Consider the following 456,246-nt stretch of genomic DNA (forward strand, 5'->3'; position numbering starts at 1 on the left):
AGTGTATGCAAGGTTCTGGGCATCTTCTGGTGGGCTCAGGGAAACTGAGAATTGGATTGTCCTCTCTAGTATATTATGAAGTTGACCATTTAAGATGATGGGTCTCTGAGCCAGAGCCTGAGAATTACTTAATTTAAAAACAGATGAGAAGGTGGCACCTGGGTCTTTTTAATCTACTTCCACTGCACATGAGGAGATGAAATAGAACTGGTACTACTTACAAGGGTTTATAAAAGTTGATTTTAGTAGGTCTGTCCTCTGAGCTAGGCAGAGAACACTTGTATTTTCAGGTATTACCCGAATTTAAGCAACAGATGTGTTCCTAAAATTAACTAACTTATTTGTTTTATGATCATTTGTTCAGCACCCAATAACATCTAACTTTCAAGAGCTTATCCTATATACATGTCAGGCACCGTGCTAGGTGCTTTAAAAGCATCTTTCTTTTAATTCCCCCAGAAATCACAAGATGATATTAATCCAATGACAGAGATGAGGAAACTGAGTCTTAAGGAAATTAAGACTTCTTAATTTCCTCCGCCCGTGGGTCATACATCTAGTAAGTGGCTGAGGTGGGATTCACACTCATGCATTGCTTCTTCCTAGGGTAGAATCCTTATTCAGTATGCTGCCCACTATGTGCTAGATGCTACAGACACAAAGATATCAAGCAGATATCACCACCCAAGTGCAGTGCTAGAGACAGGCACAGGAGATTAGGGGAACATCAAGGAGGGCCACCAACTCTTTATAGGTGTTTAGTGAGCTGGGAAAGTCTGAGGAAGGAGGGTTGAGCTAGGTCTTAGAGGAAAAGGAAGTTCTGGAAAAATAGAGTGGACACTCAGTTGTTCTGCCAGCCCGGCACCATGCCTGGGAATACCATCCCTCTTCTTTTGGGAACCTTCCCACCAAGGGATTCCTCCATAATCTTACAAAATCCCTGATTCTGGTTGATTGGTTTAGCACTAGATGCCAACCTAAACCAAGGCCAATCAAACCCAAACTCTGAACAGACATCCATCCTTATCTAGTGGTAGAAGTTGAAGGATGAAACCCAGGGGCTATTGGGAGCTGTTTCCCAAGTGATTTTCTTTTGGGATCAGGATGATCCAGACCTAGTTATCTAGAGATTTTAACCGGAAATATTGGATATGACCTCCATCCGGTTCCTGGCTTGGGCAGCCAGACCGGACTTGCAGGCTCTTGGAGGTCGCATCCTGTCCTTCCCCCGGCAGGTAGAGTGACTACAAGTCCCGGGATGCGCAGCGCTCGGAGTCGGGCGGGGGCCGGGCGGACCTCGACGGTGACGTCACCGTCCCGGGGCGGGCCAGAGGAGGGCGGGGCGGAGGGGCGGAGGGGCGGGTCGCAAGGCGGCAGAGCGCGCTGGTGCTGATGCAGGATGGCTGAGCGCGCAGGAGCCCGGGAGGTCTGAGCCGGGCGAGGCTCGCTCCCTGCGCATCGCCTCCTCCGCCCGCCGCGTGGTCGCGGGCAGGTGGGCCGGGGGGCGCTGGGCAGGGGCGGGGCAGGGCCAGGGCAGGCCGGTCTGCAGCCGGAGGGGCCGGAGCGGAGAAGCTGCCCACCTTCCCGGGCTCGGAGCGGCCGGGGCTGCTCAGCCGGCCGGGCTCGCGATGACCTGCTGAGAAGCGTCGTCGGAGGCTGCAGGAGGCGGCCTAGCTGTGGGCGGTGCAGCTCGCGGCCTCCTCCCTCGTCGTTCCCGGCCCCGGCCCCCCACCCATCCCCTTGCCCCCTCCCTACCGCCGGCCGAGATGGCGGATCCAGCCGAATGCAGCATCAAAGTGATGTGCCGGTTCCGGCCCCTCAACGAAGCGGAGATCCTCCGCGGGGACAAATTCATCCCCAAATTTAAAGGCGATGAGACCGTGGTGATCGGGGTAAGTGGCTGGGGCGTCTGCCTTCCCTGCTGCTCCGCGCCGCAGCTCGGCGCCCCGACGCCCCAGACGCAGCGGAGGTGTTTAGGCCGCCCCCTCGGACATTCCCGCGGGGCTGGCCTCTCGGGTGGACCTGACCAGAGACCCCTCGCCCCGCGCACTATGGTTCCCTCCCGGGCGGGTGGAGAGGCGGCCGGGAGCGGCGGGCCGGGCGGGGGTGGCGGGGGTGGGGGTGGGGGGCGAAGACGGGCTCGGCGCCGCCATTGTTAGCCGGGTGGGGGCCCGGGTGGGCCCATTGTTCCCCACGCTCGCCTCGCCGCGTGGGTAGTGTGTTCGGGTGACCCTCAAGCCGGGTGCCCAGGCCCCCTTTAAAGTGTGAGCTCTGCAACCCGCAAATGCTTCTGGGCATCAATCAATTCGATTTACCAAACGCCTTGCCTCTTCTTCTCACGACCTTAGCAAAAAAGAAAGAAAAAGGGGTACAGGAAAATTTCTAGCCGCGTCTCGGAGCTCCCGCGGCAGTGTAGACGCGGCTCCCCGCGGTGTTACACCTGGCTCCGCGCGCGGAAGGCGGAGGGTTGGGGGAGTACTGGTGGCCTCGGTGTCCCCTGGAGGCCTGGTGTGTCTCCCGCTTCCTCTCACGCCTGGCTGCCCTGGATGTGGAGTCCCGGCTTGATCCCTCCCCTCTGGGATGACCTCCCTCCCATGTCTGCAGACCCTCTGATGCGCCTCACGCTGGGTGGAGAGGAGGCTGTGTCCACATCTGTGGGGCGAGGGGGCTCAGAGCGCAGTAGCCCCCTGTGCCAAGAGCAGAAGTTACTTCGTGCGGCTCGGACCCCCCTCCCTCTCTATCTCCCTTCCCCACCTTTTCTCCCCCACCCCCTCCCCCTACTTAGCTCCCTCTCTGCAGCTGGGGCTGCTGGTAGGGGGAGGGAACACCAATGGATTTTAGTTCTTAAAGGAATCTGTCAGATGAAACAAACCAGCTCGGTCCCCCGCCCCTTCCCCGCCCGCTGTCCGTAGCGTGTGTGGCTGATGGTGCCCCCTTTGTATGCGAGCCGCGTGGGGAGGGACCGAGTTAATGGGAGCCTCCCGGTCCCCGCTGACACGTTCCTGGCAGCCTGCTCCAGGCTGCTGATGCAGCCTTCCCGTCCCCAGCATTGATTAAGTGATGTCATCCTGATCACTGAGCATGCTCCGACTAACCCCCTCCTCCCCTTCCTCCAGTGGCTGGTGTATTTAGGTCAAGTGATTGACAGGTGACAGTTTACCGAGGGTATTGCAGGAGTCCGCCTGGCCTTTCTCAAGCGCCAGAGGCCGACGTTTTCCAGCCCGGGCGGTCCCCAGCATCTTTGCCAAGGTTGTCTGCCGCAGTCGCAGCGAAGGGCCCTGGGGACCAGCAGGTGCCAGCTGTACCGTAAGGCGGGAGCTCTCCACGCTGGAGGAGCCTGGGCAAGGCTCTGGCCTCAGGGCTTTAACCTGTACCTGGCTTTAAAAGGCTGCTCCCTTTGACGACCTCTTCTCACCTCCCCATTTTCACAGTCATCAGGAACGTCTGACCTCCAAACGCTGTGTGGATGGGCGATCATTCTGCGAGCTGACCTATGAGGGCAGGAAAGCGGGGTTTTCTCTCTGTTTAGTGTTAAACTTGCAGAGAAGATATAAGCTACGATTATTGATGAGGAAGGAAATTCTGCAGTTAATGGCAGATAAGTGTTAGTGACATATACATAGGCAGTACCTGGGGCAGTTAGTGACTTATTTGGTTTACAGCTCTCAGCCAGTATCTGCCTACAGCCTGATCTGCTACTTTCTGAGCCAGGCTGTGGTTTAGATAGAGTGGGAGTTACTGGGGACATCTAGTCCCTGCCCCTTGGCTTGTAACAATTTTTAAACAAATAATTGTGCAGTACTGGAACATGTTCTGGCAACCCTATTTTTTTCCCCAGAGGTTTTGAAGAGCCTGAAGAAGTTTTTCTTCTCCCCTCCTCCCTCCTCCCCCATCCCCTTTCCCCTCTCCCCTCTCCCTTCTCCTCCTCTTCTTCTCCCAGAACCAATGAAGTGAAGTAATAAATCATCTTCCTTGACCTGTATGCAAGGCAGAGATCCTTAATTTTAGAATTATCCTTCTTTAATATGACATTGCTATGAGTATATATTTCCTTATCTAAATAAACATATTAGTGGCTAAACAAATTAAAACCAAGTCACCATATTAAATAAGAAGTTTAAATAAAAATCATAGATGTGAATATACACATTGCTTTTCAACTGTAAAGTAAGTTTTGCTCATCCTACTATAATCCTTTAATACAACAGTTTTCAGTTTTTCTAAGGTAAACTTTTTATTGAAATGAAGCATTCATATAGAAAACTGTTATCATAAGTATACAGTTGGATGACTTTTCATAAAGTAAATGCTCCCTGTAACCACCTCACAGACTAAGAAACAGACATTTTGGGACCCTAGAAATCCCCCTTGTGGCCCTTCCAGTCCCTAAATCCCCCTGCTTCAGGGTAACCACGATTCTCACTTCTGATGCTATTAGTTTGCTTGTTTCTTTTTAACTTTATATTACATAAAACCATAGAGTATGTTCTCTTTTGTGTGTGGTTTCTTGGGATTAAGTGTTATGCTTGTCAAATTCATCCTCATTGTTTTGTAGTATTCCATGATATGAATATACTACAATTTGTCTACTGACTGTTGATGGATATTTGGCTAGTTTCCGGTTTGGGGCTAATATGGCTAGTGCTGCTATGAACATTCGTTTATGTATCTTTTGGTGAGTGCATGTACAGAATAGAAGACTGCCAGATACTGAAGGGTTTGGGAGTTGGGTTGGCATGTGCCAGGATCCTTCCCATTCCTAATTGATAATGTGGCACTAAAGGAAATGAGGGTTCTGGCAGTCTGTATCATGCCCTAGGCAACGAGTAGAATGGTCCCAAGTCAATTCAGTTGGAGCCGGCTGACCTGGCTCAGTTGCAAGTGAAAACTGTCTGAGATGTACACAACCTTCCTTAGTTCTAGGGGCACAGACTGTGGATGACCAAAGAAGCCCAGATCATCCAGAAATATGTCACCTTCAAACAGAGACAAGTAAAGAATGAATTTTGGTGGAGTTATCTGTTAGTCCAAATTCAGAATCCCAGAAATTCTTTGTGTTTTTGAAACCGGGGTCATTCTTCCCCTTAAAGTTCTGTTTGTTATGGAGATATATTCCAAGAAAGAGATTTTACAGGTGGAGTTTCTAGATTTCTCTTTTATGAAAATGTCCTCTCTGGGAGAAATGTTCTCCATCACTCCTGCAGTTTTTCAGCTTTGTGCAAAGCTGTCTTTCCCTGACCACACCAGCCACAATCTTTCCCCACTTTGAACTCCTATAGCATTTGTTTTGTATATGATCTCCTAAGTTTTTTGCCTTGGATTATTATTAGCTTTGGTCATATGCCTAATGACATTGTAAGCCATGTTTAGAGACAAGAACTGTGCATATTTTGCTCCTTTATACGTCCCAGGGCTTTGTCTGTAGAAGGCACTTAGTAAATATTTATCGATCTCTTTGTGAATTCTGGAAACTTTACTTTGGTATATTTAACATAGTTTACAGAGTTTTTATTGGCTGTAGGCTGTGGGGAGTAGTTAAAAAATAATTTTAAAGATAAGTGCTGTTTCTCTGAGTGGGCCTGGTAAGATAGAATATATAATACTTAAAATGATATAAGAAAATTGGGAAAGAACTGCATTCAGCTTTGGCAAAAATTAGAAGAGCTAAAGATGCTGATGGTGAACTAGAAGTAGAGGGTGGGGGTGGGTAAGTGATTTGAAAAGAGGCTCCCTCCCATAACACATTAATTTTTCAGCAAAAATATTGGATTTACAGCATTTCTCAGAGTACTCCATTAGCTGCTAAAAGTCCTGGTGAGTCATCCATTACTTTGGGTTCTGCCTATTGGTTTTGAAGCAACTGTATTAATGGAAGCTCTCTGACATGGTGAGTTCTCAGTAAAGTTCTTTGAAATGGATTTTCACACTTCACATTCCTCTTATTGGGCTTTTCTCTTGTTTGCAGTCCTGAGAAAGCAGGTCTTGTTAAAGATGAGTGCTTCCTCCGGAGGGAACATAAGTTATGGCCTAAGAGCCAGAGCAAAACATCAGCCACAAACCCTGAGCTGGAAAGTGGCCCCAGTCTTCAGAAGCTTAGATTATTTCTTGGCAGTAGATGGATGGGGAAGGGGCCTGGAGACCAAATCCAAGCCTGAGTTAGGATTTTAGAGATTAAGTGAAGAAGTACAGCTACACCTTAAAACTTTTCTTCTTTCCACAGTAGTGGTCTTCCAAAGCAATAACATTAAAACAATTTTTTCAAATTTACACGCAGTAATACCACTTTTTTTTTTTCTTTGAGACTGAGTCTTGCTCTGTCACCCAGGCTGGAGTGCAGTGGTGTGACTCTGGCTTATCGCAACCTCTGCCTCCTGGGTTCAAGCAATTCTCCTGCCTCAGCCTCCCAGGTAGCTGGGACTACAGGCGTGTGCCACCACACTCAGCTAATTTTTGTATTTTTAGTAGAAATGGGGTTTCACCATGTTGGCCAGGCTGGTCTTGAACTCCTGACTTCAGGTGATCCACCTGCCTTGGCCTCCCAAAGTGCTGGGATTACAGGCATGAGCCACCATGCTCGGCTTGTTTCCAGTTTGGTATGATTATGAATAAAGCTGCTATAAACCTTTGCATATAGGTTCTGTGTGAGTATACATTTTTATTTCTCTTGGGTAAATACCCAGGAATGGGATTGCTGGGTTGTAAAGTAACCATACGGTTAACTCTGTAAGAAACTGCCAAACTGTTTTCTAAAGTGGTTGTACCAATTTGCATTTCCATCTAAAAGCAGTAACATTTTAAACCAAAGTAAGTTTATTTAGTCACTTTGTCTAAGTGCATTCTCGTCTAGTAGTGTCAGGATGTATCAGTTCTTCATTCCTCTGTGCCCTAAATTCAGAGATGTTTATATCACCTGAAATGGGTTAGTGGTTTCCTTCACATGTACCCTGTGAAATCATGGACTGAGGGAACATCATAGAGAGCTGTAATCTGGCGTGTGTCACTGAGGCCACTCACTATTCACAGTAGGCACACAGTCAGTGAATGGGGTGGGTAGAGGTAGCAGGAAGGGTGAGACAAAACCGAGTGTAGATTCACTAGCTAAAAAAAACCCTAGTTTTTTTTTTTTTTTTTTTTTTTTTCAAGTTGCTGAGCTTTCCTGGGCATGAGTTTTCTTGTATTGAAAGTGCAGATAATAATTACTTACCTCACAGGGTCATTTGGATGAAATGAAATGAAGTGGTGAGAGAGTGTCTGGCACAGAGAAAATGCTCAATAGGCGCTGATTACCTCCTATGTCTCCTGTTCCCTTGGTGACCTTCCTCATGTCAACATTAGCTTTGGCCCCACAAATTAGTGCCCTCTTCTGGCTATCCCCTGAAAACCCTTCTTGCATTACCATTTCTTAGGCATTTGTTCACCCCATTCTCCTGGTTGGAATACCCACTGTTTTCATCTATTTCTGGTATTTCTAACTATCCTTGAAGGCAAAACTCATATTTCATTTAGCTCTAGACTACGTTAGCTGTTCCTTTGTGATCATGCATGTTTGTGTGTGCGTGTGCGTGTGTATATCTTCCCATGTAGCTTTTTTTTTCTTTTTTTAATTAAATTTTTGTCTCCTTTACTGTAGTTGTGTAGTTGCTTAGTAAATGTATCTTGACTGAAGGTTTTTTTCCCCCCTTTCCCTGCCTGAAATCAAGACTCCATAAATGCCAATTTCTGCATTTCTGTAAATAACTTGGGTATCACTGGAGACTTCCCTCTGCCTCACCTGTGCTTGTCTGGCCCGACTCCCCTATTTAATGATGTTTTCCATTCTCAGCTCTTCTTCCCATTCACAGTTGGAAACCTCCCCCTACCTTTGATTTCCCTTTAGTCCTTACCTCAGGTTTCCCACCTGTGTCTACTTATGTAAAACAAAGCAAAAACAAATTGCCTACTCCCTAATGGTTTCTCTTGAGTTCAAAAAAATAAAGCCCCTTGACAGATCCAGTCTCACCTTACTTTCTCCCAGGTTTTTTTTCATAAAGTTCTAATTTTGTGGCTGAGAAAGCTCTCCCCATAACCCATTTGCTGCACGTCAACCAAGTTCCTCTTAGTAGGAATTGAGTGGTTGAGTTTGAGGTTGTTTGTAAATATCATGGAGAACTCGGGAGAAAACTATTTTAGATTCACCGTAGCGTCTTCACAGCACCGAACCTGAGGGTGAGTCAGATAGCCAGGATGAACTCTGAGCTCTGCCACTTCTTATCTGTGAGAACTTGGGCAAATTCCTAAACCACGCTGAGTTCCAGTTTTCTCACCTGTAAAATAGAGATAACAACACTCTCCACTGTCTAGGGCCGTTGTGTGCTAAGCCCAGTGGCTAGTCCACGGCAGGCATCCAGATAAGGCCCAGTAGTGCTTAGTTCTCTACACTGTTGTCCGGCTGATTAATCTTGGGAAGGTGCAGACCCTTCAGAGGTTCCCCTGTGCCCTCAGGTTGGAAATCAGATGCTTCAGTAGGGGCATTCCAGGCCCTCCATACTGCGGGCCTGCCTACTCCCTAGCCTTACCCCTCACCCCATATTTCATCTGTGCTTCTGTTCCCCCTCAAGAAGACTAGGCTGCTCAGTGCCCATCCCTTTTCCCTCAGCTGCTCACATCAACCCAAATGCCTGGGGAGACTATCCTCAAAGCTCACCTGCATGGCCTGTGAGCTTTGGAAGGGCATCCATTCGCCTTTAGACTCTCAGCCCACAATACCTGCTCTGACACTTTTTCTGATCAGCCCCTCTCTCCCCATTCTGCCAGCCAGGTGGAATCAGCCCCTTCCCCCTAAGCATCACTGTACTTTGCCCTTCCCCAGTAGAGCATTTCATTTATTTGGTAAATCTGTCCTTTCCTCCAATTAGGCTGAAAACCTTGAGGGCAGGAAATTGTGTCCCATTTATTTCTGTCTCCAAGACCCGGAACAAGGCCTAGAACAGAGTAGTTGCTCAGTATAAGACGTCTTTTGAAAAAAGTGAAAGGGTGCTGACCCTCCTTGGCTGTCAGAGTTTGGGGTTATTTGCTTGGATTGTCACTTTGACCTCTGTCCAGCTCTGGCAATTTGTCTTTCCTCCTTTAGACATCTTTATGGTTTTGTTATTATTCTCTTAAAATAGCTTCTTTTTGTGTATGTGGGGGTCCCAATATGTTGCCTGCTCAGTGAAGAAAATTTAGACCATGCAAAAAATCATAAAGAAGGTAAAAATTACATTTTGGCCAGGCGCAGTGGCTCACACCTGTAATCCCAGCACTTTGGGAGGCTGAGGTGGGTGGATCATGAGGTCAGGAGATCGAGACCATCCTGGCTAACATGGTGAAACCCTGTCTCTACTAAAAATACAAAAAAATTAGCCAGGCATGGTGGCGGGCACCTGTAGTCCCAGCTACTTGGGAGGCTGAGGCAGGAGAATGGCGTGAACCTGGGAGGTGGAGCTTGCAGTGAGCTGAGATGGTGCCACTGCACTCCAGCCTGGGCGAAAGAACGAGACTCTGTCTCAAAAAAAAAAAAAAAATTACATTTAATTTTACTAACCAGAAAACACGATAATTAACATTTTATTGTATATTCTAGTTCTTTTCTATTCTTACAACACACTTTGTTTTAAAACAAAGATATTTTATAAAATCTACTTTAAAACTGTTTTACTTAATAGTATAGTATACTAAACTAAATGCTGATGTCTGAAGTCTAATGTACTATACTTTTTCAGCATTCTAAAAGTTGCATATAATTTCATTATATGCCTAATCAATACTTTATTTCCTACTGATGGACCTTTGTTTTTCTGTTGGTTTTTTTTCCTATTATAAACAAAGGCACGATATAAACAGTAGTCCACATACCTCCTTGTGGACTTGCCCAATTATTTTGTTAGAATACATTCCTAGAATTGAGATTACTGGGTAAAAGGATATACGAGATGATTTTAAGACACCCACCACAGTTTTTGAGAGGGAGCAATTTAGAAATAGCAAATTGTCTTCTGTTTTATAGTCTCACTTCTCTGCTCACCCCAGGGAACTGCTGCCAGTTTGTCTCATAAAGCATCCCTTCATATTCGAGCTAAATTAAATTCTTACCGAGGGTATGTGCTTCGTCAGGCACTGTTAACCCCCAGATCCGGAACATGGCAATGCCTTCAGACTTATAATGTAAACCATAGGATTTTGTAGGCTGTCTCTTGTCAGTTTCAATATCCTAAAGGATGTTGTTTGTTGGAGGTGATCAAAAGCTAAATCTCTCTCTGGAGGCAGACAGAGACAGAGGCCAAGATTGTAGTCTTAGAGAAAAATAGGATGGATATACCCTTTCTTCTTGGCGCTCACATTGAATGGCCTGTGATATCTTCTGGGCAATGGTAAGCTGAGAAAGGAAAAAAACAGCCCCCTCAGAGAAGCCTTAGACAGGACTGCTTTTTCTCTCCCCGCTTGATTCCTAGACTCTTTTAGAAAATTTATTATATAAAATTTCAAACATACACCAAAGTAGAAAGAATTAAAAAAGTACTTATCAACCAGTTTTAACCATGATCAGCAAATGGCCAATCTTATTTTTTGTATACTCTCCTAACCTTTCTCCCCAACCTCACTAGATTGCTTTAAAGCGAAATCTTAACATCTCATATCTTTTGATCCACAAACTTCAATATGTATCTCTTTATTTTTAACATAACCACAATAAGACTATCACACATAAAATATTAACAGTAATTCCTTACTATCAAATACCCAGGCAGTTCTACTTTTCTTCTTGCAGTTGGTTTGTTCAAATCAGAAGGCTAGGTACTGTTCATTTCCAGCGAGGAGAAAGAAATGCTCATACATGTTGACCTTGAAACAAGAGGAGCCTTTTGCCATGATAGACTTGTCTAGTGTAGAGTCAGGTATGGTGGTAGAAGCACACACGGGGCCATCAGGGCTAACCAAGATTCCCAGCCTATCCCCCCTCACAATGGCCATGTCCTAATTGTTTTTTTTTTTTTTTTTTTTTTTTGAGACGGAGTCTCGCTCTGTCTCCCAGGCTGGAGTGCAATGGCACGATCTTGGCTCACTGCAACCTCCGCCTCCACTCACTGCAACCTCCGCCTCCCAGGTTCAAGCAATTCTCAGCCTCCCTAGTAGCTGGGATTACAGGCGCGTGCCATCATGCTTGACTAATTTTTTGTATTTTAGTAGAGACGGGGTTTCACCATGTTGCCCAGGCTGGATTCAAACTCCTGAGCTCGAGCAATCCACCTGCCTTGGCCTCCCAAAGTGCTAGGATTATAGGCGTGAGCCACCGTGCCCGGCCCGGTCATATCCCAATTATCCTTTGTAATCCACCAGTGCCAGTGTGTCAGGGTCACCTGGAAAGCTATTTAAAGAGCTTCCTGCTCTGTGGCCTTCTCCCTGCTGCTGCTTCACCTTGCCTTAGCTTGTGTAAGCGTCAGGGAAACAGGCAAATGCGTCTCATTTGTCTTCAGAACCCTGTCTTATTAGATCGCCATCAACTACATTTGGAGCAATCCTCTTAAGTGTGTCTAGGTGTATTGCATATTACCTTTTCCGCCAGTGCATACCCATCCTTGATGTGAACTGAACGCTGGAAAATACGTCCACAGAGCTGAAGAGAAAGCATATATGTGAGAGCAGAATTCAGCACAACACAGTATTTTAACGAAAAAGGTTTGTAGTTCTCTTTTTATGTTTCATATTCCTCTTCTCATTAAAGAAAAACTTTTGAAGGGAGATGGAGTTGGAGGAAAAGTGCAAATAAAAAACAAACCCCGGTGATTTATGCCTTTAGCATCTTTGGCTGCAGGGTATGTTCTTAAGAGCTGCAGATCACTAATAGTATTTTAGAAGCATTTTATTTGAAGATGTTCGTTACACAATTCTGTATTGACACATGGTGGGACTCTTCCTTTGTCAGGCTTACTCTTTTACTGGTCTCTCCCATTTCCAGGTCTTATTTTGCCAAGCAGTCGGCTTCAATTCTCTGAGGAGATTATATCATAGTTTTTCTCTGAACAACCTGTCTGGCACCTCACTCCTAAGAGATTATTGATTTTCACCTGGGAATCTGGGCACATAACAACTCCATCGATATTAGAAACTTTGGATAGTCATGGGGGAAGGGACTTTTGTTCCCCTTTTACAGCCACCTCTTGTCCCATAGACAGGGACAAATGCCAATCTGGTCAGTATCCAAACCTCTCCCAGTCCTGGTTCCTGGTGGGCAGGATCCCGAGTGAGGCTGTCAGTTCCTTCCTGCATCTGCCCTCTGTGACAGGCTGACCTCTGTAGGGTCTGGTTTCGTGGGATGGCTTCCAGGGCCGACTTTTTTCTCTCCCCTCTGAGTGCTGCTGAGGGGATAAGTTCAGCTGGCTCCACAGATTCAGGCCCAACTGGGCTGGTCTTAAGATTTAGAATAGGTTAGGCTGTAGGATATTGGGTGGGAAGGTAAGGAAATGGGAAGACTCCACATAAGCCTCCTCACCTGGGTCTTTGGCCAGCTTCCGTATTGGGATGACAGGTTTGGGTGACCTACCTAGGTGGTGCTTGGATACCTGGAGTATCGCTATTCTTGTGTAGATCAGACTTGCCCACCCAGCATGGAAGAGGCTGTTAGGGGAGGCTTCTGGCACTGGGTCCCTGGTACTAATGTCATCATGATAGCATCAAACCCCTCTAACTACTAATTGTTTGTTTATATGATATTTGTTGTAAAGTAGACTTTAGAAGGGAAGGAAGTAGTTAGCTGTTCCAGAATAATTAATTACTTCACTAAAAAACACAACCTGCTAATTATCTGTTCAAATAAGCGGGAGAAAAAACACCCAGACTCCCCTAGGATATATCCTAGAGTAACAGCACTTGCTTGCTCATGTGTTTGTTAAAATTTTCTTAATAAATATGGCTCTTGGTAAAGACTGGCTTGAGGATCTATTTGAAACAATGTTTTCTGGTCTAGACATTTATCCAAAAGAGTTTGAAAGGTGGAAAATATACACCTCTTTGATAGCTACTTCCTTAGTAACATTGCGCTGTCCAAATGGTAGCTGCACGTGACTACTGGGCACCGGTAATGTAGGTAGTCAAATTGGGATAAGCAGTAGGTATAAAATAGGCATCAAATTTCAAAGACTTAGTACACAAAAAGTAAAATATTTTACTAATATTTAAAAATATTCATTACATGTTGAAATGATAGTATTTTGGATATGTTAGGTTAAGTAAGTCATTAATAAAATGAATTTCACCTCTTTCTTTGTACTTCTTTTAATGAGGCTGCTAGAAAATTTAAAATTACATGTGTGGCTCACATTTGTGGTTGGCATTGTATTTTTCTTGGACAGCACGGCTCTAACATTTAGATATGATATTCTGATTTTTTTTTTTGCCTTTATTTCAGTTTCACTTTGATATATGGAGAGTCTATTGTGTGCTAAGCTCAGTACTAAGCATCATGGATTTACTATGATAAGACAAGATCCCCGCTATCAATAACCTAAGTCCAATTGGGGGAAAGCAAATTTTAAAAAATCGCTTCGTATCAGTGCCCAAAGACAAGTGGAAAGAAGACATGGGTGGAGCCAAACAGAGAAAGCACATTCGATTCTATTCAGGGAAACCTCAGGCAGAGGGACAATTTGATTCTTACTTTGAAGCTGGGGTAGGAATCTGCTTAGAAAATGTAAAATTTGCTTTTTTTTTTTTTTTTTTAATTCAACTTCCATTTTCGATGGAGGGGGTACATGTGCAGGTTTGTTACTTGGGTATCTTGCACCCAGGCAGGGACCATAGTACCCAGTAGGTAGTTTTTCACCCTACGCCCCCTTCCCGCCCTCCCCACGCTAGTAGTCCGCTTCGGTTACTTTGCACTTCTCCGTAGCTGCTTTACATGTTTGCGTTTTGAATGTTGTTGAGGAAAGATGCGAAAAAGAATGTGTGCTGGAGGCTGGACCCTCCCCGCCCCTATCACTACCCCTTACCCCCGCAGCAAGGGCTGCGACCCTGCGGGTCCCCGCTGAGCACCGCAGCAATTAAGTACGTGCAAGCCATTTGCGGCAGCGGGTTTGAGATGCATTCGTAGTGGGTGACATTGAGAACCCCCAGAGGCGACACGGGCGCCTGGTCTCTGAGAGGTGGCATGCTGCCTGCCGCCCTGGTGCCTGGCTGCCCCGGAAGGGGCCCCCAGTCGCCGGCCCCGGGAAGGTGCTCCAGGCTCGCGGCTCCTCGGGGGTCGCCTCTGCAGGCGGCCTGTTTCCAATTTCCAGGCGAGGAGCGACGCCGTGATGCAAATCTGCCACTTACCTTCTGTCACCATTCTGTCGCTAACGCTAGGAATGATGAAACCTCCTGTTCTGGAAATGCATTTCCCTTTAGCACCAGCGCCTTCTAATGAGGTCCCTCTGCCCCGCAGGACAAAAGCGCCCATTAGGGGGCCCTGTGGTGGGAGGCGGCCACTCCGCTTGGCGCCGTGAGGGAAACCAAGGAAACCGCCTTTGTCGCTCACAGGTGCCTCTTTTTGTCCTGGCCTCTGCTTGTGGAAGAGGTCACCTTGCAGGTGAAGGCCACACAGCTCTTTGGAGAAGGAGTCTGATTCTGTGCTGAAAAATCTCTCTTCCCAACCCCCACTCAGGTCTCTGTTGTCTGGGTTGGCACAGAATTGATTTTTTTCCTCCTTTGTAAGTGGCAAAAACGCTATGATGCTAACATGAAAGCAAGCAACAAACGCAGCCCTAATCTGCCCACCCTACATCTTCCATTTTATTTTTTCTATCCTCCTTTCTTCTTTTGGTTGGTGCTTAATATTAAAAAAAAAGTATATCCAACCATAGATATACAGTTCTGCCTTTTTTTCCTTTTTACCTAAATATACTCCATAAACAGTTTCCATGTTGTGTAATATCTTCATGTTTCTACTTTTCAGTGATTGCTTAAATGTCCATTGGGCTGATAGGTCACTGTTTGCTAACCCATCTCATTGTTGTTCATTGGGATCTCCACTTTCCCTTACTCTAGGTGATGGGCTAATGAGCATCTGCATGCACAGAGCTGTGTTCTTTTGTTGAATTGTTTCTGGAGTATAAATTCTCCAGAAGCCGATTTCCTGGAAGCAATGCTGTGAACATTTTAATTTGATCCTATGAAATATTATCCTATTGCTTTCCATACAGGGTCTACTGATTCCTACAACCATCAGGAATGTATGAGTGTCCCATCTGGTGGTTAATTCATTTTTGAAGTAAAGGAGATGAATCACTTGAAAATATTTGGAGAGCAATGGTCTGGGATTCATGTATCTTAGAATTTTTTTCCCTGTCTTTTCCTCTGATATATTTGAATTGTAAACTAATTGTATAACTATGTAGCAAACTATTTTAACTTGGAATATTGTTGCCAGTCAGCACTCTGGGGGCCAGGCTGGTGGGAGGGGAGTCTCCTGGGCTATATAGAGGGAGGAAGGACTTGGAGGGGTTGCTGTACCCCACTCCCCAACATCCATCAATTGGTGGGGAATTGGTTGGAGATGGTGATTTCCACTTGGGACTAACTCAGGGTTCTTCTCACATGCTCACAGATGTAATTATTTCTGCTATTGCATTGGATGAGCTTCAGACCTTTGGTATCCCAATAGCAGCACCCATGGGGATCCGTTTCACTTAGATGATCTGGCACTATGTTTGACTGCTTCTGGTAGGAATCCATCCTTCTTCTAGGAGGTGTGGTGACACACTTACAAGGCATTACTTCATGCTTTGATGGTTATGGATACTCAGGGATCCGCACGTCTTTAGTTCTGGAAGAGCTCAGCCACCAGGCACATCATCCTCTGGGCATCACTGGCAAGCCCAGGGGCTGGGACAGGAGAACCTGAGTAAGGTAAACAAAAGGAAAAGCAATATGAGGAGGAAATTAGGGTGGAAAAAGAGAGGAAAGGAATGCTGTGGGCCCCCTTTCTGGGTGCGTTTGTTGTCTTACTTTGGAAGACATGGCATGTTTCCTTTTCTACAAAATTTATTTTGAGTACAAAATGCTGCTCTTTATTGCGTAGGTTTAGTCACTCAAATACAGAGGTCCTTTTTGGTGCCTTAACTATCATGTTGAGTACCATTTACTTAAGAAACTAACTGGTTTGTGAAAAATTTACCTATACTGCTGTTATACCTATTTATAAGCTATAAATAATAACTTTTAAAAATGTTTAAATAGAGACACTTTTTGCATACAACTTAAAGAACACACAAGGCATAAAGAGAAAAGGAAAGATGGGATAACAGTTTCTACAGGGGAGAAAATGTATTCAAGATGATCACTGTTCCAGCCTGGGAAACATAGCAAGACCCTGTCTCTACAGAATATTTTTAAAAATTAGCCAGGTATGGTTGTGTGTACCTGTAGTGCCATCTGCTTGGGAGGCTGAAGCAGGAAGATCACTTGAGCCCAGGAATTGGAGGCTGCAGGTAGCTATGATTGCACCACTGCACTCCAGCCTGGGCAACAGAGCAAGACCCTGACTCTAAACAAAAAAAAGAGCAGTGATCACTTTGTGTGAAAGGACAAGGAAGCATGTGAGCCACTTTTGAGAGGCCTGAGTATAGAGGAGAGAGCAAGGTGGCTAGAAAGGAGGGGATTGGATGTGGAGGGGCTTGAAAGAGGGCTAGAGGAATTGAAATTTGATTTAGTTGAGTTGGTATTCCACTCTATCCTATAGCTGGATCAGAAATACTCCCATGAGACATTTCTCCTTAAATGTTGTATCTTTTGACCTCAAATAACCCTTTTCAGGTTCCCATGAGGTGGGTACTGTTGAAGTTTGCATTTCACAGTTTTATGGCTGGTAGCCCAAATGAGTTTCAACTGTTACGTGTTCTTGACTTAGCATCCAAAAGGATAAATATATGAATATCTTATTTAATTAATAGTTGGAGGATGACATTGTTCTGGCTACTGGTTATCATATATATTATATATATAGATCACCAGATTTCAAGGAATTGATATATAATGAAGTATGCATAAATTAAGCCACATTTTAGAAGTAAAGTATAATAAAGTAATTGAAGGCATTTTTCTGTTGGTATAGATGTTCCCTGGAAGAATTTTGCATTGTGGGTCCCATTTGGAATATTGCATATTTCAAAGTCTCCTGAGTGTACAGTAGTAGTTTCATGTCTGTTGAACTTGCTTATCATTTTGAGGGAAGAGGTGGTAGAAAACAATCCTATAAATGGCTTAATATGGGCAAAATTCCTTTAGCACTAAATTTCCTTCCAGAAGATGTAATTTATTCAGGAAAGTGAATATGGAAGGTTGGAGAAAAGGTGCTTTTCAACCTGGATACTTAGGAGGACCATATTTAGAGAAAATCCTCCAACCTTTTTAAGGCTAAGGATTGCTTCTTCTTTTTTTATTATTATTATTTTTTTCCTATTCACGTCACCTCAAACCAGACACAAATCTAGGCATTAATGTGTGCAGTATAAATATCAATTAATCGAATGTCTTGATTAGCAGAACTGCAGACAATGTATTACTGCTCTTCTCACAGACCTTTATGGGACTATTTCATGCAGAGCAATTTTCTTCTTACACCAACAAAGTCATATTCTTCCTCGCTTGTGAAATATTGTAATTCTAACAGTGTAGTGACAACACTCTAAATAAGTGCTTTACATATATGAAATCATTCATTTTATTTTTATTTTTTATTTATTTTTTGTTTTTTTGAGACAGAGTCTCACTCTTGTTGCCCAGGCTGGAGTGCAATGGCGTAATCTCTGCTCACTGCAACCTCCACCTCCCAGGTTCAAGCGATTTTCCTGCCTCAGCCTCCGAAGTAGCTGGGATTACAGGCATGCACCACCATGCCTGGCTAATTTTTGTATTTTTAGTAGAGGTGGGTTTCACCAGGTTGGTCAGACTGGTCTCAAACTCCTGATCTCAGGTGATCCATCCCCGTTGGCCTCCCAAAGTGCTGGGATTATAGGCATGAGCCACTGCATCATTCATTTTAATCTTCAGTATGACCCTATGAGGTAACTGCTCTTGTCATTTTCCCTCTTGCCATTCTGCAAATGAGGAAACTTGGGCATAGAGAGGTTAAGCAAGTTGCTGAAGATCACAGAAGAGTAAGTTGTGGATCCAGCATAGTAGGCTCCAGCATCCTTGCTTTTAACCATTTGCTATGTTGCACCTAAATTTTGGTTCATACCAGGAATTGAGAATGTTTGAGTGCGCAGCATTTTCTAAACTAGAATTTCTCCGAGGCACTAGTTCTTTGAGATATTACCTGATAAAAGGATTTGATGTCAATCAAATGTGATAAGTGTTGGTCTCATTCTCTGCCTCTTGGAGGCTGCCTCTTTGAATCAGCAATCCTGCAGTAAATGGAATAAGCATACCTAGCTTTGTTGTTCCCATTAGCAACCGATTAGACTGAGACATAAGTTTGGGAACGACTATAGGAGAAGAGAGCTGTAAACCTGGGCTATACTTAAAAGTGGAAGAATTTTTTCCGTCTCTGTTGCTTGCCCTTGCATTCATCTCAAATTATGTATGAAGTCCCAATTGGCTTCTCTGTCATGCTGTGATTTCCATCTGAAAGGCTGTTTAGGACCTTCCATAGAATGCAGTGCCATTCCTCTCAGGGTGTGGTGCATTTACTTGGAAACCTCTTAGGCTACACTTATGAATGTTTAGATGTACTATTAATCCACATGGACTTGTCCACAGAGAAAGGATTATGATGCCTTTCTTGTAAAAACCTTTATTTAATCTCTATTCTTCTCTGTCTTAAAAATGTAGAGATTTATGTCTGCGTCTTAGATTTCTAAGTCCATCTGCTCATTCAGCCACACTGCTAAACTGTCTTCTAAAAAATTTTCAGTAGATTTTGAAAGATATATCATGAAGATAATTTTTTCTTCTTCAAATAATGACAGTTTTGTTTCCTTCTTTCCAGATGTAGACTTTTACTTTCTTTTTTCTTATCTTATTGCATTGGATTGGACCTGCAGGACAGTTTAAAATAAAATCAGTGATACTTAGAACCCTTGTCTTGTTCTTGATCTTAAAACAAGGTTTGCTTTACGTTTTTAGTAGATATTTATTGTCAAGGTAAGAAAGTACAGTCTATACCTAGCTTGTTTTGTTTTTAATCACAAATGGATCCTGAAGACCTTGACTGGCTCTTGCTTGAATTGCAGTAGTCTTGGAATACAATTCCCTGTTTCCTTTCTACTCTTTGGTCTCTTTTGAACACTGTTGCTAAACTCTTCTTTCCGAAGTGCCACTCAGATTATGCCAATTCTCTGCTCAAAAACATGTAAGGCTTTTCTTTTGCTCACTAAAATAAGTTTGAACTCCCCAACTTGGTTTCTGTGATTCAGCAAACCCCTCCACACTATGTTCCCTTTAGCCTTTTGCCTTGATGACTGTACTTCGCTTCAGGACTCTGCCTTTCTCAAACCTAACTATCCATTGTGTCCTAAACTCAGTCTGCACGTTCACTCGTCCAAGCCTTTATTGATGAGTTTCCCTCTTCTTCGAGTGCCATTCCCATCTATCTGTGGCTCTAAATTTGTTCTCACCCTAGAAACTCACAGTGAGGTATTTCCATTTCTCTTTAGTCGCTTCCTTCTTGGAATTATCCCACTTGGAGTGTGAGCTCCTCTCAGGTCAGGGTTTGCTTGATTTATTTTCATATTCTCAACACATGATTCCAAATGGGTACACATAATACATGATAAAATGAATGAATGAATGAATATTTCTTGTGGCACTTACATTCTCATTTTCATGATTATTTTTAGTCTCATTACCTCCCTACATCCCATTATCACTTCCACCTGAGGACTAAAGAAGCTGCCTACATATTGCTTTTGTGCAATTCACCGTCTTTGGACCAAACTGCAAATGCAGGCATTTCTTAGGGGAGCACAATTCATTTATCTTACCTTGAAGCAACTCACTGTTTAGTAGAGGAGACAGATGGATAGAAGTGCACACACACACACCCCACCACACACACACCCCACCACACACATACCCCACCACACACACATACACACACTGGGAATACAGTACCACTGACAAGTGATTGAATAGTACTAAAGGATTATGGAGCATGAAACACCTTTAAGGGTGGGGCAAAGTGGTTTTGCAGTGGTTTCATAGTAGTTTGCAAAGTGGTTTCATTTTCCACAGAATGAAAATAGTTTTGTATTGAATATCCAAACTCCATTATCTTCTATTTAGTTATCCAGTTGGCAGTGCCAAAAGGAAAGAAATTAGAGATTCACTAAGTACAGAAAATGATTGCCTTGAAATGATTTCTCCTTCTACCAAAATGTAGAAGCCACATGTACAAAACACCTTTCTCTTTTTGCAACTTGCTAGTCATAAAATTATTTTAATGTGAAATAAAAGCTGGCATCATAAAGAAAGAAAGGTCCCAGAAGTTCTAAATTGAAGACATTAGTATAAATGGACCACACTTAAAATTCTATTGATAGTCCTCAGCTCTGAAAGGGAAATGTCTGTAATTTACCTAAATTGCCTTGAAATGAAAAGAAATAAGAGACTTCCTTCCTTGGATGTCTGTTTCCTGGTGTTTTCCTTATAACCAGGCTATAACCAGTGATTGAATTATTATTACAACCCTGTAGCGATTATTTTCATTTCAAAAGAGGGCAAGTTATTTTCAGCCAAAGCTTACATTTCAAATAAGTTTAGTACAATATATATATAGGGTGGGAGGGAAGATTAAAGGAAGTATAAAAGTAATCACAAGTGTTCAGTAGTTTCTTTTTACTTTTTTTCTTTAATTTTCTTTCATTTTTATTCCAAATATTATATAAACATTTTAGGTTGATTTACAAAAATTCAGAAAGTTAAGATTTGGAAAGTAGAAATGCTCCTTACCCCCTCTCCTCTCCCCAAGAATAAGTATGAACTGATGGGCATTAGGTTATTCTAACACCTTACTTTTATAAATTCTATTCTAAAATACTTACTATATATAAAATAATATATATAAAACAAAAAATTATGAGATGTTCTAAAGAAATTAACACCCATGAGGCCACCTTCTGCTTAACATCACTTTACCAATATGCAACCCTCCCTTCATCTCAGCTGTTATCCCCCTCACTCTGAACAGCAAGCACTCCCTGGAATTTTGCTTTTTTTGAGACGGAGTCTCTTCCCAGGCTGGAGTGCAATGGAGTAATCTCAGCTCACTTGCAACCTCCGCCTCCCGGGTTCAAGCGATTCTCCTGCCTCAGCCCCCTGAGTAGCTGGGATTACAGGTGTGCACCACCACGCCCGGCTAATTTTTGTATTTTTAGTAGAAATGGGGTTTCACCATGTTGGCCAGGCTGGTCTCAAACTCCTAACCTCAAGTGATCCGCCTGCCTCAGCCTTCCAAAGTCCTGGGATTACAGGTGTGAGCCACCGCGCTTGGCCCTACTTTTATCATTCTCTATGGTTTTATGGCAAACATTTTTTTGGCCCTAAATGATAGATTGCTTACTTTTTTTTGATCTTGAATCTCCAAAATATTTATAAAAATACTGTATATATTTGTCTGTGACTTTTTTCTCTTAACATTTATGTTTCAAATGGTCAAAAAACATAGCTTATGCAAATTCTATTTAATATAACTAGCGTATTAGTTTGCTTGAACTGTCAAAACAAAATACTACAGACTCAGTGGCTTAAGCAACAGAAATTCATTTTCTCAAAGTTCTGGAAATTGAAAGCCCAAGATCGAGGTGCCAAGGTTGGTTTCTGGTAAGGGCTATCTTCCTGGCATGTAGATAGCCACCTTCTCACCGTGCATGTCTTCACATGCCTGCTTTTCTGTGTGACACACACACACACACACACACACACAGAGATCTGGTGTCTCTTCCTCTTCTTATAAGGACATATGAATCCTATTGAGTCAGAGTCCCACCGTTATCACCTCATTTATCCTTAATTACCCCCCTGAAGGCCCTATCCCCAAATACAGTCACATTGGGTGTTAGGAATTTTGCTAACCTCCAATGTGGGGCTTCAACAGTTACATTTTGGGGTGGACCCAGTTGTGTCTATAACAAGTAGCATATACTAAAGCCATTATATGCTGCAAGGGGGTTGAGAGATGTGAGAACTCAGACCCATCCTCTGAAGCCAGGAAACCCATCCTCAGCCCGTGAAGGGTTTCCTGGCTTTTTCCAAATAACAAAGTTTAGATTCCCTAGAAGAGAGCTCTCAGCGAGCCCTCCTAGAGAGTGGCTTGTGTGAGCAGTGAACAACACATACGTGAGCTAAGCCTGCAAACAAAGGAGTAGAGAGGCCATGTCAGCAGCATGCCAGCTTTTCCTGGGGAGGAGTGGACATTATTGGACCTTGAAGCCTGAGTATTGGAAGATGCTTGGATATCCAGCTGCTTCTTTCACAATGGGGTGGATGGCTACATAAAAAGAATTCTACAGCAGTCAGACCATTTCATGGACTGCCTCCCCTCTGGAGCATCACGATGCTGATGTGTATCCTGTTTTATTCAGTGAGAAAAGAGAATCCCAGGCGAATGTTTTGGTAAGGGATTGAGAGTGTGCTGGAACAGAGAATGAAAGGGAGGTAATTCTCTTAGCATCATTATGCCTTGCTGGAACTGTCTGGGACAAAAGACAATAGAAACCTAAGAAGTTAAAAATTAGGCATTTGGAACTGAGTTTTTGGTAACTATCATCCTGTGAAAAGCTAGCCTATTCCAGAATTCTGTGATGAGAACGTTTTTAGTAGAGCAGCAGTTTTCCATTTGTTTTTGACTATGAGATCATGATCCTTCCTCTCTCTCTCTCTCTTTCTTTCTGATGGAGTCTCTGTCACCCGGGCTAGAGTGCAGTGGTGTGATCTCAGGGCTCACTGCAGCCTCCAGCTCCCAGGTTCAGGCGATTCTCCTGCCTCAGCCTCCTGAATAGCTGGGATTACAGGCACTCACCACTACATCCGGCTAATTTTTGTATCTTTAGTAGAGATGGGGTTTCACCATGTTGGCCAGGCTGGTCTCAAACTCCTGACCTCAGGTGATCTGCCCGTCTTGGCCTCCCAAAGTGCTAGGATTATAGGCATGAGCCACTGCGCCCGGCCAAGATCATGATTCATTTTAACAAGAAATACAAATATATTGCAACTTAGCACACAGACACACATCTGAAATAATAGTTTTATGAAGTGACACTGTTAATATATGTGATGTCCTCTAATATTTTCTATTCTACTCTGTCCCATTTTATTTTTTAAAATGCTGCTTATGATCTACTAAGTTTAATTCATGAACCAGCACATAGTAGACTAGGGTTTCTTGAACTTTTGGGAGTTATTATAGCTTCCTTTCAAAAATTGAATTTTCCCTAGCTCATTTGAAGGGCTGAAGGACATCAAAATCTTATTTTTCAGCATTCTCTAGTCCTGCTCAGCTCAATGCTCCACCTCACAGACATTATAAAAGTATGCGATATTTATTAATGCAATAAATATTTTTGAGTCCCAGCTCTGGTCCAGACACTATGCTAGGTACCAGTGAAATAAATTTTCCAGATTAGTGGCATGTTTGTTAAGTGTGTATAGAATGCATTTAAAAATCATCCTGTGAGCCAGGTGATGTGGCTCACACCTGTAACTCCAGTACTTTGGGAGGCCAAGGCAGGTGGATCACTTGCAGTCAGGAGTTTGAGACCTGCCTGGCTGACATGGTAAAACCCTGTCTTTACTAAAAATACAAAAATTAGCTGGTTGTGGTGGTGTACACCTGTGGTCCCAGTTACTCAGGAGGCTGAGGCATGAGAATCACTTGAACCTGGAAGGCGGAGGTTATAGTGAACCGAGATCATGCCACTGTACTCCAGCCTGGCTGACAGAGTAAGACTCAGTCTCAAAAAAAACAAACAACAACAACAAAAATCATCCTGTGTGTTCCAGGGAGAGGTGGTGCTGGCTAGCAGAGAAAGCTCAGGGTTTGAGGGAGTGGAGAGGAGTTGAGCCCTGATTTGCACCCTGTGCCTTCCTCCCATCAAAGACTGGCTCTGAGGCCTCTGCATGTAGATCACTGTGGGAAGTCCTGTCTTTTTCCTAGCCCTCCCTTCCTGCCAAATGTCCTGTCTAGTCCACGTAGGAATGGAGACCTTCAGGCACCTAGGGAGTGGAAAGTCCTAGATTGAGAGGCTCTCTCCAGTCTGAAAAAGCCAAAGTTGCCAGTTTCCTGCAGTAGAATAAGCAGGCTCATGTTGAATGTTACCACCAAACCGATCATTAAATGCAGAGGCCACAGAGCCCTGAACTGAGTATCTCATGAGACAATTCTCATTTCCTCTGTAGTAGGCAGAATAATGGCCCTGAAAGATGTCCACTTCTTAATCCTGGAACCCGAATATGTTATGTTGCATGACCAGTGGGAATTAAGGTTGCAGATGGACTTATGGTTGTTAACCATTTGACCTTCAAATAAAGATTGCCCAGTGCAATCACAGGGATTCTTAAATGGGGAAGAAGGAAGCAGAAAAGTTGAAACCAAACTGATGGCCTCATGAGATTTGATGGGCCATTACTGCTTTAAGGATACAGAGGGGTCATGCGAGCCAAGGAATACAGGCGGCCGCTGGAAGCTGGCAAAGGCAGGAAAACGGAATCTCTCCTAGAGCCTCCAGGAAGAAAGCAGCTCTGCAGGCTTCTTGACATCAGCCCAGTGAGACTCAAGTTGGACCTCTGACATCCAGAACTGAAAAATAATAAAATTTTGTTGTCTTAAACCACTAAATTTCTGTTAATTTTTTATAGCAGCAAAAGGAAACGCCACCCTACTACATAGTATTATTTAATTTTTTTTACAAAGCAAACACAAGTTTTTACCAGAAGATATCTGTTCCTGTTAGAGAGCAGCAACGAATGTTCATGAGCTATTCTCTATGAAGAAAAACAGTAACATTTTGAAGGGTTTATGTTCACATTAATAACCAAACATCTAGCATTCAGAGAAAATTTTATATGAAATGGAGACATTATGTATACAATCTCTGCTAAAATAAGAATTGTATTAGGTGCTTGCTATATAGAATATTAATTAAATAGTATTTTTTTCAGAATTCAGATTAGCCTATATAGTTCTTTCATCATCGAACACCTTTTAATCTTATTAAGAGTCAGTGACAAAGCATAGAAAGCCATATCTTACTGTTTCCTTTTAATGTTATTTTTGTTTCAAGACTACTTGCTGCTTTATTGTTAAATACCATTGGCAATGCCAGCTTTTGGATTAACGAAAATGGAACAGGTGAAGTAAAGCAAATTAAAGAGATTTATTTTATTCTCTTAAATGAGAACATCTAGATGTGCTTATGCTTGGCATAAGAAAACAGCTGGGTCCAGGCGTGGTGGCTCATGCCTATAATCCCAGCACTTTGGGAGGCCGAGGAGGGTGAATCACCTAAGGTCAGGATTTCGAGACCAGCCTGGCCAACATGGCAAAACCCCATCTCTACTAAAAATACAAAAAATCAGCCGGGCGTGGTGGTGGGCGCCTGTAATCCCAGCCTCTTGGGAGGCTGAGGCAGGAGAATCGCTTGATTCCAGAAGGCAGAGGTTGCGGTAAGCCGAGGTCGCGCCACTGCACTCCGCCTGGGCAACAAGAGCAGAACTCCATCTCAAAAAAAAAAAAAAAAAAAAAGAAAACAATTGGATAATTACTACTCCCCACTTACCAACAGACTCCTTAAAAATGGTTGCAATAGATTTCCTCAGCCAAGTCATGGGTATTTCTTTCTCCTGAATTCCATGAGGTTGGGCTTTCCCTTCTCATATTTCTGTGTATGTCTCCTGTGTTCACAGCTGAATGTAGGGTATGCCTGGGCATTAAGGCAACAGAATGATTTCAGATCTCATGGAAAACAAGTGTTTGGCCACTTCATTCTGCCTAACTTTAAGCTCAGCTCAAACCGATGCAGAGACAATTAAGGTTGGTAGCTGCCCCAGAGTCGGGCTGCTTGGTCAGCTTTATTGAACTGTTTTTCTACTCTTCAGGTACCTTGTTTGATTGTTCTTGGAAAGTTATTTTGCTGATTTTGTGATTTTTTTTTCCCCATTTGACTTCTATGCGGCTTAGTTTTCAGTATTCCCCAAAGATGTCTCTATTTTGCCAGTGCCTTCTATTTCTCAGACCTTGGAGCAGATGGTTTTCCTGATAATTTATCTCCCCCTTCATCCTTAAACACATATCATTGTGGACACTCTTTTCCAATAACCCACATTGCCTCACCATTTTCTATTTAAAGCTTACAGTCCAGTGATCTAGTCATGTAGGGAATGCCTATCTGTGATGGTTTTATGCTAAGCCCAAGAAAGGCCTCTGATTTGTTTTCAAAATCTTGGAAATCAAGTCTTAAAATGTTCCTCATTTTTTCCTTCCATGAGCGCAGACAGTCAGCTGACATAGGGGCCTCTCCCTCCCTGCCAACAGAACCCTGGGAATGGCTCTTTCTCATCCCACGTTACCCTTGTTTGCCTCTTTACAAGCTTCCTGCCTCCTCTCTGACAGTTACTTTAATTGTAAAATGAAGTTTGCATTCAGTCATTCCCATAGCAACATTGGTCAGAGATCGACACCTTTACTCTCTAATTACAAACTGCCTTTGGGAAAGGGTTTGGCAAATATTTAATTGGTGCTTTGTACTGGAGATGCATTGGGGACAAAGAAATGGAGCTTGGGCTTACAGACCAGAGGGAGAAAGAGAAAATTTCAGAAGTGATTATGGTTCAGTGTTGGAAAGCAAGTGTAGGAGTGGGGCCACAAGGAGGGTACCTGGTCTAGAAGGGGGCAGGTAGGGTGGGGCAGGGACTTGTGTTGGAGGATTCTTCATAGAGAATAGCTCATGAACATTCGTTGCTGCTCTCTGACAGGAACAGAAATCTTAATATCATTATAAAATACAAAAAACCCCAACAAACCCACATTGCATTACAGTTACAGAAATAAAAATGGTGGTTGCTGAGATGCGGTTGACCAGAAAGGGACACGATACAAGTGCCCTGTTTAGTCTTAGGTGGTTGTTGCGAGATGTTGCGAGGATATCTAATTGTCAAAATCATCTAGTGGAATACTTCACATCTATACATCATTGTACGTAAATAAAAAATAAAGCAATATGAGAAAGCTTTCCATGTACTGATATATGGAAAAGTCTTCAAGATATATTAAGTGGAAGAAGCAAGGTGGAGGCAGGTATATATAACCTGCCACCTTTTATAGCACAAAAGGGAACAATTAGGGATGTATGGTTGACTGCTTCTGTGTGCACAAAGAAAGAACTCTGGAGAGAGTGGTGAGGCACCAGCAGAAGTGTTGGCGCTGGGAGGTGGTGAGCAGCTGGCAGCTGCAGGAATAGAGGGCAGGGATGTGAGGGAGACATTTCACTTTTATACTTTATACCTTTAAAAAATCCTTTATACTTTTTGGTATTTGAACTATATGAACATATTTCTCATTCAAGGAAAATAAAAAAAGCAAGCAATATGGAAACCGAACTAAGGAGGTTTTAAACTGAGATATAAGATGCTTTCAATTATTCCCAATGACAGGCTATTTATCAATTTAATATTTTTAAGCAACTTCCTCCCATCAGTGCTCTGGGGACCAGCGGGGCAGATGTGGTGCACCCATGTCAGATACCCCAGTGGCAGGCTCCTGTCACTGTAGCACTTGGTCCCTCCATCCCTCCCAGCCTTCCTAGCTCCTTGCTCCTGGAAACCTCCCCCCATCAATCTCTGACATTTCAGAGGAAATACTGTTTGTCACCTCTTAAGGAATCTGGAGGATGGCCTGTGAGATATGGCATCAGTTACAGCCTCTCCTTAAAGAGTCAATGGCCCCTGCAGAGGCCAGAACATGGGAACAAATATAAGGAAGGTATAGTTTTTAAAGATTTTTGACTTGAATTAAATAGGATTGGTTACTTCTTGCCCCTCTCGATGGTGGACTGTGCACAGAAGAGACCTCTTCACCGGGTTTGCTGCTCTTTTTCGCACTGTGAGTTGGGGTTCTAACAGTCAGCTTTGGTCCATAACAAAACGGAAATCCTTTCTTTCCCCTCCTGTTAATGCCTCCTTTCTGTGCAGCGACTGTGCAACCAGCACCTTTTGTGGTCGAATCAGCCAGCAGAAGTGCCCCTCGTGTTCCTGGATTCTCTCTTCTGTGGTTCCATTTCTTTGAGTCCTGGGTTCTCGCCCTGAATGGCTCAATAGGGGGAAAGGCAGACAGCTTCTTCGTGCCAGAAACATTTTTTTTTTTTGAAATAGTGTCTTGCTCTGTTTCCCAGGCTGGAGTGCAGTGGTGCGATCTTGACTCACTGCAATCTCTGCCTCCCAGGTTCAAGTGATTCTCCTGCCTCAGCCCCCCAAGTAGCTGGGATTACAGGCACACGCCACCACGCCCAGATAATTTTTGTATTTTTAGGAGAGTTGGGGTTTCACCATGTTGGCCAGTCTGATCTCAAACTCCTGACCTCAAGTGATCCACCCGCCTCGACCTCCCAAAGTGCTGGGATTACAGGCATGAGCCACTGCCCTCGGCCCAGGAACATCTGTAGTAAGTACTTTGCCATCTCTGTTCCTTCACATCTCTTCTTTCAAATGAGGATGCTGCTAGTTTTTCTTATGGGAGCCCAAGGAAAATTAGAATATTTTGTAGTGCTCGTGTATTCCTGCAAAGAGCATTTCACATTGGTTATGTTTTATAGCTTGGACCCTTTAAACCTTTTCCCTGCAACACACACAGGATGTATTATGTATTATATTCCTAGCTGTTTTAAATTCAAATGCCTAATCAAGAGAAGCTAAGTAAAATAATTCTTGGCCCCTGCTGAGTTTTAGTCCTGTGCCTCATTCTCTGCTTGCCTGCTTATTCCTCTAATTCCTAAATTCAACATTTATGCACAGGGAGTGGCTTCATGGAGCATTGGGTTGAGAGGGATTGTAAGGCTGCCCTTGAGCTGTACTTGGGCTCTGCCGGCAAGTGTGTTGTGGCTGAAGAGTGATGTCTGCTTGGGGTTCAAGAAAGATGGGGAGCCTTGGTCTAGGTATTTGCCAAGGCTGCTTTGATAGTCCTACCCTAGATTTCATTGTATTCCATACACCTAGTGCTATTTACTAAGTGTATGCTCCATAAATAATGCTCATATTGCCTTTAAAAACTTTGTCCTTCTGGAAGCACGATTATCTGTCATGTTAAATAAACAGGTCTGCCCACAGGAGCATGGCTACTGGCACTGAAGCTCATTCCAGCAGAATTTAAGTGTCATGATGCAAGGCACTCAGGTCTGTTTCCCGTGCCCTTCTCCCTCCTTGAAAGAACCTCAGCTAAACGCCTTTGCTTTATAGTTTTAGCTCCATGTGGCAGACATTGGAGACACCCTTTAACTGCTCCTTAGTGGATGCGAACACACCCTTACTGCTGTTTTTAGCGGCCCTGATGAGAACCTGGAAGTATTTCCAAGGCCCGTCATGCAAGTGTGGCTCACTGTCTGAAGCAGTAGTATCTGTGGCTAGATGCAGTGATCGAATGCCATGTGTCCAGGTAGTGTTCCAAGTGTTTTACATATATTGTTATTTCGTCCTCACAAAATCTTATGAGAGAGCTGCTGCAGTATTATTATCATCCTCACCTGAGCTCAGAGAGCTTCAATAACTTGCCCAAGGTCACATAGCTACTAAATTGTGAAGGCTGGTTTTTAGCTTAGGCAGTCTGAATTTAACCTGTTTAACCAGTGAAGTGCCTTGAGCACTTAACTAGAAGGCAGAGCCCTGTATGTTCTTGGGAAGTTTTTTTTTTCCCCTTTTTTCCCATCTATAAAATGAAGATTTGGGCAGGATGGTTTAGATTCCTCTGAGCCCTATCTTATTTGATTCTAAGTTACATGTTGAAGGTATCTTTGAGCCACTCTACTGCTACTCGCCATAAAATGTGATGAATAATGTATGTATGTGCTAGAGGTATACAGACTGAAGTGAAGACTTGAACCTTCTTAGCACACACCAGAATTATAGCTTGTCAAGGGCAAGAGATTTATTTTCCCAAACAATTAGAGGACACCAGTAATTATGTTTAATTACATGTTGAATGGTTTTCCTGTTGTGTCAACCCCATTGTCTTAATTGTGCTTAAGAGCAGCAGGCTATTATTTTGAGGTTTGTGAGGTTTAAAATTGCTGTGTCTCAGCATCGGGGGAGCACAAGCGTTAAGAGCACAGGCTCTGGCATCAGATTATCTTGGTGCAAATCCTGGATCTGCCACTTACAATAGATCCTTGGCAAGTTCCTTAACTTCTCTAATGGTTCCTCGTACTGGGAATAATAACGGCATCGATCTCACGAGTGTATTGTGAAGATTGAACAGCACATATATGAGGAGTGTCGTGCTGCGTTTGGCATGTAAACCTTTCAGATGTTGGCTATCATATTATTTATTATTATGGATTAGGCGTTGATGGTGGGCAGTCTCTGACATGTTCCAGGATCCAACCCTGATGGATAGAGCCATCTGGGGTAGATCTGGGCTCCAGCTTGGATGGATTGCTGCTGTTTGGTACTAGTTTTGACATTTAGGGTGTTTGTTGTCTATCTTGTTTCTAGTTTATGTCTGTAATCTCATTTTCTAAAAGCATGTGGAATGGAGCTAAGAAATACGGCAACCATTGAAAAAGTTACAATTGTTAAGTCCTCTGAAGAGAGTCACAGAGGAAGGAGAACTAACTCTAGTATTTAGTAGGAAAATTATCTTTGTAGTTGATAATTTTAGGCAGTACACAGCAGACATGGGCTTAGATAACATTGAATCAGGTAGTGGAAAGTTATTTTCATTTTATTCCTCTTTCAGCCCTTCTGAATCTACCAAAGACAAAGCTTCAGTTTGATGCTAGTGTTTAATCTCTAATACTTTGGAATTTCCCTCTTAATAAAAGGAAAGAACAGGTCCTAGGCTTGGAGTCCTTGACATGCAATGTTTCTAGCTAGAGCTCATTAGTATTGCTTTGTTTTCATTGTATCTCTTTTTATTGCCTTCTGTTTATAGCATGTAATACTGATTTTTCACTTACAACAGTAATATAAAAGTTTCATTGAAAGTATATTTAAGGAAAAATAAGTTAATTAAAAAAATATTAAATTAAAGGTACAGTGGATGGTACATGGTTATGACAAAAATTGTGATGGTGCCACCCAAATCCCTGAGTTAGGACACATTGGTTTAGAGAGGAAAAAAAGCACAAAAACTTAATGCTAGGGAAGGCCAATATTTAAAAAGAGAAATTAAAGAAGTTGGAGAAATTAAAGAAGGGGAGAAATCATTGCAGAAGTGGGAGGGGCAGATGCTTGGAGAGGGTGATAAAGGGATGGCAGAGGAGAGGCATTGGTTTGCTAAGGGGACAGCTGTGGGTGCCTTTGCTGCTTCCCATTTAGCAAAAAGACTGGCATAATGAGAAGTGAGAGGAAGGATGCTGGGAGTGTGTGCTACTTATTTCCAAAAAGCTTAGTGTGTGGTGATAGCACAGTGAGTTGAGGTAGAAGCAAGGTCGATGGCAGGTTTTTTGTTTTTAAGGATAGCACACATGTAGTCATGCTTTTAGCTAATGGAGGAAGCCTACGAGAAGGGAGAGATGGAGCCAGGGTCAAGGAGTGGGAGGATGGTAAATTAGTCCATTTTCACACTGCTGAAAAAGACATACCCGAGACTGGGTAATTTATAAAGAAAAAGAGGTTTAATGGACTCACAGTTCTGCATGGCTGGGGAGGCCTCGCAATCATGGTGGAAGGTGAAAGGCATGTCTTACACGATGGCAGGCCAAAAAAGAGAGCTTGTGCAGGGAAACTCCTCTCTGTAAACCCATCAGATCTTGTGAGACTTATTCACTGTCATGAGAACAGCACAGGAAAGACCCACCCCATGATTCAATTACCTCCCACAGGGTACCCCCCATGACATGTGGGAATTATCGGAGCTACAATTCAAGATGAGATTTGGGTGGGGACACAGCCAAACCATATCAGATGGGTTTACCTAGGAGGGAGGGGAGAGAGAGTGAGACTCCCTTGGGGCCAGAGGGAAAAAGGGGAGGCAGAGGAAAGGGAAGGGAAGCTGCGTCTTCTCTTGCCAGTAAATTCAGCAAGTACATTTTAGCCAATTCGTGATGTCTAAATAATTCAGCAGAAAAAGAGGGTGAGGCGCAAGTATGAGTGCCTGGAGGGAACCAGGCTGTGAAAGTGGAGACTGAGGAATCTCAGGAAATACTGACTCATTGATCATAAGGAAGTCCCATGGGAGGGAGATGCCACGGTTGGCATCTAAGTAACTGATGTGCTTTACCGGAGGAAAGGCTTGGAGCTCAGGGCCTGACAGTGCTAGAAAACTGAGCAGGAGGACACAGTAGCTCATGCCTGTAATCGCAGCTAAGGTGGGAGTATTGCTTGAGCCCAGGACTTTGAGACCAGCCTGGGCAACATAGTGAGAACCCCGTCTCTAAAAATAAGATAAAATAAAAATAATTAAGTCAGGCATGCTGGTGCATGTCTGTAATCCCAGCACTTTGGGAGGCCGAGGTGGGAGGATCGCTTGAGCTCAGGGGTTCGAGACCAGCCTGGGCAATGTGGTGAAACCCTGTGTCTACAAAAAATACAAAAATTACCTGGGTGTGGTGGTGCATGCCTGTAGTCCCAGATCCTCAGTGGGGCTGAGGTGGGAGGATTGCTTGAGCCCAGGGGGTTGAGGCTATAGTGAGCTGAGATCATACCACTGCACTCCAGCCTGGGCGACAGAGCAAGACCCTGCCTCAAAATAAATAGATAAATTAATTAATTAAATTAAAATTAAAAGAATTAGCTGGGTGTGGCGGCATGTGTTTTGTAGTCCTAGCTACTCAGGATGCTGAGGTGGAAGGATCACTTGAGTCCAGAAGTTTGAGACTACAGTGAACTATGATCATTCAACTGCACTCCATCCTGGGCAACAGAGCAAGAATCCTGTCTCTAAAAACAGAAAAGAAAGAAAAAGAAAAAACTGAGAAGGACAATGAAGGTGGCAGCTGCTTTTCAGACCCAATCCAAGGGATTGGTCCAATGCTACCTGTTTTGGTCCCTCTTTGCTGCTGTCCTGTGAAGCTTCTTTAATTAAGAAAACACTGTAGAGAGAGCAGTCCCCTGACAGTGGCTGACTGGCCATGTGGGGGGAAGTGAAGTCACCTCCACCCGTGTCACAGGGACCGCCTCCTTGAGGATATGGCCTGTGAAGGACAGCCTGCAGTTACTTCAACTCTCCATTGTGAAGCACGTGGGCTCCAGACGCAGTGGCATTAATGCACCCAGGTGTGGATTTATGGCCATGGAAAGGGCCCAGCACACTGCATGACCAGCTGCAAGCTTTGTGCATTAACCCAGGAGGCTGAGGTCTCTTCTGATCTTGCTCCCTGTAACCATATGTCCCTTAGATTTTATTCCTGGGTATATTGGATCATGGAGCTTGTGGGAGCAGAGCCATTTGCAGCAAATCTAATCTAGGAAGAAAAGGGAAGTCATTTTCAGCATATGGCTCCAAGCCTAGTGCTTCCTGACCTGAAATCCAGCCTGCGGGCATCAGGGGAAGAGTGGGAAGGAGGAGGTGAGGCGAGAGCGTGTCTGAGTAGCTGACTGATGTGGAGCCAGCCTTTGTGGCCGAGGTGGCCCTGAAGGAAGGTGAGGGGCAGGGAGAAGAGAGTACCTACATGTCCCTGACTCCTGCCTGACTCTGTGGCTCAGGGGCAGTCAAAGTGGTTAGCGACCCGGGACATACCCGGGACAGTCAACTGGGGCCACCCAGCAGGCTGTCCAGAGTAAAAGCAATTCCCAGTCATTGGGGTCATCTGGAGATCTATGTTAGAGTCTCCAGACTGGGAGCCCCTGCTGTAGTCCTCTGGCTGTTCCTGTCTCAAATCTGTCCAGCCACTCCGTTGCTTTTGTCACTATTTATGTGAAAAGTTTTGGCTAGCCTGGATTTTCTTTTGTTTCAGCATTGCCCACAAACACCGATATGGAATTAATCTGGAAAAGGCATCCTAATCTTTACCAGAGTTGAAAGTAGACCTTTTCAGGCAGCTCATATGATTACTTTTAGAAGCACTGTCAACATGCATTTTCCAAAGAAATGCATCGGAGACAGACTAGGTAGGTGAGTCCTGCCTCACTCCCAGCAAGATCCCACAGTCTGCACATTCTTCATCTCTGTCTTCACCTGCCAGGCTGAGGGTGAAGGCCTTTTCTTCTACCATTAGGGATGATGGAGAACAGCTGTCTCCGTTTATTTAAAAAATATCCTGAATATGCTTTAATTAATCACTCTCAAAGATTTCTCTCCTCCAGACAAAATAAACCTAGGTTCATCCACTCTTGTTTGTTATTTCTAACCCTTTGGTCACCTTAAAGGGCCACACTGACCTTAGCGTAGTAGGAGAGGGGTTATGGACATGGGCTCTTGTTCTATCCCATTCTTACTGGGTGGCCTTGTGCAAGTCATGTGGCCACTGCAGCCTCAGTTTCTCCAGTATTACCTACACCACGGGGTCATCCGAGGATTCAGTGAGACCGTTTCTCTAGCATGCTCCCCATCGTACCTGCTTTTAGCAGCCAGTAAATACTCTCTGTTACTCTCATTCCCCACTTTGCACTTAGAATCAGTCATAACTGTTTAGTGAGGTACTGATTAGCACTGCTAATATTCTGAATGCTTGCTTAAAATAGAAAAGAGTTACTTTCTATGAGACTTTGCATTTTTTAAAGCTGATTCTTTTTTAAAAAAATTAGACATCACTCTTACAGAATAATAAGATGGAATGAATCCGTGATGTTATCTACATGATGAGGCCAGTATGGCACAAAAGCAGTGAAGTCCCTGAAAATACCAGCCAAATTTCACCTGAGCATATATTATAGAGCTTTAAAGTACCTAGAAGAGAAAAACCGCTTCTTTCCCAGCTTCTTTGCCTCCCAGGCACCACATCACCACAGAGCAGCCAAAACAGAAACCAGATCAGGCCATTCATTTGCTTCAAGGTACGTTACACATGTATGTGCTACCGGGCTTTGCAGCACTGGGCTCTGCCTGGCTCTTCCCCCATCACCCCATTGTACCATTCTGCTCCTTGCTCTCTTCAAATACATCAGCCCACTTTCCAGCAGACCACGTGCTTCCCAGCTCAAGGTTTCACGCTTTTGGTCACCTCTGCCTGCAGTGCCCTGCCGCTGCTCTTCCCGCTGCTGGCAAGCCTCCAGGCTTCTGCTCTGCGGTCACATCCTGGGAGCCATCCTCCTTGACCCACATATCACAACACTCAGAGGAGTCATCTTTGTTTTGATTGGTTGTTTATTGCTTGTCTCTCTCCACTCCCTCAGAATGAAAGCTTTGTAAAGACAAGGAAACTTGTGGCTCATCCCTGCTGGGTTCCCAGTGTTTTTGAACAGTACTTAGCACATGGAGGATTCTCAGTCAATATCTGTTGAATAAAGCAGTAAGACGAGAAACCCTAAATCTGTAAAACTGTAAGAAAGATGTTTAGTTGTGTGGGGCAGAGGGCTGATTATGCCAGTGTTCATGAGAATGTGGTAATTAATGCTGAGCAGAGTCTGAAAGAGAGCTCTCAGCACAATGGCTATAAGAAGGAAAATAACGTTTCTCTGCTCACAAGAGATGGGAATCACCTCAGTTGCAGAAATTTTAGATTTTGGTGGTTCTAGGTGAATTGGATATCTGTGATCGAGAGTCTTTAATGGTGGGAAATCATGAGCTCTGAAATCAGACCCTCCTGCCTCTCCTACTTATAGCTGTGCGACTATTATGTGTTGTCTCTGAACTCTGATTTCTCCATCTGTAAAATGGATATTATAATGCTAACCTTGGAGCACTGCTGTGGAGATTCATGGTAGTCTCTACCTGGCACTTGGACCTGTTCAATAAGTGGCAGCTTTAATTTTGGAGTAAAATTTTAAAAATTCTATTAATTCAAAATGTGACATGAAAAATCCAATTTAATTAAACAGCTATTAATGTAAGCACTTTTAATACTTATCATAAATGCTGCAGGGAATCCAAAGATGGGTAAGATAGAAAACATGTCCTTAAATAACTAAAAATCTATAAAAGGGTAAGATAAGTTATAATGTTAATAACATATGTGCAATTTGTAATTTGCAATTTGTAAAGTAATTTTATATGCCTTTTATTATTTGTTCTCACAACTACCATGTGAAGCCAATGTAATACGTGCTTTGTGACCCTGTGCAAGCCATGGACATCTCTGAACCTGACCTTGTCACTTGTAAAATGAAGAGTGGCAATTACATTAAAGAATAGTTGTCAGCAATCTATGTTATGCCCCAGGTAAAACATAGGATCTAGCATACAAGAGTCAGTCAAATATATTAGCCCTCTCTCACCCCAGTCTCTAACTCTGGATCCTGCATTTTTTCCATGACATGGTGCTTCCAGAGGAATGGGTAGTGTTTTGACAGATAACACGGTCAAATCATTGAGATGGCATTCTAGTTAGAGGGAATCGTCAGAGCAGTGAGGTCCAGTAGAGAAGGACATTCCTGTGGGGATTGGTAGGTCTGCTGTTGCACTAGGGGGATCATATACCATAGAGCATCCTAGCAAGCTCTTTTAGTTGCTGGGCCAGAGGCAGATGGATTTGGCAAAGGATGTGGAGCACATTGGAGAAAAGACAGACAAGTGGATCACTTAGAAGGCCCTTGTACAAGTCTAGGCAAAAAGTAGTAAGAATAGTTGAGACACAAAATGAGATAGATCAAAGAAATGAATGACCACTCTGTGGCAACTGATTGCATGATGGTGGTGAGGGACAACTGTGGGAGAGATAGCTCTGAGCTTTTTATCCTGGTTGACTGGGGATAGTGAAAGAAAGAGGTGGAGGAGAAGGAGGCAGAGAAGACAGGCAGTAAGCTCTCTTTTCAACATATATTGTTTAGGGTACTTGGGGACATCTAATTGGAGGTTTTAATTAGATAGTTAACAATGTGGGTTTGGGACTCAGAGTTCAGGATGGACTTTGTTCGTCTTCTGCCTACAGCATGTGGCTAAAACTACAGGAATGTTTGTGCCTTTCCATGTGAGAGAGTATGGAAACGGAAGGTGCAAAAGAGAAGAGAAGAGGCCCAGTGAGAGATCTGGAGACATTCTTAAATTTGGAATTGGCAGGAAGGAGAAAAAGAAAAATTGGCAGTGACAGAGGAAAAGAAGGGGTCAAAGAGGAAGGAAGCTGAGCCAGAGAACGCAGCATCCAGGGGGGCTGCTGAGCAGAGTTTCCACAAGGCCGGGCTGGTGCACAATTCTACCCTTGTGAATACTGAGGATATTGCAGACCATCAAAGTGTCTTAGAATTGAAGATTAAGAGGCCATGAAGCCCTTTAAGAAGGCAGATGAATAAGAGCAAAAATTAGGTGGCAGGATGTGATGGGAGGGGTAAGGAAGTAGAGGCATGAGAAGACCAACCTTCTAAATAGTTTGATAGAGAAAGGGGTTAGAGCTGGGGCAGTAGTTTGAGGGAGGACAAAGAAAAAACTTAAGAGAATAAGAAAACATAAGCATGCTTTACATTGAAAGAAAGGAGCCTGTGAAGAGGTAGATATTGGAAGGAAATCTTGGATGAACCCAGGGCTCCCGTCTCAAGGGAGAGGGTGCCAGTAAGTGGCCCTTCAGTACCTGAGCCTTGGTGTATATTAAACAATTATTACCCTAGATTGCTGGGCAAAAGCTGCTTTGGATAGTAGGTTTAAACTATTATCTGCTGGCCCATCCTAGGCTAGTTGTGAAGGAAATGACATTTGCCTCTGGTGCCATCTCCTTCATCACACTGATTTTTCCTGCTTGGCTTGGGAAACCCTTCCCTTCCTCCTGCCCCTCCCTCTTTTCTCCCCATCCCAACTTCACTGCTTAGAAATGAACAATTGGTTTATCTTGGTTCTATTAACTAACGAATCTGATAAGCTAATTGCTGCTCCTGGCAGAAGATTAGAGGGCTATTTTTGATAAATTAGCCTTCTGGAATCATAGTCTTCTTTTAAAAGTTATTGAATCCATTAGTGGTTCAAATGGTGGAACTTCAAGTCAGGAAGCAGGGGCAGGGGCTGGCAGAAGGAAGTGTTGGGAGAGTTTGTTCTTCAAATTCCACATGTGTGTGGCCACCCAGCTCTTCCAATACCTAAGCGTTGAAAAATATGGTACCCCGTCCTCCAACTAAAATTAGAAATCTTTTAAAAGATGCAATGCTTGTGTGTCAACTACACTCAAAATCACTTTTTAAAGATTTTTGGCTTATAAAATTGTGGCTGAATTCAGCAACAAAAAGTTTTTAAAGAAAAAATTCTATGTGTGTATATATGTTGGAGTCAGGGTCTTGCTCTGTGGCCCAGGCCTTAGTGCAGTGGCATGATCGTAGTTCACTGAAGCCTCAAATTATTGGGCTCACATGATCCTCTCACCACAGCCTCCTGACTAGCTAGGACTAACAGGTGTGCACCACCACAACTGGCTAATTTTTTAAAAATGTTTTATAGAGATGGGGTCTTTCTGTGTTGCCTAGGCTGGTCTCAAACTCCTGGCCTCAAGTGATCTTCCCACTACGGGCTCCCAAAGTACTGGGATTACAGGTATGAGCTGTTGCACCTGGCCTGTATATATATTTTAGTGCTTCAATACTTCATCTGCCAGTTGGGCAACCCACCATTGCTACTGTGGGTCAAATGTCCCTTCTCCTGCATGACAACTGAGATGATGTACCCCGGGATGCATGAGCCTTGTGTAGCCCAAGTTCCAGATGGTCCATCTAGATGTAGTTGACTATTAAAGACCTTTTTGGAGTTTGCATCCAGCAGCTCTCATTTATAGTGCTAGTGCACTATGTTTGAATGGGAGTGGCATGTTAAATACCCATTGTGATAATAGACATCCTGAACTTAATGACTATTGCTAGTTTTGGTTAATGTAATTATACTCATTTGTGGAACATTTTCCTTGTAATTTATGGGAGTTATTTTATCCATAATATGTAGAAGCAAGCCATTGCACTCTAGGTTATATGGCATCATGTTCTAAACCCAAATGTGTGGAATTCTTAGAAAATCTATAGTTGAGGGAACAGTTACAAGATGCAATATGGTGTTACGGGTAGAAGGCTTGGCTGGGAACCAGAAATTCTGGATCCCAGTCTCAGCTCAAAGTTTTGCCTTCCACATGGCCATGGGAAGTTATTCTCCATTCCCAGAAAGTGAAGTTGATATTCTTGTCTGACCCCCAAAATCATGAGGAACAAATGGAACTGAGGGGCCTTAACTTATTATAAAAGTAAAATTGCTGCTCAATACCTGGGATAATTATAATTATGTAAGCTGTTTCTGAAGAGTGAAAAAAAGTTAACAAATGTTAATTCTATTGGCAGTAAATATTTGCAGTGTTTTTCAGAAGCCTCTCTATGCACCATACTTAGCCAAGTGAAGGTCTGGGAAAAGCTTTTGTTTTTGATTTTTTAACTAAAGGGAAGAGAACTTTACATGTGTCACCACGTGTTCCCATGTTGGCAGCGCCATCATGAGACTCAGCGTAACTGGGAGAGGTTTGTCGAGCGGCAGTTTGACCGGATGGTACTGCACTGTGCCAGGAAGCCCCACCAGGGCGGTGTACCCCAGAGAGAAGGCTCAGTGCTATCCTTGTTATCTTCCATTTGGCACAAGAGATCCTCCATTCTACCTTCTGTGAAATGGCTTTTTCACCTCCCATCCAGTGAAGAAGGTTTGATTTTTTTTTTTCTTCAGACTTGACTTGGCAGAAAACTTGATCTGCTGAAATAACCATGGCAGCAATTTCTGCTCCTTCCTCTGAGTGCAGAGAACACGGAGCTCTCTCCTGTTTACAGCTTACCTTCTCTCATGCTATAGGTCAAGGCAGAAGCCATTCTGATGGGAAAATCACAGCATTCCTTACCGCTTATTATTGTGATAGCTTGTTAGAGCCAGAACTATTCAACCTTTGACTTTACAGAGAGGAAGAGGCTTAGAAAATATAGGTAAATTGATCAAGGTCTCAAAGCAGGTGAGGGGCCAGTTTCTGGACTAGAACCAGTTGCCTGACTTTTCCTCCTACCCCCTGTAGGTAAGGGCACACAGCAATCAAAGGCGAAAGAGCTTGGGGGTGGGAGAGAAAGGAGTTCATTGTATTTTGATCTGAAATGAAAATCACATACACATAAGAACCTTATTTTTGAGGCACAGGTTCCATTATTCTCTTTAACAGAAGTAACACTTCTGTCTTCTTTATGCCTGTTAGCCAGGCAATGATTCTGAATTTCTTCATTATCACTCGGGCAGTTTGCCTTCTCAGAATGTTCTTTTGTAGCTGTCTGTGATCTTGACAGTGCCTGTGTGTCCACACAGTGGGAATTTTGGCAGAAAGGAAAGAATTCTAGCCTGGTTTCCCGCAGGAAGGCTTACAAGATTCATTCTTGTGTGTTGCCTTTGTTCATTCTCAATACGTGAAGTGGTTGACATTGCCTTGGCAACTCCATTAGAAGCCAGTGGCTGCTTTGTGGACATTTGTTTCATTGCAGATTCTCCTGGGAGCAGCCTTGGCTTTGGCCGGAACTGGCACCAGCTGCTTTCCTTGGGGCACGGAGCCAGTGTGGGGAGGGGGAGGGCAATGTCCAGGGGCAGCTCTGGCTTAGCACTTATACTTCCAGTTACAGCGTCATCCCATGTAGACTGGGCAGGCAGTGGAGTGGAGAGGAGAATGGGCAGCTGGAGTAGAGGCTTCTGCTGACTGGAGACATCAGCATGGCCTTAGGGTCTCCCTGTGAGGCTGCCATTGCAAATGAGTAGACCCTGGAGAGGGTATAATGGTGATGGAAAAGAGCTGGTGGTCACTGCCAGGTATGGGATGTTTTGCCCCAATGTGCAAAGTGGGGTTTTTCCTGCCTTGGCAATTTGCAGGCCAGCTTCAGATAAATGGGAAGGTAGGTAATGGGGTAAAGAGGTAAAGGGGTGTAGAAAGACATAGTGACTTCAGGACTGCTAAAATCTTGGTGGGGAGTAAGAATGGTGGGAAATACGTGAAGTTTCTGACACACTGGAGAAATACAGTGTGCGTCTCCTGTATCGTACACCATTTGAGAGTGGCACCCTCCTCTAGCATCCCTGGGGCCCATCCGGCAGGTATTAGTCATCATTATGATCAACAGACATCTATTGAGCACCTGCCCTGCACCATTAAGGTGCTCTGCTAGGCCAGGGCCTTCAAGAGCCTTTGATGCTTCTAGAATTGTGTCAGTTAGAAACTGATAATTCCCTGGGTGGATGTGGCCCCGTGGGACCATTGCTTGGCAAGTGACCAGCAAGCATCCTTTTATGAAGGAAAAGGTGTACCCCCTTTCCAGGATAGTGTCCCAAAGCCCCAGCTTGTTGAATTTTAGCAAGGATTTCAATTTCCACTCAATTTGTTGGCTGAGCACCAACCAAATGTGATGGCTTCATATTTGACAGTGAAACCACCAGTCCAGATCTTTTAGGACCTACTGAATGAAAGAACTTTGGGAGCAAAATGTCTTGAATTTTGCCTTACTTGGGGCTCCCCCAGAAGCAGACCCTGAGGCAAGGATGGAAGTGCAGGTTTCTTTGGGAGATGATCCTAGGAAACACTGATGAAGAGTGAAGCGAGGCAGGGAAGTGAAGGACCCATATAGAGTGCGCCATCACGTGAGTTCCCACTAGGGGTAATGGGAGCCTCATCCCACTGGGGAGGTCTGGGTGCCAGTTTGGAATACATGCCTCAGGGTCACCCCTGCACTACCACCCCTGGGCATGGGAGCTAAAGTATTGACCCCCCAACTCTTAATAGCCATTGACTAAGAACTGCTGGGGTTGGTACCCACAACATCCCTTTGGCCTGTTGCGGGTGACCAAGAGGGCTCCAGCAGCCAGAAAAGCCTTCAGGCAGAGAGATGCAGGAGCTGACCATGAGAAGTTAGACTAGCCAGGCAGAGAGATGCAGGAGCTGACTGTGGGAGGTTAGACTAGCTTACATGGAAGTGGTGGAGAGTGAGAGGATAGTCAGGCCCCTGACAGCATCTGCTGCAGGTCTGCCATTTGTATTTTCACAGAAGTTTCCAGAGTCTCCAAAGCTGTAACAGTAAAGCTGGCGAGTGTACAAGTGCCTGTACCAGACATGGCTCCTCGCCTTTCGTGAATAGACTTTATGAATGAACATTGAAATTTTGTTTATTTTTAAAGAGTGCGGAGGATGGCCTTGAAACAGGGTAAATTTTTCTGGGGCTCTTGGAAATTAAATGGCCCCTGTGCTCTGTGGAGCTGAGCTCAGGAGTCACAGGCCTGGGGACCTGGAGGGGCCCAAGATGTGATTCAGCACTTAGGTGTCATGAGGATAATAGGATGTCAAGTTCCTGAGCTGGTACATTGTGAATGATCGTCACTTTTTCATTTCACTTCATTTAGGGGATAACTGCTTGGTAAGTTTAGTGTAATGCAAATGCCTGATGTAGGTTGGTCACCAACTTTTTTTTTTTTTTAAAACAGAATGACACTGACCACATCTTGAGCAAAACTCTTTGTTCATTGGACTAATTAATTTTGTATTTGAAAATAATTTGGAATTGATTGGGAGGAAAGCAGGGGGAAAAAAGGACCAGAAATTCAGGCTTATTGTTTCCTTGATGTTTGGAGAGAGCAAGTGATTTTAAAGTGGAACTTCTAGAGCACTGGATAGGGAGGCAGGAGGTCTGGATGCGAGGCACACATCTGCTGCCTACCTAGCTGGCTGCACGCATGCCATCTACCCTCTCCTGATCTTTCTTTATTTATAAAACATGCTGATGGGTTGAAATGACCTGGAAGGACCTTTTGGCTCTGAAAAATTACACAATTTTAAAAATAACTTCAACTTTCCATAGCAAGCCTTGCATCTGTCTTTCCCTAGCCTCTGATTGGCCTTTGCCCATTTTTAATTCCTTCTGTTGAAAGGAATGCTTGCCATTGCATGCCCTCTGCTTTTTTTAATTTTTCATTTTTTTCCCCAATCTTGCCTTCTTCCCATATCTTCAGTTTTTCTTTCCTCAACGGTTTCATGTCAGCACTACCTTCATGGTTAACACTTTCTTGACTGCCACAGGCTACAGTAGGGATCTCTGTCTTTTGTTACCTCATAATCACTTTGCTTCAGTCTTTCATATTAGTCTTAGCATGTGTTATTGCGGATGTCTCCTGCTTTTCTGGCAAATCATAAGCTTTTTAGGAAAACAGTACTCCGTAAAGGAAGAACCCTTGAAGTAAGGGCCTGGCAGTTATTTCCCCTAAGTAATAGAGCAGATAATATGGCTTGGCCTTAGTTTTCCAGTTTGTAAAATGGGGATAATAATACCTAGCTCATAGAGTTCTTATGAGAATTAAATGGGCTAGAGTATAAAAGGGCATGGGTCATCGTGGTTGGTGATGGTGTTGGTGACAGTGTTAAGGTGACAGCACAGGCTGAAAGAACTTGTCATTTCTGTACTTTCAGGAATGAAATCATATAAGTGCCTGGAACACAGAGTTACTTATTGTTCTCCATAGTTCCTCTTCTGAATACAGTACTCCTCAGTGTCAGAAGGTAATTCCACAGAGTGAGTTTAAATCTCTCTGTGAAAATTTTAGCCTTTGTTTGTTTCTTTCTTGATAAAGAGAGCAGAAAAATCATTCAAATCATTGGCAGCCTTATGCTACAATTCGTCGTCAGTCTTAGAGCTTGTTATTGGATTACTTCTTAATGATCTCTTCTTGGGGATAATTAATTTCACTTTCCTTAACATCCCTCCTGGTGCCCATCTTCAAAATGTTTATGTGAATCTTTTGCTTTCTATTGTCTCCCAGAGTAATATTCCTTCCAGGCTGGGAAACAGTTATTGGGTAATGGGTCAAATGTATTAATAGGCAGGCCATATGGTTCCCAGACACCTTGCATTCAACAATTTGATAGAGTTCTGGTGGTATGATTTTTTAAAAATTTAACTATAAAAGTGTAAGAACCATCTGCTGTTATTTTTTGTATGTGATCCTGGTAAATTATTAATTTTAGTTATACTGCTCCTATGTAATTAGCACTGTTCCACATGCAGGCTTCAAGGCAAAGCTTGTATACTTTATTTTCAGTAGTAATGTGTGTGGAATGTGTGTGTCTTATCCAGATTCCCTTCATAAATTGAAGCAGGTTTGCCTACATGGGGTTAGGACTTGGGATTTATATGGCTTCTGTTTTAGCTGGTAAAATGCTATAATTGTAGTGGTTAATTAGATTGATTGATAATTAGTCACATACTAACTACTATGGAGCAAACTAATTCGGGTTATGTAATAGAGAGTGATACCTGGGTGGGGTTGGGGCTCCTAGGATCATGAAAACTTTCAGGGAAGGAGAAATTTGAATTGAGTTCTAAAGAGTAGTGATAAGGAGACAGGTAAATGAATATCTGCAGTGAGATAATTCTAAGGGAAAGGAAGAGTTAAGAGCAAAGGCTGTGAACTAGGGAATAAGCATCATACAGAGAAAAGTCCGTGGGGCCACACTGTAGTGAGATGGAGGATGATGCAGGCAGCTGAGGGCAAAGAGGGTCTAATCTAAGAATAATAGGAGCCTTTGGAAGGAATTAGGCAAGGAATTGGTATCTGATTTACAGTTTTAGGAAGCTCATTTTAGCTGCTAAGTGGAAATTTGATAGTTAGGAGCGAGAATTAAGGAAGGGAGACCAGTCAGGAGGTGATAGCTGTTGTGTAGAAGAGACTAATGGAGAAATGATGGACTAAGTTTGCATGGTATAGATGGTGAGAAGTGATAGGGTTTGGGATATAGTTTGGATATGGAATCTATGGGACATATTGAATGGTTCTTAGTTTTCAGTCTGAGTGACTAGGTGATTGGTGGTATAGTTCTTACTCAGATACGGAGGGCTTGATGGCTCTTTTTTGGTCAGTTAAATTTGAGATGGCTCATGGACACCTAAATGGAAATGTCTAGAGGACATGTGAATCTGGATGTTAGAAGAGAGATGAAGGCTGAAATATTCATTTAAATTACATGTAACTCAAGAGTGTAGACAGAAAGGAGGCACAGGTCTGGGTCTTGAATACACCACCATTTAGAAGTTTGAAAGAAACGCCAGCAAAGGACATTGATGGAGGTAGCCAGAGAGGTTGGAGAGAGCCATGTGCTGCATAGACACCTGGAAGGGACTCGTGTCTCCAGAAGGAGTGACTGGTGACCTCATCATTAGGTTTCAAGTGTTAGTACCCAGAACCTGCATTAAATGTCATTTGAAAAGTGTATTCTGTAGCTGTAAACTCAGTAATGACTAGAGCAAGTTGGGCCCAGTGCATGCCTGGAGAAACCTTTAGCCATGGTGGAATAAAAAATGGACAATCTTGCCTCCTTGGGGGCTACTGGGGAAGGGTCTTTGTTCAAGTCTCAATCAGGATTTGTGAGATTTTCATACCATTACTAAAGCAGCAAAGAGTAATTAGTGATTTTTTAAAATGGCAATTATATATACAGCTGGTACAGCTATGCCCCAAGTCAGTTCTTTGAAAATATTCAATAACTAAATTCTCATCAATCTCTTCCGAGACTTTAAGGTTGACCTAAAATAAAAGCCTATAACTAACTCAGTGCAAGACAGGACACATAAAAATATTTACATTTTTAACTACATAACGTGTTAATCCTGACAAGATAGGTCTCATAACAAATCACTTTCTAAATTTTATCTTTTCTTAGTATCAATCATAATGACTTGAAGGCAACTTCTGTTTGGGAGTTAACTTTAGGTTATGAAGAATCGCTGTATTGTCTGTTTGTCATTTGATAAATTATGTTATTTAAATGAGGAATAGAGATTTCTTGCTCTCTACTTCTCTTAAAGTGAAGGCATAATGCATTCTAATAAACATTTTAAACAGAAGGGCAAAACTGAGGAGTCCTTTTTTTTTGTACCATGTGCTATAATTTAACAGGTCATTTTGTCTGCTGTATTAAGTGTATTTTCTCTAAAACCCAAAGCAGGATCAAGCTGTAAACAAGACGCTTTACTTTGGTGATTCTCATTGTTTGTATAAATAGGGGATTTGTTTTAAATTAAGCAAAGCTACATTTTTGTTCCAGAAAGTTCAATTGATAACAAATACCCAGACAAACTCTGCAAATATTTACTCTTACCTTTTACCTTACTGACATTTAGTTGAATTTTACAAATAGATAAAGCTTAATAAGCATGTAGTAGGCTGATAGTTGGCAATAGACTGTGGTGAGGAATAGTCTATTGGTTATTCAACCAAATCCTTGATTCACTAACTGAAGGAAACTTACTGCAAACAAAACATCAGAAAATGTTCTATTTCTATAATTCTAGCAGAATGACTCTGGTTCTGCTGCTTTGCATCAAAACAAAATTTTATAGTAACTGAAAATTCCCTATTTCTCTAAGACCAAATGGAAGTAGCTCCTTTACCTGGCTGGTGCTATCCAGTTTTCAAAGAGTAAAGCTTAAGGGCTAGGATTTTATCTCCAGTTCAGCTCTACCCAAGTAATAAATAAGTAGAACATTAAGCCATTCTGACAGCTGTGTACTTACTTTGTGTGAAGGTTATAGGATGTAACAAGCCTTGCTCTTGGATCCCTCATGAGCAATTATCTTTTCGAGGAGTCCCACTGTCCTTGGGTGGTTCTTGGTGTCCAGAGCAACACATAGGAGGGGCACAGCGGGAGAAAAGGAGGCTCTTGGCTCTGCTCTCTCCTCCCTCTCATCTTCTGCCCTCCCCTCTGCTATGTGGGGAACATGAAGATGAAGGGCCTCCTGAGTGAGTCCGGCTGTGGAAGAGGGTGAGCATGATTGCCCCCTGCCTGGGCGGTGGTGGTAGAGAAGAGGTGCCCTCAGGATGGGTTCTCCTAGGGAAGGGGCTGTGTCTGTCCCACCCACCACTTCCCCAGCACTCAGCACTGTGCCTGGCACCTAAATGCCCAGTAACTCCTTATTAAGCGTAGAGTGATTGGGCGTCAGGGCCCATATAATGCACGGTGGAGTTTCTTCCCTTACCTCTACTAGTTATTTCCTTGAAACACACACATTTGAGCATCAAACCAAATCCCAAGACCACACACCTGGGGAAATCTCTTGATTTACTCTACAGAAGGGCTCTCTTTGTCTTGGAAGCCTCAACCCAGTTAAAACATCACTTGTGCATGAGAAAGAAAACACAGGAATTCTTTTGGACACAAAGCAATAATATCTTTCTAATAAGAGCAGCTACTTAAATCTGTTTGTCCCATCTTCCCATTGGCTAACATTTAAGCACATCACCTTGGCTAACTGTGCCCTGCATGAATTGGCTCCTGATTTTCTTGCCCTCCAGTTCCTTGAACAAACCAGGCCCTTTGCTGTCTGCTGGGCTTCTGCCTAGGATGCGCTTCTACAGCTCTTCAGGAGCCTCCATCTTCCCGATCCTGTAAAGATACACTTAAGTGGTCCTTCCTCACCAGGCTTTCCTTGCCCTCTCTAGCATTCCCTCTGTCCCACTGTTTTAAACCTAGGCATTTTGCGTTTTCCTATGTGTTTGCTTTCTTGCTTATTAGCTATCTGCTCAACTTAATTGAATGATTCACAAGAGCAAGACTGTTTTGTGATTTTTTTTTTTCAGCATCTAGCCCAGTGCCGGGCTCTGTGTAAGTGCTCAGTAAATATTTGTTTGAATGAATGAATGAGTCTCAACCTACCCTTCATTTAAAAAGTGGTTCAATTTAAATTTTTTTAAAATCTCAGATTCTCAACATACAGTGCACATATACACAATGCATGTGTGGTTTATGCTGTAAAAATTCCCTGCTCTTGGTAATGAACTGCCTTAAAGAACAGGGTTGGTGACTTAGTGCCTATGGCCTAGCTACTAATGTTTGCGATTTTTTATTCCTAAACATCTAATGTGTTTTTTCCACCTTTTTCTTTCCTTTGTCTTTCTTTTTTAGCAAGGGAAGCCATATGTCTTCGACAGAGTGCTACCTCCCAACACGACCCAAGAGCAGGTTTACAATGCATGTGCGAAGCAAATTGTCAAAGGTAAGTGCTATTTCTTTATTTCCTCCTGGGCCATTCAGAGTAATTGAAAGCATTAAGTGATATTTGCAGCCTAGGAATCAATGTGCCTTGACTGTAAGCAGAGGCCTGCTAATTGGAAACACTGAATTCTATAGCCTCGGTTCTAGCCCTGATTTGCTATGATGTCAGGCAAATTATTTAATCTCTCTATTCTCCCTTTTCAAGGACATGTCTTTATTTCTTTTGCCACCTTTTTTATTTTGTCACCCAAAAGCTTAAAAGCAAGGTAAGCTATGTTCACACTATTTCTGTAATAATTTTAAAACACTGGCTGCAGGTATGGAACCTCCTTTTTCCTTTGAAGGAGAAAATATATATTCCTGATGCTCCAGTTGTACATCTTTGGTTGATTTATTCTGTGTGTCTGTCTCCCTTTTACTAATATCTCTCAGCAAGAAGCCTTAAATATGGAAAATTTTTGCCATTTAGAAATTTTCTACAGTGTCATAAAATCACATTACCGTGTTGGTTATTGAGCTGGTCTTGCCATTCAGCATTCCTTAATTATGCTTTCTCCTAACCCATTTTCAACCATCCCACCCAGATCCTGACATTTGTTCCTCCAAACAGGTAGCCTCAAGCCTACATTTACATCTTAGAGATCAGTCCTTTTCTCTAGGACTGGCGTTGGCCCTGGAGGATTCATGTCAAAATAGCAGCAGGGAGATGAAGCAATTTGCACATTGCTCTACCTTGTCCTTTCAAATCAGGGGCAGGTTGAAGCTTGCATTGGCAGGCTTGCCATCTGGACAGAGCTGGGGGGCATCTCCTGCTACTTTGTTTTTCATCATCAAATCATTTCCTTCAAATGTGAATGCTGTGGCAATTGTGCTTTCAAATGTCTTGATGCTGCCCCCTGTATAGGCAGCTCTGGATTTAATAAGCAAGAAGTAAAAACAAAACTAAAAAAACCTACCATGTCACTTTGGATCTGCTTGTTTTTAGAAGCTGACTAACCTAAGTATTTGAAATTCATGAAAATCAGCTCTGGGTACATCTGTTCGTTTAATTCTGACCCTGGACACCTGTGTGGGAGATGCATGTCAGCATGTAATGTTCCTTGCTGAGGTGGATGGTTATTCACATTCTTGCTGCAGACATCAATTAATTTTGAAGGTCTTCACAGTGAGATTTTTATAGAAACCCAATGAGAAAAAAAATATGACTGAATTCGAACTCTTTCTGAATTAATAGTATGGACCTATATCGGGTGGTAATTTTTATCTTCTCTCTGCTTTTACTCTTCTGCTTCTCTTTCTATCTAAACATGTTTTCTCTGTTTTTGCAGTATATCTTTCTTGGTTTGCTCCTACTCAGCCCTGCTCCCTATTATTGGACTCATTCATATATTTTTTATTAAAGTAAGATTAATCACATATGTGGCAAAATTTCTTTTTCTCTCCCCCTTCATTATCACAAACAAATAGTATTTACCACATGCTGTGCTAAACATGAGGGCCATTTAAATACATCCTGTCCTCTCTAAGCTGACATAATTAGAAATGGATGCACTCTGTTAAAAAAAAATCCTGTGATTAACAACCTGTAGTAATACTCTTTGAGTCTTTATTCACTAAAGAAGTTTGGGCCTCTTTCAATGTTCGGATTTCTCTACAGTATGAAATGTCAGAAATGGGCAGGTCTTGTGAAGATATGGCCTAACTCTGGATAACTTGAGACCCAATATGTAGTGAGCTATAAAGAAAACCATCTAGCAGAATAAAATCAGGCCCTGACATGATATGACTAACAGACATTTCTAGGGTACCATAAATATGTATGATCATACATACATGCCTTATTCTCCCTTAAAAAGGAATTGATGAAGGTCTGATTGGATTTCACAAATATCCACTGAGGCTAGTGTGAGAAGTGGCCATGTATTTCAGAATCAGTAAGCTAAAACATAGAGGTACAAGAAAGAACTCCTTGGAACAGATGATCAAGTATAGCTGAGGTATCTCTTGCCACGAGTAACCCTATTTAAATCAAGATTGGGAGGCGGTGCTGTGGAGCCCTTTTTTTCTAGAGGCTAATAATTAAATCAGATGACTTCCGAAGAGCACCATAGTCCCCATGATTCCTGATAATGGGTGGACCAAGGAGCATTCCTTTCAAGTCCATCTAAACTCTTAATGATTTGGAGCATCTGGGAGGCTCCATTTAACTCGATGGCTTTATTCTCTCTCTGGTTTTTCATTCCCTACCACTTCACTGGGTTAAAAAAAAAATATTTTAAATGTTTGTTTGTGGAGTCCTGGCATCTCTCATGCTCCCATCTTTGTCTGGTGTTTGTTTTTCAAAATTTTGCTTGAAAAAGCATGTAGAATTCTCCTCCATTTCTTCTCAAAGAGGTTGTAGGGTTTGTGACTACCAGCACAGTAAATGGGAAGGCTCCTTTGGACGCCTAGGAATTAAACACCATGGTAACTGGATGCTATTATCGAAGTACTGTAACTATGTCCCAGCCTACAGAAGCCACACCAATCATTTGCCTTCCAAATTAACTAGATACAGATGATCCAGATGCTAGAGAAGGGGATTTCTTGTTTTCCAGTTCTGATTCCTTTAAAATTCATTCATTCAGTTGTTTCTTTTAATCATTCATTTCTGTAAGTAGTATTAAGTACTTACCGTGGGGTAAGCAGTGCTGGGACTGGAGTCGCCATGCTATGTAAGACTGTCTGCAAGGAGCTTTGAGTACAGGGAAAGAGACAGATGTGTACATAATCATCACACACATAGGCATTATGTACTTTAGAAAGGGTGTATGCAAAATGCCACGGGAACACAGAAGAATGTCACTTGTATTGATTTTGATTGGGAGAGGGAGTGGAGAATTAAAGAAGGTTTCTCTGAAAGGTTGGGTCCTGAGGACTATAGAATATAGGAGGGTTGTACAAGCAGAGGGGATTTCAAAAGTAAAAGCATAAACACACAAATTCTGCTTGGGCAACTTGGAGCGGCACAGGGTGCAGAGTGGCATTATGGGAGATGAGGCTGGGACATTTAGGCTGGAGCAATTTGATGGCAATGGATGGACTTTATCCTGCAGACAATGTGGACCCAATGAAGAGTGTTAAGCTTAGGATGACATTATCAGATCTGTTTTGTTATTATCTTTTATATGACTCTGAAGAAGAAAAATATTTTTAGCTGTGACTTATCAGGCACTGTCTATATACTTGACATATGTTGTTGCATTTTAAATCATAACAACTTTCTGAAGGGTGAGCATTATTTTCCTCATTGTACAGAAGAGGAATTTGAGGCTCAGAGAAGTGAAGTAACTTGGCCAGGTTGGTTCGGGGGCCATGGACTGGGACTCAAGCCTGGGCTTGTCAGACTGACTGACTGATATTCTTCTGTACTCCCCTGCCCCCCTTTCCTGGTGGGCACACAGCTAGCATTTGATGACAATTATTTTATGAGTGGTCCCTGTTCTGTCAGGCCATATGGACTATTATCTAAGCATTGCAAAAGACAGGGCTAGGAATGGTGTGGGAGGAGGGTAGAGAAGAGGGGACAGGGATGGTGGCTCCTACACCTTGTGATGGCCCTGGTGGCCTGCCAGTGATGAGGTGCATTTCCATTCTGAAGACGCAGCATGCCCTTGCCTGGGCACAGGGACTGCCCTTTAGGCTGGCCAGCCGGCATGCGGGCTGGCCTCAGGTAGTCAGCAGGACCGCCTCATCATCCTCTGATTATGGCCTACCTGAGTGGTTTGGTGACTGGTGAGGATGGCCTGTCAGCCACCATCACCAGAAACCCTACAGGCCCCCATTTCCCCTGGAGAGTCGGTAGGAAGCCCCATGCCTCCTTAGGACTACTGATGGGTAGGTATGATCACATCCTCCCCCAATTCTAATCTGAAGATGGCACTAACTCTTTTGCTTTAGCAAGACCTGGATTCAGAACTGAGCAAATGGGAGGCAAGGAGCATTTTAAGTATCTACTGCTATCCTTCCTCCTCCCCTGGGAGATGAGAAGGCTCTGGGCACCTGCAGTGGAAGCTCCTTCTGGGGTTCATGCAGCTGCGGGATGGAAGAGTGCTGTGGCCCCGGGGTGCGGCGGGCTATGCTGTACCAGTGGAGGTCACATCACACCAGGCACTAACACAAAGAAACTTTCTGTCTGCGGAGCGTGGCTGGCATGTGGAAACATTGTTTCTGCAGAGACTCTAAAACAAATGCATTCCGTGGGCCCAGGAGCGGGCACTGGACGTGATGAAAGTGCCTTTTGTGGGCGCTTCTGTGGGAATCGGATGGAGGTTGGCGTGGCCCCCGCAGTGCGGAGCGCGGCCTGGCCTTTCCCGCTACTGCTCCCCCTCTGCCTGTGGTCGCGGTGGCCATAGAAACGCGCTGGGCTCCTGCTCCACTTCCTCTCTCTGCCTTCCCTCACCAGCAAATCAAAACATAGACTGAGCAAACAAACAACAAACAGAAAAGAAGCCCCCAAAACCTGGAGTTTCGAAGAAAATAGAGAACACTGGCTTCAAAGGGCCTTTTCGTTTAAATTACCTTCTAGTGCAGCAGGGAGCCGATAGAGGGCGACGTCGGCTCCCTTCGACCTTGATCGCTGGAGAGAGGTTCTGCAGCAGTGAATGAACTGTAACGTGATTGTAAATACTTTCAGGGCCGTGATTGTAAATACTTTCAGGGCCGAGTGGAGTTTGTTCTGGTGGGGTTTTATGTGTTCTCCTTTTCTTACAAAAAAAGAAGGAGAAAAAAAATAGTGCTCAGTGACGAAATGGCAGCAAGAAACAGATTCTCCAAGTACAGTCTCGCACGCTCCTCAGCTCCTTAGTCCAAAACAAGTGAAGCCACGGACGAGCTCTGGTTTTCAGGTGCTTGACCCAGTCCTTACTGGCAGGAGTTTCATGAGCAGCGATGGAGTAAGAGTTAGTGGGATTGTGCCTTCTGTTTAGTGATGGACCCAGAGGCGTGGGTGAGACCCGGGAGGCCTCGGGTGTGGCCTAATTCAGGAGGAAGTTGAGCTCTGAGCTGTTTCCTTGGGTGTGGCCGGTTGCTCAGTACCACCTCCCTGGGGCCTCCTGCGTGGGAACATCGGCCCTTGCAGGGTGGCTAGCAGGGGTCAGGATGGCTGGACCCCTGGCCCTGGCAACTTCGGTGCTGTTCTAACACCTAGGCCGGTGGGTTCCAGAGTGTTTCATACACAGAGGCTTAAGACAAGGAAAGCCCTTTCAGGGTGTGTGTGTGTGTGTGTGTGTGTGTGTGTGTGTGTGTATAGGGGGGATGGTTAATTTCTAATAAATGGTAATTTCGAATAAATGGAAACTGTGATATTGTGATGTAGCCAGCATTCCAATAGGCTGGAGTTTTTTGTGTTATGAATATGGCATTTTTAAAGTTTGACCTAAGGGTGGGACCTTTTTCCTTTGGGTCCCTCAAAGCGTATCATATTCATGTTAGTGTAGAGGTGCTCTGTCTGCTCTGGCCTGAGGAATCTTTTCTTTGAGTGAGTTGGCATTTTTGTGAAAACTGAAGCTTGAACCTCCAAACCTTACACTGACTACTTCAAGTTTTTGCTTCCCACTGTTACCAGGGGAGCCATTAGCCGAAATCTGATATGTATGAACATTCTCTCTCCCTCCTCTTGCTCCCCCTCCTCTCTCTCCCTGTCCCTCCTCTCCCACCAACCCCTAATATAGCTTGATACAAACTCTTGAGGGCTGTTAGAATTAAAAAAAAATCCTGCCACTTAATTTTTCTTTTCTTAGCTTCCTAAAATAACATATTGCTTTTTTGTTCTTATCCCAGTTCACACTTCAACAACCTCAGATCAGTCAAATGTTTATTAAAATTTTTTTAAAAAACATAACAAATCAGAATTGATATAGAAAAAAATTCAAAAAAGCAAACCTATCAAAGCAAAACAAAAACAAACCAGCATCATAAAATTCAGAGAACCCCCTCTACCATGCTCCCAAAAGAAAAACTCTATTTAGAGCCTGAAGTAGATGGAGCTGATTGCCTGGCTTGGTTTTTTACATGACTCTGAATAGGACACCTCAGTGTGGGGTCCTTCTCCCTGCCTCTACAGCTTGTGCAAATGAAGACTTCCTCCCCTTATTCGGAATGGAGGATCAAGGGTATTAATGATGCATTGTTCCTCTTCCAGTGATATTTGTGAGGATGAAGGAGGAAAGCAGGAGAGAAATGAGTGCTAAATATATTTTAATCACCTCTGCTGCTTTGAAAGAATTCCCACAGATAATCTTCAGCTCTTCAGCAAAAAGCAGCTTCCACCCTCGAGCCTCCCCTTGTCCCTGTGTGATGTGGCACCGACCTGCAGTGTGGAGGGGTTTGCACAGTGCTCTCATTGTGTAATTAAAAGAAATTTCCTGATGCTGATGGGCCTGGGCTGGCTTGTTAGCACTATCAGTGCAAACACAGAGACATTAAATTTAAGTGAGGGCCCGGCTAGTTTCTGGGCTGATTGGATTGTCATCCTGAGGCTCTGTTTATAGAGTGGGGCCCTTTTCCTCCCCCACCTCTGGACTCAAGGAGCTCTTGTGGGGCTTTCAGGAGAAACCTCCCCAAGGAGCTAGCCTGGGCCAGCGTTTAAACTGACCCAAATTAAATCTTCAGGAAAGAAATTCTGTTCTTCATCTCACTCCAGAAACAGGGCATAAGAATAATGTTTTCTTTTTCCCCCAACTGATCTCAAGAGATCAACTTATAGAAGAAAACTCAAATATCCTTCTACTAAAAAAAAGTTTTCTGCTCGATGTCTCTATCTTCCTTTTGATGTCATTGGGAGAAAGTGTGTCTGCCTCCTTCTTCATTAATATATTCTGTGAAATGTGAGTCCATTTCTTTCTATTTGTAGAACAACAGAATTTTCTACTTAAAATTCACATGGAGTTGAAATATATCATTTGTATGAAAAATGAGATGGGCCATTTGGAAAATGTAATTTTAAAATATGCAACCTACACCAGCATATGATCAAAGTAATGAGTTAATTTTAATTTCTTTTTCTTGTTCACAGATGTCCTTGAAGGTTATAACGGGACGATTTTTGCGTATGGGCAGACTTCATCAGGAAAAACCCACACCATGGAGGTAAGATTACAATGTGCTCTAATGCGAATCTCTGAGATGACTGAATGGAACTGACGTTTCCAGCAAAACTTGAGGTGCATGTGGCTTTCTTTACTGGGAAATAGAGACGGTTGTGTTTGGCCAATTAATTATGTCTTTGAGAAGTTTTAAAATAGCAGCAAAAAATAAAGTCTCAGGAATTCAGTATTTTAAAAAGTACTTTATTGATAACTTTGTGACAGTAACAATACATTCTATTCAGAAACAATCATTGATTAGCTAAGCAGTAGTGTGAACATCATTCTGGACTTCAGCCTCATTCTAACTGGGAAAGCCTGTTGGGAAAATCATTTACCCTGATGAAGGCCCCCGGGGAGGTTCGTCTCTTAGAATAAATAAAAAACTGTAGGTCAGAGATTTTTAAAAGTTGGCTTGTGGGCCACGTTCAGCCCACAGACATATTTTTGTTTGGACTGCACGATATTTTTTTTTTAATAGTAAGCAATGTTAAAAATTGGATGATTTCACACAATTCAAATTTTCCATCTTAGGTTGAATATTCTGAAGATCTGGTAGCACTGGGTGAATTTCACCATAATATAAAATTCAAGCTTCACTGTTCACTTCATTGTCCTGTTCACCTTTTTGTTAACATTTCTAGTGCAGGGAACAGCTGCTGTCACCTAGGAGAAGTTTGGTAAAATATTTGTTAGTATTTGTGAAAATGGTACCTGTGGTACTGGCTCTGGCCACCCCACGTACATGGGGCTGAACTCTCCATTGTACTCACACCCAGCCCACTTCATGCACACTGGGGTGAAGACGAACTTATATTTGGCATCCTTCCTTATTGACTTACATACCTGCTCCCTGAAGGCACTTCAGGGTATGACCCCAGCTCCAGTTGTTGGCTGTGGAATTTTGTGGCTTCAGTCTGTTTTCCAAACAAGGCAGGTCTGCAGACAAAATTGAACCTCTTTGCCTCCTCTTTTCCTTTTTTTTTTTTTCTTTAAATCACCAAATCCTATAGGGCCTTCAGAGCCTGATAATTCTTCTAAAGGTGAGGCCCACTTGATAGGTAAGGAGAGGTGGTAAGCGTGGTTATTATAAGAAACTGCACAGAGGAAGTTTGGGGAATTCAGCAGCAGGGTAAGATGAATCCTTAATCCTTCCAGCTTAGTGTTTTTCATTTACGATGCCCTCCTGGGAATAGCACTGAGACGGCTGCTGCAGAATCGGTTTAGCTTATGAATCATTCCTATTGAAGAGGAGATTTCAAAGGCACGAGGCTAAAATCCTCAGGGCTCTGATGTTCTGCTCATACTGATTTCAAGTGTGGGGTACAGTGCCGGGGATCTCATTTCTGCGGTGTTGACTCTCTTTCACCTGTTTTGCTGAAGACAAAGTGGTTCAGAGACTGCACAGATTAAAGGAAGCATGAGGTTTATTTATCACTTCTTTCTGACTAAGCAGGTCTTACCCCTGACACCTGAGTGGCATCAGCCCATCTTCTCCTCCTCTCACACTCTACTGCAGAACGTCTTGGAAACGCCACCCTGCTATCCTCACGCTCCTGTCCCGGCCCCTCGCCTTTCCCTCTCTTACTAGGCCCCCGACTCTTGACCTTGAGACTATAGAAAAGTTGCAGTTCTACATTTCCTGTGTCCCACCTAGTCCAGTACCTGTAGACAAAAACTCCCTCGTAGGTCAGATGACACTTGAAAGAGAGATACGGTGTCTAGTGAGGAATTCAGTCTAGAGGTTTTTTTGTTTGTTTGTTTGTTTTGTTTTATTACCAAACTATATATAATGCCAAACAAAACAAACAAACAAAAGCAACCTGCATTATTTAAAATCCCCCAAAATCTCTTGGAATGCTTACAATAGTGACCTTTTAAGCTTTGGGATTAGAAAATATAAGGTACTTGCTAAATGCCAGAAATTTAAGCTGTAAGACATCAAGAGAGAGAATGCTCCCCAGTGTAAAATCTTATTTCCGGAGAAGAGATGGATGTAGGGTGATGGCAAAGAGCTATGCCCGCCCTTTAAAACTAATATGGGAGGCCAGGCGTGGTGGCTTACACCTGTAATCCCAGCACATAGGTCAGGAGTTTGAGACCAGCCTGGCTAACATGGCGAAACCCCATCTCTACTAAAAATACAAAAAAATTAGCCAGGCGTGGTGGCGCACGTTTGTAGTCCCAGCTACCCAGGAGGCTGATGCAGGAGAATTGTTTGAACTGTGGAGGCGAAGGTTGCAGTGAGCCAAGATTACACCACTGCACTCCAGCCTGGGTGACAGAACAAGACTCCGTCTCAAAAAAATAGTAATAATAAATAATAAAATTAAAAACCAAAAAACAAAAACAAAAACTAATAGAAGAGATATTTTGCTAGAGGCTCTCAAGCCCTCTGTGTCTTACAGTGTAAACTTCACAATGCCTGACCAGTGAGGACTCATGGGGGACCTGAAAGGAACTGGGTTCTGGACAGGTTTCACCTCCGGTTGCCTCTTCATCTTTGTCAGTTTTAAAAGGTCAGTTGTAATGAGTTGCTTTCCTTTATTGTGACTTTTGCAGATCACATACTTGTGCCTACAGTTAGAAATAGTTGATGTGGATGGGAGTTTTTTCCTAGTGCCACCCACCCCCTCACTTAATCGAGTTCTTTCTGTAGGGTAATTATAGATTGGAGAAAAGGTAGGGGATATTTTCAGAGGAAGACAGAGGGAAGGAGGAGCCCTAAGCTGAAGTCATAGATACTGCGAGAGACCAAGAAATCCAGGATCCTGGAATGCAATTAAGTCAAAAAAGCCCTACAGGGTCTGCATTCTCTGAAAGGAGGATTTTGTGTATTCAAATTACACATTGTGATCTTCCAAAGGCTTTCGGAAGGGGATGTTAACTCCCTGAGTGTCCCTGAGTGGAAAGAGCAGTCACATTTTAAAGCTGTTTTTCACTTTAATCCCCCTATTTTTGGTCTGACATCCAGTGGTGATTCCATTACCTTGTATTGAGGGGAACAAACAGATAAGCCTACATAACATTGGAAATATTGGCTTCTCAAGATGGAGCATTTAAGGTAGGTTTTTAGTAAATATATGACTCACTGGACAGTGTTAATGCTAAGCTTGGTGGACACCAACACACAGAAGGTCCTGGGCTTGTGCAGCCCATACCCAGGGTTGGCGCTGGGGAGGACACAGGGGGTTCCAGCTCCAGCTGAGGAAAAAGAGACTGTTCTTTTGTTCCGTGTGTGATGCTGGGAAGGGCCTCTCCTGGCCCCGTGCCCTACTTTGTGATCCTCTTCTGCACACTGATATAGATGGATGGAGACACCTTGTGTTTTTTCTTTCTGCCCCAAGAGACGCTTGGAGGTCATCTGAATGGTACAGGCTTCCCAGCCGTCCCGCCAAGCCTGCCAAGTGATTTTGAACTAATCTGTCTGAACGCACGGTGCTCATGTGCTGACGGGCTGATGTCTTAAGTGTTTCAGGAAACTCTGCCCTGCTTGGGAGGTCAAGGAGGCAACTGGGGCTGGAACAAAGAGAGTCTTGTTTGGTGGCTGGTGGCCTGGGTCTTGTTTCTTCTTTCATATGTGCTCCTAAAAGATCACATTCCGTGGGAAAAGTTTGCGGATAGAATTATACAGGATGCAGTTATAAAGATCTTTCTCCTATTTGCTTTCCGGGAGAAACAAGGTGATGAGGCAGTGGATTTCTTTGCTCCCCAAGTTCATCTTTGATCCTTTGGCTAAAATACACTCTCACTGTTCTTTCTCAGTTCCTGTACTTTGTTCTCCCACTCGCCTTCTCTGCCCACATCCTCTCTGCCCATCCCTAAACTTACCCATTCTTCAAGAGTTGGTGTCCCTCAAGCAAGCCATCCCATATTACCCATTTTATTACTGGAAATCTGGGACATTTCTAGTCTCTGAATTTCTATAGCTCTCGGCTGTTATCCCACTTCTTACTGCCCGAGGCAACTGTGCATTGTGTGTCTGGGCTGCGCATCTCATCTGCAAGGGTCAGTGTAGAAGCAGTGAAGACCTCTAAGGAGCACCTCTCTCTCATACACACACAGACACACCACACACCACATTCCACCCCCCCACATACATCGTAAACACACACACAGACATTTGCACACCACACACATATACACACAGACACACCACACACCACATACCATACACCCCCACATACATTGTACATGCACACAGACATATGCACACCACACACATATACACACACAGACACGTCACATAGAGACATACCATACACCACTACCACACCCCACATACATTGTACACACACGCAGACATATGCACACCACATATATATACACACAGACACATCACACACAGATGCACCACACACCACGCCTCCCACATACATCATACACACGCACACACATACATTCACAGACACACCATATACCACATACCCCCCACATACATGATACACACACAGACATATGCACACCAAACACATGTACACACACAGACACACCACACACAATATATCACACTCCTTAAATACATCATACACACACACAAACATGTACACACCACACATATACCCACACAGACACACTACACACCACATACCACACACCCTTCCACATACATCAGACACATACAGACATATACATACCACAGACATACCTCACACCACACATGGCCCTCACATACATCATAAACACACACAGACATATATATCACACACACAGACACACCACATAACATACTGCACACGCATACATCATACACACACAGACATATACACATCACACACATATGCACACACAGACACACCACACATCACATACCACCCCTCCACATACATCATATATATACACACAGATATATGCACACCACATACAAACACACCACACACCACACACTATATACCACACATGACCCCTACATAACATCATAAACATACAGAGATGTACACATCACACACATCCATATAGACACGCATACCACACACTATATACCACACCCCCACATACATCATACACACACAGACATACCATATACCAGATACCACACATTGTATAGCATACCCCCTACATACACACACACAGACACACCACACACACAGAGACACCCCCCACATATACATGCACACATACAGGCAGAGCCCACGTATATCACACATACAACACACACACATACACACACACTGCATACATCATACAGGCACAGACACCACATATCACACATATACAATACACACACGCCACAGAATGCCACACGGCCGCACACATCACAAGCACCCCCACACTCGCCACACTTCCTACATTCACGCTATAGCACATACCTGCACACATTCGCTACGTCCATCTCACACACATATAACCCCCACATCACACATACATGTAATACTCCACATACATCACACGCCCCCACACACGCAGACATAACCCTCACACCCCACACGTATATCACACACAGACATATACTACACACATCACACATCCATATGCTCCCCTAACACTACACACACACACACACGTGCACACTCCACATGCCCCTACATCCTCCCCTGCGTACACACACCTGCAGATTGTTTCGGCAGGCCCAGTTTGCTGCACATAAAGCCCTTACCACTCTTGGGCATCTGAGCTGGATCAAGCAGCCCAGCTCCTAGGCCTGTGGTAGATGTGGGTATGCTTCTGTTCCTGTGGGGATGGGAGGCATTATTATGAGAACACTCACTTTTCTCACATTGATTTTAGGGTGAGGACTTCAGAGAGACACAAAGTAGAGAGTGTCCTAGATTCATCTCTCGTTCTGCCTTGGTTCTTGCCCTGACAAAGGCAAACAAAGAGATGTCAGCACTTGTATAAGCCAGGAATCAATGGGGAGATAAATCCATTGAAAGGGAAAGCATCTAGGAAAATAGATTTGAGTCAATTATAAATGATTTTTGGATTATCAATCGTTCTTCTCTGGCTGTGGGCTACTGAGGAGAAGCTAAAGGATTATCATGAATTATTAAAAAGCTCTGGAGGGCTTTGGTAGGGGAGGTCTTTTGATTGGCTGAGTGGAGTCATGACATTTGGCCAGATGGAAATGATGTTCTCACCATAGGTATTGTTTCTGCCAATGATCTCCATGGTTCAGAGCATGTGGAGGTCCATTGTCTAATTTGTTACACATTTATGATGGAATGTACAGTTTAAAAGTTATCAAGATTTGAGATTGTCAGTCTGTCATTTGGCACTGTTTTCTTTCCTAAGATATATATTAATTGTCAGGGATAGAAATGGGTTTCAGTCTCTTCAGGTGAAATAAACTGCAACAACTTCTTCGTGAAAACCTGCTATGAGCTGAGTGATATAATACTAACATTTATTTTAGCCCTTCTCATGTCACTAAGCACTTTATATATCCTATTTAACTTGAATTCTACAATAATTCTATGTAATAAATACTAAATCTTGTAAGCAATGGAGAGAAATATACATGCACTGGCCATCCCTATCTTTAGGAAGTATGCAGTCAAACTAAAAAACAATAGCAATACATCAAACTATTTAGATTCTTAATAGATAAGGGCATTCCAGAGGAGTATCCATTTTTCCGGATGAGAGAGCTTTGCTGGAAGCCAGACTGCCGGACGTGGTGGCTCATGCCTCTAATCCCAGCACTCTGGGAAGCCAAGGTGGGTGGATCACTTTGAGCTCAGGAGTTGGAGACCAGCCTTGGCAACACTGCGAAACCTCATCTCTACAAAAAATACAAAAAATTAGCCAGCTGCGGTGGTGCACACCTGTAGTTCCAGCTACTAGGGAAGCTGAGGATCACTTGAGCCTGGGAAGTGGAGGTTGCAGTCAGCTAAGACTGCACCACTGAACTGCAGCCTGGGCAACAGAGTGAGACCTTGTCTCAAAAAACAAAAACAAACAAACAAAAAATCTGGAAAATCTCTGGATGTGTTGTTGGCACTGATCACTTTAAACCTGCAGACTGTGTGTTTGTTCACTGATGGATTGTTGAACACATATGAGAACTTAAGTGCTTATTTGACGGTGGGCTTAGGCAAAGGCTCTCTGGAGCTTGTGTGTTGCTTTCAATACTTCTGGAAGTCTTCATTAGGAGTTGCTGTCAGATCCTAAGGCATCTTTTCTAAAATCTTCAGGGGTGGCAAATTCTGGACCTTAAAAATGGATTTGGTAATATCAAAATAGCAGAAGAATTTACCTATCCCTATCCCCACCCACTTAGGTGAAATGAGTAAAGTAGAAAAGCGGGGTAAGAAGAATATAAGACGATCTTAAACATGGATTTAGGTGTTAGAAACAGCTAAAAATTATTTGGAACAATTTGGCCTGGGAACCACAGATTTTTAAAAGAAGTTGATGAAATGTATTTTCTTGATTGATCTGTTAAATGATACTGAAAGTGTTGCCAGAATAAGGTTCTTAGAAATTTTGGAAAATTTTGGAAATCAGTTCTAGAGGTGATTTCATTAAACAAGATTGCCTTACTTGGAACTCCAGGCTCAGGTCAGTTTGTAAATACTCAAAACCCAAACCTATATATTCTCATTCCTTCTCCTGCTCCCTTTTCCTCCTCCTCCTCACCCCACACTAGCCACATAGACTCTGATTTTGTTTCCTTGAGTGGCAGCTGGAGGCAATACTGTGGGGCCTCAGAACTTGGCAGAACAAGTGCTCCCCTGCTGGATAAACAGACCAACACACTGAGTTTTTCCACCAACTTCTGGTCTGTTGGCAAGTCAGGTAGATGCCCAAGGGAGCTGGCAGGCACATGTGGGTGCTTCCTGCTCCACCGGGTTCTGTCTGAGGAACCCAGAGATGGTTCTCCCTCTCTCTCATGTGTCTCCCAGCATACTTTAACTGCCCGTGTTTGTATTTTCACCCACTAGGGGAAGCTGCACGACCCCCAGCTCATGGGGATCATCCCACGAATTGCCCATGATATCTTTGACCATATCTACTCCATGGATGAGAACCTGGAGTTTCACATAAAGGTACGTATTACTGATTGGTCCCCAGAGAAGACACTGGGCCCCAGATAACGTTTCTTATACCTCCTCCTTTCAAGAAGATATAAAAGATGATCCTACTAATTTAAATGACATTCTTGTGGTAAGCAGAGCCCTCTTTATTAGTGACCTAGGCTAACAGGTGTCTGGAGGGTTTGCTTGAAATATCCACATAATGAAAGCAAAAGCCTTCTTTAGGTGGAAATCATCTTGATTGTTGCCCAAATTCTACCCTTTATCCTCTGGATTTCTGTGGGTATGACTGAAATGTGTTTGTGTTTGGGTTAGGGCAGCATTTTCCAAAGTGTGTTCTGTGGAACACAGTCCCTTGTGTTATTAATGGTGGGCTAGCAGGGAAAAGGGCTGTAAGGCCAAATGAGCTGGGAAAATGCTTTCTTGAACAGTGTTAAGTTTATCACAGGTTTCAGTATGCTCTGCAAAGGGGACATGCATTAGATTACATTTCCCAGCTTATTTGAATGTAGACACATTTCTCCTCCTAAGAGTATCACAGACTTGTGTTTTGAGCAGAGTGTCACAGAGCAGAACTCTGAGAAATGTTGGGAAGAGGAATTCTCTTCCTTTTTATCTTCCCCCTTGTATTTTGTTTTTGTTTTAAACCAAAACTTGTTGTATGACTTAAATTTGCATTAAAAGAGAGATTTCTACTCTCTTACTGTAGCTGTTAAATAATCAAATTTGGTATTAGGGTATATTCATTGGAACACCTCTTTTGCAAGTGGCTGAAAGGCACTTGTTTAAGCAAATAGAGGATATTGTTATAAGATACAGAATCTGACAGTGGGCATTTTGTGGAGGAGGAAGTGTGGAGGGCAGGAAATCTAAGCCCTGTTTTTCTTTTTAAACTTTTTAAACAATTGAGATATTGTTCACGTACCGCAAAATTCATCCTTTTAAAGTGTATAGTTTGATGGTTTTTAATATATTCCCAAAAGTGTACAATGATGATCCTTATCTAATTCTTGAGCATATCATCACCTCCAAACCTGTTATAGTCCCTGCTTTTCTGGCCCCTTGCTTGACTTCTTTCTCTTGTTCTGGAGCATCTTTCTCTCTTTTTGGTGGGAGAAGGGGTTGGCAACATGGCAGCTGCTGCTCCACCATTCCCTTATTTCCAACTCTAAATTCCCTTGGGCAGGGACTCATTGGCCCAGCCTACATAGGTGCCCCCCTTGCCCGATGAGCTGTGTCCAGGATGCACATGCTGTCTGGGGGCCCCCACTGTGGCTGGGGAGGGTGAAGGGGCAGTTCTAAGAAGCCTCACTAAGCAGATCTGCTAAGAGATTTCCCTTCAGGCTGGGATCTTAGTGCACCAGGCCCATCTGTTCAGAGATGAGGAAACGGAAGTTTAAAGATGCAGGGTTAGGCTGGGCACAGTGGCTCAGACCTGTAATCCCAGCACTTTGGGAGGTTGAGGCGGGCAGATTGCCTGAGGTCAGGAGTTCACGACCAGCCTGGCCAACATGGTGAAATCCTGTCTCAACTAAAAAAAAAAAATACCAAAAAAGTAGCCAGGCATGGTGGTGTGTGCCTATAATCCCAGCTACTCAGGAGGCTGAGGCACGAGAATCACTTGAACCTGGGAGGCGGAGGTTGCAGTGAGCTGAGATCGCTCCACCACACTCTAGCCTGGGCGACAAGAGAGATTCTGTCTTAAAAAAAAAAAAAAAAGACGCAGAGTTACAAGGCCCAACTTAAACACCAAGTTATTGATAAAACTAAGAATAGACCCTAGGTCTGACCAACCGCACATGCGATACCTTTTCAATTATATTAAACTTCTCCCCTTACTACTGTATACCTTTCGTAAATGACATAAAAAGAAGGCACCAACTGTTTGCCCAACTATAAATTACATCTAGCAAATCACTTTTCCTTAGGATTCCTTTTGTTGGCTAAAGCCTGCTTCTCCTTCTTGCCAAGGTTCTTTATATCTAAGGATACAGAAGCTTGTTGCTTTGATGGGATCAAGATTTAGAAGCTTAGTGCTTCTTTAGGGCTGTTTGCATTTAAATAGCTTAAACTACTGCAGGGTTCTTATGTGATAATCCTGGAATACGATGTTAAACCAATTACTGCCCTCAAAATAGGGTCTTGTGTTAGAATCTTATTAAGATAAAAACAGCCCTAGCATGAAGTTAGAGGAGGAGAGGAACAACACTCTTAAGTCTCTAGGGCTGAATTTTACAGTCTGGATTTCTGTGTTGCATTTGTACTTATGCTTACTTGTTTTATAAATAATAATTATAAGTGGGCAAATTAGTTGCTGACTACTTTGTATTTTGAACCGGATAGTGAGAGGCTAAATCAAGAAAAAGAGGACTGACTAAGGCAATATCGAAAATCTGCTCCTTAAATGAGTCCCACAGAGGTTTTAAACTTTATTTCTGAACATCCTATTTCTTAATGCCAAACAATGCCTATTTATTTTTCTTCCGCCTGGTCTCACAAAGTATTTTAAATGACAAAACAACAAAATCACCACCCTCGCACATACACCAAAAGCAGAAATTAATGAAATCAGAATCCTGTTTCTACTTACATTAAATGTGAATATGATTCTAATTGCCAGATTTGCCAGTATCTAGTTTGTGACTTTTTTTTAGATGTAATTAATTTTCTCTGTAATCTACGGAAATAAGGCCATATGTTTAAGATCTCAAAAATAATAGACAAGTCTTAATGAAAATCAGACAATTCTGAAATAAATAGAATGCGCTGAACCAGGGTAGAGTTGGCTGCAGGAAGGACTGGGTTAGAGATGTCCAGGATTGGAGGTCAAACAGACCCATAAGGATGTGGGGAGTGTGGCAGCATGAAAGATTAGAGAAAGCTGTAGGCGTGAGTCTTTCAAATGTCACATAGGTGTGTCCATGAGAGATGGGCCTCAGGGACAGGGAAGTCTGACAGGTGTTCAAGTAGGCAGATGTTGCTAGGGATACAGGCAGCCAGGAGAGATGCCCAGCAGTGGATTCCAGGGCTCAAGCTAGGACCCCACATCTCAGAGTAGCTGGGATGGTTCCAGTCAGGTAGTTCCAGACCGAGGCACATTAAAGATAATGGATCAGGGCTGAGTCAGAGCTGGGACCAGTGCTGGGTTAGAGTCTTTGCTTCCCCTTGACTGGTTCAGAGCTGGGATGTAGGGATGAGGTTTTACCTGAGTAGTCACATCCCAGCTTTACAACTTTACAACTGTTTTCCTTTCTGCCCACTCCCTTGTTTAGATTTCAAAAGCACTTATGAACATAGGGCAGATAAGTTTATTGGGTAGGCAGACAGCAGACGTAAACAGAGTACAGAATCCTAGAGGGGGATTTTTGACATCGTAAAGCCCTATGGCTTCATGTGACAGATGGGACAATTGAAGCCTAGGGTCTTGGTTATGTGTGAATTGAGTCCCTAAGACCACATATTTAGTTAAAGCAGGTCTCAGACATCAGCCAGCTTAAGAATCGCCTGGGGAACTGAGAACCAGATTCCTAGTTCCTTTTCTCTGGGATTCGGATTCAGCAGGACTGTAGTAGGGTTCAGGGTTCTGCAGTTCAAACAGGTTCTTAGGTGATGCTGATGAAGGTGGTGCTGTGGCTGAGCCTTGAGACTAATGGGAAGGCCTCCTTTTCTTCTCACAGTCTAACCATCTTTTATCAAGTCCCATTTTGTTCAGATCTTTCCTGGATGCACCAGAGCTGGCCACCATTACCAGCTCTTGCGCAGTTACCTTTCTGAGCTCTTGTAGTTCTAAACACACTGCCCTTGCCCTCTCCTGGCTTCTTGCATGTGAACATTTGGGCTACGTCTCCTTCATGATACTGTCAGTATCATGCAATAAGGTGAGGCCTACTGAGTGTTTTCTAAGCGTGCTTGGTGCTCATCTAACGTAAAGCCTAGAGTCCTCCTGTAAGTGTCTAGCACATGATGTTAAGAACACTTGAATGACAACCAAAGGGAGCTGTGATGTGTGTGGGTGGAGAGTGGTCCACACTTAGGGAAGCGTAGAGCAAGCGGGAAGCAGGGGAATCCCAGTAGAGCTGGCCAGATTATAAGTCTTCACTTTGAACCCCTCTTCTTACTCTTCTTAGCCATGCATGATGAAAGCTTTCATAAGTACTAATAATGGCATTTTTGAAATACACTGTGGCATGTCTATTCCAAGCTCAATTTGTTTTTAACTAGGTTTCCTATTTTGAGATCTACTTGGACAAAATAAGGGACTTACTTGATGGTAAGTAACCTCAGTGCTTGTCCTTTATTTGTTCTGTAACAAAAGTCCGGGGAGGTTGAAATGGTTTATCACACTTCTGCTTAAGGAATTAATGAAAATTTATAGAGATACTCTGTTGCCTTCAGGGTATATGTTTATTCTCAGCCAAGGCTTAAACTTGCATATTGCAAAGAGATTAGATCTGACTGTCCTTTGTAACAAACTTCCATTTTTCCTCCAATATAGAGTCTTTAACTTTTATTTTCTTCTTTGCATGCTGTCATTCTCATCTTTTTAGTATCCAAGACCAACTTGGCTGTTCATGAAGATAAAAACAGAGTCCCGTATGTAAAGGTATGAGGAAGATTTGATTGGTGATGCAATTAATTTCTCTCCAGTCTCTGTCATAATAATTATTACGTAAGATGTGCAGAATATTATCTGTAAAGAGCATATAGGCATTTATTCAGGCTCCTTAAATTTAATATTCATCTGGTTTTAAAAATTGACATTTACTTTCTTCAATTGTATCTTTCCTTTATGACATTATTATTTAATATTATTCACATTTAAAGAGATTTCGATATTGAGTGCAATTGTTTTTACTTTGCAGTAACGCCTATTATAGCATTATCTGTGGAACATCAAAGTAATATTGGTGGCCATGATCATGAATAAATAAAGATAGAAGGCAAAGCAAAACTTCATCCATTTCTTCTTCTCTCATTGATTTTCTTCTTTGATTTTCTGTCTTCTTAAAGTGTTGCTGTTCAGTATGAATATGTACTCAAAAACCTAGGAAAATTTGACAGTTCTTTTTTTGGTTTACTTCTATATTTCCTAGGGCTTGCTCAGACTTCTCTTTAATGTAGAATTCAAGCCCTGGGCAAGGAGGAAAAGTTGTTGGATCGATATTTCAGCCTTTCTATTTATCTGCACCTCTAGAAGATAAACAGGAAAATGTTTCAGCCTTTCAAAATATTGTTGCTTTTCAACTCTTTCAGTGGTGAACCTGAACTGATTCTCTTCCAGGGATGCACTGAGCGGTTTGTGTCAAGCCCCGAGGAAGTCATGGATGTAATAGATGAAGGCAAAGCAAACCGACACGTGGCTGTGACAAGTAAGCATGGTGGGGGTGTTTCCTCCCCTGCAGCTTGGGAGACAGATGTCTGCCCACCAACCGAGGGGGGTGGGGAATTAGGTACAAATGAAAGAATGCATGGGAAGGTGATTAAAGAGCAGTGCTCGGACACAGACGCCAGGGTATGTGTGCTATGAGTATGTCTAGGCAGTCATGGGAAAGGGTGCCTTCTGCTGTCCACAGGACTCTGAGGTCTTGGAGATATTGGGTGAGACTTACTGGATCCTGATAACAGCCTAAGCCTGAACATTAGGAAAAATAAACAACCAGCCAACCAAAGGGAGGGAAAGAGTAAGCTCATCAGTTTATTTATTTTGATCATGTTATTGTTCAGGTTAAAAAAAAGTTCCAAACCAACAAATTCTATAATATGTTGTAGTCACACACATGGAAATAAACCATGTTGGATTTCTGCCTTCTGTAAAAAAGAAAAAGAAAGGGAAGAAGGAAGTCAGAAAGCAGAGCCAGGAGCTTTAGGGAAAGCCTTCCGATATGTTACTAGCAGACACATTCAGATTGGCTCATTAGCTCTGCAGTTCCTTCCTCAGTATGTTCATTGCATCTCAGGGGAGCAGTGCATATGGGATTTGGGCAGCAGAGGGTCCGTGAAAAAAGACAGTTGTCTATCTTATTAAGAGGGATGTGGACAAATGACAGTGAGTTCATATGAACAGAAGCTGAGAGAACTAAGGGTTTATAGCTTGCGTGAGGGAAAAAAATCTGGAGGAGGGTGTGTGGACAATGTAATGTATCTTACCGTGTTGAAGGTGCTGACACTAAGAAAGAGGGTCAGCTTGTTCTGTTCCATCTCAATGCTTAGAATACCCATGATTGTTGGAGCTCTAGGGAGGCAGATTTCGACCCCTGTGAGGAGAACTCTCCAACCCTTATAGCTGCCCCAAGTGCTGCCTGCTACCTAGAGAGGTAGTGAGTTCACTGTTATGTTGTAAAAGAGATTCAGGTATTGGTTTCCTGACTGGTCTAGGCTCTTTAAGTCTCTTCTACCCAAGATTCTCTGATTCTGTGGTCCAGAACTGTAATTCTCAACATTTTCTCTATCTGAGCAATGTATCAGATGATATTCATGTATATAGCAACTTTCATAGGTGAGCCTATTCCTGGATGCAGTGTTGGTCAAGCTCCACTTCTTTTTCTCTTGCTTAAAACATGCACACATACCTGAAAGAATGGAAGACAGATATTCTTATAGTAGTAGCATCTCTCATTTACGTTATTCACTCTGTTTCTGTAGCTGTTTTTAATCACAAATTATTTATGGCATACCTGGTAATCCATTTTGATGCCTTGGTTTGGAACTGCTAATCTAAAAAAAAATTGCTATTATTCTTATCATTCTGGTAAGGTTTTTCTTTATTATTGCAATAAAATATACTTAATATGAAATTTGCCATCTTAACCATTTTAAAGTATGCATTTATGTGACGTTAAGTACCTTCACATTGTGTGCAATGTCACCACCTTCCATCTCTAGAACTTTATCTTCTCCAACCAAAACTCTGTACCCATTAAACACCAATTCTTTATTCTCCTCTTGCTCAACCTACTTTATCTCTATGAATTTGACTGCTCTAGGTACCTCATGTAAGTGGAATCATAAAGTGTTTGTCCTTTTGTGACTTATTTCACTTAGCATAATGTCTTCAAGTTTCATCCATGTGGTAGCAAGTGTCCTTCCTTTTTAAGGCTGAATAATATTCCATTGTATGTATATACAACATTTAAAAAATTCATTTAACCATTAATGGACGCTTGGGTGGCTTCCACATTTTGGCAGTTGTGAATAATGCTCTTATGAACATAGGTGTGCAAACATCTATTTGAGTCCTTGATTTCAATTCTTTTGAGTATATATGCAGAAGTGGAATTTTCGGATCTCATGGTAATTCTACTTTCAATTTCTTGAGGAACCGCTACTATTTGCTATTATTACTATTTTCTATAGCAGCTGTACCATTTTCTATTCCTAACAGCAGTACATCAGAGTTTCCATTTCTCTATATCCTTGCCACTTGTTATTGTTATTATTTTTATAATAGCCATCCAAATGGTGTGAAGTGCTGTTTCATTGTGGTTTTGATTTGCATTTCCCTAATGATTAGTGATGTTCAGCATCTTTTCATGTGCTTATAGGCCATTTGTATATCTTCTTTGAGGAATGTCTATTCAAGGTCTGTATTTATTTTTTAATCAGGTTAATTTGTTGTTGTTGACTTGGAGTTCTCTATGTATTCTGGACATCAATCCCTTATTAGATATATGATTTATAAAATTTTCTTCTATTCCATGGATTGCTTTTTTACACTATTGATAGTGTCTTTTGATATAAAAGTTTTTCACTTTGATGAAGTATCTATTTTTATTTTGTTGCTTGTGCTTTGGGTGTCATATCCAAGAAATTATTGCCAAGTCCAATGTCATGAAGGTTTTCTCCTGTGTTTTCTTCTAAGAGTTTTATAGTTTTAGTTTTTATATGTAGGTATTTGATCCTTTTGGAGTAAATTTTTGCATGTACTCTAAGGTAAGGGCCCAACATTAATATATTTTTTGCATGTAGCTATCCAGTTTTTCCAACACTATTTGTTGAAAAGACTGTTCTTTCCACATTAAATGGTCTTGACACTCTTGTTGAAAATTATTCAACCATATATGTGAGGATTTATTTCTGGGCCCTTTATTCTCTTCTGTTGATTTATATGTCTGTCTTTATGTCAATACCACACTGTTTTGATTACTGTAGCTTTGTAGTAACTTTTATTTTTTATTTTTCCATAGGCTATTGGGGTACAGGTGGTATTTGGTTACATGAGTAAGTTCTTTAGTGCTAATTTGTGAGGTTTTGGTGCACCTATCACCCGAACTGTATGCACTGCACCCTATTTGTAGTCTCTTATCCCTCACCCTACTCCCACCCTTCCCCTCAAGTCCCCAAAGTCCATTATATTGTTGAAGTGTGAGACCTTCAACTCTGTTCTTATTTTTCAAGATTGTTTAGGCTATTTGGTATCCCTTGAGATTTCATATAAATTTTAGGATGGATTTTTCTGCTTCTGTAAAATATGTCATTGAAATTTTGATAGAGATTGCCGTGAATCTGTAGATTGCTTTGGGTAATACTGACAGCTTAATGATATTAAGTCTTTCAATCAATCCCTTTATTTGTGTCTTCTTTCATATCTTTCAGTCATGTTTTGTAGTTTCCAGTGTACAAGTCTTTCTCTTCTTTGGTTAAGTTTATTCCTAAATAGTTTATCCTTTTTTTGCTATTATAAATAAGGTTGTTTTCTTAATTTTTTGGGTTGTTCATTGTTAGTATATAGAAATGCAACTGATTTTTTACATGTTGATTTTGTATCCTACAACTTTGCTGAATTAATTATTAGTTCTAACAGTTTTTTAAAAATGAATCTTTAGGGCTTTTTACATATAATCTGGTAAGATGGTTTTGAGAAATGATTGCTGGTGAAGGCTGAATGGGATGGTTGCTGGGGTCTCTGTCTGCTTGGCAGACAAAGACGAGGATTTGCAAGGATTTTTATTTCCAGTATCCCATCTTAATGAAGCATATTTAATTTTTGAAAACTTCTTTGCTGTTAGCATAGGTTGTAGAAGTGTATGTCTTAATCCTTCCTTAGGAAAGTCTTAATCCTTGCTTAAGAAAGCTTATGATATTACTGATAAGGCAAGGCTTATGCACATGACTAAGATAGAATACATCATGTATTAATCATGATGAAGTCTAAGGAATTTAAAGTGAGGCAGGGGAGGAGGTAGTGAATTCTTCAAGGGGAAAGTCATGCTGGAGTAGGAATTTAGAGGATGGGGCTTCAGGTAGAGCTAGAAAATCTGATATCTTAAACTGTTGACTAAGATTTTTAGATTAATTTCTTTGCTCCTTGAAGACATTTAAAATCTTGTATTTCTAGAATGAGCATTGTTTTTCAGAAGAAACAGGGGTCTCAGATAATTTTTAGAATTGGCTGGACTTACTTCAATGAAATGGAGCTATTAGGCATGACTTGTTATGCTTTTTAAATGAGAGGTTTTCTACCTAAACCTACATGTTCTTTGTAGAGCAGTAAACTATTTTCCTTTTCAGACATGAATGAACACAGCTCTAGAAGTCACAGTATCTTCCTGATAAATATTAAACAAGAGAATGTAGAGACTGAAAAAAAACTCAGTGGGAAACTTTATTTGGTTGATTTGGCTGGGAGCGAAAAGGTAATTTGTTCTTTATTTGTATTATCTATAATTTTCCCCTTTTATTTGCTTCATTGTGCAATGGTATAATTTTTATGCTTTTCTATTTTCCTGCTTTAAAGAGCTTTTAAAATTTCTGAGGCTCTGCCAAGGTGTTATTACATTTAACCCTTTGTCCCTGCTTTCTTTTCTGGTCCTGAGGTCTCCTGTTGGTGTCACAGGCAAGTGCTTTGCATGCCAACTCTGATTTATCCCTGATGGGCCCTTATGATGATATGAGGCAATAGTTGGTTTGACTTAGCCTGTGGCAGAGGCAGCTGCACACATGTGGGAGGGATATGAACTTCTGAGAAAAGAGAAAATCCCATGTTGTACCCGACTCTAATAGGCCAGGAACGAGCTTTGCCATTGGAATGTGGCAGTCCTGCCTCTGCAGGTTTGTTTTGCTGATAGAAGGTCTGGAACCTGGAGCGCTCCCTGCATTCCCTGGTTCTCCCAGCAGTAGGCATGGGCTGATGGTGTCCCATGTGGGAGGCCTTGGCTCTCTCATGCAGTGTGGCCTGTAATCAGCCTCAGCGGCAAGCCTTTACTGTTCTCTGGTTTTGTCCGGATTCTCTTTTGTCGTCTACACCCTGACCCATGCCCTCCCAGGCCCTGGCCGGGGCTGTACTCCAGAGCAATAGGCTTCCCAGAATCTCCAGTCTCACTTCCATAGCACCACTGGAGGCTTCTGCTGCCACACCCTGTCTGGAGGCACTGACCTCCCTCGAGCAACATCATAGAGCAAGGCCATGTGCACAATGCCCTCTGGCCTCCATCATCACTGACATCATGCTGATTGTCCCCATGAAGGCCAGCCTTGAAGCTTGGTCAGTCTCCCTAACTGTATGATTGATCCCCACTTATTGCACTACATCACTGAGTTCCCGTATGCCAAGTTATGGCCACTTACATCCACGTAAGTAATGGTTACTTGAATTGTCCTCTAGTATGCATTTGTAAAACCGTGAGCAGAAAGTCATCCGGGTATTTCTAGTTGGGAATCTAAAATTTTACTAGTATGGGGCCGGGTGCGGTGGCTCACGCCTGTAATCCCAGCACTTTGGGAGGCCGAGGTGGGCGGATCATGAGGTCAGGAGTTCGAGACCATCCTGGCTAACATGGTGAAACCGTGTCTCAACTAAAAATTAAAAAAAAAAAAAAAAATTAGCTAGGCGTGGTGGCAGGCACCTGTAGTCCCAGCTACTCGGGAGGCTGAGGCAGGAGAATGGTGTGAACCCGGGAGGCGGAGCTTGCAGTGAGCCAAGATCGTGCCACTGCACTCCAGCCTGGGTGACAGAGGGAGACTCTGTCTCAAAAAAAAAAAAAAAAAAAAAAAAAAAAAAAAAAAAAAATTACTAGTATGGGCTTGTAACTTTAGTTAAACAGACGCACAACAGATGGAAATAATGGAGCATTGTTGTTATTTAGAGCCTAAATACACCTGAAAACTGCTTAATACTGACAGACTGGAGTGGAGGCCTGCCTCTGCACAGTGTCAGTGGTTATTGCTAATGATATTTATGAGGTGTTTGAAATCATGTCCTTCACGTAGTTTCTTTTGCTCACACACACCTGTTTTCCTTTGCCCTAGATGTGTCCATATGACTGTGTCAGTGTGATCTTGTAGAAAAGAACTCTGGGCTTTAGTTCCCGTCTCCCCTGAATGGTGTTCTTCCCTTAGGCTGGCAGTTTGACATTTCTGGGGCTCAGTTTCCTGTCTGTCGAAGGAGGGTGATAGATGGTAACTGCCTTGTATATTTCATGGAGTTAAGATGCTCAAATAAGAAAGCATCTTAAAATAACAGTGCTTAAAATAACATAGACTGCTACTATTTGTGACCCATCAGCTACGTGATTTCTCTATGTGTAAGCAGGGGTACCACACAAACAATTCCAAGGGAGTTGAGAATCTGTTCTATTTGGAAAGAAACCTCCCCCTGGACATGAATTCATTTCTGTCATCAGGAGTTTCTCCTTTATATGTGATTCGAATTTGCGTAGTTGAACATTGCTTCCCCACTTCCTTTCTTGAGAGAGCAGCTGCTCCCCCTGCATCGTTTGTCCAGTCAGCAGAGACATGAATCATGTTGAGTTCCCTTTTTTCTAGCATCTGTAAACTGCCCTCTACCTAGAACAAATGCTGTCAAGATGAAATTACCAGCAATAACACAGCAAAGGAGAAACTATGCATGGTCCCTCTGGCTGCAGAGGAAAAAAGACAAATTTACGATGCAGTATACATTTGACTTTTCATTTCTCTCCCAAGTTTTTTGCTTTTTGGATATTTTTCATTTTTTCCTTGCTATGAGAATAAGTAGGGAAGGAACGGACTCTGGATAACCAACCCTACCGCCTCTAGTCATCTGCCTGAACTTGGAGCTCGTAACTTACATTTTTCCAATATGCCCATTCACTGTGGCTCAGGACAATATTTTCTCTTCATGCTTCCCTCTGGGCTCCCTTCGGCATGGGGACTGCGGCTCAGTCTCCCAGGGCCCGAGCTACCCATGGTGACAGCACTTCTGGAGCCTGGTTTCCCTGGATGGATGGCCCCTGGGGAAGCATCTGCAGCTCCACCATTTGAGGTATTTCAGCTATTCCACTAAAACCCAATTGAGAGGAAAATGATGGCAGGAGAGACCAAATCCCCAGCCTCATACACGAAGGATGGTTTTTATCACTGTGGGTCTTCTCTACTTTTATTTTTCCTTGCTTTCCAGGAGGCTGTCCCCCTTTGCCCTCATGTGAATTTGAAATTTCTACTTTGTGCTTCTGCTGTCCTGTGCTGCTCACTGCTTTCTTTTCTCTCTGGTAGGTCAGCAAAACTGGTGCCGAGGGAGCTGTTCTTGACGAAGCTAAAAATATCAATAAGTCTTTGTCTGCTCTTGGAAATGTGATCTCTGCTTTGGCAGAAGGGACAGTAAGTGATCCTGCACCCATCTATTAAGTAATATTATGAGAAACCACCTTTTGGGGCCTCATAGTCCCTTTGCCACACACCCCAAAGGCTGGTTTGTTTTTCTGTTTGGAAGAGGACAGAGGGAATCCTGGCTATGGATGCCTGCTTGCTGGGAGTTCCCATCTACTAAAAAGTATGAATGGTGATGCTAATTTCCTATGACATAGGTCAAAGAATGGGCATTCTAAACTTTGGCAAGATCCAAAGACCCAGCCACAAATTCTTGTTTTACTCGGTTTCTAAGCTCAGTATCTTCATCCCTGACTTGCTTGCCTCTGTGTTTTTCTCAGAATGGGCTGTCAAAACCAATACTTTTTCTTTTCCTAAATAGAAAACACATGTGCCATACCGGGACAGCAAGATGACTCGGATTCTTCAGGACTCTTTGGGTGGGAACTGCAGAACCACCATCGTCATTTGCTGTTCTCCTTCTGTCTTCAATGAGGCTGAGACCAAGTCCACACTGATGTTCGGACAGAGGTACGTGTGGTCTCTCAGGACCCATCCTCTGTGCTAGGTCTTGGGTCTTAAAAGTGAATGGCAAGGCTGGGTGCAATGGCTCACACCTGTAATCCCAGCACTTTGGGAGGCCAAGGCGGGTGGATTGCCTGAGGTCAGGAGTTTGAGACCAGCCTGGCCCACATGGTGAAACCCTGTCTCTACTAAAAATACAAAAATTAGCTGGCCGTGGTGGCATGCGCCTGTGGTCCCAGCTACTTGGGAGGCTGAGTCAGGAGAATTGCTTGAACTCAGGAGGTGGAGGTTGCAGTGAGCCAAGATCATACCACTGCACTCCAGCCTGGGCGACAGAGCGAGACTGTCTCAAAAAAACAAACAAACAAACAAAAAGAATAGTGAGTGGCAAGGGGCTATTGTCAGAGAATCACAAAGTAAGGGACAAACAGCCTTTTACTAAATTACATCTAGCAGGTGATATGTAAACTTGAGGCATCACTTATTGAAGCCAAAGCAATAATTATATTTTAAAATAACGGGCAAGAACATGCCAGTCAAATGTATGGTGTTTAAAACAAAACGAAACAACCAAACTCATTTCAGATGTGAATTGGAAATGCATTGGGGTGTTACTTTTGTTCTTCATGGCACTGGAGTCTACCTTTTAGGTTCATATTATTTCAAGTGTGTAAATCTCAAGATTGATAACTGCCTTTAGCTCCGGTATTTGCGATCCATTGCACAGTTGCTGATAAAACACCCAGAAAATTAGGTGAATGCAGAAGAGAGGTATAAAAGGAAAAGAAGGGGAAGGAATCTTTACCAGCACTGGAGGTAGGAGGTCTGGACTGTATGCTGAGAAGAGACGCAGATGACAGCTTCCTACTTTTAAAAATTCCCACATGAGACTTCCTAGATCCCTGGGAGGTGTCCATAGGTGGGCAGCAGGTACGACTCCATAATTGTAAAGCAAGAGTTACATGTGTGGTTTGGTTCATATCTTTTTTTCTTGTCACTTTCTTTTTTACCTACCCCCTCCCACTGTCCAAGGCCTGACCTCCTTCAGGCATGTTTCCTCAGTTCCAGTGTTTAGGTTCTATCCTTCAGCCCTCGTGCCTCAGTGTTCATTCCCAGAGTGCTTGCGGTTCTGTGGATTGGGCGATCTGAACATCTTCAGTGCTCAGCAAGCTCTGAGGTTGGATGAGGGCTCAGAGGGCTGAGGTTGGATGTGGATTCTGCTGCCTTCGGTTTGTTTAATTCTGAACAATCATGTGATCTTTAGACAAGTCACCAGTGCTCTGTGGGCTTTAACTAGCTCATTTGTACATGGATGCACAGAGCACTTCCCTGCCTTCTCCCTGGGAGTGTGTGTTGTGTGGTTATGCCTAAGGAATAGTTTAAGATGAGAGAAAGGACAGATGGGGGTGGGCATTCCGTCTGGGAAATTGTTATGGCTTGTTTAAACTGCATTAAGCCCCAGTCATTTCCTGAGCCCTCAACAGAACATAGAATTACACAGCCGTGGCACCTGTGGGATGTCTAAATAAATAATAATTATATTGAAATGTTGTAGACCTAATATATCTTTTAAACTGGATTTGGGTCCTTTACTTCCTCCCAAATCGCTTCCTTGATTAGTTAAATGCTTAGGCCAAGGGGGTTGCAGTAGGATAACACCTACTTTCCTCAAGGGTCTCAGAAACCCACAAACCAGCATCTGCTTATGGAAAACAAGATCGCATCCTGCCCAGTGTCTTAAACTTGAGCTTTAACAATTTCCTCTGAAGACATGTTTGAGCAAACCAGCTCTAAGTGCATTTATAAAGGAAACATCTCTTCAAAAAAAATCCTTACCAGCAAAGCAAAAATAATCTGGCTCTTCTCAAGCCAGAGTCACCGTGGGGCATTGGCTATCTTTGCAAGGCCCAGTCACCTTGGGGCATTGCTGTTATCAGGAGGTATTTGCAGCTGTCTACAGGAAGCATTTTGAATATCAGTTAGTGTCTAATATATGTCAGGTGTGTCAAAATTATAGCACTTCTGACAGCAATTATCTCACCTTTGTACAGGGTATGAAATCAAGGCTTAGGTGCAAAGCCATTGGATACCATACCTGAGACCACACAGCCAGTAAAGTGACTAAACATGTAGGATGTCCTAGGATGCAGTGTCTGAGCACAGCCCTTTGGGTCAGTAAGCCCAGTGTTGAAGCTAATTCTGCTATTGACCCATTCTCTTGTTTACCTCTCCCCTCTGAGCCCCAGTATTCTCTCCCACAGAGAGAGATATAATAATGCCTACTTTCAAGAATATTGGGAGGATTATATGAGTTACTTCAGTTTTTACCTAGCACAAGGGCTGGCATGAGTCCAGGTAAAAAAGTCCGTGACCGATGGCAGGCTATCGGTGATTGCAAGTTCTGCTTTTCCTTCGTCTTAAATAATCTCACAGTATTGCGGCTTGAAAAGGTCATAGTAGTAGATGGGACTAGACTGAATATAATGCACTGTAAGGGACAGCACTGTCATATAAGGGAGAGGATTAAATAAAGTAGAATTAGAATTACATTTTGGGAATGAACAAATAAAAAATGCTGCAGGTAATTTGGGCTTCCAGGAAATAAAAAGTAATGTAAATCATGTTTTCAAATGAAATAGGTCGGTCTACATTCTTTTATCAGAGTCATCTAGATTCTGCTCTCTGTGACAGCAGGGACTGAGTTTGTCACAGACATTAGTTTCTCATCAACCACTCTGCACAACTAGTTCACAGTAGGTGGTCAATAAATAAATGCTTATCAAATGAATGAACAGATGAATCTAAAGCTTATTGTGTAAGGTTACTTGGGAAGTTAGGGCAGTTGCTGAACATTGATGCCATTACGTCCAGAAGTTTGGTTGGGTTTGGATCTGGTTTGCTTTCCAAACTATTATTGGAAATGTGTGAGGTTTCGTTCCTTTACCTTTATCCCCAAGTTAGTTAATGGATTATTTAAGGATGCTGAGCTATTCTATGGGGCCAATACCTGCTGTATTGTTAAATATACTCATTGAACCCAATTATACAGCAGACACAAGACTGAACATCGGATTAGACATGGTATGTGATAGCTAATGAGATTAAGCACTTTGAACTCAGAAAAGACTGCCGGGCACATCCCAAATTCATTGTAATGAGTGTTCATTATATTCTTACTGCAGAGGTGGCTAAACCTTAGGGCAGCATGAGGTTCCTCCGTTATTCCTTTGTGGTTCTTTCAAGGACGTGAAGAGAGTACACGTTTGTTGTTCTGCTTGACTGTACTGATGTTCTGAATAACACAATGTAGTATGTGTTTCGAAGCAGTTCAATCTGCAGATCCCTGAAGGCACGCTACCAAGAGTCCTGTTAGCATTCTTCAGGATTATAGGTTAGATACTGGAATTTAAAGGGAAAAATTTACCATGTCTATTTCTATTTTTGTTTTTTAAATTATACTTTTAAGTTCTGGGATACATGGGCAGAACATGCAGGTTTGTTACATAGGTATACATGTGCCATGGTGGTTTGCTGCACCCATCAACCCGTCACCTACATTAGGTATTTCTCCTAATGCTATCCCTCCCCTAGCCCCCCACCCGCCGACAGGCCCCAGTGTATGATCCATCCATGTGTTCTCATTGTTTAACTCCCACTTATGAGTGAGAACATGCGGTGTTTGGTTTTCTGTTCCTGTGTTAGTTTACTGAGAATGATGGTTTCCAGCATTCTGGTTCTTCCATTCAGTCGGGGTTGTTTCCTTTAGTTTCCTGAATGCCCAGCATCATGCCATTAAAGAAGTAAGTGCTGTCTCCTGTGTTCTCAAAGAGCTTTTAATCTAGCTGAGGAGGCAGCACTTGAATTATGAGGCAGTAGAAAGTCAAAAAGCCAGACTCAAATTAGAGCACTTTTATTGATTTTTTTCTTCTGGCTTCCAGAATTCTATTTTGTAGTCTTTAATTACTCTTCTCAACTACTTTTACAGCGCTATTTGAAAAAGATATTTATGTTTTAGAAGTGTGAACTCAAATCACCCAATTGTGTTGGAAGCCTATTTAATGTACCTTGATTTGGGGTGGTAATAAAGGGAAAGAGGCCCTCTGAGGGGGCAGACCAATGTGGTTAGGAAGACCTGAATCAGCACATCTTTGGCACTGGGAGTTTTGATTGATCCAGCATGAATAATTTGAAGGCTTTATTTGTATGTTGAATGTGGAAGGAGAATTGATATCTTAGGGAAAGTAATAATCTTTTTTCTTTTCCTGATGTGCACTTAAAAAAGTCGTGTCATCATTTTAATTGTGTCATCTGCCAGTTTAGTGATAGCTAGATTAGGCAGAGCCTGAATAGTGTGCATATGAAATTTATGTCACCAGAACATGAGAACACATTACCTACGAGAGTAGAATGAGCATTTTGGCCAAGGCAGACACTTGACTACACTTTGACATGAAAGAAAAAAAGGCTTAAATCATTCCTGTTGCTGAAACACCAGTAGGGTTAATTTTTGCCCTTGGAGGGAAGAAATACTGTGGGTGACATACATTTAACTAGATGCCAAGTCCTTATCCATGTCATTTCTGAATGTTTCTCAGGAGACTAGAACTTTTTAAAGACACAAAATTTTCATTTCTCCCTCCTGCCCTCCCTCCTTCCCTCACAAGCAGGGAAATGGCCTCACCAGAAGCTGGGAAGGTGCTTTGGAGCAGTGGTCCTTTCAGAAGAAGGTTTGGGTGTTTTAGATGGGAACTAGGTCTCAGAGCAGATTGGAAGGTTAGTTTCTGATTAGTTTTATATGTCAGCTTGGCTAGGCCATAGTGCCCAGTTACTTAATCAAATACAAATCGAGGCGTTGCTGTGAAGGTACTTTGTAGAATATGCTTAGCACTTACAATCAGCTGACTTTAAGCAAGGCAGATTACTCTCAATAATAAGGGCGAGCATCATCCACTCAGTTAAAGGCCTTAAGAGCTAAAATGGAGGTTTCATGGAGAAGACAAAAATTGTGCTTCAGGATGGTAACATCAACTCCAGCCTCAGTTTGCAGCTGTCAGGCTGCCTTATGGCTTTCAAACTTGCCAGCCCCCATAGTCATGTGAGTCAGTTTCTTAAGTAAATAAAAGAGTGAGGTATATCATATATATGTATGTATGTATATATAGTAGGATTTTATATATACAATAGGATATATAATATATTATCTATATTTATCTATCATCTGTCTTTATCTTTCTCCTATTGGTTCTGCTTCTCTGGAGAGCTCTGATAGTGAAGAATGCTATACTCTCTATCCTCTCCTGCTCCCACAGTGGGAGAATCTCCGTTTCTCTCTCTCACACACCATTCGCAGTGCAGAATCACACATGACAGATTTATTCTGTGTGCTGAAGGTGTGAGGTTGTCTAGAGCTCCTTATTCAAATGCCAGCACTATCCTGAACACCTGGTGAGAAAAGAAGGATGCTGAAATAAAAGGTATGAAGGTACCAAGAACAAATATCTTTGTGGTTATTCCAGGGAAGCCAAAGTAAACAGAAGAAACGCCAAAGGTAGGCACTCCTCATGTCATTTAGAACTGACTGTGGCCAGGAAATATGAGTATAGGAAACCACTGGGAAAGCAGGTGGGGATGAGACTCATCAGAATGCAGTGGTTCTAGGTCTTCTCCCCATTCAAGGAGGGCTTCGTTCAAGTGCCAACTTATGAGGGTGCCTTCAGTGTCATCACATATGGGTGCTTAACCTCGGTGGTGGAGATGGGTAGCATCAGCAGTCTTGGAAGCTGGCCATGTGCTTCTGAACATGTAAACTGCAAATTCAGTGATGGAAGGATTGAGTGGTGCTGGGAAGAAAATAACAGAATGCTTGACAATGGGGAGGTAGTTTCCTCTTTCCATTCTTTAGTAGAATATATCTAAGAGAATCTTTTCTGACTTAACTGTCTCTGTAGCAGTATCTAGATGGAAGATGTACTGTGGCCTCTGATCTTTGTCCACTAGGCTTGGTCTGCCTTTCCTAAGGGTGGTTAACATTCATTAGCTTTGAGGTCTTTAAAAAATTTGGTCCTGGTTCCCTCCCTGTGGGGAGAAGAGATTTTATACCTGGGGCATGCCTAGATCATATATCATTAAAGTAGTGCTTGACTTGAAGCAAGCCAAAACAAGGAAAAGATGCAAAACAGATTCCCTGATAATGGCATCCTCACAATTTGACTCAGTTTTAAAAGCAGGTCTTGCTGTTAGGGTATAAATTTAGGACTGAATTAAAGTTCTTTCCCAGAGTAGCCTTTGGTTAGGATTTTGCTCAGTTCCTGCTGTGGTTATAACTTGTGGAATAGACATTGATATCTGTATACACATTGAGGGCTCTGATTGAAAACCCTGAGAGTTTTTAGAAATGAAGAACCCACTTTTGTATTTCTTTGTGAATGATCAGGCCACTTTGGATTAATCAAATAGTATCACAGCCAGTTTCACCTTTAAAGAGGATGAGTGAGCAGTCAGTAAGTGGCTAGAATAAGGCTTCTATGGGTCATTGACTTGTTTCTCTATATCAAAGAGATAATGTCCCGGAACTATAAGGCTGGTTGGTATCACAATTGCTGTATATAGCTTCTGCTAGACAAAATCACAAAACCTGCCTTAAGAGCACTTCTTAATTTCTGCTGTCTTCTTGATTTTGTGTCTCCCTGTAAGCTATCTGAAATTCTTTTGGAAACAAGGCTGAACAATAAATGCACACGTGTGGGCCTGTGCCCAAGTTCCGGATCATGTTCACTGGCAGCCTCACGCCCTAGATTCAAACCACAACAAGACAGCAGAACACTGTGTAACCGCATTGATGGCAACTAGCTAGATATTAACAAAGGAGGAAACTGATTTTTTTTTTCTTTTTTTCCTCTGAAATCAGTTAAAGCTAATTAAGGGAAAGTGAATTTTGAATGTCCAAATAGAAAGAAGCTAGTGATCATTAGGCTCCTTCATTCTCTAAATTTGCCAAAGTTGATGGTAAAAAGAAAAAGAAATTGTAGATATTCTATATCCTTTTACTCTTAGTCTCTTGGGAGAATGAGGGACTGAGACCCTCTTTATTTCACTTTGCAAGATTGTTTTTAACATCCTAGATAGGAGAATGTTTGTTCTAGTAAAAAAAAAAAAAACAAAAATCAATAAACCTCGGGGCACAAAAATTCAATATCTCTCTTAGTAACCCTAGTTTATTCTGCATCTGGAAATTCTTGTATCTGACTTGATTTCTTTCTCCATCAGTTTATTTTTCTTAACTCAATTTTTATTGAATATAATATAGTAAAATGCATAAACTTAAGTGCATAACTAATTTTTTTTTTATAAATATATATACACATGTGACCACCACCCAGGATCTTGGAAGCCTCTCTCTTTGACCCTCTCAGTCAACACCGAACTCTCAAGGGTAATTGTCACCCTAACTTCCATCAACATAGATTGTTATTGCCTGTCTTTGAACTATTTGAAAATGAAATCACCCAGTACTGTTTTGTATCTGGCTTCTTTCATGCAGCGTTTTATCTGTGAACTTCATCTACATTGTTAGGTGTAGTAGTAGTTCATTTTTCACAGTTATATAGTATTCTATTGTATGAATATGGCTTATAGGTATCCATTCTATTGTTGATGGATATTTGGATTATTTTCATGTTGGGGTGATTATAAATAAAGTTACTATGACATTGGTTGTCATGCCTTTGGGTGAATATATGTCCTCATTTCTGTTAGGTGGGAGCAGGTCATAAGGTGTGAAATATTCTACTTTAGTAGATACTACTAAAGATTTTTCCAAAACGACAGTAATAATTCACACTCTCTCCAGTAGTAGTTGACTGTTATAGTCATTGCTCATTCTCAGCAACAGTTGGCATTATCAGTTTTAAATTTTTTAGCCATTCTATTGGGTGTGTGAAGGTATCTCATTGTAGTTTTAATTTGCATTCTCTGAAGGCTAATGATGTTAAACACCTTTTCAGGAGGTGTTTTATTGGCACTTCTTTTATAAAGTGCCTGTTCCAAGTCTTTGCCCAGTTTTTTCTTATTGATTTAAAGCAGTTATTTTGGGTAAGTCCTTTGTCAGGTATATGTATTTTATATATCTTCTCCCACCTTGTAACTTGCCTTTTAACTGTCTTAATGGTGGCTTCTAATGAACACAAGTTTTTAATTTTAATGAAGTCAAATTTATTTTTTCTTTTATGTTCTATTTAAGAAATCTTTGGCCAGGCACGGTGGCTCATGCCTGCAATCCCAGCACTTTGGGACGTTGAGGTGGGCGGATCACCAGAGGTCAGGATTTTGAGACCAGCCTGGCCAACATGGTGAAACCCTGTCTCTACTAAAAATACAAAAAAATTAGCTGGGCGTGGTGGCGGGCGCCTGTAGTCCCAGCTACTCGGGAGGCTGAGGCAGGAGAATCGCTTGAACCCGGGAGGCAGAGGTTGCAGTGAGCCGAGATTGTGCCACTGCACTCCAGCCTGGGCAACAGAGTGAGACTCTGTCTCAAAAAAAAAAAAAACTTTGCCTACCCCAAGGTCTTGAAGATACTGTCCTATATTTTCTGTGGAAGCTTTATTGTTTTACTTTTCACATTTATGTCTGGGATCTCTCTGGAACAGAATTTTTTACATGGTATTGGGGGTGAGGAATAAATTTCCACTTCCCCTCAGTGCCATGTATTGAAAGGACTGCCCTTTCCACTCTTCTCTATGGACACTTTCATCATAAGTCAGATGACTGTCATCTGAGTGCCTGTTTCTGGACAATTTATTCTGTTTTTATTCCAAGATTTCTGACAATTTGATCAGTTTTACTTTATAAGAAAGTGATGATATTCAATCCTCTAACTTTGATCTTCAGAACTGTCCTTGCTATTCTTTTTTTTTCATTTCTATTATAAATTTCAGAATCAGCTTGCCAATTTCTATACACATACACAAACCCCTTAGGGTTTTTTTGGGGGAAGGTGGGGATTACTTTAATTCTCTAGAGCAATTTTAGGAGAATTAACATCTTTCTCTCTCAGTGTAAGCTGATTTTTTCATATTCTACCTTTAGTGGATGTGAAGGCCCCGCTTGCCCCATTTGGGCTGAATGAAGTCTCGGGCTCCAGTGTGAGACACAGATTCCCACTGTTATTTGAGTTCCAAATGGAAGTTGGGTTGCGCATCTTTAGCTACTCCTCTGGATCTTTTCTGCACCATCTCTGTCCTGCTTTGTGACTTAGGAGGGTGACTGGTTTGGGCTCATGCAATGGGCTCCTTTTCCTCTGGCTTCCAGTTATGTTACACCCGTGGGGAAGGAACACAGGCAGGCGATCAGAAGGAGAGAAGAGCGTGAGGTCCGGGTATTTATTTCCTGGCTTCTTCCCTGCCAGATCATTTTGGGTTGGCTGTGTCCCTACCAATGGCTGTGACAATTCATACCTACCAGGCAATCTTTTCCTTCTAGCCTTCTCTCTCTGGCTCCCCTTCAGCTTAAGGGTAGTAATGGCTCCCCAGTCCCTAATGTGGGTACCACATTAACCCTTGTTATTTCCCAACACCTTTCCAAACCTTTGTTAAGCACTCTTCAAATCATGCAATTTGAGCAGGTGGTCTGTTTCCTTCCAGGACCCCGATTACTACAGAAGTGGGGATTTCCTAGGCAATTGTTAAAAGTACTTTGAGAATGAGGACCAGTTACACCAATGGTGATAACCTTGCTGAGTCTGCTCACAAAATATGCCTCTGGCTAAACCTGCCTGAGTATAGCATAGAGGCTTTAGCTTTCTCTTTCTGGTATCATGTGAAGTTATCAAGGGACTCTTTATGATTTAAAATGTAAGATTAGTAGCCTTGAAGTGTGCCCTTAAGTGTCCATAAGCATTTTAGCCATGAGTTATTTTTCACTTTTTGCCTTACTAAGTTGATAATGGATGCTTGTGATGTTTGTGCTTGCATCTGAGAAGCATCCACAGTACCGCCTGAGGATGTCAGGAGGAGAGGTGAGAGTGTCAAACAGGACCAGACTTTAAAGTAGTAATAAAATTGCTGTTATTTGAAAAATTAGACTCAAAGCACTTCTAGGGATTGCAGCCTCAAGCTACAGTGAACAAGAGAGAGTTATCCTAATTCTTAAATGGAGTCTTACATTGAAGTTGTTAAACTCCTCTTTTGACAGTTGGGTTATTTAGTTGTCTGCTTTAGCAATGAATTTTTGGAATGACATCTGTAGTGCTGGTGAGGACTACTGAATTTCTTGCACTGAAATAGAAATCAGGATGTCATTTGCTGACAATGGTAATTAACCCGAATCACAAATCAGATTGTGCTGGCAAATATGACGGTGTAAGAACTGTTGGAAGTTCAAAATGAAAAAGTCAATAGCAAATAAAACAGGATATCACATATTTTTTAATGAAGCTTTACCTTCTTGAAAGTAAGCCTAAGTGGAGTTTCCTTTTTAATTGGACAAGGCCACTTAGGTGTTCGTCTCTGTGCATGCTGAGCTGAGTCATGGCTTTTGTTTTTGGTATCACTTGGTGCAGCTACTGATTTGCTCTCCACAGTTGCCCCTTTGGGTTACTCTCCAGGTACATCCCTGTGGCATCTCAACCCCCCAGGCCATGTGCCCCAGAGATCGCATCATCTCTTATACTGGAAGTGGCAAAATGGTGGCCATTAGGCATGTTTGTTTGTCCCACACATTGTTTTTATAAATAGTTTAAAACTGGGAGACACAAATTAAAGAAAAAACAGTTTCTGATTTTTCTTGGAAAATAGGATGATCTGAATACTGTGGGGCCTCCTCACCGCATGGTGATGATGGGCTGTGATGCGGGGGGGGGGGGCGTATGCTCAGCAGGGAGCCATGGTGTCCTCTGGCCAGCCTTACTCAGCTGTGGGACCCACCTGACCTATGAGGCATGTGTTGATGTGATAAATACATCAGGGGTGGTTCTGGGTACCACAGGTGAGGAAGAGAAATAATTGATTCTATTATTTCTGTCTGTGTATCATTGGTATAAGAAACTGCAGGCTCCAAGAGGACAGAGACCTCGTCTATCTGTCTTGGTGTACCCCAAATTCATAAATGTTAATTGAACTGAAAAGAACCTCAACTTAGGCAGGTAAATCTGGTGATGGTATGCAAGGGGCTTAAAGGAGGGTACTGAACATTTGAAAAAGGCTGTAACCATAAGGATGGCTGAGAAGTGGCAGAGGGAAGAGAGAAAGAGGAAACCCTGAGACAATTCGAATAAACGTTCATTAGATTTAGAGACCGGTGGGATGTGAAGGAGAAAAGGAAAGGATGAGCTTGAAGCCTCAAGGGTTAGTGGTGCCGTTAGTCCAATTAGGAGGATGGTTGGTGAAAGCCACAGGATCCCTTCTGCTTCCCTAATTCCAGTCTTTTGACATGAGGAATCTTGGGCTTAATCATATTGATTTAGCTAATGCTAATAATTAGCTGAATTGTCCCCTTATGTTTTTAATCCCAGAGCTAAGACCATCAAGAATACAGTCTCTGTGAACCTAGAACTGACAGCAGAAGAATGGAAGAAGAAATATGAAAAAGAGAAAGAGAAAAACAAGACTTTGAAGAATGTTATCCAGCATCTGGAGATGGAGCTAAACAGGTGGAGGAATGGTAAGGAAAAGTAAGGAGGAAGAGTGAGGCATGAGTGTGTGCTTTTTTTATTTTTATTTTTTTTGAGACAGAGTCTCTCTCTGTCACTCAGGCTGGAGTGCAGTGGCGTGATCTTGGCTCACCGCAACCTCTGCCTCCAGGGTTCAAGCCATTCTCCTGCCTCAGCCTCCCGAGTAGCTGGGATTACAGGCGTGCACCACCACACCTGGCTAATTTTTGTAATTTTTTTTTTTTTTTTTTTAGTAGAGATGAGGTTTTACCATGTTGGCCAGGCTGGTCTTGAACTCCTGACCTCAAGTGATCCACCCACCTTGGCCTCCCAAAGTGCTGGGATTATAAACGTGAGCCACCGTGCCTGGCCGTGTGTGTGCTTTCTTTTTCTTGTGACTGTTGGCATCCTGGGAGACACTTGGGAAAGTTGGGGCAATGGTGCAGCTTGATTCCTCCTGGCAACAACCTGTATGAACAAGCAGATGTTTTCTTAGTCCCTAACACAGGCACCATCCCCATCCCATCACTTGGCTAGCATGCATTGTTAGTGTGGACCAGTGATTATCTGCAAGGCTGCCTTAATCTGCTTCCAATGAGATGCACTCTATCTAATATTGTAATAACTCGCTGGTACCCCTATTTGTAGGTTAGAGGAAAGTGCCTGAGACTTAGTGGCTCAGACTGCTTTTGACTTAAATGAAAAATGTCATTCTCTCCTATGTGAGTTTTATCACTGGTTTGGGGTTAAAAGTCTACCTCTGGCAAATACTTGCATTTTTTGGCTGAACTCATCTTCATGCCAGAAATATAGGGCTCTCAAAGGAGCCCTGTGCTAAAATGGAGTCTTAAAGGCTTGGTTCGTGACTCGTTTTCCTTCTTCCCCAAAACATTTTCTTTGGTTTGTTCTACTGGGAGAAAATATCTCAGAGAGCTGACATGCAGTGGGTGGGTGGGTTGTGGGTGAGGTGTTAAGAGGGGTTTCCAGATCTAAGTGCAGACAGATTATTTTAGTGATTTTAGCATTGTGACGTAGGTTAGAAGGTAGAAGGCTTTTTTTTTTTTTTCTTTTTAACTAAAATAAGGCAGGTTGGTGTGTGTGTAGGGGAATGGCGGATAGTTGGAAGTTGTTCTTCAGGTCCTCTGCTGCTGTGTTCAGTATTTTAGGTGCTGCAGCTGTACCTCAGCTTTGGGTAAGGGTAGGAGCCCGGGGGCTGTTGTGCAGGATCGGGAGGTAATGCTGACTGTTTGTAACTGCAGCAGATTGTCTTGTGATTACATGTTTGCCACTGCTTTTTGCTAGTAAGGGTGGGGTGTCAATGAGCTATTGTTTAATAGAAAAACAATTACGTGGCAAACGAGAATTCAAGACAGGTTTCAAAAATGACCTAGTAGCCTAAATAACATGATTCTTTTATTTTTGAAAGATTTTCTAGCAGCACACGTGTTTGGAAAGCTACTAGAATAATTGAATAATTCAGCACCTGAGGCTGGTGGATGATTCTTTGCAATTTGGCAGGAATGGGAGAGTCGGGAGCAGTAGTTGGCAAGGTGGGGAGTAGCCATATGAAGTTTTATTTCGGGAATCCTCCAGGTCAGTTCTCTGTTGGGTGACCAGGACATTCAGTAAAGCCTTTTGGTAAAGGATTGGGGGTGCTGGCTTTAGAAACATTACAGGGTGGGCAATGAACCTTTTTTCCCCCATCATTTTGCATCTCTTGCCAAACTTTAACCTTGCAGTTCTCCATCCCTCATCAAATGCCATCCTCTGGGATCTGCCCATTGCCTTGTTTGCCTGACTCACCATCATGCTTAGCATCTTTTGGGCACTCAGTCCTGTTTTTGGCCTCTTTACTTGGACATCATTTTAAGGTCACTCTTCGAACACCTTGCGAATCTCCTTAGAAATGTACCGTTTTCTCCCAGCTCTTTGGGTGGCCGAGGTGGGCAGATCACCTGAGGTCGGGAGTTCGAGACCCACCTGGCCAACATGGAGAAACCCTGTCTCTACTAAAAATACAAAATTAGCTGGGTGTGGTGGCACATGCCTGTAATCCCAGCTACTCAGTAGGCTGAGGCAGGAGAATCGCTTGAACCCCGGAGGCGGAGGTTGCAGTGAGCCGAGAACCCACCATTGTACTCCAGCCTCGGCAAAAAGAGCAAAACTCCATCTCAAAAAAAAAAAAAAAAGAGAAATGTGCTGTTTTCTGTGCCCTCTTGGGTGAGATCCTACATGAGCCCTTAAGTTACATAATTTGGGAAAAATAATGTATGATGATATACTCTGGCACAGAGTAGACCTCCAATAAATGTATGGTAAGCAAACATATGCTTAATGCAGGTGCTGGAGATTAAAGGGTGGGCAGTCAGATGTGGTCTCTTCCCTCAGGACGGTCTGAGCGGGGAGGAAGGTAAATGCCAGTCCTCACCAATAAATGTATGATGGTAGTCCACGCTGCATACCAAGAAGGGAAAGCACAGGTGCCAAGAGTTATACAACAGGGGGCCCTGACCTTGACTGAGAAGGCAGTGAAGGGTTCCTTGAATATGCAATATAGAGATTAGTATCTGCGAGAAGCAGCAGTTAGCCAGGCAAAATAGGGGGCATGAGGTGAGGTGGGGGCTCCGAGAATGGAGGACATAGGCCAGCAGGGAGCACTGGCCTGAGATGGGCTCGAGGGATAGGCGGGGCTCTCCTGTCTTCAGGATTTTGGTCAAGGGTGTTAAGCTGCAAGTCATACCTTCGCATTTTTGAAGATCCATTGGCTGTATTGGAGAGTGGACTGCAGGTCGGAGAGGAGGGCTGGGAGCTGGGGTGGTCTTCCAGGGATGAGATGATGGTATTGAAGTGAGAGGGTAGTAGGAAGGGAGAGAAATGGATGAACCTGAGAGATATTTAGGAGGAGAAATTAGCCGGGTATGGTGAGGGGTTGGCTATGGGAGAGGGAGGTTTCAATGACAACTGTGTTTTCTGGCTTGCCGAGTTGGATGGAGGGTGAGACCATTCTCTAAGTCTGGGGATGCTGGAGGAGAACCAGGGGTGAGGGAGGAGGGAGTTTAGGGTCCCCGTGGAACATCCAGGGGAACATTATTCAGATAAGAAGTTAGGTCTGAGGGTCTGGAGCTCAGAGGATCTGCTTGAGTTGGAGTCATCAGTCTTTTGGTAGTAATTGAAGGCATAGGTAGGTGTGAGGGCCCTTTGGACTACAGAGAAAGAAGAGAAGACAGAGAGAGTCTGAGAGGCCCCCAGCAACCCCATTGCCACGTCACCACTGGTTGTGATGGGAGAAGGGAATTGGAGGGATTCCGCAGAGCTCTCCTTTCCTCCCCAGCTAACATGTGTATTTAAAGGTGATTTTTCTAGGGGCAAAGTTCTTAAAGGTAGAGAACTGACTTTAGTGATGTAAGTTTCAGGCAAGAAGGAGAGTAGTGAGGGGCAGTGAGGAGGTGGGGAGAGGTCCTTTGTCCCATGGAGGGGGCAGAGCTACCTCAAACAGTAACTCTGCATCTCATGCTATGTGCCAGTGGACGTTACAGGGACAACAGACCAGGCCAGGCTTTTTGTTACATTCTGAGGCTGGGCATTTAATCCTCAGGTAGCCCTTGTGACCATGAATGACAGGCCTGAAAACGTCCCCAAGTGGATCAGTCTCTGGTAAAGCTGCAATCTGAACTGAGTGGGCCTGACTCTAAAGTTCATTCTCTTTCTACTGTCTGCACAGCCTGCTCATCAAGTTAGCAGAATGATTTGTGGGCAGGGCCAGTTAGATGAGTGTAATAAATATCACGCCAAAAAAAGGGGCACTAGAAGCCCTTCCATGGTCTCCCCACGTGTCAGTCCTAATTCTTCAGAGCAGAAGATAATGAGGGCATGGCTGGTGATAATGAGGGCATGGCTGGTGTGTGTAAACGTGAGAGCTGGGCTTTTGAGATGTGGACTGGAAAAGCAGAAGTGCCCTTCACTAAAACCAGAGTGGCAGGATATTGCCAACTTTCCTTTGAAACTTGACACGCACGTTGGTTCTAAACTTACAGAAGGTGGCTACTTAGCTCCCCTCAACATTTCCTGGGTATTGATATTTCCACATGGCAGTCTCCACGAGTTAAAGAGGCCTTGTCAATTGTGTGCAGTCTCCTGGGAAAAAGATTTCTTTCTTTGCATGGTATTTATAATTTAAGAGTTTGGCTGCTATACTTCAGCTGCTGGAGAGCAAGGAAGGGGTATGTGTAGCAAAGTGTGTGTGTGTGTGTGCGCGCGCGCGCGCGCGCACACATGCTTGTGCTTTTTCCTACTTGCTGTTACATAGAATGAAGTAACAATACAAAGGAGTAGGAAATCAACTACAGATCAGGTGCAGGCAGATAATGGAGATAACTGAAAAGAGGTAAGTTTGATCCAGCTGGCAGTGTTGGAACTGTGCCACAGGACAGGGCATGCCCTGCCTTATGTCATTCAAAATTGGTGAAATACTGCACTGTCTATTACATGCCTAGAGGTTGCTCTCGCCCTCCCCTACACCTCCACCTGTACCAATTTTCAACCCTTTGTAGCTTGATGCATGCTATAGATTGAATGTTTTGTGCCCATCCAAATTCATATGTTGAAATCTTAACCCCTAAGGTGGTGATAGTAGGAGGTGGGGCCTTTGGGAGGTGATTGGGTTCTGAGGATGGACTCTCATGAATGGCATTAGTGTCCTGTGAGTTCTGAGAGAGCTTCCTTCCCTCTGGTCTCCACTATGTAAGACTGTAATGAGATGCCATCTGCAAACCCCGAAGAGGGCCCTTACCAAGTGCCAAGATCATGTTGGCACTCTGATCTTGGACTTCTAGCCTCCAGAACTGTAAGTAATAAATTCTTTATAAGCCACCCAGTCTATGGTACTTTCTTATAGCAGCTCCAGGTAAGACAGGGGCCACTTCAGAATGCAGGCCTAGCAGTTTTCTCCTCTGGGCACTGTTGAACCTTGATTCTCAGAAGAAGGCTTGTGGCTCATATCACATATACTACACTAAGCTTTAATTCCTTTCTGACATTGCCATGGAGGCAGGATAACTCCGGGCATGTGCATGTGGCTAAGGAGAGCCACCCACTGGCCTGGTTCCGTTCCCCAGGGTGCTAGTTAGGATCCTTGGATTGCAAACGACAGGAATTGACACTGCCTGGCTAAAGCAAAAAGAGAATGTGTTAGAAGGATACGAATGATTCACAGACTCCAAAGCAGAGGCAATAGGCTCCGACAAGTGTAGGCTGGGGCTGCTTCAGGGATACAGGCAGCAGAGACAGGCAGGTCTCTTAAGTGGCCACACCTGGAATTAATGCTTTTTCCCTTCTGTATGTGATTATGTTGGAGAAGCAGAGGCCCAGGATAGAAGTGGGAATACTGTGCTTGCTGGTGTGCCTTGGCTGGGGAAGGGCAGGGCACTTTGATACATTGTCTGATGAAGACTGCACGCGGTTTAGGGGGCTAATTCCTTAAAAGGAAGTTGAGGTGCTATTTTATAAGAATGGGTGTCGAGTGGCTGAAAAGCAACAAATGTTCACCACAATCTACTAGTGACATCTTGTGGGCCGATATCGATGGCTGGTCTTTCTTCGAATCTGGAGGCTCTGTTGGCTCTTTAGCCTCACGGAGATTTGTTCAGCCTGCTTGCTTAAGGAACAGATAGATGGAGTGGGGCAGTTGCCAGAAAATGGAATTTTTTTTAAAGCTCTATTGCTTTGTTGCTCATATGTGCGGGAAAGACTCGAACAATCCTATATATGGAGATAGAGTTAAATAGTTGGATTCAGAGTGAATTACAGCTCCAGCTCATGCTAACCTCCTCCCAATCCATCAGGAAAACTCTTGACAGGAGGATGGGGAGGGAGGGGTGAAGTCTGGATGCATGGCTTCCTGTTGCTGCCAGGTCAGTCTTCACACGTGCTGTCTTCTGATACTTTGAATTTTGTACTTGAAAAATAATTTTTTACAGTAATTTAAGTCAGAAAAAGGAGGACCTGAAAATCCAGGTGTCAGAACAAGGAAATGACCTGACAAACTGGTGTATCTGCAGATTTTCTTCTCTTGAATAATTGCCTATAAGATTAAAAAACAGTGGATATAGATTTACCTTATCTGCTGAAGTCATGCAAAGAAATGATTTCATCACAGGCTGAGAAAGTGTGGAAAAATCGGCAGTCTCTAACGCAGATTTGTTCATCCAGTTCAAAACCTGTGAGGCCAGGAGGCATGGTTCAGTAACTAGCTAAATCTGTAGCCTCTAGTCTGATTTGGGGCTTTGTGGAACTTTGGGACCACCACAATTGGAACACAATTTGCTCTTTTAGCATTAAATCTTCGAAGATGCTGGCTCCCTTCTTAGATCCATGATTATAATGGACTCTCAGAAATTAGCATTTCATTGGAGCGATCTAATTTACTAGGCCCTCTGCTTGCTTTTGAGAACACAACCAAACTCTGTAATAGAAATACCGTCTGTCTACTAAGAGAATGTTGTGGCCTGTTCAGGTGGTCATGAATGTAAGGAGGATGCAGAGTCCCAGGTGACCAGTTTATTAGAAAATCGCTCTAGAAGGGATTAGAGGATGTTTTAAGCTGCTTACAGTGTTTTTAGGAATGAGGGTGAAAGATGCTATTTGCATGCAAAATAATCTCATAAAAGAATGATTTTTTTTTAACATCACATTTATATAATGACATCTTGTAGCCAGCTGCTCTCACCCATCTGGCAACTTAAAGATTTCCTTTTAGTTTCTTTGATACAGAAATTACCTACCATTAGGTCTGCCACTGGGCCTATTTAATTGGTATTAAAAGAAAGCACCTCATTTGCCAGATCTGCTGTGGTTTCTGGCGGAAGCTGTGAGTAACCAGCAAATCTCTGCTCCGGAGTTACTGAGAGAATGCAATTACCTTTCTGTGTTCTCCTGAGGCTTTAGGAACTCAACTTATGAAAAGGATAACTAGCTTGTTGCTATTTCATGTGTGAAGTTTTAATGAATTACTGGCAGTCTAATGGTTTTCTTTCTTTAAAAAAAAGACCCAAAAACCTATTTTAGAAATTTTAATAGCCCTAATGAGAATTTTTGATTAGTGTGTCATTCTCATCTGTTGCCGTTGATGGATTTCTATTTTTTGTAGAAATGTTATTTACGCCCTCTGGGAGTTTTTATTTTATAATTAGAATGCTCTGTAAGCCTTATAGGTATGCTTCAGTGAATGCTCCTATGTAAACACAAATCTTTTTAGTCCTTAAAGGTAATTACATCTGACAATAGTAAATGCCAGGATGCTTATTTAAAGAAGGGGAAGGTTTCCAGTGTGTGTGTGTGTGTGTGTGTGTGTGTGTGTGTGTGTGTGTGTGGAGGCCTTTCAGATGCTTTACAATATTATGAGCTCTTTTCCTATAGACAGCAGGTATAAGCCTCCGGGGCTAAACTAAGAGAAATCTGCTTTTAATGCAAAGAGGGAGACTCAAAATAGATGCTAATCTTCCTTTGGTGGTCTTTTTCTCCTTCTCCCACCATCAGGGTTCAGGGCGTTATTTCTCTAGGGTCTGTTTGCAGCTGTCTTCCTTGTTAGAATCAGTTATTCCATAATCACCATGTGGGGGCTTCTCCAGAGAATTGGTCCACTGCAGTGCAGGGAATATTCTCCATTAATGTGGTGAGATTGCCATGGAGACAGATAACCTAGTGTCAGGTCTTGCCTAGTGTTGGGAATTTACAATCCCCAGACGTGTTTGTGAGCTGGACAGTGTAGTTACCAGGACGCTTCTGGAAGTCATTTTCTCGGTCCTTTGAAGGGTAGCGGTGTTGGAAAACCTGCCCTTGGTTCCTCTCTGGGCAGGAGCTGGGCTGCTTTAGTTCCTGCGTGTTGCGGCTTTGTTCTTCTCCGTTGAAATGGCTGCTGTAAAAAATAATCCTGACTGCCTGACCTTTAGAATATAAACTGAAAAGAGCTGGTTGTTTAGATGTAGCTTTGTAGGAGACATGTTAATGCTTTGATTGAGAGAATTGTTCAAGAGAAACCACAAAGTCTGCTGTAGGTTTCAAATACTGTTTTAATAATAATAAAAATAAACCTGAAATGGACTTGCATGGCTATACCATGTTTTATTTTTGGAACTGAGCTCCAGCCATAAAATTATCGTAAAGATCTCAGAAACACAAATCACAGAATAAGTAAAAATAATAATTTATCTGCCAAGCCTACAAAGTTGCAAATTTGTCAGGGAGAGGAGGGGATAAGAGGTGGACTTTGAACAATATTGCCTTTTGTGCTTTTTACATATACTATCTTCATTTATCTTTAGAACAACCCTGTGATAAAGGCATTGTTATTTCTTCTCCTTTACAGAAAGGAAACCAAGAGGGTAAGCAGGAGATGGGCTTGTGATTAATGAGACCTGTTAAAAGGTACAATGTGGCTTTAGCATCCTGCCATAGCACTGGAGATGAGAGAGTTCCTTGACTACTTTCACAGTGCCTTACAGCAGCATTGGCTAGCTTGTTGAATCTCTGCCATCTGGGACAACCCTTCTACTTGGTGACGCTATCATTCCTTAATGGGAGAAGAGGGCAGCTTTAGGGGAAGTCAGGCCTGTGACTTTGGTTAGAACAGGTCACTTGCTGCTAAGGTTATAGAAGTCTATCCCCGGCCCCTGCCCACTCAGCTGAATCAAAACACACACTGGGCAGCTCCTTAGCTTACCCTAGCCTCATGATACCATTGCCTCTTTGGCCATTTGAAACCAAAGAACACAGGGAATATATCTCTTCCAGATGTTTTTGTATCTTACCTCTTTACTTGGAGTGAGTTGGCCTGTGGATAATATGACCATGTTCTGGTTGGTGTCTGGTCTGGTACAGCTAAGAATTTCATCTTTGTCATGCGTAAGCTGAAAGATTAAATTCATACTGTACTGGATTGCCCTGTTCCCAAATTTCAGAAGCTAGAGCTCAAAAATTAGAGATACAGTCACAATCCAAGAAGAGGAAGGATATTTACCAAAGTGTTAGTGGTGAATTTCTCTGGGGAAGGAACAGAATTAGAAGGGAGGGGTGAAGGAGGACTTTCAAGTTTTAGTTGTATACTCCACATTGCTTGAGTTGTTTATGTTAAGAATGTATCCTGAATTATTGTGTGATTAGAAAATCTGTCTATCTATCTATCTATCTATCTATCTATCTATCTATCTATCTCTATCTATCTCTAATATGTTTAAGAAAAAAAAAGAACATGGTACAGCTTTTATAGCCCATGGATTTAGCAGACTGTAGAGAATATAGATCCTTTAATTGGATGAAATCCAGTCTGCACACTAAGGTTGTTGATGGATATTTTAAGCCAGGAATTGGAACTGAATGAAATATTGATTTGGTTCAGGTTCTGTTCAAAGGCTACTCTGATATTCTGGTTTTGTTTAAGGTCAATAATTTTAGAAAAAAGGCTTAAGTATAGCAGTCTTGTTGGAAAAGGAAAAAGGGTTGGCTCAATTTTGTATTCAGCAAAGTAATAGTTTATTCTATGTTTTGCTTCAAGTTGCTGCTTCAAGCGGAACTGTGATACAAAAGTGAAAGCATTGGGTGTTAATTTTACTTAACACGGAGGCCCCATGTAGTATTTTGTGGTTATTCAGTGAGATAATGGAGTCATAAGCAGCAGAACTAAACTATCACAGTGTTTTGTTTATATTGAGATAAATGTGTACAGTGTTCAGGTGGGTTCCTTGAAGCATGATATATATTGTTAATGAAGCCACAGATTGAAATCTCAGTTACTCTATTATTTATTTTTATTTATTTATTTATTTATTGAGACAAAGTTTTGCTCTTGGCACCCAGGCTGGAGTGCAATGGCGCGATCTCGGCTCATTGCAACCTTTGCCTCTCGGGTTCAAGCGACTCTTGTTCCTCAGCCTCCCAAACAGCTGGGATTACAGGTGTGCACCACCACACCCAGCCAATTTTTGTACAAATACTAAGTTTTGTATTTTTAGTAGAGATGGTATTTCACCATGTTAGCCAGGCTGGTCTCGAATTCCTGGCCTCAAGTTATCTGCCCGTCTTGGCCTGAGCCACTGTGCCCTGCCTTCTATCATGTATTTTGGAAAAACTCTCTGACTCAAGGCAGTTTTCCTGGGCAATTTTTACAAAATGGATTTTGTGGGCTGGGAACTGGGGTGAGGCTTGGAATACTGCAGACACTCTTACTACTGACTGTAGCAAGATGATTGTGGTGTTGATGGTAAACATTGTGATGGAAAAGTATGTTGGGTTTGGTTTTGCTTTCCAGGAAGATATTTGGGAGACTCAGTGGGGCCAGTAGTTTTCTTAGAATCCTTTTTATGCACTTTATGTCTTTGATGTTCTTTTTGGAGATAGCCATTGGCCAGCTTGCAAGCTGTACCATTTCTATCAATTTGATTGACAAATTTGGCAATTCTTCCTTTGAAGGCCCCAACAAATGCTACTCTGCAAACTGAGAAGTTGTAGGTAGGGTCTTTGCAAGATAGTCTAGATTGGCTGCTTTTCTTTCCTAAGACTATCTGATATCACAGTAGGTTATTCTATTTGAACTTCCCAGCAGAGCCAATTAATTCTGGCTTCCTGGAGGAGACAGTGGTATTGAAATGTGAGCTTTTGCAGCTCTAGTCTTGGATCCAGGGCTACCCTGTCTTCTGACCTCAGATTCGGAGATTCTTGAATTCAGAGGATCTGAGCCTTAGAGTGTTCTATCAAACAATGCCAGTGTGTTTCTTTATTTGGCTGTTTCTATTAATGAAACAATGACATAATTAATTCATAATTAGGATGCCTTAGAGGTCTGTTTCCTTTTTAATCAATCACTAGAGAGAATATGACTCTAGTAAAGCCCCAGGATATTCCTCAACTAAAGCAAAATGAATGTAAAGAATTTAGGTATCTCTGCAAGTTGGAGTAGCTTGGAACCAGTTTACTTCAGGGATGCATCTTGAGAGGGGAGGTTTTACATAGTTATCTTTTTTCTTAGACTAGTTTTGGCCAATTAACTAAGACCTTTCTTGTCAAATAGAAGGAACACAAACTCTAACCACACTATAGCCCTTTATTGTGTCTTCTGTGTATTTTTCACCAGGACTGATTTTTTTTGGTACTCTTCCTGGAGGGTTGCATACTCAATTTCTTTAATCCCCAACTCTGCTCGGCTATGTTTTGCAGGAGAAGCTGTGCCTGAGGATGAACAGATCAGTGCCAAGGACCAGAAGAACCTGGAGCCTTGTGATAACACCCCCATCATAGACAATATTGCTCCTGTTGTTGCTGGCATCTCTACAGAGGAGAAAGAGAAGTACGATGAGGAGATCTCCAGTCTCTACAGACAACTGGATGACAAGGTCTGTGGCCAGAGATTCATAGTTCTCATTCTGCTACAAAGATGAAAGATGGCAGGTCCCAGCTCCCTATGGGACTGATGTAGGGCTACAGCCCGATCTTTGTTTCTGGTTTCCTAATACCTACCCTAGCACTTTGATGGTGCAGATTCAGGGAGTTTGATTCATGTGGAATAGAAATGTTAAAGGGAACTTGACTGAAAAAGCAGTGTGTTGGCCTAGATAGACAGGCGGGTGCTATTTAGAGTCTTGTCTTCTAGAAATTGGACTGGGCTGATTACTGCATGAAAGGTGGGGTGTGTGAGTGTCTATGATCTTTAAGTCTCCCTTTCTTCTCTGGGCCTATCCTTCACCTCTTGGAAACTCCAGCAGTAGCCTCAGCTAGGGGCAAGGGTTGTGACTCCCAGAATTCAAGCATGTACTTTAATCATATAACCATAAGGCCCTGGGATGAGAAATCGATGGCAGTGTGGTCTGATGGCTTCACCTAATTGGTGAAGCTCTTTTCACGGGTATATTCTTGAATGAAGTAGTTTGAACATGCTAATTGGGGATGTCCAATTTTATGACAAGCTTTTGGGACTCAAATAGTCATGTAAATGCACAAGTTGGCATAGAGGAAAAGAGGCCTTGGAGAACACTGGGAGAATCAATTAAAGGTTGGGTTAGGAATCCCAGAGGCATGAGAATTGAATTGATGTTTTATATGATCTTGGCATGTTGCCCTTGGAATATTCTAAATCCTTTCAGTTGATTTCATCAGGGTTGCTGATATTTTTAGCCTGATTTAATCTTTTCTGTTGTGGTTCAGCTCAGAGTGCTTAGGGACACCTCTGGCTTGTATGAAGCAGCTTTGTTATGTTAACCTTGTCATTAATCTTACAGGCCTCTCTCTCTGAGGTAAAGCTCAGAGTCTGGTATAACCTTTGCAAGCTGAATGTGACTGGTTGCCTTAAGGAAGCTAGTTCTGCTTGTTTGTGATTCCAAGAGCTTGCACTATAACCACAGCTTTATTCTGGGGTCATCCTACTCTTCTGAAAACACATTTAATAAAGTATTCGCACCCACGAGATGGGTTACTTGCCCTTTAGGCTCCACGCATACCGTTATCTTCCATTTCTATCTATGTATTTTATGCAAAACAAAGAGAAAAAAGAGATCAATAGTAAGTTAACAGTATATGCAATTTCTTGATTTCTCCAAGGAATTGCTATTGTTTAAACAGTAAAGAAGATTAGACCATATGCATTTTTTTTCCTCATTTTAGAACCGATGGGCTCATTTTTAGTAATCGCAGAGAATCCTGGGTGAGAGGGTGAGAAGCTGTTTCTGTGCTCAGTTCTCTATGAATAGACGCCTGCATGGCGGAATCGGGATCATTTACCTTGGCAGCACAGGGAACTTTCATTGATCCAAGAGAGAGACTTTAGAGTCTCAAATCAGACATACGAAATGTAGTGATTAGGACAGAGAGATGAAAATGCCATGTCCAAAGCATTCAGTTGGTAGCTGAAGAGCTGGCTTGAGAGTCTCCGTCTCCTGATGGTCAGTCTAGGCCATTTTGTTATGTCATTTTCCTACAGCATGTGCTTTGAAGATTCTGTAAGGCCCACTGTTGGAGGCTAGTATTTGTGGTCCATCACATGATGATGCTGAGAGATGTGGGAGAGGACTGAGCCTAGAAGCCTCAGCCTTAGGGGGCACCAGAGCTAATGGTTTGCCCTCAGTGACCCTTCCCATAGACTGCCTGATTATGTCTTACCAACTGTCATTCTTAGGGGTCCTCCTCTGAAATGTTCTAGGAGGCACTTCCATGTTTCTGTTGATGTAGGTGGTTTGACGCTTGAAGAATACATGAGGTGGGATATGGCACCTTCTTGGTCTACTGAAAGGTAGAACAGGAGGTATTTAGGTTTGGGTGAGGCACTAGCCCAGGGTGGTTATGTGACTTACCCAAGTGTATATCACATATAGGTGGCAGAGCTAGGATGAAGTTACATATCTTCTGACTCCCACCCCAGTGCTCATCTCATTTTGCCCTCAGCCCTTTAAATGAGGACCTGGTCAACCTCAGTGAATCTATTTAGGGTGTGGAGGGAGAAAGACCACACGGTTTCCTCCCAGCTGCCCCTTCTGTTCCTCCGTGCTGCCCCGCCAGGGCTCCAAGCACAGGTACTCTCCCAAGGCCATGCTGTGTGATGGGAGAGCATGCACTGTGGACTCAGACCTGTAACAATGACACTGAGACCCAGGCAGACCTGTGACAATAATGCTGAATCCTGGGCTAGCGCCTGGCCCTGCTGAAGGTGCTTTTTCTCATCTGTATCATGGGGCTTATATCTGTTACTTCAAAAGGCTGTGGTGAGGATTAAAAGTTTCTAGTACATTGCAGGTGCCCAGTAAATATTAGTTTCCTTCTTTCTCCTGGGCTGGGCTGGGCTCTGCTTACTTCCGTGTGTGGTGTGGAAGGGGTGGTGCCAAGGGGGCCACCAGCAGAGACACAATGTGAACAAGTTGGCGCTGGCACTCCTTGTCTCTTAGTCTCTGTCCCTCTACAGTACTGCTCTGCTCTTGGAGATCCTGACACGAACCAAGCTTAAGTAGAAATGAAAGTTGATTATTTTTATGCAGATTACCATTGCAATAAAAACATTTTTATACTTAAAGGTGAACAGTGACCTGTTGACAACTGAGGTTGACCAGTTTCTCATTTATAAGGGTGTGCATATTATTATGTTTTATTTATTTATTTATTTATTTATTTTTTGAGATGGAGTCTCGCTCTGTCACTCAGGCTGGAGTCCAGTGGCGCGACCTCGGTGCACTGCAACCTCTGCCTCCTGGGTTCAAGCAATTCTCCTGCCTCGGCCTCCTGAGTAGCTGGGACTACAGGCGCACACCACCACGCCCGGCTAATTTTGTATTTTTAGTAGAGATGGGGCTTCACCATGTTGGCCAGGATGGTCTTGATTTCCTGACCTCGTGATCCACCCGCCTCGGCCTCCCAAAGTGCTGGGATTTCAGGCCTGAGCCACCACGCCTGGCCGCATGTTATTTTTTTTTTTAATTTTTGAGATGGGGTCTTGTTCTGTTGCGCAGACTAGAGTGCAGTGGTGAAATCACAACTCACTGCAGCTTCAACCTTCCAGGCTCAAGCCATCCACCTGCCTCAGCCTCCTGAGTAGCTGGTACTACAGGCACATACCACCACACTCAGCTAATTTTTTTTTTTTTTTGTATGTTTTGTAGAGACGGAGATTTGCCATGTTGCTCAGGCTGGTCTTGGACTCCTGGGCTCAAGTGATCAAGCTGCCTTGGCCTCCCAAAGTGCTGGGATTATAGGCGTGAGCCACTGTAACTGGCCTTATGTTATTTCATGTATAAGAAAATTCAAGTATAAAATACTTTCTGAAAAGTGCTTTAAAATCTGTTATCCATGGACAAGATCTTTAGAACCGGCATCAGAGTGAGCGTGCTTATGCATGTTCTAAGAGATGCAGTTGAATGTGTAGATATAAGCACACCTTATTATTCTGGAGGTTTTGAAAGACTTAAAAAAAATCACAGTAGAGCTCATTAATTCCTTAGATAAGTTGCCTTAATAAAGGGTAAATATAGTTTGGGAAATGGCTCTGATACAAGTGATCCACGTCTTCTGTAGTACCATCCTTGTTCTTCATCCTTCCCAGGTGGGGCCAGGGGCCCTTGGTTTTTCACTGTACCTTAAAAATCACTGCATCCCAGCTTGTCATCTGTTGGGAGGAAGCCTGCATCTTCAGGCTTTGAAATGAGCACAGCGTAAGGACAGAGTTCACTCCATTTCTCTCCTCTTGTGGTTTATATCACTTGTAGTGCTTGTCCATTTGTCCCAGGAGAAGAGATGGTGGCTCTCCGATGGTAAACTCTTTGAATCCTTTACGCTAAGTTGTCTAATATTTAAGTGCTCAGGAACATAAACACAAAATCGTTACTGGTAACTGACGTGCTAAGTTTATAAAGTAGAAGAGAAAATATACCTACAAAATAGTCTTCTAGTTGTAGAAGTGCCAGTTTTTGGAGGTTTCATTCTGGTATAATTTCCCTAATTCACCTGCCAGAAATATGATTTGTGCAGGAAAGTAGAACCATTAAAGAAACATTGGTGTAAAGGGTTCAGTAGAAACAGGATCTCTTTAAGTAGAAAAGCAAAGCCAAATGATGTTCTACATAAAGGACAAGGAGATTCAGATCCTGTATGGCTGATTTTAGAGTTTTCTTTCTCCATGGAAAGCATTAGTTTGTGACATTAAATTAACATGATTCAAATGTATGCATAGATATCACCAAACAGGCTGGGGAATATCCCATAGAACATTGAGGTTCTGTGACCCAGGCCCTTAAGTTTGGGTTGGATTTCACCCCTGGAAAAGGCAAAAGGCACAGTACAGGGTGTGTTTTTCTGGGCTGCTGATGAAAACACCTAGACAGGACCTGGCACGAAGAAGTGCCCAAGGATGCTCAATTGAATCTGACTCTGTTTGGTGTTTAGACCCTAGAAGCCAGGTTGTCATCTTCACAGGCTATGTTCAAATTTTATTTGAAGTCGTGAAAATAATGCAGTGAAGACTGTGTTTTTTATGTAGTTAGGCATCATCTGCCTGCTGCTTTGCCTGCACTGGGGGTGGACTGAGTCTAAGGGGAGGTAGGGAGAGGTGGGCAGCGAATACCCTTGCTTTTGTGGCAGCAACACCTAGTGGCAGAAAAAGAGTGAGAAGAGCGAATTTGCCTTTCCCACTTCAGTGACAGCCCAGAAAGTAAGCATGAATGTTTCTGTCCCTCAGCTGCCCTGAGGTTTTTTTTTTTTTTTTTTTTTTAACTGTTAAGAAAATTAACTTCCAATCGAGAAGGAGGTCTTCCAATGCCAAATCTCCAGTTCATTTTTCTCTGGTCTGAGAGGTTTGAAGTGGAAACGTTGGCTCTCCCTGCCGATCTGGTGGCAGCACTCCTGCTTACTGATGCGTTTGACAAGATTTGGGATAATACCATATGACAGTGCAGCTAGGTAGAAATTCACTCCTTTATTTTTTGAATTAGGAATTTCACTGTTAGCATCTTTGAATTGGGAGGGATATCTCTAACGTCCCTTTCAGTTCCCAAACCGTAGATCTCTGATTTCTCAATGAGCAGGAATTGGGTTGAATGTGCAGGATATTATATTTCCAGAATAGTCAGCTGTTTCATCTGCTGAGAAAGGTGGGTGAAGAGGTATTTTAACTGAATGAGATCTCAGAATCTGTCTGTTTTCTGTGCAGTAACACCACACTATTCCTTCCTTCTTATCAGCAAGCTTATGGTAGCTGCCTGTCACTGGGAGACTGGGATATCAAAAATGACATAACTAACCAAAAAAACAAACATGATGTTTTGTTTCAGGATGATGAAATTAACCAGCAGAGCCAGCTGGCTGAAAAGCTGAAGCAACAGATGTTGGATCAGGATGAGGTAAAGAATGCAATATATTTTTTTTTCCCATAAAGTTCTTCTATTACTCTTTGTTGTTGATGTTTGTTCCAGGAATTTAATTGGCATAGAAGCTTTTCATAATTACAGAATCATGTGGAAATTTCTTGGTAGATGTCCCTTCACTGCCTCTTACAAGCTGATTATCACTGAATTTAGAAAATAAATGTCTGACTTTCAAAAACCCCTGATGTTTTGAGATTGAGTAGCCAGTGGCTACACTTCGTTCTGGAAGGGCAGAGACCTTTGGTTGGGTGATCAAGCAAGGATGATCCTTTTTTATTTTTATTTTTTTGAGACAGGGTCTCTCTGTTGTCCAGGCTGGAATGCAGTGGTGCAATCATGGCTCACTGCAACCTCCAGAGCTCAAATGATCTTCCCGCCTAAGACTCTCAAGTAGCTAAGACTACAAGAATGTGCCACCATACCTAGCTAATTTTTTAATATTTTGAGACAGAGTTTCTCTATGTTGGTCAGGGTGATCTTGAACTCCCGGCCTCTGGCTTGGCTCCTGCCTTGGCTCCCAAAGCACTGGGATTACAGGTGTGAGCCACTGCACCTGGCCTTGGGCAAGGATGATTCTGCCTCCTAATACCCAGCAATGCTGTGACCTGTTGTTTGAGTCCTACTTCAGTTTTGCAATCAGCTTGCTCAGATCTTTGATATACACCATGTTCTCCTGCTGTCCTGCAGGGATACACAAACAAAAACAAAACTAGAAGGTAGAGGAGGGGAAGGCAAAGAGAACGGGGCCCGAGTACTGCGTCAGCATGTTTGATACACTAAAAAGGAGGCAAATTGTTTTCAGTCTCTCCCCAAAGGCATTCAGTTCTTCAGCAAGTGTTTTTACTACATTGTGTGTTGCCAAGTATTTTACAAACAAGAACCTAAGCAAAGGATAGCCAGCCAACTTATCAAACATGCACAATTAATAATTCCCTTGCTGAGGACCGTTTAAGTGTTGTTTTCTTTTGTGCTTTAAGTTGCTTTCTGCTTCGTTGCTGAAATGCTATGGATTGGATCCCACTGTGCAATGTCAGCAGGTGCCTGGGTTTCTGTCCTCAATCCCAGGCCTCTGTAGGCATAAAGGACTCTGTAACCATTTCCTTCCTCTTTGTTCCCTTTCATCTCTTTAGGACAATGATTACCTCCCCTGCCCAAACACTTCCCTTGGTAGGGAGATAATCTACACTTTTGTAATCAGGTGAACCATATTTCGTTGATCTCTCTCTCTTAGCTATAGTCGAGGCCTTCCATTTGCTTGAGTTTCCTGCCCTTTACCTCCCATTCTACTCCAGTTTCACCCACATTGGCACAGCTGCCTGGGATAAACTTTACTTCTTGTTACTGTTAAAACTCCTTAACATTTTTCTTTTTCTATACTATCAAGGCAGTATCTGTTCAATATAGGAAAATCAACGTAGGAACAAAGATAATGAGAGCGTCGGCAAGCCCAGACATTCGCTTTTAACTAAAGATACTGTTTGGGGTACATCCTTCTATATCTTCATGATGGATGTTAAAAAAAAAGGTGACTGACCACTGTTGTATACTGTTTTAGTTGATTGTGAAGTCAACCAGTTTACAATGTGAAATCCTGATAACACTTAAAAATTATGTAAGTGTTATTCCTTGTCATTTCCTTGGAAACGACTCTCAGATCCTTTGCTTATTTATTTATTTATTTATTTATTTATTTATTTATTTATTATTTAGACGAAGTCTTGCTCTGCTGCCCAGGCTGGAGTGCAGTGGCATGATCTCGGCTCACTACAACCTCTGCCTCCCAGGTTCAAGCTATTCTCCTGCCTCAGCTTCCCAAGTAGCTGGGATTATAGGTGTGCACCACCACACCCAGCTATTTTTTTTTTGTATTTTTAGTAGAGATGGGGTTTTGCCATATTGGCCAGGCTGTTTGTGAACTCCTGACCTCAGGTGATCCACCTGCCTCGGCCTCTCAAAGTGCTGAGATTACAGGCATGAGCCACTGCGCCTGGCCCCATCCTTTGCTTAAAATATGGAATAGCTATAAAATGCAGTGATTTTTTGATGTGTAATTCTTTCTTTGAGTTAAGGGTATACAGCTTTAAACTAACAACAACAACAACAACAACAAAACATACAAAACAAAACACATGCACACAAAACAGATTTTTGCAATAAGAACATATCTGTCTTTTTCTTTTATTTTTTTATCGTCTGGACCATACAGTGGGGTTTCCCATCATCCTGAACTTTTTCAACTTGTTTTCTTATATCTGGTTTTTAAATTACTTACTTTTGGATACAGCATAGAACATAAACATTTGAACATTAGATTCTCAAGTTCCATGCCATCTCATTTCCCCAGCTTTTAGCTTCCACAAGAAGAGACTATGAGAAGATACAGGAGGAGCTGACACGTCTCCAGATTGAAAATGAGGCAGCCAAGGATGAGGTGAAAGAAGTTCTCCAGGCCCTGGAGGAGCTGGCTGTCAATTACGACCAGAAATCACAGGAAGTGGAGGATAAGACCCGGGCCAATGAGCAGCTGACAGACGAGCTGGCCCAGAAAACGGTTGGAGCATTTGTGTCTAGGGGGTGGGACTTCCTTGGCTGCCGTTCCTGTACTCATATTGATATTCATTGACAGACATGGTATAAGGAGGCAGTGGATGAATAGTTATTCAGTGTTAGATGCATTCTCTGAGGTCCCTCCAACAATTGAGATACTTCGTGCAAGTGACTTTTGTTCACTCTTCCTGAAACTGCATATCATGACTGTTTTATATCCAGAGAATTGATAACATTAGTGGGGATGCTTCGTGGGAATAGTCAAAAGAGTGCAGACTTTGGAGCCAGAAAAGTCTTAGTTACAAGTCTGACTTCATAACTCTTAGGCCTTAGCTGAGACAGTTAAGCTTTGTGAGTATTCATTCCCTTATCTGTAAAAAATGGTGACGATCATATGCTGCTTGCATGGTGTGAGGATTAGTGACAGTTTATGTAAAGCACTTAGCACAGATCTGTGCTTATGCTACGATATCAATATATACATCTCAAAGCATTGCTACTGGCAAGAGCAGGGTCCCGTAGAAGGTATGGACTTCACTTTTCTTGCTTATACCCTCCTGAATGAATTCCATTCCCTCCCGTCAGCTTCTTGTCCTAGCTGTTACCTTCAGGAGCCTGGAACTAAGCTGCCCTTGTTTGTTTGTTTGCTGTTCTAAGCCAGTGCTTCAGCCTGCACATTCCCTTATTTCCAGATTCTCCAAATGAAAGATGCCATAGGTTCTGCGGTAGCAGGTAGCACTGCTACCTATGGCTAGCGGTAGCAGGAGCTAGCGGTAGCAGGAGCACTGAATGTTTGGCATGGCAGGGTGGGATGTGTCCTTTTCTACCTGGAAAATGGGTGGTGAAGAAGCTGACTGGCTCTAACCTGCTATCCTTAGCACCTCTGCCCAATGGCCTGGTGTCCTGGGCTTGTGCCCAGCCTGCTTTGTGGAAAGCATCCAGTTTAAAAAGAAGTAGCAGATGGCGCAGGAGAGTGCTGATCTGCTGACTGTGAGGCTGACAGGAAATGCTCCTCGCGGCATACATTCAGCTCCATGGAGGAAGACTTTTCTAGCAGCTTCCCAAGATGGGGACTACTGCCTCTGAGGATTTTAAAAACAAGATGACATAAGCAGTTGGCAATGCCAAACAAAATAAAACAAACTCATTCAGAAGTCACTTAGGAAAGGGGGCGACTTAGATTTTCTCTGCTTAGTGTTTTCTATGAGATTCTTTTAATTAGTCCTTCATGTTACTTGCTTCTTAAAACAATGAAACATTTTTCATAATACAGTTTTTAATTTGCCATGAAACCAAAGTATTACTAGATTGGTTTAGAAGACTATTATTAGACATTGTTTAAAAATGCTCTAGCTGCATATGGGAGAATTGTATAAATAGATAACTGTTTTACTGATGTTAAACGTTAGTTAAGAATACATACCTTTTGGCAAGATACATGAGGATGAAAAAGAGATGGGTTTATTAAAGTTTGACAAGAAAATAGAGCTTCTGCTATATAGTAAGAAACCAACTATTGAACGTAACCTAATTTTGAAAAAAGGTGAAGGGTGTTTAATTCAGCTTCACTCTGAAAATTGGAAGACTTTTTTTTTTGAAGTTGTTTTCTAAACTTATTAATGTTCTTCTGGGCCATCTATTCTAGACCCATCTGTCTTTATCAATTTAGGTGGGAATATGGAGGTGGCCCAGGGAGCAGGTTTGTTTAGGAGTGAAGGTGGGGACCCTTGCAGGTAAGTTTAGACCCTGAAATGAAACAGATAGGACTGACATAGAATATCTGGTAAGTAGGAAGATGCAATTACATGTTATAAATTTAAGGACTTCTTTTTTGGCTTAACTTATTTCCCTGACTTGGAAATTGTCATCTGATATGTAGACATATAATGTATCAGGCCATGTGATATAACTTGTTGATAAAGAGTTCCTCTTCTTATCCAAGAATGCAGTGCTATGCGAGAGTTTGCCTTAAAAGGATTCTTAGGTTGAAGTCACGTAAAAGAAATCCATTCTACATGATGGTGTTATTCTTTGTAATGTGGAGTGTATGAAATTGATGGGCAACCCTTTGAATTTGTTGTTGAAATTTGTTTTTCAGACTACATTGACAACCACACAGAGAGAGCTGAGCCAGCTACAAGAGCTTAGCAACCACCAGAAGAAAAGGGCAACTGAGATCCTGAATTTGCTGTTGAAAGATCTGGGGGAGATAGGTGGAATTATTGGCACCAATGATGTGAAAACTGTAAGCCAGCCCTTCTTCTATCCTCTCTACCTGCTCCTGTCAAGTTAGTAGGGTCTGTGCTTTACTCTTTTAAGCATTCAATGCTTAGCACTGTGCTTTGCATCTGCCATGTGCTGGTTAGTGTTTGAATGAATGAAAAAAGGGCTAATTGAATGACTGAGTGAATTGTTTGTTGGGGTGAGGAGGAGGAGAAAAAAAATTATCTTTCAAATCTAGGCAGTGTCTTCAAATCTTGGTTGGCTTTGTGTAAATTGGTTTATTTCTCAAATTGGTTTATTTCTCAACTTATTTCCTAATGTTGCAGAAGTTTGGAATTAAATAGCTTAAGCAACAGTTCTAGTCTCAGAATTGTGTTTTCCTTTTCTGAAAGAACCCAGTGAAGTGAAAATTCTCCAAGTCAGTGTGAAAGTGATAGGATTCTAACAGTGGCTTAAGAAATAAAACCACATTTAATTATTCACAATATGAGAAGTCTAAAATCTTGCCACTCAGGGTGTGATCTGCCTCACCTGGGAGCTTATTGGAACTACAGCCTTTCAGGCCCCACTTCAGACCTATTGAATCAAAATCTGCACTTTAACAAGATTCTCCAGGTGATTCTTTATGCTTATTAAAGTTTGAGAAGCAAATTTTGTTTTGGTGCCATGGCTCAACAATGTCAAGTTCTCAGGCTTTTTCTCTATTTCCTTTCTCCTGTCCTCAGCTTGTTTCCTTTTCATAATCCAGAGGATTGTGCCTCATGGTAGCAAAATAGCTGCTGTAGTACCAATCATCACATCCTCACTCAACCACATCCAAGGCAGGATGGGCTGAAAAGGCCAACTTCTTTAATCCAGGAGGGAAACATATCCCAGAAGTCCCCAGGAGACATATCCTTACACTTCATTGGCCAGAATTGGATCACATGACCACTCCACATTTCTGGGAAAGCAAAGGGGACTGGGATTACTATAATTGGCATAGACCAATCATGATGAATCCCTTGGGGTTGTACATATTGGTGCTCTTGGTTATTTGTTTATTTATTTATTTATTTATTTTGAGACAAACTTTTGCTTTGTCACCCAGGCTGGAGTGCAGTGACGCAATCTCGGCTCACTGCAACCTCTGCCTACTGGGTTCAAGCAATTCTTGTGCCTCAGTCTGCCGAGTAGCTGGGATTACAGGCGTGTGCCACCAGGCCCTGCTAATTTTTTTTTTATTATTATTTTTTAAGTGGAGATGGGGTTTCTCCATGTTGGCCAGGCTGGTCTCGAATTCCTGGCCTCAAGTGATTCGCCTGCCTCTGCCTCCCAAAGTGCTGGGAATACAGGCGTGAGCCATCACACCTGGCCATTGGTGCTGTTGACAGCGAGAAAGTAAGAGATGTGGGGATAATAGGGGTGGTATAAAGTTGTCCAGAAACTAGGAATAGAAGGAAGAGATAGAGTTAAAAATGGTATTAGCCCAGAACAGGTAACAATTTGCTGGAATATAGAAAGGCCATTGTTGTTATTAACCAAAAAGACAGGGTAGAGACATTTTTAAAACAAAACAAAAAGCTTTATTGAGGTATAATTTACATAAAGCTGCACATATTTAAAGTATACAGTCTGAGAAATTTTGACATGTGTACAGTCATGAAACCATCAGCACCGTTAAGATAATGAATGTCCCCATCTCCCCCAAAAGTATGTGGGGGCAGTTTCTGGTCTCTCTATTTTGTTTCATGGATCAAATCTTCCTGCCAATACCGCAATGTTTTGATCACCATAGCTTTATAATAATATAGCATCTTATACAAAGGAGTCATTGATGAATATATGTTGATTTTGTTGAGCTGGGGAATGGTATTACATTGCTTACCTTACATGTCACAATTCCCTGAAACCAAATTCTTTGAATTTAGCCATTTTATCTTTAAAAGGCTGAATTCTACATCAGTCTGCTTAGTGGGAACACTCAGGTTGTGAGCTGGGATTGTTAAATACTGGAAAATGCTCCCAAGATCAGGCTTCCTTTTGTAGACTATTTCTGGGAAATGTTGAAAGCCCTTTTTGGATGGCGTAACAGGTCCCAGCTTAGAGTACATGACCGCTCGTAAATGTAACCATTCTTTCATGGAACCTTTATTGTAACTGATTATTTCATAAATCCTTGTGAATGAATCTAATTCTAGCACAGACTTCTCAGATACTATAGAGTTAATCTTATTAAGCTTCAATTTGGTGATTTTATATTTGAAGATGTAATTTTTTGAACCATGCATTGGTGTTGAGCAATAAAATTCGATGTGAGGTGATTAAATGGCCTCACAATATGAAGGTGGAGTTGATATATGGGAAGTTGATGCTTGCTGCTGATAACGATAAAGGAAGAAGGTATTTTTATGCTAAGTTCTAAAATAGAGCTGATGAAAATGCTAATGAAATCAGGAGTGTCTGGGTGCTTCAGTATTGAAAAAAGAGTCTTTACCTTTGGGAATCTGAACTATGATTGAGATTGAGATTATTTTTAAATACTCAATTGGATATTTTTGAGATTATTTTTGGATTCCAGACATTGGATGTCCTAGTTAATTTCATTGATAGCCGTCATTTCTATCATTCTGGTTTTTTTCATATAATTATGAGTTCATCATTAGGGTGATAAGAGCTAAGGGAGTAGTTGTATGACTTTGGATGAGTCACTGTACTTCTTTGGGCTTCATTTTTCTAATTTATAAAATGACAAGATAAGCTCAGACAGTATCAAAAATTGTCAGCTCAGAAATTACGTGACTTCTGCACATTTGTTTTAGATGTATCCTTATAGGTACAGGTACTTTTCTTATTGGTCATGACTATGAATTGATATAGTAATTCTTTTGATATAGGAAAATGAACAGATCAAGGGAATTTGTTTCAGTGGTTTTGTATTTTTATTCCTTTAGGAATAAATGCCATTTTAATGCCATTTTAATGCCATTTAATTTTCACAAGGTCCCTCCTGGTAGGGCTCTGGGATGGGGGAAAAATATGGCTATTGGAGCCTTCCCCAGTCCACAGTTCTAGAATATGACAGCTCTGAAAAGCCAGAAAACAGAAAAACCCATATATCCCCAGCTCAATCATGTCTTGAAACATTTCCAGAGTCCAGACATTTTGTTTCATCAACAAAACAAGATGAGTCCAGCATATAACAAGATGAGCCCAATGTTAACTTTATCGAAGTTTATGAGTGAGCTTTCTCTTCCTTTCATGTACTGGTGGCACTGAACTGTCAACAGAAGTATGATGAGGTCCGTACATTTGGAAAGGAGAGCTTTATTTTTCATAATGGGTTGCAGCCTGCAGGGTGGCCATTCTTACAGGTTGGGAAGTGTAGCCTTTGGCCAGAAGCCAGAAAGAACCACTTTGAGGATGGGAAGAATGACAGGGACTTATGTTTTTCACAGGGTGGCCAAATAAACTTATTCAACAGGTTACAGGAGGAGCTATGAAGATTCATGAAGGAGTGGCATGTGCATGTGTAGTAGGAAAACATGTATTTAACATGGGTCCCATGTTCACTTTGATTTGGAGACTTAACATTTAAATGTATTATAATTAGGACCTGTACATCAAAGGGTGAAGCAGAGGACATGAAGGCTGTGTGCAGCCTTAGTAGCCTGGCCAGAACCAGAACCACTTCGTGGTTGGTGGTCTCTCGTTGGGGAGGGAACTTTGGTTGGTGGTTGTGTTGAAATTGCAAAAGAGAGGGGCAGGGGCAGGCTGTGGTTATCAGCAGTGAAGCAGTGGAGTGAATATTTCAAAAGGGCTGGCTTCTGTTTAACCCTTGGGGAAGAAAGCCTAATGACGATTGGCGAGGGAGGGTGTATGACCAGGCGTTTCCAACTTCCCAATCTGTCCTGGGCTGGAACTCGGTATTTAACATTTCTCTGGGGTCTCCTTGGCCACGAGGGGGTCTGTTCAGTCATTCGGGGGGTTAGGATTTTATTTGTATTTCTTGGGGCCTACCTTACCTTGCTACCTTCAAAGGAATTTAGCCAGAAACTGAATAGAAGTTGAGGTAGAGTCAATGAACTGAATTGGACTGCCTTATTTTCTTTTGGCCCACACTGACTTCTTTTTGTCCCATTCTAACTTTTAGGACTTTAAATGTGAACATGCACCTTACTTACCTTGGGTGTGGCCTAGGAATGGCAGTAGTTCATCATCGTGCACAGCCACTCCATGCTTGAGAGATGGGGTAGGGAGGTGGAGAGGTAGGGACGACTCCTGTATAGGCAGGTAGAAGCAGCAGGCCACATCTTCCATAGATTTCATGACGGTGTGGTCTTTTCTCCTGGGTTGGTCATTGACACTGGATCCCATGGTCTAGTATGTACTACTGGGGGCATTATCAGACTCTGGGACAGTTATAAATAAAATTTCAGCAGCAAACTGATTTTTTTTTTTTTTTTAAATAACAGTGTCCTGAAATTACTGGAAACTTTTGAACATGAAACCACTAAATATATGAACTTTGTAGTGGTAAGAAACCTCACAGTTAAAACCCCTTTGTTAGGGGTATTGTTTTTATCCATCAGGCACAAACTCAAAATCTCCTTTTAGATCTCCAAGGACAGGAACTGGCTTCAGAAGTTATAGCTCTGGTTTGGGAGAAGAAATGTCTAGCTCTCATTTTGGAGGAAGCCCATCTTTATACATATCTATATTTTTACTCTTCCTCAATTTACATGGGATCTAGGCATAAAAGACAAAGTGTCCTACTTTGACAGACCTGGAAAAGAAGAGGGATTCATTCTCTTCCCAGGGTGCCAGAGCTTCTGGCTCAGCAGCATTTTCCTACCAGGAGCTGGTGTAGGCTATGAATTCCATGTGGAAGAGATGGGTTTTACTTTGTCTTTCTGCAGAAGCTGGACAAGATGTAAGATACACCTGGTCAGGCTCAGGAAGGTGTTTCTCATCCTTCTCCTACACTGGACTAAAGACAGTGGCAGAACACACTCAACTTAAAGATTGCATGCTTTTGTCACCCAGTGTCTCCATGCCATTAGAATAGAAAAGGAATGTAGTGAGGAGTGGTTTTGGTAGGCAGATCTTTGGCAGTCGGAAGTAAAATGGGTTTAACAAGGACCTCCGTGAAGGTAGAGTCAGAAATAGATACTTGTCAATTTTCTTGCTGTTGACATACATTCTGCAGTATTGTTGACACTGGAGTCACTTGACATGTACTATTGTTGAATTTTTTTAATTTTTAATTTTTATTTCAGTAGGTTTTTGGAGGACAGGTGGTGTTTGGTTACATGGATAAGTTCTTTAGTGGTGATTTCTGAGATTTTGGTGCACCCATCACCTAAGCAGTGTACACTGTACCCAGTGTGTGCTCTTTTATCCCTCACCCCACTTCCCACCCTTTCTTCCAAGTCCCCAAAGTCCATTGTATCATTTGTATGCCTTTGTGTCCTCATAGCTAGCTCCCACTTATGAGTGAGAATATACGATGTTTGGTTTTCCATTCTTGAGTTATTAATACTTCACTTAGAATAATAGTCTCCAATTCCACCCAGGTTGCTCCGAATGCCACTATTCCGTTCCTTTTTATGGCTGGGTAGTATTCCATGATTTTATACACACACACACACACACACACACCACATTTTCTTTATCTACTCGTTGACTGATGGGCATTTGGGCTGGTTCCATATTTTTGCAATTGCAAATTGTGCTGCCGTAAACATGCACGTCTTTTTCATGTAATGACATCTTTTCCTTTGGGTAGATACCCAGTAGTGGGATTGCTGGATTGAGTGGCAGATCTACTTTTAGTTCTTTAAAGAATCTCCACACTGTTTTCCATAGTGGTTGTACTAGTTTACATTCCCACCAGCAGTGTAAAAGCATTCCCTTTTCATCACTTCCATGCCAACATCTATTATTTTTTTATTTTTTTTATTATGGCCATTCTTGCAGAAGCAAGGTGGTTTCACATTATGGTTTTGATTTGCATTTCACTGATAATTAATGATGTTGAGCCTTTTCTATATGTGTGTTGGCTATTTATATTGTTGTTGAATTCTTATGGTAAGGTTGATGCCAAATTACAGGCACTCAGCAGTTTCTAGTGTACTTCATATTTGCTATCAAATTTCAGGGCTGATACCTGGTTCCATTTTTTTAGCCCTCAAATGTTTACTGAACAGATAGTTATATGATGAGTGAATGACATCAATAACGACATAGGTGGGCACTCAGAGTGTACTGTGGAACATCAAAAAACCATGGTTGGAGTCATTGTCTTTCAACCAGTGGAAGCCTGTGTTTCTGCGCTGGATTCTGGACAGGGCTCTTTGTTTTCTCTTAAGGTGCTAGGCTGCACTCTGGTGGCTAAACAAAATATGCACACAGTTACTTGCTCATTTGGTTAATTGCTCTTAAAGACCATGTTTGCATTTCAGCGGATGGGTTTCTATCCCAAGTAGCTTGCTTCAACTTTTGTTTCAAGTAGAGCTTTGAAACTTAGAAACTAAATATAGATCATGCAGGAATGCTGGCTGTCAGAATCTTCTCTTCTAAGGTGGATTTAGACTGTTGTTCTCAGATGATCTTAAATAATGAGCTAGATTACTGTCTGTTTGGAAGGAACAGGTGTGAAAAGGCAAAGGAAAATAGACTGGTAGTAGTAATGAAAAGTTATGCTGAGTAACCTTCATCAAGAAGCCCTTTGGTAATTCATAGTACATTCTTATTTATTCGATTTTCTGTTTAATTGAGGACTACATAGAAACACCTTTTTATTTCAATCCTTGTTTATAGAAACATATTCAAGGCATTATACTACTTGTCTACCTGAATAAGCACACTATAGAGAACATTAATGAAGTTTTGATTTGAGTTTTTATAGGAATTCAGCATCACCTTTCGGAGCATTGGGTGTCGCTGCTGTTACAGAGATGTAAGGTGTAAGACATTGAATGGAATACCTTTTTGAAGTTATCTCCTTTTAAAAATCTTCAGTGTTTCTTCTTATGCTGTCATTTCTCTTTCTAAAAATTGATGGCAATGAAAAACCTAGTTAATTGAGGATTATATTTAGTAGGGGGTTTCAACTGAAAGTTTCACCTGAGGTTTAGGAGAACTTGGGGTTGAATGTTTAGTACTTTCCGCTTGTCCTTTAATTAGGATTCTGAACCAGAAATCCATGGACACCTTGGGGATCCAGGGGCAGGTTTCCAGGGAGTCCGTGAACCTATGGAAATTGTGGGCAACATTTGAGTGTGTCCCCTTCTTTGCTCAGTTGGCAGATGTGAATGGAGTCATTGAGGAGGAGTTTACCATGGCCCGCCTGTACATCAGCAAGATGAAGTCAGAGGTCAAGTCCCTGGTGAACCGCAGCAAACAGCTCGAGAGCGCCCAGATGGACTCCAACAGGAAGATGAATGCCAGCGAGCGGGAGCTGGCAGCCTGCCAGCTGCTCATCTCCCAGGTGGGCCCTTCCCTTCCCCATCATTGCACTCTTGTTGTCTTGAGATCTGCTCCCTCCATGCCCTTGCTGGTGCTGATGGTGCACCTTAGGCTTAGTTGAGGGACTGCTTTGTGTAAGCTTGGCCTCCCCAGGTGATGGCAGCCCAGGTCTATTCCTAGGGCTACATTTTGTTGTGTGAAATAGATGAATTCTGTTGAGTCCGTTCCCTTTTTCGGGGATATATCTATCTACCCATCCATAGATGGATGGCTAGCTAGCTAATGAATGTAAAAGATTGGGTGGAATCTCTAAAACTCCTGTAAGTAAGGCAATATTCCCTCATCTTTTAATCTCTACCATAGGTCCACTTTAATATGGAAAAACAGAAACTACTACTAATAGTAGTAGTAGCAGGTGGCATTTTATTGAGTGTTTACTATGTACCATACACTGTGCTAAGTACTTCACATGCATTTTCTCACTTAATCTGAAAAAAATCCTGGTAGGCAGGTTTTATTATTATTCCTCAGATAGGCAGCTGAGATTTAGACTAAATATCTGTCCAAACACCTACAGCCAGTGAATGACAGAGCTAGGACTCAAAAAAATGTGTGTGAACCCAAAGCCCATGTCTTCAAGGGCTTTTCAAGCCCGAGGGTACATTTCACTTGCCTGTTGAGTAAAGCTGCTCTTCTTCCTATTGGAGTGGCATTTTCAGTTTAATAAGGTAGCTTCGGAAAACAGCAACCCAGTTTCTGGGCTACCACTGATATCTGAGCTTGGTATTTGGGTCCGACGTTTCCAGGAGGGGTCTAGTTGTATACTACTTATTGCCTTATGCCAGGCATTAAAATAGGCTGTCATTTGGAGTAAACAGGAAACAGATACCAACATGGATTGCTGTGTCAAATAATACTGAGGCGGACAAAAGCACACTTTATTCTGGTATGCTTTTAACCATAATAATGTGTAATCATAGAAACATCTCCAACCTCTCTGTCTAAAATGGATCCACAAGGTTCCATTTTATAACCAACATAATAAGCAGAAATGTATTGAAAAGATTATTCAATGCTAATGTGTGATAGTAAAATTGATATATTCATACATTGTTGATAAAAGTATAATTTGGTCAGTCCTTTTGGAAAGCACCGTGGAAATCAGAAACCATAAAAATGTAAGTATAATTTAGTCCAGTAATTTCACTGACAGTATTTTTCATTGTTAATGAAAATGAAAAAAATTTATTTCATATGGTATTCTCATTTCCTGATTAAAAATATTAAAAGCTTTTATGCAAGGTATTGAAGACAGTGTTATTTTGCATTATAATAAAATAAATTGCCCAAATATCCATTGATAGACTAATAAGATAAAGTTACATGGAATAATATTATGCAGCTCTTATAAAAAATGTAAAAACCTAGCCATTGGGAAAGTCTAATGGTATAAAGTTAAGTGAAAATGAAAATGCTGAGTTGGATTTATATTGTGCTTTGCATTCCTGCAGATAAGACCAGGAATATCAGGGGGAAATAGTCCATAGATTGGTTTATGGTTTACACCACTTTTTCTGGATTTGCTTTAGAACTTTATTTTTTTATGATTATATAGTTGTTATTTATAAAAAATTAAAATAAAAATGTTATGCATTAGGCAACAGTGTACCTCATATGTGATTTCTAGGTCATCTATGATACCAAAAGCATGTGCTTTGGCCAGCCTGCCTCTAACATTTGGGGGCCAAGGCAAGGGTACTAATGGAGACCCCATGGCCTGCAGCCCACCCTCTTCTCTTTCAAGCTGGACATACCAGCTCCATGTCCAACTCCCTTTTGCACCCGGTGTGAACTGATGGAACTGTTAGATGCCGGCTGCCATTTGTTTAAATGGGTGAGGAAGAGGTAGTGCCAGCCCTGGCCTTCAGACCTGGAGTAGGAAGTTTCTAGGTCCCCAGTACTCTGAGGGCGGTCTATAGGGGACATAGGTTCAGATGGACATGTTCCTTTGGCCTGTGAACTCTTTGCTTAGTGGAGTAGGGTGTAGCCAGAGGAGGGCCCAGTGGGGTGCTCTGAATCATCCAGGTCTCAGACTGACACTGACTTTGCTATATGAGATCAGAGTCGAGAATATTATGATGTGTTGAGTTTAAAGAATACCTGTTCTAAAGTTCTCTTTCTGCATCAGCAACAAACACAGCTTCCATTAGGTGGTGGTTTGCACTCTGCTACAATTCATGCATAGCAAAGATTCGACCATTATTTCCTGAGGTTCAAAAGTAAAAGAAACCATGGCTGTTTATATTCTGATGTGATCTAAGGAATCTGACACAGTCTTTCCAGCTGAAATGCCATCTTGTTTGTTTACATTCATCCTCGTCACCAAAAACTGTGCTTATAAGATGACTGTTCCAACGGAAGAGTTGTGTTTTCTGGAGAGGTTATTTCATTAGATTAAAGCTCAGTCTCCAGGGTCTTCCTGCCTAAAGCTGAGCTCCCCAGATCTGGAGAGGGGAGTGTTCTGTATATATTTTCCATCTGCCTAGAGGTTACCACTGTCCCTGTTCAGCCAACAAGCTCTCATTCATCCATTCATTTCACGAATATTTATTAAGCACTTACCCTCATGGAGCTAGCAAGTAAAAAAGACAAGACAAATGATGTAGACATTAGGTGCTGTAAGAAAGTGTTGGGGCCTGAGTGATAAGGAGCTAGCCAGGGTAGTGTGTGTGTGTGGCATGTGGTGGGGTGGTGATGGTGGGGAGGGAAAGCTTCCAGGGAGAGGAAAATGCAAAGGCCCTGAGATGGGAATTGGTGTGTCTGAAGGACAGAAAAAGGGAAGACCTAATAATTGAATGGTGAAGACGGAATCCAGAGGTGCATGTTCAATGAATGAGGCCTTCAGCCCTGCACTTTTCCCAGCCCCTTTCTCTCATGCACGCTTTTCTCTGAGAAGGGAAACCAGCTCGGCCTTTGGCATCTCATGTTAAGTGGATGGTGAGGAGGGGCCTGCCATGAGTGGTGTCTGTGGGGAATGAAGCCGAGAAGCACAGGGAGAAGCAGAGGTCTGTCTTGGTATGATTCTGAACACCAAGGCAAGGGTAAAATGGGCACCATTTGGTTGTGGCACTCAGAAAAGGGGCTCAGGAACCCCTCCTCTCTTGCATTTTCCTACCAGACAATTCCAGGCCAGCCTGGATGACCACTTGCTAGTCATTCACTCTTCCTTTTTGCTTGTTTAAAGCACGAGGCCAAGATCAAGTCTCTGACAGACTACATGCAGAACATGGAACAGAAGAGGAGGCAGCTAGAAGAGTCCCAGGACTCGCTCAGCGAAGAGCTGGCAAAGCTCCGAGCCCAGGGTAAATATTTGACTAATGTGCAGGTGTCAAACACCTGGCCTGAGTCAGGCAGCCTCTGGTTGGCTGGAATCGTGATGTTTAGTTTCGTTCAGTTAAAGCATTTCTAGGTCTACTGCAAACAATAGCATAACTAGAAAAAAAGGAGCGATTTCTTTTCTTTCTTTCTTTTTTTTTTTTTTAAGACGGAGTCTCGCTCTGTTGCCCAGGCTGAAGTGCAGTGGCATAATCTCAGTTCACTGCAACCTCCGCTTCCCGGTTCCAGCGATTCTCCTGCCTCAGCCTCCTGAGTAGCTGGGACTATAGATGTGTGTCACCACACCTGGCTAATTTTTGTATTTTTTAGTAGAGATGGGGTTTCACCATATTGGCCAGGCTGGTCTCGAACTCCTGACCTCGTGATCTGTCCACCTCAGCCTCCCAAAAGTTCAAGAGTGAGCTACCGTGCCCAGCCTAAAAGGAGAGATTTCTGAGAGACCGTCCCCACACTGAATCTGCTCATTTTCCCATTTCCTCACAGTCCACCCAGTTACCCAAATCAGAATCCCCTGCTCCCCACCTCCTGACTCTAGTTGGTCACCAGAGCCTGTCCATTTCACCTGCCAGAGGCCCCTCTGGTTCACTGTCCAGGTTAACTAAGGACTGTGGCTACATCCATCTACCCATGCCCACCCTCAGTCTGCTCTGGGCCAGCCACTGTGTGGCATCCCAAGGGATGATCCTAAAATTCACATTCTCTCTCTGTCCAAACCGACACTTCTAACCCTTCCATGGCATCCTGTTGCTCTTAATATAAAGTTTGAACTGCCGTGGCTTCCCTGGCACCCCCTTGAACAAGCTCTACCCTTTGCCAGCCAGCCTTGTGATCTCCTGAGCTTAGGGAAGTGCCTCGCACATAGGAAGCACTTCATAAATATTAATGAATATAAGCAGAAATCCAAGAGAAGGGTCTAGAAATGCAGAAAGTAGAACAGGATTAAGAATGTATGTGCCATGCAATGTGAAACTAGAACATATATATTATGGGTTGCAATGAAAATTGTTAGAATTTTCTCAGAAAGCCATTTGAAAATACATATTAATAACTGTAACATTTTTCATACCTTTTGATCATCACATCTCAGATATTCATTGCAGAATTTTAGATCAGCAAAAAAGAGGAAGCCATCTAAATGTCTAATAGTTAACACACTATGGCGTGTTATTTAATAGAACTTTTTCTTCACATGAAATACATGAAGATGTGCAGCAATGTTTATGATGCAATGTTAGGTGAAAATCACAATATATCATTGTATTCTTACTATGGTTATAACTATTAAAAATGAATGGATGCAGCCGGGCACAGTGGCTCACGCCTGTAATCCCAGCACTTTGCGAGGCTGAGGCGGGCGGATCACGAGGTCAGGAGTTCGAGACCAGCCTGGCCAACATGGTGAAACCCTGTCTCTACTAAAAATACAAAAATTAGCAGGGTGTGGTGGCACACGCCTGTAATCCCAGCTACTCAGGAGGCCGAGGAAGGAGAATTGCTTGAATTCGGGAGGCGGAGGTTGTAATGAGCCGATATCGTGGCACTGCACTCCAGCCTGGGCGACAGAACAAGACTCCATCTTGAAAAAAAAGTGAATGGATGCTTGTGTTCCTAAAAATTCATATTTAAGATAAAAGTGGTTGTGATAGGGTAGTTGGGATTGGTGATGCTGTTATCAGTATTTATATCCTTTATTGTTGTTGTACAGTTTGCTCAGTAAATGCATTTTGTGTCAGATGCCAAGGCAAATTTAAAAAGAAAGAACATACCCACTCTCTGCTCTAACCTTGTAACATGTTCTTTGTGTGGTAACACATGGCATGTTAGGAGTAGGTGCACCATCAAAACTGCACATGGAAAATCATGTTTCTCTCTTGCATCCGGTGGTTTCTGCAGTGGGGCCACTGAGTTGAAATAAAATAGAGGCAAGAAAACCTGAAGTGGAACAGACTAGAGAGAAATAATGAATTGAATGTCACTGTCGTAAAGCACTCTGCCCCCTGGCACCCCAGCTCCCCAGCTGGGGCTGCCCATTGCACCTGGCTGGCATTTAGGGAGCACCATCGACCAAGCATATGCTGAGACAGGAGTGCCACACTGCAGCCCTGCCCCAAACATGGGGCCTTCTGGTTTAATCTCAAAAATGTTATGCTATCTTTCTATTTCCCGTGTTCCCATCCTGGAAACAGACTATGTTTTCCTGCCCCAGATTCTTAGAGAATAAACGCCTACCCATGGGAGGTAAATTAGGTCTTCCTAGAACTCCCATCATGGCATGGGTCCACAGGCCACCTAACAGTCACAGAGGGCTTTATCATCTGTAAGGCCCGTTCATGCACATGACCTTGGGCTGCTCACAGAGACCAGGTGGGAAACAAGCCCTCCCAGGTGTGCGGTGACATAAAGCCAGAGTGCAGTCCTAGGAGGGCCGCCCCCAGTGAGCATTGTCCCCCAGTGAGCATTGTCCCCTGCAATTGTCGCGCTCCCCCGTGGAAGGAATGCTGCAGGAGGGGGCAGCCTTGGCTTTAGCCAGAAGTCTTTGCCTGTTCCTTTATGCCATGGTTGTAATTGCTGATATAAGCTGATGTTTCACTCTGTTGCCATTTTTCTTGCTTTTTGTTTTTTAATTTTTGCTTTTGGGTGTGAGTCCCACCAGTTAAGTCTTAAATCATCATTTAAAATTCAAAACAGAAAAAATGCACGAAGTCAGCTTCCAGGATAAGGAGAAGGAACATCTGACGCGGTTGCAGGATGCTGAAGAAATGAAGGTGTGTGTGGCTGCCCCTTCCATCAAGCCCAGTGTGCATTTGATGCATTTGGATTGGAAATGCTTGTTCTAGGAAAATCTGTCACCTTCAGATCCGTGTATGGCAGGGGACAGGGGAGGGGCTGTTGTTGGGCATTCAGAGTCGATCTCAGAGTATAGTCTGGCTTAGAAATGAACAAGTCCAGAAACCCCAAGATGTCTGTAGAGAATGGTTAAGTTGCGTTAATACCTTTGTCTTCACCATTCCTGATGAAGAGGGAAAGGGTAGCACCCCCAATCACTGCATGGGCTCTTTTGTCGGAGTTAACTTCTAAGGATTTCTTCCTCCAACCTTTACGCAGAACACACCAAATTTGAGTTTCTATCTCAAACATAGAGATTTTTCTTTTGGTCACATTTTAAACTGTAAAGGAAAATTGATTGTGGAGTAAGACTTTTAGGTGAATAAAATGAGACAGGAGAAGATGTAGGATTTTGATTAGTTGTAGGCAAACTATGAGCCTCATTGAGTCAAGGTCCACAGTTAAAGACGTCCACGGCATGCCCTTGCTCCAGCCAGCAGAATAAAATCATGCGTCGTGGGAGTCCCTTTCCTGTTTTCAGAGTGCTGTTGCCAAAAGGTCTCCTTTGGACATCATCATAAATCTGTGCAGTGGGCAGGGCAGGGGCTTTTATCTCAGTTTTACATGTGAGGGAGTGCAGCTCACACAGGTTACAGGCTTGTCTGGAGGTTACGTGGATAGGGAGAGGTTGGTGCCCTCTGACTGACCTGGCTGGAGAAGCTCAGGCTGGGCTGTAAAAGGTCAAGGGAACACTTTTTATTTAGTTGGTGGGCTAATTGGCTTCTAGGGCCAACTTGGTTTGATAACAGATCTTGGGTTTTGTTATCCCAATAAAGCAAGGCCGGGTCCTGGGGGCAAAACAGCCAGAAATGCCCCCAGTTTTGGGATCTGACATCTGAGGGACACAGGGAAGGAGGTAGGTCCAGATCCAGGGCTTGTCACAGAGTGGGCTGAGTGCCAACGAGTAGATGACATGTTTCTCTTGGCCTGGGATGCAGAAGGCGCTGGAGCAGCAGATGGAGAGCCACCGGGAAGCTCACCAGAAGCAGCTGTCCAGACTCCGAGACGAAATTGAGGAGAAGCAGAAAATCATTGATGAGATTCGGGAGTGAGTCGGCCCAGGGCACCAGGGGCGTGGGGGTGGTCATGCCTCGGTCCTCTTGGGGAAGCCCGGAAGGATGTGGCTCTTAGTCGAGGGCCCTGCTCACCTTGCCGTGTGGGCACTGCCCTGGTGACACAGCAGGCTGGGCGGGCTGCTTCCAAGGTCTGTTCTCCGATCTGGAGCTGAGCCTCCTGGAGCCCTGGCATGGCAGGTGGCAGGCGGGCCCAGCTGCCTCTCCTAGTCCCCGAGGGCCAGGGTCACATAGGTGATTCCACTGGATGGACGCATGCCCCAGTAGATGGGGGGGAGCATCTGTAATGAAAGCACCAAAAAAAAAAGAAAAGAAAAGAAAAGAAAAGAAAAAATTTGGTCCTGACTACAGGATTCTAGTAGGTTAATAAACACTCGAGAGAAGACAGCACCACTGCCTCCCCTTCTCCCCCTACACATACACGCTCACTGGGCAACCCAGCCACCTGGTTCCATGTGCTCACTTCTTAGGGTCCCACACTGTCATGTGTCTGCTCAGGTAGAGGTGCCAGTGACCTGTGGCACTGCCACCAGGATGGCATCATTGCAGTTTCTCTCAGGTGACACCCCCTCATGTTGTGCTCCTGCCTTGTCGCAGCCTCTGACATGCCCTCTGCTCCTTCAGAATAATGTTTTCAAATGCTCTGCATAAAAGACCTGGGATTACAAAGAAAACCAATTATATTGAAATGCTGACCTCCCCACCCCCACCCCACCCAGGGTCTACACTGTTCCCTCCCCTCCCGCTTTCTGTAGATGAAGAAACAGATTTCTATATGGGAAGCAAGGCGAAATGATTTACTTTAGGTCACATTGCTAAATAGGAATCAGATTGGAGTTAGACTTTAATTCTCCAGACTACTGATCCAAGTCCCTTTTCAATGTGTGTGAGCTGCTCGAAAGGTGCATTTGCATTTTAAAAGAGGAGAATGGTAACCCAAGCAAAAGTCTAAATGGTGTGACCCAGGCTCGGTGCCCAGTTCCTGAAGGAAGGCACTTAGCCTCCTCCCTCTTTTTCTCCTCTCCGGCTGTCCCCTGCTGTTGCCATGTTGTGCTTTTCCCCTTCAGGGATATCTCATGTTCGTTATTCTGATTAATCACCCTCACAGATTCACCTGGAAGGGAGGGGGAGGTGGGAGGGAAGGAAGACGAGAAAGAGGGTTGGTTGGTGAGTGAGTTTAGGTGGAGGGGAAGCTTCCCTGGCCTGTGCCTTTCAAATGGACTCTGGGTTTTCCTTCTGGTAGTGCATAGCTGTTCCTTTACAGGCGCTTAGGCGTGGCTCTAGGAAAGGTTTTATGAGTCCTGGGCTGATGTAAATGTTGACCAAACACCCTCAACCAGATGGCGAGTTTCTGTTTGCAGCAGAGCCCAGGCTGTCTTTTCTTCATAATTTCTCTCTGTGCCCACTCCTCGAGGGCAGGAACTGTCCCTGTATCAGTGAGGCATTTGGACTTGGGGGATGTTTTTAGAACATCAGACCAGAAATGAGGGAAGGTGGAAATGGCCAAATCAGGTTCCCCAAGTGAGTGCATGCCGTCCGAGGGGCCGAGGAAGCAGAGTTCTTCTGACATGGGCTCTCTGTTTTAAAATATCAGCCCTTCTCCCATCTCATTATTTTTCCCCTGAAGCTCTTGCACAAGCAAACTATAAATATATCCTCAAAGCCTTATGTTTCATGACTCTTAGATGCACCCCAGAAATTAGTTTTCACTTGGGCACGGAGGAAGCTGTGAGGCTGTTCTCTGATCCCTCCAAATCCTGCAGAATTACTGCCTTTATTGTACAGAGCTAATAGGGTTGGAACAGAACCACGGTTTTAGCCTGATGACTCAGAATTTCAGACTGATGTGGAATATATTGCTTTTTCCTCTCAATTTCAGTTTGAATCAGAAACTGCAACTGGAACAGGAGAAGCTTAGTTCTGATTATAACAAGCTGAAAATAGAGGACCAAGAGAGAGAAATGAAGCTGGAAAAGCTCTTGTGAGTGCACTCTAAATATTTCCTCTATTTTCTCTCATCCCCATGATATTCTGGTTAGATTGGGCTAATTTAAAAACAGACAGTGGCTATTTGTGTGCTTGTTGGTGGGTTTTGTTGATTTATCTGTGGATGCAAATAGTATCTGCTGAAATCTCTGAGTCCCCTATGGTGGTCTATGGTTCCTTTTTGTTTTTCAGATTGCTCAACGATAAAAGGGAACAAGCCAGAGAAGACCTCAAAGGGCTGGAGGAGACAGTGGTATGTCAAGATATTTCCCGATTTATGTTCGTCTCCAAGACCGGATTCATTTGTGATTTGTCGGATTGTTTATTTCAAAATTTTATCCATGCACACCTTTCTGTGTAATGTTTTAGATAAGACATTCTATGGAAAAGTAGGATTTGTAGAATTTAGTCCTCAACTTTTCACAGAATCAGTCAACCAATCCATCTATCCTTAGAGCAGTAACCTGGAGCCCCTGAGTGAGGATTAAGCTGAATTGCAACTTAGCAATTTTACAGCCCTGCACTTTGTGACATACTTCCACTCAACATTCAACAGATATTTATTGAGCATCTCCTAACGGCTGGCATTCTTCAACGTGCTTGAATATATCCATAAACAACAGAGATAAGATCCCTGTCCTCATGAAGCTTACCTTTAGCTGTGGGAGACGATAAACAGTAAGGAAGCAAATCTTGCACTCTATCAGATTGCTATAGAATGTGCATAGGTTGGTGCCTGGGGGAGGCTCCATGAGGATTTGACCTTTGAGCAGGGACTCGAAGAAGGAGAAGAACTGAGCACAGAGATGTGTTGGGGAGAGCATTCCAGGCAGAGGCAACAGCTCATGCCAAGGCCCTGAGATAAGCCCGGGACTGTCCTGTTGGGGGCCAGCAGGGAGGTTTGTGTGGCTGCAGCTGAGGGAAGGACAGGGATATAAGGTGGGCACAGAGAGGTAAAGGCTGCAGTGATTCAGGCCAGATAAAACCTTGAGACCTGCAGGGCTTTGGGTGGAGGAGTGATGGGCCCAACCTACCTTTGGAAGGGCTTGTTATTTGAAACCCTGGTTGGTTTTCTCTGTCGTGTGTCTGGGTTTGTTGGCATCATCTCCTCTGGTCGGCTTCCATTTCAGCTGCTCTGTGGGATAGCTGCCTGGCTCCATGCCCCACAGCCTGCGCTTTAAGACAGACAATTCTAACATAGCCTCTCCATTTGGTGAAAACACGTTCAGGCATTTCACATGATTCAACGACAGAGAGAAACCGTTGGTTAGATACAGTCATCCATTTTGGCTCCGTTCATGGGTCATGTGGATCTGTGTGGGACTGATCCATCTTCAAGGACCTGGTGACCCCACATTGGTGGGAACTGGTTGCTTGGGTCTGGCCCTGAGATTGTGCTCTGGCCCATGGACTAGTCATATTTGTTGCACCTCAAAGCCAGGGAGAGGAAATGAGGGCACCAGCCATTGGAGACAGAAGATGCCTGTGTCCAAAGGGAGCTGGGCCTTTGGAGCATGGAGGAGGAGCCTGTGGAGGGGGCTGCTGCTGGGGAACCCGAAATGAAGCCATGAAATTGCTTCATCTACATCTGTTTTACCAGAGAAGTGATAATCCTAATTATAGATAATTATGGAAATTCAGAAAAATATTGAACATTAAAATTTCACTATATTTCTACCAGCCAGAGATCAGTGATATCAATGAAATATTTTGGGATGTTTTCTTCCTTTATATCCGTGAGCTCTCAGGCACTCTCACCCTACTGTCCCTAGCCATCCACGCCCTCTTTCAGTCTCACTCACACCTACAACTCAAGCATGTGAGCACATCATCACACACTCACACCGGGGCTCACAAGTCCCTTGCCCACACACGCAGTCAGCAGCTCACTCTCCTGTTCTCATGCCTCTGCTCAGCCGCACTCACTCCTGCATGCTCCTCCATACACAAGTACTTACAACACACACTCTTGCTCACACACAGAACATGCACACTTGCATTCACACACACAACTTGCATGCACACTAATGATCATCCACACTTTCTCACTCGCACATTCACACAATCACTCTCGTGCAGTTGCTCACCCTCACTCCCCTTGCTTGCCTTCACTCACACCCACACCCATGTTCACACTCCCTTGTACACTTACACAGATGCTGTCCCAGGACACTCCCCCTCACACACATGCAGGCGCATTCACACCCGTCACTCTCATACACTCATTCACTGTCACAACCACCTCCGTTCACAGGCACACTCATTTCCATGCTCACGGACTCACATGCTTTCTCCTCTCATCCACTCAGGAGTGTGATATTTAAAGAATCAACTCTTTTGCCTTTTTTGAAGTTCGAGTGGTCTTTTGCGTCTTTTGAATGACGTATTTTCCTCACTAGCTCCTCCCATCTCCCTGCTCGTCCGTTCTCTCTCCCACGCTGGGCGCGGTTCCATGCGCACCCTCCCAGACTGCTCCCCACTCTCACCCTCGCCCAGCCCATGCACGCGGACAGACACACTGGCTTCGTGGCACCCACATTCTCTCCCTCACTCTCACCACCCACACGCATCAAATGCACACTTTTAAAATCCAAGAGTGGAGCCCTGCAGTGTATGCCGTTTTAGACTCGGATGTTTTCACTCAGCCTTGGAATCCTCCCCGAGCCGTAAATGTTCTTCAGAAATAGACGCACTGTCCTTGGCTGACTGTTCTGCCGCCCTCCTCAGCGCAGGGCCTGTTCTGCCTCCTGGAGTGTTTGGGTGGGGTGGGTGGAGCATGGAGCCTGCTGGCCAGGGGGTGAATGCCTGGGAAGCCCGCTGCAGGAGACAGTGGTGGAAAAGGCCAACTGGCCATCGGGGCATCCCTGGCCCCGGGCGGCTGACTGGCTGGAACAGGACACTGTCTGGGCTTTGGGGCGGGAGCCCTCCTCTGGGTGCGTTGATGAGACTTGTATTCCCTCCTTGCTGGTCCCACCCTTGCTGTCCACTGTGACAGGAAGCTGAGCCTTGAGCTTTGGCATGGAGAGTCGCAACCTGTGATGTGAAGAGGGACATGTGTGGGGAGGCGGAGGGATGATAATGAATGTGATGGAGGAAAAAGCATTGCCACAGGAGGCTGAATGACAGGTGCCTAAGCACAGTGTGCATAAATAAAAGGGACAAGTGATTTTAAATGATTTATACTACCCTTCCCAAACTGTTTATTGTTGAATCTCCCTAAAAACAAACAAAATGAGAGAAAGTTGCCAAACTCAGGACTCTATATTTAGTATTTACACCCCAGGAGATGCCTGGGCCTTGGACAAAGAACTGTTCTCATTCCGTCTTCTGTTCTCATTCCCCTTTGGTGTGGTGGTGTTTTTATGAAAAATGTAAACTGTGATTACGGTTCAATCAGTAATGAAACCACTGACAGGAAAGAGAGAGAGTGCATGCAGGGTGGGCGCAGGTGTTAAGGAGCAGGGTATCTGGGCTGAGCTCCCTCCGGCAGGGCCTGGGACAGTGTGTCTGTAACAGAGTGAGTGCTGCACCCCTGCCCCTGGGCTGGAAGGCGGCACAGCCTCAAACAGGTCCTGTGTGCACATTATTCATAATCACAGATCCATTTGGTTTCCTGCAGAAAGTAATTTACCTCATCCGAGGACACAATTGACTTCAGATGCTTCTTATTTCAACACAGAATTGGACCCAGTAATAAGACCTTAAATTAACAGAGAACCTTTATTGCAAGAAACTTAGTGTTTCCGTAGCTTTATAGTCTGTTTCTTCCTTTTAGATGTGAGCGTGTGTGAGTTGCATCCCTTGAAATTCTGTGTTAAAGTAGGTCAATTTAGACAAAGTTTGCATGCAGAATTTAGCTCTCTCCTCTTCCTCTATAGGAAAATATTTTGCAAGGAACTGATCATATTTCCTATGGTAAATACATGGAGACTTGAGCAGACAGAAATATTTGATCTTCTGATCTTGTTAACAAAGATCACCAGATTTGGCTCAGGCTCTTGTCTCAGTAATCTAATTCCTAAGGTTTCATTTGTAGAAAATAATCCAAAATGAAGGGAAAAAATGCCCCCAAGATTACAGTGAAAGTTTTAACAATAAAAGGAAGCAATACAATCCTAATGAAAAAATGGCTTTTATGTTATGAAATATGCATCAATAAATTCATACTAGTCATCTTTATTGGGCACTTAATATGTGCCAGAAAATGTTCTAAGAACATTATAAGGTTCATCTCATTTAATCTTGACAGCAATGATAAGGCAACCACTGTTTTTATTCTCATGTTACCAATAAGAAAACTGAGGCACAGAAAGGTTAGATAACTTGCCCAGGGCCACCCAGGAGGAAAGTCCATGAAATGCCTCATCCGTAAGCTCAGTGACTTAAAACAAGCAAGTGTGTGGACTTGCGTCTGAAGCAGGTGTGGAGACATGAAAAATGTGAGTCAGTTACGGTGAGATATTGTGGCTAACTTTTCATTTAAGCTTGTTGGAATTACATTGTAACATTTACATAATAAAAAAAAGAAAAAAGGAATTCACCCTGATACAACATAGCCCAGTAGGAATTTTTGTGAGGAAACCTTTGAATTTTTGTGGGTGAGGAAATGTGTGGTTCCACTGTGAGGAGATGGGCAGGCTTTGTTCTAGTTTACAATTTGTGGTCTGGGTTCTCAGGCTCTGCACCTCAAGGTGCTCCAGTAATGACACTAGGTCCACAGGTGGGCATGGTCAGGGTGGGGGTGTCACAGGGAAGGGGGTGCACCAGCGGCGTCCATGGCAGGCTTGGGAAGTGTCGGGGGAATGATCTGGTGCCAAATGTGTCATAAATTCAGTGAATTGCTGCACTTAAGTGGCCTTTAAAAATCTCTTCCAGTCTAGAGAATTGCAGACACTGCACAACCTTCGGAAACTCTTTGTCCAGGATCTGACCACCCGAGTTAAAAAAGTGAGTTCTCTTTGTCTGAATGGGACTGAGAAGAAAATCAAAGATGGCAGGGAAGAATCATTTTCAGTTGAAATATCACTTGCTTAAGTCGGGGCTGGTTATGCTTAAAAATTAATTACTTCACACCAGAGAATGTTATTAAAAGAATGTGCTGGAGGCAAAAAATACTTGGTAACATTTTCCCATCTGATTTTTCCTTCTTGGTAAAAGGAAGTCAGAATACTTTCTCTGGCCCTCATTTCAAATGAACGCATAGTTTTCTGGCCCCCACTGTGTGAGGGCGACAGCTCTTGACACAGAAACATTTAGAGCAGTCATTTCAGAAAGCATTGCCCAGAAACCTGGAGAAGTCGGACTGAGAGAGCCTCTTATTTGTTTGTTAAAAGGCCATTAGGGGCTAGGTCAGAGTTTATAAAGCACGTCAACATCCAGTATTTTATTTGCTTTTCCCAGCAACCATGTAAGTGGTGCTTAGTGTTCCTGTTTTTGCAGATGTGGAGATAGGCTCAGATGTTAAATAACTTACCCAATATTGCACTGGTGGGAAGAGCCAGAGATAGGTCTGGAACCCAGGCCTGCGGGGTCTCTGGATCTGAGCTTCTTCCATCCTCGTGCTACAGCAGCAGTCTGGAGACACTCCGTAATGGTGACTCCCCCAAACAGCTTGCAGAGGTTTAAGGAAGGAGTCTGTTTAAGAAAAGTGGGTGCATATGTGTGTAAATGTGTGTGCATATTTGAGTGTGTGTACGTATGTGTGTGAATGTGTGTCAGTGTGAAGGAGCCAAGGGAAAAGAGGTCAAATGTCTTACAAAGATAGAGTCGGGTCTGAGAGGGAGAGGGTTAATAGTGTAGATGGATGTATTAGATAGGCTTGGTAAGGAGGAGGGACACAAATTCCTAGAAGGGAGGAGTGGAGAAGTCAAGTTGGAAGGATCGGCAGGGAAATACATGTGGGTGGAAAGAAGTCACATTTGATGACTTGGGTCTTCTTGGTTTATGTGAAGGCTCAGTCCTTGGTGGGGAAGTAGGGAAGAGAATGGGAAACCCAAGGAGACTAGACATGGTTCAGGCCGCCAAGGTAGGGGATGTGCTATGGAAGAGTAGAAGGATTGCTGAGCAGTGGTGTTGGTGTTGAGTTAGAAGCATGGGCTTGGCGTGGCCCCTGACAGCATGGTTTAAGTGAGTTTAGAATCCTGGAAATGAAAATAAAGGAGGCAGAAAATGATGGGCAATTTCAAGGCCTGCATGGCAATGGCTAGGCGATTAGGTAGTAAGCACAGACCAAAACACAAATGACCATGGGGGCCTGGCCCTGGCAGGAGAGTGAAGCCAGAGCAAAGGTGATGGACAGGGAGGCTAGAGAGGGGAGGGCACCTGGCCAGAGGTTATGACATGGACTGAAAAGGTTCAGTCCGAGGAAGGAGGTGGAAGCCATGACCATACATGGGAGGCTCTGGTCCTAGGGAGGGTTAGGAGCTTGAGATCAGACTTCCAGATTTTATGATAGAAAACTCCCTAGGAAAGCCCTGCTTTTAGACCAGTGTTTTTCTGCCAGTGGTTCTCTGGCCGTCAGCCTCAGCATCACCTAGGAAACTGTTTAGATATGCAAATTCTCATACCCCACCCCAGGTCCACTGAATCAGAGACTAGGGATGGGGCGTGGCAATCTAAGTCTCAACAAACCCTCTCCTGGGGAGCCCAGTGCTAAGGCTCAAATTTGGGGAGCTCAGTTTTAGACTGAAGAGCTGCAGGTTTGAGATGCTCATGTAGCCATTACCTTTGAGAAAAAGGATGATGATCTCTTCTATAATCAGACAGAGCAAACCTGCTTTTCCACCTTGGAACACTGGGATGTGTTAGGACCTGTACTTTCCAATTTATCTGTGCCACTCGGCTTGCCAGGAGTGCAGTGTTTTGCCAATTTCAAGATCTGATAAATTTCAAGAATTTACCCAGCACCCGGATGCGATGATTAATTTGAGCCTGATTCATTAATTAATTTTATAGATTTGGAAGCTGAAGGGACAAGCAGAGGCCATTAAGACTTCCCAGTGGGACCATAGACACTTGCTTACAAGTTTGGTGACTTGTTGTCCCATCATGATGGCTGAAATCAAATTTAGGTCCTGGGTTTATGTTTTTACAGTTGTTGTTTCTTAATGAGTTTTGGAATGCTTTCTTTTGAAAAGAAGTCTCTATTTACTACATGAAAGGCAGATGTATATTTTACTGAAGATAAATCATCTACAACTTTCAAAAGCAGATTTGAAGGAGTTTTTTTTTAGCTCTCTAAAAATTAGCTCCTCAAATCGCTTTTCATACTAATAAGGGAAATTAATTGGGGGATTTCTTGAGTCTAAACTTTTAGAACCTCTATTTTCACTTTCAGAATACCCTTTGGTGGGAATGGGGATTTTTTTTTTCCATCCACATTATCCTGGGGCGGAGGGTGGGTGGGTGACAGCCTGTCCTGCTGACCCCTTGGTGTCAATGCAGAGTGTGGAGTTGGACAACGATGATGGAGGGGGCAGTGCTGCCCAGAAGCAGAAAATTTCCTTCTTGGAGAATAACCTGGAGCAGCTCACCAAAGTTCACAAGCAGGTAGGAGAATTCTGCCCGCTCCCCTCTGATTCCCCCCTCTCTCCTGGAAAGAAGCCCCACCAGGTTTGGCCACAGTGTGCGGAGAAGGCACTGAGATTGAAGGTAAAAGAACTGTACACTATCAGAGGACATGAGGGCTGGAAAGGTCCTTACAAATCCTTTAGTTCTCAGTGACTTCCCGTATATATAAAGGACTTTCTTTTATCAAAGCCAAATATAACGCATAGGGTTTGAGCTCTCTGGGGTTGGAGAGGGAAGTGTTCAGAGGCCTGTCTTTTCATCCTGCCTCCACCCCTGACTTTGGACACCAACTAGCCTCTGTGTCTCCCATGACACCTCTGAGGTACCTCTGTGGACCTGAAAGTGGACACCACTGAGCTGGTTCAAGTCCTTTATTTTTACAGATGGGGAAACAGACTGGTGCCTTGCTTCATTGCACCGTGGGAGGACCGGGACTGGAACCAGCACCCTCTCTGCTCAGCTGCCCATTCCTAGCGATCTCAGATGCTCTCTCGGGTGCCTGCGATGTGCTGGCATTTGTCTAGAATGTCAGAGAGTGATAACTGTGTCCAAACTCACCAGTGATTTCAGCAGGTCATTTGTCTTGGATACTTTCTTTTTAAATGTTGGTGTGTGCATGGCTGTTTTCCCTCTTTAGGAATTGGGATGTGATGGAAACGGCCCAAGTTTTTAGACCACATGGCCGAGGAGATGTCATTTCTCTTTGACTTGTTAAGTCTTCTTCAATATTACTGATGATGGCATTTTTTCCCCAGGGGGAGGATGATAGATTCTAGATAGTTGAAGCCACTCAAACAAATTGTTGATGAGAAATACAAAAGCAGAAACTGTCAGGGAGCTTGAAATAGGGCTCTGAGATGCATTTTTAAAATTTATTTTTATTTATTTTTGTTTTTTTTAATGTTTGTTTTTTTTTTTCTGAGGCAGAGTCTTGCTCTGTCACCCAGGCTGGAGTGCAGTGGTGCGATCTCTGCTCAGTGCAACCTCTGCCTCCTGGGTTCAAGAGATTCTCCTGCCTCAGCCTCCCGAGTAGCTGGGATTACAGGTGCGCGCCACCACTCCTGGCTAATTTTTTTGTATTTTTAGTAGAGACAAGGTTTCACCATGTTGGTCAGGCTGGTCTTGAACCACTGACCTCGTGATCCGTCCACCTTGACCTCTCAAAGTGCTGGAATTACAGACGTGAGCCACTGCACCCAGCTGAAATGCATTATCTTATTCATGGATTGAATGAGCATTTATTAAAAATGTACTCTCTGCCAGGCACTAGAGCTGATGCTAGGAGAACAAAGCAGGAGACCCAGCAGTAGCTCACTTTGGTGTAGCACTTTCTGATTTTCAAAACTCCCTCCATCCACCTGGGTCCCCTATTATGTAGTACACTTGTGTTATAGATGAGAAACTTGAGACTTGTGGTGGTCAAATGACTTACACCAAGTCAGATGGCCAGGACATAAAGAGCTGGCCCTTGAGCCCACTCCTACCTAGGGCTGGGCTGTTGCTTCTTCAATCAGCAAAAAGGCGCAGTCTCCTCCTCTTACCTTAGCCTCTGGATGTGTTGCAAAGCTGGGTCCAAACCCCATGCCAGTGTAAACAGCAGGTTCTGCATGGAAGGAAGCCGTCTGAGAGCTCAGGAACATGCTTGTTTTTCACTGAGTCCTTTCAAACCGACTTTAAGTGTTTCAGCTTTCTCATGCTAATTTAGTATTCTCATATGTGGTCGATTTTCTCACACAATCCCCCTTTCCTCTACACACACCCAAACAGAAGAGGAGGTAAATCCTGCCTCAGATGGAAAGTTTCTTGTGGTGGGAAATAGGTTTTAATTGTATCCCCACCCCACCGTTCCTTGCACCCTGTGAATCACGTGTTCAGGAACCTGGACCCCACAGTCTGAGTTTTCCTTTCCTTTCTGTGGTTGTACGGAGTGCCAAGGACAACCTAGCAGGGGCCACCTGTTCAGCAGCAGGGGCTGCTTCTGGCTGCTCTGGTTTGTGCAATGCTGCCTGCCTGGTAGTAACTCCCTTCCTTTATCCTCCTGCCCCAGCTGGTCCGGGACAACGCAGACCTGCGCTGTGAACTGCCCAAGCTGGAGAAGCGGCTGCGTGCCACGGCGGAGCGCGTCAAGGCTCTGGAGAGCGCGCTGAAGGAGGCCAAGGAGAACGCCATGCGGGACCGTAAGCGCTACCAGCAGGAGGTGGATCGTATCAAGGAGGCCGTGCGGGCCAAGAACATGGCCAGAAGGGCCCATTCAGCCCAGATCGGTACGTGCGTGCACCGTGGCGCCCGGGGTTTGAGAAGCTACTGCGGCCTCTCAGCTAAGATTTGCTAAAAGGTGAAGACAGCGCTGGCCCACTCTGGAACATCTGAAAGGCTGGGTTGGAGCCCGCAGGACGCAGCCCTCACCACACCCTGTGCTCACCCTGTGGGAATGGGAATGTCAGGCGCCCCCATTATCCTACTCTGAGATATTCCAGCATACATCGTGGTCTCAAAATTTCTGAGCTGGGCAGAGAGAAGCCAGCCAAGGCTGTAGGCCTAGGTCTTGGGCTATAAATGGGTACACTCTTAGAAATACTGGAATAGGAGGATATTTCTCTGCAAGGTGTGAAGGGCCCTGTGTTCTGCACCCGGTGGGAGCATGAAGGAGCCCATATGTAGCCAGAGCCCCAGGGAAAGCCTCCAAGTGCAGGTTTGGAAATACCCCTGGAAGAGCCAGGCTGGCATCCATGACAGGGTGTGGCTACAGGCTGGCACAGAACCTGGGGAGGTCTGGAGTCTCAGCCTCTTCAAGACCTGTATGAATTTGGGCATTTTGCCCATGTAGGAAATGAGGGTGTAGCCAGAGTCCTGGTTCCCAGGATAGCCACAGGGACAAAAACAATTTAGGGATATTCTCTAAACAGCTTCTTCTCCTTTTTTTTTTTTTTTAAATTGAAACATCTCCAATAACATGTAATTTATTTCCCATCAGATATTGCTGTGTAGATGTATTGCACACCAGCAGTTTCACATTTCTAGTTTTAAATCATACCTTAGAATAGTGGTTCATTGCATGTGTAGGATTTCATATCCTTTGAGAATCTATTAAAAGCTATGGACCCTCTCCCCAGAAAGCAGCATCACAGGCAGAATTCTGCATCCAATTTCAGGGGCTACACAGATATCCTTGAAAGTCATGGGGAACCTACGATCCATTTCAGATGAAACTGAAAATCTTTTTTTCTAACTTTTCTTGGCCCAAATTAGAAATGAGCTAATTGATGTTTAAGTTCTTTCTGTCCCCTACATATTTGGATGCCTTGGATTTGCTAAGTATACTGATAGTTTTCCCATTTTCAGAGAGATCTGGTGGTTGATAAGAATTGTACTGTTGGTAAGAATTGTGACTTTTAGTTGTCACAGGTGACCTGTAGTTATCAGGGTTGCTGTTAAGCCTTTTCTAAATGTCTGTTCTCTCTTCTTTCTGTTGGTTGGATACAGCCAAGCCCATCCGCCCCGGACACTACCCAGCCTCATCTCCAACAGCCGTCCATGCTATTCGAGGGGGAGGAGGCAGCTCTTCAAATTCCACTCACTACCAGAAATAAATACAAAGTGAGTCCCATGTCACGGGTGGTTTCTCTATCTGGAGGCAGAGGCTTCTTGCCTTTCTAAAGCCCCTGCCTGGCAGTGGACCTTGAGTAGAGAGGAGTTCTGCCCTACTCCAGCACACACCCTGGGGGTTCCAGGTAAACAGAGACCCAGACCTGTCCTCACTCAGTCTAGAGCCCTGGGGTCTTCTAGCTGAGGCTGTCTGGGGCCCATGGGACCTGGAGCCAGGCCCGGCCTAATCCCCTCCAGGGGTAGGGGTGGTGAGTGATTCAGCCGAGCTTTGTTTTGCCTGTGGGACTCCCCTCTTTAATTGGCATCCCAAAGGGCATTACCTGTTTGTCAACTGCTTTACCCACAGCAGACAGAAGTTGGGGGTTGCTTTAAGTCTCAGGAACAGAATATAAAGAAAGAGCCACATAATAGAAAGTGATGTTTTTATGTTTACTATCTGAACTCAACAAGTGGGGATTTTAAGAAGATATCTAGGTGAGTCCAGGATGCTTTTTTCTTTGAGATGGTGGTCTGCAAGCTTCTCTACCCACAACCCATGTGCACGACATTTCTCTCCCAGCAAAAAGAAAAGGAACGAGTGATATTCTTTCCAAAAGAGAAGAAGCAGAGAGCGAAAACTGTCGTCCTGATGGAAATGGAGAAAAGAGGTTACTAGTTGGGCGGGCAGACAGATGACTAGGTGACCAGAAAACTTTGTTTAGATAAACTCTGACTTTGAACATGCAGATGGGAAGAGGTGGCTCTGAACATTGTCCTTGGACTCTAAGCCCTTGCTAGGGTAGCTGGCTCCCAAGGCAGGCAAGCATGCAAGGTGTGAAGCCTGGACCCCTCCTCATCCAGTCCTTTCTGCATCAAGGCAAGAAGGTGAGCAGGAGGGGCTGGAGCCATCACTCAGGGTCCCAGCATCACCCAGGCATAGGCTAAAACTTCCAAGGGAAATGCTTTGGTAGTTGCCCCCACACAACTTTTACCTGTGCTGCCCCAGGCAGTGCCAACGAACAGGCCAGGGGCTGGTCAGAGTAGTGGGAACAGGAGGGAAGGCGGAGGCAGCCCGCGGGCGGGCAGTGTGCCTGCCATCATCTGCCGTCTTCTAGACAGGAAAATGGGAAATGGTCTTGGCGGTGGGCCACCCCATTCCTATCTAATCTCTGCTTCCAATCAGAAATAGAATGAAACTGGAAGTTAGAAAGTTGCTTTTGACTACATATTGTCAGTATCGAGGCCGATACCTGAAGGGAACTCTAAGATCCAGCTGGGCAGCTTAGAACAGAAAAGCCTGAAGCAGTGGTTGTCGAACTTTGGTGGATGTGAGCATCCTTGAGCACCCAGAGGCCCAGGCTCCTTAGAAGAGGAAGGGCCTGGGCTTTGTTTGTCTTTTTAACCAAGTACTCCAGGTGATTCTGATGTTCATCGAAGTTTGAAAACTCTCCATGGTTTATACAGGATGGCGGTTTACGTCTGTCTTATGTAAGGGAAATTTGAAGGTGGTACATCAGTAGTTAAGAATCTCCACAGTGAAAACAGAAACCTAGCCTCTTAACTAGGTTAAGCACGTGCCTGCCTCCTGAACTCAAGGCCAGCTCAAGGTCACCAAATGACTTCAGTTTCAGCCATCATGCCTACATTCCAACTTTAGCAACCAGAGAGGAAGCAGAGAAGAGGCAAAAGCACAGCCGTCCTGAATGAATCTCCTTTAAGTAGCCTTCCTGAAGCCCCATGCAATGCTGATGCCTCCCTTTCCCTGGACAGCACTGAGCCACATGGCCACATCTAGCTGGAAAAGGTAGTCTTTTAGCTGGGCACATCACTACCCCAAAGAAAGGTAATGCTTTTAGAGCAAGGACAGGGAGAGTGGATGTTGAGGTGGGCAGCTGGCACACTGTGCATTATGGACCACCTAATATGCTGCAGCACTGGGCTAGATGTAATATAGGCATCACCTCATTTGATGAAAGCACACAGAGAGGTGTATGTGTGTTTCCCAGCAAGACCTTACTGAATATACTGGTCCAGGGATTCTGGGGTCCAGAGATTGTGCAGTGGGACAGTCACCTTCTTCATGGGTTCCAATAAAGGTCTGCCAGTCCCATATTTTATGTAGGCTCCAAACAACCAAATGCTGGCCATTCATCATCAGTGTAGCCTCTTCTCATACAGAAGAGTGAAAATCAGTAGGTCTGGGGAGACTTTCAAGACCTTCGGAGTGAAAGAACCACCCTCACCCATTGTGGCATTTTTTTAAAATTTTACTTTAAGTTCTGGGATACATGTGCTCAATGTCCAGGTTTGTCACATAAGTATACATGTGCCATGATGGTTTGCTGCACCCATCAACCCATCATCATCTTTTCGAGATGGAGTTTCACTCTTGTTGCCCAGGCTGGAGTGCAATGGCATGATCTTGGCTCACTGCATCCTCTGCCTCCTGGGTTCAAACGATTCTCCTGCCTCAGCCTCCCGAGTAGCTGGGATTACAGGCATGTGCCACCACGCCCAGCTAGTTTTTGTATTTTTAGTAGAGACAGGGTTTCACCATGTTGGCCAGGCTGGTCTTGAACTCCTAACTTCAAGTGATTCCCCCCACCTCAGCTTCCCAAAGTGCTGGGATTACAAGCGTGTGCTACTGCACCCAGCTGGCAATTTGTTTCTTTACTCAAAGTGTTAACAAGTGGTTTTGATGGTTTTATCTGAATTCAGAGCCTCCTTGACATACCTTCTCCACACAGCTTCAGACACAGCTTCTGTAACTAGGTGCTTCTCTCACGAGGTCACAAAATAAACAGGCCCCCTCTTACAGCTCTCAGGATGGCAGTGTGGCTGAGGGGACTGGCATTGGACAAGGGACCTGGGTTCAGGTGTTAGGTCTTCCACTTCCTTCAAGTTACTTAAACTCAGGTCTGTTTCCTCATATATGAAATGGGGAAAATCTTTTATGTTGGTCATTGGCATTGACAGAAGGCTTAAATGAGGTCATGCTTCTAAGCCCATAACAATTGCTCAATAAAAATGTTAGCTGCTAGTATAGATGAGCACTGCAGAACGTGGTAGTTGATACATGTTGGTTTATAGTGTCCTTTAATTCATATAGTTGTTACTAAATGGTTTTTAGTTCCTCTATAGCAATAAATCCTGGCGACTGGGTAGGGAAGGCCTATTTCTAACTGAGTATCCTAGTTGTTGCTATGAACTGACATAAGGGCTTTTAAAGATAATATTGGCCGGGCATGGTGGGTCATGCCTGTAATCCCAGCACTTTGGGAAGCTGAGGTGGGCAGATCACTTTAGGTCAGGAGTTCAAGACCAGCCTGGCCAACATGGTGAAACATCCTTCCCTATTAAAAATAGAAAAATTAGCTGGGCGTAGACATGCACACCTGTAACCCTAGCTACTTGGGAGGTTGAAGTGGAGAATCGCTTGAACCCAGGAGGCAGAGGTTGCAGTGAGCCGAGATTGTGCCACTGCACTCCAGCCTAGGTGACAAAGTGAGAGCCTATCTAAAAAACATATATATATAATTTACTTATCTACAAGCTATGACTATTTTTAAGAAATGACTGGGCATTTGTCAGTGGAGATTAAAAAGGGGTAGTAATCAACAGATTCAGGAATTGCAATTGAAAAGTAAAGAAATGCTAAATCCTTTTTTGAAAAGTAATTGAAAATATGGAATTCATTGCTTAGATGAGAGCAAAGCCTTTTTGAGACAGTCTTTCCTGACCTTTGGGATTTTCATTCTGAAGTATCTCTTCCCTGGGTAGAAATGATCTCAATTGCGTCTTCCCAGCCCTCCTGTGGAGTCAAAGCACATATTCTTACAGCTGGATATCTTTGGAATTTCCTTCTGCTTCATTTCAGGGTTCAAGAATTATAGCCATAATGAGTATTTTGGTTTATTCTCAAGGTTTCAGAGCCTATGAAGATGCCAATATACAAAAATCAAAAGAACCCAGGATAATGCTGGCTTTGATCTTATCTGGTTCAAATCCACAGGGGGCTGCCTCAGGAGGAGATGATCTTTTTCAAACCCCAGAGCTACATATGGGGCAGTGCAGTGCAACCATGTGACATTGGGCAAGTTACTTGATTTCTGTCAGCTTTAGTTTTTCCTACCGGCTAAGTGGGATCAGGCATCGAGAGCCTAGCTCTGTACTTGGTTTCACAGTGAATCAGACAAGAAGGCTGTGTTCTTGTCCAGTGATATGCTTGTTAGGGGAAGATGGACAGAAAATAAGGTAACTTCAAGTAGTGGTAAGTGCTCAGAAGAAAACAAAAACAGGCTAATGGAATAGGAACACTGTTTTAGAAGAGGGGGTGACATTTAAGTTGAGAACTGAGTGATGAAAAATGCCAGGCACACAGCAACCTGGGAGAAAGTGGTTCGATGATCACTCAAAGGTAGGAATGAATGAGGGTTATTTGAGGAATGTTACCAAGGCTGATAAGGCAGTAGCTCATGGATCTGGGAGAACCCATCTTCATTAGAGTGGATGGGGAGGGAGTTGAGCCCAAGTAAATGAAGGTGTTGAAGCTGTGGGCAACTTAGATTGTAGCCTAGTGTGAGGGGCCACTGGGGCTGTGGGCATGGGAGCAGTGGGAGCTGGTTCATGATTAGACAAGGCCACTCTGGGCTGGACCCTGAAGAAGGGGTAGGAATGGGGCAACAGTAAGCACTGGGGGTTGCCTAGGGCGTCACTGTAGGTGGCCATCGGGGAGGGTCCGGTATGAGACCCAGGTGGTGGCAGCAGGGGAGAAGTGGCCTGAGTCAGTGCCTGCTTAGAGCTGATTCAGCTGTCAGGCTTACTGATGAGGGTTGAGAGCAAGAAGAGGAGGAAGGAAGGGAATCAAGGTAGTTCCTAGATTTTTGTGGGCTCTAGCAATTAGGGAAACATGGTCCCTTTTTAACCATGCCAGGGAAAATCGGGGGATGAGCAGGTTTTGTGGGAAAGCTTGGTTTCCATCGTGTTGCTTATGTGCTGCCTCTCAGACATCCAGCTGAGCCCACCACGCAAGTGGGTATGTGGAACAGGCGGCTGGATCCGTGGGTCTGGAGCACAGGAAAGAGGCGGAGGTGAGGCCAGGGCTGGAGAGTTGTGACTTGTAGATTGTGTTTATGGCCACAGGTCTGAAGGAGGCAACCTAGAGAAAAGGTGGGCACGGCAGAGAGGGGAGCTGAGGGGCGAGTTGGACCAGGCCCAGGCACTGGAAAATGGGAAGGCCAGAGAAAAGAGGTGGCACCAGCAGAGGGGCCTGAGGATCATGTGGGGGCACAGAGGTCAAGTGAAGACCTTGACCTTAGAAGGAAGGTGGTCAGCTCAGAGCTTGAGTAAGATGATGACAGAGACTGGGTGGTTGAAGAAGGCCAGGTGGCAGTGACCTTAGCATGGACTAGACAGACTAGGTGAGGAAATAGAGCCGGCAGCTGAACCCACTTTGGGGGTTTTATTTGAAGGAGATCAGAGAAATGGAGCGATGTGGTGGTAAGGTGGGGCTGCGTTGCTTTTCTGTTGTAAGATGGGAGATATTACAGCATAGTTGTGTGCGATGGTGATGGTATAGCCGAGCTGGGCAGAGGAGGAAGCACAGCTGTGGGTGGGCGGTAGATGGGGTGCATTGGGAGGCAAGATCCAGTTCACTTTAGAGCTTGTTTTCTCATGCAGGCAAGAAGCCAGATGATCAGCTGAGAGAGAGGGAGGAAGCAGGGTCTCGCTCTTGAGACCAGAGACGGTGTAAAATAGACCTCTCAGGCAGTGCTGAGTCTTCTTTGCAGCCCCACACTTAATGTAGACACCTGATTAAACATCTGCCCAGCTCCCTGGTTTTGAGAGCCCTGGAGATCCACTTCCTTTCCAGGCAGTGCTTTGGCAAGCCAGGGGACTTGTTCAAATGTCTCCACCAGATGGCGCCAGTAGGGCATTGCTGAAACCTTAGATGTTTTCTGAAAGACGGAAGGCAGAATGGTCTTTTTTCTTGGTTTTCCTATATTTAGACCATTTTATCTCAAACTTGAGTAGTAAATAGAGTACTTTGAAAGGAATACAATTCTCACAGATCCCCAGAGTTGATTTAAATTATTTTATTATAATACAATTTGCACATTGTAAACGGTATACATTCCCTACTTACAGATCTTATACAACTGTCAAGTCGAAACAAATTTAGAAATTAAATTGAAATAAAACCACAAATAAAAAGTCCAAACCACCAAACTTCACATAATTTAATGAAAGAAGGGCTTTTTCTGAAAATAAAGAGCTAGGTGCAATGCGACCCCGGAGTGCGTTGCTTCTTGTAGAGTTTGGGATGCCTGTTTTTTGTGTGTCGTGGTGTGACTCAATTCTTTCACTCCTGTACTCCCAGCACTCTGAGAGGCTGAGGCAGCAGGATGGCTTGAGCTCAGGAGTTTGAGACAAGCCTGGACAACTTAGCAAGACCTTGTCTTTACTAAAAATAAAAAAAATTAGCTAGGTGTGGTAGTGCATGCCTGTAGCTCCAGTGATTTGGAAGGGTGAGCTGGGAGGATCATTTCAGCTGGAGAGTTTGAGGCTGCAGTGAGCTGTGATCATGCCACCACACTCTAGCCTGGGTGACAGAGTGAGATCCTGCCTCAAAAATAAATAAACAAATAAAAACAAATACATGAAGATTAGCCTAGTGCCTGGCACTGAACAAGCACTCCGTGCTCATCTGTGTTGTCCTCATCACCTGATCCTGTCTCCTCATTCTACATACCAAAGAGGCGGGATGAGCTGTCAAGATCCCATAACTATGAGTGGTAGATCCTGGGCTAAGAGCGATGATCTTCTCTGCAACAGTTCTCAAAGTTCTTGGCCTTAGGACCTTTTCTCCTCTTAAAAAGGATCAATAGACTGGGTATGGTGTCTCACGCCTATAATCCCAGCACTTTGGGAGGCCAAGGCAGGAGGATCACTTGAGGCCAGGAGTTTGAAACCAGCCTTAGTGAGACTCTGTCTCAATAATAATAATAATAAAATAAAATAAATTAAAAATTAGCTAGGTATGGCAGTGTACGCCTGTAGTCCCAACTACTTGGGAGGCTGAGGTGGGACATTGAGCCCAGTAATTTGAGGCTGTGGTGAGCCATGTTTGTGTCACTGCACTCTAGTCTGGGTGACAGAATGACAATCTTTCTCAAAAAAACAAACAAAAAAGGATCAATGAGTTTATATATATATATGGGTTATATTTATTGATATGTATCATATTAGAAATTAAAGCAAAATATTTAGAATACTGCCAGGTTCATTTAAAAAATAGTAATAAGCCCATACATGTTACCACAAATGTGATTTGTAATGAAAATAACTATTTTCAAAACAAAAAATAGCCAAATGGCATTGTTTTACATTTTTGCAAATCTCTTTGATGCCTGGTTATTTAATAGATGGCAGCTGGATTCCCCCAGCTGTTTCTGCATTCTGTCTGTTGCGGTGTGCTGTTTTGGTTGAAGTATATAAAGATAATCCCCCCTTGTCACACCAGACAAGATTCTTGGCCATTGGACAGCTAAGAAAACTGTGGAATGGGGAAGTTGGGATCATAGTGCCCGTATCACAGGCTTGTCTGGGATTGAATGAGAGAATGTGAAAGAAGAAAGAAAAAAGTCTTAGAAGAGTACCTGGCAAAAATTAGGCCCCTGTGCATGTTAGCTAGTGTTAAAGTGGTCATGGGGACAGATCTGAAAAGATGGCTGAGGTGGGACTGCAGGGAGAGAGGACAGAAATAACTGTAGGTAGGTGCTGCTGTGGCAGAGGACTTTGAAACTGGCAGTTTCAACCCAAAGAAGGGAATTGTGGAGCACCCGGAGGCAAGAATTCCTGATTCCGTCTACAGCACAGTAGGCTCCTCCACTTTAATACTCCTCAGCTTCATGGTTCTCAGAGTCAAATTCAGAGCAACTAAAATTGTTCCTCCACAGCAGATTGTACCAAAGCTCCAATGAGATAAATCCACTTCTATTCAGCAGTGATAAGTAGAGTACAATTGGTAATTCTTATAATGTGGGGATTGAATTATAAAAAGGCAAAAGAAAAACTAAAACTATGTACTGTTTGGATTAAGCTTAAATCCACTGCAAGCAATTGCAAAAGCCCAAGTTGGGTGTGAAAACGGTCTCTAAATACTTCTTGCAAAACCCTTGTATAATTAACTTCCTTCATTAGCTTTCCCCACCCCTTCTAAAGAAAGGTGATTTTATTTCCTCCTAAATCTGGTCACACGTTGCCACTTTGAATTACCATCTCCAGTTTGGCAGAGCGCCAGGGGAAGTCCTAGAGCAGGTCAGTTGGTCCAGTCCCCTTCCTCTAAGTGAGTGAGTGGCTACTTGGAAGAGAGTCAACAGGACTGGGTTTTAAAGATTCTCCAGACTCCTCAGTCTCTCTGGGATTAGAACAGACAGAAATGCTTTATCTCAGGGCAAAACCATTTACCTTTAAAATTTATATCTATTTTCTCCCATGAATTTATCTAAGGATATGAAGATCCAGATAGTGGGAAGGATGGATGAGAGCATCCTGCTGGAATCCATGTTTCTTGGGCCTGCTGGAAAGACTTCTCAGCAGACAGGCCTGTAGAGATCCTTAACTGGGGATGAAGAGGAACGCTGCATCCTAGTAAAGAAATGACCCTTTATTGGCAGAGTTCCTGTGCTTTTCCTCTCCTCTCTCACTCTCCTTGAGGTGACTAAACTAAGCAGGTGGGGCCTCCTTTGTGGCCCCGTGTTTCTTCCAAACTATGAGCCAAAACCTGCTGAATCTTGCCCAGCGGGGATCGGGGGCTTTGACTGAGAGGCCTTCCAGGGGGAAATTGTGTCACTTTATGGTCTGCTGGAGTTACTGAGGCCGCCCCATTGCATTGCATTTGTGTCTAGTGCTTGCTGTGTCAACACGGTTTGGCTGCAAACATTGCGTCAGGCCATAATCCCACAATCCAAGGTATGTGCTGGCACCTCTCTTCCTCCAGGCATGCAGGACGGCCATCTCATCCGACCAAGGGGATCTTATCTGACCAGGGGGATAGCGTGCGTGGAGAAACGAACCTGTGAGAAAGTGAAATGGCAGTTTCAGTGGTGGCATTCAGGCAGGCACTCCTATTGGTTTTCAGCTCAAAATGCATTTTAAATAACAACTATGACCGTGCTTTTAGGTTTTTCACTTCTAATACTGACAATAAGCCCAAAATTTCACCAGAAAGGCCATGTTCTTCCCAAAGACATCTTACTCTCTGTGACTTCTAAAAATGACAGAAATATCACCCTCTAGGGTTGTTTAAGCCCTTCTTAGTTGTGTAGCTTTGCCACTGTGGGTGATTATACCAAATGAGTTCTGTGAATATTTTTTCTTGTCAGTGAAGAGGTGGTTTTGTTTTTGTTTTTGTTTTTTTGAGACTGAGTCTCACTCTGTCACCCAGGCTGGAGTGCAGCGGCATGATCTCGGCTCACTGCAACCTCTGCTTCCCAGGTTCAAGCGATTCTCCTGTTTCAGCCTCCCAAGTAGCTGGGACTACACATACATGCCACCATGCCAGGCTAATTTTTGTATTTTTAGTAGAGATGGGGTTTCACCATGTTGGCTGGGCTGGTTTCAAACTCCTGACCTCGAGTGATCCACCCGCGTTGGCCTCCCAAACCAAAGTGCTGGGATTATAGGCATCAGCCACTGCACTTGGCCAAGAGGTGGTATTTTTAAAAAGAATGTGTTGTCCTGTTTTTTTTTTTTTTCTATTCAGTTTCTGTTCCGTATTTCTTCTCCCTTTTTCACCCACTTTGCTTTTATCTGCTTTTATAACCCCTTTCTAGACTGAGAATTTTTCTATTTATATGTAACATACATCCTGCTGATTTATGCAAAATATGTGAGGTTGCTTACAATATTATAACATATAAATCAGAAGAGTGAAGAAAAAAAAGAGCATGGTAGCGGGAATCTGAGATATTACCACAGTTGAGCACCAAATGTTGATATAAGCCTTCTAGAGGCAAAACAGAAAGCATAATGCATAATGTGTCAGGTTACAGAGGGCTTTTTTTTTTTTTTTAAATCAAAAGAGAAGCTGGGCTTTTCTTAGTGGCTGTTGTATTTCCAGTACCAGGTAATTCCATGTATTTCTTAAGGATAAGTCTCTACCTCCCTCTTGTCATCCCTGTCCCCATCCCCTAGAGTACCATGAGCTCTGCACAAAACCTATAGTAAGATCTCAGAGCTAGGGCCTCCAGCCGGTGACAGGAAGCAGAGCCTTTCAGTGTCTTCTGAAAGTTGAGTTTACTGATGTTGGGTGCAGGCTGACAGAGGCCACTCAGGCTGGTCTAGACGTTCATCCTGGAGATGCGCCCAGCACCAGCCAAACCTCTGGTGGGAAATGGAATGAAATGGACAGGGGTGGTCTTTTGGAGAATCTTATTATCCAATGGAGACGAAGCATACCTTTGGGAACTGGGAACCTCTTTCTACAGAGAGTCTGGGTTAGGGGCCCTGTTGCACCTGCTTGCTATCCTAAGTGCAGGCAAATGAGAAATGTTTTAATTTCCCCCTAGGAATGAGAAAATGCATTATGTTACTCTGAATATCCATAGCCTCAACAGATACCGACTTATGGAAGAGAATGTTGAGACTGTCAGGACTAAATACTTAAAGCAAAATCAGGAAATAGGAGGTTGTGCTGTTCATGTGCCACTATCCACATGTGTCTTTTGAGCTCTCAAAATGTGGCTAAGTCCAAATTGAGATGGGCTGAAAGTGTAAAATATACACCAGATTGCAAACACTATTGTGTGAAAAAAAAATCTCAGTAGTAATATTGTAATGTAAACAATCTCAACATGTAATACCAGTTACATGTTGAAATACTATTTAGGCTATATAAAATATATTACAATTAATCTTACCTATTTCTTTTCACTTTTTAATGTAGCCACTAGACAATTTAAAATTAAATATGTGGCTTGGCCGGGCACGGTGGCTTACACCTGTAATCCCAGCACTTTGGGAGGCCGAGGTGGGTGGATCACCTGAGGTCAGGAATTTGAGACCAGCCTGGACAACATGGTGAAACACCGTCTCTACTAAAAATACAAAAATTAGCCGGGTGTGGTGGCAAACCCTTGTAATCCCAGCTACTTGGGAGGCTAAGGCAGAAGAATCACTTGAACCCGAGAGGCAGAGGTTGCAGTGAGCTGATATTGCGCCACTGCACCCCAGCCTGGGTGACAAGAGTGAAACTCCATCTCAAAAACAAACAAACAAAAAATATGTGGCTTGTGTTATATTTGTATCTGACAGCTCTGGTCTAAACATCTAGAATTAAACAAAACTTTTTTGAGGAGTAAATTTCTACTGTGTTTTCTAATTCCTATGTTCTCTCTTTGGTTCTCTTTCAACAGATATGACTCCACGTAGCATGTCAAGGACTACATTAATCACCAATTCCTTTATTTTTCCCCCCCTACAGTTTCCATTTTTTTTATACTTGCTTACTCCAGCCATCTGCAGTACACCAGTTTCAGGTCTTTTGAGCTGTGTAAAGTTTCTGTGTGTACAGATGTGTGCTCGGACTTTTCTCTTTTTGAGAAATCTGAAGGAGATGGTTGCAGAAGATCCACTTACTACTCAGAACCATTACCACCAACTCGGCCTCCGGGGTGTTGGGTGGTTTCTGGGTGGTTCCTGGAGCCTCCTCTGGGCAGTGCACTGTCCCATCTGTACGCCCTAATGTGCCATTCCCTAGAGGGGAACAACCAAGTGCCGTGGAGGCAGATGATCATGCTCTGCCTCAACTGTCTGGTTTCCTGTAAAATAAACACATTGTTTTATATTTTTAGGGAACAAAAAGTGCTGCTATAGGGTTCAAAGTTTTCATTCTGAACACTTTTCCGAAACAAATTACCCCAAAGACACATTTTGAATATCCTGGTCACATCTTTGGATCTGTAAAATATACCTTTTAGTATGGCACCTGTTAAAATGCAAAGCAAATTTCTTTGGGGCAGAAAAACAATCTGACAGTAGCAGTGTAGAATTTGTTCATTCAAATACATCTGTGTAAATGCAAAAAGTCATAAAATTCACCTCCGAGCTGCTTGCTTTTGAACCTGCAGCAACTAGTCTTAGCCGGCCCGGTTTGAACATCGTTCTTTCAGAAGTGCTGAAAATGCTGCAAAGTTGGATAAGTGGAAATGTGGCTGCCCCTCTCCTCACTACTTCCTCTCAGATCGTTCTGGAGCTTGCATTGGGAATGTCTGCTTTCTCTAACCATTTTCAGCTTGAGTGGGTATTGCTGAAGAAATCCAACATCATTCCAGCAGTTGAAAAAGGAAGCCTTCGGGAGAAAGTGCTTGTCAAAATTTTGTTCTTTGTGCTTGTGTATGAGTAAGTTGCCATGAATAAGTTATTATTTTAACCCATAATTGGCGACTGTTTATATGAATTCTTTCTTTGGCACCAAATAGGTTTCATCTTCTTAGGCACAATTAGAAAAAATCCACATAGATGGATATTTTACATTTAGTTATTGCTTTATCCAAATACATGAATCTAAAGCTGAATCAACCCTTACTTCCAGTTGTGCTTATTAAGAAGATCAATTTCCAAGTAGTAAAGTTTTCAGGGAAACTGACTGTGCTGCTATTTGTTTTGACAAATTTGGGGGTAAGTCAATGACAACCAAACCAATCTCGGTGGAAACTCCTATCCTATCATGTTGTGTGCCCAAGATGAGTGAGCTGGCACTGTGCCCTGAAGCTTTCACCACTGTAATGAAATATATGCCAGGGGAGACTTTGGGCTTTTCTCATGACTGTGTGGGTCAAAGGTAGCTCAAGTGTGTGTGTGTGCGTGTGTGTGTGTGTGTATGTGTGTAAAGTGCTAAGAACTGTGCATTGACATCCAAACATTTCTTGTATAAAATTTCCCTAGCAAAGCAAACCTGCTTTGACTTAATTTATTTGTTAAATGTTGCACTTTGTTTATGTATGTTTTGTTTTTGGTGGGGAATAAGGAGAGAGAGGACGACAAATTCTATTGAAGTATTTATTTTGTGAAGATGGCAATTTTGCATTTGTTTAAATTTTTTTCATTCTTTAATTTTGTTATCAGTGCCAGCCCAATATACCTGCTCTATCATTATTTGCAGTCTGATAAAAGGGTCCTTGTGGGGCAGGTTTTGCAAAGCTTATCAGGTAATAACATATGCCACATAACCTTGTTGATATGTTTGCTTCTGATTTGGGAAGCTAAACATTGGTGTTTGAGAGGATTGCCAATTATTAATTGTCATTACCACTACTCTCCATTACTTTTTGTTTGGAAATTGAACAAAGGTCAGTAATGGTTTTTGGCTCTTGGTAATATCCATCATAAAATAGATTGTTTTAGATTCTTTCCAGGGTGATTTTTCCCTGGGTACCCCCTTTCTACTTCTAAAGAATTGCTTGGCACTTTCATGTTTCAAAGGGAAACATTCACTTGTAGTTCCATTTTACTTGATCTCTACAAGGGACTGACAACATTTGCTTTACTTTTATTCGCAGAGAAAGTTGGCTTTGATGTCTCTTAAAGATAATTCTGCTAGTTGCTGATCAGCCAGTCAGTTCACCTAGCTTCAATCTTTATAGGACTTCTAATCTAATTTTCCTATAGTGTGACTAAAAGGGAGGCAAATTATTGGAACGGATTATTCAAATGGATCCTTAAATATTGCTATGTTTAATAAGCCAGTTATTATATCAGGACCATGTTCTCTGTAGGCCACTTTCTAAAAAAGCCACATATGTGCAATTTTCAGGTTTTTAGACTATTGCTCCCTGTACTTTAAATGTAAAAACCACACTTCTGAACAACTAAGCTCATGAATATGATTTTGGTTATATGCAGCTTTTGACTAGCATGTATTGTGTCTTTTTCTCCTCTATGAATAATTTTATATTTCATGCTACTTCTCGAAAGTTTACTCTTTGATGCTCTAAGAGAACAGCCAGATGGTTTATATGAATAATCTTTATCTGCAGGATGGTGGATTGGTAAATTAGGAGAATGTTGTTTGAGATATCAAGATTTATGTCTGGGAACTAAAATATATAATGCCAAATGTGTTTTTGTCAATTACTAGAGAATTCTGTGCAAACATATCATCTCTTCAAATGCTGCACACTTTGCTTTTGTTAAACAGCAGGTAGTAGACAGAACAATAACAGTTTCGCATTAAGACTTTTAAAGGAAATAGAATCGTGATTAAGAAATCAGAATTTATAGATATATTGGGATAAATGAAGAAATAAAAATGTTTGTCTAGAATGTAGCATCTAGTGACTTTTTAAAGCCCTAACGTTTACATAAAGAAGCTCTAGTTCTTATAGAAATAACAAAGCAAATAAAAGTTCTTAACAATCCCCTCTTTCGAAGTGCATTTTTTTTAAGCAGGGCAGGAGACATTTGGACTCTAGCTAGATGACATATTGGGAAAGGCAGAGGGTGGAGGGAAGATTTCACTTCATTGTCTAGCCCAGAATCTTGAGCAAGCTAAAGAAACCATCATAATCTAAAATTGCTTCATTTAACACTAACAATTTAGACTTTTTAAACCAAGCGTTGAATAATGGCTGGATAACTGCCGAAGTAAGCGCCGCTCCATGAAGTCTGCTTACTTATTTAAAAATTGTGTATCAGTTTTAAATACTGTTCATTGTGTGCAGATATAAGGGGAATAGGGCATTCTGTAGAATTATACATGTCTAGTTTGTAAAGTGTGTCCTGTGTACTGCAGATGTGTGTTCTCTGGGCTTTATGTATCTGTACAGTAGCTTTCACATTAAAAACATTGTGGACAAACTTGTCCGGGGGGTTTGAGGGGAGAATGGTGGTTTATATCAATAACGATGCTGTACTATAGTCCATGTAACAAAAGATCTGGAAGTCACCCTCCTCTGGCCCACGGAAAATTTTGGTAATCTTCTAGGTTCTAAAATGAAGATGTATGGGTACTCTGGCAGACTGCATGTTGTATAATTTGAAAAATACTAAAAGTGGAAAATAAAATTGAATTAAACTTTGGCTGGTCTGTTTCTCCTTATTTGAGCCACCCTGAAGGTATGGTCATTGGAGATATCAGTGCCTGTGTGAGGATGAGCCATTTTCTGGCCTCAGAAGAGTTCACTTCAAGTGAGCAGGTGCCCCAATACACAGCATAAGCAAAGTCAACCTTGACCATTTTTGCTTTTACTTTGCTTAAATATCTGCTCTAATTTTTTTTTTCATTTCAGGACTAAGAAAACTTGACATTTGTCACTTCAATTCTGAAAAGATAGCAGCTGTTGTAAAAAAAAAGTGTCTTATTAGCTTTTTTAAAAAGTAGGATTGACTGAAAGCTCAATAGAGCAGTGTATTCCCTGAATATCTGAATTTCTTCTTGCCTGAGAATGGCATTAATTCTCCACCAAATGAATTGGAGCCCTGTTTGCATATGTTGAAAGACTATCAGCATCTTTTGAGGATTGGGGTGTTATATTCCTGTTTAACCTACTGATTCTTAGCGTTAATGTACAGGTCTGAGATCTCGTGAGAGGACACCGGAGCATGAATCCTTTGGGGGCTAACCAGTGCCAGGACACAGGATAATTTTTTTTTCTGCTCTCATAACAAGGAGACTTCCCTACCTTAGGACACTAGAATCGTGTGACCATGCATGACATTGTGTATGTAAAGCATCCTCATTCTTGTGCTTGGTTTGATTAATGGTGCATGAGAGCCAGACAGTAAACCTCTTTCCCTTAATTGATTAAAAATGTAAAGGATAGATGTCAAGTGAATGTGTAATTAAGGGCACTGCAAATGGTGTGCTTTTATGCGGTCTTATCCATCTTTTTCGAAATTGTTATTCTCCCAAGAACTCTGAAGAAGTTTCCAGATATCAGATTGTTAAAAGTGACTTATGTAGTAAACTTCAAACGTGGTGGTTGAATATTCAGCTGATGCCTGTGTGTTTTAGATGGGAAAGCAGTTGTCTGAAAGAACCAGATTACAAAGCAAATTTCAATATCAATGGGAAATGACCCCCACAGATCCCAGAACACAGCAGCTCTGCGATGCAGTCAGACTGCATTGATGCCAGTGTTCTCTTGGTTCCTGCAAGACTTTCTTGAGGTTTCTTGTTTCCGCAAGCTCTGAACTGGGCTCTGGCTTTGCCTCAGAAGCACAGAGCTGGAGCATCTGTGGGAGAAAGTGGAAATGGAGCAATAATCTGCAAAGGCAATTACTGGTGATGTGTGTATTGGCAGGTTTCATTCTAGCATTTGTGACAGGTCGTGTCTTGTTATTTGTCTTGTGTACATAATACACTGAACAGAGGTAGGAGTCACCTCTTGGATGACACATTAGTTGAAAATGTGGGCTGACTTGACAAAAGGCATCCTGAGCCATGGAGTTTTCACTTTCCTTTTGGCGTTTGGTGGTTCTTTGTCCAATTTGCAAAGAAAACACAAATCTCTCTGTGGGGTTAGTTGGGTTCAAAATAATTTTTAAAAATCCCATACCAACCACTGTTAGTGGTCTTTCTGCCTCCATTACCCTGGATGGCAAAGGCTGGGATTCTCCATCTGCTTTGCTTCAACAGCAGTTTGTTCTGGACTTCCAGGAGGCCCTCTTTGCCGTCGAGCACCTTTTAACCCTTCACCCTTCCCCATGCCCAGATCACAAATGATTCTCATAGTATAGCTGTTCAAGATTTATCTACAACAATATTTTATTCCTTCAGAATGTAATTAGAGAAATTGACAAACTTGTTCTGGATGAAACAAAACAGCATCAGAATCTCGTAATGCTCAGAAAGCTACAATAAGCAGTCAGCTATTTCCAGGGCACTATTCTGGCTCTGTGCCAGACACTGTTTTAAATGCTTTACATGTATTAATCCATCTAATCTTCCTAATAACCCCGTGAGGAATGCACCATTATCTCTCCTTTACAGGTAAGGAAACAGGCGCAGAGAGGTTAAGTAGCTTGCCCAAGGTCTCACAGCTGGCAAGAGGAGGCGCCAGGATTGAAACCCACACAGTCTGGTTCTAAGGTTCATGCTCTCAACAGGTAGTAATACTGCCTCTCTGAATAGTGATTGGGATATACATATATGTGTGTGTGTACCTCTCTCACTCACTCTCTCTCTATAGTGGTAAGCAGCAGCCAACCTCAAAAACCCTTTTGTAAAGAATTCATACAAAGCTTTATGCCTTTGCAACTTTTCTGTGCTCTCCTTTCATTGGAATCTGAGACCTCATTGTTATTTGAATTACTTTAAGCAATCAAATGCATCTAGGAAAGAAATAATAGTGAAGGAGGATGCCTCACAGCAAAGGTGCCTGATGACACTGAACTCTACAGGAAGGCTGCGTTTCAGTAGTGCCCTTGTCAGAATCTTTTTAATACATAGCATACTTAGAAGAAGTGTAGCCATTACTCTGTCAGTTTTCAAATTATGTGTCATAAGAATTTAACTTATCCTCCATGTGGATTTTTTTTTCTTTAAGATGCTAATTCTCTCTGTCTGCATTAAAACATGTATAACCTATATTCTTCCGCTTCTTCAGTAAAAAGCTCTCAGTACTCTCTTGCCCCACCTGAAATGGCTCTCAGGGAAGGGCTGAGGGGAACTGGATGAGTTTCCTCTCATTCCCAGGGATGGGTGAGGCCTCAGACGAGGCTGTCCCCTACCTCACCTCTGGCCCCATCATGATGATTAATGGGATCTCGTTTTAGAGCTTTAGGTTTTAGAAAAAAGAAACATGCCAGTCATACCACACATGCATGTGCAAGTCCAACCACAGAAGGCTGAAAACAGTGGGGTTCCCTTACGAGCTCCTCCCTTTACCTGTGCCTCTCCTGTCTGAGGGTGTTCTGATGGGCTACCGGGGAGCAAGGCTGGTGGCAGATGTGTCTAGGTGACACGATGCTGACTCCATCAGCCAGCGTCCACCTGGCTGCCTGCCTGCAGACCGCAACCTCCAGCCCAGTGTCCTTGCTGCCCTGCAGCACCTTTCTGGGACCTACATGCAACAGCAAAATACCTCTGGAGTACTGGCTGGCAGGCAGTGGTACTACTGAGTAATTCCACATGGAAAGAATGATGCATGCGGGACCTGGATCCGACTCTCAACTTCCCATCCACCGGCTGGCTGGGGGATTGTGGTCCAGTGGTTTAACTATGCAGAGTCTCAGTGAGCTCATCTCCATACCTGAATTTAGCCCACGATGCTCCATTCTTCACAGTGCCTTTCAGGGATCAGATAAGAAACTGTAGGAAGACATTTTATAACAGTGCTACTCAAATATAAGGGATTGTTATTGTCAAAAACTTCCTAGGAGAATGTATGTTCGTCTTGGACCCCAGCTATTGCCTTCTACCTAGCATCACCAATACTCAGAGTAGAAGAGGAAAGAATATGCGGAGACATTGGGAATTGTCTGATTCTACCCAGTGACAGCAAATCTCTTTGTAGCTGTCCATGTAGGGTTCTTTCTTTTCCCACTGTCTTGGTCAGTCGGGGCTGCTATAACAAAGTGCCATAGACTGGGAGGCTTATAAACAACACACATCTAGTTTTCACAGTTTTGGAGGCTGGAAGTCCAAGTTCAGGGTGCCAGCCAGCACGGTCAAGTTCTGGTGAAGACTTCTTCCTGGTTGTGGACTCCTGACTTCTTGCTGTGTCCACACATGGTGGAAGGGAGGGGAAAGCTCTCTGGGGTCCCTTTTATAAGGGCACTGGACTTATTCATGACTAATGACTAATAAACTCATCGTGATGACCTAATCACCCCAAAAGGCTCTACCTGCTAATATCATCACATTGGATTAGGATTCCAGCATATTAATTTTGGGGAGACACAAACATCCAGTTCATTGTACCCACTTCTCCACCCTCTTTCCTCTTGGGGGAAAACCCACTCTTAGGCTATTTCATGAGTAAGAGAATGTGACATACCCTCTGAAGTATGGTGCAGGGAATAGGGTTTCAGGCTAGTTTCCACGCTCTATGCCTTGTGGCTTTTCACACCAGAGGGCTCAGGTAAGTGCCCTTCACTCAGTGTCCTGGTGCTGGATCATGAGTCAAGTCCATTCAGTTTCCCATACGTGGAGGCAGAAGCCCGGTAATCAAGGTTAATGCTGAGAGACGAAATCCTGGCAGAATATTTGTAGGAGCTTAACAAGTTCCCCAAAGGGAGATTAGAGATGCTCAAGGAGTCACTTAGCCGAACCAGCACACAAAAGCACATTCAGCTTCTGCCAGCATCTGGAAACAAGGTGTCTGTTTCGCTTCCATAACCCAGGTATTGGAAAGTTCCTGTCCCAGCACACACAGCAGAGGCAGGAACCCACTGTTCAGTGCAAGCTGACTCTGTCCACATGTGGGCCTGCTGCTCCTAAATACCAGATGACTATGATCAGGGCCTCTGCTTTAAATGTTTTGTCTCCAGACTGTCATAAACCCATGAGAACATCAAAATCCAAAGAGTTGAAGTCACATGTTCAAGACTACTTTGTTCGTTTTGACTGCAGAGCTCAGGTTCCGTCTCTTACAGTCCTCTGCTTGTCCATCTCAGTGGTACGGATTGGAAGCTGCTGTAGAACCCCGCTCCCAATCTTCCCTGTGAGTTGTTGTCAACAAATAGTGCTTTGCAAATAGCTTTCCCTTTCATATATTGAACATCCAAATAAATTGGAGAGTTCTTAAAGAAATAAAGAGTACATCACCAGGCCTTAGAAGAGAAGACTATGAGGGACATTGGGAATCATCTAGTTCCACCCAGTGAAGTCAAATGACTCACCTTGCACCATGCACACCATCAGGAGAGAGCCCAAGCCCAGCGCGCCACCCGCCTCCTCAGGGCTCACTCTGCTGCATCAACCCTCAGCAGGCAAAGACCAAAGCTAGTCACAAGAACGGCACTGGCAATGCACCTTCCTGACTCCATTAGCCCAAATATTGACATTAGTTGTGTGGAAATGTTTTGCCACAGTCATCTGTTGAGTGAGTACTGTGTGGCAGGAGCCCTGTGATCAAGAGTGAACTTCAGCAGTGTAGACTGGAGTTCCAGTGGTTCCAACTCTTTCCTTATCCACTAAGTGCCTCAAACAAGTAACCTAACCTCTCTTAGTGTCATGCCTGGCTCACAATGCATTCTGGAATAGCTAGTCCTTCACATGCATTCTGGAATCTCTTACAAGGAATGAGTGAGGGTGGCACTGTTATTCACCCCAAATACAGATGAAAAAACTGAGGTGTGGAGATGTTAAATGAGTTGCCCAACATCACAAAGAAAGGTAGTGGTGGAGCTGGCTCCAGAGTCCACATTCTTAACCAAGAGGCTGAGCTCTCCTGGGGTCACATGGCTGCTGAGGAGTGCAGAGGGACTGGGTTCACATCCTGCCTCACTTCCTGAGCTGAGTTTCCTCCCAGATCTAAGCTGCTTAGTATGGAAGCAGCTGAAATTTTCATGTGATGAACTGAAAAAGCCTTCTGTAAAAACGTTAGTGTTCATTCATTATTTCAATAAATATTTGAGCACCTATCTTATACCAAAGATTGTTTTCAGAGCTGGAGAGAGATGTGAATAAGACAAGATAGAGTCTTCATTTCCTTAGAGGCAAATTATAAACAAATGAACAACACTTTCTAAAATGACTTCGTATATTCAAGTGCTGTGAAAAGAATAAACCAGGGTGCTGTGATGGCAAGTAACTCCAGTCTAGTTTTGACTGGGTGGTCAGGGAAGGCCTTAGTAAGTGAGGGAGCCAGCCATGCAGAGACTGGGAGACAGTTGCAAACAGATGAACAGCAACTGCAAAGTTCCTCAGGAAGGATTGTGCTTGGTGTGTTAGTGGTAATAGAACTCTGATTTTACACAGATAACATTCTCCACACTGGCATTTCTTTCCCTCATTTACCTATCAAAAGGACAATGAGGGCCAGGTGCGGTGGCTCACGCCTATAATGACAGCACTTTGGGAGGCCAAGGTGGTAGGATCACTTGAAGTCAGGAGTTCGAGACCAGCCTGGCCAACATGGCGAAACTTCGTCTCTACTGAAAATACAAAAAAAATTAGTTGGATGTGGTGGCACATGCCTGTAATCCCAGCTACTTGGGAGGTTGAGGCAGGAGAATCGCTTGAACCCTGGAGGCAGAGGTTGCAGTGAGCTGAGATCGCGCTGTAGCATTCCAGCCTGGGCACCAGAGTGAGACTCTTTCTCAAAAAAAAAAAAAAAAAGACAATGAGTATGTTTGTGTTGCTTTCAGAAGTAAGAAGCAAATTGGAATAATCAACTTCTTCTTTCCTGGAAATACAACGCCAAAGGCATTTGCGCATTTTTGTGGCCAGCAATGTTGTGAGCAGACCCACACATTTGTAGCCCGCGCTTCAGTGCCTGCTCTGAAACCCAGGTAAAAGAGGACAATTTCATCCTGGCTGATGTGTTTTAAACAGCCAAGCAAATTCACGTGGATCCACAGGCCCCAAGAGTATAAAAAATAATAGAGGGGTAAATATGGAAAAGCTGATTTGCTGCCCAACCTCAGGGTCAAGCACAGGTCTGAGCAGGCCACCTGTATCTTTTTAGAGTTGTCTTCTCAGTGAAATGGAGCTGCTGCTACCTGCCACCTTGGAAAAACTGCTTGCTGGCCTCGTACGTGAGGGGTATGCCCAACTCACTTTGGGGAGGTTATTTCAACTTTTTACTACATCAGGACTCTGCGACCGGTGAACATCAAAAACCCAAAGAAACACGTACATCCTTGCCTGCCCTTGGTAAGCCTGGAGAGAATTTCACTGGTCGATAAGAGATGATTCTGAATTTTGCCCGATTATTCTGGAGCTGACATTTTTGGGTGTCACATTTAACATGGACATTTTTGAAGCATAACTTTGATAACCACTCTTGCTGAGGCAGCTGCCTGCCCTGTTCTTGCTTCAGATTCAGTTCCTGCTGAGATCTGTGTGGAAAGAAGTATTTCCCACTATGGGGCTCACACAACTAAATGGCACCACTGAAATTCCCTGTCAAGTCCCCTGGTTAGTGTCTAATTAGTGTGTGGCTTTAGGAAGTGGGACAACACATTTACATTTTTGCAGGCTATTACCTGAACGTGATCGCTGAATAGCGTCAGCTGTTCAAATAGTAATGCTGCATACAATGAGAAATGTGAGAGAGTGTGTGTGTGTATGTGTCTGTGTGTGTGTAGGAGGACACACCCCCGCCCGCTGGCTGGAGTGAGGTATCTGCAATCCTGTGTCAACAGGGGTCTAGGCTTCCTTAAGATTTAAGCAGCTAACACAGAGGTGGCTGCATTGTTTTGTTTTTTTGTGGGGGTCGGGTGGGGGGCGGGAATGGAGTCTCGCTCTGTTGCCCGGGCTGGAGTGCAGTGGTGCAATCTCAACTCACTGCAACCTCTGCCTCCCGGGTTCAAGCGCTTCTCCTGCCTCAGTCTCCTGAGTAGCTGGGATTATGGGCACCCGCCACCATGCCCTGCTAATTTTTGTATTTTTAGTAGAGATGGGTTTTTGCCATGTTGCCCAGGCTGGTCTCAAACCCCTGACCTCAAGTGATCTGCCCGTCTTGGCCTCCCAAAGTGCTGGGGTTACAGGTGTGAGCCACTGTGCCTGGCCGGCTGCACTTCTTACTCTCCTCCTAAGAGAAGCCCAATTTTGTTTTCAGAGTGCTCCTGGTGTGAACTGGGGTTGTGGGAAGGAGTGACATTTCCCCTCCTTTGTTCAGACGGGGTGAAGACTTAACTTACAGGTAAGGGAGGCCCTTGACTGACGTGGGGTGGGAACTGTTTCGAGCTGTCCTCATCTCTGGGCCTGTTTCCTGACCTGTGAAATGGGCCTGTTTCCTGACCCGTGAAATGAGAAGGTTGGGTGGGATCAGTTTCCCAGGCTTGCCTGTGGTGAGTAGCCCCTGGAGTGCTCATTCAAAAGCCGCTCTGCTCTCCCGAATGAGAATGTTTAGGAGTGAACTCTGTCATGAGCAGGCATTCAAGTGATCCTCCCCTTCAAGGATGTTTGGGAATGGTGGTCTGCACAGTCTCTAACAGATCTTCCAACTCCAAAACTCCTGTCCCGGCTATGTCTGGAAGGCAGTGACTCCTAACTATTCCTGAGACCCAAATGGCTTTGCAAGTCTTACAACAGCTGTGGATGTTCTGTTTAGTAAAAATGTATACAGACACAGAACTTCAAATTCAGTTGCAGGGTCTGTGGCTTTTGATTAAGAATTCCTACTTTAAGGTTAACCCTTGAAAGAGAATGTAAGCATTCACTTGAGCCAGGCATGAAGCAGCTGCTCACTAAAGGTCAGTTATTATGCTATTTCTGTGTCTCAGCTTTTCTATGAAATTCTCATATTATTATCTCATTGTATAGGTGAGGACACTGAGGCATAGAGAGATTAACATGCATTGTAAGTTGTGGCTGAATTTGAACTCAAGCAGTCTGATTCCAGAGCCAGTGTGAACTTAAAATCTGGGCTGCCTGATAAAGTGGTTATCAGTTTTGCCTACTTGAATTCATGGCACTTTCTGCTCCTAATATTTCTGGCCACTTCCCTATACCTCCTTATATTAGTCATAATTAACTAAGCAGCTACTATGGTATGAGGCCACCACTTCTCCTGTTGTCCTTCCCAGTTTCTCCCCAACCTCCCCTTTTCCCTAGTTTATAAGACAGGAGAAAAGGGAGAAAGCAAAAAGTTGGAAAGAAACAGAAGTAAGATAAATAGCTAGACGACCTTGGCACCACCACCTGGCCCTGGTGGTTAAAATAATAATAATATTAACCCCTGACCAAAACTACTGGTGTTATCTGTAAATTCCAGATGTTGTATGAGAAAGCACTGTAAAACTTTTTGTTCTGTTAGCTGATGTATGTAGCCCCCAGTTACGTTCCTCATGCTTACTTGATCTATTATGACTTTTTCATGTAGACCCCTTAGAGTTGTAAGCCCTTAAAAGGGCTAGGAATTTCTTTTTCGGGGAGCTCGGCTCTTAAGACACGAGTCTGCCGATGCTCCTGGCCAAATAAAAAAAACTCTTCCTTCTTTAATCTGGTGTCTGAGGAGTTTTCTCTGCGACTCGTCCTGCTACACTACTATGTGCCAGGAATGCTACACACATTGTCTCATTGAAAAATGTCCTCAGAAAATGATATACAGTATTTTTTATTTTATTTTATTTTATTTGAGATGGAGTTTCACTGCTGTTGTCCAGGCTGGAGTGCAATAGCGCGATCTCGGCTCACTGCAACCTCTGCCTCCTGGGTTCAAGCAATTCTCCTGCCTCAGCCTCCCAAGTAACTGGGATTACAGGTGCCTGTCACCACGCCCGGCTAGATATACATTATTAATATACATGTTGAGTCCTAAGTAAAGACAAGAAAAATTAGGAAGGTAAATATATCCTAAGGCTCAGAAGTTTTTTGGATTGTTGCTTCTTTGGATAATTTATATTTCATTATATTATCAGAGAACTAGAGATAGAGCAGAAACTGAAGATTTTCTAGTTCAAATATCATTCTCCTAGAGACCAGTAGAGAATAGCAATAAATAGTTATTTGTAAAGATTAATTAATTCATTCTAGAGTCTTATGAAGTCTATCAGTGGTTTTGTCCCTATTTCCAGCATTTTAATGTTGATCAGAAGTGGGCTGGCTCTCTTTGCACTGCTAGGCAGAGCTACTGTTCACTGAGCAGGTGCTTTGTGCTGGCGCTGTGCTCAAGCACTTTACGTGGATTATTTAACTTAGCCACACAACAGTATCAGAACTTCTTATTTCAGATACCCCTTTTAAGCAAAAAACTTCAAACAGAGATCTTGTCTGATTTCATGGCTGCACATTTTCCAAGTAGGAAAAACACACAATTGAGGAACATGCCCAAGGCCGCTCAGCAAGCACAGGAGAGAGAGTGGGGTGGGGAGGGAGAGATCACGTGCAAGCAAGCAAGCACTGGGGCAGAACCTGTACCCTCCTGATAATTCTCAGGCCTGTCTGGGTGGCATCACTTAGCAGGCTGGCCCAGCCAAGATCACACGCACAGCAGCAGGATTTTAAATCACAGGGGATCACGTGCTCTACTGACTGAAACCAACACAAAAAAAGGTCTAGGTCCATTTCATGTGAGTGAGACCCAGAGGTGCCCCTTTGCTCAGCCCTACCTGCTGGTGCAAGTGGCTGTCCCAAAGTGCAGGCCCCACCACAGCCCCACCCTGGGACACCAGATTCCCTGCCACCATAGAGGGAGTAGCAACTGAGGTAGGGCACACCTAGGTGGGGCATCCCATATAACCTTTTCTAGGTTGACCTTGCCCAGTGTGACATAGCCAGCCAGGTAACACCAGATCTGAAATACCCATATGTGCAGAACCCACTGAAGGGGTGGGGTGTCTAGACCTTAAGAGTGTTGGGCTTGTTGTCAGTGGAGGGGTGGAGCAGGCTTCTTGGCCCTGACCTCACCTTAATAGAGATCCTCCCATTTTGGCCTTGGAGGTTTAATATATAGTCACGGAAGTGTACTGAAATAGTCATAAGAAGGAATGTTCTCCATACAACTTTAAAGTTGTACAGTGCTTTCTGCAGTGAAATGAATTTTTTCACGGAATGGATTTTTTTAACGAGTCTTGAAATTAACATGTGAGGAGCAGCATGACACATTACCTCGTGTGTGTGTGTGTGCGTGTGTGTGTGTGTGTGTGTGTGTGTGAGTGAAGGCCATTTGTTAAATGGAACACCTAAAAATACCATTGTTTTTGTTTTTGCAATTGTCAGGGGCCTCAATAAATGCAAGCTGGCTCAGGTGATGCTTGACCTGAGAGGTCTGGAAAGACAGATTAGAAGTCTCAGCAGAGGGCCAAACCCAGACCCCACTTCTGCAGAAGTTCTGTACCCAGGTTTCCCCACTGCAGGCATAACCAGCAGCCCCTCAAAGGCCCCAGACCAGCCAACTGTCTTTAGAAATGCAGACCCAGGATCAGCTCTGCTACCAGCCATGGGATCTTGGGTCAGTGGCCCATACTCTGAGCTGTGTTTCCACAGTGCAAGGCTGGCCGGACAGTGTTTTATTTCAGAGTTCTCCTGTCTGTGGCATCTTCAGAAGTTAAAGATTTGCTTGACCACTATAAGGTGCCCTGGGAGTGTAGACCTCCCACAACCCAGCTGCCTGGCTGGCAGTGGGTGGGGAGTAAGCAGTAGAGAGAGGACAGGTGGCCCGGGATCTGACAGCTTGCCTCTGGATTCTCCCTAGTAAGCTTGGAATGATGCTGGAGCAGCTCTGGGCCGAGGGGACCAGTCTAAGGCTGGACGCAAAAGACTGGGCGCCACCTAGTCTGTTCATCAGGTATTAAATGCCCTGAGTTTTCAAAGCTCTGGTGATTCAGTAGTGGACGGGTAAGGTTCCTGCCTCTCCTGGGGCTTACCGTCCAGGGGTGGGGAGGACGTCACTATATGAAATTATCTTATTTATAGCTTAATGTCATTATTTAAAAAGGGGGAGAGAATCACTTGACGGGTGGGCAAGGTGGGGACGGGGTTGGATGGAATGGTCAAAAAAGGTCTTTCAGAGTTCTTCCAATCCTGAACTAACTCACCTGCACCCTTGGCCCAATCATTTTCACTCCCGAGGGTCTGCACTCCTCGTTTCTACATTCTAGGAAGAAAGGGGTTGGACCCTCCCCTCTTTAAGCTGGGTGGGGTCCGAATCCCGTGCTTCTTTCACTTCCTGAGCCGGGCTGGCTGGGTGGGAACAGGCTCCTTGCCGCCTCCCCAGCGCTGGCCACTACCACACTGCCGCCCGCCTGGGCCTCCTTTCAACCTCGTGGTGGAGCCCTGCGGTTTCCCAGCGGAGCCGGGCCCGGGGCTGCTCCCTCGCGGGCGAGGCTCACCTGTCCCGGCCCGGCCCCCTCCCGCGCCCCAGGTGGTTCAGGGCGGGGAGGAGCCGCGCCCCGCCCCGCGCGGTCGCAGCCAACGCCGGCCCCAGGCGGGTGCGCTGGGAGCCTGGGCCGGGAGCCGGGTGAGGGCGCCGAGAGGCTCGGTGGGCGCGGGCGGCGAGGTGAGCTGGGCCAGCGCAGCAGGCGGGGGCGGTGGTGGGTTCGGGACGGCTCACCCCGCGCCGGAGCGAGTGCGGGGCCGCGCGACTGCGGCGGGAGATGCGCTGCGCCCCTTCTGGGCGCGCCGAGGCAGCCAGGAGCTCGCGGGGCCGCGGGGCCGCGGCGCAGTGGCGGGGTCGGGGTCTGGTCGCTGCCTCGGGGCGAGCAGCTGCCAACATCTGGACGGGACGGGAGCAGGGGGCCGGGGCAAGGCTGGAGCGGTGTGGGTCTCTAATCGTCCAGAGCCCTGCGGGGCCAGTGACTTCGGCAGAGCCGAGGGGAGAGGAGATACTGGGGGTCAAATTGCTGGAGAGAGCGCGGAGCTGGGGCTGGGGTTCAAGGCCGATCGTGGGGCCAAGAGCGAGCGTGCCAGCTCCAGTGTTTCCCCCTGCAGCGCTTCACGCGGGACCAGCTTGGGTGCCGCCGCTTCCCTTGCCCCGGCTCTTTACTTTTGTTGTTGAATAACCTACCTTACACATTGGTTAGTTACCTGGGGCTTCTCAAAAGCCGGGTCTGGAGGCTGCTCTGACTTCAGGGGGCTTGGGTTGTCAGGCTTCAGGTCTGTATGCCCTGTGGCGTTTGGGGGGAGCTGGTGGGTGGAGGGGTGCTGTCCACCTCCCAAGGCCAGGGGATCAGAGAGTGGAAAAAGTCTAGCATGCTATTTAAATTCCAGTAACTAGCTGTGTGACCTTGGGCAAGTTACTTAACTGCTCTGAGCCTCAGTCCCTTAAACTAAAATAGGTATTATTAATATTATAATCATTACAACAGACTTAGGTTATATGATGTTCATGGAGTACATAGCATACTGCTTGATTTTTCCCCCTTTGTGTTGATGTGGTGGTGTGTGTGTTGTGGGGTGGGGGCATTCTTTCCCACCCTGACTTGTTCATGGTTAGGCTTCCTGCAGGATGCCTTACTTGCTGACAGCATCACAGAGGCCAAGATTAGGGCTGCCAGTGCACAGGCCCTGCAGATGGAGGGGGTGTTGTCAGACTGCCCTCATCATTACCTATCGTATTTGTCAGAATTGTTTTCTTTGGGTTGGGTTTTGGTCACTTGAAAATTGCCTTATACTATGTAGAAATTGATTGGGTCACATAAATGAAAAAGTCGAGGGTTTCAGTTTAAAGCTATAACTAGTTCCAGAGGCTCATACAAGGTTCCAGGGCTAGTTCTCTCTCTTGTATATCTTAGCTGTTTTTCTCTCTGTGTTTACTGGTTCTTAGTATGGACGATAAATAGGACTTGCACCTTCAGGCTTATCTGCTCCTTCAGAGAGAGAGACAGAGACAAAGAGGGAGAGAGAGAATCCCATCTTCTCTATCCGTATAGCAGTCTCTCTCTGTCTCTCTCTCTCTTTTTTTTTTTTTTTTTCTTTTGAGACAGACTCTCACTCTGTCACCCAGGCTGGAGTGCAGTGGTGTGATCTCGGCTCACTGCATGCAACCTCCACCTCCCAGGTCCAAGCGATTATCCTGCCTCAGCCTCCCAAGTAGCTGGAGTTACAGGCGCGGGCCACCACGTGGGACTAATTTTTGTATTTTTAGTGGAGATGAGGTTTCACCATGTTGGCCAGGCTGGTCTCGAACTCCTAACCTCAAGTGATCTGCCCGTCTTGGCCTCCCAAAGTGCTGGGATTATAGGAGTGAGCCACTGCACCCGGCCCCTTATAGCAATCTTATTGACATACTGGACCAAAACAGAACCAAGCCATCTCAGCAGACAGGGAGAGGTTTCCACAACAGGAATGGGCACATGACCGACTGTGATTGATAGACTGGCCCACCTCTGCTGCAAGGGATGTCGGTAGGGGGCGCAATTCCCAATGAGAAGTCTGACAAAACAGGACATGTTCATTTTGCTATCTCTGTCTTTGCTCACCAGCACCTAAAGGTAGTCTGCAGTAGAATGTAGACAGCCTGAGGGCCGTATTCCATCAGTCAAGTCTTCATCTAATGCATGGAGGGCATCCTGTGTGTCCATCTTTTCATTCATTGGTTTTTGTTTATTCATTCATTCGACATTTAATAAATGCTCAACATATGCCAGGGCCTCTGCCAAGGGCGAAAATGCTTGCTTTTGAGAAGCTCACAGTCTAGTTGGAAAGACAGATATGAGGATAACATCGTCTAGGACTCATCTGTCTGGGGACGTAGTGAAGACTCCCCAAAGAAACTGTAGTTGAGCTTTGAATTGAAAATGAGCTCCAGCCTGGGCAGCAGAGCGAGACTCCGTCTCAAAAAAAAAAAAAAAAAAAAAGAAAATGAGAAGGGCTGGTCTAGGAGAAAAAGTAGAGAAATTTTCTAGGCCATGTGGTAGGATTCCAGAGGGACACTTTTTGTTGTAATATTGTTTAGGTTACTCTACTTTCTTGCTTAGAACATCTGAAGGTAGGTCGTTCGAAGTGGCCACAGCTCTTTGGTGGCTTCTAGAAAATTATCTTGTTTTTCCAGGGTGACTAGAGCTCCATCATGCCTTCACATGACAACATCCAAAGCAGAAAAAAGAAGGCTGGGGCTTGCTGCTTAATCTTTCTCTAGATAATAAAGGACAAATTTTCCCCGAAGTTCCCTGTGTCACTGGCCAAAGTGGTCTAACGCTTACCCTGAAACCAGTCATTGGCAAAGGAGAAGAGGGGCCCATGATTGTTTTGCCCAAGCTATTTTCCGGAGCTGTAGGAGGGGCTCACCTACCTGAGCATCCATGCTCCATGTCTGAACACAATCAGAATTCTGTTAGCAAGGAGGAAAGTGAGACTGCCTGTTGGGCTGTTAGGTAGGCGACAAACTGTGTCTCCCAGAGGTGGGGACAGGTGATGCAAGGTCTGGCACAGATTGGTAATCAGAAGTCCAATACCATGGGAGACGCCTAGGGTGTGGCTGAGGGGAGGAAAAGAGCTGAGGTTGGAAAAGTAAGTAAAGACAGGACTACCCTGTATTAGATTCCATGGATGTCACTAAGAAGCATAGTAAATCTTGGTCCAATTCCTCAACAAGCTTACACCTGAAACCTGGAAAAGCTTCTCTGAGTTTTCCATACTCCCAATAGTAATAGCAACAGTGGCTCACTCTATGGTGGCAATTCTCAAGGGGTGGATTGGGGTGGAGGAGTTTCAGAAGAGTTTCAAACCCTGTGTAGTTTGAAAAGCCTCACATATGATTTTGCTGGGCACCCACTGCCTACCTTCCCCGGAAACTCCCTGTCCCTCTCTTGAGAACACTTACTTGCTCTAAATCATGACTTTGTTTCAGTATTGTTAACTGTCTTCAAACTAACAGGCTGGGACTTGGTGAAGATGCAATTAATGGTAGATCCTGGACTAGTAAACAATTCTCCTGATGCTAAGTCCAAAGAGCGATAGCTTTGGTAGTTGCATTTAGTAGGAAACCAGCCTCTACCATGAACTGCTTTGAAATCATGTATCCTATTTTCATCTGAAATGTGAAGTGAGTGCTGCACTTTGTTTCTGCTTTATATGGTAGACATTGGTGGACATTGGTGCTGGACTTTTGGAATCAGATTGGGCAACCAAGGATGCTGCTTCTCATGATCCTCTATCCTCAATATCTAGTTAGCAAAGAAATTGGCAAAAAGACATGATCACTAATGCTGGAAGAAAGCAGAAGTGGAGGGCAGCATATTTTCCTGTTTTCAGCAACAATACTGCCATGGGCTGGCCAGGATCACTGGAAGAATGTGAGGGAATGAGGTAGAGAGAAATGCCTTGGGCAGTCATTCATTTCACAAATATTTATTGAGCATCTACTGTGTGCCAGACACTGTTCTAGGTGCTGGGGATTGGAGCTTACAGTCTACTGGAAGGAGACATTTATTTATGTTTTGTCTAATAAGTCAGGCGGTGAGAAGTACAGAAATAAAAAATAAAATAGATCCAGACAAGAGTGCAGTCATTAGAAACAAACTGGATATAGTGCTGGAAATCATGGCTTATTCTCTCTTGTTTCCAGCAGAGCTATATGGTCTAAGCAGGTAGGGTTTTGGGCAAAAAGGACAGGTGTTCATGTGGAAAAAGACAGTTAAATGTTAAATAACTCAATTTTATAGGATTTCTTTCATGCAGAATTTCTTTGATTGTTTGTCATAACTCACATTGTTCCTAAATATGATTTATAATGACTTACAAAAACATGGTACCAGGTCATGAGAAATAAATGTAGAAACATGAGCAAAGGGAAAATAAGGGTCATTTCTTTCATCATTATGTTCCAGAATTGTTTAGTTTTGGTAGCAGGGAAAGGAAGAAATACGGTGGTTACAAATGTGATTCATGCTCAGGGTTCATTATTTAAAAGAAGAGAAAATAAATTTTGATGCCTCAGGAACTTGTACTTTCTTTTGGTGTTTAAAGAATCAATTTTATTTGATAGAAAAAGTGGTCTCTTTACTAAGGACTTGTATGAAATTTATCTCCTGAATTCAAAGAAAACTAACTTTTCTTGGGTCAATATAAAGTACACCAAAAGTTAACAGATCCAAAGTCCAACTCCAAAGTTAAATAATATGCTACAGATACAAATTGATGAGAGGTTATGTTTGGACCCATTACTGCCTGGAAAAAACAGAAACGCAAATAAAATTTTAAAGTGTTGAAGTGTTTTGCAGAGGTAATTTTAACTACTTGTTTTTATTGAGTTTTCTTGTTGTTCAGTACAATAATTTGTATATAAGTCTTGTGTCAGAAATGTAATTTGTAAATTACTTCTCCCAGCGACTGCCTTGTCATTTTTATTCCCTTAACAATGTCTTCTCAGAGCAAAAGTTTTAATTTTGATAAACCAGTTTATCGATTTTTTAATACATCCAACTTTTATTGTTGAATTGAGGAATTCTCTAACTAACCAAAAAGTCTTGAACATTTCTATTTTCTTCTAGAAGTTTCATGTTTTATGTTTTACACTTAGGTCTATGATCCATTTTACTTTAATTTTTGTATAAGGGATAAAGTATGAGTCAAAGGTATTTTCTTTTTGGTATGTGGGAGTCCAAATGTTCCAGCACCATTTGTTGAAATGACTGTCCTTTCTTCCCTTGAATTGTCTTAGAGCTTTTGTCACTAATCAATTAGCTAAAATGTAAGGGTTTATTACTAGACTCTCAATTCAGTTCCATTGATCTGTATGCTTACTTCATGCCAACACTACAGTATCTTGATTATTGTGGCTTTAAAATACATTTTGGAAGCACATAGTGTAGGCCCTCCAACTTTATTCTTTTTCAAAATTGCTATGACTCTTTTAGTTCTTTTGCCTTTCCATATGAATTCTAGAATTAGTTTGTCAATATCTACAAAAAAATCCTCCTAGGATTTTGAATGGAATTGTATTAAATCTACAGATTAATTTAGGAAGAATTGACATCTTTACATTATTGAGTTTTCTAGTTCATGAGCAGGGTATAACCATCCATTTATTTAAGTCTTTGATTTCTTCCATCAGCACTCTGTAGTTTTCAGGATATAGATCTTGCACATATTTTGTTAGATTTATACTTAAGTATTTCATTTTGGGGATTGCTGTTGTTGCTGGTATATAGAAATAGAATTAATTTTTGTGTGTTGGTATTGTATTCTGTGGCCTTGCTAAAGTTACTCATCTGTTTTAGGTGGGTCCTTTGTAGATTCTTTGGAATTTTCTACATAGACAATCATATTATCTGTGAATAGAGACAGTTTTATTTTTCCTTTCTAACCTAAATGCCGTGTCTTTCTTTCCTCCCTCCCTCCTTCCCTTGCTCCAACTTATTGCACTGGCTAAGAATTGCAGTACAATGTTGAATAGCAGTGATAAGAGAGAACATCCTTACTTTGTTTCTTATCATGGAGCAGGCAGCAATAAATCTTTCACTGTTAAGTATGATGTTAGTTGAGGTTTCTTGTAGATACAATATGATGTTAAGAAATTTCCTTTGTACTCCTAGTTTATTGACAGTGTTTTTTAAAATTATGGGTGGATTTTGAATTTTATTGAATGCTTTTTTACCATCAACTGACAGAACCTTATGAGTTTTCTTAATATTTAATATGGTGAATTGCACTGATTGATTTTCAAATGTTGAACCAGCCTTACATTCTCTGGATAAATTCCACTTGGTTGTAATGTATTTTTGGAGGGGACTAGGTAGATTGGTATTATTTATTCCTTCAGTGTTTGGTAGAATTCTCTAGTGAAACCATTTGGTCCTAGAGTTTTCTTTGTTGGAAGGTTTTTAACACAAATTTAATTTTATAAATAGATATAGGACTATTCAGATTATCTATTTCTTCTTGATAAGTTTTGTTAGTTTCTATCTTTCAAAGATTCAGTCCACTTCACCTAAGTTGTCAAATTCATTGATACAGAATTTTTTGTGGTGTTCTTTTATTAGCCATTTATGTCTGAATGGTCAGTAATAATACTCCCTCTTTTATTCTTGACATTATTAACTTATGTCTTCAGTCTTTTTCTTGCTCAGTCTGTCTAGAGGTTTATCAATTTTACTGATCTCTTCAAAGATCCAGATTTTGGTTTAATTTTGTCTATTATTTTTCTGTTTTCAATTTAATTGATTTCTGCTCTTATTTTATTATTGCCTTCCTTGTCTTTGCTTAGGTTTAATGTACTCTTCTATTTTTTAAGGGATAAGCTTATATTACTGATTTTTGTTTTAATAGAAGTATTTAATGCTGTACATTTCCCTCTAGGCCTTGCTTTAGCTGCATTTTACAATTTTGAAATGTATATTTGAATTTTCACTTAGTTTAAATATTTTAACATTTCTTTTGAGACTACTTATTGACCCGTATGTTATTTTAAAGTATATCATTTAATTTTAAGATATTTGGGGATTTTCTAGAAGTTTTTCTGTTATTGATTTCTAGTTTAAATCTTTTATTATCCTAGAATATGACTTGCATGATTTCTGTTCTTTTAGATTTGTTCATATTTGTTTTATGACCCAGAATGTGGTTTATCTTGGTGAATTTCAATGCACACTTGAAAATATGTGTATTCTGCTGTTGATGGGTGGGATGTTCCAGAAATATCAATTAGGTCAAGTTGCTTGATAGGGTTGTTCAGGTCTTCTGTGTTCTTATTAATTTTCTGCTTGTTTTCTCTATAACCAAGAGAGGAATGTTAGCATTTCCAGTTACAATTGTGGATGTATCTATTTTTCTTTTTACTCATATCACTTCTTACTTCATGTATTTTGACTCTATGTTGTTAAGTGCATACACATTTAGGGTTGTGATGTCCTCTTGGAGAACATCTTGATCCCTTTCTTATTATGTAATGTCCCTCTGTATTTCTGTTAATATTCCTTTTTCTGGAGTCTGCTTTGGGTGTTAATAATACAGATACTCCAGCTTTTTTTGGATTAATGTTTGCATTGTATATCTTTTTCTGTTCTTTTACTTTTAACCTATATTTAGGTTATAAAATAACCTGTATACTTAAGGTGGCTTTCTTGTGGCAACATATACTTGAGTCTTATTTTTTCAACTAATCTGACAATATCTGTCTGTTAATTGGTATGTTAGACCATTTACACTTACTATGCTATTGATATGGCTTAATTATAATCTACCATCTTGCTAGTTGTTTTCTATTTGTTCTATCTGTTCTTTTTTTTTCTTGTTTCTTGAGCTTTTTTTTTGTTGTTGTTGTTTATTTTGTTTTTTGAGATGGGGTCCCGCTCTGTCACCCAGGCCAGAGTACAGTGGCGCAATCTTGGCTTACTGTACCCTCGACCTCCTGGTCTTGAGCATTTTTTTATATTTTCCTTATCTCCACTATGGACTTCTTACCTATGCCTCTTTACATTTTTTTAGTGATTGCTCTAGAGTTAATAATATGTATCTTTAATTAATTAGAGTCTACTTTCAAGTAGTATTATACTGTTTCATTTGTAGTCTTATAGCAGTATATTTACAGTTCTTCTCTTTTATGTTTTGTGCTATTGTTATTATCATTTTTTAATATCAGCTATAAATAAAAGATTTTTTGCTTTAGACCAGGGGTCAACAAACTTTTTCTGTAAAAAAGCCAGAAAGTAATTATTTTAGGCTTTGAGGCCATAGATGGTCTCTGTTGCATATACTTTTATTCTTAAACAATTCTTTACAAATGTATTTCAAAAAACATTCTTAGTTCATTGGTTATGCTAAAACAGACCAGGGGCTAGGTTTGGCTTGTAGGTTATAGTTTGCTTACTCCTGCTTTAGACATTCAGTTATCTTTTATAGCAATTAAAATTAAGAGAAAAAATAATTTTGTTTGATTTTCATTTATATCATTTCCATCATTGTTTTCTTTGTGTAGATCCAAGTTTTGGTCTGGCAACGCCTGGATAACTTAATTTAACATTTGTTGTAGTGTAGGTCTCCTGGCAATGAATTCTAAGTTTTTGTTTCTCTTTGATTTCTATTTTTCCTGCATCTTTGGGAGATATTTTACTGGGTATAAAATTCTGGGTTGACAGTTTTTACGCTTGATCTTAGCTAAAAGGCTGAGAAGCAATGGGTTGACAATTTAAAAAAAAATTCAGGACTTTAAAAATGTTGCTTCATTCTCTTCTTGTATGCCTCTGACAAGAAGTCTTCTGTAATTCCTATCTTTGTTCCTTTTCATTTGATGTTTCATTTTTCTTTTGCTGCTTTCAAGATTTTATTTTTGTCTTTGGTTTTCAGCTCTTTGAATATGATATGCCTAGGAGTGTGTGTGTGTGTGTGTGTGTACATGTATGCATGCGTGCACACTCTTGATATTTATCATACCTGATGTTCTTGAGCTCCTTGGATCTGTGATTTGGTATCTGTCATTAATTTTGGAAAATTCTCAGCAATTATTTTTTCAAATATTTCTTCTGCCTATTTTCTTTCTTTTCTCCTGAAATTTCAGTTACACCTAGGTTTGAATTTATGATACGGTCCCACAGCTCTTGGGCACTCCATTCTTTTTTTGCTTGTTTTATTCATGTTTTTTCTCTTCTTCTTTAGTTTGGGTAATTTCTACTGATCTATTTTCAAGTTCAATGATTTTTTCCTTTGCTGTATCAAGTCCACTGAAGAATGCCTGTTGAAAGCATCCTTTATTTGTTACTGTCTTTAGCCTTTCAAATATTTCCATTTGATTCTTTCCTGCAGTTTTTCTCTCTGATAACATTTTCCATTTAATCTTTCAGATTGTCTACCCTTTCCACTACGGACTTTTAGAATTAATTTTGGTTATTTAAAATTCTTTGTCTGATAGCTTCAGCATCTAGGTCTGGTTCTATTCATTGCAATGTCTCTTCACAGTATGATCTTTTCTTGCTTTTCTCATGCCCTATAATTTTTTTTTGTTGATAACTAGACATCTTATATAGGACATTAGATATGGAGATAGGCTTTATGCATGGGAATGGGCACGCCGTTCTCTTTCTACCAGGCCTTTAGTGTGAAGATTGATCAATCTAGTCAGAAGATGAACTGGGTTTGAGGGTTCTCATTCCTCTGGTTATTCTCAGTGTACCCCCAGACTTCAAATTCCTCTAGTGATGCCTTGTGTTTAGGGTTGGAGCTGGCTTGCCAAAGGCCTTTGCCGTTCCCATCTTTTGGTCTTCCTGTGGTACTGGGCCCCAGAGTGGTCTGTCTCCATGCTCTTTCAACTCTCCCAGTGGTAGTCCATTGTTATTTGTGACCTGATGCTTGTTAGTCAGTGTCCAGGTACATCTGCCTCAAGTAGACAAGTGCTCATGTCTTGTCTCTTCCTGCAAGTGCCTCTCTAGATTTTGGGCTAGTTTGTTCTCCTTTGCCTCAGTTTTCTCATGGATTTGAGAAGGTTATGATCTTGTGCTTTACCTGGCTTTTTATTTTTTGTAAGCATGGTAATAATGTTCTTTTCAGTTCTCTACATCCTGAGCAGAAATCAAAAGCCCTGATTTCATGTTTTCAAGCTCTTTCTTTTGGTGATCTTCTTGTAAAATACTGGTGTCGTTTCCCTTTCGCTTATGCTTTATCAAATATAATTTACACATTTCATATGTATAAATCAGTGGTTCTCAGCCCTTACTTGGGAAGCATGAAAAGGAAACACAGATTTTGGGCCCCAGTGTTTCAATTAATATACGTCAGGGTTAGGTATGGATATCGTTTATAAGCTCCCCAGGTGAGTCTGATATTCATCTGCATTGAAAGCTCCTGGTCTAAGTATCACTTTCAACCTTGCCTTTCACAGAGGTGTTATTCCAATGTAAATGGCCAAATGAAGTCTCAGCCTGTATATGTCCACCCTATAGAATCAGTTCTCTCCTAATGTGCCTTCAGTGGTACACAGTGCCTGTGATCTAAACTGATAGTCTCTTAGAATGGGGAGAAAACTTAAGAGTTCTTCTCATTTCACTTTCAATGACTCTCTCATCATTGAAATGTACCCTTCTCTAATCTACCAGTTTGTGTAACTCACTACCTTGCAAATTGTTTTGAAATTAGTTTGCATGACTCAGTATATGAGCATGTGTGCATGCACATGCACACACACACACACATGCTCTCATACACGTGACACTTTATGAAACAGTAGTTACTCTTACAATAAGTCTTGTACCTCTAAATTGATTACATGATGCACCAATGTGTTGCTTCTTACAGTATGAAAAACGCTTGTTCAGTCCATCTTCCAGTGGACAAGCTTTGGAAGGTTTCAAAACAGGTCCCTTAGTACCTCAGAGTGCTCTTGTGTCTGGTGTAAAGCTGATTCCTCCAGCAGTGTTTCCAGCTTCTTCACTACCCTGGCCAGTTTTATGCGTTAGATACTAGAGCCGGTGCTAGGTAACATGCCCAGGATTTCAGAGCTTATGGCTTGTTTGGGGACACATGACATGCAAGGTGAGTGTCAAAAAGTTATGTTGTGAGTAAGTGCTCTTAGAGGTCACAGATGAAAGAAAGATCAAACAGGTGGTCAGGAAAGACTTGATTGGGGCCTTGAAGGTAAGCATCAGATATGTATGGAGTGTAAGGTATTTGGGGATGGGGAGGATTCAGAGGGAGGAAAAAGCTATGTTAGCAGTCTCCCAACACCTTGGCTCTCTCTAGGAGTGACTTGGATTCACAGTAGCTAAGAGAATCTGTAGGTTAGATACAAAGGGGAAATCTAATTTGAATTGTTTCTATAGCAGAGGATAGGCAAAGTCCACAGAAGGTACTAGACTCAACTCCCCGTATACCCCTTGCCCCCCAGGTCAGAGTCTTCAGGGGCTGTGACTCTGACAAGTGTAGTTTGTATGTTGCTCTGGACTCTATTTCTTGTCATGGTGAGGTTCAGCTTGCAAGGGGTCAGTTCAAGGCTGGTAGATTTAAGACCTGCCTTTTTGTGACTTCTGTCAAGTTTTGGAGCAATCACCGATAGTTATTGGCCTAGTTTTGTCCACCTTTTCTTCTCGGGGGCCCTTAACCAGCTGTATTACTAAGAAATGTAATTCTCAAAGTATGCTACATCTACTGCTCTTCATGATCCATTTCACCCTGGAGACAGTCTTCTGAGCATTCTTGCTCATTGTGAAACCACGTCACCATCAAAATACTGCACAGAAGCCAGATATTACATCATTGGTATCGTGTTGAAAACATCTCCTGCATTTTGGGACTATTTCACTAGGGTGAAAAACAGAGAATGAAGTACATTACCGAAAAAATAGGCACGGTGTGTTTTATTTGTCTTTTAGTAAGGTATGGGAACCACAGTTTTTAGGCAACTACAGGAAAGTTAGAACAAAGATGAGGGCTGCAAGTAACCCACTGCTGTGCCAGCACCACAGAGGTGGTATTAGTGTTACTGAGAAATGTGCATTATACATTTCTCCTAGAATTTGGTGCTGGGATTGTAGTTTGTCTCTTGGGAAGAGCCAGTAGGTCAAACAGGGGACACCTCTGTTTTATATTTCTCTTTTTGCCTTGGCACCCAGGAAGCCCGGAGCTACAGTTGTAGTGATAATTTTATTTCAAGTTATAAGTTCCAAGATTTCCTGTCTTAATATGATTTCAACTTTTTAAAAACAATAACTTTTTTCTTATTACAAAGATGATATATATTCATTATAAAAGATGTATAAAATAACATGTTCCCACCCCAACCAGATATTTTCCTACCACACAGAAATAGTCACGGTTTGCATTTTAATCTTAATCATTATAATTTATTCCAAACATATATGTATATATTTATACATATACATATATATTACAAAAATGAAATCTCTTTCACATTACAACTCATGTTTAAAACATAACATTTATCAACATTTTCTATGTCATTAAATATCCCTGAACAATATTATTATTATTATTATTATTATTATTTTTGAGATGGAGTCTCGCTCTGTTGCCCAGGCTGGAGTGCAGTGGCACGAACTTGGCTCACTGTAAGCTCCGCCTCCTGGGTTCACGCCGTTCTCCTGCTCAGCTTCCCGAATAGCTGGGACTACAGGCACCTGCCACCACGCCCGGCTAATTTTTTCTATTTTTTAGTAGAGATGGGGTTTCACCACGTTAGCCAGGATGGTCTCGATCTCCTGACCTCATGATCCACCCGCCTCGGCCTCCCAAAGTGCTGGGATTACAGGCGTGAGCCACCGCGCCCGGCCAACAACATTATTTTTAATGTATTTTGTATTTAATCATGAAGGTATATCTGTTGCTATACTTTCAGCTAGAATTCAGCTTTTTGCTATTATAAACAGCTCTGTCATATACATTCTGGTAGCTGAATCTCTGAGCACACCCATGATTATTTTAATAGAATAAGTTTCTAGAAATGACATAAGTGAGTAAAGGGCTATATATTATTATTATTATTTATTTTTGAGATGGAGTCTCACTCTGTTGCCGAGACTGAAGTGCAGTGGTGCAATCTTGGCTCACTGCAACCTCCTCCTCCTGGGTTTAAGCGATTCTCCTACCTCAGCCTCCTGTGTAGCTGGGATTTCAGGCATGTGCCACCATGCCCTGCTAATTTTTGTATTATTAGTAGAGACAGGGTTTCACCATGTTGGCCAGGCTGGTCTGGAACTTCTGACCTCAAGTGATCTGCCCGCCTAATCCCAGCACTTTGGGCTATATTATTTTTAAGGCTTTGGATATATATTTCCCATGTTGTCCTCCAGAAAGCATGAACTAATTTATTTTATCACCTGGGAATTTGAGAGTGCATTTTCTCCTAAGCCTCATACAATACTAGGATTATTATTATTATTTTGAGATGGAGTCTCGCTCTGTCGCTAGGCTGGAGTACAGTGGCACAGTGTTGGCTCACTGCAACCTCCGCCTCCTGGGTTCAAGCGATTCTTCTGCCTCAGCCTCCCGAGTAGCTGGAATTACAAGCACGCCCCACCACACCCAGCTAGTTTTTGTATTTTTAGTAGAGATAGGGGTTCACCATGTTGGCCAGGATGGTCTCGATCTCCTGACCTCATGATCTGCCCGCCTCAGCATCCCAAAGTGCTGGGATTACAGGTGTGAACCATGTGCCTTTCCAGGATTATTACTTTTTAAATCTATGTTAGGAGTCAGGACTTCTGGCTATGGCCAAATGAGGAGGTCAGCAAGTTCTCTTTCCCTGAAAGCTACTATAAATCTGGACAAAATGAACAGAAGCAGCCATTTTATCACTCTGGTAATCTATCAAAGGCATGCAACAACCTGAGAAGAATTTATTCGTGGAAAATTGCTGAACTTCAGGTAAGGACACTGGGAGTCTGTGGTGTTGTCTGGGGCTACTCCCTATTCCCCACCAACCACAGCTCGGTGGGTGCAGAGGTGTTGCCTGGGCAAAGGAGATGATGAACACCAGCCCCACTGCTGTCCAGATTGAAGGGACTTGCTCAATTTGCAGCACGCCAAGTGGGTGACTATGCCTGTGAGTGCTTTTTGAGTCCCCTTCTTCCCTGTTTTAGTTTACCTTGACTCTTTAAAAAAATAAAATAACAATGTTCTTTTATTCTAAACATTTATGTTTATTATAGAAAAAGGGGAAAATAAACATAAAGAGAAGAAAACGAGAAGCCGCCATAAGCCCATTTGGTGTCCATTCTTCTCTATTGGCTTGTTTCAATGGAGGCTTCTGCCTTGATGGAAATGCTGTCTGCCACCCCATACAGTAGCCACTGTTCTTGGGAGGCTATTGAGCACTTGACATGTGGAAAGTGCAACTGAAGAGTTGAATTTTTTAATTTTGATGAATTCTAATTAATTTGTATTTAAATATTCGCATGTGTCTACCAGCTAGTGTTGGACAGAATAGTTTTATGATTTCTATAATATGGAGGTATGATAGATACCTTTCATTCGTACATACATACATACATATGGAGGTAAGATAGATACATAGTTAAAAAAAACAAAATAGGATCATACTGCACATTGTGCTTTTATATTCCTTGTCTTGTTAACAGTATATCATAAACATAATTTTAATGACTGAATTGTATTCTGTTGAATGAATGTACCATAAATAGCTTAACAAAGTCTTCATTGTACCTTTAGGATATTTCCAATATTTTGATACTATAAACAACATTGCAGAGAACGTGTTTACAGCTAAAGTTGTAACATTCCTAATTATTTACTGAGGTTAAATTCTTAAATTTGAACTATTGGGTCAAATATAATACCCATTTTCAAACCTCTCTTCCAAGAAGTTCTATCACTGAACATTTTCACCAATAGTATATGAAAGTATCTCACTGTTATTATTTAATTGAGATATAATACACATACCATAAAATTTACCTCTTTAAAGTATACGATTCAGTGGTTTCTGATATATTTAAAAAGTTGTGCAACCATCATCACTACCTCATTCCAGGAGGGTTTTATCACTCCAAAAAGAAATCTCATACCCATTAACAACTGCTTCCTGTTCCCACCTCCCCCCATTCCCTGGCAACCACTAATCCACTTTCTGTCTTGATGGATTTGCCTTTGCCTGCTCTGGACATTTCATATAGATAGAATCCTACAATATGTGGTCTCTTGTGTCTGGTTTCTTTCACTTGGCATATGCTTTCAAGGTTTGAGGTTCATAATGGTTTCAAGGTTATAACATAAGCCAGTACTTCATTCCTTTTGATGGCTGAATAATATTCCGTTGTACGAATATACCACATTTTGTTTATCCATTTATCAGTTGATGGACATTTGGGTGGTTTTCACTTTTGACTATTACAAATAATGCTTCTGTAAGCATTCATGTATAAGTGTTTGTGTGGAATGTTTTCAGTTCTCTTGCATATACAATTAGGAGTATAATTGTTGGATCATATGGTAACTGTATGTTTAACCTTTCAGAAGTTGCCAGACTGTTTCCAAAGCAGCTGTGCCATTTTACATTCCCACAAGCAATGTATGAGGGTTCCAATTTTTCCATATTCTTACTGACGATTTTTTTGTCAATCTTTTTGCTATAGCCATTCTGGTAGGTGTGAAGTAATATTTCTTTGTGGTTTTAATTTGCATTTTCCTAATAACTAATGATGTTGGGAATTTTTTGATATGCTTACTGGCCATTTGTATATCTTCTTTGGAGAAATATCTGTTTAAATACTTTGCCATTTTAAGATTCTTTTGTCTTTTTATTCTAGAGTTATTTTCTTATTTTCACGTATTCTGGATAGTAGACCCTTATTGGATATAAGATTTGCAAATATTTTATTGCATTCTGTAAGCTGTCTTTTCATTCTCTTAGTAGTATCTTTTGAAACACGAAACACGAAAGGTTTTAATTTTGACCAGTGCAGTGGCTCACACCTGTAACCTGAGTAAGCCGAGGTGGCAGGATCACTTGAGATTAGAAATTCAAGACCAGCTTGGGCAATGCAGCAGATTCTGTCTCTACAAAAAAGAAAAAATAAAATTAGCCTGGCATCGTGGCGTGCACCGGCAGTTCCAGCTACCCGGGAGGCTGAGGCTGGAGAATCTCTTGAGCCCAGAAGTTTGAGACTGCAGTGAGCCATGATTGCACTACGGCACTCCAGCCTGAGTGACAGAGTGATACCCTATTTAAAAAAAAAAAAGTTTTTAGTTTTGATGAAGTCCTATTTATCTATTTTTTTTCTTTTTTTCGCTTGTGCTTTTGGCATCACATCTAAGAAACCATTGCTTAATCCAAGGTCACATAGGTTTCTTCTAAGAATTTTATAATTTCAGCTCTTCCATGTAGATATTTGATCTATTTTTAGTCAATTCTGTATACAGTATGAGTTAGGAGTCCACGTTTATTCTGTTGCATGTGGCTTCCCAGTTGTCCCAGCACTGTTTGTTGCCAAGAGTGTTCTTTCTGCCATTGAATTGTTTTGGCAACCTTGTCAAAAGTCAACTGACCATAAATACATGGCTTTATTTCTAGATTCTCAATTCTATTCCATTGATTTGTGCATCTGTCCTTGTTGGCAGTACCACAAAATATTGATTATTGTTGCTTTGTGAGAGTTTTGAAATTGAGAAGTATAAGTCTTCCAACTTTTTTCTTCTTGTTCGGTGTTATTTTGGCTATTCTGGGTCCCTTCCATTTCCATGGATGAGCTTGTTAATTTCTACCAAAAAGGCCAGCTGGAATTGTGCTAGAGGTTGCACTGATTTTGTAAATCAATGTGAAGAGTATTGCCATCTTAACAATGTAAGTCTTCCAGTCATGAAAACGGGATGCTTTTCCGGTTACTTAGGTCTTCTTTCATTCCTTTCAATGATGTTTTATAATTTTCTGCTTACAAGTTATGCACTTCTCTTGTTAAATTGATTCCTGCTTTATCTTTTCTGATGCAGTGTAATGACATTGTCAGTTTCATTTTGGGGGTTGTTCATTGGTAGTGCATAGGAATACAGTTAATTCTTGTGTTTCGATCTTGTATCCTGAAATCTTGCTGAACTTGTCAATTAACTCTAACAGTTTGCTGGTGAATTTATTAGGGTTTTCTACATACAAGATCATGTCATCTCCAAATGGAGGTAGTATTACTTCTTTCTTCCAATCTGAATGCCTTTTATTTCTTTTCCTTGCCTAATTGCCTTTGCTAGAAAAGACAGCACATAGTGCTGAGAGCAACATCCTTGTCTTGTTCTGTCTGACATTCCTGATCAGTGAGATGGCAAGTGTGATTTATGCTGTTTTTCTATGATCACTTTTATACTCTTAAGAATCTGAGTGATAGAGCAGGAGGTACGGGCTGATTTCTCCTAGGGAATATTTCCTTTGTCCTGTGCATAGGGAGGCTTGGCATAATGGCTACTAGAAAAGAAATATTTTAATTGAAGAACATATTCATGTAACACATAGGTGCCAAGGAGTTTGACTAACATTATCCAATATGTAAGTATTCAATATTTTGAATAAAATTTAAGTACTAGCCTTCTATCCTGCCTTTCCACAATTTGGGGTGCCCACTGTATGCTTCAGGTACTGTGCTGGGATCCCAAAGATGAATGAAACACAGGCCATGTCCCCAGGGTACTCATGGAGGGGAGACACACAGGGATTAGGAAGTTTCATATTCTGGCAAGTGGTTTCCATTAAAGAGTAACCACTGTCAGAAGGAAACAGGTGACCAACGTGGGCTTCACCATCAGGATTTTGGGGTCTCAATGTGCTGTTGGAAGATTCACTTTCTACCTTGTAGAATCAAAGAATTGTAGAACTGGAGCCTTGGAAATCTTTTTTTCCAGTGAGTCCACATTTTCCAAGAGGAGGAACTGCTTACCTTATTTAACAATTCTTGTTCTCTCTCATCAGTAACTCTTATTTCTTTGAAATGTTTTATCGTACACACATGCATGCACATACATGCATGCACACACATACATACAACATCCTCTGTAGGGAGGCAATCTGTGTACAGCCCACTCTTGGCTCCATTTGTTGTGTCTGGTTTGGGTAATCTAACACCAGCCATGCGTTCATCTTCAATATGACTCGCCTAGGATTCCTGCTTCTCCTCACCTGCGAAGACTACTCAGCATTGTCCATAGATGCTTATGACCAGGAACTGACAAGGAGGGTACGTTATCCGACTCCACATCTGAGTTACCCAAAAGCTTTGGGGGTCCTTCCTGTTCTTATTAGTTGTATGTTCAGCTTTCTTTGTAAAGAGCATACCCCATCTATTTAAAATTTGTCAATTCAGAGGATTAACTAGGATGCCTGCAAAGTCAAGCCTGTGTGCTTACTGCAAAGTCATCTTTCCAGAAAAGAGTGAAAGTAAAGCAATTACATAGGTCATACCTTAAAATGATTTATGTAGTTTTTTGATAAGTCAATTCAGACTTGTATGACTCATGTGTTTTCATTTTTACTTTTCTATTTAAAAAGAAACTCTTTATTCTAGTTTTATTATATATTATTTATTATTAGGATGAAAATAACATCAGGTTACTTTTTATTATTCTATTGGCAAAATGGAATGCAAAACTTATGGTCTCAGGCTACAAAAGAAAATGAATTGTCTCCACAAACCTTTCAAGTTTAATTAACTTTTAAATAAATACAAAGTTCTAGTCTCCCACCCTGACCCTGCCCTGCACTTTTTTTTTTTATTACAGTGCATTTTTTCTTTTGATTACATGAAAGGGTGAGGTAAGGATGTAAAAATGCTTTCGGGTTCACATTGTTTACTGCATATGATACAGCAGCCAATTCAATCAGAAGGGAAATAGGAAAATAACTACTCTATTTTTGCCTTGTAAGCGGTTTGTAAAGTCCCCTCCAGTCCCTATGACTAAATATTGGCTTCTCTCTTGCAGCTCTCTAAAAGGAAATTAAAAGTGGAGCAAACAGCATTTTAAAACCAAACACAAATACTGTGTAGGGACGAACCCAGCAAATGGAAGAATTACAGCATTGCAGGCAGTCCTTTAATTCAGTGCTGTAAGAAATGCAACAGAAGAGGAAAGGGGGTGGAAAGGGGATCCTGAGAAAGTTGCAGGTCATCGCAAGCCTCCGATTATTTGACCGTTTCAGGGCTGAGCTGGGGTGGGGATTGGTGGTCATAGCAGAGCTTTCCCTGTGATGTGTGATGAATGCATCCGTAAGACGTATTGTTACTCAGTTACTGTTTACCATAGCCTAAGCCCTAGAGTGGCCTGGAACTTGCTAATGGGGACTGAGGCAGGGAAAGTATGGAGGTCCATTCCTAGGAAATGGGTGGCATTCAACATGTAGAAGAAAGGGCATTTTGACTGGCAGCCAGGAACCTGAGTTCTGTTCTTGGTCCTTCTGCCTTCTGACTGTGTGACCTTGGATGAGTTACCTTGGATGAGTTGCCTTGGCCCTCTGAACCATAGTTTTCATATCTGCAAAATGCAGGTTTGGACTAAATGCGTGATTTTCCAACCAAATTCCCAAGCCTCCATCAAGCCATCTCAGAGGTTGTCCTTGCACCAACAACTGGGGTTCCTGGCCCCTATACTCCAATGGGAGCAGTCTCAGTTTCCTCTCCTATATTTATGCTTTTGTAAGCTTTTGTTTGAACAAAGTGAAAACTACTAGGTGCCCTGATCTCAAAGATCTCTTCTGATTCTTACATTCAGTTGTCTATAACTCCGCATTTTGGTCCAAGCTTAATGTAAAAGAGACCAAGAAGCATCCATTATTCTGGGGCTCCCCATCTTTCTCAGGTAACACAAGCAAGGAATGTGTGTTTTCAGCAACAGAAACACTGCTCATTAGTGATTATGAGGCTGTCATTGGGACAGGAATTTGTGTTTATGGAGTCTCAGCCTCTGACTCTAGAAACAGTCCATTTCACTCTTTTATTTTATTTTATTTTTGAGATGGAGTTTTGCTCTTGTCCCGCAGGCTAGAATGCAGTGATGTCATCTCAGCTCACTACAACCTCCACCTCCCAGGTTCCAGAGATTCTCCTGCCTCAGCCTCCCTAGTAGCTGGGATTGCAGGCGTCTGCCACGACGCCCAGCTAATTTTTGTATTTTTAGTAGACATGGGGTTTCAGCATGTTGGCCAGGCTGGTCTTGAACTCCTAACCTCAGGTGATCCACTTGCCCTAGCCTCCCAAAGTGCTGGGATTACAGGCATGAGCCACAGCGCCCAGCCAGTCTATTTCACTCTTCTTGGATATAGTTCCCTTTATGCTTCATGATTGTGATCTGTCTCTTGTAAGAGGCCTGGAGATGTGAGATTTTGAGGGCAGCCACGGTCTCCATCTTGTGCCCTGTTCAGCTCTCTGTAGGTATTGCCAGGCCACGGAGCCCTGACTCTTTGAGGGAAGCCTGAGGGCATGGCAGTAATAACCACCTGTCAGCTGCACAGGATTCTGAGTGAGGGTTGGGCCTCCCCATGAGTCACTTGCTAGCTCCTGTTAAGTAAGTCTTTTCGACCCCATATCAAGTCCCTACCTCTCTGTTCCCTGTCATGGGAATCTTTTCCTTTCACTCCTTAATAATGTGCATTCCTGTGCCACACACTTTCCTCCATTTCCTTTGGAAGCACAGTACAGGGACTTTTGCGTTGCCAGGAATGAATGTTTAGGAAGTAGGCCTTCAATTCCTTCCATGGTTCCAAGCCAATATAGTGCCTTTTGTCACTTGTCCCAAGACATTCTGTTGAACACATCAGCCTTGGCAGAGGAAACCGTTATGAAAGAAGGATTCCAACTGAAGAATATATAGCTGGAGACCCAGGAGTGTTGAGCAGTTTAATTAACGTTATTAGAAATGAAGACTTGGTTATTTTAAAATGAAATTTCAAATCTCCTGTCTCCGTATCCATTTCTTCATTACGGCGTTGTTCCGTTCACCTGCCTTTTAATGTAGCCAGTTTTTACTGCATTCTCACTATGGGAGCAGGCACCCTGCTGACCCTGGGCTGAAAGATGAACAGGTCTTAGGCCATGCTCTCAAGGGGCTTTCATCCTGCTCAGACAAGAACTGAGCAGACAGCCACAGCCTGGAGTCCTTAGTGCTCTGTAGAGAACTTTCTGGAGCCTGGGAGAACACTCAGAATAAAGCAGCCTGTGCACTTGCCTGGGGACAGGAAATGGTTCCTTCAGAAGTTTTCCCTGGGCCTGTGTCCCAGAAGGTGACCTAAAGGTGGTTCAGGCAGGAGTGGCTGGTGCAAAGGTGTGAGGGAGTTGGTGGATTTGGTAAACTGTAGGCTCAGCATGGTCGGAGCAGGCCTTGAGGGAGGGGTAGGGAGGGAGAAGGAGGAGGAGGAGGGGGCAGGAGTCAGGACAGGATAATCAGGCACTGAGCTATGCAGGGCCTTGACTACTGCACTAATTACTAGTGCTGGTCAGGTCAGATGTTATCCAGAGGGCATGGGAACCCACAGCAAATGGTTAGGCAAGGTGGGCTAGGCACTTTGCAAGGCCATTTAGCACAGAAGTTACAAGCAACAGCTCCGGGTCCAGGTGACTGGGGTTCGAATCCTGCCTTGACCACTTTCCAACTGTGGGCAAGTTACTTAACTGTCTCTGCTGCTGTATCTTTAAAATAGGGATAAAAATCTTATCTGTCTTGTAGGGTTGTTATGAGCAATAACTAAGTAAATTCACCTAAACCTCTCATAACTACAGCACATACAAAAATCTAGTTATCCCTTTTCTGGGAAGGGGACATATCATATTTTCTATAAGCAATCTCCTACACTGTGTATTAGTTAACTGGTGTAATAATACCATGTAAAAATACTGTAAAACACAGTGGCTTAAAACAACAATTATTTATTATTACTCCTGCATTTGTGAGTTTCCTGGGGTTTGGCTGAGACCTGGCTGGACATGCAGTTTGGGACCCAAGCTGAGGGCAGTGGCATCCCGGGGCAGCTTCCCAAGGCAGTGGTACAGCTGTCAGGGGTAAGAGGAAACTTGCAATCCTCTTAAGGTCTAGGCTTCCACCCAGCAAAGCCCAGAATTATATTGCTCTCCTATAGTAGGAGGAGCTACAGAGTCACTTCCAAAAGGGTAGGAGCACAGGGAGAGGTGAAGGATCAGGGTCAACATTATGGGGCACAGGCTGCATTTAATGTCTCCTGATCTGCATCTTTGTAGCTTCCCAGAGGGAGCTTCCATGAGGGGCACTCGACACCAACCTTGGGCATGCTTGGTACCCCAAGGGTCTGGTTTCAATTAGTGACCTTCCTACAGTCATTTAGAACTTAACCTTTGGGCCTAGCAAATGTGTTCTTTCTCTTGCTTTCAGAGCCTTTGAGAGAGAAGGGAAAATATGCTAGTGTGGATTTGGATCTAGACTCTGCGGAATGAGGTGAGGATGGTGGTATCTCCAGTAATACTTAATGGAAAGCTTAGAGATGAGCAGAGGTGTTTCTGCAGGCATGCTCTGTAGCCTTTCTCAGACTTACCAGGCTGCAGTGCATTTTTTTTTTGAGACAGGGTCTTGCTCTGTCCCACAGGATGGAGTGCAGTGGAGCCATCATAGCTCATTGCAGCCTTGACCTCCTGGGCTCCAGCGATCCTTGCAGTGCATTCTTGAACATGGTTTGTCATGAATGTAAATTGCTATAAGACTTAATGTTTAGATTTAGTAATAAAATATGTGTCTGTTTATATGTGTTTTTAGGTGACTCTATTCCAATATAATTGAAGGAATTGCATTTTTGGTGGATTCCTTGGGGTTTTCTTTCTTCTCCCTGGTAGCCCCCTGTGAGGCAAGCCTGACTCTCAAGTTGTCACCCTAGACAAATGCTGGGAGAAAGGACAGGGGGAGGCAGCCCAGATAGTATTTATTGGTGTGTAACTCTACCTCTCAGTTCTCCTGGATTCCCCGGGGCTTTGGAGGATGGGGGCAGTGATGGAAGGAGTCAAATACCATTCTTTTGCCAGCATGTAAAATAATCTCCCTCCTTTTCCCTGGATTCCTTATGCTGTATGACAAACATATCCATTCTTCCCAGACAGAAAAGAGAGAAATGGGGACAGGCAAGACATTCTTATAGGGTATACTTTTCTATTTTACATTTGAGAATATAAGTACATTATAAAAGTAAGCATCAAATTTCTTATAATGATAGTTATTTATTAGGTTAAAAAGTTAAACATTATCTCTAAAATTACACCTAATAATTAAGTGTAAGATTAAATTGAGCATTTTTTCAGGGATAGGAAGGAGAAACATCGTAGAATCTTTTTTTTTTTTTTTTGAGATGGAGTTTCATTCTTGCTGCCCAGGCTGGAGTAAAAATGGCGCAATCCCAGCTCTGCGCCATCTCAGCTCACCACAAACTCTGCCTTCCCGGGTTCAAGCAATTCTCCTGCCTCAGCCTCCCAAGTAGCTGGGATTACAGGCATGTGCCACTACGCCAGGCTAATTTTGTATTTTTAGTAGAGACGGGGTTTCTCCATGTTGGTCAGGCTGGTATCGAACTCCCAACCTCAGGTAATCCACCTGCCTCGGCCTCCCAAAGTGCTGGGATTACAGGCGTGAGCCACCGCGCCCGGCAGAATCTTTTGGATAACAAAAACAGCACTGAAAATAACATGTAAAATATGTAGCAGTGTGATTGGCATCTAGAAGATGCTCAGTAAATTGTAGCATTGATGATGATCACGATGATGGCAGTGCTTTCTCTAGCCCATTTATTAGAGAAGGGGATTAAAAGCAGAGATTACAAAGTTGAGGACTTCATCAACTCTGTTGCTCCAGAGGAACCTCTCTCAGGCATTCCTTCCCTGCATGGAAAAGCAACAGGAAAATGAACCCAGAAAAGCTTACATTATAAAATCAAGCCAAATGTATACCTGAGAAGTGATGATTTTTTTTTTCTTAAAGTACTTGCTTCTAAAAGGCATAATTCAAAATAACCACGACAAGAATAGACATGCAGAAATCTTAAAGGTGCAATGTTATTTTGTTGAGTAAAAAATAGGGCCAGATAATGACAAATCGTTGCTATGCAAATGAAAAGAAAGATCATCATGTCCTGTGCTTCAGGGTGTGAATCGATGGCAAAAATCTGTCTGTATTAGTCAGTAGGGGAGATGAATTCAAATGAAAGCTTTCAGTGATACATGTTCTTTTTTTTTTTTTTTTTTGGTTAAGTATCATTTGTGGCTGAAGTCCTGAAATAGTTGTCTAATGGCAGATTTTCCTGAGTGTCCCCTGTAAGCAAGGCTCGGTAAAGAAGGAGCTGCAAGGTTCACCAAGTCCCTCCTTCCCTTTCTCCCTCTCTCTCTCTCTTCCTTCCTTCCCTATTAAGCACAGCCTTTGCATTTCAGGAACTTATATCTTAATGGGAATGGCAAGATGCAGACATTAGAAACCTAACAAGTGCAAATTTATATGGTACATTTCGTGTATGTCAGGTTTGTAATATATCTGGAGGAAAAATCAGTAGAGTGAAAACGATGGTGCCAAATCTTGACCAAATTAAACAATGAGTTTTACTTCTTTACTTTTATTTTTTTCGGGCCAAGGGGTGTTATTTTCAGTTGTTTCAGGGACAGAATAACATTGCCACCCAAGAAGTAGCCCCGCCCCATAACACTATTGAATTCAAGCAGTAGTTGGTGACTCAGCTACCATATACTTATATACCCTACAATTACATTGTCAAAGTCTTCCCCTAAATAGGAAGGACTGATTTTAACAGGAATTCTTAGCTGATTGATGCTCCACTGAGGTGGAAATGGCTTGATGATGATTTGATTTGTTGATAATGTCTGACTGAGATTTCTTAAAAAGCTGCCATGTATATTTGGGTTTTTACTCTGAGTTGTTTATGTCTTATATTTTAAAAGTGAATTAGGATAATTTGCCAACTACATGTAGCTAAAGTTTTCAAAATAAAGTAGTGAGAAAGGATTATTTAACACAGGGGTTGAACATAATAAAGTATCAATTTAGAACCCACTAAACATGCCATATCCCAGAAATAAATTCCAAAGGGTTGAATATTGCAAATCAAATTATAGAAAAAGTAGCCGAAAACATAATATGTATTAGGTTTGCACAGGAACGACAATTTCTGTGGCTTTAAAGCAAAAGAAGCAACTAGCAAGGAAAAAAACAAACAAGTTTGAATATTTTAATTTAAAACTTCTATATAAAAGACTGGGACAATTCACAGTAAATTTGTGACACATAAATGATTAACAATATGTTATAACTGGAATATATTGCTAACTCAAATGCAGAAGAAAAGGGCAACGGCCATAGCAGATAGATGCGGAATTTAATAGCTACCATTTATTGAATATTTTTCCATGGCCATATAGACTTACAAAATCTGGTTATACTGATTGTTTTTTATACAAAATGTTTTGTAACCAGCTTTTCTGATACAGCAGCACAGACTTTGTCACTAACTAGTCTTCTAAAACATAGTTTTAGAAGTACAGCCCTATTTTGCTTATGTTTCCAATGCTGGATATTAAGGTTATGGAAAACTAACTTAGGATGACTTTTCTAGTATATTTTCTACTTATGAAGTCATGATTAGAGTTATGGTTATGGACACTCCCTTGAATGAATCAATGATTTACAAAGAAGCACATTCAATACCGCTTTTATCAACAGTTTTATAGGTAGCATTTGCCACTAAAACCTGTTTTAACAAAAGAGAAAATATCATTTGAGATCCCATACTTTTGACAACATGTCATCAGTTATCTTTAAAGGCCTCAGTAAAAGAGACATGTTAATTACAATTCCTGTGAGCATCTTGAGGATAGCAATGACTATAGTATTATATTAGGACACTTTGTCAAGCATGTCATTCCCTTATCTTGCTTTTATAGCAGAGGAAATAAAGGCACTAGAGACATATCTTTGAGGTCACACAACAAGTTAACAGTAGATAAACATTAGAACCGGCAGCTCCAGAATTCCCACTGCGTGTAATTAGCTCACTGCAGGCAGGAAATGACAGCACTGGGAATAAATGGCAGATGTGGCGTTTGGGGACCTGGAGGCTGGTGGGAATTCTCTGTGCTCATCTGAATGGTTAATTAAGTTAGTTCCTCTCAGGGGCTGTCACTGCCTGGAACGTGGAGGCCTCTCAGCCAGGTACCTTCTTCCTTAGGGTGTAAGGAAACATGATGGTCACCCTCTGGTGCTTTGGTTGGCTGGCCTGGTACAGGAGTTTGAGTGGGGCCTGAGTAATTTCTTAGGCACTGCAGTCTATTACTGAGGTTTTATGGAGTTTCTGAGTATGATTTTTGGCATTGATTCCCAGAGGACTGCGATGTGTCTGAGGAGTGCATGGTTGGGAGTAAAAGGGCAGGGACTGCCTGAACTGTTTTGAAGTTCACCCTCCCTCCCTCTTGGGCAGCTCATGAAGTGTATGTCTGCCTTCTTTTGTCTCCTTACGACTGATAGATACTGAATTCATGGACTACCTCCTATTCTTAGACATCCAACAAAATCATTGTAGGAAACAATGTGTGTTTGAAAACTACTGTCAAAAGACTTGCTAAGTGTATGGAGAATTCTAGGGAGGGCAGAGGCAGTCTGCCAAGTTGATCCAAAGGCTGGTCCCATCAGATGCTGTAACAAGCTCGTTAGTCCTGGAATCATGATTATCTTAATTTCATTGGCCCCCTAGTAAGGACATGACTAAGCATTTAATCACCAAGGGTTGATTAGAGAGAAATGAATCTGTGCTCCTGCTTTAGAACTCTGAAAGAAGGTGGAATCTTGAGTTCACTTTCTCTTCTGCCCAATCTAGAATAAGCGTGGCATGCTTCCTGGGAGAGAACCCAAGCTAGACTCCAGTTACTTCCTGCTGCATCAAACCTGGTTACTCAAAGTGAGCCTGGTTGATTGGCAGCATCAGTACTACTTGAGAGCTTGTTAAAATGCAGATTATCAGGTTCTATCACCTGTGGGGGTCTTTTGTGTTGTGTGTTCCAATACAACTTATTTATTTATTTATTTTTGAGGCAAGGTCTTGCTCTGATGCCCAGGTTGAAGTGCAGTAGCACTATCTCTGCTCACTGCAATCTCCACCTCCCAGGCTCAAGCAGTCCTCTTGCCTCAGCCTCCCAAGTAGCTGGGACTACAGGGGCACGCCACTGTGTCTGGCCCTTTTTTTTTGTATTTTTCATAGAGACTAGTTTTCGCCTTGTTACTCAGGCTGGTTTGTAACTCCTGAACTCAAGAGATCTGCCCACCTTGGCTTCCCAAAGTGTCGGGATTACGAGTCTGAGCTACCGCACTCGGCCCTAATAAAATTTTATTTACAAAAATAGGCTGCTAGTTCATGGGCTGTAGTTCAGTGGCCCATGGCACAGATTGGGCAGTACCATTTTTGGCTACCCATTTGTGTCTTGTGTCTAGAGACACTATGTTCTATTAACCATTATTTGTTTCCTTTTTTTTTTTCAAATTTATTATTTTTTTAATTCTACTTTAAGTTTTAGGGTACATGTGCACAACGTACAGGTTTGTTACATATGTATACATGTGCCATGTTGGTGTGCTGCATCCATTAACTTGTCATTTACATTAGATATATCTCCTAATGCTATCCCTCCCCCGTCCCCCCACCCCACAACAGGCCCCGGTGTGTGATGTTCCCCTTCCTGTGTCCATGTGTTCTCACTGTTCAATTCCAACCTATGAGTGAGAACATGCAGTGTTTGGTTTTTTGTCCTTGGGATAGTTTGCTGAGAATGATGGTTTCCAGCTTCATCCATGTCCCTACAAAGGACATGAACTCATCATTTTTTATGGCAGCATGGTATTCCATGGTGTATATGTGCCACATTTTCTTAATCCAGTCTATCATTGTTGGACATTTAGGTTGGTTCCAATGTTATGCCATATACATAACAGTTGCTCAAAAACATTTATTAACTTCAAATTTAATAAATATTTTTGAGCAACTGTTATGTATATGGCATAACATACTCCATGCTACCTTTGATTCCTTCTTCACCCTCCAACATTCTCCCTCCTCTTCTCTTCTCTGCACTACCTCCTCTCTTTTCTCATTTGCTCTCATCCTCTATTTATTACTCCTTGGTTTCTTTTATTTTAGATTTAGGGGGTATATGTGCAAGTTTGTTACATGGGTATACTGTATGATGCTGAGGTTTGGGGTACAATTGATCTTGTCACCCAGATAGTGAGGATAGTACCCAATAGTTAGCTTTTCAACCTTTGCACCCCTTCCTTCCACTCCCCTTTAGTAGTCCTGTGTCTATTGTAGCTATCTTTACTTCCATGAGTACCCAATGTTTAGGTCTCACTTCTAAGAGAGAATATGTGGTATTTGGTTTCCTGTTCCATGTTAATTTGCTTAGGACAATGGCTTCTAGCCACATCCATGTTCCTGCAGAGGACATGATTTCCTTATTTTTTATGGCTGCCTACTATTCCTATCACCTGTATTTCAACACACTCTGCAGGTGGTTCTTATGCCTGCTTCAGTTTGAGAAGTGCTGGTACATAATATGTAAATGGTTTATCTGGGAAAGGTGGCATGATCAGTTGTGAATGCTTTTTCCCGATCATATTTTATATTTATTCATTATGATCCTTAATAAACATTTTAATCTTTGAATGTTTTAATAATTTAAACATCTTTTAAAAAGTTGTTTTCCATTATAAATTAATTTTCCATTATAAATTAATACATGCTATGAGAGCTTCAGAAAACACAGAAAAGTGAAAAGTAAAAAGCAATTTACCCCTCTAGTATATTTATTGATAAGATTTGAAAAGTATATATATTTTTTCCTATCTTTTCTGTGTATAATTTTTTAAAACTTTGTTTTTTTTTCTGATTGTAGGCATTATATATTATCCTCATAGGGCTATAAAGTGATACTATATAGTCTTTGCTTTTTTCCTTTGGTTTAAGGGAATGCTCTTAGATAATCTTTGTCTTAAAAGAAAATTTTTTCTCTAATTTTTATTTAAATTTTATATAATTTAGGAAGATTCCTGGTATAATCATTAATGTCTCAAATAGTTATTTTACAGTCCAAATGGAGAATTATTATCTTCTTAGTGCAACAGAAAAAATTAATTTACTACTCACTGGTAGCATGTATTCTGTATTATATGTGAATCTTCTTTGACCAAAACTTTCTAGAGGGTAGAAAAGCTTTTGCTTTGGAAGAATGCGTGACCACCCTCCTCTCAAACTGGCCTGATAGGAGGGGAGAGGGAGGGAATGATCTCAACAGAAAGTCCTGTTTTTCTAAGGTGAGTGGGGAACACCTCACCACTGTGAGGATGGAGGTTTTTGTTTTTCGGGCTTCTTTACTGAGACTGGAAAAGTCTTTGCCCAAATCTCTGCTTTTTTAGGCAGTTTGAGAAGAAATCAGCATGTAATTTTTAACCTTTGTAGAATAACTGGCTTCTGTGTTTGAGGTAGGGCAGGAGAAGTCTGGCCATGATTTTTCCTGTAGCCACTTTACCATGCTTTGTTTTGGAATACATCATTGCCCTCAATAATGCAGAATGTATTATGTTAAATGAAAAACTTGGTGCATTTCTTATGTCCACAAGTTAGACTCTTTCTCCAAGTCTAGTTGTTCCAAGAGTAATTGATACAACTTACCATTGAGAGGAACACAGTTCAGAAACTAAAGTAGCAAACAAGTATTTCTGAATTTTCAAGCTTCATTTGCATCTTTCAGAGAACATTAGTAACACTTTCTTTTTGAGTTAATATTTTATTGTCACGCAGATGGCAGTTGGGTATATAGTCTCCACACTTTATACTTTTTATAAATAAAAAATTACAAATTTTAAATAGCCAATGGTTGGTTATGTTTTCAGAAAACATGATTAGACTAATTCATTAGTGGTGGCTTCAAGATTTTCCTTATTATTATAGCTCCAGAAAATTCACCTACCTTTTGTCCCTTCTTAAACTAGGTTGGCATGCATTTGACTTCACACTCTGAAGCAACATCCTGACAGTCATCCACATCTACTTCAAGGGATATCATGTTAGAATACTTTTCAGAGAGGGAATGAAACAAAGGCTTGATCATTTTGCAAGGCCCACATCATGTACCTGAGAAGTCAACTACTCCAGGTTTATCGCCTGCAGCCTCCAAGGCTTCCTGAAAAGCAAACTTCTGCTCAATTTGCTTCACCATTTTGGCTGATGGGGTCTTCTAAGAAACATTTCTAAAAATTATCTCCTCCGTCTCTTGTTCCACACTGTTCCAGATCACTTCTTAAAACTCATTTTTACTTCCCTGTCCATACCTTTCTGAAGTTTCAACTGCTTTCCCCCAACCCCCACCCCGAAGTTCTTTATTATGTAGATTTTTTTTTTTTTTTTCAGTTTTGGTATAACTTGCAACCAAGGAGAGCCAGAAAAGTGACTCAGCCACAGGAATTTGTCCGTTTTGTAGGTGGGCTGGTGCGGGTGGCCTTGGGAGAACTTGATGGAGGCAGAATTATGACTAGTCATTAATAATCATAACTTTCTTTTACATTTTTAGTTTTTTTTATCATTACACAAAATATCCATGTAACATAATAACTAGTTTTTGTTACACAGGACATGCCTTGTAGTTGTGCTTTTTGCCTTGGCGACATAGACTGTGTATACCTAAGAACAGCGGAGTCACTGCGGTGGAATTGTTTATGAATGTTTCGTAATGGAAAACTGTTTCTGTGATAAATGAAACTGGGTTGCTTAGGATTGAATAGAATTGGAAGATAGCAGATCTTAAGGTACCACCCCAAACCCTGCTGTGTCACAGATTTTGGCTGATAGCATCTTATTTATGTTGAGAAGCTGGTTGGGCAGGAAGGATGTGTGGTCTGGATACTGCATGAGCCAGCTTGGCATTTAAATTTGCCAAAGACTTTGAAGCATTGCCACATTAAAAAAAAGTCCCTGTGGTAAATTTCAACATTCCTGTCTCCTATAACTCTGCATGTTATTATTTTTAGCCAGCATGACATCTTTCCACGGCATCACCGAGTTCCCAGTTGTCCAATACTGCTAAGCAGTGTCCACTACTCAGTGTGAGGCCTGGTTCCAGTCCTACAGAAGCTTACACTCAAAGCCATGAACAGTTTTCATTTTTATTAATAGAAGCTTAAGAGCTTTCCCCAGACAAATATGTTGGCTAGCTGTACAACTTTTTTTTTTTTTTTAATTGCAGGGATGGGTGGTGTGTGTGTGTGTGTACGTGTGTGTGTATGTGAATCATTTTCTTGAAATACATAAATTCTTAGAAAAATAATGGCTGGAGAGTTGTGAGTAAATGAAAATTTGGTAAACAGGTGGCTTTTCTGTGATGAATAAAAATGCATATGGTTTGGAAGCAAGGCACTATAGGTTCTTGCTCCCTGCTTCTCTTGGGGCGTCTTCCTTCCATGTCTCCCAGTGAGCACCAGGCTTCACCACACTGGCCTCCTTAATGTTCCCCAACACGCCAGCCATGCTCTGCCACAGGACCTTGGCATTTCAATTTTCTCCCCCTGCAAGACTCTTCCCCACTAACCTACAAGGCTGGCTTTCTCACTTTCTTCAAATAGTGGCTTCTCCATGAGGATGTTTTTGGCTACCCATCTACAAGTTTATTCCTTCTGCTGGGGCTTTGGGATTTCATATTCTGCTTCTTAATTTTTCTTCTCTTTAGCGCTTATTAATATCTAACACACTATAAAATTTTAACCTCTTTATTTTATTGATCTCCTTCGCCCCTCATATAACCTTCCTAAGACTATGGTAATTGTATTTTCAATGGTATTCCCAGTGCCTGGAAGAGTGCCTGGATCATCACAAGTGCTCAATAAATAATGGCTGAATGGAAGGAGGGAAGGAAGAAAGGTTGTGAATGACTCTTGTTGGCTTCTAGTCATCATAACTGACCTTCTCCATAATTAGACAACCCATTGTAAGCTAGCAATCAGCTTATTCACTATATAGAACAGCCTGTGATTTTGAGGTCAATTTTGAGGTGTTCTGGCAGGCTTCTTGGTTGGTAATCATAGGAAGTAAACTCTCATTAGTATCTGGTGTATGGAGGCATGTTCTGTGAAACCAGTAAACACCTCTCTCTCTACATGATTCTACTATTTCATACATTTCCAAGAAGTCAACAGGTAGTAACAGATGCAGCCTGATTGATTTCTGGAAGGGAAATGACAGAGCATATTTGCCGTGGGATAGGTAAATGGCATCCTTGGCACTGAGATTCCATTATCTTTTGCCTACAGATAAAAGGTGTATGATTTACTTATCATTTAATTCCACACCCGGCATTAGTAGGACTGATAGGTGAGGGGCTAGGAGGAGAGAGACTCCTGCGTGGCTTTGTAAATAGCGATAAAGCAGTGGGAATGTAAAACGCGGCTTGGCAGGGTCTGCCTGGGATTTTGCTGAGTCCATAGCAATACTTAATTAACTGTGCAAACATTCTATTCAAGATAAGACTATAACAGTTGCCTTGGGGAAAATTCTTTTAGCCAATATTTGTTTGATCTTTTGTATAGTATTTTGGCTTTGCTGTTCATGCTATAGCAAAGCTCCTGTTATAAATGCCGTTTTCAGGGATTTGCTGTATTTGCATACCAGGTCAGTCCTGGGAGAGATAAAGGATTGGAATCACTGTTTAAATAGAGGTTCCAAGGGCTTTCAAACAAATCTTTGAAAGTTGAAATACTTTGTATCAATCGGTTGTCAAATAATTATTAAAAACCTGGATTAAGTACTCTGGGAAATCTCAAAATCTAGGATAAGATCTTTGCCTTCAGTTTGCTTATACTCTAGCTATAGAAATAAGACTCGAATCAGTAGATATAATAGAAGATGCATATACTAAATAATAACAATGGCTGTGATTTCCTAGACACTTAACAAGGACTGAGCACTGTCCTAGTACTTTTCTAAGCATGAATTAACTCATTTAAATCCCCTAGTAGTCCAACGAGGCAGGCGCTTTTGGTTAGTGTGAAGTTTTGTACAGAATAAACAATGTCATTTGGAGAAAGAGAAGACCAGGGAATCAAAGAGCCACGAAGGAAAACTTCAAGGACAAGGTCTCTCAGTCCAGATGTTAAAGATTGGGAGGCAAATGGCTTGCAATGGGAAGAAGAAAAAGGGCATAATGGCATTGGTTGTTTTGCTGGTAACATTCCTTTTCTCTCTTGAAAGTTGTTTTACCCCCCTTTTTTTTGAGATAGAGTCTTGCTTTGTTACCCACGCTGGACTACAGTGGCGCAATCTCATTTCACTACAACCTCTGCCTCCCAGGTTCACATGAGTCTCCTGCCTCAGCCTCCTGAGTAGTTGGGATTACAGGCACACACCACTACACCTGGCTAATTTTTGTATTTTTGGTAGAGACAGAGTTTTGCCATGTTGGCCAGGCTGGTCTAGAACTCCTGATCTCAAGTGATCTGCCCTCCTCAGTCTCCCTATGTTTTACTGTTTCTTGACTTTCAGCACATGTGCCTCTGGTGAAGAGGATAATAAACAAACACATAAGTAAACATACAGGATGTCAATGTAATAAATGCTATGAAGGATAACACAGGAAAGGGAGAATGCTAGGGTGGTTATTTTATTTTATTTTAGTTTCTTGACTTTCAGCACATGTGCCTCTGGTGAAGAGGATAATAAACAAACACATAAGTAAACGTATAGGATGTCAATGTAATAAATGCTATGAAGGATAACACAGGAAAGGGAGAATGCTAGGGTGGTTATTTTTATTTTATTTTATTTTGTTTTATTTTTTTGAGACACAGTTTCACTCTGTTGCCCAGGCTGGAGTGCAGTGGCATGATTTCAGCTCACTGCAGCCTCTGCCTCCAAGGTTTAAGCGATTCTTGTGCCTCAGCCTCCCGAGTAGCTGGGATTACAGGTGAGTGCCGCCATGCCTGGCTAATTTTTGTGTTTTTAGTAGAGATGGGGTTTCACCATGTTGGCCAGGCTGGTCTCGAACTCCTGACCTCAAGTGATCTGCCCAGCTCGGTCTCCCAAAGGGCTAGGATTACAGATTTGAGCCACCATGCCTGGCCTGGATTTGCAATTTTAAATAGGGTGGTCAGGAAAGCCTGAGACATTTGAGTGAAGATGGAAGGAGGAGAGAGAAAATGCTTTGAAGGTACTTATGGCGAGAGCTTTCTAGGCAGAGGGAACAGCAAGTGCAAAGGCCCTGGGATGGGAACTTAACCTCATTTATTAAAGGAACACCAAGGAGGCCAGAATGGCTGGAGAATAGTGAGCAGGGGGAATGGTAAGAGGTGATGTCTTCATGGGTAATGCATGCCCAGTCACTGCTGGGTTTAATGATGATGATAATGGTGAGGTAGGCAGAGCTGTTAAGAGTTTTTTGAGTAGAATGGCAGGCTGGCAGCTGTCACTGCTTTCTGCAACCCTGTGCAGTTGTAGCTTCTCTTGCTTTTCACTAGCAGGCCCAACCCAGTATATCGCTTGGTCTCTGACCCATTGCTGATGTGAGCAGAGGCACCCTGACAGCTTCCCACCCATTAGCTGGCAGGTAGAAAACCAGCTGAAGTCCTGAGTGACAGAAGGCATGTGCCCTGAATGACACCCTTGTTTCCACCCTCATGGTGTTCTCTTGGTCCGTGTTTCTGAGTTTCTTCTTTGATTTCCTGCTGTTACTGATATGCCGGCTGGGTCCTGGGATCTGCCTTGTTCTTGCTATCTTCCTGTCCAAGCCCACTGCCTTGATGCTGGGAAGCAATGTTGGTTCTGGTCTGTGTCCTGCAGCTGTTTGGGGCTCTGTGCTGAGTAGAGCATTAGGAAGATCCGTTGTGCTGCTGAGGCCCCCTTTTCTTCCACTCAGTGCTTTTGCTTATCCTCCTACCACTGCTGTGTCTCCTTGGATGACAGACTTGGGGACCCAAGTGGGCATGGGTGCCTGCACTTCTATAGGTACCTGCTGGACCATCGCCAAAACTCTGCAGGCAGGGTGATGCACTCAGATTCTCTCCAGCCTGGATTTGCCTGTCTCTGATCCTTTCCCTTTAGCCCATGTTGCTGATCCTCTGAGTTACAAGCAGAAGCTCAATGAGAGAGGGAGAGGACAGCAACCTCGGGTGAGGGCGTGGAGACCCAGACCAGGGTGACGGCTGTACAAAAGGAGAAGGAGGGCAGAAGTGATGGGTCTGGGGAAGGAAGCCTCAACAGACCGTGCTCCATTGGCTTATGGAGACTCAATAGAAGATCAGAGCCCATACAAGCATCTAAGGATCAATATTAATCCAGAAGTTGCAAATGCAATGAGTGCTTTCAGAGGATCTTATAGCCAAGACATGGCCAAGTTACGTAAAGAAGTTGTCTGCTGTGGAGCCCTGTGAGTGTCCAGGTGGGGTGGGTCAATGTGGGTTCAGGTCAGAGGCTCAAGTGAATGTTTACTCAAAGGGTCGACCACAGGGCCACTTTTGTGATGACACACGTGCACACACATGCATACACGCATGCATGCACACACACACACACGCACACGTGCTCTCTCACTTATTCTCTCCTTTTGTTTTTGATTTTAGTTGCAGTTACTTCTAGATAGATCTAAAACATCAACTTTAATGCCATTAATAGGAATAATTATAGCACATATCAGCCTGATTCTCCAACCTACAGAGCAGAGGTTGAGTTAGTGATAGGATGATAGGTGATAGGAAGTTCTCTGAGGTTTTCTCCCTGCTTCCAGCAACACGAACCTGACTTCTAAGGGCACGCACAAAGGCTTTTGGCAATCAACTGTGAATCAAGGTGTGCTGATGGGCCCTTCCAGCCTCAGAGAAGAGTAATTGGGGTGAAAAAAATGTTATTATAGTAAAACTATAATATTGCTGTGATTCTAGAAGGTAGCTAAATGAAGGGAGGTTCCCTCTTTGAAGGAAAATGTGAACTAAGTGATCTCTCTGGGCCTACCACTTACTTTCCTGGGAAAAGGATTAATTTGAGTTAACATTTATTGAGCTTCCAGAATATCCTATGAAATGCTTTAAAAGTTTAAAATACAATTTTTTTTCTGAATCGGTAATTGACTCATATGCTTCAACATTTAAAGGCAACAAAAGAATGTACAGTGAGAATCCCCCACCCCGTTTTTCCTCCTCCAGGCAGCTAGTTTTTTTCTGCAAGGCAACCCATATTAGCAGTGTCATATATATTTTGTTAATATACAATATAGTGTGCTCAGTCAGTGTTAATAATCTTAAAGAAAACAAAATACCTTTTCTCTTTTTAAGGACTTCGTATTTCATAAAACACGGTGAGCCAATCAGTCATATGGAGCTGTATTTTAGAAACTTTTATTATAAATCCAGTGAGTATATAATTCCTAGATGCTCCATTAACTTTATGCTTTTGATTTTTAAATTCAGAAATCTTCCTTCTCCTCTATTTCCCTCCCGTTTTATAAACTGTTCTCAAATCTTTGGCATTCGCTGTTGCTTCCTTACGGGGCAGTGCCAGCGCTGATTGGATAAGTAGTAAACAAATATTATAGTAATAGAAAAATGTAGACACAGACAATCAAGTGTAGATGGACTGTTTCTATTTAGATGGGTCTATATGTTTATGGCTGTGGTTTGACGTGGTGTTTTGCAGTGTGTATATTTTATTGAACACATTTCTGGCCAATTTAGACTTACTATGTATGTTTGCATTAAATCTGTTCATGTTATGAAGTTAACTAGTTCATAAGATACTGAGACAAACAGCAACCAACAAATCATGCTTTTAAACTCTTTAAAAGTTGTCAAACTTCTCTTGGAGAAAAGAAAAAAGAAAACTCATTTATTTTTTGTAAGTGAAGGAATAGAGGGCAGAAGTTAGAAGAACCTATAACTAATGTGCATAGTTTGACTATGACCTGGGTTTGACTCCAGATTTGTGGAAAATCTTAATAAAAAGGAAAGTATGAAGTTGGTCATATGACAATCCTAGTTTTGTTTTTCTGTGGTAGATGCCTAATAAATGCTTCTGGTCACTAAATGTCATATATTCGGAAAAGTAGGTAAGATAAACAGATATGTAATCCATATAATTTTAAAAACAATGTTAGCAGAATACTTTTCTGCTTGTGTTCGGCAGTGTTGGTGGATGAGTAAAAACATGCAGAGACAAAAGCAAAGACAAAAAGCCTCAGAAACTATGGCCAGTGCTACGGCTGATGAGGCAGGAGGCTGACGGAGTTTGAGGCCAATCTAGGAGAGAAGGAGGATCCAGAGGAGCGGGAGAATGGGTTTTGAGTTTAGGAACATGAACTGTCAGGATTTAACACTGGAGTAATCCAGAGGAGCGGGAGAATGGGTTTTGAATATCGGAAAGTGAACTGTCAGGATTTAACACTGGAGTAACCCAGAGGAGCGGGAGAATGGGTTTTGAATATCGGAAAGTGAAACGTCAGGATTTAACACTGGAGTAACTTAATAGCTACCAGAGTAGCACTAGAGTAACTTACTAGCTTTCCTGCAGCCTGGGGAGGTGAGGGCTTTCTCTCCTGGCATGCCTTATATAGCAGCCTGGACAGAATAGATTAACTTTGCAAATATGATCCCTTTGTATTTGGAAACCTTATTTTTATACATTTTGATTTTTTTCTTAAAGAGAATGCAGCATATAATAAGAAGTGATAACTATAGTTTAAAATAATTTTCCCAGGACTCCGAGAGAACAGCTCTTGGAAGTGTTAGTTTTCAGCCTAACTCTAGAAATCTATTTCCAAGGGAATGGTTGACACACAGAAAAAGATTTGTCATAAGATGTTCTGTAATTCATAATAAAGAAAAACTGAAAGTGAGTTATTTGTCTAACAAGAAGGGAATGGATAAGGAAATGGTAGTACTATGTCCATTTTATCAGTAAAATAATATTTAGGGTATGTTTTAAGTTAGGTATGAGGCACAGTAAAATTCTGTGAAAAAAAGACAAAAAGAGAATGTTAATGCTGGTTGTGTATATGTGATGAAATAAAAAAAAAACTGTTCTGGATCTAATATATGGGCTATAATGTGGATATATTACCTTAAAAGGTAGAGGGAAAAAATCATCACTAAAAAAGACCAAGAGTTGAAAGTGGTTGGAAAACTTGGTTGCCTTCATTCAGTGGAGGTTGTTATGAATGTTTTAAACCTTAGCTGTTCAGGCATTTTTGTAAATTCCTTGGCTGTGTAGTGCCAAGGTTAAGATGTGCTGGGGTTAGAGCTGGTTCTGTGGGGAGGAAGAGGAAACTCTTAGTAGGGAGAAGTGAAAACATTCCTAACCCCGTAGGTGCAGGGTTTGTAGCCCTGCAGCCCCACATGCACTCCTGGTATTTGTAATTTGCAGTGATGACAAACTGTGCCTCTGGCCATAGCCGAACTGCTGTCTGTTAGAATGCATGGCCATGGACGACTTGGTGACCAGTGGCCTGTAAAATGCCACAGAACGCCCTGGCAGCTAATTTTTAATTCCCAGGAAGTTGCTTGCAGCTTTGCAAAGATAAGGCAAAAGATCAGACTGGGGACATGCCCAGAGTACAGGCAGCCCCCAGTCAGGTCTTTGTAGAAAGCTCTGGAGAGCAGTGAAACTTACTCGCTTTCCTGCAGCCTGGGGAAGCGAGTGTTTTGTTTTCTGGCATACCTTAAATAACTGCCTGGACATGATTGATTAACTCTGCAAATATGATCCCTTTGCATTTGAAAACCTTATTTTTATACATTTTGATTTTTGTTTTTCTTAAAGACAATGTGGCATGTAATAAGAAGTGATAACTATAACTATGGTTTAATTTCTTTTTGTAATTTCCCCAGGAATCTGCTGGAGCAGGACTTCAGAGTGTTTGTTTTCAGCCTGCTTTTAAAGTGATTTGAAGAGAGTGGCTTTGAAGGTTTCCATCCTTACTTTTTCATGTATAGTATCTTGTTCTTTAAAATTAGTGAGCTGAGCACATCCACATAAACACATACAGTTATAATTGCCCCAATTTTAAGCTCACTTTTGCCACAGTGAAAACTCAACACCATTAGCACAGTGAGCCAGCTCTGATTCTCTGAAGTGCTGGGCGTCTTTTTAATGAACAAATTGCAAATTTAGTAATGTAAAAACTGAAGTTAATCACACTGGCGTCTATTCTTCCAATTTGTCATTTGGCTGAAAGTGATCTGATGTCATTCAGAAAGAAAGCGAGTTGGAATGGCATCAAGTCCTAATGGTGTAGCTTTGGGCTGAAGCTGAGTTTTCCTCCATGAAGCAACTGCTGCTGTTTCCTGGAGGGCAGACTTTGTTAACGTGTCTGTGTCTGAATTGCTCAGAATCTTAGGATTCACTTGAGGAATGTGACAGTCAACACTGTTAATTCACCTGGTAGGCTGAGGATGTCAGGTCACAGTGCCACACTGTCAGGCCAGGGGTCACAGTGCCACATTGTCAGGCCAGGGCAGGGTTCCTGAATGACTGAGGGAATCCCATTTGTAGCAGCAGAAGAAACGCCGCCATCACCTTGCACCCCTGCCTCTCTTGAGAAGGCACCATGACCTCTGCACAGAGGCCTGAACATTTCCTGCTATAATGGGGTCTTTATCTGTGTTTGCTTTTGCTTCCCTTCCCATTCATGAAATGTTCTGTACATATAACATCTGAGTATTTTGGAGAGCATAATCTCTTCCTGTAAACCAGTGGCTTAAAACCTGGGGTTGCCAGCCAGTATAATGAATACAGTCTCTGAAGTTACCTGGTCCTTGGGGGTTAAGTCAGTGACCTTGGTTTTCTCAAGCTATAACTTTGTCTCCTTCCATGGTTGCCACATAACACAAGGGGAAACACTCTTCCAATACAGTGTACCTAAGAGGAACTCATTTCAAAGATAGCTATGGAGGTCTGTCTCGTTTTAAAATTTGAAAGAACAAATAGAAATTTCTAAGATTATTGTCACTGAATTTTCACTTTTATGAGACTGACTTTCTCCCTACTGTGCTTATGAGGCACCTAATTTCTACCTTAAAAGACCAACCTATACAGCCAGCATGGTGGCTCATGCCTGTAGTCCCAGCAGCTTCAGAAGCTGAGGTGGGAGGATTGCTCAAGCCCTGGAGTTCGAGACCAGCCTGGGCAACATAGCAAGACCCCCATCTCTAAAATATTTATAAAAATTAGCAGGGTGTGGTAGCTTGTGTCTGTAGCCCATCTACTTGGGAGGCTGAGGCAGAGGATCACTTGAGCCCAGGGGTTTGAGGATGCAGTGAGCTATGATCATGCCACTGCACTCCAGCTTGGGGCAACAGAGTGAGATCCTGTCTTTTTTTTTTTTTAAATGCTTATTTAAAATGCCATTACTTACTTATTAAAATGCCATTTCTATTCAAATTAAAAAAAAAAAAAAAGACCAGCAAATATTACCATGGTGTGAGTTACCTCTGAAGTCTAGTTTGTGAGCTCAACTCTAAGCTCTGTGAGGGCGGGGCTGGTGTCTGTTTTGTTCTCCAAGGGTCTAACTTTGGACTGGTATCCAGCTTATGGCAGGTACTTAGTTAATGTCTCTCAAATGAGAGCATTTCTGTTTCATAAAATGTAACTCTAGCTGTACTGTTCTGGCTAATACTAAATTGAATCTAGATGTTACTATGTTTAATGTAATTTGGACTTCTGCCATAGCTGATCCATAATAACCAGAGATCAATTCATAAAATCCTAACATAAAATCTAACATTGATCACTTTTAGAGGTTCCTTTTTATTTTCTGTGGCTGCATTTGAAATGGACACTGTCGTGCAAGGTTTTTGCTGGACTGCTGTTTGTGGAAGACAGTGTAGATTAATTCTATATTAAAGTTCAGAAGTGATTCCGAACTACCAGCCACCCTTGAAGTCTCATTACTTATTAAAATGCCATTTTTATTCATATTCTCTTTTTTTTCTTGCCTCATTTTCAGTAACTACATTCTTTTTAGCAGATTCAGGCGTTTGAAGAGTAATTCATTCTTGCAGTGGGAATTACAAGTCTATGGGGGAAGGTGTGCTGGTGTTGGCTTAGATTTCTAGGGGTAGAAGGCATCTTCCGGGATGTGCTTTAGCCCCCAGAGTTCCCTTTAGACAGGAGCATCTTAAACCAACCCACCCAGAGGGATTAGCAGACCTCCGGAAAAGGGGATTTTGTCATTTCTTTCATTCTCACAACCTTTCGTCACAAAATTTATCTCATTCCTGAATTCTAAACTGGGTGGCTTTGTGATCTAAGGCAATCTGCTTTATTTATCTGCACTTCTTTCCGGATTTCTGAGATAAGGATAGCACCGCTTTGTTTACCAACATCGCCAAAGGGGACTATGTAAGTGTATTTTTGTTAAGAGTTGCCATAACAGAGTAACAAACTGGTGGCTTAAGCAACAGAAATTTATCATCTCACTGTTCTGGATGCTAGACTGAAATCAAGGTGATGGCAAGGCTGGGCTCGCTTGAAGGCACTAAGGAAGGAACTGTTCCAGGCCTCTCTCCTGGCTTCTGGTACTTCCTATGCTTGTGGCCGCATAACTTTATAACTTGTGGTGTTCTCCCTGTGTGTGTGTCTGTGTCTGAATTTACCGTTCTGTGAGGCCACCAGTCGTGTTGGATCAGTGCCCATCCGACTCCAGTATGACCTCATTTAACTAATTACATCTGCAATGGACCTGTTTCCAAATTCTGATGAGGTACTGAGGGTTACAACTATAACATGTACATTTTGTGGGGGGAGCACAATTTAATCTATAACAGTAGGCAAGAAGGTCACATAGAATTGGGAGGTCTGATGTAGCAGACTGTTCTATTTCTCTCAAGTTCTCTATTCTTTCTCACTTTTAAGAATCCAGTATATTAGCTGGGGGTGGTGGCTCACGCCTGTAATCCCAGCACTTTGGGAGGCCAAGGTGGGCGGATCACCTGAGGTCAGGAGTTTGAGACCAGCCTGGACAACATGGTGAAACCCCGACTCCACTAAAAGTACAAAAATCAGCCAGGTGTGGTGGCGTGCACCTGTAGTACCAGCTACTAGGGAGACTGAGGCAGGAGAATGGCTTGAACCTGGGAGGTGGAGGTTGCAGTGAGCCAAGATCGTGCCACTGCACTCCAGCCTGGGTAACAGAGCAAGACTCTATCTCAAAAAAAAAAAAATTCAGTATATTAGGCAATGCCAACCTAGGACACAGATTTGTTGTCTGACTGGGATCCTGTTTATAAAGAGTAGACGGGAGTTAACTTATATGAAGTCAGTTTAAGTCATGATGTTCTTGCATAGGACCTTTGTAACCTCTAGGTCCTTTCCTGAATTTAGTTGCTACTGTGGAAAGGTGACTGGATCTGGGCCTGGTGCTGTAAACAGATGCAGACAGTTGGCTCTGTCAGAGGACTGCTGGGCCTTGTTTGTTTACTGACTTCTTGAGATCTCAGATAGAAGACACAATAGAAGATCAAAGGCCTTTGTAATTACTTCCCCTAGTAATTGTTGCTAATGCCTGCAGGGTTATTTGTAAGGCTGTGGCAGGGGCTGTGTCTAATTTCACTTTACATACAGACTAGATGTTGGTTCCCAATTGCCTTGAGCTCTTCACTTTCTTTAAGTTGATGATTTTAGGTAATACCACCATTTCTGAGGTTGTTTCAGAAGCAGAAGTCAGAGGTCTCTTGGTGTAGGGATATTAAATTGTTTTCATAGTTTGAATTAAACTTTTTATTGAAGTATAGATCTGGAAATTTAATCTAGATATTACTGATATTTAATGTAAAGCTCGTTGGCTGAGCCTGCTTGGGTACAGCCAAAATTCAGGCCTCCCTTACAACCCCATTGCCTGTAGGAAACAAGGAACTCAGTGTGTGGAACAGCTTTCTGTGTATAGATAGAGGCATACAGTTTAATGAGTTCTCACACAGAACGTATCTGGATCAAGAAACAGAACCTGACCAGCAAGCCTCTCTGTCATGCCCTTCCTGATCCCTATACCCTCCTCACTATTCTGAAGTCTATCAGCATCAAGTTTTTTTTGCTTGATTTGGATTTTATGTACACATTTTAAAACACATTTAATTTTTTTTAGCTAAAAAATTAAATAAATATCATATAGCCCTAGAGTATGTACTTTTTAGTGTCTGACTTCTTTAGGTCAACATTATATGAGGCTTCACCCATGTTGTTGCCTATAGTGAGAGTTCATTTATCCCAATGGTTGTATGGTATTCCAGTGAAGACTTCCTGTTTGAGTAATGCAAAATCCTGTCTTCTATGTAGGTATTATGTAGTGAAGTACTGGAGTCACTTTCCACATGGTTTCCCACACTTCTTTTTTACACATGTTCATGTTGCTGCTCTCACAGATTCAAATGCCTAACTTCCTCGATGTTTGCAGGTTTCCCCACCCCACTTTATTCTCTCCCCATGGGATATTTGAAGCTTATTTTCTCCCCCTTAATATCTGTCTGCTGTAACTCTGAGCAGGGAAACATCTGGTTAAGTCTTTTGAACTTTCTGACATTAATGTGAAAAGAGAGATATGAGCACTGGCAAAATGGCCGTTTAGGGAGGCCCTGGGAGGAACAGCTGGATTAGGTCATAGATCTTCACCTCTCCTGCTTTCACTGCCATGATAGACAAAACCTACGTCAGGAAGCAAGCTGTGATTTTGACTGTGATATATTCTTTCTCATGATAAATGATTATAGATGCCTAGACATGCAAGAATTTGAAAGGGGCTTGCATTAATGGTTTTTAGGAGAGAAATAGCGAAGTTCTTCCCACCCCCGGTACCAATTCCTGCTTTTTCTAGCAAAGATGACTTAGCATTCTGAATGTAAATTTTATTGCAATTTTTTTTTGCCTTTGCCGACAGTGTTTTCCATTCAGTACTTGATAGTATTACTTAGTGATACTATGGTAAAGATAGACCCCATCTGGAAATCCATGAATTACGGTAAATGTGAGGCACTTAGAATGGTGTCTGGCATGTAATGAGTACTGAAGAACTGTGGTTGGCACTGTTATTATTTGAAATCATTTGGGGCTCCTCTCGTGGCAGTGGAGGGCCCAGGCTGGGTGGACTTCCATTGTGTGGTTAATAATCACGATGTAGTAAGGCAGCTGGAAAAGCTTGTCAGCGGAACCTGACTGGGTACAGCCATAATTCAGGCCTCCCTTTCTACCCCATTGCCTGTAGGAAATAAGGAATTCAGGGTGTGGAACAGCTTTCTCACTGACTCCCTGGCTGCACCTGGGTGTGCCTCTGGACAGGAAACCTGATGCCAGCACGGAGAGCAGATGCTCCTGCTGTCAGATAATGAAGCCAACGCAAAAATCCACGTCTGCAGGCTAAAGTCTGGAGAGGCTGAATAAAGTACCCTTGAATGGGAATAAAATGTCACAGGGGGGCATACCTGCAGAGCAGTTTCTAAAAAAGGAAAGCGCTTCATGCATACCATGGCTGTGTGCTGCAGCAGCATACAGTTAGCATTTTGCTGTGTCTGCTCTTCTGTCTCGCTCTCTAAGTTTCAGACATCATAGCATTTCACCCCTAAATACTTGAGATGCATCTCCTGAGGACATTCTGCCTACATTACCATAATGCAATATTGTACCTAAGAAAGTTTGCAATGATTCTGTTTCACACTTATCTAATAATATCTAGCACATTTTCAAATTTCCCCGCTTATTTGAAAACATCTTATAGCTTTTTTCCAACACTGGGATAAAATCAAGATTCATGCATTGCATTTGGTTATTCTTCTTTAAGCAGTAACAGTCTCTACACCTTCTTTTTGAACTTTTTGAAGAGTCTAGCCTAGCTGTTTTAAAGAACGCCCCACATTATGGGTTTCTTGATGGTTTCTTTGCATGTCATTTACTTGTTTCTCTATCCTTTGTATTTCCTGTAAACTGGAAGCTAGGTTTACAGGCGTGAGTAGATTCAGGTTAAACATTTTTTGCCAAAGCTACTTCATAGGTGATGCTGTGAAGTTCGTATGGCACGATGTGCTGCTGTCTCAATATTACTGATGTTGAGCTGATGACTAGTGGATCTCTCCGCTGTAGAAGTACACTTTAGGCCGGGTGCAGTGGCTCATGTCTGTAATCTCAGCAGTTTGGGAGGCCAAGGAGGGTGGATCACAAGGTCAGCAGATCGAGACCATCCTGGCTAACACGGTGAAACCCTGTGTCTACTAAAATAAAAAAAACAAAAAACAGCAAAGAACAAAAACAAAACAAACAAACAAAAAACCCGGGCGTAGTGGCACGCACCTGTAGTCCCAGCTGAGGCAGGAGAATCACTTGAACCAGGAGGCAGAGGTTGCAGTGAGCCAAGATTGCACTGCTGCACTCCTGCCTGGGCGACAGAGTGAGACTCCATCTCAAAAAAAACAAAAAACAAAAAAAAAAAACACACTTTTAATTGCAATTAGTAATAGTTTGTGGGGTGATATTTTGCAAAGTGCAAATATGCTGTTTCCCAACAACTTTCCAACCCTGTTTTTAAGTTTCCTTTGAGTCAATTAGCCTGTATTAGCTACTCCACTAGAGTTGCAAAATTAAGATTTTGTAATTCTTTCACTCCTTCTACCTTGAGTTACTGGCATTCCTCTGTAAAGAAGAGTTTTCTTCACTCATCCTTTTTCTGAGTATCACTATGGAGTCATGATTTTTATTTATTTAATATTTATGATCAGTTACAGGCATTATTATTTTTGACACTCTACTTGTCCTTCAAATTGAGCCCCTGTGACAAACAGTGCCTTGTTTTCTGGCACCATCACATGTCCTGGGCTCATCTTACACGTTTCCATCCCAGGCCTGAAATCAGCTGTTACTCCAAGAATCCCTGGGTATATTTTGTGGAGAATGCATTAAGAAACCCAGATGTAGATGCCAGGTGGGCTTGTTGCTAGCAGGAGTCATTATAGGTTTGTTCAATGGACAGAGGTAGGAAATATATTTTTAAAAAACATGAGTTCATTCATATTTTAAAATCTAAGATTATACGAGGAATGTTCAGATTAATAAGGACATTCTGTTGACCTGTGGTGTTATGTGAGCTGTTCCTTCTGCATCTTTTCCCCTCTTAGTCCACCTTTCCCATAGACTCTTAGCCTTGTCTGCCCTTGAGTTTCTTCTGTGATTCCTTTTGTCTCAAAGTTAGTTGTGGAATTCTTGGTTCTCAAAGTCAGCCTAACTGTGATTTAGTGTTAGTGACTGGGAAAGAGTAGCCACAGACAGACAAGGATACCAACTCCAGAAGAAGTACAGACTAGATCTCAAGGATACGGGAGGCAACAACAGCAAAAACAACAAAAATTGCTTACCAGTTAGTATGTGCCAGCCAGCATCTCATGCTCTCTGAGCTGTTCGTGCATTGATCCTCTTGGCCACCCTCTGACACAGGTGCTGATGTGTCATACTCCCCATACTGATGAGAAAGCTGAGCCACCATGAGGTTGTCCATTGCCCAGTTACACATCTCAGACTTGCCAGAGCTGGGCTTGCAAACAGGCCATCTGTGTCTGCAATCCATGGGCCTAACCCCACATGTTCGTGCCCTTCAGTATCCCCAGAGAGCATGCCTTTGTGTGGCTTGCTGTTCATCTCTTTATGTGCCAGGTCCATCTGCTACCTGTCCTTTTCACCCTGAGTTGGTGGCAATGCCCTTGCAGTAGGAACCCAAACCCAAAACTCCAAAGAAATGAAGGGAAGACTTTGGCCCCCTGCCACAACTGGAGTGGGAAGGGGTGGCTTAATAGAATTGTTTATTTTTTTCCAGTTTTGACTTTTCTTTGGGGTTTCTTTTGCCTTTGAGGAAGTTGAGTTAGGTAATTGACAAGTTCTGCTTGCATAAGAGTTGAGTCCTTTAAAGTAGTTTCTTAACTATTGGCAACAAGCTTAAAGACTGGAATGTCCCAGCAATGGGCTGTGGATGTGGAGAGTTAGTTCTCTTTAAGAATCAACATTCTTTGAGCCAGTTATAACATTGTAGAATTTAAGAAAGAATTTGGTGATGAATAAATATTGCTAAAGTGAAGAGGAGACTGAAGAATTCTTCTAGTAACTTGTATGTTAAGGTAACTTTTCTTAAGAAGTTTTTGTGTGATTTGAAGCGTTATCCTTTCTCCAACTTTTCTATCACTAATATGGAAGAAGAATGATCACAGACTAGTAGGAGAGGATGGGAAGGCAGCCCTTTGCTCAGAAGGCTGATCAGTGAGGACTGGGATTACCTGCAAGAGGAAGTTAGGCTATCAATGCCTCAATTACTAAAGGCAACAGGAGAAAGGTGCATTAAAAACAACTCCATAAAAATCCAGAGCATTGCCAGGCGGAAGGCTCAGCCTTTTCAATGCATGGATGCACTTTTGATGAAGTGTTTTGACCAGGATGGAATACAGCCCATTTTCTTCTTCCAAAATCAAAGGTTTCTAGAATGTACTCCCCCACTGCTGTACACATAAGCACTTCCCCAATGTGCATTCATGCCAGTGTAAAACAGCCTATCAGCATTTGCATACATTTCATAATAATAAAATCAAAGGAGGCTACATCTAGAAAAAAGAAAGCAGCCATCCATTCTTCCCCTGATCAGAAAGGCAAGGAGAAGAGTGGGCTGGTCTTTGGACTTGTGGATATTGGGTCTCGTTTCATAGCAGCCTTCACCTCCCCAGTCCTCATCCTGCTCTTCCAGACTGAAGAAGGGAGAAGGAGCTGCAGGAAGTTGAGCAGCCGTGGTCCCATGAGCTTCAAAGTATCACAAAGAGATAATTTTAAATCTGGTGCTACTCTCTCCTTCCTTTTGCTGAGTCTTACTCCAGGGTGTCAACTTTGAGCAAGGCTGGCCTCCCATCAGAGCCAGGACAAGGGGTAAGGGGTGATACGCTGTCCTAGGGAAGGTATTGGAAGAACAAAGACACCTTCCCTTTTTTCTATGGGGAGGTGTATTAGTTTGCTAGAGCTGCCATGGCAAAATATCACAGACCCAGTGCCCTAAACAATAAAAATTTATTTTTTCACAATTCTGAGGCTGGGAGTCCAAGATTAAGGTGATGGCAGGGTTGGTTTCCTCTGAGGGCTGTGAGGGAAGGATCTCTTCCAGGCCTCTCTCCCAGGCTTCCACATGGCTGTCTTTTCTCTGTGTCTTCACATCAACTTCTCTCTGAAACCATCTGTGTCCAAATTTTCTTTTTGTTAATTAAGGATATCCGCCATATTGCATTAAAGCCTACTCTAATGAGTTTGTTTTAATGTAATTACCCGTTAAAGACCCTATCTCCTCTTAATGAAGTAAGAAGGTATTTTTTTTTTTAAAAAAAACCCTATCTCCAAATACAGTTATATTCTGAGGCACTTGGGTATTAGGACTTCAACATGTGAATTTTGGGGGCATACAATCAGCTCATAACAGGAGCTAAAGAAACATATCCTATTCTTTGTTTCGAATATTAAAAATCATGAATACACTTGTAACGTTACACTGTTAAAAGCAAGTTTCCTAAACAGTGCTCTGGTGTGCCACTTTCCCTTCTCCCTTCCCCTGAAAAAAAGTATCAGAAATAAGAAGAGCAATCGTAAAGTTAAGGAGTCATCTATAATAATTGAGTTTAGTGAGAAAAAAATACCTCGTGCTCTCCTTTTCTTCTGCAATTTTTTAGATTTTTACATATGTAAAGGAAGCAGTCATTAAATATTCTTTAATAGTTGTAATATGGTTGAGTTTGACGGCTCATGCCTGTAATCCCAGTGCTTTGGGAGGCTGAGGCAGGAGGATTGCTTGAACCTAGAAGTTCAAGGCTGCAGTGAGCTGTAATTATGTCACCGCACTCTAGCCTGGGCAACAGAGTGTTACTGTCTAAAAAAAAAAATTATACTTCTCCAACAGGCAGATTGTGTATTTGTTGTGCAAATTCTACCATATCTGAGGCACTTTGCCAGAATTTTGCCCACCTACTAACAGGTACTCACAGTTACTTGGTGCAGCTAGCAGAATCGGGACCTGGTGCACCAAGGAAATTCTATAGCCTCTCAGCCTAGCCCACCTGCATCAGAATCAAATGCAATGCTCTAAAATATGTTCATCCCTGGGCCCTATGCCGTGCATCTGCTGAATCAGAGCCTATGTAAACAGAGTCCAGGAATTTGCATTTTCAACATGTGCCTCAGGAGTTTTTAGGCAAATGAAATTTGAAAATTACTGCTTTATTGGCAGGGTTTATAATTCTGGGCCACCACTAGGGGGTAACGCTCATCTCACATCTCTCTTTGCAGGTAAAGAATTTAGTGCTCTGGTTTCTGGTCCCTTTCAACTCCCATCCACATTCGGCCTTCATAAACACAGGATTCGTATCTCCTTGCTCCCTCCCCTCCAGTAACCCCCTCCTGTTGCTCCCCCCACCCAACTTTATGTCCCCTACTGTCCACTGTTGGAATTGTTATGTTCTCTGTGGGTGTCAAGTATGTCCTAAGCTTCTTCTCTGTGATGGTGAGTGGCTTCTAGAACCTTCTAAGACATCTAGAAAACAGACTAACCTATAACTCTCTCAGAGGTTTTCTTTGAACTGTTTAGGATTTAGGGATGTTTTCTTAATTGCTTGTGATCTGTGTTTTCAGTGTAGGCTAGGGTACAACAATCCAGAATATAGTTATGCTGGCAGGGGGAGGAAAATCCAAACAGATACATTCATATCATACATGTTCTCTTGTCCAAGTGTTTTGATTTTCTAGTTTCAAAATTTAGTTATGGGAACGTGTGGCTGTCTTCTTAATTTGGTTGCTTCTTTCTTCTTTGGACCAAGGATTACCTGGAAAGTGCTGCTCTCCAGGAGCAAATCCCAGCCACACTGTCTTTTCTCCTGCCTCTTGCTGATGATGCCCATTCCACTTTTAATGGTGTAGGGACACAATAATTTCTGCACAGCTCTACCACATGACAGCCCTCCTAAAAGTTTACCACAAAGGAATTCTAAGCACATACGATAACATTCAATGAAATTTAAATGCAATAATAAGAGATTTAGTGGTAGGACCATTGTGCAATGACTAAACAAAATGTTGTGGCATTGACAACTTAGAGGATTTTTGCAGTAGTATTTAACTTTGTTAGGGCCAAGAGACACAGGAGAAATAAAGTTTGTGAAATTCTCCTGTTAAAGGTTTCATAAAATACACAATTTGAGCCTTTGAGAAGAAAAGGGGAGACAGTACTCCCCTTTTAGTGGGGGCTAAAAGCACAGTTTTTGGAATGAAGACTGGACAGAGCTACCACATACTTCCTTTTGAAGAGTTCTCAAAGACTCAGTTTCCTCTTCCTCAAAATGGTGATAATATTAGTACCCAATGTAATGAGGATGAAAAGATAGAATACATGTAAAGTGTGTAGTGTAGTGCCTAGTGTACTATAGATGAATTTGTGTGCAAGTTCAGACTTCTGTGAATGTTATTTTTCAATATTGAAAGAGTCATTTGACATGTGGTGGAACATGAAAGAGTGTTTCAAACATGGATGAACATTCCAGGAAATTAGTTCATCTTCTGTTGTATAGAAATCTATGGTGAGTCAAAGTTGGGGTTGACTAACCTATTTGATTTCACATTAGAAGGGGCCAGTTGGCATGCTGGGTTAAGGATGGGGAGGCTGCTTCTGGATGCAGTGGGAAGTGCTGGGATTAGCTGGGTCTGCAGGTTCTGGAGGGATGATTGGTAGCATACATTCCGTGCATTTGCCAGCCCTCTACTCTATCTCATAGCTAAGCTCTTTAATCTAGTAATGTTTTCTTCCATTCCTTTTTATGCTTAATATGGACAAAAGAATCTGTAAAATAGTTAAAATACTCAAATCTGATGTTAACATATTTTCAGGGATGATCAATTCATACTCTGTGTATTTATTGTTTGAAAATATTATGCTTCAATGGATATGGTAGAAAATTTAAGGAAAGCATTCATTTTAAATAAATAGAGGAAGTAAATTTCTGACAGCTTCTTTTGTCTATTAACAATTCCTGGTTTTCTGTGTACTGGTTGGTTTTAATTGTTGCTGTGCAGTCTTGTTCATCCTGTAGCTGTAAGGCATTTTAAAGTATTTATTTCAAAATATTTCAATGGTTCAATAAAAAAGCATTAACAAAGTAAATCTATTTAAAAATCAAAACTGCTTAATTGTGCAGAGGCTGGGTGGGTGAGTGTTTGGAACGTTGTTATTGCAGCCAAATGTTTATTTTTCACAGCTGTGGTACAAATCTTGGCCCTCTGTGCTCAGATCTTACCTCACGTTCTTCCTCTATTAAATGCATCTAAGAGTGTGTGATGGGGATGGAGACAACCTATTCTAGGAACCCAAAGTCTATGGCTCTGCATTGATTTCTGTATTGGAAGGGTCAGTAAATTTTGTATTTCTCTCTGTGTGTCTTTCCATTACTTTACTGCAGTGAGGATTTTGTGTCATCACGAGATGTTGAATTAATGATAACAGGTGATATCCTTAAGAAAGACTTTGTATTTCAGAAATATGTGAATTCACCTTTTGAAGGGCATAAATCCAGCTTAACCATGAACATAATATAGACTTACATACAATTATATTCCCTTTTTGGCAAGTGGACTGATTTTCCAAGAATGGTTCCGATATAATTTTCAACTGAACAGAGGGTCATGGTGACTTACATGGCAGAATGAAATCAATGTGTACTTAAATAATACAATTGAATCAGCTTTTCTGGATCACTCCATTCCATTTTAGAATTCTTTTCTTTGGGCTCAAGAGAGAGAGGTCAGAGGTATTCATAGAATGTTAGGAAATGATCTTTATTAATATTGTCAATACTCTTAGCCTGTTCCTCCAGGATTGTTCATGTTAAACCAGACTTACCAAAGTTCTGTTTATAAGAATTACATAAATGGAGATATATAATATCTTTTAGTTATTTTGAATGAATGCCACTTTTCTTTAAAAAAAACCTCAGACTCCTAGGGGTGATAACTCAGGCAGAGGACCCAAAGATATTGGTTACATTAAGCAAATAGAAGGGTCTTAAATCTTTAAAAACTTGATATAAGAGCAATAAGTATTTGTCTTTATTCACTTAATTATTTAACAGATTTCTACTAAGTGACAGGCATTGATCATTTTGAAATCACAAGGGTATAAAACCACAGCATTTGGCAATGTTTTTCGTTAAGCATAGAAAGAGCTACAACAGTGATTCACATGCACACTTTTCCCATGAGTTTTGTGTGGTTACTTTTTTTTGAATTTGTTCTGGTCCATTCAAATTATTCTGAAAATACATGAGTGCCCTGCATTAAAAACAATGTTCAAAGTGTGATTATACACAGACTAAAGTAGGTCTCACTTCTTGATGTCTTATGTCTATTAAGATAGAATGCAGTAGCATTAGCTTTGGGGGAACTCTTGATTTACACTGAACTTTGCAATAAAATGAAACCTTATCAGATATATTTTCATGTGTATAATTCTGTTTATTCTATTTTGTTGCTGCCTCTGTGAAATTGGGGTTTTGGATCTAAGTAAAGGACCTAAATGAAATGAAGGACTTTACTTTTGTCCCTATTTTAATATATATAAATTTATATGTAAAGATTACATAAAATAAAAAGGTTATGTATAAAGATTGAAAGAGATTATATATAAAGATTATTTATATAGAATACATATATATTTATATATATAAAGAATGGAGATTTGGACCATTATTCTAGCCTATTGAGAGCCTTCAGATCTTGCTCTGGAATACCACATTTATTTTACTCTCTTAGTGTCAGGTCTTTGGTATTTTTTCATAACCATGCCAACAAAGTCCTCATTCATATTTCTGAGTAGGACAAATCCAAGGATAAAGTAATGAACAATACCTCTCACTACTTCCCTTGGGTTTATATTCATCATGATTGGCATTCTTTTTTTTTTAAGTAGGTACAAATCTGCAAATCTACCTAAGTATACTACAGTCCAGTTTATATTCTTCTTGTCATCAACTTATTTATCCATCATTCCACCCATAAACCAATCAACATTTATGAGATGTCTCCTGTGAATCACATACTGTGCCACTTTTGGAAATAAAATGTAGAGAAGTTACAGGCCTTTGTAGAAGAGAAAGTGGCATAAAAGGATAATTTTAAGATAATGTGACGAATTTAAGCCAGTTTTGAGGACTACTGCTATAGATATAATTTATTTAAGATGGAGGTTTTCTGGCAAGGTGGGGTGTGATTCTATGGGAATCTGGGCTGCTGGTGATAGTTCTTGTGAACAACTGTGTTGTCCAGATTGGGCTGCGGGTGGAAGGGTGGGTGGGGAGTGTGGGAAGGAAGGAGAGGAAGAGAGAGGGAGAGAGTACAAGCCTAATAGACTGGGAGAAATGTAGCTATCAGAGGAGTAGAGGTCTTAATATGTGTCAGGGCAGAGAGTGAGAAAGCTGGAAAGATAGGAAATGGGGATTGGTGGTTGTGGTTGTGGTGATGGGGGGTGAATTTTAGATGTCAAAGATGAAGACAGGGTTTAATGTGTGGATAGGGGAGACGATGGAAGAGCTGGAGGGGAAGTGGAAGTCTCAGCATTGAGGATGTAGAATAATTATTATGCAGGGGTGCTGAGTAGGCTCTGTGAATGTGGCGAGAGTTGTCTTAGACTTGGGATGTCATGAAGACCACAGGCCAGGTATCAGTGAGTATGTGGAAGTGACTAGGCGATCTTTATAAAACAAGACAGGCGTAAAATCTGGAAGTAGCCCAAGGAGTAACATATTCACATCTGGGACAGAGATTGTGAGTTGACTTTCCATATCTGCTCTTCCTTAAAAATATAAGCATAATTTTTAGCTGAGCACATGGCCACCCAGAGCAAGACTACATTTCCCAGACCGCCTTGCAACTAGTGTGACCATGTGACTAAATTCTGTCTAATAGAGTATAAGTGGATGTGGCACATGCACCTGACACAAAGCCTCCTTAAAGAGAGAAAAAACAAGCCCTTTGTCTTCTTGTTAACTTCAATATGTTTGTGCTCTCTTGTAAAATGACAGCCTTCTTGTACCATGAGGCAGAAGGCCCTGCTCAGGATGGTGGACCAGAAAGATAACAGTAACCTGGGTTCCTCCTGAGTTTGTGAAGCCCACCTCAAGGTATTTTTTATTTTTATGTGTGAGAGAAATACATTGTCTTATCTTCTAAAGCCATTGCTATCTTGGGGATTCTGTCACTCACAGACAGACTAATCCACATGTCTTGGATTGGGAGGAGGGAATAGTTGGCATCAGCAGGGGAATAGGCAATATCTCTAACAGGCAGTCAGATTTCAGTTTAAGTCAGAAGTTGGAAACAGTATTCTGAGAAGAGCTATAGATGCTTAAGGGCTGTTTGACCTGGAACAAGGCTGTCAGAAGGTACAGTGGAAAGGTTTGGAGGGCAGGGAGCAGAGGAAGACAGTTGCCAGGGAGAACAAGGATGAGGAAGGGCGTTTGGGAATGCATAGGTAGGAATTTACATTTTTGGCAGCGATCAAAGGAGTGGGGATGTGACGCATTGGTGGTGGAGGCTAGTCTCCAAGATTCAAGCAGATGTTTGATGTAGTTTGTATTGGTCCAGATGCATATGTGGAGGAAAGGCCTGTTGGTGCTGGAGCCAGGGCAGGAATAGGCCCTGGTCTAAAGGGACCCCACAATAAACTGTCAGATGTCCTGCTAGTATTTCCATTAATAAGACTGGGCACAGTATTCGAAAAGGAAGTAAGAGTAGTCTACTGTCCATCATTCTGAGACAATCCATGGTGGTTTCTGATGATCTTTACTTTTTCTCTAAGTGCCCATGGGCCATCTCTTTAAACATCAAATTCAGGAATTTTCCTTTGGATTTGAGATTTTGAGCTGTACTTGTTCACTATCTGGACAGAACTGGGTCTCTTTATTACCTATTTCTACATATATGTTCCAACATCACATTGTCTTCATTACCTGTGATCGTTAGAAACAATTTGTGGTTTTCTGTTCCCCCTAGAATTTTCTTCTGCATTTCTTGCATATATTCAGAATCTGCATTTTATTTTGCTTATTCAGCTCTTATCTTTGAATAATCTGATTTTTTTTCCAATTTATGATGGTTACTTTAAATTATTTTCTCACATTTACTCCCAGCTCTTCTACCAGTTTGGTGATGCATTCGCTTCTTCATCTGTAATTCTTATTAACACTTTGAAACTCCTTTACATCAATTTTGTCTTTATAATTATAATGGAACAAGAGTTTTCTTGACTTTTCTTTTTTGGTTCCTGATGTATTCCAATAGAATATGACTTTGATATTATGGAATGGATAGAAAGTGGTGGAACAAGAAATGGATAAATAAGCATAGTATAATAAATGAGAAGAGTTTCTCCAGCAAAGAAGAAAATAATTATCTACTTAATTTTTGGTACTGGTTTAATTATTTTTGGTCCCTATGTATGAATGAATAGACATAATAAATAGTTTATAGAGTAAAACTTTTTTTTCCTTTCTAAATGCTTAAGAAAGTATTCGACTATCGGCATGCAGTTTTACTAAATAAATGTGAGTGAATGACATAGGAATGATTGAACTCTGGAAAAAATTTGAAAAATTGAACAAAGCCTTGTAACTTAGTTTCTGGAATGCCAGGGACATGATATAATCTTGGGGAAAACATTGTGTGCATAAAGATCATAATTAGATTTGCTAAACCAAGTATCTAAAGGATTGGCTGAAAAATCCTCCTGAACCCCAGGTTGGTGGAAATGAACAGGTCGTCGGGAGACTGCTGCCCTGTGGTTAACCACTTAGGGATTAGGTTCTGGATGTGGTGCCTGTTAGAGCAGTAGAGTAATTATGCATTTCCTGTAAGACTGGGATTCTTGAGAGCATTCATTAGCTCTTAGACAGATTCTTCTCTGTGAAGAAGAATAAACAAAAATAGATTTTACTTTAAAAATATTTAAAACTAAATATTTATAGAAAATATGAACCTAAGCACCATTAGCATTCCCAAATTTCATTTCTCATCCTTGTCAATAGATAGATCTGACTTGTTACTCAAAATCCCTGCCATATTGTGGCTGCTTTGTATGCTTGGCATTGCTTTGCTTCTTATCAAAGGAATTTTAAGGAGGCTGAGGCACGTATCAAATAGCAACTCCAACAGTTGCTATCAAAACAATAAGAAGTTATTGTTATATCATTATTCTGGCTTGTCATGGAATTTTCAATGTTTAAGAATTTTGATTTTACAAGCTTATGGCATGGAAACCATAGTTAATATATTAAAATAAAGGTGGCCGGGAGTGGCAGCTCACGCCTGTAATCCCAGCACTTTGGGAGGCCGAGGCGGGTGGATCACCTGAGGTCAGGAGTTCGTAACCAGCCTGGCCAACATGGTGAAACCTCATCTCTACTAAAAATATAAAAATTAGCCGGGGATGGTGGCAAGTGCCTGTAATCTCAGCTACTCAGGAGGCTGAGGCGAGAGAATCGCTTGAACCGGGAGGCGGAGGTTGCAGTGAGCTGAGATTGCATCATTGCACTCCAGCCTGAGAAACAAGAGCGAAACTCCATATTTAAATAAAAAAATAAAATAAAATAAAGGCAAAAGTTGGAAGGACTTTTTTAAAAGGGTAGCATACAGTCCATCCATTGTGATACTGTGCTCTCAGATAAATACAGTTGAAGACATTTAATTCTCACAGTGAAAATTAGTAAGAGTGTAGCTGTTTTTTTCCCCCACATGGGAGTTTGGTTAAGCATAGGAATACTTAGAAATTTGTATGCACTTAGATCAAACAATAAAAATTATTTACTCTTAGCTAATCTAGTTAATTATTGCTTTATGTTTGGTGCTGAAGCTGTTGGATTCTTTGGGGCTGGAGACAGGGAGTGAGAACAAAACCATGAACTAGGCCATGTGAGAGAGCACAGGATGGAGCAAGAGATCTCAAGTAAGTGAAAGGGAGAGGGTGCAGGTGTGATGCAAGGGGGTGAGAGAGTGAGCCAGGGAGGGTGTTGGAAGGAGGGAGAGAGAGAAAGAGGCAGGAGACAGAGAGTGGGAGACAGGAGACAGAGAAAGAGATGGGAGACAGAGGGAGATAGGAGACAAGAGAGACAGGAGACAGATAGACAGAGAGACCATAGGCAGACAGACAGAGAGATGGGAGACAGAGACACACAGAGAAAGATGCACACACAGACAGAGAGAGGGACAGAGAGAGAAAGAGACACATTCAGAGAGAACAGTGAGAGAGAAAGAGAGACAGGAGACACAGACACACACAGAAAGACCCATGTAGAGAGAGAGGGAGGCACGGAGAGAGACAGAGACACACACAGAGATACACAGAAAGAGACAGTGATGAGAGAGACACTACCAGAAGACAGAGAAGAAGAGAGAATGGCTCACAGAGAGAGACAAACAGGAAAAGAGAGACAAAGACAGATAAAGAGATACAGAAAGAGACACGGAGAGACTGAGACACAGAGAGAAAAAGAGAGAGAGACACACAGAGAAATAGAGAAGGTACAAAACAAGCATTAGAACCAGTGGGGAGGGACAGGGAGAGAGAGAAAAATGGGCAGTAGGATGTCAGGTCTGAGGAGGTCATGTGTTTGTGATGGCGTGAGGTAACTGCTTGAATTCCCTCTTTGTGAGTTATCACCACACAAATGTAAGTTTGTTGAATGTTAGTTATTGAATAGAAAATCATTTGAGAGACAAGCAGCAAATATACCCTATGGGTTAAATTTCTTTAGTTTCCACTTAGTCCATGTTTTCAGATCCTGAATTGGGTCCTGAGCCACATTAATCATTACTTAATATTAATATGGAAATGAGTTTACTCTGTTGTAAGTCCCAGTTTCAATCAGTAAGTAATTATGAAAAGCAGTCTTAAAGATGCTGTGAAAGGGTGTTGCTTTTCAGGCAATAATTAAACCTCTGAATATCCCTGGGTGGTTGATTTTTTTTCTCTTCTTAGTTGTCTTTTTCCTAAGCTTACTTTCTGCAGGTGGGAAAAGATAAGTTGCTGACTGAGGGATTCATTAGTTGCGGGTAGGTAAAGGTCTCATCAAGAGCAGAAGGGAACAAACAAAATGTTTTAGAGCTCAAGATGAAGAAAAAGAAAGATCAGCTGCTTTTTCCTGGCCCAACGGAAATAATTTTTTAAAAGTGTGAATAGAACCTTTAAAACTCCAGTTGTTTTTATAGGAATATTTTTGAGCCACTTCTCAAAATGTGGAGCTAAATCTCCATTCTCAATGGGAGGCATCCAAACATGCTTGCCAATTTCAGTTTCTGGCCAATAGTAAACAGGTGCTCAAAAATAGTAACACATTATTATTATGCATAAAACGCCCTAGGAGCTGTGCATTATTAGAGAAATGGATCCTGAAAGACCTGTAGGCACGCTGCTCCCATGGCACCATGTGCCACTGTCTTCTGCACCTGCCCTGCACCGCCACCCCCGCGAAGAGAACCTCTCCTACTGGAAGTGCAGGGCAAAGCCACTTTGAAAGTCCTTAAAGTATGAGGCCTTCAAGAACAAGATGCAGACAATGGGAACGTTCTTCAACTTTTTAACTGCTTAAATTGCAGTCTTCCCAACAGGATGCTAGGGAGGAACATCCTTTTGTGTACACCATACCTGGAAACACATTGTGGAGGGAAGTAGGGTTGCCAGATAAATGCCAGGACACCCAATTAAACCCAAATTACAGTAAATAGCAACTAAAAAATTATTTGTTGTTTTTCTGAAATTCAGATTTGACTGAGCATCCTGTATTTTTATTTGCTGAACTAGCAACTCAGGGAGAGTCACCTCCGTTGGGGGCTGCTGGGCCCTAACAGTCTCAGCCGGGTAGGAGTTAAATGTGCCATCCCTAGCCTGTAACACGTTCCTCTGGTCTAGGATCCTTGTACTCTCTTTTGGAAGATAGAGTAGATGTAACCAGGCATAATTATAAAATAAAGAAAGCAGAGTTTTTGGATTCGATATTATCAGAGATTTATACGAAGTTACAGAGTAGGCAATAAAAAAATCTTAAATACATTCAATTGCTTTAGCAGCTTTGGGAAAAGTCAATGGCTGTGGATCCATCAGTTGGAATATGAATGTGCTTGAATCTAAACATCAACAGATTTTTTTGGGGTATTTTTGTCATTCCATCATGTACTCAAATGATTTTTAATGCATAGACATATAGTGTATTTAGTGAGGAAATAGAAGATAATATAATAGAAAAATAATCATTGAGTGAAATACTACACTTTTTTATTACTTTGGACAGTATCTTTTAAAGATCTTGCAAATAAAAATTGTGAATAATTACTTACTTGTTATAACTTTGTCTTTTGTTCACTTTTTGAGGTGGAAAATCCTACGAGATAATAGACCCAGCTCTCACGTGCTCCTTGAATGATTTCAGCACACCTTTTTGAGCAAGTGCCCATGTTTATACATTCTGAGTTCAATTTTGAATCTCTAAGACTTAAATTTTCTTAAGTTTCTCTAACTTTTACATTCTTAGACTGAATTTGATCCATGTTGTTGAAATCTGCTTTCCCCACATGAGTTATATAGGATATGACCAAGGAGATTTTAAAAAATGGCTTTGGGCCGAGTGTGGTAGCTCATGCCTGTAATCCCAGCACTTTGGGAGGCTGAAGAGGGTGAGTAAACTGAGGTCAGGAGTTCAAGACCAGCCTGGGCAACATGGTGAAACCCTGTCTCTACTAAAAATACGAAAAAATTAGCTGGGTGTGGTGGCAGGCGCCTGTAATCCCAGCTACTCTGGAGGCTGAGGCAGGAGAATCGCTTGAACCTGGGAGGTGGAGGTTGCAGTGAGCTGAGATCGTGCCATTGAACTCCAGCCTGGGTGACAAGAGTGAAACTCTGTCTCAAAAAAAAAAAAGAAAGAAAGAAAAAAAGAAAAAAATGGCTTTGGTTTCTTGCATTGCTTCTGTAAGTTAAGTTTATCTATTGCATGAGTACATTGGAACTTTGTTTTATGTATCTACTTATGTATATATACATGTGCTTTTTCTTTTCCTTTTTTTTTTTTTTTTATCATACTGCCTTGCAGTGGAAAGTTTAAGACAAATGCATGATGACGGGACTTTGATGCACTGCCACATCCTGCACTTTTACAAGGCTCCCAAATGCCTTTCCCACATATTGAACTGTCACAGTAATGATCAGTGGCTTAGAATGCTTCCTGAATTCCTGACCAGCTGCCAAAACAATTGCTTAAGTAAATGTTTCCTGATGTCCAATGACCATTAACACCCTCCATATACAACTGTTGATGAACTGAGCTTTTGAAGGTCTACTGCCCATTCTTAGTGAAATCTGCAAAATAAACAAGATTTGCTGTTGTGGCCCATTGGACTAGGGAGGATAGGTAAATCCCTTCAGAGAAGGACACAGGCACTTGTCTTAAATCTGTTTCTTCACAGACCAGAGTAGGTCTCTGAACTGCCAGATAAATGCCAGGTCACCCAGTTAAACCCGAATTACAGTAAATAACAACTAAAAAAATTATATGTTGTTTATAATTCAGATTTTACTGAGCATCCTATATTTTTATTTGCTAAACTAGCAACTCAGAGAGAGTCACCTCCACTGGGGACTGCCAGACCCTTACAGTCTCAGCTGGGCAGTAGTTAAATGTGTCATCCCCAGGCTGTGACAAGTTCCTTGGGCCTAGGATCCTTGTACCTAGGATCCTTGGTCCCCTCATGGTAGGGTCACAGCAGGACCAGCAGGAGGCAATCCGTGTTCTGAGATCCTCATGCCTGGAACCCAGTGGAACTCTAAGACTGTCAAATACCACATTCTCTGTATAATGAAGTGAGTCCCAATAACCAGGAGGTAGCTAGGTCTGTCTTGGGCCTCTAAGAGTTCTCAAAAACCTTGTCCATGGCACCAGGGCAATGCCTGGTCTAGGGTCAAATGCCTTCTTTTCTAGTGGGCTGAAATTCATGCATACAAGTTTTAAACCCAGAGAGACCTTTAAAACCCTGTTTGTCCCAGAACTGAAAATAGAACTAGCACTTAAGGTGAGACTATTGTCTATGATATTGACTATGATGAGAGTTAGACCATTCGTAAGCTTGTTGACATAGCAGTGTGATATTTAAAAACTAGGCAGCCAGGGGCTTTGGTTAGGAAGTGTTTTCTGGGGTCACACAGGCCTCACAGAGCTGTTCTGGGCAGCCTGAGGGGTCTCATCATTGTTTCAGTGATGCTGTTCTGAATGAGCAGTTTGTCCTCATCATGTTCAGTTTCATGTTTTTGTTCTAAAGAGAACATTTATACCAACTTATTTCCTCTTAGGAAAAGATTGATTTTTGATGCTGGCCAGGGGCAGCTGGGGAGGGATGGGCTGTGGTAGAGTACATGATGGTCTAAACTGGGTCATCCTGTATTTTCAAGTTATCATCGAACATAGCCCCTTGTCTTTTGGTCCCAGGTGTAACCCCAGAATCCTTCTTAACTCAGTGTTCAAAGCAGTCACTCCTCATCACTTGGCAATGGCTCATGAACTGATGCCGGTTTGACACTTTTGGTTTGGGTGGATTATTTTTTCTCCTTCCTTCTTTCAAAATTAGTATTCAAAAGCAGCCCCTTTTGGATCTTCTAAAAGCATAAGTTAGGTTGGTATCCTTTGGCTTTGACAAAAAAAAAAAAAAAAAAAAAAGCCCGGGCTGGAGTCAGAAGGGTCCATTTGTCTCTGGGTATGGGGCATTGTTTTAGTAGGGATTGGCACAGAGGACCTTTGCTTTTATCCTCTGGATCCCCTTGCCCTGTCACCAATGGGTATGGGTCCTAAGACTGAGTAGAGGACCTTTTAGATTTACCTTCAAAGAGGGTTAACCAGTCAGTGCTCCTGTGCTTGGACAAGGTTAGTTCCTTCTCATCAATCCCTTCAACTCCCACTGGTCTTTATGAACCAAGTCTGTCTTATTTATGTGGACTTGTTAAGTTGGTGGCTTTATGTAAGCTATTGTAAAAGGCTAAACAAATTCACCTTTGAACTTATGTTTTAGAATCCTCTTTTAAAAATTATCATGCAGGCTGAGCTGTGAGTGACCTAGAATTCAAAGTGTAAGAAGCAAAACAAATTTTAAAAAATCTGCTTCCTGTCTGTGCTAATATAACCCAGCCCCTCCTGCCGTCAGCTGTCTGTGGCATTTTTAATCCACCTCTTGTTGCTGGAACCAACCCTTGTCAATGTTCTAATCTTGCAGGTCAGAGCTGTGTCTTCAGACAGTCAGAATGCGTTTACTTAAACAATAGACCCTCTTGTTGTCAGTTCTGCTGCTTTCAATAATTTACCTTGACTCGATGTTCACCAGTGTGTGCCTTCGGCAAAAGAGGCATACCTCCAAATTCAGCTAATTACTCAGCTATTCAATATCAGCGCGACTGAAGGGAACCTAGCCATCTCCATGAAGGGGTGCTTCTCCGCCAGTGCCAGTCTCCAGTGTAGCAGGTGACAAGGCGAGCAGGAATGAGCCCAAACCAGGGAACATCTGGAACCCTCAAGGGAACTGCGAATGCTTCGTTTTTCTCCGGTAGAATCCCCTTCTGCATCCCTGTATTGAGCAACTGCACTCACCAAAGGCAGAAAATAGAAAGGAATTGGGGTGGGACATCACAGCCCTAAAAAGCCCTAAAAGACACTGAATTATGAATTTATAGTAACTAGTGAAAATGCTGCGGCTTAAGTAATGCTTAGCAAACCATCATGTATAGTTGTGTCTATTGATCACTGCCCAAGGGCACCCAGCCAAGAGCTGAAGGGGGGCCAAGATCCACCTCATGTGCTGTCTGGCAGAAGGCTATGTTGGCCTGGAGCAAGGGAGGCCCTTTCAAATACTCCCACAGGCACCGTCCTCTCTCCAAACCTTGAACACAGCAGGGCTCATCTGCCCAGAGTGGGCACTTTTTTCATTTGGACAAAGGTGCCATATGGGCTAGTGGGGCCCTGATGCTTACAACCAGGTCCTCAGAGTAGGTCAGACTTTTATGTGAACTCTGAATGCATCTTGGCCTCAAGGCTGAGAAAGACAGGCTCTCAATGAGATATCAGAGGCAGGAACTCTGATGGCTTGAGATGATTTCAGGTGGTGCCCACTCAGCACATGTAAGCTCTCTTTTTAAAACTCTTTCAGTCCCATTCATTAGTTAAGAAGAAAGTAAAGTATCCCTTTGTTAAAAAGGGATATCAGCAAGTGGTAGAGATGCCTTAATTAGACATACCAGCCACAAAGAGAGAGCTGCACGTAGACCCAGAGGCTTCTGGGAAATTCCATAGGCATTTACTCACAGCTTTAATGTTCATTGTATTTCTTTTTAGAATTACCTTCTCCCTTTACCAAGGGCTACTGGCTTCCTATTTAAAGAGGTAAAGGCACATTGAAAAGATAAATTAATATATAAAATGATTGAATCACTTAAAAAAAGTAGTTCGTAAACAATAATGATGGGCCACCTTCGTTGTTTTAATCAAATCCAAGTTTCTACTGGCACAGCTGAATTTAGGAAACAGTGAGTTAGTATAAAGAGACACAGTGAGACGGAACTATTGAGAGTGAGGAAGAGAGGCCTCCACAGTAATACAGGATTCTGACAACTTCTGCTAAGAAGCAAATAAAAGGGAACATTTGCACTGTTGTTGGAGGGATTTGGGGTTCAGATGCACAAATATGCCTGTGTGTCTGTTGTTTGTATGCTTGTTCCATAAGCAAAAGCTGAGGAATCAATTGGGGGATTTTGAATTCCTGAGGGTGGGACCAGAAGATGTAGGAGGGAGGGCAGCTATTTGGAAGTCAAGTGATTGGCCCCGTATTTTTTCTGCAAGGAAGAGTTTGTTTTTTTGTTTTTGTTTTTTGTTTTGAGACAGAGTCTCTTTCTGTCACCCAGGCTGGAATGTAGTGGTACGATCTCAGCTCACTGCAACCTCCACCTCCTGGGTTGAAGCGATTCTCCTGTCTCAGTCTCCCAAGTCACTGGGATTAAAGGTGCCCGCCACCATACCTGGCTTATTTTTGTATTTGTTTTGTAGAGACGGGGTTTTGCCATGTTGGCCAGGCTGGTCTCAAACTCCTGACCTCAAGTTATCCACCCGCCTTGGCCTCCAAAACCCACCATGCCCAGCCAAGGAAGAAATTTCCAGAAGGGGAACACATCTATTAATACTTGACTCAGGGTCCTTTTATATGTCCCTCTGTGTCCGTGTCCTTCACTGTCTCTCAGTCTTCCCACACATGAATATACTTCTGTGTACACATACACCACCCAGTCCACCTGTGGTTCAAATCTGCTGTCTCCCTTGAACTGTTTCCTGCAGAAGTCATGCTGTATCATGACAGGCATGACAAAGGGAACTCAAGGCATTGTTTTCAGTCCTCTTTAGATGAAATAACACATTCAGCAGTTGGCACAAACATGGTGGAGATGAGTGCAGTGACAGCGTTGCATGGTATCTAGTGGCAACGTTAACTTATGTTTACATGAAGAAGAAAAGTGTCCTCTGATATAATCTCAGAAAACTGCTGCCACAGGCTTTTGAAACAATTAGTTTAGACTATTTCACAGAGCATTAAGCTTAACAATGTCAGTCTGTTCCTAAATGCTGTTCAAGAAAATTTTTGCAATGAGGCCAAAATTTAGGTTGGCAAAGGGCACCCTCAAATAGGCAATCTCATCTGATTATTTATAAACAGCTTTTTTGAGATACAATTGACCTACAATAAACTGTACATATTTAAAGTGTACAGTTTGCTAAGTTTGGACATATGTAGTATAGATCTGTGAAATTATCACCTCAATCAAGATAATGAACACATTCATCACCCCCAAATGTTTTCTCTTGCCCCTTGGAAATCTCTACCTCCCACCCATCTCTGCCTGCCCTGTTGCCCAGGCAGGGAAGTACTTTCTGCCAGTATAATTTGCATTTTGTCTGGCTTCTTTCACTCAGCATCATTTTTGTGATGTTCATACACGTTGTGCATATCTTTTTTTTTTTTTGAGACGGAATCTTGCTCTCTTGCCCAGGCTGGAGTGCAGTGGCGTGATCTCGGATCACCGCAACTTCTGGCTCCCGAGTGCAAGCAATTCTCCTGCCTCAGCCTCCTAAGTAGCTGGTATTACAGGCTCACGCTGCCACACCCAGCTAATTTTTTATATTTTTGGTAGAGATGGGGTTTCACCATGTTGGTCAGGCTGGTCTCAAACTCCTGACCTCAAGTAATCTGTCCACTTCGGCCTCCCAAAGTGCTGGGATTACAGGTGTGAGCCACCGCACCTGGCCATGTATATCATTATTTTTACTGCTGAATAACTGTCCATTGTATCATTATGCCCACAATCTGTTTATCCATTTGCCTGTTGATGGACATTTGGGTTGGCTTTAGTTTTGAGCTATTACAAAGAAAGCTTGTATGAACATTTGTGTACAGATCTTTGTATGGATATATGTTTTCTTTTCTGTTGGGTAAACAGCTAGGAGTGCAATGGCTGGAACATTTGGTAGTTGTGTAGACAGTGTTTTTCAAACACTGATACGATTTTATGTTCCCATAAGCAACGTATGAGAGTTCTAGTTACTCTGCATCCTCACCAACACCCAGTATGTTAGCTATTTTATCTTGTGGGTTTAAGAGATAAAATGGCTAACATACCATGTGTTGGTAAGGTTGCATCTCCCAACTGAGTAATGATGTTAAACATTCTTTATGTGTTATTCACCATTTATATACCATTTCCTTTGGTGAGGTGTCTGCCCATTTAAAAATTTGGGTTGTTTTCTCATTATTTGTTTTGAGCATTCTTATATATTCTGTATGCAAATTCTCTATCAGATGGATACTTTGCAAATCTTTTATTATAATCTGTGGCTTGTCTTTTTATTCTCTTAACAATGTCTTTCAAAGAACTGAATAATTAAATATTGATGAAATTTAATTTATCAAAATTTTTACTGGATCTTGCTTTTAGTGTTATATGTAAGAAATCTTCGCCTAACCCAAAGTCATAAAGATTTTCTCCTATATTTTCTTCCAGAAGTTTTATAATTTCAGGTTTTACTTTTGTGTCTATGATCCATATTCACTTATTGTTTTTCTTAGTTGGAATTTAATTAAGAAAGTTTAAAATTTATAATTGACACATAATTATGCATATTTATGGGGTACGATGTGATGTTTCAATGCATGTATATATAGTGTAAAGATCAAATTGGGATAATTATCATATCCATAACTTTAAACAATTATCATTCCTCTGAATGATTCAACTTTTTGTGAATATACATCCAATTGCTCCAGCACCATTGCTGAAAAGTCTATCCTTTTCTCCATTGAATGGCCATTGCACATTTGTCAAGAATCAGTCATTTGTATATTTGTTAATATATGTCTATTTCTTGACCCTATTCTGTTCCATGGACCCATGTGCCACCCTTGTCTTGATTACTGCAGCTGTGTGATAAGTCTTAAAATCAAGTAGTTGATTTGGCTATTCTGGGTCCTTTTGCATTTTGATATGGATTTTGGAATAAGAATCAGCCTGTTGCTTTCTACAAAATAAAAAGCTCACTGGGATTTTGATTGTATGGTGTATATAATGATTAAGGGAGAATTGCAATTTTAATATAATAATATGTGTCTTCCAATCCATGAACAATGCAGTAACTCAGCATTTATTTAAGTTTTCTTTACGTTGTTTCAGCAATGTTGTGTAGTGAATAATTCTTTCACATTATTGTCAGATTTACCCCTCGATGTTTCCATTTTCTGTGGTATTTATAAATAATGATGGCTGAAAAATTTTTTAATTCCTAATTGTTGCTGGTATGTAGAAATACAGTTGATTTTTGTGTATTTATCTTACTGCATCCTACAGACTTACTAAAGTCATTTAGTAGTACTAGTAGCTTTTTTGATGCTTCCATCAGATTTTCTACATAGATTATTATGGCATGCTCCAATAAAGATAGTTTTACTTCTCTCTGGATGGCTTTTGTTTCTTTGTCTTGACTTATTGCACTGGCTAGATCCTCCTGTGCAATACTGAACAGAATGGTGAGAGCAGACATCCTTGTTTCTCCTCATAAGGGAAAGCATTCAATCTTTCACTATTAAATAGTATATTAACTGTAGGTTTTTCATAGATACTCTACTCTATCAGGTCCAAAAATCCCATTCTATTTGTAGTTTGCTGAGAGTTTTTATTGGGAATGGATATTGAATTTTGCCAAATTACTTCCCTGTGTCTCTTGAGATAATCATATGGTTTTTCTTTTTAAGTTTGTTAATATGGTAAATTACATTGACTTTTTTTCATGAATTTTAAACCAACCTTGCATTCCTGTAGTAAAACCTATGTGTTCATGATATATTGTTTTATGTATTGTTAGATTCAATTTGCAAAAATTTTGTTTTGAATTTTTGCATCTATGTTCATGAGGAATATTGGTTTGCAATTTTCTTTTATTATAATGTATAGTTCTGCTTTTGATATTAGAGTAGTGCTGATTTCACAGAATAAGTATTTCTCCATTTTAATTTTCTGGAAGTTTATATACAGTTGGTATTATTTCTTCCTTACATTTGGTAGAATTTGCCAGTGAAGACATCTTGGTCTGGTGTTTTCTTCATGGGAAGATTTTTAACTACAAATACAATTGCTCTAATAGATGTAGGGCTATTCAAAGGTTGCCAGTTTTTCTTGAGTAAGCTTTGGTAGATTGTACCTTTTAAGTATTTTTATATTTAATCTATGTTTTTGAAATTACTGGTATAAAGTTGTTTATAATATTCCCTTACTGCATTTCTAATATCTGTAGAATATGTTATGTTGTCAACTGTTTCCTTCTTCCTTTTTGATATTGATAATTTGTGTTTTTTTCCTTATTTTCCTAATCAATCTGTATGGAAGGTTATGAAATGATTGATCTCAAAGAACCATCTTTTGGTTTTGTTTATTTTCTCTATTGTTTTTCTGCTTTCTATTTTATTTATTTCTGCTTTGTCCTTTTTAATTTCGTTTCTTCTGCCTATTTTGGGGGCTAATTCCTCCCCTCTTTTTTTTACTCTCTTAAAGTAGAAGCTGAGGTAATTGATTTGAGAACTTTTTTTTCAATACCAATACAGCAATCCCCCCTTATCTGCAGGGGATGTGCTCCAAGGCCCCCAGTGGATTCTTGAAACCATGGATAGTGCAGAACCCTATATACACTATGTTTTTCATTATACATACACACCTATGATAAAGTTTAAGTTATAATTAGGCACAATAAGAGATTAACAACAATAACTAATAATAGAACAATTATAAGAATATACTATAATAAAAGTTATGTAAATGTGGTCTTTCTTAAAATATCTTATTGTGCTGTACTCACCCTTTTTCTTCTTGTGATGATGTGAGGTGATAAAATGCCTATATGATGAGATACCACAGTAATCAATCACATAACTGAGAAGGATACTAAGTGACTAATGGGCAGGTAGTATACACAGTGTGGATATGTGGGACAAAGCGATGTTTTACCTTCCTGGTGGGATGAAGCTGGACCATGTGATATTTCATCACTCTACTCAGAACAGCATGCCATTTAAAACTTATGAATTGTTTACTCCTGGAATTTTTCATTTAATATTTTTAGATCACAGTTGACCACGAGTAACTGAAACTACAGAAAGTGAACCTGAGGATAAGGGGGGACTACTGCATAGATATTTAGTACTGTAAAATTCTTCCCAAGTGCTGCGTTAGCAATATCCCACAAACTCTGATATGACATGTTTTGATTTTTATTTAATTCAGAACAATTTTAAATTTTATTTTAAACTTCCTCTTTGATGCCTGGTTTATGTAGATGTGTTGCTTCATTTCCAAATATTTGGGGGTTTCCTAGCTGTCTTTCTGTAACTGATTTCTGGTTTAACTCTATTATATTCAAAGAACATATTTTCTATGACTTGAATGTTTTAAATCTATTTACCTGTGTTTTGGCAGAAAATATATTCCATCTTGGTAACTGTCCACTTGTGTGTAAAAATAATGTGTATTCTGCTTTGAAAGGGTGGAGGGATCTATAACTGCCAGTTAAATCAAGTTAGTTGATAGTATATCCTTACTTATTGTTTTTCTACTTGTTCTATCAATTATTGAAAGAGGGGTATTTACATTTCAATTATAATGGTACATTTATTTATTTCCATCCCCTTTGATATGGTTTGGCTGTGTCCCCACCCACATCTCATCTTGAATTCCCATGTGTTGTGAGAGGGACCCTGTGGGAGGTAATTGAATCATGGGGGCAAGTCTTTCCTGTGCTGTTCTCTTGATAGTAAGTCTCACGAGATCTGATGGTTTAATAAAGAAGAGTTCCCTTGCACAAGCTCTGTCTGTTTGCCTGCTGCCATCTATGTAAGACATGACTTGCTCCTCCTTGCCTTCCACCATGATTGTAAGGCTCCCCCGGCCACGTGGAACTGTAAGTCCATTAAACCTCTTTCTTTTGTACATTGTCCAGTCTCAGGTATGTCTTAATCAGCAGCATGAAAACAGACTAATACACCCTTGCAGTTCAATGAGTTTTTGTTTCACATATTTCGAAGCTCTGTTTTTAGGTTCATAAATGTTTAGGATTGTTATATCCTCTTTATCTTTATGAAATGGCTATTTTCATCCCTGAAATTCTTTGTTGCCCTCAAATATATACTGCCTAATGTTCATGTTGTCACTCCAGTTTGTTTGTTGACTAGTGACAGAATTGTGAATCTTTTACCTTCATTCTATTTTTAACCTGTTTATGTTTATGTTTAAAGTGTGTTTCCTATAGGCAGCATATGATTGGATCTTTCTTTTTTAGTTAGCTGACAACTTTTGACTTTCAGCACAGGTGTTAGAACACATATTGAATGTTATTTTTGATGTGTTTAAGTTTTTCATCTTGCTATTTATTTTATAATCACCCCCTTTTGTTCTTTGTTCCCCTTTCCTTATTTTTCTGGCTTCTTTTGGATTGAGTTTTTAAAAAATAATTCCATTTTAGCTTGGTTATTGGCTGATTAGTTAAGCCTGTTTGTTTTATTTTAATGGTTGCTTTAGAGTTTATAGCATACATCTTTAACTTACCATTGTCTACCTTAAAGTGATATTATTTCACTTCACTTAGAGTATAAATTCCTTCTCCCTGCCCCTAGCCTTTATACTATTTTTTGTCATCATATATTTTACTTGTACATATGTAAGGGTCCCCACAATACATTCTTGTTTTTGTTTAAACAGTCAGATATTTATTAAAAAGAGTTAAATAATAAGAAAAAATATTACGCATTTATCTATGTGGTTACAATTTCTGGTACTTTTCATTCCTTTATGTAGATTCATATGTCCACTTGGTGTCAGTTTATTTTAAATTGAAAGACTTCCTTTGATAGTTCTTGTGGTGCAGATCTTAAAGCTTTTGTATCATACGTCTGAAAGTCTTCATTTCACTTAGGTTTTTGAAATACACGTTAGGTTGATAGTTTTTCTTTTTTCTTTCAGCACTTTAAAGATGTTGTTCTGCCATCTTCTTGCTTGCATTGTTTCTGATAAGAAATCTGTTGTCTTCCTGATCTTTGTTCCTCTGTGCACAATTTGCCCTTTTTCTCTGGCTACTTTTTAATTCTTTTTTTAATCACTGGCTTTGAGCAGTTTTATTATTGTGTGCCTTGCTGTAGTTTTATTCATGTTTCTTGTGCACAAGGTTCATTTACTGTCTCAAATCTGTAAGTTTATAATATTCATCAAATTGGAAACATTTTAACTTATGTATCTTCAAATATTTTTTCTGTTCCCCGTTCTCAGTTCTTAAGATAATTCCAATTACATGTAGTATTTTAGGCTGCTTAAAGTTGTCCTTCAGTTCACTTATGTTCCCTTTATTTATTTATGTATTTATTATTTATTTTTTTGAGATGAAGTCTGGCTTTGTCACCCAGGCTGTAGTGCAGTGTCATGATCTCGGCTAACTGCAAACTCCGCCTCCCAGGTTCAAGCGATTCTCCTTCCTCAGCCTCCTGAGTAGCTGGGATTACAGCTGCATGCCACCATGCCCAGCTAATTTTTGTATTTTTAGTAGAGATGGGGTTTCACCATATTGGTCAGGCTGGTCTCGAACTCCTGACCTCAAGTTATACACCCATCTCGGCCTCCCAAAGTGCTGGGATTACAGGCATGAGCCACCGTACCCGGCCACGTTCTTTTCTTTTAAAAAGATTCTTTTCCTTCTCTGTTTTATTTTGGATGGTTTCTATGACTATATTGTGAAGTCATCTCATCTTTTGTTCTGCAATATCTAATTACCCATTAATCCCATCCAATGTATTTTTTAACTTAGACATTGCAGGGTTTTTAAATTTGCAAATGTTTGATTTGGGGCTGTACTTTTTCATATATATTTCTACTTAACTTTTCAAAATATAGGGAGAACAGTTATAATAGTTTCAATGCCTTTGTCTGATAATTCTAACATCTGTATCTGTTCTGGGTGGCTTTGATTCATTTTCTCTTTTCATTATGGTTGCATTTTTCTGCTTCTTATCATGCCTACTAATCTTTGCTTGGATGCCAGATATTGTGAATTTTACTTTGTTGGGTGCTGGATATTTTTGCATTCCTGTAAATATTCTTGAACCTTGTTTTAGGATGCAGTTAAATTTCTTGGAAATCTTGACATTCTTTTAATGTTTGCTAGGCAGGATCATAGCAGCATTTAGTCTAGGGCTTAGTACTCCCCAATATTGAGGGAAGTCCTTTCTGAGTACCGTATCATAAGACCTATGAGTTAGGAGGTTTTTCAATCTGACTACTGAAAATGACAACCTTACTTATTATGTAATTCCATTTTAATGTAAAAATATACATAGATTAGAGATGTGTTTCATTTATTCAATGACTGTTTTTTGAATATGGACAATGTGAAAGATATCAAATATAGAATAGCAAATAAAGCAAAATCTTTCCTCTCAAAGAGTTTATATTCTATGTCTGGAGACAGACAATAGTTCTGTATCAGGTAGTAATATGTACTTTGAAGAAAAATAAGGCAGAGTAAAAGGAGAGAACAATGGGGAGTGGAATAGGATGCAGTACTCTATATGTGTCTGGGAAGAACTCTCGAAAAGATGATATTGAAGCAGAGACTAGAATAAAGTGAAGTAGTGTGGCTGGTAGTTATCTGGTGGAAGGACACTACAGGTAAATGACGAAGTGCTGAGGTAGAATAATAGGAGGAGAGCATGGTCTTAGCATTTGTGAGGATGGGCAAGGAGGCTAGTGTGTTGGGGTGTACTGAGAAAGTAAGGGAGAGAATAATAGGAGGTGAGGTCAGAGGGACCCCCAGGAGGATGGGGGATCACGTAAGGCTTTGCTGAAGGTGGTAAGAACTGTAGATTTTATTAAAAGGGGGATGGAAACCATTTAGTGGTTTTGAGAAAAGTAATGGCATGACCTGACTTACCTTTTTAAAGGGTATCTTTATTGCTTTGTAGAGAATTGACTATAGGTAAAGGGTAGAGCAGGGAGACCAAGTTGGAAGTTACTATAGTCTTCCAGGCCTAAGGAGTTGGTAGTGGTGAAGGTGATGAAAAATCAGTCTGATTTGGGATATATTTAGAAGTTAGAGCTAGCAGCATTTGCTGATGAATTAGATGGTGGGATGGGGGTGGGGAGAGAGAGCTTAAGAGTGATTTCAAGGTTTTATTGTTGTGTGTCTCTTCATCTGACATTTACTGGGATGGAGAAGATTGGGAGTGGAGAATTAGAAGTTCAGTTTTGACATGGTGAGTTTGAGATTTTCTATAAAGTGTTAAGAAGGCAGTTGGACACACACATCTGAAGTTCAGGGGAAAAGTCTAGCCTAGAGACATAAATTTGAGTGTCATCAGCATATAGAAGGCATTTAAAGGTTAGGTCTGGATGAGACCACATAGAAAGTAAGTATAGATAGAGAATGAGAGATGACTAAAGATTGGGGTTGTCCAACATTTAAAAGTCAGGAAGATGAGGAAGAGCCATTAAAGGAGACCAAGAAGAAATGGCCAAACAGGCACGATGAGATCCAAGACAGTGATATCCTAGGGGCCAAGAGAAGAAAGTGTTTCAAGAAAGAGGATGTGATATACTATGTCAATTGCTGCTCAAAGTTGAGGAAAATAAGGTCTTAGAACTAACTTTGGGATTTGACAATGTGGAAGACATTGGGACCTTGACAAGGGCAGTCCGGTTGAAGTGGTAAGAATGAAAGTCTGATTGGAGTGGATTCAAGAGAGAATGGAGGAGAGGAAGTGGCAACAGTGAGCATAGGCAGCTGTTGAAGTTGTGTTGTAAAGGGGAACACAAAAATGGGTTGTAAGGAGATGCATGTCTGACTGACTTAGGTGTCTTAGAGGAGATATGAAAAAAAGTTCCCTGTAGTTACCTCTGAAAGACAGATTGAGTGGACCTTGGTATGGAGAGGATAGAGGAAAATTGTACTTTGCCCTTTATAACTTTATATGCTGTTTGATTTTTTTCCCAATCAAGTTGCAGTACTCTTGTTCAGATGCAATCCTCACAAGGTTTAATATGTGAAAATACATACAAAGATAGAATATGGTATACATAGTACGTTTAGGTTAAACAAACAAAAAGCTATGCAGAGAAAAGACAGGAAGAAATGCATAAAGCCTTAAAAATAATATTATATGGTAGAAATAGAATGAGTTTTGGAATCTGGAAGTACTTGGGACTAAAATCTGGCTCGCATATACATCCCTTAATGTCTCTCACCCTTGGTTTCCTTTTTTGTAATATGTATATAAAAATACTACCATCATTAATGGTTAGTATGAGGTTTAAGTGGAATGACTTAAATGTTAAGTGCCTGAAAATTAGCAGGTTCTTGGGTCATTATATTATTCCTTCAAACTTTTTGTCTCTTTTAAAAGGGACAAAAATATTCATACATTACTAGTGTAATTAATTATTGAAAACGAACTGGAACAAGTGTTGCTGAAATGTTAGCAGTGTTTGGTTCTAGGTGCTGGGAATATAACTGATGGTTATTTTCCATTCAGTATAGTTTCTGTGTTTGTAGAAACAATAAGCCAAAATAAACAAAGAGTTCCTTTAAATAGAAACACCAGGTGATATGTATTTTTTCTGCCCAGTTTACTGACTTGTTGAACAGGAGAAGAAGGCAGATAGAAGGTATGGTAGGAGAGGAATGAAAGTTTACATGGTACCTACCATCGGCAAAATCAGGTGGAGAAAATGGAATGCATCAGAAAAATAAATTAATGAAAATGTGTTTTTATTTATAGATATCCTTTAAGGTTTCATCTGCTCCCTAAGTTGTACCTCAGCATGGACCTTTAGATTTGTAAGGAGGTTGGCTTGTAAAGACAGTCTTAGTTTTTCTATTGTCTTTGTGTCATTATTTATAGAGTTCCCTTTCACTTTCAGAGGTGTCCTAGTTTGGAGGTTGAAGTATGTGATCCCCCTACTTAAAGGATGTGGAATGCTTAAAAGTTTTCAAAGGACTCAATAATGCTCTTGGATGGTTTTGCTCAAAGATTTGTGTTTTATGATGGGGAAAAGGATGGAAGGATATCAAGGTCAACTTTCAGATGTAAAATTCTGAGATGAAGTCAAGAAAGATAAATAGCATTTGAGATGGGAAGAGACTCTACTGCAAAGTTTTCTGTCCTGGCTAAGTGGGCAGTATAACGTTGGGCTCTTCATATATACCAGGGGGAACAATATTAAGTGAAATACATTGCAATCTGTAAGGCACTATTCAAATGTAAGGTGCTTTCATGTGTATATGCTGTTCCATTTGAGTCTCACTATAGTCTCTAGTGGGTTTTAAAAAAATAGATCTAGAAATTGCTAGTAATTGATCAATCTGGGAATAAAACCCAGATTTCATGCTGTTTTAATTGGAACACTCATCTGGCACCTTCTCCACACTCTCTGGGCAGGGCTTTTTCTGACTACCACAAAAACTGAGTTCAGTTGGCTTCCTGGAGTGAGCTGCATGGTTACTTTTCAGGAGATGAAATTATCTTCACTACATTAAGTGCCTTTGCTATGTAAGGTATTGACAAGATGGTGTAGAGTTTTGGACTGAAAACGCTTGTCCATTTCTAAGATGGAATATTAGGTGGTTGACAACTGTTAGATTTGGGCATGTGCCATTTATCTTGACATTGGACATTCCATTCCTTCCTCTTTCCCTCTGAAAGCTCAATAAAGCAAAGGGAAGGGAATCTGTGGACAGAACTTCAAGGACTTGACCTGATACTAGTTGAGGCTCTTGTTTGGTACTTTACTCACATACCAGCCTCTAAATTAAGGATTCAAGTATGGAATTTAAGAATTGAAAAAAAATAAGAGCTTATAGCTAATCACTCTTTCAACTCTTTTTCTGAGTGCACAACCTTTGGAGAAAAGTCTTATCATTATAAGTAATGCTTTTATCTCAATGCCAAGTGATATTTCATTTTGACCTAGGAATCTAGGATATACATTTCTTTTGGAAAAGTGTTAGCATTTTGTGCTGCTGAATTAAATCACTCATGATAAAGGAAACCCCCAGTGCAGTTCTTCCCTGCTACCCTAAAACCATATCAAGACCCCACATATCTGAGAGAAGGAAATTGTACCTTAAGGCTTAACACAGAAGTCATGAAGACTGGTTTCCATTAGAGCTGGGCTGTCAGCAGCCTCCAAATTAAAACTGTTGGAAATGTTGAAATTTCAAGTTCAGTGTTAACATGAAGGGGGTTCACACACTACTGTTCTAAGGGCTAATCTTTAGTGATAGATGCAGAGACAGGAGATTCAAGTGTTCTTAGGAAAACCCAAGCGTTCTTCCATCCTAAGCCTTTCTGGCTTTCATTTTAATGTCAACCAGTCATTGCCAAGACTATGTTTGAAAGGACTAATTCTAGCTATTTCAAAGGGTCTTCTTTGTCTAATGTTCTTAGAAAATCATGTAGTATTCTATTCTGTGATATTTTAGATATACCATAATGACTACAGATATCAGTGATCCTCATTTTTCCCCTAGTTAATGGCAACATGGACTTGTGGAAAGAAAGCTCATAAAGCTGGAAGGCAATCCTCACTCTAGTAATTTAAATTATTATTATTATTTTGAGATGGAGTCTTGCTCTGTTGCCCAGGCTGGAGTGCAGTGGCATGGTCTCGGCTCACTGCAGCCTCTGCCTCCAGGTTCAATTGATTCTCCTGCCTCAGCCTCCCAAGCGTCTGGGATTACAGGCGCTCGCCACTACATCCAGCTAATTTTTGTATTTTTAGTAGAGATGGGATTTCACCATGTTGGCCAGGCTGGTCTTGAACTCCTGACCTCGTGATCCTCTCGCCTTGGCCTCCCAAAGTGCTGGGATTACAGGTGTAAGCCACCATGCCCAGCCTACAGTGATTTAAATAAATATTACCACTAATTAGATAAGTTGTTTAAACTTTTGATGCTTCAATTGCCACATCTGTAAATGGAAATTCTAAGCAGTTTTCTATCTACCTTATTGGGATGTTTTCATGGTCAAATGGATAATTAGATGTCAGATCCTTTGAAAAACTAGAATCCTGATTATAGTAGAAACTTAGAATGCTCACCCATGTCTGGTTTATCTTAATGGGAAGATTCCTCTTCCTGATTCCCCTTGCAATTGAACAGGTCTTATGATTCTTGCTGGCCATCGAGTTGTGCTTGAACATGAGCCACTTTTGAGCCAGATCACTTAATTGCTTATGTGAGACCTGTTAGGACTCTCTTCCTCTGCTGTGGTGATTGTGGAAATGTTTAGAGTTGGGAATGTTTCACAGTTTAGAACTGTCTGGAAGCTAAGATAACACATGGAAGATACTTATCCAGAAGAGGTGACTAGACCCACCGTAGGCTTTGAGGAAGCAAGAAATAGACCAATATATCAGTCTCCTCTTATCCATGGTTTCACTTTCCAAGGTTTCGATTACCTATGGTCAGCCTCAGTCTGAAAATATTAAATGGAAAATTCCAGAAATAAACAATTTATAAATGTTAAATTGTAGGCAGTTCTGAATAGTGTGACACAACCTCTCACTGTCACGAGTCATTTCTTTGTTCAGCTTTTGTACATGCTTTATATGCGACCTGCCCGTAGGCATCTTGGTTATCAGATCTACTGAGACCGTATTGCAGTGCTTGTGTTCAAGTTAACAGTAGCCTAACATTATGTCACAAAGCCTATGTCATTTACCTCATTCCATCTCATCATGTAGGCATTTTATCATCTCACATCATCACAAGAAAGATGAGTATAGTACAATAAGATATTTTGAGAGAGCCCATATTCACATAACTTTTATTACAGTGTATTGTTATACTTGTTCTATTTAATTATTGCTTTAAATATTTTATTGTGCCTAATTTCTAAATTAAACTTTATCATAGGTATGTATCTATAGGACAAAACATAGTATATGTAGGGTTTGGTACTATCTGCAGTTCCAGGCATCCAGTGAGCATCTTGGAATGTCTCTGACAAAGATACGGGAGATCTACTGTACTGTGTCAGATCACTGAGATTGAGGGGTTGTTACGGCAGCAGAACCTAGCTTAACCATACTGCTGTAGGTATAAAGAATTCTTAAAATTGTTAATTGTGATTATTAGTGAGATATCTCCTAACCCTCTGCTAATATTTACTACTAATTTGCTGTTGTGCCATTTTCTGACACCTATTCGATTTGAATCTGACCACTTTGACCCTTTTCTCATCCCCCCACACTCAAGAATCTCTCGTGTCCTGGAAGTAACCTGAAGGAAGGAACTGTATTAGCAGTTATGACATGTTGGCAGTTACAACATAAAAGGATGGAAGCTAAATTCAAGAAGTACTGTGCCTGACATATAATGGGCACTCAGCAAACATTTGTTGACAATAGGAAGAGAAATTGGATGAGATGTGGCTGCCACCAGTGATTTCATGTGGCAAAATCTAATAAATGTTTAGTTCTCATCTTCCTTGACCTTGTAAACAGGGTTTGGAGCTTTTCACCACTCTTTCTTTCTCAAAACTCTTTGATGCTTGGCTTCCTGGACATCAGAAGCTTCTAGTTTCCCCCCTATCCTAGTAGCCACTGCTTGGTCTCCTTTGCAGAATCCCCGTCTTCCTAATATCTAAATACTCTAGTGCCCTAGAGCTCAGTCTTTGGGCCCCTTCTTGTTTATTTGAATCTCTCGGTCTTGTCTGCTGTTTTATTATTGAGTGATTTCCTTTTATTGATTTATACATTCTCTTTTATATGGAGAGTAGTAACCCTCAGTCTATCCTACATTGCTGATAATTTTCCTCATTTGTTATTAGATTTTTACTTTATAGTTTTTAATATACTACAAATTTACTATATTTATAGTTTTTCATAGACAATGTACATTTTTATATAATCATATATGTCATTCATGTTTTTTTTTTTTTTTGAGACTTTTTGAGTCTCCCTCTGTCGCTCAGGCAAGAGTGAAGTGGTTTGATCTTGGCTCACTGATATCTCTGCCTCCCGGGTTCAAGTGATTCTCGTGCCTCAGCCTCCTGAGTAGCTGGGGCTACAGGCGAGCACCACCATGCCTAGCTAATTTTTATATTTTTAGTAGAGATGGGGTTTCGCCATGTTAGTCAGGCTGGTCTCAAACTCTGGATCTCAAGTGATCAGCCCACCTTAGCCTCCCAAAGTGCTGGGATTACAGGTGTGATTTACTGTGCTTGACCTCATTCCTTTTTTTTTTTTTTTTTTTTTTTTTAAGGCTTTTGGAATTAGTGTGGCATTTTGGGGATTTGTCAATGTGTGAAGTGGTTATGCTTAATATATGTACCTGGTCTGTATATTAAGGCCACTTTCCTTTGTATAGCAGGACCTTGTTGCTCATCTGTCATTTTTGTCCATGTTCTTTGGGTTATGTAGCTATATGGTGAAGGGTCAAGTTGTTCCAATTTAGTCTTGCCAAATTATCCTTGTTATTATAATAATCATCTATTGCTATGTAACAAAGTACTCCAAAATTTAGTGTTGTAAAGCACCAATAATCATTTATTATCTTTCATGGTTTCTCTGAATTCAGGAATTCAGAAGTGACTTGGCTAGGCAGTTCTGGATTAGGGTCTCTCACCAGGTTGTAGTCACATCTAGGCTAGGGCTGTGGTCATCTGAAGGCTGGAGGATTTATTTCTAAGCTGGCAGTTGGTGTTAGCAAATTGGTCCTTCTCCATGTGGATCTCTTTGAGTGTCCTCATGATGTGGTGCTTGGCTTTCCCCAGAGCAAGTAATCCAAGAGACCAAGGCAGAAACTCCAATGTCTTTTATGACAGCCTCAAAGTTCCACTCATCATTTCCACCTCATTCTATTGGCTGCATAAGAGACTAGCCAGGCTTCAGTGTGTGTGCTGGGGCTGGGGCGGCTACATAGCTGTGACTACCAGGGGGTGCAGTCTCTGGGGACCACCACTACCGAGGCTGGGTACCATGGTAACCAAAGAGCACTTTTTATTTGAGATGTTTTCTTGGGTTTGATATATACTTTTAAACTGAGAATACAGGAATGCCAACTGATAAATACTGGATTTTTACAAAGCACAGTTAACTTTACATTCTGTTAAGCAGAAAGAAAATGCATGAGTTTTTGCAGACTATTTGCTCGAGTAAGGCTCTCAGGGCAGAGGACACTTGAGATTGCCTTGATGCAGTTCCTTCTGGTACACTTTTTGGGGCTAATATTATTCTTGATTTTCTGCATCCTCCATCTGCCTCTGAATCCAGATATTTTGAAGAAAACAAATCAGAGGGAGGCAAGAAAATGTTCAAGACAGAGTAGAAATAGCTGCTAATAACAGCAATAACTACTTTATTTCTTGAGTGCTTGCTATGTGCCAGATATGTCTCAGACCTTTTACATAAGTGATATGTTACTTAGCTCTTCCACTGACCCCATTTTAACTATGACAAAACTGATTCTCGGAGTAATTTATTCAAGATCATGTAGTGAATGGTTGGGCTGAAATTTGAACCCAGGTCTGTCTGTTTCTAAAGGCTGTGGTTAATCTACTGCCTCTCACTGTATCCCATTAATATAAACACACAAACACAATGTTTGAAACAGAAAGTTGAAAAGCGGTAGAGTTGTGTATTACCTGGAAGGATCTGTCAAAGGTAAAAAATGCAGGAAAATGTAATCCCAGATACGAAAATACTCTGAAACCGAAAAGTGCTTTATAAATGTAAGGTGGCAGTGTTATTAATATTATTCAGCTCAGAGAAGTAAGAAAATGAATCATGTATAATTCCTTTATTTCTTTTCACTCAGATTATCGCGGAACACCTGCCCATTAATCTTGACCCTGTTAAAACAATAACTGCCTATCCAGGTAATACATTGGAGTTAATGTGTAATTAAAGAAAATTATTATCACTTGGCTATGAAATGGGAATGGCAATATTTCAAGTTAATATGTATTTTAGACCAATAAATGTTTTAGTTTAAAAAAACTCTGCTGAAATGTACAATTTAGAAAGATATCAAACCATCAGTTTAAAATTAAAGCATAAGAAGCTTTATGTCTGTAAATGTGTTTTGTTGTAATGTCAATATGATATCATATTTGTCTTCCACACGAAGACATTGTCTTTCTGACAACCACTGTTTAAAGAAAATAGACCTTGGGAATGGGGAAAGTACATTTCTCTTGGATTTTCCTGTCTTTTGACATGTACCTTTGTGACGTGAACACATTAACGATGAACTCAGTTGACGGTCTTGAGGGTGAGGGATGATATGTAGCCTTCATTACATTGCCTTGGCTCCGGGCCCGTAGGCACCAGCAGCAAGAGCTTTGATTTCATTTTAAAAGGAGTTAGAAGAATGTGAAGAAGGTCATGGCCATCAATCTGTTATCACTCTGCTAGATAGGATCTCTTTAAGGAGGAGCATGAAACATATTCTAAAAGCTCCAGTGAAGGCCCCCAAATGGCGATGTTCATCCTACCGCTTCCTAGTGAAAGTGTGCAATCTCTGAAACAGAGCTCACAAGCACTGAACAACAACAAATAGTCTAAGGAAATGCTTTCATTTTAAATTGTCCCAGCTAGAGCCAGCATATATAGACAGTAGGTAAAGTGAGGCATGTGGATGAAAGCAAAAAAAAAATTTTGCAGTCCTGTTAGCTTTATTAAATGTACATTATTGTGAGTGGGTCAGTAGCCATCCTACTGCAGAGAAAAGGAATGGAGACTGAAGTTAAATGTTCTGCTTAAGGCTGCTTATTGATTGGAAGGCAGGGTATAGTCTTGGGGAGCCCTGAGCTCCTAGAATGCACCTCTGCTGTCACAAGCTATAGCCATGTGGTCTGTGAATATTATGTCCTTTGTTTTATTTCTTTTGTTTCATTTTTAAGGATATTTTAGAAAAGAAATTTACAGTACTTAGAATTTTGAGTTCTCCAATATAGGATTTAGTTTTGTGAAATGTCATCTAACTTTTAGGGACATGCATGTATATATATATATGTGTATATATATGTGTGTATATATATATGTGTGTGTATATATACATATATATATATACATATATATATATATATATATATATATATTTTTTTTTTTTTTTTTTTTTTTTTGAGATGGAGTCTCGCTGTCTCCCAGGCTGGAGTGCAGTGGCGTGATCTCGGCTCACTGCAAGCTTCGCCTCCCAGGTTCATGCCATTCTCCTGCCTCAGCCTCCCAAGTAGCTGGGACTACAGGCGCCCGCCACCACACATGCCTAATTTCTTTGTATTTTTAGTAGAGACGGGTTTTCACCGGGTTAGCCAGGATGTTCTCTATCTCCTGACCTCATGATCCGCCCACCTCAGCCTCCCAAAGTGCTAGGATTACAGGCATGAGCCACGGCACGTGGCTGCATATATATTTTTACATAATTAAAATTCTGATGCACGTCCAAATATCTGTTCTATTTATCATTATTAATATAAACATTTTTTGCTACTATGCTACAAAGTCTTTTTTTTTTTTTTTTTTTTTTTTGTGAGACAGGGTCTTGCTCTGTCACCCAGGCTGGAGTGGGCAGTGGCGTGATCTCGGCTCATTGCAACCTCTACCTCCCAAGATCAGGTGATCTGCCTGCCTCAGCTTCCCAAGTAACTGGGACTACAGGTGTGCGCCACCACACCCGGCTAATTTTTGTATTTTCAGTAGAGACAGGGTTTCACCATGTTGGCCAGGCTGGTCTCAAACTCCTAACCTCAAGTGATCCACCTGCTTTAGCGTCCCAAAGTGCTGTGATTACAGGTATGAGCCACTCCGCCTGGCAAAGTCTTAATGATATTTCAAGGTGGCATCATAGTTCATTAAGTTGATATGTCATAATTTAACAATTCCCATCCCGTTGGACATATAGGTTGTTTCTAAAATTTCCTCTGCTATAGATGACATGATACTAGTTTTCTTCATGAAGATAGCTTTTTTATTTCCTAAGGTATTGTTTTCTGAAGCTAAATTTTTTCAAGAGTGGATTTAGAGGGTCCAGTTCACTTTTGTTTTTTATGCAATTCATCTTAATGGGTTTGCTTCCCTGAGAGATGGTGAGTGCTTTTTCTACTTTTTTATGCGATTAATTTTCAAAACTCTAATCTGCATTTAGGAGTTCACATAGAGCTGATTTGACTGACCAAATCTGATGATTGTTGCAGTCCCAGCAGAACACAGAATTCACCCCATTGGTTCAAATGAAGAGGATGTCATGAAGGGCTATAGTCACAGAAGCGTGTGCAGGGTTAAAGAGCAAACAAGGTACTCCAACAGTGAAAAGTCATGTCCAGCTCTGGGCTGAAGGGATGAGAGAGGGACATAGTGTTTCATGAGGGCTCATAGCCAGTCCTGGGCTGAAGGGGTGGTAGAAGGAAGTAATGTTCCATGAGCACTTAGAGCTGCAGCCACAGAGAAGCAGGACCTGCCGGGGCCGGGGCTGTGGAAGGACACAGCTTTCACCAGAGATGCTGCAGTGAAGCACCCAAGGATTGGAGGGAACACCTCAACCTCCCGTTCCTCTCTCCCTCTAGTCTCATGCTAGTGCCTCCCACTGACAGAACCCAACCAAAAGTCACCTGGCACAGAACCCTGGGTGGTGCTGCCTTCAGGAGTCACCCTCCTGGAGCACAGAGCAGGGCCAATAATGGATCCAGTGCTGGTGGAGGTGAAGGGGCAAATGGAAAAACCCCAAACGAGAAAGAAACAGACCAAAACAAACTATCACCATAATTGTGGAAGTTTGTTTCAGTAGCAGCACTGGGGACCCATTTAGTGGAATCTCAAGCATGGTTCATATTTCACACCCCTCTGGACTGCAGTCTTCCAGAAAGGCCTTAAATATTGCATCCATTTTGCCATGAAAACTGGGTCACAGTGGGAGAGCTGGGAGCTCCCGAAAGAGCACTCAGCACTGCCGAGATCGTGTCACAAGTCTGTGGGTGCTGTGCTTTCTCTGTGGCCATCTTTCTAGTCATCTTGTGTTAGCTCTGATTTTATTCTTTATAATAGCTGTTTCAGTTCTGCTCCAGCTCCTAACCCCACCCCTCCAGGTTTTGATGGAGGCATGTTTCTCATTTCTTTTTTTCTTTTTTTAAAAAATTATTATTTTTTCTTTTTCTTTTTTTTTTTATTATACTTTAAGTTCTAGGGTACATGTGCACAATGTGCAGGTTTGTTACATACGTATACATGTTCCATGTTGGTGTGCTGCACCCATTAACTCGTCATTTACATTAGTTATTCCTCCTAATGCTATCCCTCCCCCCTCCCCCCACCCCATGACAGGCCCTGGAGTGTGATGTCCCCCACCCTGTGTCCAAGTGTTCTCATTGTTCAATTCCCACCTATGAGTGAGAGCATGTTTCTCATTTCAGTACATACTCAGGGCAGCTTGTCTGTGTAACCACATGGTCACCAGACAGCATTCCACAGGGCGGTTTCTCACTTTGGGGGCTGAGGGCCTCTGAACATTTATGGACTTTGGGGATTTGTGAGTCCTCTATACAGATTTTCGCATGTTGCTTTTATTTGGATGGCAATAAAAATTTAAGATAGGCATATTCTGGATCATTTGGATGACTACCTTATAACTGAGTACTGTGACATGGTTTCCGTGTCTGCATCTACATTAGGTTTGTGTTCAAATTAGTGTCAAGCAGGACCACTTTCAATGTGGAGTGTTCTTAAGAAAAAATCACGGTAGATTTAATTTGATCCCAGAGCACTGTTTACATTCAAAGATCAAATGCCCACACAGAAGGCTGATGAAGAAAAGTTTCACAGTAGTTCCAGAAGGGAAGGTGGCAGGAGGATTCAGTCATCACATGGAACAGGAGTAAATGCTTGCTGAGCTCCAGAGAATCCATGCCACAGTGATCAGTACCATACAGCTCCTCATTTGGGCAGCAGTGTGGTTTCAGCAGAACATCATCCAGCATGTTAAATTAATGCTTTTAACTTAACTTGAACGCTATTGGCTTTATGGTTTTGGTTGTATTTATTTATGCATGTTCTGTGGTGTTGGTAGATGAAGGGTAGTATGTCTAAGGATTTTGGGCCTGGTTTTATGTTGATTGTTTTCTAAGTAACACCCTAATAATGATAATTCGAGTTAACATTATGGGAATTCAAGGGAAGATCTTTAAAAAAAGATCTGTACGTAACTAAAGTTGGACAATTACTATGTGGAGGAAAGGGCCCTAAACTGGTAATCTTGGCCTTTGTGTCCTCTTCATGAGAAAAGGAAAGAAAAGAAAAGGGAGGGAGGAAGAAAAGAACAATTTAAAAATGCTGTACACGCCTGTGATCCCAGCACTTTGGGAGGCCGAGGCAGGCAGATCACGAGGTCAAGAGATCGAGACCATCCTGGCCAACATGGTGAAACCCTGTCTCTACTAAAAATACAAAAATTAACTGGGCATGGTGGCACGCACCCCCAGCTACTCACTCGGGAGGCTGAGGCAGGAGAATCGCTTGAACCCGGGAGGCAGAGGTTGCAGTGAGCTGAGATTGCGCCACTGCACTCCAGCCTGGCCGACAGAGAGAGACTTCGTCTCTAAATAAATACATAAATAATAATTTTAAAATGCTGTAAAAGACCACAGTTCTTCACCGCAAGAATTCGTGAAGTTTTGGATGATTTAGCAGCACATATGTAGGAAATGCAATACTCACCTGATGTTATCCAAGAAGGCCCCACCGGGCTCCTTTGCTGTATGCTTTTCTAGTTAAGGACCCACTCCTATGGAATCCAAGGGCCATTCTTCCTATTTTTACCATAACCAAACAGCATACTGAACTCTCATAAATATTTACTCACTAATTTTCTGAAGTACTAATTCCCTTTGTTGAAAATATTAAAGAATGTCTTGTCCTTTTAATTCCTCACTGCACTAACCCCTCCAAGAATATGGCTTATAAATACAATACTTCTTGGGGGATGCCAATATATAGTCCTTTTTGGGGCTGAGACCAACTACCTTGTAATTATCAATGACAGTTTTTCCACTGGGCAGAGAACATTATCTCCTCTTTGCATATAGCAGATAATTGTTATCAATGCTCAGGGCAATTATGTGCATGTGGAAAACCCACATAAAGGTGTGTTTAGTGATAAGTGCATGGTCTGTTTTTTTGGCAGGGGTTCTGAAACCCATGATGTTAAGTGGGCATCACATGATACAACGAACAGGTGTGCATGCTGGAGTAGCTCAGCATTCTCAACTAGGGTTGTCCTTAGCAACCCACGAGAGTAGCATCACTTCTGACAGTCCTGAAGTTGCATTAACCAGGCAACTATTAGCCGTTATTGCCACTGCTCACTAATTCCTCTAATGGAGTTCATCAGAAATAGAGCCCATGAAAATATTAGATAGTTCATAAATAATTTGGAACTGGCGCTTAAATGTGTTATGCATTTTTTTCCCTGGCCAACAGACCTTTCTACTTGCTTGCTTTAGGATTACGTAAAAAGGAGCCCGAATTCTACAAGTTAGGTTCCAATTGCAGTGTTGCTCATCCCCAACTCTTTTCCCACCTCCCCCTCCCTGTACCAACCCCACTGTCCAAGTTATCGGGGAATGTGATGAAGAAATGGCCACAAGAAGCTTCTGTAGGTCATTTTCCTACAGCCCAACATTCAGGTAGACCCAGGCTCAGCAACCAGGTTACAAAGAAGCCTTTGAAGGATGATCTTTCTGTGATTTATTATTTTCTAAGAAGTAAGTTGGTGTGGATCGATGTGGTCAGACTGCATCTAGCAGAAAAATTCCAGGAGGAAATTGGGTTCTCCCAGTCAAACAGAAACTTTTCATGTTGCCTCATTTCCGCCATCCCAAACCTCTGGATTGGTAAAACCCAGGAACTCAAACACATCTTACCTCCCAGTCAGTGCTGTAATGTCACAAATCACTAATCTCCAACCCTGTTTGCCAAAGTCAAACAACGCCTGGCCCCGACAAAGCCCTTCACAAACAAAGCCACACCTGGCCTGCAAGTTAGGCTAAGTAGATTACTCTCTAGACACAGCTGAAAGTTTAAGCTGCCAAAACACTCTTTCCTCTTCCTGGAGGGTTTTTCTTTGCTCTAAGCCCCTCTTCCACCCAGGGAAGCCACCCTGCCTCCAGGGGCCATGGAATTCTCCGGAGAATTTAATTCTGTCAGGAAACAAGTCAACCTCTCCCCCATCACAAATGTGGAGGACAGGCTTGGCTGGAGTGGATTAGGTTAGGAGGGAAGGTGGTGAGGAAGTCCTGGCTTGAGGTCTTGGTGGATTAGGTCTATGATACCACTTTCTCCCACTGTGAATAAAGTTGGTATCCTAACCCCATTTCCAAAGAACTCAGGCATCTTCGAGTACCTTAACTCCAATCACTCTCTCTTGAATTATATGCTATTGTTGCCCGATATTTTAGTTCTGACTCCTTTTACCACCACAGTGTAAATATTTTTTGTTTTACAGAGACGGTTTAAAAATACTCATTTAAGATTACCTACCTATATACCAACTTTTCTAATCCTTGACATTCCTTATCTCCTCCTTCCTAAAGTAAGGTCTTTAGATATTCTTTTGAAGTTTTGTTGATAGTAAACTCCTCTGTTTTTGTGTATAAGAAAATGTATTTCTTTCTCATTCTTAAAGAATTTCTTCATTGGGTGTTCTAGTTAAGACTTATTTTCTCCTACCACTTTGAAGATAACTACTGTCAGTTTATAAGTAAATAAGTACAACTGACCCTTGAACTTGAGAAGAGATGCTTAAACTCTTCATAATTAAACAAATGCAAGTGAAAATGAAAAGAAGATAACTACTATCTTCTGACTTCAGTGTGGCTGCTGAGAAATTAGCTGTCAGTCTAATTGCTGACCTCTTTTCTGGCTGCCTTCATAACATTGTGGCTGCTTTTGGTATTCTGTAGTATCATTTCAATGTCTCTAGATGTGGAATATAGTTGACTCTTGGACAACGGTGGGCTTAGGGGCGCTGACCCCTCTGCGTGGTTGAAAATCCATGTATGATTTCTGACTCCCCCAAAACTTAACTACTTAATAGCCTACTGTTGGCCAGAAGCCTTACCAATAAACAGTCAATGCATACTTATTTTGTATGTTATATATATTATATGTTGTATTCTTACAATAAAGTAAGCCAGAGAAAAGAAAATGCTATTACAAAAATCATAAGGAAGAGAAAATATATTTACCATTGATAAAGTGAAAAGTACGGATAAAGGTCCTCATCCTTGTCATCTTTACATTGAGTCAGCTGAGGAGGAAAAGAAAGAGGAGGGGGTGGGTCTTGCATCTCAAGGGTGGGAGAGGCAGAAGAAAATCCATGTATAAGTGTATCCACACAGTTCAAACCTGTGTCGTTCAAGGGTCAACCATGCTTTTGATTTCTTCTGCCTGGGATATAGGGTGTCTCTGCATCTTTGGATTGGTGTCTATCACCAGTTCTAGAGAAACCCTGGCCATTGTGTCACAAAATTACCTCTCCTCCATTCTCTATTCTCTCCTTCTAGGGCGTCCATTAGACTTGTGTTCAACCTTCTTCTTCTGTGCTTCATGCCTCTTAATAGCCTTTTAATAATTTCCATATCTTTATCTTTCTCTCTGTACTGCATTCTGGTCATTTTTTTTTTTCATAAGCTTTGTCAGGTCAGTAATTCTCTATTCAGCTATATAAATCTGTGGTTTAATCCGTCCATTGAGTTTTCAGTTTTAATGATTTTATACTGTTGTTGTTTTGTAATTCTCTGTGGCTAGTTTGCAAATCTTTCTGGTCATTTTCTTAAAGTCTCTTTTTGTTTGTTCATTTTAATATTTCATATTTTAGTATATGAAATATTTTATATATAGTAATATTCTATGTCTGAGAATACTGGATATTTGGTAATTGAGGGTGTAATTCTGTTGTTTATCATTTATGCCAACTCTCATTTACATTGTTTTGTTTTCTTATGTTTTGAGAAATTATTTGTGTGAGCTGTATTTGATAAAATTTAACAGTATCGAGGGCTCAAACTGAGAACTTTCCTCCAGAGAAGATTTAAATTTCTTGTGTCCTGGAACTTGGGATCAGGACTGATCTGGGACTGCATTAGTAACCTTTAAGGATCTTGACTTATTGCCCAAGTCTCGGGTTCAGCTGCCCCACCATGGGAGGGTCCCAGCGCTCAGTCTCTGGTTCCAGAGGACTTAGCAGCACCTGCTCCCAGGGCTACCCTGACTTGTGTGTGTGCTTGCCACTTACTATTTTTATTTTATATTTCCTTCCTTTCCTCCCCTCTTCCTTGTATGTATGTATGCATGTGTGTATCTATGTACTTTCTTGGGACATTTTCTTTAATTTTTTGGTGGTCATAAATGCATTATAAGATTGTTATATTTCCCCAGGATCCTGTTATATTGTAGCAGGAAGACCTTGCAGAATATGTGCTAGGAGCAGAAAAATGGATCTCTTATAGAATACCCCCAGTTCCTTGTCTCCTTTCAGTTACAGCTAACTTGGGCCTAAGTGTCAAATGAGACCTGGAACTACTCTACTCTTGGTTTATGGGGTATAATGGTACCCTAATACCCAGCACAATTTCACATTCTACCTACTAATCTTTTTTGTTGGACTGATCACCTTGAGGTCATTGGCCAGAGATGTGTCTTCAAAATATAGTACTGCATAGGTAAATGATGATTTTTTTTAAAAAAAGAAACAAATTAGACCCCATATTTGGTTATTCAACTCCTTTAAAAGATGTTTTCAGCTAACATATATCATTTACATGATTTCTTAAAAGAAAAAACATAACCTATTGCTTGTAAAATCTTTTTGTTTTTTCTTCTTGGAAATGATGTTGCCATCATTTGCTTCTTGAAAATCAAGCTTGAGTCTAATATTTCTTTTTGTACCTAGTCACATCTGTCATGTAACAAACTTTACTGGAATTGAATTGCATTTTCTAGATGGTTTGACAGAGACCTGGAAATGGCATTTAGGGATGTTCCATCAAATAGCATTTTAAATCTCCTGACAGGTCAGTCTTTAATTAGTAGAGCAGGTTATTTGGTTCAAATTATAGATCCAAATCATGGACTTTAGGGATACTTTCTGAAAACTGCTTCCTTGTTCTAGTTCTAATAATTGGCACTGCATTTGTTCCACATTATTGTTGAGCAGTTACTGTAATTAGATGAGAGAGTCTCACAAGGATGGAAGTTGGAGATAGAACTGGGTTTTATTTGGTGTTAATCAAGACAGTCTTTAGTGTTTTTGTCTCACCTGGATAGAGACTACTGAAAGAAATGTGTAAGGCACTAAGCATTTCCTAATGAATGGTGGTAAGAAGGGTCTTTGAATGTGAACATTTCCTAAATTTTATCTCTCAAAAAATAACCTTACAAAACAAGTCAAAATTTCTTAGGGAAATTACAGAGCCTTTGTATCAACAAAATAGCAACAGGATGCATTGTAGAATGTTATGCATCTGTTTATTGCTCAGATGCATAAGGAATACCAGTAAAGAACATATCACCTACTTTTTCTTTGCTTTTGAGAGACTGCTCTATTTTTTATCTTGCCTAGTGTTCTGATCCCCTTGGTTGTAACCATAAGAAAATCTGATGAGAATTATGTAGGCCATCTGCCCTAACTTCACAAGTGAGAGAAAAGGAGACTTTACCTGGGGAACCTCATCTCTTTTCTGATGAAAAATGATGAGTAATCCGTGATTTCTTGAAATACAATGTTGAATGGGTGAATAACAAAGGGCATGTGAGATTTGTGGGGTTGATTGCATGCTTCCTAAAACTCAGAATATATGGCACATCCTTTAAACACAAAAAGATCCTCTGCTGGTTATCTGCCAGGGACATGCAAGGGAAGAATGACCAAAATCCATATGTTTACGACAGTTCTTGAGAAAGTCATCTCCTATAGACTTTTAAGATGCTAATAAGAAAACAAATAAATTTAAGAGCTATAGCGGGTGAAGTTACTTAGGGCATAAATGATTTCGACAAGCTTGGGAATTTACAAAATATAGGAAGCAGGATGTTTCTTGAGAGTGTGGCCTAAAACACTTCGGACAAATGCCAGGCCTGGGCTACCCTCTGAATATGTGTCCCAACCCATACTTTAGGGAACCCCTCCTCAAACTCTCTATCTGAAAATCTCATCTTTGGGATGGATGCAGTGAACTCCTTCCTGCTGAAGTATAAATGACTAATAAGCTTTGTGGATTTCCTCCTCCTGGTTTATAACTGGAGATAATCTTTAAGTCAACGGAATGCAGCCTCAGTTGTGTACTAGCCAAGTGTATCTCCTTGGAGGAAGTGGTGAGGAGTTCTAAGTGCTATTTAGAGTTATAATGCTTTTCCTGTGGTGTATGCAGCATCCCCAGCTGCTGGTGCTAAGATTAGGTAGGTGAGACTTATGGTGGACTTTATGCAGACTTCTTGATGGGGCTTTGTAGGCAGAGCAGAGAGCCTGTGTAACTCATCTTTGTATTGTTCATTTCTAATTCAATGCCTGGTGCAAGATAGAAACTCTGTAAGTATTGGCTGTTGAATGGAGGTCAGCCTGGGACCTGCCAACAAGGCATGGTGTCTGGGAAGGAAGAAGGAGGAGGTATATACGCAGGTGCCTGAACTTCTGCTTCCACTTCATCCCAGGTCCTCACCTTTCATCCAGGAGCCTGGGTACTACAGGCTTTGTGCTCCAGTTAAGTGGGTACACCCCCCTCTTTCCGGTAGGCCCTAAGAGGCCAACTTGACCAGAACGCCGAACGGCAGCTTTTCTCCCTCCAACTCTTAAGTCTGTGATTTTCTGAGCCTTGGATTCATCAGGACACAGAAGGAAGATTTGTTCCCCCATGAGGCTGTTGCTGAGGACAGTTTGTGCCAATCTACTGATCTGTCCCCCAGCCTTTGCTCTTAAAATGGCAAATTTCCAGATGTATGACATTTTTATTATTCTAGGGGAAAAAGCTCTTTAAATGCCTTTTGAAGGGGAGGAGAAGAGAAGTCGCTAGTTTAATTTGGACAGAGTGGTTTGGCTTGGGTCCTATAGCCATATCATAATGAGTCTTTATTTAGGCACACATCCATGGAGTAATTAATCCAGGAGGGGCAAAAGCTAGTTATTTATCTTAGGTACCTGACAAATTCTGTTTTATACCTGGAGGTAAAGTTGAAGATGCATGTTCACAACCAAAAACTTCTGCATCTAAAAGAGGGTATTAGGCCTTGTCCCACTAACTTACAGCAGAGCTGGATTAAGTGATTTTCTGTGACTAGGGAAAGGAGTATTGACTGCATTCTCCTTCCTAATTCCCGCAGACACTAAAAATGTGTATCCACTCCATCTATGTCCTGCCAAATCTTTCTACCCAAGGACAAGAGGCCACTGTACAAAATCTGGTCTTTCTTGTACCTGGTTTGTGGTTAGGAAAGGTTATTGAGCCTAAGGATCTCTTTATGATGTGTCCCCAGCCTAAAACCCCCTACTTACTTAAAATCCCTTTATCCCAAATGTCTACAATATCAGTCATAATGATACCTTTTCATGTTCATTTGTTTAGATATGCCACACTTCTGCCTGCTGTTGGCAACCCTCCTGGACTAGGCTGCTCTTGTTAATCACATGGATGTTGTGAGTATTATGTTCACAAGTGGATGTAGAGAAGATATTTTTATTTAACTACAAATGCTCACCACATGAGCTACTCATGCTTAGCAAAAATGTATTAAACATTTGTGATCTGGAGTTTCATTAATCTCAGGGATTACGCCGCTTGTTCATTGGTTAAATAATGTGGTTTCAGTATCTTCCCCTAATCATATTGACTTTTTATGAAAGAACTTTTGACACAAAGCTGTGTCTCAGAATGTTTTGATGTAAAGGTAGCTGCTGATCTTAATTTGCAATTGTGGATTCATTTCATCTTGTATGCTTTTATGTTATAGGTTTCTTAACGTTGCCAGCATGAAAGTGCTTCAGATGGCTTTGCGTCCTAATCTTGTGGTTCTGTTCACTGAAGATAAGCAGCAATTTTTTGGTTATTTTATTTTCCTATGGATTGCCAATAGGTCTAAATAACCTCCTTAGTTGTACTGGCAGGACCAAGTAAAAAGACAAGGGATGAAAAAGAGGGAAGGAAAAAAAGGAAAGAAAGAGAGAAAGAGCGAGGAAATATGAGAAAGAAAAAGAGGAGGGAAAGCGGAAAGACAGAATTGTCTTGGGAAGGTGATATAGGCCACTAATTACTTTAGAGCTGCAAGCCTCCTGCACAATAATTTATTTGTAAGAAAGGGCCCATCTTCAGAATCCCAAAAGAAAGTATATACGTGGGCCTGTGTGGTTGGTCAGCACCACTTCTCTCCTCCCTAAGTTTAATGATCAAAGGATGGGAAGGCTGTCAGATCCCTTCCTGGATCTTAAGTCAGTCTCTTGTGTGACTGACTTGAAGAGTCACAATGAAAATTTCCCAACATAAAGCAAAGGACATCTGACCAGCAAAGTCTTTGGGAGCTAAAACAGAATGAGAGGCTAGAAAGAATTGATGATGAAAATACTTCTTTCAAAGAGAGAAGCGTCTTAGAAAAGTCCACAGACCCACAGAATCTTAGACAGCACTCTCAGGTGATCATTTTAGTCTTGTCATTTGTGCTTTATTTATGGAGAAACTGAGACCAGGAGAGGGGAAAAGACATGCCAAAGCTAACCCAGTATGGGGCTGAGCAAAGCCATGCATCCTGGGTCCATGCTCCCTTTTTTAAAAGAAACACTAATAGGCAAGTCAGGGCTGGTTGCATAGAATCAAATGAAATAGGGCAGACAGAATTTATTTCATTGACTGCTTAAAGAAGAGCCGTGCCTAGAATGAAGTTTATTTTTTTGAGGTTTTGAAAATGTAAATTTTCCAGGGCCATGCCAGATTCCCTGTGTGCAACAAACAGAAGCAGCATTCTAGATGGAACCCAGGGAGCCTGGGACAGATTTACAAAGGGTTCACGTAGAAATGGACTCACCTTTCATGTACCATGATTTGGTTTCAGTTTGGGCAAAAGGAAAGGGACATAGAAAAGTACATAGGTTAATGACAAGTGGAACATGATTGCTTAGGCCCTTTCTCTAGGGAAGGGGTTAGATGCAGCTCGATTTCTCAATCTCTGGCAGCTCTAGTGGGTGTGGGGCCAAAGCCCAACATTTTGGCTCCCTCTCCTTTTCCACAGATGGAAGTGAAATGAACTCATTGGCAGCTACACGCCGAGAAGGAGAAAGGCTTTGAAGCCTTTTTAGTGCTACTTAGCAAGGAGATGTGCTGCTAAAGACTGGGGACAACTTATTTCCATTTTACAGATGTGCAGTTTGTTAACTGTGCTTGGCCCTGCCCCATTAAATTAGCCTTCCACTCTTGGTAGCTTGTTGAATGAATTGCTAGGGCTCTGCTTCATTGCTGCTTGGCAGGCAGTTTAGTAGAACACTTTGGTAGCAAGCACCAACACAGAATTCTGAGACTTAGATTGTTTCAAAGTCTGTCCAAAGCCCTCAGTTTCTGGGAACTGATGCTATTATTTATTTACTTCTTTAAAAATTTTTTTCTATGGTGCATTTCATTGTAGCAACAGACCAAGAACAATTATGGATCAGGAACTGTAGTACTTATGTAATTATATTTCAGAGTTTTGTTTTTACTAGGTTCTAGATCTCCAGTGAATTATGTGGCCCACAGCCTCTCATTTCTATGTGCATCTGGGTTGCTTCTTCTTTAGCCAGACTTAAGATTTAAAGGGTCCCACAGACTCATATTCAGGAAATTGAATGTCTTTGGCTAGAGCGATTCTAAACTGCAAAGTAGTCTTGGGAAACTGGGCCTCTGTAGTCAGTTTAATGAGGTACTAAGACCCAGGAAAGGTACTAAGGCTCTGTGGTCAGTTTAATGAGGTACTAAGACCCAGGAAAGGTACTAAGCCTCTGTGGTTAGTTTAATGAGATACTAAGACCCAGGAAAGTTACTAAGACCCAGTAGTTATCAATAAAACAATTATTCATTAGTATAGTTTCATTGATAATTAGTGGGTCTTAGTACCTTTCCTTCCTCCCTGTCCTTTGACTTTAGGTGCTGGAAAGGGAGTCAGTGTAGCCAGAGTAAATCTGTTTCACTTCAAGATCACAACTAGGCGTTGGTATTGATTTCTCCTCCCTTTGGGAATATCTTAGAGAACAGTCTTGGGAACCATGCAGAGTTGGGCATCTTTCAAGAGTATCAGAACCACTAAGTCGAAATACATTCACATGTCGGCTTGTAAGGTATAATCCTAGATGTATTACTGCAAGATTAGCAGAACTTCTTGGGGCACTTGCTTCAGTTGGCTTTGACTTTTTGTAGAGTGCTTTTCTTTGCTAGAATCAGGGAGAAGGGAAGGTGAGAGAATGTTCTTTCTACCTTCATTCAGTGTACTTCAGTGTCAATATGGAGATACACAGGAGAATGTGTGTGAGCTAAAAGAGTGAAATAAAGAAAATCCATTTAGCAAATATTTATTGAATGCCTTCTTGGTGCTATATGCTGTAGATACAGCAGTGAACAAGCTATGGTTCCTGTTCTCTGGGGATATGTTATATTGAGGGGAGAGGAAAGACCAACAAGCAATATGTTTCTAGTGGTGGCAAGTGCTATGCGAAAACAATAAATGAAGGAAGGAAGGTTAGGAAGAAGGAAGGAAGAGTAAGCAAAGCAAGCCAGCAGGGAAGGGGGCTGGGGAATGCTGGTGGTATTATTTTATGAAGTGTGGTTCTGAGAAGGGGACGTACAGCGGAGACCTGAAGAAAGGAGAGAGAGAGAGCCCCATGTACTTGAGCTGGAGAAGGATCAGGCAGAGGGCTTAGTGGGATGGAGTCAGCTTATCCCTGTGCTCTTCTCTGCAGTCACATCTTACTACCTTGGCTGCTTCTGATTTACAAGTTGGCTATTCTCATTTAAACCATAGTTTTATGAGGGTGGCTGCTATAGAATTATGCCTAGATTGTACTTTATTAAAGCAGTTGTTGTTGTTGTCAAGCACCAAATTCATTATATTTCAATTACATGGAATTCTGATATTTTAGAAAGCCACAGAAAAGACTCCAGCCTATTGAACTCTTTATCGCTTCTAAGGTATCTGTAGGCCTGGAAAACTATTCCTTGGGGGATGGGAATGCTTACATAAATGTAGAGTTGTTTTACTGCCCCTGCAATTCAGATCGCTAGAGAGTATTCATCTGAAATAAAAGTAGGTTTACTTAAGATAGATTTGAATCAATGATATAACTTGAAGTTATGCCAACAACCCCATTCTCTCACAGTATATGATGTGGCAGAGGGAAAAGTTGGTATGGGAGAAGGCAAAGGAATGCAAGAGCTTTGCATTAGCCAAATTTGGAAGCAAGCCAGGATCCATCCTGAGACCACGTAGTCAATCTGGGTTGTCAATCACTGTCTACCAGCCCAGGGCTACTTGATCAAGATCTTTGGAATTGGTGTGCTGGAACAAAGAGTAGCATGCAAGGTTAAGAACATGCTATATTCATAAAATAATATTTTAAAACCAAAGTTATTTTAGAATCATGGGAAATATTTAAAGCAACCATCAACTCTTTGAAGATTACTTGTAGGGCCAGGCGCAGTGGCTTATGCCTGTAAGCCCAGCACTTTGGGAGGCTGAGGCAGATGGATCACTTGAGGTCAGGAGTTCAAGACCAGCCTGGCCAACATGATGAAACCCCATCTCTACTAAAAATACAAAAATTAGCCGGGTGTGGTGATGCACGCCTGTAATCCTAGCTACTTGGGAGGCTGAGACACAAGAATTGCTTGAACCCAGAAGACGGAGGTTGTAGTGAGCCAAGATTGTCCCACTGCTCTCCAGCCTGGGTGACAGAGCAAGACTCTGTCTCAAATTAAAAAAAAAAAAAAAAAAAAAAGATTACTTGCAGTTGTGTCTGATTTTCCCAGGGTCCCTTTGTAATGTCAATTGTAAACTATTTTTTTTGTAAGTTTTGAGAATTCCTTTAGGTTAAAAGGATATTGTTTAATGAGCTTTGTGTGCATATTTAAATATGTATATGTATGAATAAAGAAATGTGTATTTTTGGCCAGGCACGGTGACTCACATTTGTAACCCCAGCACTTTGGAAGGCCAAGGTGGGTGGATCACCTGAGGTCAGGAGTTCGAGACCAGCCTGGCCAACATGGTGAAACCCCATCTCTACTAAAAATACAAAAATAAGCCAGGGGTGGTGGCAGGCACCGGTAATCCCAGCTACTGAGGAGGCTGAGGCAGGAGAATCGCTTGAACCTGGGAGGCGGAGCCTGCTGTGAGCCAAGATCATGCCACTGCACTCCAGCCTGGGCAACAGAGTGAGACCATGTCTCAAAAAAAAAAAAAAAAAGTGTGTTTTTTTCCAAACTATTTCTATGGAGGTTTAAAATATTTTTAAAGAAAGAATTAAGAAGCCTCAGAAGTCAATGAGAGATACTTTATTAAGAACCAGAGCTGATATCTTATGTCACATTAAGGGGACATTTTCCTTGATTCTCCCTGCCATCCCTCCCCATGCCAGGCTGGGAGTGGTACCCTTTCTTTGTGTTCCCAGAGTATCCCATGAATGCCTAATCATAGTCATCGCTACCTGCTAATTCATATCTTTCCATGGCTTTCTGGAGGGCTGACACTGTGTCCTTGAGCTTAAAATTACCAGCAGTTTGCATGGGGGCTGACATGTAATAGGGGCTCCATATATGTTTATTGACTACATAGAAGAATGAATTAGTTATTAAGATTTATATCTTATTCAGAATATTCTGGCAACCAAAGCAAAAAGAAAAATGTATTAGTTTCACCGTTTCATATGCATTTAAGTCTAAACAGAGCATTACTTCAGAAGTTACATTTTTCTCCGCTTGGTGCTAAGTGCCTGAAAGTATTTATCTGATGAAACAGTGAGTTTCATAAGAAGCATTATTTTCAATATTTCATAAGCTACCAGTGCCCTGGACTAAATGAAAGAATTACCGTGGCTTTTGGTAGAACCTTACAGCCAGAGGCCAACTCCAGCATCCAGAGATTCCAAGTCTTCATTAGCTTCTTAGCAGATTCGCTGTTACAACGTCTCATTCCCAGATGGCAGTGGGTCACGAGCCATCTTATTTTATGCCACTGGATTTTATTTTCATGATTGCAACTCTCTAATAGATATTCTACTGAAAGATTTTACTGTGTTCATAGGCTGAAGCATTAAGTGAAGTGTGTGATTTAAGGAAAAACACCCAATAGAAAACAAATTGTAAGGGTGTTGCAGTTAGTTTAGAAGGATATGGCTCCTCCAAATTCCGCAGAGGCATTTGTCCTTGCTGACTTATAAGCTTTGTGAGAAAATAATTATTTTGTGAAAAAAATGTGAATACTGGTCAAAGTAAGCTAATGAATATTGGCCTAATTAAAAAATGTTTTTAGGCAGCTTATTCTATGAAGAGGGAACAGTGCTAAGGAGTACAAAGATGTAGTTGCTGAAGGAAAGAAGATTGATTGGTTTTTGCTCTGTATATATGGGCCAAGATAGAGAAAGAGGACAGAGAGGAAAATTAAAAATCCTTTGATCCAGCAACAATAATTCTTCATTTAAATGTTTTGGATGGATGCATTTCCTTTTAAGTTGGATAATAAATTAGTAGAGAAAGGCAGTGAGTAGTTGTGTTCTGAATCCCAAGGCAGTCTAAGGAGAGAGTGAAGGCAGCAGACATTTATTGAGCATCTGCTATTTTCTAGGCATTGTGTAAAGGACTTTAGGTATTGTTTTTCTTTGAACTTTTATAGTAATCCTGTGAGTCAAAGAGGGGGAACTGGATGAGTGAGGTTAATTAAATTGTTAAGATCATGCAGTTAGTGTATATATCAAAGCCATGATTGAATTCACTTAAGTGTGTTCCAAAGCTCAGGCTGTTATTATTTTATTTTTAGGATACTCCAGTGGTTTCCCATTTACAAGTAAGGGATGCACAGGAGCTTCAGAGAGATTGCAAAGGGTTCATTTAACGGTATATCTGGCTTATCTATGCATAAGAAAATATGTATCTCTGAAATTATATGTATGTCTCTATTTCAAAAACATGTAGGCATTTCAAAATTTACCAATTAAAATTTTATTCAAAAACATTTTTTCTGGAATATAAATTCAACAAGAGCAGAGATTTTTGTATATTTTATGTGATAACAACTCATGTGCTTACAACCATGCTCAGCATAGCAGATGCTCAATAAATATTTGTGCATACAAGAGTGAAACAATCATTATAGTTCTTTAAATATGCCAGGGCTTATTTAATCAAATTTTTGTTAGTAGACATTTAGATTGTTTTCATTTTTTCTTTCATAAACAACACATCTGTACTATAAATAAGTCTCTATACATATAACTTTGCACCTTACAAAGAAATATTCTATTATTTCATTATAATAGATTGCTGGAAGTAAACTTGCTGGGTCAAAGGAATACATATTTTAAATTTTAATACAATCTTTCTGGGGCAATTTGGCATGATGTATCAATGCCATTACCTCTAATACCATATAAAATTATCTGTTTCACATCCACCTGGCTGACATTAGGAGTTAATCTTTTCACTCTTTATAAAGTATCATTAAATTCCAAAATTCAGAAGGCTTATTGCTTCCTCCAAGTTTCTATTTATCCTTCTTAGAAGCTAGAGTAATATCCTGCGGCTTCTTTCCTCCTGAGTTGAAGGAGTTTGTGTGATGACATTTTTCAATGAAATTACTTTTTTAAAAAACACAAATTATGTTCTCTTTTCTACTCTCTGAACTCCTGTTTGAATATATGGATTCAGACTCTTGTCATTGGTAAATATGAACCTAGGGAGGGAAAGGAAGTCTGGAATTAGTTGCACATTATTAGCAGGTGGAATCTGACCACTTGCTGAGAAACAATTTATGTATTGCTGTACTCCATGTGATTTCTTGTTCCAGGCCCAACCAGTTTGAATGAATGTGACTCCATAGTATGTTCAGGTTGGCTGTTAAAGATGTAGAGAAGAAGCTACTGACTTTTATCTTTGCCACATAAGCAGGTGTAGATGTGGATGGGAAAATCCATGTGTGACCAACAGATCTTTCCACCTAGCAAATAAAGAAAAGAGCACTGGCCTTTTGCATGGGTTTTCAGCAGAGGAGGTTTTCTTTTTTTAAGTAGACACAGGGTCTTGCTCTGTCACCCAGGCTGGAGTGCAGTGGTATGATTATACCTCACTGTGTCATCGAACTCCTGGGCTCAAGCAATCCTGTCACCTCAGGCTCCCAAGTGGCTAAGACTATAGGTATGGGTACCACACTCGGCCCATTTTTAATATTTTTGTAGAGACAGAGCCTTGCTATATTACCCAGGCTAGTCTTGAACTCCTGAACTCCTGCCTCAAGCAATCCTCCTACCTTGGCCTCCCAAAGTGCTGGGATTACACATATGTGAGCCACTGCACATGACCATCAGCAGAGGACTTTAAGAACACACAGAAGCATATGTTCAACATTCTCCAAAACAATTTTGGCAGTGTTATATTTTCTAAAGTAATGTTCTCTTCTGTCTTATGCACATGAAAACTACGTGAACTGGTGTATTCCTCTTGCTGTTTACTAGGAAGTTCAGAACCAAATGTAAATCTTAATCACTCATTCATTCATTTATTCAATAAGGATACATGGAAACCCTGTGACATGTAGCACCGTGAAGTGCTGGCAGTCCTGAACTCAAGGCCACAGTGTCAGCCTTCCAGCAAGGTGGTTCGAGTTCCAACTCGGGAAGGAATGGTTTATTGCCTCCTGGAGCCCCTATGCTTTGGATGCTTGCCCTGGAAGGGGAGAGCATGGCTTTTCCATGAAACATAACTCTTTCTCCACTAAGCTTATTAGCAATAGAAAGGGGGCAGCTCATATTCCTCTCAGGTGTCGTCAAAGGCTGCTGTTGTCCAAGGGTGAAGGCCCCTTGGTAGCTTGATTAGCACACAGCTTGGCCTGTGCTGATTTTCAGATGGAGACCATCAGATATAATCTGCCGCTTCATTAGGTTGACACTCTTCCTGCCCCCTCTTGTAATAATGTCACCAGAGCACTTAATAATTTTAGGTAAAGGCTGTAAGCATACACTTCAGAGGCAACCTAGGGTCGGCGGTGACAGATGCTAGCAAGGCAAATCTTTTCTCATTCCTCATTTAAACAGCAAGGCACGGTTTAAAATATAACAAGCAAAGAGGTATCATAATGGGGAAAGTTTAAGTATTAGAGGAGCAGAACTTACAGCAACATAACTACTTTAAAACAAATATCTTATTCAAATTTGCCATGTTTCAAGATCAAGGGGGCCATGAAATAAATTGGATGATTATTACAGACTTAAAGAAGAGAACTTGTTTATCTTAGAGAAGAGAAGGCAGAGAGAGGCCTTTAAGTATTTGAAGATAGGTAATATGGATCATAGTTGTGAACTCCTCTCCATTTCCCATGAAAATTAGAGACATATGTCTTACATTTGTTCAAGAAGGAATTAGGTTAGACTATAAGAAGAACTTTCTAGGGACTGGAAAAGCCCATGGGTGGGAAGAAAAGAAGACTCACCTCTTTTTAAAATTTCTTGCTTCCTTCCTTTTTTGTTGTTGTGTGGGGGTGGATTTTTTTTTCTTTACTGGAACTGAATTCCAGAAGTAATTTATTGGCCTGACACCAGGCTGTGTATAAATTCACAAACGTATATAACCTGCTCCCAGAGGACCATGTGCATGTGGGAGGGATTGGACAGATTGTTCTATATTTCATGGGTGACAGGCTGTGGTGGGAAAGGGCTGGGGACCCTGAGTGTTTGGCTTGTAGCCTACACCTAACACCATCTTTTCTTGGTCAGTGCTGGTGACGCCAAGGCAATGAGCGAGCTTGTGGTTCAGTGCTTTGCATGATGTGGGGCTCCCTTAAAGAACCAAAGTGGGGAGAGTGCCTTCAGGGCAGGGCTGCTGGGAAGTGGCAGGGCGAGGAGGCTTCCTTCTGTCCCCATGATTCCCTCACATAGGGTAGTGCTAAGCGAGGTCCAGAGAAGGTAAATGGGAGAAGTCTCATAAAGAGTTGAACTTGTAGGAATCAGGGGTGCCCGTTCAGCATGGCAATTGAATCCTTGATCCTCAGGGAGTTAGCTAGATCCGACTCATACCTGCTGGACCATGAGAGCCAATGTCCCTCCCGCACTCTTAGATTCAAATAATTTCTTTAAGCTCATCCTTGCATTTAGAATGCCAGTACTTTTGTAGCATTGATGTTGTATTCCCCACATTGGCTGAAAGAAGGTTTTCCCTCACTTTTATGATTGGGTGACCAAGGAAATAAATGCCTGGTGAATTTCCACAAAATCCAGCATCGTGGCATAAATTCTTTCTCTCCATCTTGAATTTTCTTTCTCCAGAGAGAAAACTTTTCTCCATTTGTCCCATCTTTGATCGTTCGTTAGGCATAAAAGGAGAGAGGAAGCTGCAGTTTGCAAAAATAAACACTTTAGAAGGGATTTGGCCAAAACATAAAGAAAACAATGTTTACATTTCCCATCTGCAAATTTTATGATAGAGGCACATATTTATTTGGTGCCTACTGTGTGCTATAGGTACTGATAGATAACAGTAAAAAAAAGTCCCTGTTCTCATGGAACTTACCTTCTAATGTGAGAGGCCAACAAAAATCATCAGGTGGTGGTAAGTGATGAAAAAAGCACTAAAACCAGGTAAGGAAATAGAGATTGATAGGGTAGAATATTCTTTAGATAAGCTGGTCAGGGCAGGCTTTTGTGACTAAGTGACATTTGGGCAGAGAGCTGAGTGAATGCAGGGAGTAAGCCATGTGACTGTCTAGGGCAGAGCATTCCAGGAAATGGGAACCATGCGTGCAAAGTCCTGAGGCAGGACCACAATTGTACTTGGTGCATCCGCGTGGAGTACAGGGGGGAGAGAAATCAGGGAGGTAGCCTGATTTAAAGTTGTTTGGTGTGTCTTTTCATCTTCTGTATTTTTTGTATATTTTCTATCATTTTGTTCTGTTATTCTGGAAATGTCATTAGGAATTACATAGCAATGAATCAGATTTGTAAAGCCATTCAACATTTTGCATTCCAAGTGAATTTAATGGGTCCATAGTTTCTGAATTACTGATATATTGAATTTTTTCTGCCATGTTATTTTGTATTTGTTATATGAAATCTTTCTTACTTTTTTTCTTTTTACTTACTATTAAAAAAATTCCAACCTCCTGTTGGATTATCAAATTTTCTCTTATTCTTCTTTTACCCCCTGTACCTAATTGGAAGCTTTATTAATTTTAATTTCCCAGGGCAACTATAACAAAGTAATACAAGCCGGATGGCTCAGAACAACAGAAATTTATTGTCTCATAGTCCTGGAGGTTAGAAGTCTGAAATCAAGGTGTCAGCAAGGCCATGCTTCCTCTAAGATCTGTAGAGAAATCTTTCTTCTTCTCTTTCAAGCTTCTGGTGGCTTGCTTGCAGTCTTTGGTGTTCCCTGGTTTGCAGCTGCATAACTCGAGTCTTGTCTGCACAGTGAGTTAGTAGCTGCTGGAGAGAAAATAGTACTAATTTGGAATTCTCGCACCTGTACGGTTATAATAGTTAACTGATAACATCGAGACTTGGTCTGCTATCATTTACCTTATGGATTCCTGTATATGCAACCCTGCCCATGCTGCATATTAGAAACTTCTGCTCAGCTTTTAGAAAATACTGGTGTTCTGGCCAACTTCACTTAAGACCAGTTAAATTTGAATCTTGGTTGGCGTGGCTCTGGGCATTGGCGTTTATTAAAAGCTCCCCGGGTGACTTCATCACCCAGCCAGGATGCAGACCCATCGTGGGGAGACAATCTGGACAAATGTGTATTGAGCACTGGCTGAGTGCAGCCAGCCCTGCACTGGGCTTGGGAGGTGCACCCGAAGAAGACCCATGGAGCACCCATCTTGCTTTTTCCAGGAATGGGGTCCTGTAGCATTTATTGAGGGTCTTACACCAGGGGCTCAGTTAATATTTGTTAATTGGTTGATTGAATTGCAGATCACTGATAAGGGGCCTGGGATACGAGTGAAAGAAGTGTTGAGTGAGAAGGGAATTGGAGAGTGCCAGCCAAGTATTAAATTAGGGGAACAGGACAGGAGATACCGCATCCTTAAAATGCAAACTTTGTTTTTGCCACTTTCTTTTGTGTGTGTTGTATATAATGCTTATCAACCTCTCCCCCCATAGACAACTTTTTCGTATCTCCTGTCTTTAAAAAAAAAAGTTTTAATTTTAGAGACAGGGTCTCACTATTTTGCCCAGGCTGGCCTTGAACTCCTGGGCTCAAGTGATCCTCCCATCTTAGCCCCGTGAGCAGCTGGGACTACAAGTGCATGCCACTACGCCCGGTTTCCTGCCCTCTTGAACTAAGTATTTTTTTAATCGCCTTTTTCCTTCTTCATCTGATTACAAGCTACGTATCTTAATTGTATTCTTTAGGGAGTAACCTTCGTTTTAGAAATTAATAAACTTTTACTTTAGAATAGTTATAGATGTATGGAAAAGTTGAAAAGATAGTACAAAGAGTTCACATATACCCCACACTCAGTTTCTGCTATTATTCACATCTTACATCAGTTTGGCACATTTTTTACAATTAATGAGCCAATAATGATACATTATTATTAGTTAACATGCATAATCATTCAGATTTCCTTAGTTCTTTTCCTTTTGTCCATTATCTCTCCTACTATCCCATCTATGATATTACATGTATGCACTACACTTTAAAAAATATGCATAAATCCATTTATTTCCCAGCAAAGTTTAACTTAATTGACAGCTTTCTATTTGTATAAGATGAGACCATTAACACACTCTAATTCCCCTTTGTTTTTCCATCTCAACTTCTTGGCTCGTTGTATGTAAATTTTGGTTCCAACTTTTTTTTTTAGGACAATGAGTTTATGATCTGGGCAGGGACCTTTGGTGAGAAATGGCAGTTGTTCTTGGTCTTCCTATGCTGAGGATGTGAGAGAAAACTACAAGTCTACACCATGTTTTTACTATACCATTTGAAAAGTTTAGAAATTTATGTTCTAACATTGCAACATGTGATGCAAAAAAAAAAAAAAAAAAAAATCACACCACCATCACCCTAAAATAATGACAAGGGAAATTAGCTATGGGTGACAATAACTTGTCTTATCAATCTCAGCAGATCTCTCCTTCCAATTGTCTCTTCTGAGGAGCATAAAGACAGAATCATCACGAGATGCAGTAAATAACCCCCACAGAGTTTAATTGTTTTTAAATTGCAATTATAACTAATTAAATGCTAAGATGTGAACAGCTGCACAAGAATATTTAACAGATTTCTTGGCATCATCCCCACTTTTAATATTACTTTTAAAAGGCTAGCTATGGAAATAAGTAGTGAGTGGTTATTTTATGCTTTTCACATCAGAAACTGAAAAAACAACCTGAAAGTTGGCAAAGAAAGGATTCTGTGGTTTTTCTAAGTCTCTCAAGCCAGTGGACAGCCACAGCACTCAGCATAATTGGGTAAGTGTGGTCAGCAAGTCCTGAGAGATGAGATGAGATCAGTTCAAACTGCGTGATAAGGGAGGTCTTTGTGGTGGATTCTTTCATCTAACATACATATATTAAGCTTTGACTATGTACTTATCACTGTGTTAGAACTGGGGTCCCAGGGCAAAATAAATGATGACTTCTGCCTCAGAGGAGCTTGTAGTATGATGGCAGAGCTGGTCTGGTTCATCAGTGGCTTCAGCTTAATGCAGAGGATGGCAAACTATGGCCTGAAGCCAGCCTGCCAGTTTCTGTATGGCCTATGAGCTCAGAATGATTTGTATGAAGAAAAAAGAAAACAAGAATGGGGGTGGGGTCTTTGGGCACTGACTTTTTTGGCATTTCTGTCCAAAGTAGAGCCTCTATCTGGCCCTTTAGATGAAAGACTAGTTTTTTTTGTTTGTTTTTGTTTGTTTGTTTGTTTTCGAGACAGAGTCTCCCCCTGTCACCCAGGCTGGAATGCAGTGGCGTGATCTTGGCTCACTGTACTTTCCACCTCCCAGGTTCAAGCGAGTCTCCTGCCTTAGCCTCCCAAATAGCTGGGATTACAGGCACCCGCCACCACGCCTGGCTAATTTTTGTATTTTTAGTACAGACAAGGTTTCACCATGTTGGCCCTACTGGTTTTGAACTCCTGGGCTCAAGTCATCCGCCCACCTCAGCCTCCCAAAGTGCTGGGATTACAAGCATGAGCCATGGTGCCTGGCCAAGACTAGTAGTATTTTATAAGTAAGAATCACAGCATACTCGTGAGGCTAGGACAGCAAAATCTTACTGGGGAAATCAGAGAAGTCACCCCCAGAAGAGGAGATACTGTAGGAACAAACATTTAATGGCTTTTCCACTTGACGTGCCTTCAAATACAGCAAATTTCACATCTTCCACCCCTGATTTGTATTGAATTTGTTCTTTCCACTGTTCCCTATGAAACGTGGTGTCAACTGCTCTACTTGTCACTGCCCATTGATTGTGTTCCTTACTATGAAATCTACGGATGGGGCTTCAGAGGTCCTGAGAACCCCCTAAACTGAGAGTGTACAGATTCATATGTGCATTTTTTTTCTGGGAAGAGGGGTTCATAGCCTCCCTCAGATTCTTTAAGTGGTCCGTCATTTGAAAATGTTGAGAAACACAGTTTTAAATTAGGCTTCTTGGAATTAAAATCAGTACCACTGATGGTGGGTTCTGACTAGAGCAGATTCAAGCAGAGGGATTATGAGTTTCCTTCTGTTAGTCCAGGTCAAATTTCCAATAGCTTCATCCATTCACAGCATATTTAGAGAGAAACCCTTCTCAAACTACTGGATTGGTGTGCTTGGACGATACATGCAGTTGCGCTCTTGAGGGGACCTGGGATATTAGAGGATGTTTGCCTGGATGCTCAAGAGAGCAGAGTCTGAGAAAAAGATTAAGATACTAACAATTTACTTGGAAGACACAAGCCCGGGTGCGAGAGTGAGGGAAAACAGAAGTGAGACAGGGGAAGATACGGTGAACACATTGGGATGCTTTATTGTGCTGACTGATGCCTTCTGGCAAGCCTGAAGAACCACATATGTCTCTTCTGCAACTAATGCAGGAGGGTCACAAGGAAGGGCCACATGTTGAAACAGCCCATAGAAGAGAGAAAGAGGGGGTGGATGGATCTTCCAGCCTCCCTCCCTTCTCCCTTTTAACATCAGCAAAATTTTGTCCCATGAGCAGCTAATACTACTTCACTTGAAGTTGGCATCCTCCACCCCTCAGAGACTTCTCAGGAAGCTCTGTGGTGTGGTATTCTGGTCAATGCAAAACAGAGTGGTGACCCAGTGAAAGTGAGGGTGCCAGTCAAAAGAAAGAGAAATAAAAGCAATGCTTTAAGGAATCTGGGAAGGTGCACAAGGTTTGTTCCTCCTAGTAGGGGAGGCAGCAGACCTCTGAAGAAACAACAGGCGACAGTTGGGAGAAAGGAACTTCTGGGCAGAGGAAACATGTGACCGGAGGTGAAAACTGGAGAAGATAAGGTGTGCAAAGTAGGGCAGGGAAGAAGACAGTTCTGCTGAGATAGTGTATTCATGCCTCCATCTGCATGTCCATCTGATATTCATTAAGCTTCTATTCTGTGCCAATGACAATATGAGTGAACAAAAACAGAAATGGTCCTACCCTCGCAGAACTTACAGTGCAAGAGACAGATATTAATCATGTAATTATACAAGCACGTTCAAAATTGCAATGACGTGGCGTGCTCATGGGGGAATGAAGAGTGGACTGTTCTGTGAACCTTTATTAGGTGGAGTTAATCATGGTGAGAGAGGCCAGGCTCTCCAGGCTGAGTGGTGCATGCACTGAGATAGAAAGGAAGACTAAGAGTTAATAGCAAGTGAAAGGGAGGAAGGGGCACTGTAGGGGGGGATGCCATATTCAGAGGCTCTGCGGAAGGATGGAGCATGGCAAATATGAACCTCAGAAAGAAGACCGTGTGGCCAGAGCCAACAGAGGATGAGGGAGAATGGCAGGATGGGAGGTAGGCAGCAGGGCTGGGCCACGCCAGGCTGTGTGAAAGGAGTTTGCATTTGTCTGAGGAGCAGTGGGAGCCTTTGGATGCATTTATGTAGATAAGTATTATAATCAGGTTAGGGGTCATTTGGGAAGGCCCAGTAAAGAGAACCCCTAGATATTAAAGACCCTCTCAGTTTAGACAGTCTTGGCCGAATTATGGCTATTGGGGGCCACTCCTCAGAGACCCCAAATATTAACAACCCCAAGGATGTGTGAAGGAAAAGCAACTCCAGGAGAATTCCGATAGTAACAAACAATAGGCATTGGAGACTTTAGTGCTGGTAGCTGTGGAATTAGAAGACCCTTGCGCTTACCTGCCGGAACATATTTCAAACACTGTAGAACCTTCTACAAATTGTATTATTTTTTATTTCTTCACAACACTGTCAGGGCACAGGAAACTCGAGGTGCACACATGGAAAGTTCTAGAATTGAATCACGAATACGGGTGCCCTCCTGAGGCCTCATCCCTCCAGTGGGATTGCTGGGGATGGTCAGGTGAAGGGCTCCTCCCACACAGTCTAAGACTCCAGGGCGGAGAAGCACAACCCCAGCTTCTCAGCGGTTCCCAGAGCGTTGACTCAGATTCTCTTTGAGCCTTGCTTTACCCAAGGCCCTGATGCCTACTCTGCTTCCAGGAGGCTTGGGGGTAGTTGTGTGGCCTCAAACTCTACGTGTTCAAAAGAAAACAAAAACAAAACAAAAAACGAAGCAGAAATCCATGGTGAAGCAATTTGAGGAGGAAGAGCTATTATCAATCCAACTACTAATTTACCTTTAACTTGTGATAAAGAGGGTAACCCAAGTCATTAATCCAGAGGAGGGTATCTCTGAAGGACAGGCTTTTCTGCCTCTTGAAAAGCTTTGAAAGGAATTTAAATGAATTCTTATCTGATAGGGATTTATTTGTGTATTGTGACTACCTCCAGTCAGATCATACTGTGTGATGCTTTGTTTGAGGGTTTGTTTGTTTTTTTGTTTTTTGTTTGTTTGTTTGTTTGTTTTTGAGATAGGGCCTTGCTCTGTCACACAGGCTGGAGTGCAGTGGCACAGTTTCAGTTCACTGCAGCCTCTACCTTCCAGGTTCAAGTGATTCTCCCCCTGCAGCCTCTGGAGTAGCTGGGATTACAGATGAGCGCCACCACGCCCGGCTAATTTTTGTATTTTTAGTAGAGACAGGGTTTCACCATGTTTGCCAGGCTGGTCTCGAACTCCTGACCACAGGTGATCCACTCATCTTGGCCTCCCAAAGTGCTGGGATTATAGGTGTGAGCCACCGCGCCCAGCCTTGTGTGATGCTTTGGTGTGACTATAAGAAGCTTCAAGATTGAGTAGGGCAGGCTTGGCTGATTGGCTGATTGCAAATTTATGCACATGGGCCTGTGTGTGTGTGTGTGTGTGTGTGTGTGTGTGGTGTTTTGAGTGTGTGTGTGTGTGTGTATAGTCAGAGATGATGGTAGTCATGTGTTCTGAGCTATGGGTAGTTTCCATTCTTCTTCTGTTTTCAGGATATTTCAAGATGGCTGTAGGAACAAGTTTCTCTTGACCCGTTTGCCTGTCAATTCAGTACACAATCAGGCAAAGGAAATATCTCTATGCAATATTCCAGTGCCTCCCGTTCTATGGAATGCCGTGCATTTTCCTTTCTGAATTGAGCAGCTGCATGTGAAAATTGATTTAACATGTCAAATCTTGGATATTTCTTCTAAAAGCTTTTAGGTGAACCCTTGCTTAGTAATTCTAAACTGTGTTACATCTTCCCAGGGAAAAGAAATGCAGGACTTCACAGTTGGATTTGGACAAATTGGAGGCTTTTAGGAAAGTCATAAAAGTGATTAAGGGCTGGAGGGAGTGACTGACAAGAGATTAAAGGAGTGAAATTTGGATCTTTGCCAAACTACAGATGTTGGGGGAGCAGAGGGCAAAACACTTAGAAGATGATAAAATGCTGGGGAAGGAAGAGGGGCTGTTTCAAGGCTCTTAACCTCTTTTTGGCTCATGGACCTTTTGCAAATTCATAATAGCTCTGAACCATCTCCTTAGAGGGATGTCCAGGCTCATACATTTTTGGCCTGTCTCTTTTCTCACTCTAGTTTCCAGACGTGTGGTGTTATCACGTAAGTCAGAAATGGCCAGCCCTTTTGCTTTTTCAGTAGAAGTTAGAAATATAGACTTTAGTGTGAATTTTTCCATTTAAAAAACTGTGCTGGCCAAATTAAACCCCTCTCTGTGCCCTCTAGATTGCCAGTTTGCCTCCTCTTGTTGAGGGCAGTGCTGAGGAAGGCTGGATGCAATGGCTCACAGGTGTGACACGAGTGCTTGGCTGACTGCAAAGAGTAGGATTATGGGACAGTGGACGAACAAGTGTTTTACAGACTTCTACAGCCTGCAGTCTTATTGAGCAAACAGTAGCTGCAACACTGACTCAAATACATACCTGGAAATGATGCTAAGTGCTGTGAAGAGGTGGTGAGTGCTGTGTACCAGGGAGAGTACCCAGGGAACTAACCGAAGCAGAAGGGGGCATGGAAAGACCTCTAAGAAAGCAGCTAACCTGAAACCTGAAGGATACATTGACAAGGGGTGCGGGGAGGAAGAACATTCCAGGCATTTGGAGTTACGCAAGAATGACCAGAGTTCTATTAGGTTGATGAAAAAATAATTGCAGTTTTCACCATTAAAAGTAATGGCAAAACTGCAATTACTTTTGCACCAACCTAATAGAAAGAACTTGAACATTTATGTGTCTTCACATGTTATTTTCTTCATTTACAGGTAAAAACAGAGCCCGAACCAAGAAACTAAGCTCTCTTGAAAGGTTTCCAAGAGTTAATTTTGTGTGTGATTTTGTATGCTATTTTTCTTTCATTCATAGTTTATTGAGCATAAATTAGTCTCCTCCTGTACTCAAATCCTACACACACACACGCGCACACCCCTATGTCCTGTCTGCATAGTAATTGCTGGCCCTATTCATCTTAGCTGATTTTTCAAACATTCAACTTAGATTTTTAAAATTACTACTGAATGCAAATCCCTGTAAAAGATACAAAGGAAGTACCTGCCTTTGAGGAATTTATATTCCAAGTGGCCAGGGAAGACTTCTGCACAAGAAACAAGAATGTATCACATGCAACATAACGTGGGTTCCTTGATTAAATTCTTTTCTCACCCTCCCCGACCCTGCTTCATTCCCTGTGTATAACCTCCCCTACTTCTAACTGTAGAAGAACGTCTTGAACTTTCCTTCATATCGTCTATCCTCAGAAAGTATCCATGAATCAATCCTTCCCCTTTCTTTATCTCCATGCAACCTCTAAAGGGCATATAATAGAAGCCTTATGATCCACATCCTTTAGTCCTGCTCTGTAGAGGCCACCTTCCTTTATTGTTGTAGCTGTTTCTTTTGGTATTGACCTCTGCATTTCTAAATAACATGCGTATACCACTCTTTCTTGTCTTATCAGTTTGGGATGTTATCTATGACCTTTTGTTATATCAAAAGGCTCTAGTTAAATTAGTGGTAACAATTGACATTATTATAATTCTGCAATTTTGCCACTGCTTACCCAACATGTACTGTGATCACCTACTCCCTTTCTTGTATATCTTCTCACTGTACCTAGAGGTTATTATTGACTGAGCATATGTAAACCTCATTGCTATAAGCAGCTTGGAGCCCTGAATCTTCTTGCGTTAATGTGGATGTGTTGCTCTGTATGCTTGGTGTGGAGCTGTTGTATTGCTGTTTCCCTTTGTGGTGGTTCTTTGTTCTGATATTCTTGTTTTCTGAATCCATCATCCTCTTTCTTTGCTTACTCGTTTGTTTTGCTGGTGCACACCCTCTGATTTCTTCATGTGCGTCTTTTAATAGGAAGTCAAATTCTTGATCCTTTGCATATATAAAAGTATCTTTAATTCTGTATCAGCAAAATTATCTCTCAAGTTTAAGGGTTGAACAAAGAGTGAAATTGTTTGTTTGTTTGTTTGTTTTTAGGATTTTGTAGTTACTTTCCATGCTTTTCTATATATGTGGCTGTGGAAAAGTCTGATGTCATTTTGGTTTGTGATCTTTTATTTGTAATTTTTTCCCCTTCTTCTCCAGAAACTTTTAGCATTTTCTCTGGTTCTGAAATTTCACAATAATGTACATGTATTTTTTCATTCATTTTGCTGGGCCTTCTCTCAGCCCTTTCAAACTGGAGACTCATGTACTTTAGTTGTAAAAAATTAAAAATATATATTTATTTGATTATTTCTTTCCTTGTATTTTTCTTCCCTTTGTTTGTTTCTAGAACTCGTTTGTCTCGTGTACTGATCTTCTGTGGCTTTATCATTTCCCTTCACAAATATTTCTACTTTCTGAAAGATTTCTTTGACTTCATCTTTAACCCTTCTACTGATTTTTTAAAAATTTTCTAATAACTTCTTTTTACTTCTAAGAGTCCTACCCTATTCTCATTATTCTTTTTACAAAGAAATATTGCATCTGTAAAACAATAACCCAATGACATTTTTATCTTTTGAGAAAAAAATACAGTTTTTGTATTCCTTATTGTCTCTGAGGTCAATGTATTGTTTGTTATTTTGGGCCCCACTTTTTCATGTGGGAGGTTTGCCTCCAATGTCTGGTGATCCTGGGCTGTCTTTAAGCTGAAAGTTCAGTATGAATGGGTGGGGCTCTCCTGTAGGCGCTGGGTGGTGGGTATATATGGTGTCCTCTGGGGCACTGTAGTTTCTCCAGAGAAGAATTCTCCAGTCTCCTGGAGGAGGGAGGCCGGGTGTGAAGGAGGACACAGGGAGAAGGCCTGTGTTTCTGCAGCTGTTATAGGTGCAGGGTGCTTCAGTATTCAGACTGTGGCTGAATCTCCCAGTTCTCAGTCTCATACTTTATCCACTGCTCCATTTTGCCTGATGCTTTCAAGTCCAGAGAACTCTCCAGTTAAATTTTTCCAAATGAGGAAGCTGTAGTCTTCTGTAGGACTACATGCCATATAGGGCTCAGGAGATGCTCTGGAGGTCTAAGTTATTCTGTCTACTTTTTAAAAATCACCTTGTTTTCAACCTAAGATTCACCGCTGCCTTTTTGCCGATGGATGTCCTTAGGTGCCAAACTCCTCAGGGATTCTATAGAACAAGTTAGCTTGCTTCTGGGTGTCTTGTTAGCAAGCTGTTGGAGAATGGAGAAGTGTTGTATTGTTGTTTGTGCTTTTCTGTATATATTAAGCAATTTGGAAACTCTCCAGGTGATTCTGATGTACATCCCAGCTTGGTTTCTGCGGTGCTGTGTAAATGATCATCTGAAAATGCAGATGAGGCTATATCACACCTCAGCTCCAAAGCCTTCCATGGCTCCCATCTGCTGTAGACTCAATTTCAAATTCCTTATTGTGATATTCCAGATGCTGGCCTCACTTTCTAGCCTTGCCTTCCACTACTCACCATTCTGTGCTTTTTACAGATGCTTTTGGTTCTGTATTTAACTCTTTTCCCTCACTCTCCGACATTTGCTCATCAAAATATTGTTTTTCCTCAAGATCTATTTTAAGTTCTACCTCCTTCATAAAACTCCTCACTTTTCAAAAGCTTTCTTTTCTGTGCTGCCTACAGAATTTCTTTTATGTTTCTTTTATGATACTTAGAATATTATGGTATAGGTCATTGTTATTTACTTTTATGCTTATCTCATTATCCCCTGTCACCAAACGCAGGCTCCTTAAACACAAGGACTGTATTATTTACCTATTCTATATATCTTTTATTGATCAAATATTTATGAGTACATGTCATATGCAAGGCCCTGTGCTAGATCATGGGGTATGTACGTAACTAAAGCAGAGTTCTGTTACCTGGGGTCCTGGTTACCCCAGAAAGGGGCTCTTTCCTATTCATTTTCATGAAGCCAACACACAAAACCAAAAGTGAGTGTCAAGCGCTGCAGGCTTTAGTCAATGGCTATGGAATTGGACAAGTGGGAATGTAGCTCACAAATCAACTTCTTGGTTGCTAAGAACTGGGAAGTTACAGATGTAGGGCATCCTTAATGAAGGGGCTGGGCATTAAGGACAATGGGAGGCATATTCATGCTTTTTCTTAGAAAGGGATAAAGATTTTCTAGGAATCAAAGAGTTTCCTTTATTTTATCCTCTCTTGGTCTCATGCAGTCATTGTCATGGTAATTGTCAACTGTCTTGGCACTGGTGGGAGTGTCATTTAGTATGGAAATTGGATTATAACGAAGCTAGAGGTTCTTCAGAGGTTGAGTAAGCTGCCTAAGAAGGAACTTCTGACCACAGACATCCTGTTTCCTAAAAATAAGCAGGGTTAAAGCTCAGTAGGAATTTAGCTATGTTGCATAAACATTGCATTGGGCAACAAAAGTGGGGTAGGGGTCCAGCTAAGTCACCTGGGCATTGCAGTGGGTAACAGTTCCATCTATATTCTGCCATGAGGCTTATGGCAAGTGCTCTAAGGAAGCACTAAGTCCCCTAATGGAGCAGTAAGTACCCTAAGGAAGGGGAAAACAAGACTCCCTAATCTGTCAAGCATGCTGTTAAATTTTAGAAGGAGGAATCCAGTGTGGTTGATAAAAGCTGAACAGGGTCTTATAGGTAAGTTGTTTTGAGCTGGGCTTTTCTGTGTAAGATATTAACAAGGCACACGGGTTGAGATAAGGGCTTCTTGAATTAATGAATAAATCCCAGGCAGAGTCCTCTAAGACTTGGAGGCTCTATTTAAGGACAGTCAGTAATCTGTTTTGACCAGGGCTTGGACCAAATGGAGGACGGCAGTGGAAAATAAGCTTGGGAGAGGGATTTGGGACCCATTCTAGTGGACCTGGGTGCTTGGTTGTAAATAGATTGGGTTTTATTTGGTTCAATGCCACTGAAAGCTTGTGGACAGTGTCGTGGGATGGTCAGGATCTGTTTAAGGCAGACATGTGGTATGATCAGTAAAGGAAACTGGGAGAACAGTTAAGAAGAAGTCTTGGCTGGGCGCGGTGGCTCATGCCTGTAATCCCATCACTTTGGGAGGCCGAGGCGGGCGAATCACGAGATCAGGAGATTGAGACCATCCTGGCCAACATGATGAAACACGGTCTCTACCAAAATACAAAAAATTAGCCAGGCATGATGGTGCATTCCTGTAGCTCCAGCTACTCGGGAGGCTGAAGCAGGGGAATCACTTGAACCCAGGAGGCGGAGATTGCAGTGAGCCGAGATCGTGCCACTGCACTCCAGCCTGGCAACAGAGTGAGACTCTGTCTCAAAAGAAAAAAAAAAAAGAAGAAGTCTTGACCTGGTCCAAGACAGGTGATCCAAGCTGGGGCCAGGGTGATCGTGATGGCAGGCATGGAAAAGAGAGGACAGACATGATAACTTTTGCAGGGCACAGCTGATGCACTTGTCCTTCATTACTGTGGATTATGGAATTTATTGGCATTGGGGAGCAACAAGGTGAGAGCCCTTGAAGATGACTCAAGAATTCAGCCTGGCTCCTGACTAGGAGGATGGTGATTCTAATAATGAAGAGAATGGGGAAGAAGATGGAGTTTTGTGGTAAAGATGATGTCTTCTCATTTTGAATATTATAGTGGATTTGTATTTCCCCCATCCCCCCACCCCACAAAAAAATCCAAGTTCCAACCCCTAGTACCTTTGCAGATGTAATTAAGAATCTCAGGATGAGCTCATCCTGGATTGAATGTGGACTCTAGGTCCAATGACTGTTATCCTTATAAGAGAAAGGAAGGAACACACAGACACAAGGGGAAGGGCATGTGAAGAAAAGGCAGAGATTAGAGTTATGTAGCCAAAGCATGGCAATGATTGCTAGAACTACCAGAAACTAGGAGGAGAGAGGGCTGGAACACACCTTCCTCAGAGCCTCCAGAGTGAACCAACCCTGCCAGCATCTTTGACTATGGCCTTCTGGCCCTTCAGAAATGTGAGAATCGATTTATGTTGTTTTAAGCCACCAATTTTTTTGTAATTTATTATAGCAGACCTAGGAAACTAATTCAGATTATGTTCAGATTTAAACATACAGCACAAGAATTTACCAACCAGCTCCATCCTAAACTTTTGTTATTTTATGTGATCCACTGAAAAGATAGATATTCATTGAGAATATCCTGTTGCTGATGTTAGCAACATTTGGTGATGGGGATGGGGTGGGGTGGGGTGGTGTGGGGAGAGTGGCGGAGTAGTGTTATTGAAAAATGAGGCAGGTACAGTAGATTTGCTTCCCTACAGGAAAAACTATTTCAAAAGCAAGAAGCAATCAGTAATTGAGCATTCACTGAGTTTCTATTTTGTGTCCAATGCTATATGCTAGGGACTGAAAGAGATACAAGATAATACGATTCCATATGGACTCGCGAAATACTCACAATCCAATAATTGAAACAAAACCATTTAGTAAAGCTAATACATAACCAATTGATAAGGGAAGTAAGGAATATTGAACTGCATATGGAAGCTTTTTTTCTTTTTTATTAATTGGATACTTGAATTTTTAAAAAAATTTACCATCGAGTTTGAGATTCTGTTACAAAGTCACTCAGTGTCAAGGGTATGTTCCTTGATCCCTTAAAGTAAAATTACCTCTTTGCTTGAGGCATGATGCATGCTGAATTACCACAAGAGCCCTGGAACTTACAGGCTGAGAAATCATCCTTTTGCTTCTCCCTTCCTTGCTAGGAAAATGCTCTGCAGCCCGCAGAATCAGCAGCAGGCAGAAGCACAATCACCCTCTGGTTATGGGAACTGAAAGCATTCATGGACTGTCTTATCTAAATGGTTTGACAAGTTCTCTATTCACCTGGCCAATTGCATCAGGCCCTCTCCTTTTCCTTCCACTGCTGAAACTTGGCAGGTGCAAGTGTCAGTATTGCCCTGCGGCTGGAATGTGCCCTGGACAAGAACTCCCAGCCCATCACTGCAGCCTGGAGAGAACCAAGGGCCTTGTTTGCTGCCCCAGGGAGTGCTGCAGGGCATTACTTCTAATAGCAAAGGAAATTTCATATTCATTTGTGGATACTTCTGGGCAAAGCTGCACTCAGCTTGTATTGGCTTTGTCCGGAGGCTGGTGAGCAAGACCAGGGAGTCTAATGGATCTGGAACATGAGGACAGGCTAAGTGATCCCTCATTCTACCACTGTCACTTGTGACTTGCCTCCCAACAGTCCATTTTATTTTGCTCTCCCTCTGAATACACTGCAATCCCCTTTGAGCCACAGGATTGGGAGTCAGGCCTAATGCCTGCCTATGCTATAGGTCAAACATTGTCTGTGGAGGCTGTAGAAATTAAACTATGGTGTTCATGGCTCCCAGCACTAACAAAGGACATCAATCACTTCTCCTGTGTGAACTCTTCCAGTGAAGGAAAAAGCGATTATTTATGAATCAAGCCTTGAGGCAACTGGAAGTCTTTTTGTTGCCGATAATCTCTTACTCTGGACTTGCTTCTGTAATGTGCAAGGATTTTTACCCCTACTCTTCCTTTTCTTTTCAGAAAGAGAGGAAATTGTGATTGGTTAAGGCATCTGAGCCAGCCTGGGTGTCAAGTAAGAGAAATGAGGACATGATTTCTGGAAACAGCATCCCAAAGATGCCGTTTGCAGTGGAACCTCTAGTCAGCACAGAGCATTTGAGAAGGGTGCAGAATGGTGTCATGCTATGGTGATCAGAGGGCATGGGGAAGGCAGTGGTCTCCTGTTTCAGAGTCGGGATCTTCAGGATGTTTATGAGGTGTTCCTGTTTGTGACTTTCTTTGGATTTAGAGATTACCCTGCTTGGGGATAAGGGAATGAATGACAGTAAGGTCCTTGAGTAGGACACAGAGTGTCCCTGTGACCTTTCCAGACTTTTCCCTGGGAATCCTGGCAATCCTGGAAGGGAAAGATTAAGGGAAGGTGTCTTAGCTCAGGCTTCCATAACAAAGCACCACAGATGATGTGGCTTAAACAAGAGAAATTTGTTTTCTCACACTTCTGGAGGCTGGAAGTTCAAAATCAAGGTGTCAGCAAGGTTGGGTCTTTCTGAGGCCTGTCTGCATAGCCTGTGGATGGTCTTCTCCCTGTGTCTTCCTATTTTCTTCCATCTGTATGTACGTGTCCCGATTTCTTCTTATAAGGTCACCAGTCACCTATTGGATTGGATTAGGGCCTACCCATATGACCTCATTTTAAATTAATTACCTCTTAAGACTCTCCAGATACATCACATTCTGAGGTACTAGGGATTAGGACCTCAACATATGAATCTGGTGTGGTGTGGTTGGGGTACACAATTCAGCCCACAACAGAAGGGAATTGTCATTCTACAAATTCAAGTTCAATTTCATAACTGATAAACCTTGATTGCCTTATTGGGGTTCTTACCTTTGAGAATTGGATTCAGGCTAATGGGACTATTTTAGGGGAAGTGGGGGTGTGGTTGTACATCAGAAAGGCCTGAATTAGCTTAATTACACTTGGAGGGTAGGAATGGTATTCACAGTTTAAAGTTTAGGTCTCAAATTTTGCGTCTCATCTATCCAGAATGTGTATTACTGATGTCCTGAGATGGGGTAAGTAATTACTTCGGACAGAGAGCTGAGTGCCTTTTTCATTCTGAGGGCTCCTGATTAGGCTAGCTTGAGATCCTTTGTATTAGCATCCTAGTTTCAGCCTGTCGGGGGCCGGCTTCTGCAGCCTATGGGAATGTCTCCTGTTTTAGAGGCAAAGGACTGCTTACTTATATACTAAAAAGAACAATCTTAACAGTATTCATTTTGTCTTAAAAAAAAAAACCTATTGCTCTAGAAGTCAGTCTAAAAACACACAGGAGGAACTCAAGACTTAATTCTCTATAATTTTCTACAAGAGCTTTTGTTGTTTAAATGACATGTTCCCAACTAACTGAACACAAAAGTAGTGAATGAACTTCAACTCAGCCAAGTGCTAACAATCTGCGATGACAGCAGATCCTCCCAGCTGAGACGTTTATGCTGAACAAAGTGGCCTGAATCCTTTATGGCTATTGATTTTGCTTGCAATTCCCTTGCCAGTGTGCAAAAATGGTTGTTTTTTGTCGACTTTCTCTGGACATCTTTTGATGACTCACACTGTGCCAGCTTTGTGAACTCAGGTGTGCATTGACATGCCTACTTCATGCCATCTGCTCTTCCATACACGTTGAAGGTGAAGACCAGCAGTGGAGCCTCTCCCCTTTTCTTTCAACTATTAGATTCTCTTGCTGAGAGCTGTGTTCTTCTGAGGACCTATGTTTGCACACGGAAGCCTGGTTACCTTATTTATATACCCTAGAAATGAATAACTTTTGGGTGATATTTTACCTGCGGGGATAGAAACCGATGCTTCAGGTTACTGCGGTGTCTGACTTCTTGACATCAGCTTTTTGACAGAAGCTCATTATCACTGGGTCGGGGGTCAGGAATGACACATTCTAAGCTTTAGGCACGTGGTATGAAGAGTTAAACGTAGCAGGGGATATTGTAGTCTCGCTTCAGCTTTAAATATGAAGAACATTAATTAAGATTGGGGTGGGGAGATTTACCAAACCCTTAGGGAAGAAAAACTATTTAACAGACTTTTGTTTTCTTGCTGCTACTACTGATTCTGAAACTAGGATTTGTATAATTAACTGGTTTCTTGTGGAGTAACTCTTCTACCTCTTATATATGGTTCTTAAGAATGTAGCTAATATTTTAAAAAGACTTTTCACACCGTAAGTACTCTATAATTACTTGGTGAATTAACTATATAAAAATTGATTCCAGGGTAAACAAAATGTGGTATATACTTACAATGGAATATTATTCAGCCATAAAAAGGAATGATATTCTGATACATACTACCACATGGATGAAACTTGAAAACAATGTGTTAAGTAAAATAAGCCAGACACAAGAAAGGATAAATATTGTATGATTCCATTTATATGACGTACCTAGAATAGTCAAACTCAAAGAGACAGAAGGTAGAATAGAGGTTACCAGGGGCTGGGGGTAGAGGAAATGGGGAATTAGCATTTAATGGGTACAAAGTTTCTGTTTCAGACGACAAAAAAGTTATGGGAATGGATCATGGTGATGGTTATACAACACTGTGAATGTACTGAATGCCACTGAATTAGACACTTTAAAAATGGTTAAAATGATAAACTTTTTATTATGCTCGTTTTACCATAATAAAAAAGTTTTAAAATATTGATTCCAATGCAGAAAGCATATTTGAGACTTATACACATACAAACATATAAAATTTAAACTTTGTATTCCTTAGACATATATTACTTGAGCTTAAAAACCTGCCTGAGGGCAGTTTTTCTATGGATTTCCTACTAATCAGCAATAGAGAAAACTTCTACTCCAGGCTGTTGCCAGGACTGTAGTCTCAGACAGTTGTAGCCCAATTCCTACCCAACTTTTTATTGGAAGAAATAATAACATTTATGGGAAATATCTCAAAGGATATGGAGTTCATTAGTTTTTCCAGAAATTCTAACTTTTATCCCCGGATCAAGCCAGATAATCAGATTTTTATGTTTTTTTTTCCTTGCCAGATCACTTTAGTGAGTTGTACTTTGGTGTCGTATTTCATGTTATGGGATGCAGTAAGAAGACATTATAGGAGACCCCCTACTGTGTATACTTAGAGACATTGTTAATTATTTACTCTCCTCTTCCTCCCCAAATGTGGATGATAAAGGATCCTTTAAGAATTTGCCTGAGGTAGGGAAGGTTAACACCTTGGAAGAAATTTCTCAATGACACAAAGCTAACACTCTTGAGGAGTATGTGTATGGTATTTTATATTTTGTTCAATGTGACCATAGTGTGTCTATTTTCTTCTTTGCTTTGGCTACTAGCATGCTCAGAGCCTAATTTTTGAACCACATCAAGTAATAATTTAGCACCTTACAACATACATTTCTGTGGACTTTTTCTCATGTTCTTACAGCCTCTTTTTATGTTGTCTTCTCTACATAGTATATATGTTTTGTAAATGAACTCATTCTTTTTTGAAATTAGATGGCATACTAGTACTAATTAGGGTTCTTCAGAGAACCCTGACCGAGAGAGCATATGTGTGTGTGTGTGTGTGTGTGTGTGTGTGTGTGTGTGTGTGTATAGAAAGAGAGAGAGTAGGGGCAAGGGGATTTATTTTAAGGAATTTTCTCATACAATTGTGGGGCTTGGCAAGTATGAGATTCATAGGGCAGGCTACCAGGTTGGAGATCCAAGGAAGAGTTATTGTTGCAATCTTGAGTCCAAAGAGAGGCTGGAGGCAAAATTTCTTCTTGGGGGACCTCAGTCTTTTTTCTTAAAGCCTCGACTGATCAAATAAGGCTCACTCACATTATGAAAGGTAATCTGCTTTATTCAAAAGCTACTGATTTAAATGCTAATCACATATAAAAAATACCTTCTTGGCATGGACTGATGTCTGACCAAACAGCGGGCCACCATAGCCTAGCCAAGTTGATGCATAAAATTAGCTATCACATTAGTCAGGTGTGGTGGTACATGCCTGAAGTCCCAACTACTCAAGAGGCTAAGATGGGAGGATCGCTTGAGCCCAAGAATTTGAGACTACAGTGAGCTATGATCATACCATTGTATTCTAGCCTGGGCCAGAGTGAGATCCCATCTCTTACCAAAAAAAAAGGTATAAATATATAATAGAATTTTCTTAAAATTGGGCATAATTTTTGTCTTTTATATTTGCTCATTTGAATGCATATAGGGAAACATTCCAGTTCCCTCCCACCTCCTCATCTGGGTTCAAGACTCATGTTGTCATTATTTCATCAGCTGGTAGGGCTGTCTTCCAAACCAGGTTAAATGGCACAGAGTCTTCATTGTGGATGTGTTGAATGTGTGAATGCTACGGCCTGCCAAATACCCTGATATATGCCAGTGTTATAGAGAGTTCTGCCAGCTCTTTGGTAAACAGCCATTTTTGTGGAGGGATGTGATGAGGTGTATGATTTCACCAATTATTACCATTCTTAATTAGATGGGGCCCAGGTGTGTGTTAATAAAACGCTAGCTCACACTCTCTGTAATGTTAATGGCCCCACCTTGACTTGATTCCAGGGATTTCATGCATTTGATATTGTTCAATTGACTATATTGCTGTTCTATTCTGAAACATCTCCAAACATCCAGAAACCTGCCTTTTGTTAGAAAACATTCCAGTTGTTCAAGAACGTTACTCATCGTCAGCAGTGGCTCTTTCCTTATCTTTTTTTATCTCTGGTAGGCTGATTACTCTGAGTGCAAACCTTTTCACTGTTCCAGAGAGGAGCCTGACAACCACATTCTCCTTCTCAAGGTAAGAATGGCAGCTGTTACAACAGCCCTCAGCTTTTCATTTGGGAGCTCTGGTTAAGTTGTTGGGAATGGACTCCTGAAAGTCCTGGGACCCTGTCTTTTTCCCATCTCCTTGGCAGTTTGCCAGGTTTCCCATCCTAAGCCCTCACTGCTCACTGTGATCCTGCGGTTTGGAAGCCAGGCTTGTGCTTAAGTTACAATTCTGGTGAACCAAAAAGGGGAGTCCCCATGCTCAGCGAATGGTTGGTAGATCAAAGACTTCTCTGCTTACCACAGAAGCTAATTTGGTCAATTGAAAGAGAACTTCCTCAGAGTAATCTTCTCAGTGACAGATGGGGGTGCGTCGGGGGTGTGGAGCAATGTTCAAAAGTGTCTGCATTAAGTGAAATACATTGCCGAATACACTTAGAACATGTGTGCACTAATTATTGAGCATTTGTAGTTATAGAATCTTTGCATGTTAAGCCTTAGAAAATATTTACTGATCTAAAACAGGACGAGAGTGTTACCCCAACAAAGAAGAGAGACAGCATAGATGGACGTGGGCACATTGAAAGTTATGTGTTTAATTGATGATTGCTTTTTACTTGGTGCATTTTGTCTTTTGGTTTTAGGTGTGGTGCTTACTGCGCAGGCTGACCAGGTTAGTATGTCAGGCCTGATTCCATTTTTTTAGGTGAAGACATCAAATCAGAGGTTTGGTTTTTCTGAGGGCAGGTGGCAAATGCCAAGGAATGCCTGTGTGAGGCTTCGGGGACTGGGCCTGGTTGTCTCATGGTCTTCTTCTTGGCTATGAAGGCTATCAACTACCAGCCCAGAGGCCTTCTGCCTGTCAAACAGGCCTCCCACTTTGCATCTGATGGCTGGAAGAGAGGGAGGAAACATGCAAAGGAAATTGCCTAAGATTATGAGCTGATCTGGCCAGGGCCATGTTTATGTTCCTGTTTCTTGCCTAAAGAGCAGATTGAATTATTAGCACCTGTGTTTGTTAATGATAATTATATGTTTCAAGTACAAAGCAGAATTCTGTAAAATATCTACTAAGATGCCTTTCTAAATGGATAACATTTTATGACCCTAATAAGGCCCAAGACAACAAGCAGGAATTTGTATATTATCATCACTCTTTTCCCCGGGGCATATTGGGTGGTATGTGAGCTGTAACTTCAACTTAAGAATCTGCTAGTAAGAAACCCAGAGGACTTGAGGATCAGAGGAATGACGGTCTAGTCATAAGACATATGGGAACATTGGGTCATTTTCCAAAACAAGGAAACGTAATTCATTGTTAGTAACAGTGTTAAACAGTGTCAGGATCATCATCATCATGATCACCGTGGTGATAAAATGTAACTCTATTATTAACCATCTCTATCACCACCATCACTACAGGTAACATTTGTTTGTTCTTACTGTCTACCAGGCAACACCCTAAGCATTTTGCACGCATTCTCTCACTCAATCTGCACAGCATTCCTGTAAGGAAGGGTCTATTAATATCCACCTTTTATAGTTGAGGAAACTGAGGCTTACCTAAGAGATTAGGTAAGTTGCCCAAAGTTAGACAAGCTAAAAGGTGGCAGAACTGGAATGTAACCCATTGAACAGCACTGAATGGGGCCAACCCATGTGGAGTATTTACGGCTGTGCTTTACTCGATGTCCACACTCACCCCTGCTTGCATTCCCTTTTGTCCTGACCACCACCTACTGTTGACACTCTAGCTATCTCTTCTGCATGAAGGTAGCCAAAAAATTCAAGAGCATTTAAGTAGTTCAAGATCGTTAAAGCATATTTGGCCTATGGAGAACAGCAGAAAGAATTAAGAGTAAAAATCACCCAATTTTAAAAGGTGCCAGTTGTAGTCATGAACACTTTAGTGTATTTTGCTGTTGTTTTCCCCTTTGTGTTTACTTTTCTCACATAGTCTCTATGTACTTAAGTTTTGAACTTTAAACGTAACCAAGTCGTTTCTTGTGCTTTTGCCTATTTTAATGGCTGCTGAGTACTCTATTACATGTGTATGGTTAGAGAGCCTTAAGTCTACTCCACAAGAAGTTATATCCTTGACTTGCGCCTACATGATAAGTGCGGAGTTTCTGCTCACCATATATGATAGCTCATTTCTGTTTTCTGGGCAACTGGGTGGGAATTGTGGGGTGCCTGCGTCCCCTCACATTTTAAATACCTTGCATCTTGAGAGGGGTCTCTGTGGGGGGTGGGGCAGGAGTCCTGCTTGCCTGGAGCCCAGATTCAGCTCTGTGCCAAAACTAGCTGTAAGTTACTTTATTTTATGGCATCTTCATCTGTGAACATCTCATCAGCTCTGTAATTCCACACAGTCAGGAGTTTTCTGAACTCTCTTGATTCATAACCTGAGGAGTTTCAATAGATGCAGCAATTTTGGTTGGGCTCAGTGGAGTTACTCTGAGATGCTTTAAGCAGGGAATTTTGTTTTTCAAGATGATCAGACCTGTAAGCTCTTGGAAGGAGAGGGTCTTACTTTTATATAATTCTTGCCATTCCCGCCTCTGCACCCTCAACAAACTTCTTCCTCCATGCTGACATACCCACAAAATAGACAGTACAAGGTATGAAATCAACAAACAGAAGAACAAACAAGTAATGCACAGACAAAGGCTACCGGGCTTGTGTAAGAACCTTTAGCATCATGGCTGTCCAGCTTATCAAATAATTGAGTAAGATTGTTTTCATTTCAATGTGTTAGCTTTGTTTATAACAAATGGGGACTTAAGCCTCCGGATCCTCTCATCATATATTTCAGAGTAATTTCCCTATAAAGTTGGATATCAGTTCTTTCCTCAGGTTACAGGTGAGGGAACACTGATTTATGGAACTTGCTATTTTTTCCCCCTGTGTCCTGGAGTGAAGTAACCTTTTGCTTAGGTCACAGTAAAATCAAAGCTTAGAATGTAATCATTCTCTTGTTTTGGGAAGGGAAGACTTTTGCTCTAACCTGTGGGGTCAACAATTGGGTCTATGAAATAAACTGACAACAGGCAGTTTAACAGGAGAAAAGGTATGCAAATTTATTATATGCATGAGTGCATCATAGGAAAAAAAGTGAATATCCAAAGACATAGTCAGATTTAGGAGCTCATATATTCTCTTCGCAGGAGAGAGAGGAGGAAGGACGTAGGCAAATAAGAGAAGAGTAAATGATTTTTTGGGAAGATGAATGGGCCCTCAGAAGAATAGATCGGAGATACGGTAGTTTGTGACAGAGTTTGTCTGGGTGGGGTGTGTGTTCTAGTTTCCTTACCAGTGATAAGATTTAATCTCCTCTGGTTGATGAAACTTCTGTAGAGGGAATTGATGACAACCTAGTTTCTTTTGGAGCATCTGTCTGTCTTTAGGCAGATAAGGGGAGCTCAGAGAAAGCCTCTCTCTGCACTTGCTGTTTTTCAAATGCCTTCAGCTCAAAATAATCATACTAATACAGTGTGTTTTGGGGTGGCATATCCTGAAGTCCTTCACTTGCTTTTACCAGCAGAATAAAATGAAGGCATTCTGGGCGTCCTGCATTCTTGGAGCTACATATCTGGACCATGGATATGACATGATTGGTTCTGACTGGCTCCCCTGATTCTCCCTTAGTGATGCTGATCTTGAATTTTGTGACTCATGCCATGAAGGTGTCTACCCACACTGTTGTGCAATATCCAAGACCTGTGGAATAACACTGCTTCCAAGGAAGCCAAATTCAGGCACTTCTGGCTTTGTATTCTATTGCAGACTAAAAGGAACAAACAAAATCCTGTATTCCCACGATATCCCTCTACAAGGATCTAACTTGGCACCCTACCTTGGTGCTGAAAGCTTGCCTCCATCTTCCCAAATTTGATCACTAATTGGTCTTAGCTTTTTCCAAGTGAATGTGCTGCCTCACTGGCCCTAGGTGGGTGAGATAAGAGCTTGGAAACACCTTGTGATGATTGGTAAACCTGCTGGCAAGTGGCCTGGTTTTATGTGTGTGTGTTTGAAATATTATTGATAATAAAGCCTCATTTGTATCAGTGAGGGCTCTGCATCAGTTATCTATTGCACAACAAAACACCTCATACATAGTGGCTTAAAACAACAGCTGTTTAATTTGCTCATGATTCTGTGGGTCAGCAATTTGGGCACTTTTGCTAATATTGCCATTTGGGCTCAGCTGGGTGGTTCTGTTAGTTTCACCTGGGGTCACTCAGGCCCCTGTGCTCAGCTGGTACCTTGGTGCTAGGTGATCTAGGGGATCTCAGCTGAGATGATTCATTTCTGCCACATGGTCTGCCCCTCCAATAGCCTAGCTCAGCCTCCTTGACATGACAGAACTTTCTGGCAAGAGGACAAGAGCAAAAACTATAAGCTTGAAGCCTAAACTCAGAAATTACGTAGCCTCTCTTCTGCCACATTCTGTTGGTCAAAGAAAGCTATAGGACCAGCCCAGATTCAAGGGGAGGGCATTGGAAATAGACTCCACCTCTAACTTGGAGTAGCTGCAAAGAATGCATGGCCATTTTAAATTTATTGCAGGCTCTTAACTTTGTTATAAAAGCAATCTGAAATTACTTTAAAATTATTTTGTCATTTAAAAATCCTGGAATAGGGATGGTCTTGTCAGCCCATCTGAGAGGAGTCTGGAAAGTGGAGGTCTTCAGTAATGTACCTAAGAATATAATAAAGTTAATAACAACACAAGCAGGCACTAATATTGTTTTTACTATATGCCCAGCACTATATGGAGTCCTTTAGATATCATAACTCATTTTGTCATTACAAAATCTTATGAATAGGTGTTATTTTTATCCCTAACTTATAGGTGAGAAAACTGAGGCACAGAGCGGTTAAGCAACTTCCCTCGAAGTCATACAGCTAAGTCGTAGACCTGGGATTCCACTCCAGGAGGTCAGGCTTCAGAGTCTGCATGTTAACCCTAATGCTTCTCAAGTTAATGGAAATTACATCTTTCTGACTCCTAGCAGAGTTCTCTCTTGGACTGTGTGGTTTTTCTAGAGACAGGGGGATTGGCTATTTAGAGATGGTTGCTAGGCCTTCCTGGGTACACCCAAGTGGCCAAAAATAGTTCTGTCACATTATAGGAGACCCTAATTAGATGTAATAAAGACACTTATTATCCCATGGAACACAGAGTAATTCTCCTGAGCCCAATGGTATTTCCTGGGGGTAGGGGTGGAGGTAGAGGGTTCTTATTCTTCTCTTTGGTTGGCAAGCATTTGAAGAATGAGGATATTTAATAACGCCCTCTATAACCTTTCAGGTAGCCTCTTATTTTTTGGTTTCAAGTAATCAGAAAGACTTAGCCCCAAAGAAAAAAATGTTGTGTTTATTTAGCTTTTTGTTTAAGGGCTATCCCAAGGAAAGGGTGGGTTGATAGCCTTTTTAATCTAGGGTTTGTTGAACTCAATTCAGTCCAGTGTCCAGGTAGAACAGGTGGTTTATCTAAGAAAAATGACAAATTTTGCTGACATTTTTGAGGTCACCCTTGCAGCCATGAATAAAGTGGCTCATAGTACCAATATGAGTTACAATAAGAAGTTACTTAACCTCTCTGTGCCTCAGTTTTCTAATCTATAAATTAGGGACCCTTTCTGTTTGAGGGGCATGGCACATTTAGGAGCCAGGACTAGACTTGCGTCTCCAGGATGGTCATATCTCACTCTCCATTTAGCTATGGAGTGTGGGAGAGACTGCCAATCTAAGGCTTAAGGGAAGTCACTCTGGCTGTCTAGCATCTTATCTCCCTTAAATCCCATCCTTGTCTCTTGACTCTACAACTGGCCTCCTTCTGACACCCTCATCGTCTTATGTGGGCTCAGGTTGGCATCAATGTCTGTTGCATTGCTACCGAGAGTGTTTGCTACAACTTTAAACTCATGAGAATTTGCATGTTCACCCTAATATGGACTCCAGCTAGAATCTGAGCTGGAAAATGGGCAATCTGGACATGCATGGTCCCACCAGAGAGGAGAGATCACAGGATGGGGACTAGGGAGACCCAGGCTGCAGACTGCCCCGCCCCTTCCATCATTGCTCACCTTCCCACACCAAAAACTTCTCAGGACAGCTTTCTTGCTTGTCAACCACAACATCCTAGGGTTATTTTCCCCATACCAGTGGAAACCCTGTTACCTTCATAATCTTTTCCTTCAACTAATCTTGAAGAGTTTATAATCCTCTTCTGCATTAAGTGTTTTTTTTTCTCTTGTGGATGCTCACTTTCCTCGTTTCTTATTCAAACCAGCTGGGACAGTTTATCCCCTAGCATAGAAATGAAAACCTGACAGACAGGTCTCTGCAGTAGAGATTGGGCTGGTTCTCTCTCCAAACAGTATTTTACTGTTGGCTGCTGCAGCTGAATAGCTCAGCCTGCCATTATGACAGAATGGCCCAGAACAGACCACAGGCAGGAAGCGTCTTTTGTTTCAGGGGGCTTTGGAGCTGTTTTTTCCCTGCCATAAACTTAATTGCTTTCTGTGATATATCTGGCAAACCTACCACTGTCCTTTTTGCTGCCTCCTGCTTGGTCAATCAGGACTACCAAAGCCTGCAGCTTTGCTTTTTAGGAGGTTTGGTTGATTAACATGAGTTTGCCTTTGGCTTTTGCTAACATTGCCTTTTTTGGGGCACTAGTGGTGCCCAGGAGAAGGATGTGAGTGTGGTACGTGTGTGGGGAGGTATAGATGAGAGACAGCTGGGTCTTCTGGGACAGTGGGGGAGCAGGCTCAGGAAACTGTGGTTCACCACAGGGTCCTCACGTGCATGAGTAAGTCATCCTGCTTCCTGAAAGGGAGGTTTTATTCACCTTATCACCATAGAGGATGTTTCAGATGTGGCAATTCCTTTAAATCACTGCAATTCTGACTCACCCTAGGATTTCTGGGTTTAATTGCTCCCCTTTCTTGTTGGTTTTATGACCAGTGTTGCAGGAAAGACAATACTTGAAAGTCTGTGGAAGCCCCTTCTTTTTATATTTTTCTTTGCAGTGACGATGATTGCTTAACAATAATAAACATAGAAAGAGGTTTTTTTATGTTTTTTGTTTTTGTTTTTGTTTTTTTATAAAGACCTTTGGGCCAGATGTGGTGGCTCATGCCTGTAAACTTTGGAAGGCCTTGGCAAGTGGATCACTTGAGGTCAGGAGTTCAAGACCAGCATGGCAAACATGTCAAAACCCAATCTCTACAAGAAATACAAAAATTAGCCAGGCTCAGGGGCATTTGCCTGTAGTCTCAGCGACTCAGGAGGCTGAGGCAGGAGAGTTGCTAGAACTGGGGAGGCGGAGTTTGCAGTGAGCCAAGAGATTGCACCACTGCACTGTAGCCTGGGCAACAGAGTGAGGCTCTGTCTCAAAAAAAAAAAAAAAAAAAAAAAAGAACCTTGCTCTAGGCTGGTTCCTGGTGAGGAAGAGGAGCTGGGGATGGTGCTTTCAATGGTTAAAGGCATATTTACACATTTGCACATGCGCCCGTCAGGTTCCAGTCCACAGTAGCAGCCACTTTAGCAACGTTCTCATAATCCTCAGTGGCACCTTCTTTAAAGCTTGTTATCAACAATCCAACCAAAGCATCACATTCCAAATTTAACTTTAACCTGCCCTTGAAATTTCATCCTTAGAAAGTCTTTCTAGAATGGAGATGAAAACCTCATCTGTGTCTAAATACGACAAGCCCATGCCTGATTTGCCTGTTCTCACCATGGTCATTTCCATATTTAAGCTGTGAATATTGAGTTCTGTCTGCTATCAGCTGTGGCTCCCCATGCCTGTTCTCTGAATGTAGGTCTTGCTAGAACAAAAAGGGTAAAGGTTGTTATTCCTGGATGGCAGATCTATGTAACCACCAGTGTGGTGCCACCAGATAGACAATGAATGAATGTGTTTGGACAATAATATAACCTGCAGCACACACTCTGATCATAGGGGCCTAGCTTCTCTTTTGCATTAAGCCTCAGGTATTCTTTGATCAAGTGTGTGGTCAAGTCTTTGTAAGTTTACTTTGGGGCCTTAGCAGTATACCCAAACAGATTGTTGCCAAAATCACACATGGTATGAGCCTATTTAGGTATTATCTAACAGAACTCTAATGGGCAACAATTATGTAGACAGTTACTTGTCATCTATTAAATCAGTGTATTTTCTATAGGTTTTTAAATAGTGCTTCATTTGTAATTAAACTGTATTTTAACATATCCCCTCAAAAAGGGTAAATTTGAGTAATGCACTATGGAAATGGTAAGGAGATTCAGATTAATTAGGAAATGATTAATTCAGATTAATTAGGAAATACCCTAATTCATGCATGGACCCGCTCTTGGGGGTCTAGGTGAGAGACCTAGCTGTCTCTCACCTGTCCATCTTCAACACACACATCACACTCATGTCCTTCTCCTGGGCACCACTGATTCCCCAAAACAGGCAATGTTAGCAAAAGCCAAAGGCAAACTCATGTTAATTAACTAAACCTACTAAAAAGTAAAGCTGGCAGGCATTTGTAGTCCTGATTGACTAAACAGGAGGAAGTGTTACTCTGGAAGTCTGATTGGAGCATGACCTTGAAGGGGATAAGGTTCTCAATTGTCAAGTCTTTAAACTGGACTGCCATTTTAGAGGCTTTTACTGTTCCTTGTCAACATATGTGTTTGGCTTGTTTCAAAAAGACACTGCATTAGTTGTATACAAGGGATTCCTAAAATAACCAAGGGAGTGACCTAAGAGAGACAACCAGCTAGTGTTCCCATAGGATTTTTCTCCTGAAACTGAAGTTACAAATCTCTTCTCTTCCATTTTTCACCTATCAGTCGATCCCTGTTATCACCAGAGGCCAGATGGATAGTTCTGGGGATTGTCTTCCTTGAGTTGTGAGCTGAAATGCAGACTTTAAATACAGGGTTTTAAGATGTTAGGGAGGAAAGCGACATTGATTTATTTGTTCTGTTCCCTGCCAGCCTGAGAAACCTGTCCCGTCAGGTAGTGAACAACTGTTCTTATCCTAACTAGCAACTTCAAGAAAACGATTACTCATCCCATCATTACCACTCCCCCTGAGTCATCCAGGCTGGTACATTTTGGTTTCCACTGAATAAAAATCTCCAGGCAATGGGAGTCTAGGGCCAAGGTTTCTGTTTAGTAATATGAATTATATAAATGTGCCTTGGACATGGAAGCTGTGGATCCTTCTGGAAAGATATTTCATAGGCCCAGGTCTTCAGCCATGTCTCTATTTGAAAAATTGTATTGGTCAGTATTGCCAAAAGTGGCCATCTTAATGGTCAGTACAGAATGATTATGTGAGTGACCAGATGATACAGCTAGTCTGGTTGATCACAAGGGCAAAGATACAGCTATGAAAATGGATAGCTATTTGCCTGTACCTCTTGCTTGTAATTTCATAGTCATGTTGCATGTTAACCACTCAGTATTCATGGGGGATTTTAGTAAACCTTTTTTCAGGCCTTGTTCTTGTGACAGTGCTGAGAGGGCTTTCACACTTGACATATGCCATCATAGATGAGGACTATTGAAAGGCAGCTGGAGTCATTTCCATTTTACAAATACCATCTGTCTTCTATCACGTCACTGTTCTCTGTGCTATTCTGTTCTCTGTGCTATGTCCTGTTGTGCCTGATTTGGGAGACAAATGTGAGACTGGATTGTCCTGGATTAAATTTGGATGTATGGGTAGTTATAGAAATCAATATTGATAGGCATGTGTGTTCAGTTCATTTCAAGGTTTAGTTTATTTCAAAAGTCTTAATATTTATATTTATTACAGATCTAGAGACACATAGCTTTGAGTAGGAGCTGTATTTTGAAACATCATGGTTTATGGGAAAACCTGGCATGTAGAAAATCAAAAGAAAGTACTCAAGGCAGAATGCTGAATGTAAGTTTGTGGGTTAATAGAAAATCCTACCTTTTTTCTACAAATTCCCAACTAATCCTTCCTAGGTTTAAATAAAACCAACAGTCACTATTCTAACAGCTATTCTGTCACCTTTCTCTGTCTTCAGGCACTTGAAATACATCATTAAACAACACAGAATTAATCCCAGGCCCTTTAGACTTTATACAGAGCTTCTTGGGGCAGGAACTTTATCTTCTTCATCTTGAATCCTGAGAACTAAGAAAAATAAATGTTTTATAAGCAGGCATGTATGAAATAATTAGTAGCTGTGAAAATAAAACAAGTGGTGATCCTGAAGCCCTGGCAGTTTGACAGCATGTCCTGTCGGGTCAGTGTGAGATAGGACCTGGTTGCAGGTGGGAGCAGCCACTCTGGGACTCTCGGATAAGGCCTGAATGGAAAGGCAATAATGTGTGCCCGGGAGCAGATTGACTTTACCATTGCCTGCGATTCCTGTGTGAAATAGGAAGGCTCAACCCAGGCAAATGCTAAGGAAGCAACACCAAGTCTTTTATTACTCTCCACAACATTTATAGCCAAGTCCTATTCCATGCCCTTCTCCTTGAGGCATTCTGACAGTCATTTTAATGATTTATTTTCTTTTTCATTATCAAAAAACAAATAAAATATTTTATTACCTTTTGTGTAGACTTGATGTCTTTCTCTTCATTTCATCAGTATCTGGGTCTGCAAAATTCCCCTTCCCTTTCAATTTTTATAACTCAAGGATAGGAATTCTGTTTTTCTCATTCCTTACGTGAGAGCTCTTTTTTGAAGTCTGATTTTTTTTTTTTTTGATCCTATATCCCCAGCCTATTTTCTTGTTGTTACTTTATATCTGTGAGTGGGATAGGTGGAGAGGAAAGGAGTATATGGAAAGGGGGACTCAAGAAAGGCCACATCTTTACAATAACATATGGATGGCAGGGAAAGGTTTTGAATAAGAAAAACATTTTTTCAATGCTCTTCTCCACTATTTAAAGATGTAAGAACATTGGCGCTATGCTGCTGAAGATGTTCTGTTGGTTTAGGGAGAAAACACTCTACTACTGAAATTTGCTCTGTGATTTCTTTCCTAGGATCTACAATAAAAACCAATGATCTATGTGAGAGCCCATGGCATTGTGATTCCCCTCCATCCTGAATTGCATGTCTTCAATTCAAGCACCCTGCTTTGTGGCTCCCAGGCCCCTGGTTTCTACCCTCTGCCCTTTTGGCTCATTTCCTCCTCATTTTCCGTATGCCTTTGTATTCGTTTGTTATCATGCTGCTACTAAAGATATACTGAGACTGGGTAATTTACAAAGGAAAGAGGTTTAATTGACTCACAGTTCAGCATGGCTGGGGAGGCCTCAGGAAACTTACAATCATGGCAGAAGGGGAAGCAAACATGTCCTTCTTCACATGGCGGCAGGAAGAAGAAGAATGAGCAAAAGGGGGAGAAGCCCCTTATAAACTTATTAGACCGTATGAGAATTCACTCACTATCACAAGAATAGCAGCATGGGGATAGCCACCCCCGTGATTCAATTACCTTCTACTGGGTCTCTCCCATGTCATGTGAGGATTATGGAAACTACAATTCAAGATGAGATTTGGGTGGGGACACAGCCAAACCATATCACCCTCCTTACATTAAGGTATCAGCAGCAGGATCTCCTCCTTCAGACCAGTCATCATGGGCTTCAAAACCTACCCGACCACATGCGTGGATTTGTAAGGGCAAAGCTTTTCTTGGAGAGGTGATTTCAGGTCAGAGTTGATGCAGGATGAGATTATGCCTTGTTCAGTGGTACAACCAGGACATCTGTTCTGTGGACCTCCTAATCAGAACTGGATGTAATATTCCAATGGTGATCACACTCATCATGATGGTCTGGGATGCCCAGATAGTTAGTAAAACATTATTTCTGGGTGTGTCTGTGAGGATGTTTCTAGAAGAGATGAGCTAAACTTTAATTGGTAGATGGCCCTCTTCTATGTAGGTGGGTACTGTCCAATCCATTAAGGGCCTGAACAGAACGAAAAGGCAGAGGAGGACTGAATTAGCTCTCTCTGCCTGACTGCTTGAGCTGAGACATGGATGTTCTGCCTTCAGTGCTCCTGGTTCTCAGGCCTTCAGACTCTGACTGGAATCAACACCATTAGCTCCCAGCTCTCCAGGTCTTCAAACTATACCACCAGCTTGCAGATGGGGCTTTTTGGCCTTTCTAATATCATAAGCCAATACCTTTTAATAAGCATATATATATATATGCGCTTATATATATGTGTGTGTACATATATGTATATATATTCACATATTTATATATATGTTCTATGGGTTGAATTTCTCTGGAAAAACCTGACTAATACAATCGTGAAGAAGAATTTTGTTTGATTCAGGATGAGGTTCAGTTGTGCATTAGTTTCTTTAAGCAGCAGCACTATTACTGTGTTTTTTTTTTTTTAAAAAAAAAGACATGGTGTTTGTAATTACTTATAATTCATATAGACGAATTGCTAACTAGCAAGGTCTTGGTTATTCTTTGCCCGTTCTGTTGATTATTTGAACCATAAGTTTATATTTAACATCTTGTTGATTTCAGCTTGATGCTTTAGTCTGTCAGGCCTTTTTTTTTTTTTTTTTTTTTTGCATCTTGATTCTGCTATGAAACATAGTAGCTGCCATTCCTGGCTTTGTGCCATCAGTAAGTTTGATAAAATGTCTTCTTATCTTCATTCAAATAATTCATTCATTCAAGTAATTGATAAAAATGTTAACTACAATAAATGACAGAGTTCCGCAGGATACTATTAGCACATTTAGGGTTGAGACTCATCTATTAAAAAAATTATTTGGCAGCTTATAATTTGCTATCATTTCCCTAAGGATAGAATATTCTATTTATTGCTTTGCCAAAATCTAGGTTGTGTATGGAACTCTACTGATGTAATATCTTGTAACCATGTCACAAAAGAAGGGAGATTTGTTTGGCTTGACTTTACGTTATGATACACATCCTGGACCTAACTAATCACTTCCTTTTTTTTCTATTTGCTTACAAACCAGCTACTTATCTGCACATTAATCTACACCTTTATTTATTAATTCAGAGATTTGTTTATTTGTGAATGTTCAGTGTCATGTCTAGTACTCAGTTTACAAGACATGGTTCCTGCTTTCAGAAACCTTATAGTCTAATTCTGTGAAGAATGTCAATGATAGTTTAATGGGAATAGTATTGAATCTATAAATTGCTTTGGGCAGTACGGCCATTTTCACAATATTGATGCCTCCTTTCCATGACCATGGAATGTTTTTCCATTTATTTGTGTCATCTCTGATTTCTTTGAGCAGTGGTTTGTAGTTCTCATTGAAGAGGTCCTTCACTTCCCTTATTAGCTGTATTCCTGGATATTTTATTCTTTTTGTGGCAATCGTGAATGGGAGTTCATTCATGATTTGGCTCTCAGCTTGGTGTAAAGGAATGCTTGTACTTTTTGCACATTGATTTTGCATCCTGAGAATTTGCTGAAGTTGCTTATCAGCTAAAGAAGCTTTTGGGCTGAGATGATGGTGTTTTCTAGAAAAAGGATTGTGTCATCTGCCAACAAAGATAGTTTGATATCCTCCCTTCCTATTTGAATACCATTTATTTCTTTCTCTTGCCTGATTGCCCTGGCCAGAACTTCCAATACTATGTTAAATAGGAGTGGTGAGAGAGGGCATCCTTGTCTTGTGCTAGTTTTCAAGGAGAATGCTTCCAGCTTTTGCCCATTCAGTATGATATTGGCTGTGGGTTTGTCATATATGGCTCTTATTATTTTGAGATATGGTCCTTTAATACCTAGTTTATTGAGAGTTTTTAACATGAAGGATGTTGAATTTTATCAAAGGCCTTTTCTGCATCTATTGAGATAACCATGTAGTTTTTGTCTTTAGTTCTGTTTATATGATGAATCGCATTAATTGATTTGTGTATGTTGAACCAACCTTGCATCCTAGGGATGAAGTCTATTGTTCGTGGTGGATTAGCTTTTTGATGTGCTGCTGGATTCCTGTCAGAGGTTGGGGGGGGGTGGGAGGAGGGAGAGAATCAGGAAGAATATGGATACTGGGCTTAATACCTTATGAATGGATGATCTGTGCCACAAACCACCATGGCACACGTTTACCTGTGTAACAAACCTGCACATCCTGCACATGTACCCCTGAACCTAAGATAAGAGTTGGAAATAAAAAAAAATTTATCATCTAGTGAAGGGAAGAGATATATAATTATAATACTCTGTGAATAATCTCTTTAATCTCTTTCTCTCTCTCTCTCTCTCTCTGTGTGTGTGTGTGTGTGTGTGTGTATGTAGTCAGGTGTCACTTAATGACAAGAATATATTCTGATAAATGCATCATTAAGGCATTTCATCATTGTGCAAACATCATAGAGTGCACTCACACAAACCTAGATGGTACAACCTACGATACTCCCATGCTATATGTTATAGCCTATTCCTCCTAGGCTACAATCCTATACAGCATGTTACTCTACTGAATACTGTGGGAAGCTGTAACACAGTGGAAAGTATTTGGGCATCCAAATATATCTAAACATGGAAGAAGTACAATAAAAATACTGTATGAAAGATAAAAAGTGGTACACCTGTATAGGGCATTTACCATGAATAGAACTTGCAGGACTGGAAGTTGCTCTGGGTGAGTGAGTGAGTGGTGAGTGAATGTGAAGGCCTGGGACATTATTGTAGACTTTAAAAACACTATACTTAGGCTACACTAAATTTATTAAAAATATTTTTCTTTTTTTATTAACTAATTTTAGTTTACTGTAACTCTTTATAAACTGAAAGATTTTTAACTTTTTCACAGTTAAGTAATAACATTTAGCTTAAAACACATTTTGCAGATATACAAAAATATTTTTTCTTTACATCCTTATTCTATCAGCCTTTTTTCTATTTTTAAAATTTTTAATTTTTGATTTTTTTTTTTTTTTTTACTTTTTAAACTTTTGTCTTAAAAACTAAGACACGAACACACACATTAGCCTAAGCCTACACAGGGTCAGGATCATCAATATCACTGTCTTCCACCTCCACATCTTGTCCCACTGGAAGGTCTTCAGGGGCAATAACATGCATGGAGCTGACATCTCCTATGATAACAATGCTTTCTTCTGGAATACCTCCTGAAGGACCTGTCTGAGGCTGTATGCAGTTCACTTTTTAAAACAAATAAGTAAAAGTATACTCTAAAATAATAATAAAATATAGTAAATACATCAGCCAGTAACATAGTCATTTATTATCAGGTATTATGTACTATACTTAATTGTCTGTGCTATAGCTTTATACAACAAGCAGCACAGTTAAGTTTGTTTACACCAGCATCACCACAAACATGTTAGCAATGCGCTGTGCTATGATGTTATGACTATGAAGTCAATAAGGGATAGGAATTTTCCAGCTCCATTCTCATCTTGTAGGACCACTGTTGTGTATGCTGTTCATCCTTGACTAAAACATCATTATGCGGCATGTGACTGTATGTGCGTGTGTGCACACAGATGTGTGTGTTTGTGTTACTTGTATAATAAAGATGGAGTTTTATAAACATAAAAGAGTAAATAATACCTAGTAAAGATGTGTCCAAGAGAGCAGACAACCACCTGGTGAGCTCAGGACAAGTTAAGTAAAATTTGAGCTGGGCCTTACAGAATAAGGAGTCGATCATTAGTTTCAGAAAGTGTGGCAGGGTATTGCAAGAAAGGAATAAAACCTCCATTGATAAGTTGTCTGGAGCTGGACTCCAGATGCCTGCAAAGACCCCTCTGCCTGCCCCCATGACATCCTAACCCCTGACCTGTGGCTTGTACTTGGTCATGTTATCTACTGACTTTCTTGCCCTTTCCTCAACCATTTGATTCACAGACTTCCAAACTATGTCTGATGTTTTACTTTGGTGGGGCCTTCAGGCTAAACAGGTAACTACAGGCAGTTGATAAGACCTGCCTGAGGGCCATCTATATGCTAGCATGGTAGCCACCCCAAAGACTACAGAAAGCAGTGGATTTGGTTCTAAAAGACGTCCCATGCAGCCATATAGAATGCATACCTGACAAACTTTAAAATTAGAGTAGCACCAATTTTAATAAACCAATAATAACTCTGCTAAAAAGTGCCTCTCCCCATACACACACCCACCATCCCCATGTCCCTGGTCATCTAAACATCCTCACTTTGAAATGTCTTACCTGCTTTCATCCTCAGTTGAATTGTTTATGAAGATTTGAAGTGGATCAATTCAGCTGTGTTTGCATTCTGTAGGGCATGAAAAATGGTGTTTCAGTTATTATTGTGGTGAACTGAGGAACCAAATGCGCAGTCTGGGTTTTTAGATTGCAGGTGGAATTGGCAGCATCTGTGGTTAGAGAAATGGCCCCCAAACACGTGAACTGGGTAAATTTGATTAGCGTTGCATGGAGAGAGCCTGGAACTTCCCAATGCCATTCTTCAAATGCATTTCCAGCTACTCATTTGGTGGGGAAATGCTTTTATTTTTCCATTGTTGGATCTCTGTTTCCATCGAATATGTAGCCATGTGGCTAAGGTGGTAACTAACAAAGCTGGCTGGGGTTATGTTTTTAGTATCTTGGCAGTAAAGAGAGATGTTTATTTGGTGACCTTAGCTCTGCTCCCATTTGGCTATTTCCTTCTGTCTCTTATTCCCCTTCACCTTGTTTCTTTGGCAGCCAGTAGCATTGCTCTTTGTAAAGAAAATGGATGTAAATTACCAGGGGAAATGAAACAACTCATACATTGATTTTTGGCTTAGAGGCCCGACATTTTGGGAGTCAACAGCAGGATGCTTTGCTTTGGGATCTGCAAGGGATTGGAGTAGATGGCTAATGCTCTGTGAGCAAATCTCATGCCTGCCAGGTGCTTCTTCATTATCCATTCCCTGCAATGAGCAACTTTAGCAGGCGATGTGCAGAGACTGTTTATAGGACTGATGGTGGTTCACGAAATCTGCTGCCCAAACAAGAGAGCTCAAACTGCATCTTCTCCTTACACAACCTGGCACTGTATCCCTTCTGCAAGAGTTTTTTTGTTTTTTTTTTTTGTACTATTGAAAGTGAATAGAACTGGAAGTAAGGTAATGTTTATCGAGCACTTATTATATGCTAGGCATTGTAAAACACACTTTGTACTTAATTAATGTAATTTGCACTGTATTTTTTATAATTTACTCTGTACTATATCCCTAACATTTAAGTATTACTGTCCTGATTTATAGATGAGAAAATTGAGATTCCAAGAAGTATTTTTTCTTTCAGGTTAAACAGTTCCTAATAGTTCTTAAGTTGAGGATCTCAGAAAAATATCCTTGACTCCAGTTAAATCTAAAATACACTAAGTCTTAAGAATAACTCGTGTTCCATTAGGGGCCAGAGAGGTTTAAATACTCAGGCTGAGAAGCAATTAGGCTTCCAGCACAACCTTTCCATGTGGATTCAGCATATAGACAGTGTCCATTGTTCTTTCCTCTATCGCCATCCAATAATGTCAGGGCTTTCATATTTAGTTTTCATCTTTTAGAAATTTATTTTAAAGTATTATAAAGACAACATCTTATCCACCACTGTGATCTAGATGTCCGTGCAAAATTAACTAAAAGTCAGTTTCCTATCACTTTACTCCCCCCACCCCCGTGAAACTGAACAGTGCTACCTGAACATTCTGTCCTTTCAGCTGACAACAAACAACGAAGTGACGGAGGACATGCAGTGTGTAGTCCCTGTTCACAGAGCAGAGCCTGTCAAAGTCAAGGGACTCTGCATCTCCATCAACTTCAGACACTGGCAGCTAACTCACCTTGCTTTTGAAATTTTGTTTTCCGTTAAACTTGAGAAATGCCTTTAATGCTTTCTTCCTGATACTAATACATTGTAGACATGATCTTCTAAGCCTAACGGCTGTTTTATGAGCTCCTGGAAACCTGTCAGTTGTATATATTCTTCTCTTTCTCAACAAATGATGCATCCCTGTACTTACTCTAGCCAGTGGGTCTTGTCAATAAATCTGTCAAAGGCCAGGCCAGTCTGCACAAACATGCTCTCCACCTTCCCCGATGGAATGAGAGGCGGCCCTTTAGAGCTTGGTGGGATGGAGATTGCTTTTTAAAATCAAGCTCAAGAATAAAAGTATATATCAATTTTCATTTCTGTCTACTACTGTCGTCATGAGATTACTTATTTTTCCTTCATTAGCCAATTTGTAGATTGCCAAGTTTGGGAGTGGGGAAAGAAAGTCGCAGCGGTACACACTGACTTCAGAATCACCAACTAGCTGCAGGCAGGAGACGAGTGCATGCTGGCTGGCCTGCTCCCACCTCCCACAGTGATGCTGAAGTGCTAGTCCTTCAGGAAGAACCCAAAGGGAGGCTTGTGTATTGAGTTATCAGGCTGGGGACCTGAGAGCCTCAATTTCTCCTGGCATAATCATGAGTCTTCAACGTGAATTAGAAAGCTCTGCAGTTATGCAGATAATTTTCAGAGATGGCACACACAGTGTTTTAACCCTCAAACCAAGTCTACCAATCTCAGTAACTCTTAGTAGCTATCTGGCAGTGCCGATGACGATGATAAAATCTGTAGCCTTTATGTTGGTGAATTACTTATGATGTATAGAGAGCTGTGTGACTTATTTTAAGGAGATTTTATATTCCTAACAGGGGTGATTAAAAAGACAGACTCTATAGCTCAGATCAGCATATGTGCCACAAACGTGTTTTTCCATCCATATTTCTAACTGGGATGTTTCTGTTAGCGGTGTTGGTGAGTGCCTGAAGGTCATTTTGATTTATTATTTTTTAAACCAGGCATTCAGAATATCCAGGAGTTAATCAGTTCGCAGAGACCTGCTAATTCATAACTTACAGTCTCTTGCCACTAATGTCACTGTCAGCAAAGTCACAGTCCCCTCAGCATCCTCCATCTTGAAAGGGTGACGTGCTGCCCTGCCAGCGGAAAGCTTACCTGGCACTGTTGGTTTGTGTATCATCTACATTCTCCCCAGTTTTTCTAAATTAACAATAGGAAGCATAGTTGGTTGAGGAATTCTTTTAGTTAGATTAGGTAATTCACAAAACTGGTAGGAAATCGTTCAACCTAAGTTAAAACCAAAACAGCCATATCTTCAGGAGACATTTTCTATAAAATTTTATCACTTTTATTTATTTTATTTTTCCTGACAATAATAAAAGGAAAGGAAATGTCGGAAATGGAAAGTCTGTCCCTTTGTAACTGGCGAGAAACTGGGTTTGTGTTTGCCTAACTTTTCTCCTGGAAGATTTAATCAGTATTTGCTGTCAAAGAAGAGAAATGCTCTAGCGTCTGCGAAGACACTTTGTCTGTCTCGATAAACATAGTTAAGGTGACGGTATGCCTTATGTGAAAAGGTGTGGGGAATACTTTTTTAGGATTCGAATACAAAAAGACAGATTTACTAGGGGCTCTACTGGGTTTTTTTCTCCCTAAACTTCCTGATTCAGCGGGCAGTGCAGGAGCTGGTACAATGTTATATGCTGTTATACCAGTGAAACCAGCTGGATTTAATGATTCCCTGCTTCTGGGTCATAATTCTTTGGTAACTGCGAGAATTCCAAACTTGCAGCACTTCTTTATCTTCCCCAGGGCACACCAGCCCTTTTCTTAAGGTGGTTTTTGTTGGTGGTGGTGGAGGTGGATTTTTATTTTGTTTTGGCCTTAGTCTTAGCCCCCCAGAGGAGACTAAAGTGAGGAAAAAAAGAAATTATGAAGTGTTGAACTATGAATGAGTCAGAGGAAGTATTAACTAGACCCTCTTTCCTACTGGAAGCATCTTAAGCTTAATTTGTGGGCAGGAGGCTCAGCCCTGGAACAGGCTCCCGGTCTCACTTCTGGCGATCTGAGGCCCAGCCTGGCTGCCTGTGGCCGGGAGCTGTGTCCTGATCCTTGATCCTGGCTGTGTGTGCTGTCCTGGTTAGGACATCTGAGAACCGGCTCTGCCACAGGCACAAAAAGGACCCGGAAAGAATCCTGGCCCTGGGGCTTCAAAGTACACGAAGTGATTTTTGTTCTTTCAGTCCTCAGTTGCCCAATTTGATGTACTTTAAAAAGGCCTCTCAGTGGGCCTCACCTGCTCTGTGACCTTGGACCAGGCTCTGTACTTCTCTGGTCCTGCTTCCCAATCTGTCTGTGGCTGGGGCTGGACTAGATTGTTGGCTTTTCAGATGTGTTAAGCTATGGAAGCCTTTACCCAAATAAAATTTTGTCGAAGATCCTAAAAGAAGCAATTTTATAAAATCAAATCTATTCTCATTTAAATGGGGGTGAGGGACCCAGAGTACCTACCCCACACCCCTCTCAATTCCCCTTCATCTGTTGGAACTCCAGCAGGGTTGTGGGGCCCCCATCCATTCCAGTCTAATAATAGACTGGCTGAGTTCAGGAAGTCACATTAAATGGAGGCCTGAAAATGCAGGTAATTTTACCTTTGTTAATCCTGAATCCTGGAGACGGCGTATCTTATAGGTTTTAAGCGAACCAACCTAAAATGGCTTAATCCATGTTAAGTTTGTAAACACCAATCATCCCCTGTCCCTTGTAGCCAGAGTTGTTCAGCTTTGCTGTTGTTCAGTGACATGAGATGACAGATGCATCTGTGATGAATTCTGCCAGGATACCCACCTTAATATCTCAGAACTACATCAGGCCCCCAGCCACTCTCTGCTGGATTCCAGAAACCCAGACTCTTTGCCTCCCACCTTCCGTCCCTTGAACCCATCTAGCACAGGAGAACACTGTATCAACTTCCTTAAACTTTGCATTGATCTTGGCAGTCTCCTTTGCAAAAAAAGTCTCATTGCTTGAAAGATTCTAACTCAACTCCTGACTTTCTGAATCCTCCATGGATAATTCCATTTTCCTATCATACCCTATTTTCCTTCTAATACACTTCCTTCTAATACATAATCCATTTCACGAAATCATTCTTCTAGTCTCTGCCTCTAAACCTGTGGTCATGCTCTTTGCCCCTGTCACTATTTGCCTTTCCCCATGAAAACCTTACATCCTATTTTTCATTCAACAATATCCTTTACAGTTCACCCTTCAAATTCTTCTTTCTTCTCCCTCCCATGGCAAGGAAAAGGCAGCATGGTACGGCAGCAAGATTATGGAACTGGGAGAGAGCACCATGGCTGCCGTCTGGAATTCTGCCGTGTATCTGCAGGGTGCCCTTGCCTAAGCCCCTTGACCTCTTTGGTTATAGTTTCCTCATCTGTAAGTGGCGTTAATAACATCTCCCTCACCTGCCTCACCATGTGGTTGTAAGAGTCAAAGAGGTATTGTATGTGAATGCATTTCATCTAATTTAAGCACCTTATATTTTTAAATTTTTGTTATTTAATAGTAAGGTATGTATGAGGTATAATCATAATCATTTTCTGTACCCTATAGCACTCATTTTAAGTCTTTATTATACGCTGCCCTGTGCTTACTCCAGTTATTTAATGCATCATCAGTTTTTTGGGTCGAAGAGTTTTCATATAGTTTAAAACTCCATGGTGGTTATCACAGTGTTGACCACACAATACGTACTTCGTATGGATCTGTTTAATAGAACTTTGATTTCTGATATCCTCCAACACCTACTATTTTTGGTGTGCTGGCAGTAGCAGCCATTTAATCATCAGATAAATACTTGAAGTTTTGGCAATCCTCCCACAGCAAGATTGAAATTCTAAGGATTTCAAACAGACATGGAAGACCTTAAGAAGCAGCGTAAATAAGTAAGTTGCTTGGGTGAGATACTCTCTTGAAAATTAATTCAAGTGGAACTCAGTCCTAGGACTGCTTAGAATGAGTCCAGCTGTCAGTCCCTTGAATCAGCACTGCCTCTCTAAAGCTCTGTGGATGCTCACAACCAACAAGGAGAAAGTCCCCTTCAGTAGGAATGCATCTCAGACTGTCAGGATATACTGTTATTTACTGAAGGGGCTGCTTCAGAAATAGCCAAATTGCCCTTCGATAGGGTCAAGGGATTATGTATTTTAATAGCCCACATTACTTTGCGTTCAACTTTTTCCTAGTCAAATACTTTCCATGAGAAAATGTTCCTGTATTAAGTTATGTCCATTATAAAAGTGAGTGCTCTTAGTGCTTCAGTAAGGGGATGGCAAATACTTCTTCATGTAAGTGGAAATTATTTCATTTTGGATCACAGAGAAATATACCATTTTTTTTAGATAACTAGAATATCTTTAGGAAAATAAGGTGAACATGTGATAAATTCTTATCAGGGAAACAGGCATTCTGGGTACCACTTAATACACTGAAGATTTAATTTGCAAAGGATAAGTTGGTGATCAGTAAAATTTAATTTTTTTCGCTTTCAAGCTTGATGTATCTACTGTACCTTATGCTTCTGGAAGAAGTAAACTTTGTTGGAAGGGTGAAATTTCTAAACCAGAAGTGGAGATAGAAGAGCTATGGAGTTTGCTGGAAATCCTCTAAGTAGGAGATTGCCCAATTCCTAGTTTAGGGTGCGTAGACTGAGCCTCAGCAAGATACCTGGTCATACTGCAAACCTAAGCACTTGTCTGTACCCATCCGTTTATTCTGATGACATCTGCAGAAAATCCTAACCAGTGTGCTTGCTTTCTTTTTTGTTTTTTTAAGAAAATATATTTTTTTTCCTGAGACATTTGTTCTATGTGGCCAATCTACAATGTGTGTACATTTGTTTTCTGCAGATGTGCTTATTTCTGGGAACATCTCTGCATGGTTTCAGCATAAATAATATGCTTCCCTACCTACTATAAGCTACAGAAATTACTGGCATTTTAGAATACATGTAGTAGAGTTAGTAATGCTTCATAACTCATTGTCCCTATAGCAACTGCCACATGTTTGCAGTTTGTACATGGACTGCCTTCATCACTATATTCAAATCACTTTAGGACATGGGCCATGTCTTACTTAAATTTTTATTTCTAGTTCCTCATATAGCGCACAGTAAGTGCTCAAGAATGTTTATTCAATGAATAAAAGAGGAAAATACATACATATACATATATGTGTATGTGTATGTGTGTGTATGTGTGTGTGTATATATATATATATATATATATATATATATATATGCCTGTATTTTCAGTTTTAAAACTTTATTTGGCCAGGCGCAGTGGCTCATGCCTGTAATCCCAGCACTTTGGGAGGCCGAGGTGGGTGGATCACCTGAGGTTGGGAGTTTGAGACCAGCCTGACTAACATGGAGAAACTCCATCTCTACTAAAAATACGAAATTAGCCAGGCATGGTGGCGCATGCCTGTGATCCCAGCTACTCAGGAGGCTGAGGCAGGAGAATCACTTGAACCCAAGAGGTGGAGGTTGCAGTGAGCCAAGATTGCGCCATTGCACTCCAGCAACAAGAGTGAAACTCCATCTCAAAAAAAAAAAAAGTTTATTTGATTAATGCTTTCTCCACTAAGAGAAAATCCACAGGTAAATTTGGATTGATGATGCCAAAGCATGGCTTTTCTAATCCAGTGTGCAACATAATTACCTACGTGGAAGGAAGCCAAGGACATGGGATACATTCATCAATGTGTGGCCATGGAGCAGCTGTGAACTTTGCCAAGTTTTCTTACATCTGTCCTTCTGCAGGGCCCAGGGACCTCAGCCTCATAAAGAAACTCTTGAACCATCTCTCAGTTTTCTTTCATGAGCTACCATTGCCAAAATGTGTAGAAAGTTAAGTAGAAGCATAAGAAGGGAGAGCAATATTTTGATATACCACTACCTAGTAGGCCTCATTAAGGTGTTATATTCCTGAAGTTCTAGAATTTTCCTTGAAGAATTTTATAACCAAATAAAGCTTGTTAGAATGTTGATTGTTGCTTGGCTGTTGTTTTCCTGATGGAAGCTTGTGATTTGACATCAGCTTGGTACTTTTCTTCTGCACTCCAACCTCTGTCTCTTTCTCTTGCTTTGTCATACAGACTTGCCACCTCTGACTGTTTTGAGTTAATGGTGAGAAACTAGATATGCATTGCTGTCAGGTGTGTATGGAGTGGTGGCCATGTGGCTTAGAACACTCCTAAGTCTCTGTCTTCTCAGTGTTCTCATTTAAATGTAGTATGCGATAGGCATGTTCTCTGTACAAGCATTTTTTTCTTATTAAATCCTTTGTCCCATAAAGTGCCTCTTAAAAGAAAATATGACTTTGCTTTCTCTTCTTTGTTCATTCCAAGATATTCAGCAAACATTTGAGCCTCTGCTCCATGTCAGGCTCATTTCTAGGGATGAAAGATTACTCCTGCCATCAGGGAGCTCGAATGTGGTAAGAGAGGGAGACCGGCATCTCCTCCTATACACATATTCTTCTTCCTGTTGAAGAATCTGGCACCATGCCCAACTGTTGCATGGGCTTCTGGGGCACTCAGGGATTAAAGGCAAGATTTTTTTCAGTGGACGAATTAAAGAAATTGAAGAATAATAAGGGTCTGAATCCCAAAACTAGAACAATCTCACATTAAGCTGGTGAAATAGCAGCAGTGATTGCCGTCTGCTGACACACCACCCACTGGTAGGAAGCAAGAGTTCTAGGCCAGTCAGGCCTCCTGTGAGCTGGGAACCTATCCCTGATTAGAGTAATTAGAGCAACTCCCTGAGCTGGCTTATAATTTGCTTAATCACACTTATTTCACTGACCTATGGTTTTGGCATAGGTGGTTTTAGTGGGGAAAAATGCAAGGTTTGGAGAAAAAGGAAAGTAAGCAATTAGGGAAAAGGAATTCCAGTTGATTCTCCTCCCTAGTCAGTTTGGGGTTGGCAGAAAGGGAGGCAAATGACATCAATGACCACACGTAAGTAGAAGGAGGCTGATTTGGAAAATACAGGCCTACCTTGTTTTATTGCATTTGGCTTTATTGCACTTCACAAAGATTGTATTTTCTGCAAATGGAAGGTTTATGGAAAGGTTTAAGCAAGTCAATCAGTGCTGTTTTTCCAACAGCGTGTGCTCACTTTGTGTCTCTTCATCACATTTTGGTACTTCTCACAATATTTCAAACTTCCTCATTATTATTATACCTGTTATGGTGATCTGTGATTAGTGATCTTTGATGTTACTATTGTAATTGTTTGGGGGCACCATGAAGTATACCCATATAAGGTGGTGAACTTGATCCATCAATGCTGTGGATGTTCTGACTGTACCAGTGATTGATCATTCCCTCATCTCTCTTCCCCTCCTTGGGCTTCCCTATTCCTTGAGACATACACTATTGAAATTAGTTCAATTAATAACCCTATGGCCTCTAAGTGTTCAAGTGAAAGGAGGAGTCACATATCTCTCATTTTAAATTGAAAGCTAGAAATGATTAGTCTTACTGACGAAGGCGTGTCAAAAGCGGAGACAGGCTGAAAGCTCGGCCTCTTGTGCCAAACAGCCAAGTTGAGAATACAAGGGAGAAGTTCTTGAAGGAAATTAAAAGTGCTACTCCAGTGAACTCATGAATGATAAGAAAACAAAACAGCCTTATTGCTAATACAGAAAAAATGTGAGTGGTCTGGATAGAAGACCAAACTAACCACAGCATTCCCTTAAACCAAAGCCTAATCCAGAGCAAGGCCCTAGCTCTCTTCAATTCTCTAAAGGCTGAGAGAGGTGAGGAAGCTGCAGAAGCAGACTTTGAAACTAGCAGAGGTGGGTTCATGAGGATGAAGGAAAGAAGCCATGCCCATAACATAAAAGTGCAAGGTGAAGCAGGAGGTGCTGATGGAGAAGCTGCAGCAAGTGATCCAGAAGATCTAGCTAAGATCATTGATGAAGGTAGTTACACTAAACAACAGTTTTTTGTTTGTTTGTTTAGAAAAAAGTCTCACTCTGTCACTCAGGCTGGAGTGCAGTGGTGTGATCATGGCTCACAGCAGCCTCAACTTTCTGGACTCAAGTAAGCCTCTTGCCTCAGCCTCCTGAGTAGCTAGGATTTAGAATATTTCAGAAACTTAGTTGGTAAAACAGTGACAGGGTTTGAGAGGATTGGCTCCAATTTTGAAAAATGTTCTATGGGTAAAATGCTATTAACCAGTATCACATGCTACAGAGAAATCTTTGATGAAGGGAAGACTCAATTGATGTAGCAAACTTTATTGTTGACTTAAGAAATTTCCACAGCCACCCCAACCTTTAGCAACCACCACCCTGATGAGTCAGCAGCCATTAACATTAAGGCAGGACCCTCCACCAGCAAAAAGATTATGACTTGCTTAAGGCTCAGATGATAGGTAGCATTTTAAAATATTTTAAAATTAAGGTAGGTACAACTTAATAGACTCCAGTATAGTGTAAACATAACTTTTGTCTGCACCAGGAAACTAAAACATTTGTGTGACTTGCTGTATTGCAGTTGTCTGGAATCAAACCCACAATATCTCTGAGGTATGCCTGTAGGTCCTTTGAGTCTTGTTTTTTGAGAATTACTGAGATCACAAAAGGAAGCAGCTGGTAATTTCCAGAAACATGTTTGTATAAGCCCAGAATTTGAATAATGCACTAAATGAAGTGTATTGCATATATTTAATTATTTATGCCCAAATGGCTATCATTTCTGAGCCTGCTCTGCCATGGTCCCATGACTTGATACAATTGTTATAAGATTATCATTTTCTAGATGTGAAAGGCATTGTACAGAAGAAGATGAGAATCACAGTAAACCAAACAAAGGAAATGCAGAAGAGACATTTTCAGCTGAATATTGGAAAGTAAGATTCCCTGCGAGCAGGATCTCAGGCAACGTCAATGAACAACATGACGCCTGACACATTGTAGGTGCCCCGTAAATATTGGTTGAATAACTGAATAAACGTATTTAGTTACTTAAAGCAGGCTTGTCCAATCTTTTGGATTCTGTGGGCCACATTAGAAGAAGAGCTATCTTGGACCACACATAAAATACGCTAACACTAATGATAGCTGATAAGCTGAAAAAAAGAAGTGCAAAAGAAAATCTCAAAATGTTTTAAGAAAGTTTACAAAATATGTGTTTGGCCGCATTCAAAGCCTTCCTGGGCTGCATGCAGCCTGTGGGCCATGGGTTGGACGAGCTTGCCTTAGAGGGTATAAATTGGATTATTTTATGAAATTAATTACAATGTGGCTTTTAGGTAAGGAAAATGTAAGGAAAGAAATGAATGGGTGAAGATTTTGAATGTGGCAAAGCATATTTTTCAAAGTTTTAGCTGGGAAAACATTAGTTATTCTCATTTCCCATCAGGGACACAGTTTGGTTCCATTTTCTTCCCTGAGATTCAATGACTAGGGAAGCATTTTTGTAAAATTGTCTTTTCCTAGGTACAGCATTCCTAGTTTCTTTTGCTCACCTGTTTGGATGTTGTGAAGAGACAGTATAGGAGAGAGACAAGTGCACATTTAAACTACTGATTATAAACATTATTTTCTCTCATTTACTTCTAGATCATGAATTTAATATCCCCCCTGTGATGCAAAGTAGAGACTCAGAGGTGTCAGATTCTGGAGGCTAATCGGAGGCCTTGTTTTTTCACTTATAAATAGGCCCTACCTTGGATCTCTTCTAAACTCTCTTGTCAAGCCATGGGCTGGTTGGTTCTGACTTTATCTGAATGTGATGTCTTCCTCTGCTCCCATGTTCTAAGCGCTTGCACCGAGGGTGGGGAAAAGGATCGACATTCTCCACCTAACCCCAGCCCAGAGTCATTACTCATTCAAGATGTGATGAATAATTATTGCCTTTGAGGAAGACATACAAATTTGCCAAAGAAAGGAATGCAGTTCTGGGACCTCCTAGCTACAGGATTATGTAAATCACTCAACACCCAGTAAAGTTGAGATTGTGAAAGTCAATAATTTTCCATTTGTATTACAGCTAATTAGTCTAAGGAAAATGGTGACAGAGGATATATTCCGTAACGTCTCAGGAGGTCGCCTGGCTCCAGAGAGGTAGTTTTAAACATACTTACCTCTAAGATGTTTCATGTGGGTAGCTAGTATTTATGGAGTTCTTCCTGTCTTCCAGGCATTAGTCTAAGTGCCTTAAGACAAATGAACTCACTCACTCGAGGTCATTGTTTTCTATTATTTTGTCATTTTCACAATGAGGAAACTGAGGCACTGAGAGATTCAATAACTTGCCCAATGTTATACTCTTAACTTTTAAGACCTGATTCTACATGTAAGGAAACTGAAATGCTGAGAAATAGCCCAGGTGTGGCAAAATATTTAGCTTTTTCACTAAGCTAAATAACAAGAATTTCCCCCTTACTATATATGTACAAGGGACCATTGCTTCCTTTCCTATTGGAGTGGATGGTAGCCCCCTCTTCCTATGAAGACTTCATGCCAGGGGCTAAAGAGTGAGAATTCTCAGGCCTCCTCCTCTTGCCTACTCAGCAGCCTGAAATCTGGGGTCCCAGAACCTCAAATGTAGTCGTGGGAGATATGGAGCTATTTTTAATATTTCAAAAAGCATAAAATAAATTGTCTATTCAAGGGCAATAAAACAATATGGGCTAATGAGGGTATAAAAACAATTTTTTTGATTTGTCCAAAATTTTATATATATATATATATATATATGTATATATGTATATATCATGTTAAATAGTAATTTAGTTATCTCATGTGGATCACTTTTTATGGCAATTATGTGTTTTTAATCTTAAAAATGGATAATGAATTATCTTCTACATAGAGTTTAGATAAATCCTTCTAAACATGGAATCTGAAGTTAGGAGTAGGGGCAAGATAGAAATAGACCTGGGGGACAAAAAAGTTGGTGCCTGTTGGTCTGTAGAGTAAGGGAGAAGTGCTGCTAATAGCCAGCACATCACAACACTATATACATAAATGGAAATAAACCTGTTGGGGAAGCAAGGCAATGCTTCCTGGCTGTTGATCTTCCTTACCTTCATTCTTAATCACCTTTTATTTAGACAACTGTGAGTGTGCTCTTAGCAGGATCTCAGGGAACTTTACCAGTGCAGTTTGCAAAATGTAATTAGGATGGTGAATTGTCAGGTACCCCTACGCCCACCTCCAAATGATGCATTTCAAAGCCAAACAAAAATGCTATTTTGTACCATCTGCTGTTTGAATTTTTCAAGTCATTGGTCCATTAGAGAGAACTATTGAGCTTTAACCATAAACTATAGAGCCAATTGAATTGTTTTGTTTTAATTTAATTTTTGAATGAGTCATGCATTCACATGGATTATAAATCAAAACAGTGAAATGAGTTATACTCCGAGAAGTCCCTTTCTCACTTCTATTCCCTTGTACTATAATTTTTTTATCCCTGGCTCTCTACCTGTAGGCCATTGCTTTTATTAGTTTCCTAGGTATTCTTACTGAGTATATTTATCCATATATGAGTAAACACATATAGTGTTTTTCATACTGTTCCCTCTCTAACACAATAGGTAACATATGAGGTAACATTGGTAACACAATAGGTAATGTGTGTGTGTGTGCACGCACGTGCGTGCATGTGTCTCTATGTGTGTGCACGTATCTATATTCCTTTTAATGGACACTTGGGTTGTTTTCAGACATTTACTATTACACACAGTGCTACAATGATATCATGCCAATGTATCATTGTACATGTATGCAAGTCTACCTGTAGAATAAAACTAGAGTAGGATTTTTGGGATCAAGGGTAAGTACATCTAAAATTTTAATAATGTTGTCAAATTGCTCCATAGGGTTTGTATTCCCCCAAGCAATATATGAAAATTTCCTGTGGTCTTCTCAAAAGGAGAGTGTTAAGAAAACATGTTCATGTATCAGCTTGGCCAAAATCTAGAAGTTATAAAGTACAATTTTCATTTTCATTTCTCCTATTCAAAAGATGCTCAGCTGTTCTCATGACATTTAAGGGCCATTTGGTGGATTTTTCTATGAAATGTGTATTAATTTTCTTTGCCAATTTTTCTATTGGATTTCCGATAATTTTCTTATGATTTCTAGTAGCTATTTCCATATTAGTGAGATTATCTATTGTTTTAAATGTGATAGGAGTTGAAAATATTTTCTTCAAGTTATATGTTTCTTAACTTTGCTTATGAGTTTTTTGTTACACATACAGAAGTTGTCTAATATAGTTGAATTTATCAAACTTTAATTTTATACTTTCTGTGTTTTGAATCATGGTTAGAAAGACCTTTCCCTACTCCAAGAAAGTCACTCATATTTTCTTCTGGCACTAAAAAAAATACATTTTATCACGAACAATTTTAAGCTTATACAAATAGAGAAAATAGTGTAATAGACCCCAGCTACCCATCATTCAGCCTCAACAATGAAGAATATTTTGCCAATCTTATTTTATCTATTTTCTCACTCATTTTGAGAATGCTTAGAGCAAACTCCAGATATATTATTTTCTTCATAAGTGCATCTATATATGTAGCAATAACATGTAAGGATGGACTTTTTAGAATATAACCTCTAAACAATTAAGATAACAATTCTTTAAAAACTTAATTAAATAATGTAAAATTATTTAATAAAATTATTCTTGTTCAAATATTCTTTTTGGAAATGTTTATGGCTTTGTTTTTGTGTGTATAGTATGAGGTATGTATCCAACCGTATTTTTTTCCTGGCCACTCACTTGTCCCAACTCAACTTCTTTAAGTATATCCCTGCTTCACTAGATTATGTTTGTGATATAACAAATTCTTATATGTATTTGAGTCTATGCCTGGGCCGTCTATTCTGTTTCATTTGTCTGCTCATATGCTAGTCCTGTCTATACTGTTTTAATTATTGGCACATTACAGAGTTTCACTGTTAGGACTAGTCATTCTCCAAATGAAATAGTAAATTACCTACTCCAACTCATACTATATAAAAATTGAAGAAAATTATAATTTACAATGCAGCCTTTTCAGGTCAGGGAGAGGCCTGGTGATTTAGAAACTGGCAATAGAGAAATGGGAGTCGAATATGTGACAGTGAATGTGATCCCTAACGAAAGTACTAGTAATAGCATCCTGCTATTATATAGTTATATATTAGTTGTATCCTAATATACCATGAGAAAGTAAATAGTAATAACATAAAAGCCTGAAGCTTGGGGCAGGCAGGAGGAGGAAGAGGAGCCAGCAAAGGAAAAAGGACACTGTTTTGGTGGTTGAATTGGAAATCACCAATCCTGGTTCTTCTTCAGCAAGGTGAGAAAGGTCTAGGGTAGAGATGGCTGAAATATTTGCTTTATGCCATTCTCTGGGGAGCTTGCAGAGAAGCAAGACCTAGGTAAAGTGTGTTAAGGAGGGCTATGCTATCATCCTGCTCCAGGCAGATCACAAGTCTGGACAGGCAGGAACCCTGAACCTCAAGGCTGCCAGTGGGCTGGCTTGTGCCTCTGAAGACGTTAGAGTTAACCTCACTGCGCGCTTCCCAGGAAGACAGATGAAGATGTATTTTTCTCAGCCTTCTTTCCAGGAGACAGTATTAAATTTACCTAACGACGTATTTTTGTTGGGAAGAAACTAAGAGAAGTGGCTTCCTTTTTTTTTTTTCTTGGATACTTTGATATTGGCAAAGAAGCGGCTTCTAATACCAACTTATTGTAGGAAAGGCATCTCAAGTGTTTGGCAGAGGAAAATCTTTTTTTTTTTTTTTTTTTTAATTCTCATATCTCCTAGACTCTGTCTGTGTTTTCACCAAAGCCCAGAGAGTGATCAGATGGTCAAAGCATGGTGAAAGGTGGAGGAATGGCCTGGGATTGGTATATCATGACTTCATTCCCCTGCAGACACCCTTAATTACCCTTGGCACAGCTTGTAACCTCCTCATCCCCAATTTCCTCCTTATACCCTGGAGATGATCACACCACCCTTACCTCACAGGGATGTGGAGAGGATTAATTAGTTTTGGATGGGAAAGTTCTTTGAAGATGAATCATGGGGTATAGTGAATGTGCTAATTTGAGCCCTCTTAGCCCTCGAGTTGGAATAACTGCCCACTGCCCAAATGCAGACACTAAAGGGTAAATGCAAATTGATCTGCCTCAGAGCCAGGGGAGTGGGCTTTGCAAACTGAAGAGAATGGTGAAGTCAACCTCAATCAAGCATTTATTCAATGATTACGTTGGGCAATCTTTGGGGGGCTTTTGGGAAGTGTTAAGTGGGGGAGTGATGAGCCCTGAAGTGCATGTGCTGTGCTCGCTTCTGGAGTGATTATTACCCACAGCAGAAGACAGTTGCCAGACTTATGAGTCTGTGGACTAGAAGTCATCTTTGCCATCAGTGGATGTGAGCTGGGCATCGGGTACAGTGGGCTCCACATCCCATACACTGTGAACAATTAGGGTCATCGGTGCTTCCCCAGGCCTCTCACCTTCCAGATGGTCACCTCACCAAGTACTTTGGCCAGTCTCTTAGGCACTTTTAGTGAGAAGAATCTCTGCATTCATTAATAATAAAAAAGGAATAAAAAACAGAAGAATCCTTTTTCTTGGCCTCTTTCAGTTCTGTTGTACATGCCACTACTTTTAAAGGTACATCCAAGGTGTGGTTTTTTCAAAACACAAGCTAAAAGGGGCTATTTTAGGCATTATCAAAGAACACTTTCTCTAGGAGTTTTATGGTCTGGAAATCAGTACAGAATATGAATGAGATCTCAATGTGCGTTTCCAGCTGAACTTCTTTTTCAAACACTTTTTTTCTCTTTGAGGTGACCTTGAGTGAGGGTAGCAGGGAGTAGAAGAGGGGGAAGAGGAAATAAAATTGATTAAGAAAGGTGGGTATGAGTAAATTTGGAAGGTGCAGGAAAGGGCTTCCCCGGACACAAGAGGCTCCTGAGAACATTATTCCAGTGAGAAGGTCTGGGACTGTGGAAGATGAGAGGCCACCAGAATAATAAGCAGACAGCAGTTCAGGAGTAGCTTCTTCATTTAAGTGAGAAGCCTTTTGTCAAGTAGGAATCTAGTGTAGTTTCTTGAAATACTAGATCTTAGAAAGGAAACTGTAGGGCCAAGCATCATCACACAAATAGAGGAATCCAGGTTTCAGTGAATTTATTATATTCAAATAAACTTACATTTCCGTGTAGATATTGATAGGTATAATATTGCAATAAAAGAGTACAGCCCAGAATATAGTATAGCCTCAGTGGGCTTCAGCGCTATGTCCATACCAACATGTGTCCATCTTTCTGAGCCCTTTTATTGAAGTTCAAGAATCTTGCCCATCTCTCTCTGCTTATTTAATGATGTGCTTTAGTGATGGTAGAAGCAGAAAAAGCTAAATTTTGGGGAGGGTGGTGATATTTGTATGAAATTATAAAATATTCTTCAGCTAGCTCTATCTTCTGGTATACTGCTCATTAATATTCTCATTTTCTTACTAATGTCTTTCCTCTTACCCTGATTGGTTTGTAGCATAAATCTAGTTGTTGGTTTCCTATAACTTAATAGATCATAACAATTGCCCTTACACTTCATAGTAAAGAGGCTACTCTTTATTCATTGCAACATTGCCTGTAATACCTCTGCTAAAACAAGCCATAATGCTTTGGTCCAGAGTGGCTCTTTTCCTGGTGTTTCTAGCCTAGATTCAAGACTCAGTTGGGGTCATGGCAGAAACCACCTGGTATAAACAACCTGGCATTATTTAAGAGAGTTAATAAAGGGACTGTTTACAATGATGTGGGCCAGATTTAGGGGTAGTAGCAGATTCCAGTGCTAGCAGCAGAGAAAATCATTTCTGCTGTATTGTATTATAGGCCTAGAAGACAAGATGAGAAAACAGTTACCAGAATCTAGGAGATGGTAGCTGCAGAGTTGGCCACCTGCTAGGAGCTGTGGGACATGATGATAACCTGATGGGGAGGGAGTCAGGGGAATAAATACCCAGTCTCACTGTCTTTCCATCTGCCAGTCTACCAGCACCTGCTATTGGCCAAACCAAACCAGCAGCCAGTGGAAAGGGAACTATGTGAGCATTCTTTAGCTCAGCTTCCCAGAGCACAGTGTAGGGTGGAGAGGGATAGAGGGTGTTTCTGGAGAAGCAAAGAGGGAAGCCAAGGAGAGTTCATTTCCCTTTCACCGACTGGGATAGCTTGGGAAGGTGGTGTGGTTGTAGTGTATTTCAAGCCCCACACAGTGTGTGTTGAATCACAGGTGAATGTACTAGGCCGTTGTTGAACAGACCTTCAGTTGCTGAAAATGGAGTTCTCATAATTTCCACGTGGGTAACTTAAAAGAAGAATGTTGTTAAAAGATTGTTACAAAACTTAAAACATTGTTCACTTAAATGAACAATCAAAATAGAAATGGCAATTCTGTTGGCAAAAAAGGTGAAAAGTCATTTTTTTAAAATTTGCAATATCTGCAAGTGTATGAGGTCTGTGTTCACTTAGAGACCTTCAGCCCATCTCCAAACATAGACTGGGCCTTCTCTGCCCAACCCATTGCTAAGCAAGGAAGGACAGTCTGTGTCCACAAGCAAACTCCAAGCTTTCTTCAGGCTAGAGACTAACTCATGGGCTGGAGTAGGCATGGAAAGATTTTGTGAATGAAAAATATTTGAACTGGACCTTCAAAGCAGAATGGGAAGTATGACACACACTTGAGGCAATAAAACAATGATACGAATGAAAGCACAGGGCCTGTTGCTTTTTAAAGCAAATGCTATGAGAACTACTGCGTGCTATTTATGAGTATAGGCAAATCATATATATTTACCAGAAGGCCGATAAATGGAAACGCTCCAGTGAGGCCTAAATACTGCTCTCACATGTATGCTAGAGTAGTTTTCTTAAAATTGGTCTTCAGAGGAATTTTACATTCTGCTGTCATATGTGCTCAGATAATCATAGAATCTGAGAGCTGAAAATATGTATATTGAATTTCAGTCTTAAATCTTGTCAGCTATTGTATGGCCTTAATGATATTGGCCTGTATGATCATCCATACAGGAACAATAAATCTCTGTATTGAGCTTTCTAATTGATTTAATAATTTGACAAAAATGGAAATAGATAGGGGCTTATTTTTTATTCTCCTCTAATTTGCATAAAACTCTCTGCAATATAGGTATTTGATATCTCTATTTTACTGATAGGGAAACAGTCTCAGAGCAATCCAGTGATCAGCTAGAGGCAGTAGATCCTGGACAGAGCTAGAATTTGCCCCCAGGCCTGAGTGCCTCCAAAGGCCGGTTTCTCCCCATTATACTAGGCAGCATTTACACTTGACTTTACCCTTGTGGGACCATGAACCGTATCGTGAACCATTTAATGTAGTTTTTCATGTTGCAATTAAAACACTATTTAACATACATAATTTTTCAGTTTCCTGGGAATATGAAATTATGCACATATATATCTTTATATATGTACATTTCCTTCTGCTCCAAGTGGTAATAGTGGCAATTTATGGAGCAAGTGACACGCTGTAACTTTGTTATATATTCAGAATGCAGAAATTTTTTATTAGGATTGCTTTTATAAGCTTGTCAGCTTCCAGAGAGTTCTTTGAATAATCTGTTCTGGATTTTGTGACTATGCAAAAGTCAGCATGATATTCTTTGCCATAGCATGCAGTTTATTGTTCGTTTTTAAATGCCCTCCTGTTTCAAAATGATAGATATCTACAAACATGTTCTTTACTTGGGTAATATATTTCTAGATGTGGATTCAAGAATAAAGTTGAGTGAGTGGGGGCTTTATAAACAATGGTCAGTGACATGAAACCCTAGGACAGAAGTAAAAAGACAGGACAGATGCATAGTAACAATTCTGCATCGTGCAGCTCTCCCAGTTGAAACATAACCATGTGGGTGCTGAAGGCAGTTGAGATTATAGGGAATACTGTCTCCTAAACAGAGTTCTAGGGACAATTTTACAATCTGGCACACAGTGCTTAAGCAATGAATTCATTCAATAAAATATATGTATGTCTGTGTATATGCACATATACACATATCCAAACACACATATACAGAGACATTTCTCAAGTGAGAAACACATCTGTATGAAAACTTTATTTTTACGATCATTTTTCTATGTCAGCTGAGGCTAAATGAAGTCAAAAAGTGCTAGCCATCACCTTACACATCGAGTGACCGTGAATGCTAAATTTCCTCAACTGAGTGCCACGTATTAGAGTGCATTTGTGGCATGATACACTCCTCCACTCAACCAATGTCAAGTAATGGACTGTTAGCCAGCTGCAGGACATTTCAGCCTCCATTTCTCTTAAGAGAGCTTTGATTGGTTATTAAAAGAAATGAGTTCAATAAAGAGAGCAGCTCTCCTGCAGAACTTCTGTCCACCTATATCTTACTCTCAAGTATAAAGACACTCCTCTCCCATGGAAAAGAAAAACAAATCTTTCATTTATATACCTGATAGCAGAAGGGTCTGTATAGAATTACCTTTCCATGTTATGTCCTTGGCCTTTTTTAAGAAATGGTCAGGCTAGACACGGTGGCTCATGCCTGTAATCCCAGCACTTTGGGAGACCGAGGCGGGCAGATCACAAGGTCAAGAGATCGAGACCATCCTGGCCAACATGGTGAAACCCCGTCTCTACTAAAAATACAAAAATTAGCTGAGCGTGGTGGCACACGCCTATAGTCCCAGCTACTCAGGAGGCTGAGGCAGGAGAATCGCTTGAACCCGGGAGGTGGAGGTTGCAGTGAGCCGAGATCGCACCACTGCACTCAAGCCTGATGACAGAGTGAGACTCTGTCTCAAGAAAAATAAATAAATGGCCAAATGATGGATGCATCTGGAGGTCCTCAAAACAAATTTCAGGTGTTATTCATATGTTGTTTGGTGCCCCCTATATTGTAGCTGGTATGACTCATTAATTAGAGAATTAAGTATCAGGAAGAGTTATCTTTTCTCAAATAATGAGAATCAGTGTGTCCCATGTCTCCCCGGGCTTCTAGGAAGTACAGAGCAAAGGGAAACGCACAGCTGAGTGCTTCGTTCATGGAAGGGATTAGGATCTTTACTATCCTCTCATCCAGTATGGGTTTTATTCAGTATTTTAAGAGCTTTAATGCATACATGACTTGGCATAAGCCTCCTAAAAATCATTTATGGAAGCAAACAGGGTAAAAATTATTTCACCTGTGTGAAGGAGACTCTCAAATGTGATCAACGCACTTATTAGGTTCCTACCATTTGTCCAAATAGTTGGATAAGACATGGCAAACCAATCTTGATTCTTTTTAAAGGGAGTTTCTAATTCCTAAACATCTAAGCTTTTCTTTTTTTTTTTTTTTCTTTTCTTTTTTGTGAGACAGAGTCTCGCTCTGTCACCCAGGCTAGAGTGCAGTGGCATGACCTTGGCTCACTGCAATCCCCGCCTCCCAGGTTCAAGTGATTCTCCTGCTTCAGCCTCCTGAGTAGCTGGGATTACAGGCACGTGCCACCAGCCGAGCTAATTTTTGTATTTTTTAAGTAAAGACAGGGTTTCACCATGTTGGTCAGGCTGGTCTCGAACTCTTGATCTCATGATCTGCCCACCTCGCCCTCCCAAAGTGCTGGGATTACAGGCATGAGCCACCGCGCCTCACTGCTTTTAGATTTTTTCTATGTGGAGCTCTTACCATGTTACCTTTCTGGTGTCATGAAAGCCTTCTCCAGAAAGGTATAAAATCCTGTTTTTGACAGAAATGTAGTTGAAGAGCTGTTACCTTAGAAGAGTCTTTTAGCTTTTTCTTAAAATTTGAATCACATTTAAAAAGATGTCTTTAAAATTGATTAGACTGTTTCTCCACCCAAATTATACACTTATGGGCCATGTGTTAATTCATGATTAGATTGAAAATTGATTTGCATAATGAAATTATTTTAACATCAGTGCTGCTTTAGACATTCTCTTTGATCAGGTTGCATGTAGTAGAAAAAGCTTCTGTCTTTGGCATTGCAAAATATACAGCTTTATACTTAAAAAATGAGTTACTTATTTCTGGTGAGTTTTTGATCCTGTGCTTGATGAGATTTTTTGTAAGTTTAGATTATTTAAAGCAGTACAGCAGGAATCTGAAATGTGATGGGACTGCTGTATTACATTTATGACTCTTTATGGAATAACTAGAATTCTTCATTAATCTCTTTCCATAAAAATTACAGAATATTAGAAGTGGAAGGGACCTTGGCAGTCATTCATTCCAACTTTCCCTTGGTTGCAATAGAGAGAATTTCTAAATCTTAAGAAATCAGTGCACAGAACTCAATCCTGTTGACCAGATTTACTCCAGCCAGTATGCGATGAAGCTGAACATTTATGCCACTTGATCTGATCTCTATTCTGCTGCTAATGATGTCTAAAGCAAGGGTGAAGGAGGGAGAAATGCGGGAAGCAGGCACCTAAGATTTCTTGAACCCCATCTAAGTGAAATGTATTTTACTTATGTAATTGTGCTCAATCCACACCACAACTTAGAAGTTTCCTGTGTGACTCTAAGACTCACTTTTCTTACTGGCAAATGGGCACAGTATTTCTTAACTCTGTGGTCACCTGATTGGTAAATGTAGAACCAGAATTTTCTTCTAGGTATTTCTGAACCTAAAGCTCATTGTTATTCCTCCTCTCAAAGATGATTGTATTAATTCTTGTCAGTCACATCTTACCAGTGGCTCATATTGACTTTTGGTCCCAATAATTTTTGAGCGCACAAGGACGGTGTGCTCAGTACAGTACCTGGTACAAATGCATGACTTATAACTGCACTACTTTCAAGGTTTGGACAAGCTATAGTGAAGGCTGAGGCTGAATCATGATTTTATTTTTTCCTGTTGAATGTTGTTATCCAAGAGTAAAGTCTGTTGTGCTCTATAGAGATCTAATCGTCAGATCAAGATGATGGGGTTGATTGTAAGCTCAACTTCTCTCTCCTATTCTGCTTCAGGCACATAGAATGCTAGCTTAAATATATTAAAATTAAAATAATTCATATTTAAACTTGTGGGGGAAAACAACACTCCATGTACCAGAAATAGAGAACCTATTGGCAAAGAGAAATTGAAGCCGTAGAAACTGGGTTCCCAACGCCCAGGGAAGGTTAGGAACTGAAGCCTCAGTTCCCTTGCAAGGAAGGGAGTGAGCACCTGGTCTTGACTAAGCCCCACCTGTGTTCTTCCTAAATTTAATGGGAACCAAAATATCTCCAGTTGCCAACCTGGCCTAACAGGCAGACGCAAGTAAATGGTAAACTTTTCTGGCCAATTTCCCTTTGGAAGAGGAGTCTTTTTGTCTATTCCATTCTTTCTGAGTAAAACTTCTGCTCTCATTTTGAATTTCCACTTTGCCTTCTATTCTTTTTACAAGGGAAGCCAGGCCTGTTAAAGACTGTCATTAAAGTGTCTTACTGTGAGATAAGTGGTGCTTGCAGGAAGGTGTGAATGTGAGTGTTGATAGGCATGTTGGACTTAGTAGAGCTGTTCCCCTTACATTATGTATTTCATTTATTTTATTGGCAGCTGAAGTTGGCCTTGTGCTTGCTGACTCATTTTTAGCAATTGTGCAAGAAATGGCAGCATTTGCCACCTTTGTTTAGTCTCTTCTTTTTCAAATCACCTTTCGTCATTTCTTTATCATCTTTGGACACCCTGCCAATTCTTTACTGCCCACAACTTTTGTCTTGCTTACTAGCTAAGGCACTCTTTATAGGTCATAGCTAATGAGGTTGGCTCTATTCCATAAAGTATCTACTGAGTATCTAGCATGCACTGAGCATGGCCTGGAGAATATAACAAAAAAAAAGTGGGTCATTTTCCTACCTCAAAAGAGTTTATGATGTCAAAGATGTGCTGCTTCCTGAAGACCCCGTCAACTTTCTGTCTTTTCCCTGGAAGTGTAAAATGCCACACGTTGGATGAGATGATTATCCGAGCTCAGACTTGGGAAATAGTCATGCTTCTGGACCAAGTGCCAGGTAAGTCCTTGATTCTGGTCCATAATAGGCCAAAGTCTCAGGTGGGGTTTCCTAAATTTACAAATCTGGCTACCTGCCATTCTCTGGAAGCCTGAGAGTTGCCCATCCCTTCTGTATCCCTATAAATATGCCTTGCAGAAATCCCTTCCTTCTGGCAAAGAAGCACTCTGCATTCTGGAGCAAATATTAATGTATCTTCCGAAGGGAGGACTCATAAAACACAGGAAAGATCAGTACCATAGGTGAGGGATTTCTGACCAGGCCTACTATGTGGGAAAGATGGATGAAGGTAATAAGCTCTGTGTTGGGAAAAATGTTTTGAGCTACGCTTGAAGTCACGATACCTAATATCTATGTGGAACTTTTTCTCTTAGTGTCAAAATATGAAAATGTCTAAGTCACAGGAAGCCAAATTATTATAGCCATATTCTGAAACAGCAAGAAGTCGCTCTTAACCATTATGTGGGTCTCTACAATCGATTATGTGGATTCCTTTGAGATACTCCACCCAGAGGGAAAACATGTCTAGACACATAATTTTGCAAATAACCTGAAGACGCTCATAGGTCACCTGTCTTCGCATATGAAGAAGTAACACTGCTCTATGTGATGGCTTCGGACAAAATAACCTGAATGGCTTAATCTCATCCATATGAAAGATTTCTCCCCCTCTGGAGCAAAATATAAGCTCTATTGTGACCTTGATCTGCCACAAAGACTGCAATGAAAGCCTACTCAGCAAAGTCTCAGCAGATAATTTTTAGTTCGGAGTCTCTGTGAAATGATTCTAAATGTAAAACAACTGTCAGCTACTATAGTTAGTCATTTACTTTTTCATTATCCTAATGTGTTTGAGTTGTGAAAAATAAAACAGTCATGTTAACACAAACCTACACACTGAAGAATAGATAGAGATAGATATAGGTGCTCAGGAAGAAGCAGTAGATGGTAATAGATTAGAAAACATGCTCTGGAAATAGAAGACATTTTTATTTAGTACTTTCCTCACTTGACAGGCAAAACTTTGGCAGTTTTGCAGAATTTTGATAGAATAAGTCTATGCTGTTTTAGTTAAAAATGGAAATGAAAATACATTTTGTCTATATGGAAGCAATTTTTGGTATAGTTCTCATTAGTTTTCAAGTTTACCAGGCTAGGCTGTGCTATGTGGAAGTTTTTTGAGAGGATGCTATGTTTTGAGCAGTGTGCTGGGATCATTACATATGTTGCTGCCAAACCACGATTTCCTCACTTGTACAATGATAATGGCACTAGGGTTCCTACAGTGCTATTTTGAAGGATGGAAAAACCAGAAAGAAGCCTAATCCTTGTGTTTGTTTTCAATCAGTTGTTTTTAAGTTGTCTATCATTTATTCTTAGAGAGACCTTTGCAGTGTATCTGAATTCCATATTCCTCTATGTTCACTAGCATTTGTATCCCTTTATTTCAGGAACTAGAGATAAGACTAGGAATCTGGGACCAATTACTTGACAGAGAAAAAGCATTCTTGGCATTTTTCACAATTAGATGGTCTAAATTCAAAAATTTCTTGATTTTGCTAGACTCAAAATTCTTGCCATGGCCTGTAAGCATCTGTGTGATCTGGTCCCACCGACTCCCTGACTGTCCAGTCCCCTCCTTCTTCGTGTTCCAGCCACACTGGCTGCTTTTTTTGAGCTCCCCCCATGAGGCAAGCTTCTTCCCATCTTACGACCTTGGTTACTTTTCCCTTGATTCTTTGCTTGGCTGATTCTTTCCCATCATTTAATTTACCTGTTCGAATGTCACCTACTCAGAGAGACATACTGGGTTCTTGTCTGTGTAAAGTAGCACCTTCTATTCACCATCGTCTCACCTTATTGTGTTTCCTTCATGAAACTTATGACTATCTGAAATTATGTTTTGCCCGCATGTATTGCCTGTCTTCTCCCTCTAAAATGCAATTTGCATTAGAGTCAAGACCTTGTTGGGGAGTCAGCGATAACAATAACTTGTTATTTATTAGGTATCAATAACAACATGTTGAATGAATGAATGGGCTTTTGTCTCACACTGAGATTACATGAGGAAAACCAAACTTCTTACTTGCGATACCAAACTGGGGATTTGTTCATAATAGTAAGTGCTTACTTAGTAAAAATTAGCAAAATTCCACACACGTAACTCATTTAAGTACTTTACACGCATTAATTTAATTCCTACAACCCTATGAAGTGGGTATTATTACTCCCATTTTATAGATGCAAAAATTTTGGTACAGGGAAGTTAAGGAACTTGCACCAAATAGCAGTTTTGGATACAGGTATTTGAGCCAATGCTCTTTACTATTGAGTAGAAAGTGCTCAATAAATAGAGCTTTAACCATGTGCTCAGCACATGCACTCAGCGCGTACAAACTATGTGCTTAGCTTCCCTATGCACTGGGTCGTTCAGTCCTCACTTCAAAACTATGAGGTAAGTACTATCCTATGCTTGTTCTAGAGATGAGGAAGCCAAGACTTGGAAATCTTCAGCAACTTGTCTAAGGTCCCATAGTTGCTTAGTAGTGAAAAAGAGATTTGAATGTAGATAATGTGACACTGAAACCTGTATCTTAGGCCTTCTCTCCATATTATAAGAACACTTGAGGAGTGCTACTGGAACATAGTCCTTCTGAGACTGTGAAAAAGGGATTAGCCTCCCCCACTCAAAGGGTCTCCACTGGTATAAAGAAGGGTATAATAATGACTATGGAATAGACTAACTCAGAGAAATGAATAGGAGAAGCAGAATCTGTATCAGTACAACCACTTGACTGTAAGGGATAATATTATTTGCTAACTGTCCATTTCTTCAGAAAGAGCATAAGAATGGAATTTAGAAACCCAATAACTGAAAGGTCAATCTTGGTTTCTAAAATGAACCAGGAAAAAATTATATGTATTTTTATATATCACTAGGTATGATTATGTACATGAGCTATAATGCAGTGTAGAAAGTTTAGCTATTGTTTTTTGAAACATACTCACAAAAGTGGTTGCTGTTTTATAACTCTGCTGTTGTTTTATAACTCTGAGTACTTTCTTAGCAACTCAGTTCTATCAGTGGCAAACACCATCGATAGGGATGATAGGATGTTGTGGCTATGCATTGTCTAATAATTTAGTTCCATCCCCATGGGCAGGCCTTATTAGTGACACATGCAAAATCAGTATATCCACAATAAGAGAGGGAAGAAAATTCCTAGAATCTATGCATTATTGCTCTGGGTTCAAACAAAATGTGCATGTGAAGGATTATGCTTGTATATGCAGAGATCAAACCTTTTTCCTTTGAAACATTCCCTAAACCCATTGAAACCAGTTGATTCAGCAAGAAGGAGTTCAGCCAATATTATTGAACTCTAGTATTCTAGTATTTTCACAGAACTTTTATGATGAGTTCTTTTATGTACACAATCCTATGTGATCCTTTCTGAACCCACGTTTGACGCTCACATTTACCTAAATATGTGGGCAGTGTAGGTATTATTAAGCCACATTACAGATGAGGAAATTGAGGTTAATAGAGTTTCAAGAGCTTGCCCAAGGTCAGGCAGCTAATAAATAGCAGAGCCAGCACCTGAACCAAAGTCTTTGGGTTCCTGGTTACATACTTTTTCTGCTGCCCACACCTCCTCCTTGTCAAAGGAAACCTGTTAGTGGTGACATTATAAATTTTCTTGCTACCAGTTCTGCCTCTGGGGGAGTAGAGCCAGGGGGCTTAAGATGTCATATCTTTTACTCAGTGCTATGTGCCTGTCTGTCATTTTGTTGGGATTTTCCCCTGCCTACTTAAAGTCTATAAATGCGGTGAGTAGTATTCGTGGACCAGGACTAACATTATATGGTTGTCAGCTTTTCAGACAACTTTTATTCTGTTTCCTCTAGAGCCTCCTGGCAGCTTCTTGTGCTCAGGGTGACAGAAACAGGAGGGGCTGGCAGTTCACAACGACTCTTGTCTCTCTTCTCAATGTCGGTGTGCTCTAGGATCTGGCAGAGATTTTATTTCTCAGACTCCTTGTCCTTTCCCCTGCTCTCCTTCTCACTGCTCCCACTTTTATTGATTCTTCTAGGTTTTGAAAGAGTTGCAAAATTTATCAAATGCAAATGTTGATTCAAGGAATGGAACTGACAGATAGGTGGTCCAGTGACTTTGGCTCAACATGCCTCAGAACCACGGTTGACTTAAGAAATCCAGTGATTCAGCACAGAGGAAACCAGCTAGCCGCAGTCACTGAGGGAATGGGGTGCAGCCAGGCCAGCTCTGCCTGCTTGTCCTTCCTGAACTCAAAAGGCCATCGAGTGTTCTGCTAAAGCCCACCTGGCTAGTGCAGAGGCCTGACCAGTAGAAGGAGGTCATTACTTACCTTTCATTTGATCAAAAACAATGCAATTTACTCGCAGGTCCTGGCCCTACACAACAGGTAGATGGTTGGATATATTTGGATAATGGAGCTTTCCAAACAGAAGCAAAACACAAACCCACTGATGTAAAATATAAAGAAACTGAACCAGTGTGTCTTTTCACCATAGATATAAGAGTTCGGACCGCCCAGCACACAAGGTCAGCATGCTCCTCCTCTGTCACGCTCTCGCTATAGCTGTTGTCCAGATCATTATCTTCTCAGAAAGCTGGGCATTTGCCAAGAACATCAACTTCTATAATGTGAGGCCTCCTCTCGACCGTAAGTAGTGGTGGTTGCCATCCTAGTTCATGGCTGTGGGGCCAGAGTGTTAATATGAAGCCCCCTTTTCCATTTATTGTAACTTCGTCTTTCCCAGAACATTTGTTTTATCCCTAGAATAAAACAGAAACTCTCCATTACTTCTATGGGTAAGCGTATGGTAAGTGAAATTTTCTCCATTTCCTTAAAATGGTCTGGCTTCCTGCTGAAGTTTTAAAAGCATTCTTGTTTTAAAAAAAACTTTTGGAGCACTGTTCCTAATCATGGCATAGTAGAGGAAATTCATTGTTCTTTGTCTGTCTTCCCCGGAGAAGGAAATTGGCTGTTGCATGTTTCTGCATAAATGATCTATTAATTCTTTCAAATGGCCATTAACAATTTTGAAAACAGATTTGTATGTTTGAAATTTGGAGGGAAATATCACCTGGATTTTCATTACTACCTCGCATAATCACCATTAGCAAAGGTTACATAAGACTCAACTTTTCCACTAATAGTTTAAAGATAGGCAAATATTGGTAACACATACAGGATATATATGTTAATACATACAGATGTCTAGATATGTGTTTGTATACATATGTCATTAACCCTCCTTTCTTTTCAGACAAGTAAAACATCTTTGATATACTTTATTAGAGAGTGATTCTGGTAAATAAAAAATTATTTGGTATACATGTGGGTACCTGTAGTTCCCACGCCTGGAAGAGTATCAGAATCATGATGAAAGGATTTTTAACTGCATATCCCTAATCACTTCTCCAGAGATTTAATAGTCAAGAGGGTGAGATGCAGAATATATTTATATCTTTTTTCTCTGCTTTTCTTTTTTAAGAAGCTCTCCTGATACGGTTGATACATGGTCAGGTGTGAGAACCCCCTCTTCTTATACTACTCGTAAATGAGATCTGTATCATTACTGTTCTTTAGTTTGTGCTTTATTATTTGGGACAGTCATCTCTGTGTGTGTGTGCGTATATACACATGTATACTATAGACATGTACATATACTTACATATACTACACATACGCACCTTGAACTACCATTATACATTTCTAAATTGGTAATAATTGTATACTGATAGCTGAAAGACATGGCACAGACGTCATTTTCATAGACCCTAACTTCTCTGCAAATTTTGAAATTTTTAAGCTTAGTACAATTTTATGATGAGAAAAAAATCATTTTAAAAAAGACAAAAAAGTAATACATGTTCATTATAGAAAATTCCAAAGAGACAGAAAACATATAGAAGAAAATAAAATTCATTCATAACCTCAAGATTCAAAGGAGCTTTTCTTTTGGAATATTTCCTTCCAGTATTTTTTCTATGTATGTGTATTTACATATGTGATATACTGAGATCGTACAAATGTAGTTTACACAGTTTTTCCCTCTTTATACATATTTTGAATATTTTCCAATGTCTTTGAAGATAGTTTAATGTCTTCTACATTTAAAAAAATCATAAGGCTGGTCTGTAGCTTATTTCACTATTCCCCCACACTTTATATCAGAAAGAAAAATAAATCACAAGCAAACTAAATGTTAAATAATTCTTCATTGAAAATCGTTTTAAATTCACTATTTCTTCAATTGGCTAATGACCTTAGAATAGATTTCCTGGAATTGGAATTACTAAATCAAAAAGGTTGTGCCAATTTATACTTTAACCATTTACCTACCAGCATTGACTGTAAGTATTTTTTAACTGTACTGATTTAATTGGTGAAAATGGATGTCATTATTTATTTTCCTGCTAATACACTTTTGAACATAGGCAAAACTGAAATATATTCTCAGTATTTAACTTCTTGTCCTCCAAACTTTAGCTTTTGATATTTTGTTCTTGTTTTGTGCTACCATACATATCCTCCCCTTTATCTGAAATACCCACTGCTTTCTGATTTTCACCCCATCTTCTAGTTATATTACTAGGATGGTTACTGTCTTACTAATAGAATGAAGAGAATGAAACAGTGTCTTTGTCTTACGAAAATGGGAGAATTGAAAGTTTTACACAGGGTCCTATACCTGGTCTACACAGAAATGTCAAATTATTTTATTTTTTTCTTCTTGTCCACTAAAATTACAAGATACAAGGCCAAAAGAAAAAAAAAGGCATAAAGACAAGTTGCTCTCAGTCCAGACTACCAGCAACTCAGAAATTCTTCTTTCCATAACAAACTGGCCTAATTATAAGGGCTTAAGAATTACTGTCATCCTCATATTAAATGTTATATTCCTGGCCAAGGTCTAATGTTGTGATAATTGACATATATCAGATGAGATTACATGTCTGAGGTTAAATGTAGCTGTATTGGAAGTGCATATGGACAGAAACCAGCATGATTTGACATGCTAGAGACTACAAGGTATTTTCTTGCAACTAACTTCCCATTTAATCCTCATTATACCTCTGCAAGTCATGGGGATCTTCATTATTAATATAAATATTATTATATCTTAGAATTTTAAAAAATCACACAACTAATCTGTGGGGAGAATAGAATTCAAACTCAGGTTAATCTGACTCCAGTTCTTTTCAGGGATGACACATGTGTTCCAATACCTCTACTGCCCTCATCCACCCCCTCAACCCCTACTTATTCCCAAATTATAAATGATAATAGAACAATACTATGCATCTTTCAAAGTAGCTGTGGGACCACTTTCATCACTCTATAGTGGCAATTCTTAGAAGACATATTTAAACAAAAGGGAATAAAGAAAATTCCCCCAAAGCCTGATGGGTAAATCTAGCTCTCTAGAAACAGAAATTGTAAGGATGAAAGCTTATAAGTTTTGTTTCATCTGTTAAAGTTGCTCATTTTGTACCATGTTCGATGTTTGAAATTTTTGTCTTCTGTAGCTTACTGTTTCACTTTGCTTTTTTCTTTAAAGCTACACCATTTCCAAATAGCTTCAAGTGCTTTACTTGTGAAAATGCAGGGGATAATTATAACTGCAATCGATGGGCAGAAGACAAATGGTGTCCACAAAGTAAGTGTGCTGAGTTTGGAAGACTTCTGTGATCTCATTTCATTTGAATCTCTCCTGACTTGATGATGTTCTTTAGGAATCAGATGTATTTTTTTCTGAGACTATCCAGACATCAGACTATATTGAGAGTTCTTGGAAACTGGTGTCAAAGACTCAAATTGAAGTTGAGTACCTTAAGGAAGAATTTCTTAAATGTTATTTACCAGGGAGAACACATAGACCACAATATTAAGTCATTCTCAGAATTTCAGAAATACTTGATTATACCTCTAGAAAAGTCATACTTACCATCTCAACAAAGGATGATTTCTATACTCTTGAGATACATTGATATTTGGGAAACTCATTCATTCATTTAACAAACTTCCAAGTATCTTTTTAGTTTGTTTAGTTTACTGATATATCCCAGTTCCGAATCCAGTGCCTGGCCCATGTTTACTCAGTAAATATTTGCTGACTGAATGGAAGCCTCTGATTAGATAGTCAGGGAAATCTTCTCTGAGAACTGTACCTTAGAACTAAGACCTGAGTGACCATAGCAAGCTGCCATGTGGAGATCTGTGGGACTGGGAAGAGGGAATCGCAAATGCAGAGTTTTCAAGGGTGATAGTTGGCTTGGCCTCTTCAGTGAACAGGAAGGAGACTGGTTGCAGAGGCTTAGTGGGAGATGGAGGAAGGATCCGAGAGGGAAGCAAGGGTCAGGATATGCAGGAGCTTCTTTTTTCTAATAGTTTGGATTTTATTGTAAAGGTGATGAGAAGGCGGTAGGGAGTTTTAAGCTAGGGAATACATAGCAGTTGTGTTCCAAAATATTGCTCTGGCTGCTGTGTGGGGAATGGAGGGTTGGGGACAAGAGTAGGAGAGAACTCCAAATGAGGACTCTCATCTTCAGACAGAAGATGAGAATTTGGACTAGGTTGGTAGGAGCAGAGGAGGTGGGGAGGTGAATGATTGAATGCATGTGAACTTGGAAGTAAAGCAGACAGAATGTTCTGATGGATGAATTGAAATGTTAAAACCCTACTTAGGAGATCGGGTTGTTCAGATTTTAGGATGTACTGTTTTTTAGGTTTTTCAGATATAAAAGGCCAAGAAAAAAAAACTCTTACAGAATTAGAGATAACTAGTTTTGGTCTACTGTTACCCTGAATCTTTTGGAAGTTCCAATACCACATTATTTATAGCAGTGGTATAGCTTTACCTCTTCCACTTACAGACAATGTGTGGAGCCAATAAAAACTAATCCAATAAATACATTGGAGACCTCTACTATGCCTGAGAATCGTATGCCATAAATTAGCACAAATGGCTGTGGCATCCATGTGGACAGTGTTTTTTGTTATTTATTTTCAAGAATAATTAATTAACAAAATATGTTTTTCTTGAGGTTCTTTTACATTTCTGTCAAGGGATCGTCCTTAAGTTGTGTGTGCGCTTATGAGTGTATGTGCATGCATGATTGTATGTATTTGGGGATTTATTTCTACATTTTCAACAGAAATTTATCGTTGTTATTTCAAAGTTTTCAAGGTTTGTTGAGGCTTCTCTTTACTAATTTATTTCAGAGAGTATCATCCTTTAACAATTTGCTTTAAGTTGCCTTGAAAGCTGGGCAGCAAGGGTTAGAACAGTAGTAAACTGCGGCACTGATGTCCAACCTGGTAGGCCTTATCTTCATGGCTCATGCTATTGTTTTGAATTGTACCAAAACACTGCTCCTTCTAGGTCTGTACATAATGCTCCAATTTGTCATTAGTTGACCAAAGCCATCTTAGCATGCAGGCAAAGAAGATGCATGGCTGTTTCTGGGCTTTAGGATTTCTTCTCTGTTGAAACATGGCTGAACCAAAGGAGAAGCTGCAGCTTTCCACCACCAAGAAAACATCAGAGATGGGAAGGGTGGAAGAGAGTCTGCTCTGCCGAGTCCACCTGAGAGGCTGACTCTTAATGGGCTCAATACGGAATGGCCATGCATTCCAGCATGGCATGATAGGACATTCTTACTATAGGCCAGGCAGGTCCCAAAGATACTAACCACCTGGAATTCTAATTGAGGGTGTAACTTCTTACTTTTCACTTTGTCATTTCAGGGAGTGATAGTCAACCATTTCTCGGGGCGAATAGGCCTACGGCTATTGTTCTTTGTCATCTCAGATTTCCTTTTTACTTTACAGCTTCACTTCTGTGGTCTGTTGGTGTTGTTAAAAGAAGTCTTCTGTGTAACAGGATATGACAAGAATGACATTTCTTGTTTTATTTACCCTGGCTTTTATGCTGACTTTTTAGGGCTGCCTTAGCATGTGTCCCGTTCTGTATGAACACATGCAGCTACCAGTTTTCGATTCTTCTTTGTTTAGAGTAGAAATTGAAATGTTTTCTCCAGAACTTTTAGCGGCTCCCTTTCCTTTTGAATCTGGAAGTCAGCTACTCTTGTAGGGCACTCTACATTATATCACTGTATTAGTCCGTTCTTGCATTGCTATAAAGAAACACCTGAGACTGGGTCATTTATAAAGAAAAGAGATTTAATTGGCTTATGGTTCCATAGGCTGTTCAGGAAGCATGATGCTGGCGTCTTCTTGGCTTCTGGGGAGGGCTCAGGAAGCTTACAATCATGGCAGAAGGCAAAGAGGGAATGAGGCATCTCACATGGTGGTTGCAGGAGCAAGAAAGAGAGGGGGGAGGTGCTACACAGTTTTAGACAAGCAGATCTCATGAGAACTCACTATCACAAGAACAGCACTAAGGGGATGGCACTAAACCATTCATGAAGGATCCACCCCCATGATTTAATCACCTCCCCTCTCCAACATGGGAGCTCACAGTTTGATATGAGATTTGGGTGAGACACAGATTCAAACCATATCAATTGCCACGTGGTTTAATATTAAGTATACTGAGGAGTAGAATAATGTTCTGGTTAAGAGTGCAAGCCCTAGGAAACCTACTGGGTTAGAATCCTACTTTTCACCGTTTTCTTTCTCTGTGACCATGGGCAAGAAATTGTCCTCAGTTTACCGGTAAAATGAGGCTGTTAATATGACTTACCTTAAGGCTTATGGTGAAGATTGAATGCTTGAACACAAGTTATAGGAGTACCTGGCTGATAGTGCACACTCAATATGGGTTTGCTACTGTTCGTATTATGTAAAGTTTATCACAACCCTATCAAAGCATCAAGACACTTATTATCTATCATTTTACTAAAACCAAAAAAAAAAAAAAAAAAATGAGCTCAGAAGGTCTACCGTGACTTGCTCACCTATGGCAAAGGCAGTTCCATAAGCCCAGTCTTCTCAGCTTTAGTCCAATTTTTTTTCCCATTCTATGACATTGCTGTTGTAGTCTCTGTTCAGTAAACTAAGAAGCATTTCATTGGCCTCTGGTATAAAAGAGACACAGAACCAAAGAATAATGTCCTAGGATATTGAATGAAACTTCTTCAAAGAACCCTAAGTAATAAAATGTGAGTGGTTAAAACCTTAAGGATAATTCTGGGTAGAAATGAGGTACTGTAGCTATACTAAGCAGGAGGTGGTGGGTGGGAAACAGAGAAAGTAAAAGAGGAGGAAAAAAAATGGAAATACATGGATGAGAAAAGTCTAACATGTTGGTAGGATTAGAACCAGAATAGAAATTATTAGGTTGGTGCAGCCGGGCGCGGTGGCTCACGCCTATAATCCCAGCACTTTGGGAGGCCGAGGCGGGTGGATCATGAGGTCAGGAGATCGAGATCATCCTGGCTAACATGGTCAAACCCCGTCTCTACTAAAAATCCAAAAAAAAAATTAGCCGGGCGTGGTGGCGGGTGCCTGTAATCCCAGCTACTCAGGAGGTTGAGGAAGCAGAATGGTGTAAACCCGGGAGGCGGAGCTTGCAGTGAGCCGAGATCACGCCACTGCACTCCAGCCTGGGGACAGAGTGAGACTCCGTCTCAAAAAAAAAAAAAAAAAAAATTATTAGGTTGGTGCAAAATGAATTGCGGGTTTTACAATTTAATAAATGAGTGAAAAAGGTGATTGTGATGTGTAATTCGAAGCACCTGCTTTTCACCCCAGCTCACCACATGGCCTATTAGTATACAAGAGAAAAATGATGAATAATGAAACAAGTGTATAATGAAACAACTGTTCTGACCCATTGCGTTTTACCATCACAATTTTCATTTTATTTTAGATTTCGAGAACGTGCTTCAGAGGGAGAGAGAGGGCCAGAGACATAAATATTTTCATATCAAATGAGCAGACCCATGTTTTGATAAAATGCTTGCAGTTTTTCCTCAGCTCTAACTGAAACCACAGGATGAGTGCCCATTTACGTTCATTTTCAAAACACATATGTTCTTCAGAAGCTGGTGTCCTTTGAAAAATATCACCTAGAAACTTCAGAGTTCACTGCTATGAAATGTCTTGCCTAAAAACCCCAGGACTGGCCTGAATTTGAGTCCTTTCTGCATTAATTGTTAAGAGCTCTCTTTTGTAATATGGATATTGAAATTACCTTGTTTCTTGGTTTTGTTTTTTGTTTCCTCTTGCCTAGATACACAGTACTGTTTGACAGTTCATCACTTCACCAGCCATGGAAGAAGCACATCCATCACCAAAAAGTGTGCCTCCAGAAGTGAATGTCATTTTGTCGGTTGCCACCACAGCCGAGATTCTGAACATACGGTAAGGATCGTGTGTGTGTGTTATTGTCTAAACTTTCATGCTAGCAATGTAAGTCGTAGATCAAAGGAGAGGCAGGAAGGATAGTAATATGTGGACCATGTTTACATTTTGAGGAAAGACTCCATACAAAGATAAAATGGAGACCAAAGAACAGACTCCATACAAAGGTAAAATGGAGACCAAAGAACAGAGACTCCATACAAAGATAAAATGGAGACCAAAGAACAGACTCCATACAAAGATAAAATGGAGACCAAAGAACAGAGACTCCGTACAAACATAAAATGGAGACCAAAGAAATGAAGGAACCCTTGTCTTATCCACTGCTTCTGCTTAGATGAGGAAGGGAGTCTGAAGGATTAGCCTCAGTTTAATATGATGAACTGTAGATACCTTTTAGATCAATTGATCGCTTTAACGTTCTCATTCTATCATTCTAAATGAGCATTTCACTCCTTTATATGCCTGGAATTCTGAAATGCTTAAGAAAGAATTACTTGAAAATATGTTCATTTCATGAGGTTTTAGAATTTGATTTACCCTGTAATAAGTACAGAAAATGATTCTCATATCAGTGGCTTTTAGCTCTAGCTACACAAGAATCACCTGGGTAGCTTTTACAAGCTCTGCTTGTTGTTGAGGGATGCAGGCCAGCAGGCTCTCCAGACCAGTTGAAATGGAACCTCAGGGTAGGGTCCTGGGTGTCAGGATCTTTTTAAAAAGTTCCCTAAGGTGATTCTGATGTGCAGCCAGGGTTGAGAACCACTGATATGGATGCCTAGAGTTGATGCCTTTATCATACCTAGTCATCCTGGAAGCCTCTATGAGTGGCTGGGTTTATCAGGTTGAGGCATTGTACCTGGCACGGTTTGGTATTACCTGAAAACATCCCCTGAAAACACCTGTTAGGGACAAGCCTTTATTTTTTCTTACACCACTCAGCAACCATAATTAGTAAACAATTGTTGCTGTAATGATAAGAATCAGGTGTTAGCATAGACAATAGAGAGTCATTATTATCCCCTAACAAGTAGCACTGAGAAAGAAAATCAATGACTAATCCGAAAGGTTCCTAGCTTTCATTTTTGTCTGAGTGTTTTCCCTTACAAACCTTTAGAAGATTTGTGGACTCAATCAAGCACTCTTATGCAGTTTCTCTTCCTCTTTGCCTTGCTAATGCTTGGATTTGATGCAGATAAATCACAGTTAGGATAAAAGACTTTCAGCATGGTTTTTCCCTTCCATTCTATTGGCATTGGTGGGGGAAGGGTACCCAAGAGCCTAGATGATGCAAAATTGGATAACCAACTCCAATTGTCTGTCTTCAGATAGAGCTCAAGAAGCCTTTGTTTTATCTTTCCTTCTTTTGCCCCTTCCCTCTTCTATTATTCACTGTCATTTCCTCTCTCCTTTTTGTAACAGGAGTGTAGGTCTTGCTGTGAAGGAATGATCTGCAATGTAGAATTACCCACCAATCACACCAATGCAGTGTTTGCCGTAATGCACGCTCAGAGAACATCTGGCAGCAGTGCCCCCACACTCTACCTACCAGTGCTTGCCTGGGTCTTTGTGCTTCCATTGCTGTGATGCCACCATTCCTAGGGGAGGCAGAGACCAGCCTCTAAAGCACAAGCCAAAAACTGTGTGAACGGTGAACTTTGGAGTGAAGATCAATCTTGCACTTGGTGAAGAGTGCACATTGGACCTCAAGGCAAAAGCCAGTGGTTTGCTTGGATAAAATGTTCCCGCATGAGGCCACAGGACTGAGGATGGGAATTTGGCAGGGCCTGAGAAGATGGTCTGACTTCCAGCCTTCCTGGTCAAAGAGAGCTACGTTTGGGCAGTTCTGCAGAGAGGATCCTGGCAACTAGTCCCACCTGACTAGGCCTTTAGCTGAAAGGATTTCTTGACCTCCTTGACTGCCTCAGAGGCTGCCAGGTCAAACCCTCTTGTTTATGTGATTAGCTCAGAGCGTCTCTATGAAATCTAACCCTTCCCCTCATGAGAAAGCAGTTTTCCCCACCAACAGCATAGTCAATGAGAAAGGCAACTGTACGAAGAAAACTTCCAGTTGAACTAATATGAAATCTATTTGCAAATTGTGGGGGGAAATAAAGCTTTTAAATTATACAATGTAAATGCATGCTTGTGTGTTTCTTGACTGATGTGGAGACCTCTGGTGAAACAGTTACCAGGGTCATAAAATAGACATTTGTGTCCATGCACTGTTGGTGATATGTGTTAAACTATAAAATTCGATGCTGAAGCTATTTAGCTTTTTTCTTTTGGGGGAGAGCTGCATTTTAGGATGCTAATACAAACTTAGAGAATTGAGAATATCTGGGAAGCCTCCCTGATAAAGGAAGATGACACCTTGTCATATGATGCACCCTCAGCAGTAGTAGCTTCAAAAGTTCTAGTCACAGAAAGTGGCAAGGCGGGGTCCCTTTTCCTCCTTCAGTCATATTCTCTATGCATGCCATGTCTACCAAGAGAACTTCTGTAAATACATGCTAAATGTTTGCTCCCATTCTCTTCTCTTTCCACTTACAGTGCAATCTCTGAATTTCAAATGAGCATCTTCTTCCTGTTTCTAGAATTCTGATTTCCTGCCTTCAGTCACACTTTGGGATGACTTTTAAACTCTCTGCCCTTGTATTTATAGTGATGAGCTAATGGAATGGGTTTTTCCCCCCAATTAAATATCCCTCATTAGAATGCTGGGTGCCCTTGTAGACTCTATTAATGATGCTATCCTTGCCATATGGGCTCACCTATGACATGAGTTGGCAAATTATGGCCCACAGGCCAAATACATTCCACCACTCATTTTTGTGAATAAGTTTTTATTAAAACACAGCCATGGCCACTTGTTTCTGTATTGTGTGTGTCTCCTTTTGTGCTATAATGGCAGGGTTGCAGAGATGCAGCAAAGACTGTATAGTCTGCAAAGTCTAAAAGCTTTACTATCTTGCCCTTTTCAGGAAAAATGTGCTGACCCCTAACCTATGGGATGTCAAGACTGCTTAAGGAGAAAGCCACTTTCTTTGCAGGGACCATGGTGCTAATGGTGGTTACTCAGCCTGAGCAATGGTTGGCCAAATCACTTCCCTTGTTTTCTTTGTCTTCTGAGTCAGTGAATTTGTCTTCTGTTTTGATTGTTTCATGTATTTGATTCCATCTTGTAGTTATGTACTGATGTTAGGGGCTGAGCTGTATTTATGTTTCTTCTCATCCTTGACACACTGGGAGCATTTCATCTTAAGGCTCCTTAGCGTCCTATCAAACAGGGAGGGGGCAGACATAATTATCTCCCTGTCTCTGGCCCAAACTTAGACTCACTTGGTAGCATCAGTTTTGAAGCCTAATGTAGATTTATCCTATCTTTCACTCAGCATCTTGAAGTATTTGCATTTTCATAGCTTATACTTGTTTGAAAATAATTATATATGGCTTCACTTGGAAATTTTAATAGCATCTTTGGCATCTTTTTATTCCCCAGGGTTTCTTTTGACTGTGTAATTGACAAATTGGTAAAAAACCATTAGCAGACAGCACTTTTTTTTTCTGATTTTGTTTCTGCTGTATAGATTAATGAAGTTTCTTTTGTGTGTGTTTTTTTCTTTCCTGAGGAAATATCTTAATTTTCTCTTCTTCACCCTGAACATCAAGTTCATATGGATTTCATGTCTCACCTCTATTCCCTTAAGCATTTAAAATCGGGGTATGTTGAGCAAAGGAGGGAGTGCAAAGGAAACAAACTTCTGGTAAAGGCAGCTGAGTGAACAGGGGATTACGAATAAAAATATGGGATTCCCCACCAAATTTGAATTTCAGATAAAATCAAATAATTTTTTGTGTAAGTTATTCATGAACTCACAAGATGGGCTTGTCTAAGGAAATGGTTTCAAATCCTTGTAATAAATCTGAATCTTCTGAGTAACTCCAAAACAAAACAAGTTCCCAGGACATTCTGGAGATGTTGATTCAGTAGCTCTGAGGTGAAGCTCAAGCCTACCCCCAATAGCTGAAAGTTAAATTTAAACAAACAAAAGCTCTCGGGTGATGATAATGTTTATCCAGGTGTTACCTCTGATGTGAGAGGATCATTCCTTCTTCTGAAGCCTGCTCCTTGGCCACATAATAGGTATGCTAATAAGTAATAAACACATACACAAGCAACCTCGGTTACAGGCATGGCTCTAAAAGTGTGGCCCCACAGCGTCACCTGGAAACTTGTTAGAAATGCAAATCTCAGACTCCATCTCAGACCTATTAAATCAGAAACTCTGCAGGTTCAACCTGTGATTTAACAAGGTCTCCAGGTGCTTCTGATGCATGTGAAAGTTTAAGAACCCCTGGACCAGATAGAAGTGCTCCCTAAAAGTCTTCAGTAAATGTGTCCCTGGTATCTGCATGATTGCTTGGGGGATATTGTAAAAAAAAAAAAAAAAAAAAAAAAAAAAAAATGAACCTGGGCCCCAACTTCACAAAGTTAGATTCTCTGCGTTGAGTCAAAAAATGTGTAGTTTAAAAAAAATTCCTCAAATGATTCTGAAGCACAGCCACTTTGGGTGCCACCAAAGGAAAGAATAAAGGATGGAGATGATGTTGGTGATCAGAAGGCCCAGACTCCAAAACCTGACCTTTGAGTTCTAATCTGAAAGCCCTATGTACTTTAAGTTAACTCTGTGGTATCTTCAATGTAATTTAAAAACTAGAATGCAAAAAATAAATTCAATCATTAGAGTCCACTGCATAGATATTTAAAGTCCATTGCATAGGGACCTGGGATGGCCAAGCATCCCAGGCCTCAGATTAATTTAATTTGCCCCTAGTGAGTAAGAAAATGAGAAATACTTTGGTGTCAAAATGTCCAATGAGAATCGCAGTAGTGGAGTGAGGAAAGATGGGGAACATGTAGATTTGTTAGTATAAAAGAGACAAGGGGATTAGCTATGAATATGAGGAAGATCTGAGGGAATGGCCTGTCAAAGGTCCACTTTGAATGGATCTACATTCTAGAATAAACTTTGAATTCCATCCATCAATCATTCCTTGAAAAAAAAAGTTACCTAACACCTTTTCCCCACCCACGTGTAAATGCTCCCTAAATTCAATTCTGAGTGAAAGCAGTCAGAAATTATCGGCATTACTTTCTATACAATCTGCATTCTGTCATGTCAATCACTGGGTAAAATATATTTCATAAGAAAAAGGAAGAAAATGAAGGTGGGTTGGTTTCTCTTTCTCACTGGAAAGGAACTTATGAAGCCACGCAAAGCATGAAATGAACAATGAGGACACGCATGGACTTGGGAGATGAGGTGTGGCATGAAATCGGGAAACTATGTTTTACATTCGTGAAATGATCCCTAGGCGAAACTTGTGATATGTAGCTCACCAGTTACAAAGTTTGCTATGACCTTTGGATCTTGGACATTTTATTCTATTTTATTTTATTGCATCATTATGTGTTGTCAACTATAGGATTTGTAGAGGGTTACATGGTGATACTGATTGTGTCTGGGTGCAGATCATGCCAGAAGACAAAGGCTAACAAATGGGCAAAGGTGAAAGTCCAAGAAACTGAAAAACAGTTGTGATTTGAGTCCACCTTTAGGCACAGTTCCTCTACTGTGTATCTGAAACAGTGCAGCATCTTTCTGTTACTCTTCCCACTCCCCTCTCATCTTCACAATTCTGTCTCCTGCCCAGCCCCCCTCACTCCTTGCCTTGGCTTCTATTTCATCAGATGCTGAGACTGGAAGCTGAGCTGTCTTTAGGGTGATCCAGAGTTGAGATCATTCTGGTTGGGGCTGTGAAAAATAGGGCTTCTGCAGCTCAATGCCGGAAGTACTATTTAGCAGGTCTGAGAATCTTCATTTTTAACAAGCATCTGATTCTGATATTGGTGATTCTCACCCTGGTAGTCTTAGGGCATCATTTTTTAGAAAAAAATAACCCAAGCCCTCAACATAAGGCTGCAGAGCTCTGTGTTGAGAGCTCACAGTCTCCTAAGCCACCACACAAGGACTTTTTTAGTTCAGGAAAATTGGTTCCAGCTAAGGGTCTGGGAGCACGTGGAGGACATCGTGGATTGGCAGAGCTGCCACGTTGAGAATGGCCCTGAATTGCCTAGGACAAATGGGAGCTCCAGGAAGGGATTCTGGGTCCCCTTCCAGGCAAGCAGGATGTCAAGGGCTCTGAGCACTGACTTGAATACCTGGGCATCATAGCTGAGTGCGGCAGTAAGAAGCCATGCAAAGCAATGGGCAAGGTGAGCCCATCCACAGGGCCTAAGTGCAGACTCAAAATCAGTTCCAATGCAAATATTTTCCAAAAGAGGACAGGCAACATAGGGCAAGCAAGTCTTGAAGATAAACTCTGATTAGATTTGTGAGGATCCTCAGTCAGGGAGGGCATCTCTTTTAGAGGGCTGTAGCCATCAGATAACTTCAACTACAAATAACAGAGTCCCAAATTGGCATAAATGAATTTCTTGGCTTACATTACTGGAGGTTCAGAGAGAGAGGGCTTCAAGGTGGACTTAGTCCAGTGGTTCCAGCCCCATCCTGTGCTGTTCTATTGGTTCTCCCTTGCCTCATATCCTTTGGTAACTAGATGGCTATAGCAGTGCCATACTGCCTACCCAGTGTCCAGGGAAACAGGCAGGGGGATGCTTCTGGAAGCTCTTCAAGAAAAGGTCTAAAGGCCTTTACCCAGCTTTCCAGCAAATCACAAGCCAGAAAGCTGTGGTCACCCTTGGCTTACTTCAGCCAAAGGAAGCTCAGTGTCCCTGAGGCATGTGTGGTGCACAGTGGAGGCTAGATATCTGAACAAAGCAGGAACGAGAAAGGAGGCAGGAAGAAGTGCATCTAGATAAGCAGCCAGAACTGTCTGCTACAGATTCCCACAATGTGAGGCTGTGTGGCGAGGCCACTGTTAAGGTGGCTGAGGCAATGCTATCATGTCAGAGATAAGAGAGGGAGCCTTTGTCTTTGAGAGCTGCATGGACTTGCCCGAAGCACACAGCTAGCGAGAAGCAGACACAGACAGAGAAGCTCCCGTGCCTACTGTAATTCCCATTGTGCTCTCTTGTGATTAATGTACATTGTAAATCTGCAAGAGCATGCAGCACTTCCCAAACCATTCCATGAGAGGAACATTGCTTCACCAAGCATCTGGTTTCCACAGAATACACTTTTGTGTACACAACCTTACAAATGTAGAGAGGTATGAGGGGAAACCTGCAAAACATGGGGGTGGGTAAGACATTGACTCCTAAAACACATGGTATATCCTAGGTACTTAATAAATGCATGCTGAATGAATAAACCTTAAACATTCAGAAACACTCACTTCTCCAAGATCATAGGCTCCTACCTGTACAGACCTGTTGCCATCATCCTCAGGTGAGCAGAAGCAGAAAATGTAAAAACTGCCTTAAAAAGGGGAAGCTTCAAATACTTTTTCTTTGGTTCTGTCCTTATGTTTGTTCACTGTTCAGTGTCTAGAATGGATATTAATCCAACTCATGCCCTCCACTCCGTAGGGCTCAACTGTAAATCAATCAAGAAGTCAATGGTTCCTGAAGATGGTATGTTCTTGTTTCTTCTCTTTGAGTATGTCTTCTGAAGAATTCTCTGAAGTTGTCAGTCATTTGTTATTTCTGTATATTACTAGATTTACTATGCAATCAATCTTGAGTCAGAGATGAGTCCTGAATATTAAGATTTATCCTCATTGTAACTAATAAATTTAAACCAAAATTCATTCATGGACTGAGAGAATGCCTTTTTGTCAGAGATCTGGACAGATCCTCAAGGAAAGTCCTTTTATATCTTATCCAACAAAGGAAATGAATATATAATTAAGTGGAAATGTAAAATAAGGAATAATGCAGTATTTTAACTAACATAGGTAAACTCACTGATATGATTTGGTTTGGCTCTGTGTCTCCACCCAAATCTCGTCTCGAATTGTAATCCCCACTTGTGGGGGGGGGAGGGACCTGTAATCCCCAGGTGTTGAGGGAGGGAGGTGACTGGATTGTGAGGGTGGTTTTCGCTGTTCTCATGATACCGAGTGAGTTCTCACGAGATCTGATAGCTTTAAAAGCGGCAGTTTCCCCTGCTCTTTGCTCTCCTGCTGCCTTGAGAAGAAGATGCCTGCTTCCCCTTCCGCCACGATTGTAAGTTTTCTGAGGCCTCCCCAGGCATGCCAAACTGTGAGCCAGCTAAACTTCTTTCCTTTATAAATTACCCAGTCTCGGATATTTCTTTTTAGCAGTGTGAAAACAGACGAATACGCCCGCATTTGTTTTGGTGGTAGTTTTTCTTACAATTAATCCTAAATTGAATGTCAAACATTGACTTTGGAGGATGTTTTTTTCAGCAGTATTTAGGATCTGGCACTTTTCTACTTACCTGGCTTTAAGAATTCAGGAATTGAAGAAAGACAAGGGAAAGATTTTTTATTATAATTGTAATAATGTCTCATTTTTAAGTGTGTAAGGGCAAGGAACTATTATTTGACTGATAGAATAGATTAGTGGAATAATTCTACATGACTTCTGTATTTTTCTTTTTAATGTAAAGTTTCAAAATGAAAAGTGAGTTTAATTAAGTGGAAAGACAATCCATGATTAAATAAGATGATGAAGCAGATATTGCAAACAAATGAACATGGTTAAAAACTTAGAGCTCATGATTAGAGAGAAAACAGTCAAATAGTTTAAGGCAAAACTTTGACTGATTATTGAAGGAAAAAAAAGCAAAAATGCTAGATTTTATCTACTTTTTGAGTGAGGCAAGGGATAAGGCTAATCTTCCCGGTTTCATTATCAGCTGCTCTGGAAATGCAATTACCTGAAGTGGTTTGATGTCCCTTGTCAGATGTGGGTAGGTGTTTGTGCTAACGATGCAAGGACAGCACTGTGGTATGTGGGATGCAGTTCCCAGGGCACACGTGCAGAATCCTAATAAGCATTTAATTCTTTTACTCAGCGAAGCCCGCAGTGCCTTGAGGGGAAGTGTAATCGGAGATTTGCACAGATGAGAAAGAAAACCACACAGACGGAGGGGCTTGGCAATGCCTGCTCTCTTGAGATCTCTGCTAGGGTTCAGCAGTGCCTTAAATCTAGGGGTCAAGCCTGGCCCAGTAGTTTACCCTTAGGGAACAAGCTTTGGCTCTTGCAGCTCTGTTCTGAGAGTTTATAAGTAGCTAGGGTTTGAATGACTGATGCCCTAACGTGCTAGATGCTTGGTTCAGAGTAGGTGTTTGCGATCAAGTAGTTGAATGAGAGTAGCTTACTACTTGTGTTTTTCTCGAATGGAGGAAGGGTGGATGGTGTTGTGTAGGTCAATAGGTGTGAAGGTGAGTAATTTATAAGATGTGAATAGGAAATGGTTTTGCAATCTCATGTATTATCCCATTTGAGAGGCAGGTTCTTCCCGCTCCCAGTTTTGCCCCATGTAACTGAAGTTCTGCCTTTTTATGATACATTTCTAAGACTCTGTAATTTTAGCCAACTTTTGACATATTCATCCTTTGTAGTTAGTAGTTAGAACCCAAACTCTGTGGAATCCTTAATAAAGATGAACAGGCAGAAGAACAGGAAGAACAGAGAAAGAAGCCTAGAGTCTAACAGTCATCAAATCCTGTAACTCAGTCCTTGAAGAAGTGAACATGGCTTGGGCATATGATGAGATACGACTATAAACAAAAAACTGGGCACAGAGGGTCTTCAGCTCCCTCTTCCTACCACCTCCCACCATGCCCAGCACTGGTTTCTGTACTAAGCCAACAGGCAAACCATGGCTTTGCCCAAAAATAAATATCGGTTTGAATTGAATCCATGAAATATTTTTCACAAAGTACTTAACTCATCAGCATTTGATTTCCCATTTGTACTTATTATTTATTCTCCATCTCCCTCCTAGGCATTGCAGGAGGATCAAGTAATGACTATTTTAAGTATCTGGTAGTCAGCAAGTGCTGCAAAACAACTACAAACTTAAATTATTTCCATTTCATTTTAAATCGGTTATATTTTATTCACTACCTTTTATATATTCTGTGGTTTTGATGTCACTAAGATGCCCCTTCCACACTCCATTAAATTGACTTCATTTTCTTGACAATGAGATTTCCATTTAGTTTTCATCAACTGCTTAGATTTCCTCATCTTCAAATGCCTCATTTTCAAAAGCAATAGGAAGTCTATGCTTCATACTATATAATGTGCAAGGCTTCCATTTAATGAATTGTTTGGCTAATTTTTTTAGGCAAATAAGCACATTAATTTGTACAAGCTATTAATACCAATTATTAACGCTTTTCATTTTGTTGGTTTCAGCAATCTCTGCATGACACATACTGCAACAAAATGGAAATTGATTTCACCAAGTTTGGCAACTCTGCAGTGTTTTGTAACCTTTGCAACGACGCTTATTTGAAAGGCTGGGTTTCATTATCCTTCTTTTGCCTGCTTCTCAAGATGTTGATGGGTAACAGTTCTATTGCACTTGACAGTTAAAAGTAAATTCATCTGGAGTGTTCCTACGCTGTCCTTGATGCTTGTTATATAAGGAGACTTTAATATGCCCACCAGAAAAGCATTAGCCCAGCTTATCTGAGTCTTAGTTTTTATATGTGGGGAAAAAAGAAAGCGAGTCTCTCAGCTACAAGGCAATGTAGAAACCAGGCCTCCTGGGCAGAACAGAATGTGGTTTAGCCAGTTCTCTCTGAGACTAGAACTAAAGGCCCACTGGGATTCAAGACCCTTATAAAGCAGAACAGCTTGGATCTTCTCTCTACTGCGGTACCTTTAATGTGACTTTCCAATTATACTTCCTTTTGGTGTCTTCTCATTTTATCCCTCCTCCCAGGAACTGACTCCCTGACCCTCTTTCTATGATGTAGCTTCTGCTTATTCAGATGTTCAAATCCCTCATGACTCTGGCTCTTTTGGCACTTGTCACTTTTTTGTCTTACACTCTTTCTGCATTTGCTCCTACTGCATAATTTGATTTGCTCAGCACTTTCTTGTTTTGGAAGTCATTTCCACTCTAGGCTCCCACAGAGGACCCTGTCCAGCCTAGAAGCTGGCTGCCTCTGCTCCAGGAAACTGTGGTCCAATAGCAGGGATAATAGCGTGGCTTACAGTCGAGGGGGTATGGATCCCTGGTGTTGCCTACAGCAGCTAGGTGGGCAATTTCCTTTAAAAGTGGCTGTGGGTAGGTTAGGTACTGTGATTGGCCAGCACCCCAAATAATATGTGGCGACACACCCTTGAGGGACTTTTTAAAGCTAAATGTGGCAATGTGGAAACACTTTTCTCTCTTGATCTCTCTTTTCATTTCCATACTCAAACCTTTCCTATCTTCAAATTTATTCTATCAGCATTTGAATTTCAAGTAATAAGACCATGACTTGCCAGCTATCAGATTTTCAGTGACTTGAAACTTTGAAGATAAGTACTGGTGGAGAATGCTCTTTGTTCCATTGCTCTGGCCTGTGGCGCTGTGTTTATACAAGGGTAAAATCCAGAGACACAAAGAAGGAGGTCAGAGACTTAACAGCCCAGAATGCTTGCTTCTCCATTTGGACCGATCCCTTTTATTATTTGCTCTTAGTTTTCAAATCAACACCTAGTCATGAAATGGAGCAAGAGGCTGCAAGTCCGGGGTTACCCTGCCTGGGATATCTCACATGAGAATTAGAACATGTGAGATTATTTATATGTACAGTGACTAATTAACTCTTAAGGCAGTGCAGTCCGTCTTGGATGCATTCGAGTTGTAACTCACTGCATATTTGCTGGGGTTTCTGTTATGCTGATGTAATATTAATCGGTTTTTCCAAGCCTTCATTGAACCATCAGACAGATGTGGTTCCAGTTTTGGAGACTTATGATCTAAATATCCTAATGCAGCATTTCTAATTTCCTGCTGATCTTGCTGGAAGATCTGTCTAATGAAAAACTGGCTAGATTGCTTAAATTTGCTTTAAGAAAGAATATGAAAGTAAGGAATAAACAAGATAGCTTTTATGTGGTCAATATTCAATTAGATCTTTTGGTCTTTATCCTGAATTTTTTGATGGTAAGGTTGTATTTCTTTAATATTCAAGTAGAATTTATGTATCCTAGGGGTAAATTTCTGAGAAACATTTGAGACTGCAAGATAACCACATTTAAAAAAAAAATCAAGCCACAGGGGTAAAGATATTTAGTAAAATGATAGAAATAATAAAAGCCAAAACCTGATTAAAAATGCAAGTATGCTTTAGTGGAGCTTCAGGACAAGGTCCTGAGGAACAGCCTGGATTCTCAAAGCCAAGTTTGCACTGGAAATGCTCTCATCACCATTTCTCATTTCCAGAGGGCATGCTCTCTTTCTGCCCCCTACCATGATATTAAAAGGTCTCCATGTCGTTAAACACTGGGCATGCCTGGCTGGGCTCCCTCATTCTCCCTGGCCCTGCTCTCCCTTGTAATAGATGAGGATCCTCCCTGCCCTTTGGATTTGCCAATGGGTATGGAGTAGCTGGCAGTTCAAGTGGAGGTCTCACATAATCCTGGTTTTCTGGATCATTTGATTTATTTAAGTACCTATGATGCCAAGGTCCCTGGGCATTCTTCCAACCAACTGCTTATGTTACCATAAATAATGTCAGCTCTGGGACTCAACTGAATTAGGCCAAGGGCCAGCTACAGGGTTGTCTCTCATGTTTCTTGAAGGTCAAGATGTTTGGATTATCAGTGTATAAGAGCTTCTTCAGAAATTGCCCTAATATAAAAATTTCAGAAACATAGTCTTATTCAATATTCAATTTTTAATGCATGTCAATATTCTACATGTAGGTTTTGTTTTGGTTGGTGTAGAGAAGGGGGCCCTAGAAATCGATGTGGAGGAGAACTAGAATTTAACATCCATGGATTAACCCTAATGGATTTACATTAAAAAGCAAAGTCCAACAGGCTGGTGTCCAAGTGGCAGAAAAGAATTCAGAGATTGATGAATTACACTTTGAAATGCCAAAATCGAGGAGAAATTCAAGGTGTTTGAAAATTCAAATTCTGTAAAATTTGCTCCTGGACCCTAAGGATTAATGTAAACACATCAGTCTAGTTAAAATGAACAAATCATTAACCTTGGTCATTGCAATAAACTAGAACTGTAATCAATAAATGATATTTATTCTTTCCTGCCAAATAGCTGGGAGATGAGAAATGTCTGGGCAATATTTGCAATGTACTCTCAAGAGAAGGAGAGGTCACTTCTGGCTAGCCTGCTACCAAAGGAGTGTCTCGGGGAATCTGGTGCCATCATCACACAGAACAAATAGATTCCCGCTGTACATAACTGAAGACTTCCGTGAATGGTCAGCCACGACCACATTAAAAGGACCTGCGGACTAACAACCAAAAAGTGATTCTTGTCGTTTCTAAAAACTGTCCTGAAGTGCTGTTTTCTGTAGGAACTGGTTCCCTGGGTCTTTTTGCTCTGTTTTCTCCATTATTTAAACACACTGTCTTCTGTTCTCCTGCTGTTTGCTCCTGTTAACACCACTCAGGACTTAGAGAGCAGGGCATGGCCTCCCCTACATTAATCCTCTCTCTTAACCTCTGCTAGCTAAGACTGCACTGCAAAGTTTGAACACAACTTTACTGAAGTTTAGGTCATCTTGAAGAAGTAGAGCACAAAATAACTGACCACGGATTCATAAAGTGGTTGCATAGGGTCACTGTACAGAGCCCTGGCACCCCCGGCCTGCCTCCCTGTGCCAACAGCCAGCTAACAATTCCTACCCATTTGCCACTACTCCTCCCTTTAGGCTAAATTAACTTTAGCCTAAAACTGCCTCTTTACACATTGTAAAGGTTTCTTCATACATAGCGAACTGTAACCTAACTGGATATGTAAACAGACTGTAATCTACTCTTGTGCCAATCACTGAGTTTCGGCCAATCACAAGTGGCCAACTGTTCAAATCATGTTGAAGTAAGGCAAAGTCTGATTTGGCTCATCTGGCTGTTTCTATACTTCACTTCCATTTTCTGAACATTGCTTTCCTTTTCCTGTGCATAAATCTTCTTCGACCACGCAGCAGGGCTGGTCTCTCCGAACTTGGTTCGGGAGGCTGTTCAACTCACAAATCGTTCTTGCTCAGTTAAACTCTGTTAAATTTAATTTGTCTAAGGTTTTTTTTTTTTTTCACCCCTAACCACCAGGAATTTATTGAACATTTTAATGCTTTAATTATTTGAAGTTCCATCTGTATCTGACACAGAAAATAAAAGGAGTTTCTTCCCCTTTGGGTTTATAGCCTGTCTCTCAGGCCTCTGTTCCTACTCTAGAAGCTGCCTCATCTCAGTATGACTGCATTGGAATATCTACTTCATCCAAGAGACCCACCTCCCACCCTGAGGGGACATTATGGCCTCTTTACCTCAAAAATGATTATACAAAAAATAAGACTGAAAAACATACTGATGTTGGACCACACTTTGACCTATTAGAGATGTAGTTAATTTGGGATAGTGGTAGAAAAAGAAAGATACAAAAGTTAGCAGAAGAAGTAAGGGACAGAAATTATGTTTGGAGTTATTGTCTTTCAATACAGGTTATCAGATATTTTTCCATTCTGGCAACAGCTAGTTGGTTCTCTAAGTTTGTTTCACCAGTCTGGATGGACTCTGTCAAATGTTTTTGTGTGGAATGAAAAGGCATTTTGCCTGAGCTGTGTTGTTTCCCTTCCTGGATTGTGTAGTATTGGTGTTGCCTTGCTGGGAGAAGTCTTGTGCATGTGTGTGCATGTATATATGGGTATGCAAGTACGGTTGCATGTATGTGCATGTGCGTGAGTGTGTGTGTCCTTGCGTGTGTGGTGGATAATTCTTCAGTGAATTCTTGGTAGGCCTAGCAAAAGACGCCCATTTTGCACTTAACATAGTGAGTTCATCTTTGCTTCTCACTATGCTAAAAGCAAAAATGGACTTTTTTTTCGAAGTAGATGCCATTCATTGTCTATAATAGTTGTCACCAGTTTGCTTTTACCCAATAAACTGAACACATTACTTATAGGATAGAAAATGTGGTAGCTTACACAGACATTTTTGGGTAGCTCATTCATTTGCTCAATAAATATTTCAAGACCTGATAGAGTTGAGTCTAGTAGGAAGCCAGATGTGCAAATAGATTAAATAGAAGCATCCCTCTTCACAGTGTAGGCTTGTTTCAGTTTTGTTTCCCCCAAAGCACACCCTGAGGCAAGGATTTGGGTACAAGTTATTTTTTTTTTGTCCCATCTCTGTCTCTCTTTGTTTGAGGGGAAAAAAGTCGTAGGCAGTACCATGAGAGAGTGAGGAAGCAAGATAGGGTAGGGAAGAAAGGAGATGGCAAATGAGTAGGTTACTGCCATGGGCATCTGAGGCTCAATCTTCCTGGGATCTTTTGAGATACTGTGGACCACACCTACAAACTGTCCCCTTGAGAAGCAAGAAAGTTGAAGCATTTATCCACCAATTCCCAAAGGGCTGAGGGTTGCTTCTGGGTTGTTAAATCCCAATTTTTCTGGGCTGCTGTTCACTGGCTGAACATGCTCCTATGGCTTCTTCTAGAGATAGAGTGAGAGAGAGAAAGAACAAGAGAAAGATAAAGGGGATTGAAGGGTGAGACAGAAAGAGCTGCAGGCACTTTGGTGTGTGCTGGAATTGTCTGCATGTGACCTCTGGGTTGGCTAAGGGCAACAATTGCTTCACCTCAGGGCATAGAACAGCAGCTCCTTACTTTAAATATTCACATTAAATGTCATGGAGTCCCATTCTGTCTATCACAAATAATATCATTCTTCCCTCCTTGATATTCTCCTTCTTGGAATTTTTCTAAGAACTCCAGCAGTGTCCGCACCATCTTAGGATCTAGGCCTAATTTGATACCATCTTTTACTGACAGAAATCCAGGAAACCTTCTCAGTCAGCTAATAGTCCTCTTATTTTTTGGTAGTTGCTGCCTTTATGCTGCTGAAACACTGACTTTAGGCCATCAGGTGCCATGCCAGCCCGTGGACGGAAGCCCTGCAGTGATGTGACACTAAAGTCCAGTCACCTGGCAGCGTGGGGTGACATACACTCACTAAAGAAGAAAATGTGGGTGATCTAGGACCACTGACCATATCAGTAGTCCTGGGTTTAAGGTGAAAGTCTTTATCTTCAATTATTTTGCTCATTTAAAGTCATTTCAAGCTTTCCCAGAATTGGACTTCCAAAGTTACTAGCTACTTTAGGTCTTAAATACAAACATTGCTCCAGGCATTTCTATGATGTGATGGCAGATAGATGAGTCTGAGGGGTTTCTAATCTTGGCTACAGACTACATCTGGAAAGAGCCCTTCTCCTCCTACCTCTTTGTCTAAGCCCTTGAGATCAAATTTGGTCCCTAGCTCTCCAGTCTCAAGACCTGACATTGTTTTCTTGCCCCAGGTAAACGGCATAACTTTCAAGGTAAACCATAATCTTCTCACAGCTTTCTGTGTCTCACAGAGATGCATCAAAAAAGAAGTACAATGAAGTTAACTACATACCTTCCAAGACCAATTCTTACTATTCCTTCTGCATGGAATGTTTTTCCCTTTACCCAAGAAAGTTCCAAGACTATGAGAGAGCCTGGAAGTTAAGGGTGAGGGTGGGAATGGGGGAATAAATGAGGAGACATATAAAGAGACATATAAATTAAGATAACTCCTTCAGAGACTAAATAAAGAGAAAGTTAAAAAGAGAGCTGGAGAGAGAGAGGCAGAAAGAAAGGCAGAGGCACAGAAGAAAAGGAAAGAAGTAAAGAGCATATTTTTTGTAAATCTTCACTGTAATGAGAAAAACAGAACTCATATATGAAAAATCTTAATGTCCACAAAGGAAATACATAAACCAGTACAAAGTACTATGGCTGCACAGGGCCATGCAGGGAATAGTTCAGGGATCACAGGTGTGTGGTAGGGCACAATAAGTGTATTTCCATTGCTACTATTTGGGCAGATTCATTATATCATTTTTGGAGACAAAGTCTGGGTGTTTTCCTTTAAGAGGGCTTGTGCAGGGGAACTCCCCTTTGTAAAACCATCAGAGCTCCTGAAACTTATTCACTATCATGAGGACAACACAGGAAAAACCTGCCCCCATGATTCAGTTGCCTCCCACCAGATCCTTCGCACGACAAGTGGGGATTATGGGAGTTACAATTCAAGATGAGATTTGGGTGGCGACATAGGGACACAGTCAAACCATATCAGTGTATGAGATTATCATCTTATTGTGTTACCTTTGTGTAATGGATTTTTCTCTAAAAATGATGCCACAGTTTGCTTGTTTAGCTTACAAGCATGAAGGAGGCTGGGATAATTTCCTAAGGAGCTGTGCTGGACATGTTGAGTTCAAGTTCTAACATCCATGTTCCTCTTCAATATTACTTCATTTGATCCAAAATCTGGAGAGTGTTGAAATTTCTCCAGACTACATTTGTAAACCACATTTGAGTGTAATAATCCCATTGCAAAAAGTACATGCTTCTGCTTTGTTCATGATCAAACTCAGATGCATGCTGATTGATAAAAAAAAGTTCTAAGATTAATATCTTCTGTAAATTGAAAAATAATTTCCATCTATACATTTATACAAGTTATTATGTTGAGTTGATTTAGGTATAGTTGGTGAATACCAAAGCTAGATAGAAATATGACATGAATTTTGCAAAAAATATTTGGGCAGAGTAGATATTGCTATTGAGGTAGAGTTTATCATCAGCCTATCCACGCCTATGTCAGAGACCTTTGGGAGAACTGCATATGGTTTGTGCAAATCATTTTGAGCTGAAAGCAGCTAAATGTGCAATCCATTGTTCTAGAACTATATTCTTACTCTCCAAGGAACCTTCAAAACTTCTACCATGTTTCATTCGTGTTTATTTCTGTTCTTCCGATAGTCCCACTCTTTTTTCCAGGTATCCATCATCACCTGGACTATTTTCTGCATTGATTGGTACATGTCCTATTTTCTCCCTGCTCCAAAGTTCTTCCTTTGGTATAAAGTGGTATCCTGTTTATCTTTAGATTCATAGACTTTCTCACCTTTCTGAGCACTATTGATGCCCTAACATCTCAGTTCCTTGACTGTCTCAGCCACAAACTTCTCCCAAAGTTCTAGCCAAAAGGAAAAGCTGCCAAATTAAAACTCTCAGTTTTGAACATCATACCCTTTGATAACTCTCAACTCTACAGAAAGCTCACTGGAACTAAAGGGTACACTAACTGAAATTAAAAATTCACTGGGTGGACTAAACAGCAGATTGGAGATAGCAGAATAGTCAGTGAAATTGAAGACAGATTAATAAAATGTATTCAACCTGGAGAACAGAGAGAAAAAAGATTGAAGAAAAATGCACAGATCCTTGGGGGCCTACAGAAAATGTAAAATGATCTAATGTATGTATAATTCGTGTCTAAGGAGAAGAGAATATATGGCAGAAAAAAAATTTGATAAAGCAAGTGGTCTAAATTTCTCAAATTTGATGAAAAACCTCAAATTAGACATTAAAGAAACTCAGCGATCCCCCAAGTAGAAAAAAAAAAAGACAAAGAAAATCACACCCAGATGTATGTGGTGAAACTGCTAAAATTCAAAGATTAGAGATAATTTTGAAAGCAAACAGAGAAAAATGTCACATTATGTAGAGAATGAAGATATGATTTATGGCTGGACACTCCATCAAAAACAATGGAGACCAAAAGACAATGTAATAATATTTTGAAAATGCTGAGACAGACCCTCTGAAGGAAGAGGACTGCTCCTGCAGGACCCAGGAGACACCCCCAATACTGTGCGTTCCCAACTATGGAAGTGGGAAAGGGAGACCCTCCTCTCCCAAACACACAGCCCCACTGGAAAAGCTGAAGGTCGGTTTGTGGGAGAAGTTTCTGACTTTACCTGGAGCTGAATCAATTTAGAAAGCCTAATGGAATACATGGATAGAAGAAGCAGCAGAAAGGCACTAGGAGCTCACTGTATCCCCTAGCAGGCCATTCCTGCCTGGCACCACAGGGATCCATCAGGAGGGTGACCAGAGGAGCAAGGGGTAAAACTCCACAGGGAGAAGGAAATCTCTAGCTGAACTTTGTGACAATTTTTACAGGACGAGAAGCCTCCTGGCCAGAACTCAGGGGAAGGTGTAAATCCAGTGTGCAGACTCCACAGGCAGGGGAAGAACCAAGCCCTTTTCTTTTGCATCTGGAAGGCGGGTAGCCCAGGGCAAGTTTTCAAGCCCATCACATCCTCTGCCTGGAAACAGACCTCAGGGCTGTTGTGGTGGGGGCTACAGTGACTCTCTATCCTGCTGTGTCCAATCTGCTGGCCCTTCAGTTTGCATGGGAGCTGGGTGAGACCTGTGACTGCTGGCTTTCCCTACTTCCCTGACAACCTGCACAACTCAGCAGAGACAGTCATAATCCTCCCAGGTACAAAACTCCAGTAACCTGGGAATCTCACCCCCATCCCCCACAGCAGCCACAGCAAGACCAGCCCAAGGAGGTTCTGAGCTCAGACACGCCTAGCCCCACCCCCACCTGATGGTCCTTTCCTATGCATCCTGGTAGCAGAAGACAAAAGGCATATAATCTTGGGAGTTCTAGGGTCCCACTAACTACCGATCCCTCTTCATACTACTACAGCTAATGCTTTCTGGAAAGTGCCACCTCCTGGCAGGAGGCCAACCAGTACAAAAATAGAGCATTAAACCACCAAAGCTAAGGACCCTCATGGAGTCCATTGCACCCTCCACCACCTCCGATGGAACAGGAGCAGGTATCAATGGCTGAGAGACCCATAGACGATTCATATCACAAGACTCTGTGCAGACAACCCCAGTACCAGCCCAGAGCTGGGTAGACTTGCTGGGTGGCTAGACTCAGAAGAGAGGCAATAATCACCGCAGTTCAGTTCACAGGAAACCACATCTATGGGGGAAAAAGGAGAGTACTACATCAAGAGAACACCCCATGGGACAAAAGAAACTGAACAACAGCCTTCAGCCCTAGACCTTTCCTCGGACAGAGCCTACCCAAATGAGAGGAAAGCAGAAAACCAACCGTGGTAATATAAAAAAACAAGGCTCTTCAACACCCCCAACAAATCATACTAGTTCACCAGCAATGGATCCAAACCAAGAAGAAATCCTGATTTACCTGAAAAAGAATTCCAGAGGTTAGATATTAAGCTAATTAGGGAGGGGCCAGAGAAAGATGAAGCCCAATGAAAGGAAATCCAAAAAATTATACAAGAAATGAAGGGAGAAATATTCAAGGAAATAAATAGCTTAAAGAAAAAAAATAAAAAATTCTGGAAACTTTGGACACACTTTTAGAAATGTGAAATGTTCTGGAAAGTCTCAGCAATAGAATTGAACAAGTAGAATAAAGAAATTCAGAGCCCAAAGACAAGGTCTCTGAATTAACCCAATCCAAAAAGACAAAGAAGAATAAGAAAATATGAACAAGGCTCCAAGAAGTCTAGGATTATGTTAAATGGCCAAACCTAAGAAAAATTGGTGTTCCTGAGGAAGAAGATAATTCTAAAAGTTTGGAAAACATATTTGGGGGAATAATTGAGGAAAACTTCCCGGTCTTTCTAGAGACCTAGATATCCAAATACAAGAAGCACAAAGAACACCTGGAAAATTCATCACAAAAAAAGTCTTTGCCTAGGCACATTGTCATCAGGCTATCCAAAGTTAGGACAAAGGAAAGAATCTTAAGAGCTGTGAAACAGAAGCACCAGGTAACCTATAAAGGGAAACCTATCAGATTAATAGCAGATTTCTCAGCAGAAACCCTACAAGCTAGAAGGGATTGGGGCCCTATTTTCAGCCTCCTCAAACAAAACAATTATCACCAAGTATTTTGTATTGAGCAAAACTAAGCATCATATATGAAGGAAAGATACAGTCATTTTCAGACAAACAAATGCTGAGAGAATTTGCCATTACCAAGCTACCACTACAAGAACTGCTAAAGGAGCTCTAAATCTTGAAATAAATCCTAGAAACACATCAAAACAGAACCTCTTTAAAGCATAAATCACACAGGACCTATAAAACAAAAATACATGTTAAAAAGCAAAAATGAAAAACAAAAAAAACAAAGTACACAGGCAACAAAGAGCACAATGAATACAATGGCACCTAAGATTTCAATATTAACATTGAATGTAAATGGCCTAAATGCTCCACTGAAAGATAAAGTACCACAAAATGCATAAGAACTCACCAACCAACTATCTGCTGCCTTCAGGAGACTCATCTAACACATAAGGACTCATATAAAATTAAAGTAAAGGGGTGGAAAAAGGAATTTCATGCAAATGGACACCAAAAGCAAGCAGGGGTAGCTATTCTTACATCAGACAATACAAATTTTAAAACAACAGCAGTTAAAAGAGATAAAGAGGGACGTTATATAATGGTAAAAGGCCTTGTCCAACAGGAAAATATCACAGTCCTAAACATATATGCACCTAACACTGGAGCTTCCAAATTTATAAATCAATTACTAATAGACCTAAGAAATGATATAGACAGCAGCACAATTGTAGTGGGGGGACTTCAATACTCCACTGACACCACTAGACAGGTGATCAAGACAGAAAGTCAACAAAGAAACAATGGATTTAAACTATACCTTGGAACAAATGGACTTAACAGATATATACAAAACATTTCATCCAACAACCACAAAATACACATTCTATTCAACAGCACATGGAACTTTCTCCAAGATAGACCACATGATAGGCCATAAAAGGAGCCTCAATAAATTTAAGAAAATTGAAATTATATCAAGCACTGTTTCAGACCACAGTGGAATAAAACTGGAAATCAACTCCAAAAGGAACCTTCAGAATCATGCAAATACATAGAAATTAAATAACCTGCTCCTGAATGAGCATTGAGTCAAAAACAAAATCAAGATGAAAATTAAACAATTCTTCAAACTGAATGACAATAATGACACAACTGGCCAAAACCTCTGGGATACAGCAAAGGTGGTGCTAAGAGGGAAGTTCATAGCCCTAAACACCTACTTCAAAAAGACTGAAAGAGCACGAACTGATATTCTAAGGTTGCACCTCAAGGAACTAGAGAAACAAGAACAAACCAAACTCAAACCCAGCAGAAGAAAGAAAATTACCAATATCTGAGCAGAAACAAATGAAATTGAAATGAACAAATAAAAAATTGCAAAAGATAAATGAAACAAAAAGTTGGTTCTTTGAAAAGATAAATAAAATTGATAGTTCATTAGCAAGATTAACCGAGGAGAGAAAATCCAAATAACCTCACTAAGAAACAAAACAGGAGATACTACAACTGACACCACTGAAATACAAAAGATCTTTCAAGGCTATTATGAACACCTTTATGCACATAAACTAGAAAACCTAGAAGAGATCTATAAATTTCTGAAAAATACAACCCTCTAGCTTAATTCAGGAAGAATTAGATACCCTGAACAGACCAATTATAAGCAGTAAGATTGAAATGGTAATTTAAAAATTACCAATAGGAAAAAGTCCAGGACCAGGTGGAATCACGGCAGAATTCTACCAGATATTCAAAGAAGAATTGGTAGCAATCCTTTTGACACTATTCCACAGGATAAAGAAGGAACGCTCCCTAATTCATTTTATGAAGCCAGCGTCACCCTAATACCAAAACCAAGAAAGGATATAACCAAAAAAGAAAACTACAGACTGATATCTTTGATGAACATAGATGCTAAAATCCTTAACAAAATACTGGCCAACTGAATCCAAAAACATATCAAAAAGATATTCCACCATGATTATGTGGATTTCATACCAGGGATGCAGAGATGGTTTAACATATGCAAGTCAATAAATGTGATACGTCACATAAACAGAATTAAAAACAAAAATCACATGATCATCTCAATAGATGCAGAAAAAGCATTTGACAAAATCCAGCATCACTTTTTGATTAAAACTCTCAGCAAAATCAGCATACAAGAGACATACCTCAATGTATTAAAAGCCATCTATGACAAAACCACAGCCAACATAATACTGAATGGGGAAAAGTTAAACGCATTCCCTCTGAGAACTGGAACAAGATAAGGATGTCCATTCTCACTACTCCTCTTCAATATAGTAGTGGAAGTCCTAGCCAGAGGAATCAGACAAGAGAAAGAAATAAAGGACATCCAAATTGGTAAAGAGGCAATCAAACTGTCACTGCTGACAATCTGATCGTTTACCTTGAAAACCCTAAGAACTCCTCCAGAAAGCTCTTAGAACTGATCAAAGAATTCAGCAAAGTTTTCAGATACAAGATTAATGTACAAAAATCAGTAGCTCTTCTATACACCAACAGCAACCAAGTGGAGAATCAAATCAAGAACTCAACCCTTTTATAATAGCTGCAAATAATAATAATGATACTTAGAAATACACCTAACCAAGGAGTGGAAAGACCTCTACAAGGAAAACTACAAAACACTGCTGAAAGAAATCATAGATAACATAAACAAATGGAAACAGCCCATTCTCATGGATGGTTACAATCAATATTGTGAAAATGACCATACTGCCAAAAGCAATCTACAAATTCAATGCAATGCCCATCAAAATACCACCATCATTCTTCACAGAATTAGAAAAAACAGCTCTAAAATTTATATGGAGCTAAAGAAGAGCCCACATAGCCAAAGCAAGACTAAACTAAAAGAACAAATCTGGAGGCATCACACTACCTGATTTCAAACTATACATAAGTGCATAGTCACCAGAACAGCATGGTACTGGTTAAAAATAGGCACATAGACCAATGGAACAGAAGACAGAACCCAGAAATAAACCCAAATACTTACAGCCAACTGATCTTTGACAAAGCAAACAAAAACATAAAGTGGGGAAAGGACACCCTTTTCAACAAATGGTGCTGGGATAATTGGCTAGCCACATGTAGGAGAATGAAACTGGATCCTCTTCTCTCACCTTATACAAAAATCAACTCAAGATGGACTAAGGACTTAAATCTAAGACCTGAAACTATAAAATTTCTAGAAGATAACATTGGAAAAACCCTTCTAGACATTGGCTTAGGCAATGATTTCATGACCAAGAACCCAAAAGCAAACGCAATAAAAACAAAGATAAATAGCTGGGACCCAATAAAACTAAAGAGCTTCTGCAAGGCAAAATGAACAGCAGAGTAAACAGACAACCCAAAGAGAGGGAGAAAATCTTCACAATCTATACATCTGATGAAGAACTAATATCCAGAATCTACAACAAACTTAAATCAGTAAGAAAAAAACAAACGATCCCTCAAAAAGTGGGCTAAAGACATGAATAGACAATTCTCAAAAGAAGATATACAAATGGCCAACAAACATGTGAAAAAATGCTCAACATCACTAATGATCTGGGAAATCAAATCAAAACCACAATGTGATACCACCTTACTCCTGCAAGAATGGCCATAAAGAAATAAAAAAGCAGTAGACGTTGTCATGGATGCGGTGAACAGTGAACTGTACAGCCACTATGGAAAACAGTGTGGAGATTCCTTAAAGAACTAAAAGTAGAATTACCACTTGATCCAGCAATCCCACTACTGAGATTCTACCTGGAGGAAAAGAAGTCATTATTCAAAAAAGATCCTTGCACACACATGTTTATAGCAGCACCATTCACAATAGGAAAATCGTGGAACTAACTCAAATGCCCATCAATGTCAGTGGATAAAGAAACTGTGATATATATATATATATATATATATACATGTATATAGATAGATAGATAGATAGATGGAATACTACACAGCCATAAAAAGGAATGAATTAACAGCATTTGCTGTGACCTGGATGAGATTGGAGACTATTATTCGAAGTGAAGTAACTCAGGAATGGAAAACCAAACATCGTATGTTCTCACTGATACATGAGAGCTAAGCTATGAAGAGAAGACGCAAAGGCATAAAGAATGATACAATGGATTTTGGGAACTTGGGGGGAAGTGTGGGAGGAGGCAATGGATAAAAGACTACATATATGGTGCAATGTATACTGCTCGGGTGACGAGTCCACCAAAATCTCACAAATCACCACTAAATAACTTATGTAACCAAATACCACCTGTACCCCAATAACTTATGGAAAAAAAAGAAATTTCATGATTAAACAACAACAAAAAAGAAAGTGCTGAGAGAGAGAGAGAGAGAAACCAAACTTCTCTATTCAGTATTCTATATCTAGTGGATGAAATAAAGACATTTTCATACAAGTTAAAGGTGAGAGAACTTGTAGCCAGCAGAACTGTACCATAAGAAAAGCTAAAAGCTTCAGACTAGGAGAAATGAAACTGTATGGAAATTTGAATCTATACAAAGGAATGAGAAGTACATAATGACAAATGCATAAAATGTATAAATATACAGGTATGGTTGATGGGACATAATTAACTAAAAAACATCTGCACAGCAAAATAAATAATCAGCAGAGTCAACAGATAACCCACAGAATGGGAGAAAATATTCACAAAGTATGCATCTAACTAGTATCCAGAATCTACATAACACTCAAACAAATCAGCCAGATAAAAACAAATAATATGCCATCAAAAAGTAGGCAAAGGACATGAATAGACAATTCTCAAAAGATATGCAAACAGCCAACAAATACATGAAAAAGTGCTCAACATCATTAATCATCAGGGAAATGCAAATTAAAACCACAATGAGATACCACCTTACTCCTGCAAGAATGGTCGTAATTAAAAAGTCAAAAAAACAATAGATGTTGGCATGGATGTGGTGAAAGGGGAACATTTTTACACTGCTGGTGGAAATGTAAATTAGTACAACCACTGTGGAAAACAGTATGGAGATTCCTTAAAGAACTAGAAGTAGAACTACTACTTGATCCAGCAATTCCACTATTGGGTATCTACCCAAAGAAACAAAAATTATTTTGTGAAAAAGACACATGCATGTTTATAGAAACACAATTTGCACTTGCAAAGAAATGGAGCCAACCTAAGTGTCCATTAACCAATGAGTGGATAAAGAAAATATGGTATATGTTCACCATGGAATGCTACTCAGCCATGAAAATGAATGAAATAATGTCTTTTGCAGCAACTTGGATGGAGCTGGAGGCCATTATTCTAAGTGAAGTAACTCATACATGGAAAATCAAAAATCATATGTTCTCACTTATAAGTGGGAGTTAAGCTATGAGGACACAAAGGCATAAGAATGATACACTGGACTTTGGGGGCTTGACGGGGAAGGTTGGGAGTTAAGGGATAAAAGACTACATATTGGGTACAGTGTATACTGACTCAGTGATAGGTGCACTGAAATCTCAGAAATCACCACTAAATAACTTTTCCATGTAACCATGAAACACCTGTTTCCCCCAAAATGATTGAAATAAAAAAGCTAAAAATAAGTCTTGCTGAGATTTTGATAGAAATTGCAATAAACCTGAATATCTAACTGGGGGGAAAAACAAAAAGAAATTAAACATTCTAGTGTTTCTGGATCAAAAATATATAATGTTGAGGTTTTGAAGAATATGCTTCCTATACAATTTTCTAAATATATATGGATTCTGTTATAATTGAGATAATATTATAGATTTTATTCTATAACCTTTCCTCAATTACTATAATAGGAAAGGATTATATTCAATATCACTGACTTTACTTACACAATGGGTTTAGTGGCTGTGTAGTATTTTGTTCTATGGATATTGAACAATATACATAATCTATCACCTAAACAAAAGAATATGATTTTCCCTTCTAATTTTCTGAAAAGACATCTGACTATTTAAAAGCAAAAACAGGCTGGGCACAGTGGCTCACACCTGTGATCCCAGAACTTTGAGAGGCTGAGATGGGTAGATCACTTGAGGTCAGGAGTTCGAGACCAGCCTGGCTAACATGGTGAAACCCTGTTTCTACTAAAAATACAAAAATAAATTAGCTGAGTGTGGTGGTGAGCACCTGTAATCCCAGCTACTATGGAGGCTGAGGCAGGAGAATCGCTTGAACTCGGGAGGTGGAGGTTGCAGTGAGCCGAGATCATGCCACTGCACTCCAGCCTGTGAGACAGAGCAAGACTCTGTCTCAAAAGTAAAAAAATAAATTAATTAACTAAAAGCAAAAAAGTAACATTTTAAGGTGGGGTTTATAATGAATATAGAAGGAAAAGAGAGGACACTTCCCCCCAAGTTCCCAATGGCACATAGGATGAATGGGAAGGCCAATAGAATTACACTGTGGTAAACTTTTCCGTTTGTGAATGGGAAACAGAAGTGTGAAGTGAGGACTGTGAGGAAGGAAATGCCAGGTAAGGAGTGTGAAGTGTCAGAGATGAAGCGTAAAGGGATACAGTATAAACTCTAAAGAGCAGCCAGCGTTGAAAAGCTGCTCTCCCCTAGGTGGTTGGATCTACTTCCAAGGCTTTACAAGTTATCTCTATGTTGCTATGCTTTTAAATACATCATTTTAAAAGTGAACGCACACTTTCAAAGTGAATTAATGAATAGGCTGAGCCCACACAGAATAATGTCATATCCTTCTCTTCCTTGGCATGGCATTTTCCCTCTATTACAGTCTCCTCCTCTAGCCTCTGAGAGCATGAGAGCATCCTAAAACAAATACCCTTGAAGTTTTCTCTAAAAGCAAAACAAAACAAGGTGACATGGAAACCAAACCCAAATACAGTAGTGGGGAAAGGTAGATGAAGATCCTTTTAGGAATGCCTCAGATTTTTATTTGTTCAAGATTTATGAATTTGTAATTATTTCTATGATTGCACAAAGGCTTATACTTATAACCGTTGAATCCAGTTAAAAGTTGAGACTATTTAGAATATCAGATATATATTTTTTTAAGTTTAACCATAAGAAAAACTCTTATTAAAATTTCACTATATAGAACCTGGCTTCTAGGTTTTCCTTTTATGCTTCTAAGATAATAAATGTGGCAATGGTTTATTCATTCAATAAATATTTATTGAATGCTTACTATATTCCAGGCAGTGCTCTCAGGTGCTGAGCATACAGCAATGAACAAGTCAAAGTCCTTGCTTTATGGAATTTATCTTCTAGTACTGGGAGACAGTAAGCAAGCAGGCAATTCAGGAAGAAATATTGCCAGGAAGAAAAAGCAATATGAAGGGAATGAAGAGGAGGGAAGTGTGTGTTGAGTGATCGAGGGGACCTGTTTTAGAGAGGGGTTCAGCAAAGGCCTCTTTGAAGATGTGACATTCGATCAGAGGCCATTAAGGTATTTTGCCTTGAAGTCTACTTGTCTTATATTTTATTTCCCAGCAGTCATAGATTGGATTTTCTGGAAGCAGAAGCTGAAACAGACTTCGAGGTGCACACTGTTAACTAGGGATCAGCTCATGTGAGAGGAAGGGCAGGGGGAGCAGGATTGGGCAGAGGAAGATGTTGAAGTGTCATGCTTTGGCTAATCTGTGTCTGTCACACAGGTCTGATTTAAAAAACATTTTCCTGGTAATAGCCTTGTTCATCTAAAAGTTCAAATAATCAATTATACTGTTAAGTAAGTTTGAATAAATACTTAATAAATATTAACTATGTACTAAGCACTCTGATAAGAACTGGGCAGGAAGGAGAAGGAGAAATTCTGTCCTCATGGAGCCCTCATGTCCAGAGTGATAAGGTGTATGCAAATAATTTCAGTTCAATGTGGAAACTGTATTTAAATGGGCTCACCGTGCATCAGAGGGCATGCTTAAATGATTTACCTGGAAGTAAGTTTTGTAGCTAACTGAGCTGGCAGGCTCATTGGTATGCAGTCTTCCTCAAAAATCAAGTATTCCACTGGCACAATCTTAAGGTTATATTTTGGAAGCAGCAGAAAGTTGATAGACCTTGCTCTCAGAATAGCCCAGATCGAGGACATCTCTTCCACACTTTATCAGTCAGGACTCTGGGACTTCAGCTGATGGGTTTTGGGAACATTTGAACATTTAATGGATAAATAAAACTTTCTTTCAGGTAAGAGAATAGGCCTGTATTATTGTTCCACTTAAGCCCTCATAGTTACAGCTGTACACAGTGCATAGAAAAATAATTTCCCTACCTTCAAGAGATTTTTCTGTAAAGGAGCAATACATAGATACTTGGAAGATATTTATATGTTACAACATAGTATATATAATTTATTTGTATTCAACTAATGTCTAAACATTCTGTTAAAGAGGATCAGAGAGAACCCTTTCCAATGTAAGATAAAAGAAAACTGGAAAGTCTAATGAAATGAAAAAAAAGTGAAGACAAAAGTTGAATAGGAAATAAACCTACTGAAGAGAACTCCGTAACATTTTCATTTAGAAAAATACAGATGCTTTATTTCAGAATAAGAATATATCAACAATATAATTATTGTGACTATTGGATTTTATGCATTTATTTTTCTTTATGCAAATAACATACTTGTTGAAGAACCCTAGGAATAGTTGAAAAGGAGAAAGAAATATTAGTACTACCCACAGTACTAATATTCACACCTCAAGAATACTATTGCCGTATTTCTGTGTATCGTATTTTTTTCCATTTAACTTTAAAAACTTAGCATCTTTTCATATCACTATATAATATTGGGGTGAAAGGGGATCTCAGGTTCTAGGACAGGAGAGTCACATGGAAGCAGAGAAGCTTTATTTCAGTAGCTTTGAGTGTGAAGGATGATTTTGCTATGAAGTTCTTAAATTAAATGTTAGTGTTGCTAGCTCAGAGCACCCCAATCTATAGGAGAGACTTATTTTATATCCAGAAGAGGACAGAGTGAACTTGTATACTGAGAACAATTTTAGTTTTTTAGGGAATTTATTTCTTGTTATTGGAGTTATTTTACTTTCCAATCCTTTCCCCTTGGATGATGACTTAGGTGTGCCTTTCCTGAGGATCACCATTGAGGCCTGGGAAGTGTGGGGCAAATCATCCATTGTCTGATGGAATTTGTCCTCTGACTAAAATTATCTGCCCATTTGCTAAGTAATGTACAATTTTAGGCTACACAAATGAGGCATGTTAAAAGCAAACAAGCAAAACATGTCCCTGTGGCTTTTTGAGGCCATTGCTGAATAAGAAAAATTGTACCTGCATCTGTTTGACTGTTTGTCAACCCTCTAATACACCTGGACAGGATCCTGACTGCATTTCACTTTGGTGCTTTTCCTGGGATGGCATGTTTGATACGCAATCTCTGCATGAGAAACTGCAAAGCAAAGAAATCACCTAAGCCTTCCAAGGTGGAAGGTGGACTTTGTGATACTCATAGGGTTCAACCTGAGATCTTAGTAGGAGACTGTACCAAATTCACTTTGCAATATACTGAAGGAAAATTCTTTTGCCTAACAGGTACAAAACAGCCCCTTTCCTTTCCCCCCACCCCATCATTATGGCAATAATTTAAATTCAGAAAGCTGCTATTGCTGAAAAGCACTTCTCTATTTAGTATCTTCTTCATTACATCATTTCTTGTTGTTGCGTGAAAAAAAAAAAAATGAGCCATGAAGGAGACCACTGCTAAGGCATGAATTTTGTTTAATTCATGAGAAATATGATGTTTTTTAATGTTTGAATTGATTTCTTTTTTGTTTTTAACTAATTCAATGTGGCTGAAAATAATAGTGAAATACTAGTGCTCATGTAAAAAAAAATGAACTAGACTGATTAGGAGAGAATATACACAACCGTCAGGAAGCATGTTCATGAGAGTACCAATTTTCCTTGGTAAATGCCCACAGAAGCCAAAGTAGAGTTGGGGCTCTCTCTTTTCTGAGGCGCATTATACATTTATGGAAAGAGAGGTGTTGGCCAGGTGCAGTGGCTCCTTCTGGTAATCCCAGCACATTGGGAGGCTGAGGCAGGAGGATCACATGGGTCAGAAGTTTGAGACTAGCCTGGGCAACATAATGAGATCCCATCTCTACAAAAAATACAAAAATTAGCTGGGTATAGTAGCACATGCCTGTAGTCCAAGCTACTTGGGAGGCTGAGGCAGGAGGATCCCTTCAGCCCAGGAGTTCGAGTTTGCAGTGAGCCATGATCGTGCTGCTGCACTCCAGTCTGGGTGACAGAGCGAGACCCAATCTCAAAAAAATGCAAATGAGTAAGAAAGAATGGTGCCTCTTTACCACACACTAAAAACTAAGTAGAAGTCATCTGTTTAGAATGATGGGGTTATAATTATTTTAAAAATGGAGAACTTGTCTGGTTTCTATTGCCTTCTACTTAATTAGAAGTTTTCTGTATTTCACAAGCTGAGAGGATCAGTAGTTGACATATAGGTTAACTTCCTGTTTTCAGGGATCTTGGAACTGATGCTCTTAGAGGTGTGGTGATTAAGTCAGAGTTCTTCCTGAGTGACCAGCATCATCCCTGAACATGTACGCATGCAAGCAAATGCATCCTACAGCATTCTCTTTGTGACCATTTGCTCTAGCCAATGGTCTTTGTAATCTCAACTTCCCTTCTTATGTCAGGCCTCAGACTTAAGTAAATGTAAAAATGTTTCTCTTCATTGCCAATTATTCCAGATAGGAATGAAGATTTAATAATAGAAATCTAAGGGTTAATAGTATTATTTTAATCCTGAATATAAAAGCCTTGGCTTTTGGACCTTAACCACCATACTTTATAAATGTGAAGGGAAGCCAAGATCTGACAGCAAGTATTTCCCTTTGGTCGTGAACATATTGAACTCGAATTGGTTCAGTGCCCTCAGCATTTAGTTTTTAAGGCATGTTATATACATGTTCACACCATAAGAAACAAAGTCTTAGAACAGAATGTTGATTTTATGTTTTCAGATGGTATAGATGCCATCAGAAAAGGACAACAAAGATGTTAATTGCACATCTGTTTGACTGCTTCCAACTTTTCAATAACCTTTTGGGACTTTGATGCTTTTTGGTTTAAAGTTGCATCAAATGATTTTTTTAAATGGGATGGTTAGAGGTTATATAAGAGGCAATATTTTATTGTTATGACTTGGAGAATGACACTAGAATAAAATCTTAAAATATTTATTCTGTAATTCTCAACTTTGAGAATATAAATGCCATTCAACCTGACAGTGAGTGTGAAATGTGTCTCTGCTTGCCTGCATGTGCATACAGGTGCTTTGGGCTATGGAATGAATGTCCACTTGGAACAGGAATTAAAAGAAATTAAAGAATGTATAAGCAAAAACTCAGTTGTCTGTAAGAAAACCCAATCCCCCTGAAGAAGAGAAAGAACTGGAGTCCTTTAAAATTAACTGCCTGTTTTTCTGTGGCTAGTGAGCCTTATCTTTCCCTGTCTCAGGCATTGTGAAGACTCTGTTTCTCTAGCTGTGCAGCTGCAAAGTCGCTAAACAGATAATCTCAATTCATAAAGCATGTTGTTCCTTAAAAAGTAAGAAATAATGTAATGCATGTCTTAATTGAATAACTGTCTTCGTTTCTCACTTCTGTAATACGCTTCCCCCTGCACAAATCTCCCCCCGCCCCACAAAATGCTTAAAAGGTAGCTTGACTCTTTGTTCGGGGCTCAGTCCTTTGGATGTTAATTCAACTGGGTTGGTGCACCTAAATAATTAAATAATTCCTCCTCAACCCCTTGGTCTCTCTGATTCCATAATTATCCCGCTGCACACTCACTGAAGGCATTGCCAAAGATAGGGTACTGCTCTTCACACTCTGAGAATATTAACTCAAATGGGACAGTAGAGGTTTTTGTGTCTAATAATGGGATATGGGAGGATTTAAGCCAGGAGGAAGGATGGTTGCCACCATCAAAGATCTATCTCTCCCTCCTACAGCTTTGTTCTCAGAAAAGCAGGCAACCTTTTTTATTTCTAAGACTTGAAGAGCAAATTCAGTTTATTATCATAGACCCGGACTGAGAGCTGGGATTATGGTGTATACAGTTTGTTGCCTACTCAACAGCAAATCCATCTTCTTCCTTGCTAACAGAAGCCTATATAGGTGACAAAGTGCTCGGAGAAGGAGTGCCCCCTTCAAACTCCCAGGGATTCTGGGAAATGCTTTTGTCCCTAATAAGTAGGGAGAGCATATATCCCAATTTTCCTGGGATAGCACTGGTTTATGTGTATTGTTCTGGTATAATTATGAATAGTGCTTCATTCACTTTTAAATATATTCTAGCTTGTGTTGGTGTGGATGTGATGAAAAGGGAACAGTTTTACACTGCTGGTAGGAATGCCACTATAGAAAAGAGTATAGAGATTGCTTAAAGAACTGAAAGTAGAACTACCATTCAATCCAGCAATCCCACTACTGGGTATCTACCCAGAGGAAAAGAAGTCATTATGTCAAAAAGACACATACAAATGCTTATTTATAGCAGCACAATTCACAATTGCAAAGATATGAAATCAATCTATGTGCCCATCAACCAACAAGTGGATAAAGAAAATGTGGTATATACACACCATGGAATGCCACTCAGCCACAAAAAGGAAAGAAATAATGTCTTTTGCAGCAACTTGGATGGAGCTAGAGGCCATTATTCTAAGTGAAGTAAATCAGGAATGGAAAACTAAACATAATATGTTCTCACTTATAAGTGGGAGCTAAGCTATGAGGATATAAGAATGCATAAGAATGATATAATGGGCTCTGTGGACTCAGTGGGGATGGTTGGGGATGGGGGATAAAAGACTACATATTGGGTACAGTGTACACTGCCTGGGTGAGGGGTGCACTAAAATCTCAGAAATCACCACTAAAGAATTTATCCAAGTAACCAAAACCCACCTGTACCCCAGAAACTATTGAAATGAGAAATTAAATAAAATAGATAAAATAAAAATAGTCTAGTTTGAATGATAAATCATATGATTTTCTCTGCCTCCAGTAATGTAAAGTGATTGTATGATGATTGGAGCTCAATCATTGAACTATTGTATGACTATGAAGATAAGTGCCAATAAAGAATCAGATCTAGAGCCAACTGATTCTGGAAGTTCAGTGGCTCTGGATTTGATGGGGAAAGTAAAGACTTGTTTTTCTCATTTACTTTCAGAAGAACATTCTGTTACTTGTAGGAAGGGTAGGAAGGAAAGGAGAAACAGGAATAAGGCCTTTCCATGAACTTTTACTCAGCAGTAGACAGACCATGGTTCTTCTATTTTTTTTTTACCATTCTCATTCAACCAAATGTAATTTCCAGAATTCCTAAAGAGGAAACATGGAGAAAATAATAAAAAATGTAACTCAGAAATCTTACCCAAAATGATTCAAAATCTGCCATTACTCCTGCAAAGTGATGAGTCAGTATCACCCCTGCCCCTGTTGTCACCAGATGGGTCTGGGGACTCAGTAATTTGACTTTTACATCACTGAAAGTGGCTGGGTTCAAAATTCACATTTTCTTTATAGATATGACATTCTTGGTGTGCTATTTCAGTCGTGGATATTTTGTTTAAAAACTCTGAAAATTATTCTTGATTCTCTTTAAATTATATTGAAAAGAGAATACATTTCCATTTACTTTCTTGAAATCACTTTAGAAAAACGATGAGTGAAACAGAGAATTTCCAGATGGTTTTTGTTGAAAAAATGACTTGTTATCTAACTAATCTATGTTCAGCCAAAGCAAATGAAAATCCATTTAAAATTATTTTAGTATTGATACCAAACACCAAATTGTTCATGTCTCTTCCAGTATATATATTGATAAAAATCTATTATAACTTATGAAGCAGACCTACTGCCTTTCAAGAAAGAAACATACACAGGGAGAGGATCAACACATACATAGCTATGTCTGGCACATTATTCAATGAGGCACTTCCTTTTTGACTTTCTTCATTACAGTGTTATCAGATAATGATGTAGTTCTATGGGGTTTTGGTTTGATAGGAACTGGACATTTACAAGGTAGTTTTATTTCCATTGCTTTGGATAGTGCATCTTTTCTGGCTTTGTCTCTTTAAAAAAACAATGTTCTTTTTCTTGCTCCTTCTCCAGAAGTCCATAGAAGGTACTGTACTTATGGCCAATTGAAGAGTGCTAGGTCCGTCCTTGGGTCATTGATTTGTCTGAATTAGTTCAATGCTGTTATATATCTGTAGTAATCTGCATCAGGGAAAGAATTAGCTTCCAAGTACAACTTCTTCTCTTCCTTCTGTTGGGTCCTATGACCATCTTGGGCTTACCTCTGTGGCAGAAGCATGGACATTGTAGTTGACAGCTCTACCAAGACTATGTGGTGTGAAGAGAATACTTAACACCTGACACTCCTACTAGCAACATATAAAAGTGCTCATCTCCCTGTACACTTGCAACAGTGATTATTGCTTTTTTGCATCCCAATGGTAGATTTTAAAAAATTGGTATCTCATTTCTGTTTTAATTTTATTTCTTTAATGCAGAGGGTGTATTTTTTGCTATTTCTCTTCTTTTTAAAAATGGCCCATTCCTATCTTTTCCCTTTCCACCAGAGTGTATTTTTTTTTCAGCTTGAATTTCTTTGCAACAAAAACTTGTGTATGTGTGTGTGTGCTTAAGACAGTGGTCCTAATTTGGGCTTGGGGTTGAGGAAATAATGTCAGAATCATCTCACCTCCATGTCAATATGGCTGATGAGGAAAAGGAAGCCGAATATTAATATTTTGAAAAAACAGGATATTCTGGTACCCTAGCTAATTAATTAACTCAACCATTCACTCATTTGTGCAGTCATTTCACAAATACTTATTGAGTGCCTACTGTTTTAGGCACTGTTCTAGGACCTGGAGCCACAGCTGCAGTGAGACAACACCGCTGCCTGCATGGAGCTTGCATTGCAGTGGAGAAAATATGTGACAACCAGCACATGACAATGAGCACTGTGAAAAAAATATAGCACAGTCAAAGAATAAAATGTGACAGTGGTGGGAAATTTAAATACCACGGTCTTAGCCTCACCATAAATGTTAGATAGCCTTTTGGACAAAGAAGGAATAGTTATCCTTTGGCAACCCTTCCCTTCTTCTTTTCCTCCCTCCCTTCTGCTTTTCCCTCCTCCCTCTTTCTTCCCTTTGCAACTGCAGTTAGGACAAGTAAGGCAGATGCAGTGAAAAGATCTAAGGTTTTTTTGTTTTTTTTTTTCTTTTTCTTCATGGAAAAGCCTATTCCTGGTGAATATTTTATCATTCCCTTCAAGGAGACAGTTCAACCTTGGTGAAATTGGCTTATACTTGAGATGAATAGATGTCTTTTAGGTCCCATCAGCTCTCTTTCTTCATTGCCCAATTCTCAAAGGTGACTGAGGTATGCACAGAGTATTCCATGACCTCAGAACTTTCGCATTAACACGCTTGGCTAACAAGCTTTTTCTTGGCCTGTGTGTGTTGGCTTATCTCCATTTTTGAATAGAGGAGTAATTAATTTTCAAGCGTTCTTCTTGATTCAGTCACAGAGCTAATGATGTTGAGCATAAAAATACTTCTTCTAAAATGAAATTTATGCCAGTTCACTTCTGTCCAGCAGTTCTTCACTATCAAGCTTCTTTTTTCAGCTTGTTTCAAACTAAGCCTTTTAAACTCTCCTTGTCCTCATTTGAGCCTGTTTTAGAGGAGCAGTCTTGGAGCAACATTGTCATAGTGACCCTCACTTATCTTACCAATTCAGTTCAAAGCTTCTAATTTAGTGGACTCTGTTTATGAGTATTTGTATACATTAGCACAATGTTCTCGGTGACTCCTTGGCCCTTAACTTTTCCTCTGAAAATTTAAGTACCTCTTTCTTGAGATTTCTGTAGACCAGTAGCTGGGCATTTGTAATGGTCCTTTAAAATTAAAGTACAATTCATACATTAACATTAAATAAGTGGCTGGCACACTAATCCCATTGTCTTTTTACTTGAGAAGAGAGAATAATAGTGAAAAAATAAAGTAACAAATATAAAGACATCAAATATGCCTGCCTACATATTTGCTTGCTAGCAATATCTTCAGTGCAATAGAATCACATGCTCATGCAGCAGGGAAGTGGGACAAAAGGAGGGATTCCTTCTGTTCCTTTCTTTGTACCAAAACTTTAGGTCAAGTGTTTTTTCCAATTACTCTTTTAATTGTTATTATTTACATTCAAATGTTGATTACCAATGCTAAGGGTGGCAGATTATTTAGGAGTGTTCCTAATCCAAAATTGACTTCAATTTAGCTTTGAAATGCACTTTGGTGCTTTAATTTTAAGATGGGATCATGAAGATTCATAATATTTCACACAACATGTGGTATCTATTTCAATTACTTAAGGAAGTAAGTAAGCTGAAAAGCGGGTAGTAATGTGTTCAGAGTGTGGACAGCATCAGACATACCAGAATTCTCATCAAGACTATGCCATTGTAGAAAAAAAAGTGACCTCAGGAATGGTGATAGTACTTATCTCATCAGATATTTGAAAGGATTAAAAAAGAGAAAAGCATGTAATCACTTAGCAAGGGGCTCAGTACATGATAAGCTTCCAATGTGAATTATTATTATTGTACTATTTGAATGCATCAACTATTGGATGTATGTATTGGATTTTTGAAATGTCAGACAAGGTTTCATGTCAAAGTCTTTTAAAAATGTATTATCATAGGCTTTGGAAAATATGTTATCAAGGATAAGAAACCAGACGAATGCCAGCAAATGTAAACTAAGAACTACATAAGTACTTCTCTGGATCAGCAAGGCCAAATGTGAGGTCGTGTAGGAGCTGGTGCTGGGCCTATACATTTTTATGTCTTTTATAATTGTTTTGAAGGCAGGAGAGCAGAAGTTGCCAACTTTGCAAAAATACTCAAGAAACTCTAGGAATGTCTAGTAGCTGTTTTTTTTTTTTTTTTTTAGAAAGCTAACATAAGGATCTGTTCTGGAGTGTTTCAAAATGAGGCAGATGAGCTTCAATGTGGCAAATACAAATAATGCATTTTTTATAACATGTATGAAAGGTGAGCTAACAGCTTTGGTGCAGGCCAACCAGACTGGTTGCTGTCTTCCTTAAAGCTGCCAAAAAGGCCTAGGAAAGGCTGGGCAAGAGATGGAGGGAGGCTCCTCAATGCAGAGCTTCCCCACCTCCTATGTAATCACTGCACATTGTGAACTTAGGAAAAACATAATGAATGTGGACCCAGTCCAAAGAAGGCAACAAAACTGATCAGGAAGCCGGAAGAACATGTATAAAAAGAAACTCCAACACTGGCGTTTCATCAGCAGCGTCTGAAACCTTAGAAATGTTGAAGCTGGGAATATTCCGAGAGAATATACCAAACACATTAACACAATTATTAAATATGAAAATGAATTTGTTGATTAAATTTTGGCCTATTAAGATAGGTGGGATACTCCTCAAGGTTTAAAAGAGATTGTTAGTACATATGAAAAAAAGAAATAGTTTCAGAACAATAATGAATATATGAAACTTATCAAATCAAATAAATAAAAATAATGTAACTTAAAGATGGTAATAATGAATTATTAGATTAGAGCTTCAGATCAGGTTATTTGGACAAAAGAAGGAAGTTTAACTTAATGATAATGCCCCAGTTGGCAACTGCAACACATGGTTTCATTTTCTTCGTTTCATTATAAGAAAATTAGATTGAATTGTTCATCAGTCCTATACAGTAAGGCAATGTCTCCTTTTTTTAATGGGTTAGTCAATTTGATAAATGTATTGTATTCTTTTATGAGATGGTCAGTCGGGTGTGGCCATAAGAAGAGATATAGGAGAAGCTCAGGAAAACAAAATCTGTTATGCTTACAGATCCTGAAGACAAGAGGAACGTCATGCCACACCACACAAGGCCACGTGAGAAAGACACCAGGTGGTCAGAAGGAAGAAGAGTTTAGGCCACTGCCTTTATTGTGGTTCCCCAGAAAAAGGCAAGGCAGGGCCAGGTAAATAGTTTTGGACTGGCTAGCTTGAATAATTTCCTCAGGCTTTGGACTTAGGTGTGGTGCCTAGTTATCTGGCACCTGGCCTGGGGATGATCAAACAAAAGAATATTACCCCCTGGGGTGTATGGCCAGATAGAGGAGGTGTGGCTCCGGATTGGTTAGTTTGCACATATATGTGACCCAGGCTGGGCCCTTTGCTACCTGTAAGAACTGACCAGCCCCAAGAAGGGCAGCTTCTCACTAGCCAGAGAGATTTTTTAAGATGTCAAAACATAAAATACAGAACATTAAAAAAGAAATTTGCAATAAGGTAAAAATCTATTTTGATAAAAATTTTAATTGAAATATAATATGCATATAGAAATATGCACAAATCAAAGTGTTTGATGAATTAGCACAAAGTTAACACACTCACATACTACCATCTAGATCAGGAAATTGATCATTCCCAGCATCCCAAAACCTCACTGACACCTTCCCAATCCCTATACCCTTCTTCCCCCTGCCCTTTCCCCAGCCAAAGGTGACCACTGTCATAACCTCCCATACCATAGATTAAGCTGCCCTATTTTTGAGCTTTTTACAAAAGCAATTATATGGTATATATTCTTTATTTGTCTGACTTTATTCAAAATTATGTTCGGGAGATTCATTTATGTTGTATACTGTGGTAGTTTATTCATTTTTATTGCTGGTTATTATTCCTTTATATGAATATACCATAATTTATTTATCCATTCCAATCGTGGACATTTGGGTCATTTCCACCTTGGGGCCATTAGGAATGAAGCTACCATTGCTATCTTGTATGTGTGTTTTGGTGCACATTTAAAGCCTGTCGAGTATACACCTAGGAGATGGATTCTGAGAGCGCAGGGTATGCCTGTAATGAACAAATTTTGGAAAAAAGATAGAAAAATTCTGCAAGTTCCCTTCTCTACATCAACTCCTCAATGTTTTCTGCATGTTGGAAACTATCTTTTCTGCCAAACGAAGCAAGGAACTGACCTTTACTTCTGGGTCAATACTGAAAGGAGAAACACACATTCTGAAGCTGCTGGGTGTCATGGCTTATTGGGCAGTTTCAGACCCTTAGAATTTAGTAACTCTGTGAATCTCCATGAAAGGTGCTGCTTTCATGGCACCTGCCTTCCTCAGGCTGCAGAATTTGCTTTCACATGTGGATAAAGCTTCTTCGCATTAACAACTGCGTAACATCTGGAAGTGGACTTTGATATTTTCCTTTGCTAATAGATACTGTCTAATGAAGGATGAATTGCAACCTGACGTTTTCTGAGACTTCAGGTGGGGCTGCCTGGTACATTGCTTTATTAATGTTAGATGATTGGAATTTTTGGATCTGCACCTAGGGGACACTCAAGGGTTTAGAGTAGAAGGTATGGGTGCTATCCTTTCACTGACTGTTTGAATGCAAACAAAGTGCTGCTTTTGTAAAACATTTAACATCCCAAAGAAAGGATTCAGTCAGCACCCCTTCATTGAGTACGTCTGATTCCCGCAAGATTGATATGACTTGAGTATTCCGCAGAGACCTCATTTAGCCTTTACATTGTGTTTGGTTACGTATGGAAACATAGTGCCAAACTTAATTTCGTATCTGCAATTTTTGAGCACTTGCTGAGTGTTTTATGTGTATGACCTCATTTGCTTTTCCAAACAACCCTATGAGTAAGATGCTACTATTATCTCTTCTTATAAATGGAACAATGAAGACTTATAACAGTGAAGTACCAATGGTAAGTTAAGTGGCCCTCATTGGAGGCAGATTCAGAACTCAAATGCAAGTTTTCATGAGTTCTACTACTGAAATTGTGGGCCACTTTGTATACATTCTCCTTGCTCCCTACCGGACTGTTTTGGTCTTTGATTTGTGATCAATCTAGTCTTACTTCTTGGTTAGTAAGTTGGCAGGCTTCAGGTCTCTGTCCTGTAGGAGTATTTTCATCATTACTGTCTTCCTTCAGTTATGGCCTCAGAATTCTCTCAGCCAAGGAGGTGGGTACTGTCTCTGCTCCCAAGCCCATCAGATTATATTCTGGCACTTTTGTGCAAGGGTATACCCAGCACATAGATTTTCCTCTAAAGCTTTCTGTTTATTGGTTGATATTTGAATACCAATGCTCGTTCAGGAACCATGCTGCAAACTATGGCATGTTGATGGTTTGCAATGCCATAGTTATTTTACATGGCATGTTAATACCTGAGAATGGTGTATAATGTTAAATGGAAAAGACAGAATATAAAGTGGCATGCTACAGCTAATTCTAATTAAAGATTTGTGCCTGTACATTAATAAAGACTGGAAGATAGTTTTCATAAGGCTGGTATTAATCATTTACTATAGTCTTCATTGTGTGCTAAGTTGCTTAAGTTAAAAGAACTAATAAATAATAGACTGATTTGGAAAAGTGATGTAAAAATAATTGAAAGAGAACATAAACCAAGGATCATAAGTGGTAATTATACTAATTCCTTCTTTGAAATCACATTTACAGTTTATAAAGTATATGCACATACATTTTCTTATTGGAGGCTCCTAACAATGAAATAGGGGAACAGGTATCTGCCCTATTTTATAGATGAAGGATTTGAGATTTAGAGAAGTTGTTTGATTTGCCCTGGGTCACAAGTGGTAGGACAAGGATTTAGGCCCAGAATTTTTGTATTTTTGAGAGGGAGTCTCACTCTGTCACCCAAGCTGGAGTGCAATGGTGCGATCTTGGCTCACGGCAACCTCTGCCTCCCAGGTTCAAGCGATTCTCCTGCCTCTGCCTCCCAAGTAGCTGGGATTACAGACGTGTGCCACCACGCCTGGCTAATTTTTGTATTTTTAGTAGAGACGGAGTTTCACCATGTTGGCCAGGCTGGTTTTGAACCTCTGACCTCAGGTGATCTGCTCACCTCTGCCTCCCAAAATGCTGGGATTACAGGCATGAACCACTGCACCCAGGCTGGCCCAGATTTTATCATATCATGTTGCTTTCTTTTTTACCAGAGGACTGAGCTACTAGCATTGGCTGCATAGCAGTAAACTTATATGCCATATGATATCAATTAAAATTTAAAACCAAATCAGCATTTGCAAACCACATCTTCAAAGCCATCTTCATCTAAGAAATTCTGGCCAGTTACACACCTCTAACCAAACCTCAATCCAATAAATTACTTAAGCTGTGAAGAAGAAAAAATATAATGTGACCTAAATCCAATCTTCCTTAATCCATTCTTTTGGGCAATAAAATAAATTCTCAAGTGTATGGTAGGTTTCACTTTCTTCCCTTCAAAAACTTTTTAAATTTTTTAAAAATTGTGGTAAAATCCAAGTAACATAAAAATTTTCCTTCTTACCAATTTTTAAGTGTATAATCTAATGATACATTAAGTGCGTTCACATTGTTGTGCCACCAATGTCTAGAACTCTCTTCATCTTGTAAAAGGGGAAGTTGGTACCCATTAAATCACTACTGCCCATTTGTTTTCCCTTCCCTGCAGGCCCTTGCAACCACCATTCTTTCTGTCTCTATGACTTTGACTACCCTAGGTGCCTAATATAAGTGAAATCATATGCTATTTTTCTTTCGTGACTAGCTTATTTCATTTAGCATAATGTCCTCATGTTTAATCCATTGTATCATGTATCAGGATTGCCTTCCTTTTTAAGGCTACACAATATGCCATTGTATGCATGTACCACATTTTGTTTATTCATTCATCTGTTGATGGACATTTGCATTCCTTCCACCTTTTGGGCATTCTGACTAATGCTGCTATGAACATGAATATACAAATATCTTTTTGAGATCCTGATTCAACTCTTTGGGGGTGTATATGCAGAAGTGCAATTGCCAGATCATGTGGTCATTCTATTTTCAGTTTTTGGAGGAACTGCTATATATACAGTTATTCATAGTGCCTGCACCATTTCCACCAACAGGAAATGAGGTTTCCAATTTTTTCTTATCCTTGCCAACATTTGTTATTTTGTATATTTTTATAGTGATCATCCTATGGCTATGAGGTGATATTTCATTTGCTTTTGATTTGCATTTTCCTAATGATTAGTGATTTTTTTTGCAAGTGGTAAAACTATTTGAAATCTTTTTCTTTTTTTTTAAATTATACTTTAAGTTCTGGGATACATGTGCAGAATGTGCAGGTTTGTTCCATAGGTATATGTGCACCATGCTGGTTTGCTGCACCCATCAACCCATCATCTACATTAGGTATTTCTCCTAATGCTATCCCTCCCCTTGTCTCCCACCCCCTGACAGGCCCCAGTGTGTGATGTTCCCCTCCCTGTGCCCATATGTTCTCATTGTTCAACTCCCACTTATGAGTGAGAACATGCAGTGTTTGGTTTTCTGTTCTTGTGGTAGTTTGCTGAGAATGATGGTTTCCAGTTTCATCCATGTCCTTGCAAAGGACATGAACCCATTCTTTTTTATGGCTGCATAGTATTCCATGTGGATATGTGCCACATTTTCTTTATCCAGTCTAACACTGATGGGCATTTGGGTTGGTTCCAAGTCTTTGCTATTGTGAACAGCGCTGCAATAAACATACCTGTGTGTGTGTTTTTATAGTAGAATGATTTATAATCCTTTGGTTATATACCCAGTAATGGGATTACTGGGTCAAATGGTATTTCTAGTTCTAGATCCTTGAGGAATCGCCACACTGTCTTCCATAAGGGTTGAAGTAATTTACACTCCCACCAACAATGTAAAAGTGTTCCTATTTCTCCACATCCTCACCAGCATCTGTTGTTTCCTGACTTTTTAATGATGGCCGTTATAACTGGTGTGAGATGGTATCTCAATGTGGTTTGATTTGCATTTCTCTAATGACCAGTGATGATGAGCTTTGTTTCATATGTTTGTTGCCCACATAAATGTCTTCTTTTAAGAAGTGTCTGTTCATATCCTTTGCCCACTTTTTGATAGGGTTGTTCATTTTTTCTTGTAAATTTGTTTAAGTTCTTTGTAGATTCTGGATATTAGCCCTTTGTCAGATGGATAGATTGCAAAAATTTTCTCCCTTTCTGAAGGTTGCCTGTTCACTCTGATGATAGTTTCTTTTGCTGTGCAGAAGCTCTTTAGTTAAATTAGATCCCATTTGTCAATTTTGGCTTTTGTTGCCATGATGATAGTTTCTTTTGCTTTGCAGAAGCTCTTTAGTTAAATTAGATCCCATTTGTCAATTTTGGCTTTTGTTGCCATTGCTTTTTGTATTTTAGTCATGAAGTCTTTGCCCATGCCTATGTCCTGAATAGTATTGCCTAGGTTTTCTTCTAGGGCTTTTATGGTTTTAGGTCTTACAGTTAAATCTTTAATCCATGCTGGGTTAAATTTTGTGCAAGGTGTAAGGGAGGGGTCCGGTTTCAGTTTTCTGCATATGGCTAACCAGTTTTCCCATTACCATTTATTAAATAGGGAATCCTTTTCCCATTGCTTGTTTTTGTCAGGTTTGTCAAACATCAAGTGGTTGTAGATGTGTGGTGTTATTTCTGAGGCCTCTGTTCTGTTCCATTGGTCTATATATTTGTTTTGGTATCAGTACCATGCTGTTTTGGTTACTGTAGCCTGGTAGTGTAGTTTGAAGTCAGGTACCTGGATGCCTCCAGCTTTGTTCTTTTTGCTTAGGATTGCCTTGGCTATATGGGCTGTTTTTTGGTTCCATATGAAATTTAAAGTAGTTTTTATCTAATTTTGTGAAGAAAATCCATGGTAGCTTCATGGGAATAGTATTAAATCTATAAATTACTTTGGGTAGTATGGCCATTTTCATGATATTGATTCTTTCTATCCATGAGCATGGAATGTTTTTCTGTTTGTTTGTGTCCTCTCTTATTTCCCTGAGCAGTGCTTTGTAGTTCTCCTTGAAGTGGTCCTTCACATCCCTTGTAAGTTGTATTCCTAAGTATTTTATTCTCTTTGTAGCAATTGTGAATGGGAGTTTGCTCATGATTTGGCTCTCTGTTTGTCTATTATTGGTGTATAGGAACACTTGTGATTTTTGAACATTGATTTTGTATCCTGAGAATTTGCTGAAGTTGCTCATCAGCTTAAGGAGTTTTTGGGCTGAGATGATGGGGTTATCTGCAAACAGAGATAATTTGACTTCCTCTCTTCCTGTTTGAATACGCCTTATTTCCTTCTCTTACCTGATTTCCCTGGCCAGAATTTCCAATACTATATTGAATAGGAGTGGTGAGAGAGGGCATCCTTGTCTTGTGCCGGTTTTCAAAGGGAATGCTTCCAGCTTTTGCCCATTCAGTATGACATTGGCTGTGGGTTTGTCATAAATAGCTCTTGTTATTTTGAGATATGTTCCATCAATATCTAGTTTATTGAGTGTTTTTAGCATGAAGGGGTGTTGAATTTTATTGAAGGCCTTTTCTGCATCTATTGAGATAATCATGTGGTTTTTGTCATTGGTTCTGTTTATGTGATGGATTATGTTTATTGATTTGCATATGTTGAACCAGCCTTGCATCCCAGAGATGAAGCCGACTTGATGGTGGTGGATAAGCTTTTTAATGTGCTGCTGGATTTGGTTTGCCAGACTTTTATTGAGGATTTTTGCACTGATGTTCATTGGGGTTATTGGCCTGAAATTTTCTTTTTTGTTGTGTCTCTGCCAGGTTTTGGTATCAGGATGATGCTGGCCTCATAAAATGAGTTAGGGAGGGGTCCCTCTTTTTCTGTTGTTTGGAATGTTTCAGAAGGAATGGTACCAGCTCCTCTTTGTACCTCTGGTAGAAGTCAGCTGTGAATTCGTCTGTCCTGGATTTTTTTTGTTTGGTAGGCTATTAATTACTGCCTCAATTTCAGAACTTGTTATTGGTCTATTCAGGGGTTCGACTTCTTCCTGGTTTAGTCTTGGGAGGGTGTATGTGTCCAGGAATTTGTCCATTTCTTCTAGATTTTCTAGTTTATTTGCATAGAGATGTTTATAGTATTCTCTGATGGTAGTTTGTATTTCTGTGGGATCAGTTGTGATATCCCCTTTATCATTTTTTATTGTGCTATTTGATTCTTCTCTCTTTTCTTCTTTATTAGTCTGGCTAGCGGTCCATCTATTTTGTTAAAAGATTACCAAAATAGCTCCTGGATTCATTGATTTTATGAAGGGTTTTTTGTATGTCTATTTCCTTCAGTTCTGCTCTGATCTTAGTTATTTCTTGCCTTCTGCTAGCTTTTGAATGTGTTTACTCTTGCTTCTCTAGTTCTTTTAATTGTGATGTTAGTCTTGGGAGGGTGTATGTGTCCAGGAATTGTCCATTTCTTCTAGATTTTCTAATTTATTTGCATAGAGGTGTTTATAGTGTTCTTTGATGGTAGTTTGTATTTCTGTGGTATCAGTTATGGTATTCCCTTTATCATTTTTTATTGTGCAATTTGATTCTTCTCTCTTTTCTTCTTTATTAGTCTGGCTAGCGGTCCATCTATTTTGTTAATCTTTTTGAAAAAACAGCTCCTGGATTCATTGATTTTGTGAAGGGTTTTTTGTGTCTCTATTTCCTTCAGTTCTGCTCTGATCTTAGTTATTTCTTGCCTTGTGCTAGCTTTCGAATGTGTTTGCTCTTGCTTCTCTAGTTCTTTTAATTGTGATGTTAGGGTGTCGATTTAGATCTTTCCCACTTTCTAATGTGGGTATTTAGTGCTATAAATTTCCCTCTACACACTGCTTTAGCTGTGTCCCAGAGATTCTGGTATGTTGTGTCTTTGTTCTCATTGGTTTCAAAGAACTTATTTATTTCTGCCTTAATTTCATTATTTACCCAGTAGTCACGCAGGAGCAGGTTGCTCAGTTTCCATGTAGTTGTGAGGTTTTGAGTGATTTTCTTAATCCTGAGTTCTAATTTTATTGCACTGTGGTTTGGGAGATTGTTTCTTATGAAATCCTTTTTTTTTTTTTTTTTTTTGCCTTTGCTGAGGAGTGTTTTACTTCCAATTGTATGGTTGATTTTAGATTTTAGAATAAGTGCTATGTCATGCTGAGAACAATGTATATTCTGTTGATTTAGGGTGGAGAGTTCTGTAGATGTCTATTAAGTCCACTTGGTCCAGAGCTGAGTTCAAGTCCTGGATATCCTTGTAAATTTTCTGTCTGGTTGATTTGTCTAATATTGACAGTGGGGTGTTAAAGTCTCCCACTATTATTGTGTGGAAGTCTAAGTCTCTTTGTAGGTCTCTAAGAACTTGCTTTATGAATCTGGATGCTCCTGTATTGAGTTTATATATATTTAGGATAGTTAGCTCTTCTTGTTGCATTCATCCCTCTACCATTATGTAATGCCTTTCTTTGCCTGTTTTGATCTTTGTTGGTTTAAAGTCTGTTTTGTCAGAGACTAGGATTGCAACCCTCCTTTTTTTTTTTTCTTTCCATTTGCTTGGTAAATCTTCCTCCATCCCTTTATTTTGAGCCTATGTGTGTCTTTGCACCTGAGATGGGTCTCCTGAATACAGCACACCAATGGGTCTTGACTCTTTATCCAGTTTGCTGGTATGTGCCTTTTAATTGGGGCATTAGCCCATTTACCTTTAAGGTTAATATTGTTATATGTGAATTTGATCCTGTCATTATGATGGTAGCTGGTTATTTTGCACATTAGTTGATGCAGTTTCTTCATCGTGTTGAAGGTCTTTACATTTTGATTTGTTTTGCCGTGGCTGGTACCAGTTTTTCCCTTCCATATTTAGTGCTTCCTTCAGGAGTTTTGTAAGGCAGGCCTGGTAGTGACAAAATCCCTCAGCATTTGCTTTTCTGGAAAGGATTTTATTTCTCCTTCACTTATGAAGCTTAGTTTGGCTGGATATGAAATTCTGGGTTGAAAATTCTTTTCTTTAAGAATACTGAATGTTGGCCCCCACTCTCTTCTGATTTGTAGGGTTTCTGCAGAGAGGTAAACTGACCTTTCTATCTGGCTTCCCTTAACATTTTTTCCTTCATTTCAGCGTTAGTGAATCTGATGATTATGTGTCTTGTGGTTGCCCTTCTCGAGGAGTATCTTTGTGGTGTTCTCTGTAGTTCCCGAATTGGAATGTTGGCCTATCTTGCTAGGTTGGGGAAGTTCTCCTGGATAATATCCTGAAGTGTGTTTTCCAACTTGCTTCCATTCTCCCTGCCATTTTCAGGTACACCAATCAAATGTAGGTTTGGTCATTTCACATAGTCCCATATTTCTTGGAGGCTTTGTTTGTTTCTTTTCATTCTTTTTTCTCTAATCTTTTCTTCATGCTTTATTTCATTAATTTAATCTTCAGTTTCTGATATCCTTACTTCTGCTTGATCGATTTGGCTATTGATACTTGTGTATGCTTCACAAAGTTCTCGTGCTGTGTTTTTCAGCTCCATCAGGTCACTTATGTTCTTCTCTAAACTGGTTATTTGAATTAGCAATTCCTCTAACCTTTTATCAAAGTTCTTAGCTTCCTTGCATTGGGTTAGAACATGCTCCTTTAGCTCAGAGGAGTTTGTTATTTACCCACCTTCTGAAACCTACTTCTGTCAATTCATCAAACTCATTCTCTGTACAGTTTTGTTCCCTTGCTGGTGAGGAGTTGTGATCCTTTGGAGGAGAAGAGGCATTCTGGCTTTTGGAATTTTCAGCCTTTTTGTGCTTTTTTTTTTTTTTCCATCTTGGTGGATTTATCTACGTTTGGTCTTTGCTGTCGGTGACCTTTGCATTGAGTTTTTGTATGGTTATCCTTTTTGTTAATGTTGATGCTACTGCTTTCTGTTGGCTAGTTTTTCTTCTAACTGTCCGGCACCTCTTTTGCAGGTCTGCTGGAGTTTTCTGGGGGTCCACTCCAGACCCTGTTTGCCTGGTTATCACCAGTGGAGGTTGCAGAACAGCAAAGATTGCTGCCTGCTCCTTCCTCTGGAAGATTCATCCCAGAGGGGCACCAGCCAGAGGCCATTCGGAGCTGTCCTGTATGAGGTGTCTGTCGACCTCTGCTGGGATGTGTCTCCCAGTCAGGAGGCATGGGGATCAGGGACCCACTTGAGGAGGCAGTCTGTCCCTTAGCAGAGCTTGAGTGCTGTGCTGGGAGATCTACTGCTATCTTCAGAGCTGGCAGGCAGGAATGTTTAAGTCTGCTGAAGCTGTGCCCACAGCCACCCCTTCCCCCAGGTGCTCTGTCTCAGGGGGATGGGAGTTTTATCTATTAGCCCCTGACTGGGGCTGCTGCTTTTTTTTCAGAGATCCCTTGCCCAGAGAGGAGGAATCTAGAGAAGCAGTCTGGCTACAGGGGCTTTAGGGGGCTGTGGTGGGCTCCACCCAGTCTGAATTTCCAGGAGGCTTTGTTTACACTGTGAGGGGAAAACCACCTACTCAAGTCTCAGTAATGGCAGATGTCCCTCCCCTTACCAAACTTGAGAGTCCCAGGTTGACTTCAGACTGCTATGCTGTCAGTGAAAATTTCAAGCCAGTGGATCTTAGCTAGCTAGGTTCTGTGGGGGTGGGATCTGCTGAGCAAGACTACTTGGCTCCCTGGCTTCAGCCCCCTTTCCAGGGGAGTGAACAGTTCTGTCTCACTGACATTCCAGGCGCCACTGTTGTACAAAAAAACCCTGCAGCTAGCTCGGTGTCTGCCTGAACAGCCACCCCGTTTTGTGCTTGAAACCCAGGACCCTGGTGATGTAGGCACCCGAGGGAATCTCCTGGTCTGTGGGTTGCAAAGACCTTGGGAAAAGTGTAGTATTTGGGCCAGAAAGCACCATCCCTATGGCAGAGTCCCTCATGGCTTCCCTTGGCTAGGGGAGGGAGTTCCCCAACCTCTTGCACTTCCTGAGTGAGGTGATGCCCCACCCTGCTTCTGCTCACTCTCCATGGGCTGTACCCAGTGTCTAGCCAGTGCCAGTGAGATGAACCGGGTACCTCAGTTAGAAATGCAGAAATCACCCGCCTTCTGTGTTGGTCTCGCTGGGAGCTACAGACTAAAGCTGTTCCTATTTGGCCATCTTGCCCAGGAATAGTTAGTGACGATAAGCATCTTTTCATGTGCTTGTTGGTCATTTGTATATATTTTTGGAGAAACATCTATTCACATTCTTTGCTCATTTTTTAGTCTAGTTGGGTTTTTTGTTATTGAGTTATAGGAGTTCTTTATATATTCTGGGTATGAATCCCTTATCAGAATATACAATTTGCAAATATTTTCTCCCGTTTCATGAGTTGCCTTTTCACTCTGTTGATTGTGTCCTTTGATGCTCTGAAGTTTTAAGTTTTGATGTGGTTACATTTTTCTTCGCTAGTTTTTGGCTTACATTCCCTTTGAGAAATCAATAAAATAAATAGACCATCTCCCAAGAAAAATAAAACAGATACATTTGAATGAAATCTCATATGCTAGCTCATGATGTTTTCTGATTCCCTGGCATCTATCTGGCGGGCTCTAGGGAAGTTTTTGTTGTTTGTCTGCTGAGTTTACAATGACTTGGCTGGAGTTAGGCACAGATGCTGGGTGCTGGAGAGACAGCACCTATTCTTCTGTGCTCTGAATCCAGACCTGCTTGATTCCAGACTCTGCCCTTATATTTCCTCTAGTGGAGAAAAGGTAGGTCTGCAGTTCTTGTAATGACAGGAATTGAACTAGAGTGGCAAAAAGGAAGGTGTAGATTTGTGTAGGTGGTGGCTGAGTATGTGTGTGGGTGTGGAGTGGGAGTGTTAGAGGAGTGGAGGTAGGCAGGAATGGTATTGCCTGTTAGGAAAGTGGCTGTTCCTAAGGAGTGGTGTTAAGGTCAAGGTCCAACCAGAATAATGGAAACCATTGTGAGCACTTAAAACAGAGGGAATTTGATTCAGGGGATTGATTTCACAAAAGATGGAAGAGGCTGAAAAACCAACCAGGGAGTGGACTGCCAAGCCAGAGTTCTGTCTAAAGCAGAAGAGTAGAGGGGAAAGAGTCCAAAGCAGATAGGTAAGGGGAGAAACATACTGGCATCTCCTTCCTCCAGACAGTGTCTTCTATTGGCCAACCCAGCCAGAAGCCAACTGACCTGGGAACCAGGGAAACAGAACAGAGTGGGGAAAGGGTAAGGAATCAATCTAAGGCAAACAGAACCAGAATGGCAACGTGTACTCGGTACCGCTGTGCTATGGGATACCAACAATACTCTCCTGCTTTATTTGGAGGATCCTACCTGTTTTTGTGCATGCCATCTGCTGGCCTTGGCAGTATCTCTTGAAATCTGCTGACTAAACTTTATGGCTTAGGCTGCTATCAGTTGGAAGGGATATGACTGTCCTCCTTAGGTTCCACCAAGGCTGTGAAAATTTGGAACTAGGGTAGATAGGGCAGCTGGAAGACAAAGGAGTGGTAAGCAGCCGAATGGCCAAACTCATGACCTTGGCTGAACAATGCAATTAAATGATTTATGGGAATAAGTCTGGCCAGTTGGTTTAAGAAGGTTAAGAAAAGGATGCCTTTCATAATGCACCCAAGGAAGCCAAGGTGGGGAATCTTAAAACTAGTAATTTTGAAATGACGCCTTCGTCTTTTGCACACAATGAAAACAAAGGCTTATTTTTCACTTTACTTTCTTGTGTGTATGTTTTCTTACATATAGCCCTTAAGTGGAGTGAGACACAATGGCTTACAAAAAACACTTCAAAAATAAATGTACTTTAGTACATTTTAGAGAATGGAGAGAAGTGATAAGATGGGAAATGGAAGAGAAAGGGAAAACAGCCAAGAAAAGGAGCAAAGAGAGCAACATAAAAGTATATTTTTTTTAAAGGAAAGAGGTAACGGGAGAGTCAAGGTATTAAATGGAAGATAAATAACGGAGAAAAATGAGAGAGTCGAGAGAAAGGGGGAGATGGGTTACAGAGAAGCAGAGGCATTTTGAAGGAATCTTTAGTTGTGGTTCACTATCAGGTACATTAAACAAGGCATTTAAAGTTTTGATTCTGTGGATATTCAAATTTCACAAGTCTAGCTCTCTTCTGTAATCTGTGAGCCACTTGCTTCTTAGATTCAGCCGGGATGAAGTGGTATAGTTGTAGCAGCTGCTGTAATATTGAGTTCTTAGATGGTCTCAGCCCAGAGGTACACATGCCCACCCAGCCCTTTTTGCTCCTGATGTCTCAGCCCCTTCTCAGGAACCAAACTCCTCACTGTGAATGACCAAAGGGTTAATCCCTGGACCAGCAGAGTATTCAGATCCCTGCTTCAGGGATCCATGATGATTGGTTGGCAAACATTTTGAATGTCACCCCTGTGTTAATGGGGTTGTCACTACACCCAGCACTGAAGGATTATTCTCTAGGTTTCAGCTGTACTGATAAAAATTTTGTCATCTGGTTGGCTGGAAGAAATGAGGACAAGGATTAGATGTGGTTTGAAGGCCAGCCTTCCTGACTCTAGCTTAAATGAAAGGGAAAAATTAACTCAATGATGCAGATATTTCCCAGATATCAGTATAACTTTGGGATTAGATTGCTATGTGTGTCTGGGGCACCCTGCCTAGTAAGTAGCTAAGGTGAAAAATAATACTTCAGTTGAGCATAGAACTTTGGCAGTGTCGTATCTAAACAACAACTTGACCCCATCTTATGTGATGATTTGATCTCTTTAAAAGATTCAAGCTATTGATCAAAACTCTTAAACAGAAATTTGCTCAACAGAGTTCCAAATCTGGCATAAGCATACATTAAGAGTTGGATCACAGGTTGTCGGTATGCCTTGAAAACCCCATACCAAATTCAGATATGGCTTAGTGTGTGGGGGGTGTGGGGCGGGGGGTGAGGGGGTGCTTGGCCACCAGTTACCTTTTCCCTCTGCTGCTAGCTGTGTATTATGAGTAAAAACTTACAGTTATTAGTATTTCAGTAGACTCAAACCCCAGCACTTTCATATAGTCACACCTCCCTAGTACTAGGATGTTTGGGATCTTAAATTTACACTCTTAGTTTTTTATTCATGTATTTTTTTCCCAGAAGTTATCACTTTTTTTACTTGATGCCCCAAATTTACTTTAAGAGTTTAATTGCTAGTTTTGCTAAGATATTTTATCCTTTCTCTGAGAAGCACCTGGGTTACTTATTTCCTTACTGCTTCCTTTTTCTTCAATGAAATATTTTTTCCCTAGTCAAGTAGTTCTGTTTTCTGTCCATGCTGTGATAATGGGAGAGAAATCTTGAACTATGTTCTTTTGAACAGAAGTGACTTTCTTCTGGGATGTGAGCTACAATTGGCCTTTTCCCTGCAGCATGGGAGCACAAGCCTTAGGACAGCTTTCTCTGGGTGTTCAACATCCTTTCTGGTGAATCCTGGCAGCAGCAGCAACAGCAGTAGTTTGGGGATATTTCCCACCCACTATTGAGTGGGTTATATTAGCACCAATAAAAAGGAAATTCCAAGAGCACAGTTGGATCACATTGCACCATTTCTTTGTTATTTACTTGACGGCCTTCTCTCTTAATCCTATTGGCCAATCTTCATGAACATTTGCCCAGCCTTCCCTTAGAGAATGAGCTGTTTGAAAACTCACCTTGTTCTGTTCTTCTGGAAGGGGATTTTTGGGAAGATAAAAATGAGGGACACTAAACTACAAACTTAGCCTCTCTACAAACTGAGCCTGACACCTGCCTCATGCACTGTTCTTTCTGGCAGGAAATTGAGAAGGCTGTGGTAGCCCGAAAACGATGAGACACTGAGAGACACTGGGAGACCTCACTGTGGAAATGGCTCTGACTGTGTTTAGCTGTGCAGGTCACAGATTAGCAGGTTGCAGTGGTTTCTAGGAGGCCTGGGCTTTCTGCAGAGGAGGCCCTGCTGAGAGAACAGCTGAAGTTTGCCCCCAAGATCAGAGAGCAAGCTTGTTTAGGTTAAGGCTTCAAAGTACCAGCTTTTATTACATTTTAATGATCAGAGTCATATTTTATTCATAGGGCTCAAGCTGAGCACCCCGGAGTTAGTAAAGCACAAGGTTTCTACTTCACACTCAGGCCAGTCTACGAAAAAGTTTGAAATAGAAGGAAGCTTGGGGATTTGGCCTCATTATTAAAAAATGAACATAAAGGATTTGCTGAACACTGACAATAAAATATCCAGGATAACAGACTTATTATGTAGCTTTCCATGGTTTATGTTGAAGACGTAAATAAGTCACATCTTGTTTGCTAGAGAACTAACCTTTCATTAACTTGTATTTCCACACCTTCACAATACACCTCTAGCAGAAATGCAACTCTTGCTGGAATTCCTCTCCAACTATGAAAATTTGAGAACATTCTCTGTGTTTTACTTTTGCTTTCTGAAAAAAAAAAAAAGTAAAGTAAAAAAGAGAAGCATTGGATTGTGCTCCATTTTTACACATTATGTGGAGAAGATTGAGTGAGGTTCTAATACATTTTGTAGGAGAGAATGAAGAAGAATTTAATTTCCTTTTTACCCTGCTACTAGATGCGAGTAATGATACAGGGTGATTAACTTTTATGTTGCTGGAGCATTTTCACATGAAAGTCATTTTCAAAGAAACAGCAAGTAAGCCTGGTAATTGAGAGAGAGTTTAAAGCACTTTCAAAGTGACCTCTGTGTTTTGGGGGATATTAGGATGACACCAATGGTGGGTGAGACTCAGAGGTATAATTGAAATCAGTTGTGAAAGATTTATCTGTAAATCCACCTTCAACCCTCTGACCAAAAGATAAAGCCCTAATTGTGGCCAATGTTGACTTTTCTCTTTTTCACTTTTTGCAGCTGTATTTGGAGATAAAAGGACACTTCTAGAAGAAACTTCGGGTTAATCATGATAACAGTTGTTCAACGTCAATTCAGCATCGTCAGTTTTCCATGATCTGCCTTAATTCAGGGTCATATTCCTGCATATTTGGCAGATTCCCTATAATTATGGAATGAATATATAAATGAGTAAAGAGAAGGGAACATGAACAAAATACTTCCTAATAGCAGATAATCCAAAAGCCATTTTTCTTGGATGTTGCAAAACATTATACGGCTTTCTTTTTTCTGGTGTAGATTTACTTCCTTAATTACATTTTGTTTGGGTTAATACTAAAGTTCATGTTTTTATTTTTGCACTTTCACACTAATTTTGTGAATTTACAAATGTAGAGGGTGCTGAATAGCAAGAAAACATCAAGAGTAGACTAAAAATGTCCCAGTAATAATTCTTAAGGGGGTAATCCAGTTAATTTTTCTAAATGACAACAATATGTTATTTATGTATTTTACCATCCCTGGTCCCCCTAAAAATTGGGACTTCAACAGTAAGAGCTATTTCATATGCATATTATCAATATTTTGCCTGAAAAAAAGGTACATTTAATGTACTAAACTGTTTTTTGTAGATTTCTTGAGTCTTGAAACACTGTAGTTTTGGAGATTCATCTGTTTAGATGACAATAGGTCCCACTCTTAAGTTTCAGGTTTCTTAAAAAGTATTTTTTATGGGTACATAGTAGGTATATATATATTTTGGGAGTAGGTAGATATTTTGATACAGGCATACGATGTGTAATAATCACATCAGGGTAAATGAGGTATTCATCGCACAAGCATTCATCATTTCTTTGTGTTATGGACATTCCAGCTGAATTTCGAGCTTCAGTTTTCTTATTTGTGAAATGGAAATACTAAGGAGGTTGTTGCGAGGATTAAAGGAGGTAATCTACACAAGATATTTAGACAGTTGTGACCTCACTATAAATGGTCAACACTATTGGGTATTTTTCATTATTACTATTGCTATGTGCTCTGCATTGTAAATTAGCATCAACTTCTGCTTTCTTATAAAACTGTTAGTGGCTGGGATATCTTCATTAATGCTAAGCACACAGGCTAATGGTTCACAAACATTTCACCACTAAAGAGCTCTCCATATCTCATAACACAATAAATGAACTCTTTTTATTAATTTTGAAACATTAATCAAAGATGTTTAACTGCTAATTGGAGCTTCTGACCGATGTGACATAGTCAGTGTTACAACAGATTGATATAATTCCTGCTATTTGGCAAACTAATACATACTTTCTTTTAGGCTTTAAACACTTCAACTTATAGATCAAAGACCTAATTATTACATGCCATAGATACAACCATATTTAAAGACCCGGATTTTTCTGTTCTTTTGCATTTCTCTAGGGCGTAACATTGGACTGAAAAGGGTATATAGCAATAAATAGTTCAACAACTTTAACAGATGGGGACACTGAGGCCCAAAATGGTCATGTGGTTAGAGGCAGAGTCGAGACTAGGATGAGATCTCCTGATCCCAAGTACTACACTTTTCCCAAGATGCCACATAAATCTCCACATAAAGGCAACCTAAATCATCCTGTGATATCTTAGCATGTTTTTTATTCAGAAGGTAGAGAATTAAGGTTCTTTGCCCATAACAAGGATAATAGCCAAAAGTTGAGTAGTTCCTATGTTATCAGTCAATACGCTAAGTGCTTTATAAACATGATCTCATTAAATGTTCATAGGAAATTTAGAAGGTAGTTAATAATAGTATCCCTATATTACAGTTAAGGTAAGGCTCAGGGAGAATAAGAGCTCAGATTGCAAATTGGGAGCCTGGATTCAAAATGAGGTAGCCATGACTCTAGAATAGTGTAGGCCCTGCTGTTTGACCACTCCACTGAACTGCCTCCACACCCTTATCTGTGCAGCAACGACATAGAAGACAATGTTTGGTGTCTATAGCTGTTTGTCTTAGTGAGTTCGGGCTGCTATAACAAATTATCATAGACTGGGTGACTTAAACTGCAGATATTTGTTTCTCATCATTCTGGAGGCTGGGAGTCTGAAACCAGGGCGCCAGCATGGCCAGGTTCTGGTGAGGGCTTGCTTTTTGGATTGCAAATCGCCATCTTCTTGTGTCCTTACAGAGTGGAAAGAAGACCAGAGAGATCTCTGGCATCCCTTTTAAAAGGATGCAAATTCCATTATGAAGGCTCCATCCTCATGACTTAATTACCTCCCAAGGGCCGTTACTCCTAATACCATAACATAGGGGGTTATGATTTCAACATAAAAATGGTGTATAAACACATTCAGTCCATAGCACTGTTTATTTCAAGGAACTTAGGCCAATTGCATAAATGAGGACAAAGCCATGGATTCTAGGCTGTAAACACCAAGGAACTTTTATCTACTCCATGTTCATGGTCTGCATTCTTAGCTTAAGCTACTTGTCTTAAAAGTGTAGTCTTGGGTTAATGGAAACCCAGTGAAAATACTGCTTCATCAATAAAAATCTTTCTCTACTTCTGTACTTTTAACTGGCAAATTTAACCATTCAGGGGCCAAGAAGGGGGCTAGGAAGACTATAACATTACCTAGATAGTAGTCATAAATCCCATGTCCACGTGCCTCTTTATTTAGGAGAGTCTCTCTAATACCCACTCTTGGCAGACATATTTCCTTCATGCATTGCCTTTGCGTATTCTTTGTCCATTTTTCATTTGGATGATTTTTATATCGAATTTTTAAACATACTAAACTCGTTAATTCTTAGGCTGCCATAAACGTATAGCTATTTTTCTATCTGTTTATTGCCTTATAATTTTATTCATCCTACACAGATAAAATTGTTACATTTTTATGTTATAAATCAATTATCTTTTTCTTTATTTCTGCCTTGAGTATGATAGAAAGTACACCTCCATCCCAATAATATATTAATAGTCACCTATATTGTTCTATTATTTTTATGGTGTCTTTTTTGGTACATTTAAAACTTTAATCAACTTGGAATTCATTTTGGTATAAATAGGGAGATGTCTTTATTTTTCCTAAATTATCAATCTTTTAACCCTACCTATGTAGTAAATAATCCACCCCCTTTTCACTTATTTAAAATATTTAAAATTCTTATATATGCATTTTCTTCTTCAATTTCTATGCTGTATTAATGAATACATTTCTGCATCAATATTATACTAGTTTCAATTATTGTTGAATATGCACTTAATTTACACAATGCTTGACTGGGTTTCTAGTTTCCTGGCCCTTAGCAAATTATAGGAAGTAACCCCAAGGGTCTTGGAAGCATGAATATATCAAGAAATGATTTCGTGGAATATTATTCAGCCTTAGAAAAAAACAAGGAAATCCTGCCATTTGTGACAACATAGATGTACATGGAAGACGTTATGCCAAGTGAAATAAGCCTGACACAGAAAGACAAATATCTCAAGATCTCACTTATGTGTGGAATTAAAAAATGTCAAACTCTTAGAATCAAGAGAGTAATAGTAGAGTTACCAGGTTCTGGGGGTGAAAGGAACAGGGAGATATTGGTCAAAGGGGGCCAAAATTTCAGTTATGCAAGATGATGAAGTTGTAGAGATCCAATGTATGGCATGGTAATTATAGTTAACAACACTGTACTATATGCTTGAAATTTGCTAAGAGGGTAGATCTTCAATGTTCTCTACACACACACAAAAGGTAACTATGTGAGGTGATGATATGTTAATTAGCTTGTTTGTGGTAATCATGTCAAAATGTATACATCTACTAAAACATCATGTTGTACATTCTAAATATATACAATTTTTATCTACCATTTATATCTTGATAAAGCTGGAAAAATAGAAATAATTGTGATCAGCTTGACTACAAGGTGAGAGACAGAAAACATAACAACGTAGTCTTGGAAATTCAATAAAAATTATTTGGGATTACTTAATAAAAGTCAAACTTCTTTAAAGAGCTCCAAAACCTCTGAGACTTTCACTAAGTTATTGATATTCATAAAGAATTCAGTCTATAAAAAATAAGCATTCACATATTCTTAGAATCAGAGCCTGTCTCTCAGACTGAACTGGGTTATTGTGAAGAATGGAGAAAACGCAGACCCTGTTCTACCAGCTGGATGTTATGTAGTAAATTTCAGCCCTTACTTGTGATCTGTTCAAAATATAGAAGAACTAAAAAGGAATACAAATTTAAATCAGCTCGCAAAATAACTGAGCCAATTACTTAGGAAGTGTGCATTCTTCTCTTTGGAAAACAGCTTGTGGAACATGCAAATTTTGTAATATTGTTCTGCCTCATGCATAACTACCTAAATCAGGTTATTTTTAACCTTAGGTACAACTGAGAAAGGTAAAATCTTGGAAGAAATAGCTCTGACGTATCTATAAACACTAATTCTGCCTTTTCTATAAATTCTTCCCTCTCACCCCCAACATCTCGAGATCTAAGAAGTAACAGTACCTAAGAGGGCTTAGGAGGCTCACACTCTGCTTGTGGGTTCTCTCGATTGCTTTGAGGAGAATCCTGTGATAGCACAGGAGAATAGGGAGGAAAACTGCTTATGTGGAAGACAGGGAGGACGACTTTGACCAGCTGTACAGAGTAGATTTATTTTAAAATCAAATTACTTTTTATTCAATAAGACATGACAGAATTTTAACAGCTTGATGAGTTTTAATAAGTGTGTATACCCATATAAGTAACACCCAAACCAAGATAGAGAACGTTTCTGTAACCTCAAAGCATTCTCTCATGTTATTTCCTGTCAACCCTATCTAACTAAAGAGGTAATAATCACGCTCCTGATTTTCTAACATTAGAAGTTAGTTTTCTCTGTTTTTATAATTCATACGAATGGAATCTTATTATAGTATGTAATTTTTTTGGCCTGACTTCTTTCAGTCAGCAAAATGTTTTTAATATGCATCCATATTGTTACATGAGTCAATAATTTGTTCCTTTGTATTGGTGAGTATAATTTCATTGTATGAATATTTCACACTTGTTTTATCCATGAACATATTCATGCACATTTGGGTTATTTCTAGAGTCTGGCATCTTTCCTAACATTTGGTATTAACAGCCAACATTTAATTTTAGCTATACTATGAAGCACAAAAACCATATGTTTATTTCAATTGATGCTGAAAAAGCATTTGATAAAATTCAACATCCTTGTATGATAAAATTCCTTAACAAACTGGGTATAAAAAGAACATACCTCAACACAATAAAAGCCATATACAACTGACCCACAGCTAGTATCATACTGAATAGGGAAAAACTGAAAGCCTTTTATCTAAGATCTGGAACAAGACAAGGATGCCCACTTTCACCACTATTATTCAACGTAGTACTAGAATTCTTAGCTACAGCAATCAGACAAGAGAAAGATATAAAGGGCACCCAGTTAGAAAGGAAGAAGTCAAATAATTTTTGTTTGCAGGTGATATAATCTTATATTTGAAAAAAACTTAATACGTCACTGAAAAATTATTAGAACAGATAAACAAATTCAGTGAAGTTGCAAGTAAAAAAATCAACATACAAAAATCAGTAGCATTTCTATCTGCAAGAAGTGAACAATCTGAAAAAGGAATCAAGATGGTCAGGTGCGATGGCTCATGCCTATAATCCCAGCACTTTGGGAGGCCGAGGTGGGCAGATCACTTGGGGTCAGGAGTTCAAGACCAGCCTGGCCAACATGGTGAAACCCCATTTCTACTAAAAATACAAAATTAGCTGGGTGTGATAGCGTGTGCCTGTGGTCTCAGCTACTCAGGAGGCTGAGGCGGGAGAATCACCTGAACCTGGGAGGCAGAGGCTTCAGTGAGCCAAGATTGTGCCACTGCACTCCAGCCTGGGCAACAGAGTGAGACTCCATCACAGAAAGAAAGAAAGAAAAGAAAGAAAGAAATTCCACTTATGATAGCTACAAATAAAATAAAATACCTAGGAATAAATGTAACCAAATAAGTGAAAGATTTCTACAATGAAAACTGTAAAACATTAATATAATAAATTGAGGAAGACAGAAAAATGGAAAGATATCCCATGTTCAGGAATTAGAAGAATCAATGTTGTTAAAATGTCCATATTACTCAAAGCAGCCTACAGATTCAATGCAATCACTATCAAAATACCAATGATATTCTTCACAAAAATAGAAAAAATAATCTTGAAATTTATATGGAATTACAAGAGACCCAAAATAGCCAAAGCCATCCCAAGCAAAAAGAACAAAACTGGAGGAATTACATCATCCGACTTCAAATTATATTACAGAGCTACAGTAACCAAAACAGCATGGTAATGACATAAAAGTAGACACATACACCAATGGAAAAGAAGTAGGAACCCAGAAATAAATCCATATACTTACAGTAAACTAATTTTCAACAAAGTTGCCAAGAATATACATTGGAGAAATGACAGTCTCTTCAATAAACAGTGCTGAGAAAACTGGTTATCCATATGCAGAAAAATAAAGCTAAATCTCTATCATATATAAAAATTAAATCAAAATGGGTTAAAGACTTGAATCTAAGACCTGAAACTATGAAACTACTAAAAGAAAACATCAGGGAAGCTCTCCAAGATATTGGTTTTAGCAAATATTTTTGAGTAATACCCCAAAAGCACAGGAAACCAATGCAAAAATGAACAGATAGGATTACAAGTTAACAAGCTTCTGCACAGCAAAGGAAACAATCATCAAAGTGAAGAGACAACTCACAGAATGGGAGAAAATATTTGCTAACTATCCATCTGACACTGAATTAATAACCAGAACATATAAGGACCTCAAACAACTCAATAGGAAAAAATCTAATAATCCAATTTAAAAATGGGCAAAAGATCTGAATAGATATTTCTCAAAAGAAGACACACAAATGGTGAAAAGCTATATGAAAAGATGCTGAACATTATTGCCCATCAGAGAAATGTAAATCAAAACTACAATGAATTTCATCTCACCCCAGTAAAAATGATTTTTATCCAAAAGATAGGCAATAACAAATACTGGCAAGGATGTGGAGAAAATAGAACCCTCATACACTGTTCGTGGGAATGACAATTAGTAAAACTACTATGGAGAACAGGATGGAGGTTCTTCAAAACACTAAAAATTGAACTACCATATGATCCAGCAACCCCACTGGATATATCCAGAAGAAAAGAAATCAGTGTATCAAAGTGATATCTGCACTCCCACATTTATTATTTATGCCCACTGCATATATCTGAAAGAAAAGAAATCAGTATATCGAAGTGATATCTGCACTCTCACATTTATTGCAGCACTATTAGGAATAGCCAAGATTTGGAATCAACCTAAGCATCCATCAACAGACAAATGGATAAAGAAAATGTGGTACATATACACAATGGAGTATTATTCAGCCATAAAAAGAATCAGACCTGGTCATTTGCAACAACATAGGTGGAACTGGAGGAGATTATGTTAAGTGAGATAAGCCAGGCACAGAAAGACAAACTTGGCATGTTCTAACTCATTTGTGGGAGTTCAAACTTAGAACAATTGAACTCATGGAGAAAGAGAGTAAAATGATGGTTACCAGAGTCTAGGAAGAGTAGTTGGGAATGGGAGATGAGGATGGCTAATGGGCACAAAAATATAGTATAGTCAGATACAGTAAACAAGATCTAGTATTTGATAGCACAACAGGGTGACTACAGTCAGCAAAAATTTGTTGTACATTTTAGAATAACTGGGAGTACAATTGGAATGTTTGTAACACAAACAATGAATGCTTAAGGTGATGGATGCCCCATTTACTTTGATGTGATTATTTACACATTGTATGCCTATATCAAGATATCTTATATACACCATGTACCCATAAATGTTAAAAATTAACTGTTTTAAAAAAGTTTGATTATAGCTATTCTAATGGGTTTGAAGTAGTAACTCATGGGTGTTATAATTGCACTTTCTTGATGACGAATGATGCTGAGCACATTTTTTGGTGCTTATTGATTATTTTTATATCTTTTTAAATGAAGTGACTATTCAAGAGTTCTGTATAAAAATGTGGTTGTCATTTTATTATTGATTTTTAAGAGATCTCTATATATTTTGGAGGCATGCTGTTTATCAGATATGTTGAAAATATTTTGTCATTCTGAGACTTAATTTTTTAGAAGAACATTAAAATTCTGATGAAATTTGAGTTGTGAATTTTCCACACTACACTTGGTGTTTCTTTTGGTGTCCAGTCTAATAAATCTGCCTACTTCAAGGTGGTGCAGATATTCTCCCATGTTTCTTCTAAAAGTTTTTAATTTTAGTCTTCTACAATTAGATGTATAATCCATTTCAAATTAATGTATATGTGTGGTGTTAGGTAGGAACCCAAGTTTACTTTTTTCTACGTAAACTTCTGCTGGAAGTGGTTCCAGCAGAAACTATTGAAAATATCATTTCCCTATTTAATTATTTTAATTATTTGTTAAAAATGGTTATTAATGTGAGGGGTTGTTTCTGGATTTTTCTGCAAAACTCCAGACTCATATCCAAATGCCCTACTTGACATTGTCTGTTGTGTCTAATAGATATCTCAAGTTAAACATATTCCCAGACTGTGCTCCTTCCTCCCCTTAAAATTTCTTCTACATGTGGTCTTCTCCATCTCAATTTATCATATTTCCATTCTTCCAATCATTCAAGCTAAAAATCTTGGCGTCATTATGGATACTCTTTCTTGCATCCTACACCAATTCCATCAGCAAGTCTACTTTCAAAATACATCGAGAATGTAATCACTTCCCTGGCCACACCATCTCCCACCCAGATGACTATACTGATCTCTGTCCCCACCCTTTACCCCAGAGTCTATTTTCAGCAGCTGGAGTTTCAAGACCTTTTGAAAACTTAAGTCAAATTATTCCTCCGCTCAAAACACTGGAGGGAAACACTTGGTTCAGAGGAAAGGTCAAGGTCCTGAAAATAACCTTCATATCCTACAAACCTTTTCTGATCTCATTTCCTCCCACTCCCTTCTGTCTTATTCATCACAATCCCTTTCCCTGCTGCTGTTCCTTGATGGCAGGTGAGGTTCTACCTACCTCAGGGCCTTTATGGTGCTGTTTCCTCTGCCTGGAATGGGCTTTCTCCATTATTCTATATTCCTTCTCCTGCATTTCCTTCATGTCTTTGATTGCTGTGATCTTTTCTAATTGGGTCTTGAGATCTCTCTCTTGAGAGTAGCCATAAGCCCAGATAGTCACTCTCCAGGACAGACTGGTGGGGAGGGGACTAGGTTCCCGTGTGTGTGTGTCGGGTGAAATGCAATGAGGTGGTGAAACAAAAGGCATGAAACAGAATAAATTTATTATGCACATCACTCAGAGAGGTTAGGGGTGCTGACGTGAGGAATCCAACGGTGGTAGGGAGTGCAGCTGGGGTGAGAGAGAGAGAGAACCTGTGGAACTATGCCTTTCTCAAGGTCCATGGTATTATCCCTTAGGCTTTCCTTCATGTGTTGTGGATTGGTTAGTTTAAGGAAAACATGCGCAAGGCGGGAACTTATTTACATGACTCTGGCGTTGGCCATTAGGTTTTTATCACGATCAGCAGCTTTGGGTAGTGTTGAGTTTTGGGTCAGTGAAATGATGAATAAGTGGGCTATCCAAAAACAACCACATGGGGAGGGGAAGTTTTAACCAGGGCAAGGGTGACAGGGTAAACCTGGAATTCAACAACTTATATCAGGCCTAAAATTGGATACCCAGGCAACAACTATATTAAACAAATGTATGACATTAATCAAACATCACTTTACCAGCGAGGGTTTGCCTGACTACTTACTGAAAAGTATACCCCCCACCAAGCCACCCAGTACTTGTTACCTTTTACTATCTTACATAAAGCATTTTGTTTGTTTGTTTATCTGAATGTAAGCCTCTACTACAATATAAGCTTTATGAGAACAGGGATGTTTTTCCTGTTTTATGTCCTGCTATTTACTCAGCATCTAGAACAATTCCTGGCACAAAGTAGGCACCCATAGATATTTGTTAAATAAACAGGCTAATTCCTTCCCTTCAGGGCTTGAGAGGTGTTTTGGGAGGATGAAAATAAAGACTAAGATGGAAACAAATTTGTTATTAGTCTTGAAATTCTTAGCCCTTGTCAGCATCACTTTTGGGTCTAATTTTTTAAAAACATGCAACAACTGAAAATCCAGAAAGTACAATATCCTTCCACAAAGCCCCCTCTGCCCCTTTCCTAGAAGAAACCTTACTTACGTAATTAAGAAGAATACACATGTATGAAACACATTTTAGAAATACTTTCAACTAAAAAAATTGACATCTTAAAGTTTTAATACAGAATTAGGCTTTAGTTACTTATGAAATACATTGTATTTCCAAACAATGAGCAAAAAAAGGGGCTATTGTATGCATTCAATAAATTTAGATAGCTTCTCATAATAAAACACTTGCCATGTCCCAGAAGATGTGCTCAGGTTTTTACATGTATGATCTCATTCAATTCCCACAACAATATTATTAGACCATAGTACTATAATTCTATGCATTTTATTGTTGAGGAATCTGGGACTTAAAGAGTTTAAGTAATTTGACAGAACTCACCAGCTATGCCTATACATTTCCTCAAGAGCATCACACTGGAAAATAAACCTTTTGCTTTATTCCCAATGCTGACTGCATAATTAAGAGCCTCTTTAAAACTCCTGTCCCAAGTTAGAATACAGCCAGTCCTAGACTGGTTAAGGCTATTGTTAGAGATTTTGTATTTGTTGACAAACTTCTGGACCCCACTTTCCCCTACCAGAGAAGATGTTGTGTAATAACACGAATAGCAACTTTAGGATTATTTTGTTACCATCCAAATACTCCAAAATGAAATTCCCCTTGGCACTCTGAAGCTCTAGAAAGATTAATTTCTACCCACAGATCTCCAGATTCATATACAGTTGAATAAAAAGATTCACGAGTTTCAAGAGGGAAAAAAATTTCAAAGACCTGGTTTTGGCCTAGCTCTGCAGCTTTAAGATTTGTATTAAAGACCATCCCCCTGCAATCACACACTTACATAAGCAAAAACATAAGTTTCACATAAGCCTAGAAACAGTCCTGGTGTTACAGGGAAGCTATTGGGCATTGTGAGACTGAGCAAACGTGCCCTCTGTGAAAGCGGGAATTAGTCTCGTGTTGTGGTTCTCTTTAAAGCTGCTGAATCGCCCTTGGGAATTTCAATGCTGTAACCCTCTACTTGGTACCCTGATATTATCATTTTCTGATCTTTGCAGCCTTGAGTCACCTTGCCCACAGGTACGGGGCAAGATTCTCTCTTGAGAATCTAAACTCTCTGCTTCTACACAAGGAGAATAGAAACTTTTCCAGTTAGTTCATTGACATCTGATGATCTCCCGTTAGTTCCTAAAGTCCAGAAATTACTCATGCTTTACTTCTTCAAGACCCTTGTTCCAGTAAGGGTAACACTGGTTTAACCCCTTTCCCATACGTTTCCTCCCTTCTTTCCCCTTCCTTCTACTCCTCATCCCTCTTAGGTCCATTACTGACACTCAGTTTCCCGGCAGGACAGCTTCCTCTACCTTCTCCAGGCTACCTGGTGTCTTTGATCTTTAGGCTCTGGCTGTCTATCAGCAGTTCATTCGATCATATGCACATCCAGTTATACAACAGGAGTAGGATGTGGAGAAGGCTTTAAATCAAGGCAGCCACATGGCATTGGCTCAGATCTGGGACTTAGGCTATATAGCAAAGACTCATATGGAACCCAAAGAGAGAACCAACCTAATCAGAGTGAAGGTTTTGTGCTGAGGAACAGTGAGAAAGGAGTGTGATGGGAGCCGGGCATGATTTCTGAGAGCTCAGCAGTTAGAGGAATTTCATATTTGATGAAACAGGTAGAAATTGGAAATGCTTGTTCAAGGAGGTAAAAGGATGAAAGCAAAGCTTTAAAAAGATTACAGTGGTTATTATGGTATGTCGGATGAATTAGACACAGAGAGAGGAAGGTTTTACAGCAATAAAAGAATAAAAATCCGTGGACCAAGTTTGTGGGAATGGACTGAAGGAGGCAAAACCAAAAAAAAAAAAAAAAAATCTATAAAGGAAGAACAAATAAGAGATAATGACAAGCAGAATTTTTTTTTTTTTTTTTTTTTTTTTGAGACGGAGTCTCGCTCTGTCGCCCAGCCTGGAGTGCAGTGGTGTGATCTCGGCTCACTGCAAGCTCCGCCTCCCGAGTTCACGCCATTCTCCTGCCTCAGCCTCCCGAGTAGCTGGGACTACAGACACCTGCCACCACGCCCGGCTAATATTTTTTTTTTTTTAGTAGAGATGGGGTTTCACCGTGTTAGCCAGGATGGTCTCGATCTCCTGACCTCGTGATCCGCCCGCCTCGGCCTCCCAAAGTGCTGGGATTACAGGCATGAGCCACCACGCCCAGCCGACAGGCAGAATTTATGTGCTTAACAGCTGGGAGAAAATGAAGACATGTAGTCGAAAATCCAGATGCTTTCAAATATATATTCAATTATTTAATGTTAGATGAATCATAGAGATAAATTTTAAAAGTTTTTTTAAATTTTCTAATGGTTGATGCTTATTTTGTAGATACAAATATGCTATATATACTCAGAATCAACAATGTTTAAGAACAAGCTAATAGTTTTTGGCTTGGTTCAAGGAGCTAGGTGTTGGTGATACTAAGTTATAAGAATAGTATGAATAGAGATCTAAATAAACTTTAGGAACTAAAGGTAACAAATGATTTTATAAGAAGTTTTTCTAGCATGAACACTTACAGAATGACTTGCTTGCCCCAGCTCGCCTGGGAATAATATATGGTGAGCCATTACCAAAAAGTGTGAATTGTATTTATTATTCTGGCTTGGGGAGAAGGTTGGTTGGTAGGTCTTGTTCTTTTGTTTCTTGAAAGGTAGAATTGGTTTAGAGACAGAATAATATATTGTAGACAAAGCAGCTATTCTGAAGTCAGGCTGGCATGGGCACTAATTCCATCTGCTATTTAGCAGCTATGTAATTTGTGCAAAGTCGCTTCACCTGTGAGGTGGTCGATTTCCTATTTGCAAAATAGGAATAATAGTACATACTTCATGAGTCTGTTTGCAGTAATTAAATGAGTTAATGTGGTATAATGACAGATGCAGGGAAGGCACTCAGTAAATGCTAGTTCCCTTCACTGGAAAACATCAAGAAAGGTTCATTTGCTCAGCCAAGAACTAGAAAGTTATCTTGATTAAACCTTAGGGAACTCGTGTAGAATTTATTGGGTGTCAGAAAAATGTGTGTGTAACCAGTGCTACCTGACTTTTGTCAAATTACTGTGAGGTGTTGACTCTAGTAGACAAGCAAGGACAAAGAGATGACATGAAATATCCGTTACTCTTAAAGAAAAGTAGGAAACCAATCAAGGAAGTCAACTGAAAGAATAAATTATAATTCCATCCCAAGTTTGGGCAGATTTATTTCCATTTTTGAAGGAAAGTAGTTGTATCAGTGAATAGATGGAAGGGTCAACAATACAAAGATGAAGAAGGGACCAAATCATAGTAATGGGGCAATAAATCCAGAGCATCTGAGAAAGCCAGAAACAAAAATATAAAAATCAACAAAAGTCATATGTCTGACTTTGTTTTTGAAGCAGATGTTATTGTGGATAGATGGCAAATCCTCAGCACAACGTGAATAATTGTGTCTTTTGCTGCATAGGAAATGCTGATTTAGTATTTGGGAGATTTTTTTTTAAGAAATTTAATCTAAGTTTGGTAGAAAACAAGGACAAGTGATTAATAATCAAACTGAAGGATGAAAAAAGGGACAAAGCAAGTTTAAATAAAGGAGTAAAAATAAGGCAGAAACTTATTTAAGGAATCCAGGCTAAATTATGACCTTCAAGCCTGCATAAGTAGCTCTAAACAAGAATAGCAATTAGTGAGGTAATGGCCTAATATTTAGAAAACCAATAACTTTTCTTCTGTATGTATTCTGGGGGTATACATACCAGCACAATGATATAAAATAATTAGTTGTTAAAACTGAATGAGTTTTACCTTAAAGTCAGGACAAAAATAAGCCAAACAGCTCATGCATATACGTATAGTTTGTGTCATTTAATTTGTACATGAATCCAGCTTGGAAAAAAAAAGGAGCAACACTAAATGACTACGGGAAGTCTGTAGGAAACTACTGAAGCAGAACATAATAGGAATGGTGAAGACAGTAAAGAAATTTAAGAAGGAACAATTCCTGGAAGACATTTTAAGTCTGAGATGTGATCCCTGATGTTGTATACATCAAGGGAGGAAGTCAATGTTACCCGCTGAGAAAGGCAGATGAGGGCCAAGAAATGGAAGATAATGATTTGTGAAGATTTTATGGAAAATAGTACACTTGAATGTTCTTTGAGAGCAGAGATCATGAACAGTATGTGCTTGGTGTCTCATTTGGTGCTTTTTGAATAATCCTAATTCTAGAAATTAAAACTGAAAGGAGATGGTATGGAGTAGAAAAAAAACTGTAGTTCTCTATTATTTAAATAATTTTTTTTTATGATGCCACCTACATGTTTAAACCAAGTCTTGGGAACTCAACTCTCTGATATTTCCAGATTCTTGCTTTATGCTATTGGTATGTTTCTTTTTCTACTTTTTGTCCACATGAGACTGAAAAATTGATTAAGAGAATCACTGTTTAGACAAATACTTGTGGAGTTGTTCACAAATGTGATGCCACGCCTGTGACAAGGTTTGCTTTTAGAATTTAAGCATGCAATTAGTAAGGGAAGAATATGGAAGGTGCTAAGGAGTTAATCATAAATGGGCTTAGTGAACACCAAATGAGTGGCTGTCAATATCTGCCTTCGTCATGCTATGTGAAGGACGTTGAGCTACAGGCACTTACACCAACCTCTGGTACCTTCACTTCTCATCCCCCCACCATCTAATCTTTTAACGTTTCATGCACTGACCCACAGGCAGGGTAGGAAGTCATGGGGAGCCACAGGTAAACCCCTCTCAGGTAAGAGAAAATTGACTTTAACAATCAGAGTCAACTTCTAGCTCACAAAGTTTATGGACATTAACCTAGTTCAAGACCAAACCCTCAAAAGAGTTTAGTTGAAACCACCTCATACAACTTTTAAGAGAAGTTGGGAAGCCAGGTCTGAAGAGATTTCATGATGGATGATAAAACAGTGCCTTACACAGCCCTAAGGAAAGCAAGTGAAATATCTGACATGAGAACCATCACTGTGTGCACTTAAAAGGGAGCAATGAAAATCACCCCACAAACTCCAGGAGATGCGGTTGTGGTTTAATGGCTTGTTTATGATGTTACACCGTCAGTCACGTTGACTCTGCCCACAGTTATCGTCATTATACAGAGAAACTCAGCAAATGAATTCTTCTCGGTAGAGAAACAAACTCTTTTGCCAAATGGGGTAGTAGTTTATCTGTCATCGAGTTGCTGAAACCAATCATTATTTTTAGGACTGCTGAAATTATTTAGGAATTCCTTGTTCCTGGGTAGACAGACCTGAAACTTTCAGCTGACCTTCACCACTTCTACCATTAGGACCGTAAATCTCCCCTGAAGGCAGACAGCACTTGGGTAATTTCAGAGAGGGCAAAGGAACAGAATTATACGTTGTCTGGGAAGGGTTGAAAGATTAGACCTCTGGAGAAAAAAATGAATCACGTTGAAGAGTAACTATTTCTTAGGGTCAAAGTTTAAATGTCTGTAATCAGTGTTTTAGTTTGACTTGCTGCTAAGATAATTAATGCTCTCAGGTCTTGGATTAATTGAAAATAAAGCATTACATTTAGAACAGATAATATTTATTTCAAAAAACAAAGAGAACACTCATTAAAAAAAACCCTGCGTATGAGTCATTAAAAACATGAAGACAAAAATGATCTAACTTTACTTTTCTGAAACGAGTAATTCTCCTTTTCTTTAATTAATTATAAAATCACACAATAGATTTCTTTAAAACAAGAATGGTAAACTAATATTAGGGTAGCTCCTCAACTTCTTTTTTTTAAATGCCTCTTTCTGCATGTAGCTTAATTTGTATTCTGTCTAAAGCTTTCATTTAAAGAGCCACAGAAGATTTTGGAAGAAATTATAGGCTTCTGATCCTACTGTCTAGGAAGGTAGTTGTAGTCCCTGTGCTTAAGGCAACCTTGAAGGAATGTATGTCATGTGTGATCTTGTGTACACATGACTTAATCAACTGAGTGGTGTGTTAAAATTGCTTTTGTACTCAGCAGCAAGTATGCCAGCATTGCATGTTAAACAATTCACTTAAATATTAAATATTTTTGATTTAAAAAAAATTAACACAATGTGCAATAATTGGGGAGAAAGCATATAAAATATTTTGTTATATCAGAAATTCTTGTTATAGACAAATGTTTCTGTAGTCTGCCTACAATATGGGTATTTGAATCCTAGTTTTCTCTTTTCATCTGATTCAGTTATACTGGGAAGAAGATAGCGTGAACGTTAGGGCTTGGGAATGGGAAAATTTTTAAATTCAAATCTTCCAGATATCACATCAAGAATTCTGTAAGTACTTGAAAGCAGTTTGATATTGCACATAAAAAAAGTGTAAAGTGGAAATGAAGTAGAAATCCATGACAAAGGAAGACACTGGTGAATCAGAGAGAGATGCAAAAACATGATTATTTTCAGGTGCTTGCTGAGAGTCAGTTTCACTGAAGAACAGTGGGCGTCTTCGTGGCTGGCTCATCCCAATCACTTCTATTGACAAGCAAGCTCTATTGCACCTGGGAGAGGTGGCTCTATCTGTTTCTCTGATAGAGAAATAGTTCTTCAACTGGCAAGTAATTCTTTAACTTTGACTCAGTTTCCTCATTATTCAACTTCTCAGAGCAATTGTGCCTTCAAATGTCATGTGGGAAAGTGCAGTGAAAATAAAATCTCTCGTTCTTACTATTGGTCTCTAAAGTGCTGTTAATCACTCCTTCTAAGCCAGGAAAGCTTAGGGAATGGTGGCCTTGATCAGAATCAAGTTAGCTGCTCCTGTAACAACCCTGGTTTTTTGTTGTTGTTGTTGTTTGTTTGTTTGTTTTTTGAGATGGAATCTCACGCTATCATCCAGACAGGAATACAGTGGCATGATCTTGGCTTACTGCAACCTCCGCCTCCCGGGTTCAAGAGATTCTCCTACCTCAGCCTCCAGAATAGCTGGGATTACAGGCACGTGCCACCACGCCTGGCTAATTTTTGATATTTTTAGTAGAGACGGGGTTTCACTATGTTGGCCAGGCTGGTCTTGAACTCCTGACCTCAGGTAATCAGCCCGCCTCGGCCTCCCAAAAGTGCTGGGATTATAGGCGTGAGCCACCGCACGCAGCCCAACCTTGGGTTCTAACGAGATCTTTCAGGACCCTAAGAAGGGCCCTGACATCTAGTGTATCACCACCAAGACCAGGCAGATCAGAAGCAATTATGTGGATAAAGCTAAAACCCAACCCAAAACAACAAACCAAAACAAAAACACACTACATTCCAAACAAAAAACAAAAACAAAAACCTTAATTTCTGCTAATTTTATCAGCTATCTTGAAAGAAACAATCTTTTTTCCATTATTGTTATATCACTTGGGTTCTTTGCCTTGCTTATGTTCACATTTTTCTTAAAAATGAGCTCTCTGGCATCTTAATTTTAAGGACTAGTGGCCAAAGTAGAAGTTTTGGGAGGCCCCAGAGCAGAGCTATTTCCTTGTGTGAAGACCCACCTCCGGGGAAAGACTGCCCACACAGTGACCCAAACCCAGCCATAATGAAATAGCCAGATGTCTGCAATGATCTCAGCCCATCCACAGGTTTAAATTGTTGCTTGAATGTGTTTGGGTTTGGTTGGCTGGGCTCGTCATGTGTTTCTTGTTCTACTCTAACTCTTACTTCATCTTGTTATTATAATAATCTTCCAAAGAGCATTGTACTTCCAAGAATCTAGGTTAGATCTCTGGCTCTGAGTGACTTGATCAACACGCAAGTTATGTTTGTTTGAAAATTGCAGAGTTAAGCTCTCTATGCTTGTTAGAGCTAATTGTACGTGGATACTTTTTTTTTTCTTTTTTTTTTTTTGAGACAGAGTCTTGCTCTGTCGCCCAGGCTGGAGTGCAGTGGCACGATCTCGGCTCACTGCAACCTCTGCCTCCTGGGTTCAAGCTCCCGCCTCAGCCTCCCGATGGCTGGGACTACAGGTGCCGCACCAGCGCGCCCAGCTAATTTTTGCATTTTTTAGTAGAGACAGGGTTTCACCATGTTGGCCAGACTGGTCTCGAACTCCTGACCTCAGGTGATCCGCCCACCTCGGCCTCCAAAGTGCTGGGATTACAGGCATGAGCCGCTGTGCCCGGCCCATGGATACTTTTTGTGTGTGGTGCCTGAAGCCCCATGCTAGGCATGGGATGATATTTAAATCCTTTGATAGCATGATTACTGAAGATTTAAAAGTGATTAGAAAGACTGCCCATGACCATCAGTTCATCGACAACACTGAAGGAAGCTTGCTTTCTTAAAGGCATAGAACCACGTGGCAAGAACTCACAACTACTGATGTTTAGAGATCTGCTGGAATGGGTAAACTGTCTCCCTTCCCAGAGCGGTGGATAATGTCATTTGTCTGCCTGTGGGTCTTTAATTATGGAGAGCCTGCTCAGTGCACCCCCATGGCCTTACTGCCTGCTCTTTCCCATTAATTTTGAAGTTATAACCCAAGTCAAGGGCTATTTCAGTGTGACCCTGAGGTTACTTTAGTTTCCCATTTGTATTTAAGTAAATAACTGTGATCAGTAATTTCCCTCTGGAACTGTTAGAGTATGGCAATTACATGAAATTTGCTTGGCTGTTTCATGCATGCCTAGAGTTAGAAGTAAGTGCATAAGGCACTTGGAATGATAATTTTTAAGATACGCATGAGCCCCTCAATAGTTCTGTGTTCTCTCTCTGGCTCATCAACAGTCCCATTGTCACTTTTAACTGCATAGACTCAAGAAGATACTGTACATGGAGTGTATATTATTTTAACCCACAGAGAAGAAATGGTTTCTATTTTCTCCTACTTAGTTGAAACCATATATTTTCTCTGTGTACAAAAGCTAACAGTTGGGCAATATTTTCTTGCTTGACTTTCTTTTTTTTTTGCTGAAACAATATATTGATATTTCTAAAGTAAACTGTGTTGTAGTTGGCTAGGAGACAGGCTGAATTTTGGAAATGAATTAAATAAAGTGTTATGTCTGAGTAACCATTTAGAAAAGTATTCACATTCTCAACAGCTCTTAAGGAAAGGCAATACATAATCAATAATGATGTACTGTTTGGTTCTTCTGAAAACCAAACCCTCTGTGTAGGGAATGCACTGTTTTCTGAGAAATCAAAGGACATTAATTTTATAGAACCACAAGTCAAATTTATAACAAGTGGAGAGAAATAAAAATCTTGACACATCAACTTCCTAGAAATAGGATAAATGTTTGATTATGCAGTCTGTTTTGTTACACCATAGAAATTCTAGAAGGTCCTGTGTTCTAGAATACAAATAGTGCTACAGAGTTTCATGACGACTAAATGATACACTGATGTTATAAGGTCTAACAATTTAAGAAATGATAAAATATGACAAAGTAGATAAAATAGGCAATAAAGTAGAAAGGTTCAAAATTTGCTAATAAAAAAACTGTCAAATTTTCACTATGCAACTTAATCACTATTAGACATTGACCAAGTCCCTTAATATTCCTGAACTTCAGTTTCTTCATTTATAAAATAGAGATCCCAATACTTTACTCCAGTCACAAGGTTACTGGGAGGATGAATAAAATATTCATGATAGTGTATTATAAATCATAATATGCAATGCAAATGCTTATATATTCTAACAACATTTAATATGTGGCAAAGGTTCTTTAAGGATTGTAACCTTTGCTATCACTTTAAAGAGTTTACTGGAGTGCTGGTCTTGGAAGCTCACATTTTAAATTTTCTTCGTAGATATTTATGTCTATAATTTGCATCAATGGTCAACAGAAGAATTGTGACAAATGATCTAAATAGCTCAGCTTCTCATAAATGTGGATAACAGATGTGGATAATAGCTTCTCATAGATGTGGAGAACAGCTAGTTCAATAAGCTTTTCTGCACATATATTCTTTTTGAAGAGAAATCAAAATAGAAAGCTATTAAATGAGCAAATGTGCTAGATCTCCGTGGGGCAAATGGAAAGACCAGTGAGCACAGTATAAAGAGGCTGATGGTGTCTTTCATGTCCTGGCATTACCTTGCTGTGTGACTTTTTCCAAATCTCTTCTGATTCCAGTTTCCTGTGGAGCCTGATGAAAACAGGGGACCACAACTATGGAGATGCTATTTGGGAATAATTTACCAGGGAAGGAGTGAAGGGGAAAGAGTCAGCAAGGATATGGCCTAGGAAAAGTGGAGCCTTGGCCTGATTCACTGGCACCTCTGGCATAAAACACTCAAGAGCACTTTCCCCTTGGAAGAGGGGAGGGCAGAGGAGACTGGAGAAGGGGCAGCTGTGAGCTCTTAGGAGGCAATAGCAAGCGATACTCACAGCTGGGGTGGCGTGCACAGGCCCAGTAAAGAGAATGGAGGTGGGGCACCAAATCACATCTATGACAAACAGGCCATACATTTTTTTGTGAAGAGCTTTCTAACAAAAAGTCATGTAAATGTGCATTATGAACAAATGACTCCAGACAGTTGCTTTCTCCATCTTTGTTGAACCCCTGCGGACTTTACTTTGCACAGCAAAAGAAACTACCATCAGAGTGAACAGGCAACCTACAGAATGGGAGAAAATTTTTGCAACCTACTCATCTGACAAAGGGCTAATATCCAGAATCTACAATGAACTCAAACAAATTTACAAGAAAAAACGAACAACCCCATCAAAAAGTGGGTGAAGAATATGAACAGACACTTCTCCAAAGAAGACATTTATGCAGCCAAAAAAAAAAAAACACATGAAAAAATGCTCATCATCACTGGCCATCAGAGAAATGCAAATCAAAACCACAATGAGATACCATCTCACACTAGTTAGAATGGCGATCATTAAAAAGTCAGGAAACAACAGGTGCTGGAGAGGATGTGGAGAAATAGGAACACTTTAACACTGTTGGTGAGACTGTAAACTAGTTCAACCATTGTGGAAGACAGTGTGGCGATTCCTCAAGGATCTAGAACTAGAAATACCATTTGACCCATCCATCCTATTACTGGGTATATACACAAAGGATTATAAATCATCCTGCTATAAAGACACATGCACATGTATGTTTATTGCAGCACTATTCACAATAGCAAAGACTTGGAACCAACCCAAATGTCCAACAATGACAGACTGGATTAAGAAAATGTGGCACATATACACCATGGAATACTATGCAGCCATAAAAAAGGATGATTTCATGTCCTTTGTAGAGACATGGATGAAGCTGGAAACCATCATTCTCAGCAAACTATTGCAAGGACAAAGAACCAAACACTGCATGTTCTCACTCATAGGTGGGAATTGAACAATGAGAATACATGGACACAGGAAGGGGAACATCACGCTCTGGGGACTGTTGTGGGGTGGGGGAAGCGGGGAGGGATAGCTTTAGGAGATATACCTAATGCTAAATGACAAGTTAATGGGTGCAGCACACCAACATGGCACATGTATACATATGTAACAAACCTGCACATTGTGCACATGTACCCTAAAACTTAAAGTATAATAGTAAGAAAATTTAAAAAAAGAAAATATGAAACAAAGAAATAAACACTGTAAACCCCACCCCCCCCCAAAAAAAAATCGGGTGATAGGTTTACCTTCTTCATGCACATCCACCCTAATGGTAACTTTAGTAACAATATCACCTTGCCTTACAGGATAGACTCAAGGAAAAGTCTACATTGCAAGAAAAATGCTAAGTTGATTTAAATGGCTTTCACAACTAAGATTCTCCTTTTTTTGTGTTCTCCTTTTTTTGCTTCTCCTTTTTGTGTTACCTTCCCATTCCCCATTTTCCATAAATATCAGGTTTGCTCTTCGACTGTCTAGGGCCAGCAGGATGAAAAGCTGTTATCAAAAACTAAGTATCGAGCATTTAATCATGTAAATTCCAGACCAAAATATGTAACCAATAGTTGATAAAAACTTAGAGTGGCCTTTCTCAAAGAGAGTCTTTCACTCTCCAAAAGATTTCCAGAAACAAAGATTTATGAAACTAAATAATGTATGAGATATGCTGCACATTTCATTCCCATTGGGAGCTTCATCAGACGCTTTGTAATTATTTAGTTTTTGGTTTACTGCTTATTGTCTGCCCTCCACTTGTTTGTGAGTACTGCAAGTGTGGGTGTCTGTCCTATTCATCATATCACTAGCCAGGTCCAGAACCTGGCTCATCACGTAACTCTCAATAATTATTTGTTAAAAAAATTATGTACATACTACAGTTTTGAAAATTTCTTGAGTAAAGAGTTCTGTTTGGTGTGTTGATCCAGAGTTTAATATGTTAATCCAGTGTTTCCCAAATGAATGTATGCACAAGAAATTCTCCTCTCCCCAAACCCACCCCCCTGCAACACAGAGCACCCATCTGGAATATATTTGGGGAAATACTATCTTAGAACCAGAAAAGACAGTTCAATAGAGGGCGGCATTTTGTGTTAGTCTAGATGGTGATTGTGTTGGTCATTCACCATTTGCCCTTCCTCAAATCCATTCTCTACCCTCCTCTATCCTGACCTCCACAGGCTCCATCATCTGGGTTCCATTGCCCTCTCGTTTCCGGTTGGACTTGGCCAATGGGAAGCAATGCAAGAGATGGAAGAGCAGGAAGACAGAGGTCAGAGTATGTCTTCCCTGCTCCCTTTGCTTGGAACTGCAGCCCTAGCGGTAGCTGCATCCCTCCCTGATGATCGTGCCTCCCCAGCAAACCCCCTTACTCTCTTTCAGCTCTCCCAGGATCCAATGACATGCATCTTCCCTCACTCTGTCAGGGCTCAGCTCTCAGGGTGGTAATGACTTGCTCTGGTACTATCCTTGGAATCCTCAGCTTTGCCTGTAGGTTTCCTTGATCACACCCAAGCCTCTGCAAAAATTTCTTTCATTACAGTCTCTTCAGAAACCCCATCAGAGCATGCCTTCTATTTTCTGTGGGTCCCAACTAACACAGGGATAGTTTCTTCAGTCTGAAATGAAATACCAAGAGGAAACTGAACATCTTCCTGGCAGAAACAGAGCTTCACATAGTGGTTTTGTTATTTTGATTAAAGTTTTATGAATTCTCAAAATCTCATCCACACCTCTACAAGTTAGTAAAGAAATAAACCCCAGAATCAGATATAATACTCTTATGAGTTACCCATCTTATTAGTTCACAGTTGGGAGGTAAACTATGTATGAGATAGTTTTAATCTATTCCTCACACAGATTTTGAGCTTCAAAGAAAATAGGAACTTATTCCACAGAGCCATCAATCATCATTTTTAATATAGTTCAGGACACTGTGGGCACTCACTGCACGTTAATTCAATTCTTATATTCATTTAGATGATGGTCACAGCTGCTGAGAGTAGACGAAGTGGAGGCACATCCATTAGCTTCAGACAAAAGGATAACACTTGGCAGCACTGTGAACAAAGGCAAAGAGGGACACATTTGTGAAAAGAAGTGACCAGTTCACAGGTGTAATGTTTAGCATTTTTTATGTGATATGAAGCCTGAAATAATGTACTTACATTTTATTATTGTATACTTGGCAATAATTAAGATCTATCCAGTGGTGGTAGAATAATACCTAATATTACCTAGTAACACCTAAGAGCATATGCCCTATAAATAGCGGTGGTTTTTGTAACTGCGTGAAGTGTTGGTTTTCTAATGAGCTTTAGTAGGTTTATTTGCCTGGGAAATCAGTGGAGATGGGACACTGAAAATCAAATGATGTCATAAAACAAAATTCCCTAAGAGGCATGGGGAGAAAACTCCGCATTCTGATGATGGGAGTGTAGAAATCCATTGCCTTGCACAGGCCCCTAATGGATCCTATGAGCAGTAGGAGGGAGTTATGACTAGAGAAGACGCAGACATAGGCCTGTCCCTGCAAATTAGTTCCCTGAGCTGGTCAGTAATAACCTACTATAACCTCAAAGAGCCTCCAGCAGCATCAGTATAAATACTTGACTGTCCATGGAGAGTTGGTCTTTTCCATCAAACATTTTGAGAGGAGTAAAGCCAATATAACCACTGCTTTTTTTCCTGAGCTCTTTTGCTCATTCCTCTATCCTTGACCTTAGTCCATTTCTTCTTGGCATAGTTTCTATCATCTTGGAAATTATTTTGCAGGATGAAACAGTTGCTTTTTAGTTGTGTGGGTCTTTGATAAGGGTTGTGTGTTTCCCTTCTGTGGAACTGGTTCATAGGATTGCAGGCTAAACCTGCTTAGGCAGCTAAACTTGTGATGAAAATAATGATAACTCAGTTCTGTTTTTTTCTTATAATTATTTGTTTTAATAATCACTGCTCATATGCTTATCTTCTTCTCAAAGTATTATGTCCTTGAAAACCTGTCTATAATCTCTGCCTTGTCCTAGGAGCTGACTCTTCCCAGGATGACTGAGAGTGGAAACAACTAGTCCCCCAGGGAAGGCCCAACCCTGACTTTTTATCGCCACCAAAAAATGATATCAGAATACATAAGTATGGCCAGGTGCTCATGTCTGTAATCCCAGCACTTTGGGAGGCTGAGGTGGGTGGATTGCTTTGAGCCCAGACAACATGCTGAAACCCCATCTCTGCAAAATATACAAAACTTAGCTGGGCGTGGTGGCCTGCACCTGTAGTCCCAGGTACGAGGTTGGGGTGGGGGTGGGAGGGTTGCTAAGGCAACGGGAGAACCACCTGAGCTTGGTGAAGTTGAGGCTGCAGTGAGCCCTGATCTCATCATGCTACTGCACTCCATCCTGGGTGACAAAGTGAGACCCTGTCTAAAAAACAAAAACAAAAACAAAAACACAACTGTATTTCTCTAAGTCTGAGTTATTCAGTCTAAATACCATGTGTAATATATACAGTCAAGGTTAAGTTTTATCCAGCCTGGTCCAGAAGTGACCACAGCTACTTCTCATGAATGAGTTTAGGACCTAGGCTTGCACCACCACTCTTGCTTCATACTTTGAAGTTCCAGCCCCTTACCTCGCCAGTTTTTGCTGCTTCTCACGTAGGTAACTTTTGAACCATTTAACGTTGTATAGCCAGAACATTTCACAACCCTTATATTTCTAGTAATGGTATCTATCATTTACGTAAATCAATGGTTGGTTCTTTTAGTTTTCCCAGATCAAACCATCTAAGTGGATCCAAGTCTCCAACTCTTCCGTGGTGAAAGCAGCTGTGTTTTTTCATTCCTAGTATCTCCATTAAGATGTCAAAGATTCTGTAGACAAGCTTCAGAGTATAAACCCAGGGTACTGCATTTAATATGCCAACCTAGCCCTTGAAAAAAATCCAGGTAGATCATGGCAAATTATGGTTGACCACTGTAAGCTTAATCAAGTAGTAGCCTAATCACAGCAGCTGTGCTGAATGCAGTGTCATATCAGTGTTGATATGTTCTAGAACATATCTACATAGCATCTCACACTTGGGAACTTGGTCTGTGACTATTTATTTGGCACATATACCCTTCAGGTTGCACCATGAATTAGGATCAAAAGCAGCTTCCAGTCACCTGGGATGAACAGTTGTACTCAATCAGAGCCTCACCCCAGGGTGATGTTTACTGCTCTTTGACAGAATATAATCCAAAGGATCTTGGTTATCTTGACATTCCACAGAACATCATACTAATCCACTGCTTCCTAGGCATTTTGGTGCCTCCTGCCAGAGGTCTAGCAGGCAGAGAAAGGAATTCTTAAAGTCACTTGCTGACACTGACATTTTGAGGGGTTAGGGTGTCTGCTACAGCATGGGAGCTGGGAAGAGGCCATCTGACATATAAGAGGTTCCCTGGGGAAACTCTTAGTACTTCCCTACAATAAGACACCATGGAAGGACGCCCCTCCCATGCTCCTGGGACCTCAATATGCCCTTACATTTCCACAGCTTTCTATTGCAAGACCTGCAAGACTTTCTTCTGGCTGAGCATTTTTTTTTCTTGCCGGGGGTGGGGTGGGGTCTTGGGGGGCTGAAATCATTCTTGGTCAATGCATGGGTCAGGCCAATATTCCAGGGAGCCCATGCTCCCCGAAGCAGCTCTCAACCTGTGCTAGATTGGAGTTAGTGGGCAAATACCCCCACTTCTTCTCCCTTGGACTGGAACCAAATGGTGCTATGGAAAAGCAACTGCTACAGAAGGTTAGAAAGGGAATAATCACAATGACTAGATAGGAAAGGCTTCACAGAAGAGGTGAAACTTTATCTTTTTTTAAAAAGACCAGATTTTGACAGGCAGCTAAGAGAAGGGAGTACATTAGATAAAAGGGAAGATACAGGCAAAGGTCTAGGACTATAATAGCTTTATTTTATCCCAAGCAGAATAAACTAATATTTCTTATTCTCCCCTCTATGTACCAAGCACTGTCTAGGTCATTAACCTACTTTTTTAGGGGGAAAGAAGAACAATTTTGAGTAGAGGAGCTTTCAAAATATATTAGAAATATGGCCAGCAAATTTGGATTCCAGCAACAAGAGTTTGAAGAAAATTGGTGGGATTTGAATAGTGGAAGTGAAATATACAACCTCTTAGAGGTTAATTTGACAGCGTGAGTAGCAAAGACTGGAGTAAAAAGATATTGGAGAGTGGAAAACTAATTGGGAGACCTTTGCAATAAACCAGATAAGGTATAACATGATGAGGGCCTCACTAGGACAAAGGCCATGTGAGATGGATAAGAATGTTCAGACATGAGACTGTCAAAAATATGCAAAGGGAAGAGGGAGAAATTAAGGATGTCCTGCTTGGTGGTGGAGGGAGGGGTGGAGGGAGAGACATTAAATGACAGAGAAAGAATCAGTAGTCTGGAAGGTAGAAGAAATTATTAACTTACTTCTCCACACCTCTCTTCCTTTTGCTGTAAACCTTTCCAGCTAGGAGCTTGTGAAACCTAATGCCAAAATCAGTGTTTGTGTACTGGATTCACCAGGGGAGAAAATGTTGAATCAGATTCTCAGCCTGCCTGAGCCTCCTACCTTTTGTATTCTTCATGTATCATAATATTTAATAAAAGGGAAACTGTAGTCTTTAATTCTCATTCCAATTTGCTGTCCTCGTGGAGAATCTTATTTTCACAACAGCAGGGATTGTAGACATCCTAAATTTGGAATTTCCCAACTCTCATCAGGATAAGTCATATCTTTAATGGTTCTTAAGTATAGTGTTTGGGAATTTAATTATATTATGCAAAATTAGTAAACAGCTATTTCAAGACAGGGCTGATTAAAATGAATCTGCAAGGTATGGTATTTATTAGTATATTTTCAAAACTAAGTGATACAGTTTCCGAGCTCTTGAAGTTGAAAGATGAGTGGCGCCTACAAAACAATATAACGGGGATGATGGCTGGTGTTTAAGTTTCAGTGAAACAGTTGTTTTGACAATTTCCTATGGAACCGATTAGCTCCTTGAGGGGCTGGCTGAGATAGATGCCTGCACTCTACCTTTCCCCTGCGTCACTTACATAGCCCTGTGTGTGTTTCTCACCTATTCTGGACTTTTTGTTCCTTTTCACATCGTTAGATGTCTTGTCTGATGAAAGAGATTCCCAGCACTATGAGGATGGCTATGGTCAAAGGACTGGGGCACTGTGGAGGAAAGATGATAACCACAAATGCTAAAACTAAGACGGATCTTTCATCAGCAGGCTGATGGCTCAACTTTCTGCTGGTCCTTTGGCTAAAGACATGGGGATCACCCCTCTGTGATGAGGTCACTATGTGCTAAAGGAGGCCCTTGGCCACTGTGTGCCTTACAGAATTCCATACATTCCTCTCTTAAGTTTCTTTGTTTGTGAAAATAAGGTGCCAGGTGCAATATATTCTAAAATCCTTTTCTCATTCTCCCTCTGTTTGTATGTTGTCCCTATCTTTATGTTCTTTCCTGTTTTTAAGGGATTCTGAAGCAAAGTCACTTATATGCTTAATACCAGATCATGTATAGCCTATGAAATCTGCCTTGATCTCCAAGATTGATTTTTAACAGGATTCCACAGTCAGGCTGCTGTTCCAGAGACCAACTGGCTGAGATATCAGCTGGATCTGATTACAAACTTTTGGAGTCAGATGATATCTCAAGATCATCCCAACACTACTTTGTTTCTGTCTTTGGCCACCCTGAATATTACACGCAAACACCCATGTCACTTTGATCGTATGTAGATCCCCTGGTATTCTGCTTTAGGGAAAGTAGTCGCTGTTAGCTCAGAACTCATTCATATTTAAAAATATGGATCCTCTGGGTAGAAATTTAATTTAGAAGAAATAATAGAGGACAAACCTAAAATCTGTGATTTTTTTTTTTATGGACACCTTTTCCCCCTTGCATCTTAAATTCTAGTCTGTGACTAGGCTTTGTTTCTCCCTTGGTACTGAAGGGAATGACATCGTCTCAGGTTGTATCTCTCAGGGCCTCAGCTCTAGGAATTATTTCTGTATCTTCCAGAAACCATGGACACTTCTATTATTTGTGGTATATTTTCAATTGTGTGCCGGCTCCTCGGTTATTTTGGAATCAACACATTTTAACCTTGTTTCTGCTTCTTGTCATCCCTTTTCTTCTTTTAATAAGGGACATACACTTCTTTTTTGGCAGTTCAACATGATTTTCCTTCAGGACCTACCTGCCTAGAGGGGCTGTCTAATTGCATTATCTCCCCTCCTCTGGTACCCAGCTCAGGTTGGCCAAAATACCCCATCTCGTTAGCCTGAACCCTGATTGGTTCAGGTGAGGGTATGTGACCTAAATCAAACCACTCCTAAAACCTCTCTGGGATTTTTCTTGGAGGTTTTAGGAAAGTGGCCCTTTCTTATACTTCATCTGGAATTGCTAGCTGTAAAGAGAGTAAAACATAGGACTTGCAAGGACCCATCTTTGCCACAACATGGTAGAGTCTGCCTAAGAAAAAAGCCAGCACAAAGAATAACAAAGCCAGGAGAGAGGGGTGGGGGAGCTGCATGGAGTGCTTGAGATATTTGAGCCCCAGGCTTCTAGCTTTTCTAGGCCAATGGGCCAAAAAAATTCCCATTCCTGCATAAGCTAGTTAAGTTGGATTTCTGCCACAGCATCTTAAGGGTTTCTGACAAAAATACAAACACAAAATGCCAGTTATAGTAAAAAATAACTTTTTAAACGTGTTTCTTAAACAAGAATAGTTCTCACTAGCCTATAACCAGAAATATAATTCCACAGATATTAAGTAATGAATGAATGAGAGAGGCTAGATTCTTGTTATATCCAGAAGGTGGGGACATGAAACCAAAGTATCTCCAATTTCTAGTTTCTCCAGTCTAAGGCCCACCTCCCCAAACATTACTTCCTTTTCTAGAAGCAGCCTATTTCTGAGACAGTGAACAGTGGAAATGGCTTCTCCTGTGGAAGAAGCCCACCCCATCCACAAGAACAAGGTGTTGCTCACTGGTCCCAGCAGGCTGATGGCTCAGCACATACTGGTTAATAATGCATTCAGCCTTTAACAACATCTTGTGTAGGACAGTGCCCAACCAGTCCAGTCCAGTTGAGTTGCTTTTGTTAGTGTCTCTCTTCCAGCAAGAGATGAAGATCACTCCTTAACCCATGACATTCCTTAACTTATGGCACTTAATGCTGCCTAGTTAACACACCCCTTAACAGTGACTAGAATTCAGCTGAAAGTCTGGCTCTGCTGCTAAGCAGCTATTTGATTGGTGCAAAAGTAGCTATTGGGTTGACGCCATTACTTTTAATTTCAAAAACTGCAGTTACTTTTGTACCAACCTAATAAATCACATTTTAAGAGTAACTCAGCCACCAGAGTGAGACACTGTCTAAAAAAGAAGAAAAAAGAGTAGCTCAGCCACTCTGAGTTTTGTTTTATTCAAATATAAAATGGGGCAAACAGAGTACTTACCTCACAGACATGTCAAAAGATGAACTGAGACACTAACTATCAGATTCTTAGCCTAGTGCCTGACTTGTAGTAAGTTCTCTGCATAATAGAACTAGATAATGGTAGCCTCTGCTATTGACTTTCTACAGTCCTCATTGCCTCAGTGAGCTTCTATTTACAAAAGAATGTACCCAGGCCTTTTGAAGAACAAGAGACAATTGCAGGCAAAGTACAATATACCACCTACCTGATAAAATACTTGTGCCCTAACCCATAAAAAAGAGTGAGGAAAATTGTTTGTGAAGACATCCCTCTGCTTTAATTATTCTTAATGGTTCAGATTACCTGGAGCACTTAGCATCCTGACTAAAGTATGTATATTTAGCTCAATGAGGACTTCAAAGTTTTCCCAAACAAAACTTGGTAAGAACCTGATTTACTTATGTGAGAGCAAAGGTCCTCTTCTAATAGTTCTCCCAAATTGAGAAAACTGCCTTCCCCAAGATTAAAACAATCTACTACCCTTTGAGAAACAGAACACTTTTTTTTGAAATCATTAAGACATTTTCTTTAACTTCTATCCATCCCAGTTTCAAAAGTCTTTGCTAGGGCACTCTGTCCCATGACATTTAAATCATTATCAGTGTAAATCCCAATGATAAGCAATATGTTGTTGTTGTTGTTGTTGTTGTTGGAAGGATGGAGATAGTTGGATGGGTGAGCTTGTTTATTATCCACTGGCACAGCGGGAGGTAACAGATTTACATTTTATTTGGGAATAAAGAAGGTGTCATCTCTGCACTCATGAAGCTTACAGTCTAGTGGGTGGGTAAGTAAGCAAATATGTACATATGAAGTGCTGGGAAGTAAACAGGGTACAGTGATAGAGAGTAAAGGGAATGGGGGACAGTATTTAAACATGGTGGTCAAGACACGGTTCCCTAAGGAGGAGACATTTAAGTTGGTCCCTGAAGCATTAGAAGGAGCGGGGAAGAGAAAACAGCATGTTTCTGGACATAGAAAAGACTCAGCATTTTCAAGGAAGTGAAGGGAAGCAAGGTATAGAGGGAGAAGGGGAGAGTAGCGAGAGGCAGGAGTCAAATATACAGACACTTGCAGATGCTTGAATTCTATTCTAAATACATTTAGAAGACATTGGAGTCTTCTTTTACACTGCCATTTACACAGTTCAGGTACTTTTAATCAGAGTTATGATTTTAGAAGACTATTTAGGATTCCATATGAGAGTAGATTTGAGGAGGCAAAATTATAAAGAAGGGAGAACAGAGGAGAGGCTTTTGTAGTGGTTCAAGTGAAAGATGGTGGTAACTTGGTCGGGTGGTAAAATGTAGAGACCAAGAGATGTAGACCATTTGAGACGTGTCTTGAAGGTAAAATAGTTCTTAGTGGTTGATATGTTGCAGGGTGTGAGGGACAGAGGGATGAAGAATAACTCCTAAGTCTCTGCCTTACGCCACTGGGGGCCTGGCATGCCTTCTATTGAGATAGAGAAGACTGGGGGAGGAAAAGTTTTTGAGAGGAGGGAGTGGGAAATAAAGTGAGTTCAGTTTTAAACTTGACAACTTTCAGATACTAACAAGATATTCACATAGAGGTTGTCATGTAGCAGGTTAATATTCCAGTAAGGAATTCAGGGCTTGGAGACAGACATTTGAGAAACATCATCAGATTGGTATTTAAAGTCCTGTAGCTGGATGAGATCACCTGGGGACAAGGTAGAGAAGGATCAAGGATCAAGCAGATCAAGGATCAAGCCTTGGGAACCCTCATAATTAATGGAGAGGTAAAGGAAGAGAAGTTGGCCAAAGAGACTGCAGAGGAGCCACCAAGGAGGAAGGAAGAAAACCTGGAAAATGCAGGCTTATAAAGGCCAAGGCAAGAATATATACAGAAGAAGAAGTACTCAACTGTGAGAGATCTGGAAGAAAAATCTCAAAGAAGGGATGGTTTGCTATGTGGGGGAGAATAAGTAATATCTTTTCTCTACCCATCACTAGGTTCGTGGTTAAGACCCCTGTAATAAAAGACAGATTAATAAGAGGAAAGCATACACATTTATTTAAGATAAGTGTTACATAATATGGGATCCTTCAGAAATGTAGACTCAACGAAACAGTGAAATTGCGTATTTTTAATGCTTCAGTTTGATGAAGAGCACACAGTCACGTAGACATATGATTGAACCAAAGGGGTATGATCTAATGGTACTAAACTGGAAGAACTTGGCAAGGCCTGTTTCCTCAGATTCTTCTGTGTCCTCATGTCTGCCTTCATGGATAAGAATGTTAACAAAGGTCTTAAGACCTACTTTGTGGAAGAAGGGAGAGAGAAGGTCAGAGAGTGACCTTCCTGCTTCTGTGATTTTCTCAATATCCTTCAGCTTCAAATATTCAGTATGCCCAGGCACCACAATTTGGGGTAGCATGTTCTGAGCCCTGTTAACTACATGAAGATGAGAAATGACCTGGACAAGATTGTTTTGGTGGAGTAGAAGGGACATATAGCATGCTGGGTTATAAGTGAGCGGGAGATGAGAAAGTGGAGACAGCACACTCAGAAAATATCTCAGGGACTTGGTAAAGGGAATTAGGAAGAGGGAGTAGTCATTGGAAATGAGTGTTTGGTTTTCTTAGATAGAAAGTATCAGACACTATTAGTTTACTGATAGGAATCAATTATTGTATTACTAGGGGAAAAGCAAATGATGACTTAGAAGAATGAGGATGACCAAAGGCATGATGTTCTTAAGAAGGAATAAGTCAAGAGTAGCGCTTTCAAGTGTTTGTGTACATAAACACAGAAAACACCTGGGGAGCTTGTTAAATGGCAGATTGTGAGGCTGTAGGTGTATGATGGGGCCTGAGAGTCTGCATTTCTTGCATTTTTCCTAGGTGATGGTGATGCTGGTGCTGCCAGTCCACAGACCACTTTGAGTAGCAAGGGTAGTGCATAAAGGGTTATGCCTTTAATTGAAGAAATGACATTTCTTCAGTTGCCAGAGGAGGGAAGTCAGAGAAGATGGGTAGCTGTGGAGGTGGCAGGGATGGGGGCAGTTACCTGATAGTTTCTAGTTGCTAAGTAAACTCTGAGAGTGAAGGAGGGGGAAGTTGAATAAGACATTTGAGAAGATAAAGGCGTAAAAGCTCTCTTAGAGAATACAAATGTAAGCCCTAAAGAAACATAACTAGATTTGGGGGCAAAGTTCAGGACCCATTTGAGGTTTTCCACTATGACTTAACATGAAACCAATCTACAATATTTAGCAGCTTGGGTGCCTACAAGAAGAGGATGGTTGGATCTCTCACTATTATTGAGGTTTTACCAATTGATTGTGAAAGAGGGAGTGAGGGGTTAAAGAGGGGAAGGGGGTCTTTTCAAAAATTATTATAACAATGACCATGGAATCTAAACTTAACTAGAATGGAAGTGCCCTTATTGTTCTTGCCATATGTGTGTCAGTTGAGATAGGAACATTAATTTCCGTGTAGAGACATGTCAAAGTTATTCTGGAAAAAAATACTGGCTCATTATACAAGACATGCTATTATCTTAAAAACAAAAGCACTAATTCTAATCGAGAAATGAGAGGTATCAAATAGCTTTGGTTTTTCTGTTATTCCTGTGTATTTGTTAAGAATATATTTAGGTATAAGAGCAGATTTCTCAACAAATATTAGCCTCAGAGCATCTAACATAACAAAAAATCTAGAACCATTGCTGTTGTTCTTTTAAATAGTTAATAACACCATGCTGGATCCAATCTCTTTGTGTACTTTTTGTCCTCCTAGTCATTACCTCCTGCTTACAAGATGGCTGCTGCTGCTCCAGACAGCCCTCCTGTGTTCAAGTAAAATTAAAGGAGGAGAGGATGATGCTAACTGTGATTGTCTCTTTTTATCAGAGCTATAAAAGCTTTTCCAGAAACCCCCAGCAGATTTCCACTTACATTTCATTGGCTGGTCATCATTATGCAAGGGAGGTGGGTGAAATGAATATTTAACTTTTCTACTCCCTATGATAGAGGTTGACAGGGGGAAAAAGTGTTGCAAATGGGTGTGAATCAGACCACCTACAATATCTGTTTGATTCAGGGCTGGCTGGAGAGTTTAAGTATCTCTGTTTTAGAGCAATCACTCCACCAATAATATCCTATTATATTAAATATACTGTGCTTAATAATAAATAAAGAATTGCCTTCTCTTCCACTTGGCTTTTCTGCTCTCAGCTAGCAAGAAGGTCTGTGTTTGAGAAGGAATATGGAATATACTGAGAACTTTTATTCTCTGGGCTTGCAATGGCTCTCTCATCTGGCTTACCTTCCCAAGATAATTCAGTGCTTGTTTAGGAGAAAAATAAAAAGTGAAGAACAACTATGTTGAATTCTAGGGAAGCACTCAATTCTGGATCATCTACCAGAACATGATTTGTTTAAGGATTATACATATTGGAAGGGGAAAGCTACTAACTTCAACTAAATCCTGTGTTCTTATTCCTAAGAGTAATTCACAGGGGTTCTTGGCAGAAAATAGAGGAGTTCTATTACTTCTCAACCAGGTTATTTGAAAGCTGTGTTCTATAATTCACAGGCAGAGAAATGCCTTTAATTCAATGCCGTGATAATATAAGACTTTAAGGAATTTTGAGGAATTGTGAGGAAATCACCAGAAAAGCCAAATACATGAACACCAGTTATATTAGCAGAGTCTCTGGGACAAAGCCTCTTACACAAAGCACATGAGGCTCCATGCGACCTGGCCCCTGGCATCCTCTTCAGCTACATCTCTTGTTTGTGCTTCTTGAGCTCTGCCTACAGCCAGTGAACTAATAATAGCTCCCTAACTGAGCTGCGTCATTTCATATCTCCTTTGCATATACTATTATACTTAGAGTGCTGTATCATGCAGGGTCCCAACAGGGAACAGGTGGTGTACCCAGAAAGGTAATGGAAGGTGGTAAAGGGATTCTCTGTAGAGATGTGGGCAGGATTAATGAAGCCTGTAAGGGAAGGTGACTAACCTGGGGCCAGCAACAGCAGGCAGCTGCCAACCTTGGCCCCTTCTAGTAACTGTTTCCTTCTCTTGCTAGAACTTGGGAGGGAGTCCTTGTCAGATGGAAGAACAAAGCTACTATCAAACTGGACAGAGAGGGAGGTGGAGGAAAAAATATCTCTCCTCTTGCTGGCACCTCCCCTCAGAAATGCAAACCTGAAAGGCAGGGAACAAGAGGGAACGCAGTCCATAGAAGTCAAACTCGCAGGATACTGAGTAGGGAGAAGCCTGGAGATTATGCTGGGCATTCTCCATTTTCCCTTACAGATCCAAATGCCCTGCCTCCCGTCTGTTGTCCTAGCAAATTTATTGTCAACTATTATACCCTGTGTGGCTCATCCACTATGCCACCTTCTGTAACTTCTCACCAGCCCCTTTGCTTCTCCCTACACATGGCCATACCTCTCTGTGACACTGACCACCTCACATCCCATCATTGCTTAATAGATTAGTGCCCTGCTAACCTGTGAGATTGTTGAGATCAGAGACTACACCATATTTATTTTGGTGTATGTATTTCTATATTCTCAACCCCTGGCCTACTGTCAGACATATAATACATATTTGATAAATGTTTGATGAATTAAGAAACATGGAAGCATATGAACTAAAGAGGCCCCCAAAGACATATCTACTGAAACATAACTCTGTCAGCACTCCTTTACAAACAACGAAGACTGCATTCATTGGGACTAAGATTGAAGTGTTATATATGGGCCAGGCAAGGTGGCTCATGCCTGTAGTCCCAGCATGTTGAGAGGCTGAGGTGGAGGTCAGGAGTTCGAGACTAGCCTAGCCAACATGGAGAAACCCTGTCTCTACTAAAAGTAGAAAAATTAGTCGGGCATGGTGCCAGGCGCCTGTAACCTCAGCTACTCAGTAGACTGAGGCAGGAAAATTGCTTGAACCTGGGAGGTGGAGGTTGCCGTGAGCCGAGATCTCACCACTGCATTCCAGCCTGGGTGACACAACAAGACTGCCTCAAACAAAACAAAAACAAACAAAAAACCCCAAATGTTATATATGTAACTTGTTAAGTCCCACACTTCATACAGTGAGAGGTGTCACATTTATAGAAATAGCTGGAATCTCAATGCTCCAAAGCCCCTGCCTGCCTAATTGTCAATAAGTCATCTCCTCTCCCCGAAGACAGTGGAGAATCCCTAAGCGTGCCTACAGGTGTATCCTGAATGATTCTAGCTTCCTCCTTACCCTTCCTCTAGGATTTAGGGGTTCAGCATGGAGTCAGTCCCCCTCCAGGAGTCCCAGGTTGGGGTATCATCTCCCAGTGGATGCAGTTTTGCAGAACTTTCATCTTTCTGCTGCCACTTGGCCACCCACTAGATACTGCCCTTGCTGCTACCCATATTACTGTCAGTTTTCCTCTAGACTGACTGTGTCTGCACCACCACAGGACACTGATCAAACTTGAGCCTGCTGACTACACCGCTGATCATATCTGGCCTGCCCTAGAAACCACTGGCCTCCATGCTGTCAACAGGTTCCTGTTCCACAGCTCCTGACTTCCTCTAATTCACCAATTACTACTGCTGCTCTTCCCCAACATTTACTAGGGAAATACTTTCTCCTTGCCTGACCAGATTTTTCAGAAGGGCCTCCTATAGCAGAGCTGTAGGGCCTCTAAAGACAAAGTTCTCTATTCCCCATTCCTCTCTTTTGCAGAGCTCCCAGGCATTCTGGGGTTGGGGTTATATCTGGGTGGGTACGTGAGGGCCTTAATCCCCACTCAGAACTAAAGTGTCAATCCTTCTTGCTTAGTTAGCCTCCTTGAGAGGTTTCATCTTTCAAGATGACTTTTCTCCAGGGGTCCACGTTCCGTTTCTTATAGCTTGCTTCTCTTTGAAAATACTTAGTCCATCCAATGGGTCTATAATGTCTGAAGCCACATTATACAGAGGATGCAAGTTCTTTGACATGTGTCTTCAAGTTTCCATAAAGTTCAAGTAAAATTAGTGGGGATCTCTTTTAAATATCTTCAAGTACTCTAGGTTAATTTAAAAATTCAGTAAATATCTACAGCAGGTGGCTTTCTGCTTAGAAAACCGAAGAGACTTTTAGGAAGTTGTATTGTTTAACCTCACACTCTACACAAACAGTCTCACACCCAGTCCAGACAAGATACCCAATGGTATCTGGGAGGAACAGCACTTTTTGATTCTACACATGAAACATTAGTGATTTTATTTGTCAGTAGGCCATGGCCAGGCCTGCTACAAACCCAGTGATGCAGTAAGTGATAGAACTTAGAAGCAGAGTGGTGCTGCAAGAAATTCCTAATCATTTTTTAAAAAAATTAACCGATCATGATGGCATACACTAGTAGCTATACTCCTAGCTACACGGGAGGCTGATGCAGGAGGATTGCTTGAGCCCAGGAGTTTGAGGCTGCAATAAGATATGATTGTGCCATAATAGGATGGCACTTGTATGGGTATTTGACCCAGCCCAGGGCACTCCTGAATAATAAATCTATAAACCCATAGGTCTTGTCTTCTAACACAGCAGAGTCCTCACTCCAGTGGAACACTGAATTTTACAGAAGGAACTGGAGAATGACAAAATGGTACTCTTTATCTTGTTTTTTGTTTAATTTTTAGTTTGGAAACAGAGTCTTGCTCTGTCATCCAGGCTGGAGTGCAGTGAGCTATGATTATGTCACTTGAACTCCAGGGCTCAAGTGATCCTTCTGCCTCAGTGTCCCAAGTAGCTGGGACTACAGGCACATGCCATCATGGTGGCTAATTTTTAGAAATATTTGCAGAGACGGGGTCTTGCTATGTTGTCCAGGCTGGTCTCGAACTCCTGGCCTCAAGCAATCCTCCCACATTGGCCCCTCTAAACACTAGGATTACAGGCATGAGCCACCACACCCAGCTAATCTTGTATATGTTATGTGCACTGCTTGTTTGCTGGTTTGGTGGGCAAGAGAAGTGAAAGTCAACTTAAACTGAGGCAGATTCATCATTCGTGCCTTGATTTATTCATCTATAAACTGGAAATGACAATCATGTCTTTCCTAGAGTGTCATTTAGATGATTGAATGATTTAACATACATAAGGAACTTGGAACAGTGTTTGTAAGTTAATTAATACTATCTACATATTTGCTATTATTTTTACCATTATTACTATTACTACTACTACTATTATACTTATTTCTAACTTTCATCAAAATAGTGCCTTGGACCTAAAAGAGGGATTCAATAAACATCTGTTGAAATGTTTTATGAAGGAAGGAAGATGAGGGCAGTTAAATGGTAGGTGATAAGACTTCTGGTCTCTATCATAAAATGATACTAATTTTTAGCCCAAGAAACCAGAGTGAATGAGGAAACTGTACGTGAATACATTAGAGAGAAACAGAGACTATCTTCTTTTTCCCTAATTTAGATGACAGCCATTTGTATTCAGAGAAATTAAGTCCTGGTGCTGTCACTTGATGGATCACCAAAAATCCTCTAGAGTGGTGACTTTCGCACCTCCAATCCTGCAATTACTTGAAGGCTCATATGGGCTACTCCTGTGGGCAAGGGAAGCCCTGCTAGTGAGACCCCTAACTCAGCCGGTGTCACTCTGCTTTCAGCTGCTTTATATATAGTGGTTTCACTGCTTTAAAAATGTTCTCCAAAATCACTGTACTAGATGAATCAAGAAAAGAAAACATGCGCCTACCTTTAAGGATTTCTAGTTCAGCCAACCCAGACCTGTCACATCATGATATTTTCTGGTAGGTCTGAGTGGGATGATGTGTGAATTGTCCCCTGAGTTGAAAGCCAAGAAAACAACATGCTTTTCTAAAGACCTTTCTTTCTGCCTTCTCCCCACTTTTTATTTCTTGTCATCCTTTCGTGCACCAGTTATGCTATGTATTTTCTTTTTATGCTTTTATGGCTGCTGGGGTTACTTTTGGAGGGATACCATAAGACAGTGAAGAAATTAATGCATCAGGGGACTTCAAGCAGAAAAATCCATCTGACCTGGTGACAGTTGGTAAGCATTAGAGAAAATCTCATTTACTTGAGAACCATAACTTTGGCAATTTCATTTTGGCTTACTTCACTGCCCTTCCCAAAGCTCTGGTTCAATCAAAGAGAGGAGGAAAACGTAACTTTGCTGAACTTGGTCACAGAGAGACTTTGAAGCCGACTGCAAGACGGTCCAGGAGAAAGGAACTGTAAGAAAAATATCTCATGGTTGTTGGTCTAAATCTGACTTCCTGATGCTCTGTTCCATTTTAACGAAAATTTTAAGCCGTGTCCCAGATTTTCCTTTTTAGCTGATGGATGGGGAGTATTGCTCCATAAGAAGGCACAAATTCTTTCCGCCTTTTTCTACTTTCAGTTGCTTTATTGGGTGCTTTATCTCAACCACTTACAATTGTTTTATGTTGAAGGCTATATTCCAGTTCATCTTGAAATGGAATGTGCTATTATAATGGGCTAGGCCGAGGAAGAATGTCTTTCTCAAGAGAGGAAAAGTGGAATTTGTCAGTGATGCAAACCAGACAGGAAGGGAAGGAAGGAAACTCTAGTTATTCACAAAAGGGTACCAGGATGATGAAAACTGAGCCCGACAGATTCCATCAGCGACTGGGGTCATCAGCCCGCAATTCAGTGATCTTGTCAACTAATCACAGGGCAGATACAATCCGGGGTCTGCTCTGGGCTGTGTACTGTTCTGTGCTTTGAAGATAGTGACAGGCAGTAAGGGTTTCATCAGGCAGAGTCATGAAGCCTCTCCCTGGGGAAGACCTTTGACCTGGTTCCTGTTTTTTGTATCCTTAGTTTTCCACCTACTCCAAATTTGACTCTTCCGAACATGCCTGAGGAATGGTTCCATCCTTCTTAATCTGATTAGTCTAATCAAAGACTCAAATTGGAAACTAAAAGAATTCCCTAAGAGAAAGTTCATTTTATCCTCACTCTCCTATGATGTCCCTATCTTTCTGGGGCATTGCATTTTTCTGACTAGTTTACTAAGAGCGACTTAAAAAAAATGGATTTTATAACCAAAAAATCTAATATTTTGTAGTGCCTCTGAGCTAACATCTAATTTAGAAGGAAAGAAACTAAGAAATAATCCAATTTTGTTTTATTTTTGATGTGTGGTTTAAACCTGAGAGTCAACCAATTATTGATCATTTAATCAGGTATTTATGCCTATGTTAGTCATTATAGCATGCCAAATAGTTTCAATACTCTTTGTTCACAAGAAGTTTAAAATTTAGTTGGGGAGACAAAATAATCTGAAATAGCAATTAGTGAGAAGACAATGTGATAATTAACTATATTTTATATTGACAAAACAGAGTGCTAAAGAGTCAAGTCCAGAGAACAAAGTGGAGTAGAATGAGGTGTTAATTGCATAGTATAGATTAGAAACGAAGAAGCAGTTGCAGAGAGATGATTAGGGCACAGCTTTGTTAGGTAACTATGGAGGAGGCAGCTCTTAGGCAGCATTTTAAAAATCTTGTTCTTGGTTGTATTGCATTGTTCTGGGACTACTTCATGATTGTTGATATCAGATCCTATTAGTTACTCTAGTGTCAGGGAAGAAAAGGCATATACCAATAGAGCTGTGATGTGTTAGGCTGAATTTGAGGGTTATAGGGAAGAGTTACCATGGGGAAGGGAGTGCTAATTTAAGCTTTTACCTGGTAGCTTTTATCCCACTGACTAAATTCATTCTCTCCTAAAAATGTTTTCTAGCTTTTCCTAAAATGTCTAACAATGTTCATGGAGGCTAATGACGGGGCTTTTAAATAGAGTAGATTCCATTACATGATTTCTTTTACCATCAATCCTGTTACTATTTTATGTGGCACAGTGGTGGGGTCTTCATGTCACGCACTCTAAACCCTGAGGTGTGTTAGCATTTTCTTGTTTGTTATGAAGATCCTGCTACAGCTGCTTTGCACTCTTTTTATTGAGGAAGCTGAAGGAGCTGACAAGATGAGTGACATTGTGTGAGGAGACCTCTCTTGCTCTTCTGCAGAGGTCACATCGGTTAATGCCTAATGCTACCTACAAAACACCAAGGGCTTATCTCTTATACTAGTCCTTTCTTACACTATCTCATCTTATTCCTGTGGGCATCTATTCCAGCAGAGGCTTCCTGGTAAGCTTGGGTTTATTACAAAGAATCCAATGGGTTTTCTGTAAAAGTCATAATTAATCTTACATTTCCAATTTGTGAACTGGTTGGAAACAAAGTTGCTTACATGCTTTTATTTATCTGAAACTGTTAAAACACATGCAGCTTATTTGATGAGCTGCCAGGGACCACCAGTGTTCTTTAGACCACACTATAAAAAACACTGCTTTAGGTCCATTGAGAGAATGGGCTGCATTGTCTGAAAAGAGAACAAGATGGGGACTTGGTGCTGTTTAGGTGGAAGAGGAAAGGGGCCTAAATAGGAAAAGCAAACTGTTTTTGTCACTTTCACAGCACTTCTGATACCAAATGTGGGGACAGGACATTCCCACACCAACCAGTACTCCAACTCTCCAGGCACCAATTTTGCCCTACAATTTAATTATGACACTAAACTACCTGGAGTTAGTGCAGACCTCACAGGTTAAGTGGTCAGTTCCACAAGACTGTCCCCCAGCTTGGATGCAAATTACAAGTAGTGAGTCCCAGGTTACCCACGCTTCTGTCCAACTTGACTACAAACCGGGGGTTTTCATGATGGCCTCTTCAGGTTTGATCATTTGCTGTAATGGCTTCAAATTCAGGGAAATATTTACTTGCATTTACTGATTTATTATAAAGAATATAACCAAGGATCCAAGTGAACAGCCAGATGAAGAGATATACAGAGTGAGATCTGGAAGGGTCCCAAGCCCAGGAGCTTCTGTCCTGTGAAATTGGGATGCATCACCCTTCCTGCACATGGCCGTGTTCACCAACCTGGAAGCTCTCTGAACGCCACACTTTAGGGAATTTTAGGGAGGTATAACTGACCATTACCTCAATCTGTAGCCCCTTTTCCCTTTCTGAAGAATGGGGAGTAGGACTGAAAGTTCCAAGCTCTAACCATGGCCATGGGGGCTACCAGCTCCCATTCTGAAGCTAGCCTAGCCAGAAGCCTATCCAAAGTTGCCTCATTAGAACACAAGATGATTTTATCCCCCTCAGGAAATTCTAAGGGATTTAGGCCATTCTGTGTCAGGAACCAGGATCAAAGACCACATTATATAAAAGATGTTTCTAACACTCCTAGCACTTAGGAAATTACAAGGGTGTTAGGAGCTCTATGGCAGGAACCAGGGGCAGAGACCAAATATATTTTATTTTATTACAGCATCTGACCCTGGAGTATGGTAGTTTTCTTGCAACTGGGCAAAGCGATGAGGTCACTGCACTACAATATTCTAGAGATGGTAGAATCTCAGATAGAAATGACTTTGTGAAACTGGGAACCAAGCAGCATAGCCTTGGAGGTCCCAGCAAAGATTCCCTTAGCTGAGCTTAGTGGGAGTGTGGAAGAGTGCTGGAGGGACTGTATGCAATTCTAGTTGTTTGTATACCCTTAAAGGCCTGAGGCATAAGAGAAAACAGCTCCACTTCAACTGAGTTACTTCCATTTTTCTTGGCAATGTAAGATTGAGGTTCTTGTAAGATCCAAGAGTGTCAACTAAGCCCTGATAGCCAACCTTCCCATCAACCTTGGTAAAGGGGTGTCAGAAGCAGATTTCTTTTATTTAGAAAAATTAAGACATGCAAATGTCATTGTATTCCAGAAGCTATGGGGCAATTCAGATCTGTTTAAAGTCTCCAACAGGGGGACTCCCGGAGGCTGTGGAGGCAGCGCAGTCCCAGAGCCAGGCAGGGACAGGCCCTGAGGAGGCTCCTTGGCCGTCAGCCCACCTCAGGCCCATTGGCTGCCCCTCTGCTCCCTGCTCCAAGTCCCCGGCCGCCGCAGCCCACTGGGAGTCCTGCTAAGGGAAGCTGAGAAAGGGGGTCCTGGGAAAGCGTTCCTAGTGCTCCTGACGAAAGCTGCGACAAGATGGCAGCTCCCAGTGGGAGATGGAGGCCGAGTCTCTCTGCTCTCAGGAGGCCAGGCTGCTGCCTTTCTAACCCAACCATCTGGCTCTCAGCCTTCACCATCATGGCAGCTCTCACCAGGTCTGCTGCCTACACAGACTATGGTGTTCCAGGGAGTAGGATCCTGGCAGTCGCAGTGGCGGAGGACGGGAGCACCTTCTTAATGCTTCTGTGAGGGGCCAGGATTCTGCAGCAGGTGCTCATCCCAGCAGCTTCAGGCTTTCGGTTGTTGGTTTTACACCTCTGACAAATGACATGGCCAGACACAGGGTAATGTCTGAAAAAACCTCTGTAGAAGAGCAGGATGCATGGGGCATGCTGCAGCTCACATAGCAGCTGCCAAGCACATGGGAGCCTTCATCCACCCAATTTGGCCAAAGAAGCCCACATACTCTCCGTGAAAAAGATTTCCAGAAGCTGTTGTGTCAAAGTCTCAAAATACACACACTCACAGAAAAAGCAAACAAACAAACAAAAAACAAAACACCACCAACACTAAAGGTCATTCTTGAGTCTGATTTGAAAACTAGGGTCAAATTCTGCAGAAATATTCAAGTGGCAAGCTAACATCCTAATAGCCACATCTGTAGGTCCTATCCATCATGCCAGGGAAAATGCCCCATTCACAAGTCCTCAGCTTCTGGTTCTAGTTTTAGGGTTTGCTCTATAGTTAAAGGTAGAAGGTACGTTACCCACTTACTCTTATTCACAGATCTGAATATGGAGGTCAGCAGGGGAAAGTGACATGTCCTAAGTTAGAGCAGAGTCAACAAGAAAACAAGACAAACAATAACTGAGCCCCTAGTGTATACTGGGCATTGGCGAGCTGCTGGAGAAAACATAGTTCCTTCTTCAAGGAGCTCCATCCTCTTTGCAGGCAGGACAGGCTTCCCTGCGGCTGAAGGAAGCTTGAAATTAGGATAATGAGGTTGAGCAGGGAGGGGCCACCACGCTGCCCTGAGAGGATCGTGTATGGACACAGAGCTGTGGCATGGCCCGGCTTTGACCCTCTAGCTGTGTTGTGGGGCGAGGTAGGGGCTGGAGTGGCCTCCTGCTTAAGATGGAATAACAAGGAGCAGATTTACCTTCCCACCAAAACAACTAAAAACTTGAACAAAATATATGAAGCAAACATTTTCAGGACATTGGACATCAGGCAATGAAGGCCAGTGATATCTGAGAGAGAGGAAACAAATGAGGTGAGCCCTGTAAGTGCCCCCAACTTATTGCCTAGGTACAGTTTCCAAGTGTGGTCCAGGGAGGGTAATTTCCAAGTATTTGAAAAATAAGTGACACACCTATACATTATCTATGGATCAAAACAGAATTTGAAATGGGAATTAAAAAGTATTTTGAAGTGAAAGAAAATGAAAATGTAAGATATGAGTATTTGTGGGATTCCAATAAAGCAGTGCATAGGAGGAAGTTTACAGCACTAATCCCCTATATTAGAAGAAAGGTCTCAAATCAATGAGTTCAGTTTCCACCCAAGAAACCAGACAAACAGGAGAGAATTAAACCCAAAACAAGCAGAAAAAAAGGGTTGGGCTTTATTATAACAACAATTAGCTGTGTGACCTGGGCAAGTATTGTTCTCTCTGGTTCTGCCTGATTTTATCACTTGAAAAATGAGGATTGTAAACAATATTAGTGTTTTCCAAATTATGGGCCTGCTGCACAAGAATCATAAGGGAGTTTGTAAGAAATGCTAATTTCTAAGCCCTGCCCCAGATCTAGGGAATCAAAATTTCTGAGTAGGGCCTGAGAACCTTTCTCTCTCTCTCCCCTTCATACACACACACACACACAATTATATATATGTTATATATGGATATGGATATGTATCTGATATATATAACATATATATTGGAGACAGGGTCTCACTCTGAGGCCCAGGCTGGAGTGCAGTGGCACAAACACGGCTCACCACAGCCTCAACCTCCTGGGCTCAAGCAATCCTCCTGCCTCAGTCTCCCCAAGTAGCTGGGACCACAGGTACTGGCCACCTCCCTTGGTTAATTTTTTTTTTTTTTTTGTAGAGATGGGATCTCTCCATGTTGCCCAAGCTAGTCTCAAATATCTTGGCTCAAGTAATGTTCCCACGCTGGTCTCACAAAGTGCTGAATTTACAGGCATTAAGCCACCAAGCCCAGCCTGAGAACCTGTATATTTAAACACAATAGTAATAGAATGTTCTAAGACAGAAAGCGTCCTCCTTCTTGGTGGCATTCTGTTCAGTGACATGACTTCTGAGGAGATGCAAGGTAGGCAGTCTCAGCTCTGAACAGGAGGGGTCTCAGCTTCATATAACCTCTGTCCACCTGTAACTCTAGCAGTTCAGTCATCATGGAAGACTGTAAGAGCCTAGACATAAGGATAGTAACAATGGCCAGGATGGACTAACCATAGGGATCTTTCATTCATCTTATAATATTAGATAAGCCTCATAGTCTTATCATCCCTTCCGAGGTAGGGGAAGGAGTCTGATTATTACATAGGCTGGTTCCCATCTCTTCCAACAATGTAGGAACTGATGATGTGATTTAATTTGCTTCGTTTCATTTCTGCCTATTTATGTTACATAATTTATTTATTTAATGTATAAATGCTTTATTATGTCTTTGAACCACATCAACAAATTTATTCTGACCTATTTTCAGGCTATTCTCTAAAATAATTTTTATTTGGGTGAATTACTGTTTCTGAATTATACTACCAAGTCTTCTGTTCCTTGGCTGTCCTTTGAGAAATTAGACTTCTTCATGTGTTTTTGAACTTTGGTTTGCAGGCTCATTTTGAGCATCCCCTTCAAACTTTTCCCTCCCTAAGAATTTAGTGGTTTTCTTTACCTAGCCCAGTCCTTTTAGTCCTAAACCAGAATCAGGTTTACAATCCAGCTTGGGATGTACTGCCCCTAGGGGACATTGTGGAGTATAGCAGATCCATTACCGAGTCTGCATGGTGCTGGCTCAGTTCCTGGGAGTCACACTTCGTCTTCGCCCTTTGTCTCTTCAGGTTTGCAGCTTCACCTGAAGCCATAGTCATAATAGAGCAGCGAGCCTTGTTCGCCTCTGGCATCACATAGGAAGCCTGGCTCTGCTCCAGGTCTCACTCACATTTAAAACTCCTTTTCCCATAGGGACCAAACTCTCAGTCACCAGTGTCTACTTCCAGAGCTCAGACAACCCACGATTTATGGTTTTCTTTTGTTTCTGGTCCACGGAGATGTTTATCTTGTACCAGAGCCTAGTTAGATCTTCCTGCTTTTTTTTTCTTTTTAAAAAATATTTCATCTGTCATTGCTTTTTGTTCACAGAAGGTGAATTCACTGCGTTTTGATCATTATAAAAGTCTGAATTAATTCATTTGAAAATGGTAAATAAATGACATTTCTTTCAAGCACAAGTCTCTGGAGTGAGATCCACATCCTCTACAACAACATAAGAAATCCTTGTGGAAGACACCTCTGATTAACTCCTATTTATTCCTCCACTTGACAGAGCCTGAGCATCGATATCTTCTATTAATATTTGTGGTATGTTGTACAAGTTGGTACTTGTTGATTTGCTAGAAATGTTATGTGTGTGCATGCACCATTCTCCAAATAATCTGCCAACCGCTTAAAATCAGGGACCATGACTTATCATTAAAGTATTCCCTAAATGACATATTTTCTGGTAGCCACACACAGTAAGCTTCAATATAAATATCAATTATCTGATTGATTTACTCCAGGTATCCCAAATTTTCTTAATCAATTGCACTATGACACTTAATAAAAATATTTATATATCCAAAGGTAATGTTGAAATAAAAAAATGGACAACTACATACAACATACAAATGTGTACACATATTTGACACTTTCGGGGGGGGGATTTCCTTGCTACATGCTTTGAGAGTTAGTGCCTATTGACCTTCAACTTGGAAAACATTGTACAGTTATTTACAATCCATTTTGCATTTATATGGAGAGAGAAAAATTCCCCATGAAAGGGGCCTCCAGCCTTGCCTATCAGGAAGTCAGCTACCTGTGACCAGAGAGCCTGAGTACATTTTTTCTGGGAGCAGGTGTTAACCCACCCCCATTAGTTAAGAGCCTGCAGGGCCCCTACCTTTGGGAGATAAAGAGGCAGTCTGTGTGGGGTCCCTTCTCCTCCACAGAGCCATTTGTTACTGGGGTTACACCCCCTGCAGGAATCTTTCAATGCTCTTTAAATCGTGGGCACGCACAATGCACCTGACCTTGTTCAAAGCCAGGGGTTGCACTGCCCCAGGCAAAGACTGAAGAAATCCAACAAAATACATCTTACCAGGCTTTTTCTACTCTGTTGCATGGAAAGGCTCCCGTGTCTGACAACCAAAATACTTGTTAGTTTTCCCTTTTTTTCTTTTCACTCCAATAACTTAATTAATGCACACCATCAGTTGTTCATAATTCAGCAATAAGAATCTTTCCTTTGATAAGATGCAGCCAGTGGGAAAAACACAAAACTTTGTATCCTCTGCATTTTAGATCACTTATTTACTTCTGAGAAGAATTTTTTTTTGGCATGCGCGCCCCTCATGGAATCAGGAATGGACTTTGCGCAAAGAAAGCATGTTTTATCCTGTAGAAAGAATAAAACCCTTTGGAGGGTGGCATTTACTCAAGGGAACAGATGCCTGTAGGGTGTTCTCCTCATGGTGGGGGTGGCTGGTGACAAGGTGTGACATCTGCAGAAGAAATACAGGCAAGCACTTTAGCCCCCAAGTACTTCCCAGTAGAGAGTGGGCTTACTCACAACACAATAGTCGAAATCTGGCTCATGCTTGTTAAGCAATTCACTCCGAACTTTACCCACCCAATAGTATCTGTATTTTAATTACAGGAAAAAGGACTTGAAATTTGTGGGAGGCTACCACTTCTGCCACATACTCATGCACACACGTGCAATTCCTTGATGAGAGTGGCAAAGACAATAAAGGAATTCACTGTAAGAGGTGTGTTCATGTATCTGTATGAGATTATGAGGGATACTTAACAAAAGTGGAATTTGCTAAGTGATTGAAAGATTATCCTTATACTCCAGGTTTCTTTTCCAGTTTCAGCTTAGGCTTACAAAGACAAACTAGATAGTTCCTGCATTCTGAAAACCCTGTGAAATGGACTGGTTGGAACGGGCAGTTTATAACATGATACTTTTAGATTGGAAGGCCCAGTGAGGTGAGGATCTTGAAGTACTCACTCCCTGAGAAGTTATTCTCAAAATGAAAACAGTTTAAATAGGTGGACAGGAGCAGGTATTTATGAAGCAAAGAGTTAGGCTAATTTTTGCTTGGTCTCAATCATATTTAACATAGGGAGAGAAAAGTATGCCTGGTCCCAGAATTGGTTAGCACAAGACAGGGGAATTCTATTGGTTTCAATTCTTGGGATTGGGAGGGACCTCAGGAAGATGGCATAATAGCATTCTCCAGGTCCATCTCCCTGCAGGAACATCAATTTGAAAAAGTATCTATGCATGAAAATACACTCACAAGAGCTAAGGAAACCAGGTGAGAAAATACAGTACCTGGGCATAGTGATTCTTGTGACTCATGAGGAAAAAATTATTTTAAAGTATATTCCTGTTTTTTTCTTTTTTTTATCCAACTTAGATAACATGGTCAGTCACTTGAATAATGATCTTACTATCATAAACACTTCCTTGACTACTATCCTGTTGTACTAGCCCACAGAGTGCTAAACATGGAGTAATTCTAAACTGCAGTTACTTTTGCACCAATCTAATACAACTTGTAATGAAGATTGTTTTTCATATCTGGTTCCAACTGTCTGTTGGTGATGGCTTTGAGCAGCAGTGTACAAAGAAACAAGCTGAGCTCAGAAGAAACAAGTGCATGAGTGGCTCACCCTGTCTATTATGGACACAAGTGGAGAGTAGTGAGAGGTTCAACTTTATACTTAAGTCTCAAAATGTCTATCTCTATTGTCTCTATTGGACTTTGGACCTGCACATTCAACTACCCACTGGGTAATCTTATCTGGATGTCCCAACTACCTCAATCTGTACATGCCTAAAATTAAAATAAAAGTGGGTTAACTGATCCATCAAATTGGCATCATGATCCCTATGAGCATTGTGTTCCAGGCAGCCATTACCACATTTCAGATTAGTACTCAATTCAAAATAAACCCTCTTTGCCATCTGACTAAGGAAACTTGCTCTGATGGTGGAATTATAGGCATCAGCAATGGGGGTAAGGGAAAAAGTTGATGGGATGGTGGAAACCCAGTGTCTTAAAATCTTACCTATTTCACCTTTCCTGGCCCTGAGTACAGAAATAAGATCACAGGGAAAAATTCAAACTATGCTTGCTCTCAAGTGGAGTGATAGAAACTAGAAAAAATGAAGGTAATAAAACTTTTAGACTTTCTTTACAATATCCTATTTAGCTTATATATATCTGCCCATGTCCCTTAACTTCCTCTCCTTAACCCCCAATATTTTTATTGTCAGATGGTCATTAGGACAAAAGCTTATTTATCTGAAGAATTATAGTGTCAGTCCCATGTAGGATGGTCTATGTGTTTACGCAAAAGTGCTCCATGACACAAACAAGGTATAAAACTGATTGATGTCTCAAAGCAACTAAGGGGTCTCTACTGGTAGCCAGGATTACCGTTTCCTAGTAGAAAAACTGGTAGAGAAAATTGAGTTCTTATAATAAATTCCATAACAGCAGCTTAGCTGTAAATGACTTTTTAAAAGTCACTTGACTGTGCAAACTGGTTAGAGCATAAATATTTTAATGATATTTCAAGAGCTTAATGTCAACCATCAGTGTCCAATAAATGAAAATTACTTTTAGTGATACATCTGGAAATATGGTGGTTTTTTGAGCCAAAGTCTCTCAAGCTTTGCACAGAATCTGAATTTTTATTTTTACTCTGTGCCTGTTATATAAACTTCTTATATTTTTTAGAGGAAAAGAAGATAAATTGGACACTACTTGGGATATTGAAAAATGAATAAAATGTTAAGACATGTTAAACTTAGTGTTGGCTCATTGAGGGAAAGAAAGTCAATAATTTATTTAAGAAAAACAATTTTACTTAAAGGGCAATATTTTAATAAGCAGAAATAGGAGAGGGAATATATTTTCAAATGAAAGCAGCATCACTGGAATGAAAAATGTAACGTGCCAAAGTCGCTACTTTGAAGGGGAGCATGCTCATCTGAATGTAAAATCTTGTTATATTCCTGTAAAACCCTAACTTTATTTTCATTCTTATCTGTTTAATCATTTAACTAATATTTATCAAATACCCACTCTGTGTCATGGTGTTGTGGGAGGAAATTGTGGGGCCACAAAGACCCCGGTGAAGGAACGCCAGAGCATGTGAAAGCAGAAGATGCATCATCAAAGGATACCCGAAGATGTCTAAAAGAAGCTCAGTGGGAAAGCTGAGTGCTTGGAAGAACCAGGGTAACAATGTGACAAAGTGAAAGCAGACATTCTGCTTAAGTTCTTTAAAGCATTTGTTATGAAGTGGGGGAGTAAAAGCTAGGACTCAGAGTTTGTTATCACTTTTTAGTACAGTAAGGCAGTTTTGCCCATGGTTCCTGGAACAGGGACTATGGAGTTGGATGAATGGGAGAGAATTGGAAGAGATTTTTTTTTTAAATTATACTTTAAGTTTTAGGGTACATGTGCACAATGTGCAGGTTTGTTACATATGTATACATGTGCCATGTTGGTGTGCTGCACCCATTAACTTGTCATTTAACATTAGGTGTATCTCCTAATGCTATCCCTCCCCCCTCCCCCCACCCCACAACAGGCCCCGGTGTGTGATGTTCCTCTTCCAGTGTCCATGTGTTCTCATTGTTCAATTCCCACTTATGAGTGAGAACATGCGGTGTTTGGTTTTTTGTCCTTGTGATAGTTTGCCGAGAATGATGGTTTCCAGCTTCATCCATGTCCCTACAAAGGACATGAACTCATCCTTTTTTATGGCGGCATAGTATTCCATGGTGTATATGTGCCACATTTTCTTAATCCAGTCTGTCATTGTTGGACATTTGGGTTGGTTCCAAGTCTTTGCTATTGTGAATAGTGCTGCAATAAACATACCTGTGCATGTGTCTTTATAGCAGCATGATTTGTAATCCTTTGGGTATATACCCAGTAATGGGATGGCTAGGTCAAATGGTATTTCTAGTTCTAGATCCCTGAGGAATCACCACACTGACTTCCACAATGGTTGAACTAGTTTACAGTCCCATCAACAGTGTAAAAGTGTTCCTATTTCTCCACGTCCTCTCCAGCATCTGTTGTTTCCTGACTTTTTAATGATCGCCATTCTAACTGGTGTGAGATGGTATCTCGTTGTGGTTTTGATTTGCATTTCTCTGATGGCCAGTGATGATGAGCATTTTCTCATGTGTCTTTTGGCTGCATAAATGTCTTCTTTTGAGAAGTGTCTGTTCATATCCTTTCACCCAATTGTTGATGGGTTTTTTTTTCTTGTAAATTTGTTTGAGTTCATTGTAGATTCTGGATATTAGCCCTTTGTCAGATGAGTAGATTGCAAAAATTTTCTCCCATTCTGTAGGTTGCCTGTTCACTCTGATGGTAGTTTTTTTGCTGTGCAGAAGCTCTTTAGTTTAATTAGATCCCATTTGTCAATTTTGGCTTTTGTTGCCATTGCTTTTGGTGTTTTAGACATGAAGTCCTTGCCCATGCCTATGTCCTGAATGGTATTGCGTAGGTTTTCTTCTAGGGTTTTGATGGTTTCAGGTCTAACATTTAAGTCTTTAATCCATCTTGAATTAATTTTTGTATAAAGTGTAAGGAAGGGATCCAGTTTCAGCTTTCTACACATGGCTAACCAGTTTTCCCAGCACCATTTATTAAATAGGGAATCCTTTCCCCATTTCTTGTTTTTGTCAGGTTCGTCAAAGATCAGATGGTTGTAGATATGCGGCATTATTTCTGAGGGCTCTGTTCTGTTCCCTTGGTCTATATCTCTGTTTTGGTACCAGTACCATGCTGTTTTGGTTACTGTAGCCTTGTAGTATAGTTTGAAGTCAGGTAGTGTGATGCCTCCAGCTTTGTTCTTTTGGCTTAGGATTGATTTGGCAATGCGGGCTCTTTTTTGGTTCCATATGAACTTTAAAGTAGTTTTTTCCAATTCTGTGAAGAAAGTCATTGGTAGCTTGATGGGGATGGCATTGAATCTATAAATTACCTTGGGCAGTATGGCCATTTTCATGATATTGATTCTTCCTACTCATGAGCATGGAATGTTCTTCCATTTGTTTGTATCCTCTTTTATTTCCTTGAGCAGTGGTTTGTAGTTCTCCTTGAAGAGGTCCTTCACGTCCCTTGTAAGTTGGATTCCTAAGTATTTTATTCTCTTTGAAGCAATTGTGAATTGGAAGAGATTTTTTTAAAAAAAGGTGTATAAAGACAGAGCAGTGACGGGTACCACGGAGGGTGCTGCTGAGGCGATGATGGCAGAGGGGCCCAAGGAAGTCCGAGGCTGTCCTCTGGGGCATGACGAGGGCGGAGGGGACCAGGAGCCCGTCCCTTCCCTGAGGGGCCCTCCTGCCGCCATCCCATGCCCCCGCGCCGGCCCCCAGGGCCACCGCCGCTGATGGGTCGGAGCCACCCCGTGGGCTCAGGAGGAGCCGGGAGGCGACCTCGGGCTCCCTTGCGGGGCTGCAGGAGCAGGTAGGCTGCTTGAAGTGTCGGAAGCTGCGGCGCCGTGGGAGAGGCCGGCGCGGCTGAGCGCCCTTGGGTGCTCCTGGCGAGTGCACGAGTGACTGTGGCAGTCCTGCTGCGGCTACCTCACCTGGCGCAGTGGCCCCGCTACACTCCCCGACTGCTGTAGCCCCCAACCGTCCCGGCAGAGCTTCTCTTTGGAGGCACTGCCGTCCCCCAGGCCGCGGCGCCGCCATCCCCGCGGCTGGGCTATTACAACCCCTTCTACTTCCTGAGCCCCAGGGCCGCGGGGGCCTGACCCGGGGGCAGCTGCTGGTATCAGCACCCCTGCTACAGTCACGTGCCTGGGACCCTGGGTTCCTCATGTGCAGGCGTCAATCCGGGCCACTCCAGTGACAAAGGTAGGATCTGCAGCCCCTTCCCGAAGCCCGAGTGAGACCGGGCAACCGGCAGGCAAAGAATATGTTATTCCATCCTTGGGCCACGGGTGGCAAGGATGGTGGATTTCTTTATTATCTTCTTTGTAAAAGCAACCATTGTCTTAAGCATTATGCACCTCAGTGGGATAAAAGATATCTCTAAGTTTGCTATGCATTATATAATGGAAGAAATAGATGAGGACACATCAATGGAAGACTTGCTGAAAATGATGGTTGTGGCTCTTATATACAGATTATTAGTTTGTTTTTATGAGATAATTTTCATTTGGGGAGCAGGTGGAGCTACCCCAGGGAAGCTCTTGGTGGGGCTTCGAGTTGTGACACGTGATACATTAGTGCTTATTGCACTAAGTCGTGTTTTAGTGATTCCTTTTTCAAATGTTAGCATTACAACGTCCACTATACGAGCTTTGATCAAGAATTTTTTGATTGCTTCTTTTTTCCCTGCTTTTATCACACTGCTGTTTTTTCAACATAATCGAACAGCCTATGACATTGTAGCAGGAACCATTGTGGTAAAAAGAAATGGGGTCAGAGATGCCCCCCCAAAGACCTGATTTCCACACGCTATAATGACAAGACTAAATTATGTATCAAGGCCATCAGTATCCCTGGGTTACACTAACTGATGATTTAGAAATTAAAGCAATCACTCCAGTGTGATGCAGCTGACTACTCTGAAAGTTTTGATTTTACTTGAATGCCAAAAACGTTTCCAGAAGAAAAACCTATTAAATTCAAGTATTAAAATTTTTAGATCAAAAAGGCAAATGATTTTATAAACAATGAACAATATATACTTTCTTAAGATCTAAGGTACTTTCATAAGATCTAAGAATTTGCTGAAAGCATTTTCAGCTTTGAAATCTCCAAATGAAACTTTAAAATTGATTTTGGTTTATCCCAAAACAATGGAAAATGTCCAGTTGTGTTTTGTAAACATGTATGTAACTCATCTTTTAGTTCGCACTTCCTGGGGAGCCACCAAAGAAGGTCCCCATGGGAGTTAGGGGACCCTTACCCTCAGGAACAGTCAGTCTATTACTTGGAAGGTCTAAATTTAAAAGATGTTACTGTACATACAGGAATAATTGACTCTGATTATACTGGAGAGATTCAATTAGTTATTAGTTCCTCGACTCCTTGATCTGCCTCCCCAGGAAAAAGAATTGCTCAGTTGTTGCTGTTACCTTACATAAAACTAGGAAGCAGCACAGTGAAAATAACAGGAGGCTTTGGCAATACTAATCCAGCATGAAGGGCCGTGTATTGGGTTAATCAAGTGTCTGACAAAAGACCTATTTGCACAGTAACTATTCAGGGAAAAGATTTTGAAAGAGTAGAAGATACTGGAGCTGATGTCTCTATTATTGCTGTAAATCAATGGCCCTGGCACTGGCCTAAGCAAAAGGCATCCATTGGTATTGTTGGAGTAGGAGCTGCCTTCAGAGTTCTTTGATTTTACCATGTCAAGGGCTGGATGGTCAGGAAGGGACAATTCAGCCTATCATTACACCTATTCCTGTCCATTTATGGGGTAGAGACTCATTGTAACAATGGGATGCTGAAATACCTATTCCTACGGATCAATATAGTAATCGTAGTAGACAAATGATGAAAAATATGGGATATCACCTGGGAAAAGGACTAGGAAAAGATAAAAATGGCCAATCAGAACCTTTAGAATTAAAAGGGCAAATAGATCGAACCAGATTGGGGTGTCGTTTTTAGAAGCGGCCATCGTTGAGCCTCTGGCTCCCATTTCTCTTGTCTGGCTAACTGCCAAACCAGTTTGGGTGGAGCAATGGCTGCTGAAACAGGAAAAACTGGAGGCTTTAAAAGAACTGGTACAGGAACAATTGCAAAAGGGACATATAGAGCCTACTTTCTCCCCTTGGAATTCTCCTGTATTTGTCATTAAGAAAAAATCAGGGAAATGGAAAACGTTAACAGATTTAAGGGCTGTTAATGCTGTGATTCAACCCATGGGCGCACTACAACCAGGGCTGCCCTCCCCAACAATGATCCCCAAATACTGGCCTCTCATAGTGATAGATCTAAAGGATTGCTTTTTTACCATTCCTTTAGCTGCCCAAGATTATGAGAAATTTGCTTTTACTGTTCCCGCCATAAATAATAAAGAACGAGCAGACAGATACCATTGGAAAGTACTACCACAAGGCATGCTAAATAGTCCGACTATTTGTCAAACTTATGTCGGGAAAGCTATTAAGCCAGTTAGAGAGCAGTTTAAAAAATGTTGTATCATCCATTCCATGGATGATATTCTGTGTGCAGCTGAAACTAGGGAAGAACTGATGTTGTGCTACAAACTGTTAGAAAAGGCTGTAAATGCAGCAGGGTTAATTATAGCCCTCGATAAAATCCAAACTTCTACTCCCTTTCAATAAAGCCATGGCTACATTTTTTCAACAATGGAATATTGCCCATACTACGGGTATTCCACATAACTCACAAGGACAAGCAATAGTGGAAAGAGCTAATCGTACTTTAAAAACTCAAATACAAAAAGCAAAAGGGAGGGGACCAGGAATATAAGACACCACATATACAATTGCATTTAACTTTATTAACATTAAATTTTTTTAACTTACAAAAAGATCAACCCATGACTGCAGCTGAACAACATTTGACAGGGCAAAAGGAAAATAAAAAGGCTGGACAAGATATATGGTGGAGGGATGCACATACAAAGAGCTAGGAAAAAGGAAAATAATCTTATGGGGAAGAGGATTTGCTTGTGTCTCTCCAGGTGACAATCAGGTACCTGTGTGGGTGCCCACCAAACATCTAAAGATCTATCATGAGCCACAGCATCTAGTGGACCCACCTGTACAGTGCAAATTGAAGGCTGAAGGATTGCTTTTAAGCCTCGATTTGCTTTCTCTGTGCCTTCTGTTAGAAGGGGCCTGCTTCTTGTTATCAATGGTAAGTTTTACCCCGTGGTAATTAACCAAAGAGGCAGAAGCTGAGTTACAAATGCTTCAGCAATGGCATGCCTCCTGGCTGCAGCCACAAAAGTTTTTGCTTCTGTTTCAGTAGATTTACTAACGTGGCGGTGAGGGTAGGCTTGTGGTTTTGCAGGAGATAAGCAAACCATGTAGGTGCCCTCAAGATGTGTACGACCATGGAACAGGAGACTGGAAGGACCATGGATCCCAACCATGGACTGGGTTCCCCCAGTATGAGCCATGCTGAGAAACTGCTGGAGTGCCAAGGTTTTACCTATAGTTGCTTAACGGACCAGTGCTTTCTGACTGAACTCCTCTCTACCCTGAATACAAGAGACCCTAATAGGTAGGATCGCCCCTATTCAGCATGAAGAAGTTACAGAAGATGGACCTTCATCCTTCTGCAACCCCTAGGATTAAGGGTCCTCTTGTAAAAGGGAAAGGGGAGATATGTGGGAAGCATTCAAACCAGAGCAACTCCATTTTGAATAAGGGCTAAGAAAAATAAAGCTGGATCACCAACCGGCAAATAAGGGCTGTACAGCCTGCAATTGCGTTGCTCAATTAATTTAAAAAAGAGGCCACCTTATGCTAATAATAATGATAGCTGTGGTGGTTTTTACAAAAAAGAGATGGGGGCCATGTTGGGAGAAAAGCTGAGTGTTGGGAGAGAAGCTGAGGCAGGGCTTGCATGTCTGCTAGACGTGTTGGCTCCTTGCCTCTAGCACTCCCATTATCTCAAGCAGCCATGTTTTTCATTCACTTGATACACTGTTTCCTTTCAACCCCCACATCCTCACCACCTGTTTGAGCATCAATAAATAGCGTGGGCTCCCAGAGCTCGAGGGCCTTTGCAGCCTCCACACTCGCGATGGCCCCCTGGTCTTACTTTCTCTCTCATACTTTTTCTCATTCCTTTGACTCTGCTGGACTTCATTGCCCTCAAGACCTGGTGTTAGGTCTTATCACCCCAACAATGACTCCCTGCTCTATGAGCTGCAGAATTGATGTTGTGTTATCAGGCAAGGAAACACATGAATCTCCTTGTACATTTTCATCAGAGCTCTGAGATGACTAGATGAATTGTCAATGAGTAGTAGTATTTTTGAAATAAATCTTTTTTTTTTTCTAAGCAGTAGGTCTCAACAGTGGGCTTACAATATTCAGCAAACTATTCTGTAAACAGATGTGCTGTCATATAGACTTTGTTGTTCTATTTAAAGAGCATATACAGAGTAGATTTAGTATAATTCTGAAGGGCCCTAGGATTTTTGGAATGGTAAGTGGGGTAGCTTCACTAGCTGCGTCAGCCCCTAACAAGAGAGTTGGCCTGTTTTGTGAAGCTTTAAAGTCAGGCATTGACTTCTCTCTAGCTATGAAATTACTAGATGGTATCTTCTTTCCATGGAAGGCTGCTTTGTCTATATTGAAAATCCGTTGTTTAGTGTAGCCACTTTCATCAATGATCTTAGCTAGATATTCTGGATAACTTGCCGCAGCTTCTCCATCAGCACTTGCTGTTTCACCTTATGCTTTCATGTTAGGGGCATGGCTTCTTTCCTTCAACTTCATAAACCAACCTCTATTAGCTTCCAATTTTTTTTTCTCCTGCAGCTTCTTCACCTCTCTCGGCCTTCATAGAAGTGAAGAGAGTTAGGGTCTTGCTCTGGATTAGGCTTCTGCTCGGGAGAATGTTTTAGCTATCTTTAATCTGAACCACTGAAACTTTCTCCATATCAGCAACAAGACTGTTTTGCTTTCTTATCATTCTTGTATTCACTGGAGTAGCATTTTTAATTTCCTTCAAGGACTTTTCCTTTACATTTACACTCTGGCTAACTGGTACAAGAGGCCTAGCTTTGGCCTATTTCAGCTTTTGACACCTTCACCTTCTTCACTAAGCTTAATCATTTTTAGCTTTTGATTTAAAGTGGGAAACATACAACTTTCACTTAGAGGGACTTGTAGGGTTATTAATGGTCTATTTTCAATACTGTTGCACCTCAGGGAATGGGGAGGCTGGAGGAAAGAGAGATGGAGAATGGCTTGTTGGTGTAACAGTCAGAACATACACATTTATCAATTAAGTTTGCTGTCTTATCTGGACACGGTCCATGGCCCCCCAAAACAATTACAATAGTAACAACAAAGATCACTGATCACAGGTCACCATAATGAATATAATAATAATGAAAAAGCTTGAAATATTGTGAGAATTACTAAAATGTGACACAGAGACACAAAGTGAGCACGTTTTTGGGAAAATGGCACTGATAGATTTGTTCAATGCAGAGTTACTTCAAACCTTCAATTTGTAAAAAGAAAAAATGCAGTATCTTTGAAATGCAATGAAGTGAAGTGAAATAAAACAATGTATGTCTGTATGTAGGAGTAGGATTATTGGGCTATATGGTTAGGTGTATGTTGAACTTTATAAAAGTGGCCAAACTATTTTTAGTGCGGACATACCATTTTGCACCCTCACCAGTGTGGTATGAGAGTTTCAGTTGCTCTGCAGCCTCATCAACACTTGGTATTGTCAGGTTTTTTTTTTTTTTGCCATTCTAATAAGTGTCTAGAAGTTATCATTGCAGTTTTAATTAGCATTTCACTAAAGACTAATGATATGAGTATCATTTCATGTGCTATTTGTCACCCATATATCTTCTTTGGTAAAGTGTTTGTTCAAATCTTTTGGCCATTTAAAAACAATTTGGTTGTTTTCTTATTGCTGAGTTTTGAGAGTTCTTTGTATGTATTAACTACAATTCCTGTGTCAGGTGTATGATTTGCAACTATTTTCTCCCTGTCTATTCTTGTCTTTTCATTCTCATAACCGTGTTGTTTGCAGAGAAAATGTTTTAACTTTTAGAAAGTCCAATTGATTTACTTTTTGTTATGTATTGTGCTTTTGGCTTTGCATTTTCAACCTTCAATTTTTATATATTAAAAGTAAAATTTCTAAAAAAAGATTTCCTCCTAGCAATAGCAGATTATCTACATGTATGTAAATAATAATTACCTATATCTCCTAAATGTGAAATTAAATAAGACATTAGACAATTTGTGCAGAAAAAACAAATTAGAGTTAAGAAAGATGAGACAAGGATCTAATAATTTTTAAAACACGGAACTAATGTCTTTTCGATTTTGGATAATAGTTGCATGTAGACACATGAAATAAAATGCCTCATGGGGTTTCAAATACCCATTCATTTATTTACCCATTCATTTTAGAATATTTACTGAGCACCCACTATAAACCAGGCGCTGTGTTCTACGTGGGGGCATATAGATTCATATGATGGGACAAAGAACTTGCAATAAATAGATCAATGGATAACACAATGTGGTAAGAACTGTGATTGACATATATTCAAAATGAACCAGGTTTCTTTTTTTACATGTGGTAGTGTCATCATGCCTATCTCAGTATGAAATTGTTCATGTGACTATTTGATCTAAAGTCTCTCCTACTCAGGTGATGGGTGCACTACAATTTGACTTCACCACTATACAATTCACCCATGCCAAAAACCACCTGTACTTCCAGAGCTATTGAAATAAAAATATACATTAATTTAAAAAATCAGAAAGGGCTGCTTTTAAAATAATCAATAAACAAGGCTCGGCATGGTGGCTCATGCCTGTAATCCTAGCACTTTGGGAGGCCAGGATGGGCAGATTACCTGAGGTCAGGAGTTCAAGACCAGCCTGGCCAAAATGGTGAAACCCCATCTCTACTAAAAATAAAAAAATTAGCTGGGCATCAACAACTCAGGAGGCTGAGACATGAGAATCACTGGAACCTGGAAGGCAGAGGTTGCAGTGAGCCAAGATTGTGCCACTGCACTCCAGCCTGGGTGACAGAGCGAGACTGTCTCAAAAACAAAAACATGAAACAATAACAACAAAAAATAATCAATAAACAGATCTGTAGTGAGAGCTGGGCAGGTTGGGAAGGTGCAGGGTGAGACCAACTATGGTAAATGTGAGCTGGCAGACTCAGCAGGGGTGAAACAGAGGATGGCACTCAGCCGTGTTGGGCAGGGGTGAGAAGGAGAAGGCTTAAAATAAATAAATAAAGTGCGTCTCTCTCTTCGTGCACTCCAGGAGTGTAAATACAATATATGTTTTCTTCATCGCGTCACTTTGCTCCAGCCTGGGCAGCAGAGTGAGACTCCGTCAAAAAAAAAAAAAAAAAAAAAAAAAAAAAAAAAAAAAAAAAAGCTTGCTGCTGATGTACAGAAAGAAGGCGTTGCTTAATTCTGCCCCTGGCAGTTTTGAAGACTTGATTTTTAAAAAGGTGGTATTCGAAGTGAATCTTGAAGCAAAGATAGGAACTTGCTGTTGGGGCAGGAGAGAGTTGAGAAGGAAGAGAAGCACAGCATTCTAGCACTATGAAATCTTAGACACGGGTGTGTGAAGGTCCACGGACAGGCAGTTGTATGTGGAGCAGAACCATCCTGCCTGCGGAACTGTGAGGACAGAAGATGAGACCAACGTGGAAGGCTGGGAACGGACTGGGAAGGAAACGCCTTGCCAACCAGGCTCCATTTGAACTTCCTCACAGTGGGGTTGGAACTGAAGAATTTTAAGCTTGAAAGTGACATGATTACATTAGTGATTCTGAAATAGAGAGGGCAGCGTGTGGTCGACTGGAGAGCAGAGCAGTGAAAGCCTGTTGCTGAAGCGCTGGTAAGGCATGATGAGGTCTGGCAGTGAAATAGAGATGCTGGGAGGGATGGATCTAGAAGTCATCCTAGGAGACAGAAACACAGGATTGGGTGATTGATAAGATGTGAAGGGAAAAGCAGAAGGAAGATTTAACATTTTCGCTCTTCTGATGCCTGAGGAGTGTTGTATGTTGGTAGTCATTTTTTAAAAAATTTAAAATTAATATTAATGTTCTTTAGAAAATACCGTAAAGTATATAGAACAAGAAAACCATCCATTATCCCAACACGCAGAGATAACCACTGCAGACATTTCATATGCATATCTTTCCAGCCTTCTTTGCAAATATATTTCTGAAAAGAGATCCTAAGGGTTCCATCTCTACCAGGAACTCGGCTCTCATAAATTGCATTAATACGTTGAACTTCACTTTGAACCCAAATATGAATATTTTCACTAAACTATGCACCGATTTTTTTTTTTAATAAAGTGAATAAGTACATGGACCGGAACTGCCAACTGGAAACTAAATGAGTGTCAGCAGTGACACCCGGGACATGCCCTCATTAGTAGATGCTAACCCGCAGAGGTAACCTGCCTAGACACGGAGAGACATTTCCAAGTTCAGGTTGATTAATTCATATTCAATTCATTCACCCTGCTGAGCCCTGCAGGAAGACAGCGCGGCAGCGATCTCCACCTTGAGGGGGCGCTAATTATTTTTTGCCTACTTGAACCCTGAGCTTGGGCAAGCCTGTGCACATAAACTAAGAGAAAAACTTTCTGAGGTCTAGCAGCTGTCGATCAAAAATAGGTTATCCTAGGCCCTTCCAAATAGAGGGACTGGGGAAGGAAGTTTAATTAAAAAAACAGTAAGAATGTTTTTATGTTGGTATGGATAGATTATTGGGAAGGCAGGGTGATTCAGGAGAGGCCTGAAAAAATGCTCCAGGGGTAGAAAATCCAAGGAGAAGGTGGAGGGGTCTCAAAGATGGACAAATAGCCACAGGGCGGGCCGCCCTTACGAAGGTAGCCTTGCAGGCCAAGTTCGGGGGGAGGTGGGGAGGCTGGTTCCGAGTTTCCGGGCATATCCGTGGAGTCCTTCCAGACCTTCCTGGGGACCTTCCCTGGTCACCCCGGCTCCCCGCCGGCCCCCCGCGCTGCTCAGGGGAGAGTAGGACTATGACCCACTTCCACTCTAAGG

The 456,246-nt window shown here is 41.0% G+C and overlaps 2 protein-coding genes, 3 long non-coding RNA genes and 2 pseudogenes across 22 annotated transcripts; 3 read left to right on the plus strand and 4 right to left on the minus strand.

The window, feature by feature from the left end:
* Positions 1-1,375: 1,375 nt before the first annotated feature.
* On the plus strand, positions 1,376-152,735 carry KIF5C (kinesin family member 5C). The gene is made up of 26 exons (XM_009443445.4): positions 1,376-1,892; positions 48,138-48,228; positions 55,282-55,355; positions 63,235-63,339; positions 67,549-67,597; positions 67,875-67,930; positions 68,609-68,696; positions 72,835-72,959; positions 75,796-75,900; positions 76,271-76,419; positions 87,920-88,068; positions 99,263-99,438; positions 104,848-104,916; positions 107,285-107,491; positions 109,586-109,732; positions 116,993-117,181; positions 120,404-120,521; positions 123,244-123,320; positions 124,380-124,489; positions 126,394-126,495; positions 126,693-126,753; positions 131,376-131,447; positions 133,944-134,048; positions 136,117-136,333; positions 137,553-137,666; positions 149,072-152,735. Exons 1-25 carry the CDS (start codon positions 1,767-1,769, stop codon positions 137,657-137,659), a joined length of 2,874 nt encoding a protein of 957 aa, XP_009441720.2. The 5' UTR covers positions 1,376-1,766; the 3' UTR covers positions 137,660-137,666; positions 149,072-152,735.
* LOC107973790 (uncharacterized) lies at positions 24,599-53,428 on the minus strand. Of its 2 annotated transcripts, none has more exons than XR_010149751.1 (2): positions 52,788-53,428; positions 24,599-24,784 (listed from the first exon to the last, which is right to left on the minus strand). It is a non-coding gene; the product is annotated as an uncharacterized LOC107973790 (long non-coding RNA). The 2 variants fall into 2 exon arrangements; XR_008546601.2 differs by lacking the exon at positions 52,788-53,428 and adding an exon at positions 25,764-25,907.
* On the minus strand, positions 35,420-47,618 carry LOC134807981 (uncharacterized). Its single transcript, XR_010149750.1, has 3 exons — positions 47,476-47,618; positions 46,750-46,985; positions 35,420-35,567 (listed from the first exon to the last, which is right to left on the minus strand). It is a non-coding gene; the product is annotated as an uncharacterized LOC134807981 (long non-coding RNA).
* Positions 152,736-164,479: 11,744 nt separating the features above from the next.
* On the plus strand, positions 164,480-341,305 carry LYPD6B (LY6/PLAUR domain containing 6B). Of its 17 annotated transcripts, none has more exons than XM_063790501.1 (10): positions 164,694-164,767; positions 245,104-245,164; positions 247,484-247,583; positions 256,895-256,965; positions 286,805-286,876; positions 287,490-287,518; positions 331,341-331,492; positions 334,398-334,496; positions 339,036-339,166; positions 340,589-341,305. In XM_063790501.1, the coding sequence occupies exons 4-10, from the start codon at positions 256,957-256,959 to the stop codon at positions 340,751-340,753; spliced, it is 657 nt and encodes a 218-aa protein (XP_063646571.1). In that variant the 5' UTR covers positions 164,694-164,767; positions 245,104-245,164; positions 247,484-247,583; positions 256,895-256,956; the 3' UTR covers positions 340,754-341,305. The 17 variants fall into 17 exon arrangements, with proteins under 17 accessions (XP_525939.3, XP_063646573.1, XP_009441727.1 ...); XM_016949801.3 differs by lacking the exon at positions 164,694-164,767 and adding an exon at positions 244,170-244,268; XM_054679029.2 differs by lacking the exon at positions 164,694-164,767 and adding an exon at positions 244,177-244,268 and having other exon boundaries at positions 247,435-247,583.
* LOC100613067 (thioredoxin-like) lies at positions 194,522-194,858 on the minus strand (annotated as a pseudogene).
* LOC107973702 (uncharacterized) lies at positions 330,661-418,737 on the minus strand. The gene is made up of 5 exons (XR_008546602.2): positions 417,759-418,737; positions 417,539-417,650; positions 416,964-417,209; positions 393,329-393,449; positions 330,661-331,605 (listed from the first exon to the last, which is right to left on the minus strand). It is a non-coding gene; the product is annotated as an uncharacterized LOC107973702 (long non-coding RNA).
* A 28,005-nt stretch (positions 418,738-446,742) lies between these two features.
* LOC100613896 (protein FAM8A1-like) lies at positions 446,743-447,950 on the plus strand (annotated as a pseudogene).
* The last annotated feature ends 8,296 nt before the right edge of the window (positions 447,951-456,246 follow it).

The sequence above is a fragment of the Pan troglodytes genome, chromosome 13 (assembly GCF_028858775.2).
Source record: "Pan troglodytes isolate AG18354 chromosome 13, NHGRI_mPanTro3-v2.0_pri, whole genome shotgun sequence".
Taxonomy (NCBI): Eukaryota; Metazoa; Chordata; class Mammalia; order Primates; family Hominidae; genus Pan; species Pan troglodytes.

Bases quoted from the DNA above. Each gene is read 5' to 3' on its own strand.
- KIF5C (XM_009443445.4), top strand. From the start codon at position 1,767: ATGGCGGATCCAGCCGAATGCAGCATCAAAGTGATGTGCCGGTTCCGG. The intron at 72,960-75,795 runs GTAATTTGTTCT...TCTCTCTGGTAG, and splicing joins ATTTGGCTGGGAGCGAAAAG to GTCAGCAAAACTGGTGCCGA. The intron at 124,490-126,393 runs GTGAGTCGGCCC...TCTCAATTTCAG, and splicing joins ATCATTGATGAGATTCGGGA to TTTGAATCAGAAACTGCAAC.
- LYPD6B (XM_063790500.1), top strand. The intron at 334,497-339,035 runs GTAAGTGTGCTG...CCTCTTGCCTAG, and splicing joins AGACAAATGGTGTCCACAAA to ATACACAGTACTGTTTGACA. The intron at 339,167-340,588 runs GTAAGGATCGTG...TTTTTGTAACAG, and splicing joins GCCGAGATTCTGAACATACG to GAGTGTAGGTCTTGCTGTGA.